Genomic DNA, 542,557 nt, shown 5'->3' with positions numbered 1-542,557 from the left:
CATTTTCTTGCTTCCCCATGAATATGTATTTCACGGTTTGGCTGACCATCAAACCTCGCATAGAACTAAGATAACATTATATGATTCAGGTGCTTCCATGTGTATAAGATCCCCAGTCCGCTCCAATTTGAACCAAGCTGGATGCTTAAATTCCTCTGTCAGATGGAATGCACAAGACATGTCAGGTCGCTCAAAGCTCATTCATGTCTAATTGCCATGGCACTGGAGCATTTTCGGACCTTTTGTTAGCCTATTAAGAAGAGCACCGGGCCCACGCTCTCCCAAGCGCACAACTCCAGCATCCTCCTCCTGCTCCTCGGCAACCCCTGGCTTCCCCTGCAGCCGCCACAGTCACACGGAATGAATGCGGCCGCCTGAGGAATGTGGACACAAAAGGAGGAATGTCATTTTGCTGAGTGCTACCCCCTATACCAATGAATGGCACACGCACACACACGCACGCACGCACACACACACACAAACCATAAGTCAGGCTTGTTGAAACATGTTTAAAAGCAGTCATATAACTTTCTAATATGCATGTGTTCATTTAATGAAGGGACGTTTTTGGATGATAAAAAACGCAAGCTGCAATTTATCCCCAAAGCTAACATTTAAGACCAAGATCATGGTTGGAGGGTATAAGTGAAGTGGCTGAAGAATGTGGGGAATTTTAAGTTGAATAAAATGTCTTTCAGAGAGTTGCGTGAGTTTGAACCTTCTAAATCTGTTTGCTTACCAAAAGTAACAAGATGGAATAGGAGAGTTGAAGCTGGAGGCATCACAGCAGAAGAATCAAATGTCTTCCACTGGAGCAAAATGGTAAAAATAAACATGTGAAGACTATATGTCATCAATAAAAAGAAAATACTAATCAGCCCTTGAAAATTTGAGTTTCGTTGCGACTTTTGTATTATTACAAACAGTATTGCAGTAATTTGCTTTTTTCTACAGCTTCTGTTTGAAGCCATCTGCCTGGTGGTTCCTTTCAGGCTGAGTCAGTATATCGAGTTATTTTGACCAATAAGCAACTAAATATTAAATGTATACCTTTGTCAGCTTCATCTGTGTTTGTGTAAAGTAGAGTTGGAAAGTTTTGTCTCCACGGTTACTGTAACTCTAGCCAGATTTTCAATAAACTGAGATGTTCTGAATAATAAAAAGCTTAACTGAAACAACACCTCCAGACAAGCACGACCTTCAGTTTCATGTGATTAAATCTCCCCTAAGAAATAAATAAATGTATGCATGTTTTAAAGTGTTACAACACAAGCACATGTTTATTTTCATGAGGTCTGCCCATACTGGCTCTGATAGATGCCTCGGAAAGGTCCACTGAATAAGAAAAGTCTTGTTTTCACATTTATTACATTTCTTAACTCGTTAATCGGGTTATGTTTACATGACAAAACACTGTATTAAAAAATGGAATGTTCTCTTCTTGACCTTTTTCCACCAAACAATCCCCCCCCCAAAAAATCATCATAACCTAAAAAAATTACTACATTGCTGTTTCATTTGACTGAAAATTCTATTTGTATTAATGAAAAACCTTGTAAACAAGTTAAAGTCCATGAAAATACGATTCCCACCAATGACTTAATTTGAAAGGTTGTTATACAAAATAATCTGATTCTTATGACGAGGTCATAATACTGTCTGATTTTGACTGACATGGAATCTATGAGGAAAAGAAAGACTTTTCAACTACAATAGCAATCGCAAATGTTTTAATCACAAAAGTATAGCCTTGAGAGTATACAAGGACTGTAACCTGTCTGTTTTAGGGTTTTCCTTTAGGTCAAGTTAGCCACCTCTGCCTTCATTTTTGGGCCACCTTTAGTGCTAAAGCAGTTGTTCTTAACCTGGGTTCGATCGAACCCTAGGGGTTCGGTGAGTCGGCTTCAGGGGTTCGGCAGAGCTGGTATGCTATATATATGCTTTATAATACTGTACTCATAAATTATTCTTTTTTTAAATTTTATCTGATGAATCATTTAATGCATGGAATTATTGATTCTACAAATATTCAATAGTGACAGCCGGAATTGGAAGTCACTCCCAAAACCATTGACAGATTTTCTTTCCTGCCCGAACTGTATTGGATTATTTTGTTAATTTTCAAACAGTACCCTGCGATTTGCTGGCGACCAGTTCTGGGTGTACCCCCGCCGGCACGCCCGTGACCCTCGTGAGGATAAGCGGCCCGGAAGACGAATGAATGAATGAATGAATGAATGAATGAATGAATGAATGAATGAATTTTCAAACAGGTGTATCTTGTTTCTTTCATAATCAGGCACAACTGATTTTGTAGGGGAAAAACTTTTTTTTTTTAATGTAAGTGTGCACCCCAATTATGTCAGATGTCAGAATTGTGTATTTTGGAAGGGGAAAAAAAGGTAAAAAATAAACAACTGAATCGATGCCCTGAGCAGAAAAGGGAGTCGTTTGAGGAAGGAATAGGCACCACTGCGAATTATCATTAAGGCACCATCACTTCTTCAATTTGACCTTGCTCCAATGGTTACAATGGTCATCTGTATTCTGGAGTATTATTCCCATCAATTTGGATGAACAGATAAGAAATAAGAAAGGTCCAGTCAAATGAGAGTTCTCAGTGATTTAAAAAAAAATGTGGTTCAAGATTTTTGGTTCGCTGATGTATTTTCCTGATGTATGAGGTTTTTGCTACATTTGTAGACAGGATAATCATTTTTTGAATGTGTTGTGTCGACTACGGGTCTTGACTGAAGTTAAGAAATCCAGGCACTCCTGCTCCTGACTCCACCCCTGGTGTTCCTGCTTTCCACCCTCTTTGTCCCCGGAACTTCTCTTCTCTCCTGGGTGTCTATCAGCGCCTTCAGCCTGCATCTGGATCGCAGTAGGACGACTTTATAGTCCAGTGTCCCGACCCGCAGAAATCAAGGCCTCCTTGCGTGTGGACACAAGGCGAGAAAAGAAACGAAACAAGACCCCTTTGTCGTCTTTCCCCCGCATGTGGTTATTACTGTCGTCGAAAGTGAGGAGCCAGCTTTTGGGATTTTTGTCTGGAGTCCAAAAAGTTTTTTATACTCTTCCAAGACATTTGTTTGGGCTCGTCTTTCTGTTTTTATGAGACTCTGAAAGTGGACATTTTGGTTTAACACTCTCCGTTTAAGGGAATAAGTTAGCGTGTGTGTTTTCCAGCAGTGATTTGGATTTTTGCTCCCTTTCTGTTGAGTGAATGAAGTGTCTGTTGAGTTGAAGGAAACCAACGCGTCTAGATCCATGAGGAATATTGGCGTAGCTCAAACTTAGATTACAGAACCGCTGGACACCTTTTGCACTCACCGATCTGGTTACTTCTTTGATTTTATTTATATATTTTTTTTGTCTCTCTGAAACGGATAAAACATGAAGACGCTGCTGCTGTTGTGTGTGCTTAGCACGCTGGTCGTGTTTTGCGTTTCGGCCACGGCGGAGCAAAAGTCGAAAAACTGCAACGATGTTCGAGTTGCTTACAGCTCCAAAGGTTTCAACGTCAACGATGTTCCCAACAAAGGCGTTAACGGTAAATTCAAAATGTTATTTGATTTTCTCTATGAATGGTTTAAAAACTGGTCTGAATGAATGGTGCTCAACATGGGGATCGGGGTCTGCGATAGGCCACAGAAGTCTTCTGGTGGTCCAACGGTCTCATAGTAATTAGCAAAGGCAATTTAACAATGTAACATCATCATTGGTTGCTTTTGTCTATCATTTAAACTGGGGGAAAAAAACCCCATCATTAAACATTTTTTACTGATTGCTTGGTTGCAGAGCAGTTACAATAGTCGTTCGTTAGTTCATAGTATTTCATTTTCCAAAATACATAAGATACTTTGCTGCCTTTTGTGAACTTTTTCTCCAGCCTCGTGAGTGTCTGGCAACACTTCAGTGCTTCAGCCAGTAAATATTGCATTCAATTAGGAAATACTTGAAGGCAATTCATAACAATGGAGAGGTATAATCAACACACACAATGTGCTCCCCACTGAAAGAAGCCAGCTTGTGTTTACTTCCAAGCTTCCTCAGTAAAACCTCCATGCTGGCAGGGAATTTGTTGAGCCTTTGGAGGTAGTAAAAACATGTTTTCTGATTTCCCCCCCTCCCCAAATTTATCTCCTTTTCAGCAATGCGTTGATAAAGTCAAAGCACAGGTTTAAGCAATGTTAGAAACCATGCAAATGAATATTTGCTATCACAATATGTAAACAGGCTTCCTAATTACATGTCAAGTTTGACAAAAGTTATTGTTTTGTAAGGACATTCGGATAAATTGTGTTATAAGACATATTCTATCCCAACAAAAACACATCCTTTTTGTTAAACCCAAGTAATGGAAACAAATGGTGGTGACTTTTACATTGAGGGTTGGAGTGGGGGAGCAAAGTTGGGGTTTGAAATTCCACTGTGCCCGGCATACTTCAAATCCCTCCCTTCTCTCATTTCCTTTATATGGTGGGTAAATGAATATGCTCACTTACCCGGACTGTTGCTTTAATTTCATACCAGTTTGATTTCCACTTTTTCTTTGCTCTCTGCTTAACAATGCACATTTCAGATGTTGGTTTGCCAAGCATTCCTGTGTCGATTTGGTGTCAACAATTTATTTGCCAGTGGGTTTTCATTAACTGGACCACTTCTTCACTTTAAACAAAGGGTGATGACATTTGCTCTAATTAAAAATAAAGTGTTGTCAACAGTATTAATAATGAAAGATGTGATCTGAGGATTTTGCGGAATTGTAAGATATTTACATTTTGCCCATTAACATGATTTATTTGGGTGTACCTGTCAAAAGAGTAGAGCATGTCTTGCATTCTTGCATCCTCTGTCCCACTAAGTGGTGAACAACTGCAAGTGTTTTTCTATATCGGCGAACAAGTGCGAGTGTTTTCGATATGTTGGGCTCTCGTCAATGTACGTTAAAAGTCGCAAATGTTCATCAAACGGTCGCCAGACGTTTGGCAGATGTGAGCTTCTACTTTTTTTGACGCCAGGGAATTTTTTTTATCACATTACAAAATTTCCTGGCGACAAAAAAAAAGGCCCATTGTTTGTGGTGTTTGTTTGTTTGTCATTGTGATTCTAAAAAGCCATTGAGAATACCACAACATGTCCACATTGGTCACGTTTAATATTGTGCTGCATTTGGGGGATTTGAAAGAAGGTCAAGCGAGATTCATTTATGTTAATGACCTCCACGCATTGTTTTTCCTCACAAGAACTTTTTAGCGTATGTATGTCTGGGCGTTAAGCACAAAGTCTCAATGAGTTCCCTTTGTCATAAATGGAAACTAAGATAATGAATCCATAGAGAGCTACAAGTCTCAAGGTTCATTCTTTTTACTGTGGGTAAGGAGTGTCCACAAACCATTTCTGCTCTTGAAATGTTGTAGTATGTACTGTAGGTGCATAGCAACAGCTCCAGGTTAACGGTACTGTTATGGCCCTATGCCACTGAGGTTGACTTTGGCAAAGGTATCAAAATTCACATTATTGTCTGAGTTTGTCAGGCTTTGTTCAAGGTCGCAAATGTTCGCAAAACATTCACCAGACGTTCACCAGCAGTTTTAGTGATTTTCCTTGTCGTGAGGAAAATACAGGCAGAACATTTGCAACCTTGAACAAACCCCGATGAGAACGCAACATAGCTTGAGCCCTTATTCCGGAATAACCTTATTTTTTTATTATTTGGAGAGAGAAAACATGTGTACCAGGTGGTGAATAAGTACAAGAAATATTTACTGGCACTCTTACATTGATAGTAAATCAGACTGGTGGAATATGACTCCTATAGGATACACAAGATTGAAAAACCTAACTTTAACAACCATGGACATCTTGTGTTATTGTTGGCACAGTGCAGCAGGAGGGATGTTTGTTACCGTTAATGTTACTTTGGGGGGCTTTGTTGAAGCCGGACAAGAGTTACAATAAAGATGTTGTAATGCAGTAAATGTGAAATGGAAACCCCAATTGCCTCAGCATAGACCAAATTAAGTGATGGACAGTAACAGGAGGCTTAGATTGTGAATTCTTTGTTGCTCACATGGGATCAGTCTTATTCCACAATCTACATCCATGGCTCAATTTCTTATCTATTACACAATATGATGATTCCTTCAAGCTAGTTCAGTTCAGTGGAAATTTTGTAAGCCTCGTGTCATGATTTCTTTTTTAATATTATCAGTAGGGCGATGCATTAATGAAAAATGATCAGTGAATCAGAATTTTCAAAGTTGAATCAGAATGAAGGGCGGCTCAGTGGGGCACTGGGTAGCACACTGGGTAGCACATCCGCCTCACAGTTAGGAGTGTGCGGGTTCGATTCCACCTCCGGCCCTCCCTGTGTGGAGTTTGCATGTTCTCCCCGGGCCCGTGTGGGTTTTCTCCGGGCACTCCGGTTTCCTCCCACGTCCCAAAAACATGCTCGGTAGGCCAATTGAGCACTCCAAATTGTCCCTAGGTGTGAGTGCGAGTGCAAATGGTTGTTTGTTTCTGTGTGCCCTGCGATTGGCTGGCAACCTGTTCAGGGTGTCCCCCGCCTACTGCCCGATGACAGCTGGGATAGGCTCCAGCACACCCGCGACCCCCGTGGGGACTAAGCGGTTTAGAAAATGGATGGATGGATGAATCAGAATGAATCACAATTGTTGGATTGTTGTTACACATCAGGCCTTTTATTACCCAGAGGTGCTCTTCAGGGGCAGTTTGACCTACGATTTGAACTCCAGTGTAAATTAACTATTAAACAACCAGTCAAATGTCTTGTCTGTTTCTCAAGGTCAATCCCATAAAACTCAAAAGGCGCCCTTTGTTATATGTGAACCGCCCTGCATGTTTTTTTATTGACAAGTTCCTTCAGTACATTCAATGTCTATTCCTTTAGAAACCAAAATATTAATAAATACAATGCTGCTTTGTGATGCCAAATGGGAGGCTGTTTAGTAAATCGTATGTACAATTTCTATTTGGCAAGTTTCCTTTCCTTTCCAGGTGTGCCATTTGACTCCCACTCATTTAGAATTAGTTGCCAAGATTGAGCTTTCTCTCAAACCACTTTTTAAGGGTCTCGGTCTCGTCTCAGGGTCGAAGGCATATTTACTCTGTCTTGCCATGGCCTCGGGCAGGGCAGACATGGGATTTTTGTTCAAGACCGGTAGAGACCAGGCCAGTTACAGGTAACAGTGTCCTAGAGTTGTTGACAGGCGTATCAGTAAATAGATTGTGATTTCTAGCTTGAAGAACCCCTCTGGATTGTTATCCCATTCAAAAGTAGTGGTCACTTCCTGACCCTGTATATGCAACATCTCCTAGATGTGCAGAGGTATTGTGAACCCCAGGCGTGGGGAGAACCTGGCTTTGACTTGGGGTGGGAGTCCTGCTGCATGTACCTGTCAGCTCAGCGCTGCCTCTCCCCTCTTATCAGCTTCCTGTGAACACAGCAGGGCAGCGCAGACATCAGTGGCCCTCTGGATTCCAGCAACGACTTATCAGTCCAGAACAATGCAGCCAATCAGTGTTCAGAAAAAGTCTTCCATGCAATTATTCTTTTTCAGTCTAAAAATGTCAGGCTTCCATGGCATTGGTCTTCCAAGTTTTGGAAAGCCCCATTTCTTAACCAGTTGAACTTGGAATGTTAAGTTTCCCCCTCATAAACGTTTTTAATATGCTTTGTGCTGAGCATTAGTTGAAGAGCCGTATAGCCACTAAGAGCCTGCAATTCCAGCTCTGCATCTTTTGCTTTGGCCAGAACGTCTACAAATGGCCAAGTGAGCGAGAGATCAGTGGGGGGTGGATGCTGTGTGTGGGAACAATTGAGTAGCTCCTTATATGCTCGCCTGCTTACACCCCCTCTCACCACATTCCACACCGGACCACCAAGACCCACACACTGGGAACCCCAGAGCTGGGAGCACTCGGCAACAAAGTGCTCTGGAGGGATTGACCGAGGCATACAGAGAAAAAGACTGGAGTATGTGAGTGACAAGAAAGAGGTTGGACCAAGGCAAGTTGACCTTAATGCCCTGGAGACAAGGGGGAATAGACAGGAACCAAAGAGCATAAATGCACAATGTACTGTATGTTTGTGTGGAACACACTGCAACACATGAACTGTGTCTCACAGCCGACTTGGATCATGCAGGCAGGTTCTTGCCTATTGCACCCACTTCGAATTTACTTAGAATTTGCTTATCAGTGGTGTACTTGATTGGCTGCAGTGTCATCCTGCATTATCTTTTGGATATGAGTTAGTTTCTAGCCTGGTTTACTCAGAGCCTTGTATTCCGATTAGAACGAAACCAAACACAATGAAGAAGCTTCATACAATCACCTCAATTGGAATAAACAAGCCAAATCAGAATGGAACTTGATTCACAACAGCGGTATACTCTTTTTGTCAAGCTGATGTCATATAAACACTTAAATCAGAATGCGTGGCAATGCTACGTCCGGTCTACGCTCGGTCTGTCTTGACATAAATTTGTAGTGGCATCGTTTACACAATTGAAAATGGCAGCAGATCCAAAACGTCAATAATGGCCTTGATCATTAATTACGTATGTGTTTTTGTTGGAGTAAGGGGATGGAGGACTGGTACACCACCTATGCTGTGACATAAGCCATCCATCCACTATTCATTTACTGTTGATGTTGAAGTCCTTTTCTACATAAACTGCTTGGAGTAGAAACGTTCCTCAGCTATGGATACTCCTGAACATCTCCCTTGTGTCGATCCTTTTATGACTTGTGTTGAGAAAAGGAGAGAAGAGCTACATTCTTGTCGGGGTGTTTGTGTTGAATCCTAGTATTGGTTCCAAGCCAAACGAGTTGTAATCCATGCTAATTGCTCCCAAATCCTACATCACATCACCCTCTGACAAGGCCCTCGCTCACACTTAGCTCACTTTCAAAACTAAATAGGTTTCCTAATATTCATCTATTCCCTCCATGACCCGCTTGTGCTCAGATTTATTTCAAATCTACAATTCTACGATTTAACAACGGAACAGGAGGTTTTCATTCGTTTTATTTTGTGAAAAAAAACATCCCACAAAAAAAACCTTGGGCGGTGTCTTGGCTGCCAAACGTTTTTGAGTCTGACTTATGAACCGATGCCATGTTTCAAGCAAAACCGAAATGTAAAACATGATGAAAACAATGGCAGGCTTCCTGCTGGCTAGAGGCAAAAGAATCTCACACATCAAAGAAGATTTTGTTTAATGATGGCTCTGAGGTTTCAAATCATTCGGTCGGTATGTTTTCAGGGTGGCGTGTTTGCAGAGAAATATGTTCAATAGGAACCCTAGTGGTCCCGCCAGGCCTTAAATTATCGCTGAACGAGCCGAATGGCAAGCGGACGAGATACACAGGGGCAACATTCTGAACATGCTGCACCATTCACCACTAAGGTCCATAAAATCATTGTGCTGTTAGGTTTAGACTTTCTTGTGCCTTTGATTGTCTCCGACGAGTGGTTTTCTTCCCATCAACTCAACTGGTGTCCAGTGTCGTAAGGCCCAACAGGTATATCGGACTCTTTGTTGCTTCTTTGTAGCGCCGAGCCTCCAGAAACCTAATCTTGTACCTGACCTCATTCCGCCTGAGGCACTTTGCCTGGACATGTCCTGTTTTTTGATCTGGTGGTCTTACGCTGCTTTAGGATGTAAAATATTGTCTTTAATGGGATTTTAAAAATATAATTCAATGTATTTTGTCTTAAATATTTTCAAACCTTTCTGGTGTTTCACCAAATCAGGATGAGGGCCCTCATTTTACTCTTTTCAACTCGGTGTAGATTACCAGCACACACGTAGAGCTGTATATTTGTGCAAAGCGTGGTTTGATAGTGCGCAAGAGTGGAGGTATTTTTGCTTCTAGTATTTCGCAGACGATTACAGTCTGAAACAGGCGTTTGCGCCATCGTGGGTGTGAACACAGTCGACTTGTTTCCTGGCCAATGAAAATGACTTCTCTCATTCTTTAGTCCAACATAGCATGAGCAAAGTGCGTTTATAACGACCTGCAAGCGAATGATGTCAAGTTGGCCAGTGCAATCTCAAATCACTGCTGTGATGTGGCCACTTTGAGACCATTCTAACCACATCCATGTGTGTTTGCGTCCATGTGTGTGTCTAATTCTTTGTGCATTTTTTTAAAATTCCAATTTGCACTCATTCTGTGTTTAGCATTAGGGTGTTTTTCCTGCTCCCCGTCTCTCTGAAGCTGTATTATTGCTTGTTGTGTATGAAACCACAACCTGCTTCTGCAATTTTTTATTTTTTATTTTTATTTTTTTTTACACAATCCTGCCTCACCCTTTCACTATAATATTTTTTATCTCTCACACACAAGATTGGAGTGGGTAAAGCTGGCATACAGTGTAGCAGAAGCACGAGATCAAACGTGCAAAATGTTTTCTGCTCTTCAAAAGTCACATGCAACATGTGGAAAATCTGGAAGATAAGGCAAGTTGATACAATGAATTATTGCTGATACCTCCCTGAAGCATGTGTTCATTCCCAGTATTGAGGCTAAAAAGAAAGGTTGCGTGATTTACTCACATTATTTTTTTGCATTTAATATAACCGACATAATTACTAGCCAGAATAACTTTTGTTTAATGTTAGTGTGCACTATCAATTGCATTCTTAATTGTATTTGCAGTTCCTTTGTATACAAGTCTTGCACATTCTCAATAGGTCAGACATGTTGAATAATAGTGAATGTGCCATGCTCTGTTTTTTTTTTTTTTTTGAAGGGGGCATTTATCAAGTCACTGGCTGTGAGGATGACCTCAAAGTCATTGCCTTCTTCTAATCATTAACGCATTTGCCACAGTTTAGAACTGCCACTTTTCAGCCTAGATGCAGTACAAATGCATGTTTGATTTGGAAACCTATCTGTACTGTCACATCGGCCACTCAAATCTAGTTTTAAGAGTAATGTTAATTCTGTCACGCAAAATACACATTAGCACTGCGGTGCTACATTTGCTTCATGCTGCTTTGCACATAAAGGTCAGACATCGTCTGAAGATCATTTCAATGCTAAATTGTGGGACATTTTGAGAGGGGCAGCAAAACAGTGGTGGTTCCTGTTTTTTGATTTGTAAATGCTCTCAGGGAAATGTAGGAGCAAGTTGAAACCCTGACACTGGGGTGACCTGGGAAGTGGTGTAGGCAGGGGAGCTTTTGTGCCTGAACACAAAGCTGGAGATGCCGGCTCAGGACGCGAGAGGGAAACGGAGTGAGAGGCTGCTGTGATATTGTGGAATCTCCCCAGGCGCTTCTGGGTAAATGTTCATGGATGACAGCATTTGGAACACTCACAAGTGGAGAATTTTAATTGGCCAGAGAACTCAACTGATTTAGTAATTGTTAATGGAACTCTGGTAATGACAAATGAGAAATCATTTATCCATACACTTACAGATAGTCTCGGGGAAAAACATTGCAATGAATAAACTATTTTGTTTAAATGCACACACATTGAATCACACATCTTTTGCGTTAAAAGTAGAAAGTTACACATACCAGTCATTTCTATCCAGCTTATTCCTGAGGGCTGTCCTGTCAGAACAATTATGGGAGGTACTGAGTGGCGAGGAAGACATTTTGCTCCTAAAAATCAAATTGTCAAAGCTGCTTGTTCTAATATTTGCCACGGGTGTTTGAAGTTGACGTAAGTAGTGATGTTCACGTGAACTTTGAAGAACGATTGCAGTTTGATGACATCATGCGACATGGACCTTGTTTACATGAAGCGTCCCGGTCATGTGGTTAGCATGTAGTGGGAAATGGAGTTATACAAACAGTTCCTATTGAAAAATAGAGCTTGTTTCACCATACCACCCACATTTCATGCTAAGGATCATGGGACGTAGGAATAAGGTGGATACAATGTGCCTCGTAAATTTTGTCAGCTTAGTGTTTTGAAGCCGTTTGTGGAAGAGTGTTAACCCGCTATTTATTTAAGGAAACAATTTACGCTGTCATTACCCGAAACCATGCGTTTGGCTCCAAATCAGAATATATTAAATCCAGACACGTCCGCTTAACTGCTCCTTCCTGTCTTTATAAATGGATTGTTGCTTTACAGGGCTTGTCTATTGGCAGTTATGTCTATTCCCACTTCTCAATGTAGGTTTTTATTCGGGGTACAACAATACATGCATATCTATCGAACCATTCGATACGTTGGTTTTCATTTCGGTATGTGCAGTATCATATATATACACATACATACACACACACACGTACACACACCCTATACCTATACAATACTTGAAATTTTATACTTTTACTCTGCCTTCGACTAGTCCGCTATTTTGCATTGTGGAGCGCAAATCCATGAAACTGTCCATTCAATATTTATTGATACCAAACTGTTGAGACAGAAGCTAACATGCTAAGATAGCCGTTGCAACATGGCTATTACCCTCTGAATATATCCATTTTTCAAGGTCTTGTTCGCATGTATGTATGTGTGTCTGTGCGTTTTAGGAAACATAAGCAATAAATTAAAGTGTATCACAATAACCAGTATCAGACATATTAAAAATAACAGGTTAGTTTTACTCTTAAATAAAGTCAGATGAGAAATCTGTAGGTTTACCACTTCAACTTTTCAGGTTTCATCAAACAACCTTTTTAGACATTCCATAAATAAAACAATATACACATGAAATATATAAAAAAAAAAAATAGAGCTATAAAGTTTGCAAGTTGGAAAAACATGAATGGTTCTCTTTTTTGTATTGAAAAATATCAGGGACACTAAAGTATTGTACCAAATTGTAATTTTGATGATCAGTTTCGACGGGACATATGGGGCAGTAGTCTTTTATGTCTTCAGGGTGTCATGTTCGTGATCATATCGCCAAGAACTTAAGTCTCAGTTATCTCATTCCCTATATATTTTCTCACTAATCATGTGAGAATTACTGCTTCTCTCCAACTCACTCCGTTGAATGCCTTGCTATTGAATCAGGCACAAGGACGAAACTCACTGCTGCGGCTCAGTCGGCCAGACGATCAAGTCAACTATTTAGTGAGTGATGGTTAATGTGTTGCTATGTTGTGTAGCTGCATGTAATAAACAAGCAGTCATTAAAACTCTTTCCAGTCAGTAGTTGGAATGAGTCTGCTGCAGAATTATAAATTAGTGCATTAAAGTAACCTCAAATAAAAGCATAAACAAATGACTCACATTTTATTGGAAGAATAAAGATGTTGAAGACGTGTGTGCAAAAGGTTTTAAAGTTCCACCCATGTTTCATCAGTGACACACTTTGACTAGTAATGAATAGAGTCATGGGACAGCTGTATCGGTGCTCTAAAATTAATTTCCCAGTCAGGTCAAGTCAGCAGCATTTCTATGGAATTTCTTGTTCAGTGCAAGTCATCCAGATGAACACAGCAAGATGATCTGATGCCAATTTGAGATCATTTCCTTCAGATAAATACCGGCCATGGTTTAGGCATGAAGCAACTATTGCAATAGCTGATCTAGCTTTATATATGCTTGGTGAATATTAGTCCGCAAGTAGGTACTCGGCACTTGAAACAAAGCAAAGTATTAAGACAGACAACCCTTAAATGTTTTTCCCCTAAGTTTCACATAATCGGTGAAAGATTGTGAGGTGTCCAACGCTTCAATTCATTTGGTCAGACTTAAACGGACATTTAACTGGACTGAACGTCACCACTTATATAATAGGGCTATATGTAGAAACGATTTCACTGAAGTTCACGCCACGAAAACAATCTGTAGTGATTTAAGGGCTTTTGGGGGATGAGTGCGACGACAAATTGTCCCACCCACTTTTAGAGCTCGCTTCCTGGTTTTTCATCTTAGCCAGCCGGTCGACATCACTGGAGGCAGGCAAGCATTGCAATGCGTATTGTTTCCGGGCTTGGTTTGTCACATTCTGATGTCACTTGGTGCCTGAATTGGTAATTTATTGCCACCAATGAGTGTATGCACTTTAACCTGTGAACACATAAAAGACCAGATTGGCAGAACAATTTTGAAAGATATTTATTTGATAAGTTATTTTTTTTTAGTTTGTATTAAAGTATATTTCTGGATATCTTTGTCATGCATTCATAACATTAAAAAATATTCATCTTATTCAACTCAGCCACAAACAAATACCACAAATAAATCCCTCCAGGAATGGTAAAGGCAATCACGTTAGCCGTCTCAGTGTTCCCTGAATTATTTTTCAGGGAGTTGTCAACCCTAGAATTAACCCAAGAGCCCATGCCCAAGAAGAAAAAGAAAGTTACATTTCATAGAGAATTCCAAAAGACCCACTTTATGGATTTAAAGCGACAGGTGATTCTCACTCTTAAAGCCCAATAGGCGACGATGAGTCAATGCTGCCTTCAACAAATGAAAGTGCTTTCATAACATCATTCTTTGTGGTTAACCACATTGCAAAGGCTCAAAAGTCATTCTGCATTAAGGAAAAAAAAAGCCCAGTGGATTCATATTTGACGTCACTGCATTCCTTTCATCGAAATGCAGAATATTTTGGAATGTTAGTCAAACTTAAAACTCTGAAAACAAGTACAGTATGTTAGTGTACAAAGTGAAATGTTAGGTTTACTTAAGGATAGCACTGACATTGAGGGGAGGTATGTAAATGTGAATTTGGAATGTGCGCAAGACACACTTCACCTTTCTTTAAATATGACTCACTGGCACGGTGCCATCGAGCAATCTGTGGTTGGACCAAGCGGCTTCTTGATGTGAATACGTGGCTTTTTGTAACATCACCTCCACCAGGCGCATTATTCAAAAACACTGAATTAAAATATAAAGCTGACTCAATACAGCAATTCAAAATTCAGCAATCTCCTGTATTTGTTGCACCGCTGCTTCACAGCCTGTTGCCACAATGTTTCTCTGAATTTGAACTTTTTTGTTTTTTTTCCTTTTCCAGTAGAAAATACTTTGTTTACTATGCACAGTACAAGCAACCTTAATACTATTATACTGTAATTGTACTAAGTTCATCTTGTTTTTCCTTTTTTTAATCACTTCACTGGTTTCTTTTATATCAAACAAATTGTTTTAGGTTCATTACCTGACATGTTTCGGCGGTTTCTTCCGCCTTCATCAGAGTGTCACAGATGTAATAGTGACGCGTCTTTATCAGCTGATGGATGAAGGCGTGGCTCACCTGTCAGATTTGACAGGTCCATTCACCTCTGCTGTCCATTCACCTCTCCAGAATGCTGTTCCAGGTTGTAGAGAGCATATAGGCTCCCTCATCCCTGTTGATGGTCCTCGGGCCCCGCTTGCGGATCTCAATGGCCTCCCTGATCCAACGCTGATGTTTATTTTCTTCAGTGCGGATGACTCTGGCCTTTTCCCAGTCCATGATGTGTTTTTTTCTTTTACAGTGATCGGTTATGGCTGACTTGTAGTCTTCCTGTTCTGCTTGTAGTTTTATTGCTCTTGTTTGTCTTGTTGCAGTCTCCTTCTCACACTCCTTCTTATGTTCTATTTTTCTTGTGATGAAGTTCCTCCCTGTCTCCCCGATGTATGATTTATTGCATGATTTGCATGGAATTTCGTATATGGAATTGCATTTGTTTTCCGGGTTGACTTTGTCTTTTGGGTGGACCAGTATTTGACGGAGTGTTGTATGCGGTTTGATAGGTGTTGATAGTATTTATTCATGGCTCTTTTGATGCGTTCCGTAATTCCTCTCACATACGGCAAAATCACCATTCCGCTGGGTTCTTGTTTCCGTGTTTGTTTCTTTCTTTTCCCCTGTATTTTTTGTTTTTTTTTACCTGTTCTGCACCTTTGGTTATTGCCCATTGTGGATACCGACATTTTTTGAGTGCATGTTGTATGTATTGTTCTTCCTGTGCTATGTCCTCCGGATCCGTGATTATGGTTGTGCGTTCGTATAGTGTTCTGACAACTGACAGTTTATGTATATTGGGATGTTCTGATGTCCAGAGGAGGTATTGGTCGGTGTGTGGGGGTTTTCTGTGTACTTTTATTTTTATGTCTCCGTTATCTGTGCGGTGTATGTTGATGTCTAGAAAGGCTATGGATCGGTCTGTTTCTTTTTCATGGGTGAATTTGATGTTACCGGTGGTGTCTATGGTGTTGAGATGGTCTGTGAGGTGTTGTGTATGTCCTGTGTTTGTTTTTTCTAGAATGTCATCGACGTAGCGTCTCCATAGCGTGGGTTTGTATGTGTCCGGAGCTGTTAAGAGTGCCTTTTGTTCCAGATCTTCCATAAAAAAAAAAAAGTAGTTCCAGATTGAAAATACAAACGTCTCATTAGTCACATTAGTCGGTATTAAAGTGCGTGTTGTTTTTTCATCTCATTATCTTTGTTAGAAACAAATTATTGTGTGAAACTTGCACCACAGCTTAAATAGTTGCTGATTGATGACTTGCGTTCTAGTGAATGATGCCTTCCAACAATGCGAAACATAACGTTTGATTATGATTACGTACTCGTGGCCAGGTATTACCAACGACTCTGGGCTGACAAGCCGAGAGTGCACACTTGAAGTAAGTGGCACAAATCGAAACGCAAGAGAATTTGAGAGGTTTGTGCATTGACTTGACACTAATGATTAATGAATGTTAATTTTTATAATGCGTTAATGTGAAACATAACAAATTCATCCCATTAACTCGTTAGTGACGGCCCTAATATGTCCTGTATATAGCTGTTAATATTTTTATCAATGTCTTGAGTCCAGGATGGTTTAGAAATTGCCCTCAAGGGGCTTTGATGGCTTCAGATGGAGTGAATTGACCACTGGCCTTCCTATTTAGAGTTTTTGCTTGTGTTTGTGACTTTTACGACTCCTAATTGCCACTGTGTCTGTGGGGGATGTGAGTTAGTGGTGTTATTATTGGATGAGTGAGGTTTGGACGGTGGGTTACTGTGTGTGGTGGATGTGCCCGGTTGATGGACAAGGGGGTGGTCAGAGGACAGGACCTCTCTCAGAGGAGTGGCTGTTAACCCTTGACCTCGCCGGTTGAGCCTGCTGGGTGGTGGCGGTTAAGGCGGAGGGCGTGTAGGCGTTGGGTGGGGCCTGCACTCCGACGTCTGCGTGGTTCAGGGGCACATGGTGGCAGGCAGAGAGAGGGGGGCAAGGTGTCTAATCTGTTTTTTTGTCTGTGAGGCGTTTTCACCTCCCCCGCCATCCTTCTTCTGAGAGAAGCATTTGAGAGGCAGGGCAATGTCAAAGGGAAGTGTCTTATTTTTATGAGCCATTTAAAGGGGATGGTGGTCTCCCCACAAAGGAAAGCCGGAGAAGTAGTGCAACGCTGATGAATGCCACAGCACACAGTCATGTTTGTTTACAAGGTGCCGTTCCCTTGTTTTGACCACCATAAATAGCTGTTTTCCTCTTCAGAGTGACACGCCAACAATGTTTTTTCTCAGAGTCTTGTTACATCTTTGAGCACTTAAAAAGCCACTCACCCAAAACAAAGATTATTCGTGTCGGTGACTCAAGGAAAATAATTGGCAAAGGTTGCTGTAAATAAGTAACGATAGTCCAGCATCACTCGCACTCTGTGTCTTGGGCCTCAGGCTTCTTTTTTGTTTTACCAGCAAGGCAAGATATTGACTTCTAAAGTCTGCATGAGCTAAGGACCTGAGTTTTTAGAGTCTTTGAGCTAACAATACAACATTTGTATGGACATTCCTGTGAAATATCGACCATCTCACTTTTATTTGTGTACTTTGGTAACTAGGGCTATTTTCCATGTGGATATAGTCCTTCTGAGTGCTGTGCGGTGTGGCCCCTGCCGAAGGGAGGGGTTGCGACTTGGATGTCTGTTGGACCTAAATGTTCAGTGTGTGTGTGTACGTGTCCGTGCGTGTGTACCCTGTGCTCCAAGTGACTCCAATCATGCCTGTACAAAGAGCCATGTGTTGAGCAGTGATGTGAGGTGTGAATATGTTTTAAGTTTGGGCTGCCAGCGTGCGTACATGTGAGCACGCACGTGTACATGAACGAAGCCTGCTGGGAGGCTTGGAGAGTGGGGTTGGAGAGAGATGAGTTTGGGGAAAGGACTGTGAAGTCTCTAGAGGATTATGTGGACTTGATCCCAGACAGAAGGGTCCACTTTATGGCGCCAGGGTGCATCCCTATTTGGGATCCCTTTTAAACAACTATGGCTGTGAATCACTCATGCGCCTATCGATTGAAAAACTATTTGTTTTCTGTTAGAATTTTTTTTTTTTTGTGGTTTTGGAAATCAAAACCTCAACAAGATGACATTTTTCTACATAGATTTAGTCGTGTTTACTGCTGGCTTCCCTTCTTTTGGCTCCAGCTAACACTGTGGCGTAATCATGACGTGGCCGTAAAGGGGTTTTATATAATCAACCTTTTTAATCAGTAGGCTGATTATATAGTCTATTATTCATTACTTAATGCTTGCAGTAGAAGATGTGTTTGTTAAATATATTGGAAAAACAATTGGAGTAAATTGTCATTTGTTTCATGTAAATTTAAGGGAAACTTTTTATCGCTATTGGGTTAGAAAATTACCTACTGTATATCTCAATATGAAATTTTGTCCATATTGTACAGCAGTATTGGTATTAATGAGAAGTAACATTTTACAAGATAATTGCAAAACTAAAGTTATCTATTAAAGGCCAGGTCAAAGCTCTTCCCTGCGTAAGTTGCAAAAACCTTTGCAGGCACCTCCACTTGGGGAAAACTAAACACCACCATACAAGGCCTGAAAGGATCCCTGTGTTCTCTCTCTTTTTTATTTTAAATGTCATTCCTGCCACTGCTTTACATTTATCCTTCATGTCCAAATGTATCTTTGACATGCTTGACGGTTACTGATGTGTCAAAAACAATAACTTTTAAGAAATGTCTTATTGCCTGATTGTCAACCGGTGGTCCGCGCCCCTTTAGTGGGCTGTGGCGGTATTGCAGGTGGTCCGCGAAATTGGATATGGAAAATGATTGTAACATTTTTAAAAACAAAATTGATTCATTATTTAGACTTGATTTATTTTCCAGATAATTTTGTGACTCCTTTACCCATCCACATGTCAAATGTATTCCCAAAACAGACATACAGATGCAAATAAATAGCCTGTTATAGGGCTATCCTCCTTCGGTGCAAAATAAAATAATATTCCGCCAAAGCAGTGTTGCTTCTGGTTATAATGGTGGTTCCTTGGACAAAACCAGTTGAAAACGCCTGTCTTATTGGACCAAGCTCCTAATAGTTTTAATGAATTGACAATGATGATTCTGACACGGAAATTCCTTATTTGGATCATTTTGAAATTGATTCTGTTCTGTTCTTAATGCTGCAACCTGCATTACCAAAAGATGTTTTGTTGTAAAATGGGGGTCCTAAGTGGGGGGGGGGGGGGGGGGGGGGGGGGGGGGGAGCATTTGAGAGTAATCCGCATCAACCTGCCTTTTGCTGAATTACATACCTGTTGAGTGATGAAGAGGTAATCCTGAAGACGACGACAATGAATTGACTGTGCAATGCAATGATGTTCACTGCAATGTGTTGTGCGTACTGCATCAATGATCTTATTGTAAAATAATATTCAAGAAAAACAAGACGCAATAGGCATTTAGAGCCTATTGCTGACTCGTGCCTAGTCATGTGTTTTTGGCTTGAGGATGCAGCATGCTTGTAGGAACAGATGTGTGCACTGAAGGAAATTAGCTCATCACCGTCACTGATTTCACTCTTCTTTTTCTGTGTCCGCAGCTTCGGTAAGTTCAGAGAGCCGATGCAATGGTTGGTTTGATCATAAATTGACTCGTTAGTGGAGCGCAAGGATGATGTCATGAAGCAGCGACTTTTCACATGACCTGAGTTGAATTAAAGGCATTTTTTCCCTCCTGCAAGTTTCTCCATTGTGGACCCAATAAAAGTTCAATAGCGTCGTGACACATGATCTCACAGTATGTTTTACATTGTTGCTTTTTGTTTTTCCTCTTCCAGGAGCATCGCTGAAAGTGTGTCCACAGGGTTTCTCCTGCTGCACGGTGGAGATGGAGGAGAAGCTAAGCCAGCAGAGTCACTATGATATCAAAGCCCCTGTCTTCAGGCTGAGCACCAATCTCGTGTCCACCTTTCGACAAAGGCATCAGCACTTTGACCGTAAGCAAGCACTCAAACACAAACCTACAGTGCCACAAAGTGTTCCCCCACTACTAGTGCTAGCTAGCATGCATGCTGCATGATTTTTGACGGATGCTCCCACCTGCTGAGCGGAGACAGTCGGTCTGTGTCCACGAGCTCGTCCACCTGTCTCTCAACATCTCGGTGCCCTCCCTCAGCGGCCCCCTCTGCCGGTTTTCCTTCTCCAGAGAGGCGCACACACACACACACACTCCCAGACGGACCACACACATTCAGATTTGTGCTTCCTTTTTCTCCCAGCGTACGCACGCGTGTATGCCTGTAAATAGTCAGATCATCAGATTTCGCTTGTGGAGGGCGGAAGCACTTGGGAACATGCAACACTGCAGAATCGCAGAGGAAGTGGCACTGTTTGTGTTCGTAGCTAGCCACTGCCGCTGTTCCTTGTGATAAGATGAAGGGATGGAAAGAATGACGAAATGGACATCTTGAGAGTTTAGTTAGTTTATGTATGCGAGTTGTGCGTGCCGTATGTACACGCCTGTGCATCCGTGGGTCACAGACCTTTACATGTTGCGGGTCTGTGAAAGAGAGCGAAAGATTGTCAGCAAGCGGGTGCGTGTGTATTGCAGCCAGATGTGAACTGGAATGTGACGTGTCGGAATGCAGTGGCAGCTCTCACTCCATCCCGCCCCTCGCTTTCTCCTTTCGCTGCCCTCTGTCCCCATCTTGTGCCTCTTCACTGGCCATTTTTGTCCTCATTTCTGTCAATTAGTTTGAAAGCATCAAAAGGAATGATATTCTAGCATATCTTTTTAATCATGTACGTACTTGAATTTCTGATATTAATTGAACTCACACCTACAGCTCAGCATAGATAATTGTTTAATTTGAACAGATATTTTGTTATCCCATGGCTGTATTTTATTCAAATTAATAGCCATGGTTGGTTAAAGGTTCATTAAACCAAAGTAAATTTTCTGTGGGGGTAAAACAAAATGAAAGCAATGTATAAATGTTACAAATTCACGGGTAAATATTTGCAAATGTGTTGCGGAAATGAAGAGTGGATCTAAAATCACACATGGTTTAATCGTCATAGTATATTGTGCAATTATTATACAGTCTATTTGAAAAGTCACACGGTTTTCCTGGAGATGTCAGCCTAGACCTGACGGTGAAATTGTAACCTCCTTTTGGTTTACCTTTTGTGCGCCCCCGTGACTGCAGGAAGCTTGCGGCTCTTTTCAGACTGTCAGATGTGGGATCTCTTTACAAAGACCTGCTGCGCTTTCTTCCACTTGGACCATTTGACACCTCTCACCACTTATGACATGTTCAGATTGCTGTCCTGTCCTATTAATTACTTGTTCTACTCCAGGACACCCTGGAGTTGACACACAAAGTGCTTCTCCTTGTATTAACTGTTCATGAAGACGACATGAGCAGTGCTGTGCCGAAACGCAGCTCGAGTCGAGGATGAAAACAGACATGCGTTTACACACTAGCAAACCCAGGAAGTGGTGTATGTGATTAGACACGCTCTCACCCTGCGTCTGGAGCTGGAAGTCATGGCCAATTAGGAGACCGAAATAGTTCTCCCCGCTTTGCCATGATCTCAGCCTGTCTGTCGGCCTTATTGCTCTGACCCCGTCCAGCGGGGCAGGCTTATGTGTGGAATTTAAGAACGTGGATTAAGGCTCCTAACAAGGGACACCCATCGCCAGCAGCAGGACTGACAGAATCACATCCCGTAAGAAAAGAGTGAGGAGCAAGGACTAATTGGCACAAATAGGGGTGCAATTGGGTTGGGATTGGGAGGAGCAGAAGTTTAAAGGAACACAGGTGGGGTGGGGGTGGTTAAAATGCCCGGCTGCTCCTGTAATAGATTAAGATCATGGCCCACGACTCCTATGCGACATGATGACAGAATGGCTGGGGGAAGGGCTGCAGAGGATAGATGCGACCATTTGTATCCTTCTACATTTAACAAGCCACGTGTAGCCTTTCTCTTCTCGTAAACTTTGCAAGATGCCTGTGCAATGTTGCTCATCCTCTTGGCATGGTCTTGCCCCTTTCCCCCCATCATCCTCCTCCTCATGTCCGACATTCAACTTTTGGGCTGGTGGCCCTGTAGATTATTATGTATACTAGGATAGTCTTGATACCTTATCATTGAAGAGGGTATTACTTCTGCGTAGTTACCTTTTTTGAAGTATGAAATCTAACTGAATATTTGACATTTTCTAAGCATTAAGAAAAAAAAAAGTCATTCTTACGGAATGATTTAGCGTGATGCACGAAATATTGTTAGTGAACAGATGAATGATTATTTCTCAATGCATAATGAATGGATACTATTAAATGGCAGGTTGATTTATATTTATTCAGGAAATTTGCACTGTCCCAGTCAAGTCAGCGTCAGAGATCTTTGGATTACATCGTGAATGTAGAACCCTGACCTATTCTTTTTTCCGACGTTACACTTGTTGCTACTATCAAATTCCACGGTTGCGGGTGAACCTTTTGATGTAATCTCAGTCAGTGAAGAGTACAACTTGGTTTCTTGTCATCTGCTGTGTGTGCCTGTGCATGTGATTTGGGGGCTGCGATGTTTCCGGTATCCTTGGCAACACAGTGGGGCTTTGGAGTTAAAAAAGCCCTCAACTTAACCCACCCCACACTGCCTTCAATCCTCCCCTTCCCCATTTTTTCTTTTTAGTGTGTCAGTCTGGAGTGGAAGTGACAGCATTACGAGGGGACTGTGTGCGTGCGTGCGTGCGTGTGCACGTGCATGTGTGGCTAAGGAACGTTTAGTGTCTGCCTCTGTGAGAGCATGGGAACTTTACATTTCAAAGGCGAGCATAGGGCACCCAAGAACTGCTGGGGGACAGAAGTTTTGTCTGCACGCAGTAGCGAGGGGGGGAAGAGCAAGAGTGGATAGAAAGGAGATGAGTGAAAGGGGGGCTGCGAGCGTTCGCTTGCATGCATGCACGACTGAAGGCGACGCATTTTTCAGTGACTCTGTGGAATTCTCATTTTGTTCAGATTAAGAGAGTCGGGGGCTGAGGGGGACTGGATTATTGAGGGTAGGTGGAGAAAGGGGGGTGATGGACATTCCTCAGGATGAAGTAGGTCATTGTTCCCTGTCTACTGAAGAGAGATGGCTGAAGGAACTGATGAAGTGAAAGCAGTATAGGGAGGGAGATGTTGGGATGGGTAAAAGGCATACAGGTCCATATGTAGGAGGGAAAACAGTTCTCATTATTCAGTAATCCTATTGAAAAATGCGTCTGAAGGACTGTCCAAGAGAAACAGGGAGAAAGGAAAGCCAATGGAATGTGACAACAGAAAAAAATGCCATTGATGATGGTCAGTTTGATGTAAGGAGATGTCTGCGCTGAATGCATTACTGAGCCAGACATTTTCCAGCAGTCCGCCCGCATTGTAGCCTGCACGTTTTGATCCTTTGGCTTAGGGCTTCAGTAAAGTGGACTATTTCAACAGTGGTACTTTCTTTCATAGTTTTACAAAAGCTTGTGTGGAATTTGATTTGGCAAAAAGGCAACTATTAAAATGATACGGCCCGCCACATCATTTTATGTGGCCCGCCAAGATAAATTGTGCATCAACTGTGTCTCAATACTAAAATTACAAATTATCTTCACCTTTGCTAGCATTTTTTTTGTACCATTCCTCTTTTTGAAAATGTTGAAGTTTTTACTAGGCTTTGATTTCAAAGCTAGTTCTTCATTAGTTTTTTGTGTAGCCTATACTGTATATAATGCGTATAAGGCATTGACAGCTACATATAACGGCCCTCCGAAAGAAACTATGACTACAATGTGGCCTGTGACAAAAATAAGTTTGACACCTCTGTAAAGTATTTGAAGCCAGATAGTGCACTGTATTTTTTCCTCCATTGCTTTCTGGCGCAATTAATAAATATTGCATGCACAATGGTCAGAATTCTAAATGACATGAACATGGTTGGTTTGTTTCGGAATGACACAAATCTCCCCTTGTCTCCACTTTCCTACAGAGTTCTTCCGAGAACTTTTGAAAAATGCAGAGGAGTCACTGCACAACATGTTTGTACGAACGTACGGGATGATGTACGTGCAGAATGCCGAGCTCTTCAAGAACTTCTTCCAGTCCCTGACGCGCTACTACGTGTCCGGCAGCTCGGCCGTAAACCTGGAGTCCATGCTGTCGGACTTTTGGGCCGACCTCCTGGAGAGGATGTTCCGGCTGGTCAACGTGCAATATGAATTCAGCGACGCCTACATGGAGTGCGTCAGCCGGCACACGGAGCAGTTGCAACCTTTTGGGGATGTGCCCCGCAAGCTCCGCATCCAGTTGACGCGTGCTTTTGTTGCCGCACGTACATTTGTGCGTGGCCTAAACCTTATGCCACAGGTGGTCAACAAAGTCTCGACGGTAAGAATGGAGGAAGCGCACTTTTGCTAACGAAATGAACCTTTCTCTCGGAATGCAGCGCTGTGTTTTCTGAACGCATAACATTCTGGCTACAGTTCCCTTCCAGGCTGATAACATAAACCACTTTGTTTTTTCTGCTACGACATGTTTTTCCACAGCACGGAGTGATGAATTGATGATTAGATTATACTGTTTTGTGAAATACTAAATAGTCAGTGTCCAAAAATGTTATTGAGTCAATGTTTGTCTTCCAACTGCCCTGCAGGTCAGCGCGTCTCCCAGCTGTGTGCGAGCGGCCATGAAAATGTTGTACTGTCCCTACTGCTCGGGCCAAGTGGCGCTGAAGCCCTGCCAGAATTATTGTCTGAATGTGATGCGGGGCTGTTTGGCTAACCAGGCAGACCTGGACACAGAGTGGAACAACTTTCTTGGTGAGAAACATCCTCCAGATTCACTTGTGTGGACTCTCCCTGCCCTTACACTGATTAGCAAGAAGTATACATCATCATCTTTAGTGTCTACTTTTTGTGACATTTCGTGGAACCTTGAACCCTGATTGTAACTCGAAACGCTCATCTATCGAGGTAATGTTTTCCATGAGTACAAATGGAAGTTTTGTAGCTTTTCTAGCATACTGATTATTGAAATATGAATGCAACAAAATGATTTCAAATGGACCATTTTGTGGACTAAGTTCAACTCTGTTGTGTGGAGCCACCTGGGCCTCAGGACTATGCAGTAGCTTTTGATTCGTTGCTTCCCCCTACTGGACATTATTCGCTATAGCAACCATTTAAGGTGATGAGAGGTACTTTTGCATGAATGATTTCTAACGCGGTAGTTTGTCCAATTGTTGTAGATGCCATGCTTGGTCTGGCTGAGAGGCTGGAGGGTCCCTTCAATTTCGAGTCCATCATGGATCCCATTGATGTGAAGCTTTCCGATGCCATCATGAACATGCAAGAGAACAGCATGCAAGTTTCACAGAAGGTGGGTATTTTTCCATCTTTTCAACGGATGTGAGAAATAGACAAACTTGATAGCAGTTAACCCTTCTCTCCTCTGACAGGTATTCCATGGATGTGGCCAGCCTAAACCCAGCCGCACCAAGCGTTCTGCCAAAGACACCGTTTTCGCTGGCCGCTTCCGCCCCTACAGCCCTGACGCAAGACCTACCACTGCTGCCGGAACAAGCTTAGATAGACTGGTAAAGTGTTCTATATAAAGCACTGGATGTCTTTGTGTAGGACGGAGCTTGACTTGTGTGTTTTCGACAACAGACGAGTGATGTAAAGAAAAAGTTGAAACACGCCAAGAAGTTCTGGTCCACACTGCCAGACACTCATTGTGCTGGTGAGAGAATTGCACCCGGTGATGACTGCTGGAATGGAACAGCCAAAAGCAGGTAAACTATTTCAGACAGTGTTCCCACACCACATGCGTTAATGGAGTATTTTAAAAGTATAGGGTTGAGTGTTCAAATGTATTTCAAGTCAACCACTCGTATTGATGAGTTTGTTTCCTAGGTATGAGGCAGTAGTCATTGGCAATGGGCTGGCCAATCAGGTGTCCAACCCCGACGTGGACGTGGACATCACGAAGCCAGACATTGTGATACGAAGCCAGATTGCGGTTCTGAAGGAAATGACGAGTTGGCTGAAAGCTGCATACAACGGCAACGATATTTCAATTGATAACGGTGAGAATGTGAATCTTTTAATTGCTTGTGACCCAATGTACATCACTTTCCGCCTCTCTCTGCATACTCAGACGAGGAAGCCAGCGGAGGAGAGGAGAGCGGCAGCGGCTGCGATTCTCCATCTTGTGACACAGATCGGGACATCTACTTCTCCACTCCTCCCAATCCCGTGGATCCTCGAGTTAATCTGGTGCAGGGGGAAAAATCTGATGGTGTAACCCTGCAGGGAAGCATGGCACTAGCACTCTGCGGGCTGGCCCTGCTTGCCGCCCACTTGAGATAAAAGTATTTGGGCTGTGAGACAAAGAGAATGACTGAGAAGGATGGAGGGAAGAGGAAAACCGTCAGAAAGACTTTAACAAGACTGCCTTCAGGCCCTCGGACAGTCCACCATTTGTGGAAGGGGGGGGGGGGCTCTTAATATTACAATAATTTCACTTTTAATTATTTTGTTTGCATGTTTTGAGGACAACAGTGTACAACAATCTCATTCTCATGCCAAGAAAGCCGCCTTTCTCACTAGGTAAAATCTTGACTCCTTTTGGCTCTGTTGGAGCTACACGATGGGCGTGCCTGCAGCATTATTAGAAAAGCTATAACGTGTCTTATTAGGCAGTTGAATCTAACACTCGAGTGTGTGCCTTCTTCAATGATTGCCATCTACAATACATACCCAGCACCCGGTACCTATGATGGAACATAGCTTCCTCATCAGTGCTGTCCTTCCATCCTACAGGGATCTGCAACATAACATAGATGGCAGTCGTTATGTTGGAGCAGTGATGATGAGTGTTTATTTCTGACAGTCATTTATCACTCTGTGTGCAAACTGTGAATCTCTGCATTGATGCATATGCCTCCAAAAAGCCAGTACGAATTTCTGGGACTAGAGAGTCTTGACTGGTTTCTCTCAACGTAACTGTAGGCTCTTTGTTCTGCGTTTGCCTTGGAAAGGTAGATTGTCTTGTCAGGGCTGCTGCCTTACTTCATCCTAACAAAATACAAAGAAAGATGTTACACCCCTTTTCAGGGGGGTGGAATTGTTTTTACAAGAGCTTTGAGGGCTCCCTTTGAGTCCAATCCTGCACAGACTATATTGGTCGGGTATGAGCATAATCACAGCCTCACTTCAATGTTTCTCTGTTCAGTAGTAAGGTCACACCTCATACATGTTCTCTATGTTAGTGCAATCTCGTGATTATGGAGTTGAAAGCGTCTGTCGGAGGCGTTATCTGTGGCTGGCGCCCCAGTGAGTTGACATCAGGCCTGAGGAGTGTGACTGCTGGTGTTACCCCAGAAAACGACAAAGCCGACAAGTCTCAAACGCCCCTCAAATGCTTTTGTACTGTACGTAAACTCAGATCTGAATTTGTACAGTCTTACACGCTTGAAGGTTTCACATTTGTCTAGCCAAGAGAACCAAAAGACAGTGCTTTGATCAAAAGGAAAGATTATTTTAACACAGGGTTTTTTATGTGGAGGAGGTGCTGTATTTTTTAATAGCTATTTTTGGTATGAAGATTTATATTAGGTACTACAGTGGGTTTCGAATGCTACCTTAAGGTGGTTGAACTGGTTCCTGTGCGTCTTGGTTGCACATTTGTACCTCATGCATGGCCTTTTCCAGTCAAATTGGACTCCTCATGAACCGTAATTGATCCATCCTCACCTTCTGTTTCATCATTTCAACTAATGGTTGATATAGTTCTGTCACAACTACAACCAAAATGCATGCAATAGATGTTTTTTTTTTTTGTTCCTCCAACTCAGTTATATATACAGTAATTGGCAACTTCCAACGATAAAATTATTTCAGATGAAAGTGAATTGTATCCATTCCGCCATGTGCAGAAATTCCCTTTAGGGTGTGCACAACACTAGACCTTCTATTCATTTGACCCTTCCGTGTTGTCTTTTCCATGTCAGCTCTAAAATTGAGATGACTTAAACATCACAAAGTCTTTCAAGTTATTTTTTTTTTAAGTGTCTTTTCCATGTACCACGACGGACCTTTAACAACCAGCCAACGTAAAGATGGGCAGAAAATACCGTGCACCAGGTTTTTGCCTCTTTTTGGGCTTTGTAATTGACATGTTGATTGTAAGCTCTCATTAAAATGCCTTCAAAATAAGTGAGCAGTCCAGTAATAGACTGAATCAGTGAGGACACCACTGTTAAAAATCTCACTTTGAACGAACCCCTATGCAATCAGTTTAAAATCTTGAAGCCTTAATTTAACATCATGAAGCCTACTCTACTTCAATCTGACCCATATTATTAACATTTCTATGAGTGCTTATGCAATCTTGATGACTTATAGATGACTGAAGACCCCCCCCCCCTCCCCCACCAAAAAAATACAAACTTTCAGATTTAGTGTTTTAGGAAATGATGGTAAATGTGCGTGCTTGCGGGCCACAGCAGCATTTTCTGGCAGGAGTTGGTCCTGCTGCAGGATGCTGTGTTTTTTAACCACAGAGGAACTTAATCTTGAGACTAAATTGAGTTGGACAAGTGTGGGTAATCCTCTATCTGTATTTGGCCTACAAGGAAACTGAATGGACTCTATCATCTCTGAGGAGAGAGTGTGTGTACAACTGAAAAGAATAAGAGAAGTGTAAATAAAGAGCAGCCGTTTTAGATGTCTCTAAAAGAGGCCGTAACATTACAACAGATTTTTACATGTCAGAGTATCTCCTAAATGTTATGGAAAAGCAAGATGAGATAGATGTTGAATTGTAAGAAAAAAAAATGTATATTAAACAACATTTCTTAGTCTTGTTGAAATAAAGACTGCCAATATTTAACTGATTGTGAACATTTTTGTTTTGTCGTCTTTGCACTCTTCATTTGGCTCGTAGATCGTAGATATTGTCGTGGCTAACAACAATGTATAAAGTTGGAAACGGATAAGGCCACACCTTTAGTGGGTGCATTACTGTGCTGAGGTTTGGAGAAATAATTACAAAACTTTACGACAGTTACTTACCATTCTGCAGAATAGAGCAATAAGGACTATTCATAAGGTCAACTACTTGGAACACACAAATCCACTTTTTATACAATCAAAACTATTGAAATTCACTGATATGGTATCTTACCAAACAGTAATCATGTATAATGCAAAAAACAGGCAATTACCAGAAAATATCTATGAATTAAATACATTAAGTAGTGTATATCCCTCTTTAATATAACTACTCAACTGCATCAAAATAAAATATCAATTTGCCTGAAAGAGACAGCACCCTAAATCCTAAATAAAATATGGTCTAAAAAGATACGATAATAAGGTCTAGATTTAGACGTCTAAACCTGGTCGAAATAAAAACTACACTGATCAATGATTGTTTAAAACGTAGTAATACAACATTTCTCCATCATTTATACAACTTACAGCTATTTTAGTTTTTAATATATAATATTTAATGGATTTAATTTCGTCGTCTAGATTCGGACTACACCAATTATAGACATCTAAATTCGGTCTAAATTTAGACTAGACGTCTAATAGACGTCCATTGGGATTATGATGATGATTATTTTTATTATTATAAAAAGACCCCGCCATGAGCCATTGCTTGTACAGGTAACCTTGTCCGCCATATTAAATGTCAAGTCTGCCGTAAACTAACATGGACTCAATTTAAAAAGTGTGTTTCCACAAGGTTCACTAAGTAAGTTCCTCTCTTTCACCCAGTTACTCACAATATTATATCTGGAAAACTCAAAGGCACCAGACACGACTAATGATTTTTTTTTTTTTTAATTCTGAGTGTAAAATAATTGGTGCATGATGCATCTCGTTGCAACAAATAAACGGGTGTCGATCATGTCACTTCGACACATTCAATAAACCAGCGACCTTTACGTACGAGTGATTCCTCGATACCTTGTAGGTACTCGGGCCCTGTCCGAGTACTCGCACTATACCCTATGTAGGCTAGACTACAAGAATTTGGACAGGGCCATATTCTCTCAACCCATTCGTGTATCTTTGAAATTCGTCCGGCGGAAGTTGGGACCTTGGCCTTGTTATCACTAAAGAAATGGCGAGCGGGATAGGCAGTGAGTGTTTTTTCTTCCTCTTCCACCGAGAGGTCTTTCTGTGAAGTTTAGGATGCAAACCTATGGAAATGTACTCCAAACGTTGTTCTTTGGCTTAGTTTAGTTGAAAATGAGAGTTTTATTACCTTAAACAAACGCAATATCGCGTAGCTGTTTGTGTTTCACCATAGAGTTCCCCCGTAATTGTGTAACAGTGCTAAGCTAACGTAGAATGTATACTAGCTGTTTGTTAAAGTATTGTTGCCAGTACTCTTGCCTTGCATGACTGTCGTTTCTGCCGTTTCTCTTTTCAGTCAATTAAACTGTAACTACCATATTCCATTACATGCAATACATTTTAATTTAAACGTGACGTACACTCGTATCAATTAGGCTATCAACCCACAATAAATTTATTTGGAAAAGAATACATCAACTCACCCTATTTTATGTGTACTTTTTAGTTTTGGATTGTCCTGTATTACATGCTCAATGTTCTATTGTATAGTCCGCTACTGTATTTTAACGTAAGAAAACCAAAGAACTTTACGTAAATGGCCAGGAGTAGCCACAAAAAAAAAAAAAAAAAAAAGATAACAAATAATAATATTAATAATGACTATATGTGATAGACTCCTCTCAATATTTTTAAATCAAGATGCGTGTATTCTTCATTTTTATCCTTAAAATGTATTCTAACAGTATTTTTTAAAGTATACAAGATATACAAGATAAATGCATAGTATTAAAATCACATTTCTTTAAGGGCAAAAAGTTAATAAAACAATGACTTTTAACTGCATATGTATAATATTTACATTTCTAACGTAAATGCTAATATTTAGAGACTTGTTATAAATTAATTGGGTAATGTTTGATATTTGTTACTTCGGATTCAACAGATCAACAAATGTTTAAAAAAAATCGACTAATTCATTTAAAAAAATGCCACTTACTAAGTATAGCATAAAGTCATCAACAGTCGCCATATGGTATATAGTTATTCTTCTAATAGTGTGTCTTAATTTGGGTCTCATACATTTATGATTCCTTGACGTCATTCTGATATCACATTTTCCTTCTTCACTGATATCCATAATTTTGAGAATTTAAATGTATTGACTTATTGTTTTATTTTTACTTGTGATCATTTTATTGGTGTTCAACTGTGTCTCTGCTTTGTTCCAGAGCATAAAATTCTGAATGTTGGCCCAACAGAGCCATGGTCAGTCAGAGAGAAACTGTGCCTGGCCTCTTCTGTTATGAGGAGTGGTGACCAAAACTGGTAAACAGGCAACTTAATATCACTCTTGTACATTCTATGTACAATATTTCTAATCTTTAAAGTAACATAACTTTGTATGAATTTCCTAACTTGAAGTGAATACTACTCTTTCGATACTTTTAGGGTATCTGTAAGTAGAGCCATCAAGCCTTTTTCTGAGCCCGGTCGACCACCTGACTGGTTCTCACAGAAGGTAAGAGATCCCAGCTGTTGTCTGTTGAGGAAGCAGCATTGGATTTAATCGATGTCCCCAATATCTGGGATTATTCATTCATTTCTTAATGTTTCAGCACTGTGCCTCACAGTATTCTGAGCTGCTGGAAGCCACAGAAGCCCCTAAGTCAGTACTGAAAATCACAAATACACAGTCAGACCAAAACAGCTTTTGCCACGTTTGTAATTTGAGTTCAATGCAACTTTGGTTTTAGACGTAAGCGTGGTGAGAAGGGCGAGGTGGTTGAGACCATTGAGGATGTAATTGTTCGTAGATTGACTACTGAGAGGATAGAGGAGCTGAAAAAACTACTACGAGACACACAGGAACAGTACAGGTAGCTACGATCTTGAAAGGAAGCTTTCAAAATTTCTTATGCAACATTTGTACCCTTTGCCCAATCTGTGATTTCTCTCTGTGCAGAAAGTTGAAAAAGGAAGTGGACCTGATACAGACAGGTCACATGGACCCCCAGCTGAAAGAACTGTGGGCAGAGATAACATTGTAAGATTTGTTCAACCAGTTTTCATTTCTTTCATTTGTTAAACCATCCATGTTGTCAAAACGTCACTTTTCCTTACATTTCTTTCAATTCTCTGTGGCAGAAAAAAGAAGCAAGAGGAGGAGGAAGCAGAGCAGAAGAGAAAAGCAACAGAAATGGCATATCAAGGTGAAAAATGTCAAAGAATATGCATTTCAGAATTTAGCATTTGAAAATTCCTAAGTTATACCGAAGGCAAATCCACAAAACCAAAATTACGTTACATAATAATTTTCTCCCTGCTTACTTGTTTGACACGGTAGCCAGGTCAGGAATCACTCCTTTTTTGTACGTATCGTGCTGTGGTCAGGCTGGAATCTATGTCCTAATTTAGGCAATTTAGTATTTTTTCATAAATTCTTATTATTATAAGAATACTTATTGTGTTGTTTATACAGATTATTAACCTGTCTAAAGTGTTGAAAAACATTGAGAGCAAATCTCTGTTGAACACTTGAACTGTCTGAGAAGTGTTGTAAATCCATTTTTTCATGACTGTGCGGTAACATTGCGACATGATGTCTCCTCAAGATTTAAAGTCTATTTTGTTAGACAATAATGAGGAAAAATTAGGTAGTTACGTATGAGTAATTTGTCCAAAAAAACCATAGCCGTAATAGCTTTGGTTAACTGTTAAAGCTTTTTTCCCCCCTCAAGAAATATGCCACTGTTTGATTTTCTTAAAAGTTGTGGTTTTAGAGATTCCATTAGAAAGTGATGATCAGGAGTTCAATAGATGCATATATTATACTCTTACTCTCATTTGTCTTCCAGCTCGTCAGGCAATTAAAAACACTCCCAAGCGTCTGCCCAGTGTCACTGTTCGGTCTCCTTTGGGGGCCAGTCCTACGAGCCTGGACTCTCAGACGGACACATCAGCCCCCACACCACCCACGGAGCCTGCAGCAGCCATCGTTTCAGATGACACCAGTACCCACTCTGTACGTTCATCCTTGCCTACGTGTTAACATCCTGGTTGAACGCAGTCCGTTTCCAGGGATACTCCAGTTTGAATTGCGTAGCCTCAAATATTTGCTACTCCACAAGTAACCTATTTTTTAAAGTAGTCTTGCTTCATTGGTCTATGGCATGGGTAGGGAACCCTGGTCACCATATTCTGCCTGTTTTCCATCTCTCCCTGAAAATTTCAACTGAACTTTGTTAACCACTAATTTCATTTTCTTCTGCCGCTCCAGGTCCAAGGTATAGGTTTTTTTCTCCCAGTGTCAGAAGCTCCAGGCCAAGGGCATAAAGATGGAGGAGGCCTTGCCACTCTTGCCGAGGATACTTCACAGAAGAGGCTGCTGCCTCAGAAAGCTACACCGCCTCCCTCTCCTCTGCTGTCGGAACTGCTGAAAAAAGGCAACCACATCTCAGGCAGCCCCCGCCTTGTGAGAGCCAGCATAGCCTGAATTTGATAGTTCAAGAAACTATTAGATCACATGATTCATGAAGCCATGATATATCCACCGCAGACAATATGGTTATAATTTATTGTTATTGGTGCATATGATGAATGTGACATTGCAGTCAGATTACATTATATGCAGCAAGTTCTTAAACTAATGTTTTTTGTCAGGATAGTGTATTTGTTAACCTGTGATAGATATTATCGCACAATAAAGTTAGACCGCAACTACAATGCCAGAGCTGTCTGATTGTCTGTTGAAAAAAGAGACAAATGCAGCATGCCTTGTCAGCGTTTATTTCAGTCGAGGATGAAAGTCCTATTTTTGAAAATGAAGGCCCTAATTGCTTTCCACATTTAAGCCTGCTTTTAAAGTTCTCAATAGAGCTTAAAACCATTCGACAACTGTGCCAAACCATTTGTCATATTGCAACATATTATCGAGCCCATGTGGCCCACTCGCATTAGGTGAAAAATCGTGACAAACCTGTGAATGCCCTGTGTTGCTAAGGTGCCCTTGTTTAGTACAACCTACATTTATTACAAGAACAACAAACAATTGTGCTCTTGCAGGTGACTGATGGAGACACCTCTGGAAGTCTTAGCAATGGAATACAAACTGCTGCTGTTGTCGCCGCCCCCCTACCACCTGGCCATGACGTCATGACAGGTAAATGTTCTCAGTGTAACAAAGTAAATTTTGGCTGGCTTATGCTCAGGTTTGGTCTTATTCAACCATTTGATGAAAAAAAAAAAAAAAAACCTGAATCTTAGATTTGGCATATAAAAATGTTGCTTGAGATAAAACTCTTACTTTGGCAGAAATGTACAGCATGTTTTGAGTTTTTTGCCTTTTTTAGGGTTGCCAGCAGCTACCAGTAACTTTGTAATTGCTAAGCTAACAGGCAAGACTCTACATAATGTTCTGAATTGGAAAAGGCCTACCATGTACAGCAACCATTTTAATGTGCCCTCTTTTTTTTTTTTTTTTTTTTTTTTTTTTTTTTTGTAGTGGGGGAAGTTGAAGCTGCAGTGAAGGCAGAGCTTGGTGAAGACACAGGATTAGTAGAAGAGGACCTTGTCGCTGTCTCTTACATGGGAGACGAGCTAGATCTGGAAACTGTAGGTGACATCATTGCCATCATTGAGGAAAAGGTACACACTTAAAAGTCTTAGTATACTGTTAGTATAATCGTTGATGTAAATATGCTGGTCTTCAGTTCTGTCACGTACCCCAAAAACGCTGATGCAGCAAGTATGAATCCCTGGTAGCATACAATGGTAATAGATCCGGTCAATTATATTTGAATCACATTTACATTTGAAAGACACTTTTCATTTGAGCTTCATTAGAACAGCAGGTGGCAGTAGTGTACAATACAGGCAGAACTCAATTCACTGCCACAGAAGTCACAGAGATTTAATGTTTCTGGTCAACAACAACAAAAAAAAGTTGAAAACATCACGTCATCCAGTTTATATTGCACTTGTTCATATTAGCTTAATGGTGAGCTGGAGCCTATCCCAGTTTAATTTGGCCAAGAGGGTAGTGTCCAACCTTGACTTGTTGCCAGACAACCAGATATGTAGCAAATCTAATAAAAATGAGTACTTTATATTTCAATCACCATTCACTTTATTGGGAAAAGTTGCTTCGGTTATCTAAAATGTTAGTTTGTGAACAGTATGAGAAAAAAAATAAGGTTGTGAACCAAGGTTCCACTATGTTGGGACTTTCGGCTTTTTTTTATTTGTGGAATCCCCTTTCTGATGCAACACACCGTTTTTTTAATTTATTGATTTTTTAACTTGGGCTTGGGTCTGTCAGTAGCTGGGTATTGAGAAGTCATGCTTGCTGTGCTTTCGAGGTGGATGATTCAGTGGAGGCTTTGGATGCAGCAGCAGTGGAAGCAGCACTGTCTCTGTGTGAAGAGGCTGTTTCAGAAGGACACACCCTGCCAGGCCCCTGGGAAACCCAGGAAATAAAGGAATCAGATCCAGCATCCACTGTCCAAGACTCGGAGCACATACAGGAGGCTTGTGATGCGGCGACACTCTCTGTTCCCACCCCTCTCAGCCCAGATGCCCCAAATCAACCAGAAACTACAAGCACAGAGGAACGGGTCAAGGGAAACTGTGAATCAGCTGTGACTGAAAGTGACATCACTTCGTGTGACAACTCGGAAGATGTCACTGCTGGAGGTGATGATACAGAAGAGGGCAATGAAGTAAAAGGGGACACAAATGCGGTAGTGAAGACTGAAGTAGAGGAGTGGAACCAGCCCGAAGCGAACCCACCATGCCTAGGTGACCTAACAAACACACAGAACATGATGTCCCAGTTTTTAAAAAATGACTAACAATCATCGTGTGTCCCACAGATTCTGAGGACAGTTCTGTATCTGGAAGAGAGTCCAAGGTAATAGACAAAGATTATTGTATAATTGTAAAGCTTTTCTTACTATGCTGCCATTGACCAAAGTGCTACTTAAAATCAGGAGGTGAAAGAGGAGGAAGAAGCAGGGAGCGAGTGCGATCCTGAAGAAGGAATGGAGCTGAAAGAGGAGTGCGGCGAGGGGGAGGGTGCCTATTTGTCAGAAGTGGAGCGAGCTGCCAGTGAGAGTGAAGATGGTTATGGGCCGCCCTCTCAACGCTACACGGCTGATTCACTAGCCAGCAGCCCCGCCTCGTCTTCCCAGCTGTGAGTATCTTTGTAGACCATGTTTTGTCGTTCGGGTACCAATCCCCATTCTCTGTTCATACCAGATCTACATGTGGCGAGGACCAAGAGGCTGTGCAGGCTCAGAAAATTTGGAAGAAAGCCATAATGCTGGTGTGGAGAGCTGCAGCTAACCACAGGTGATGCTCTCTAGCCTTGCCTCAACCCACAAAACAAATCAGTATTGTCTGCTGTAATCATGCTCATTTTACGCAGTGCCACCTCCAGAACTATTTGTTAATCTCGTTTCTCTCAGGTATGCCAGCGTCTTCTTGCAGCCTGTATCAGATGACATCGCCCCTGGTTACCACAGCATTGTACACAGGTGAGGTCACAGTGTTCCTGCAACCCATTTTAATGACTGGGCAAGCCACATATTCACAAATGATGGCGTTTTTTGATTAAATTGGTTTAGGTAATGGATGGATGGATTTTTCGTTTTTTTTTTCTTTCTTAACGGATTGGCGGACTAGCAGACCTGTGGATCGGTGGGAAGCGATGATGGTAGCGCAATTAAATTAGAATGATGGACTGACAGACTGATTAACAGTTGGACTGGCAATAATGAACGGGTGCCCAGGCCACTGACAAATGAAAATTGCCCACCAGTGTTTTTTCAGCTTACCGTTGCTTGATCAAGATTTTTTACTTTCCTCTGTAAGCCCCAATTTGAGTTCTGAGTTTATTCTTTTTAAAACGCACAATGGGGCTGCTCAATTAATCGAACTTTAATCGTTTACTATTTTAGCTCCAGACGAAATTCATTTTTCTAAAACATGTTCTCTAAATACTGTTCCAAGCATGTTCAAGAAATACCGTTCCAATTTAAAAAGCATAATTGTGTAAATAATCGTGATTTCAATATTGAACAAAATAATCGTAATTATAATTTTATCCATAATCGAGCCGATGTAGCGTACAAGGAACAATCTTCTCCTTTGCCTTAACTCATCCTGTTACAGACCGATGGACCTATCTGCAATCAAGAAGAACATTGAATCCGGCGTGATCCGTACAACAGCAGAATTCCAGCGCGACATCATGCTGATGTTTCAGAATGCTGTTATGTACAACTCGTCAGACCACGACGTCTATCACATGGCCCTGGAAATGCAGCGTGATGTCCTGGAGCACGTTCAGCAGTTCCTGGCCACGCAGCTCATTATGCAAACCTCAGAGAGTGCCATCTCCGCCAAGAGCCTCCGTGGCAGGGAGGGAAATCGCAAACCAGGCGAGCCAGCTGAGAAGGTGTGTTGAGAAACTTAAATCAGGAGAAAGTGACATACATGTTCTAGTTCCTCAAATGTGTTTAGGTTTGTTTGTCTGAAACTGGGACAGTACATTTGCTACCAAGAATCAGATGTTTCAGATTGAGCAAATAACCATCAAGTATGCTTTGACACTACTTTATTAGGTTTAAATGTGACTTAGAGTAAAACTCCCAACATCGTGAGTTTCGGGATGGCGGTAAAAATTTTTAGATTTGTGATTTGATTCGTGTGTGCGTTCGTTCCAGATCCCATGCATCACGATAAAATAACGTAGCTCCGGTTGTTGCAAACTGTCAGCCACTGATTGGCTTTTGCCTTTTGTCAGTAGACGCACCGCGCCCACTTGCTGATCATTTCTACGTTTCCCATGCTGTACGTAATACTTTTGTTTAACTTTAGCGGAGTGACATCCTGGTATTGGTCTGCACTACAGTACCAAAACAGCATTGTCGGAGTCAAAAGGAGAAACACAGCAGGCCAGCTGCCCATAGGCATATTTTCAATGGTCGGGAGAGGTTTATTATAATTATTATTATTTTTTGTTGTTAAAACAAGAAGTCACTGGCGTTGAAACAAGAATGCATTGTATTAGAGCAGCTTCATCACCAACGTTGTCGTCCTTGCTGGTGTGAGTACACATATTGTACATTGATCTTATTCTCTCATCATATACTATTTATTGTTTTGAATTTATATTTGCATCGACACAGCTGAAACTGCACGATCAAATGCAGAGATTTTTTGTTTCGTCGCTAAGTCATAGAGGTGCCATTTGGTGATCACCTATTGAAACTCAAGTGCGCAAATGCAGGCTAACAGTAGCATGCCTAGGGTGTATATCACTTATTGAAGGGGTGTACTGGAAGGCAACCCCAGGATGGAGGGGAATTCACTGTAGTTTACTCTGAGCATTGATGTGTAACTTAATGGAACACTTCCTTGAGCTGGCATGCCCAAAGTCTTGTAAACTGGATATATGACTGAAAGATTATAGCATTAGGCTTAGGGACATGTGCAAGTCTACTGCTTAAATGTGTCCATCATCTCGCTGAATTCAAATCTCAAGTGTCTCAATTTATAAATTTGAACTTTTCTTCTGGTGAGAATGTGCCTTCAACTACATATGTGCCTTGCATTGCGCAAGTATTATTTCTACGATTGTCAACATCTTTTGCAGTTTAGTTGGCAGTGACCAGAGTATTCTCATTTTCCAACACATGCATGGTATCACATTAATCAGTATATAATGAAAAAAAAAAGGAATGATATACCCTCGCAAGTCATTGTGGCGTGTGATTATTATATCTATTGTCTATGACTATTGAGTTGAACATTGGTATAAAGATTTACACACATGCTTAAGAGCACACTGATGACACACACGAGAAACCTCAGCCAGTGCGGTGGTGTGATCATTTTTGGTCAAATCTTTTATTGCATGAAGCTTCACTTCTCGCAAATGTCTGTCTCTCCATGTGTGCTTGTGTGCGTTTGTATGTTTGCCAGCCACTTGGCGAAGCTGTTTTGCCACTTGCTGCTGTTATGTGAATTTCCAATGACTTGTGGGTTTGTGCTTGAGCATAGTTGTTATTAGCCAGTAAAGTAGGACCAGTGAATGTTTACAATGTGGTCCTTTTCCCAAAGGTGTCCACAGTTATTAATGAATTTATGTTCAGTTACATTTGTCACTTTAGGTTTTTTTTTAAACTGCATTTTGCAAAAAGTAAAGAAATTGGTTTCTTTGTTGTAACTATTCTTTTTGGCAATAATATACCTTGGAAAGCCTGCGGTGCCACCTTTGTCATGGACACAATTTTGTGTGATAAGCAGAGGGAATGGAATGCGTGAGTTGCGCCGATGAAATATGTTGCAAATATTTTCCACCCTCGCCTATTTTGTTGCTACCATTGCCTCGTCTTTGGTGGAGTGGTAAATTGAAGTTTGAAGAAAGAAGACATATTGGCAAGTTTACAATGTAGTGTTTGTGTAACAATCGGTAGTGTGGGTGAAGCATATATTGCCACAATGGCCTGACACCTCCTTATGATGTGCACCAGCTTGGTCACACACTGGCCAAGCATCTCAGTCTTCAACCAGCATTTGTTAGATGTCAAACGGACTGATCAGTGTGTTGCATAGCTTGAAAAAAAATCTGTTAAAATTCTGTAGGTTCAACCAGAACAAAGCATAACTGCAAATTGTTGATACACTGTATTGAATACCAAAATGTTGTATAAGTACTTGTTTATGAGTGTGTATGGTTTTGGTAGCTTTTTTTTTTGGGGGGGGGGGGGGACGCTCGTCTATCCATTTGATGGACACTTTAATGACGCTTTCTCACATATTTGTGTGTGTGCGTGTGCGCGCATGTGCGTGTGTGTTCTCTCCTCCTCACTCCAATGTGTGTCCTTCTGCAGGACATGGTCCCAATGGCCTCTCCTGCTTTCCTTCTCTCTCTCTTTGTAAGTATGCAGGTTATTGATCAGATCTCACCAGAAGCAGGCCACCGTCCACACACGCTTCTTGTCATCACAACCACCTCATCAGTTCATTTTTCAGTTTGACATTTGTGGCATGATAAGAAGTGTTTAAAGCCATAGTAATACAAGATATTAAAGGTTGGGGGTGATATTAGTTACGCAATAAGTAAACAATTGTTGTTTTGAATAGTCCTGGTCGATTTTGGGTTTGTACGCCATAAAGCGGAGAGCGGCAGCACACAATCATTGAATAAAAAAAAAAAAAATCAAGAAATGTGTGCTGAGCAGAATTTGAGCTGCATACTATGTATATAATGTGAATTTAAATGGCAGCAATGTTATTCTGTGGCGACTATACGCAGGTCAACACTACTTGAGATTGAAACGAGCAAGAATAACTATCTGCACTACACGGGGATAATTGATATGGAGGTGGTCATTTAAATTGCATTGTCACTTACTCTAAAAGATTTCAGCTCAATCTGAGCACCACACTGTTTGGGAAAGCTATCTCCCACGTGATGCCCTTTGACCTTGTTGCAACTCAAATACCTGCACCACTTATCAGTGTTTGCTTTGTGAGGTCAACGCTTGGGTCACTTTTGTTAAATCAGATGAACTTCTATTACTCCTGCACAAGCTGATAAATGCAATTATTGACTGATCTGTGTGTTGCATCGCTCGCAAAATCTGTCGAAAATGTGGAATTGCAGCAACTCTCCCTGATTGGCCACCAGCCAGTCACACGACACAAGACAAATTACATGCCGCTCTCACATTCACACTTTAAGACAAATTCAAGAAGTGCCTTAAAAAAAGTACATGCAAGATCAGGGAAAACATGCAAACTCCACACAGGAAGGCCTGGGTTTGATCCCCCAGCCTCAGAACTGTCAGGTGGAAGTTTTCATTTACTTCATAGGTGTCAAACTCAAGACCCGGGGGTCAGATATGGCCTGCCACATCATTTTATGTGGCCCGCAAAAACAAATTGTGCATCAATCAACTTGTGCCAATACTTCACTTTAAAAAAATAAATAAAGATATTGCTGACAATTTTTATTATATTCATCAGTTTAAAATATTTGAACAGTTTTTTACTAGTCTCTGATATCAAAACTAGTTATTCATCAATTTGTTGCGTAGCGTATACTGTATATACAGTAATATAATGCATTGACAATCATTATGGCCCTTTAAAGGATTCTATGACTACGATGCGACCCGCGACAAAAATGAGTTTGATACTGATTTACCTCATCAAAATGTACATGTTCCCCTTTAAAGCAGAAACAATTGAGGGGGGGATTATGCAAGCGTGGAGTTAAAAAAAATAAAAAAAATCTGACTGTCAAATAGAATTGAATGAGTATGTTCAATAATATATACAAAATATTTACAAATACCAGCCCGGCCAACAAATGTTTTTACACCCCCCCCCCCCCCCCCTCAGTCCCATGAAACATGCTAGTTTAATCTTTGAGCACCCATTTGAACTGTGTTGAATCGCACTGTTCAACTGTTTCCAGTCAATCTCGGTGCGCTGACACATGCCTCTTTCATGTGAACTTTTTCTGTCTGCATGATCTAATTTGTTTTCCTTCTCTTAAGTTTGATTTTCCTTTGATCATATTTTTTTTTCTGTTCTCCATCCGAGGAGGAACCCACCTACCCCCACCCCATACCCCCAGAGGTGGACCTTCTATGTGCTGTGTGTGTGTGTGTGGGGGGGGGGATGCTGTCAGGTACATTCTCAACCTCTCCATTAATCCCTTTTCTTGCTCTTTTCCCCTACTTCTTTCTGGTTGCTCCCCACCCCCCACCCCCCCTCCTCTCTTTTTCCACAACAGGATGGCGGCACCAGGGGTCGCCGTAGTGCAATGGAGGCTGACCTGAAAATGAAGAAATAGACTTGAGCAAGACCCACGGAGGCAAAGGAGATGGAAATGAGTGGCGTTGGTCTAGTAGTTCAGTAGAGTGAGCTGTTCATATGGTACGTGCTGGGGTGTTGATGTGTCTCCATAGAGCGACATCTCTTTTTCTTCTTCAGAACATATTCAAACATTTTGTTGGGTGGTGCATTCAAAGACATGCAACATTATGGAACAAAGATGTTGGAAAGATGATATTTGAAGACTTCCTGTTGTCGAATCAGTTTGCTTTGTTTTTCCACCTATTGATCTGAATGTCAATTTTGAAGCAAATGTGTTGTTGACCTTTTCCTCCATGTTCTCTAATTTTTAAGGTTAATTGTGATATAAATTTTAAATATAGTTTGGATAAAATATATGCTGATTGTCTATTGTGACGAAATATTTTTTTTTACTGTTGAATGACAATGTAATTTTAGCACTTTCTTCAGTTGTGTCAGTGTCATTGAATGCACCACCAACACCATTATTCCACCTTACAGATGAACAGTCCATGTCCAAAAGAGAGGCTTGTGTTGCAGGCGCTTGATTAATCATGAGCTGTGAAATCGGGCTGAACAATTTTGAAAAAAGTCAAGTAAGCAATTTTTGGGATTTAATATGCAATTTTTTTTTTAAAACTCCATGTGTGTGCCATGTATTTTGTTTTTTGTAACAAATACAAGCAATACATTTGTGTATTACAATCAATTACCAAATTTACCATACATAAACGGTTTGGTCTTATAGGTCTGGCACACCTTTTACGGTATGTAAACCTATGACTGTATCAAGACTCGATATTATTAAAATCAACATTAAAAAAAAAAAAATCCGCTGACTGAAATTGAAGCAGCCCGCTCCCCACAAGTTGAGTTGCGGCCTTTGCAATTTGAAAATTATGTTCTACTGCATTTTAATGCCTAATGACACCAAGGCTTTACTTCTAACTGTGTAAAGTAATGAGAGTTTCTTCCTGGACACATTCAAGAAATTAGTCAAACCTGGGTGGAGGAGCAGTTGAAAGGAGTCCAAATGTGTCGAATCAGTTTTGCTGAATTAGTATTGATGTATCCACTATCCAGTTATCGCTTTGGGTGTTGCCAGAATTTGTGGCGTGATCAGAGACAGCTTGTGTAATGTGTTCTAGAAAGTTAAGAAAAAAAGTTTTGTGCCCACATTATGGACCATTTAGAGTTTGTGTTTGGATAGCAGATACACGTATCCTATGTTTAGTTGTACATTTGTTAAATAAAAGATTTGTTTTAAACTATGGTGCTGTCCTATTTGCTGCACATTTCAGAAAATATAATAAATTAGGCAAGTAGATTTTTTTTTTCTCTTAAAATAGAGTGGATTCTCCCAGATTTGATACTATAAACACCACTACTCTAAACTTTAAAATCCACATTGTACATTAACAATTTTAAATCTCTTTTCTACAACTTATATGGTAATATTTACACTTGTATGACTGTTTAAATCTATCGATTTTTTAGAGTTTGTTTTCAGGGTTTCACCCTGGACTGGTCACCACCACTAGCTAAAATAAACTGGAAAAACAATTGTGAACAAATTGTTTTATTATCAAAAATACAAAGGCAGTACAGGTAAGAAATGGGCCCTGCCCCTTCCAGAGGGGGTGCATCCAGTGTATACTTGGAACGTTCAACAATGTGTGCAAATTAACAGTCAAGTTAGTAGACAACAATTAACAGTTTGACCCTTTGCTTAAACAAATGAAAATGTTCAACTCCTCACGTGAGTGTTAAACTCATGGATCACGGGGCTAGCAGAAGAGTAGAGCTTCCTCTTTACTAGCTTGTACTCTGGTCTAAGCTTTAACACTTTACTGCTCTCAAAGATGTGCTTGAGTGGCGGCCAGCCGTCATTCATGTCCACCTTAAACACGACAGACAGCTCAAATGTCGGGGTGACACTTGAGTCCGGGAAAACACACCCCAAAGACTTTAGGCCATTCTTGGTCTCCACGTAGACCCTGATGGAAGCACCCCGCAGCCCGCACGGCTCATCTGTGGAAGAGCGAAGCACATCGCGACCGACCCTGGTGGTCATCTGGCGGGGGAGAAGCAGCATCTTGCACTGGAGCACCGAAACCTTGGCCTCCGTCAGGCAGCGCTCGATGCGCCGGGTCAAATCTTGTTGAAGGACTTGCTCCTCGTGCTCCAAACCAGCATCCATGTTGGTAACTGTGAAGGACAACATTTATGTTTTGAACACTGTTGAGTTGAAATATTTAATGCTTCTTTACACGTGATACTGCTTTATGTGCATTAATGTAATAGCTGTTTGAAGATTTGTCACTCTCATTCATATTTTTGCTCATTTCTGTTCGCCCCACTAAGGTGCTGCGTATTGTTAAAACTGAGGACTTTTGTTCAAATATTAAGTTTTAGAAGTTAGTTTTACAGTAAATTTTAACTGAGAATGATCTACTGTACATCGTTAGTCAGCAAAACGGAGAAACAGAGCTCAGCTGATTCAAGAACCGCATTGCTTGCATCAGACAGCTCCTTCCGCTATACTGTATAAACTAGTTCCCCAACCCAGGTAAATCCCAAGATAGAAGAGGTCGCCAATAGCCGCGTTGTATTCAGTTATTATATATACTTACAATGTAAAATGCCGTCGGTCTCGTCGCCACTGTCTACGCTTCCCCGTCGGAGCAAAGTGCTTTTTTCTTCTTCTTGACGCAGGGATGCGAGCCTGAAAAAGTATGTTCCTATAACGTCCGTGACGCTTTCTTCCTCTCCCAAGACGGGCACCTGTTTTCCAAATAGAAATGTCGCGGTATCGACCATCGTGATTCCCGTTTGTACAATTCCGATAGCTCGTCCGGACGTTTGCTTAGAGTTTTCTCCATGTATTAGTTGAGCGGCATCAAGACGGTATTAGCGCTGATGTGAGCGGGTGAGCTTTTATCGCGGAGGACTTAGTTGCATCAGCTGAGCTCGCGACTGTGGGCGGGGCTTTGGTTCTGTCGAACGTTCCCGAAGCGTCTCGCGCAATTTGGCAGGACCTTACAGTAAGGTGTCAAGTCGCGCGTAACAATGTTCCCAACCGCTCTATGAAGTAAATGAGGGGATTCTTTTTTTTACCTCATCTAATATGTATCAAGCATACGAGCTGGTGTTTTAGAACAGCCTAGACAAGTAAATAACAAAGAAAAGAAAAAAAAATTGCTAAACTTCTAAAAAGTTGGTGCCTTATTTTTTTCCCCTGTTGAGAGAAGGGCGCAATGCAATGCGGATAGTGCTGCGGGGAGAGGTTTGACAAGGGGTAGCACATTCATGCTTAGCACATTTCGCAGGGGTGGGGAGTCGTACCCTAAATCTGAGGCGTTCGAGGGCAGGGACGGAGCCACTCGCCAAACGCGGCGAGTTATCCCGCTTTTACTTCGAGTCATTCTTATCCGTTTAGTATTTCGTTCCGCGTGCGTTGGGTAAGTAAAAATAGTATTGGCTCGTGAGTGAACGATTCGTTCAAAAGAATGACCCCCCCCCCCCCCCCAGTGATCGGGTTTTTTTTTTTTCTCACTTCATATGACTTCAACCAGTAGGTGTCAGTAATGCGCATTGAAGTTGGTGCCACCTTGCCGTAAAACAAAACGAAGAAGAAAATGACGTAACTTCCTTTACGAACGAGTCGTGAATTGCAATTCCCGTTTACCAACTGAACGGATCTGTGAGTGAACAAGTCAGTGAGTGATTTGCATTTCCAGTTCATCGCGAGAACGGATCAGTGAGGGAACGAATCCTGACTTTCCCGTTCGCGAACGAGATAATGGGTGAACTGCTTTCTCGTGCATCAACGGATCAGTCAGTGAACGTTTCGCGTCTCCTGGCGTGAACTATGTAAGCCAGAATGTAGGTTTACGATTTGCCAAGAAAAGAAAGAACCACTCACTGAAACACCACTTCTTTTATGCACGTTTTCTCCAAGCTAACGGCTAACTTTATTGCATGAAGGGATGCGCCGTTATGCAACAACGGGGAGATTATTTTATAACACTTATAGTAGTTTTTAAATAACGTGTATGCATATATACGCCTAAATATTGTTATCCAATATATCTACTGCAATTTCACAACTGATTGCTGGTTTGAAATTTACTTTTAATATTATTATTTTTATTAAACATTTATGTTGAAACTTGTCTGTGTTTTATTCCTTGTTTTTATATTCGCCAATTAAAACTTAAAAATCAGACATTTGGTTAACTGCTTTATATGACAATATGTGTAGGTACACCTCATGGAAACTTCAATAGGTACAGAACACGAGGTAAAAAAAAAAGAATAAATAAAGTGTTAATTGCACAACAAAAGCACATCTAGGTATTTTCTCGCACCTGGGATCGAACCAAATTCTTATCGAGCAAGAACCCAAGTCACTAACCAGTCGGCTATTTCGACCAGCAGCCTACAAACGCCTGCACTGTTTTGTACTAGTGATGTGCATTCCATTTTTTTTAAGACCTGACTCTTTAGAATCGGTTGTGTGTGTTTAACGAGGGTAACTTGGAAAACATATTGGAACGCGGCCCCGGGGACTAGAGCGTGACACCTGTGACCTTCGACCATGATAGTTCCCTAATAAAGTGGTCTGTTATTAGGTACACTTGAAAATGGCGGTGTACCTAATGGAGTGTCCGTGTGATTTCCTCGTTAAGTGCACCTGCGTCAAAAGTTTTAGCTGTTTTTGAACGTGAAAGTGGCTAAAACTTTTCACGCAGGTGCACTTAACGAGGGTCACTTAGAAAATATGTTGGAACGCGGCCGAGAGGACTAGAGCTTGACACCTGTGACCTTTGACCATGATATTTCCCTAATAAAGTGGCCTGTTATTAGGTACACTTGAAAATGGCGGTGTACCTAATGGAGTGTCCGAGTGATTCCCTCGTTAAGTGCAGGTGCGTGAAAAGTTTTAGCTCCTTTTGAACGTGAAAGTGGCTAAAAGTTTTCACGCAGGTGCGCTTAACGAGGGTCACTTGGAAAACATATTGGAACGCGGCCCCTCGAGGACTGGAGGTCGACACCCCTGGTTTAAGTGAAAAGTGCCACACCCGCCCTCACCCCCACTTTCTGATTGGCTGTGTGATCTGTGACGTCACTTGGACACTCCATTAGGTACACCGCCATTTTCAAGTGTACCTAATAACAGGCCAATTCATTAGGGAATAATCATGGCCAAAGCTGAACTGAAAGTGAAAAGTGCCACACCCGCCCTCACCCCCACCTCCTGATTGGCTGGTTGATCTGTGACGTCACACGGACACTACACTAGGTACACCACCATTTTCAGGTGTACCTAATAACTTTATGCATTTTTTGTACGTGTCAAGAATGTGTATTTGACTACTTTCTCTTTATTTGGGGGGACACCAACATATATTACACAACGTAAAACACATATACATACCAAATGTCAAATTTTTGTTTTCATGCCCAAAAAAATAAAAACAAGGAATAAAACACCAGACAAGTTTTAACAGGTTTTTAATGTTTATTAAAATAATCAATATAATCATAAGGATAATAATAAAAGTAAATTTCAAACCAGCAACCTAATGTGAAATCGCAGTAGATATACATACACATATCGTCATATAAAGCAGATAACCAAATGTCTGATTTTTATGTTTTAATTGGCGAATATAAAAACAAGGAATAAAACACCAGACAAGTTTTAACATAAATGTTTATTAAAAATAATAATATTAAAAGTACATTTCAAACCAGCAATCCAATGTGAAATTGCAGTAGATATATTGGATAACAATATTTAGGCGTATATATGCATACACGTTATTTAAAAACTACTATAAGTGTTATAAAATCAAGATTGCCCAAAGAGAAGCATAATCTCCCCGTTGTTGCATAACGGCGCATCCCTTCATGCAATAAAGTTAGCCGTTAGCCGTGAGCCTGGAGAAAACGTGCATAAAAGAAGTGGTGTTTCAGTGAGTGGTTGTTTCTTTCCTTGGCAAATCGTAAATCTACATTCTGGCTTACATAGTTCACGCCAGGAGGGAGACGCAACACGTTCACTGACTGATCCGTTGATGCACGAGAAAGCAGTTCACCCATTATCTCATTCGCGAACGGGAAAGTCAGGATTCGTTCCCTCACTGGTCCGTTCTCGCGATGAACTGGAAATGCAAATCACTGACTGGTTCACGCACAGATCCGTTCAGTTGATGAACAGGAAATGCAATTCACGAATCGTTCGTGAAGGAGAAGTTACGTCATTTTCTTCTTCGTTTTGTTTTACGGCGAGGTGGCACCAGCTTCAATGTGCATTACCGACACCTACTGGTTGAAGTCATATGAACTGAAAAAAGAACGAATCACTTCAGGTAGTGATTCGTTCACTCTCGTTCACTGGGGAAAAAAATCGTTCTTTTGAATGAATCGTTCACTCACGAGCCAACGCGAACAGAAACTACAGTAATTCAGCAACAGGGAACCTGAAGTACACAAATACAATGTGTGTACTGTAAAAACGTTGATAACCACTTATCTAACAAATTATCAAGAGACTTTGTGGACGCCCTGAGAAAATATTGTGATGCAACAATGCATACATAAGTCAAGGGAACAGCTAGTCTCACTTTTCATCACAAGTTCATGTTTTGGGGACGGTGGGACTTAAAATGTCCTCCAATTTTATATCAAGCATATCACTGTAAATCTAAAATAATCAATGTTCAGGAGAAACTAAGTAGCAGCATGTTTATCCAACTGTAAACATTACATCTTCAAAGTGAGCAAGCCACTTTCTCCACGTTGGATTGGTCAATAAATTGTAGAGAAAAAAAAGAAAACAAGACAAAAACAATTGAGAACTAACCAATCGTATAGATTTCTGAAAAAATATTAAATTAACCAAGTCTTGACAAAGGAGGATTTGGCCTGAGTTCGGTGATACTATTTAACAATAAATAGTTCAACAGTACAAAAGTTATTGTAACGGATCTTCTTTGTTTATCCAGGAGTCACCACAGCAATTAATCCTCTTCCATCTCTCCCTGTTTTCTGCATCTTCAGCTCCAACTACAGCTCAGCAAATCTCGCCTCGCCACATCCCAAAATCTCCTGTTTGGTTATTCTATTTTTGCCTCCTACCTGTCAACTACATTTCCAACATCCTTCTAGCGACTGCTAAAAAAGCGGCTTCCTGGCTTGTTCAAATTAGAAAGAACACCTATGATTCAATACTTTGAAGATAAAGGCTTTTGTTTAAACAACAACAATGTTACAATGTTTAAACACTTTTTTAAATGAACAACTTTGTTGAAAAATATTGCCATTGTACTTTACAATCACCTCCGCACAAAGTGCTGATGAGACTGCAATCATATGACCCCAACAGGTCCAGACTTGTGATGTGAGCTTTGCCGTACTCACAGGTGACTAACTCACGAATTATATTCATTAACTCCTTACAGTGTGTTTTATGGTACTCTACTTTAACTATAAAAATGTTCGAAATTTAAGGCACCTCACAACTAACTGCCTGTGTCACTTTTGCATCATGGCAGCTTTCAGTGACGCTTCACTAAATGTTTGGTGATGAAATTATTACTTACCTAACATTTCTATACAATCAGGAAGTTCATAAAAGGAAATTTTATGGGACACTATGGAAAGCACCAGACTGCTGAGTCACCGGTTGTGAAAAGTTTCCCTCTTTGACGTCACCTGTGCTCATCAACGATGAAGTGGAAAAGTTGTTTTTCTCAGAGAATTACAGGGAAAATTACCAAATACAAAGATATGTACAATAAAGAGTGGTGGTTGAGACATAGTGGTTGTTTTTTTTTTACAATTATAAATATAAAAATCCTCATCAAACAATCAAGTTTTATTTCGCACTTCATACAAAGCACAAAGTGAACGGCGGGGTAAAAAGACACGCGCCCACTCGAACGACAAATTATTTATGCAGAAATGTCTAGAATGGAAAAAGCTGCCAGGAATAAACAATGTTACCAAAATCAAGGCGTGCATGAAACTTCTAGAGTTTGCTTTTCAAAATATGAATAGTACAGTATAAGCTGCCCCTATGTCATCAGGGAGGCTTTTTCCATGGGCGTCATAATTAATGTTTTTCAAAACCCTATTCCAAAACAAAATCTCAACACTACAGTCATGCCATAACACAAAGAGAATGATTAAACTGGCTTGTTTAGTTCATTCCCAAACACTGACACTCATTGTTAGAATAGTGCCAGCATGTCAGCTGATGCCAGATGATTGGTGGAGAACAAGTCTGACCTGTCTCAGTAGTCATCCCTAAGCAAACTCGTGCATCTGCAGCTCAGCGTGTGTTGGGGTCCTGATTGTTATTTGTGCCTGTGCACCAAACAACAGTTTGCAACAAGCTTTTTGGATTCCTTGGAGGGGCTGCTCATAACAAATACTATCTTCAAATATTTGGGTCTACATATTTGGCACTGTAACTTCCTTAGCCAGTTGATGAACAAGCATAGCGCCTAATGAGGTCCAAATTTATTAATTTATGTTATATTACATTGATATAATATTGCATAAAATTGGGCCTTCAAGTGTGTCTAATGCAACCTTACAGAAGAGTTGCAGTCTGACAAACAGGTGTGGTGTCATGTGCCTTCTGAGGTGACTTCTATTTTGATTTTATTTCTGTACTTATTAAAATACACGGTTGTGCTTTTCATATTTTTATCAGTCTCCCAACAATGTTTGCTATGTATATCCTGAAAAAAGAGGACGCAAACAGTCATGTTGATCTGTTGGCTATGGTGTATTAATTTTCTCCATGATTCATTCCATTTACACTTTAAACAGCTTGTTATAAAACCTTCCCTATTGTGGAAACTGCAGTGTACAAGTTTTGTACTTTACAAACTTGCATTGTAGTGGCACATGCTGCTTTCCCCTTTGTATAAATGGCATGGCTTTAATTCTTGCCCAATACCCAGCCAAGATTGGATTTAAAAAAATGGGTGGGTGTGCTCCCTGCTAGGTCAAGAAGTGCCTCTCGTTCAAAAACTAACAATATCAGTCTGTGTATTTGAATTCAAGGTATATGTGTGCGTGTGTGTGAGTGTGTGCGTTTCCTTTGTTGCCTTGAAGAAATAAAGCTTCAATATCAATGCCAAAGGTTCATGCATATTTTATTCAAGAGTAAAAAAAGTGGATCGTCCCATTGGGCATGCTTATAGTGTTAGTGACTGGGAAATTGAAACCAAAAGCGTGAGCGAGAAAGATGGAGAGAGAGAGAGAGAGAGAGAGAGAGAGAGAGAGAGAGAGAGAGAGAGAGAGAGAGAGAAAGAGAGGTTTAAATATTAAGAGTAATGTTCATCATAAATATAATAATCATCGAACCATAAATATCGAATAACAAGAGGAATCACGATGTATGAGAGTACACTGTTCTCCTTTAAATTGTCACAGCAACATAATTGGCTTATTCTGTTAAAATATGTCTAGCTGCTTTTGACTTCGAACTGCACAATTTTTTCCTTTTTTTCCCCCCGTTTTTTTTTTTTTTTAACCATGCAATCATGCTTTTGGCTGCCCGAATGTCTTTGCCTTTGTGTATAGTGTGGCCATTCGATACTAATTTGTATTTGATTAAAAACGATTCCTGTACATTGACAAAGAACAGAGTATTGGATGTGGATTCCACACCTTTGATTCAAAGTGTACTGTCATTCTGTACAGCGCCGAAAGAAACCGATAGGAGGTGATGAAAAGAACCGGGAAGGAAAGTAATCATAATATAACACAAAGTGATACAAAAAAGCAAATCAACATTATGTGCAAAATTATCTTTTCATTAATCCTCTTATTGGCCAGAAAAAAACAGAAAAGAATTCCTACTATTGTGAAACACAGAGCACAAATATAATTCACATTATTCTCAAATAACTTAACTGTGCATGCACTGATGCAGTAATAGAAATGCTTTACAAAGATATTTTCCTCTGACACCTCATCTTGACAGCTGAAGAGTACGTTTCTTCTGCAAAACAGAATTTCTTACTTCAGAGATTGTTGGCCGTCACTGCCATTTGGTAGCAAGAGGTTTGTGGGCGGGGAATTAGATTACAATGACTTCACATTTCAACCACTGCCCCCTCTCGCATTCTATTTCTGCTATGCGGTCAATATAAATGTTCCAAATATGCAGTTTACTTACCAAAACTCAAGAGAGGGTTTTTTTTCCCTCGAGAGCTAGTTAGCCTGAGACCCGAAGGGGTGTATGGGCCTCCACTCTAACTGGGTGGAGGTGTTATGCTACAAAAGCAAATGGGAATCTCCTCCCCACACTAACAGAAGAGGACGACTGCAGCTGCAATTATCTTTGCGCATCTCCGTCGTTTTTTCTTTCCATCTCCATCTTGGTGAAGACACATTTGTTAAATATAACTGCATGGACACTGTTAAAGCATATCAGCAATCCCCAAAAAACATAGTAAGTTTGGTTCCACTTCTCGCCTTTGGATGCAAACAGGAACACGATTAGACGCCGTGGTCGCACCTCGACCCCACTCGCTCTTCGTCAACACGGCCGCATGACGCCGTCCACCTGCTGGCAATCGCCGACATGCACAGCGGATAGTAGCCACTCCCGTTCTGCACGTTCCACTGTCCTTGTTGTTGTCGTGCAGGTACGGGAATTGGACTTCTCTTGATAGATAAGACTTTGTCAAGTCCGGCTCACACTTAAGCCTTTACATACAGCAAAGAGAAGGGGTAGATAATCACGTGAGTTGTATTTGAAATACTGCATCTGAGTGTTTTGCGTATTGAGTATGTCTATGTACAGATATCTGTCAGGGTGGCGCTATAAGGGTGTCATAACTGCAGCAAGTGTTCCTGGCCGCATCCGTCACTGTAGATTGCTGTTGCTATCCGTCCCATTGGGCTCGCCCATATTCATGCGGCCCATTGACAGGCCCACACTGTTGATGGCGTCACGTCGCGGCGGCATTCTCTCGTTGATTCGGTCCAGACCTTTGGCCTCCTCGAAACTGCTGATCCGATGCTGCGGGGAGAAGCCTCGGATGGCTGCAGAGACAAGCAGCCACACATAGAGCAACGTGCACGCAGTTATTATTTAGACCAGAAAGACGTGCCAAACTCATGTCCAAACTCTTGAAAGAAACCTATTGACTGAAAGTCAGTCGAGCTTAAGTCTCAGTCTAATCGAATTCAACTTTTGAATGCTTTTGTTCAAGCCAAGCAGATCGTTTCTATCTCCCTGAAGCTTTGGCTTTGGATAAACAGAATTTGTTCATATAGCAGTATCTACACACATCAGGCAGCATTTATCTGTTGTTCTCTATGCTGAGCCCGGATTAGCTGGACGACCTAACTACTGATCCAAGATCAGCAAAGCCCTTAAGAGGGTCCATGGGTGGAACAAATCACAGCTGTACTGGAGCTGTCATTCATTTCATCGCTCAGATGTAGCTCTCATCTTTTCATTTATTTCACAATTTAAAATGTAACATGGCTGGCCTCACTAAAACAGTTGTAGCTCCACTCTGAGTCTGTACCCTCATGAATATAGTTAGTTGGAAGAACAATTGAGGCTGTGTGTTTGTGTGTGTGTGTGTGTGTAATAAAAAGTGAGCAGACCAGATGACGGTTTCGTCTTCCATCCATAACAGTATTTGTCATCAAAAGACAACATTGACACAGAAACGCGACGACAGATCCCTCTGAAAAGCAACACTTTGAAGACTGCTACTGCCTTTTACGAACATGCAGCCACTTTCAAATATTTTGCTTTATACACTAGTGTACATCAAACATGGGCTAAAAGCTCTATTTACATCACAGGGTACAACAAAAATCACAATACAAGAAATAGCCATAATTTATTTGCTTGAACAAATTATGGATTGAAGTTCAGATAAGCCACAGACAAGACTAAATATCCAGTACAAATCCAAATTCCAAAGAGGCTGTGTGAGCAAGGATTTACTAATGCATTCAACCTGTGCTCAATTATAGAGCACATTGCACAAATCTACAAAGGGAATTTAATGCCCGCAACAAGTTCTATGAAGTTGGTACATTTTTGTTGTGCAACTGACGATATAGTCAAGTACTTTGTTTTGAACATCAATGAAAAAATTAGAACTGCATGAGCTGATGTGACAGTCAGCGCCATCAGAATATATTCTGAAGCTACCCATAATGCCATGGGTTCGAACAAACCATCATATAAAGGGAAATTGCCTCCTTTTTGAGCCTTTTCTAGCTTGTTTGAGGTGTCAACTTACAGTAGCTTAAGAGAGCGGCTACTAAACATAACCGTCTCATTGGTGAAATAGAATGGGAAGAATAAAAAGACAAAGCTTTCTCGTCGGTGCAAAAGGGCATATACCATGAATACCATAATTCTGTGAGTTCTTTATACTCGGCCGATTTGTTGAAATCCGGGTTTGTGGATGAGCACCAAAGCTCAACTTTGCCACCATTTTCCAGTCTTTGATGACTGGATAGTGTTACAGGCCTTCATCATTGCTATGCAAACCATTGCTTTCCACACCTCAGTGATTTTGGAACAACAAACCGAAACATTGCAGGTAATCAAAGCGTGCATTTAATCACCAAGCCTCTGTACTCAAACACATTAAATACGAGTACCATGACATCAATCTGTTTGGCCGATTTTGATTTTTCACTTTTTTGAGGCCTCACTTTTTATACTTACTTTTTTTTTTTTTTTTTTTTTTTTATCATTCAAATTTGGCAGGGGTGATGTGTAAAAATTACAAGTGACGGACTGCTGATTTGGCAGTAAATTGTCATACTATTGCTAAATATAAGAAATATTTATTACCGTAATTTCCGGACTATAAGCCACTACTTTTTCCTCAAGTTTTGAACCCTGCGGCTTGTCATCCGGTGCGGCCAATGTATGGCTGTTTCATGATTTTTGCGATGATTAATACACTTATACGCTCGTAAAAAGGCTGTGAACCGCTGTTGTGTGGCACCGCTTTGCTGGGCGGAGGGATACAGTATGTGAGATAGTCACTAGGGAGAAGAGTGGTGTGTTGATCGCATGTCCATCCGCCAGGCAAATAGTCCCATATAATTGACACAAAGGAGAGACAGAACGAGATCAAGACGGACATTACTTAAGAAAGGACCGTTTTATACACAAACCCTCATTATGGGGGAAAAAAGAAATGCTTGTGATGCCGTTTTTAAATTAAAGGTAGTCAATTTGGCTCTTAACTAAGGAAGTAGAGCCGCTCATGCACTGTTGAGGTTTCTTCCGGTCACTAGGGGGCACTGGGCTATTGTTGATGACATCTTGTTGCGTCACCCTTTCCTTTATTTCCTGGTTACGTCCACTCTGTAGCCATACGCGTAGCTCGCTAGTTTAATGTAACTTAGCGCTTTGTGCATGAATAAAATTAGCATGAATTGACCCTCATCATGGAAAATGCTAAAAGAAATGCATAAAAGTGACAACTAAAGAGAGACCGAGAAAGTGTGGCGAAGTATATCTGACGCTATTCCAATCCGACACTGAGGAGGAAGACTTCGATGGTTTCAGTGCACAGGAGGCTTATAATCAGGTGCGTCTTATAGTCCAGAAATTACGGTCGTCTTATTGCTGTAATTCTACATGATTTCAAAAATTTGCATTAAGCAGACATAAAAGCTTGTCATTAGACTTTGTGCTTTAAAATAGTGACCTTTTGGGCTACAATTCAGTCTTCGGAGGAGAAGTCAACTTATCTAGTTTCATTTCCGTCAACAAAGCTGTCTCACAAACAGATTGATTGCATGGTCACTTTCTACAACTAACATGTTTAATATAAAAAAGAATAGCAGACAACAAGAGGTCATATCCCCCCCTAATCAATGCTCACCCCTACCCACAGCTTCCCTGATGTACCTATGTGTGTGTCCTGTTGCCATTAGAATGTGAACATAGAGAAAGAAAGTGCTCTAGTAGCTGATTGTGTAACCCCAAAAAGGAAATCAAGAGTATGTATGTTTGAATATGAATATGCGGTGACTTCAGTGAGTCGTGGTTATCGCCTTTGTTGTGAGAGCGGATGCAGTTAGAAAAGCGCTGTGCATCATGGGGAAGGAAAATCTATGATCTAATGAGCATGGGTGGCAAAGAGCGCAGCCATGCTTCTCGCTCACACACACGCACGGTGACATGAGTGGTTTTACCTTCAGCATCCTTAACTGTCTCGATGGCTTCTATGGCCTCAATGGTAGCTGAATGATGGTCAGACAGATAAGAAGAGAAAGAGGGGACAGGAAGAAAGATGACAGGATCCAAGAGAGAAGTGGAAGGAGAAAAAAAAAAACGAGTGAAGGCTGAAACATGCTTCTGCGCAAACGCACGTCTCGAGATATGACAGCGGCTGTGGCTCATGGAGGCTTATTGAAAATGTGTTGTATGCACGTGTGACCTTTCACATTGCTTACTCAAAAGCATGTTTCAGGCTCAATCCATGCGAGGCCTGCAGAGCAACACTGAGGCCAAGGCAGGTTCGAGGGCACCTGAGGTTAGCGGTAGCTTTGGCTCACTCACACTACTTTACGCTGCCCCCACCCCCTCTGTCTTACAACCTACACAAGTACAACCAGCAAGCTGTTAGTATCCTCAGCACCAGTGAAGTGAAGTGGAGAGAGGGAATGAGTCCACAGGGCAGAGAGATGACAGGAGATAATTAGCAGTTTAAGAGAAGAGGAAAGAAGTCAAGAAAAGACCTCAAAGCACATAGATTTGTATCTCTACCCGTATGTGTATTTTTATTTTTGGTACTGCTGGGTGTCTGGAGGAGAGCTGTGTGGTTGCTTTTAAAGTCAAGTGTGTGTATGTATGTTTGTGTGCAATTGCATAAAACACTCACCGCTCTGCAGAGTCTGTTTGCCCCCTGACAGCACTCCGCTTGGCAGCATACCTGTGGGGGTCAGTCCCTTCAGGGTCAACACGTTCTCACTCTCCTCTCTGAGAATCAGTGTGTGAGGGAGAGCAAGAGAGAGAGACAGAAGGGGGGGAGATAATGTGAAGATAATCAGTTGATAAACGTGCGTCAGCAAAAGAAGGACGCTATGCTTGACGTGTAGTTTGCTCGGTAGAATTAAAACCAGTTAAAAAAAGAGCCCATTTCATATGACCAATGGAATTGTCATACTAGATGAGCTTTTGGGTGTCTTCCGGTTGTGACAGAGAAATTATTGATGGCGATTACAGCATTGCCAAATCCCCCAAAAAGACAATACACTTACATAGTATGTTCTCAAGTCAACTCACCGTAAAACTGAAAACATTTTCGCCATCTTGCCAATGGCACGGATTTTGTTCTTAATCACCTCCTTCCTGGCTGCAGCCGCACTGGCTAGAATGGAGACAAAGTGGTTATGTTATTACTTGTTGCAAAGAAAACTCATGCATTTTGTGCCGTGTGTAAAGTGTTTGGAAATGTTAAGTGGAATGATATAACCTTGTTGAGTGTTCTCACCATCATAGATCTCATCGCCATCATTCATGAGTTCGTCGTCAGAGCAGATACTCAGGACATTTACCAGCATCTCTGTCACTATAAATAGAAATACGAGCGAGCATCACTACAAAAGGATCACATGGTTTTGTTACAGATCTGATCTATTGGGCTGGAAAAATGCAGAACCTTTTGGATCAAGTGATTTTCTTGGGTGGAAATATCCATCTCAGTACGTTCAACCCTTTTACATTGTATATTAGTACTTCTTTTGTTATTAATTGATGGTTATAAGCTAAAGAAACCAAGCCAATAGTAACTCACGTTCACTTGCAACAAAAATAGAAAACATCTGCATGATACAGATAGAGCCTTTGCAATTTCAGCTTAGCTATGAAGTTAGCGCTAGCAAAACACAAGAGGGTACCCAGCTGGTTCACAAATATTACAGACCAATCAAGAGGTTGAACCACTGTAACCATGGCAATGACCAAGACACGAGTCTTCTTTTTACATGCCGGTACCCCATCCAAATAATATGGGCATTTGTGAAGCAAAAGCTGAAGCGCAATAGTGTTGGTCTTTGTGTTTTTTGCCACGTGAAATGATTTAAGTTTGCCATACATCATAGGAACATAATTTTTCGAGATTTTTACATTAAAAGACTCCAAGCAAGGAAAATAAACCCGTAACTAAGCACCTTGTGAAGGACAAATCCGACTGAGCTCTGTACACCCACCAGTCTTTAATCCTCTAAGTCGAGGCTAGCCACTTTTTAAGCTGAGATAATAGCTATGTGTTATGAAGTGAATTCAGAACAATGCAATAGAATGAATGTTTGCCTTTTAGTTAGGCATTCATTGTATATAGGATGATACCAAAGAAAAATTCATCAGCTCCACCCATCCAGTGTCCAAACCGCTTATACTGAATGTTAAGAGCAATAACTAAACTATAATAGCTAAATCTCCCCAAATGTGGAGTGCTGTATTTGTTTTTGTCCATATGTCTGGTCTGTGGAAACCTCCTTCCTGGTTGTGAAACAGATGTGCTTTGCTATTACGATTCTGGGTGCTTTGGTGACATCAGGGAATCCAACATTGAGAATACTACATGAGTTTATCTGTATCTTTATCCGAATCCGCACCAAATTTTCACATGTTCCTGCTTGGCCCAAGCGTAACCTCTGCTTCATTTCTGTTAGGTAATCCTAATATCTGTCCTACTGTTTAGTGCTTCAATATGTCAAAATAACAGTAGTGTCTTTTTCTGTGGAGTACTGTATAAACAGCATTTACTACCCTGGTTGAGTAATTACAGTAAGTTATCTCATTGAAAAGGGTGCTCGATAGATCTGCAAATTATAATGTATGCATGGATACCCTTTTCCCCCACAAAAGGCAGAGACCAGGTGAAGACGTCCATGAAGTTAGGCAGCCAGTACGGATGAGGAGAGCAGTTGAACTGGCGGATGTTCATGACGTTGTTCTCATATTTCAGCACCGCCGCTAGAAAGACACGCACACAAACTTACTCACAATTTATTATTTGAATATTTGTATTTATGTGGAATTTACCTTTATTATTATAGACATCCAGGTAGTTTGGAGCAGAGAAGATGGTGATGAGTGAAGGAAAACCTGTTGTCTGACTCTTTCGGTACATACGGTACCTAAAAGGATGATGTTGGAGTTAAAAAAGCCCGTATAATTGCAGATATATTAAGACTCATGGACCATGACCCAACTGGACAGTTGATGGCAGCTAAAATGATACTAATGGGTGCACAGAGTACAGCAGCAACAACAAGTGGAATAGTGCAGCCTTAATGGCTGCATTACATTGAGAGGATTTTTGCCACAGCTAACAGATGCTGGAGGCGGGGGATTTATGGGTCAGAGAGAATGTTTTGACCCTACCCTATTTTTTCAATGTAGGGTACAAACTCCACATGACTATGGATGTTCCCGCTTCATATTCGTAACCGGTCAGTCCGTAATAAATAAATCTTCACTCGTGAATAAGGTAACGCTAAATACAGTGAAATCTCTGGTCGAATGCCTATGAGGTTGTACATTTGAGAGTTCAACTGTAATTGTCTGAAACGTCACAAATATCTGACGACATCTCTGGAGATCTTATGAGATATCAGTCTACGTAGTGGGGGATTTAAAATAGATACACACATTTTCTTATCAGGTGCCATTTAAAGTCTTGTGAGGATCATATTAAATTAATTGAGAAAAAAAAAGAAGCAACTGTTAAATAAGTTATTTTTATTACAATAGTTTTTGGGCTTGACTTTTTGTTTTGAGAATTGTATGATGGATGCTCTTGAGCACACGTATATGACTCACAGCCTGTAGGTTCCTCACGCCTGATTTTAGGGATTAACGCCACATCCATGAACAATGGTGGCCTAGGAATTTTACACTTTACTGCATTTGACTGATTGTCCCAAAAAGAAAATATCCATCTTTTCTACTGAAAAACGAATTCGACAGTCAGCTTACCCAGCATCCTGTGCTTCATGTGCTCTGATGATGGAAAGCAAGTTGTTGGTCTGTAAAAACTCACACACTGCCGGGTAACTGGAATAGGAAAAGGAAAGTTAGTAAATCAGCATAAAACACTGTAGGATGAACATTTTCAAGATCCATGGTACAGATATATAGAAACATGTCAAACCTGGATGAGGCTCAAAACAGTCTTAAATTTGCTGGAGGCATGGATACTTTGCCAATATGTTCAATAAAATGGCTTATTCGAGACAGAGGTGAGCATTCCGTCATAGATTGAAGGCATAAATAACGGGTTGAACACTGACGGAGGTGGATTCTCAGTCCGTCATAGACGGACCGCGCCTGTCACCCTGTCTGTTGTATCAGTGTGCTTGAGTAGACTGTATTGACAGTATATGTACAGTAGGTGGCAGCATACACCAAGGAATCCTCAGTTAGCATAGCAAGAACTACGCAATCAACTTAGCTAAGAGGTCGGACACTTATCTTTGAATACTAGGGAAGTACTTGTAAGGGAATATTTTCAATTTCTATTTTTATTTTCGGAAAGAGTATACAGAAGAAGAAAATGAAGAGGACAAAGATGAAGTACAAAAAGAAGACCTAAAAGCAGAAGAAAAACGTGAAGAAGAAACAAAGACAAAAATGAAGACGACAAAATATTGCTCGAGGCATCTTTTTGGATTTTAGGTTTTAGGAGGCTCTTTAATTCATTAGGATTGCACCTCTGGCAACATGCAACAAGGGATTTTAGTTAAAGTAAATAAATTAGAGTTAAGCGAGTGGGAGTTAAAAAGTAGCTATCGGGAGTTAAAATTAAGGCAGGTATATGAGGGGCCGTTCGGGACATAATTCAAAATTACCATTCACACACACGTATGAAACAAAACACATTAACACACAATAGTAAAAAAAACTCACATACTTACAAGTGAAATGCTTTTATATACACAACTGAAATGCTCTCACACGCACAAGTGCTTTCACACACACAACTAAAATGCTTTCACGCACACTCGTGAAATGTCGTGTTCTCACGCATGCGCGCGCGCACACGTACACACACCTAACCCTCATAAATACTAGAGATTTCAGTTGAATAGGAAGCTGTTTCAGTGTAACTATTTTTAATAGAGAACAAAGTTTGTAAATTGTAATCTAAATATATATATATTTTTAAAATGGATAATTTTAGTAATGTAGGAAATATCAAATAAACAAAACAACCTGCACTGCAAAACACAAGGTGGGAAACAAAATAAACATCATTCTGTTGTGGGTCTTTTATTTTTTGGGGGGTGACTGACGTTTGATGGACTGACAGAAGTGATGACAGAAGCGCCTAAAATCGTAATGGCGGAGTGACTTACATTTTTTTGGGCTTGAAAAAAATGATGGACTGACGATGACGGACGGGTATCCAGGGCACTGACAAATGTTAATGACGGGTCAGCAAACTTTAGTAAAATGCCTATCTCTGCATCTAGACTTTAAGAAAATCACTGTGTCGGTGCTGGGAAAATAAAACTGCCGTATGAACAAGACCAGGAACACCACAGCAAACAGAAAGGGCGTTTCATCCTTCTTTAAAGTGCAGCTTGTCTCGATACGTTTGTCAATTTTGAGTTTTAAATGCATCTTCTATCTCCTCTCCTCACCACAACACCATCATGCACTTCCCCCTTCTCTCACTGTATCAATATCACTCTGAATCTGACAGTGGTAGCCAGTCGTCATAGCAACAGAACCGTGTGGCTTCCCTTGGGATTGTGGGATATCGTTTCATGCTGAAACGGAACTGTGTGAATGTGTTTGCAAGCGCGCTGTATTTATGTGTTAAGTCTCATAACGTTGTGTCTTTGTGTGTCAATGTGTGCATGAATTGGCCAACATTTGTGTCTTCAGTGCCAATCCAAGTGATAGTTATTGGATCTTGGATCATTGGAGGAATCGCTGTGTTCTCTTCACCACAGTGTCCCAAACCAGCTCACATAAAACATAGGCAATATTTGATTTTTAAATTAAAGTCATAACAATAATGTAGGATTGCATCATACGCTTCCTGTGTACTTTGAAGACTGCGGGGTACAGGGTTCATTTGGTTTTACCTATAGAAATAGGAGCAGCCTCTGACTGTGTTGTGTCCAAAGTACTCTTGGGTCTTCTCATTGCCAAAATCTTCAAGTGGGTCTGCCCACAACAAGTCACACATGGGCCCAAAAGCCGGAGGCTCCTTGAATCGGTCCAACTAGGACACACAATTGACACACAAAAACACATCGACATGAGTCTTGTCCATGAATACTGTGAGAAAAACACATTTCTTTCTTAAAAACAGATGCATCAAAACATGTCATGTAAATCACAGGAAAGAAAAGCAAACAGATCACACAACCCCCCACCGCACAGGAGGTAGAGGATGTCACACCAGAAAATTCACCATGGAAACACTGCCATTAGATGAGGACGTTTGTGTTCTCTCTACCTCCACGCTCATGTGTGGAGTTTGGTATGTTGTATTTTTTTTCACCATGTAATGTTCTATATTCGGGGTGTCAAATTCGTTTTTTTCGCGGGCTGCATTGTAGTCATAGCTTCTTTTGGAGGGCCATTATGACTGTCAACCCAAATAAATGTATGAGCACCTCATATTAAATACAGTAAAAGCTACAAAACAAACTGACAAATAACTCGTTTTCAAATCAAATGAGTAAAAACCAGTCAAATATTTAAAAAATAGATATTATTAAAAGTGAAGACAATTTGCAATTCTAGTAATGACACAAATTTGATGCACAATTTGTTTTCGCAGGCCACATAAAATGATGTGGCGGGCCTTATCTGCCCCCCGGGCCTTGGGTTTGACACCTGTGTTCTATATAAACATCAAAATAGAGTTGAAGATGTGGAAAAAAAAAAAGAGAAAATATGGAAATGTGGTTTTTTTCTTAGCACGAATAGGAGCTAGTAACTAGAATGACAGGGCAATTTTTTTTTTTCCTGATTTGCCTCGGAAGAGGCTGGTGCTTAGACAGGAGGAATCAGCAGAGCTACTCCCGACATGAGTGATTGGAGGAAAACACTAATTTGGGGGTGTATTGGGTGAGGAACAGGCATTTAATCAAAAGTTAGGTTGAAAAAATTATTCGTTGGCACTTTTTGGTCAATAAATATGATATTGTCAATGTTTGGTCATTGGCATACTGCAGTACGGACTCATTAAGGCTGTTGGATAGTTGGTGAGCATAAATGTGACAGGTGTGCACCCCCCCCCTCAGTACCCCTTCCGTATGTCAGCACGTCAGAAAAGTTAGCTGGTAGAGTCATTACCAGCCATCAGCAGCTAAAATGACACAAAGAGCTCTATTTTCTAGTATGTGTATATACGTGTGCATGCAGGGAGTTTGTCACGCACAAACATATGATCAAGGGTGGAAGGCGTCCTCTAAGTGCCCACTTTAGAGTGTGAAACTTTACATCACCCACAGGTGGAGAGCTCTTTGCTGTTTCTTATGAAGGTCATTTGCGCGTCAAATCTGTTATGCTTCTGCCCTGTAGATCGGACGCCTCACCTACGCTGAATTTAAAGGGAATCAGAAGAGATGCTTCAATTGGTCGGTAATAAGGTCGGCTATGTTTACTCCCACAACGGCGCAAACGACCATTTCAAAGTGCGCCCTTCTACAAAAAGAAAAAAATACTCTACCTGTGTGCACTGTTTGACCAGACATAGAACTGGGCACAAAAATAGGGCCCAAAATGCACAATATGATGTTTCACCTTCACAAGGAGTTGAACTTACTACAGCCAGTCTGGAAAGTACGAGCGACACACTTAAGTTGATGGAAGGATCTGCGCAGTCAAGCATGAGTGCCTGACTGAAGCGGATGAGAGAATATGCCCTAATCCACTCATCCTTAATTATATTATTCCTTGAAATTTTTGAAAATGGCAAAATCCTATGCAGTAGATGCAAACAAAGTTGAATGAGAAGTGTGCAACGAGGTCATGGATGCGTGTACCTTTTTGATGTCATCCAGTGTGTGGATCTCAGGTGAAAGACCCCCATGCACGCAGAGGAACTGCTGGTTCATCAGGGCTGCTAGGGGCAGGCAATCAAACGCCTCCATGCAGGAGTCATACACCTGCTCCGAATACTTAATCTTACCTGCGGGAGGGACATTTGGGGACACAAGTTGAGAGAAGCTCCAAATGTGTTTGGGGCACGCTTTGAACGGCCAGTTTGTCACGCAGTATGCTTCTTATTGGACTCAGAGAAAGAAAGTAAGAGCGATCAAAGCTGGTAGTTGGTTAGCTTAGTAGGTCATTCATGCAACACATAGCAGGATGGCATAGGTGCAATAGACGCTTTCAATGCCTTCAAGACTTGACTTCTGTTTTCAGGAAGTAAAAATCTGACCCAAATATGAGAATGAAGCAGCACTCTCTCTTTTCTTCTCTCTCTCTCTCTCTCTCTCTCTCTCTCTCTCTCTCTCTCTCTCTCTCTCTCTCTCTCTCTCTCTCTCTCTCTCTCTCTCTCTCTCTCTCTCTCTCTCTCTCTCTCTCTGACACGCACACACACACATATTTCAGAAGATACTACAAAACCACGCACATGCATGTAGCAGATGGTAATTGAGGGCGACCACCATTCGCCAAGAGCACCAGGGGAAATTATCTTCCTCATCCCTTGGCCAATCAGACACAGAGGAGGAAGTCCCTGAGCCAATCATTGTAGGCCAAATTAATTTGCCGCTAATCATTCCACTCTTGGACAGGACTCACAGGCAGAATGGAGTCAGAGAGTAGGGACAGAAGCCATATGGTAAAGGACTGGAAGAATGAAATTAAAGAAAGATGGAGAAGACTGCATTGTGGGAAATGAAGGCTGACGGACTCAGCTAGGAACATGAACGAGGGATGCGGAGATGGAACACACTTAATCCAATAACAAATACTTCTACACTGCTAAATACTTCTACACTGCTAAATCTTCGGAGTACTTATCCTTAAATGTGTGTTTTGGGAAGGTGAAGAGATGCATGAAAACAAAATTTTAAATTTGAATTCAGAACCTCTGATCAATAAAATGCAAGACTGCAGATAGATGTATGTGTTGCTTCATTGAATAACTTTTAACTCAGACGTCACACTGCACAGCAATGAACATTCCGAGGAAATAAATTAGTTACTCACATTCTTGTTTGAAGGTGAAATATTCCGTCAGATGTCTACATTCATGATTTCCCCGCAGAAGAAAGAGTGTCTTTGGGTAGAGGATTTTCAGTGACCACAAGTACAGCACGCACTAAATGTTCACCGGAGAAAAGAAAGAATTAGGAGAAGAGCGATAGGTAGATACTAAGGAGTTTAGACTGACGTATAGATATGTAAATAGACTCTTGTTTAATTGAACAAAGGTTTGTCTTCAATAATCCATAAATATTTTTCATAGTGGGCAATATTTCAGAATAAAAGATTACTAGAAATTTTAATGTCATGAACAAAATTTATGAAATAAACTGTACAGAAATACTTTCATGTCAATAAACCAGAACTAAACATGCAAAGATGACAGTGGAGGTAATTTCACTACATTCACCAAAAGCAACATTTTCAAAATTCCAGTCATTGTTTTGTGCTAATTGGTTGTCCGTTTTCTTATTCTTATCCCGAGTATTTGTTGCATGATGCAACTTTCTGTTTATCCACCTCCGTACAAAACATCTGCGACTTGGACATCATACAGCAACTGAACAAATGTAACCGGAATAAATTGAATCCAAAATGATATTGTCCCAGTTGATATGCTCAAAGTAAGTGCTCTACATTAGATCGAGCTGCCCTTGACGAGTGTAACAAAGGTGGACTAAATATTGCTCACTTCCCTCCAAACTGTCAGTGACATAACACTCACAGTTCCTCACGGTTCACTTCAGCCAGACAATGTGATCACAGAAATGCCTTCATTCGCTTGCAGCTATTGTCCAGAGATAAATCCAATCGTTTCCTATCCTTTTTGGCGCAAAATCTCAATGAGCGTACCAGACGTGTAAATTCAGCATTAATCTCAGGTTCTTTATTTATGATGATGATACACAGTAAATTTATATTAGAAGGCAGAAAACTGGAATTTGTGGTAGACTGCACAATGTGATGGAAAAAGACTGGAACGTCTTCATTGGTTGGTGGCTTTATAAGTGAGTTGAGTTTGTGCAGGTGGGTTTCCATTGCCCTCAGAAATGCTCAAAATGCAAATTGCGCAATAGCAAACCCGTAATGGAAATAGACATTTCGAAAAACTTCGCCAATATCACAAAAACGTTTGCATGCATTCACGAGGTGTTTTTTGAGACATGTCGATGAACAAGTACGTATATCACTATCATCATAGTTTGTGTTATATTTAAAGTTGAAACTATACGATATATATACAATTAGAATCACTTTAAGGGGAGCGTTCATTTTTTCACTATTTGCAGTCGGGCTCGGTCATTCTTACCTCAATACTGAAATAGCCTCTGTCCACATAGTCCCCCAGGAAGAGGTAGCGCGTGTTGGCTGGTGAACCTCCCACTTCAAACAACTTCATCAGGTCGAAAAACTGGCCATGGATGTCACCACACACTGTGACAATGAGTACATAGCGTCATGGTGGTTGTATGTCTATTTTCATGAAAAAATGCTCTACAGTATGTTGTATAAGAACCCTTTTGTGTCAGAGATTCGTGTTAAAAGTGACTCTTGATGTTACATTGATATCGTCAGTCAGTGCACCTGTTTCCTTTTCCTCAAATATGGATTTTCCATTTCATATTCATGTGAAGTGTACCACCTCAAATGAGCCTTCTTGTTTGAAGCTGTCACATTATCAAAGACTTGAGGACCTTATGATCTGCCGGCATGCAACTTCCCATCCGCCTCTCTCACGATCTGTTTTCACTTTGCGAAGTTCCCCTCTGCAGCTGCTTTACTCTCGATCTGCTGCATCTGTCTGACTGCTGATATTTGTCTGTCCCTTCATCTAGTCGCAATCTTTTTGTCTCTGTCATTTTTGTATCCTGTTTTCAATTGAACAGGAAATTGAAAATAACATGAGTCAAATTGGACCGGACATTTGCATCGTACAAAACGCCAGTGTAAACAAGCCCAAGGAAAATTTCACAGCACAACACCAAACAGAAATGTCACCCCAAAAAACTTGTTACTGAAATAATGGCGATCTTGTCTCATCTCAATGTACACACACAGATTGAGTGTAACTTCTGCCATTTAATGGAAGCGCATTTACTGCCATTGCCTGTTACTATACATCACTCACATCGATGAACACAGTGAAGACAGTTTGGTAATGATTAAATAATAGTGTGTGAGTGTGCACAGAAGTGCGAGTCATCATGGGTGGAAGTCTATCAGTGTGCCACATCTTGCATTAGCTGTCTATCTTTCCTTGCTCACGCATTGCAAATCTCCTCCGCAGGTCAGATCCCCCCCCCCCCACACACACACACACACACATTGCATTTACTGTGGGAACAGGCCCTGGCTGGGCCATTCTATTTTTTCTTCTTCTTGCAAATCCATTCTTTTGTTGATTAGATGTATCATTTAGATGAAAATCCTCTTCATCTTCAGCTTTCTTGCAGGCTTATGATACTGCGCCATAATTAGAACTGGGAATTATTCAGAATTCTTACAAGACCCAAGTTGGGCTTCAAAAAATACAAGCCCAAAATGTTTCTTGTATTTCTGGACTATATGCAGGTGGACTTTGCCGAACGCCCTTTTTTTTTTTGTTTTTAGAAGGTTTATAAATTTTTGCTATTCTCCTTGAGAGCGTTTCTGAAGAGACATTGTTTTCTACTTAATTTCATGTGTGTAAACCAGGACAAAGTTGTCTTAGCTCTTTCTGTAAATTACTCATCACTTTCTCTGGCTCAGACAAAAGTCTTTTGAGGAATGTTCTTCTGAGTCAGATTGCTTAGCTGTAGAAGAACATTAAATAGCAGATCAATATTTCTAGGCCTGAAGCCGCAGGTTGAAAAACCTCTGCACTAAACACCTTCTATTCAACCATCTCTGCATCTGCCTATCTTTCGTTGTCCCCCGAGGTTAGTACCTGTGAAAGCTGAGTCGTGTTCCTGCACTCGAACATCCCACACAGATCTGTCTCATCATTTCAATTTGCATAAATACACGCGCACACACACACACACACACGCACACACACACACACATCGTCAATCGTTTGGATGGGTTTGAGTATGATTGTCTCGTCTCAGAAACCTGTTTTCCATTTTGCTCTCCATCGATCTCAATTCATCCACCTCCTTGCTTTGTACTGTTTCCCAGTTAAGGAAATACATGCAGACATTGTGAGGCGTATAATACACCGATTGTATCTCCCATCCATGTGCGAACGAACAAGCAGATACACATGGCAGATTAAGGAATCAATGAATGCTATCGTGGTTATTACATAATTGGGGGGGTTTCTACCCTATGCGCTACGGCTTTGTGTTTCGAACTGTCCTTTGCTGTCTGGGCCCTCACTCAACAACATGGATGGGAACTGCTAAATTGGAATTGGAAGATAATGATGTTTTCAAAATTCAGAAATTATAATGACTCCAAGATGACTGTTGGTTTCCTCATGCTATTACTTTGTAGATTTTAATATGCATCAGTGAACATCTGACGTATTCAATTACCGCTTTTTGTCCCCCTCCCCATACATACAGGAGCTTGTAAATATATATGAACCTATTGTGACTTTCAGCTCAAAGGAAGTCACTTGCATTTGTTTGGTATAGTTAAATATTTTTGAGAGAGATCAATTTACCGTACTGTACATCAATCCAAATACCTGTTACTGGTGCCTCAATGTCCAACATGGTGCGCTCCTGGCGCAGGATGGCGGCACCCTCGTCGATGATGCGCAGGGCCACCGCCTCCTCCAGCCGGCCCTCCTTGGTGAGGTGAGCTTTGAGCAGGTCCACCCTTGGTCGGCCCTCGGCGTCGAACACTTCTTTCATGGTCAGCCGATGGGCCAGAGGGAAGGGGACCGCTGAGAAGAGAGATAATTTGAATAGGTGTGCGGCTAAAAATAAAGGGCTTTAACATGTGAAAAGCGAGCTGGCGTGCATAGATAGTGAGGGGAGAAGAGCACGATTAATTGATTTTTCCTTCAAAAAACTCCCCTTCTAACATTGTAAGTCCTCTGTGCTCTCCATTATGGAGCTGCATGCTTTGACTCTGCCTGGGTTATGAAGGCTAAGGCGTACAATAATGAAGCAGTGGCTGCCACGGTTATCAGGGTTGCCTGCCTCTGTTCCGCAGTAATGTCTCCCGCCTCTTTTCTGCAGTAATGTCTTTCTTACATAATGAAGGCCCTCAGGCCGCTGTTCGAGCATGGGGGTGGGGGGTGACTGACAATGGGGGTGATACAGCGAGAGTGCACAGCTGCACGTGAGGAGTCACATACACAAAAACAAGGCACGTTGAAAACATCGTAATCACACACTAGAGTGCACAAACCCAGTGATGAGGAACAAAAGGCAGAAGTGTATTGGGTGCAGCCGTACAACATGTAGTATGGAACAGCGAGGTTTTCGTGACTGGCTGATTATTGTAAGGGACATATGAACACACATGAGATCATATGGAATAAAATAATCCACTGAGCCTGTTCGAGCCCCACCAGTGCTAACACAGATAATGGCCTAGATCACATGCTAAAAGTAGGCCTTTCACGCCATACACACACATACACACATTACACACTCTGCCACTTTGTCTCTGTTTTGCACTACTCTTGCCCCGTCTGTTTATTCCTCCCTCTTCTCGATTGCCGAGCCTCTCTCTCATTTTGGCGCGGTGAACATTCAACAATCTCCTCTGCAGTGTTGTACCTGACCGCATTCAGTGAACGAAAGTTCATGAACTCGTTCATATTTTTGGTGAACATGATGAACGTAGCACATCTTTCCTTTTTGAACGTTTTTGTGAACACACTCATTCTGGGGCCAATGAACGGTTTGAAGGGCAGTAGATTTTCGTTCGAGGGTGCCAGGTTTGTCTTCTTAGACTTGAAAATAAACCCACACTAAACACATTGTAAAAGAGGCTATATTAGGCGGGGAACGACGATTTGGCAACCCTGCCACAAACAATCATTTGTTTGTTTGTTTGTGACAATTTTGTGTCATCAAAATGGGCCGCGTGCTTGGAGGAGTGAAGAAAACGCGATGATGCTTCAACTCCAAACTCTAAACTCAGATACAGATATTATTATTGAGACATAGGGTGATGAGAACATAATTCCTAAATATATTTTAGAAAATCAAATACAATGCTCGAGGGCTTAACTGGGGCTACACACCTTTGACAGGGCTATAAAAAAACATATATCAACAATGTAAAATGAAATATATTTAGTTGTATTTATGAATTACGGTTTGGTTCAGCAACGGTGGATTTTTTTTCTGAAACGTCTTGGTCTAATTTACAAGTACTGGTAAAATGTACATTGCACAAGCTTTTCATAATCGATCAAACTTAAAAAAAAAAAAAAAATATCTCTAAAACTTGATGTAGTTAAAAATAGAAAAGACATTTTTAAATCAGGGACAAAATACGTTTTGGAATACATACCACTTTGAAATAAAATTTGCTGTTGATTTGTGTAATTGGTCTTACCCTAGTTTTGACGGTGGAAATAAGTTGAGATGTAGTCATGTAAGTACTGTGCAATAAGACGCATTCGCTCGCACTTAATTCCACTTCAAGTCTCAATTAGTAGGCCATTACGTCACCTTAAGAGTGACAACAACACACGAACACACCAAAGTACCCTGACACAACCCAGGACACCAGCGGCTTCCAAACTGCAGCGTCTGCTTTCTGTCACTTCACACCAAGTGCTAAAACCATCTTTGCCTTTCAGGTCGTGAATGATTAATATTCAAAAAAACAAAACTTTGCCCACACCATGCTTTCAGAGAAAACACAAGAATATAAGTTACTCATCCGTGTGACTTCAGTGTTAGTTCTGAAAAACAAGAGAACAAGCTGTGGTCACTTTGTGACTCAGCTTCATAGCCCAGTAATGTACTGTTGCTGTACTGTTCAAGTGCAACCAGGGAACACAAGCTAGTACACATACTAGTGAACAGTACATGAACTCAACACGTGCATGTTCCTGCGTTAAGGCAAAACTAAGGCTTGTGTGTGTGGGTGTGTATGTGTGTGTGTGTATGTGTGTGTGTGTGCGTGTGTGTGTGTGTGTGCATGCGTGCAAGTCATAAATGTAGAGCCCTTTGAGAAAATAGGGCAGGTATGAGAGTGTCAAGAGCAGCAGAGACACAGCTCTGGAAGAGAAACAATACTTGGAAAAACCATTGGCAGAAAAATGAACTCAGGACCAATAATATAAATGTAGCTTTAATGTCCTTTTCGACCAACAGCTGACCTTTTCAAAGTCCTTTTTATTTCAGTTCAAAAAGACAATAGAATTTGAAGCTCAAGGTTGTTCCTCTTGCCAAACCACACAGATACAATGCATATTTGGCAAGTAGGAAATGAGTAAAGCACCGTGTGCAGGGACAACTAGTGCAATTGTATGGTGATTACATTTACATTTGGTCAGATGGAAAGTGGACACCTTCATCTAAATGAACCCCAAATGAATTGATTTATAATCAGATGGGGCCGAATTCACCAAAGGATTGTGTCGCTTTTGCGTGGCGCTAATCGGTAAAAATGACGCAAAAAGATAGCACACGCAGATGGTGAAATGTGTCACGAACGCCAGGCAGAATGCTTCTCGGTGCACCGGTGGTTTACGCGTATTTAAATGAGGTACAGTAATTGGCGGGGAAATTGCCCACCTATATGCAAATGAGCCTAATTGATAAACGTCTAATTTACGGATACAGCACTAATAGCCACACAGTTTTAGGGGCGCAAAAGAGCTTTACAGAGAGCTGGTGTAAAATTGCTGCTGCTCTGCGCCTCTTTTAGCAACGAAGCCTAATGTATTTTATTAGAAGGTGCCTTTCTTGGCACTCAACACAATGTGACATTACATTGACGAGAATAAAAAAAACGGAATGAGAAAAAGAAACTAAAATGAAATAAAAAAACGGAAAGCGGCAGATCAAAACAAGTTGAGTCAGCAGTTTAACAAATGCATTTTGATTTTCCTAACTGCCATCATTCAACCATGTTCTTGGTGCAAAGCCTGCATTTATACTTTGCCATCTGTGCAATCGAGAGGGAAAAGAGGCGCAAACGGCATTTAACCGTCACGCATTATTTGCGCTCGTTAGAGCAACATCCTTTGTCAATAGTTCTTTACCAAAATCATTTCATTGCTGCACTTAAACAATGAAATAGCATCATTTTTTTGTCTGGGGGATCCTGGTCTGTAAAGTTTGTGAACCAGCCTAAAAACATTTTCTGTCATGCAAGCAATGGCATGAAGAAGGGCTAGCTTGTCTTAGATGTCCTTGAGGCAGGCAGGCAGCCTAACTATACTTTATTCACAGACTTAAAATCAATATTTAATGCTTGAAACGAACCCGAGTACAGGTCCCTGTCTTCAGGGTGCGGCAACAGATTGTGTTGGCAAAACATATAAACTGTGAAAGACTGGAGGTGCTGCAGTTAAAATACTTGACAGGAATTATAGCAGAGATATTTTGTAGAAGGCACGGTGCACTAGTGGTTAGCTGGTCTGCCGAGTGGTGAGTGCGTCTAAAACCATCTCTAAGAATACTGATAGTTATTTCGATCATTGTGCATACAAAATGGCAAATTATATTCCTATTAGAATGATGTTGAAGGCCCGTTGACAAACTGCCTTAGAATACAACATATCACCACAAAACCTTCATTTATCCAACTCCTGTATGGGATTTGAAGTCCCAATGAGTGTTAAAATATTTGTCGATTTTATAAACAAAGATGATTTCCCTGTCAAATGGGAATATTTGTCTCCTACTCTTACGCATTGACAAAAGAGATGACTTGGAGCTACTTTTTGAGTCTACTTGAGTGTGAATATTTTCATTCATACATCCATACGTCCGACTGTGTTCTGTATGTCCTCTGATTCACTCTCCACAGCTGAACTGTCTGGAATCTCCTGAGTGACAAAGCTGCCGGCTCAGCCAAAAATCTAAACAGCACAGAGCAGCGAGGACGAGTCCATGACACGGCTTTCAAACAAAGCCCCTAAATTTGTTTGAGCTGGTCAAATACCCTAACTGGAGCAGAATTTGATCAGAATCCACTTTCCTACTATTTATAATGGCTCAAATCAATTAGAGGGATGTTTCATTAGTTCCAACGTCACAGAGCACTATCGGCAAGTAGCAGGGCTGCTGCAGCAGGAAGAGACAACAAGTGAGAACAGAAACTGTCTTGTCATCTGTTCTAGTTCTAAATTTTGTGTTTAGTAAATGGAAGAGAGGTATAAAAGCAAGTGGTTGTTATAATTGTGCAACATCGTGCCTAATATGGGTGGAACGGTGGCGCACTGGTTAGCACATCCGCCTCACAGTTCGGAGGGTGTGGGTTCGATTCCACCTCCGGCCATCCCAGTGTGGAGTTTGCATGTTCATCTCGTGCCTGCGTGGGTTTTCTCCGGTTCCTCCAGTGTCCTCCCACATCCCAAAAACATGCTTGGTAGGCCAATAGAGCACTCTAAATTGCCCATAGGTGTAAGTGGGAGTGCGGATGGTTGTTCGTCTCCGTGTGGGACGGACGGATGTGCACATCGAGCACAATGAAAAGTAAGTGTCAGAATGTAAGACATTACATGTAAGTTGCTTTCATCTCATACAGACACCCAAACACACACCTTCTAAAAAACTATATTCTGTTCCTCTGCATGAAAAATTCCAATGGGAAGAAGTGGCAGATGAAAGCATGAGACGAAGCTATTACAAATGGGAGTGGAGCAAAAGCTGGAGTGTATGAAAATTGAAGGGGGAACTATGTGACTGTTAATAGTGTCTTTGTGTGAGTGTGTGCATCTGTGTGTGTGTGTGTGTGTGTGTGTGTGCGCATGTGTGTATTTATTCACCATCTTTGGCCCAGATCAGCTGACAGGACCATGGGTATTTGAAGGTGATGATTGTGGTAGGGAAACAAGCAAAGTTACGTTTGTCATTCAGCACACTACACACGTTGAGAGCCATCTGTGTATCCTCACGCACACACTCACACATACACAAACGTGCACACGCACACAAAAACAACAGTTCATCCCATAACAGCCTGCCCTCATTAGACGACACCTCCCTCACTCTCTGCTTCCCTCTCTCTCTTTCTCTGTGGAGTGCCTTCCCTATAAATAGACAGTGCCCTGCCACCCTCTCCACGAGGCACACACATACCTGTCAAGGTGTGACCCCTGTTTCTCGTGACAACATGCAAACCTAACAGATTTATGCTCCTAAATGCAGTTCCCACAAGGCCTTGGGACGACCATGAGGGAATAGGACAGCATGTTGCACTAAAAGGAAATATCGCCAGAGTGCCCCAAGCTATGCCAGAAGTGGTGGTTTGTGCATGCATGAATGCATGCATGCATGTGTGCAATTATGAGCAAGCTTTGATCAACTGATACATTGCAATGTACTAGTATAAACTTTAATGAAATGAACAATTTTTTGAAAGTCGTAAATTAAATGCATTCAAACAACCGTGCAGTACTCTTGGGCCTTTCTTATTTTATTTGAGCTGAGCCGTAAGCCCATGTCACACAATTACGGTGGCCGAGTGAAAGGTTCCGCCAAAGAGGTAAATATGGGTGTCCCGGTGCAGAAGCTACAACAGTCTGTCCAAATATGTCTTTCAAGGCTGGTTGATAAAAATACATGCCTAAAAATGTTCATCTCATATGCTTTAATGTACATACTAAACTTCATATAGTTGACTTCTTTAAGTTCATCCAGTGAGGTCAGTGGGTTCGGGGCAAAAATTAGCATCAAGCAACAGTCTCTGGTGCTCCTTTGAGAATCAGACTAAAGTTTTTATGTGTACCCCTGGATATGGGGCAGTTATGATTGAGTCCTTTGAACAATTGGCCGGGCAATTGGGTGGCATGGCTAAGAAATGAAATTGAAACAATCACATTTGAGTAAAAAAGTCTACACACGCCTCTTAAAATGGCATCTTTTTGTGACGGAAGAAAAATGAGATCCTTGCAAAACGTTTTCCACCATAAATGTGGCCAATACAATGCAATTTTTTGAGAGAAATTAGAAATAAAAAGCTGAGATAGTGTGGTTGCACATGTGTGTGCGCTCCCATATAACTTGAATATGTTCAGAATTAACCAAACAAACCCCAAATAATGTTCATATGTTCTTGATTCATTTATATTTATTTTCTTGTTCATAATTTGTCGATTATCAGTGAAGATCATCAATGTGCCACGCTAAGCCAGATCCTTGAGTCAGACAACCAGACAGCCACGGCTGCAACTCTTGTACAGCGAAATGAAATGCAGCTATGACTCACACTGCCAACTACAGTTGTGCTTACAAACCAAAATGTGCACTGTAACAAAAGTCTTTTGGAGGGCATTCCAGTGAAATGTAGCTTTGCCACAGACAATGAATAGCCTATGCTCATGGAGGCATAAAACATTCCCATTTGGTTTTCTCTCCCATCCTAGCGCCTTCTTATCTCTCTTGTAGGCATCGCATCAACAGAGCCCGGTGTGACCACACTTATTTGAATGCGATGCCATAAAACAGCTTGTTTATACTGGGTTTTCTGTTTACACTGATAAGAAATGGATACAATACAGGTGGGTCCCCGCATTTATCGAGCAGTATTCATAAAATGACACAACAGAGTGATGCTATTATTTGATAAAGCTTGCTCAGGTTGAGTTTCAACAGCAATGCCCACATTTTATGAAAGCATCATCAGTCTTTGCAGCTTTCAGCAGGATCCTTTTGCAACTAAAGACATAATGGAGAAGAACAGATTTGTTTTTTCAACCAACAGGCTTCATCAGCGCTGAGTTGTTTCGCCATGCTTGCTACGAGCCACCATGTATGGAGTATTTGCTCATACTATTAGCCGGTGTCTAGGGATGCTTGTACAGTACGTGCCATGTTGCTGATTCAGTTTTGTTTACACACAACCATGAATTAACTGACTCAGTGCAGTTGCAATGTGGTCTCATTTTATTCTGTTATTCTATAGCAATACAAGCAATATTATAAGTGTCACCATTTTTTGTATGATTTTAACTAAGTCAAATAACTAAATGTGCAAATGAAATTGTCTAAATAATTAAATTGGTTAATTTTCCTTTTCAGATTCTGTGGAAAAAAAATGCAATTGATGATAATAGTATTCACCATGACACTTGGGGATTCATATGATATGATGTGGTCTTAATAATTTTAGATAGCAGGGGTTTTCAACTGGTTTTGTTCAAGGGGCCACCATTATAACCTAGAAGCAACTTGGGGACCACTGCTTTGGCGGAATATTAGTCCATTTTGCCCCAAAGGAGGATAGACCTACGTATACAGGCTATTTATATTATTATTGGGAATCTCAGCTACATTCAACATCATTTGGATGGGTAAATGATTCACAAAACTATAAATCAGATCTAAATAACGAATTTAATTTTTTAAGTGTTACAATTATTTTCCATTTCCAATTTCACAGACTACCCAATACCACCACGGATCACTAGAGGACCGCGGACCACCTATCCCTGTTATATAGCACTTGCCCTCATTATGATTGCGGGTGAGTTCCAGTGTATCCCAGCTGAATTTGGGAGTGAAGTGGGGTAAACCCTGGACTAGTGAGTCAATTGCCGGGCATTCATGCACACTCACAGCTCCAAAGAGGAAGGCTGGAACTGAGATTGAAAACATTGTGCTCATATACGAGCCAACTTTACGAACTACATAGCATTTGGCTCTGCAATAGTATTTCTGGGTACTCACATGCGCAATCAGAGGAAATTGTCATTTTTACGGTATGTGATTCAGAAAGACACGAGTGATCAATCCTTTTGCCGTGCCTTGCTCCAGCAAGACTCCTGTGTGGCCTTTTCACGCAGTCTCCTCTCTCTCGCGCTCTCACCTCGCCCCCACACTTTCTGTCCATTCCTGCGGGTATGTTTTGTCCTTTGGCTCAATCTCCACGCACTTCTATCTGACAAACAGCACTAAAATCCATAATATGGGAACTACCCGGCTCAGTCTAACCGACAGTGCTGTCTGTGTGACTGATGTCGCCATCCCCATTCAGCACAAACACATTAAATCATTCTCACCAGGTGTGATGAATAGCTTTGTGGAGTTGTGTGTGTGTGTGTGCGTGTGCGTGTGTGTGTGTGTGCGTGTGTGTGTGTGTGTGTGTGTGCGTGCGTGCGTTCGTGCGTGCGTGCGTGTGTGCATTATTACGGCTAATGCATTAGAGTATATGCTGCACAATTGCTCTGATGTGGAGGCAGCTGAGCTCTGGTGGCCCAGATGTTTACAACACAGAGGGAGAGTTATGATGGTATGTGGGAAGGGGACTCAGTTAAGGAGAGGAGGAAACAAACAACCATCCATCTATCCGTCAATTTTCGATACCACACTAGATGCTGGAGTCTGACGCTTGTTGAGCTCAAGGTACACCCTGAACTGACACACATCTTTAAGTACAGACAAGAACTTTACTTTGTACGCAATTATGTCCTGTTTCCACACATTCCTGAGTTCTGTGATGCGTGGTAGACCCCAAACTGGTAGCCAGCCAAGCCCAAGGCACAAATCGACAAACGATTATTCATACTCACATGCACACCTATGGACATTTTTTGATCTTCAGTTATCAGTTAGGGGGGGGGGGGGGGTCATTCAATATTATCAGCTAGTTCAGGGAATCCAGATATACCAGCATATTTTGCCGCAAGAAATGAGTAGCGAGTCAGGCTAAATAATTATTTGCACTGCAATGCATTTACTGTGCAGTATTTATTGCAAATCAAATTAAAGTGTGTGCAACTGACTGTTCCACCCGCTTAATGAAAAAGGCAGAATAACAGCTTTCTGTGAGGCAACCACTCATCCACAGTGCTGCTGGCGGGGACATTCAATATTATCAACGATTTCAGGGAATCCATGCTATACCAGCAAAGCCCGTGCACATGCGCAAATGTTCCGTGTAGAAATTCACGCACACGGTGAGGAAGTGCATGCTCATATCGTCCAAAAGTCTACGTGCAAAGAATGCAAGCCTTTTCCCTCCCCGCTCCCCTCCTTCTGAGTACGACGCACGCACGGAATACCGGGGCATGCCCGGGCGACGCGTCCAGCTGTCAGATCAGCTTCTTCCGGCAGAGAGACCTTATGACTTTATTACGAGTGGGTCGACCAAGCATCGTCGTATGAGACAGAGAGGCTGCGTGCGTGCGTGCGTGCGTGTGTAACATGTCAGCCGTAGTGGTGGTTACATGCGCACGACAATCCGTGCAAAGCCATCCTTCCTATATCCAGCCACGCGTAAAGCACAAACACACCCTCTCCTGTCATCAACACATTAAATATTCCATAATCCAATGATGCAATAACACAATTAGTGCGGCACGAATCGCCATCGTCATCTTGGCGGCGGGCGACGGGCTCTCTCATCTGCAGCCCAGCACATCCTCTCACTCCATTTTGTCTCTCATTTGACCGTCAGGGAAACATGAGGGAAGCTAAGGAAGAGGCTGGAGTAGCGGCAACAAACGCAACCACTCTCGAACGCGCAGGCCTCGAGGAAAAGAGGACAGTGGGGAGATTTAAAGGGCCACGCTGGGGATGTCGAGCTTATAGGCGCAAAAACACGAAAGGATGCTGCACACTTGAGCTGGAAAACTTTTTACTGTGGGTAACCTAGCGTTTCTAAGCAATCGATCACCTGACTGTGTCTAAAAATAAAACTAGAACGCCAATGTAGGCCATGCCTTTGGAATAAACAGACTCGTGCACACGCATGAACAAGACGTGCACATTAAATTACAGTATATAATAAGCAGAAATGTTGTAAAATGCCCCCCGTAGCAGCATCCTTTTCTCCCTCTCTCTTCTCGTCGCAACATCATCCCCGTGGCCACATTTAACACACGCAAGGACAGTCTTTGCTTTTACCTTTATGTCTGCCTTTCGCTGTCATCGTCACACTGCTTTTCGGTTCATTGAAACAGGACGCTCATTTCTCTCTCCCACTCGCTGCCTTGTGCCTCCCTCTATCACTCCGTGGGTGACTCTGGAGAGTATTATTCAGTAACAGCCAACCACCGCTAGGAGTAGTGCGCGTACACGGAGCCCGTGCATTTCAACCCGCCCCTCCTCCCCCTTTGGAAAATGGGGTATTGCCTCGCTCAGGAGTGAATTCTAATAGAATAACGAGGGGAAGACCCTGATGGTGTCGTATGGAGCCGGATACCCCCCCCCCCCCCCTCTCCAACTCCCCACCCACCACTTCTCATCTCCCGCCCTCCCCAAAAAGGTTGAGAGGCAGGCACATGCACGGTGACTTTATTGAGTGATAGGTGCTAAGATAACAAGCAGAGATGAACACGAGACAGACATATGAGAAAGAAACGGCGAGGGGAGTGATCAGCGCTGAATCGGTGTGCACACAATGTACATTTGCCGTCACTGGCCGTGCATCATTGCCTACATTTGATCAGCCGCTCCGCGAGACTTGCGTTGCTGCCGGACATCCTGGGGGTCAGAAGCGAGGGGGGACTGTGTGTGCAGGGGGTGCGGGGGGCCGCTCTCTGATCTTCTGTCACACACTGTGGTCTTGTCTGGTCTTTCTGCTGCGGGTGTCGACGATACGCGCGGTTGCGGGCTGTCGCAGTGGCATCACTCGACGGAATCTCCGTCCTCTGTCAGTCGGGGGAAATCAGCTGACATTTGGCGGCCGGGGAGACGGAGGCATGCTTGAATCCCAGATTTGTTTTGGTGAAGCTGAGAGATGGGTGAGAGTGGAGTTGACTGCAGGTTCTCGCCAACAATAAGAAACCCCGGCTCTACCTCTCAATGACACCCCCGCAAAGCAAATGATGAGCAGCTGGTCGGTATGGCGAGAGAAGGAACTCCCACGCATATTCACGCTCAAGCTGGAGTACGTGCATAGACACACGCGCACTCGGTCAATTACTGCCATCCTGTGGAGGTTTGCACTACAGTACAGGGTTTCCCCTCACACAAAGGTCGGACGACTGTGTTTTAATAATCTGAAGAGTGCATGACAGGTTTTCAAGTATTTTGCCATATATATATATATATATATATATATATATATATATATATATATATATATATATATATATATATATATATATATATATATATATATATATATATATATATATATATATATATATATATATAATGATGTTGCACCGCAATGCATTTATATAATGATGTTCCACCGCACTGCATTTACTAGACAGTATTTATTGCACATCAAATGAATGTGTGTGCCACTGACTGTTCCACCATCTTCCTGAAAAATAATAAATAACATGGTGTATAAATATACACTTCAATGTAGGTCTTGAGCACCACCAGGACGGCGCTGCCGGGTTTCCATAGCAACAAGGGGCGGCATTGATTTTTCCGAAAGTCTGCAGGTCACCATAGTCCATTACATTTTTTTTAAAATAATAGAGCATTATATTACATCTGGCATTGCATCTGCTTTAAATTTTTGACATGGCTGCGTCTGAGGGTGTGTTGGTTTACAGCGCGTCCGAGCGAGCAGTCTGGTCTCCCCTCTCGACAAAGAGGAGACGTGTTGCGTCATATTCCCCACAATGGAAACTGAAAGCGCTATATAAAATGTATTGTGCTGGATTGAAAAAAATCTGCGGATTAGATGGCATAGTGATTGATCGGGAGTTACGCGGAAGATAATGTTGAATTCAGGAATCTTTCGCCTGAATAGCCAAAATGGCCAAAAGAGCACACTTGTAAAAAAAAAAAAAAAAAAGAGGAAGTAGGAATGTTGATCCAATTTCTGCTATATATTAAATAAATAAATAAATAAATAAATAAATAAATAAATAAATTTGGGGTGGCACGGTGACGCACTGGTTAGCACGGCCGCCTCACAGTTAGGAGTGTGCAGGTTCGATGCCACCTCTGGCCCTCCCTGTGGGCAGTTTGCATGTTCTCCCCGTGCCCACGTGGGTATTCTCTGGGCACTTCGGTTACCTCCCACATCCCAAAAACATCTTTGATGGGTCGATTGAGCACTCCAAATTGCCCCTAGGTGTGAGTGCGAGTGCGGATGGTTGTCCGTTTCTGTGTGCCTTGCGATTCGCTGCCCGATGACTCCTGGGATAGGCTCCGGCACGCCCGTGACCCCGTGGGGACAAGCGGTATAGAAAATGGGTGGATGGATAAATACACTTTAAAAAAATACATACTGTGTAATGTATTGATTTGGGCAACCCCTTCCCAACCTTGGTGTCACCTCTGCTGCACTACTATTAATACAAATGTTGCACTTGTACACAATTTGGATATTGGTCACTTCTTTCACTTCTTTATTATTTTTAATGTGTTAATAAAATGCTCATGATTTTTGGGACTCATCCAGTGGCCAGGGGCCCCCAACGAGCCTCTTAGTTTACTTGTAGGAACATTTGGAGCAGTGGTTCTTAACCTGGGTTCGATCGAACCCTAGGGGTTTGGTGAGTCGGTCTCAGGGGTTCGGCAGAGCCTCCACTGCGGACGTCTGAACCCACCTGACTTATCGTGTATATTCATGATGACGCATATCTGAACCCCGCTCGCAAAGACAACAGCAGAAGTCACACTGCAGTTCATGCATTGTGTTAGTTTTATTGTTTGAACAAGGTGACAGTCATGCATGGCTCATTTTGTGCACCAGTAAAAAACATCTATGTCTTGAATTTGAAATAAAAAAATAATAATTTCACTAAAGAGGGGTTCGGTGAATGCGCATATGAATCTGGTGGGGTTCGGTACCTCCAACAGGGTTAAGAACCACTGGTTTGGAGTGTCACAACAATACTGTTTGTCTGGGAAAGCCAGTTTAACGATGCTCTTGTGGTCACAGATTTTTTTTCTGCTTGTTACCAACACCAACAGTGCAACAAGCTCTCACGGCGTGCAATAATTTTTTTTCAATATGATTAGGGTTGATGACTGCTTAGAAAAGGGGGTGTAGAAAAACCCTTTGTATCTTACAAATAAAGGAATGTCTTATTTTATTTGACTACAAGGCAAAATAGCCATGTTCCAGCTGGACCCTAATATACCACTCAGTGAAGTGAAAACACCAAATCAAAAATACCCTTGGTCTGCATCTCTTTAAGGAAATGTACATGGGGTGCAATATGATTCAAGGATGGCTTATTTTAAAGTCTATTGTGCACAGACTTGCCCATTGGTACAAAATTAACAAGATAAGACACACTGAGCAGTACTTTCGGATCAGCAAGTCTTCCTGTTGATGTCCAAACGCAATTTACCACAACTTGTCTGCCTATCGGAAGTCACACTGTACAGTGAGTGGAAAAATACTTATTTCTCCATCACTACAAATGGTCAAAGGTCACTTAAAACTTCTAGTCATGTAAAAAAATAAATAAATTGACACTCACTCGCATTCGCAAAGAAAAAGCGGGGCTGACTACCGTCGGCCCCTAAATGTGCCAAACAAGTGACTCGCGAGACCAATGTATTATTGTGAAGGGGTGCGGGCGGATGTTCTGCCATTGTTCCTGTTGTGTGGGCACAGGCCGGCTGTGATTTGGTAGCTGCTGCAGTAGGAGGAAGGACCGCGGGTCTGCTCCTGCTATCGTTTATTTTCGACTCGGAATTCTGTAGGCAGCTGGTTGTAGTAGTGATCTACGATCGTCTTAGTATACTCTAGTCTTGGTCTATGATATTTACGTCGGTGTGTTATCAACGGACTGATATCAATCGCCATTTTAACCGCACGTTTTGCCTGGCAGAAGCACTAGCACAACAATGGCTCTGAAAAGAATCCACAAGGTAAGGAAGTGAGCGCAGAGGCCCTGGATTTCGCAGTTATGTTGGGGATTTTACTCCGATCCTGTCTGTTAGCTGGCCATCATTTTGGCTTTATTACACTATGCACAATATCTCTCGTATTATCACAATATCTCGCGACTGGCCTTTACTTGGCAGATAACTACGGCCAACCAGTCAGCCAGCGAGCGACGACAGTTTGAGGCTGGAGCAATGCGCCCCTTGTCTGTCTCTAACGGGCCACATCGCTTTAACTCAAGTCGCCGTTTCCCGTGGATGGTTATGTTTCATGGGCATCATTCAAACGCGTTTAATGTCCACATGTCAGGCAGTTTTAAGACGTATTGGAGTTTCTCTGTGAACAACACTCGGTCTGCATTCCCCCTTCTTATCATAAGCGACCCGGTGCTTGGCTAACGATGATGTTAAACTAATGCTTGCTCTGATGAAGCTAAGCTAACAAATTATCGCGAAGGTGAAACTTGATTGTACTCGATAATAATGGTGCTCGTCGTTAATCGTATCCCTTTGATAAATCTCGAATACGATGCTAGCTATCTTTATTTTTTTTTATTGTTAATCGGAGTGACTCCACTCGCTGCTACATCTGACAGTTGTTCACCTAGCTGCTATGCTAAAGTTAGCTAAATTAACAATGACCCCCTTCCGCTCGGTTTGATGTTGTCAAAATCGGACATTTTGATCGTTTAGTGAATAATCCGATTGTAATGTCAAATAAGAATGTATCTTTTTCGTTTGCTACCATGACAGTCCGGACGCGAGGACGGATGTCAGCTAAAGTAGCTTCTGCTTATGCTGTTGTCATCGCATTAATATGACAATGCGCAACCTTGAATGGTATTTTACGTGGTCGTGTCGGGACTCGGGTAGGGGCTGATTGTAGTTTTGTTTGTTTTGCCTTCGACACAGAAGTCGACCGTGGGAAAGCTGGAAATGATGTTAGCAGGCCCCACGCGTCGTTCGGTTGATGTCGCGGTAGTGACAGCGGGCGAGCCGCAGGACAACGACATACCGTTTCTTGGATAATATTAGCTGGTCGTTGTCGAACTAGTGTTAACTCGCCTACCATACATCTTATAAGGTTTAGAATATGTAGCATTTGCACTCGCTAACAGTGACACCAAACTAACGTTTTTACAGTTGCACCGGCTACTCGTTGATGTGGACCTTGTCTGTATTAACATGGTTGTTGCCAATCAGTCCCTAAATAGTCTCAGTGCTGCTTTGTTTTGTCGCGGGCGCTACCTGCCATACCTGGACCAGTACTATTGCATAATGGCGCCGATTCATTAAAGCAACACGCGATTGCCTTTTGCAGACAACGCAAATTTGAATGAATTAACTTTTTTTTTTGGGGTGGTGTTTCCGCCAAATATATATATTTTTGATTATTCTACACATTTATTTCAAAACAAATAATAAGCTACCAACTAATAACAAAACGACAACCAAAAACAACTCACACTTACAGCTCTAGCTCTCTACAACAACAAAGGTAAAACAGCACTTCAGAGTGATTTCTCGTTTCCTCTCTTATTTAATACACCTTCCCCACACTTCCTTTCTGAACTGATATAGATTTATACTGGCTTTAACATCCTCATCAAAACCATATTTACTCAAACCTACTTTAAACTGAATTCTTCCACTTTATTGTTGTGAATGGGCCAAAAGTAGGCTTACACTTAAGAAATATGCATTTTGCAGGGTTGACATTTCTATAGTACATTAATTAATTACCTGTGTATACTTGTTAGTATAATTTTTTTTAGAATAATTTAATACCCTAAATCTAATGTCTTTTGTGTGTGTCTGTGTTCAAGTACTCCAGGTCAAGTCAATTACGAATGGGCCAAAAGTAGGCATATCTGACCCAGGCCTCTTTCATATGTTATATAAATATTTTTACAAAGAATGGAATATCTTATTTTATGTGACCACAAGGCGAAGTAGGTGTGTTCCAGCTGGACCTTAAACAACAAAGGACATCAAATTAAATAGTTGTCCTCTGTTTTTGTCATCCTTTGATTATTTCAGTTCGACTCTCTCTCCCTCTCTCTCTCTCTCTCTCTCTCTCTCTCTCTCTCTCTCTCTCTCTCTCTCTCTTTCTAGCTCTCTCTATCTATCTATATATATAGATATATAGATATATAGATGACTTAATTCTCAGCAGAGATTGTTCAACGTTGGAAATGTTCGCCAAACGATCGTCAGACGTTCGTCCATATATCTTCGTTGTCTCGAGGATTTTGAACTTATTTACTCACAACAAGAAGAATCACTGAAACTGTTGGCAAACATTTTGTAAACATTTGCGACCTTGAACAAACCCAGACAGTGAAAGTGTGTGCTTATTTTAGATTGAAACGCAAGGCAAGCCCCACGATTTGAAATTGTTGTACCACGGACTTGGCTCCCCACCTAAGACGTCCAGTACGAAGCCTCGTAGAACCCGAAACAAGCTAAAGATAACGTAATGCATAAATGTCAGGGTACCTTACTAACATGACATTAGCCCTGTGAAGGGCCTCTGTCATATTTGTGCCTTATTTATTGCAAACATGACAAGTACCTGTACAGTTTATGCCCACGAGTTACAACCATGATTACATCATGCAGCATGCTTATAAATTTTGCTCACTGTAGGCACTGTGCTCACCTGGCACTGTGACATACAATACTTAAAATGGCTATGTAGTTTGGGTGAAATTTCTTTCCTCTCAAAGTGTTTTCATTTTAGATTGAACTCTCCTAAAACCTTGAGTAGTACAAATAATATTTGACTTACCGGTTCAAGTTCATAAACACACAGCCTTGAACTTACACTTATAATTGTGTCACATGCTAAAACAACATACATACCAACCATTGTGCTACGATGTTTCAACTCCAAGATATCACAATTAGTTTTGTCGTGTACTCGTATCAGATTTGCAAAAGTAGGAGAAAATGGACTTGGAAAAAGTCACCTTGAAATGGTGTAATTTATTTCAAACAACAGGAATTCAGGAAATTATGTAGTGTGGTTTTGAGTGTGAATGGTTGTTTGTCTATATGTGCCCTGCGATTGGCTGGCAACCAGATCAGGGTGTACCCGGCCTACTGCTGACCCTCGTGAGAATAAGCGGTACGGATGGATAGATGTATCAACACCAGGAGTATGCAGAATCCATAAAATTTGGAGACCCCCTGCCCCATTTTTCATGCGCGCTAACCCAGGATGACTGCTTGCACGGTTGCGGCGGCATCTATATTACGGCACCGCGTCCTTCCAGCAACGCGGTAACCAATAGTATTAGCCAATAGTGTGTATTCAATCTCGAAGCTGCAGCTCCATTTGAATTCCTGATCGGAAGCTGTTGCTAGAACTCTACCAAGTCTTTCTTATTTTGAAAATATATAGACTTTAATGTTTTATCCACATCTTACATTGCTCAAGATGTTTTAATAAGCCAAATATTCATTTATTTAAAAACGTGGACACATTGTTGCCGTTTTATTCTAACCATGGAATGTTTTTTGTCTTCCCCAAATGGCTTACCTTAAGTAGAATCACATTATTACATAATCTCACATTACATTGTGGCCAGTGCTAGAATCTAGGTTAGTTCTTGCACACGCTAGTGTTGCAAATAGTGGCATAAAACAGGATGGGTTATCTTACATGCCTATTCTTAGGCGCCAGTTGCTGGGACCATAGATATAGAACAGATAATTTTTGTGATTGGCTCTTTCCATTATCACTCATTGAATTCTTTTGCCATTTTGAGGCGGATTGAGTTGTTAAAAACATCAAACATTCAGCTATGGAGCTCTTCAACACTGCAGTAAAGGCTCTATGTATTGATGGCCACTTGCCTGAATAGGACATGTTAGTTTTAGGTTAAAATCATTTTAATCTCCATGATCCCTTGCCATACACTGGCCAGCGGCAGATCCAAAGGTGGTTTTCCAATCGCCGATTCATTTTCTGAACTGGTTATTCTTTTGGTCCAATATTAAATGCATCCACTTGAGTCATCTTATTTGTAAGTTTGCGCGAAGCTGAACTTGTGTCCCCGCTCCCTCCGGCGGCATCCAAGAAATGAGCAAACTCCCTTTGATAGCTGTCGTAAGTGCGTGACAGGCTAGGAGTGAAATAATTAAAGAAAACGTCTAGCTGGGCTTTGTTGATTGCATCCAATCATTGCCACATCATCTGACGCAATAGAACATTCAGAAAGAATGTAAACATACAACATGTATGTTGTCACTGTCCACTTTTGTCATCCTGCCCTCTACATTACTAGGAAGCGTGATTTCTTAGCAGGAAGCAGGTTTTCGCCTCAACTGCCATTTCCCCCACAAGCTGGTCTCCAGAGGTGTCAAGTAGCAAAGTAAAAATACTTCATTACCTTAAGTGGAGCTGTTATTTTTCATCCTAGTTTGTATTCCTACTCCTTACACTTTCATGCAAAAATCTTTACTCTCTACATACGAATAAGGTGCTCAGTACATTTTTATTTTGGACTGTTCTCCATTCGATTTCATCAGTGCTCAAAACACCTTTCCCAGATAAATTGCGCAAGAATGGAGTTTTGATGATGTCGCACCATCTCATTGGAATCCGCAAGTTATAAATTATTAGTATGCCATGACCAATCAAATGAATGAACGAATTATGACTAATTTGCGCACAGATGGATGGATGGATAGATTTTTTATCTATAGGTGGGTGTTTGGTAAAAAAATGATTTGAACTATACTGTTTTGTACTTGAATTCCAATGCATACGATTTCTTGACTGACCTTTCTGCTATTTTGTTTGTGTTTGTGTTAGGAATTGAATGACTTCGCACGGGATCCCCCAGCCCAGTGTTCTGCTGGTCCAGTAGGAGATGACAGTAAGTTTATCACCATACTACCAAAACTAATGTCCATAGTAGTTGATTTTAATACATTCTATTATGAACAGGGTTTCCTTAAAAAGTTGACTGAATAGTGTTTCCCAAGTTTTTAAATTATAACGGCGTCTATCGAATTTAAGACTCACAGCATACTGTATTTGATTGTATTTCAACTTTACAATATTTTCATATGGTTGACTATGCACTATCGTTATATAGGCTCTACCAGATTGGTCTGTTTATTTCCAAGCAGAATGACCGCATTATTCACAAGTTCAGTTCAAAACATGCCTAAATGCTCGCAGAATGACGTTAAAGTTCAGTTCAAAACGTGCCTAAATGCTCGCAGAATGACGTTAAGTGGTACAATAAAGTAAATTGATCCACATCACCTGCAACCAAAGACAAAGGCTTTAACCTGTACGTGCCAAACTCATTGCTATGAATATACACTGCGTATACATAGATAAACCCATACAAGCCCAGAAACAAACGTTGTCGTCCATTTTTAAAATACAGTAACTTTAAAGTAACAATAGTGCTGCATTGACGAGTGGATAATGTGTTGAAAAATGTAACAGAATGCTAAAATAGTCAGTCAGTCAGCCTGAGATTTTTACCACAATATTTGCAGTTGAGTGTTGCATACAGATTTTTTTTTAATACATTTTATGTACTTGAGCCACCAAAATCAGAACAGCTGCCTGTCAAATCAAATTGCAGCAAAATGGGATTCAAACTTTATCCTTGGTATCAATTGTATCGACATTGGCACAAGATTTGTATTGCCAGACTACAGATGTATTTTTTTATTATAATATATAATAATAATAATAATAATAATGTGTTAGCCTTTGGCAGTATCTTTTTTTTTTTTTTTTTTTAATACAGTTATCAAAGACGCAATACTGCCATCATCTCCTCAGTGCCTTTACCCGACATGCAGCTCCATATCATGAATGACTGTGGAAATTTGCATGTTTTCTTCAGGCAGTTGTGTTCCTAAATCTCATTGGAAGAGGATCAAACTCAAGTTTCAGCATCATCACCTTGCCCAATGCAGATTCATAATTCTTCACAGAATATGACTTTCTCACGATTGCTTTTCTGTAGGGCTTATTTCTTTTTTTTTTTTTCTGTTTAAGTTTTAAAGATGGCTATTGTTTAACTTTTTTTCTTTATGCAAATCTCACTTCCTTAAGGCGGTTTCTTACAGTTTAATCGCAGACATTTACATTGATTTTTAATCTTTTTTCTTGTCAGGCGTTGTATTAGAATTTTTTTTTAGAGGTTGGGCTATTGCAGCCAAGCAGATTTGAGCTGAGCCCATTTGTTCATTGGGAAAAGGGGCAATAGTTCACAAACTGACAGCCTTTGGGAGAGGCTGAGCGGAAGCTAAGCGCCACGACAGCATACCAATGAGTCCATGCCTAATCAGTATAATTCAGCTGTTGACACACTGGGTTGAAAATTTGCTCCCTAAGAATGTTCAAAATATACGTATATACTATTTAGAATAAAAGTTCCGTAATATGTTTGTATAGTGATAAGTTATGTTGTTTCTCTCAAGGCGTTAATTGATTGGGTTTTTTCCCCATATGGTCTCCTAAATAAAAGTGTACTTACCCTCACCCACTGTAGGTACACTACAATCACATAAGATACAATACGGAAAAAAACAGTAATATTTAGCGCTGTTTCCAAAATGTTGGTGTTCTCTTGTGGCGTTACAAGTAGCTCACTGTAAAGGAACATGCAAATGCAAATATTTATAAATTAGCACCATAATGAATAAATGCATTTCTCAAAGCAATACTTTTGATGTACGTTTGTACCCAAAATAAATAAATAAACAACTACTGTGCCATCCTAATCAATTCCTGTGTTTCAGGTTTTCATTGGCAAGCCACAATAATGGGGCCTGTAAGTATTCACCTCAGAGCTTTCTTTCAACTTGACAGCTCCATTCGCTTCTTGCATATACTTGGTTTGTCATCATTATAGCTTCTTTGAATTTGTTTCACGCCAAACCTTTATGTGTCCTGTATTAGAATGACAGTCCTTATCAAGGCGGGGTTTTCTTCTTGACCATACACTTCCCCACAGACTACCCCTTCAAACCACCAAAGGTACGCAAGAGAGGAACACACAGCAGCAAATTATCGACCTGTTCATTGCATAACATAAGTCAAGAATTTCCTGTAGCTTGTCTGTGTCGCTATTAACCTGCTTAGGTCTGTCTTCTTTAGGTTGCATTTACCACAAGAATCTACCATCCAAATATCAACAGCAACGGCAGCATTTGTCTTGACATCCTGCGATCACAGTGGTCTCCGGCTCTCACCATCTCCAAAGGTAGGCGGTTTCATGCTGGCCTTCAGACTCTCAAAAACGCGTCCAAGATTTTTGATGAACCAAGCAAAGCAGTCTTACTAGCCGAGACATCTTCTCATTCTGACTGCTAAGACACACAGTTAGGCATAATGCACAGGAAGAATCAGGGTTTTATGAGGATGTTGGATGTCAGTCATTGCCTTTCATATCAATACGTCTACCCAAATCATTTTGGCCAGTGTCAAGTAATAATTTCTTATATAAATGCCTTAGCTAAGTATTCATGATTTTCAAAAGGTTTTTTGAGTTCAGTGTTAGGGTTAATGCCTGACTGACAAAAGAGGAGTGATATCAAACACATCATGCAAATTGACGGGCGCCAGATGTCTCCTGATAAGTTTGTGCTGTATTACCCAGCGTTGTTGCATTGATACAACACGTACTACATAAACTGCAATTCTGTTTTGACAGTTTGAACCTCAGAATGCCTCATGGCTGTCGTGAAATCAGCCGAGCCACAAAACATGGATTTAAAAGCAACCTTAAAAGCTCATATATTCGATGAATTCACAAAGACTAAAAGGGCATTCTCAATATAGTTTTAACACAGTATCTTTTCATATTTTTTCCTTCTTAACACTTGTTAATGTATTTAATTTTTTCAACTTTTGTTTTTTCCCTTAGCTTTCATCAACTAACAGTGTATAAACTTTTCATCAAAGGGAGGATATTTGTATGGCAACTTTTGGGTAATCTGCAGCCAATGATGCCAGTTATGATTAATGCAAGGCTTTCTGTCATCATCCGTGGTTTAGTATTTTGTCTGTGTGCGTGGGTGCGCATGTTGAGTCTTCATGCATGTGAAAGTTAAAACCCTAAATAACATAAAATTCTGTGAATGATACACCTTTTTCCCCTAAAAAGTATCCTTAACTCTGGCGGAGTATTATGCATGGGTGTGATTATGAAACAAAATTGTTACACTTTCTTTTGACGTTCATCAGTGCCTAGTCAGTACCGAGGGGTTATTTGCTTAAAAGGCATACTTTCATTACAATGTTATTTAGTGTCTAATGTAACTTGGTTACATAAGACAATCCTCGCTACTCACCATGAATCAATGGGCATCTCGGGCGCCAGCGTATTGACACTTGTAGTGAAAGGAGTACAGAGAGAAGTCACTGAACTCCGTTTATTGTCGGGGTGAAATGAGTCGTAAACAAATAAAAGGCTCGAGGTGTGTTTTTTTGCTCCCCCCCCCCCCCTACATTTGTGTATATATACCGTCAGGAAGAAGTGAAGTCAGCAGCAGTAACAAAATTGCTCATGTTATCCATGATGAGACATGCGTTCAACTTGGTGAGGCCAACCTCAAAATAAAATCTTTCCAGCCACAGTAGTGCCTTTCGACACTTTTATTTTGAAGCCGTTTGCAGAAGCCTTTTGCAGCATAACGACCGACTTGACTTGTTTTTTCAGTTACTGTAGTTGCAACATTTCACATACTGTTGCCACCAACGTCAACCAGACAATGGCGTCCGGAAATAACGCTCAATTGCTAATCAAAAGCCCTAAAAAGACTTCATTATCCTGACACTGTATTGTACGTCCCTTCTTGCCGGCCTCTAGCGGCTAATAGCAATCAGCCCATATCCACTTCTTTTTCCGGAGCTTTACCATGGGGGAACGAATGTGCGAGGAATTTCCGGTAAACTGCTCCCCTTCTGTTTGCAATGAGTTTCACTTTCACTTCATTTTCTTTTAATGAAAACTTATTCAAATCAAGCATTTTTCTTAACACCTTCTACCGTTTTTATTATTTGTTTCAAGTTATCCCCTGAGGAAATTAAATTTGTATTATCAACAAAAATGACAAATTTTAAGATATTTGAGGGAGTACAAATATAATTTCGATCAATTTTAAATAACTTGTAAAATTCAATACCGAACCCCCCACGTTACTTTTTTCAGATGTGATTCAGTATTATTTATTTTGACAGATTGAAACCTAATATTTAAACAACATTTTATCAATTTAAATGCAACATCTCTTATACCAAATTGTTGACATTTCTGCAGGAGTGATGAGTAATCAATGATCAAATGCTTTGCGTAAATCAATACATCCACACCATACTGCTTTTTATCTGCTGGCATAGCTGCATTTTCAAGAAATTCCATCTCTATCAGAGATGATGGCTCGTTTCTAAAGCCATACTGGTGGTTATTTAGGAGACTATATTTTTCAACAAAAGCATTAAGTCCTTCAACAAAGGTTTTTCAAATATTTTAGAAAATAGAGACTACAAAGAAAAAGTTACCTGGTGTTTATAGGATCATTAAAAGCATAACATGACATGATAATAATGAGGGTACACAGGTACAGAAAATAAATGACCTTTCAAGTTTGAATTTTTTGTCCCTCTCTGTGGTGACGTCCCCATCTAATTGCCTCACAAATATGATTTTAAAGAATGATATAAAGTTGCCTGCACAATATGTGAAGTGACATGATTTCATTTGACTTCTGATTCAAGTGCTGTTTTATGAACCTTTAACATGTCCTTCACAGTTCTCCTGTCCATCTGCTCTCTTCTGTGTGACCCAAACCCGGATGACCCCTTAGTACCAGAGATCGCCCGTATCTACAAGACGGACAGGGAAAAGTATGTTTTCTCGGCATTTTGGTTTCGTTGAGTGTGAAGTATGCAAGGAAATCATATGCACACCCTGCTTGACATAACTTCAAAATAAAAAGCATTGATGTCCATGTGTTATTTGGTAAACTAGCGAAGGTTAATTTTGAAGTTGGCCTCCTCAACTTTTTGTTGTCGTGCATAGCCTAATTGAATGACAACAAATTCTAATGATTTGTCAATGTGTCTGTTTCAGGTACAACAAAATAGCCCGGGAATGGACACAAAAGTATGCAATGTAGTGTTGGTGGAGCAAAATCATTGCCAACCAGTTCTATGACAAAAGTTTGGGAAGCTTGAGATTTAAAGAGAAAACAAACAAAAAACCCACATACAAACAATTGAAATGTTTAAAATAAGATCTCGCTGGTTTCCGTTGGAGTGCTTTCATTGAGCCACGCCTCCCCATCACCAGAGTACCTCTGCCCCTCCCATATGTGTTGTTTCCCCCCCCCCCCCCCCCCTCCCCTCCCTATGTCTTCATCTCTTTCTGTCTTGCCTCCCCAACCACTTGACATGCCCTCCTGACCATGAACTAACATCAACCTTGCAATGGTAATAAGCGCCTCTTTTTCAGTGACCCACGCTTTTATTACGCACATCTGTACTGCCTTTTTAGTTTCCTTGCAGGTTTGGTTCCCCTTTTCTGCCCATCCCAGATAGTCAGTTACTTGAGGCATTCCTTTGAGCATCTAAACATTTGAAGGGACCTGTTTATTTTTCACATCTTTGGGGAGTGGAGGGGCACTCATAATTGGGGGAATTTTCACACTCGCCATCCTTTTGTTTCATTTTTATTTCCTTTTTTGATTCTCATCTGTCAAGAAAGCAGACTGACTCAGTCCAAGGACACTCTTTATTAAATACATGACACAACACCCATGTTGACTCATATTGTACACACACACACGGACAACTGTACCGGGTATTTAAGATTTTTCTTTTTCTAGTTCAACCTGTGTTTTTACCCCCACCCTCGCCCGATAAATCTTTAGGTTGCTTATTTTCTTTTTGTTGTTTGGTTTTTGTTAAATTTAGAGGCTAACATCCTAAATGGCTCTGGGACTGGCTTGGGCTCTGAGTGCGAGGAGAACCCACTCTTCTTGCACAAAACCTCTGTATATTGAATTACCTGAGAGGCTCGTTGAGCTTTGTGTGTTGATTAAACTGTGTAATAAAAACCTGTGACTTCTGTGTTGACTCATTTTAACATTATTTTTATGAGGACATGGCAGTTTTTTCTGTCGCCCCCAAACGTTGCCTCGTGGAATTACAGGGTCGGGAATTGTTTCATGAAGATGGGATTATATATTAGAATATCCACTAAAATGCCGGAGGAGCTTTCCTGGACCTACCATTATTTCTGACGGACCTATAGCCCCAAAGCCAAGTCATGCCTGATTATGGAATTCTATTTGTTAACATCTTGCGCTTCACTAATCAGTAGCAGAAGTGTATCGCTCAAATAAATGACGATTCGATAAGTATAGATACATGGTGTGTGATACGGGTACATTCTAGTACATGTTAACTCTGTCCAGTTCAGTGGGTTTGCGATTTGATAAAAGTGTGGCTGTGGCTCAGTTCGAGAGGGTATGATGCAATGAGTTTAGTGTTGTAAGATGGCAATGAGTAAAATTTTTCATAACTGTCAAAGTAGCGTTTATTCCAAAGAGATTTGGCAGATATGGGCAAGTGTATTTGTGGCTCTTGTCAGGTTTATTAAAAGGTTATAACTTATTAGTAGTGTTATTTTTAAATCAAAACCCAATTTACGTTTCAAATCGCTTTCGTTCCGCCCATAACTGACACACCAATGTGCAAAAGGTGACACGGTAGAGAAAAAAACGTTACAAAACACATTAGATGTAAATTTGAAGGAATGTTTTATTCTACGTCTTCATAATTCAAACGTTGATTTTCATCAAAGATCTGAGCCGTCAAGCAAGTTACCCTCCTTGCTTGTAAACGTTCAGAAAAGAGGCATATGCTCGTGCACAATATTTCCCATGGTTAATAGGATATCTGGATTAAGCAAGGAGTTGCTGAGAATAGCCAGGTGCAAAGCGCTCCATCAAACTAACTTTATAGCTGATAATCGGGGTACTGAAGCGTTTTGAAAAAGAGACAAAGCGAAAGCGGAAGTGGTGTCAAGGTAATATTTGAAGCTTTTCGTACACTCTCTGTGACGTCATCCGTGTTGTGGGGTGACGTAGGCGAGACGAGACCAACGCTTGCAAAAAGAGGACAACGTCCGCTAATCGCTCAGCCACGATTCGATTGACCTTGCCGCTGACGCCAAATAACGCAGCGTCGAGAAAACATGGCCACCGCACACTTGTCAGCCAGCTCGGGAATGAGGTTGTCCAAAGGTAAAGCGATCAACTGTAATGCGTAGCATGCTACGACTGTCTTCGTTGTAACTTGAAAATAATAATAAAATACAATCCATCATCTCGGCCACCTGACGCTTGGTCATTTTGTGGCATCTTAAGTGTCTATTAGGTTTATTTGCATAACACAACCGGAAGTAAAATCGGCCCATACAGTGATTGACAACTACTTCGTGAAAAGCACTGCAAACACAAATGTTTTTATACTTGGCTAACAGCTATCTAGCCTCGGTTAAATGGCTAAAGAGCCATATATCCAAGCAGTGGGTATTTTGAAGGTGATCCAACTTTCTCTGCGTTGTCTTGGCCTTGGTGCCTCCCGAGTGAAAATGCTGATCACGGGACCTGTTAAGCCTGTCAGGCGGCGCGGTCCCGTTACCCTGCAGGCGTTTTATCACTCACTGACTCGTAAAAAAGCCTCTCCACAAATTCCTCTTAGAATGTCTACAGACACGATACCTTTGTGGCAATGTTGAAACTCCCATTTGTCAGTGTGAAAAGTTTTGCGTATTTGTCTCAAAATGATGCCTTTGCCATAGGAGAAATGATCCCATTTGTTATACATTTAGGATCTATGTTATGATGGCCTGAAGTTTAACAGATATTTCTACCTGTTTTACACAGATGCAATAGTGATAGGGGTGCACAAAAAGTGTCTCCAACCTCTGGTTGCCTTTTTTACATTACATGTACTTTAAAAGGTAAATCAACCCCCTAATTTTCTCCATATTCTGTGAAGCAACACCCTTCGAAACACAGTTTCCTGAATCATGTTTTGTTAGTGTAATATGAATTAAACAAGCAAAATCCACCTGTTATTATCTATCTCAGGGGGCAGTTGTTTTGCCACTCCATGCTGACTTTAAATGAGATCACCGTTGCCAGGTCTCAGGTCACAAGAAATCACGGCTCATCGGTCTTCTAAAGCTGAGCTCTGATGTCATTTTCAGCCGACTGCAAGTCACAAAATGGCCGCCCCTTGAGATGGATAAAATCGGGTGAATTTTGCTGCTTACCTCGTATCCCACAAACACAATATAAATCAGAATGCCATATTTAGACTAGGGGGGCATACAGAACATATTTCTGTCAAGAAAATTTTCAAGTTGACTTCCACTATAACGATGACCTTCCGATTTCAACCGTTCCAAATCCTTACAGATGCACTATGGTTGCATCCCTGGAAGACATGAAACAGCCTGCATTCACAGAGCCTCAAATTTTATTGTATCGTTTATGTCGAGTGTGAATCCAGCGCGAGCGCACACATTAAAGCCTAAACACAACTAATCAGCGCATTTTCCTGTGATTTTGTGTCCCTGCAGAGCATTTCCTGGTCGCGGTGCCTGTGGCGGTTGTCGCAGCCGTAGGAGGATTCCTGGTGAGCCGTTACCTGAGTGGGCGGAGTTGCAAGAAGGGCCCGGTGAACATGTGTATCAACAAAGACAGTCCCAAAGTGGTGCACAGCTTTGACATGGAGGACATTGGCACCAAAGCCGTGTACTGCCGCTGTTGGAGGTCAAAGAAGGTCAGCTTGCAAGCCACTCTTTTAGTCAACGCGAGAGTTTGCCTACAAATGTGTGTTGAGCACCACTGTTCTACTCGTGTTGTTGCTGTCTGTTTGAAGATAGACACTCTTTGGATTTAAGAACAAGGTTACTACATGCTTTAAACACATTTAAATTGATCAAAACACGCTTTTTTGAGGATAACTTGGCACTTGCTCTCTCCCTGTTTTCCAAACGAGAGGAAAGATGTGTTTGCATGAGGCAGTTTATCCATCACTCACAAGCAAAGTTTTCTGTTTAGTGGACTCCCCTGTAACGACTACACAAGTGTTAAAACCACTTAATATTATGAACTGAAAGCAAAATTGCATTGATTCAGGCTATGGAGCCGACGTATGAGCTGGTTTTCCTCTTCTCTTGCAGTTCCCTTACTGTGACGGCGCCCACAGCAAACATAACGAGGAAACCGGTGACAACGTGGGCCCTCTCATCATCAAGAAGAGGGACGTTTGAGTGAAGCAAGCCCAACTGTGCCGCTTTCTCCTTCATGTCTCCCTGTTTGTCTGTGTGGTGTAATGGCGTCGCAAGGACAATTCACTTGTATTATGTTGTCGCAACAAATCACGCAGGCCTCATTAGAATCTACTACCGCAATAACTAAAGTGAAAGTATTACTATGAAATGAAACCTTTACTGAGAGATGATGAATGGCCAGAGCTGATGTGCTAGAGTTAAAGCTTTGGAAGGTTTTGTGTCTAAACTCCCTTTGTCCTCATATAAGGGAACTCATGGCCTTAAATACTGTTCCAAGACACACTACAAAGATGAATGTTGCTCGTTTTAAGCCAAGAGCTCGATGTTGGTCTTAAAATCATCCTGTTTGATTCTAATAAACGTCAATCAGCCATAATCACTCTTATGTGCTCAAAGGTAGCCTTCCCAAAGACTACTTTTGACTGCTTACCAACCGCTACTTTTGCTTTAGTTTTTCTACTGTCTCCTGTGTTTTTGATTTCAGGGTATGTTCTTCTGTATCATGAATAAAGTTTTTTTTTTTTTTTTTGCGGTACCTGGATATGCACACCTCATTATTCTTTTTTCTTTTTTTAACTTAGGAAGCCCGTGCTATCAAAGTACCGAAGGTATATTTATTCATTAAACCACTGCATCAAACACTGACCTAAGCCACCCCTGGTGTGTGTGCGCGCGCGCGCGCTAGATGAAAAGGGTGGCGGGGCTGCATTCTGCAGTGTCCACCTCCAGCACCAGTGGCCATTTTAAGACGCGTCAGTATGTGTGGTCACCACTAGAAGACGCTGTGTTTACACGAGCAGTCGTGTCCAGAGCGTGTTCACGAGTGTTGGTGGGGGCCCCTGCTGCTATAGTGACACGCGCGCACGCACACACGCACGGGCGCGTGACCAGGCTTATGTGGCTGCGTGCCAGATGCAAGCAGGACTCTCGCAAGAGGTGGAGTGGACTCTGCGTCTCGTGAGGAGTCACCTGCGAAAGCGGTTCTCGTCTGACCATGTTTCTCTGTCATAGGGCAATCTGACCGGCAGCATACGTTGCCTCAATATTAAGTTTTGAACTCTTTGTAATTTGTATGGGTTGGCATTGCACGAGGGAAAGCATGCATCAGGAGTAGGAGTTCAAATAAAACAGCAAATAAGTCACCTTATTCAACTTAATAGAACACAAAACTCTTGCGAGCATCTGTGCGGACACTATCACTCGGTTTAATCTACCTCCGATTACATATCAATAATTACAATAATACAATGATCCAAAATACACGGACACTATTTAAAGCAGTTTAATCTAACTCTGAATACATATCGATAATTAAAATGATAGAATGATCCAAAATAGTCATTTGGTATACAGCAGTCCCATAAACCCAAAAGGTTAAGTTTTACTGAAAGACCACAATTTTAACAAATAAGAAATTAAAAATTGAACCATACTAATGAGTGTGTGTGTGTGTGTGTGTGTGTGTGCGTGTGTGTGTAGGTGTGTGCGCGTGTGTTTGCGTGTGTATATCTCGTCTTTATATGTTTCAAATTTAACAATAACAATGACAGTATATATAGATAGGCAGCATAGCAATGTCATTTGTTTTTGTCATCCAGTGTTTTCCAACCATTAATCATCCAAAGCACACATTTCACACAAGCAAAATATCACCGCACACAAGCAAACAAAAATGTCACTTATGTTTTGTCAAATGTACCTTCTGCCATGTAGCACAAGAGCAATTAACTTCTTCCAGTCGCTATACATGACTGACATTGACGAATACAGTAAAGATAACAATGCGTACATTATATTAACTAAAGGTTATAGCTGGAATTGAGAACATTTTCACAGGTCAACATGATACTTGTAAAATGCAAGTGATGCTTAAGTTAGATGAACAAGTTTTTTCAAAACAACAACATAACATTGATCTAAGTACAAGTATATATAGTATATATTTTCTTTTTTTAAATAGAGGTCATATACTTATATGGATAATAGAAGTTTAATGACACCTTGCGGGCTTGTGGATGTTTCATGTCAGCTTTTTTTCCACGTGTGTGTGTTCAATTGCTGACTTCCGTGCGCATGTTGTAACATTTCTGTGCATTTCTGTGGCACGTCGTGACCACGACGACCACCACCACGCTTCGGTGGTGTCGGTCGGGCTGCCGCCGCCGCCGAGAGTCCACTTCGCATTTTGAGCGACGCCCCCAAATTCCGTGCCGAGTGTTTGCAGACCCTCCGGGACGGAGAGGTGGAGGAGGAATCGGCAGCTCGGCCGTCTGTGTACGCTACAACCAGCACAAACGCCATTAGTTCATGACTTCATCGAAGCCTTTTTTGACAGCGGTGTTCGAACGAGCGTTTTAGAAGGTAAGACAAGACGTTTCCACGCCACTTCCTGGTTGCTTGGTGCTGCTTTGTGCTGTCGCCTTCCGTGCGTGTCGCAGCGACCACTCGGACTGTGGTCAGCGCGCCGTGGCGTCGGCCGAGCGTTGTCTTCTTAGGTAATCTCAACTCGGTCGAAAACAGCGACAAGGCTCGCCAATCTACGCGTAAAACATCCCACCGTGCTCTCGGGTGACCGCTACATGTATCCATCGCTGGATTAAAGCGTATTTGCCCATAAACGTGTCCACGGAATATAGTCTGCTTGTTTTTTTTTTTCCTCTATCCGCTGCCACCGCATCGTTGCGCACCTCGCCGCTGCTCGTCGTCGATAGTAGACAAAAGACAGCCTTGTTTTTGGACGCTTCTGTGTTTCGTGTTGCCCCGGAAAGCCACATAAGCATGGCTGGCACTTATAAGAGCAGTCGTCAAAATGTATTTGAAAAGCGCGCTCCACATTTGACCTGCGCATATGCGCATATCTTTGCATATTGTTGTCGCTCTGTTATTGATTGCATTGATATACCGTGAAATTCTTAAAGGGATACTAACCCCCTGTATGCGGAAATCAGCGGCAACACATGCGCTCATGCTCATAGGGGCCGGTTAGCTTCCCTTTGGGAGCTTTATTTTCAAACAATCGACATTATGATGTTGTTGTTGTTATGCATTTGTCACATTCTAAGAGAGGCTTGAGCTATGTTAGCCTGCTGTGTTTACCCTGCGTTTTTCTCCCCCCAACATTTCTATTCTTAACCCTCCTCCCTTCGCTCTGTTCATGTGTTGCTCCCCAGGACTCCACGGCTGCTGCAGAGAATGGGAATAGGGACACAGGCCAAGGCTTGCCATTTTGGCTGAAGGAACAGGACAGTTGTCAAGCCCGCGCGCCGGCGTCAGTCCCTCTCTCCCTCACCTCAGCTCTCCTCTCCTCCCCCCCTCCGGCGCACACACAAGGACACAAACCGCCGCCCACATTCACGGCTATGTCCACAGCAGTAGACATTGCTGGCCCTTCCTCGCCAGATCAAGCCAACAGCAGCGCTAAAATCCCCAACGAGCCTCTGAGACCCAGCCTCAAGCGCTCCAGCCACCCCTACGGCCTGTCCCATTACATCGCCAGCCCTTCCCAAGCCATGGACGTCAAAGGCCTGATGCAAGCCTCGCCGGCCCAGCAGCAGGCGGCCCCGCCCGGCCCCACCAAACCTCGCCGGGCTCCCTCCTGGCCCGATATGTGGGAGTCGCCCAGCGGGCTTCACCTGGCCCACGCCGCAGAGTTGCTGATGCGCGCGGGGCTGCTGGCGCTGACCCCTACCGCCGCCGAACAGGCCGGCTCGGGCGGGCAGAGCAGCCAGCCCGCTAAAAGGGAGGCGACGGAGGTGAAGGTAGGCAAGGGGGACGGCGAGGGAGGAGCATCCGGGCCCGATGAGGAGGAAGAGGACTCGCCCGGGTGCAGGACAGACATCCAGCCCTACCTGGGTGCCTGGTTCCCTTTCAGCCCCACTCTCTTGCCTCTCGCTGGCTTCCAGATGGGGGGCGGCCACTGGAGGAGCACGGCGATGGGGGCAGAGGGCATAGAGGGCCTGGTGGCCGAGGGCCACTCTCCCGGATCTCTGGGCGGAGGCAGCGGCAGCAGGAGGAAGAGGAAGCGCTGCGGAGAGTGCGTTCCGTGTCGGCGTCAGACGAACTGCGAACAGTGCAGCAGCTGCCGCAATCGTAAGAGGGGACACCAGATCTGTAAATACAGGAAGTGCGAGGAGCTGAAGAGGAAGCCGGGAGGTCCCGGGTTTGAGGGCAGAGTGTCCGCGTTTGACCTCAGAGGCTCCGACTTTTCTTTGGGCCTGGCGCAGGAGAGAAGCGCCGGCGCCTTGGACGGATAGTAATGTTTGCTGCGTTTGTCACAGGATCCTGCTTGGACGATTGTTGAAGAGCTGAAGTGTAAAAGACACATGCACGCGTGCACGCACGCACGCACGCACACAGACACACACACACGCACACACACATAGACACACACTGGACACCATGTTGGTTCAAAGACGTGGACATGATGTTAAGTGCAGGGCTGCACCTCTGTTCAAGAATGTTCTCACTCGTTCCCATCCTTTCTTTTGACAATCAGTGAATTGGAGAGGAGGGGGAGAGAAGGTGTCACTGTATCGACGATGACAAAAAAGCTGTAAATAGACTGTAAATATTGGGGGGAAACAACATTATGTCTTTTTTACATCCCTTTCCAGTTTGGATGTATTGTGTTGCAGCCGTTTAAAAGAAAGAAGAAGAGAAAAAAAGAGCCAAATGTTTTGTTTCTAACGGGGGACTCTCGATTCTGTTGTCACCGCATCATCAGTAAGCGAGTCGTCTAAATTATTTCATGTGCAACTTGTACTGTATAGATCTGTTTGCCCTTTTGAAATAAAAGAAATTGGCCATGCGCGCTTGTCTACACGCTTGTACTCATATTTAATTGGGTGGATGTGTTTGTTGGCCACCGTGCTTCCGCTGCTACATGTGCACGCATGTGTACTTGCGTGTGTGTGTGGATTATGAGTCACCTAATGGCGTGGCGGAGAGCCTTATCACCACCCTACAGACACACACACACTCGCACAAGCACACCTACACGCTGCTTGGCCGGCACACCTAAGCTGACACTCATCACAAACAATCTCCATTCACGTCCACGCACACACTGTGACGCAATGTGCTTTTTATTCACAACTCCACATAAGAAAGAGATCTTAGAGCAAGCTGGGCCGTGTGGGTTTTTCGCTTGTTGCCGTAACGATGGCTGATGTGATAAGACCTTCTTCCTCAGCGCCACACTCCAGGGGACCTCAGGGAAGACGTAACCATGGCAACGGTCGGCCTGAGGTGTCACGCTATAATTGGGCCACGGCTGCACTTCCTGTGCGCCTTCAGTCAGGGGGGATCGCAGAGGGACTGTGTGTGTGTGTGTGTGTGCGTGCATCTGTGGGGGTGGGGGGTTGTGTGTGTGTGTTTGTCAGGCAGGCGAGAGAGAGAGAGAGCGAGCGAGAGAGGCGCAGCACGCCAGCCAACGCAGGACACTGCCAACTCATGGAGAACAGCAGCGAGCTCCAACATCATGCAATTACAACACTCGCTCTGAATGACAAACACACAATCTTCCACTGAAGTCCTCACACTCATCGTTCTGCGGCTCTCGCACAAGAGCAACATTCTTGGAGCCGCAGCTTTTTCTTCCTCTTCCCCCTCGTTGGTGCCTTTCTAGTGATTTGGAGCCTAATCCCCCCCCCCCCCTCCCTCCCGCCTCCCTTTTTTCATCACGCACGCACACATGCGCACGCATGCACATACACACACCGGAAATCTGTGTCACCCGCTGCCCAGCAGGTCCAGTGACTCCCTGAACGCCTGCAGTCTGGCTCCACTGGCCTGCAAGATGGCAGGAAAGAAAGGGGGAGGAAAAGGGATTGAACAGGGGACAGGGAGGAGGACGAGGGGTGGGGGTCGAAAGCGGATCCAGGGAGAGGGAGAGAAGGTGGAGGGTGAACGGGGGTGCGTAGGGGGGCTTGAAAGAGACTTGGTGAAGGGCAGAGAGGGAGGAGGAGGTGGGGGTGAGTGGGACGAGGGGGGGTGGAACTGGGAGGGATGAAAAGCAGGCCACAGGAGGGGAAAAAAGAGAAAGAGTGACACGCAGGGAGGAGGACGGGGAGACGGACAGCAGGGGATGGAGATAACGTGGGTCAAACAAAGAAAGAGAAGAGATGAGTGTGAGTTCCTGAGAGTAGCGTGATGAAGGTGATAGAAATGCATTGAGACAGCCAGGCAGGCGCGGGAGTGCGCGCCGGCCGGAATGAATGACGCTCGCATCGGTTGCCGCCGCTCCGTGCGTGCAATCAAGCAACCCCGTGGCGCCTACATATGTTGGCAGCAACTTCTCTCGCACTGCAGTGGAACACTCTGCCAGCCTGCTCCTTGCAACCTGCAACGGAGGCTGGGCGGACCCTCGTTTGCCAGCCAGACCTTTGCGATTCTGGCCACTGCAATTCGTCGTGTGTCTTTTTAAACAACGGCACGCCATCAATTTTCTTTTACGCTTGTCTCCATTCTCGCCACTGGTTTGAGGCTTATTCCAACTGACTTTGAGTGAGTGACCGGGTACAGCCGGGATTAGTCGCTAGTCAATCGCAGGACACATAAACACACACTCACCTATGGGTGATTTTGAGTCTTCAATTAAAGTAAGATGCATCGTTTGTTTTCCACGCAAGCACTGCTGGATTAAGGCCGCAGAAGAGATTCGAACCTCAGAACTGTGAGGCCTAACCACTAGGCCTCTCTTGAAGCCAGCCCACTGCAGTACCCCCTCCCCACCCATGTCTCTACTTCCTTGAAAAGTTCCGCCTCATTTGCCCTCTGGTTGTATTTTGGTGACACTGGGTCAAAGGGGATTCTTGACCTTTGACCTTTTAAGCTATTAAAGATGGATTTAGATGAGGCCATCATCCAGAAACAGCTTCACCCTAACCCTCTCAAAGAAAGTCACACGCATCAATAAAAACAATGGTTCGATTTTGTCCAATTGTAGGCTGAGCAGCCTCAATATTAGGCACAACAACATAAAGATTACAAATGCTCTTAAAATGCTGGTTGTTATTTTTAGTGAACATTTATTTACAGGGGACTTTTGGAAAACTGTCCTTATAATTGGCTGTCCACTATACCAGTGTTGGGGTCTTTGGAGGTGGCGCAGTTCTGAAAATGTGTGTTTGAATCCAAACTATCTGAAAAATGCTCCAGTGAAGTTTGCATGTCTGCTCCACTGTTACGTAACAGTGAAGACATTGCTATAGAAGTATTACCTCCCACCCATGACATGATTGGCCAGGCTGGGCTACTATCTGAATTACTATCATGCAGAGATGCGACCACTATTGGGCGGAGCGGTGTTGCAATTAGCGGCATGACTAGTTGAACCACATTTCTCAGCTGCATGGACATCGGGTCCTTGTCGTCAACATCAAATAGCTTTTGAGCAATTAAGCTACTTTGGTGATCACACCGCCCGTGTGTCCACAGAAGCTTCATTTCCCCAGACACTTCTTAACCTTAAGTGCATCTCTTCTGTTTGACGTCAGCTATGTGGACGGTGTCGAAAAATTCTGCAAAGCGGGATGGAAAGACAATGTTATTTATCGAGTTGTCACAAAACAGCAGTTCTTCATTCCAGGCTTTACTGTGGAAGCTCCAGTCAACGCCCAAAAAGGCCAACAACAAATTTACAAACGGACAACTAAGCTCGTCATCACGACTCAGTTATCAAACATTAACAGTTAGCAAAATGTATTCAGAAGCAAATCTATTTATAGCGTATTTATAGCCTCTCTTTATAGCATCTTTAACAGCTTATTTTCTGATCAGGGGCTAATATTGATTGCTTTCAAAAGTTATTGACGCACTGGTATACTATGTGTCTTGGTGTGTTGAGTCGTAGAGCGCCACACACACGGCGTATTGTATGTATAACGTGCTGCCTCCACAATTTGCATTATTTTATGTCTGGCCCCAAAGTACATGGGGCATTGTTGCAAGTCATGTGCTTGCATGGGGCAGGACCACCCACCCTATCAAAACAGACAAGAAGATTCAGCAGATGTCAGGTGCACCGTTATTCTTGATCCATGCGTTATTTTGACACAAATATTTCACATTCATGTTTTTGGGCTGTTTTAAACTGTGAAAAAAAAAAGAGATGTGAGAATCGGTCTCCTTTAAGCATTCAGAACCATTTCACACATTTGGCTGCCATTTTAGGCAAGGTCAGATGGCGTTCTCTCTCGGAGATAATGTGTGCACAAAATTCTGTTAATCTTTAGCCTGCTGCGGGTTGCAGAGAGGGGAAAAAAGCCACCGTGGCTCCAGGAAGTTAAGCAAAGCACGCTGATAAAGTCTGCCTGCCTGCAGGGATAGTTCATCACGGCCTCTTGTCACGCCATCTCATGATGCGGAATCGATTGTTACCACCGAGGATTCAGCTCCAAGCGGCCTTCGCTCCTCCATTTGCATCACCCTCAAGAGTGTTTCCTTTTTAACCGAGTGATAAATCATGAAGTGATACGGAATTTCTCTGGTTTTATAATGAATATATACTACTAATGGGTGATAAAATACCACTTTCATTACAGTTTTATTAAATGGTCTGTAACATGTGGAAAACACATAAAATCAACAATACATAAATATTCATCTGTATTTCACCATTATGTTGAGACTATGTGCTCAAATCTCATCACAGTTATTATTACATTATGATGACCTTTTTCATATCAAACTTCAGATGATTTCACTGTACTTCAGTATGTTGGTAGAAAAATGGCATTCATTGTGAAAATTGAGAGTTTCATTTAAACTGCTTAACCCTAAACGTTTTTTAGTTTTATTTCCACAGAAGAAAGGACAAAGCAGCTGCTTTGATACACACAACAGACCAGTTAACTCATCATGGGTTTTCTATCGTGAGTCATCATCTCTTTTTATATTTATAGTACAAACAGAAATGTTTACTGAGCAGACATGGCGGTGTTTTTGTCTTGTCTTGTATTGTTATGTTTGGCTGGAAAAACAAAACAATGAATGACTTCGGGGTGTACCCTCCTCTTGCCCAAAGTCTGTTGGGATCCCCCATGCCCCCCTCAATTCAAATATATTGATGAAAAGTCATATATGACAATGAACATGAATATAATAACAATATTCAATGAACATCTGACATTGCTTTTGAATTGTGGTTTAACATATACATTAAAACAACAAAAACAAAAAACAAATGAAATAGGCTGTAGTCAATGATGGTACTCAGAGGACATTCTCCAAGATTCTTTTAAACTGATTCTTCAACATTGAGACAACTGGAGCAGAAGAGTGGATCAAAATACCTGCTGGGACATGCATAACTCTCACCAAAATTTAGTGGCAATGATTTCTTCAAAAGATTAAGGGTACCATAATTTCCGTCCAGGCCTGTTTCATTGGTTTGTTAAAAAAAAGAATGTTCAACGGCAATTCAAAAGCAAAGTCTTATTTAGATTTTTAAAAATATATTTATTCTCAACGTAGTCATTTTTATGATCGATGTGGGGTTTTCTTTCATTGTTGTCTACCGTAGTTGTGTTAAAGTTTTGATTCTCTCATTTCAGAAGTTCATCATCATCATCATCATCATCATCATCATCATTGGGTTCTTCCTCTGATAATACGTAATAATCCCTATAGAGCAGTTCGAAGATTGATTCCAAATTGTTAGTTTCATAATCCTAATATATTAGATTAGGCCATTGTACCTAATAAAGGCACACAAGTGCTAAAGGCCACCGCTCCATCCAATTCCAATAGCACTGAGATATAAAAATTATGAAATTATTCTTACTGTTCAGAAGTTGGGGGTTGCAAAGTATTAGCCACCGCTCATCACCGTATGCATAACAAAGCCTTTTTCAAAGTAAATTAGGGACAGTTTTTTTTAGTGGCCAGGATAAATATTCAACCACCAAACATTTTGTATTTTTTGTACAACTTTACAACAAAATTAATATTATAAAATAATGAATATCAATAAAATGAATAATTAATAACAGCAGTGACATGCTTTTTTTTTAAGAAAACATTGTTCCTCAGTGATCAAGAATTATATCACGCTATACAATTTTTCTTTATAAAATCATTCATATTTAATGAGGGAGTCAGGTGTCAAGCAAGTGAAACACTGCCCACTGTCACGTCGTTCCACTATGTGTTTGTTGTCATGGTTTCTGTCTGTGTGCTCGCCCCTCCCCTCCTGTGTGCCCATGATTAGTTTGGGTTTTTCTCACCTGCTTCTTGTTACCTGTCGCGTATATAAGTCCTGTCTGCCCCTCACGCCCAGTCGGATCATTGTCTTGTTGTTGTCTTGATGTCTTTTGGTTCTTGTTGGCGTTTAATGTTTTCATGTCCTTTGTTTCACATCCCTGTCAGTTCGTCCTCTAGTTATTTTGTTAAGTCGTGTCAGTTTGCCGAGTCTGTCTTTTCAGTTCCTCCAGTAAACCCTGGTCCAAGCTGCATTTGGTCGCCTTGCTCCATTCCGATCCTTGACACCCACACCGCTCCAGACACTGAACATGTAAGCTGTTTCTAGTTTTGCTATCCTGAAATAAGAATTGAATAGAATAATTGATCAATTTATGAGCAACATTTTGTGAGAATTTCAAAGACCAAAAATGAGCAAATTCATGTAAAATTTGGGAGTAGACAGGTCAATAAAGTTTGTAAATACCAAAAGAGCCACATGTTTTATTTATTATTTATGTAATATTATTGAAGTGTGATTTATTCAAGATAGATGGGTAGCAACTGCATGTTTGTGTGCGAAGATTAAGTTTCACCTATGACACTGCACAGTTGGCCAAGGCAGCTAGCAGCTAGCTGCAACTGCCGCCGACTGATGGGACCGGCTGTTGTGAGTCAGCATGTCTGCCATTAGCTTGCTAGATAAGCCGAATCAGACGGATGTATAGCTTATCAATGCTGAATGTTGACTAACTCTGTCTGGTTTTGTCGTAAATAAGGTGGAAAGAAAAGCCTGATTGACGTCACATAATGTTATTATGGTGGCCCCCGTAGATGAGTAAGCGTAGTATTTTTCGAATAAATACTTTATACATCGTAGAAACACAAGCAGTATCCAATAAAGATGGTATTCGCGTAACAACGGGAAGTTTTGATATCTTGGGTTGAGTTTGCCTTTAACAAGTTCTGTCTGACTGTACGTAGCTCTCCCAGGGCGTGGACACATTTTGTGTTTGACTGCTTGCACCCCTCATTAAACGGCTGAAAGTGCATCAGCAACTGTTGCTTTCCTTTTCCCCCACTTTACTCACATGGTGGCATAACTCAAAGAACTCCTGAGTCAAGGTGCTCTATACACCAAAAATGTCCACTGTAGGATGTTCCACTATATGTATTATTTTGGTATTATCTGCATTGGCAGATTAATGCATATTAAACATCTGTGAGAAATAAGGTGCTCTCTATGTCCAAGTGAGCTGCAACTCCCCAGTTTGATTTCCTGTTTCTCCACAATGACTTCAATGTGGGAGTAAATGGTCTCAGGTGTACAGCATGTGATCTTTGACAGGTGCTTTGTCACAACACAAGAAGTGTCCTGATTTCTCCTTCTGGGCCAAAGAGGCATAAAAAAAGCACCTGCACACTCTTGCCTCTCACACTTGATATGATGTGCACTTTCTTGTGCGGCAAAGTTGACCGCCCTCTCCACAATGCCTGCCTGGCTGGCTGGGAAACCCTACACTGCCCTGCTAAATATAGTGGGCCTTTTCACACTGCGTGCGTGTGTCCAGTCACATGATCCGAGATATGGGGCGGGTGCACACGCACGCACGCGCACACACACACACACTAGGACGGCAAATCCTGAGGCTGAGGGTGTGGAGGTGGTGAGGGAATGCTGTGAGGAGCTTTAATGAGTCGGCCGTGACGTGTTGCTTCCCCGTGACCCAACTCGCATTTGCTCCGTCTCCCCGAGCGTCTCGCCCTCTGTCTCTGCGTCTTAACCACATGCTAATCAGCTTTATGTGCTCTCTGTTTGATCTCTGGTGGGCTGTTTTCTTGCTGAATAGATAATCATTGTGCGAGCCGGCCACTATCAACAACCTCCTTGTCCAACACTACCAGAATGCCCCCCCCCCCCCCCCCCCCCCACACACACACACACACACGGAGTGCCTTCTGGACACACATAACTTCAGGAAATTATAAAATAAAGTAAAAAATTGTTTTCACCACAATATAAACTAATTTGGTAAAAATATGGGACTAGTGGATACCATTTCCAACACATGAGAATGCAACACTGAATACAACCCGATAAGTCTTTTCCCACATAACTCAATGGCAATGCAACTTTTGTTTTGATGTGGATTTTGCGTTTTCTTGATTTCCCCCTAAAGGGACACAGTAAAGTTTGGACTGTAAATATTTGACATTATTAGATCACTGGCTATGTTCACCAGTATACTTGACAACAAATGAACTCGTGAAGTTTCAACACACTTGTACTGTGATGGCATGTTGGTTGAGTATTTATGAAATATCCAACTTGTGCACTGGATTTTTCATGTACATTTTTGTCCTCATTAGAGTTCCACACAGCAATACTGTCTCAGTGAAATTTACAATGCTCACGATAGACCCAAAGGGTTCATGTGTAGTGTGGTCAGGTGTATACTGATGCATTCCTAAACTGGGTGTTTAGCTAAATAATGTTGCCAAAATGTTGGAGACATCCCTTGAATAAGGTGCACCTAATGTTTTGTCCATTTTGTGCACTGAAGTAATGCAAAAATGTTCTCTCATTTTTTCTTTTTGTGTCACGCAACATACATTTTCTGGAAGCAATGCAAAACAAAGTGTCAATAAAGTGGCAAAGTACAATTACATTGATCATCTCAGTGAACTAGAAATGAAAATTCGAAGAAAAATCGAGTCGGGGTCCTGTTTCGCCTTCAGATGGCCTTGAGCCTGCTCCACAAATGTCTTGTGTCTGGAGTGACTCCCTCGCAGTACTCGCAACACGATTCAGTCTATCGGTCTCTTTGGGGTCACAGTATTGTCTCAAAGCCGGCATGTTAATGGATCAATGACGTGCCTCTGGTCAGTAGATGAGCAGGTTTGGCAGGTAAAGGAGGCTTTCTGAAGCTGTGAGAAGGATCAGAACCAAAGGCTTTCCTGAGCTGGGCCACTCTGCCTCCATATTCGGACTTACTGTCTTGAATGCTTACGCCATCTGAGAAGGAAAGTGTAAATGGAATTAATTCAGAAAGGTCAGCATGACAGCTATTGTTGGCCAGAGTATTAAACTTGCAATCATCCAGGTGAGGTATGGTAACATAAAACAAGGAAATATTGTAATTGCACGATTGCAAGGGAGTTTGGATGTTGTGTAAAACAGGTGAAAAAATGATTTGCAAATGATATATTCAATAGAATTGCTTAATATTAATATTGCAAATATTCACTCCTGTTGAATTTGATTCCAATTCACGGCACATAGTTGTCTCTTCTAGTTTCCTCATTGAGGCAAAAAAAAAACATGACGTAATGTACAAAAACAACTCATACTCCGAAAATATTTTAAAAATCGTTCCAATATTTGAGATTTTGTAGATGTTAATTGTCTGAGGAGACGTTGGGAGTGGCTCCTATCCCTAAAATTAAAAAAAGTGACTTTTTTTCTATATATGCAAAGCCATTTCAGAGCAAAGTAAAATGATGCATTTCACCAGATATTAATGATCTGCACAGTCGGCATATTAAACTAGCAAGGTGATTTTGTTGGATTTGTCCACTACTTTTAATCAATTCGTATTTTAAGACAATAACAGAAGTGAAAGTTGGTCATTTGCTTTCACCATCAACCCTCTCTCGTTTCCTCACCTCTGGCCTGTGGGCTGACCCTCTCTGCGTCTAACAGCTGGGCTGGTTTGTTGCCATGGCTACTAAGATGGGGCCTGTTTGGAGGAGCCCAGTGGCTGACGTTGTCCAAACTGCTGCCTGACTCACTGTCACTGCCTTCGCTGGGGTTCTCCAGGTCGTCATCTGTGCTGTTAGAATCCATTTCGTCCTCAGACGATTGGATGTTTGGCGAGTCCGGGTCATTCTGTTGCACAGAGAGCATGAGGTTACAATCAGTGCGCGGTTATCATGTTATCCTAACTTAAACAGCCAACGCAAACACATTAACTCACAGCGGTGTCATCAGTGAGACTGAGCTGGCTTTCTTCTTTAAATCCAAGCTGCTGGGACATTTTTCCTGCCAGCATGTCTGCTGTCTGGATGCCGTTCATATTATCACGATGGAGCCTGCAGGACAATCACCATCAGAGAACAGTCAGCAGACACTCACACCAGCCTTTGAATCACTCTCCCAATTTCTCAATCAGCAAAGAACTTGAATGATCCCAAAAGGAACGAGTGGACAGTGAGCTCCTGTTCTCTTATCAAAGACAATGCAATGGCAGGAGGTCACGTGCTGGGTTGGAGGGGGGCAAAAATCTATGTGGCATGTTGTTGTCATGTGCTGACTGAGGATCAAGAGTCAACATGACAGCAAGCAGAAGTTCTTTCAGTATCTCACAAAAGTGAATCACTCAGTGATGTTGTCATGGAGGTCTCCTCATTTATGTTGTTAGCGACATTCATGTCTGCGTGTTGAGTTATTTTTAGATGACAGTAAATTTGTGTACTGTTTCCAAATACCATTGTAGCAAAATGCCTTTTTTCAGCATTGTCCCAAGTAAAGATATAATTAAATATTTACAAAAATGTGAGGGATGATTTCCCCTTTCTCAAATATTGTTTATATGTAATTTGTACTAATGTTTAAGCTGACTGAGCTTTCTTGAGACATTGTCAGACATTGTTTATTATTGTTACTGTTACCTGTTACTCAGAAGGTTCTGGAGAAGTTTGGAAGACCTGAACTCATCCACTTCTCCAATCACACGAACGCACACATCCCCATCACGACCGAGGAGCCAACTCACGTGCTTGCTGGTGGCTGCAAACAGCAAAAAAAAAAAAAAAAAAAAAAAGAAAAGAAAGAGAAAATCAATTTCAGCATGTAGCCTCACTGATTGTTATGAAGGCTTATAGCCAGAAGATGGTGCTGTGCTACAAGTTTACTACTCCAACGGTCTGTCTTTTCATGCTGATTGTTTCGGTGGTCCCTTTGGCCGTTTAGTTGCAGATTAACCCCCTTCATCTTTGTTAAGAGTCCTCTGAAATAAATGTATGAATGCAGTATTGTTGCTCGGATAAAACACATTTGCAGTTTAAGACCAAGACTATTCATGCCCTGTTTTAAGTTTTGAATAAAACTGCATTTGATTATTCTATACAAACTGGAAATGGTTGTAATTTCAAATAACTGTGAGATATTGTGTTGAGAGCAATGGAATTTTGATAGCATTTGTTTTTGCATTTGTTAGCTCAGGCATATCCAATGTTCTGACTTTTAAGTTGATAAGAAGGATTATTTTAGAATTCATCGTGGGCTTTTAGAGTAGTTTGAGTTTTTTTTTTAAATAATCAGGAATATGGTTAATTTTCAAAATGTTTATAATATGAATAAATATAACATCATTTATTTTTATTATATTATTTATGCTATCTACTGCGTGTGCAATTTTCAGCCAGAAGATAGCCATTTGACATACTACATTTTACTTTAGTCTAAGCCTTTTCAAATTTTGAAATCTTTGAATTTCAACCCTTTTACTGAACTCATTGTTTTAAAAAAAATAGGGGAAGAGCATTATTTTTCAGCATGAGAATACAAAGTATTACGTGTTTTTTTAAAAGCAGGTTCGATTAATTAAAATGATCACCTTCAGTACAAATGAGTGTGAAAAACAAAGGTCACACTGTTCTTTGTACATTAATCAAGGACACCTTTTATTTACTACCACGCAAGTCATGGTGAGTGAAGCACAAATTTAGTTTCACATATAATTAATTGTCCATGTGACAATAGAGGTAATCTTAAATATTATTATTATTATTATTATTATTATTATTATTATTATTATTATTATTATTATTATTATTATTATTAAATACACCATAAATATAAGGTATATCTAGCTTTAACTCTATCTTTTTCTTTCTCTACATACTATAGTTACATCTAAAAACTACTAAATTAATGTGTTTATGTGTTTGGCATTTGCCATGCACAACATAAGCAACAAAAGGTTTGTGTTGTGTGACACAAACAGACTTGGTTGCCTCTCAGGTGACATAGCAGAGATTGGGTAAACAAAGACTGTCATTCAATATGTGGCTGAAAAACCACAGGGGTTAGTCAATCTTACTCCGCTGCAAGCCAGTAAACCGATTGGACTCATGCTGATAGAGTCACACGTGCACACCTATTGCATAGCTGGACCGGTGGAGTCAGAGGAGGCTCTAGCGCCCATGGGGCACAACTAAATAAAGGTTTATTAGAGATGGTGTCTGAGCCCAAAAGGCCTGACTTAATTTATTTGTGTATCGACTTAATCAGATTGGTAAATTGAGACGGTGTTACTCCACATCTGTGCGTGTGTTTTTCAATGCTCATGTGTGTTCAAGTTGATTAATGAAATCATTGCTTCCTTGTGTGCATAAGTAGCCAATGAAAAATGTAAGGAACTTCTTAAGTAACATAAAATAACCTCTCACTTGTTGTACCTAAGGTCATTTCTATGTCAGACTCAAGAACTTAAGTTACCTTTCTTTGGTCTGCTGCTGCTGCTCTTGCTACTTTCTTCCTCTCTGTCCTCCCTCTCCTTCCAACGGCGTACCTGTTCCTCTCTCATCTTGAGAAAGAGAATCCTCTTCTGCTCTTCGCTCAGGGCCTCCAGCACCTCAGGCTCTACCCACATCTCCTCCAGGATTTTAGCCAGCATCCCGACGCTCTTCTTCGAGCACCTCAAGCAGCTGTCAGCGTCGCAGACGCTCTGTCCAGAGGTTCTTGTTTCAGTGGTGGCTTCTGATGGCTCCCTTTTTTTGAGTGTAGGCTCAAGTTTCCTGCTCTGTGAATGAGTCAAGGATCAGGTAAAGCCCTGCTTGCCTTTGGCTAGTCTTCCTTCTGAGATCAGTGGGAAAATGTTGGACTCCCTTGAGATGACACTGCAGTACGTCTGGATCAACTGTATATTGAAGGCTGGTGCTGTGATTTGAAAAGAAATGCGAGAGAAAGAGGATTTCAATAAATATGCTTTCAAAAACTGTGGCAGACAAGCTGAATTCTGACTCAGGCATACACTCATGAATACAAACATTTTCAATTTTAATAGCTTACCAACCCACATGACTCACAGCCCAGTTAGTTATTAATGTGGGAAGTCCTCAATAAGCACGTTCGGGGAAAACACAACCTTCTTCCTCCTCCTTCAAATTGTGTGTAAACACAAATTCAAAAAGAGTGACCAATAGTGTTTGCGCTCTCTGATAAGGCTCAGCCAATAGCACGCGGAAGGAGTTAAAAATGTTGAAACAATTGAGCTTCAGGTGTGGCCACGTGTGAGCCAGATTTGGTTTGAAGCATTAAGCTTAAGCTTTCAGCGGGCATCCACTTTAACGTCATGAAATAGAAAGATAATGATTTCATCCTCGGGCGAGTAAGCTGACGCCAATTCGTATATTCGCTTACTGCTCTAAAGTTAATGCTAACATGTTCACAGACAATATTGATAGTTTGATATCTTATAGTATAAAAGATGTAGCACAAAAAAACTTTGGGAAATGTTAAAATACACAGACTGGACGATGAAACCGAAAACCAGCGCCCCATGCTAGGTTGAAAGCCAAGGAATAAAAAGTCATTATTATTTATTGAAGGAGCGTGTCTGATGTCATGCATTGAAGATACTGTATCTACAAATGTATCATGTCTGCAAGACAGGTAGCAGTCCTCTACCTGCTGCTATAATTAATGATGCACAGTCAACATAGTTGCAAGGATCCCCAAATTAGAGGATCAACATGCAAAGGCCTAACTCCGTTGTTCCCATGTAACGACAAAGCTTGCCCCTCTGGCAGCGTTCCAACATGCAAATAGGCTCAGACTTTGTGCCTCGGCTCACATGCAGAGAAAAGAAAGTGAGCGAGAGAGCGAAAGAGGAGCAAGGTGTGCAATGCATACTGAAAGAAGAGTTTTAAAAGTCCCCCCATGTGAGAATACAGCGGCTGTTTTCACAGTGGGAGACAAATGAACTGAGACGGGCTGTAGAATGGCAACAAAGACAGAAGGGCAGAGAGAGAATGAGAGTGGACTTACTCAGTGGCTGCCAGCCGCCAGCATCCTCTTCTACTGGTCTGAGCTACGTCTAGAGTGGTATGACGAGTGTGTGACGTGGGCGCATGGAGCACTCTGTGTGTGAGGTCAGTCGTCAGAGCGGTGGAATGCAATCGCAGCTCTCCTCTGCTGCATTTGTACCCAACATGAGTGGGACGGACCGACAGTAAAACATTCATCCTTTCCCTCCTCTTTCCTAATCATCTACAGCAAACGAATCATAGTCATACAAATAAAAAGATGTATTTTCCACAACAGCTCAGTATCATTACAAAGGTTTCTTAAATATTAATCTGCTACAAAAAATACAGATAAGATCTTATATATAGTTACATAATGTGGACACCACAAACAGGAAGTCATTTTTCCTCATGATTTTATCTGTTCACCAGCAATTCGGTTGTTGATCTTCAGTCTCCTTCCGTTGTTTTCTTCCTGCAGGAAGTCCCCGCTGGCTTTGTGTGAAAGCAGTAATCAAAACAACACATGTGCAGGAAGGAATGCGCACACTTAAGCTAAGCTGATGACAGGCTGCGGGCACATTTATTAAGCCAGCGCTCACCTCACAATGCCACAATACGTAAAAAAATCCTGTTGACTAGACGCTTAATACACACGATCTTGACTAATTTTGCTCAGTTCCACTCCTGGGGCACTCTATTAGAAACACAAGTCCAGTTCAAGAATCCGTCTGTTCCATAGATGTTTAGTTTGGTCCGTCTCCATTTTCGGCCACTTTACATACCCAATCTCTTATCTTTCCGAAATCCGTCCCATACTGCAGGGCCTATGGTGAGTATGGATTTTGTTACCATGACAACCAGGGGCAGAGCACGAGCCCCTGCAACAGGGGTGTCAAATGCATTTTTGTCACTGTAGTTAGATTCCCTCAGGGGGCCATTAGGACTGTGAAACCATCTAAATGTTTAATCACCTCATCAGATTACATATACAGTAAACAACAGATTGATGTGCAACTCAGTTTGACAATTTGAAATTTTGCGACATATTCTAGCAAGCATCATAAATGTTGACATGCTTGATTTGCTTTCGTGGGTTGCATTGGATGATATGGCGAGCTAGATCTAGCCCCCGGGCCTTGAGTTTGACACCTATGCCTGACAAAGACCAAGACAAAGACAAAGACAAAGAGCATCTGCACTGTATCACAATGACATTTTGTTTACCTTATTTAGCTGCATTAGAAGTGTCAGAATCAATCGATTATTTATCAATTATTAACGACTAGTTTAACAATCGAGTGAAAAGGTTTCATTGTTTAACTTGAAAAAGTCCAAATTATCTGATAACAGCCACTCAACAATAATTGTTTTCTGATTTCTGTTGTCCTTGATGAAAGCTGACTGACTGTTTTTCGTGTTTATTCAAAATTAGACATTCACAATCTGCTAAGCTTTTACTTTGGAAAACAATAATAGAAGCAGTAACTGAAATGTTGGTCAGTGCATCGGTCCCTCACGTGTAATATTGCTTAATTGTAGAGAATTTCTCATTATTACATCACATCTATGATAGTTTGCTATATGTTTAATTGTTTGCCAGCCCTGCCTTTAATAAATAATAAATAATAAATAATAATGCTTAGTTGTTGTGTTTTAGTTGTTTTGAATAATTAAATAAATAGCATCGTCCATCAAAACTGATAGTCATTACATTTACAAAGGCATACACCATATTTATTTTATACACCATATTAGGTACACGTGCACCCAGTGATGTGGCCAATATATTATTGTCGTACTGTTAATGTTTCCTCCTGATTATATGACCCCATTAGGCCGAAATGTGTATGACTTACTCAGAACCACTTCAACAAAAACAGTTACTCAGCATTACGTCAAATGAAACCACATCGACCAGTGGTCAATACAGATGGCTTTCTGTCAAAAGTAGAGTCAGACTGATACCAGATACCTGTTTGTTTTTCCCCTCTTAGTTTTGTCACTGGTGAGACAGAGGAAAGGCCAAGGTTGAGACATGGCAATAATAAAGCAAACAAAACACATTTCTGCTGACTATCCTTTAATTTTCCCTTTGATTGTTTTGAGGCTTTCCTCCAACAGATATATAGGCAGAATATAATTTACCACAAAGTTAAAGTGAATGTCTGACCCAGGAAGGAAAACCATTTGAGAACTACTATAAATATCAGGAGACGGGAAAGGAAAGATGAGTCAGGTGAAGATGTAAGACCACACCCTTTTTTACAGTGCTGTACTGGAACTTTGAGTAAATAGTTTTCCACTGCCATATATGTTTGTCATCAACCTACATTTACATTTTCTTCCTTACACCTTGATAAAGTCCCTGCAGTTATAAACCAGGCGTCATTAGGATTTTAACGCAGAGGACGTTTTAGTAGTATTTTTTTGTATACACAGTGCCCTCTGCTGGACAGTACGGACAATGTAATACTTATGCACCCAGGATCGTTGATATTGTTATACATATAGACAAAGAGCTTTTCACATTCACCTCTAAGAAATATGGAGAGTCTTCATCAACAAGTTCAGGGTGTCCCTTGCCTCTTGGTCAATGATAGCTGGGATAGGGGCCAGCATGCCCGCCACAGTAATAAGGATGAGTGGCCCTTTAGAGAATGAATGGACGGAGCTTGCCTATAGTATGCCTTTTTGGAAAAGGGGGGAAAAGCCAGACTGCTAAGGTAAACTCACTCACTATAGTTTTTTTTGACAAAAAAAAAAAAAAATCAGGTCACAACTTTTACATAACCTTAAATTGATTATATCTCAGCACTATACATTAAATGGAAAGGTTTTCAGTCATTGGCCAGTTAATATTTATGTCGTGTTTCCAGTTTAGTAACGTCATGTTGTGAGCTAGAGAATTATACAATAACATTCGTTATTTATAGTCTCTTTATGCCCAACCTCATCAAATGACTTTATTTGAAAGTCCTGATTTCAAGAATTACGATAATAATAACAAACAAACAAACAAACAAACAAACAAACAAACAAACAAACAAACAAACAAACAAACAAACAAACAAACAAACAAACAAACAAACAAACAAACAAACAAACAAACAAACAAACAAACAAACAAACAAACAAACATTTAAGTAAACAGCATAGTGATTTTCGCTGTTGCTTGTGACAATTTACACCAGGCATGTCTGGCATGTCCAGCTCCAGTCCACCAGAAAGCTCTGAAAAAAACTGATAACAATCCTGATTATTTAAATCAGATGTGTTGGACAAGAAAGAAACGTAAAACACGCAGCAGCCCTTAAGGACCGGGTTTGGACATCCCTGTTTGACACCTTTGAGTTGTGATTGAATATATTGTTCTTTTATTACGCTAGTCAGGATTGTGGTTTGGCAAGCAGAATTGTGAACTGGGCCTCTCACGTGCTGCTTAATAACTTTATCCTTGCCTGCTCTCCAATTCCAGAGGCCGTCCTGAAGAATACTCAGCAAGATTTTCCACACTCTTGAACCAAAATATGCGTAATAGGGTGGATTGAAACACGAGATCAGTTGTGAACATATTTTTCCTTCTCTTTACTTTGCGCTGATTCCTACATGAAGAAAGCAAAAACAGCAAAATCAAAGATTTGAAAGCTGAATTACAAAATCTAAAGACAAGAATTTTAAGAATATATACCAAGCTCTGGGTTGGCAGATTCACATTCAGGCAAGTAGTAAGTAGTTTTTTTTCTTTTTCTTCTTTTTTTTACTGCCTGCAGCACATGGAACATGTATTACAACAAGCATGTGATTGTCTGCGTTGTACTTCTTTCTTTCAAAACTTGGTGTCCCTGCAATGAAAAACAATATAAGAAGTGAGTAGGCTAAGTCATCAAGAAAATATCAAGATGAAGTCACCGTTAGCAGTGATTTAAGATTCTAATGTTCAAGGACACTTGGAAAACAAACAGTTGATGGGACAGCAGAAAATTAAGCAGATGATCATGAACTCTAGCCTATGACTGTGACTACATTTTTCCACACCAACTAATAAACGAAACAGTCATCTCATTGTTCACAATAGTGTCTCACTAAATTATTTCCTTTGTCTCCTATAGATCTGAATGATGAAGAGAGGCACAATTTTTCATGTAGCTCTTATGTAACGCAACAATCAAACATGCAGATGTGATTGCTTGGCTCATCCTGCGCATAGTAATGTGGTAGAAAAGAAAATCCATAGATGGATGCTGATTTTACTAAGCTAAATGTAAAGAATCTCCAACAGCATCCACCTTTTTTTGTGTGGGAAATAATGGACACCACTACATGATGTTTGTGGTTCGCCAGACCACAAAGTATTACAGTACTTTTCTCTCCAAGTCATCTTAAAGGGCAAGCTGGAGCACCATTCTCCAAAATCAGCTAATGTTGGAAATTTTTATTGAGTTCTTTCAGTTTATGTGGTAGAACAAATAAAGCATTTCTCAGTAATTGTATTTATGGACCTCTCTGGATAATAACGGAAAGTCATGTCCTGTTATGTTAAATAATGGTTACTTGATGGAGTGCAGACCAACAATTAGTTCAACCAAAGCAGGATGCATGACTCAAGTATCTGCTGAATTACTTGGCTTTTTTCCTCAGAGGAGAATTGTTTGTAAAGTTGCCATCTATTCATGTTTTTGTCAGGTTCTTTAGTGCCAGGCTACGAGGCTTACCCAAGCTGTAGGCTAAAAATGGCCGCCTTTCATACAGCTGCATCAACAGTGGAAAAACAATTGTAGAAAGTGCTACATCTGAACACCAGCTGAGGTTCCCCCTGAAAGTGTTGAGTGCAGTCAAAACAGTAGTGAGTGTGTGTTGGCTTATTCTTTGGAAAGAAAACCAGCAGGGAGGTATGCATTCTATTTCCTGCTCTATTAAATGATGCACTGTCAGGAGTCTGGGATTTCTGCAAATCGGATACAATCCACATAAAAAAAAAAATAAAAAAAAGGCAGAAAATCACATTTCAAATGGCTCAAGTCAGCTCATGGAAGGAAAAAGCTGAAGGCGCCTGCCTCCATCGGTGCGTCAGCTATTACTATTTTGTCCTCTTGAAAATCAAGCAAATTAATTTCTTAATTTCATATGCACAGCTTGGCTTGTGGGAGGACTGAGTGCGTTGCTGTTTCTATGGCAACGTGGCAGTCTGTTGACCTGGCCGACCGGCAAACTCATAGTTGGCACGCCGACCACAATACACAGAACGAGTCTCAAACACACATGGCAGACTCTGTCATAATGTTGGCAGCCTGTCCCATGTTTGTCGCAAACGCAGGCACATGTACACTCCGGAAAACAAACATGGGCATTTTTCATGTGCTGAAGGCTCCCACTTATGCTCCATGTGGTGAACCAGTGGTCACAGGTGAAAGTGATGGAAACCTCTTCAAGACCTACTTATCTGGGCCAGTGTGTCACATTTTGTCATGCCTGTGGACATCAAGACACACGCACACGGTTGACTGATGGAGCTGTTATGAGTGAGTCTGAATAATAATGTCAAAAAATGAATGAAGTTGAGGCATCTTTCTTTTGAAAAGACCTACAATGAGGTCATTGTAATGCTGATAAGGCCACACCACATGTGCATATGTGCACTGTACATGCCTCAAACAGCTCCCTGTCGCTTGCCCTGTTGCGGCAGCCGGATTATAAGAGCTAAGCCTTTTGGATCGATGCTCGTTTGCAGGATTCTCCCCTCACTTGTTCCAATTTAATCAGTATCCTCCTTTTTTTGTGTAGGTGTTTGTGTAGGTGTGCTCGATTGACAGCACCCATAATGACATCATGTGCAGTATTTGGAATTCATTTTGATGAATGATCAATCAAGAGTGATTTGGTGCAGGTTTTCGTCTGGGCTGGTACTATGCTACACTGAATTGATCAATCACCAAGCGGGCTGTCATATGCATGCCACTAAAGAGTGACCCTGTTCTGACCACTGTACTGTACTGGCCTGTTTGGTGGTTTGCTGCTCTGGAAGATTATTTTCTTTCCAAAGAGGATTCTTGATCGTTCGACTGACTAAGGACCACCTCCCCTGATCAAACACAGTGTGTGTCTTTGGGTGGTAAAATTGTAATAAAAATTGGAACAAATTTGAAATATAAATTACTGACATTTATGGGAATATTATTTAGCACAACCTTGCTGAAAATGGGAAGGAAATGGTTAGTATTAATAAAAAATAAAAAAAAAGCAAAACTCAAAAATGTTGTTAAATTTCCCAGCAAGTTTTATCAAAGTTGGTTGCCATAAATTGTTTTTATATTCTTGTTCAGAAAGACTCTAACTAATGTGCAGGGACATTTCAAGAATGATCAGTGGATAAGGACCCCTTTGAACTCAATTTGGAGCTTCATGTAGCAAAGCCTGTGAAGCTGTGAATACTTATGTACTTGTGTACTTGTGTGTGATGTATTGTTTTATTTTTATTTTTAATACAATGCAAAAATCTAAAATAACATTTAAAAAACACTTCACATTATTATTGATTGTGGGGTTTCTGGTTATTAGAAACCAGTGTAAGAAATATTTTGGGCCATAGCAAATATAAAATGTAGAAAAAGAGAAATGTTAATATACACAGACTGAAAGAAAAAAGAGAATTGATCGTAATTTGTGATGACACTACCAGAGGTATTAATTTTTAATGTGGCTTTTTGCGTTGCTATAACTGAGCAGTATCATTTTCCCCTTCTCTTGCACACTATTTTTTAAAACACCTAATGTCATGGCCACTGAGTGTATTTTCATAACGCTATTCCTTGAGCTCATCAACATTGGCCTATTGATTTGTCATTTGTCAGAGGACAGTCACACCCTTGCAAACCTTACCCACACCCCACAACAACACACTTCTGTATGCATCATCACGGGGGACCACCTAACCCCAACCAAGCTGTTATCTTTTCCATCGCCCAGCAATAATTCCGCCCTGCCTCCCTCCATCCCGTTGTCACATCAGGGACTTCCAGTGTCCCCAAAATGTTTCCGCCGTCATGGTCCAGCAGATGTCACTTAGCAGCAGACACACCTCTTTATTTCTCCATCCATCCCTGCGCCTCTCCAGGGACACAGATGCGGGAGCAGTGAGTGCGTCTGTGTGTACGTCTACAGGAGGGGGAGGGGAGAGCAGCAGGTTAATGAATTAGTAATTAGGATTGACATAGCATCTGCAGTGGGTTCCCCCGTAACTATTTTTTGAATCTCACATTCTCTGGTCAGCTGTGCATCCTCTCTTTGTCATGTGTACCCCCCCACCGCTCCTATCATGTCTCCTCATCTCCGCCCACCCCCTACCTGCCTCACACTGGGCCTTGCCTATCTAACCTTCTCCTCCCCTTGTCTTCAAACACATGCCTCTATTGTTCTGCCCACAACCCCCTCATGACTTTATAAACCTCCTTCTTCTTAATACTTCTGCTTCCCCCCTTCTCCTTCTCATGTGCTATTGATCGCAGAAGATCCCGCCATTGACCGAGCTTCTCGATCCATGCAGACTTTACAATAAAGCTCGAGTTCAATTTTAGGTTACAAAATTATGGCATTTTGTAAAATAAAACCTAAACCTAAAACCTAAACATATGTATCAGTATTTTTGAACTGGGAGTGACAAACAATCTTATTTGGAAAAGGTCTGAATGAGATTCCTCTAAGTTAAATATTACGTCCCTTTTCATGACGACGAAATGGTGGGAACACACACAAAAGGAATACTTAAGACATTTGAAAGTTATGTTTAAATGTGTTCAAAGCATATGGGAGGGGTAGATGATGGAAAACCCACCACCACTACCATAAACGGGGTTCACTGAATAAGTGACTCCAGGTTACATCTCATTGCTGAGGGTACTTGCTTCTACTCGCCGAGTCAGAACCCAGACTGTGAAAAAACACGAGAGACTAAAATCATTTTAATGCAAAACTCAAGCCTCAGCTTCTCTTTAACATGGTAACAAATTCCAGACTCGCCATTGGTCCAGCAGTAAACAGAACAGGATGTGGACTTGCATGAGACAGGGTCAGCCAAACTGATTTCAACATGACTAAAAATAGTGTGTGTAAATTGTACTACTATTCTTCATCCTTGAGGGCAATATTGACTAAAGCATACAAAAGGAAGACATATGGAATCTGTTTTAAATTGTGGGGAAAAAACATGCTAATATATAATAATAATAATAATAATAATAATAATAATAATAATAATAATAATAATAATAATAATATAAATATAAATGTTATATAATGATATATTATTATAATGTATAAAAATATTGCTGTACAAATCAGTTGCCTCTTTTTTACATACCTAATTTAACTGTGGAGGTTTATCAAGAATAAATGGTATCAGGGTTGAGCCTTGCTGAGGACAGCGCAGACAGCTAACAGGGAATGCATAGGTAAATAACATTCTTCTATTTGACAGACACAAAGCAGCCACATCATCACAGTTCAGGGCAGACACCAATTGCCTGTTGACAACACAATTTCACTCTTTTCTCTAACATGTGGGGAAAAAAATCAATTGCGCATTCTTTGAGGAACGCTTTCACAAAGACACGGTGTCCACAAGACAGCAACACAACTTCTCATAAATCAGTATTTCTCAAGAGCTATTTGTCTCTGTTCTTTAGGCCGCGTAATTGATTGTCTGCATTTCGGTGGTTTATTGTGTATTTCTCATTCCGGTGGCCTTTAATTGAATTGATAGTGCAGTCAGAAAAAAAGTAAAGAAGATCCATTTGAGCGTATTCCTCTGATAATCCAAAATACAGTATGTGCATGGCCCCACATCAGGTTTGAATTGCTTGATTTATTTATCTTGCAGTTAACCCAAAATATATTATTTCATCTTGTTTTCTCAAGATGTCAATGTCTTATCTAAACTAAACCAAACTTGCATGATGAATGCTTACGCCTTGGGTTTGACGTCTGTGGTACTTTAGACCTTGGACAGGACTATTTAGCTGGTTGTAAATCATCTGCATGCGGTGCTTTTTTTCGGGTCACTGTTCCACCCCCCTCCCCACCCTTTCCAATCACAACTCATGTGATGTCAATACTCTGTGAAATAAATAGGCCAGTGTGAGTTGAAGAGGAGGACATCCATTTGAGTCTTGCATTCTCTTCCAGCACTGTACATATAACACATTTAGAGTTTTTAAATGCGTTTCAGCTACGGTTACAGCCCTGGTGCTCATCTGCCTTGCAGACTGCACTGGCCCCAGTGAAGCGCTGCTCCAGCACCGCGAGAGTGACGGTGCTCCGGAACATCCCAGCCGCCCACTTGGCGACTCTGTGCGGCATCGTGTGGAGGTGGAGGCGCGGACGGTCCGTCCTCAAGAACTGAGAGAGAGAGAGAGAGAGAGAGAGAGAGAGAGAGAGAGAGAGAGAGAGAGAGAGAGAGAGAGAGAGAGAGAGAGAGAGAGAGAGAGCGACAAAGAGAGAGAGACCGAGACAGAGAGAGAGCGACAGAGAGAGACCGAGACAGAGAGAGACAGAGAGCGAGAGAGACACATTTTAGAGGTAGAAACAACGAACCCGTCTACTCGCTCCATTCCCCGGTTTTGTTGTACGGAGACAGGCGGCGGAAGAGGAGCATCTCCACTCGCATTTTACCGGTGAGTGAAGGAATATTCATCTTGGATGACTGCGGTTATTTCGTAAGGGTGGCATAACATCTCAACGTGCTTTTTGGTCTATTTGTGCATCATGATATACGGTCTGCTTAGACGTGCTGTTTTTATTGCTAATCTGGGATCGAAACATTAAGGTCTAGACCTGCAGTGTGTTCATGCGAACGCACAACGATCAGGTCGATCAAGATTTTATGACAGGTGTGCGTGTTTTGCTCCTTTTCCGTATGGATTGGTTAACCCGACGACGCGTTGCTTTTCAAAACGTTACCGAGGTCTATTCTGGAGGAAAAGAAAGGGGACAAGCCTCAACTGAGCTTGAAACAAGTCTCCTAGCCATCTTGTTGTCATGGTTACTGGCTCGAGGAGGCTGGGAGGACATCTCTCTCTCTCTCTCTCTCTCTCTCTCTCTCTCTCTCTCTCTCTCTCTCTCTCTCTCTCTCTCTCTCTCTCTCTCTCTCTCTCTCTCTCTCTCTCCCTCCCTCTCAAGGAGACAATGAGCCCTGTCTATCTAGTTTGTTTATGTCATTTAAAGTGAACTGGGGGACTCTGGGAAAAACAAGCATGGGACAAATGCATGTTCACAATCAGTTGGTTGACACATTCGGATACTTAGAGATTTAAATAGTTAACTGCACAGTCATTTTGTGTGTGTGTGTGTGTGTGTGCGTGTGTGTGTGTGTGTTGGGGTGCAGGAATTTTTCTTATATTGAAACAGGGCATTTTTGGAAGAGGCATTCAATGGCATCCTAATTATCATCCGCATTAGAAAAGATGCAATTATCTTAATTATACACATTTACATGTCTTGTTAAGATCCCTTGCAATTCACAGCTTTGAGACAACAGTGCAGTCAATGCTTCTCCAGCGTATTAATCTCAAAGTCAAGGTGTTAGACATGGAGACGCTCCAGCAGCTGCGTCAGCCCTCACTGTCTCACACTTCATTGGCACAAGCGAAGATCTAATACTACCACTGCAAAAGATGTAAGATGGATACACTTCAAAAATAGATCATTTGAAGTGTTGCCAGTGTATATTTATTAGGTTTTACACAGGAACATTAACATTGAAATTCATGGTGTGTTACAACTTCCTCAAAGATAAATTTCTGTTTTAAGTGGACTGGAGTAAACCCATTATAAGATAAAACCGTGCATTATGTATGTTTTATGGACAAGAAGGACTGACACCCATCATTAATTAATCATTCGGGGGTTGGGCTCGACCCCTTAGCGACCCTGTCAATCTTAATGCCACATTTTAGATTAAATATATTTTTCCATCTCTGTGAGATTCTCGAGAGGAAAGCTGTGACTGTGCCCCAGTTGTGCAAAGCAAGCACTGACTTTCCCTCATGGGATGAAAAATCTATTAATCTAAATGTATTCATGGATAAATTTAGTCTATAAGCATCTCATAATATTGATTCCAACCCTCTCTTAAAAGTTTGCTGGTGAAGCACTTCTCACAGCTATATGTGTTTAGATGTATAGTGAGGATATTGCATGTGTAAGTAGCAGCAAATGGTAGCCCTTGATGTGCTGGAAGTGACATGATTTGGGGAACTGTTCCGCTCCACTGGAGGCTTGATTCTGGCTGGACATAGTAGGCAGGCAAAAAACACACCCTGGATTGCTTCCAACTTTGTGTTTCCTGCCTTCCTGTCTTGGGCTGACAACCAGGAAATTATTTCTTCCCCCCCATCTGTATGCATGACACACAAATGCATTTTTAAAAGGTGACACTAAAGCTTTGGACCGTGGCTGTAGAGGCAGTGCTGCATGCAGGTGAAAAGGGTCAGTGGGTCATTTATAACCGAGTGAGGGATTTATTTTAGTGTGTCGCTGATAGAGCGAGCCAGCAGGAGAGGGGGGGGGGGGGGGGGTCTGGGGGGGGGGGGGGGGGGGTCTTGGGCATAGACTTCACATCTTATTGTCATTGTTCATTTCATCAGTGTTTGCATTCATGCATATTGTATTAGCTGTGTTAAAATTGTTAACTTTGAAACATGAATAAATCATACGCTATACATGAATGACTTGATTTTGCATATTGTCAAGAAAAGCTGCAGCAAATCTAACATTTGTAAGAAATACCACAAAATCCGAGGTATTCGTAGCCTGCATTGTTACGCAGGCATAACTGCTCATCATGCATCACATTAATCATTTGGCTGGGATGACGAGTGACGCAATTATTCACAAATGTAGTATATGCATCAGACATGAAGGTCACTTTAGAGGTCGAAGTGTATAAACAAGAGATCTGATTAGATGAAACTCCAAGGTCAAACACACATTCTAGGATGCTAGTCAACCTAAACATTTGGTGATTTAAAGTACCATTTGAAAAATCTTCACTGTCATACTAGTAATAAAAGAAACAAAACTATGCTAAAATAAAAACTACTCAATCAGTGGTGACTGTGCAGTGTATATGAAAGAGAGGCATAAAAATGGTTGCGCAATGTATATGAAAGAGAAGCATAAAAATGTCTCACTTGCAAAAGCTAACCTTTAGGGGCAATTTAATACAAATGTTTCACGGTACAGTTCTAAGAGAGCAACGTTGAATTATAATGTATAAAGAGATAAGAAAATATACAGTTAAAGATAATATAAACTCAAGCATGGATGTCTCTCTTTACATACATTTTCATTAATAGAATATGAAATTAAGAGGTGTATATTCATATGGTTTGATGGTAGTCTTTAAGTGGATTGTGTTAAATGTGATTGCCAACAAGTAAGTCTGTTCAATTCCAGTCTGATTGCATTAGTAGCCTCTTTGGGATCTCTGACAGATCCCAATCATGGTTATCTGAGAGCCTCCCAGTGGACCACGACTGTGTGTCAGAGTGAGATCAATACATCACACCACAGTATGTGCACAATATGCAGATGTGTGTGTGTGTGTGTCTAAAAGATAAAAGACTGAAAGGCGTAAGTAACAACATTTGATCAGCTGTCAAGCAGACTGGTTTTTTAATTGTCTGACTGCTCACGTGCGTGTGCGCACATGATTGGTAGGCGGTCCAAGTGCAATTAAAGTACTTTGATAAGGTTTGAGAGCTTCAATGTACTGCTGTCAAAAGTGGAATTGCAATAAGAATCCCGAAGCTGTTATATAAACACACATGGACACACACACACATAGATTCTCCATGCATCCTTCTGGTCCGTGAGAGCACAGCTTTTCTCTGTAGAGATGACAATGCAGCGTGGTACCACTGGTCTCTTTTTCTAAGCGCCATTTAGCTCAATTAGCTCCAAAATGAGAGCCTGACAGTGGATTTAGGCAGCGATATTAGGAGACATAATGTGGAACAGATGAAGAGGAGAGAAAGGAGGAGAAACGGAACACTGGAGACAGACACGGCGAGAATTCCCACTTTCCATGTCTGGTTTCATAACCGTTCACTGTTTCCATTTATGGAGCGCTGTCACTGTTTTGCTTGGGTACGTGCTCACATTTCACTGTGTGTTGTGCAAATGTGTGCTTATGGAGCTGCATAAATGGATGCTAATAGTGCTTGTTTGCATATGCTCGGTAATTACTAATGCTCCACTGTGGACTACATTTTAGTTTAAGGCTATTTGGACTCAATTACAATCACTAATGAGGGCTAGTGGGCTTGTTAGTTGTTTTGACAACATTCAAAAATGTACATTTGCGTGTGCGTGTGTTGCAGCTCACTGAAGTAATCAAATAAAATGCAGGCATGTTGTGGGTACCATGGGATTGGTGTCCGCAGATGGAATATATTGACAGCATTTTTTAAATAGATTATGTTTCCAATTACTACGGCCCAGTGAAGAAAATGTGTCAGCCAATTTCAGCTCATATTCAGAAAGAATCTGCTGAGGGATCATTCAGAACGTCCTTTGAGATCATCACATGACAGTGAGAGGGATTAGAGGACAGCAGCAGAGACACACAACGCCTGCCTGCGGAAATAACACAAAGCACGAAAGAGTTGCATTTTAGTGTGTGTTTTAATAACATTTCCATTTCTACATTTATGGTCAAGTTCTTCATGCCAAGCCAAAGATTTGTATTTGATTGTAGCTTTGTCACGTCAACCAGAGAAAATGTTAAATGGGAGACATGCCTCAAGTGAATTTGCATCTGTTTTTGGCTTCTGCTTAATTTGCATCTTACTTTTCATACTCGTATGAAAAATTAAGTGGACCAGCGTCCTCATTCTCCGGTCTAAACTAAAGACTAAAGCTTCTACAGTCCAGTCGAATCTGCCAACAGTGAATCATATTTTTTTTATTCACATACTTTACCATGGGGGAGAACCTCTCTTTTTGCTTTTTTGCTATTTTCTCCAAGGCATCATCATTTCGTTACAGCAGCAGTATGCAATCATTTTATCTTGAAATTGTTTTGATTGGCATAGTATAACGCTCTACAGTGTTTGTCTTTTGCTGTAACACAATAATATAAGAAACATTTCAATCTGTTCAATATTACACACACATTTGAACCTTGTGACGACAAAACATCTTTACACCAAGCATGTGAACTACTGTGACATGTAAAATGTATCCTGCTGCCGTTTGAAAACATCTGCAATTCTATTTATTGAGTTCTACTTTGCTGTTCTATTTAAGCTCTGCCTTCCTTTCAGATGGCAATGTCCTTGACTTTTTAACCAGTCTTTGCAAATGCATCATTGGATTGGACAATCATCATACAAGGCTCAAAATAACTTTATTTCTCTGAAGAGCAATTTTATCAATAAATTACTACATTTAAGGAGCAATTAATTGATTTTGAAGAGCAATAGTTTGCAGGTTAATCCAATGGATTAAGGCTTTTATTAAACAATAAAGATATGACAGTCTAACGGGGGTCTCAATGTAGGGCTGCAGCTGTTGAATATTGATATTTTTAACAGACTTCTCTCACTGTGCTTTCAGAGCATCCGAGCAGTTTCCAATTCTGACGCTCTGGTCCTCCTCCCTGACCAGAGTGGACAACTGCACCCTGACGTAAAGAGCAACATGACCCAGGAGGGGCAGGCTTTGCCGTGGCCCACCCCATCAGAGAACCCAGCTGAGCACTACCCAAGTATCAACAATCTGCTTACAGAGACTCTGAACCAGACAGGGCTAGACAAGCCCGGCGTAGAGGTGAAGCACCATACAAGAGAAGAAGAGATCAGTGAAGGTGGGGAGGTAACACAGAAGGAGGCACACGGTAACGCTGAAGGGAGGGCAGAAATAAATATAGAGGGAGGAGAAGATGATTTGAAAGAGAGTCCTAAGGTCCGCGATCAACCCACAGACGGAGGGGAGGAGGAAGAGAGGGATGCAGCAAAGGGGGATGAATGCAGAAATGATGAGACGAGCTCAACAAGGGAGGAGGTAGCACATGCTGAAGATGAGATGAGAGGAGACAAGGAGGGGGGAAATCATGACGGGATGCGACCACACACTGAGGACCAAGCAACTCAGCCCCAGCAAGCTGGACGGTTAGTTACACAGTTCACCTTGTCCCCAAATAACTATTTCAATGTGAAGAACTGTACGATGGATGACATAGGAGAAAAATATGACTCAGTTCCTTCAACTTCCACTGATTGGGTCAGGGGAGGCTTAGTGCGCTGAAATCGCCACAACCGAATCTGTTTTTGGCGGAGCATTCACTTGCGCAGAGCATCACATAAGCTGTTTATCGACCCTTTTATCAGCTTTAATATCATTAAATGGGACAACAAACACACACACACGCACACACACACACACAAAGTTCGCCATTAAACATGCCAAGATCCCTCTCGTCATTGTCTCTTCGTTATCACGTTACTCCTCTGTGATGATCCAGATTTTCCAGAAAGCTTAAATCGTGCCTCCATAAGCATGTCTCTTTGTCGATGCCATTTTGGAGCGTAATGCTGTTTTTTTTTTTTTTTTTTTTTTTTTTTTTTGCACAAACCCGTAGTATTTCTTTATCAATAATGGCGGAGGTACCTATTCTACGTATTACGTACAGCTCTCTGATTGGTTTACCGCCCCGGCCTATGTATTTTACGTATAATGTAATGTTCTCTGATTGGTTCATTGGGTCTACATATTACGTCAACAGATTTTCACAACAACAGATTTTGGAATTTGGTCCACACAAAAGGCGCACCTTATAAAAAGGCGCACCTTCGTTTTTGGAGACAATTAAATGCTTTAAGTACGCCTTATGGTGCGGAAAATACGGTAAATAGGCTGCAATGCATTTCTACCCAACTGAAAACTACATTATGGAAATATAATTAAATTGGATAAATAACAAAGCCAAGCACTGTTAGCAGATTTGAAAAAAATGTTTTGGACCTCGTAGAACTGTACTGGCATTCTTAATTTTGTATCTGCTGACTGGTTCATGCTGAAAATTTTTAGTAGTAAAATTGTACCTATATAGTTCTATTAAAAAAAGCAAACAACAAAAAAGGAATTGGAACCGTTTCCATTGAAGCTTTTCAAGCTGAAATATTACATGTGCGTGTCCTGACGATAAAATTAATAATCTGATATGCCTTATGTTGAAATCATGTTTTTCTCCTCATTTATTTTTTTTTTTTTGCAGATTAGTGAATGGCATAAATGGGAATCAAGAGGATGAAGGTGGTGAAGGGGAGTATGAAGGATGCGAGGGTGGGCCTCATATACACTTAGACACTTTTAGCTCTGACTTTGAAACCACTGTGGAACAGGCTGACACAGAAGTGGAGGAGGAGGAGGAGGAGGATGTGCCAAAAGAAGGAGGTGGGAGAAGAAACCAGGACAGTTTCAGCTCAGCGTTTGAGCAGATTGTTGAGCAGGTGCAAGAGGAAGATGAGAACGAACAGGAGACGGGCTTGGAAGAAGAGCGACAGAAAGGTCAGGTGGACAACAGAGATGGCTTCAGCTCCACATTTGAGCGCATCGTGGAGTCTGCCTTGCTGAGAGGCGGGACCTGTTACAGCAGTTTGGACTCTCTAGACGTGCTGTCGCTCACTGACGAGACTGACAGCTGCGTCAGCTTTGAAGCACCGCTGACACCGCTCATCCAACAGAGAGCTCTCCTACAGGGCCCTGAGCCTCTTGAGCTGGAGCTGGCAACTGTTCAAGAGCAGGAAGGGGCTGAGGCTGGACCAGAGGCTCCAACCGAAAAACACAGGGAAGGGGATGGTACTAGAGGTGGAGCTGGGGCTGCGGCAGGAGTAGGAGGAAGCCCGCTGAGGACCACCATACCAGGAAGCAGGTCAGAGTTTGTTCTGAGTCAGCCTGGACGCTGGGCCATCCCGAATGGATACCATACTGACTCCCAGGATGCCATGGAAACTTGTGGAGCCATGCACAACTCTGTCAGGTAAGAAGACAGTCTGGTTTGTGTCGTTTGTACTGTTATGTGGAGGTCGAACTGTGGTGCAACCCACATTTTGTTTCAGGCAAATGAAACATGACATTTGACGGACAGTGATAGATGTGGTTTTTTTTTTAAATAATCAGCCTCTCTCATGTTTCTAAATATGACTCTCTCTCTCTCTCTCTCTCTCTCTCTCTCTCTCTCTCTCTCTCTCTCTCTCTCTCTCTCTCTCTCTCTTGACCTGCTGGTGAATGAAAAATGTCAAAAGTGTCTCACGTTATGTTCAGTTCGGTTAGTTTGCATACCCCCCCCCCACCCAATAGCATCTTTATTGAAAACAACAATATACATGAACAATGCAAGATGTAAGGGTGAACATAAATAAAAAATATTAATCATGATTATTTTGGTAATAAGTAAAATCAAGATTATTCTAACGATCATTCATTTTTGGTGCCAAACTAGAAAACGTTTAAGTACTAAAAATATTAAGACAAACAATTTCTTTGAAACACTAAATATAGTTCATTTTGTTTCCTTGTTTAGTTTCCTTTTAAGTTCCTTTTGGACCAAACTAAATTGATAAAATTTGTTATTTTAAAATAAAAATAATTAGGATACACTTGCCAGACTTGTGTGCGGGCAGTGTGGGATCAATTCATGAATGGTCAATTTAATGATGGAACATTTCCCCATGTGTCCAGTTGCAAACAGAAATGTTATTGAGATCCTGACCATTGCTATGACATTGACTAAACCAGCAGATGGCGTGAGGCTGCATGGGCAGCAGAGAGGTGATTCAGCTTAAGGAACAGGCGTTTGTTATTTGTTGTTACTCTAATTTAAACTTAAGAAATAATTCGTAACAACACAATATTTTTTATATTTCAACAAAATATAGAATATTTGGTATAGGACAAATGGGTACCATGTTAAGGTTATAAATCTGAATGTTCTTTATCTATTTGAATTCTTCTTGGTACAGAACAAATGTGTTCCATGTTAACGTTATAAATCTTAATATTGTTCATCTATTTGAATTCTTTTTTGTCACAGTGTCCCATCAGTGGTGACCTATTTTCAGAACAGATTTGTGGTCTACTCGTGTTGTCCTTGGGCCTTATTAGTAGTAGCTGTGGGCATCTTTTTTGGGGGGGAAAGGAAGGAAAATGCATTGATTAAAAAGGCATGTTTGCTTCTTGTAAGTCCACAATGGGAAAATTTGCAAACGTTGAAATATGCAAATTTTAAGTTTGATGAGCTTTTAATACGTCTGACTGCATTTAACGCTGGAAAATGTCTAAGAGCATGATATTGATCACTTCAGATCACTTCACACTCATGTTCCTCTAACATTGTCTGTGACATGTGATTCAATGGATGCATGTATCAAATATTTTTACCCACCCCAAGGATTACTTTAGTAGTAACCATGGCTAGCTAACACATATGAGTGCTACTGAATGGGGGCGGTGGTAACAGGAACCATATGAGTAAAGCCATGTAACCTGAACTATGGTAGCACGGCTGTTTGGTTTGCATAGACACATTCGTCCCTCACACTGCCCCCACTCGCGTTTCTACAGTTACAAATCGTCTGGAATGCCAAATAGATGTGCAGACCTCTGACATGATCTCCTCTGCTAACTGCTGGGATTTGTTTTCCAGGCTTTCCCGGTGTTTCCGCAGATCAGTAAGCTTTGATAAGATGGTGTGGGTCCAATCCCACCATCTACAGATGTTGTGCTTCAGGCACAGGCTTGCTTCCTGACCACCAGTGCCAAACTGAAAGAGCTATTGTTTATACCAATGACATCATCGTCTTCAGCTTTCCTCTAGCGAGCAGCAGGCTCTTACTGTGTGTGTGTGTGTGTGTGTGTGTGTGTGTATGTGTGTGTGAGTGAGAGAGAGAGAGAGAGAGAGAGAGAGAGAGAGAGAGAGAGAGAGATTACAGCCCCTCTGTGCGGGCAGCCTCGCTACACATTTTATCAATTAAAATCAGAGTGGAGACATCTGGTGGGTCTTTTAAAGACGGTATGTATTTTGTATTGAACCAGTCACTGATGTCTATTCAACAAATGTTTTTGGGAAATCAAAGAGGGTGTCAGCTAATATAGTACAAGTTAGTGTTAGTGTTGGTGGACAATTAAGAAACTTTTTAACATGTTTCTTGAAGTCAGTCTTCTTTTGTGGAATTTAAAACCCTAATGAAACTTTTGGCATCTTTCTTTTGTGTGACTCACATCATCTGTAGAGCAGATGTGAGAAAAAGCAAATATTTCCCCTACAATGTATCCGCTTGTGTCCTCTTTTTGGTACTGACTTCCCCCTCCCCTTTGGATAGTCTGGCACCCACCCAGGGTCACCAAGATAAGTTGTCTTTACTGAGGTGAAGTCCATCTCTAGAACGTAATAGTAGAACTGTCAAAACTGATTGTCTCAGTGATTCAGAATTAAAAAAAAAACATGCAATTAATCTTACAGCATTTCATGCGAGAGATTTACTGACTTAATTGGCATGCGCCTCAATGATAACCACTGAATTATAACCGTATAATTTAAATGCAAGCATGTGATATTTATTGTACATTAGGATCATTCATAAAAGACTTAATAACACGCGTGTTTGGAAATAACACAATTTCATGTGGCTCAGCGCTTACAACCGCTATTGGTACAAAGTATGCACGAGTATGCAACGCTGTTGAGCACAAGGAAGGATTTTTTTGCAAAAGCAGTACTGGCAGGCACCGCATTTCCCTTCTTGCCTTTATTAATTGCTATTACCAGGCTCCATGCAGTAAAGTAGACAACAGGGCCCCTGAGCATATATAAAAATGCTGGCAAGAATTGCACATGTATTGGAGTAAGCTTTTGAACACATGGGAATACAAAGGGTACAGTTCAGACTGAGATGAGAATGAGACATGTAGCCAACAGATGTGTAATTAAAAACAACACAACTCATTGAAATGCTTAACATGAGGCACTGGGACAAAAGTAAGACACTACAATAAGCCACGACGCTCAGAAATCCATTGCACAAACAGCGACTATGCACCTGTAGATGTTAATGTGGTTTACTCATTTGCACGTGTACAGCATCTGTGGCTACACATTTACACGCAAGCACGTCTTTCACACTGCATCTGTGTGGGAAACATGCTGCGAGTGTGCCCCCCCCCACCCCCACTTGCGTTCGGTCCGACCAGATCTAAGCTCATGCACAGCAGATAAATGCCAAGCACATTTGATTCCATATCAGAGAGGCAGCCCTGCCTTGAGAACTAATCTCCTACATGTATGCTATGCTAATCACGTGAAGGCACATATTTGAAGCGCATGTGCAAACAAAACTGTGAATAGTGACACAATTATGGAACCTCAAATCTCTCTATGTGCTGAGTCTTTGTGTTTTCAAGCACACAGTCACCCACTCACATATGCATATTTACGCATGACACCGCTGGAATAAATCCTTGAATGTGATTCTATAGCGTGGCAAAACCATCCTGCAGATTATCCCCTCTTGGTTCTCTGGTACTGACATAGACACACAAACGCCGTATACACGCACTCATACACATGCACATGAATTTTACTGCATTCCCCCCACAGACTCGCACACACTGTCGCTGAATCATTTTAGCACCAACAGATTTATTCCTGTCTATTTTTAGCTGCAGTCTGTGTTTCACACACAGACTGCAAAGTCTCACCGTAACAATAACAGGTTTGCGTGACTTTTGTGCTTCTTCCACACATGCTTCTCTCTTTGTGTCTGACTTCTGATGAGTCAAAATTTAGAAGAGAATCGTGTCTTCCTTTTAGCATTCAGTTTTTGTCTTTCTAACAAAATTTATTGCAACCAAAGAGGTTTTTATTCGTGATGTATTTATTAGTGAACAGGATGGATTATAGCAATGTGTCAAACTCAAGGCCCGGGGGCCAAATACGGCCATCATCATTTTATGCGGCCCGCGAAGACACTTTTGCATCGACTTTGTGTCATTACTAAAATTACCAATAGGCTTCGCTTTAAGAATATAGACATTGCTAGCAATTTTTATTACCATTCGTCTTTGTAAAAAATTTAAACAATTTTTACTAGTCTCTGATTTCAAAAGCAGTTATTCATCACTTTGTTGAGTAGTCACCAAGTATTCTGTGAGCTACACTTTTCAAATGACTATTTGACATTCCATCATCTGTGAAGCAATACTGAAATAAACACACTTAAAATGAACCCTGAAGGCTCATATATGATATTGATTGACAAAGACAAGTACGAAAGCTGTTTTTGTTATACTTTAATCATAGTTAGTTTTTGTTTGTTGTTTTCTAAATGAAAAAATGAATTAGTTTTCATGTTTTAAGTATTTTCATTGTATTCCATTAGTAGAAAGGTTTTTCTTTGATTCAAGTTGATTTATTTTGTTAGTTTTTGGTAATTATAATAACCTTGGAAATAAGAGGGACTTTTTGACCGACGCTATTTTTATTTGAAATAAACATGATACCTTTTCAAATGCAGCGAGATGTGTTGCTGTGAATGCTAATGAGTGACTATACTGCTAAACAGGAGGGGCGGGAGACTAATTGCAATGAATCCTGGGACTAGTATCAATGCGTGCAGTGGATTAAAATGGGGTTATTGATGTTTTTGTTATGCTCCGTGCTCTTTTCCTGGTTGAAAGCAGTTTCGAATAAATTCAAGAGTGAGTGCTTTGACTAATGGAGCCTTTTTGTGGGTGCATGCATTAGCAAGCCGCTAAGTCATCCCCTGTGTTAGCTGCCATGAGAAAATCACATCTGTGCTGTCTGTACTTGCTGTTTGTGAAAGACTTGAGCAAATGACAAAGGTTATCCATGAGTCATGGAACTTTGTTTACAAACTGATCAAAGGTTGTGCGTCAAAAAAAAAATCATTCTGGTGTTGATGTGTGCGCCCACAGTATTCATCTGCAAACCACCGCATGAAACAGATTGCTACTCTGTATAAATCCCATTGAACAATCCATCATTGTTGAATCTCTATTCTTATCTTCTGCTATATTCCTGACCTTCCAGCTGCTTTTCTGTCATCAGCTTCTATTTTCCCTTCATTCCACATAATCCGAAAGAGGAAGAAAGGCATGCAATAGTGTGTCATGATGTTTTCCTATTTTGTGGCTGCTGTGGTTTGACATTTACATTTCGTCATGTACGAATATGTTTGTTCTAGAGATCAGCATTTACAACATTTCATTTGTTGATCGTGGGAAAATAACCAATCATTTCAAATGATATATTCATATATAAGTCCCCATATCCTGTTGCAAAGAATGTGTTTCCCACATGGTTAATCCACAGTCAGTTACACAAAAGCACAGAATTCGTAACGATCAATTCGTTTACATTTTATTATGCCCACAGCATTGTAAATTTACACGTGCAATCAATACAATTAATAATGCAAACAATATGTAATCAACTAATATAAATTAATTCTGGCAAAGTATTCAGTTATCTAAGAGTACTGCATCCATGTGAAAATGGCAGGAAAGTCACAAAATGAAGATCACAATTTACTCCTAGACCTGTGGTGGCCAGGTCCACTTCTGTTAATGATGTTTTAGAGACAAATGGTGGGGGTACCAAACACTGACCTGAGGCAGCATGATGATGCCACAGGGCATCCACGGTTACAGAAAATACCAAGAAAAGAGTAGGAGAAATTTAAACTGAAAGAATGAAGCTAACAAACACCCAACACAAACCAGTTGTTTCACGATTTGTGTTGGCCTTTTGGCTGCTTCGTAATGGCTGCTTGTTCCATTTTCAGGCCAGTCAAAATGAAGCTCCTCCCCTAACTTTAAAATAGTTGCCTTTTGTTTTCTTTCGTTCAGACAAAATTTGTAGATCTTACCTTAAAACAGTTTCGACGGCAACTTCCGCCTTCGTCAGGGAGTGAAATAAAATGGCTAATTGGGACCATTTTACCACAAGATGGCATAAAAGCAATTTACACTAGACAGTAGACAGGACTTAATCCTAGGCATGAAAACAGCGAATAGGTGAGTTGTCAGTAACGGAAAATGGGGTACTAAAAAATGTCATGAATCAGTAAAATTCCTAATCTAATATTCTGCTCACTGCACTGTGACATTGCCACATTTACCCACTTGCCTCACAGTTTTTATTTTGGTTTTGGCAATGTAGTACGACATTGCAAATACAGTACAAGTCAAGTTTATTTATACAGCCCTTAATTACAGACAAGTCTCAAAGGGCTTCACAATTTAAACCCATTAAAAGCGCAGACAGATCAAACAATAACATTGCGTTGATGGACTGTTCTTAAACGACATGGTCCCAAATCCAGGATGTGCACGTCTCTTGAACTGATGTGCGGCTTCAGAGGAAGTTGGGCAGGAGCCATTGTACACAGAACCAGAAGGATCAGACCTTGCCTCAGGAAAAGTCTCCGCGGTGCTCTGCTCCGCCCCTACATCCTCTCTGCCGTGGAGTTTTCAGACAGGCAAGAAAACTTCTAGGAAAAAATCTAACTTTATTCCGCGCGCCTTGGTAGTATAATACAGCGACGTATCATTCGTAGGCTGGATTTATATGAGAGCGGACTTCCGCTTCACTACACTAACATTCGGAGTAAAATTTCCAACCGGACCTATGCAGATTAGAGCGAGGGACGGATGATGTGTCGGTCCGACATCGCGCCTTTAACCAGTAATTTCCCAGATCTGAAACGATGTGGAAGGAGGAATATGATGCTCACTTCGATTTTTTGCTGGAACTCCTGTAAGTTGAATCTCTTTTATTTCTGGAGCAATGGAAGCTTTTACTGTTGAATAAGCGATTTTCCAGCGTGGCAAAGTGGAAAGAGTGAGCCGGCGTTGCAAGGGAAATCACTGTCAAGCCCGTAATATTTAATAAACATAACTAATTGTGCATATTTTAATCATTTTAGCGTCTTAGCCAATAGTGAGCAGTCCGGTAATCGAACAGGAAAAAACAACAACAACATCTTGAAATGTCATTATTTATGCCGTGAAATTAGAATTACTTTGTCCTGCACTGATCTGAAGTTTCTTTACCTTAAATAGTCTCTTCGGCCTATTAAAATGTTCTTTTTCTCCTTTTGGTTATCTTCATGAACGTTCTCTGACCCGTGCTGTGGCCAACAATTTGAGAAATCAATGTGAGCAAACATTGCAGTGCTTAAAAAGCCGTCCCGACAGTAGACAGTACACATTGCAAAAGATTTTTTTCTTTTCTTCAAAGAAATCATACTTGCAATCCTTATCAGCTGTTTTCTCTGTTATGCACTGTGAACCACACTTAAACAATGAAATGCCAGAATTTCAACATTTTTGATTACCCCTCACTGCGATCACTTACTGTCCCAGTCTTGCTCACACACACACAAATGAACATACCTCGGAGGCAGACAACTAAGGTGTTCATGCACCACCAAAGAGATTAGGTGAGTCACTGGCATGCACCATCATGCTCACTGTATCTCTATCACTGACGCAAACATTTTAAGACAAACTGGTGCTCTCCAGTGAATAGGTATACAGTGATCCCTCGCTACTTCACGTTTCGTTAATCGCGGCTTCACTACATCGCGGATTTTTTTTTTCCAAATTGGAAAAAAACATTTAAAAGTCAAAATAAAACTTCTAAATTGAGGAAACATGTATCTAACCTTTAGGACAATGTAGTATTGCTCCAAATGTTCGTTTACATTCTTTTAGAAGTCCGTTTTCGCATGTTAGCACGATCGCGAATTAGTATATTTCCGCCAACTCCTTAGCCTGCCCAGTACTCCTTGTTGGTGACCATATTTAGCAGATTTCACTTATCGCGGGTGATTTTTGGAACCAATTATCTGCGATTAACAAGGGATTACTGTATAGCAACTAAGTACAGCATACACAGCAAAATACTGTCTTGTTATAGCCTACATTGCTTCCATTTTATGTAGAATTATTTGCAGACACACGTATGTAATGTGTAATCTGAATAAATGATAAAATTTTCTGAGTCTACAGTCATCACCCCTGCTCTACAGGAAGCATCTTAATCAGATCACCCCACACCTCCCTAACCAAGTCCATTGGTTGCCTTTGCACACATATCTGTTCTAACGGTTTCACACTACCGGATATAACAGCTGCCCACCCTGTCCCTAAGGATGAGCTTAGAACCCTCCACTTGAAAGGAATTTTGGCAGATAATAAACTGTACTTTAATTCTGGGTAGTGAACATCAATGTCTTGTTTACTTACGCTTGCTGGATTGATGTGAACCTGGGAGTTGTTTTTGTTGAGGACAGTGGCTCCAAGCATGCTTTTAAATAGTTCAAGGTCATGGGCGTTATGGAAATAATTAAGGTCTTATTTAATCAGCCAAGAAAAAAATATATAACCTTGGGTGTAGCAAATTGTTAGGGGGTTTGGATGGGGTCACGGCAAAGGCTTAGTCAGCTCCTGCCGCCTGCAGCATGTAAAATGGAAATGTTTGTTTTGTGTATTACAAGGTTGTGGCTTATTCTTCTCTATTCACATAGCAGTTTGGGATGTTTTGAATCGCTGCACAATTGAGGCTGGCAGTCCTTGGATTTCGCTGTACCCATGGTATCTGGCAAATCCTAAACGCTAATGGCTAGTAATGTATCGAATTTGTGAGGGTAATTCAATCGAGTTGATCTGATTATGCAAAAACAAACGATCTGGTGGGATTGCTGACATGCCACACTGCTGCTCACCCTGAGGAGATGAACAAATGCCATTTGGAGTGATGGAGGAAAATAGGAATGAGAGCTTATTTTATTATTTTGTAAGTTAAAAGGATGCGTGTTTACGCACATTGTTAAGTGAATTGAGAGCTTCATTTCCAAACCCATCATACGTTACATGTCCAAACTGACAACTACGAAGTTGTGAAGATACAGTGTTAACTGCTTTCCACTGTTTCAATTTTCATGATTTTTTCGGCTAATGTAGTGGCGAGTGACACCATTTGTAGTCTGGCATGAGTCTTTGCTGAAATATCTCTCATGAAGTGTGTGTTGCAGGCTGAAACATGCAGAATTTAATAAATGGTGGACTTTCCCTAAAGTGTCTGCATTATGTGGACTTACACCACGCTGACACAACACCAAGCGAATGAATAATTGACCCTGTGAAGCCTAGTGACTACTGTAGTTAGTTCGCCGCACGGCCACCTTGTAGTTTCAATGTGTTTGAGAGCAAAGACAAAAGCTTGTTTTTTTTAATGATTTTAAAGCCTAATTTTATGATCGTGACCATTTTTTTTTTTAAATCATTCAAATTTTGCCTGGTTGCTAAACAGATATTTATTTTCACTTCACAGAAACGTCTACTGTTTTCTCAACTTGCATAACTGCTCCTAATAGGGGTGACTAATACATCCAGTCCCAAAACGGGATCCAGAGACGACTCTGCCTCAATGTCACGTAGTGTCACACACAACTTAGCCAGTCAGCTGAGGCTATTTAACTCAGGGGCAACTTGAAGGCCTTGAGGGAACACTTTGTGCTTCTTGTGTCAGAGCCACATTCACCTCATAGTAGTGAAGTATTGTAAACAAAAGTTTTAGACGAGCGATGGAGGCAGATGAGAGCTGCCTTAGCCTGATAAACTGTCAAAGAGGGGCATAAATCTATTGTGTAAAATATGTGCAAAAAAATGGCTTTAAGTTTCATTAACCTGGACACATGGGCTGTGTGTTTCTTTTTGTTCATCAATGTGTTTGTGCTCCTCCCAACAGCGACGCCAACCTCACAGACGTGCTGTCTGACTCAGACGAGTGTGAGTTGGGCAGTCTGGAGCATTTGGAGCGCGGTAGCACCGACAACCTTGCCAATGGCTGCCGAGCAGACTACGAAGCTGCCAAAAGGCTCGCCAAGCGCCTTTATCACCTTGAGGGCTTCAAGCGCTGCGATGTGGCCAGACACCTGGGCAAAAAGTGAGCACATGCAAGCATGAATACGACTCACAAAAAGATGAACCTAAAATGTACTTTATTTTTTCAGGACAACCTAATTTGACCTTCTCTAAATGTTTTCATGCACATGATAACATTGTGACACGCTAAGCTTCTTGTGTTGACCTCACAATGGTGCGGTACTGTTGATCACTTGTTACATGTTGTCTTGCTCTCATGATGACAAAGCATGAAGAGCGGGATGAATTCTAATGGAACCTGGAGATGCACAAGGAGCAAACGCGTGTTGTAAATTTTGTCTTTCATCTCCTTGAGAGCAGCAAGCTGTGCAAAACACACTGAAAGACTGCAGAGTTTGACAAGTGCATTAAAAAGTTTACAGAAGGTCAGATTAAGTTCACTAGCCTGAAAGCCGACTATCGCTGTTTTTGTGCTCTGCCTGTGTGATATTTCGATATATTTGCCATTGATTCATTGTTGCCTTCTGCTTTCCTGCAGTAATGACTTTAGTCAGTTGGTGGCGTCGGAATACCTGAGTTTCTTTGACTTCTCTGGCTTGTCACTGGATCGGGCCTTAAGGTAATCCACACAGCAGCTATACACGGCATGTGTGCCAGAGTAAGAAAGAGCTTGTCCACAAGCGTGTGGATTTGACATTCACTGTTCACAAGGCATTAGCATGGTGCTTTGTTAAGCTTTCTTGTTCACTCAAGTTTGCCGATAGAGCTGACAGCTAGCAAGCGCATCACTTTCTTGGAGCTGACCTGTTGGTGTTCCAACATGCTGTCGTCAGGCCGCCACCATAAAGCTTGTCTGAATATTTTTTTAACTGTAAAATGGATGCTTTTATTTGAAATGGCTCAAAAAATACATATATTTGGTTTACAGTCAATTGGTACGGGGCCCAAAGAAGGGAAAGGCTCCAGCTTACCCATAATGCTGTTCCAGATAGTTTATATAGAAAATGGATGAATGGATGGGATTGACATTCATTTTGAGCTAATGAAATACGTTTAACATGAATGCCTGAGTAATTTTTTTATGCATTTTTTTCAGTAGGCAGCTTCTAGCCACTGTACCAGCTGTTGTCACGACTCATCCCCGGTTGTTTTATTATATGTAGGTTGTCATGGTTTCTGACCGCGTCTGTGTACTCGCCCCTCCCTTCCCGTGTCAACTCACGATCAATGTACTAATCACAGTCACCTGCCCCTTGTTACCTGTCGTGTATTTAAGTCCGGTCTGCCCCTCGCTCCCTTTCGGATCATTGTTAATGTCGTCAGGTCTTTTTGTTTCACGTCTTTGTCGGTCAGTCTTGTTGTTGGTTTTGTTAGTAAGTTATGTCGGTTTACCGAGTCTGTTAGTTTGTTTTCGTCAATAATTCCTGGTCAAAGCGGTACTTGGTCGCCCTGCTCCATCCGTTCCGTGACAGCTGTTCATCAGAATACGAAAGATACATATGTTTTAAGATAATTTGTGCTGATGTGCTGGAATGATGTGCTGTAATGTATAGTAATGTAGTCTTCTATTTTCTACTACTGTCGTTGGCATTTTGGCTCAGTAGTCACATGCAATCTTGACGGAAAATGCAATTTCAAATTTTTGACAGTATCATGTGTGACCTCTTTGCCTTGTTTCCAAACACATGCTTGTCTGTATCTGTGACCTCAGACTTCTGACCTCCAGTTACCCTTTTATGTGTGACAGGAACTTTTTAAAAGCCTTTCCGTTGATGGGGGAGACGCAGGAAAGAGAGAGAATCCTTGTGCATTTCTCCAAACGTTTCTGCCACTGCAATTTGCAAACACTCACTTCTGAAGGTCAGAGCAATGGTGTTGCTTTTTAGAACTTGCGGAATTTAAGCAGAAAAATATATTCCATACCATAGTCTCTTAGAATAACTTGGTTATGTACTGTGTATTTATATATGCAGAATATTAGGATGCAAATCTAATTTTAGAGGGTCGCTGATTTAATACAGTTTCGACATACGACATTTTAAGGCTATGAACAACCTGGCATATAAATAAATTTTCACGTGGCACAAAAAGGCACGTTCAATGACTTAATGTGCTTTCTTCTTTTGATTGTTTATACATGTTTTAGTGACTATAGCTACTTAAGTGCAGTTTTTGGGTCACGTCGGCGTTGCAGCAGAAGAACGCCATTGGATCTAAGGATCCCTGAAAGCGCAGTCCAAGAGCTTTATGACAAACACTATTTAACAGAAGCTCAAAAATGAACATTTCATGTGTGATTTCAATATTAATTGAAGGAAAATCAGCTCATTTAATTTAACGACACGTTGCTGCATCGCAGTATGATCTGTTGCTACCTCTGTTGTCCCTCTCAGGAGGTACTAATATATAAATTAGCACTGTTCAGTATGCAGTGGAACTTGACTGCAATAATATACATGGATACTATACATACAATTCAGATGTGCCTAATGTTGTGGCCGGTGAATGTACAGTTTAATGCAGTGCTTTAACATTAAGACTTGACTGTTAGGGAATGCGCGGCATTGCAACGCATTTGTGTGTGACATGAAGTTGACCTCAGCTGTGTGTCATCCCTCTGCAGATGGAGCCCACACATTAACCTGCGCTCTCATGCTGCTTAACACAGATCTACATGGACATGTATGTATTTACGTTGTAATGGATTCCATCTTATCTAATCACCCCGCATATTTGAAAAATGTTAACAAAACAGAAGTTTGCCATTAATGGCATATCTTATTTTTCATCTCCATTTTTCTTTCCTTCTGAACTCCGCTTCCTCCCCCACCCCTTTCTGACTCTCCTCACATTTTGCCTCCCAGCCTACTTTTTGACCTGTTTCTGTCTCTCCTGTCCTTAGATAGTCTCAAGTGTTCATTTTTAACTGGAGCATGGTGATGTGAACTACATAGCACAATCAGTAGCCATCAAATGTCCATGTTCCCTCAACTGCTCACATCAACCCTGCCCCTGCTAAACACTCGCGTAGTGAATAGCCTTCCTTTAACTAACATCCTTTCTCTCTTTTTGGTTCCTTTTCTTCCCTTTCAAACCCCGCCACCCCCCTGCTCACCACATCCGGTTTCCTGGCCTCTCTCTGTCCCTGCAGGTGGTAAGTATCCCTCTGGTGCCCACACTCGAATTGGTCCTTGTAACGTGCTTCTTTTGGTTTCTCAACCAGTGTCCCAAATTTGGTGCTGATGCTACTTGAGGTTCCCAATCAGCAAATGTAGCCGGTCATCAAAATGACTACAATATAAAATATCCACGGTTCTCTAATGGATACTGCATATGTTACAAGGACACAAAATATGGCAAACGTTATCGCTACACTAGTCATTGGCATATTAATCTGTTAATCGATTCTTTGCCCCTTACAAATAGTGGTGATTGTGTGAAATCAATAATTGATTAATAAGTTCTTGAAGTGAAATGTCGTAAGTGACTCTGAGGTACCATCAGAAGCGCTGTTCATATAGTCTCTTCTAGGTTGCATTCTGAAAAACAGCATTACATCAGTTATGGGAAGTTGTGCTACATCCTCACAGAACAAAAGCACAACAGATAGATTCTTCCATTAGATTCGGGTAAAAATAATCCTCAATGTCTTGCACTTCACTTAATCATTGTGCGGAAATAACAAGTATTGGTAATCAATATGGCATGAAAAAACCCCAAGTATGCGCAATGGGGAGAGAAACAATGCCACCAAGTGGACAAATTTAAAACTGCATTCAGCGCAGCCCCTTTCAAAGCCATTTTAGTAGATTTTTCACCTTCTACGTCATTTACATAAAATTACTAAATTAACCATCACAGTTATGGACTGTTCTTTTCTCAGAATATTGGAAAGAAGATGTCTTGCCAGCAGTTTATCAGTAATCTTGATGGCCTCAATAATGGCAATGACTTTCCCAAAGACTTATTGAAGGTACAACACTCACCTTCTCCTTAAAACATGTCTTATGCTTACAGCACGATTTAGTCACACCCTTGTTCTGCCTTCCCTGCACAGGTCTTATATAACTCAATCAAGAACGAGAAGCTTGAGTGGGCTGTGTGAGTAGGCTCTTAGTTTTGCTCAAAAAAGAAAAGACATCACTTCACAATGTGCATTTCCTGTTCATCTTTTTTTTTTTTTTTTTTTTTGCCGTGTGCAGTGAAGAAGAAGAGCTAAGGAAGAGTCTGTCAGAGCTGGTGGAAGAGCAGTGTGAGGGCGGCAGTAAACGTGTTGCCAGGGTAACGGACAGCAATAACCCTTTCATCGCCATTCCCATCCTCGTCAATGCTGTAACCTACAAACACGGAGTGCTGACTCGCAAAAGCCATGCTGACATGGATGGCAAGCGGAGTGAGTACACAAATGTGAACTGACAGACCCATCAGACTTTACAGTCATTTTTTTAATCTATCTTTATTTTGTAAAAATATACTCTTGTATTGTGAATCATTGAGATAATCTATGACTAATCTCGCTCCCATTTCTGCAATTCAGCCCCTCGGGGTCGCCGTGGTTGGAAGAAGTTCTATGCGGTTCTGAAGGGAATGATATTGTATCTCCAAAAGGTACTGCTGCATCCCGTCCATTTTCTTTGTTGCCATAGAAACACACACGCACTCGCTACATGGCGTCACTGATGTGGCAGACTGTACAGCGGTTCGACTGCACTGTGGGTTTGCGTGCTTGAGAGAAGGAGGCAGAAGGACATTTTGGCCTGGCAACTGTAGTGTGTGTTTGTCTCCCTCTTCTGGTGATAAAGCTTTATTGCAGCATAGAAGAAATTAGTGGAAATATGGACTCCAAGTGAAGCTTTGGACATCTGCCTCGTAGTTCTAATGATCTGAGTTTGAATTTCAGCTTCGGCCTTCCTTTGGTTATGCATGGGTCACCTTACCAAAAACGTTAGGTCAACTCTCCATTGCCCATAGGTATAACTGTGACTGTTGATTGGTCATATCCCTGCGACTGGCTGGCAACGACTCAGTAGATTGATACTTTTCATGTATGCATTAAATTAAAAGAACTCTGAGTGTTAGCCTTACTTTAAACATCACAGTTGTTTTTGAAATGCTTACTTCTTTAGTATGACCTCAAAACGTGCAACGTGGACTACATTTTATCTCTTTCAGGATGAATATAAGCCAGATGCTGACATTTCAGAGGTGGACCTGAAGAATGCGGTGCGGATCCACCACGCTTTAGCTACTCGCGCCACCGATTACAGCAAAAAAGCCAACGTACTGAAGCTCAAAACATCCGACTGGAGAGTTTTTCTGCTTCAGGCCCCGTGTGTAAACTGAGGACACTAATTTGCCTCTCCCTAAGCCCTCGTCAGCTATTTATGATGCTTTTTCTCTTTAGGGGCGAGGAAGAGATGATGTCGTGGATCTTTCGGATTAACCTGGTGGCAGCGCTTTTCTCTGCTCCAGCCTTCCCTGCTGCCATTGGCTCCATGAAAAAATTTTGCCGACCCATCCTTCCATCCTCATCAACAAGACTCAATCAGGTGCATGCATTATGCAGTATTGCACGTGTACACAGCGTATACAGAGCGTTTCTCTCTCATACATACACACACGAGTCATATAAACTTTATTTTAGATTCCCAGTACAATGTAAGCACATTATAGCACATCCCTAATTAAAAAATTCCACACATGCCCTTTATTGCACACCATACATTTACATATTCTATTTGTGCGCAAAGCCGTCTAATTGGCTGTTTTGTGGGTCTTGTGTTGTTTGCTTGGCATGTCATTGGCGCAGGAGGAGCAGCTGCTGAGTCACGAGAGCAAGCTGAAGCAGATGAGCCTGGAGCTGGAAGAGCACCGAAAAAACCCGCCCTCATCTGACCCCAAAAGCCGCGAGTGGGAAGAGTATCGGCTCAAAGAGCACTACCTCACGTATGAGGTATACTCAGTCATTTCTGTGATTTTCACTCACTGACCACAACATTGGGTACACTTTTTTTCTTTATAATGCGATCCAATATAAAAGCTGTATAATTTTTTTTAGTAACACTTGCTTTTGATTGACCCCATTACAACTATACAGAATATCAGTTGATTTCATAACAAGTAATAGAATCAATTTCTTTAGTATTGCTACCTTGATTTACTAATGACCCGACTTAAGAGTTTTTGCAATACTAACTGTTGCTTGGTCAATTATTATGCTTTGGCTTGTGAGCAAGCATTTGATGTAGAAGTGCTCGATTGTGACAGAAAACTCAACTCACTTTACAAATAGGTTGTTCGGAAAATGCGTGATGGATGGTTGGATTAAAAAAAAAAGAGAGACAAATTGCCCTTCCCTAAGGAATGTCTGCTATAAAGGTGCTGTGCTAATGGATAGAATCAAACACAAAGGATTTAGCAACAGATATGGAGAGAGAATATAACAATACCTCTAGAAAGAGGTGGGTGACATAGGCAAATATATTGATTTTCTTTCCCCCTGATAAATTTATCCTTCAGCCAAAGCCAGCCCTTATGTCCTTGGCACCCAATGTCACAAGATGGCACCAAAGCAACGTTTTCATATTAGTCATGGCTTTGCCCTGACAACAAAAGCAATAGTGTAGTTTTCGAGGAGGAGGTCAGTATTTATTTCTCATTGGAGTGTGGTGAGAACAGTTTTAGAATAAGCCATTCTGCTTTTTCCTCCATATTCTTTGCATTGTTGATGTCCAGCCCTGTATCAACCACCTCTCTCCATTCTTCTCACATTCTGAGCAGAAGACTCGCTACGAGACGTACATCAGCCTCCTTGGGGCCAAAATCCGTACTGAGACAGACGATTTGGAGAAGATTGAAGCCAGCGTGTTGGGTGGCCTGATGATGGAGGGTGTTCTGGGCGGCCGCGATTACCACCTCCGGAAGACGCAGTCCTCGCCGTCAATCAACCAGGCTCACAGTGGCTTGAACGGGAGGGGTGCTGGAGGTACTGCTGTGGGACAGATGAGCTGAGGAGGGAAGTGGACCACAAAGACCACTGCCCGAAAAATGACCTCCCTCAAAGCCAAAACCAGCGTCATGTAACATGTAATTGGGTTTCCTGATTATCGTTTTTATGAAATCAAAATCCTTCCGAGAATTTATCAACCCCGGTGATCAAGTTTCCTTGAGCAATAGAAGACCCTCCCTCGACCTCAGTACTGTTGCACATTGAAAATGATCACAACCGTGATCTCTATTTATTACATCGTCAGTATTATTTTTTAAGGCAGGCGTGATGCGGTTTATCTTTTGTTGAAATATGGGTTTACTTTAGAGCAGAGAGAATGAGGCCAGACAACGACACAAATGACGTTCAAGCACGTCTGGTTCCCTCTGTCTGGTGTCCCTGCAGGCAGCGGCTGACATAGAGAAAATGGAAATGGTACTACTGTAGCATTTTGGCCTTTGCATTTCACACTCACCTTTGGACCTACATTTTGGGGTGGAGTGTGATTTGCAAAGGTGACACTACAAATCTGTTACAGAAAAAAAAAAAAAAAAAAACTCAGAAGGATCCTCCCAAGTCAAACATATTTATTTATTTATTTAATTTTTCTGAAATTCTTTATTGCAGCGAGTCAACACGCTCTTTTTACAACCGTCTCCTTGCACACCCGTAAAGAGCAACGCCCTCATGGAACTGTTTGCCGGAGGAGCTCGGAGTTGAGTGCCTTACTCACGGCACCTTGACACCAGCTAGTGAGCACACCATCAACGAGAACTTGAATCAAAAAGGACTTGAAACAGACCCGACTCTTGCTAAATGTCTCGCTCTGTGATTTCTAAGCCGCCGTTACCCCTAAGTAGTGATACATATTTAAATATTATTTTTCTTCCGAGCGTTTCAAAGAGGAAATCAGCATGCGACTGAATTAAAGCACTATGTGATGTTCATCGCTTTCTTGTCTTGAAAGACTGCACTGATAATAGTTGGGAGGGAAGTGTCAAAAGAATTAGAACTGACCCCTAAAATACATACCACTGAAATTAATTTTAAATTATTGTGATCTAAGTGTAAACTTTTAGATTTAATTTAAGGGGTTTCTCAAAAGAATGTTTATCATTCAAGAATTATGGTCGGAATAATTCAATTGTCAATGGCTCAACATTACTAGTAAAGTAGTATTTTAATTTCAGGATGATATTTATTGATTTTAGATTGTGATTATCTTCTCCAGAGTATTCGTGACTATTGCTGTTCTGCTTTTTCTCTTACCTCTTAAATTAAAGCTGAAAATATACACTTTATTCATACCAGTGTACAAAGGTATACATTCTTATCCTTAACATATTTTTTAAAGGCTGAGTCAACCCCCCTAAATTTCTTTGTAATAATATGTTCTGTGCAGCCCAACTAACTGAAACACAATGTTCTGATGAATGTTTTGCTTGTGGAATATAAATTAATTACCTATTTTATCCATCTCAGTGGGCGGACAGTTTGCCACTTGCTGTTAACTTCTAATGACATCACAGATGCTCAGGGCTCAGGTCTCAACCAATCACCGCTCTATATGATAAGGTGGTACCTGAGAACTGGCAACTGTGATGTCATTTTCAGTCGAGTTAAGTGGCAAAATGGCCACCCCCCGAGGCGGATGAAAACGGGTGAATTTTGATACATATCTCACATCCCACCAACGCAATATTAATCAAATATCCATGTTTACACCAGTGGGGGCACATACGGCATATTATTGTAAAGACAATGGGTTGACTTTGCCTAAAAAATGCTTACAAGACGTTAATGTAGCAGTCATTCGCTCTATGAAGTATTTGTGCTTTCTGGCATTTTGGGTAGGAAAAAAAAAAATCAAGCAGTCATTTTGCAAATGAGACATAGTAATCAGCACAAATCATCCTTGTGAGATGGCACTTGTTTAGAAAATATCCAAATCTTTCAGTCTTGTGTTTTTTTTTTTTTTTTTTTTGGGGTGGAATCTTGTTTTTGATGCCCTTGACAAGTGTACAAGTGTAGCAGCAGGACTGTTCCAATTTGGCGTACAAACACAAAAGTGTCCGAAGAGTGGCTGGAAAACAAATCCACCAGCGGAATATCCATCAAAACATCCTCCACATGGGTCACTTGGAGCGTTTGAAAATTTGTTTTCTAAGAAGCGAACGGTTAGGTTTTCTCAGTAAGGCAAAGCAGACGTCCAGCATATATTTACCAGAATATCACATTAAGGTTATTTCTCTTGGAGCTTGCATAATATGAGGAGCACATTGGTGGCTAGAGTGAGTGGTGACGGTACCAATGTTTGTGAGCACCTTATTGATCCCACACAAATGCACAAACATGTTTGAAGTAATTTGCTTACGACACAACTGTAGAGCTTAGAGCACCTCAATGAGGCACTTGTTGACTTTTTGCCAGAGCTTTTCCATGTCCTCATAAGTTGTCACATCTTTGCTATGGTGTCCCGCTCTCCTCTTGCTAAATGGACAGGTTGGAAATTCATTTAGGGACTTCACTGGAAAGTTGGAATCCCAGCTTAAAGTGGAAGGGTGTATTGTATCGGGATAAACAACTTTTTTGTTTTTTAACGCAGACATGCCCTTGTAGTCAGTTTGGCTGTCGTGCTAATCGATGTTCCCAATGTTAGGGTAGGCCTATGCTGTAAAATAGGACTGTGACAAAGTCTTTGTTGATTGTTGTTACATTATGTTAATTTAAAAAATGGCAACTTCAGCACTTTGATGTCAGCGTTAGACCTGTCATTTTGCTTAGTTTGTATATTTGAACTGCTCCCCTGATGTTCATACAGTGTAAAAGACATTTACTGAATATTTAGTCTGTGCTTCATAAAATAAGGTTTTATAGAGAAGATAGTAGTCGTGATTTACTAATATTGGCACCAAAACAGTGTTCTGCAGTTTGGGTGCCATTGACATCACTGATGTATTGTACATATTTCTTTGTACTCTATATTAAAGGCATTTTAGAAGAATACAATTATTTTTCGTTTCATAATCCAAACACTGGAAAGAGACCTCCCCCATTAAGAAGAATTTAGCAAACATGTCCTCACATGTGTACAAAGTGCATCGCAGTATAGACCTGACTAGCAGGAAGTGGTTAGAATGCTAATTTCACAATACAACAAAACAATTATATAGTTATTGGGAGTAAATCATTTTGAAATAAATAAGAAGCCCGTATTATGAGCGTTGCTCATTCAGTAGCTTCTTTTTAGCATACTGCTATAATAGCTTAAGTTTGCATTGTGAAGAAATCTTTACTTATTACAAAGGACCAAAAAATAAATAAAAGATCAAATAATTAGAAAAACTGATAGTAGAACATGGATGGATGGATGGATTACTATAGTTCACACTAAAGCCTGATTTTTTTTAGATTAAAATTCCGTTACGTTGAGTAGACCTGGGTAATATGAATTCATCTAAAACATCCTACACATTTTCCCTCTAGAGTCCTTCCATGTACTATTAGGCCGTCCATTTTCTAAACTGCTGAGGGTGGCTGGTAAATTGGACCCTATCCAAGCTGAGTTTGGGGAAGCGACATCTTGGACTGGTCAGTCATCCGCATCCATAATATCCTTGTAAAGAAAATAAAAATAAAGTGTATATATATATATATATATATATATATATATATATATATATATATAATGTATATATATATTGTAGACCTTCATATAGGATACTATTACAAGAATACTATTATCCCTTTCTGTATGTTGCTTTCTAATATACATATAGAGTATTACATTGTTTGAATGGGGAAAAAAATACTATTGCTGTGCCTGTATAAAAATCAAATAAATAACCTTTAACGTGAATAAATGTAGTGTTGATACAGGTGAGCAGGGACACATGGAATGAGCTTTTATTGCATGATTAATCATTTTCAGACAACAAGACTTCCCCAAACATTAAAAATAAACAGCACTGTACAAAACAGCACACCTTTTCTTTTTTTTCTTTTTTTTACCATTTTTTGCTATCAACAGAAATTGAATAAGGTTGTGAATGGAGTGTAAGGACACGAGTCGTGATGATGTTGAGATGTACAGGATGAGCTTGATGTCAAAGTATAAGCACCATCTTCATGTAGTCAGGAAAGGCCTTTTTTTTTTTGACAGGAAATACTCGAGAAGGGACAATGAGAGCTTTAACATACAAGAGGGTCGTTATCACAGTTTTCAGACATGTTTACCAACTTAAAAAAAGAACAATATTGGTGTATAGCACTACTTTATCATGCAAATTACTTCAGTAAACTTTCTGACACAGACAAAATATACTTCAATAAGTAGAACTCAATACATCTCTGTCCAGCAAGTCACAAAGCCTATAGTTTATAATCTTTTAATTAGATCCCTATCAAAAATAATATGCAGATTTGTATTCTTCTTAATATATCTAAAGTGCAAGTAGGTATCCATTTTTATTCAATGCTTTCTGTAAGTATAAATATACAAAGCAAAAGAAAAACGCAACATGTTTTTCCTGTTTACATTTTCCGAAAGGAGACGCATCATATATAACAAACATATATATATATATATATTTGGTATATATATATATATATATATATATATATATGGTATATATATATATCTATATATATATCTATATATATATATATATATATAGATAGATATATAGATATTATATATACACACGCACACACACACACACACACACACATACATACACACGGCACAGATAAAATATTTTGGAAAAGTACAACATATCTCATATGGATGGTAAAGGGCTTCAGACTAAACGGTGACATGGGATATGTTTATTGTGCATTGAAAACCCCCCTCTCACTCACACATACCGCAAAATCTGGGCTCCACTCCCCTTCAGAACCTCTATAACACAACAGTAGCCTGTACAGTCTGTCAATAATATACCTGACAGTTGGTGTGAGTGCAACCAGAAGATGAGCTCCGTGGGTGGTTTGCATCGAGTCATGTGACCGGAGGCGGCCATTGTTTGTGTGGTTAACCAAGAACTCTGGATGGCCAATAAGTGACACCAAAATTTGGATGGTAACACCAAGTAGAAGATCTGTTTGTTGTCCAGTTTGGTATAACGATTATCACCCAAATTTCATGGACAGTTGCCATCTGATGTCCTGCATGCGTGGTCACCTCAATACGCTAACAGTGATAGCCAGTTGACTTTAAGGCAGGGATTTCCAACTGGTTTTGTCCAAGAGACTACATTATAACCAAGAAGCAACTCAGGGATCACTGATTTGGCGGAATATTACTTTATTTTGCACCGAAGGAGGATAGACCTATACAGGCTATTTATTTGCATCTGTATCCCTATTTTGGGAATGTCAGCTACATTTGACATAATTTGGATGGGTACGTGATTAACAAAATTAGCTGAAAAATAAATAAAATCTAAATAAGAAATCAGTTTTATTTTTTATAAATTTCCATTTCCAATTTTGCAGACCCCTGCAATATCGTCACGGACCGCTAGAGGGCCGCGGACCACCAATTGACAATCCCTGCTTTAAGCGGTTCTTAAAAGACTGGCTTTGATACATGATCATGTAAAATTCCTATGAGCATTCATTGTGTTTTTAACTGACAAACATGACATTTGGAAAGATTTTTGTCATTGGACACAATTAATGGGGCGTCTATGATGACTACTGCTGCTGCATGGAAAAAAAACAAATATAATGCTAACTGCAGGAGCCAACAACCAAAACCATATTGTCAATCCAAACTTGCTTGGATGCTGTAAGCCGACGTTCGTCCTTGGTAAAAACACGGAACGTGTGAGTTTCATTGACAAGTGGCCTTGGATTCCTCATATTTGGCCATACAAACATTCACAGAAATTGTTCTATTTCCAGATTTGGAACACAACTTGACTAGACATCATAAATGTTTGTTTGATGAATATTAGTTCATCCACATCATGGGCAAATATGAGGAAAACATTTCTGTTCAAGACACAATTCTGTCATTCTGTTGGTGGTGCTAAGCCTTTAAAGTGCAGTGCCCGATTTGAGGCTTTTCACCAAGTGTCCAAGAGACAATAGTTTTCCTATAGAATGATTAAAGTACTTTTCAAGCACTCGACTTTTAGCTTGTTGGTGACCTAAAAGTCCAACTCAAGTGAAACCATGGGACAAATCTGAATTTGTATGTCTTGTCATCTGTTGTCTCAGGTGAGAAAGAGGTCACACTCAGCCTCCAAGCACACTCCTGGATTCTAATGCGAGGAGGCCTTGTTGGAAATACAGTAGAGGCCTCCAAAACACTCCAAAAGCAATATGAGGCCTCAGCTGGGGGTGGGGTGGGGGTCTGTGTGTGTATGGAGGGGGGGTTGGGGGGGGGGACCCCAAAGTGAGAGTGCAAGCCATGGCAGAGAGGCTGTCCACGTTGTGTGTGAATGAGGCAGAATAAAGGAAAGGAGAGTTGTTTGTAGTGGGCTAGCAAACCCAACACACTGATCCCAGTTTTAAAGAACTACATAGCTGAGGGGGGGAAAAAACATCACGTTGTTAAGTCAGCACATTGCCATGCTTTCAAATGATCATATACCTATTTATTATTGTCATCTTGTAAAAGTCCATACATGTGACACTACGCCATGATCGGCATGCATGTAATATTGCACACTAACAAGAAATGTCCCTCTCTCGCAAATTGCTCTGCCTCTGTCCGGGAGGGAGAAACATGAGACGATTTTGGACAAGACAAAGCGATAGGAAGGATGAAATGAAGAGCAATCAGAAGAACAATGACATATAGTACATAAAGTGAGCTAAGGAGCAATGGAGGGGCTATAGCACCATAGTGAGATATACTGCCTCGGCCCTGCACTGATAAAAGGTGCAAGGACGCCTCGCCTGGTTCTTTAACAGCTTTTGTCACCACTCCACCCTGACAAATCGTCTCGTCGAGCCTTTGTAGATTTTGGTTTCCTTCCCTGCCATCCTTTGAACGTCCTGCTTTGCGCAAGGCTGCCGACAACATCTCAAGAACACTGAGGCATTCCGAGGAGTGAGAAGCCACACGGCCAGTTGGCAACCAGGGCGCTCATCACCCCGCAAGGCCTCCCCAGACTCTCTGCAGCAGAACACCTTCCCGTCGGTGTCAGAGCCCCTGATCCATGCACCCGTGGATCCGGTAGCCCTGGTCAGTATGGAGAATATATCTGCCTACGTAACGACGCTCCTAAATGAAAGTTGATAGAATTCACAGACCATCCACGCGAGGACAAGTAAACGAGTGGAGTGTATAAGGCACGGGTTGTAATGATGTCAGAGAGGATGCCTGCACTGCGCAGGCGTGTCTTTTCCCCTCCCTTAATATTAACCTTTTGCACACACCCAAATTTAGCCCCCCACCACCACCCCACCCCTCGGGAGGATACAAGCAACAACAACAAAATCCCACAGAAAACGTGGGTATCTCAATAAGGACTTTTCTTTTTACAGCTGATTCACAAAATCATAATTATTACATCTAAGTTAGCACTTTTGTCACTGAAGTTTCTATGGACATGGTGCAGGAAGGTCGGATCCTTATGACAGCACGGAGATAGACTTATCTCATTCCTTGAAGTGCATAAGGGCTGCAATTTTTATTTTCTCAGCATAATAGTAACGCTTTAGTTGTGCATTTGTAGGTCAAATGAAAGAGGAGCTTAGTTCACCAAACCTCTGCTCTTACCATGAGGCTACAAGCATGCAGACAGGTTTTTGCTCTTCTGCAGGTCTCACACCTGTAGAGCGCTTCCATATTCAGTCTGCGTACCTTTATATTAAACTATACATTAGGGATATAGTCGATAAATACTCTTTTTGTGCTGATGTCAAATATGCATTTGTGACAAGACTGTTATTTTTACGTAATAGAGCTGTGTTGTCGTTTCTGGTGAAATCTTTCGTATTTTTTTTTAAATAGCTTTTGATGTGTGCAAAATCTTTCGACAGAGATATAAACACTGTTCATCGTCACTGAAATCAAGTAAGAAACAGTTGAAATGTTACAGTTAAAAGTCCTTGATAGCAGCGCTTACTGTGACATGGTGATAAAGTGGGTGACATCGAGTCAAATGAGCGAGGAGACAGCCGAGGTGCTGCCTTGTCTCTGGAGCTCGTGTGTGTGCGTGGAGGGGGAGTGGGTGGGGGGTGATTCCCTTGGAGATCTCTCTTTCCAGTCACTTGACACTGTTAAGTCTCATTCCCTCGATGAGTTCTCAGTTTTTGTTTCGCGTCGTAAATCAGTCAGTCAGTCGGTCAGTCAGTCAGTCAGTGAGAGTCAGTCAGTCAGTCAGTCGTCGTCGCCGTCATCTGCGCCGTGCGGGCCCTCAGGTAGCAGTTCCGAGGCCCGTTTCTCTCGACTCCTCTCCTGGATCTTCCGCATCTCCTCCGCGTATTTGCAGAATGTGTTGCCAAATTTAGACCACACTTTGCACGGAACCGTGATGGAGTTTCGGTAGGTGGGCTTCACCTCGCTGACCCGCATAAACACGCCGTACTTGTTGGAGCCCACGTCGAAGAAGAAGCGCTTGTTGTCCACCGTGAGCGAGGTGCCCTCCGGGAGCTCGGCCGGCTCCTCGTCTACGCCGTAGTCGTCGATGAGTTTGGCCAAAGCGTCGCGGAACTCGATGAGCCCCTGTGCCGGCAGAGCGATGGTCTGGCCTTGCGAGCTTCCCAGTCCGGGCCCCCGATTAACGGTCTGCCGGATCCTCAGGAACCGCCCCCTCTGGTTCTCCTTCAGATCCATGTAATATTTCCGATTCTCCCGCACCAAGAATTCGCTCTTGAGCGCCCGCCGGGGCTCATCCTGCACCAAGTCGGGGTTGCTCGGGCCCAGCTGGGCGTAATGTTCGATAAAGTCACCGAGATAATCACGGAACTCCACGGCCACCGACATGGAGAGCGTGAGGCGGCTCTTGTTTCCTCCAGCGCCGACCTCGGCTATCTTGAGGAAGCGTCCTTTAACATTCTGCTTGACGTCAAGGTAGAATCGTTTGTTCTGGATGTCGACCCGCTTGGAGGCGAGCTCCTCGGTGTCGTGCTGTAGCCGGGACATGGCTCCCATCGCACCCGGCGGCAGCGAGCCAGGGCCTGCGGTAGGCCCTCCGTGGTCACTGCCGCTGTCTCTGTCCGCCATGATGCTGCCTTCCCTGCTTTACCTTCCTTCTACCGTCTCCCTCTGCCTGCTGCAACCTCGACTGCCTGTCAAAACGGCTCCGGCGCGCTATCGCGAGAAGAGCGCTCCGCAAGGAGGGGGTTGGTGGGGGGAGGGAGGGTGTGCTTGTGTGTGTGAAAGTTTTTTTATTTTTTTTCTAGTTCAACCTTTTATTCTAACATAAACACATTAGATATAATAACACCATCAACTACAAGCCGACAAAAAACAAAAGACACTAAACAAACCAAAGCACACAAAAAAAAAAAACTAAAATGAAAAAAGTAAACAAATAAAAACATATTTCAGGGTAATTCCATCTTATATACAAAGAATATACAGCCAGAGCAAATATCTTACAGAGACAGCCTTTCAATAAATGAGGTCAGTTTTACATCATTCTTGGTGTTAATAAGCTTTAACAAATCATTATAGGAGTTCAGATCATTCTTCCAATGCAGAATGTTTTGTTTTGTTTTATAAAAGTGACATTTGTATATGTATTGTTTGGCCAACAAAATAATATTGTTAATGAAATAATCTAATTTACCATTATGAAAAAAGCCATATTTAACATCAGAGATAGTAAGAGAAACAAAGAGCAACCCTTTAGAACAAGCCCATTGTTGAAAGTCAAGCTAAAACCTTTGTACAAACTCACACCAAAAGAAAAGATGGTCTAAATCTTCAATTTCATCTTCACAAAAAACGCAGTTCCCTACATCCATTTTAAATTTCGTCCTCAAAATTTTCTTGTTTAACCATGTTAATCAGGGATAATGGGAATATTTTCACCATTTGTATGTACTTTTTTTGAGTACAAGAAATCTTAAATCTAACCCAAAAATCAGCATAATGCAAGATTCCTCCTTCCTCATCCATGAAGTCAGATATAGCCCAGTGTGTGTGAAAGTAAGTGTAGTTTCTGTAGCTCAGCGAGAGCGGGCTGCGTTCAAGATGATGCGCTTTTGCGTTTGTAGTCATGTTTGTCATGTTGTTACTCCCGATGAACCCTTTATTGATAGGTGTGTATTATTGTTTTTGCTCTGCTGTCTCTGTCACCTCTCACCCCAGTCTGTAGGCTTTTCTAAAAAAATATCCATCGTTATACAAAAAATAACATTGCTGCATTGTTAAAAAAAGAAGAAAAAGCCATTAGCCATGTATATGTAAGATAGATAGATAGATAGATAGATAGATAGATAGATAGATAGATAGATAGATAGATAGATAGATAGATAGATAGATAGATAGATAGATAGATAGATAGATAGATAGATAGATAGATAGATAGATAGATAGATAAGGTAAACCTGGCAAATTGCCCAATCCGATGAGCATCCGGGTTGAGGGTTTCAGAACCGCGGACAGCGACCGTGGCGAACTACGTGGAGCTGTGCGCGCGTGGTGATGAGCGTGAGTGAGGCGGTGGTGTCTGAGATAGTATTTCTGAATGAAGAGCTGATTGGGAGTCTGCAAGAGGAGGCGGTGAAACTCCATGAATCATAGCACTGTAATTGAACATGTGTGTGACTATTTCTCAATGGAAAATTATTGATGGTCGCGTAGGAATGAAACAACACAAAAAAAAAATAATGACTACAATTGGTGCGTGGAAGAAAAAATGGTGGCGTTGCATTTGTGCCAAAAATATGTCGCTGTGCGCTCTGCCTACGCATGTGATGTCTCATCTGTGCATGTGACATGACTTTTGAACATGTCATCACGATACCTGTAGATTTGCACTATTTGTAAAGTGCATCTTTTATTATTCTTTAATAGAAGCAGCAATGATAATTTGCTTACTTTATACTAATTGCAATTGTTTGGCTTATCTTTTCGTCCGTCCATCCGTCCGTCCGTCCGTCCGTCCGTCCGTCCGTCCGTCCGTCCGTCCGTCCGTCCGTCCGTCCATCCATCCATCCATCCATCCATCCATCCATCCATCCATCCATCCATTTTCTGCACCACTTGACCCCACTGGGGTGCTGGAGCCTATCCCAGCCGTCATCGGGCAGTAGGCGGGGGACACCCTGAACTGGTTGCCAGCCAATCGCCGGGCACACAGAGACGAACAACCATTCTCACTCGCACTCACGCCTATGGGCAATTTGGAGTGCTCAATCAGCCTACCATGCATGTTTTTGGGATGTAGGAGGAAATTGGAGTGCCCGGAGAAAACCTACGCAGGAATCGTACCGGCAACCTCCGAACTGCTAACCGGTGTTCCACCGTGCCGACCACCACATAAACCAATATTTAAAATTTATTGAAGTATAAAAATAAGTTAATGTTACAATCGACCTGTCGTGGGAAATCTCTCCTGGATGTTTCCCTCCACTGTTCTCAAAAATTAAGCCATGGCGCCCATTGTCACAAAAAGGACATCCAGATGACAAAATATAACGACTCAGCAAAGATACTTGCAACATCACTGTCTAACAGTATTTTATAGAAGCAGAGTGGGAAGACAGTGAAATGACATATTACAACTACGCTTAACAACGCATCGTCAGAAGACGCTTAACAACAGCTATTTGTCAAGTGACACAACATGATGACACGTTCAAACTTCATGTTGCGTGCACAGGCGACACGTCACATGCGTAGTAGACATAGGCAGAGCACACATCAACATATCTTTGGCGCAAACCTGGAAGGCCATAAAAAAACTCTAAAGGCTTTCATTTTGTTGATAAGCGTGCAACATGGACTACTGATCGATCGGTGGATGAAGAAGAATGATTAGTGAGCACAGTTGGGTGGAAAAGGAAGGGGGTGGGTCCCTGAACTGATTGCTGGATTTGGAACAGCAATCCCAGTAATGTGGCTCTCATTTAATTAATCTAGATTTGGTAGCTTTTTAGGGGGAATAATAACACCCAGTATTGAAAGAGCTTTATTAATTGGATCTTAAGGAGAGCACACAGACCTTCAACCCGATGATGTTCGTAAGGCCTTCTATGTGATTGGTGTGTTGGTGCAGTGTACTAAACCTGTCAAGCCCTTTCAGAACCCTGGACAGTCACCCTGCATGTCCTGCTATGATCCTCTTGGTAGTAGTCAGATGGAGGAGACTGTTATATTTGTGGACACTATACATGACCTTTCTTGCAATTTCCTTGTCATGTCCCCTCTATAGTACAGCGGACAGTATAATTTATCTCTCTCAGGATGAACATGAGGAGGCTTTCTGACCTCTAGTGAAGGGCGCTTGGCTCTGGACAGTTGGCTATGTCATGATTGATGGATGCAGAAAGAGGACAGTGGTCATTGTATTCATCCTGAACATAAAATGCTGTTTATTTTGAATAAATGTGATTGTATTTTGCTTGTGCTCGAGTTGTAACTTAATCCTAAAACTTGCTGCATGCTGCGCCTCTCTCTGTACATCACATCCTGAAGCTGAGGACCCCATTGAATGTATTTCGCAGCGTTACTCATCGCAACCGCAGTGTGTAGCAGGGAGCACCGCGAGCCACCTATACGAGAGGCTTGGCAACACGATATTGCGTGATTCTTATTGCAGCCGCTGACTCGAAGAGGGGGTGATCGACCACGGTGGTTGCACATGAATCCGCAGCGCTTTGCAGCTGTTTGTCCGGGATTTTAAGGTGTTTGCGGACGAAGCGGGGATCCGACGTCAGTGACCGAGCAAGTGATGCTTCCTCGCGTAAGGCGCACGCGTGTGATGAGGGGATCAGCGGACGCGGCTGGAGGGTGCGCGCTACTGTTGCACCGCCTCAACGGATAACCGCTATCTCATCCTCTCTGGTCTTTCCCGGGTTTCTCTCCACTGACTAACGGAATTACCGGACAGAGATTTTTTTTATTTTTTTTTATCCTCCTCAACCCCCCCTATTTTTGTTTTCTTTTTTGTTTTTTAGGGGGGGTGCGGGATTCCAAAAATGGATGAAAGCCCTGAGCATGCGTGGAGCGTTTATCATTTATTGTGAATACTCCCTGTAAGCGCACAGCTTTTTTTCACACCAGGAGAGGCAATGCGCCCACCCATGCGATGCTAGCCTATTAGCTGGGGTGAGAGACAGAGAGAGAGAGAGAGAGAGAGAGAGAGAGAGAGAGAGAGAGAGAGAGAGAGAGAGAGAGAGAGAGAGAGAGACGGGAGGGGGATTCAGTCGTGGATTCAAGAGAAGACTAATTTGCGAGTCTTGCTTTGCCTTTCAAGAAAGCGAAGAGGCGGAGGGAGGTTGGTAAAGGAGAATACAGCAGTCACATTTTTTGAGAATGCAGGAGAAGCGGGCCATTCTCGGTTCCTAGCCTGGTGTGCGAGAGTGTGCGTGTGTGTGCGTGTGTGTGTGTGTGCGTGCGTGTGTGCGTGCGTGTGTGTGTGTGAGAGCGCGTGTTAGTGTGTTATTGAGTTTGTGCCCCCCATCCGAGGCCAGCGGCCGTATGGGGAAAGCGGCGGCGCACACAGATGGCATGGACACTTCCACAAGGTCTGCCGCGCTGCCTCTGCCCTGCCTCCCCTGTCGGAGCTCGTTCGCCGCCGCCTCTCTCTTGCAGCTCCCTCCGCCGCCCAGAAGCACTGCACCACAGCACAGGCTGACGGTATGAGGCTTGATCCAGTGCATTTCTCCATGCTGGTCATCGGGGTCTCGTTCGCCTGTTACGCCCCGAGTCTCAACTCCCTCCAGGACCAAGCGTACCGATCAGCTGTGGTCATTGAGGGCGAGGTGCGCTCCTCCCCGGAGAACGTCTCCTCCCGGGAGCCCTACAGTGTGAATGTCAAAGTGCTGGACGTGTGGCCCGTCAACAGCGGCGGCCTCGAGAGAGAGCAGCTCGTCACCGTCGGGGACTTTAGTTCCGAGGCCCCATGCACCACGGTGGAGAAGGACCACAGATATATCTTTTTCATGGACCCGACCGGGGAGCCCGACGTGTTCAAGGCGTCGTACGCCCCCGTGGACGCCAGTGAGCCGGAGCTCAAGAAGGATGTGGAGCGAGTGTTGTGCGAGGACTGCGGTAAGTTCCAGGTGCACATGCAATGTGAAGTGATGTAAAAGAGACGTGCTCGCGCGTGCACGTGTGGCGTCTGTACAGTGTCAGCGCGTGCGCATGCGCATGCGCGAGCCGATTGACACTTCAATCCGCCATAACCCGGTCACCCATAATCAAATGAGAAGCATGCTAGAAAATGTGCGTGTGTGGGTGTCCTATATGGATCTGTGCGCGCTTGTAGAAACTAGACCCCCCTCCAGTGCCCCCCCCTCCCTCTCTTCCATCCACTGCAGACTCCTGCTGAGTGGTGATCAGTGCATTCTGACTCTTTGAGCATAGCCAGCAAGATCTGCACCATCACAGATTAGAGTGGAGCTCCTGTGTGTGTGTGTGTTTGTGTGTGTGTGTGTATGCGCATGTGTAGATGGCAAGCTTGTGTTGAGGTGACCTTTGTGTCTGTTGCTGAGGATTGTTGCCAGGGGCCAGCATATCAGATGTCAAATCATGACATGTCTCACAGTTGTGACTGCAGTGACTTGTGAATGGAGGGTTCAGATAGGCCATCCCGTTCCCCGGGTATCTGAAATACTATTGGCGGTCATAAAGGGTACCATGCACACGCATCTGTTGCACTTTTCGTTTTTATCATTTTGAACCATACTGAAACGACATGCTTGAGTGCTGTTGAGGAAGAAAATACACATCATGGACTGTGGTAATGAAAAAGGAGTTGGGTTATACACTTTTGAACAGCATCTTTTTTATAACAATACCTATATTTAACTGTTACGTACTTCTGACTTTGTGTGAAAAGTTTAGAGAATTGTCTTTGGTTTCAGGAAGAACAGATGCTTGAATGAGTACGGTGTGGAAGAACCTGTTTGCTAAAGGTTGAGGTCAACATCTTAGATCAGTGGTTCTCAAACTTTTTACACCAAGTACCACAATAAAGCTACTATTAGGTTATTAAAATTAATGTTTGAAATCAAACTTTTCGAATGATTACAACGTACTGTAAAGTACTTTAGTGAAATACAACTAACACACTATACCGTATTTAAAAAAAACTTGAAGGAACAAAGATTATCCATTCATCCATTTTCTATACCTCTTGTCCCCACGGGGGTCGCGGGTGTGCTGTAGCCTATCACAGCAGTCATCGGGCAGTAGGCGAGGGACACGCTGAACCGGTTGCCAGCCAATCGCAGGGCACACAGAGACGAACAACCATTCGCACTCGCACTCACACGTACGGGCAATTTGGAGTGCTCAATTGGCCTGCCAAGCATTTTTTCTGGATGTGGGAGGAAACCAGAGTGCCCGGAGGAAACTCACATGGGCACGGGGAGAACATGCAAACTCCACACAGGGAGGGTTGGAGGTGGAATCAAACCCGCACCCTCCTAACTGTGAGACGGAAGTGCTAACCAGTGCTAACTTAAGGCATGTAATCGTACTTTGTATCCCAAAAAATGCCATACACTATAAATAACTGTGATTTTATTCAAGTAGGATTTTAACTAGAAATGGCACTTATTGTCTTTGAAACAACTTTTCTTTAATTTCGCTCTATAAGCAAGTTCCCTTGATCATTGTGATTTAAACTTTGCACTTTGTCATCTGTCAAATTGATGTGTCATGTAAGCATTTCTGACTTATAAATCAAAGTCAACACCTTGTGACGTTATCATGGTTAACAAATCGACAGAATGCCCGTGCACACAAAACTGTAGCATAAAAATCTGCTCTAAATGATGGCAACTACCTTGAGATTCCTTTTTTTGTGTTGAATACACACTGTATGAATCAAACAAAATTGAATGAAATCATTAGAGGAAGTAGGAACAGGAAGGAAGTGAAACGTCTGCACAAAGAGCTCATCTAACAGCCCAGCTAACAATGTGATGTTCTATTTTTAGCCCTGTGACATGCTAAAATGATCAAGTCATTTATTTATGACGCGGCTATTATAATCAGGCTTCAGAGGAGAACATTTTCAGGCAGGGATAAGCGCACACACACGTGCACACACGCACACACACACACTCACACACACACGCACACACACACACACATACACGCAGACTCAACAATTATTTCCAAATATCACAGACAAAGACATAAATATAATATATTTCATTAGGAGCAGCATAACGGTGCTCTGCTGACACACACCCTGAGTCTAACCAATGTCTGGGCCTAATACGAGCCAGCCAATCACAGCCACCCTCCTGGAACACACACTACAGACAACACCCACCAGTTTTAATCCATCTCCTTGACATGCCGGTTGTGCCTTTGGCTTTAGGAATTGATTGGTGCTTGCTGATTTGCAATAACAAGAAACATTTATTCAGTGTTCATGAGACTTATGGAAAAATGCATGTTGTAGTCCAGCAAATTAACAAAACAAAACAAAACAAAATATACCCTCATCGTTTATCCTTGAACGTCTTGAATCAAATCATATTTACTCTATGAGCAAAGCAGGTCATTTGCCTGCAAGTTATAATAATCTGCTGCTGCAAATCCTTTCAGAGCGCTTGTTCAAATGTCTCTTTTTTCCCCACTCCATAGACAGCATCACAGTGGCTTGACAACTGTCCATTAAATGTTGACATTTACATAATCTGCAAACTCTCTGAGGTACCGACCACTTAGAGTGACAAAATCATGAGACAGCAAATTCTTAGTTTTTGCAACGTAAACAAGCAGTTTTTTTTTTTTTTTTTTTTTATGGGATGGTAAGAGTGACAAGGTGCATGTATGACTGTATCTTGCCCTCCTGGAGGTTAAGATTTCGAGAATGATCGTCAACTGTGGCCACGTGAAGGCCTTTGAGATGTTTTTGTGATCAAGGGCTAAACGTTTATGTAAATACATTTGACTTGACAGCCTCGTGATTTCATTGTGTCCGGATTCAAGATAACCAGTGCTAGTTCTAGGCCCTAATTTTAGAAATAAAAAAAATGACACAATATTATAATTTCCAAATACCGATACAAACAAACAAAAAACAACTCCGAGTTAGGCGGGCCTGGCGCGCAGAGTACCGTACTCGTCCAAGATGCATAATTACAAAGGGGCAGAAGTGTTGCGATTGGAATCCATAATGGAAAAGCAGCATATGAGACATTGCTTGCTAAGAAAAACAACATAGAGCAGCGTGGTTTTGTAGTGTTTTTGTGCTGATCTTGTTAGTGTCACTAGCAAGAGCAGCAGCCAAAGTACAACAAGCCAAGACCAGTTTTTTTTTCCTTTTACTGTTGTTGCTGGTCTTGCTGGTGACACCAGTAAACCATGCTGTTTGGTCCATGCTGATTTTTTTTAGCAGGGGTGTTGGGCCATATAGTTACAGATGCTTCTCAGACCGGGCCAATACAAATGTATCGACTTAAATATATCAAGCCATTTTGCACATCAGGTTAAATCTTTCCCGTAAAGAAGGGCTTAACATGATAAATACATACCCCAGTCTGAATATATACTTTGCCACATTCATGGCCATCTAACTTAACCAGCAACTCGCTTTTCAGATAAGGCGGTGTGTACATTTTGAATGTGCATCATTGATCTACCCCGTTCATTGACATAGTGCATTTTGCCGACAAAATAAGTCATAAGAAATTTGGGTAATTAATGCAAAGAAAATAAATTTAAAGTTGTTTAGTTGTTCGCTACGACATATTTCACTGGTTTTTACTGATGCTTTTAGTTTTTACTCTGGTGCAATTTCAGTACCAGTATATTTTATGCAGATATAGTACCAAAGTGAAAATTTTGGTGTCATGACAGCACGACCTGGGGACAGATATAGCAAAGCAGCCCCAGAACGTAACAGAAATTCCTTTCGATTGAGCCTAGTTTTCCAGTGGACATTCTCCCAGAAGCTTTGTTGCTTGTCAACATGCAGTTTAGCACTTTTATGATTTATTTTAAACAGTGGTGTCCTCCTTGGTCGTCTCCCATGAATGCCACTTTGGCTCAAATAGGCCTACGGATGGAGCAGTTTCACAATAATGTACCTTGACCTTGGAGTTCACCTTTCTTTTTTTTGGAGCTTGTTCTGGGATCTTTTGTTATCATTTGTATTATCCATCTCTTCAATTTCTCATCAATTTTTTTACCTGCAGCCATGTCTAGCTTACATTTTTGAATAATTTGTGCAACTCTTGTCACAGGAACATTAAGCTGCTTGGTCATATACCCTTTAATTTTGATGTATTGATTTCAATCTTTTAATCCCGTGAGAAAACTATTTCCTTCACTTCCTCCCGCCCATGTTATAGTATGTGCTACACACCATGTCACCAAACAGCACACAAAATTTGCTAAGTATGCTAGCATTTTTTTGTCTATCCTTGTTTCAAATGTTTGTTTTTAAAATAATTCTGTTGAAACACATCTCAAAAGCAATGTTTGATTTTCATTTGTTAATTTCCATCTCATTCTTCTTCCTTCCTTCTTATTTCCTTAAATGAAGTAACATTAATTCTTCTTTTTCTGTGATTAACAGAGGGCGACCAGCAATTTTGTCCATGCACATATTCAGAACAGTTCTTTATGTTAACAGGTAGTGCTGTCTTGGCTCAATCTTGCATCAGTGTACCTATCATCTGCAGGGCAGAATCAGTCTGGCATTGATCTCAGAATTAGAAGAGCTGCACTGTTGCAGCAGCATGTCAAGACAATTCTCTCAACAGGAGTTGTAGCCGAGGCCACACCCTTGACCCACTTTTGTTAGTATTTTCTCTTTGCACAAACACATTTTTGGGAACTGTCTGCTTCAGGCAGCAAGGAGAGAGCAGTAGTTGTGATGATGTTACATGAATAATTAACAAGTTACAATAATAACTTCTTAAATACATTGTAAAGGTGGCACTCAGTCTGACGGACATACTGAACATCAACGAGAATAAATATCCCAGAGGAGGTTGACTTGGCTGTAAGTGTGTGAATGTATGTGTGTGAGTGTGTGTGTGTGTGTGAATCTTCTGAGAGGTCTGTCACATCTGCCTCATTGTTGTGTTATCTGTGCCTATTTCAGACACTGTTTTTGTTTCTCTTCCTTCTCTATCTCCTTCTGTCTCTCATACGGTCCTTGCTCTAACAGAGCACAATACCCTCACTCTCCCCCTCCTACCCAACCGATATACACACGGCCATGCCAGTCAGCTGTTGATGCTGTGCTGCAGATGCCCTAGTGTTCTGTCATTAGCAGGGAGATCTGGGGCTGCCATAAATTATGCACACGGAATAACGGAATGCTGAATATTTCTTCCATCTGTTGTGTGTGTTTGTGTGCACATCTGTAAGACACTCTGACCATGATACAAAGTGGGTTTCTTCCCTAAGACATTCTGCCTATCATCTATATCAGCACACATCATTGTTGCTCATTTCACTGATGACTGCCTAACTCGTGTTCTTGTCTTTGGTTATCTTATGTGTAAGGCTGTGTGTGTGTGTGTGTTGGTCCTTGGTGGTGAATAATGTATCGGCACTCATCTTTTTTCCAACAGTCAGCCTCGGTAGAAAGCTCATGCCTCTTAAAGGGGCCGACTCAGTGCCACATGGCTTAGTTTGTGAATGAGGGAGGACTTTTTGAAACCATGAGCGCATGCACACACAATGACACACACTCACACTAGTGCTGGTGCACTGCACACACCACCCACACACTGATGTGACAGATGCCTTACTATATCAGTAAAGTGCATGTTTTCAGCCAAGATGGACTTGGTCCTACCGCCTCATTTAAGAGGAGTTGTTTTCCATCGTGGAAGAGCACACTACATTTAAAATTTAATAAACAGACAGTTAAGTTACTATTTTTGGCAGATCATATACACAAACCTTTCTCATGTATGAGATGCACCTTCTTTATTGGAAAGTGACATCTTCATTTTAAAATTCAACAAAAAAGTGCAAATGTTCTAAAACAAAAAGTGCGGGGTGCTCCAAGGGTCAGCAGCACTTCAAGTCAAGTCAAGTCAAGTCAAGTCAAGTCAAGTCAAGTCAAGTCAAGTCAAGTCAAGTCAAGTCAAGTCAAGTCAAGTTTATTTGTATACCCCTAAATCACAAACAGTCTCAAAGGGCTTCACATAGACAAAAATTGACAATTATTCTCAAAGCATCCCCTGATCTTAAGCTCCCAAAAGGGCAAGGAAAAACTCAAAAAACCCCTACCAGGGGAAAATGAGAAACCTTGAGAAGGGACCACAGATGGAAGGATCCTCCTTACAGGATCACTTCTTATAAAGTTCAGTGTAAATTTTAACAAACAAATACTTTAATCAATTTGAGGATCAGCACCTCCAAATCTGACTCCATGGTCCTCAGTCGGAAAAGGATGGAGCGTGAGATTGACAGGCGGATCGGTGCAGCGTCGGCTGTAATGCAGACTCTGTACCGGTTCGTCGTGGCGAAGAGAGAGCTGAGCCGAAAGGCAAAGCTCTCAATTTCCTGGTCGATCTATGCTCCTGCCCTCACCTATGGTCAAGAGCTATGGGTCGTGACCGAAAGAACAAGGTCCCAGATACAAGCGGCCGAAATGAGTTTCCTCCGCAGGGTGTCCGGGCTTGAATTAATAAAAAAATGCAGATGCCAATATTTGGCAAAATCCACTTTAACGCTACTATACTGTATTTATTTGAAAGATAAAATTTGCTTATAGGCAAATCGAAAAGCAAATTTGTGAGCAGGCATATAAGTAAGAATAACACACTTATGTCACATAATTGCAAAAGAAGGAAGTAAAGCTATTTGGTTGACGGCAAAGAAAGAGGGCCGAAGTCTGTGAGCTTTTCAGCTTTATAGCAGCATGTTTCCAGTAAACTCAAAATATCACCAACATAACGCATTTGCAGTGAAAGTAAATCTTTCTATCAAACTTTCCATTTTGGCTTACTTCGTGATTTGACTCGTATTCAATACAATTCAGTGTAAAATGCAGAAAAATTTTGCAAGTCTACAAGTTCTCTGCTACCACCCATTACATACCAAAAAATGCAGGTTGTTTTTCTCCTGTTTATTTGCTCCTCTAAAATATATTTATACATTATTACTGAGCCCCACTATGTATTGGTCAAGCCCCTGCATCTCAGGTAGGGAATAAAATACTGGCACGGTGCCTGGTACAACATGTTGATAGGTTTGTCAGTTCACACTTTTCCGGCACCGTTTTATTCTAATCTGATACTACGTATATTTAACCCAGGGGTGGGATATTCATTTTGCAAAGAGGCCACATGAGAAGCTGAAACGTCTGCTGAGGGCCAAGCCAACATGCTAACCTCAACTCTGAATTTGTATTTAGGAAAAAAATATGCATATGTGCATATAGTATGTATTGTTATAAATTAAATAATAAACTATTTAACAAAATCATTACATCAATTGATAGCCAGATGTCATCAAGACTTCCAAATATATAGTTGGTAAGCATCATATTGACTGTGAACAATGATACATTTATGACTTATTATAAACCTAATATTACAGTGTATTTGAAAATGCAGCTTTGCGTACGTAATATCAGGCCGTCTTCTTGGCCCTCAAACCTCTACTGTGCAGGAAATAAGACGGTTGCTCACATGAAGCACTTTTGTTGTTTTTGCTCATCTCTTTTTTGCATGACATTGTATCTTTGTAAACCACAACAGCTTCTTGGCATATCGGACATGCATCTGTTTATCTGATTTGTGAAAAAAAGATCTCATTGTCCACTCTTTATTAAACACTCGACACTTACTGGACACTTTCCATTTCATTGGTCCGCTCGCAAATTAAAGTGCATCTTTTTTATGCAAGGCAAAGTAGACGTGAATGAGGCAAGGGTCAAGCGAAGGAGTGGCGGCGAATGGCTAATTTGACACTCACGGAGATGTCAATGAGTGGAAGTTCGATGAACGAAAGCTATCCAAAATCTTTTATTCTTCAACATACAGTATAAATATGAAGTCCTAGCCGTAGCGATAGCCACAAGCCGCGCATACCCTATTGGTCAAGGGCAGGCTGACAATACTCATTTCGTGTACAAAGACAGTGGATGTGGCTTAATATACCACAACATAGGTCCACCAATGGTCACTGTGCTCTCTAACGTTGTATGGACAAGATTAAATACAATAATGATTTTTTTTTTTGTCCAATGGGACAAAGCCGTAATTTGCCCAGGTCTGATCCAACCCATAGTGAGACGGTTGTGATAAAAAAAACAAAAACAAACAAACACTACAATATATTATCTTTACTGTTATATCCGCTCTTATATTTGAAGACATTTACAACACAAAAGAAGGTAACACCGGAGAGGACCCTTAGGCACACCACACGATTTATATAACTTGTTAATGGCACCTCATAGCCGCAACAGGATAATCCACTCGCAATAGCATACTTTTTGTTCTTGCAAAGGAACAATGGGATGCTTTTGTGTGTAATTCAACTATTCACTCCTGATGGAGGACAGATGTGCTCAATTAGGAATGTTAGCCTGCTTTGTGTGTGTGTTTGTGTGTATGTGTGCGAACGTCAAGTTGGGGGGCTGTATTCAAAATGAAAATTAGAACTGAGGAATGGCTGGGTGAGAGGTGGATCAGCGGTGCAGACGGATCTGGAGTCAAGAGAGTAAGATGAATGAAAAGAGGAAACAAGACAAACAGTAAGTGAGAAAGAGAGAGGGATGAGAAGGGGAGGACAGGTGAGTGAGGAGAGGAAGAGATAAACATGTGTGTGCCTGTCAAGAGGGAGGAGGCCAGGATGTGAGAAAGACAGGACTAAGATAAATTAAAGACAGTTGCATGGGAACCAGAATGACTTGCACACAATTCAAAACGGATTCATTTCTATCAATCGATTGAATGATTGGTTTGTCTGTCTATTTAAGTTATTCAAGTGTTTTGTGTGTCAGAATGAGGATTCCAAATATCACGTGGGAGATAAAAGACAAAAAAATATCACAAGTTAAAAATCAAGCAAAATAATTGTGACGACTGAGCAACCTTATGTGCAATAGAAGTTGTGACACGGATGTGTTACCAGGGGTCATGAAAACAAATAGAATGCACACATTTATTGACAATCATGCTTCAAACTGTGCGCATTTACCCTGTTTTGCACAAATGGACATTTTGATGAACTGTGGTTGTGATTACAAAATGCTATCACTAAACAACACACATCTTCTTCTGCTTGTGTTGCTGCTGTGCAGAGGTTAGCCGGGCGATACTGCATGCAGGTCTTCTGTGGCCGTTATCCGACAACTGACACGCACGCACGCACACATGCACACACGCACGCACACACACACAACCCTCCTCTCTTTTTCTCTCTGTCGTTCATTCTCAATCTCATTTTCCCTTTTCTTTCTGCCTTACATCCTCTATCTCCGGCTCCCTCCCTGGTTTCCATGGTGACAGCTGTGCGCTGCAGAAATCACACTGATGGGAGAATGAGATAGAAAAAGGCTACTCTCTTTTATACAAGAGGAGGGGCCCATGCATGCTCACACACTTAGACGCATACTAGAGAGGTGTAGGTCAAAACATAAATCAGGCTTTCCAGTGTGTGAGATGACATCACCATACATGCACCGTGACGCCAAGACTGAGTCAAACACAAACTGGCATATGCCAAAAAAATGCTTTGGCTTCCTGTCATGAGATGATACTTTGCAATAAAATATCATTTTTATTGATGTCCACTCTGTTGGATGGAGAAAGAGGTGGGGGTACAAACATCAGCTGACCTTGAGAAAAAGACCTCTTGATGGATGGCCGATGGGACCGCTGGTCATGTGTGATTGGCTAGCGTGGAAGGCCACTCACAGACTATTGGCCACACTCAACTGTCCGTTTCAGCGTCCCCACAACCTCCTGGTGCTCTTGCCGAGGAATCCTCCCATCACTCAGTGATATAGAAAGCTTGGATCAGCACTTTAGAGTGCTTGACTGCACACACATTCACACATACATGGTTACAGACAATAAAATGCATACCTGGGCATGTCAAATGTACATGCATCTCAAATATTCTTCTTACAGATTGAGCAGTGTCTGTATGTCAGAATGAATCTGGCCTTGGCTCATCTGCTAAACGCCACACTCGCTTTTTCAAAATTAAGCCCCAGCAAAATGTTGTCACTCTAATCCGCCTAATATCTCTCAGTACACCTTATGCCAGAAATAGATTGTTTCTTAGGGGAGCTTTTGACAGGGCTCACAAGATGGATATTCTTTTTTTAAGCACTTGGTGGTCTGAGACTGAAAGTAGGGTTACTCGATATGCGGCAAATTAATATTCACAGGTGAGCATCATTCGGCAAAATAATATATTCAGAGTCACAAATGATTTATAATGATTGTGTTGAGGTTTATTCTCTTTGATATTTAACCAAACAATATATTTTCTTTAGTTGAACAGGGAAAACAAATTGGGAGATGGTAGTCAGTCCATAACATTCAGTCAACCAATCGTAGTCTACTTGTTATTTTTTTTAATTATTATTTTGAGAAGTTATTGTGATTGAAATGCACATTTAAGGTTGCATAATATTTTGCACGGCATGCATTATTATCACGACAACAATAGTTTTTCAATATAATATGCAGCGCTAATTTAAAGTAAGCCACCTCTGTACGGTAGCAAAAAAACTCAAAATAAAATAAAATATAACATACTAGTTCTACTTGATAAATAAACATGACAATTGAAATATTACCCCTTCTGTAGAAAACCCAGTTTTAACAAAATATATCTTTTCAGTGTAATATAAACAGTCTCACAAGGATATTGATTTCTCCAAGTCAGTTCAGTCTTTAGTTTTCTTCTTTGTAATTATTTTCTTCTCCACCTCCATGTTCCCGGGTCTAACAAATAAGGAACGCCGCCATTTTTTCAGATGAATTGTCTTCTCATACAGCTTTTGCGACGTTATACCGTGTACACCCATATGAGGTTTGATGTCTTCGAACCGTGCCTTTATTCAACACACAAACATATACGTTGTTAACTTTTTTGTGTTTTGTCATTTTTCTCAGCTCCAAACCAAACTAACTACAACAGAGAAACAACATTTTTAAACACTTCCACAAAAAAACTCACATTCATTTAAATCCTATGTGCCAAATTTGGAACACAAAACAGTAGATGGTGGTGCATACGTTGAATGGAGTACTACCGTTTAATATTGTGCTATTTTTAGGGATGTAAAAATGGGTTTAAATACAGTCATGATATGTGCTATAGTTTTGCAAAACATTTGGGAAATACAATAAAAAAAGATGACATAATGTGCAAAAAATAGCTACCACTAATGATGTTAAAAGAGAGTTGTACAGAATTACTCCACATCCATTAAATGTGGATATTAAATCCACGAGGGGTAATTTCCTCCTGATTTTCAGCCAACATTTGCCAGCTGACACAACGCTGCCTGAGGAGATGTATCCCAGTAAAGGATGAGCTCATTCGTAACCAGGTTCACCTCCTTTCCCAGCTGCTTTAGTCCTCCTGATATTCATTTTCACGCTCATAAAGACATAAAAGTCTCCTCTTAATGCTTGCTTAAGGTAGCTTCAGCATTACAGGGCAAGATACAAAAGAATATATTGCAGGTACACTACCTTTAAAATTTATGCCGCAAATTCTTTTCCAGAATGATGTACCTTTATGTTTTGAATAATGTCTAATTGTGGCATTTATAACCATTCAGACAAACCTGTCACGCTTGGTCATCAGTACACAGTAAAGACAATGCTATCATATCAAATCAAGTCACTGTTGTGAGAAACATGTATAATTTTACAGTCTTGAATATCGGATATTGCGCAAGATTTCAGCATACCTTCATAGGAAAAATAATTTGGAGGTCTGTCTTTTAACTGTTAGATTGATTTGCAACATTCATAACGTCATAAATCTTGTTTATATACATCCTTCATTTTATTTGTTGACATTTTCCTCCACTCGCAATGCATTATTATAATTTCTAATATATTTAGTGACTTTCTAATTCACATTTGAAAAGTGCACTACTAAAAAAAGGATGATTATTCTCGGAGGTATTTTTCACTGTGCTGTCTAAATGTCAAATCCATACGCACAATGAAACATCATCTCATCTCTCATTATGGTACATTGTTATTAGAGTTTAGTCTACATGCTGCCCTTATTGTGTTCTGCCAAAATGCAAAAAAAAAAAAAAAAAAAAGAAAAGAAAACCATGAGATGAAAGTATCAGGCACACAGCTCAATGTCAGAACAATTTGTCATGAGAAGATACTTTCAAGCACCGATTTAACAGAATTGAATATCAATTGTTCATTGTGTAACTAGATTGTTGTGACTGGTCGAGTTGTCATAATATTTAGAATAATGGTCATCTTTACCTATAGATGAAAGCTATATAATTAAATGAAAACATTGTATTTGTTAATGTTTGTTCGGCTATATATACTAAAGCCGAACAAACATGAACAAATACACACAATTATTATTATTTTTTTTGCAGATTTGAAGAATATTGTTCATTTGATAGAACTAAATAGACTAAAATAACCTATGTGGGTTTTGGGACATTATCATATCATTTTAACAAATATTGAATGATATTACCCGGTGATTAATATATTGGAATCAACAGTGAGACTACTGGTCTGGTGGCTGCTTGTATCAGACTTAGGTTTGGCTTTGAGTAGGAATTTTGAAATTCATTTGACAATTTTTGCAATTCAAGTTTTATAATCCACTTTACCCCCCTAACTGTCAGTGTCTGTGTTCTCGCCCCTCCCTTCCTGTGTCTACTCCCAATCTATGTACAAATCACAGTCACCTGCCTCTCGTTACCTGTCACGTATATAAATCCTGTCTGCGTGTTCCACCCCTGTTGGATTGTTCTCGTCTCTCGTCGTCGGTGTTGTCCTGATGTCTTTTGTTTCACGTCCCTGTCGGTCAGTACTCTTATTGTTTTGTTAAGCCATGTCAGTTTGCTGAGTCTGTTAGTGTATTTTGCTCAATAAACCCTCGTCCAAGCTGCTTTTGGTCGCCCAACTCCATCCAATCCATGACACTAACAACTTGGTTCTTGTAACTTTACAGATTATTGCTATTGTGTTGTATGGAGTGTGTACCTACTAATAGCCCTTAATTGAAATAGAGGACAGTTAAATCGAGTAAGTCCAAAGAGAAAGGAAGTGATCCTACCCTCACAATGAGATTTAACAATACCATAATAGCACTTGAGCATCTGGACGTACCTTCAAGTAAATGTTGAAACAGCAAACAAATCACTCACTACCCTAGCCTCCCACTAATATGACAGCAATGATGTTCTCTTCTATAATGCAGTTCATTTCAAGGCAAAAGCCATAAAGAGAGGCAGCATCTGGTCGTACTGAAATGATCTACTTGGGCTTTTGACTGGGAATAATATACCTAAAATATACATCACAAGAAAATATCATTTTTCCTGGAAGTAACAATGTTTGAGAAATATTCTGAAGTCCTACAATTAATGTTGGCAGCTGCTTTTTGTCACGTGATATCTTCTTTCAACAACAACAATATGACAGGACAAAATGATCATGACAATTTCTATTATGACACACGCGTATGCACACTCGCACGTACATGCACAGACACACAAATAATGTTTTTAAAATGGAATATTTCATCTATTTTTTAAAACAACGAATATTACAGACTTTCTCCCTGCAGCCATCAGCAAACTTCAAAAAGAAGCTTTCAACTGAGTCAGTATGGGGATTTACTGGAAATACTATTGTTCTACAAGGTAGATTTTTACAATTTTTGTTTAGCTGTGGAGTTAATCTGTCAGACAAAATATACTTTTAGCAAACTGCCTTACTTACTGTGTGTGTTCTTTTTCCAGAATTACATTTTCCCCCTACTATCACAGAAGGACATTTGATTGCAATTTTAAGACAAAAAGTGGGACTCCTGCTTTGTTTGTTTGATGTTGGGAGTGCATCTAGTAACTAGACCTTCAGTGGTTAGCATCCAATTGGATCCCTCTGCAAATCGTATGCTATTTGCCGCTTATGGGAGGTTTTATGTAAGGAAGGGTATTTGGTATAAAAAAAAAATACCTAATCCAGATATCACTACTACCACATTACATTGAAAAAAAACCATTAATACTATACAAACGCTGTGAAACTGTTCCACATACCCTTCATCTTCAGGAGCAGATGAGAACATCAACTAATTAAACAAAGTACATCAATCATACTCACCAGAGATGCTTATTATTAAATCTATTATTGTGTACAGATCGCCATGGATGTTTTTTACTAGTCAAAGTTGGCCGTAACAAGTTTTGGGAAAATCCTGACATTATCCAGAGCCAGGGCGTTGGCCCCGTGAGGACCAATTTGAAATGTGATTGGTTTAAGAATCAGTCTTTTTGCTAATATAATTTGAATTATACTGGCCAGCTCTATTGATTCTGAAGGCCGTGGGTAGATTAGAATGACATGGCAGCACAAAGAAGCTGACATTTAATTTGAAATAAATAAATAAATAAATAAATAAATAAATAAATACATTCTGAAACCATTTGGGTTAAGAGGAGCACTATAAAATGACGAGAATAGACTGGAATAAATTATTACCATTGAATTAAGAGGTTAAGAGGAGCACTATAGAATGACGAGAATAGACCGGAATAAATTATGACAATTGAATTTCAGCAAATATTTGAATTCAGTTTGTCAAGGTGGGTCAGTGCTCCTGATTGGGTTTGGCCATGACCACTGTGAAACACACAGACACATACACACTCATGCAACTAATTGAAAATGTTGAGTGTGTTGTTAATCCAGTGAAAGCAAGTTTGTCTCTTTTTGTCCAGCCTCTGTTCCCAAACTACGACTGATGCAAGGCCAGTCTCTGATGGAAGGGGATAAACTGTACTTGAAGTGTGAAGCGTCAGGGAATCCAAGCCCTTCTTTCCGCTGGTACAAAGATGGACATGAGCTTCAGCGAGCCAGAGACCTCAGAATAAAAAACAACAAGTAAGTCTGTCAAACTTACTGAGTGATGTATTAATACTGTATGTTTTACACGTCCACTTCACTTTTCTTAGGAAATTCTAGATGAAAGGTAAACACAGTACATTTCAGGACCAATTTTAACAGATTTTCTGCTTCTCTTTTCTGATACATGAAATAAAAGAAATCATTTCCCGACATATTTTCCGTATAAACACAAAGATGAGTGAAAGTGAAGTTCTACCTGATTTAAATTGACAACAGTGAAAAGATGTAATTAATACCATTGATGATGATGACAAAACCATGCATCAAACTGCAATGTTATAGTAATATAAATTTGAGAATAAAGAGCAGTCTTTTTGTGCTTTGTAATCATCTTTTTTAACCAACCTTCAGGAGCAATAATATGTGATGAATGTCAATTTGTATTTTGGTCTAATCAAATATGTATCATTTATTTGTATCTATCTTTACCATAATTTTTCTGCCTTTCTTTTTTTCTTTCTTTGTCAGAAAAAACTCCAAGGTGCTGATTAGTAGAGTGCGTGTGGAAGACTCTGGAAACTACACCTGTGTGGCTGAAAACTCAGTTGGACAAGAAAACGTCACAAGTATTATCAGCGTGCACATCTGTGAGCATTTGACAACTTGAACTTTTTTCTTGAACCATGCTACAACTCTGCTGTAATATATGTAAGACTGACTATGTAAGACACTTTTTATACAGTCGAACTTCTATAAATGCTAAACTACTTTACTAGACACAAAAGCCTCACATGTCTAGTGCAAGGGGTTGGAAGTCTTTTCCCAGCCAATTTGTGCGGTGTCCCTCAAAATCTGGGTGCTCAAAGGAATCTCCTTACCCACCTGTCGTCTTTTACGTCACACGCAAACTGCTTTCTTTCACCAGATTATCAGGTACATCAAGGGCGAGGCTGCTCTGTTTGCCCACACGCTAGACTAGGCTAGCACTGGCACAAAATTAAAATTACGCCTGTTTTCACGCCGTGGGGAAGGGCACCAGTCTACCAAATTAGGGCCCTGGATATATTTAACCGAGTGGTGTCCATGACAATTACACATAGAAAGGCTTCAAAGCTCAAGCGAGAAGTGAACCAGCATGATTCTTGTGGAAATTCTAAAGACTCTTACACCATGCTCCTTTTCAAATCGCCTCGTAGTACGTTTTTGTAGAGCCTTTTTACAGTAATTACACGTTTGGTAGGATATCCAACAAGAAACCTTGAGGAAAAAAAATATTTCACATTTCTTGTGTTTACCTCATAGTAACCACCACCACCTTGTCCCTGGGTGTGAGTCATGTGAGGCATTGCAATGACACGGAAAAGGCCTACTGCATCAACGGTGGAGACTGTTACTTCATACATGGTATTAACCAGCTTTCTTGCAAGTAAGTTGAGTTGTCTTCCATTTTCTCCATGATCACAGTGCAGTTAATCCTTCTCTTGTTTCTTGTTGTCCTGTCAGCAAAAAAAGGAGCTGTCCCTTTCTAACTCAAATTGGGTTACTGTTGACTCAACTTTCCATTGATATGCTAACGGTTAATATCGGTAGTCACAATTTCAGTACCCCAATCAATATTTGAACAAAAATGGTGGAGCAATACATGCAGATGTATAATATAACAATATTCATTGGCATACAAATATAATATTTAACTTCATGCAAAACGACTTTCAGTCGTAGAAATACCAATTTTCGTTGTGTTTGCATGACTGTACAGTATTATGCTGTATCAGGGATGAGCTCTTAAATGCTGTCAATTTTTCAGCAGTGCTATTGGGGGGCACCAAATGACAAAAATGCCATTTTATATATGGACAAAACATGTTTATTAGTACACTTTTCTAAATGCATGTACTGTATAAAGGCTAGGCCAACAACAAAATAACCACATTGTATTTTCTTTTAGGCGGAAAGGATTCTCTTGCATTACAAATACCATTCAAGCAGGGCACAAACACTCTCCAAAACAACAACATTAAGTGCATTTTTGCACAAAAAACAACCCATATAAATATTAATACTATTAAGGTACTGTACTATGTTGTTATATAGGGCAGTCAAGAGTTATTGTAAGTACAATAACTACCTGTTTCCCATCTTGTGGTGATTGGTGATATTAAAATGTAAAAGTACAGTCTACACCTGTATATTATCAGTTGGACACCCACAGATTTGCATATTTACTGATTTGTTTCTCAATATTTTTCAATATCTTGAATTTTCCCTTTTTTCCAGTATCTTTTCTCGCCGTCTTCCACAAGTTGAATATTTATCAGTGTTTTTGAATGAATGAATGAATCAAGGGCCGCTCGGAGTGCCGCCATTTGCCCATCCCTGGTCTGTCCAGCATGTGTCCAGTGATCAGTTTGGGGTGTATCCCACCTCTTGCCCAAGGTTAGCTGGCACAGGCTTGAGCACACCTCTGACCCCAATGCAGTTAAGCGGTACACTGAATAGATGGATGGACAGTGTTGGTTTTAGAGGGCCTGATATGCCCTTTTCATCTATTTGGTAGGGATGGCATGGTCTTGCCATCAAGGGGCATCATCATCATACTGTTCAGTTTGACATGACGAGATCAAGACGACACCTGACAATTGCTTGCCACGGTTCATGGAGAGAAGCACATAGCGCTTGAGCTTAGAGTGTCAAAGAGTGTTATCAACAGATGCAGAAACAGGAAGCATTGGGCCAACCTTGGAAATGTTCATGGATCAAATACATGCTGTGCATTGACATTCAGTTCCTTGTAATAAATAGACCAACAACTAGTGCAAAAAGGCAAGAGGCAAATAAAACAGTTGAACATGTGCATCAAAAGTCACACTTCGGTCACATTAAGGTCTATACCAGGGGTGGCCAACCAGTCAGAGATTAAGAGACACATTTTTTACTGTGTTACCGCAAAGAGCCACATCATACACATGAGCACACATGAACTATAAAAGAATAAAATAATTCAAATCAAGTATTAATTGTGTCCAACCACATTGTCTATTTGTCTCAGTAGTCACGTTTATAGAAAAACAGAAGGCTGTAAAATGACAGACCACAATGTGTTATGAGTCAGCAATGTTATTATTCCAAGCCAGACAAAAATCTTGAGACTACTTACGATGTAAGAGTTAGATAAACATCCTGTATCCATTGTTGTTGGAAAGACAATATTTTTGTATTTTCAAGCTGTTGTCCAAGAATTAAGACAATGACAGACAGTTGTGAACTGCAAAGGCAAAACTCTTCATTCATTTTCTAACACAAGAACAATAGAAACTGAAAGGGCTATTGGTGTATCTGCGCTGCTCTTGAATAACACCAGGAATGTATCCATTGACTGCAACGTGACAGCGGCCATTCGAGATGCAGAAGGCAGAGGTTTCAATGCGTACTACAAAAGCATAAAATCAACCTTTTAGTATTTGACTGAATTTAGCTGACTTGGTTTGTTAAGTCGATCAACTTCCACATCTGGTGGGAGAGCAATCAAACTTGGGTCTTTTGTTTCCTCGCAAAGTCTTCCGTAAATCACGTCCCTAGGTGTCTGAATGATTGTCATGTTTCTAGTATATCTTTGCGTTAATAGAGATCATCATAAGAGCAAAAATTCCATATCCATCAGATCCACTAATAATGCAGATTTGTCAGCTGCCAAAAAGTATCGATTTAGAAATCCTTATGATTCCAAATCATTGCCAAATATGAGTAGTAGTATTGAGTCAGTCAACTGAGTATTTGACACCTTACCTTACTTTATGTTCGTTTCACGCATTAGGATGTGCAAATGTACCTAATGAAGTCCCTGGTAAATCTCTGTACATTTCATGTTTCTGTGTGTGTGTGTATGGAAATGTAGGGGTTGGGTGTTTGCCACCCTTACCAGAGTACCATCACATGATTTTCATGACTGTGATGATGCCCTTACTGTATCACTTGTATCATGGATTATTGATGGCGGTGATGTAACAGTATGCAGGACATCTTTTTTTTTCTGTACTTGGTGGATTGTGGTGTTTCTAATTCAACATTCTCTGTGCTTTCTTGTCTCTTCCCCTCCCTCTTTCTCCTCCTCTCTTTCCTGTCTCTGTGTGTGTTAAATAAATCCCCGGCTCTCCCACCCCTGTATAACCTTTAACCCCACACCCTTCTCTTTCCCCCTCTGTGTCTTGTTTTCCCTCCATCAGGTGTCCCAATGACTATACGGGGGACCGTTGTGAAAACTCCGTCATGGCCGGTTTCTACAGTATGTTCATTAACTCTCGTCTGTCTCCTTCCACTAAGATGCAGCATGCAAAATTAGAGGGGTTGTACATACTGTATATACAATATATGTGTGTCTGCATGCTATGTGCTCACTCGTTTTTCCACTACTTTGGTCAAATCTGTCATTCGTTACATTTGAGATATATTCTATACCCTCTCAAATTGGTTCAGAAGTTTCCATTGTACAATCAAAGGAAACTTTCCTCATATACTGTAGTGCCCAGGGGCTTTTTAATTCTTCAACTACAGAGGATATCAAAGTCTACTAAACTTGAGAAGACAGTATGAACCTTCACAAACAGATATCAAAGTCTATTAGGGTTAGGGCACTCCTTATTTGTATAGATTGATTTTTTTTTTTTTTTTTTTGCGCACTTTGAACAGACGTTTGGGCTGAACCAGCAAAAAATGCAACAATTTAAGTATCTCAACAGTACTAATATTAAAAACAGCAACTTCTTATTGACAAATAAAACAAGGGTCATTATCCTCATTTTGAATATAATAATTTGTAGTGTAACTGTATATTTATTGTGTTCATAAATTTGTGCAACATTTCATAGTAATATTAATTTGGAAATTATGAAGATTAGAACATAATATGTATTGCCACCCACTGGACACCCTGTGGATGATACTCGTTTGTTTCCGGGACCCAGAGATCGTGACCATAAGTGAGGAGGGTAGGAATGTAGATGGACTGGTAAATGGGAGAGCTTTGCCTTTCGGTTTAGCTCCTTCTTCACCGTGACAGACCAGTACAGAGTCCACAACACAGCAGATGCTGTCACACTTAATTTAACTTTTAAAATGTAAAATGAAGAATAAATAGCTAGCTGCAGTGTGTAAGAGGAGTGGATGGCTGCAATTGAACAAACTGACAAAAAAAGACTTGTACTGCGGTCGGAGGCGTCCCCCTCATCCTGAACGCAACTCGTTACTATTTGACTTGTATGGCTGGACCGATTGACCCAATGGCACATTTGAATAACGTTCTAAATAAGTACAAAATAAGTGTGCTTCATTTGTCGTTTACAACGCTGTAAAAGACTAACCAACTAAGTAAATAACTAACTAACTAACTAAATAAATAAATAAATAAATAAATAAATAAATAAATAAAAGCTGGAATCACCCCAAAATAATCAGTGAAACAGTCAGGCCGCAAAAAGTGAACAGGGATATAGCGAGGGAGCACTGTATTTGCTTCCATCCTCAAGACTGGTCCATCTGCTTTGTTCTTGTGTTTCACAATTTTGCATTGCAGTGATCTTTCAATTTGTTTGAAAGAACACTTTGTGCTGTTTCAAGTTCATTTCGATACCCTGCTCTCTGCTATACGTTGTTTGGAATGCAAAGCCCTGTCTGATTGTAGATCAACTTTGGGTGGACAAGCTCATCTTCTTTCTTTAGTGCCAAGGCATGCAAACCTCATGTAAGGCTCCAGCAGGGATGGGAGACATGAGTCCAGTAGGAATGCTTAACTAGAGTTGTCATTATTCAAATGATATACAGTATCAACTTCATTGTCTTTACATCTTCATCTGTACTCAGCATTTATGTTAGATGCCATCTCACTGCTTTTATTCCTCTGTTATTTTTTCTTTGGTGTTGTTTTGTTTTTCTCCAATGTTCTAAAAATAGGCAGTATTCAATATGGCAGTAAGTGCTGTGGCTTCTTGTCTTGCTCTCTTTGTCTGTATGTCTCTGCATGTACTTTCCTGCCTGCTGATTTCTCCTTTGGTCTTGATTTATTGCATTTTCTTTTCATTTGCTTTTGAGTTTTGTGTGCTTCTGTTTTTTTTTTTCCTGACATTTTTGGGGTTTACAGAGCTGAGGCTGTGTGGCTTGTCTGTCTGTTACTGGACGGGCAATAGGCAATGTCAGTCAGCCCGACTGACAGATTCCAAAGTACTAATGAACTTCCTGGTTCAACGTATACAGGGAAGCAACGTAGTAGGCCGCAGATCCTCTCCAAAGTGGACATTACAGCTGACCGTTGTCTGTCTCTTTCCTTTTTTACCACAACAACTTTCTGTGCTGGCAGAGCTTCTCAGAATTGAATTTATGGGTATGGAACATTACTATTTATTTTGCTGTGCTTTTAGCGTTTGCCAAGATTGTGTCACAGTCACACATTATTGTGCCACCTTCTTTTTAAAACCAACAAACCTGTCCCTCCTTTTCTTCCGCCCACTAACCTAATTTTAAGATTTGCTATCCCTCTTCCCCTTTTTTGCATGCACTCTTCTTTATAGACTAATGTGGTTAAGGAGAAAGAAAAAGGATAATTGAGACAAATACCTTAAAGCTAGAAAGGGCAGAGGCAATTCAAAGGGAATGTAAAGGGCCTAGAATGGACTGGATCATTTGGAATATCACGACTGTTCAACGAGAGGGAATATGAAGAAATGGTAGTGGCCAATAGTTTTGCAAGGTGTTGCAAAGAGCAACAAAACCATAACCAAATTGTTTGTCCTAATTATTGTGCCCTTCATTGAGTCAGTGTCAGAGATAAGACACAGAGCGGGGCTGTCCTAAATCACAAATGCTGTTGGTGCCGCTGTGCAGGCGAGCTTGCCTTCCCTATTCCCTTGGCTTTCTGTATCAGTGCACATTGATACAAGCACCAATTCCCACTCAGGCCCTTTATTTAGGAACCATAACAATCTTCCTGAAGGTGAAATAAGTTAGGTCAAGATGACTTTTTCAAGATAACTTTTTTTTTCTACTTCTCTTGAAAACTAGCATCACTTATTTGCACTGACCAGCCACAACATATCCAGTGCTTTTGGTAGGAAAGAAGTGCCCATACTCCCCTCATTCAACTATAAATTATGCAATTGGTATCAGCAAATAAGAGTTAATTTATTATTAAATGAATATGTAATTGACAACAAATACAAATAACTAATTAATAAATTACTTACTAATTATAATACAATTTTTGTCTGAGTTTGAAAATGTCCGACTGCAATTAAATGCACCTCATGTCTTGTGCGCATTCAGGGACATTAATGTTTACACTCACGTTGACGCTGGAGACTTGCCGTACTTGCCAACTTTACACGTGGAAAATTAGGGAGATTTTTTTTTTTTCAGAGCGTATTGTCCCAAGGTTTCTTAGCCAGGTGTCCAAGTTTTTTTTAATTTTTATTATTATATTCACCACATGAAGGAAAATTATGTTGTACAAAGCGGTTTGTCTGTGTACAAATGACCAATTTTATGTTATGAAATGAGTACCAGGAAAGGCTGAATAATAAAGTTGCATTGCAAATGCATTTACTTTGCAGTATTTAATGCACAGCAGTGTGTGCGCAGTGCAAATTAGTAAATAACAGCATACAATGTTTGAACAAAGTGCAAAAGAGCTGCCCAGTGACTCAAGGTGTGCAATTTAACAAATTTTCCCTTCAATAATTGTCCGTCCGTCCTCACATTCATGTTGCAACTTTAAATCGCCCAAAAGTTATAACTTTACAATAACTTACTTTAACCAGGAACTCACTCTGCATAGTAGCTAAGTGTAGAATCAAATTCAAGTTGGTTATTGCGGTGTCGTACAGAATTTTATTTAGCGGCCATCAGTGGGCATCCTAAAGCTGAGGCTCTCTGGGGCAAAGGTTATTTTTTCCCGTGTGTGTCGGCGTGAAAGACAGGCTAACCGCAGAGTTTTCATAATATCAAACATTTAATGCTCATTAGCTGTCTGATTTACTTTTCCCATTTACTTAACTTACGAGCACCCACTGGTTCCATTTCCAACAGAAACAGAAACTTCTGTGTGTCGAAACACTCCATCAGATGGACTCAAAGGTTAATCAGCACTTGACCCGTATTGGGATTATTACACGGACCAAGGAAAAACCACTTTTGTCCGTCCTTAGCACGCCCTTTTTTGTACTTTCTTGTCCCTCATCCTTCGTCTGCAAAGTGGTCGTGCGTCGGGGATGTACGGACCGTTCTGTCACTGGGAAATTTGGTTGACATTCGGGAGTCTCCCGCATTAATCAGGAAAGTTGGCAAGTACGAAACTTGTGCTGTATAATACATAATGCTTTTTACTCTTGTGCGGTTCATTGAGGTAACCAAAATATGAGCCACAGAGTGCTCTTGTTTGGGATGACATGCAAGATCATCGTCATGATGTTGTGGCTGGTTGGTCTATTTGACAACAGTGTGCTAATTTGAACAATTTGATTGAAATTGGTGTTTGTATATGACATTGAACTCTTACAGTGATGTAAACTGGGGCATGACCAACGAGCTTTTAAAATCCACTTGAAGTTAATGAAAGCACAGTCCTATGATATAGCTTCCGGGGACTACTTTCCTCCTCCTGGACACGCCTGTTTCCCTATCAGCCCTGTCCCGCTTCTATTCCTATCATGTTTCCTCCCAGTGCTCCTTATGACTTTTTTTTCCCCTTTTTCCCCTCTTGTGCCCTAGTTTGCTCCCCTCATTATTGTGTTGTTGCTCTTGCATCCCTCATTGCATTCTTTTTCAGTGTTACGCCACAGTACGGTAATAATTTACAATTTAGGTAAGATCAAATTTAAAACTCACTATTGTCAATATTATTTAAAATGTCTACAAATTGAACCAAACTTAAGGAAAATCTATTCAACAGAATATTTTGAGATTTATAACTTTATAACAGTGGGAATGTCTCAACTAACTCAATATATTAAAAGATCAAGCATAATATAAGTTGTGCTTTGACACAACATTTAATGCTATTATTGTGGTGTAAACACACTTTATATATATATATATATATATATATATATATATATATATATATATATATATATATATATATATATATATATATAATTTATTTTTCCCGATTTGCCTTCATGCAAGCATGTGTTCAAATGTCTGTTCCCTCTCATAATGGTCTGTACAATGTTGTCTTAAGTGTGATATTTGTATGACTGAAGTGCATTGAAAACTATTTACTAATACCATTTAACAATTTTTGCACACACAGTATATAGTAGAATTAAGAATTTTCAGTTGTTTATTTCAATTTATCCGGTTAGGCAAATTAAATAATTAACACAGCGCAAGCATCAATAATAATAAGAAAATAGAAGGAAAGTTTGTCAGGTAAAAAGTATTGAGTACTGCAATGAGTTTTAACTAACAATAAACTATCAGATATTGCGGTGCATAACAGGATAACATGCAGTACTGTATGCGTGTGTTCCTGTGTGGATGTGTGTTGTGCATGATGTGTACGCCTGTGCTGTCTGCAATGCATAAATGTGTGCTTTGTGTGCATATGAACGTGTGTATTTGCACGTGTGCGTTTTCTGTCACAGAGGCCGAGGAGCTGTACCAAAGGCGGGTGCTGACGATCACAGGAATCTGTGTGGCCTTGTTGGTGGTTGGCATTGTTTGTGTTGTGGCCTACTGCAAAACCAAGTATGTCCTTTGAAATATACTCTACAAGTAATACCTGCATTTGAAAGATGTCAAACTGATGCAGTGTGAAATGAAAAGAAAACCAACTTGCTCATCTGTCACATTAAAAAAAAAAAATAGGGTTACTTGAGAAATTTTATATTTGTATCTAAACTTTTCCTCATTTAAAACTAATTTAAAATAACCATACAATATATGATTATGTAAATGTGCATGTAATATTATTATTATGAATGCTTAATGCAGGGGTGGGAATTTTTTTTTTTTTTTTGTCAATGCCACTGGGCATGCATGACAGTCCACTTCAAAAATGACCAAAATGCTATTTTCAATATGAACAAAAATACATGAATACAATATACCTGCTCTTAAAATGTGTCATTTTTGATCATACATTTTTCAGTGCATGTACTATAAAAGATTCACTATTCTAATCCAACAGTTTGAAGCAAACAACAAAATAGCCACAGACTATATTTTTCCCTCTTTTCCCATGCATTAAAATTAAAATTCAAGGACCCCATTAAACTCCTGAATAAGAAACAAACATTAAGTGCAAGAACTCATTTTGTACATCTTTCTACAAAAAACACTCCAAATTTTAATATTGTAGAGTTACTACAGTAAAATTGTCCAACATGTCATTTCCAACCCGCTATAAATTATTAGGTTTATTCCCTGTGGGATATTAGGCAGTATGAGACCCAGTGTAGAGCAATAAAAATTTTAAAAGTACAGCTGTAACTGAACTCTTTCGAGCTGTGTGACGTAATAGTGCAATGTGCGCCACTTAGAAGTAGTGATGCATGATGCCACTAACAAATGTCATGTTACATAAACAGACCTATGTATTTACTTATGCCTTCCAAACAGGGGACAGAATTACGCTAGAAAGATAAAAAAAAAAAAATGACAGACTGCTAAGGGTCTATGAGTGCGAATACTCATCCCAAGGACTTGCAACCTATGCCATAGGTTCAAGCTAAGAACAGATGGAATAATTATATTTTCAAGTAGTGTTGTGTTTCAGCATTCACAGCTTCTTTTTCACTCATTTCTCAATGAGCTGCACAGGACTATTTACTCGACAAACAAGTTATTGTTTCCCCATTATGTAACTTACAGGAAGCACAGGAACAGGATGCAACATCACCTCCATCAAAACCAGAATCAATGTGTGGAACAACCCAACCGCATGCTGGCCAACGGGCCCAACCACCCCGGGCCTGGTCCCGAGGAAATTCCCATGGTTGATGTGAGTCCAAACAGTAGAAACATACAGCAGAGGCAGGTACAGGTAATTCTGAAGTCAGAATTAACTAATAGACATGTTCCGTTATAGACAAATGGACACACAAAACATAAATTATGCAGCTCAGTATTTAATTCCAGGTCCATGACGAGTGGTTTTGTTCACTTTGATGAGTTACACACCAATACTGCTAACGATGCATGCACATTAACTGCTGATTTTGATGGGGGCTGTCTGTATGATGATTCTGTATGATGAGGTCACACAACCTTGTCAGAGAAGTTTTCTAAAGTGTGCAGGGATTAGTATGAGAATACATATGGAATATTGTTTTACTTTGCATGAATCAGAGTAAAGCCCATTCCCAAAATTATCTTGAATGTTGTTGAACTGTATTGTCCAGGTTGTCTCCCTAAAATGAACCAGAAGTGAAGCATTTCATTCATCTATTCATCTCATCTATTTGTGCTTTTTATTTATCCCATTGCCCTGATAAAAACAAATGAATGGCTTGCTTGGACAACCTCAAAAGCCCTAAAATATTTACGATCCATTTCGCTCAGTAAAATGTGTGTGTGCGTGATTTGCAGTACATCTCCAAGAGTGTCCCCACTACAGAATGTGTCATCAGCCACGGAGCTGAATGTGCTGGCAACTATGCAGGCAGCAGAATGTCTACCCGCTCACATCACTCGACCACTGCCTCACATGCATCCAGGTAGCTCTTACGTATGAAAGCCAAGGAAAAACAAACAGTATAAAGACATAGAAAAGACAATTCACTACATATCCCAATATTCACGGGGTGCGGTACAATTCAATGACTTTTTAATTTTAAAGCGCAACGATTCAATTTGATTCGATTCGGTGGGATTACGATTTGATTCAATATAGCGCGACACCGTTCGAGAGAGTAAAATGCTGTTTCTTGTTATTTACATATCCTTGTACCTATGCATGAACTTATCACCATTAAAGATCTATTTCTCCGAGAAAAGAAAATAATTTCCAATGTTTCTGGATACATTTTATAAAAACACAATTTGGTTTGAATCATTTGCATGCACTCACAGCTTTAAAATTAAGACTTTACATTAAATTATTAATAATTATTTAACAATTAAAACAAATTAAAATGTTGCAATTAAATCAGTTTTTTTGTCACACCACTAATAAATAGTAAACTTTTTAATAGTTGTCTGTATAATGTGTTCCTTCACCCTCCTCACTCTCCTTTTGACTTGCCAGTCCTATCGTAACCTTTTAAAGTAGTTCTGTACTTACGTCTGCAGACATGAGGAGCAGACATGGAGTATGGAGCGAACAGACAGCATGAATTCAGACTGCCAGTCAGGTGGCCTGTCCAGCTCTGTTGGAACCAGTAAATGCAGTAGTCCAGCTTGTATGGCAAGGAGAGCCCACTGGGGCTGTACTGATGTTTCCAGTCCGGGAATGCAGTTTGGAGATTCCTATGACTCACTAAGAGATTCACCTCACAGTGACAGGTAAGAACATCTCTTTCTTGCATACATGTGGTAATTAATTATTATACACAGTCACAAGTCTCTGTCTATGTGTTTAGTCTTGTTGAGATCATATATGTTTACTTTATTTTGAGACATAATAATACAATCCAAATTTCTTTTGATCAAGTCGCTTCAGTGGCTAAGCTTCTTTAGCTTTTTGCACCTTTGAATTTCCACCAGTTTAAAGTTGTTTGATATGTCTTTACAAAGTTCAGAAAATCCTTTTAGCAAATAGATCCTAGGAAGCAATGTGGCAAAATGGTCTGCATGTTTACCTCCCAGTCAAGAGGTTCTAAAATGTAATCTTGGCTCAGGCCCTCCTCTGTGGACTGCCTCAGCCAACCTGTTAGAATATTCTCATTTGTGATAAAAAGTAATATACACTCCAAAACAATAGGGGGAGCCATTAAGTTTGAAAGTCCACTCATTCAGGAGGCTTCTTTCCTGTCTCTTTAAATCTTATGCCTCATTGAGCCAGTGGTCGCACAAAATCTTTTTAGTTTTCAGCGACATCTAGAGGCAGAAAATATGTACAGACGCCATTCTGCATCAAAAGGACCTTGAAAGTTGATTATTTCTTTCAACATTTTCACTTTTTAATACCAGCATCACAAACACAATACAGTGATAAAATGACAATGTAAAATGGTCTATGAATAAATACAAATAAAGTGAGTAAGCACAAACATATTAATACAGTCCTGTTTTTTCAGGTATTTGCTCTTCTATTTTTATAAAGGCTTTCTATTTTTATTCCCTCCATTTGAAAACGGATATATGTAATTTCTTGCGTGCCCCTATGATCCTAGGAGCCATGTTGTCGGGGGCTTCATGCCCCTGGTAGGGGCACCCATGGCAAACGGGTCCTAGGTGAGGGGCCAGACAAAGCACGGCTCACAGAAGCCCCTTATGATGAGTAAAATAAATGGACTTCGTTTTTCCTCGCCCGGACGCGGGTCACCGGGGCCCCCCTCTGGAGCCAGGCCTGGAGGCGGGGCTCGAAGGTGAGCATCTGGTGCCCGGGCCTTCGCCCATGGGGCCCGGCCGGGCACAGCCCGAAAAGGAAACGTGGGTCCCCCTTCCCATGGGCTCACCACCTGTGGGAGGGGCCAAAGGGGTCGGGTGCAGTGTGAGCTGGGCGGCGGCCAAAGGCAGGGACCTTGGCGGTCTGATCCCCGGCTGCAGAAGCTGGCTGTTGGGACATGGAATGTCACCTCTCTGGCTGGAAAGGAGCCCGAGCTGGTGTGCGAGGCAGAAAAATTCCGACTAGATATAGTCGGACTAGCCTCCACGCACAGTTTGGGTTCCGGCACAAGCCCTCTCGAGAGGGGCTGGACTCTCTTCCACTCTGGAGTTGCCCAGGGTGAGAGGCGTCGAGCAGGTGTGGGTATACTTATTGCCCCCCGGCTGGGCACCTGCACATTGGGGTTCACCCCGGTGAGCGAGAGGGTAGCCTCCCTCCGCCTTCGGGTGGGGGGGACGAGTCCTGACTGTGGTTTGTGTCTATGCACCAAACGGGAGCTCAGAGTACCCACCCTTCTTGGAGTCCCTGGAGGAAGTGCTGGAGAGCTCTCCTTCTAGGGACTCCATCGTTCTACTGGGTGACTTCAATGCTCACGTGGGCAATGACAGTGAGACCTGGAAGGGCGTGATTGGGAGGAACGGCCCCCCCGATCTGAACCCGAGCGGTGTTCTATTATTGGACTTCTGTGCTCGACACGGATTTTCAATAATGAACACCATGTTCAAACATAAGGGTGTCCATGTGTGCACTTGGCACCAGGACACCCTAGGCCACAGTTCGATGATCGACTTTGTAGTCGTGTCATCGGATTTGCGGCCGCATGTTTTGGACACTCGGGTGAAGAGAGGGGCGGAGGTGTCAACTGATCACCACCTGGTGGTGGGTTGGCTCCGATGGTGGGGGAAGATGCCGGTCCGACCTGGCAGACCCAAACGCTCTGTGAGGGTCTGCTGGGAGCGTCTGGCAGAATCTCCTATCAGGAAGAGCTTCAACTCCCACCTCCGGCAGAGCTTTTTCCACGTCCCGGGGGAGGCGGGGGACATTGAGTCTGAGTGGACCTTGTTCTGCGCCTCCATTATTGAGGCGGCCGACCGAAGCTGTGGCCGTAAGGTCGTTGGTGCTTGTCGTGGCGGCAATCCCCGAACCCGCTGGTGGACACCGGCGGTAAGGGATGCCGTCAAACTGAAGAAGGAGTCCTATGGGGCCGTTTTGGCCTGCGGGACTCCGGAGGCAGCTGACAGGTACCGGATGGCCAAGCGGAACGCGGCTTCGGCAGTTGCTGAGCCAAAAACCGTGGGAGGAGTTTGGTGAGGCCATGGAGAATGACTTCCGGACGGCTTCGAGGAAATTCTGGTCCACCATCCGGCGTCTCAGGAGGGGGAAGCAGTGCAACGTCAACACTGTTTACAGTGGGGATGGCGTGCTGCTGACCTCGACTCGGGACGTCATGAGTCGGTGGGGAGAATACTTCGAAGACCTCAATTCCACCTACACGCCTTCCATTGAGGAAGCAGGGCCTGGAGACTCTGAGGCGGATTCTCCAATCTCTGGGGTCGAAGTCACTGAGGTAGTTAAAAAACTTCTCGGTGGCAAGGCCCCGGGGGTGGATGAGATCCGCCCGGAGTCTGGATGTTGTGGGGCTGTCATGGCTGACACGCCTCTACAACATTGCGTGGACATCGGGGACAGTTCCTCTGGATTGGCAGACTGGGGTGGTGGTTCCCCTCTTTAAGAAGGGGGACCGTAGGGTGTGTTCCAATTACAGGGGAATCACACTCCTCAGCCTCCCCGGTAAGGTCTATTCAGGGGTGCTGGAGAGGAGGGTCCGTCGGGAGGTCGAACCTCGGATTCAGGAGGAGCAGTGTGGTTTTCGTCCTGGCCGTGGAACAGTGGAGCAGCTCTACACCCTCGGCAGGATCCTCGAGGGTGCATGGGAGTTCGCCCAACCAGTCCACATGTGTTTTGTGGACTTGGAGAAGGCGTTCGACCGTGTCCCTCGGGAGGTTCTGTGGAGGGTGCTTCGGGAGTACGGGGTGCCGAGCCAACTGATAAGGGTGGTTCGGGCCCTGTATCACCGATGCCAGAGTCTGGTCCGCATTTCCGGCAGTAAGTCGGATTCTTTCCCAGTGAGGGTTGGACTCCGCCAAGGCTGTCCTTTGTCACCGATTCTGTTCATTATTTTTATGGACAGAATTTCTAGGCGCAGCCGAGGCGTTGAGGGTTCCGGTTTGGGGACCTCAGCATCGTGTCTCTGCTTTTTTGCAGATGACGTGGTGCTGTTGGCTTCTTCAGGCCGTGATCTCCAGCTCTCGCTGGAACAGTTCGCAGCCGAGTGTGAAGCGGTCGGGATGAGGGTCAGCACCTCCAAATCCGAGTCCATGGTCCTCGATCGGAAAAGGGTGTAATGCCCCCTCCGGATCGGGGATGAGATCCTGCCCCAAGTGGAGGAGTTCAAGTATCTTGGAGTCTAGTTCACGAGTGAGGGGAGGATGGAGCGCGAGATCGACAGGCGGATCGGTGCAGCATCGGCAGTAATGCAGGACCCTGTACCGGTCCGTTGTGGTGAAGAGAGAGCTGAGCCAAAAGGCAAAGCTCTCAATTTACCGGTCGATTTACGCTCCTACCCTCACCTATGGTCACGAGCTATGGGTCGTGACCGAAAGAACGAGATCCCGGATACAAGCGGCCGGAATGAGTTTTCTCCGCAGGATGTCCGGGCTCTCCCTTAGAGATAGGGTGAGAAGCTCGGTCATCCGGGAGAGACTCGGAGTAGAGTCGCTACTCCTCCACGTTGAGAGGAGCCAGATGAGGTGGCTCGGGCATCTTATCAGGATGCCTCCTGGACGCCTCCCTGGGGAGGTGTTCCGGGTATGTCCCACCGGTAGGAGACCCCGGGGACGACCCAGGACGCGCTGGAGAGACTGTCTCTCAACTGGCCTGGGAACGCCTTGGGATCCCCCGGGATGAGCTGGATGAAGTGGCTGGGGAGAGGGAAGTCTGGGAGTCCCTCCTAAAGCTGCTGCCCCCGCGACCCGACCCCGGATAAGCGGAAGAAGATGGATGGATGGATGGATGGATGGATGGATGGATGGATGGATGGATGGATGGATGGATGGAACAAAGTATACTTTTGCCATCCCTGAAGGCTTTACATGTCAACCAGAAAAATAAAATATAATAAAATGAGTGAACACTGATAGTGTTGACTTTCTGTCCGTGTGCAGGTATGTGTCCGCGCTGACCACGCCAGCTCGCTTGTCTCCGGTGGAGTTCCACTACCCGCTGCTGCCGCCCCAGGTTCCTACCTTCCACATCACATCACCCAACGCAAGCCACGCCCTCTCCCTACCACCTGCCACTGCAGCCTACCACAGAGATGATGACCAGCCGCTGCTAAGATGCCCTGATGTAAGTACACAAGCTTTGTACGTCATTTCCCAAGATGCTGGTTGACTCGTCATTTGTTTGGATTTTGTTTCCCCATTGGAAATGCAAATTAGAGAAAAGTCACTTCCAGTATTCCAATGCTACTTTATACAACCTTGATAAAGTGTACAGGTGTATGTTATACTTGTGTCAAGTCTAGTGTTTTGTCAAGTCCATTTTTGTGGTTAGACAGGGATGACCCACCAAATTTGCTCAGATTATCCTGAGACCCAGAGAATTTTTTTTGAATTTAATTTCTTATACACCGCATAATTTTAAGGGGTGAAAAAAACATTTCTACAGTAACAAAAATGTCAAAACAGGTTTTTATTTATTTTTCACAATATGTCCTTTTGAGAGGACCTTGGGACTCGGTTATGGCAAATATGAAAAGCTTGTAAGCTTAAATACTGTTTGCTGGCAGAGCAAATATCTGGCAAGTGGTCTTTGTTTCAGGATCACAGTTTGTACAGGCAGCCTCGACGACCGCGTCGACCCTACCTAACGGAGAGCACAGGAAGTCTCCCATCCAGTCCCTACCGTCTGCCTGATGAAGAGGCATATGAAACCACGCAGGAGTACGCCTCCTCAAGGGAGCCTATCAGGAGTCGACGGCGCCCGCGACGCAACCGACTCAATGGACACTTATCTCAGAGGGCAGCGGGCCTACGGGACTACAGGTCACAGAGCTTCAGCCAATCAGAGGAGGAAGAGGAAGAGGAAGAAGACGAAGGTCAAGGGGAGCACACGCCTTTCCTCAGTATGCAGAACATGAACATGGACCTGCCTTTAACCGTGCCAGGTTTCCACTCATCGTCAGGGGCCGACGCACGGACTCACAGCAGGCTGAGTCGGCCAGGAAATCGGAGCAACGGGCAGAGTCGCAGCGCACAGTCGCAGCGCTTCAAGTCAGACAACATGCCCCTTTAAGACTGCACCCCCAACCCCCACCCCCACCCATGCAGACCTGCCCTCCCACGCCACACACACACACCACTCCACCTCGCACACACCTCTTCCTTCTTCTGGACTAGAGACATGCACCAAGGAGAAATATTTTTATTTTGTATAACAGACAGATATTGTAAACAAATGAAATATTTATTTTGATTTCAGCAAAAATTGTCTACTAGCTAACAGCAAAGACTTTTTTTATAATGGGGGGAAATATTTATATGTAAAGGTTTTTTGATTTACAGCAGTATGAGAGACGAAAAAGTGAGAATTACGTGCCAATTTTTTCACAAGTTAGATAAATAGAATAATATTGTGGTGCCTTTTGCTGTATGCTCAAGTCGGAGGTCCCATTGAGTTTTGTAGCCTTTCTTATAAAGACTTCTCATTTTTATAGAGACCGATCCTCTTCCTTACTTTAGCTTTTTTTCTTTCTCTGATTTGGGATCCTCCTCTTTTTGAACTGTGATCTGATTATGTCATCATGCAATATTGAGTCTTTCTGTGTAAAAGTTGTCTGTTTACATAGTTTTGATTCACGCGACGCACTCGTCTCACGGACGCATTTGGATAGTTTTGTCACTTGGATGAATATGCATCATTCATTTACATCTCTGCTCACTGCCCGATTTTTTTATCCTGTGAGAAGTGGAATTGTGACTGGCGATGCGACATCACATTCTGATGTACGTGATCAGGGTTTTGAGAGTGTGTCCACAGTATGTGTGAGAGCCTCATCAAGCCTCATGTGGGTGGCGTCTTGTTTTACTCGCACGTTCCTTTCAACAATCTTCGCGCTGCCAGAAGCTCCATTGCACTGACCCTTCCCACGTGAGCAGTCTTTGGCCTCCCGAAACCCACCTGTTGAAATCCAGCCTGACTCTGGCCTCCTGTGGACTGCCAAGACCACATATTTCCTATGCCAGCAGCTTAGAGCCGCACTGTGTCTCAGGACTTCCCCATCACATCACAGCCAAAAGACTTGAGCGGTGAGCGCTCGTCATCTCGACAACCTCTGTTCGCAGGCCAGAATCACCCCCCAGCCCCAACCCACCCTCACTCCCCTTGACCAAGTCTGATGCGTTCAGGTGAGGGGTGCCATTAAGAACGTGTGCGAAGAAAATGGAAGAGAGATTCGCTTTTCTTTTTGAACATCAAGAGGTTAGTGCTGTGTGAAAGTGGTCATGCATGTTGCAAATGAGTCCACATCTGTTCACATCTGACGCCGGGGCGTAGCACAGAATTTCGTGCACCCCATGCTCACTCTGGGTTCATTTCTTTTAGTGCTACTGTAATGTTTGTGACACTCTGAGAAAAGTCATCACATTTCACTGCTCTCATGGGAAAGAATATTATTCAAATGAAGGCAGGGCTGGCTCAAGGCCAATCGCTGGTGTAACACTTATTACTGCATCCTGCCTTGATATGTATCTCAATACTTTTATTGTTAAACTTATGTTGTTTGGTCACCTTGACTGAATGCTCTGTTCTACGTTTGTCTCCGCCTACCCCTTTTGTGTCTTTCTTTAGCCCTTTGAGACCTTTTGAAACATTGGTGAATCAAGGCCCCATCCTCTGCACACTACAGTATTATACGTAGTAGTGGTGACACCAGAAACCCGTAGATTTCAGATATGTACAGTGCATTGGGTCTAGAGAGCCTTCCAGGTTCAATGTATCAAATACAATAATCTTCACACTTTATTGTTTTCACACAGGAGATGCATGGCTCACGGTAAAAAAAGAAAAGAAAAAAAAAAGTATATTTAAAAAGAGAAAACCCTTCAAACCAGGGGTACAGTTAGAATGATATCAACAAAACACATTATTTGGCTTCTTGGCTCTGAGATCTGCCTAGTTTTGTCTTATCACTCGAATCAATCTGGGACTTGCAATGCGGAAATACTGTGAGGGTAGTGTGCTTTTAGAGCTAGTTGAATTGTAAACACTCCAACCCTCTTTCTCCTCACCCTTTAGCCCTCCAGCCTGGACATACATGCAACACACATTTCATACACAACTAAGCACATACACTTACATATATTATTACATACGTGATCACACCTACAACGCCCTTCCATATCTGTGTATGCGGCGCGGTTTGGCTCTATCATGTATTTTTTTTTTTTTTAAACAAATTCCCTTTCTTCTCCTCCCCCCTGCATGTCCTAGTGGTACTGGTAGTTGGGTGCATGGATTAAGCAGTCAGCAAACTGTTTCTTTTTTTTCCACTTGGTGAAAAAAAAATTATGTGTATTCATTTTAACATTCAGCAATAAATCCCCTTATCTTCAAGTCCATCGTTCTTGGAATATGCTAGATTTTTTGCAAGTTTTATCAAGAAAGAAAAACATAAAGTTCAAGACCACTCTATTCATATGAAAATAAAACTTTATTCCTACCATTTAAAAAGGCCTGTCATCTTTATGAAAAAATAAAGATTGTTTCTTTTGCTCACTGTAGTTCCTACACTCTCATCCAGTAAAGTCAAATCCACTACATTTGCAGACGTGTTTTTCATCAAATGATCTGGTCCAAGATGAGGTCAACAGTACATTCTGGCAGGAGTCCAATTTGAAATGAACAGCATACAATGGTGATAGGCATAATCAGTCGTTAGTCATTGAAATTATTATCCAGAATTTGGTCAGTTCTGTGCAATTGATATTTTTACACAATTGAACTTGGCTGCAACCAGCACCAGTCTCATCGACTTTGCTGTCTTAAGGAACATGTCAGCTATGGGAAGTTGAGCTACATCCATACAGACCTCAGCTTTGGTACAACTCTTCCAGGCCCCAATATTTTGCTTGGTCCGGCACCGATACTTAAGCGTTTATTTTTTTGGGAACATTCAGAGAGATGATTTGATGAATTTATTTTCCCCGTAGTTTTTAAGGGTATTCAGCTGCGGCTGTGGGAGGTGGGCGTTATTGTAAGTTCCAACCGTGACACAAACTGTTTAAGCACACAGCCTGAATCACAGATAACATACTCCAGAGGTCTGTAATGTCAATGGCAACAGAATATTTTTCACTTAACACTAGTGGCGGGAAAATGAAGCTTCATTGCTTCATGAACCAGTTGTATTTTTTTACTCCTCTAGATGGCAGTTGGTTTTAAATTAAGGGGTTCAAGTCAGTATAATTTCAGGCCAATGTTGAACAGAGAGGAAGAAAAAAAATCAACTGGTTCATGAAGAAAATGTGAAGCTTTCTCTTTCTTAACTACTTAACACATTTGCCACAAAAGCTGGGGTAGAAAAACAAGACAGAAACAAAACTGAGTGTTAACTTCAACAACTTAGGCATATTTTTGTAATCATAGGCATGTTTTGAGTGCACGTAGAAGAAGGAATGTCTGGGCTTTGTGACCTACTTGATCTTAGCTGCACCTGCACCTTCAAGCAGTAACAATAAAATGTTTTTCTTCATCCAGTAGAATAAACGTTTGATGCAGTGCATACCCCTTGTCTTTGAAGGGTGTTTGTTCCTCATATGCGGGTGTGGTGGAGAAGCAGTGACACATCTGCAGCCCAGTTTGCTGCAGGTCATGGTAGTCTGTTTGGTGACTACTTGGACAGCCCGATGAAATCCCTGAGAAAGATTGAGATGGCAGCCATTGTACATGTAGCTTCTAGTGATGAATGGATGTTTGAGAATTTTGCCGGGTGTAATTCTCTCTCTCTGATCCCACTTGAACATTGCTTTTAACAGCTCAAAAAAACTGTCAACTTCATTGCTTCTCTCTGGAAACATCTGAATAGTTTACAAACATATTTAAACAGTCAGATTCATAGAACTTTTAAACATAGCACTCAATTCGTGTGAGATCTTGCTCTCAGCGACCAACCTTGAGCATTTCTTCCAGAGAGCGTATTTTTACACTCACTGTGTCGTTTGACTCGCCTGAATATTCTTTGTGTGTCTAAAAGTGGGAGACAAATATTTAATGATGACAAGTCAATGATACCTAAGTGGCAAATATTCTGAACAGCAAAGAATGGCGACTGTATTTCCAAACCAAGTATCATTATTTGCAAAAACTTTTCAACCTATTCTCAATTGAATACATTGCAAAGACAAGGTACCAAATGTTGAACATGATCAATGTTATTGTTTTCTTTTTTCCGCAAATAGTATTCGGTTGTTTTGAATTTAATGTCCGTGTGTAGTTGGAACACACCCAGTTACATTTATCAATTTCAACATTTAGTACCTTGTCTATGTTGTGACCCTTCCTTGATCAGTCACAGTATCATTGTATATGGGTTTGTGTGTCCTTATGATAGAAGCTAAGTTGCCAACAAGTACGGTCAACTAGGCCAGGGCAAAGACAGTTGCGGCTTGTCAGTAGAGGGCACCAGCCACTCAAATAAAGTAATGAAAATCAAATAAATATAAACATACCTACCATACTGCCGGGTGCATACTACATCATATCAACAATATCAGATTCAAAAGTAATTTGAAATAAAGTAATTTCATTCATAATGGCAAGTTTTTCCAATCATTCTTACAAGTTCAAATCTTTTTTACTTTTTTTTATTAAAGTTTCTACTTTACCTTGAAAATCCACTGATCCAAATCAGTCTTGTTGAAAAATTGCTTTGTTGCCCTTCCAGCTTTCAGAACATTGTCTGGTGGCAGCCCGAGGACACCAATCATGCATTCCAGCTAAACAGATAACAATATATCATTATTATAGGATATTAAAGTAACCTAAAACGCAAGTGGATCCCATGGTTGTAAAATGACATACAGCATATAAAAGAAAAAGTGTATAGAACTCCTATAAATCTGAACATTTAAAGGCATTAGTTTATGATGATACACTTAAATAGTTGGAGCACTTTCATTATTGCTTCATTGGTCATGTTATACGTTTCCCCCCAAAAAAATAATGGAAATTGACTAACTTAATTTTGCATTATGCCGGCGGTATTGTGTAAATGCACCTCAATAAAAAGAACTTAACCGCCTTCCTTACTATATTACTATATATTACTACCATATTTCTTCTCAGAGCTTCTGTATTCTAATTCATTGCAGGATCATCCACTTAATCAAATAAATGCTCATGTTTTCCAGGTGGTGCCACAGGATGAAAGTAATTTGTTATGACACCTGAGAAGACCTATTTTCGTGCAAGTCCGGTGAGATGTGCAGTGTAAATCTGCACAGGGCTGGGGTACACTTAGGTTTTGGTATTTTCAGACTCATGCAAGCTAATGTGGCAAATTTTAAAAGGGGCTTTTTGCGCTATTGTGAGCGTGAACACAGTCAACTTGATTCCGTGGCAAACAAAGCGGCTCCTCTTATTCCTTTTAAATGCTGTGCGCAAGAGAAACTCTGATAGTCCTTGACAGAAGTCACTGATTTGCTTGAGTCCTGCAGCAGGACGAGGCGTGCACAAGCACAAGTTGACCTGCATGGGTAGTAAGTTGACAAAAGAAAGATCACAGATCTTGGAAGTGGACACTCAGAGACCACCTTCAATCCAGATTGTGCATATCTGTCTGTGACCACCCTCCCTCCCATTGCTCTGACATGGCCAGGGAGAATATTTTTTCAAGTACCTAAGTAGTAATATTAGAAATACTACCATTACTACAAAAAATTCTTTCAATGAATTGATTACTAATAATAGTAATAATAATAATAATAATAATTCAGAGCATTCAATCGACGCTATTGTCATATTTATGAATAAAATGCATTGACATCCACTACACGTCTACGGCGCTCAGAAAATGCCCGCACCTCCAGCAAAGTCATCGAGATTGCATTACACTTCCTGCAACGATTCTTAGACAGGCTTCTAGTAGGTGTGTTAAGCTGAGTTTATTTTCAGCCACCACCTGACTATTTGGTGGCTCAAAGAATAAACATTGTACCTACTGAAAGCAGGTCTAAATTACGTTATATAATTCTGTGAGTTGAGAAAGAGTAGCATACTTACTAATTCATAGTCTGTGGTTCCCAAGAAAGGGAAAATGCCAAGTACCATCTTTAATAATACAACACCCAGTGACCAGATGTCTATGGCCTCTGCGTAAGGGAGTCCAAGGATAATTTCTGGGGCTCTTTTTGAAGAAAAAAAAAAAAAAAAGAAATGAAACACAACACAGAGTACATAAAATGGCAACAATCTTTACAAGATAACCAACCTGAAATAAGCAACCTGTCTCATTACGACCTTCTTGGCTTCATGTCTGGTAAGAGCCACACTGAAGTCAATCAGCTTCACTGTGAATGGCTGCTTTACCTGATCCACCAGCATGATGTTGTCTGGTTTAACATCACCATGGATTACTCCCACAGCTTTTAGTGCATCAAACGCCGTGGCAAGCTGGAAGGCATCACGTACAGTAAGAGATGAAAAGCCAAAAAACAACACATACTGTATCAGTGCCTGTGATAAGATGTATTGTTCATCCTCACTTGCTGAATGATGGGTCTGATGTCCTTAAGATCAATACAGCCATTTGCCTGAAAATATTGAGACAGGCTGATATCCAACATTTCGAAGACCAGATAATTGTCGCTGGAGAAGCCACCATAGTACTTAACAATGTTGTCCCGATCCAGTCTAATGTCCATCAACAACTGTAGGATGGATCCCTGGAAACACAAGTTTGATTATGTACAACATCAATCTGTGTTGTGAAGAAGGACGAATACGAAAGCTGTTGTGGAGCAGCCACTTTTCTTAGCAATGGTTTACAGCAGGTGTTTCCCCATGTGAAACTCAAATGTGAACGAGCAGCAACACTAACAGTGTCATCCATTCTAACATTGCCTTTCTAATTTCCTAATGTACAGCACTTTCTGAAATACATTTGAATGAAACCATCCATCTGTTTTCTATGGCAGCCAATCGCAACGCTCATACATATTATTCACACTTCCTTAAAAATGAGACTCTTCAATTAACCGAATAGTCATCATTTTGGAATGTGGGAGGAAGCCAAGGTAGCTAGTGAAAGCCCACACAAGCGTGGGAAGCACATGTAAAGGAGGCCCGGGCTAAAGTTTAAACCCAGATGGAACCTCTGGGCAACAGACCTGCCAAGCATTATTCCACTGTGCTGCCAAGTGAACCTTGGTTTAGCAAAATATGTTTTCATTTTTTTCCATAATTCTACCGGTTTGTATGATAAATTAATCGTTTATGTTTTAGCTCAATCTCAAGAAAAGAACATTTATTAGTGGTTGTAAATCAATAACCCTGCAAATTGGATGCAGAAAGCCTTTCAAAATCCGGTAAGTTAAAAGTCCGCATTCTTCATAGAATTGACGAGACTACATGTAGTAGGCAGGGGCTTTGTCAGACATTTTAGGATCCCATCACAACAAACAAATCAAATATTTCAAAGTTTCCTTTTGAAATCACTGCTAATAAAAATGAAATCAGAAACACACCTCACGATGGATGGTCCTCCCTGGCCTGGGAATCTTCACAGCCATGTTTTCTTTTGATTCCCGGTCCAAACACTTGAGTACAACTCCATAGCTGCCTTTTCCCAAGACTTTGATTGTCTTATATTTTTGAGGAAGGATTTCTGAAATGAGGATGAAAACAGACCTATGTTAACAAAATTCCTGTTGCAACATTCCTAAACTCTTCTCCTGCCTTTCATGATTATAGTGACATATGGATTATATAATCTAACGTTTAAAAGGTGGGTATCTCAAACTGTATACCTTTTAGTTTTAAAGTAATCGGGTTTTTTTGGGTCATGTTGAATTTGTCATTTTAATTAAGGTACATTAGTTATATTGTTTGTATCTTTCTTCACTTTTTGCACACGTGTGGAAGCATGCATGTTTGAAATATAGTGATCTAACCTTTAATTGACTTTGGTTTCAAAGTTATGTGATGATGTCATCAAATGTGATGATCATGATGTCAGATGGACGACATCTAGTTTGGCGTGTGATTGACTTCAGAGTGAATACCGTGTATTGTTCAATTCTGATAATCCATCCATCCATTTTCTATACCGCTGTCCCCACAGGGGTCGCGGGTGTGCTGGAGCCTATCCCAGCAGTCATTGGGCAGGAGGCGGGGGACACCCTGAACCGGTTGCCAGTCGATCGCAGGGCACACAGAGTCAACCATCCGCACTCGCACTCACACCTAGGGGCAATTTGGAGTGCTCAATTGGCCTACCAAGCATTTTTTTGGGATGTGGGAGGAAACCGGAGTGCCCGGAGAAAACCCACGCGGGCACGGGGAGAACATGCAAACTCCACACAAGGATGTTCGGAGGTGGAATCGAACCGGCACCCTCCTAACTGTGAGGCAGACATGCTAACCAGTGCGCCACCGAGCCACAATTCTGATAATAATGATAATAATAATAATAATAATGATAATAATTTAACTTAAATATGTTAGGGTTTATGTATTGGAAAGTATTCATTATTCCCACGCTTTGTTGTTATAGCCTCATTGCAAAACACACACGCATGAACGCACGCACACACACACACTCACACACACACACACACACACACACACACACACACACACACACACGCACACACACACATACAAACACGCACACGCACACGCACACGCACACACATACACGTACACACATAAGGTCTGTTTGGTAGTGTGTCCATAAACCTTATTGGGCTACAATTTAATTAGATTGATCATCCATGCAAGTTATTTTTCAACATGTTTTAAAAATGTGTACATCACAAAATCTTATTTTTGCACACCAGTAATCCCTAAAAGAGAGCTATTTGAAATCAAGATTCATTGAAAAGTTAAATCAAATGTAAAATAGTAGAATCTGTGCATATACAAAACTTTTCCAGTGACAAAATATGTTCACACTAAACACAGTCAAGAAATATCCATCCTTATTTTTAAATTACCGTGTTCATTTTTAAGCAACCCAATAAAAATGATGGTGTACTATGATTATTTCACCACTGGATGACAGCAGAGCATCACAGAGATGAACCAATCTATCGAGGTAGAGCAAGTACTGTACTGTAAAATGGATTGATTGCACACATGAGTGGGTTTGAGGAAGATAATGATTGGCACGGGCCCAAGCTTGACACATTTCCAATTTGGATTTGAAGTGGTGGGACCCAATATTTTTTTATATATTGAACCTCAATTTGTGGTGGTGACACCACTGTCTCCACCCATGCATATATACTTAAGTGGCACATTCCGGGCCTCATTGTAAGACAAGGTTGAGTTCACATGAGGCAAAATTTGATATTTTCACCTGATCACTGCACGTTCCATTACAATGTGGGAAGAATTAATGAATTTTAAAAAGTGATGTTCCCTCTATTCTGCCTGCCTCCACTCAGAGCTCCCCTGGCCATTTTCTTAATGAACATGTCATTCAACACAGCACCTTCATGTAGGGATTATACTATTTAGCAAGCACAACTCTAATTCAGAGTGACTGTTCCATAAATTCAATTATTTTTCAATAATTTCCCTTGTGGTAAATTAAGTTCACCCATCCATGTGGCTGCAGTGAAACTTTATGAGAATAGTCCTTTGAAGTACCTCTGAGGTCACAAAAAAAACCCACAAGATGTGGTGACAAGGGGGAAAATAAAAAGATGAAGTGGAAGAGACTTATAGGTGCTGCACTATTAAGTTAGCAATGGATGAGAGAAAGCAAATCTTGAATAATCTTACAAACAAAAAAATCGCAGTATGAGCCAAATATGGATCAAATGATGGTATTATCTTTGTTGTGCACTGTGTGGCACTGTGACTATGTGTATTTAGGAAGGGAGAAAGAAAGAGTAGACTGTTGTTGACCCCGAAGTGCACATAGGTTTTTGACCGTTTTGGCAACCAGACACTTTGTGTTTTATGGAAGTTTTTAGCCTTGAAAAGTGATACAATAAACACACTATTTTTAGAAGAAGGCCCATGGAGTCCCCGTTGATAGACACATCGGAGCAACAGGTAAACAAAGCCATCAGTGTGTCAGACCAAGCTAAATCGAGCAACACTTTACTAGGCCAGTATTAGACTGGCTAAGTAAAAGTACTGTAGAGCAAACTTGCAAAAAAAAAAAAAGAAAAAATAACACTGAGACCTCAGCTAAAAATTCATGTAACTATTTCATAGGCTTTATTAACTGTGCAAAAGTATTGGGACATTTTATTCTGAGGATTTTTTTTTTTCCAGTCAGTCAAGCAATCATTCGGACACTCAAAAAACGGAATAGTAGGACAGATACAGGTATGTATGTATATACACAGACAATTTCTGAAGAGAAAATCGAATAACCGAGGTGACTCTATATACATACTATAATCATACTTTTGATGTTGAAGATCTTTAAGACAATGCATTGTAGTGACATTGTTTTTTATTTCCCCTCCTGAAGGATAATCAAAGACTTAGGCGAACATTAAAGATTAAAGGAGCAGAGATGAGGTAGAAACAGATGCTTTAATTACCAGTGGAAGAATTGCTCAGCAGTGTGTGTGTGTGTGTGTGTGTGTGTGTGTGTGTTTGTGTGTGTATTTAATTACTTTAATCAGCAGAGGAGTCAGATGAAATGGAAAAATCCACACAGTGGCATTTCTGTTAAGGTTCCCTCATTTTCGTATTGTTTCTCTTCAGTATTGGTTGTTAAAAGAGACATTGGACTTGGATGTAATGATATCCATATCCTTAGTTAAGACGGCCATCTATTGAAATAATACACAGTAGATTGTCTTGCGTTGGAATCAAAATGATCAGTATAAGTATCACATCTTGTCTGCCTTGTGTTTTTGCCTCAGGAACTGGTGAAGTCGAACCTGCTTAAAGCTCCAAAAGCCATATCATTTGGAATTCAGGCTGTATTTTACAGGCTTCTAGGCCTTATAATTCAAACCACAACAATGCATTGTCTGACACGTCAAGAATTCATGTGACGTTTCAGCTCACTTGGTACCTGAAAGATGAACTGGTATTTTGCTTCTTGCAAAGATAACCTGCAAACTAGAAATGGAGCATGACATTAGAGTATGATAGTTGCAATACAACTATAGTGGTGAACATCAATGTGTATTCAAAATGTTGTGTTTGAAATGCTGGAATTAGGCTACTCCTGCATATAGAGACCACTGATTAAATGTCTTAATATGCATACGCACAACTGCATGTTTTAATAAATTAATTTAAAGATGAAATAAAAAGTGAGAACCCACCAATATTCAAATATTATTACTCAGAAATGGATTTAAAAAAAAAAAAGCTTACTATACAAACCGGGTGGATAGTCATTTATGGTGAGCTTTTAATTCTCACTGATGTCTACTTATGAATTGTAATTAATGTTAATTAGATACCAGGCTGAGCATAGTTTTCTTTTCGAAATGTTAGAGTGACTTGGCTATGTTATGGAAAATGAAATAAATGACTAACAGACACATAGTAAAGGTTTCAAAAAATCTGAACATATAAATGTGTCAGTTAGAAATATGCAGAGGAACTGTACATTTATTAATTCCAGTCATGTATGTCACTATGTGACAGCACTTCTCTTACATCTTTGCTCCCCTTCACCACTGTCTGTCTGTCAGGATTCTTTAAAGGGAACTTACTTTGGAAAATCAAATTTTTAATTGTCGCTATATATGCCCTGTGACTAACTGGTTCGTGTGATTCGCTTGAGGTCAGCTGGAATCTACTCCAACTCACTCGTGAGCCCGAACAGGATAAAATGGAGGGATGGATGCAGTACACAATTGGTTGAGTCTCTGGAGTGCCTGCTCACCCATCAAGTGTGAAATTGCACAACCAAGTAATCGTTTGCAACCTGAATGTTTCCAAAAGTAAATCTGAGCAAGACCTTGAGCATTTTGCTGAATTGTGCTGTCAAATTTCCTTGAGTGGGACAAATAAAGGAACATTTCATCTTAAATTTGGTTAATTTACATGACATCAACACCACCCTTAGTATCTTCACCTATGATTTAGCAGATCTTACACATTTTAGTGACAGCTGGACTCCTCTGTCTAAACTAATGTTTTTGCTGGTGTCAAGTATAATTCATCTAGCTCATAAAGTACTGATGCTGTGAGCGAGAATATGATCAATGCTTAATATTTTTGTGGGGGCTGGCATATGCTGCACACTTCAAACTCACTTTTTAGATCCAGGGCTCAACTAGTGAATAGCTCTGTTCCTCGTCTTCATGGTAACGGGAGCTGCACTTGCCGTTAGTTCTGCAGTAGAGGATTATTTGCAGGATTCAGGATTTCAGCAAGACAAAAAAGTGGTGTGAAGTGTGCTTTTATTCTTAATCCTTGGGGTATTATGACAAAAACATGTCACACCCACTTTGAAACACCAGTTTTAAATTGCGAAATCAAATGTGCAGCAGAATGAAAAACGCTCATAACCTGCAAAATGAAAAAATGAATGAATGAATGTTTTATTTGAACATTCTTTAGTTCGTTAGTTCTGTGAAGCTGGCTTTGTGTTTATATTGGTGAAAATCTGGTCCAATGTTTAGTTCCTTGAGTGTAAGGTGTTTATGTAATTCTTTTGTTTTTACTGTTCAGGCAATCACAAAAAGTTGACCAAAGAGACTCAAGGGGCAATTGTGAAACAAGTTTCCATTTTAACCTTTTATGTGCACCAAAAGACTAGGCACTTACCGGCACTGGAATATTAGAATGTCTCGAATGTTTTGCTGTCATTTTCTTTTTTTAACATCTGGACAAATTGGCGCCCTCAACTGGTATTGCGATCATCATCCTTGGTTTAGGACTTTAGGTAATGCTCATATTTGGTTTAATCTGCATTTGTGTGTGTGTGGGTGCATACTATATGGACTTGGTGTAAATGGTGACGGTTGTAAAGATCAGACATTGTTGTCTCTGTATTTCTATTGTAAAGCCTCCTGTACACCGGTACAGTAAAATATTGTCATTTTACTTAAATAGAAGAGATCAAGCCATCCATTGCACATAGTGATACATTTTTTGAAAGCAACGTACAGCAAAACATACTGTTGGCAAATACTGTAGGAATGAGAGGGCTGAGGAAGGCCACCAACAGCATTGGATCTTTTCTCTGTCGGCCGATGTCTGCTCAATGCTTTAAAATTATAAATCATATATTGTACGTTCTATACAAGCGACATATGTTCAGACAACCCGAATCCAACTACATGAGTGTCTTCCATTGGATGAACAAGATTAGAAATTTAATGGCAGTCTGGGATAATAAATAAAATTGCATGACATGGGACATTGGGATGAAACCAATGCGGCAGTTCTTTTACTGGAAAGCTGGAGGAAAGATACATGGACGCAAGAAAGGCAATGTGGCTGTAGAAGCAAAACAAGGACAAGGCAGAAGTTAAATTGTGAACCCTTTGTGTGTGTGTGTGTGTGTGTGTGTGTGTGTGTGTGTGTGTGTGTGTGCGCGCGTGTGTGTGTGTGTGATGAGGTGAAAGGTTGACAGGATTATGATGTCATCAGGGGACATTTAGTTGACAGGGGCCATGCAACAGATGGCCCACCAAGATGAGTATGAAAGTTGGTACGACTTTAGCTCATTGATGTGTGCTTGTGCGTGTGTCTCTGCATGCGTCAGTATTCAGGGACACCTTTTGTTTCAGAAGTGAGATGACGATAATTGGTCCAAAAGGTCCGAGGTTCAAAGTTAACTAACGCACAATCATGCGGTGAACAACCACATATTTCAGTCTTTGTGTGCGTTCTTCTTTTTTCTAAGACTGTCCTTGAGTGTTTCCACTTTGAATAAGAATGAGAGAAATTAATTTGAAGGACGTGGCAACAGAAAACAAGTTTTGCATTAAAAAGAAAAGTTACAGTAACGTCTTATGTCATTTCATCTCCCCACATGACAAAATAACAAATTGGATGTAAAAATCAACTATGAAGAGTCCTTTTATGGTTTCATCTGTTGTGTGCACGACAAAGCAGTATTTACTGTACTGTATAATGTCAAACTTAAGAAGCTACATAAGAAGAGGTAAGAAATCCAGGAAGACCAATGCGATATCGAGGTTATTTACTATCCAACTGCGAGAGTTTTGTAAGAACCCCAACGGTGTATGTAACCCCAAGATTAGATTGTAAATGATTTCAAAAAGGTGCGGGACGGAAATGTTGGATGAGGGTATGTTTAGCAACTACGATCCATTGTGGCGCACAAGGTTGCAGCTTTCGACTGTCATCCAAATTTGATGTCCTTCCTGTTGGGACTAATCATGACGGCTGGGAGTAAGGGAAATTTCTGGTAACCGTGATTCTCTTTGCAAGTGCATTATCTGACCAAACTCATTCCATTTCCATTTAATAGAGGTTATATGTGTGGTCTTGTCCCACCGCTAAAATTTCAAAAATTGGACTGATCCTTTCAGCGAAGACTCTAATCTTTTGTCTCATCTACATTAGACTATTGCATGCTTCTTATGGGAATGATTACTTTTGGCATGATTCAATAGTTCCAGTTCTACCTCTTTTTGCTATTGGTCTGCATTAAACTTCAGAGACCCACCTTCAATTTCCAATTGTTTGAAAACTGGCTGCGTTGCTATATATGTACATAACGGAACAGACAAGCTGAAAAGCTAAAATGGCACGTGTTTCTTGTTCTGACTGAAGGAACATTTCATTTTAAGTCTGGTTTCCCTGGAGAGTTGATTCTGTCCATCCGTATAGTTAATAGCTTTTACTTTCCCATGGCCTTACAGCATTTTCAGTAGGGACATTGTGCTAGGCACATTTACAATTATTCAAGGCAGACTAATATTGTGACCTTTAGGATGTGCAGAGGAACATTAATTATCTTTAACCTCCCTGAACTTGTGAGAATGAGAACAGCTTGACAGCAGTACGACAATTACAGAAACTTGATTGCTTAAACTATGGTTTTAAATGGTTATGCTCTGTTTATGCTAAGTTTCTGGGTCTTGTTTGCCAGAAATGTGCATCACAGGATTTTGACAATGTTTTCCCCCTACCCATTTAAGTCTTGTTGATTTTTCTTATGGTCTATCAATCACTTCTCTTTCACAGTGAAAGGCTACTGCTGTGCCCCGGGGGCTCAATGACACATGACATTTCAGCCACTACGTTCCCTCCCTGTATATCTCATTTGATGGGGTCACTCACTTTTGTCACGTTCTGTCATGGCTTTATACCAGGAATGTCAAACTATGGCTCGTGGGCAAAATGTGGGCCACAGTGAAATTATATTTGGCCTGCGAAGACAAATTGTGCATTGACTTTTTGTCGATATTACAATTGCAAAAATAGAGATGCTCCTTTGTTTTATTACCATTCATCTTTTTAAAAATCTGAAAAAATCAGTGTTTACTAGTCTCTGATTTAAAAACTAGTTATTCATCAGTTTGTTGTTTAGCCTAAGATGTAGTATGTATATAGAAGATGTCATAATGGCCCTCAGAAGAAAACTATGACTGATGCAGCCCATGACAAAAATGAGTTTGACACCCTGGCTTTATACACATAAAAATGAATGTTGGAAAGCTTTTTCTAAAAAATTACATATTTTTGTTCATCTATCTAGACTAGGGCCAAATAGTGACAGGGAGAAGAATTAAATGCTCCGTCATTAGATGGCAGAGGATAAAATAACTTTTGTATGCACCTGTTGCCATTCACATATTAGAATGTGTCTTAGTGTTCTGCCAGTATCAGCCTTGTGTTCAATTAACCAGCCCCAAATTACACACTCATTAAGTTTATTATTGAGCATGTTGAGCTGTATAACGTTAACCGCCTTCAGATTTCTCTCCAATGCCCAGATTGGGTTCTTGAAGAACCCCCCCAATCCTGGGCACGCACATTCCAACAATTCCCCCCCCCCCCCCCACCCCCCACCCCCGTTTAACCAGCTGAAGTCACGCAGTATACAGAATGCATTGATCAACCTTTAAAATTTGAGAAACCTTGAGACATTGCATTCCTGTGTTTCATTTTTTGTGATCCATATCTGATCATGTTCTGCATTTGACTTCCCTAGATTAATCTATTGGAACATGAATTATATTTTATAATTGCAAAGTGCAATGTTTTAATTGATTTTTCTCACCGGGGATTGCTAGAACGTTGATTAGATTCGTTATACGCAAGTATTGTTAAAATATGACCAAAAAGAGATGCCTGTGAATCTTCACTCTATTCTGTTCAATTTACAGCTATTTGCATACGGGCTGTCATTGGCTCATTAAGTCGGTTCAGCCTGTCAATGAGCGGGAGGCGGATTTGTCTCTTGAGTTATAAGCCCAACCACTTACTCCCTTCTCTGGCTTCTTCCTGGAACTTTCTTCTTGAAGCTCTCTTCTGCTCTGCATTGGTTCAGGCCCTTTTTATGACCTTCCCTATGGGGTGGGAGCCAAAACTTCGCCCCTTTGTTCATACAGAGACTATAGCTGATTTCAATATGAGACTCAGCTGCCACGTACCCTTTTCTTTTTGGCTGTGTGCCAGCTCTGGTCCACGCATCCCGTTGCGTTCAAAATAAGGTAGCAGTTCTTGTATGTACTAAGGCAGCGAGCGTGAGCTCACGTCGGTTCCTGCCCGACTCCACCATGGTGGACGTAGTGTTCCAGAATCTTTTACAGGCCAAACCAGGCCAAACACTGCAAAAGCCAGGTGTGCATCAGAGCACCCTCTGACCACGTGCTGTGCAGAACCAGCCTTTTTAAATTTTTCCATTTTCCATTTGTTTCTTCTTATATGGCCTGGCTTACAGCAAAGACACTTCTGAATGGCCTCAGAGAAGAACACAATCAGTGAGTGCAATTTATCATTGTACAAACACTGGTGCTTAGATTTGGGGAACAGGAGTTAAATTGGTTCACCTTTTCGCACATTAACACTAGTTCATGCCTGGACCGCTATTGTTTACCTTGTCTATCTGATGACATTTGATTTTGTTGCTGTTTTTTCTTTGTAGTTGAATTATTCTGTTAATGTACTCATTATGATTTCCATGTAGATTTAGACAATAAATGTCCACATGATTAAATGGCATTGGGTGTGTGTGTGTGTGTGCGCGTGTGTGTGTGTGTCTGTCTGTCTAAACCAAAATTAGGGACCTGTAGGTTTTTCTAACCAAACTCATTCTATTAACTGTGGCCGCCTTTGGATCTTAGAAGTAATTCCAGGTTTTTTATTCGTTTAAGCCTTCTTAAACTATTGAGAAAAAACCGTGTTGCACCTAGTGGTGGTTGATTATACTGCTGACAGTAGATTTGCGCCACCATTAACAAAATAATTAGTCATTTAATGAACTAATTTATTTAATTGAATTCTTAATTACCCCATATTTGCTCCATTTTCGTGACATTTTTGCTAGGTGCAGTCAGATTTTTCTAAGAAAAAAGGGTCCCATGGTTCAATAAAGGTTGGGAAACATCACTCATCCATCACTTGTACAAAAACATGCAAAAGAACCACCTACAGGCTGGCTCATAAAAGTGGCTCACGCTTTTCCACCTCAGGTCAATGTTTGAACACTCCTATTTACCTATTATGAAATAATTTCTATATTTTTAATTCATTTATTTACATGCAAGGCTTTTATTTTGAATGTCTTTATTTACACAGTTTGTACATCTAGTCGTTGTATGATTAAGATATGCAAAGCAATTTTCCAATTGTGTACTTCAGGGGGCCTGACTACTTTTCATTAGGCAAACACTAACGCTCCTTCCCTGCGGTTTGCAACTTGCCCCCAAGACTTATCTTTATAACAAAAAATTTGCTTATGTTTAGTTATCTGAATATATGGCAGTTGCACCCCAGGAATTATAAACATAAAGGATGGAAAACATGGAGCACTGGGTGTCTACTAATCATTTTTAGGGTTTGGAATGAATCACTGTACAAATTACTGTTAGACTGATGTTTCATACAGGACATGCAGGGCAAAACAATCAAGTTATTAGCAAAATCGTTATTCTCGACACACTTTCAATTTGCTTTCATTATGTTTCCCATTACTTTCTTCAGTGTTAGCATTTGCCTTCCCTTCTTCTTGTATGTTTTCTGAATAGTGTTAATCACTTCACTACCACATCAACACGTTTACACATTTCTATGTAGAGTTCTATGTACATATTTTGGCTTCCACCCACAGTACTGAAACATGCATGGTAATTTTTTGCACCAAATATTGTCTCATCAAAACTGCACATGCACTCCGCCCCTTAAATATCTAGGTTCAATTATGGCTTAAACATCAGCCTGAGGTGCAGAAACACACGCTGTCATCGTGGATGAAGACGTAAGGTGACAACATTCACACACATAGACATCAATGCGTTGCGGCATGTAGATCAACTGGGACTCTTTGACCATTTTGGCACCTGTCACTTTGTTTTATTTTTCTCCTTCTTTCTCTCATTCATTATTTCAAAGCATGACCTACCATCTTTGAGTTTCCTCTCATTCTATTACATGCACTTTTTTCTCATTCATTCACTCATTCAACTCTCTAGAGTGGACTGTTTGTCCCTCTGTGTCAGACTTGCTGTTATTCGGGAATCATGTGGAAGACAATAACTTTAGAGGGCCTGCAGCCTTCAGTGTCTTTTAATGTGTAGTCATGTCTGTCAAAAGATTAAAGCCTTAGCTCTTTCAATGCGTCATGCAAGATGGTTTCCATTTGTGAGTTGATCAATTTTATACAAATCAAATACCTTTATAAAATGTGTTATTCTCTTTGTCAAAAGCATTCAACACAGAGTGGTCTTTTTTCATTGTGCATGGAGTGTGTTGCAGTCATTTTACTCAGCATATAGATGGGGAAGCTTACACTCTTTCACTTCTGATCACTGATTATGCCTTAGTTTCATGGAAAGATGTGGCAAATGTATCAAGGAAATCCTGATTTGTATTCCCCAAACTGTTTTTTTTTTTTTTAAAAAAGCAGAGAGATCCATTTATTTTCACTTTGTCATTAAAATAAATATCCTTGCCCCATTTTAGAATTACTAAATTAATCCATTACTAGTGGCTTTCATCAATCTCCACAAACTAGAGAGGAGTCTGCTAATGAGGAGCTGTGCCAGGAGCACACAGGACATGGAAGTGGCAAAGCAAAACTTTTTATCTACAAAATTACAACGGGTAATTTGTTCTTGTGCCTTCTTGTGTCTGTTGTATGCACCGCTTCGCACAGTCACAGTCTTGCTGGGAGAAAAAAAGAAAGAAAAACATTTCAATTTTGCTGTCACATACCTAAAACCTGGGGGCTAGGTTACCACAATCAGTATGGAGGGGAAGGTCGCAGGTGGATATTCAAATTATTTGCAACAGGCGGTAGTCTTGGGCAGGAGTGATCAGCTGATCAGCCAGATCGGTAGAAGCTTGACAACAATCTTGTTCATTTGAATTAGGTGTGTCAAGGAGCGACATGTCTAAAACAGGCAGGACAGCAGCTCTCTAAGACCAGGGTTATCCACTGCCAAAAAGGGTTGCCTAACGGCAATCTGGCATGCCTCCAGATGGCACAACGCCTATGGGCACAGATGGAACAGCGACCTCTTGCTCCTATATTGTGTTGATACCCATTGGTGACCATAAACACAGCGGACAAGGAGGTGAAGGAATTGTAGGAATATTCAACCAATGGAAGATGTAGGCTCCAGGCAGTCCAACAGCACCTGGAAATTTTATTTCTACTTGTCTAAACATAAGAATTTGAAATATACTATGTCTGATAGACACCTAAGGGCTGACTCCAGGTCGTGATTAGTGATCTCTGATGGTATACCTGGGATGTGAACTGGTGGAAACGGTCAGACATGATGTCAAAGGGGATGCCATTCAGCTGCAGGATGTGGTTGACAAGGATATCCACAGTCTCAAGGGCAGAGAGAAAGTTTGGGCAGTGGAATGGAATTAACCCTCCTGGAGAATCAACGTGACTGACTGTGTTTCTATCACAGAAAGGCAGATCACGCAGGTGGAACCATGAACGCCTTGGGATGGGTAAAGTTATCAGGAGACCCATGGGGCAATATGAGAGACTTCCCTCAGAAGCAGATCAGGTAGGCTGCGACAAACTGCCACCACAAGCATTGTTGCCTGAACTGGAGAGTTCAATTCACCCCATGATGGCAACCCAACTTGGAGGAGTGTCCCTGTTGGAGGACTTCAGAGCAGACAAAATGTGGGATGAAGAGACGATTCTAGGATCAGAGCCAGGATGTGGTTGTTGTGCCTCCAGAACCGCCCTCTCGATGTCCTTCACAGCCACTGTGATGAAGCGGGAAGAGTTAGGGATGTTCTCATTATCTTGCTTTTTTGGCGAGCTATCACGTATGTGAGAGAGAGCATAGGGCTTAACATTGTGAGAGTCTGGCTGACAAGACAGGGATAAATTAAAGCACCTCAAGACCAAGACTTTAGACTTTTGTCTCTTATTTTAAACTGGATGGATGGTTTCCTCCTACTCCAAAATCAGGAATGGTATTTTCCAGTCTGTACATTCAGCATGTCTTTCTTCATCCTTTTTGAATCAGATAGTGGCCTGCTATCTTCTGGCATTTGTGATATTTAGAAAGGATCTCTTATGCTTAAGGCCAATCAGGATGACATTTTGATGTGATTGCCTTGTCTCTAGTCCTTAACTATATTTTGATCTAACACAACTTGCAAAGTCTTTTTGATGGCATAGAATGATAAGGCATGACAAATGTCAATCAAGGGTCTACAGTACGGTCATGGTTTATATCTTATATGTTACTGTAGCGGATTTTTTCAATTTGTATTTTTATGACAAATGGCTCGATTCTTAGTTTTACAATTTTTACAACTCTAGATTGAATACGTATCAGATTTTTGCAGTACAGCCTCACTCTGAACGGACTAAGACCACCACATGTCCTGCTTTTCGTTGTCATGTAAACCAAATTTATCCTTTGTCCAGCCTCATGCAAATTTGCCATCAGTTCAGCTTTTTCATTCTACCTAAATAAAAACATGAATACGTCCTTAGGCGTACGCTACTGTCAACTTATGTAAATGATCGGTAAATGATCGACTCAGTCGTACGTTATCACACGATTGACTGGTACACAAGCACTTCCTCATCCTTACCACCTGTCTCAAATGGGAGAGTGTGCTGGCCAGTCACGAAGAAATGTTCACTGGCTGCTACCACCTGGATTTCTGGATTGTCCTGGCACATAAGAAAATTGCTTCTGTTGGTTGATGGAAAGATTTTTTTCTTCTCTCTTATTATTTCCACCAATAGCAATCGTTATAAGAAAAACTTATCATTTGCTTTATTTGCCCTCATACCCGTCTTGCTTGTCTATTTGGCACTCAATATACAATAGCCTATCACTCAGTATGTTGAGCTCAATGATTAGGCTCCGCCCAATATTTTTTATGTCTTTTATTCTAATTAAATTCACTGACAATATATTTTAGTTGTGTAATGCCTGGTCCTATGAACCTTTGACATATTTGATCACACAAATAAAGGGAAGATGTTAAAATTAGTCTTGTCCTGCAGAGGTACCTTATCCCTTAAGCTGTCAAAAGTTATTGTCAATCATTGTCTCACATAACCATGTGACTTGTCCCACATTTTTACAGTATGGAGGTGATCACACTAGAACGAAGAAGTAGCCAACTTTACGTAAATGAAAAACGACAAACGTCACCATACTGCACCGTGGCAACAGTCAAGGGGGGATGATGGAAAGGAAACTGAAGCAGTGGGAGGAAAATGAGGTTTTTGATTTAATATTTGGGGTTGAAATACACATAAATATCTAAGGCAATTTATTCATTCTGCAGTTATGAAGAAGTGAACATGAATTCATCAGTCATACATCAGTCTTAGGGGGTGGTTATCTTGCCTCTTGCTGTTCACTGAAAATGATCTCACTGTGCCTAAGGGCTCAGGTAACAAACAAGCACACCTCACCTGTTTTCTGGATTTAGTCACGTGATGTTTGCAAGCTCAGCCCAAAGGAATCATGAGGTCATTTTCAGCCGACAACATATGGCAAAATGTCTGCCCGCTGAAATGGATAAAAATGATGGAATTCATATTCTGTAAACGCAATAATAGTCTGAATACTGTGTTAAGACTAGTGGGAGCGCATAGAACATATTGCAAGGACAACTTTTGACTTGACTTCCGGTTTTAAAGTTTTATTTAAGATTTCACACAAATGTAAGTCACCATTTAGTAATAACAATGTTTCGACATTTAAGAAAAATAAACATTTGGCAATGACCATTTCAGTAGCCTAATCTAAACCCAACAGTAAATGCTTTTCACTTGTTGAACACAAAAGTAATCTACAGACGGACAGAAACTAATTAATCTAAAATTTACAATCGAAAATGTTTCACAACAATGTGGCAATCTGATTTGAGTAAGTAATTAAAATCCTGAATGAATTTTCCCCTGCCCTGTTCATTAGCCTACAAAATAATAAATATGCTAATAATGTTAATATTGTATTTGTTATGGGTTTACAGCCTTGGAATTAGATTAAATTCTAGAAAACATCTCTAGGCAAGTACACTACCGTTCAAAATTTGGAGTCACTCAGAAATGTCCTTACTTTTAATGTAAAATTGGTACTTTTCAATGAGGATAACATTCAACTAATCAGGAATACACTCTGTACATTGTTAATGAGTTAAATGACTATTCTAGCAGCAAACATCTGGTTTTTAATTCAATATCTATATGGGCCCATTTCAAGCGACTATCCCTTCAGTGTTCTAATGGTCCATTGCCTTTGCTAACAGTGTTACAAGGCTAATGCATGATTAGAAAACCCTTGAAAACCCTTGTGCAATTATGTTAGTTTTCATGGAAAACACTAAATTGTCTGGGTGACCCTAAACTTTTAAACAGCAGTGTCAATTTACAGAATTTGAATGTGGTATTGCAGACGGCTGATATTAACCTAGGTAGTGGTTTATGTCTTGGTTGGACTGCGACTTCTCACTTGCATATATTGTAGGCGACAAGGTCTGTGTTGCCCGGATGTGTGTGTCAGTGATCGATGGACTACAGATGGTCTGGGCTCCCTCTAATTATGCTGCGATGCTGGAGGAAGTCCTGCACAGAGGTCACGCAGGACATGCATGCATGCACACAGACATGCCCACGTATACCCTCGTTTTAAGATCCAAAGAAATGCATTGATAAAGCAATATTTCCTCTATTTTTTCCCCACCGCAAAAAAAAAAGTTAAACGCATCATCGCCATATCTTAATGTTTAATGAATATTATGCAAAAGTGCTAATGACAACTTTAGAATAACAAATGCTCACTGCACTGTGCAAGGTGCACTGATTGTTTGAATGCTACTGCTAAGTATTTTTTTCATGCATTAGAGAGAACATGTTTTCTGGTTTACAATGAAATCAACTGTGAAATGATGGTACCATACATCATACCCTCTCAACTCAGCCATATTAAATCAAATCATAATCCCTCTGAATCCAACCCAATTGTTCTACTTATCACCTTCAGTATATTGAGGTACGTATGAAATCATATTTTATTGGAGAGATGCACACCCTTAATATAGTGCAGTGTATAAGTATAGAGACTCTCCTGGCGAAACCTACACCAGCAGCCACTGTCTGTTGTGATGGAGACACCACTTAAATATTTTCTCACAGAATTAAACATAGTGTGCTCTGATATTTATTTGCATTGTTTTATGTATGTCTTCAGTTTGATTAACTTGGGCAAAATGTCAAAGAGGACAAAAGTATTGGCAGATTCCGCAAGTTCTCCCAAAAACTTTGGGCCCTCAGAGGCTCTGGACTGAGTGGATTTGATTTTTTTGCCTGAAATTTAATAATTGTTGATTTTGTCTGTCTTTTGTTGTTGATCTCCCTCATGTCCGTTTGTGTCTCAATAGATCATTTAATTACCCCCCCCCCCCCCCCTCCCTCCCTCAAGTCTGATTTAAAACCTCAACAGAAGACACATCCTCCACACTCTTTATGAGCTGATATGCTTTAATCTTCTCGATTAAAGGCTGTGTGGTCTCACGGTGAAAACATTTCCCCTGTCATGTTCCGGCTGCCCAGACACATGATCCCTCTAGTGACAGATGCAATACTGAGCCCACACTTTTTTTTTGTCACATGTAGTTATCGACAGTAGTTTCCTCAGTACTAAAATACACTATAGTGATTTAAATGAATGTGATTCAATTGTTTTAAATTCTGGTGAGAAACAGCTTTATCTTTACATTCCTCTGGTATACTAGAATCTAGATGTACGATATAGTGGAGAATATAATTGCCACTCGACTTGCATGCTCTAGGCTAATTACCTTGTTTGCATTATTTGTTTACTGTTGGCATAGGGCTTCAAAACAGGATTGGTTGCCAGAGGCGTCCTGTTGTGCAAAGCAGAGATTACATGATTATTTCAATAAAACAATAAAACTGAGCAGTGAGATAAAAGACGCTTGAAGTGACAAATAGGTAGATAGAAACGTGTGCAAAAGTATATACGTATATGGGTCTTTCCATCCTTAACAGTTCATTTTAAGGTGTTTGTGATTAAAAAAAAGTTTTCTCAAAGTATTAACATTAGACAGGCAAGCAAAATAAAACCAAATCATTTATTGGTTCCTCTTGAGTAATATGAGCATGTTATTATATGCAATTACCGTATTTTCCGCACTATAAGGCGCACCTAAAAACCTCCAATTTTCTCAAAAGCCGACAGTGCACCTTACAATCAGGTGCGCCTTATACATATATGGACCAATATTGAGCCACTACAGCAGGTGTGTCCAAAGTCCGGCCCGCGGGCCAAATGTATGTATCTTATATATGGACAAAGTTTTAAAATGGGCCATTCATTGACGGTGCGCCTTATAATCCGGTGCACCTTATAGTGCGGAAAATACGGTATGTTCAGAAGTGTTAACCCAATCACAGGCTTGTGACAGATCATTCAGCTGCTGAAAACACCTATTCTAATGTATAACTCGCATGGTGACGCCTTACTGTTACCATTGTGCTCCTAAAAGAGTAAAAAGATAGCATATATGTATGTGTAAAGTCGGGAATTCAAGAAGGATTTCACATAATCCTGAAAACATTGGTCATGCTCTCAGTGTTTTGTCATCCTTCTATTCAGTTATGTCCCTCTTCCTGTTTCTTCATGAATGGTGAAATAATTGTATTGTATCACCAGCCGGCTTAACACAAGATCATAACATGCTTGTGCGATATATGTGGGAGGTATGAAAGACTCAATGTGCCCAAATGATATTCTGTTCTCAAATAGGGCCCTGATGACAGCTACAGTGTATTATTATGCTCAGCTACAGCCATAGGGCCCTTTTTCTGGTGCTGCAGACGCCTAAGCGCCCAGTAAAAAAATGAGTGCAAATTCATTTTCATTCAGAGGCAGGTAGAACTTGTGATTTTGTTGGACCATTTTGCGCCAATCCGGGCACTCTGGCGTACAGAGCTGCCACTCCACCAACGCACCTGAGTGTGATGTGATTTTATTCAGAAATATTATACCAGTATGAAACAGTCCCTCTGAATCATTGCAAAAACTAAATTCCTTGAACGTATTGTAATAATTATTATCGAAATAATGTTCGCTATGTACACGCTGGGGCCTATTTTTCCTCTGGCTTTAGGGATGCTGCCATGAAGAAGGTCCTATTTCTGTGGATGGGGTTCCTCTCCGTCTGCTTGGGTCGGGATTGCCCCTGTGGCCAGGTCCCTACGGCTGGAGGAAGTACTTGGCTTCTGGTGCGGGCGCCCTCCTCTTGAGAATGTTTGTCCTCATTTTGGTCCTCTGTGCTCAGTCATATATCTCAGCTTGGGTGTGGGAAAATTAACAGTGTATATTTCGGGGAGGCGGAGGAGTCAGACTGATGTTGTGGCGAAGATGTAACTCCGCCCCTGGTTTAGTCCTTTGTCCACATGAGAAAGGGTTATTTCATGAAGTAGACAAAAAATGTGAGGGAAATATATCACGAAATGACGGTTTTTACACTTTTGGCAGCATTTACATCTATGGAAAGCTTATTGTACATGTACATGATCTTATCTGGGCAAGCTGAATTCTTTAACCCCCACTCATAATGATAAAACCGCTTGGGATCTCAATCCCTGCCATTAAATAACAGCAGACCATCTGCGATATTTTCCAGTGTATTCTCAGCCATCATTTCTGTGAATTTATTTTTCAGAGCTTCCCCTCATCTTCTTGTGTGGCTTTTGTTCCACAACCCTGCAGGCATTCAATCAAAGATATATCTGATTATATGTACAGATTTATTTAACTATAGAGGCTACTTAATGTCAATGGCACAAGGGCACATATTCAATTACAAAAATAAACTTTTCAAAGGGTATCCATTTGTCTGTCTCTCAAAAATGATAACCTCTTGTTCAAGTGTCTTTGACAGGAATAATGTTCATGTTATACTGCAGTTCTCTCCTGAGCAATGCATGCAGTATCGAAATATAAGAATATGAATCATCTTTATTGGCCAAGGTAATCTGTCTCCAATAGTTGGAGCTCCTCCAGTCCTGCTATAAACAGGGAAACCGGGGACAGTTGTAACACGGGTCAGTTGAAATTCTTGCAATTGGTTCAATCAGGAACAAGTTTGAAATACCCTTTTTGTTCTCACTCTCAAAAGGAACAAATCTCCTAGGTTGTTCTTTAAAAAATATGTCGCATACTTGCCATGTTATTTAAAAATACAGTGTGGCTACTAGCGCTGTCTCCTGTTTTAATTCTCCACGAAAACTTTTAGCTTACCCACAACAATTGAGCTCTGTTAGGTCCTGTGGCAGATTAAATCCAGTGGGAGAGAAATTGAGAGAACACGGCCAAAGATGCCCTGTTAGTTGTTTTCATCCAACAAGGGGAAAATCCACTAACAAGTGCAAGGGACTGGATAAATTTTGGTTTACTGTGTTATTTACGGGGCTACCTTCTAAAATAAGAGTGAAAATAAGTAAAGTCTTAATGTTGTTATTGTTTGTTAAAACTCATAAACTATCTACTATCTGTTTATATCGGCTGTTATTTTCTCTGCTTCTGCTTTAACGACTTCTATATTCTCATAAAGGCCAAATAGCAATAAACAACAAAAAATAGCTTTTCATCAGTTCACATAGTTTTTTTCTCAAGTCTGTTCACATATGGAGGAAAGCTTATTGTTTTGGTGCAATTTCCCCACAGGAATCATTTAAGTTTAGTTTCAGCGAACAACAAATACCTGCGGTTACCAATGGTAAACTCATTGTGACCCGCTGTTCTTCCCTGACAGTTTTAGGCTGACAGCAGGGATGTCAAAGGTCTGTTAATAGCTTGACTTCCAGCTGCTGAAGTTCATCCCACATGTCATCTCCTTCTCACAGAAGTGAAATAGTAGAGTCATTAAAGGGCATGACTCACTTTTATGGCAAAGACATGCACCATTCCAAGATATTTACTGCTTATGTTGATCATATCATTGATTTATACCAATTTCCACCATGTTTAAAAAGCAAAAATATACACAGTGAAATATTAAATGGGTACATAAATGAGATGCATATTTGCAGAATTTCTTTCAAGCAAAATAAAGTTCATCCATCACTCTACTGTATTTTCCATCCAGTACATCTTTCAGCTGGAGCCTATTTGAGCGTGATAAACAATTAGGAAGGTAAACTTGGTTTAATCACTCCAAAAAAAACCTAACCAGAGGTTTTCTTTCAAACACACCAACGGATGAAGTGAATTCGCTTTTCACAGAAACTGTGAAATAGTAATGACTAAAGAAATCCACACCATGTTTCTTTGCTTGTCTGCACAAATGATATCAAAGTTGGCAAAATGCCTCTGCAAGGTGTTCATTTATATATATATTTAATAACATATTTATCGTTTGAATGAGCTCCTGCCATTTGAGACTTGTGACAGTCACACACTGTTAACTATCGATCGAGCCAATCCATTAGTGGACCATCGTCTGTCGCAGCAATTCACACTACAATAGCTGCAAAAAATTTCAGCGGTGTTAAAGGTGCTCGTGTCCTCGCGCGCCAATGGACAAAACAGTCTGCAATGTCAGCCACTTTTACTCTCCTCATTTCCTGTGATCTGACCTTGTGATTTTTTTTAGTTCTGGCCCTACCTTGACTGAAAAGGTTCTAATACAGTACAGTGTGTTGTCTAACCTGTACTACACTTTTTAAGTTTCCCCCCAAATGAGAGGTTGTATACTCCCCAAATGCTAATAACACATATATGCATATACATGTATATAATTTCACGTATATACAGTTATTTTCACATTTGGGCTTGAGTTGACTTTTAAACCAAAAAGACCAAGGCTGCTATACCATGTTCCTTCGTTGAGAAGAGCGTGCTCTGCAACTCCGCAGAGCACAAGTACGATGGAACATTGGCTAATAACTACTATGTTAAAGGTTTATTAATTTTTAAGATGTAATGGCTTGAGTTCCGCAGTGCATTTCAGCAAATGGTACCATCCTAGTGAAATAATGTGACATTCAATCCTTGTTCTTCTTCTTTTTCTTTGTTGTTGTCAATGTTGTCTTCTTCTCTCTTCTTTTAAAACCACAAAAAGGAAGCACTGCCACTGGAAGTTGTCACAGTAACTTTCTCTTTGAAGATTAACATCAACAAGCACTTAAAATGCACTTAATGCATTTTAAAGGTGTGGGATTACAGTTACGGTAAAATGTTTTAAGACAAACTTCAATTTAGTAATTTGCCAATGTCTCATTGTCCTTGTCCTGCGTTTGGCAATTATTTTTACTATCTGGATTAATGGCCCGACTGACTGACTGAATTGGAGATTTAAATAACATTCTGAGTGTTGAAAAAAACTGCCGCATGTTTTTGTGCCGTTGCAGGCCTCACTCACAGACACAAACAATTGAAAGTGGAAGGTGTTCTCCAAGTCCCAAATTTAGAGATCTGTAATTTCTCAGGAGAACTTTACATCATCCTCTTGCCTGACATTAGCAAATCACTTTCTTTATGTGCCATGTTATCATTGGCTTTTAAATATGTGCCCTCTTGCACGTCTGCAAAAATATCAAATATCAAGGCTATCCCTCTAATGCACATGCAAGCTAAATTTGCACTGAGGGATAAATTGTGATGTGTAGGCTAGGGGGTCACCTCCCCAGTATGAATAGTTAGCATGGTCTTGCTTTTCTTCTCTTGTTTGCAAAATTTACTGGGTTTATGTCTTAAATTTCCGTTAAATTTCCATTGAGATGTTCCACACATAAAGCTACAGGCTCACTTGCTTTTATATGTGAGAGTCATAGCGATAGATAGATGAAAACATACATAGATAACAGCTAAATATAGTTCATATCTTATGGGTCAACAGGAGAGTTTTTTTTTTTACTGTCTGGTTTAAAGGCAAGAGTAGATAAATCCATAGCATATAGTAACATGATTCAAAAACGTTTTCAAGATTCCAAAAGAGGTTAACGACAGATGCTGGAGGCATAAAATAGCACAGTCTGGTTACACAAGTGCACTGTTGCTAAGTGGTTGTGCAGGCGAGATGGAAAAAAAAAATCAGAGAGTTGGATCAAAAGACAAATTGTAATTTTTCCTCTCTTTCAGATCTCTGTTTGTGTGTATGGGGCCTTATCCACACATAGGAAACCAGTGTGGGCTGTAAACACTCTGGGCTATTCCGGCTTTCCTCTTGTGTCGGTCCTGTAAGCGTGTGTGAGGATGTGGGTGTGCGCAATGATTTGTATGAGAGAGTATGTGTTGTGGTGTGGGCGTTTGCCAGCGTGGGGGTGTGAATAGGTCTTTTCTAAAGGAGGGGGAAAATAAAAGATCAGGAGAATGTTAGTCACAGGAAAAGACACATTGGCTTCACTAACCAGAATTTTAGACATTTTACGATCCAGTGAGGATATTTGTTGTCTTATTCCTTGTCACCGGCTACGTTTACATGGACAACATTTCTTTAATCCAATCCGAGTATAGATTAAAATTAGGATTAAATGTACACTAAAAATATTGATCCCATTAGCACTTGTGTCTTCATGCATGACACTTTCAATCGGAACGAATCATTTTGACATGGGCAGATTGACCACATATGCCGGAAATAGTAGTAGAAGAAGCAGAAACGGTAGCGACTTCTAGACTTGGTCGAGTCTGAATATTCCGATTGGGTTTTTAAATAAAGCATTTTTATTCCGATGAAATTTCTAATCCAAATAAATGCATCCGTGTAGATTTAGCCATTGTTGTGATCCCTCACCGCTGAATGATTGACCTTGGTGAACAGAATATGAAACCTAACGTTTCCACATTTAAGAAGAACCTTCAAAGTTAAATGCTAAATGTTGACTACAGGGCTTGGTAAACATAGTGTAAATACTGACATCCAACTCCATAGCCTGTTTTAATAAATCACTGAGACAATGATGCAAAATATTCATCTTCGTTAGAGGAAACTGCAGACCTTTGTAATTTCAAGCTAAGAGATGAAGAGCGGAAGTTAGTTTAATAATCAAGGTTATCAAGTAAAAAAACAATACAAAGGTAGAAAATGAATAAAAGTGTTGACCAACGCATCACATTTCAGGAAAGAAAACATGATTATTGGTGATGAGTTGTCGTATTGGCAATTGGATAACCGTTGTAAGAGAAAAAGGATGTAACATTAGATAGATAGATTGGAATTGCAGCAATGTATGGAAATATTGAAGAAAAAGCAAAAGGTTTTTCAAAAGTCATCAGGGACTCTCCAGATAGATGGATCCCTCCTTACCAAAGTAGGATGAACGAGTGGGAGAACAGCACTTCAAAGTATCAACTCATCTGAGAGCTTTGTGTGAGTCTGAACGTACAGCACACTGGCAGCCTGCTTCATTAGGTGCTGTAGCAATATGATGTAATCACAACCAAATGAGCACTTTCAGTTTTTTTAGTGATATTAGCGAAAACAGAAGTCCATCAGAACAAGCAAACCAGCACACATTAAGTCTGGAATCAAAACCTTGCACTGTGAGGCCGATGTTTACCATAAATATTTTTTTGTTTTTTCATTATGAGACAGTTTTTCCATTTACAGTAGTGTAGTTTTGTCATTTATAATATATATTTTTTTCATTTATAGTATGTTTTTGTTTTTAGGAATGCTTTTTGTTATCATAAATGTTGTCTGTTAGTTTTTTCATTATTTTCATATACAGTACTATATTTATTCTTTGTTTGTTGCACATGTATTTTCATTTCTTTTCATTTCATTTTTTCATGTATTACCAATGTTTTAAGGGTTTAAAACCCCTTTCCACAAAGTTAATACATTTCTCAGACAGTTCAACTGGGACTCAGAACACGTCTAAAAACAAACAAAAAAATATTTCTTTTTAAAACACAATAGAAACATATTCACAAATGAATCCCAAAGTTCACCTACAGGGTCTTTACCGTGGATGCAAAATTATAATTCAAATTGTCAATGTGCCACTTGATTAATCAATTGTATTGTCCTAATTTTTTTTTTAATTGGTTAGAATATCAGTGCCAGAGAACTTGTCCCCAATATTGCTTCTGTAATTCAACCAAAATTGTATTTGAGCCACAATGCAGGAAGTTGTAAAATAACTGGACTGGAAGTTCAGAAGTCTCTTGGGTGTCTTTGGTGGTACTTTCATTTGGATAACAAGTCGGTGTTCACTTGCTTGCTCAAATCTACAGTAAAGTCTGTGTGGGTGCAGTACTGTGAAGAAAGCATTGCTCTTAAAAGTTGCCTTTATTTTTTTCTTACACAAATCAAAAGTATTTGTAGACATTTATAGACAATTTCATGTGGGATGGGTCACACTATACCTAAAAGAGGGGTGGACTATCTTTTTGGTACTTGTGTGCACAATTTTGAAATACACATTTATTTAGATTGTTAAATAAATAAATAAATAAATAAATAAATAAATAAATAAATAAATAAATAAATAAAGCGACTGGAAGCCACATGGCCAAGACACATGCTGTGAAATGAAGACAGAAAACCATTGGAAATAAATGTATCACTTTATGTTTGTTGGAAATGTAGATCTTTGTATCTGATATTGTTTGGGCCTGTAGAGAAGTCTTTGAAGGCCCTGCCGGCACATCACTGAACAAATCTGTTTCTTTCTATCTAGAGTAGCTACCTACAGAAGCTAGGTGTTGATTTATAATTGTGCTTCTACAATCTCATCTCTACTGACGCTCATACGCACTACTTAGATTGATTGCAGGTACTGTTATATATACTGTATGTGTTAAACTAATTACTAACTAATTACTGTTCGCCGTACTTCCATGTTGTCAGATTTGCATTTAAATTTTGTTCTGATATGTCTATTTCCGCTGCAATCTGATTGGTAGGTATTGGAATAGATTTGGATTTGGACATTTGGAAGATGCTTGATTCTGAGCAACACAAGTATATTTCTTCTGCTTTAAATCATGCAGATATTTTTTTTCATTGGGCCTTCAATTCCAATAAAAAAATAAGTCATTATTTCCGTCACACACCAAGAATATACTTTGCCGAATAACACATGCACACAGTCTCATATTAGCACTGTGAAATGAAAATTATTTTTTTTTTCAGGCAACAGCATTTCATTACAATATTCTGGGAGACAAACACATTTTCACATATACACATGAAAGCTCAGCCCTGCTGGCTGAAGCCCACAGACTCACAAGGTGATATTTCACGTACAACAGGAAGCCAAGACTTTATTAAACCGCTCCTCCTAGCTTGCACAGATAAAATGCAGCTTTATTAAATGCCTTTCTATTAAAGGCTGCCATTGATATATTTCAAAAAAATCAATTTCTTCACTCCATATTTTGTTCATCTCCAACAGGTTGGAGTGCGGTATACCAGCCAATTCTTTTGCACATTCTTTATATTGTGAAACTAAATCCCTAAAAAAAAATAACCTTTTTTTAAACTAAATAAGTAACCAAGTAACTAAGATAACATTCATAATCTAAATATGCTGGCTAAATTGTCATACAACCAAAGTTTAAACTGGCAGCATACCATTACGAATACGTGACCTATCACTGTGTTTGTTTGCTATATGATACATTTACCTGAAATTGCTGAACGAACAACCAATGATTTATAAAGGAAAATCATGAAAATGATCAGGGGTGCCCAAACTTTTGCATACGACTGTATACTATATGCATGTATATGACCTGAATATACTATGTACTATAGCTACTTATATAGGCATATAAATTATGTTTTGGTAAAAGGGTGAGAGCTAAAAAGCTATGCTCCTTCTCACTTGTTTCCAAATGTCTTTTTTTCTTTTCCTCTCTGTGTGTTTATTTTGCTTCCTCAATTTAATTTTAATTTTATGCAAGGACTTTATCTGAGAATAAACAGGAAGCTCTGTATTATTTGAATATTCAGAATACAATTTTCAATAATAAAATAGATAAGAGAATATGCACAAATTATACAATATCATAAAATTCATGAAAAATCAATAAGACGCACTGGACTATGAGCTGCACGGTTCAAAGCTTGTGCAAAAAGTAGGGGCTTTTAGTCGGGAAAACACCGTACTTAAAAAGCTACAGTGCCCTGGGGCAGGCTGCCAGTGCATCACTACGGCCCTTCCTACCACCAAACATTTATACACCAGTGTGAATAACATTGGAAGCAAGGTGGGTGAGGTGTCTTGCTTAAGCACCCAAGGACCCAAGGACCCATGACTTGGGCAGAGCGGGAATCAAACAGCTGACAGTCTGGTTTCTGGAAGACCGCTATACCACTGAGCTACTGCCACCTTCAGAAATGCTCAATAAAGCAGCCCAAATTAGTTTCCTCCAAAGGGGGCCCAGGCTCTCCCTTAGTGAAAGGGTGACAAGTTTGACCATCCGGGAATGGCTAAAAGTAGAGCCTATTGTTTTTCACATTTTTCATCACTACTTCATGAGGGCAATCTAGGCATCATGAATAAACTCAATCTGACAGAAATTCGGTTTTGAAAATCATGTGCATTTGCATGTGCCCCAATAAACATGTCAAGTCGCTCCTCTGATTTAGGTAATGTTGTTTAATTTTCACAGTAGGTAAAACGTTAGCCCTCAATCTAGCAAAAGAAATAGTTAATATTAAAATAATCAGAGATAGATGAAGAGCCTTGAGCTTCAAAGAAAAATAAAGCTGCATTAGCTGCATTTGAGACAATATCAGTCGTCCTGCTTAAAATACAGGTTTATCACAACAGATGATTTTCACCCACAAGGTTTGCTCTCTGTAACATGTGGCGACGGATTTGTTAATGAGGCAATGAAGCCTTCAAAGCAACAACAACAAAAAAAGAAGAAAAATCACCAAAATACCTTTCTTGCATTTCCAACATCTAATCTTTGTGAAGCAGGATTTTCTGCAGTGACAGTAACCCAAACAAATTCACGTAATACACTGGACACACTTTGGCTATCTTGTCTCCCGCTCATATTAGTTTTACTTATTGGTCAAGTTCTGAGTAGTGCAATCTCCAGGGCACTCGACTTGTGAGGAAATTAAAATGTTTATCAAAGCTTTATCTATGAGGGAAATAAAAGTTGCGCCATAAAGGTATCCACATATTGTTATTTACAAACAAAAACACATACCTCAGTGAATAAAGATTAATAACTTTTGTAAAACATCAAATTTGATTCTATGGCAGAAGGGTAGAGTTATCCATGTGAAACAAATCAAGACACAAGACATCAGTTGATCGATAGTTGTAATCAGCTATGATGAAATCAAGGCGGGCAAGCAGGAAGACACACATACAAATGCTTCTTAAATACAATTTCCATCCTTCAGTAATGTGTCCTCTGAAAAGAGCCTTCTCCCTAAGTGAATCAAAATAACTTATGACTTGCTGAGATGGAGGGAGGGAAGTAGAGAGGGGAGAGGGAGAGAGAGAGGGGGAGAAAGAGAGTCTGGGAGCCTGGGATCCTTCAGCTTTGTGCTCTAGTGAGTTACATTGAGTGAGATCTCAATCTGACCATGCTGACATCTTGGGAACTCTCATAGAACCCTCTATTAGCGCTGCACTTAGCATGGTGTATGTGCTGTTGTGGTGAAATGGAATGGTGCACAAGGTGGACATCTGCCATAGTGGCTGATCTATCATCAACTCTGCAGCACGGTTTGACATCTTGGCGCATCTAATAGGAGACATAGTGGCAGAGCGATTTCAGAGTGACAGCAGCAGGGGATGAAAACACTTGAAACAGCATGGAGAAAATGGAGGAAAATGATCTCAATGCATCTTCACGGTGTCCTGAGCTCTGGGACACAAGACAAATGTTGACCTCCTCAACCTGAAGTACACTGAGAAGCGATCTATATTAGGCGGTAGTCTATGAACGAGCCTAAACGCCTTCAGATTCTGCTCATTCCGTTTTTTTCTTTATACTTTATTTCTTCTTCTTTTCCAAAAAAGAAGTAACCCCAAAGCTTTTCATTTTAACAATGCAGCCTTAGGGTTAGGGTTCACAATTTCAAATAAGTCTAATGTGTCCTCATAAAAAGACCTTTGTCCATTAACTTATAAAAAAGATAAAGAATTACAGCACAGAACATTCATTTGTCACTTGGGTTGGCGGGCAGATGCAAGGCCGGAGTTATGGCATCACAATGTTATTGACTGTTATTGCTACACAATTGACTTTGCCATTCGAGTTAACGAATGGTTTTCATCCCTATTTTTTTTTAATTGTTTTGGAACACATCTAGGGACTTTTTATGATGTGATTGCAGACTAAGACTTCCTCCAGACAAGGAACTCACTCCTCTGCATCCAGACTGCAAAAAGATTGCACTCGCATGCCTCTACTGCCAGCAAACACTTTATTTTTGTTGCCTCCTTCATTAGTATGGTGATTGCTAAGGTGGGATTCAGCTATTATTTTTTGGGGGGGCGATAACTTTTATTGACTTGATCCTTACCCAAAACACATTGAATTTTGCATTTTCACTATGCAGAGAGCTCAATATGTGTCCCAGCAGTGTCTGTCTGTCTGTCTGTCTGTCTGTCTGTCTGTCTGTCTGTCTGTCTACCTACCTACCTACCTACCTACCTACCTACCTACCTACCTACCTACCTACCTACCTACCTCTCTCTCTCTCTCTCTCTCTCTCTCTCTCTCTCTCTCTCTCTCTATATATATATATATATATGTATATATATATATATGTTATTATTATTAATATGATTATTATTATCATTATTATTATTTTATTTGTATTATTATTATTGATATTGTAAGATGTTTCCAGCAGAGTAAAGAGAAATAAATTGATAACAGTATTAGTAGTAGAATAAAAATGTTTTAAAGTATACCCACTTTTGTATGAAGAGAATAAATAGGAGAGTGTATTCTGTAGTTAATGATGAGTTAGTAAATTGTTTCCTTCAACTCTGTTGTCTGAAATGACACATTCCCAATCTGGAGCGCTATTGACAGGCATTTAAAAATTTGACACATGCAATAGCTTCATCTACAATGCAAGTGATGCTAAATCACGGTGCTAAATTCCAATGCACTAACCCCCGGAGGTCTAATCCGATTGACAGCTCTGTCTCTACAGATGTCTATTTGCAGATAGATATCAATGTATATTGATGTTCTTACTCTCTCTATGCATACAGCACTTCAGCATTCTGTGTTGCCAGGTAGACTCTTTTTTTAAAGCACGGGTCACAGAAATAATAAGAATTAAAAAAGGAAAAAAGGAAACAAAAATGAGGATAGAAAAACTCAATGGGTCAAAGTTGCTTGTGTTGGATAATGAGCAATGATTGTGAAAATAGCACAGAACAGAACTACTGTAGAACTAGATGAGTCCACAGTTATTGTTGTTTTACCACATTTCCGTATATATTTATTGAGCGTGATGATGCAGTGAATATGGATGGAGCTGCCAGTTACTAGCTCTACTTTGTGTAGAAACTTGTAGACTGAGATCTATCTTTGATAACATGACAAACAAAATGATAGTGCCTCTGATCTCAAAATCCACACATTTAAGATTATAAATTATAAAGATAGCAAATCAGTTCACTGGGTGTTAGTATTCCATATTAAAATCTCCAAAGGCATGTTTTTTTTTTTAACAAGTTTTTAACAAGTTTATTTTGAAACTTAAAATGTGTGTTAGACATTTGTTGGGGAAAAAAACAAAAACATAAGACACCCTGCTGGTCTCAGAGACTGTTGGTATTTATTTTGCGTATTTCTTTTGATACTGATGGGATCAGTCTTATCGCCGGCATCAGCAAGGTTTGGTATTTTGCATCATCAGCCACCATGCACCTACAAAACCGACTTTATCTCATCTCTGTGTTGACATCAGCAGTCTGAGCTGTCCTCTCGGTTCCGCTCTGACTGCTTCCTTGCACAGCATAGGGCTAAAGCACAATGCCCTACGATGGCAAGAACACACTGCACATGTAGCTCATAAAAAAATGCCTCAACAAATAACTCAAATTATTACGCAGATATTTTATGATAGACAATGTTGAAATGCTGAGACACCATACAGCACAGTGACTGCTACAAAAAAAGTCTTTCATAATGTTATTAATCCATTTTAGATGCTTACAAAAAAGAAATTAAACCAGACCGACCTTTTTACAAACATTGATTTAGTGGTGTTGAAAAATAAATATAGAAATAATCGTCTTATCTAAATAACTAATAACTCCCTCAGTGGATGATTATAAAATCAGTATGTTCCCTGCAATGGACGGACGGACGGACGGACGGACGGACGGACGGACGGATGGATAGCAAGATGGATGGATGGATGGATGGATGGATGGATGGATGGATGGATGGATGGATGGATGGATGGATGGATGGATGGATGGATGGATGGATGGATGGATGGATGGATGGATGGATGGATGGATGGATGGATGTTTTGTATCCAACACTGCATGCTCATTGAGTCATACTAAAACTCAGATAACATAGATAGATAGATAGATAGATAGATAGATAGATAGATAGATAGATAGATAGATAGATAGATAGATAGATAGATAGATAGATAGATAGATAGATAGATAGATAGATAGATAGATAGATAGATAGATAGATAGATAGATAGATAGATATACTCTTTTCCGATGAGGACCATAGTCTCAGATTTGGAGGTGCTGATTTCCATCACAGTCGCTTCACACTCTGTTGCAAACCGCTCTAGAGAGAGTTGGGACTCACGGTTTGAAGAAGCCAACAGTACCGCATCATCAACCAAGTCCAATTTTACAAAACAACTCATAGTTTTTTTTGTACAATTGCCTCAAGCAGTCTCCAGTTCTTTTTTGATTCCTGTATCACTCACAACTTATGCTCCCGCGGGCTGATGTATTTTCTTCTCCTGCGTGTTTGAATCCCATATCTGGTTACAGCTCGTTTCCAACCCTGCCAGGCTTGAACAGTTATCCACTAAACCGATGTCTTGCACTCCTGGTCCTTTGTGTGGTGTGCAACAAAAAAGATACAACAAAGTGTGAAATGAATTTCCCTTAAGGGGTTATAATGAACGAAATAAGTGAAATCAAATTTTCTGGCTGCAAAAATTCTATTCACAGATAAGCAAAATTAAAAGTTAGGAACTCCATGGAGTGTGAGTACCAGGAATGTAGCTAACAAGAAAATGAATGGCAGGCACTGCTGAGACGAGTATTGAAGTTGTATCAATCGCAAATGAACTGCTGTTTGGCTGGTCTGGTTGGTTAGGACAGATTAAGATGGTCTGATGTATGTGACTGATCTGGTACAATATATTTAATAAATATTTTCTACTTATATATGATAAGAAATGAAGCAGTGTTTGGACAATCAGACTGGAGTTCTGTTGTAGATTAACTTGTGGTGGTTGTACAACATAGAATAGATTACAGGCAATGTTTAGGGGACCATTTTAAATGAAAAACAACAAAGACTTTTTGAAAAGAATGAATACACTGCTGTCGCTGGTGGTGTATAAGTACAATCGCCTGACTTGTACGTGGGCAGAGTGGAATGGATTTCCGCTGATGTGGGTGTGACCAATTGTTCGTAGATGTGTATATATATATATATATATATATATATATATATATATATATATAGAGAGAGAGAGAGAGAGAGAGAGAGAGAGAGAGAGAGAGAGAGAGAGAGAGAGAGAGAGAGAGAGAGAGAGAGAGTGTGGGGGAGACATGTGACAATATGCGACGTGTGATTGTCTGGCAACCGGTTCAGGGTGTCCCCCGATGACGGCTGGGATAGGCTCCAGCATGCCCCGCGACCCCCGTGGGGGCAAGCAGTATAGAAAATGGATGAATGGATATATTCCATGCTCTCTAGCGGCCAACAAGAAACGCCACGTGTTGGAAATTTCAATACAGTAGTGTTTACATCTTGAAATAATACATATAGCGTTTCTACATTTTTGCTCTGGACAGCATCTCCCAGGAATAACGGGGCATCCCTGTAATATCAAAAGAAAGTGGCACTCAGTCACACCTGTTGAATCATTTCTTGGCACTTTCCGCAGCCTTTTTTCCTGCAAGCTTTTGTACTCACAATGGAATTTTTTCTGTAATCATGACTGCTGCTGTGTGAATCCCCTCGGGCTAGAGCAAATGTCATAGCAATATGTGCGCGGAAACACACACACACGCACACGCACACACGCACGCACGCACGCACGCATACGAGTGTGTATACTCACCATTTACACAAGATGCTCTGAGGTACTGAAAGATGGTACTATTTGATTTCACATAAATCGGTACTCTGTAGTACCTACCCAAATCAGTCAGTACCAAAAAAAAACATGGACCTTGTTGCCCATTATACATTGCTACTCATTACATCTAGCATTTTACTAGCAGTACTGGAAGAGTGAGTGTTTGTCAACTTTTGCAGTTTTTACCTCACTCCTAACATTAAAATTTAAACCCAGAATATTTTGATTTTGTAGCAGACGTGCTTAACGCTATTTCAGCATGCTATACAAAAATGCAAATGAAAACAAATAGATCCCCTGTCATTATGTGACGACTGTCATTTTCCGTTTGGATCTTCTCTGTCTCCTCGGGTCCCAAGGACAAGAAGTGTTTTCTGCATTGTTGAGTACTCTGGCTGTCTGCTGGCCTTCGTTGAGGAACAGCATGACACCAGGGTGAAGAAAAGGGCAGAAAAGATTGCCAGTGACCCTTTATATCTATTTAGCCATCTGTTCAAGAGCTTTTAGTTCAGAAATGACATCCGGAATCATCTGCACTCACGGTGGATGTTCATACTTTCAATACAAAGAACTACTTTCTGTTTTTCTCAATCTAAAAATGTGTTTATGTGCAATGTTTTGCATGTGCATGATTTCACAGTATACTGTCATAAGAGCACATGTGGAAGTAGACTTTGGCAAGATTCCAATTGGGAAATATATAGTATATCATGTAGTTTTCAAATGTGAGTGATTAATTTCCTGCTTCTGATTCTTCTCATTGATTCAAATTTTATGTTGTCCTGTCGCTATAGCTACCAATGTAAAGTTAGACAAAGTGCTTAAAAGCAGAAGGCTTGTTGGTAGGCATATTGCGTAACCAACACAGAGAATGCTGATAAGCCTTCTGTTTGTACCTACTTATGACTTTCCTGTCTTAAAAGGTCAGTTATGGTAAAGACCTGCAGCCGCTGATAGCCACTGATACACGGGATTGTTTAAAAAAAAATGTTCTTCTCTTTTCTAAAAAGGGTTAGTGCTTACAAGTGATAACAAGGCTTCGTCTTATGAATGAATGTGTATCATAATTACCACAACATGCTGTTAGTCATTTCGTAGTTTCATGTGATTATTGCTTTTAACTTATGATCTTAAGTGAATGTGTGAAATACAAAGTAGCCTTGGACTGCCTCTGAAAACAAATTTAGTGTCATAGATTAGTGGGCAGATTTGGGCCAATTTAGAAAATGGATGGTGTGTGTTTATTTGATGAGCCTATATAAACTCTCCTTGGTCTCATTTTCAGAAGCGCATAGCTAAGACAATTTCTTCCTAGTTGTTGATACCAACATCATAAAAGTGTCTGCTTCAGAGTGACGTTATCCGGTGCTTTTATTTTAGTCTGGAACTAAGAGGGGCTTTTTTATCGGTGCTTGGAGAAAATAGACTCAGCTGTGAGTTGCAAGAAGACACTGTGGCCATTTGTGGCAACATGTAGAACAATGGTTCTTAACCTGGGTTCGATCGAACCTTAGGGGTTAGGTGAGTCGGTCTCAGGGGTTCGGCTGAGCCTCCACTGCGGAGGTTCGAACACACCTGTCGTGTTTATTCGTGATGATGCATAGTTGAACTGGTCTCACAAAGGCACACTGATTTGCAGGCATGTAATATGTTGTGAGTTCATGCATTGTGTTGATTTCGAACAAGATGATGTTCATGCACAGCTCATTTTGTGCACCAGTTCTATGTCTTAAACTTGAAAAAAATAATTTTATTTTTCACGAAAGAGGGGGGGGCGGCTCGGTGGCGCACTGGGTAGCACGTCCGCCTCACAGTTAGGAGGGTGCGGGTTCGATTCCACCTCCGGCCCTCCCTGTGTGGAGTTTGCATGTTCTCCCCGGGCCCGCGTGGGTTTTCTCCGGGCACTCCGGTTTCCTCCCACATTCCAAAAACATGCTTGGTAGGCCGATTGAAGACTCCAAATTGTCCCTAGGTGTGAGTGTGAGTGCGATTGGTTGTCTGTCTCTGTGTGCCCTGCGATTGGCTGGCAACCAGTTCAGGGTGTCCCCCGCCTACTGCCCGATGACGGCTGGGATAGGCTCCAGCACGCCCGCGACCCCCGTGGGGACTAAGCGGTTCAGAAAATGGATGGATGGACGAAAGAGGGGTTGGGTGAATGCGCATATGAAACTGGTGGGGTTCGGTACCTCCAACAAGGTTAAACACCACTGATGTAGAATCTGGACAGCACATTTTTGGAATTGAGAAACGCGATGCCTTCAGTGAGTGAGGAGGAGAAATTCAGAGGTTTCATAAATAGTTGTACAGAGACTAGACTGCCTGCTCGCATCACAGCTACTTCTTAAAGAACAGACTGGGAACCAAACCATCATTGGGTTTGTGGGGGATATCTATCAATTCATCAGTCCGTCCATCTGTCCGTCCAACCCTCCTGCCTCCATCATGATCAAAAGAACATATTCGTGAATCAACTCACCTTAAAAGCCAAATTATGACTGATGGTTTTCTGCCATTCAACAGTTTACCTCACTTACTCCATCTTCAATGCAACTAATACTTTCAAACGACAGCAACACAAAAGGCTAAATCTAAGATCAGCACTTGAGACTGACACTGCTTTCCCAGTTGCTTGCAGAAACATTTATTTACTACCTTGGTAGATCTAAAAAAAAGGTCTTTCACCCTTAAGGTGAAAAGCTCTTTAAAACGGAAGTATGGCACTGATGCTCTTGTGTAATACTGTTTTTAGGATACCTTAACTCAAGACATTCTAAAGGCGTGGCAGCAATGACCATTAATGCCTCACAAAACAGCTAAATAGAAATAAGTCTGTGAGTAGGGTACCCAGTAGGGAGAGTCACTGATTTTGATGTGCCATTGCAGTGTCTGAAGGGTTACGCTGTTGATAATATCAGCCATCTCTCAGTCGACAACAGCTTGAGGAGAATTCCTGACATGCTGCAGAGTCTAAAGCAGTGGGATTGATTTGTCATTGACATCGGTAGAAGCATAGCCATCATTTCAGAAGTGGTGGTGGGTTGGGCATATTACTCAGGAGTAAACAAACTTTTATGAGGAGATTATCATCCTCTCACATTCTCTCTCTTCTCTGTAGTGGCCCAAGTGTCAAACAATGACAGCAAAGCATAAGTAAACGGATAATTAAATGCACAATGGCAATAGTGAACACAAACACATTTGTGAAACATTTGATTGGCTGGCGACCATTTCAGGATGTATCCTGCCTACCGCAACTCTTGTGAGGATGTGATTCTGAAGATGAATGAATGAATGGTCTTACAAATAAAATGAATGCTCACATATTGATAGTGAAATGTTTTTGAACCTTTTTTATTTTAATTTTTACAGTCTCAGCCTCTCAAATGTTATTAGTCTGAAAGTGAACACTTCTTTTTACAAAATCATTTTCACTTTTAAGCATAGCAAAATGTGCATGGCCATGAACTGCCTTAGAAAACAGTTTTGCTCATTTTCTAATGTTGTTTTGAATCTGGCAGCACGGTGTAGCACCGGTTAGCACGTCCGCCTCACAGTTCAGAGAGTGCGGGTGTGATTCCACCTCCGCGGCCCTCCCTGTGTGAAGTTTGCATGTTCTCCCCGAGCCTGCATGGGTTTTTATCCGTCCTCCAGTTTCCTCTCACGTCCCAAAAACAAGGATGGTAGGCTAATTGAGCACTCCAAATTGCCCGTAGGTGTGAGTGCGAGTGAGGATGGTTGTTCGTCTGCCATGGAATTAGCTGGCCAGGGTGTCCCCCGCCTCCTGCCCGATGACTGCTGGGATAGGCTCCAGCACGCCCGTGACCCTCGTGTGGACAAGTGGTACAGAAGATGGATGGATGGATGGATGGATGGATGGATGGATGGATGGATGGATGGATGGATGGATGGATGGATGGATGGATGGATGGATGGATGGATGGATGGATGGATGGATGGATGGATGGATGGATGGATGGATGGATGGATGGATGGATGGATGGATGGATGGATGGATGTTTTGAATCCAACACTATGCATGCTCATTGAGTCATACTAAAATTCAAACTGAAACCTGAAATTAATTTCCCCAACCAGGGGACCACAAGTGCAGTGACAAATCATCATGGATCTGATTGTGCAAAATTTGTGATGAAATTATAACTAATTACGATTATGTATTTTCTCATCGGTCTATCACTTGGCAGACAGACCAATTAAATGCTCTTGATGGGAGACGGAACAAACCTGTTGTCATTTGTACAAAGGAAAAGTACTGTTTTCCACATTCTGTTCAATTAAACAGGACCAGATTTCCAAATAAGTGCATTTGTGAGCGAGATCATTTCAGTATTCATTATTTTTGTGACATTATTTGCTCGTGTGATTTTTCTATAGTGTATGTATAATGGCTAGATATTTTATTATGCGTTCTAACCTGTAGCTTCTCAAAAAGCATTATATTGTTTTAATGGCTGTAAATATGATTAAAGATCTGAGGGGACATATTGGCAAAGTATGTATCATATCACTTGGGAGGAAATGCCTTGATTGCCTACCCTGTTGAGACGTCTATCGTCTTGAGCAGTGCAGACTTTCAACTCTCACGGCAGGACTCTTTGTAACCAAAAGGGGGCAGCACAGTGGCACTTTTCAAGCTTAAAAACCCACGTATGGCTCTCAAACTCTCTTTTATATCCCCTCATTTGCTCTGTGGCTCCTGGCGACAGAATTCTGGTCATTTATCATATTAAATGATCAAGAAAGAGAAGAAAAATGTTTCCTCTTCACTTTCTGAAACGATTCGACTGTGCAGGATTGTGGTGCTGAAAAGACAGCGCTCTTCACGCGGTGGTGGGGATGCTTCGCGTCTTCGAACACAACGATCACAAAATTTGGATGTAGAGAGCTTAAAATGAAACTATAAATACAAACTATCGTTCGGTTATTTAACTCAGTTTGGATCAGAACCCCCACTAGACCTGAGAGCGAGGGGAGGTGGAGGAGGAGGAAGAGTCTGAGAAGGAGGGGGAGGAGGAGGAGGCGCATTCCTCCACAGGGGAAAAGTGGAGTTGATCTGTGACATAAGCGTAGTGGCCCCTTTCTCACATCTTCCTCGTCCTCTCATCATCCCGTAAGGTCCGATATGACCGAAAGAGAAGATATCAACACTCATTTCTCTTCCTCCCTTCTGCTCCCATCTTTAGAAGAAGAAAGCTAAAGAAGTGACTCGAGGCTTCTAACAGCTTTTCCCTTGCAGGAGATTATTCGAAAGACAGCTTCAAGCACAGAATGGAGTGAAGAGGAGAAGACTTTTACATAATTTTACAAGCATCTCTTCGTGGATTTAGGAAGAAAAATATATTTTGAAAACGATGACAGCACGTTTAAAGCAATAGAACTTGGGGGTTGTCATGGTTCGACGTATTTTTGGAGTGTTCGGAGCGATGTCAGCGCGCACTTTTGCGTGAAACAAGACTCCCCCCACCCGGAACTGCATTTTGACATTTTGGAATATAACGGAGGGAAGTGACTACGACTCTTAGAACACGTTGCTCGTGTATTGACTGCTAGTTAATTAGCCTATCAATAGATTTCAGCTGCTCAAATGAGGAAGTAATGAGAACGATTACGCATTTAGAATGACAAGCACAAAGTTTTTTTCTCCCAAAATTAGTTTCAGCGCTCTGTCCGATCATCCATCAGTATTTTTCTCATGCAAAATCCTCCGTGCATTTGGGCTGCGTAAAAGTGGACCGACTGCTCCAGCGTAATGCGCGGGCAACGAAGGACCGACCAGTGTCACTATCATATTCAAGAGAAGAGTGGGAAAAAGGGAGAGGCTTTACAAAGAGATTTTTGGAACCCAGAAAGTTCTGTCAGAGGTTCCTAGTGCCTCTTTGGGAGAACGGGGCGAGAGGACGCGACCTTCTGGAGTGGTAACGTTTGGCTGCAGCGGTGAAAAGAGAGGAGGGAGGTTGGATTATTAAAAAAAAAAAAAAAAAAAGAAGATACTGCCCAGGTCAAGATTTTAATTCTCATCCGTTTGGGGACTCGGCTTGCAGCTCTCACATAGCAGGTAAGAGGTTTCCATTTTACGCGTGGCTCACATGTGGGCACCGCACTTGGCAAGTTGTGTGTGTGCGCCCGCCTGTGTGTGGAAGGCTGAACGTGTATGTCCGTGCGTGTGCGGTCGGGTTCAAGTGATAACGACCGACAACGTGAGCATACGTGACAGACACACGAACGTGTGTCCGTGTACGCGCCTGTTTGTGCATTGAGCGAAAATCAACAAAACTGGGATTACATAGCTCAGACTGGTATATTAAAAAAGACGCACTTGTCACTTCCTCATGACCATTTTGTACCCACGCTTTCTTTAGTGCCCAGCCCTCGCTGAAAGGTTCAAATAGATTGCTCAGATTGCTCCAATTTAATTAACATTGTCAAATATTATGCGTATATAGGGGCAAGATCTAGGCGTAGATGTGTGAGGGGGAATCTTTCTGGGTGTCATATGCATGTTGTGGGCCCCTGTGAAGTCCAACGTCAAGTCAAGTCAAGTTTATTTGTATAGCCCTATATCACAAACAGTCTCAAAGGGCTTCACATAGCCAAAATTGACAATTATTCTCAAAGCATCCCCTGATCTTAAGCTCCCAAAAGGGCAAGGAAAAACTCAAAAAAACCCTGCCAGGGGAAAATGAGAAACCTTGAGAAGGGACCACAGATGGAAGGATCCCCTTTTCAGGATCACCAGGTTGTAATGGATGCAGAGAGCGCACAAGTAATACATAATATGAAAATCAACGTTGCCTTTCGTGCCCATCAATAGTGGGTGCCCAGATGCCCCTGAACAAGATGCATTTTGTGTGTTTACCAGCAGGATACTGCACTGCATCACACAGTGAGAGCTGTTCCTAATATTCAGTCCCTTACGTCGCTTACTTTACATACCAACACATTCCTCAGTATGATGCTGTGCGGTGATGTATAAACTACTATATAGAAGTTTTTGCCCCATACCAAACAAAAAGACCATTGTTTTACTGTACAGCTGTAGACATCTACAAAGATGCTGAAAAACAACTAAAAATACTGTTTATGCTGTTTTCTATTCAGTCAACTAGGAGTGAGGACAAAACAGCTTTTTGGGGATCGACTGTATAATTTTGCCATTTGTTCAAGTCATCCAAATACAAGCGCTGTTTGTCTGAGTGCTTTACAGCCCAGCAGGTGTTTTCTCTTCCTCCTTCCCACTCTCTCCATGTCCTCTTCTCTGTATGAGCATTAGAGGGAGTTTCTGTTCAGAGAACAGAAAGAGTGTGTTAGTCATGCAATAGTGTGTAGACATGTTGAGTGTATGTAAGAGCAGAGAAGACAGATGTGTGTTACACAGACATCTGACTCTGCCACAGCTACTCATACAAGGGGAGAATTCATAGGGTTTAACGATCAGCAGCAAGGTGCAGTCAGAATGCAAGCATGCTTGGAAGCCTTGCATGCAAGGGCGCTGGGAGGTTACAAGGTGTGTGCGTGTGTGTGCGTGCGCATGTGTACATGCGTGGTTTAAGATGGTGTCATAGATTTGTCCAGTAAGTAAATAGTAGTAATTTTGTCCGTCCGTTCATCCATCCATCAACTTGAATTATTGCTGATGTGAACTGAGCTTTTGTTAATGCTGAATTGGTGCTAGTTGTAAACGTTTGAAGCGTTTATGTCTAAAAAATTTAAATCACCTCAATGACTCAGAACACAACGATAATCGCTCATCTCAAAATTGTACTAGTTAAAAAATATGGAGGTGGAATCAAGTGAAGAGGATGTTCTAGATGAAAGAAGTCCAGATTGTGGGAATACACATGAAATAAAAATTGAAAAAAAAGAAACAATTTGATAGACAAAAAACAGGGAGGGAAGTAAGTTTGAACGGAAGGTAGTTCCACAACAGAAAGGATGAGATTGAATGAAGATACAGAAGATGCATTTGAAAACTGTCTGGCGGAGTGTCATGATGACCTCGACAAGACGGAGGAGGGCAATGAACAGCTAAACGGTGGCTTTGAAGGGTCAGCAAGGCTAAATACTGGATAGACAATAGATCTACACAGTACTACAGGTCACAAATTGTTGTCTTGACCCCAGCATTATACGGTGGAAGAAACTCCGTTAAAGCTTGCATATGTGAACTTAGCGTGTTCCCAGCCAAATCTAAATTTCACCCAATTTTTACTTAACGTCAGCTAATTTTCCCGTAGTGTCTTCTCCCTCATTCTCCAACTTACTGTGGTTGACAAATTGACTAGCTATCTTTCAAATGTGTCTTCCTTTAAGTAAATTTATACAGTTTGTAGTTTTTAAAATAAATAAATAAATAAATACATACATACATACATACATAAATAAATAAATAAATAAATAAATAAACAAACAATAGGGAAGTTAAGCAATAATACGAAATAACAGTTCACTATTTGCAGCCTCACTAATTCAATTTATCAGATATAGCTTGCAGATTATTCCCATGATTTTGCAGTTATTCACGCAGACTGTTACTGCAGCGCAATAAGTGCAAGCCCGGAGGTCCATTAAAGATGTCCAAAGTTTAAGATCATTTCACCCATAATTAAGGAACCTAATATGCAATATACTTGCTGCAAAATACAACTGGCTTCAGTTCTAAAACTGCATGCCCAAAATCACAAACATAATTTTAGTACAGCTTTGCTTAAATTATTCAGCATTAAATTAGTTTTTGATAACCAAAACCGCATAGTTATTAAAACCCCAGCACAAGGAGACAGACATGTTCAATGTCACATCCTTTCTTCGCTGGCTAGTTCATTTCGCTGTCTGTTTGCTCAGGTTCGCCCCGCCTCAGAAATGCGTTTGATGAGACTATTCATCAGACTCAAATCGCCTGAAATGGTTATTTATCCTTATTTTATGTACTTTGAAACTCCAAGGCACCTTATTGACATATTTAATGTTGTAAATGTTTTTTGACATTATATTTACAAATGCTGGGCTTCAATAAAAAAACAAAACGGCTTTCTTTTTTTGCTGTGTCCTATGTATCTCAACAAATTCAAAATGTATTTTGTTCAGTCATGATGCACAATGGACAAGAGTGATGATTCACTCCCATCAAAATGTGACATTTTGTGTCATGCTTGAGGAAAGGATCAAAGCTTCTTCGTATTTTGTCACAGTAAGGTTCTTAAAAAATTGTCAATGGTATTTTCGCAGAGGCAGCTTGGCATTTGATGGAGGGGATTTTCTTTTTTATTTTTTATTGTATAGTATTTTAAAACACATTTATATTTCCATTCGAGGCTCTGTAATTCAAGCTGCCTACACGTTCAGGAATATTCTTAAAAATATTTACTTTCCTGGCTCCGGGATTCAAAAAAGCTATATATCCATAAACCAGTATTTGTCGGCTCCAGTGCATTTTGGCCAGTCTGAACAACTGAAAAAGCAACGTAAGCTGACTGGGTCGTGCATTATCTGTTCAAGACGCATCTTGGGATCCATCCTTTCACAGACTGAATTCAACACTGAACAGAATTCATAAATATAACTTTCTGTCAAATATATTGACTATAAAAACTAAGTTTGCCCTCAGTCAGCAGGTACGGGCTTCGGCTCACTCGTCGTTGTGGGAGTGCATCTATTATTGCAACATGAAAAGTAAATGGAACTACACCACTTCTAAATTAGTTTCTGCAACAAATGATAGCAATGTCCTTAGGGAGTGTTCTGGCACCTGTAGGTCAGCTCACAGCAATGTGGAGGACAAGCTGAGTTCAGAATGGAGCCCTGCAGCTGATAAGGACTTGGTGATTCACTATATTCTCTGTCAGAAGGGTGGCTATCTGCTGACACAGCGACGATACAGCACTTGAAGGTTGATGAATGCTGAACGCTGATTCATTGCTAATGATGTTTATATTTAGCTTTCATCCTTGTCAGTGTTAAGTGGATATACTTTGATTGTTTTGTCGGACGACCACCTACAATATATAGTTGCTGGAAAGGCACTACTAACGCAGGGTGGGGGTGTCGTTTAATGCTGTCCAGCAAACATCGCTTTGTGTCACTCATGGCATCCCCCAACAGTAGACAGACTCCCTGGCAGCGATGGCCTTCTTGGCAGTCACAGTGTCTGGAGTGCAACTATTATAACTGTCCTTGTGTTAGTCATTCTGGTCACAGGCCTTTTTCTCAATTTACTTGACAAAAGAGGAAACGTGCTTAAATGCGATTGGATCCCTGAGTGAGAGGACATTTTTCATCTGCATCCAGAGTTAGAGACGTCGCAAAAACCTTGGCAATGGAGCAGAACACCAAAGGATTTTATCTTGCTGGCGGCTATTTCAGTTTCAACTTTTCAACTTCCATTTATAAAGCTTGAAAGGCAATTGTCATAGGGAAGCGACATTGTCTTCCGTTGGCGCTATGTAATTTGTTAATCTTACAAATGTGAATTGATACAGTATGTTTATTTTTAAAAATGTAAATGATATGTTCTAATAATCCAAGCTCTAACAATGGAGGCTTTTAGGAGCTTTCAAAAGGAAAACAGCCAAGATATTTACGGTGGGGTATTAAGTGGTGGTTTTCATTCAGTCATCATAAATACCGATGGTTGAAGGATTTTAATCAGTGCTAATTATTGGTTGATTGCAGCAAGTATGCGCTGTCACGGCTACTTATGTTTCGTTGTAAATTTAGAACAGAATACGTTATGTTAGGGCTGTCATAAGCAAATAATTTTAAAATTGATTATGCTATACACAATTTAACATTTTATTGTGCATTAAAGTGTATTACAAAACCATTTTTAAAATGATTCACATTTTTGTTGTTGTTTACTATGTGTAGTTTAGCATAGAAAAGACAACTAAGTAAAAAGCGGGATTGATGTTGTGTAGGTTACTACATAGGACCCCAATGTAGAGACCTGAAGTCTGGAGTTATTTAAAAAAAATAATAATAATAAGGTTGATTTTACATTTGGGGCTTGGCAGGCTGTGCTGACAGGAGGCTGGCTGGCATGCTGATTGGAGCAGTCACGTGAAGCAATGCAGGGCCTGAGCAGCAAGCGAGACAAAAAGTTCAGAGACAAAGATCAGAATTCAGAGAAAGCGCCAACAAAACTGACCTTCCAAACAGGAGTGTTCACCAAGAGAGATGGCACAGGTATAGAGTGGCAGATTGAGGAGAACCAAGTTGTTGATTTTCAAAGTAAAAGCAGATGCTTGCAAATGTTTTTTTGATTAGATGAAAAAGATAATCATCCTGCTTTCATGAAGTACTACAGAAATTAAAGAATAAAGACTGGTAGGACTCTGAAATCTGAGGATTTGGACAATTTTAAGTGGCTGAAAATGATTACTCCATTATTGAAATAGTTGTCGATTAATTTGATAACGGATCCATTGTCAAATTGATTTAATTTTGACACTTCTACACTACACAGTACAGTGTACAGTACAAAATTGAAATATACTGTACCTGATAAGAATTCCAAAGAGCTGTCCTCTACTTCCTTTATGTGCCCCCTCCCCTTTCATCACGGTGACTCTCCAGTACACCCCTCAGCAAATCTACCAGTGTCTGTAGCCTCTTCTTAGTTGACGTAACATTCCCTGACAGCCTAGTCCCTATGGATTGTGATCAAATGGAGTAATAGTGTACACAGCAGCAACAGCAATCCCAGCTTGCTACAACAGCAGCCGTAATATGGCAAAGATCAGCGTCTTGCCAAAATGATTTGACATGTTTCTGTGCTGATTCTACTTCATTACACGGAAAAAGCACAGAAGTGGGTAGCCTTAAAGCAGTGGAACGGTTGAGGTTTGTGCAAGAATATATTCAAACAAAGCATCAATTTAGAATAAAAACTCGTACGTTACAGCTTCATGGTATATCTTGAGCTTTTTGGTTCGTAGTTACATACATCCTTCATTACCTGCTGAAAATATGATTGATTGCATTATTACTTTATCGAACATAACGATAAGCATCAAAAAATAACCATACAATCGAGTGAAAAAAGTCTATATAGTTTACTCCACAATTAATAATTGAGAATTCACAGACTGAGAATACCGTTATGACCACAACATACAGACACAGCATACAAATGCTGTATCCAAAATTTTGCCCATACAAAAATACCCATGTTCAGTTTTTATTGACACCATCAGATAGATATTCATTCGACAATTTGTTCATCATTGTTGTTGAAACGTTTTGGTTTGCTTCACAATGAGAGATGTTCCCAATTTTTGTTTTTTGTTCATTGGGGTACCGGTTTAAGTCACCGCAGTCATACAGTCAGGCTTTGCAACATTGTGCTTCAACATTTAGCAATTATTTTTGTGTCTGTCAAATTCATTATGGGCTAATCAAAATGACAAATAAAAGTGAGCTGATTAGATAAGCAACCAATGTCAGTCAGTCAGGAAAAGTAGGAAAACGATGTCACCAAAATGGAAATAGTTTCTGGTATTATAAATGAATGGACTGCTGATCAAACTTCAATGATTAAACTTCTATTTGATATCCAAACCACGACTGTGGCTGCTGGCTCAAGCTGCTCAAGCTTCTGGCAAGGGCACAAACTGAATTACTTTTTGACCAATTAGATCATCTTGAAAATTGACAAAATGGGCTTGTGACAAATTTATACCCAGCTGTTTTTTTTCTTCTTAGAATGAACTTGTATAATGTCTACTTTAGAGTTTCACATATTTTAAATTGCATTACAGCTTCCTTTGGTGTTGCATTTAGGTTTTAGTCTAATAAAATCAAACAAAAGTAGCGCCCCCCTGCATGAAATGAAACCATTGCTGAATATGTATAGATTACTGTATTTTCCGGACTATAAGACGCTACTTTTTGCACACACTTTGAATCCTGCAGTTTATAGTCCGGTGTGCCTGATCTATGGATTTTTCATGACTTTTATGATATTAAATGATTTGTGCATATTCTCCTATATATGGAAATTAAACATTAAAACACCTGCGCCTTGGAGTCCAGTGCAGCTTATATTTGAATGAAACAGGATTCCCCTCAATTCCAATTTTAGCTCATGCAGCTTATATTTGGGTGCAGCTTATAGTCCAGAAATCACAGCAAACACCATTAATATCTGATTAAAGAAGTTACTGCAGAGTCGATATTAAGTTATGAATTTCAGGAAAGTTTAGATTTTGTTTTATTTATTTAGATAGATAGATAGTTATTATTATATATATACATATATATTAGATAGATAGATAGATAGATAGATAGATAGATAGATAGATAGATAGATAGATAGATAGATAGGTGCAATTTATATAATATATATATTATGTTAGATTTCATTTTGTAGGACATTGCATGACAGTAAAACAATGAGCAAAGGTAGAAATGATATCATCACTCTCTCCTTTGGAAAGCAGCAGGCACAGTCAAATCAAGAAAAATGACATTTTCAGATCTAATTTCGAGGGGCACAGGGAATGAAAGGGTGAACTTTAGAATACACCGGAGATCCGAGAATTTTGGTATAATATTGTTCGGGAGGTCCCAAACCAATGGGCTGAATGATCATAATGATGAGATGAGATCTTACACACACATGCAGGGCATCACTGCAGAGCAAGCATCCTAATAAGAATGTGGTGTGCAAGACTAAAAAAAGAATTGACAATTTGTTACACTAAATTATAATGTCAGCAAAAGGTGTTAAGTATAACTTGACACAAATAGCTAATTTTGAAGGAGTAGGGATTATAGGTATCACAACCGGTTTGTGATGATTTAAAATCAACGGCGGGGGAGTTATAGCCACCAGGCATGACACAGTCATAGAATATTTATGCATACGTCACACTGACGTAAATGATGAAACTATAAATAATCTTACTGAATGCATAGAATGAAATAATGTGTAGCTTTGATGTTTGATTTGTGAGAATTTACTGCGGGCGGCTAACATTCCAATCAAAGTAACATTTGATGCTGTATGGGCAGCATTCACAGAATATCATCACTGTTGTATCCCACTTTATTCAATGGTCACTGCCAGTGTATAAAACTTATTGCTTCTTTCAAACAGTGATGGTATAGCATCACCCAACAAAGTACGACAGGAAAATGGGGAATAAATGAACATTATACACTTGTGTTTTCCCCCATTATCTTTTTCTCACTCTGTGTTTTCATACAAACAAGCACCTATTCCATCCTTTTGTGTATAGGTGTAATGGGGAACTTTAAAAATGATCTGTTAACCTTTTTATCCTCGGTGGAAACTCCTTTTCAGTCGCTTTAGCAAACACAAAAATAGAAACCCTGTTTGGATGCGTTCCTGTAAAAATAAGAAACAATAGAGGACTCTTCTATTCCTTTGCAGCCCACTCTCCAGTTTCTTCCCTTGTTCCTTTATTTTTTTCCTTCTCCTTCTGCTCTTTTCCCATTTATCTCTGTCAGCCTGTGTTCATAGTAGCCATGGCTTTATTAATGGAGAGAGAGAGAGAAAGAAAGAGAAAAAGAGATAGAGGGGGGAAAGAGAAGGTACAGAGATGCTGGTTCCAGTGGACCGAGTGCTAAAGAGATCCACGCGGTTTCTGTGTAGGAAGAAATAATAACAAGTCATTTGTCGCAGTTGTGATATACAGTTGCTGCAAAGAACAAGACATTTGGAAAACAGGTTGAAGTTTGTGGCTGCTCAGTATTGCTGGACAGCTGGAACATTATCATGCTGAACAGCACCTCCATTTGCGCAAGCTCGTCCACAGTGGCACTGGCTCTGCATCTAAAGCCTATAAGATTGTGCCTTTTCTTGCCAGAAGGTGCACACAGCGCTCAAAGGGGTTTCCATTTCATGTTTTGCCAGAGTAGAATGTCTCGGATCAGCGAGTGACACACAACGTGTGTCTCTGACCATGAAAATGTTATTGTAGGACTTTTTTAAACAACTGAGGGCCAGATTGACATGCCCTCCCACGGATAAACGGTTTGGATGATAGATAGCTAGATGGATGGATGTCTTGTACATGTCGGACTCAGAGCGTTCTCTCACAATGATCTGGCAACACAGATGCCAAGAAGCTTCCGCTGAGTAGCGCCACTTTTACACCAGCTTTCTGTAGGTGTTATTTGCGCCGCCTCCAAAACGGTGTGTGGCTTTTAGCGCTGGTGTTGGCGAATTAGATGTTGTTGCTCACTCAGGCTCATTTGCATTGAGGTGGGCAATTTCTCCACCCCATTTAAATACACCCAAATATCATCGGCACACTGAGAGCATTCCACCGTATGCGTGTGCTTTGTGAATTTTTTTGCTCCATTTTAATGCTAAGTGCCACGCAAAAGCAATACAATCCTTGAGTATGGCGACATCCTCGACGACACCCGGACTTAGACTTTAGTTGGCTTTCACAACACAAAATTCATACCCCAATATGGCATCAAAGAAAGTTTTGACTTGGCCAATATGCACTTTTCACCTTGAAAAGACACCTAAAGACATTATATTGGGATAATAAACATTTAGTTTAAACAAATATGGTTTCATAATTCCCCGAAAACCTCTGTGTCCTATGTAGGATTTTCTTAATTCATAGTTACTTAGAATGCTCTAGATTATTCTTACCAGAATCCTTTGTAAATATACCTGTGAAGCAGCTCATATTCCACCTTAATTGAAAATGTTGGCCAAGATGTGAATTTGAAACGCTTGACAAAATGCGTGTTTGCACGGAGAGGCAAAACCGCCGATTCAGGATTCCTGTTTTCTTCCTTTACCAGTATACCCTATTTACTCACTTTCGTCAACTCACTCAGGTTCATTTTGTTTTGCTAAAGCTATGGGTGTGCATGTGTGTGTGACACACATTCAAAAAAAGGCAAAAGACAAGGGAAAATTCAAAGGGAGACTGGAACTTGAACTCAAACTTGCTTATGTAAATCAAATCTAAACAACAGCTACATGGTCTTTACAAGCAAACATGATGAGCTAATCCCACCTCTCTCAATAGATGTATTCCTGGGAATATGACACACATAGAGAAACGAGGCCGCTTGTAATTAAGTTCTACATGTGCAAATCTATTTGTGAAGCATTGCTTATGAGATCCGCTGTATAATCACACAGCCCCAAAAGGGAGACTGCTTACTTAGCATTTAAATAGGTTCCTTCTCCCAACAAATATGTTTGTGTGTGTGCAGCACAAATCTTGCATGGCACTGTTTCCTAATGCATGCTTCTCACTGTGCGGGATATAGGTAAGAATGTTTCTGTATGTGAGCCAGAGGAGTTGTTTACGCAGCAACACATTGCATGCGTGTGTCCGCATTTGTGACTGTGTGTGAGCAATAAATCTTGTCTTCACATTTTTTCTTAGGGCTCCCAGTGGACTATTATAGTGTCAATAGAGCAGGGTTTAAAATGGGTGCAGAGGGAATATTAAGGAAAATTAAATGCGCATTGATATGTGTGTGTGTGACTGATGCATTATCGTGAAATCAACACTGAAGTAGTGGTTTCATGATAACGCTTTCAGGGATAAATTCACATTAGTATAATATCCATGGAGGCCAAATATATCACCACATCGGTCGTTGTTTATGCGTGTACATGTGAGATCTCAATGTTCCCGCTGGGAAACAGCCTGCTTCACACAAGGCAAATGAAACGTAATGTCAACTTGTGCCCAGGAGCTTATCTCGTTTACCTGCACTGAGGGTTTTGCCTATATCATCTCAATTGTTCCATTCTGTTCTGTCAATGTTTATTCAACTCAATCTCAGCACTGAAAGAATGAGCCGGATTCTCGCCTGAGAACGGCGGGAGGGGAGTGGGGCTGGGGATGGCATTGTTAGAAATGTATTTCTTATTGTGGATGACATTGTTTCACTGTCACCACATGCCATTTAAATTTAAGTCCACCGCGACACATCTTGAATTAGCAACTAAAATGGCTATTCCTCCACTTTTGTCTGCAGCTGTGCAGGTATCACTTGTACAATCAGAATTGAGGACTTCAATAAATATATCGGAACATTTGCGCTACCAGGTGACATATTCTCAAGTCTCAGGGGAAATGTAATAAGTTCTGGAAGGCTCGTTGCCATTTTTCCAAGGATCGCTAATGGAAGGAAAGTGTGTTGCCATACATCTAAACATCTTTAATGTCTTATCCTTGGAAATCTATCATTACATTTTAAAAAGAAATAACTATACAAAAGAATCTGAACCTTTGACACCGTGTGTGTATGTCATATTGGACTGGCTGATCCTCTCTGCAGTCCAGGTCTTAGCCTACTATCAATACAGCCCCTATCCCACTGAGGGGTGAACAATTGCAACTCTTGGCAAAGGTAGAGAAAAGCACGTTTACGTCGGAATTTGTCAGGTTTCCTTCAAGGTCGCAAAGGTTTGGCAAGAGTTTTCGTGTTTTGTCTTGTAAGGAAAATTCTAAAATGTTCAAAATTCCCTGGCAACAAGAAAAGTACAGGTGAGTGCCTGGAAACTGTATGTTGAACTTTTGCGACCTTGAACAAATCCTGACATGAATAAAAAAAAATGCTGCTTTTGGAAACACACAATTGTTTGCTGCTCAGGGGCTTTAATGTGAGCTTTGTTCCTGAGAGACCTCACGCAAGCAGAGGGAACAGCTCCAAACACACCATGAACCTCCCACGCAGCTGAAACGATCAAATTTCAACCTCTATGGTCAACACACTTTGGAGGTACACTACCATTCAAAAAATTGGGGTCACTTAGAAATGTCCTCACTTATAAAATGAAACAGTATTTTTTCAATGAGGATAACAACAAACTACCGTATTTTCCGGACTATAAGGCGCACCGGACTATAAGGCGCACCTTCAATGAATGGCCTATTTTAAAACGTTGTCCTTATATAAGGCGCAGCGGACTATAAGGCGCACCATTAATGCATCATGTCAGATTTTTAATCCAAATCAAATCATTATTATCATCATTTATTTCAACTTCAGACGCAACAAATTACTTTATAATCACAAAATAATGATCATAGTCTTTTTGATTCATGATTCATAGTCTTCAGCGAGCCACTTATGATTGATTTCATGACACGATGCTTCGGGCCAGTTTAAATTTAGGAATTTGGTCCATATATAAGGCGCACCGGACTATAAGGCGCACTGTCGGCCTTTGAGAAAATTTTAGGTTTTTAGGTGCGCATTATAGTCCGGAAAATACGGTAATCAGGAATACACTCTATACATTGCTAATGTTGTAAATGAGTATTCTAGCTGCAAATGTCTGGTTTTTAATTCAATATCTACATTGGTTTATAAAGGCCCATTTCCAGCAACCATCCTTTCAGCGTTCCAATAGACCTTGGAATTGCTCTGTCAGGAAATTGTGTTTGCTAATTGTGTTAGAAGGCTAATGGATGATTAGAAAACCCTGGAAAACCCTTGAAAACCCTTGTGCAATTATCTTAGTTTTCATGGTTGACCTCAAACCTTTGAACGTTAGTGTATTTCCAAAGCCTGTGGAAACCCTTAGACTGCTACAAGAATTGACAAGTCCAATTTGGACTGCTTGGAGATGAAGTGCTGCTTTCAGAATCAGCTTTATTGGCCAAGTTTGTGCATGCCAAAGAAAGAAAGAAAGAAAGAAAGAAAGAAAGAAAGAAAGAAAGAAAGAAAGAAAGAAAGAAAGAAAGAAAGAAAGAGAAAACATTATTAACACCTGCAATGCAATAAATGGATTGCCATAAAGATGCTGGTCAATGCCAAATGGATCATTAAACCAACAAAATTTTGTGGGTGTTTTCTTTGGTGTTATTGTGTCTTTGTGCCACTCAGCAGACTGTGTGGTTATTTGTTATGCATTTTTATGTTTAATGGATGAGCACATATGGTGTTTCCATATGGGATTGTCATGACAGGAATGTCTCAATCCTCTGATATGAAGATTGTTTCTTCGAGTCGCTGCAATATTCCCACACTGTTTTGTTGTGTTGACTTTTTTTCTTCATAACCTCTTGTGAGGCTTCAGCTCAGTGAGCATATGGATTAACTTTGCCAGAGTGTTTTGCTTAGTCATTGGCTTTTTGTTTTGTGTGTGTGCATGTGTGTTTGTGATGCCACCATAATTCAAAAACCATAAAATTACATTTTGTTTTAATGTTATAACTATAGCCCAGTCAGTACTCTGAGCACAAGAGATGTCGTTTTGAATAGACCTTTATTTAACCAAGTGCAATAAATCAAAATGTAACATTCAAAAAAGATTAACGTCTGATAGAAAAAAAAAATACAGGAATCTTCCACACATATTGTTACAAGTCTGCTCTCTGTAACTCAGGCTCCCTAAGACACTTACGAGTGTGCTTACATGAGCACAATATTGTATACAGACATTATGGTCTGAAAGGCTCCATGCTGAATGTGATGTTATTAGAAGTGGCGTAATGGTGCCTTCTCAGCCTCACACACACACTAAGACACTCACATTAAGACAGTCTCAAATCATAGACGTTACACTAACACATGCCCACAGAATAAACTCATAAATTCACAAACGTGCAAAATTTGAGGCTGATGGACAACCCACCGAGTCACTTTTTATCTTTCACTCTGTTGATGTAAACTTTCAAAAATACATCTATCCATGCTGTCATCATGTTCTTTCAGGTTTGTCTTATCCATCTATTTCACAATGCTCAGCTGACGAATCAATGACAGTTTAAGAGGGAATCCATTCTTTCCCCAGATCACTTGGCCTGTTTTAGAAAGAGTCCATGGGATTGTATTGGAATGCTATAATTTGCTGAATAGAGCAGTGGAAGATCAGGGAGAGGGAGAACTAAAGCCACCAGGGCCATTTACTGTAAAACGCAAAAGTGAAGAAAAAAAAAATCTCTTATTGTCATATTCATTTGGTCACGTGCCCCTGGGGCGTCATTTATCAAGCGTGCGTAAATCTTGCGTACGGACAATGCAAAGTATGCAATTTAACAATATACGACTGGAGCGCGAGGACGTGCGTAAATTCACACGAAGCTCTGCCCGTGTGTACACACACAATATTGTGGTAGAAAAGTTAAACTACAGAGAGAACGGCTATACATGCATAACCAATAAGATGAAATTGAGGGTTTGTCAAAGACAGTTGGAGCAGTAAAATAATTGCACCCACATTTGAATGAAAGCCCATCACGCAACAAATTCAGCTATGTGAAGAGGGAATTATTTCAATCAATCACTGCACAAACAATGTGCAATCTTCGTGGGCTGGAGGATTTAATGTACGATTCATTCAAAGTACAGACTAACTCTGCGGGGGTGCATTTCCAATCTGAACCTGATGAGGCCTGGCTGTGCTAAAATGTGGTGATGTCACGTTTCCCCAACTTGCAATATGAGTATCCATGTGACTTGCTTGTCCTATTCTGTTTTGTTTCCGGTTCTCAGATCTCAAAGTCAGTCATGACGATTCACTTTACCCCCTTGGCCATGATTTTGAATCTCTTAATCGGGATTGCTGAAACTGTATACGGTCAATTGAGGGCATTTCTCAATGCAAATGGGGCTGTGCACAAGCGAGGTTGTTTAGAAGAGACGGGATTTATCAAGGCCAGAGGAGGCAGCTTTATTTATATAGCACATTTCATACATAAGGTAACTCAATGTGCGTCACACACACACAACACCCACAAGCATTTATAAAGGAGCAAAGCAGAGAATAGCTTAAAAAATATTATTAGAATATACATTGTTATTACTTTACCAGAATACTTTAAAATACATCTACAAATAAAGAAATACTAAAAACATTATTACCAGTGTTTGAATTACAGGTGTTCACATGTAACAACAATTAGGTAAATTTGATCATTAAAAGACTGAGAGCAGATCAGATGTGTAAGAGGGACACAACAGCACAGTCACTTCATAAGTTATTCTGTAATGAAGGAAAATAAGTAGTACGCTAGTTTAGTTGTGGATGTTTATTTCAAAAGACAACAGCCTTTATTTTCTACCTTTCTTGCAGTGTTACTATAAATATATATCTGTGGCCTTTTAGTCTCTCCCTTACTCTCCTACTTTTGTTTGTGTGTGCAAGTTTGTGTGAGTCTATATTTGAGTGTGAAATGTCGAAATGTCATTTTCAGAGGTGTTTCCAAGCACAGCGGGTTTGGGTTTACAGAAATAGTAGGGTGGACAGAGCACCGTGTGTGTTATGTGTGTGTGTGCGTGTTGGGGGGTGGGAATGTATGTTGAATGCCAGACAAAATTAAGCAGTAACTACTCTAATCACACTGACAGTAAAACATTTGTATGACTTCTGTCATATTCTTGACATGCTGCCCTCCATCTCTCTAAAATTGGTGTCATTATCATAAAAATCCATTCATTTTTTTTCAACTTTGTTTCCCCGAAATTTGTTTCCTCCATCCCTTCTCACATCTTATCAGACTGTCTGTCCACCTCTTATTATAAAAATCCATTCATTTTTTTCAACTTTCCCCGCATTTTGTTTCCTCCATCCCCTCTCACATCTACGGAAGAGGATTAGGGCCAGTGAAGAAAAAAAAAAGGGGGTGACAGGATTCTGAGCACATCTTATCAGACTGTCCACCTCTCTTTAAATCATCTCGGGTTCCTCTATCATTTTCATGATTTATTGATAAATGGACGAAAACAGGACAATGTCAGGACTATTCCTTCTTTTATTATGAGGAAAAAAAACAAAAAGAATTGCGTGTGTCAATGTGGAAAGAAAAGAGAACGCCCCCATTCTTGCTGACCTACTAAATGGAGATTATTGTAAAACCAATTGTTTACAGTATGTAGGTTCATGATGTTGACTTTCTATCACTGAGCTGAGGTTTTCCCCAGTTCGAAGTGATGTCCTTGTCGAGTATTTCTTTTACCTTATTTGTTAGAAGAAATTTGTTAGGAATTGACCATACTTTTTCACAGTTGATATCACTGACAAAATAATTCTGATGAGAAATCACTCAGGGAAATTTGGGCATTGCTTCCTTATGTCTAGCCTCTATGCATCATTGAAAAGCGTGATTTGTTTCTCAGTTGCCAAAAGTACTTCACATCCTGTGGCATACATAAAAACAGCCTTTGTCATCATATTTGGTCCGATGTTAGCAACTCGCGGTTGTGAAATTGTAATTTTGGACACAAATTTCATCACTACAATAGGTTAAAATATCTGTTAACCATAAATGTGTACTATTTATGAATAGTATTTATAAATGCACCAATAATATGTGTTCCAAAAACTAATTTATGATTGTTTAATCTTCAAATCAACTTCATGTTGTCCACTATTTTTTTAAACCTACGTTTAAAACATACACTGGTCATCTGAGGTTCTATTTTATTAGCTTTTTCCTGACTCAATGTCATTTGGTGAAGTGGGAAGGGGGATTCAAGTTGACCCGGGTATTTACTTGGTTCCCGGCGGGTTATCAGAAATTTAAAATACTGAACGCCACCAAGCGCATCTCGAGTGTGGGGGTTTAACACCCAACACTTGTTGTCCACATCCCTTTGTGTTAAAAGTAATCGTCAGTCAATCTGAGGTCGTCATACATCTACATTACCAATGAGATGTCTTCAAAGGACACTTGCATATATCGAAACTCTAAAATTGCGAACTTGAATTCCTCACCAACACCTCTGATGCACCAATTTGTGGGGAATACAGTAGGACTAGTGTCTTTACTGTGTGAGCATGCATCCAAGACTGCTTCTGTGTCTATGTGCGTGCAAGCATCCTTAGTGCGACTCCCTTTCATGCACTCCAGGAAACACTTGAGGACATTGGTTGATCAAACAAGATTAGGCCTGACAAATGTGGATTCAGTATATGTATGCATGTGTTTCACAGCTGTGTTTGTGTATTTAGTGTGTGAGGTTAGGATGTCATATGTTCTTGCTATCTTCAGGCTCATTGGAGCTGTTAACTCTGCAGTTTTACTCTGTGCGTGTGCGTGTGCGTGTGTGTGTTTCGAGTCCCAGAGTTAATTTATGTCTGTCATGCAAAGCTGAATGACCTGAAGGACTTGGGCTGTGCTAGTCATTAATTGCTTCATCAGAGTGTAACGTGTGAGTACAATTTCATGTTGTTTTTATCCTTGTCCATGGACATGTCAACAACTTGCTGCACTGCATCGTATAACTATGAAAGAAAATGGTATATGTTTGCATATTGATATGCACTGTGGAAACCAGTAATTTAAAAATGTGATAGTTGCGTATGTGGTGTGTATTTTGTGCAATTTTTGTTTGAAACCTCCCCTTTTCAGGTGAGAGTATCCAAAGTGACAGGTGTATCTTGTTTTTACATTTATTCTTCAAATAATAAGTTGCACTGAATGTCTACTTGGAAGTATAACAAGCATTAAGATTACACTTTTATTTTCTTCTTAATTGGCCTTCAGTATGGCTCCAAAAATATTGAAAACTTTGATAGGAAATCACATTAATTGCAACGAAACTGTTCTTGTTGCTTGGACAATCAAAATTGTCCTGTTGCAATTAAAATAGTGCTTTGAGACTACAAGGATGAGAATATATATATGGGCAAACGGCTAACAATAATGTTCATACGAAGCTTGAATTTATTAGGGTACAGTTGGGGGGAAAAAAAGAAGGAATTAATAGTTAAACATGAGAATGGTGGTCATGTTTGTGATTTCACAGTTTGGTATGGCAAAATCTTCTTTGTGTATTATTGTAAATTCATTTTTAGAGATTTCAAACCCCAAATTCTGTTGTGGTGAGTATGTGATGCTATATTTGTGACCTCTCCACCACTTCTTTCTAACTTGTAGGCCTAATTGTTTTGCGCTTGTCATCATCATCATCTGTTAACCTGGTGCCTAACAATGTAATCAAAATGAGATGAGCTCAATGCAGGCCACACATTTTGTAGTATTTATTTATTTATGCATTTTTGTATTATTTTGTCTTTAAAAAAAAAAGACAGAATTAGATATAGGGATTTCAGAAGTCCTCCAATCACAATTGCACCAAATGTGAAATGCTTGACACAACTAAGGCTGCTCTCATTTGGCTTTAAACTTGATGAAAACATATGTTGTGCCAAGCAAATCTCCATGGATCTCTCCATATAACTGACTTCACCATGTTTTTCAGTAGTGTCAGTGAGAATCTGTATGATGACATGACATTACAGTTAAACGGAAGGGACAAATTCCCCATCTTGTACACTGCCAGAAGAGACAGTGGTAAATGTTCAGCATTATTAAATCTGACTGGTGAAGTCTAGTTGTGTGTTGTTGTAAAACACCTGCTAAGTGCACAAGTCTGCGTACATAGTGGCTGATTTGTATTTTCATAGTCACAGATGTGACTTGGGCTGCTTGATGGGAGCTTGGTGGTATGGAGTCATACTTTGCCTCAATGCACTTACTGACATGGAACATATTTTTGCGTAGGGCCTCCTGGAGGTCTGAACCGGCTCTGCACAAACTTATGAGTCCTCTTATTGTAAGTGGATTTAAGGATGGGGCAACAGTGGAGTTCCTGCACCTAAATGAAATGGGAAAAACCCCCAATAAGTTTTGCTTCTAAATAGACTATGTAGCATTTTGCGCATAAAGCACAAATATTCTAAGCATGTTGGAAAGTCTTGTTTAGAAATGCTCCACAGCATTTTTTAGTTTGTTCCTACAAAAACAGCTATAACTCAGCAGTTTGCAGTTAGTGTGGTCCTGTATTGTGATTCCCGCTCTCAGGCGCTAGAAAAAGGTCTTGGATAAATATTGCATAAACAAGCTTCAGCATAACTGTTTCAAATGTGGAGGTCTATTCAAACCGGCAGTAGGGCAATTTGGTGCAAACAGTCATTTTAAAGATTATACGTGTAACTTAATGGCAATAACTGGGCTGTTGCCCTGTTTTACGCTGATATAATTTGTAAACTGTTAAATTCTGTCCTGTGATTTTATTTAGAAAAGCAAAAGAACATAACAGAAAAAAAAAATCAAATCCATCGGTATAAGCATTCGGCTGGTAACGCTGAATTGAAACTGAATTCATTTAAAGCCTCTACACTGCTTCACTACTTTGGGGCAGGAGGAAAAAGGCGATGGAATACAAGCTTAGAAAACATGTCAAAACCGCTCTAATTGTTATGAATGTTGGTTGTGCTTCAATAATTGACTTTTGATTATTTATTAATTTTGCAGCCAAAGGACCATGAAGGAAATGAAGACAAATATAAAATGTTTCCTAACTATTTAAAATTGTTGGTGTATTTAATGTTTATGCATCAACACAGGCTCACTTTTTACATTGCTGTAACAATTAAGATTTTTATAAAGAAAACGAAATAATACATTGTTTTATGCCTTTTTGTATTCCATTTTTTTAGTGTCATGTTTGACAATCATTGATTAACTCTCCCCCTCCCCCACACACACACACACACACTCCTGTAACCATTCAGAATATTCAAATGGTTCTAATAAATTGTCTGTATAGTTAGCACAGATTGACAAAAGTCTTGACTAGAATATATACATAACCAGCTTTGAATTAACCTGTAAACAAAATTGACAACTGAGCATTTTTCATTGTTTGATATGAAATGTGAAAAACATATGTGCTGGCATTTCAAAGTTGAGATAGACTGGAAGGAGGGACACAATGCAAATATTTTGCAAGGACTTGATGTTGTTTTTGGAACGAGCTCCCTTTGGTTTCTGGACTCTGTGGATGCTTTTAAAAGCAACTAATGACTCGCCTTTTTGAGTAAGCATTTGATCTTCCACCGTATTCCCTTAGTTGTATGCGTGTCATTTTAGAATTATTTTTATTATCATGAAGCACTTTGTGACCTTGGTCTGTGAAAAATAATTTAAACTTTATTTACTGTACAGTGTCACATGAACATGGGATGAGTCACATAGCGAACCAATATGTATGATACATTTGACAAGTCTGTTGGTTCATGTTATTGCATATTGACAGATTTGCCTTCGCACAATTTCTGAAGTGTGCCTATCATGACACTCAGTTGATAGTCACACTGAATTGGATTATGCAAATTTCTGCACCACGGAAGCACAGTCAGGGTTGAATAATTTGCGTGGATACTTTTCTGCATGTTTCATTTTTGACTTTCACAGGATGTAAGGAAGGGCCATTTTGTGCCACTCATTGCGCTTCAGTACGTTAATACTGATCAAGGTACAGGTATGTAAGAAATGAGGGAAAAAGAAGATTAAATATGAGGCTGATTTGTGCAATATTGTATTCATTAATATGAACTTTCTCATATTGAATGCCTTCAAAACTGGGATATCACTTTACTGCTCATATCCTTATTTAATTATTCAATCTAATTAAGATCTATAACCTTGTCATCCTTGACCATTGAGGTGTTAAGATGTAGCGGAAGACATTGGTATCTTTTGGAACATTGGCTGAATGGTATCAATGAGCAATGCCAATTATGTTGCCTGCCCGACTGCAGCTGCTTGCTTTGCAGCGCAGGCTGCACAGTGGCGAGGCCAGCCTTGCCATGCGGTTCATGTCTTTCCTGAACACCTCATCACTGGAAAGGAAAATGTATGTATTATATCAGTGTTGATATGCCATGTCAGTCAAAGATTGCACAGCAAAAACCATCAAGAAACACATATTTTTCACCATTTTTGTATTATTTTAGCTGCAGATTACACTAGAAAGTGAAATTCCAACATCCATAATCATTCATCAATTTCTTCAAAACTGCCATATCCAAAGTTATAAATTTCAAGTGGACTAGAACACTCTGGATTAGAGATTATGACTGTATGACTATTGCAATAATTGTAATAATTGTATTAATGTGAACTATTGTGCATGGAAAGTCTATTGAAGGCAAGGTTGTAGCAACATACATATGTGCCTGAGGTGCCACAATTTTACTTTAGTGCTGGTTGTATTTATTTTTATTCATTTCCCTGATCATAGACTATTTCACTCGATTCAATACAAACATCAAAGGAAGCGGGAACTCTTGTCTGTTGTTTGTGCTGTCATTATATCAAGTTTTTCTTGGAAAGAAGCTGCTTGTAAGAAAAAAAAAAAAGAGCATTTGCAATCGTGTATGACTTTCATGTTCTCGTGGTCTTTTATTTTTGGAACTCTCACATCTCGGGCAAATTGCTGATTTGCAATTGCTCCTTGAAAGAAATCCCCACAAAGGTAAATCAAACAACTTGTTTTTGCCATGGATGTTATTTTAATTGGGGCGGCCGTGGATCAGTGGTAGAGCAGTCCGTAGACCGGAGGGTCGGCTGTTCGATACCCGATCTGCCCAAGTCCTGGGTCGTTGTGTCCTTGGGCAAGACCTCATCCTCCTTGTCTCCAATGCCACTCACACTGGTGTATGAATGTTTGGTGGTGGTCAGAAGGGCCGGACCTATTTTGTTTATTTCAATTTCCATTGTTATTCGAAAGTTACAGTTCACTTTGCCCAATCAAGGGGAAGCAACATGTTTGATGTGACTCTACAAAACCATGTGCTGAATTTTTGAGATTTTTATATGTACTTACATTCATACCCTTGTACACTTTAGAAGCACACAGTATATTCTCACCATACCCAAAGAAAACTCATACAAGCAACCATACATGTTCGGAACCGACACCATCGTGCTGCCACTGATGAAGATGCGTTATTTTGGGCTCTCTGTGCATCTAGATTTCCTATTTCATACCATAGAAAGTAATATGAATATATTAAATGCTGAAACAGGCTTACATAAATGGCAGATCGCAAGTGCTTCTTCTGTTTGGCTTTTGCCAAATTTGAGTAGTGTGACTGCCTTAGGGCCAGCTCACACATCACTAACTTCTGAGGTTGTTGCTAACAAGATGTGAAGTGCCAAATGTGTCTAACATATTGGTATGTAGGGTTGCATGTGTCTACATCAAGGAAATCATTAGAAAAAAAAATCTGATATTCGGCAAATATTCCATAAAAAGCCATTTTTTTGGCCTCCTAAAATGTTGAACACTTCACTGCACAAAATGTACAGTACCTTTTTAAATGAGGTGGGTTTATGACTGTAAGCATTGCTCAACATTTGTTCATTAAAACAGCTTGTCATTTTTTTCAATTGTTATTTAATGCTACTTGTTTTTTTCATCTTGAAATGAATTCAAAACAGGATTAAAGTCTGTCAATATCTAATATCAGTGAATCCCTGGAGTTAACACATTTTGTATTCTCTGCTGGTTCTACTACTTTGCTCAATAGACCGCACATTTTTATTATTCAGTAAAGGAATTGAATGAAGCACAAAATAACATTATTAACATTGAACAATTCATTTTAACCTTTCATCAGTTATCATTATGCTAATGTTTGTAACATTCTCTTCAAGCCACTTTCCCTTTGCTAGAATTCCCTTACACTTGTAAAAGAAGCACAAAAGAACACAATATCACAAAAAAGTACATTTATACTTCTCAAAAAGGTGCATCTTTCTCCCTATAAGTTTAACAGTAATAGTATGAAATATACTATATAATAGTGCCAAATATACCAGTGAATGTTTATGACCAGAAAAGCATATTATATACGTACGTACATGTCTGTGCTTAAACTGTCTCTCTGTTTTTGATAGTATAGTTTCAAGATTACAGTCTCAGCCCTCTGAATGGATTTGTTGGATGGATGGATGGATGGATGGATGGATGGATGGATGGATGGATGGATGGATGGATGGATGGATGGATGGATGGATGGATGGATGGATGGATGGATGGATGGATGGATGGATGGATGGATTTGATGGATGGATTTGATGGATGGATGGATGGATGGATGGATGGATGGATGGATGGATTGTAAGGATGGATGGGATACTCCCATTGGAAATATTCAGTATATTGCTCTGACAATAAATAATTTAATAATCATACAATTCAATCTTTGATCTTTCAAGTGTGTTTTTCCTGCACTGCACACTCATTTGCCCATTTTTGCCCTAGCCCTTAGCGCACATCCCGGCATCCTTTGATTTTCCTTTTAAAAGCTACCTTTTGCCCACTTCCCTTTAACCATCTTAGCTTTCTCCTCACTTGAGAGCAACTGGTGTCTCATCACAAGAGATGCTGTTAAATGTTGAATTAGTGAAGGTGTGAGGGTAAGGATGGCTTGCGGCAGCAGTCTCTTACCTGTTAAATGGTGCTGTAACTGTGTAAAAGTGAGGAAATGGGAATCTGCTGAGAGCAATTAGATCATTTACTGAACAGGTGGTACTGCATTCATTAGCACACACCTCATGCTGTGTATTTCTCTGTGCATGCATCCATAAATGTTGATGTGTTTGTCAGTGTCATGTTGCCTCGTATTCCTACTGTGAAAGACTAAAAGACTTCTTTTTAAATCCCTATGGACCTATACTACTACGGACCAAATGTGTAAATATTTATACGATTTATTATTTATTGTCCCTTTTGCACCTTAACAGGGTGGCCCCTAAGAGACTTTTGTTCAGTATTATAATATTCAGGGCTCTATTTTTGTGCCCATCATAAGTCTCGCGTAATAAGCTGTCAAACTCTGCGTTGAAGCTAGCTTGGCATTTTTGTTATATAAATGTATATTCTTGTTTAGAAATATTTAGTTTCACCGAGGGCTTATTTGCTGTTTATGGTTGTATGTTAGCCTTCATCTACCATGGTTGATGGCATTGAATTTCTATTAATTCATAAATAACCATGTCCGTTAATGATGATGTTAAGAGGGCCCAGTATAATTGCAAGCGCCTGACACAACATAGAGCTAAAACATAATGACATTGGTTTTACTTGCAATTTGTTTAGCACTTCACACTGACATCACATTTACCCACTGATGGCGCAGCATCAGGAACAACTGGGGGTTCAGTAACTTGCTCAAGGACATTTTGGCATGGTTACAACAGCCAGAAATCAAAACCACAACCACTGGATCGCCCACTAACTTACAATTGACACAATCCATTTTTACCTGGCAGCACGGCTGGTTATCACATCCATCTTACAGTGTGGTGGTTGTGGGTTCAATTCCAGCTCCAGCCTTCCTCTGCAGAGTTTGCATGTTCTCCCCGTGCCTGTGTGGGTTTCCTCCAGGTACTCTGGTTTCCTTCCAAAACATTCCAAAAACGTGCATGGAAGGCCAATTGAGCACTCTAAATTGCCCATAGGTGTGTGAGTGCGAATGGTTGTTCGCCCTGCGATTGGCTTGCAATTCAGGGTGTCCCGCGCCTGCTGCTCGAAGTCAGCTGGAATAGGCTCCACCACACACAAAAAATAATTTATAAGGAAACGTGAAATTGAAACACTTCGGCCACATAAAATGGTGTGACTGGCCAGATCAGGCTGCCCAAGCCTTGATTTAAACACCTAGCTGATAGTTGGTGCATCAGCGCCATAGCAACTTGCTAGATAAAATTCTAATTTTGCTCAATACAGCATCGTTGTGAGCAATGTAGTTATTACATCAGGGAATCTGCGTAACAGAGTTATTGTTTTCTTCCTTCAAATGCTGATTCATTTCAACTTTGAAATTTTGTTGTAAGCTTACAATACTCCAATGAAGGTTATGAAATGGGTTCTCTTAGAAATTACAATAGGGATTTATTTTTAGATTCAGCAATATTATTAGTTGTGGTGTTTATAAGATGGTAAATTGTTAGCAAGTTTTTAAATACATTAATAATAATAATTATCATAATAATGACTATTATTATTATAATGCAAGACTAACATGGCTGCTTTTTTTTCCATAAAAATACATTTAAGAATTGATCTATATAACATATTCAGAATTGACACTTGAAATACTGTTTACTGACATGTTAGTGTTACGTTTTTCAGTTTACGTGATAAATGAATGCTTCACTGCAGATGCATAGGCTGACTGACCATTCAAATGTGTCTCTTAAAGATCTACTTATTTGTTTTGCAGCTTTACACACAACCTTGGAGTTTGTCTGTGAAATCACCCAAAACAACCACATGGCAAATGAGCTAAACCCCTCCTTCCCTCACTTCCTCTCAACAGTCTGTTTACCAGCTGTTCTGTGGATGCAGCATGTTAGTGTGTTGTGTGTGTCTATCTGTGTATGCCTGTGTGTGATCTTCAGTGTCAGAAAAAAATATTTGTGCTTCTCAGAAATAGCTGCAATATTTGTGTGGTAATGCCTTGAATTGTGAGATATTTGAGTCAGAAGCAATTGCAGTCTCCGGGGCAGTGTGTCAGCTTGATGAGCAATGTCTGAGAGAGTTGTAAGACTCACTCAGTATATGGATAAACTATCTTGACAGTGGCGGTCAAAAGGGCATCTCAGCTTCCAGAGGTCGGATATCCAAGTCAGTGGGCTTAACAGAGTAAGATTATACCCACCTGTGGTCTTTTTAGTTGGTAAGCGAATGCTAATAAGCTTCACTTGAGCTGTTGTATTGCAGATACATACTGGAAACAATATTTGGTCCAACTATCATGATAGGGTCGGAAATTGGCATAAAGATAACAATTTGGTGCCAAATGTGCCCACTGTGCATGGGGTGATGATGTGTGAAATATGTCCTTGGCTTGCATTAGACTTGATCGGCGCCAAGCATAATAGTCTTTTGCCTTGCAAGGTGGAAGCGCTCAGGCAATATTGCCATCAAGACAAATACGTTTTGGTCATTATCACACATTTATGTACTTCCCCAACGCAAGTTATGGCGTGTTATGGGTTTGCATTCCAAAAAAGTGTTGTCGAATTTATAGAGCTTTCAATGCATGCAGCCACGCACACACACATACACGATGCACATAAAAAAAAAAGTCTAATTAAAGGATAAGCCGCACGGAACATTATATAGCAAAGAAAATCTTTCCCTCTAAACAAAGACAATTTGTGACATGAATGCATGTGCACTGTCAGATGGGTCCACTGTAAATCCACCACCAACATTGTTTTTATTATGATCATTTTTTTCACAGCATTCATTTTGACATTTTGACCAGTAAACTAGGACACAAAAGTGCAACGTGTATATATGCACAATAAATAAATAAATAAATAAATAAATAAATAAATACAGACATAAATTCTCCTCAAACTTTGTTGAGGGGTGCTGAATAATGCCGCGGATGGCCGAACACACCTGAATGTTGTGTAAATTCGCGATAACGCATATCTGAACTGGTCTTGCAAAGGCAACAGCAGAAGATGCACTGATTTGCTGGTATGTCATCCCCCCCCCCCCCCAATGTAATACACAATTTATATCCACCCTAAATGGAGTACGACAGCACATAAATTCAAATTCAAACTAATTATATGTCCTGATGAGCAGATTAAAAGGACAGATATCACATTTTTCATAATGATGACAAGGCGGCTTATGCTTCCATGTAAAACACAGACTGCCTCTGTAACCAAAACAGCATGACTCATGCAGTTTGGGAGAGAAAAGATAGTGTGACAGAAAAGCGCTCTAGGCTGTCTTTAATATTGGATGTGTGGCTGATGCACCCTAATGGCTCAGCATTGGTGTATTTGAGACCAGAATAGTTTGCTATCAGGGCTGTCCGCGTGTGCGTGCGTGTGCGTGCGTGTGTGTGTGTGCGTGCGTGTGCGTGTGTTCACACAAGTGTCTGATTAAAAATCAAAGCTGTTGTTATAAATCTACACAATGTAATTAACTTGTGAGATGAACTTTTCACCTTTCCCGTTTACATTTAGTAAAGGTATCAATTCATCCTTTGTAGTAGTGTATATATATCGCGACAGAGATGTTGGATTCAGTTTAATAATAATAATAATAATAATAATAATAATAATAATGGATTTTTTTATAATGCACTTTACATTTAAAGGCAAATCTCAAATTGCTACAGAACACGGGACAGGAAAATTAGGTAAAATTACAGGAATAAAATAAAGTTATAAAACAGATCAAATATCATTTAAAAACTAGCAAGAGTAGGCTTTCCGGAATAAATACATTTTTAGACCTTTCTTAAAAGCTTCCACCGTTTGTGGGTCCCTACGATGGTCTGAGAGGGCGTTCCACAGCATCCTTGAAGGCCCGGTCCCTCAGCTTGAGGAAAGGAGAGCATAGTGGTAGTAATCCCCAAAACAGAAGTCAGGCGTTCTCCAATGGGTAATTTAATTTATCAATTTACCACTTGAATGCCAAAGGAGGTGTTGTACAGTATGTTGGGATAAGAAGCAGTGCGTGAGAGCGCATCTCTAATTAGACAAGCTGCAAGCGTTGCTATATGAGCCATTGGATGACGGTGTTCAGCTGATCCATGGCCTCATGCACCAATGATGAGTCATACACTTTCATCCAGTGACCTGATGAAAAATTTTGAGTTATTGTTGTTCCTGGCGATAACGTATGTCCAAAGACTAGTGAGCTTTTTTCATTGTCAGCTTGAATACACATTCACCCTTGTTTGGATGCCCCCACTAAGTTAGATGCCTGGGGCCCTGCCCCATCAGCCCCCCTCTTTACACGCCACTGCATCCAGTAACACTTTCTGTCATTTCTTCTTCATCTGCATGCCTTGCACACTGCTTTTCTCACTTCATTCTAAGACCAAACACAGTCCATGTGGTGGTGTTTGTGTGGTGTGGCTTTGACCTTTGCTCAGCCAGAACTAATTGGACTCTCTTAGTCACCGGTGATATGCTGCTGTGATGATGTCACTACGGCAGTGTTTCCAAAGCTTTATTGAGCCAAGGTGCATGTGTTGCATCGGAAAAAGCTCACTGCAGAGAGCCAAACAAAAATGTCACAAAAAAACTGTATACTGAAAAACTGAAATTATTTACCCATACATTTGCCTACATACTGTGTAAAATTAATCTGGCCGTGTTTAGTTGAACAAAAAATTGATACACTTACTGATGCACGCCATTCTATTGAAGATTTCTGTATGTGTAAATTGACATGGAAATGGAAATTATCTTAGGACACTGGACACCGAGGACCAGGTTTGAAGACCCCTGCCCTATACCAATCAAATGATTTTGAAGCTTTTTTTTTTTTAAAAAAATATTAGTTTAATACAATTACTAAAGGAGGCGGCATGGTGGCGCGCTGGTTAGCACTTCGCCTCACAGTTCGGAGGTGGTGGGTTTTCGAGTGCGAATGGTTGTTTATGTGTGGCCTGCAATTACCCTCGTGAGGATAAATCGGTTCAGAAAATGCATGGATGGATGAATAATTCCTAATGGACTTTGATTTGAAAAGATATTTTTCTTTCAACTTCAAGTGATGAGAAGCAATATACTGTACTTCTGAAGTCGACAGAGATCAGTAACATGCTGAAATCCTAAAATATTCTGTTTTGTGTACTTTGTACTCCACAATGGTCTCATGCTACTTAAAAGTCCTCAGGCTGATTTTGATGCTAAAGAGCTATGGCGCCCATATCAAAAGCATCTCATGCGCCTTCAAAATCTTACTAAACTGTTGTCCAGAATGTGATGTGATTTCGCCATCGAAGGCAAAGTACGCATACAGTATGTCCTGTTGGCATATTTATTGAAAACACAGTGGAATGACTGCTAACATGTCTTTTATGACTCTGCTGACCCCCGTTTGTGCAAGTGAGTGTGTGTGCACATATAAAATTAGTACAGTATGAGTCCGCAGTTTGTTCAAAGGTTGTGTGTATGTTTGTGTGTGTGTGTTTGTGTATTTAAGACCTATTTTATCAAATTGTCAGAATAATGATTTACGGTGGCAAAATTGGCACAACTGCCCAGAGCCTTTGACTGTCACAATTTGTGTACTGTTTTGAATATTTTTAGGTTTGTTGGAGTCTTTTCTCCCTGTCTCGTAAACTCATTCGATTTTCATCTCCACCTGCCCTTGTCAACCCTGTTTCTGGTGTTTACCAATCAGCTCCCTCTAGCCATAAATAATTGAGTAGAAGAATGTGTCCAAACTTGTTGTAAGAAGTTTGGATTGAGCCTGGACATTCAGGTCATTAAGTTTAATGAAACATTTAGTGGGCATTCCTACTGCAATACTGGGAAGAGCAGACAGTACATAATACAATACTGACTAAAACATTTTTCAAATAAATTATAGTGGGATGTAACAGGTAGCTGTGTTCAGAAGGGCAAGCCTGTCTAACATTAAAACTGTTAGTGTTTTTGTGATGGTAATTTTTTTGTAGTTGGTTAAGTGACAGAATGATGCATGGCATGTTATATGTAACACCATTTTTCTCTTGTTTGATCTAAAGGTCCCGGTCGAGAGGAGAGCGATGAAGACGCCACTCTTTCTTCTCCTCCTCATCCTCACCCTCCTTGCCTCAGGAGCCAGCAATGATGTCAAGTACATTTCCAAGAGAAACTCTGGTAGGATGATCTCTTTCTGTTGGTTGGTGCTGTCCTTGGATTTTGTCTGTAATATCGTTTTATTCTGTCATTGCAAACACCTGTCAATCTTCTCATTTTCCCATTCCCTTTTTTATCGTATTTCTGGTCACTTTAATTATCTTTATTTCTGTGGTGCAAGCTTTTGAACAGATGTCAACAAAAAAATGACATCTGTTGATGAAAAATGAAAATGTGTGGTTTTCAGGCCACACAAAATGATGTGGTAGGTTGACACCTACATTTGAATTCTGATTCTTTTTTTTTTTTTTTTTTAACTCCCCTACTTACTGCTAGCATATTTGACTGGTAGGATGCTTTGCTGTATAATTATAGCAGTCGTTCTATTGTACACCCCCGTTGAGCCTTGGAAAATGATGAAAGCACAAAAAATGATTCAATAATTTTGGAAGTGCTGGTCATGCAATTAAATCAATCTAGTTTAAATTGATTTTCCTGTAATGTAATCCTTTGAAACAATTGTGCTTGTTAAACACAGTGCTCTATGATCGCACGCACGCACGCACACAGACACACACACACACACACGCACAGTAGAATTATAATTACACTCAACTGAGAATTGCAAATTTTCTGAAAATTTTGACACTTACCAAAAAATTCATTGTGGTCTCCACAATTAAATAAGATCCACTGCAATTTCTCGACCAAATAATTTTTCTTTATGTCGAATTAAAGTGCTAAAAAGCATCTAATAGTATCATTCTGAACTGAGGATAATTGTTTTTGTAAAGGTAACATTTAGTATGATGTAGCTCTTGTGTTGTATCCCATTACAGTTGTATCCCATTAGATCCACAGGTGATGTATAATTCTGAGGCTTATGGCCTTGTTATTCTCCAAAGCTGTTTCCCAGCCAGAGAGGCTCATGTGAACAAACCGCTCAGGACATACATGTAAATGCATTGGATTTTTTGACAGATTTTCAAGCTTTCACCATTTCAGCTTGCAAAGTGCTCTTTTCCCCTGCTTCCTTTTAACAATTGTGTAAGGGGTCAAAGTCAGTATCTTAATTGAGCCTCTGGCAGTGACATGATGATGTAATAAGGACACAAAAAGGAAAGGCTGAGTTGATGTTTCTGTCCTGTTTTAGAAACATGTTGCAAAATGCTGCAGTGCGCTGGACCTTCAACTCTGCCACAGTGACATGCTGTGTGTGGCTGACTTGTTCTTTTCTTCACCTTTACCATTTGTGCGCTTTTGTCGGGCTCCAACACTAAATGAATCGACTGTGTTGGTGGTGTGCTGGAGGGACAGACAGGATTGGTATTGTCAATCTGTGTTCTTCATGATTTTGTTTGCGTTCAGTAAGCTACAACATAATGTGTGTTAGCACCAGGGGTGTGGAGCTGTGGAGTATGTACTGGCGCAGCATGCTTCCGTGTGTGTGCTCTTTTGAATATTTGTGTATGTGGGAGAGGTGTGGACAAAGCAATTACGCGTTCAGAGCAGAGCCAAGCGGACATTTATGTGGGCGACTGCTACATGCAGCCGAAGATAGAGTGTGAGATCTCCTCTCGCTCGGTGGTTGTGAGTTTTTAACTGGACAGCATGTGGACAGGAACTACAATTTCCTCGTGCCAGTTTCTCCGCTCTGCTGCGACACAGCAACCATTGCAGCCAAAAAGCGACACGCCGTGATAAGAAATAAAAGGTGTGGAGGCTAGAGATGGTGGTGAGGAGGAGAGACTTTTGGAAGATGATACGGCTGCACCGTATATGATCAAAATATCCAACAGACTTGTTTGTATTTATAGTTTGTCACGCTGTATTTGTAATGGGACACAGAAGCTTTTTGTTATCACGATGAGGTCTTATCATTGCCAATCCCAATTATACTCACTAATGGAGGCTTCTCAGATGAGTCAAAACATCCATAGTCCAGTTGTGATTAATTCCATACCTTGAGAAAGAGATTACCTGGATGAATGATATTTACAGGCAACCATGAAATCAAAAAGTGGGTTCATCTATTATAGATGATATGAATACCATAGTGCCACCAGCAAAAAAGTATGCGATATGCACCAATTGAAAGTTGTATCTTGCGTGACACACTGCACTTTTTCTTTCTCTTTCTGAAATTAAGTCTGTTGCTATAGAAATGAGTGCAATGTGGTCTTTTGTCTTTTTAGACATTTTTTTTTCCACTTTGCAGTTAACATTTTGGGGGGTTTGTTTTGTGACTGAGGAATCAGAAAAATGTTTTTCATAAAAAAGGCAGTGAGTGGGAGCTGTTCAATGGCTATTGGCTGGCGAACAGTCCGGTGTATAGTGAGTACCGCACCTCTCACCCAAAATCAGCTATAGGTTCCAGCTCACCAGCAACACTAATTTGGACAAGCACTTAAGAAAATGAATGGCTGGATGGGAGTAATTGAAACCAAATCCAAACTGTTTCTTCAAGACAGATGACCGGTTCTTTCTTGACATTATCTACTTTTCTGTTGTTGTGGTGGAAACCTCTCTTGACATCTAAAGGTGCCAATCGACCATATTTACATGGCACGAAAGCTGTTTTTGCAATTAGATCATTTCCACTGACGGTGCTAAGTAGAACAGTTGCAAGTCTGGAATGTTGCTACTGAAAATAATGTGTGAATTGCATACAGACATTATTCTCAAATGTAGACCACCTAAAAAAATACTCACCGGCAGCACTGAGTTTTTGAATTACAGATACATTTTTATAGCAAGATGTGCCTTTCTTGTCAGTTTGAATAGTTTCATTGTGTCCATCTGTAGCAATCCCCAGCAATTTACTAGCTAAACCTCCATCATCTCTTCATCGTTGCCACAAACTCCCTTGTCCTGGTCAAGGCCACACCTTAACAGTTTCATCACTCTACACAAAAGCAATAGATTATTTGAGAAGGTGAAGAGAGATAAGATAAGACTCTTATCTTGATTCCAGCAAGGACAGGCGGGAGCAATAAATTCATCCATTAACTCGAATGACTGCAAACAGCCACCAAGTCTTAGAAATAGTAATAGTGACATGTGCCAGCCGGTACCATGCATAGTACTTATTTTTACCTGGCTGTCAGTACAGTCCACCTTTATCATGAGCTGCACAAAAATCTTTCATGGTCGTCGCTCCACATATCTAAAAAGTTTAACATTGTATTTGTGTATTAAATAAAAAATATATAATACAAAAATACATGTTCAAAATGGCGAGGAAAGCAGGATAGTCTGTCATATCATAGCAGTTCTCACACAAAACTGTGCATGTGTGTGTGCTTAAGGGAGGGTGCTCAGTCACCAGCCGCCACACACTGCACATTTGTTGCATCTCTAAGCCAAAGATGACAGGCTGTTTGTGTGAAGTGGGTGTTTTTTAGCTCACTAAAGAACTAAAAGAAACATTAGCAAAGGCTCATTTACTAACCAGCTACTGTGCAAGCAGATATGTGTGTTTGTGTTACATCGATGAAGATAAAGCAATTCTTATTTCCAAGATGTATGATGATTTTTTTTATTTTATCATTCTTTAACTGCGAGAAACATGAATTCAATTTCCGATGCCTGATACAGTCAAAACCCCTAGTCTCTTAGCGGCAAGATCGTACATCACTTCTCAAAACACTTTGTTCTTCTCACTTCCTGTCACTGTGTCACTTTTTCACTTGTCTCCATGTCTGCGTCGAGTTCCAAGGTCAGATTAAAGATTCATCCCTTCTCTTGTTCTGCATTCAAATATTGATAAAAGCTGACATGGCGTTGACTCTGTACACCGAGGGATTCCGCTCCACAAGCACACATGCACACACGTAGACGCAAGCGCACACAAACACAAATCAGAGTTTTCATCCTCCATTGCTGCGTCGTGGCTAAATAACTTAATTCAACATTTTTTTTCTTTTTTTACTGACCCACAAAAACACTTGATTCACTCTCAAACATCATCACATTGCAGGTAACAGGTGAGTCCGCCCTCTACTGGGAAAACCTGTAGCACAACAACAGTCTTTAATGTTTTCACAAAGCTGGGAACATTATAAACGGCCCAATTTTGTATTTTTATTTAAGCATGCCAGGCAATTCATCGAGATACCTGGGAGCTATTTTAAATTGTGAAACAACATAAGACTGCTTCAAAATATGCACCTGTGTCTATGGTTGCTGATGGTGATGGGGTACACTCACCTGTCCTGTGTGCAGGCAGCGTGGGATTGATTCTTGCTCAGCGATCGTGTGCATGCGGGTGCAGCTGTCTCTTCGTCTCTATATGTGCCCTGTGACGGGCTGGCGACCAGTTCAGGGTGTAGTCTGCCTTTTGCCCGATGTCAGCTGGGATAGGCTCCAGTTGAATCCCAAGCTGGTAAAAAATAGGCCTTTATATGTAGCTACAGGTAACCGACGTCCCTTCCATACCCCAACACCTATAATAAGCATATAGCCACCATGTGGAATAAGTGATTTTACCCTCTTGGCTGCCTCTAATCAGAGAATTAATAGAAACGAAATGTTAGAAAAGATATGGCTTTAGTGTTGGAGTAGCTGGAAAAAGAGAAACAAAGAACTAACACATAGCCCTTTCTGCCAGCTAGTGTGTAATTAAGTTCTGCACTGTGTCAGGATTGCTCTGTACAACTGGTAATTTAACGTAGGCTAAGCCAAGAGAGCAGACAGAGAAGACCTGTTCTGGAGCAGAACAGAAGCAGCAGAGAACATGAGGCAGCTCGAGATGTGTGTTCAAATATGATTAGTGTTGTCAAGCGATTAAAATATTCAATCACGATTAATCACATTTTTTTGTATTGTTAACTCATAGTTAATCACACATTTTAGTTATTGTAAAAAAAATACCTAGATTTTTTTTCAGAGCCATTATTTTAGCACATATTGATAGCCTTAACAGGAAGAAGAGGGGTGATTTTCTTATGCAGGCATGTTTTTTATTGAATTGGATTAAATTTCCAAAAAGATACACAAACAGCCCCTCAACAGTCCATTCTAAGAATAAAAAATGTGGGCAATATAAAAAATATTACATACATGTGAAATGTAAACAACGACTCAGCCTATAGTTCAACAAACCATTTTTAAAGTTTGTTTTGAACTTAGCAGCAATATAATGGTCTTGATTCACCATATTAACCCTGTTTCTGATTTCTCAAGAAATAATGAACAGACCACTCACCATGATGCTTTTATTTCTACGAATGGATGAAATTTCTGCACAACAGGCCAAGACTAGTGTCAACAGTGTGGCGTGCTGGATGTTTATTTCCGCTCTTGCAAGATTTGGTGAAGTGTTGTAGGTTTTCTATGGCAACAGTACATGAAAAGAGTACAAATTTCATTAGGCCAAAATGAGCTTTAATTGCGTGATTAAAAAAAAAAAAAAATGCGTTAAACTGACACCACTAAGCAAACCATGTTAGCCAATGTATTAATGATGGTATTGCTTATCTAAAATAGAATAAAATTCCCTTTTTCTGTCTGAGCCATCAATGTCAAGCATAGTAGAGTTTTGTGCACCCGAACTCTGCACTTTGCTGCCAAACATGACAGAACTAGGATGGTGCTCTTGTATGTCATGAGACAGAGGGAGTCAAGCTAACACTGTTCCAGGTGATCGCTATCCTGCTGTGGGTGCTCTGCCCTCCTCTTTCATGGGTCAGCAATCATTCATGTCTGGCACCAACATCTTTAAAATACTTGAAATTCATTTATTTATTTATTCATTCATTTATTTATGAAGCCATGTTCTATGTGGAGTTTACATGTTGTGTTTCTACGTGTATTCCAGTTTCCTCCCACATTCTAAAAACACGCATGGTAAGTTGATTGAACATTCAAAATTGTCCAGCGGTGTGATTAAAAGCATGAGTGGGTGTTTCTGTGTGCGCCTGCGATTGGTTGGTACCCAGTTTGGGTGTACCCTGCCTTTCACACACAGGTAGCTGGGATAAGCTCCAGCACACTTGCGTCCCTTGTGAAGATAATCAGCTGAGGTAATGGTTGGATGCATTGATGAAATCTTATGGGACGAGCAAAAATAAGATATATTAGTGTTATTCAGTAACTTTTCTCAAATTTATCTAAATGTATTAAAAGAAATGCTAAAAGAAGTAAAGAAAAAAACATTGGAAAGAAGACAGAGGAAGAATTGAATTGATTTTAGGCAAGAGGTTAAGGTTAAGTAAGAGAGAATCTCAGAGTGAGTTGGAGATAGGGAAGAGTAAATGGCTTTCAATTTACAAAGCTCCTGGGACCGGATAGAGAGAAATTATAGGGAGGAGCTTAAAAAGAGTGAGTGTGATGTGACACTGATGAACCCATTCCCAAGTATTTGACTGTGTTGTGTGTGTGTGTGTGTGGGGGGGGAGGGCGGGGGGGGGGGGGGGGGGGCACGAGAGAGAAACCAGAAATAGAGCATACAAGAGGATGGTGTAAGCATGTTGGAGATATTCGCCGCAGGCAGAGTGAATGGACCAATGCACAAGTGGGACTATGTATGTGTGTAATGGATGCAAAGAAGTTTGAAAGTATTTGACTGAAGGGCAATTAAAGAATAGCGTTTGCCTACTTGTTAAAGAGGGGGGGCAATATGGAGCCACATTGCTGTGTATTGACAATATAATTACCAGTGAATAATGGTACCAGCAGATGTGTGTCTATGCACTGGCTGGTTATAGGCACTATAATTAGGCTGAATGATACACCCCGGTTATTGAAATCAATGCAGAACTGTACATTGTGCCATATTCTTATGTTAGCCGTCCACCATGTTGACATTGTCCCTTCTCCATGGCAGTTGCTAAATAACTGATGAAGTTACATTGAACAATCAGCATCAATCTACTGCATAACTCCACTTATATTTATGTTCCAAGTCATTTAGAATTTTGAATGTTTGTCTTGAATGACTGTGGTTACATGGAATATGTACAGTGGTTACACCATACTAATCGTCACAAATTGTCAGATTTGCAAACTTAGCATAGAAATGTCCCAAAATAAAAAGCAGTCGTCATATCAGTGGCAGATATCCAAGCATGAGTGGCGAAGATGAAGAGCTGGACAGCACCATGATACATGCCAATTGGTTCTCTCTATGAACCAACGCAAATACACATATACAACAATGACATTGGCATGTCATTCAGATGGAAAGACTGAACGAAAAACTTCAATATCGCTGATTAACCAATAAATCATCAGCAATTTTGAACTGATTTATACTGATCCCTATCTGGCGTTCATCTGTCAAACTGCAAAAAGAGGAATTGATACGGATCTTGATACATGGGGTGTCATAAGATTCAAGGACAGTACATGTTAAAATGCAACAATTCGGCTTGGTTCAGTATAATACAGCAGTCCTCTAATTGAAATTGTTTTTTGTTACACCCCTAATATTCAATAACACAGTTCAATAGCAGTTTTTAAATCAGAGATAGCTTTCTGCCCCTAAATGTATTTTTGATTATTTAAAAAAATGTCTACTTTCTTCTAGCACATGCCTTTCTTTTGCAATACTCTCATTTTTATCTTGTTTTTACGTTTGACCTATAACAGCTTGTGTAACATGGATTTTACCAAGTCTTGTACATTATAGCTGACGTTTCAGAAGAAAATCCATTGAAACTAAACTTATTAAATATATTACTACATTACATATTATTGCTAGTATTCTTATTCTTATTATTTATTTACAATAAATAAAGTATATTACATGTACTATTATTATAATTATTACCTTTATTATTATGAAAACCTGATGTGCTAGGGAAAGAACAAGAGCAGATTTTGAATCAGTGCAAAAAAATTATATATAAATTATATATAATGCTTATATATATATACGTAATATATAAAAGTTTACTTGCATTTGTAGTTAGAAAAGTTCAGCAAAAATTTCTTAACCAGTGTAATTATTGTCTCATTCTCTTATGGGTTGCAAGAATGTAAATATGAAAGACCTTTTTATTTTGTGTCAGATATTTTGTCGATAACTAATTATCTAGACCATCAGGCAGGCTGCAATCTGGTGCATATCAGTTGGCTGTGCATTGTGACGGATGTCACGTGGCCTGAGTGATGGAGATGCACATCCTTAGAGTCTGGTGTGATGTTGCACTAGGAGTTTCCTGTCTCCTGCCTTTCCACTCTTGAACACCACCCCATCCCGCCCCTCACACACACTTTTGTGCCTCCTTCATTTACAATTGAACTTGACAGAAAATCATTAACGGCATAATGAAAAGGAGCAGACCAATAATACATACCATCACTGTCTATTACAGATCCTTAGCCTTAGACCCTGAATGTAAATGAATCCATATTATATTCTGTTAAAGTGTTGGGGTGCTGATGCAAACCGCTCATCGCCATTGTTTCCATGCATGAGAAAGCATGGACCATTTGCTCAAGTGTTTGGCAAATGGATGTAATTCACAATGTATGAGTTCAACATAGTGTTGATAAATGGTTGGATGAATGTGCATAGGATTATCAATTCACTATCCTATTGAATAACTTTAGGAGTTTATTTTCATCTTTGTGGTTTAACGGAGTTCTCAAAGAGTTTAAATTCTGGATTCGGCAACATTGTGATTGGTCACAAGTCATTACACCAAACAATCTCTGTCTTACCATGAATGACCTATGAAAGACGGCAAGGTGTCACAAGACATAAGGAATTAGCATGTAAAAATATTAAACAGATTTAACATTTGCAATTGTCAGCCTAGACTGTTTTGTGAGCATATTGTCACGCCCGTGCCACTTCGCTCAGCCACACCCCTTTCGTTACCGTAATGTCTGTCACCTGCTTCCTCTTGTTACCCTGTGTATTTAAGCCCTGCCCGTGTGTTTCTCCCTGTCGGTGTCTACTGTTGTGTCCATTCCTGTTCGTGCCCAGTGTTCCTGTTCGTGTCATCTGGTTTTCCCTCGGTCTGTCTGAAGGCTCACGGTCAGAATTTTAATCTTGTCCAAGGGGACTTCATGTCGGTCAGTCTGTCTGTTTTGCTGGCCGTGAGTCTTCCTCCCGTCTGTGTCGTTCGTTCCCCACCTGCCTCCCTTCCAACTCCTTTTCCCTGCAATAAATCCTGGTTCAAGCTGCATTTGGTCGCCCTGGCTCAACTCATTCCTGACACATATTGGGGTGAAAAATCCCTCTAGACACAGCCCACAACACAGGGTAATCATATTAAGGTAATCTCTCAGGGACATCCGATTATAAGGCACTTGTTTTCATTTATCAAATGGAAAAAAGTCAAATCTGGCCTTGTTGTCTTTGTACCCTGCCTAAAATGACTTCAGTAAACGTTGCTTCCGTTCATCAAAAGATGAGAGAGTTCAGATTTGATTTGCATTTACTGTTTACTGTTGTGCGTAGACCTCTACTCCAGGAAGTGGAACATGCATTGTTTTTGCTTGCATTTATTCAATAAGATGATGATGTTACAGATGACAGATGATTTTTCAATTATTAGATCGACATCCACATCACATTATGTGCTGTGTAGTATTGAACAAGATATTTAATTTGTTGTGTAAATTTATTTATTACATTGTTTAATTACTACCAACTTGAGTTTTGTTTAGTTTAATGAGTGTGTGAGTGCGTGTGTGTGTGTGTGTGTGTGTGTGTGTGTGTGTGTGTGTGTGCGTGTGTGTATATTCAACTTCTTCTGGCCTATTCTCCTTGTGAATCTGTCTTTCCACCACCAGCCAGTTATTGGTTTTCAGTTCCGATTACACACCTCCTTCATCAAGGTTTCCGGGTTTCCGGTGCTCTTTGAACCACTTCTTCCCTGCTTAGGGCCATGCACAAAACACACACACACGCGTACGCACACATGGGCGCACGCACGCACCCACGCACGCACGCACGCACGCACGCATGCACGCACACGCGTACGCACACATGGGCGCACGCACGCACCCACGCACGCACGCACGCACGCACGCATGCACGCACGCACACACGCACGCAGGCACGCACGCACATTTCCACATCCACGTTGACAAAAATACACACATGCAGGGTACGTGCCAAAGTATGCAACATGTTGTGCTAGGTGGTGAAAACACAGCTGCTTATGAATTGTAGTGAACCAGTATTCACCCATATAGGGCACTAACACAGCTCATGCAATACCAAACAATGCTTTTGTCTTTGTATTAATAGTAATACTATGCAGAACTTGTGAAACACTGTGAAAGCTACTGAACTCCATAAACTACAAACAAAACTTCAACATTCTGCATAGACTCATATTACTTGCAATCTGCGTTTTTCTTTGTGCTTTTGTCGTCTTATGAATCATGATGCAAAATGAGCAAATTAGTATGCAGACAATTGCGTGTAATATCCTCACGAAATCAATGCATCGAAAGTTGGAAATCATCTCAGCCGCTGATTCTGAGCTGCTTGGCAGAAAAGCGTGAGTAACTTGTACCCAGATCTGTGGGAAAAGACTGATTGACTGGAAAGAATTATGATGTTCAATCCACCCTCGTTCGGAACTGAATCCAAGACAATTATGTATTTTGCTGCCTAAACATACTCCAATATAATTACCATCACATACTTCCAGCAATTGGATTCCCCTCCCGCTTTGTGTTTACTTGACATAAACTGATCATTTACTTTAAGGATGAATGATAAACTAGAAAGCAGAAAGCTGTTTATTTCTCCGTCCCCCATGGCTCAGTTGGACTCTTGTCTGCCTGTGTAATGAGGTTTTATCTAATTACATTTTAATAGACTGGGAACTACTTCTCTTATCCCCTTTTTGAGCTTCTCTGCTCTTATGTTTAAACCTACATTTAAAATCTGAAGTGCAGACAGACTGCAAGTCTTAAGTGAGCGCTATTGATAATCAAATCTGCGTTGGACATTTTCAGGTACCTTCTGAATGTGGATTGAAATCTGATATGAATCTGTTATTTAACAATGCTACTGTGGCATAAACAACCAGTTTGAAGCGTTGAAGTCTCCCAGCAGAACGAGCGAGTCGGAATCTGAATTGGCTTTATTGGCCAAGCATGTAACAAACACACACAAGGATTTTTTCCTTCGGTAGTATGAGCTGCACTAGAATTGCAGTAACAAGCAACTATGACACAGACGTGACACGTAAGTACAGTTGTCATTTATGACAAAGTAGTGCTCTAGTACAATGACAACTGTGCAAATGGAGAGTCATCAAGCAAAACTAAAGTGACTAGTATTGTGGTAATTACAACACGACAGTTGTGCAGATGATGCGGTTAATTGTCGTACCATTTAAAGTGACCAGTAACGCAGCAATTTGTGATATAACTTCAAATGTGCAGTCATGCAGCAAACCTTGAGCACTAGTGGTGTGGGATATCGATAACTTGTCATTCTACAAATATATAGAGAGCTGAAGCTATAATAATCAATACAGTAATACTGCCAGACAGGGATGTGGAAAAATTGGAAAACAAAGTGCCACTGTGGAATTTTGAGTTAAATGTTTAAATTGATAGCAAGTGAATGTTAGTGAATAGAAATAAGCAAAAAAAAATAATCAAAGATTCTGTAGCCGACTTGTCTCAACCTTGCTCAACATAAAAGCTAGTAAACAAATTGCAGCTACATCAGTTTGTTGTCAGCTGTTAAGACTTCCACAAAATGGAGGTGGTTTTGATTAACTTAATTAGATACTTCAGGGAAATGAATAGTCTGAAACCCTCCAGAGCTATTAGTCGGTATCGATTAGGTTGCGAGGGAGTGTACGGAGGGAAGAAGGTAGTAGAGGAAAGAACACTCTTTACTTTACGTCACATACTAAACACGTTGTGTTGCATAAATTAACCAAACGATAAAGTGGTGGAGGGATGGTTAGTAAGCAAGGTACATTTTTATTAGAAAAGAGTTAACAGCTGAATTGTTAGCTCATGTTGGCTAAACATTCGCCCATCTGCTGTGTGCAATCATTTTCTAAAGTCATTATATCTGGAGAAGCAACAGATTCAGATTAATCAATACTTAGTTTTTCAGATTGCACTGTAAGGAATATGGTGTAATTAAGGATCAACTTAATTAAATAATTATTAATTAGTTAGTTAAATAATTATTTAGTTAATGATGGCGGAAATCTACTGCCAGCAGTACAATGAACCGCCACTAAGGGCAACATATTGTTTTTCTCTTTATAGTTTAAGAAGGCTTAAACAACGAAAAACTGAAAACAGTTCTCAGATCCAAAGACGGCCACAGGTAATAATAGAATGAGTTTGGTTGGAAAAACTCTCCCGAGGTCCCTAACTTTAGTTTAGACCCGGTCAGGATGGGAGCTCTTTAGCAGTTGTCCGTCCTGGTGTACTAAACTGTTGCAATGTCCGCCCCTGCTTGGATCTTGGATTCTGGTGCTCGTTTTTTTCTGGTGCAAGCCGTTTTTACGGTTTCCGTAGAAACGCCGACATGATCCACAGACAAAAGCAGAGGCTCGTGCCAGCCGAGTCTCATGCCGAGTCCAGCCGCGCCCACGTGCTCTTCAGCGGACAGAGGCACGAGACCTCAGCCCTCCACCACCCTATTGGTGAGGTCGTAAAACAACCTGGGGAAATGCAGAGCAGATGACAAAGCTTCTAGGAGGGAAGTTCCAGGAAGAAGAGAGAGAAGAAGTGGCTTCGTCTCATAAGCTCAAGAAAACAAATCCACCTCCTGCTCATGGATAGGCTGAACCGGCTTTATGAGCCAATGTCAGCGCGTATGCAAAAAAGTAAATCTATAAAAACATTGGAAATTGTAATTATGAGATATAACTGATGTTCCAATAGATTAACCTAGGGAAGTCAAATGCAGAACATAATCAGATATGGATCACAAAAATGAAACACAGGGTTTTCCTAACCCTCTTCTCAAAATTGCACATGCATGTGGTTTCTGAGTTTTTAATGGTTGATCAATGCATTCAGTTTATTGCATGACTTCTGCTGGTCGTGGGTTGGAATGTTGTAAAGTGTGTGCCAAGACTGGGCGAGGGGGGGGGGGGGGGGTGTTCAGGCACCCAATCCAGGCCGCACTGTGAGTAGAGAGAAATTTGAAGGCAAGTATCACTACAACACTCATTTCTATAGAAGCTGATTCAATTATTCACTTAATCCTAAATCCACTTTAATATCTTTCTGAAACTTATCACAATACAGTTTTGTGGACCATTACATCCCCTGACTTTTGTTTTGATAACCTATAAACCCTACTTTTAGTGGCTCAATCAAACAAAACGGCTACTCTTACAATGAGGCATAATCTAATTTTTGATCCATGTTCGGATTGATGGTTTTCAATTCATGCAATGTGCCGGGTCACAGAGCTCTGACAAAGATGGAAAAGTATGTGTGTGTACGCACTGGCTCCGTTTTTTGTGCGTGTTAGGAGACAGTGTGTCAAGGTGACTGTCTTGGGGTTAATAACTAGTGACCCACAGAAGGGAGTAGATTGGGGGGGGGCTTAAACTACACACTCGCATAGACATTTTTAATAATACAGTCATATATAAAGTATCACTTCATTCCCTCATTTTGAATGACCCCTAAAGTAGCCTCAAACTGTTTCAAGCCCCCAAATTGATGATTTGGTTCTTACCAAAGTTTGGCACATAACTTTGAGGACTATAACCTCATCACACGTGCCATTGGGAAAAAAGGTTTTCCTTTTACGTTATGTTCATAAATTTGAGATTCAGTCTGATTTTTTTGAATAACTAGTGACAAACTGTGGTGAGAGTTATATGCTGGTGAGTTTTTTGTATTCTCATCACATAGGTGCCATTTGTACAGAAGAGTACGGAAGAGGATTAGGGCTATTGAAGAAGAAAAAAAATGGGGTGACTGGATTATGACTTTAAATTGGGAATTCTGAGAATAAAGTCAGAATTCTGACTTCAAAGGCAGAAAGTGGGAATTCTCACTTTAAAGTCAGAAGTCTGACTTTAAAGTGAGAAATCTCACTTGAAAGGTGAGAGGTGGAATCGAACCGGCACCCGCCTAACTGTGAGGCTGACGTGCTAACCAGTGTACCACCGAGCCGCCTCTAGCTATGCTATCTTGAGATACACAATTAGTCTCTACTGTACTGTAATTAAAGATCTATTCCTGCGCGTATAATGGGCTGAAGAACAAGTCTTGTGACTTTTCAGTGAGCAATTACCAGAAAGGTAAAAATGTCTTGATTTACAACCAAAATAAAATACACCATGACTGTTTCATTCAGGGAAAAACAAGTATTCTTCTTCTGACTGACTGAAACAACTTTTTGGTTGTGCATTTGTAGCATGAAATGTGTGACAGACAGATATGCACGCTTATTTAGAATACCATATTTGCATAACGGCATTTACTCTTTTTCGTGATGTTAAACCACCCCTAGATAAAATTGTCAATTTTTACTTGCGCTGTCAAATTTTGGCTGGATCATCTTTTCGAATTGCTTCCTTTAAAATTAGAGTAGTAGATGGAAAACAAGAAATCAGATGTAAGATTTAAAGAAAGTTGTAAAAACAGATGGCTGAGCTTCTCTTTTGCGGTGGGCATTTATTTAGATGTCTACTAAGAGAATCTACACACAGAACTACACAGTGTAATTGGGTACATGCCGTAGTACAAGCTTTTCCTTCTACAACTTTAGAGTTAATTTAATACTGAAAATAGCTGTAGGTTAGAAAGCTACAAGACTGACCTCTGTTATTGTGTGTTCATTTAAAAGAAGGCACAGTAGTGAATAAAAGTGTATACTTAATAGGTTATGCCCCACAGTCTAATTGATTTTCAGAAGAGCTTTCATTCTTAAATGTGAGTCCATCTGCCTGTTATCGTGCACTTTGGTCTTTAACAGCAAATAGCAATAAAATATTCCTCTCAAAAACAAACGTTAATATACTAACTTGAATCCAGCAATGGAAAACCTGCGACTCAAATGTATTCATCATTTATCGTTCCGCTTTTAATAGGCTGAAAAACAGCAATGTGTTATGAATAAACTTGAATAAATGCATTTCCTTTAATTAGCATATCATTTCTCTCTTAGTTGTTTGTGTCAGGCTGCCAAATCGTCTCGTAACACATGCATAATTGAAAGGGTCATTACTGCAGTTATGTTTCAGATAGTTGTGCTTGTTTAAAAGAGAACATGCAGAACATAATGGCTTTGCCTGACCTGGCCTCAGGCACCTTCATACTAAAAACAAATAAAATGTTTGTGATTGTGTGAATGTCATCAAAAAAGGTCGACATTTATTGCATTCAATATTTTACTTAAAGAAAAACGCTTAAAAAAAGACGTTTGAAATTTGTCAAATATGTTGTTTTTAATTTTGAAGTCAATTCAAAGAAATTTTATTTGTTAGAGTAGTTTAGTTTGAACCATGACCTTTTCACCTTGCACTGTTGCATAATAAATGAAAGCAATGAATAATTAGTAACTAACACATTAGTTATTAATACTGTTGACTAAATAATATACTGGTCCAAGGAAATGAAGTTTTTCCACCAGGGTCCCATTCAAGATGCTGCAAATTTTTCACCGACCAGCAATCAGCTGTTGAAGGTGGTGGTGGACCGTAGGGGCGGGGTGAGGTTGGGGTTAGGTTGGTGCTGATGTACTTACTATATTGCCGTTCAGAAACTAATAACCAATTGGGGGTGGGCTACTGTATATGGCCGGGTAAAGCCCAAAGGGTCAACATTGGTGCAAGGAGGTCGGGTGCAGTGTGAACTGAGTGGCAGCTGAAGGCAGAAATGTTTGCGGTCCAATCCCTAGGTAAAGAAGCTAGCGCTATGGATTGTCACCACTCTGGCAGGTAAACAGTCTGAGCTATTGTGTGGGGTCAAAAGGTTTCAACTTGATAGTCGGACTCACTTCAACACTGGTACCAGTGTTCTTGAGGTTGGATTCCGCTTTTGGGTGGTGGGAACACGTCCCGATTGTTTGGGCCTATACACCAAAGTAGGGTATCCTTTCATTTTGGATTTGTCAGAAAGGGCACGATATCAGCAAGGGTGTGGTTGGGAAGAACGGTCCGGCACGCCTGATCAGAAACAGGGAGGGGTGATCTGTCGACGTCAACTCTTAGTCATGGATTGTCGGTAACAAACATTGTTCTAGCATGTCCGTGCATGCACCTGACATCAACACAGTCTAGGCCGCAGTTCGATGATCGAGTTTGTGGTCACGTCTTGGACACTCGGGTGAAGAGAGGGGTGGAGTTGTCAACCAAGCACCACCTGGTGGTGTGTTGGCTCTGATTGTGGGGGAGTTCTACCACAGTGATAGCCCAATGATTGTTTCAAGAACAAGCTGTACATGGTTTCTATTAGCATTTTGCCCACACCACCTATTGCCTCTTGTACCTATAAGGACAATCAGGATGAGATATGATTTGGCAGTTGGGCTGCTGACAGAACAACTTCCAATTCCATTACAGAAGCACATGTAGCCCATTTTAGGCTGAAAAACATGAACCATGTTCAGGGTATAGCTTTATTGGATTTAATCTTTGTAAATTGTAAGGTTTCACTTCACTAGCAATAAAAGTAAGAATGCGACTGTTGCTTGTTGCTCTTAAATTGAATGTCATACTGTGGTATCAAAATGGGTTTGGACATTGAGGCAATTCTAAGCAACTCTAAGAAATCTCTGAAACATCAAAGAAATGCAATGAGCTGTGTGACAGCACTGCCACTCAGGTACATGAAACCATTAAAATAGCGATTTTATCCTCTGTCGCCAAGTCAAACGCACCAACACGACAAAATGAGAGTATTTGAATGAATGTGATGTAGCCAAGCTCGGTACTATCTCATTTTCTATCAATATGAACACTCCCTTTGTCATTAAAGCATTGTGTGTTTTTGAAAAGCCACCTCTGCTAGTGGCAAGTAGGACTCTGACCTCCAAGTAGAGACAGACAGAGAAAGTGAGTGAGAAAATGTCCTTTTAGCTGCCAGAGAAAGTGTCCACCTCAGTAAATAACAAATGCTTGCAGAAGCAGAAAGGGGGAGAGAATGGAGAAAGGTGTTAAAAATGATGAGGGGAAATAGAGGAAAAGATTGACGAAAGAGACGGAACCTGGGTGTTAACTGCTCAGTCGAGGCTAAATCGTGCACACCATGTACAACCATTTATTGGCGCATTCTCTGAAAAACCTCAGGTTGTGGCGACACCCGGTGAAGTGTTGTACTCATCTATAAATCTTGCGCATCGAAAGAAAAAAGCATTAACGTCACATTTCTCCCTCGCTAAGTTGTTGAAGAGGGAATGAAGTAAAGACAAAAAGTGAAAATAAAATACAAAATGTAGAGAACGATAGAGAACCCGAAGACACAACAATTGAGTTTTATGGGTTCTTTATTCCAAAAGAAACTATGCGATCAACTAAATGCGCTATGTTGTCATGAATGTGTTTGTAGTTTGCGTTGCTGTGCTGCTTACTTTAAACAAGTAGTGGCCTAATTCTGAGAACCATCTCGTTTATTCATGATATTGTGCAACTCTACGTCCATCCACATATACAAACAAGGCAAATATCTTTCTGAGACGGAAAATAATTCCTGAGATCTTGATTTATAGCTGTATACAACTGCACTCGTACAGAAAATTGCCTCAACTCAGACTGTGGTGGATATTATCCTAATTTTCGATTGGGGGGGATTATTTATCACTCTTAAATGTTTCCAATCATCACACCAGTTTTAATATGGTATATCGAAAAACAAGGCAAGCCAAATCATTTCATTTATGAAAGGAATAAAAATCCTAACCTTGTCTGACCCTACGTTAAAAAGTAATTGCCGGCTGAATTTAATAACTGGTTGTGCTACCCTTGGTGCCAATAACGAAAATCAAGCATCCACGGTAATTTTATTTGACCCACTCCTTTTTAACTCCATCATATTGAAGGGTTTTTGAGCATGAACTGCGTTAAGGTCATACCATAGCATCTCAATTGGATTCCAGTCTCAACTTTGACTCGGCCACTCAGAAACTTTTTTGAGAGCAAATCAGACATATGGACGTAATCAGACACATACTTGTCATTATGCTGCAGGTCATTGTCCTGAGCTCAAGGGTAAGGAATGATGGCTGGACATTCGCATCTAGGAATTTCTGGCAGTTCCATAAGCATGTTGTCAAGATCCTGAAGAGACAAAGCAGGCCAGGCCACCTGTCTGCCACGAACATCTTTGAATATTGCATAGGCATGTTATTTTCATCAAATGCTGGGTTATTTTCGTGTCACATGCAATGGACACCACACCTTCCAAAAAGTTCAACCGTATAGTTTGACACTGCTCAGCATGGAACACAAAACACAGAAACACAAATTCCTTGATATCAATATGTCATGTGGTAGCCAAGTAGGACCACATTGCAGAAAATAAACAAATCACTCCGATTTGAAAACAGGGAAAACAGCGCCATCATCCCCAGGCAGCACCTCGAAGGGCATGCATAAACTCTCTGCTTCGGTTGACCACAGAAAGAAAGAAAAAAATACACGGGGACCTTGTGAACATCGTGTGGAATATTGAGGAATTAGTGGTTAAATCAATCTGATAGTTTTCAAGGGCTTGCATGTAATTGCTCCACTCCATTCATCGAGAGTGGTACAATATTTATTGACTGTGTAAATGCATTTGAAATGATACATTTATGTAATGTACTGATTGTACTGAAGTGAGCTAAGTCTGCTTGAAAGGCTAAGCCCATCATCCACTACATCAGTTTTGCTTGTGTATCCCTGAGGCTCAATTAGACTTTCAAACTGGAGGCGGATGTAGTGGCAGACATTGGGGGAGTTATGAGGCTAGCAGACACAAATGATAAGGGAGGTGATGCACGGTCTCCCGTGAGTGAAGTCGAGTCAGTGGCAAAAGACGAAAAAATATTTTTTTCCCCCCCTCGGTCATTGTACCGTATAACATGGCTGATTGGACTATCATAGCACTTTCTTCAACAAGTCATATATTTGTTATTAAAATTAAATGTCAGCATGAGCTAAGTTAGAATATTCACTAGAATATTAAACAACAATTAGAGTTCGGCCTATATTTCACATATTCTACTTACTTTTCTTGTTTATTACTCAGAGCACTTTAAAGTCCTAATTAGATATTGTTACTTAATGAGTTAGAGGCTATTACAGTGGTGTGAGGGCAGGGATATACGGTCAAAAGAGTCTGGTGAGGCAGAGCCTCAACCACATGTGGAATAATATTCAGAATATATGGCTGGTAATTTAAAGGCAAATATGCAAGTCTATTTGACTCCTAAATGTGTCATTTTGGTCCTAATATCAGTGCCTCACCAGCCATAAACCTCACTGTGTGAGTACAAAAATGCATGTTTTGACAAGGAGACCTTTCCTGAACATAAGTCATTTTTGCTGTCACTCGAGAGATTGTCATGGCCAAATGCCAAAATATAGTGGTATGGGTTTTACTGGTCATTCAGGGTAGCTAAACAAGCAGTAAACAATACAATCGCTTCAAGCCAGGCAACATAATTGCCTCATCAGCTTAGCTTCTAAGACTGATGTTTTTTTGTATCATTTTTATAAAATTGAGTTCAATCTCATCCAAAAATGTTACCTGTTCTTTAACAACACTTCATTTCAGTTTTCATTTCACTAGATGAAGCATGTTTAGAAATAACATGACATGTGCAGCTTTTTAGTGCAGTGAAATTACTTTTGCCGTTTTCCTGATTTTAGATTTTTATCACACTTAAATGATTCAGATCATCACACCAATTTGAATACATTACTAAATAAGTCAAGTGAATATACAATGGATTTTTGTAAAGGACAAGGCAAAAAGCCAAACCCGTGTGAATTGCCATCTGAAGGCTGAAATTAAGGTTCCGCGATAATTTCATATGACCCACTCATCTTCCTCGAATTATTTTAACTCTGTCATATTCAAGGATTTTTTTAGCATGGTGTGCCATTAGGTCATACCTTTATTTTGTGTAATTTTGAGCCATTCAGACGTACGGTGGGCTTGCTGTTATGTTTCAGGTCATTGTCCTACTGCATTAACTGAAGAGCTCTTGAGCTTGAGGGGAAGTATTGATGACTGGAGGTTTTTGTCTAGGATTTCCTGAAAGACTTCTTCTTCTTCTAATTTTTTTCCATCAACTACAGCATGTAGTCCAGTTCCTGGAAAAGCAGTGCCGGCCCAAACTAGCACTATGCCACTAACATGTTTGAATAAAGACTTGATGATATTTTCATCAAATGCTGGGTTATTTCCAAGTTAGGGCACACACGTTCTAAAAAGTTAAACTGTGTAGAGATCGCACAGCATGGAACACCATCTTTTCATTGCAACGACGCCTGGCCCTTCGTTGGGCGGGTCGAGCGGAGGGAAACGATACAAAAAGATGGATTTTGTGCTCCTTTCTCTTTTTTTTTTTCTTTCTTCCTCTTTCTCCTTTTTCTCTCCTTGGCTCAAACCTCATGCGACTCAATGTCATGGCAACCTACGTATGTCCTACTGATGTTTGGGAACAAAATGAAACTTGAGCGCTCCTATGAAAACTCGCTGCTCAATGCAAAAGCTGTTGAGTCAGACTCTGCAACATGCTTTTTGCCAGCAATCAGGTGCTATTTTCTACACCCAGATGTGCACATTGGAACACAGCAATGTTCATTGTGTTGTGTTGCTGTTCAAATGATTTTTTTTTTTTTTATAAGGCCATGTAAGAATATAAATACATGGCTGTCATAATTCACTAAACTTGAAGAGGGAAAAACAAATTATCTGCAACAGCGAGGACGTTGTGGGGCTAAGTGCAAAAAAGGCCTTTACTTTTACTTGGGCTCTCTCTTTGTGGTAGTACAATTTGCTTGTGTGTCATAAACATTAAAGTGTGACACATTTGCCAATAATAAATAAATAAATAATTCACTAAGTGGGGCATTACGTTTTCATGGCACTTAACCTTCAATCTGTGTGAAGTACTAACAGCCATTTTGATGTCTACAGGTCCATTATGGCAGTGATATTCTAAATCTGCGCCATACTCTGCATTTTGAACACCTTGCAATAAGGACTCAAAACATCCACCCATCCATTTTCTGAACTGCTCTTCCTCACAAGAGTCGCTGGTGTGCTGGAGATTATCCCAGCTCACTTCGGGTAGTTGGCGGGAGACACCCTGAACTAGTTGCCAGCCACAGATAGACAAACAACCGTTCACATTCACAACCACACCTACAGGCATTTTGGAGTAGTCAATCGATTGAGATGACGTGCTGTGATTCCAGTAAAATTTGAAAACTTCCTTCTCAGAATTAGATTTTAGTCCGAGTCTATGAAAAAAAAAACATTAAGTATAAGAGCATAAAATCATTTCAGTGCTAACTATATAAACAGCAACATTTTTCACCGGGATTCCTGAAATAAGTACCCTGTAGGCTAGTTTACATTAAACTACATTAAAATATCAATCGTACCTGTTCTTTCTGTAATGACTTTTCTCAAGACAAATAGTACAATCCCTAATTTGAATTGCCCCAAAGTGACAAACTGTGTCTTTAATATTTCAGTGACAGCATCTTTGTCTTGGCTTTTTAGCTACCATAGCAATTATAACTAGAGCAGCGGGAGGAATTTAGGTAATCTAATTATGGTGACAACATCCACTTGGGGGGAGATCTGGGAGGATGAATAGTTTAACGCACATCTGGCTTTTAAATGAGAGGTGGAAAGCACTAATCAGGATCATAACGCCTAAATGAAATCATGCGCTTGTTGTAGTAATGATGGCAATGAAAATTTCAACGTCAACAAAGCCAGGAAATTTCGCCGGGCCTATTATATGTTAATATTTTACGATAGAGCAAATGTAATCATTTTAATTTAGCAAAGTGTGAGTGTGTGTTTTTATATACATCTTTGAATGTCCCTTTCTTGAACATATAGTCCAGCAACCAATGACCTTGAGCAGTTGCACGTTTGATGTTTGTGAGGATTCACAAAGACATCAGGTGTTTAAATATGCATGTTCTCATTTTTTCCAAAATATTTTTGTCAAATGTAATCCCATGCTTATCTGTCATGTGCGATCTGCATGAGTATATTTATGTCCCTAGCATATAAAAGAACGTGTAACGCAGAACAATGATTAAAAACAAAGCATGCAGTGACAAAAAGTAAAATAATGATGCTGCTGCTGCTGCTGCTGCTGAGAATATTATACAATAGCCACGCACAAAAAAAGTTTTGTTTATTCAATTTCATTTTGTTCAGTGGTAACATGAAATAAGGTGATAAGGATCCAGATACAAATTAATGGACTACTCTAAAAACTGTATGTGGATCCAAATGCTTTTAATTCATGCAACCACTTGAAGAAATAAAATTGAAGACATTTAACACAGTGTACTGATATTACATTTAAATCTACCTTTGGAACCAAAATACTGTATGTATAGAATGGCTTGTTGTGAGTGTAGAAATGACATACCTTAATTAATAAGCTTAAATTAATTAGCATAAATGTCGATTTTACTGCTTGGTATACAACCTGAAAGATGTGTAAAGAGTGAAAGTTAATACTTTTTGTCAGTGTCAAATATAAATAAAAATAAAATCCAATGACAACAAAAAAAACACAAGTTACAAAAGACATGTTTCAACAGTTTAAGGTTTGTAAAATCCAAGTAACCAGAGCAATATATTTCCAAGTTTTTAAAGTCAAGATTAAAACAAAGCAGTCTGCTGACGTTGACATCAGCATCTAACTATTTTGCTTGTGTTCTACACATCTTGAAAAGCCAAACTGCAATAGGAAAACATAACACGTAAACACAATTTGGAGGGTTTTTGTTTGTGTCATTGGAAGACAAAATCCGAGCCTCCTGTTATTCGTCATTCTAGGACTTGGTTGTTCAAAAAGTGGGTGTATACATATGAGTAAGTGTCAAGCAAGTTTAGCAACAAGCATGAAGAAGATGATGCTAACTTCCTTCCCCGTAAGTACCAAACGTACGTACGTACATGTGTGTGTGTACGTGCATGAATGTGCGAGCGTGTGTGTGTGCATGCATGGTGAACTGAAAAAAAGTTGGCTAGGAGCCTGGTGGATCTTAGCAGAGGTCTCACATCTATCTATCACTCAGTGGGTGCAAAAGTCGTTTTGTGAATATAACTCCCACACAAATACACAAAGCACATAGATGTACATTTTCTTATCCAGTACCATGAGAGGAAATCTTTCTCTTTTTTCTCACCACTGTTTCATAAAATTATCAAACGTGCATGGATCGCTGCACATTAACAAGTGGCAGAAAAAAGTGAAAAATAAAACCATCTTTTTATCAACACGAAATAAATGACAATTTCAGTCAAGGCACGTTCACAAACAAATGTAACAAACAATACACAACAAAATAATTTCAAACCCTTAATTCAACTATAATCTATATTTTTACTGGTATGTAACATTGTAAAATACCTTTTTTTAGTAATTGCGCTTTTACATATGTATTGAATGTATATATATATATATATATATATATATATATATATATATATATATATATATATAAATGGACTGTGGTTTTTTTTTTTTTTAAATAATCACACTTGGCATAAAACACACTTTTCTTTTTGTTTTGTTCTATGTTCTGGTTTAGAAAAAAAGAGTTTCCGCTTAATTTGTACACATTTCGTTTTGAAACTGCTTTGCAAACTATTTGGTAAAAGTTGGTGATAAGCTTTATATAAATATAATACATATATTTTCTTAAAGACACTGCACACTGATTGTTGCCTCCAACTAAAAAGCATAAAGATGGTTTTGGTAATATTTAAGGATAATCTGTTGAACCACTTGAAAAAATTAAAAACCAGATTAGGACACATTTGGATTTTTGTGCGGTTTCTGTATGTTTTTCTTTTCAAAAGAGTTATTAACTGCATGTAAACATAGTCACAGTGTCATTCAGTTCAAGCTGTATACACACAATTACCCAAGCTAAAGTGGGATTCCAACTGTCATATTAGACTTTACACATTCTCAACTTTCCAATGAAGGCCTTTGGGGACATTTTCTCTTTAGAATGCCGACGCACACACACGCACGCCACATGTCACAGTGTTAATTTTAAACTACATGTCCATTGAATCAGTCACAGTATCTTGCGTTTGTGTGGGGTCACAAATAGAACTGTCTTTTCTCAGAGACAGGTGCACCAATTATCTTCCCATCTTGCTCCCTCTCTGCATTTTATTCTAGACTTTTCCCTGCATCTTGCCCTCTATACACACCTGCTAATTAGCCATGTGCATATCCTTCGCACACACACATGTACACACACGTGCACGTTCATCTGAAAGTCTATATGCATTGTGCTTGCCTGAGAAAAGTAATAAAAATATGCCTAAAACATTGACTTTTGGTAATAAAAGGCTTTTAATTATTTAAGGCTTGATTCGGTCTTATAGTGCCCAATGGTCTCAAAAGAAACTACTAAAAGAAAAACACAAATGCTTAGTCAAATATTTTAAACTTGAGTGATTAATGGCTCTATATCGCTCTCTATATCTATATCTATCTATCTATCTATCTATCTATCTATCTATCTATCTATCTATCTATCTATCTATCTATCTATCTATCTATCTATCTATCTATCTATCTATCTATCTATCTATCTATCTATCTATCTCTATCTATCTATATATATAATTTAACTGTCACGATTTTCTACAGTTTGTTGGGATGCGGTTATATGATTGAATTAAATACAGATGTTACTCATTTTGTTTTACAGGATTTATTGGGTACATTGAATCATTTAATGAGGTGATTTATTGATCATTTGCTACCGTAGGGCTGCATGTGACATTGTCAAGCCAAGCTTGCAATGGAAAGCTCTGCCTTTATAATACAGTTAGTCTTTCTTCAATGACAAATTTGCATATAAGCTCAAATCCTCAAAGAACTCTCGTATATTTTATTGATGTGCATGATGATTTGGAAAAGTGGGAAAGATTTGAATATATTTGCAGATGATACGTTTTAATGCATACACAAGTCCGCAGACTCTCCTATCCATCCATTTCCAGACTACTGCCCTTTCCTTCTCTCTAGATCGCCACTGTCTTTCATCAAAGGTCATATTGAATAAGTGCCCCTGATAAATGAAGAGCAGTAATAAAGCGACCAGCAAGAAAATATATGTCGTTGTGTTTACTGTTCGAGTGAGTTCGAAGAAAACTGAAAGCAAGATGGTGAGATTGGCATTTTCATTTTCTTGCGCGTTTGAATGGCTGTAATGGACAATAAACAGCCTGCACATGTGCATACTACCCACAGGCACATTCAATCACAGAGAGATATGGCATTTAGCAGCCATTGTCTTTTATAAGGAGAGTAAATCCAGTGTATGGGCTGGGGTATGACAGCGACCAATGTTAGTTTGTCATCCAAATGTCGGCTGTTGAAATGTAATATGCAAATGTTCTGGAAGTTCTCATTCATTTAGTTCTATTGCGCTTAAGAAATCATCTTTACACCAGAGACAGTTGTTCACTGACTGAAGGACATCGGTCGGGCGTCTGCGGTCTGCCTGACTCCTCTCAACCTTCTGGTGGGAAAGTGTAACAAATCAAAACGTGCAACAGCGACGAGACGGTGCCGACAGAGAGGGTCACAAATCAAAGACAGTGGGTCAGAGCACATAACAAATCAACCCTACTCCAACGTGTGTATGCCATCTGATACAAATCATGCCGAACCTGTCTCATGTGACACGTGTCCGAGATGTAAAAAAAGCGGGTGAGAATAAAAACGCACAGATGCAGCCGACAACAGACAGAGCAGTCAAAAAAGCGACCAGAGATGGAAAAAGATGATTCTCTCCTTTTCTATTTGTGGGTTTGCTGTATGTGATTGATCCATTCGTTTCATTGCAGATGTGTGTGGCATATGAGTATCCACTCGTGTGTGTGTGTGTGTGTGTGTGTGTGTGTGTGTGTGTGTGCGTGTGTGTGTGTGTGTGTGTGTGTCTTTGACCATGTGTAATGGTATTCCAATTGGAAGGCAGCCATGTAGAACCAGAGAGTAACTGCCTGGGAGATTCTCAGCTTGACATGCAGTCGACAGCAAAGAGAAAGAGAGACAGCAATTGTTTGTAGAAATGCTTTGCCATTCGTTTAAATCTCCCCTCCCTTCATCATGGCTCTGGAGCCTCCCTCTGTGCCCTTGTTTAAGTGTGAATCCACCTGTGAAATGTCTTCTTGTATTCCAACGGCATGCTTGACAAGCTTCACGGATAGAGATAGAAAGATTGGAGCTGATGACCCCTCTTTACCTCCATGTCAGTCAGAGTTGCTCCATCAGACAGAGGAATTATTTCCACCAAGTAAATGGTGCATTAAGATGGAAAATGCAAAGTTTAGATGGGGAAGGGTTTTGAAGGCTTGTGTAATGATTTATTTGTCAATTAAATGATCCTTTTGGCACTGATGTATATCTTGACACAAGCTGCCATGCAGATAAATTTGTTTCTTATGAATTGCAAGGGGAGCAGGTGGGCTTACAGAAGGCATGTGAATCACACCTACAGTAAATTAGAAAATAAAAGTCTCACTTTCTATTAAAAAAAAAAATGGTAAATGGGCTGTACTTGTATTGCGCTTTTCTACCTTAAGTACTCAAAGCACTTCAAGCTGCTTCCTCATTCACCTACTTATGACATACCATCAGGAGCAACTGGGGGTTCAGTGTCTTGCTCAAGGGCAGGGGATCGAACCCCCCAACCGGGTTGGGAGACGACCACTGAGCCAAGCTGCTAGATTTTAGTATGGATCACTGTTGTGGAAGGAATGTTGAAGGTAGATGTGTCCCATTGCAGGGCAGCAGTGCTGGTAGTCTTTTGAAAAGTTTAACACAACTGAGTACATCTTCCTGCAGCTCTTCATTTTGACTTTTTCTTTGGCTTGTTTTCATATTGTGTGTTCAATGCTGCCCACTCTGCATCCTTTGCAGCCTCATCGTCCTGGAATGGGTTACCTCCCATCTGTGGTACCTTCTCAAAGTTTCACAGCCCTTTGAGACATGTTTGTGATTAAGGGCTGGATAAATACAAATGACTTGACTTAACACGCTTTAAAAACTAGAGGGGGCTACAATTTTTCATCAGTGTATCACGGCTTGGGGGTATAATCAAGGACCCACTTAGAGTGGAGTCAGGGGACCATGGAGCATCAGTGGCGTATCACTGAAATAGCATGTCATTTGGTTAACGCCCACAGTCTAACGAGCTCCGATGCAATTCCTCTGTTAAAAATGCCGTTTTTACAAATGCTGTGCAATAATGTTCCATCTTAATTGACACGCTCGAGTGGTATTGATTAAACAGCTTATTATTTCGGTTACAGTTTGCTTTGTTTTATAACTACACGGCAACATTCTCAGAGCTGCTTCTATAAATTTACAATTCATTTAATTTAGAATATATTGGAAAAGCTGCTGAAACATTTTGATGAATTCATGCCTGACTGTGTCAATCAAACCTGAGCATTCTAATCTTTGGTATAGCAGGAGTTAATGCATAAACATTTTAGTTATGTTGATTATGTTCAACCTAAAACAAAGGTATGTTTTTAAAATCCTTTTTAATGTCATCTTTACCATTCAACATAGGCAATGTGTCAATGTTAAATTCAGATCATGGAAGGAATAACTACAGTTTCCATGCACAATCAAAGACAGACACACTCTAATATGGTGTAGCGGGTGCAACTCACACGTGCAATGTTAAACCATTAAATTGTTAACAAAGACTTAAGTGTCATTTGCACAACCGCGATTGTTGACATATAATATGCCACAAACACCCTCAGCCTGCAACTCGTCACACTGTCTCCCACACATATGCCACACTCCTGTCAAGCCCAGTCCGCATCACAGTAAGCACACATGATGAAAATGCCACAGTATCCTTGGCCACATAAATTCCAGTCGAGAAAACAGCTGATTTCTTTGCCATCCTCTCACTCAAATGGAAGTTGTTTTCTTCCAGACGGGTTGACAGTTGAACTTTAATTACCTTGGCTATACATCGCATTTTGATCAACAAGGCATATAGAGGGATAGTTATGTTTATATTATTGCCTTTGTTTTATGTTATATTTTCTCTTGTATTGTTATATTATATGTTTTAGTCAAACTTCTTTTTTTATATTTTATTATTATTTTACTTCCGGAGCCAGATGAGCGAAAGTCCCAGCTCTGTGGTTTTTTGAATTTCCCATTGTGAAATTAATATAAGAATATGGTTGAAATCAGGATGGGACTAGATAAGCAGAATTGCTTCATGTAAAACAAAATGAAGTTGTAATAAGTGTGTTGACTATGTACTTGCTGAAATAAACAAATCAAATATCTTATCTTATTATAGTAAAGTTCAGACGATAAGAATCCCCAGCTTTAACTCCTACTTAATGATGCATCCTATTTACAACTTTCTCCTGATCCCATGAGCTTTATGTTCATTTCTACTGTTCAAGAATTGCATTTTTTATTCACTTTGAATCCTATCTGTACATCTGAAGCCTTTAAGATTATTTTAACAAGACTAGAAGACTATATCTTACACACCTGCTTACATTTAAAGTCAAGTTATCAAGTTTTTAATCTCATTCTAGTCTCAGACTGAGATTTTACATCAGACTGCATTTTGCAGGGTCACTCTACGTATACAAGACTAAAACTAGATTCTTTAGGCATTTGGTTTTGCACGATGATGTTTTTCCCCACTATACATCATCAGAATTATCATCATGCGCTTGGTACAAACCTAAAAAGAATCGCAGACGTTTTTGGCTACAGCTGCCAAAGTTAAACGATTCTTAAAAAAAGAGCGGACATTGCAAAATGTGGGCACGACTCTAATTACAACATATTACATATAGCTGTACTAAGTTCATTTTGTTTTTCCTTTTTAATCACTCCACTGGTTTCTTTTATACCAAACAAATTGTTTTAGGTTCATTACCTGACATGTTTCGGCGGTTTCTTCCGCCTTCATCAGAGTGGACACTCTAAAACAATTTGTTTGATATAAAAGAAACCAGTGAAGTGACATATTACATATGTTATGTATGTTATATAATATACGTACATGTACATAAAATATACATGAATATAACATTGTACATGCACATATTTGAATTTATTTATTTATACAATCAATATGGCAGTTGTCATTCGACCACATCTCGTTTCAATTTTAGTGGTAAATCTCCACTGTTGTGGTAGAGTGTCGTAACCACAGCTCTACCACTTGCTCCTCTTTTTGGAGTGTGTTTCCTTTTCATCCGTGCCACTTTCATGATTGCAAAGTTTCCTATTCACAGTTTTGTTGGAGCTCATCTATTGGTTGTGGGTTGTGACCTGTAGCCACAAAGCCTGAAAGGCTGAATTGGTATTCAGATCTGCTCTGCTCAAGCGCACACTCCCATTATGCCCAAAAACACAACTTCAAGTTAAATGCAATTGACTTGAAAAGTTATCTGAATCCACTGAATCCTAAAAAAAATGTTGTGCATATTTTATTGCGCCTCCAGCAGTATTTTTTTTTCTTTTTTGTTCCTTAGACCTGTTTCTTACTGATGTTTATTTCCTACAACCGGCAATTATTTTCCTCTATATTCTGTCCTACCTGAATGTACAGTGCTCAACTCAGCAAAATACTAACAATTCTAAATGAGAACCAATGTGTTCTTGGTATGAACTGTTTATTCGTCACAATAAATATTCATTTAAAACATACAAGTACATTAGCTTATTGGTAACATAGATTGGAAGGCCAAATACATGAGCTAATGAAATTTAGCATTGTCATTGCAGAATTTGTAAAGCATCAAACAGCAATTTGCACACAAACACAACAATAAAACATACAAGAGTACTAAAACACAGACATTCACTCTCCTCTGTGGAAACACTTAGAACTGTTTTGACTTTAGGTTTGGATGTTTTGAATACGAATCATCTAATTTGTTTGTCATCATCAACTCAACCTGTGTCACACTATTGCCAACATCAGGCAATGAGCACACTACTGGAGGCGGCATAGTCTTGTAAGCGGTGTGTAAATGTTTTTTTTTTAATTTTTTTTTATTTGATGCATGGCGTAGGCTGTAACGTATGGTACATGTCCTGTAGCTTGAAAGGTTTTGGCCCCATTTGTTTCATTTACTTACCAGATGTTTAGTTTAACTTGGAGTTTTTCCTCACTTCACGTTCCAGTAAATATCCCCTATAGCTTTATTTTGAAAGCGTATTCAAATGTTTTTGTTGAATGTGAAAAGAGCAAACTGAGCAAATAAAAATGCTTTCTCTCTATCATCATTCTCCAGCTGCCTCTGAGGCACGCATGCCCTGGTGTTCCCTACGGTCTTCCCTCAGTCATTCATGCTCAGAATATTGAACACCACCAACAGTGACTCCTCTCAAAGTGATACAGCACAAGCAGCGAGCCAATAACAGGTCATTCCAAACTGCTGAGTCCTTCAGTATATCTGAGGGAGCGCAGACGCCCCCAGAAGTAAAGGGGTTACTTCTGGGGGCGGCTGCAAAGGCTAAATGTCACCTGACATGCTTTATTCTCTCTGAAAATATTATAATACTTGCCCTTGATACATACCAAAGTATTTGATGTCACCTACTTGTGATTCTTTTATGTACATTTTTTGTTACATCCCTACTATATGTCACTAGATACTTTTAAATGTAATGCTCCAGTGCTTCCCCAACAGCTGCCCTTTGGGGGAATCTTTGCAATATTTCTGATACATGCATGCCTACATACCTACATAAATACAGGTAAGCCTCGATTTTACGTGGCCTTTGGGGTCCAGAATTCGGGAATCGCGTTGATCCTGAAAGTGCGTTATTTAGAAAGACTTTGAATGAGAAAAAATAATCACTCATACCAGTGTATCGGGACATTGCAGTGGGCAAATACTAGATACACGTGTTTGCATTTGGGGAATAACATCATTGTTCTGGGTGAAAATTAATACGATACAATTCACCATATATAGTTTTTGTTATGTCATTACGTCTGCTTACTGCCAGTGGGTTTGTTCGATTGTGCTGATGTACAACATTTATGTTATTGCTGCGGTCCCTTTAAGAGAGATGCCCAACAGGTTGACGGGGGTGAGGAACATGGAAGGAGAAAAAGAACAACACAATGTTAGGTCGTCAAAAGTAGAAAAGCAGAAGCTGCCATGGGCATATGTGCAGTTTCACTGTCGGCTGTGGTCCGATCGCGGCATGGACACTAGCTTTTTAAACACTTTGCTTGTGTTCACCCATGTAAAGGAATTTTAGAATTACCACTGGAATTCTGGTAGATTCAACTGTCCAGCAGAGATAACAGACACAGACGGCATTGTTTTGCATAGCTATTCATTGTTTTCAACCGTAATACTATCACTACTAACACTATTGCAATCTTCAGTTTCTTTTGAGCCATATGGAGGGACAATTCAGAGCAAAATAAGAGCAAATAGATTCCTGTAATGTGTGATGCAGAGGTCAAATGAAATTATGCGGCACGTGAAAAAGCACAACCGGGCTCCATTGTACTATTCCATTTAATACATGCAGAACATGATAACATCTGACTACTGAGTTGCTGTGCATGACATAATCTGCGTTACAGTCCATTTATCCAATTTAAATGTTTCGGTTACGGATTGGAGTTTGGAGCATATCCCAAGTAGCTGTGGGCGAGAGGCAGAATATATTCTTGACTGATAGTCAGTCAATACTATTGCTGCGCTATACTAGTCTTTAGTTAAATGTATTTCCTCAAGAAAGAGCATGTATCATCATTCAAATGTAATTATTGAGGTTAATTTAGTTTGTAGGTTAAGGTATTGTGAAGTAAATGCTGAAACACAGTGATGGCTCTGTATGATGTTTTATTCATCATTTTGGATCTGAGTTTCTAGTTCACCTTGGGTAAATGGTATCAATCCTTAGTAAAACCTGATCACTTTTTGCACACTATTCTGTAACCGTTCTTTTTTTGTTCTAATCTGGTACTCCTCTGCTTGTAATAGTTGGCATAAGATGACTGGCACACTACAAATGTGCTAATTAATCTTAAGGATAGTTGTGAGAGTTGAATTAGCTTAATTCATCTTTTTGTTTGTGGCTTGGCCGTCCGTCTTTGTCTCACATTACCTTCATCTCTTTCAATCTACTGCCTGTCCTTCTCCATCCTTCCATTTCTCTTAGTCCCCTCTCTCCACCCCACTGTTTGCTAAAGATGACTACGATATGATGGAGTATTTCCTGTCATGATTATGAATTAGCCTCTCTGTTCACTCGCCAATACACACTGCTGCAACCACATACACAAGCGTCAGTACACACCTCAATAGGCCCATGCATCATAGCAAGGTCTCTTGAGTCAGTTGAACAGTGATGTCATTGATCTCAGTCAGCTTTCAATGAGGAGACTGGTGCACAGAGCAGCCATGACACACTCATAAAAGGAAGACAAAATGATGTTTTGGTACTTTCCATTGCAGTGGCATTATTGATATTGTCGAGGAACCGACCAATTAGGTAGGCTGCATACCGGCAAAGCTGTTGTTTTACTATCAGATTTGTTTTTTAATTTTTAACTCCAAAAGCAATTTTATATTACAAATATTATTCATTATTTATTCCTGTCAATCTACACCCCTTCAAACTGCAGCAACCACTCCCTATCATGGGGACTTGCATGTGGTTTAGCAAATGCTTGATTTTTTTTTTTTCTTTTTGTCACTGGTCTGGTGAAAAATTGATGTCATTTGCTGCTAGAGCAGAGTTCAGCGATCTCAATCATAACTGGCCCATAGGCTAGTAAAAAAAAAAAAAAAAAACATGGCATGACAACAGCAACATCTTCTATGCTGTTTGAATAGCAAAGGGGGTGCAAAGGTAAATGTGCCCCGGGACAAGCAGCTGGCAGCTACAGGATATTACAAACCATGGATTAGGAAAGTGCTTTAAAATCAATTCAAAATGATAAATATAAATCATTTCACCACTCAAACCTTGCAACGGTTGTTTGCATATTGCAAAGACGGGACAGCAGGGAGATATGGAGTGGTTGGCGATAGTCATATTGGATCCAGCCCCAAAGCCAGACTTGCCATTGTGCCATTATTCTTAACGTTACACTGATAATAAGGACATACTGAAGTTACATTATTTAAATGAGTCGACGAATCGCCCGCAGATTACCTTTTCATGCATGATCACACACATTGGCAGCCAAACTGTAATTGATGGAATCACACACCAATCATTCTTTCCACCACTTGTTGATAATATCCACCACCTTGCACAGTACAAATACAGAACTCGAAGTAGTGCATAAAAGCAAAACCCATGATGTGCAAAAAATTTACGCATTGCATAATGAATGTAAATGACTGACAGTTAATGACCGATGCGGCCTTGCAAAGACATACCAAAAGATGTAATGTACTTATAATCACAGTAATAGAATGACTCAAAATTATTTATAAATCGATCAGGAAGGTCGCAAGGTTGTAATGCTGTATTCCCTGCCATCAGGTGGAATCCTTGTCAACCAAAAATGTTCAAATTCAGGTAACCCCTAAAATGGCCCGCTTGTTCAACCATTAACGTTGCCATGTCAAAGAAAACAATGACAATTCAGCACGATAAAATTTACCAAATTGTCACGTATAATCATATTAATAAAGTGAAACATGAGCCCTTTGACGTATTAATTGAATTGCTTTAGCTTCCAACAAGGTAAATAAAATATAATAAAATGGGGCCATTTTGTGTGAACTAAGCACTGTGAAATGAACTCAGCCTTGTAATTACAATTTAAATTATTTCACTGCGCCATGATGAAGAGTCGCACAAATGCGTTTTCCTAAACAACAAAAACAACACACACAGATGTGTTCCATCACTTTGCTGATGGTGCTAAGTGTACTATTTTCAGCATGACCTGGCAACCGGCTCTCTTCACACATATCAGTCTTGCGTCACACACTCCGGTCTTTCGATTTCTAAAATGCTCACAGTAGTGTAGTTTGATTGAGTGAGCCCACGCCTCAAGCCAGAGGAATCCTAATAAAATAAGAATAAAGTTAAGAATAAGTTATGACAATAGACAGATAAAAGATGTATTATGTATATACAGAACTAAATGGGATACATTTTTGTTGTTTATGTTTATTGTTAGGATTTCTTTTTTCTTCGTACTTATTTGCACTGGAAAGGGGGAAGCTCTCCAATTCCGTTATACAATTGCATTGTAAAATGACAATAAAGGTCATTCATTCATTCATTCATTCATTCATTCATTCATTCATTCATTCATTCATTCATTCATTCATTCATTCATTCATTCATTCATTCATTCATTCATTCATTCATTCATTCATTCATTCATTCACATAACTTGATTAAAAGAGACCAGTTTACTGTATATAACAGTCTTTCTGCACTCGGCAGTGTCAAGTGCCCCCTAACAAATAGTTAACCAAGAATAATATTTTAAGAATAAGATACCCAAAATATGTACTGTTAAGGCCAAATTCAAATTTGCAGTGGCAGTTGGGCTGTACGCATGGAAAAGTCTAACTTATGTGACTATTAGGACGAACTATTTAATTTCATAGCTAAGGTTTTAAAGAGCTAAAATAATTTTACATATTATTTGGCTTGTACATTCTCAAGTCAGTGTACTAAATTTCAACACCTTGGTAAACAATAGGGCCATTGTAAATCCCAAAGGAAGATAGCCTTAAGAAAAAAACAGACATCGTCAGGAAAATCTGTCAGTGATGTTAAACGCGCATACGCGCCCGCGCACACACACACACAAACACACACACACACACAAAACGCAGTGACCATGAGTCCAGTGGGAGGCTGGTTGACTAGTGGGGAGTCTGTCAGGGCTGTCTTTGTCAATCAGGATCCAGCTCCACCCCTAAACCGCTGACCTCATCATCTTTGTGACAACCTAAGGCTGTCAGAGAACTGTGCTTGGATGGCATGTTTTGTACTCAGCCTGTGCATGTGTTTGCGTGGACTTTATCTCTGGAGTGGAAGTGGCAGATGGGGGGGGGGGCTTTTATTATTTTTTTTACAACAAACTCTTATCTGTAATTATACCAGTATCATTATTTAAATAGCTCTCCCACCCACGTCAGTTTATCATTTATTGCATTTGGCTGCTGATGACAGTATATGTGCTAAATACTGACCTACCCATTTCGATCATCTTAGAACAATGAGCGGCTTTTCCATAATGAGATAATGAGCACGGTTTGAGAGAGAACCTAGAGTTCCCTGTTACCTCATTGTTACTATACCAACCATCAAGGTGCCTGAGTTGGGTGTTTCTGTCCAGCCTCCGGATACAGTTTTTGCTATATTGACGTAGAATGATCATAATTTGTATATATTGCTCTCGTTATGTGCCCACTAGATTTTGTTGAGAATCCCCTTGCGCATCTTCATTCATAAAACAAACCTTGATAAAGAAAGAACAAGATGTTTGTATACTCACTGATATGCATTCTCAAAAACTGTATTGAATGTGACTAGCAATAAAGTATTTTGCCTTTTTGGATTTAAGGAAACGGCATGGTCAGGGAAGGGTTAGCACATCCGCCTCACTTATTCAGAATTTGTCCGTACAGTGTTCTAAAAACAAGTCACCTTAATTGTGAGGAAATAAAATCAGTCCGCATGAAAATGTAACTCTGAGTGTGAAGCAAATGCCTAATCAACAGATGATGAAAAAGTGCCTAACTACAGGATTGACAAAAAAATAAATCACTGACAAATAAGTTATAAATGCAGAATAAATTAGTTTGATTAGTGTAAACAGTTGTTGATTGACTCAAACAAAGTACAATGGCTCCTCACATTTTTTAACCGAAGTTTATAAAAGATGTAATTGGGTCTTGATACAAACACACCTTATGAGTTGTCTGGATGCAGACTAACGGCAATGGAAATCAAAGTATGTACGACTCCCTATTCAATGATGTTTCATTTCATTTTTTATAGGACCCATTGCTCGGAAAGTTGAGCAAATAATACGGCAACCAACTACCTGGAATAGATTGTTCCGAGCATGGGAGAGTCACACGTAAAACGTAAATAATATGGCACCCAACTGCCTAGAATAGATTGTTCCAAATACGGGAAAGTCACATGTAAATCTGCTATAGCATTTTGGGCAAACGTTCAGATTAATCTGCCAGATGAGAAGCACATCTTTGTTAGCCCGGAACCACCTGAAGCCATGGAGTGGTGTTTAAATCGCCGTGTGACCTATTTTCGGTCATCCAATGTCTTGAAATCTAAGTAACTAAAAGCTGACAAGACAATCTAGACTAGTTGTTTGCACGTTAGCGTACTATCTATTTTTGTTTGTGTGGAATAAGAAGCGAGCAGCGTTCTTAATGCTACCATGGGACAAAGACAAATCTGGGGCTGGTGTACTGTTATGCCCGCAGGCACAGCTTTGATTCAGTGTGAGCCCTTTTCATTTTTCTTCCTCCAAACATCTTTGCGCCATACCAGATACAAAGGATTTTTTTTTTAATATGACACTGAACGACTATGGCAGTTTTTTCATCTGCCTAATGAAGTACAGGGTGTCTTAAAATTACAAAAAAAAAAATCAATAATGCATCTTCCTGTATTGATACTTCTACTTCAATGTAAAACACACAAAAAACAGCAGATGGAAGTCTTTATGGAAAACCTCATTTTAGTTTTCTTTGGATACGGTGGTTATAAACTTGGTGACTCAATATCCCTTCATACATCAATAAAATCCAAGAATTATTGTGAATGATGACTGAAGTGGTCTCTTGAACATTAGTTGTTGTGGAGAAACTTGGAGACAAAGTAATAATAATAATAATAATAATACATCTTATTTATAAGGCGCCTTTCAAGGCACTCAAGGTCGCAGGGAACCGAAATATATATTTTTTAAACAACACTTTGATGTACTGTATCTGATGTAGCTTTCACTTGATTGATTGATAGAACTTTATTTATCCCAAAATGGGGAATTGTTCTTGTCACAGCAGTGTACAAGGGTGCATTGATAGAACTTTATTTATCCCAAAATGGGGAAATTTTCTTGTCACAGCAGTGCACAAGGGTGCAAGAATACAAGAAACAAGTGCCAAATGTAAAAATGGATAAATAACAGACAAATAAGGGCAAAGACAAGTGCCACGAGTAGCGATAGAGACGAAACAGAAGGAAACCAACACATGATCAGGTGCCGCACGTGTTGTAGAGTCTGTCAGGCAGTTAATCAGTTAGTGAAAATATTTTAAATGTGTTCACTTCGCAACGTATTGTAGCGCCATTGGGATGTGATGTTTTATTCCTGAGTGATATTTCATTAAAAAGCATTGATGTTTTTCAGACAAACTGGAATCCTCTCATAGTGAAGTTAGTCAAGTTAAACAGGCCCAGATGTCACAGAAAGTACATTTATGAGTAAACTGAGACAAGATGATAATCATTTCCATATAAATATGTACATTTTGAGACATTTTTGGGGAGTGAATGTACAATGGGTGCTCATTATATTTGGCAAAACATTGACCTCTTTATAACAGCCACATATAGATCGGTAGCCTATTCATCACTTTCAATGGTGGTGTGTCCCAGCGTGTGATGGTTAACAGATGCACAAGGACATACACACGTTAAGTTCTGCTGCACCCTCTGTCACATAATATCCTCCATTTGCCGCACACATTTATAACATATTGTTCTCTACTTTCATCCACAACTGCATGTTTTCCAATTTGTCACTTTGGAGTTTTGGAGATGAAGTGATAGTTTAGTGGCAGAAAGACAAGCTAAAATTTGAATCTGCCCAAACAACGTTTGCTGGTGTAGCAAGTCACATTTAAATCAAAATATGTGAATGTTTTGATTTAAGCGTTTTATTTGTAAAATGAGTCCACTGGGCAAAGCCATGGGAGTGCACACAAACGATCGTAAATAGGGTGTAGTCTCCAAATACCCACTTCATGTCGCAGATGAGCTTCTTTTTGCCTTAAGATGGTGGTGCATGACTAGTGAACCACATTTAAATTGATGAAAGGAGCTACTTTGATTGGCCCTGGTTGAAGTTCGCTGTGCTGGATTCACGCTGGTCACGAAAATAGTGTCCTTAATGTGAGAAATTTAGTTTGTGCACATTTGTGTTTTCTAACAATGCAAACACACTCTGCAGTGTCTACGTAAATAACGCACTCTTTCACATGGAACAAGAGATGGATTTGTGAAAGAGTTGTTAACAGACAGAAAACTAATGTTATTAAACTTTTAATTTGAGAAAACAGTTTGTGGGGGTTTTACAGTGTATGATATTATTTTGTATTCACATTTATAAGAGACTGGCAAAAGTTGTGTTGTTATTGAGAATGAATTTTTCACTGTGCATCTACCCATCGATCCATTTTCTTCATTAGGATTATGGGCATCCTTGAGCATATACATACTATATGGCAGCTGACTTACAATCGCAGGCAACATACGCTAGTGACACTCAAATTCCCGCTGATGGATGATTTGGAGTCTACATACATTTTTGTTGGAATGTGAGCGAAAACCAGAGTGCTCAGGAAAAACCCATGCAGGGACAGGAAAAACATGCAAACTTGACACAAGAAGGCCAGAGCACAGATTCAAATTTGCAACCTCAGAGATAAAAGGAGGATGTGCTAATATATTATATTCTTTATTTTTACCTCCCATGTTTTATAAACTGTTTGAAATGAACTGTAATTAATTGCAATGAATATTGTTAGCAAAGACACGTTCAAATACTTTGCAATACCTCATTAAATAGCCTTTCGATAGCAGTCTTTTTTGGCCATTTACCTCTTTTCAAGGTGCCAAAGAGGTGGCATTCATTGTGGGTGTAGCTTGTAATAGCACATTTGCAGAGTGATGGCTGCACCAGGTGGCATGCTGGGTGGGCTGGTAGAAAGCATGCTTTTTTTAGTTTGTCATGGTTACAGTAATTCACTGACATAGTGGGTGTGAATTTTGTACTATCCGATACCAATAATGAGCTTTTAACTTAAATAGCAATTAAAAATAAAAAGAAATTAAAGATGATCATTTTTGGTTATGTTGACTGCCTGGTTGAGTTTTGTCATACGTCTGTTGGGGGCATTGGTAGTGTAGTGCTTTCTATAGCTGACTTTTGCAAATGAGAAATGCTTAATCCTAACTCAATGTACTCTTCAGAATCACCAAATCATCTACTGTTAATTATTGCCCTGACTCCATAAAGAATTGACTTCTATTCCACATCCTATATTTCAAGTGACAGAAATATAGCTACATTTTTCAGTTGAGTAGCTCACTCGTGAATTTAAGAGAAATGCAAGAAACTTGATTTTTATCTGTGTCATTGTCCATACAAGATTATTATTATTAACTTTTATTGAAAATGATTCATTCAGGTAGTACAACCAGTCACCACTTTTCCCTGTCACTTTTAAAACGGCTGTTTTGTGGAGGCCCAACTTTGCCACTTGCCCCACTAAGGAATAATTTAAACCAATGGTCTTTTTTCAACAGTAGGATTTAAAGGCTAATGCAATATCCAGTGGCACAATGGCAGAAATTAATACTTGATTTGGTCAGAGTATCGTGACAGCGATTCTGCGAGCGGAGTCATTGCAGCCCACTGAGGTATATTATGCAAGTCATCCACTTTTTTGCTTTGCTCACTCTGGACAAGGTTGCTCCACTTGCTAGCTTGTCACAAATCAGCAACTGACCCCTCACTGAATTATAACTGTCATCGTGCAAAATAAAGCCAATTTTACTACACGTACCTATAATCTGATTATGCATTCTTTCTAACTGTGGTAGAATAGAGAAGCCAATTTTATATCCTACTTACAACATGTGTCTGTTTACTCCACTAAGCCTTTGGATGAGAAGAACATTTAATGAATTTTGTCTTGGAACAGATCCTGTCAGTGTTGCAGCTAGATTACTTTCATCTTGATATCAAAACTAATAAAAATTCCAAACCACTTTTCCCATCATTCATCTAGAAATTGAAGTAATGCAATTAAGATGATTCTTATCAGGAATTTAAAGCGTAAAAGGTGAAAATCTTGATATTGTGTTGTTTAGTTCTTGGGGACTACTATGGAAATATTCTTGGATGTCGCCCCAAACATGCAGGCCTTACTGAACCACAGTGCTGCTAAACTGTGAATTCCCCGGGGTTTCCTTTCTTTGCACGAGCTTCTACAATGTTCCCAGACACATACCCACTCTCCTCAATACAATAACCTCTTCTCTATTCCCTCCTATCCCAATATGTGTTTCCCCAAAAGACAGAGTCGAATAAAACTGTCAAATCCCAGTGATGTAGGGCTGGTAGGGCAGACTGGCGAAAAGCTTTAGACAGACACACACACACACACATAAACACACAGAGTGCAGAGGTAAGCGGGTATTTGACAGTAGACCTTCAGGGAGATGGAGGAGCTGCTGCTGCCCTAAGGGAAGGAGGTGAGTTAGGAAGAGTGAAACTAGGAAATCAAATATGGAACAAGGCTTGAGAGGATAACAAATGAATCACAAACCTCTCAACGGCAGTGATTCGAGATGAAGCACTTATTATGTTTCAGATATGAAATGCGGTGTGAGAATCGTCTTTCTCTCAAGTATTTTTTAATGGTCACTTTCTTTAGCAGTGGATTCTGTAGTATATACTAACTGCATTAAACAAAAGCTCATCAGTAAGCTTTATAACTTCTAACACTCTGAAATCTCTATGCTCCATCAAGCCTATATCCTTAAAATGCTCCACTTAACACATCAGTCTTCTGAGTATTTCTCCTTGTTGGATGTGCCCACACTCGTTGAGTGTGTAAATAGTTGCCTCAGTAACATTCTCTTGTGTTGGCACCAGTGCAAGCGTTAGCCGCAGCCAGAAAAATAGGCCTTATTAAAGACTAGAAATTGCAACATACTTCCATTAATGGAGACATTTACATGCAGTCAATAACACTTTTAAAACCTGAATCTTGGCCGTATTTGGGTGTGTGAAAGCCATGTAAAAGCACACAAAAACCCAAACATGCCCTTTAACGGGTTTTAAAAATTTCAAATAATACATTTTTAATTTTCTAACTCCTAACTGTGCATGCTCCTGTGCCATTCGTGAGGAAATACATACGTATTGGTCTTTATAGTACAAGAAGTAACTGTATGAGCAGATTCATTGAACCAAACTTGAATACAGTGATTTCTCCGCAGCCTTTCGCATTATTTCCTGTCTCTACCGCGAACGTAACGCAGTTTGTGTCTATAGATATAAGTCTGTCCGTCTGGCGCACAACTCACACAAGCAGATGTACACAATCATGACAGATCTCTGAGGCCCATCAGAAAAGCACACTTTTGGAGCGACGGGGAAACAGACTGCCTTATTCGTGTGGTGACATGATTGATGTAATGGGTTTGATTTATGGTAGGAAAACAAGCGGAAATGACGTCCGCTTGGGCCATGATGTCCATGCTGTTTCAGTCGGAATATTTAAATGCACATGGAGCTCTGGCCGTTGACGCATGTCAACAGGTTATTCCGATTGTTTCAGAAACCCAAATTCTGACCTTAACCCCAATATTGACTGCATGTAAGCGTGGTTAGAAAAACAGTGGTGTCAGTTGAATAGGTCAAACCCTGTGGTCAGGTGAAAAGACATTTCCAGCTCAACCTTTTATTTTTTTTATTTTTTTTTACGCTTCACACCAAATAGCCTACAGGGAAGTTAATATGCATTTCACACTCAGTGATGCTGCAGATGTGCGTGTTTAATGGTTGTCCGTCTCTGTATGTGCCCTGCAATTGACTGGCATCATGTTCAGGATGCAGCCCAAAGTCAGCTGGCTTAGCTCTATCACCCCCATGACGCTGAACAGAATGAGCAGTGTGAAAAGAATGAAATATGCAGTGGTCATGGAAAGTAGATGCCCTTACAGAATAAGCTGGTGATAATCCACATGTAAACTTGAATACCAACACCTCATGACTGTACTACTTCATGATGTTTTTGTTATATTTTACTCATTTTACTCCTCGTCATCTTAATGAAGTGCAGGGCAATATTTTTCTCTGTATTCCATGTTTCTTAATTTGTTAGAAAGCAACCTCCTGATTTATCAAAATTGACAGGACGAGAACATTTTGGTTCATATGAATTAGATTCCATTGTGGCTCAGATGGCATCAACATATAAAAAAAAAAAAAAAAAAAAAGGAGGCTATTATCAAAAACAGCTTTTATATCTTGATTTGCTTCTTGGGAAGAAAATACGCCAGCCATCAATAAGAAAACATTAACTTTGTGTAATCTTGCTAAATAATGAACTAACTAACCATTGTGCGCACACTAAATACTCGTGACAGGGAGCTTTTCTGTTGAACAATTGCTGCAAGAAAATGTCTTAAAAGAGAAGACAATTATGAACACAAGTGCAAAGTTGCATTTGTGTAAAGGTCATCTGCCACCTCTCGGGCCATTCAGCCACAGTTGGTTGTTGGGTCATAGTTCAGAACTTTAAAATTCTTTCAGTCTTTATGTCACTCACACACACAAACAAAATCTGTATGACATCACACATGTACAAGAATAAAAGATCAGAGAGGACACCAGACTCTGGCAATCAGTATACGGAAACAGAATTCAGTGGTTCAAGGGGAGTTAGTGAGTTCCTGTGCGTGAGAGTGCATATGGTGCAACCTTTGTTTTCTGCATTCCACGTGTGTGTCCTGAATATTAATGGGAAAAAATGGTCTTGTTATGATGCTGATCATGCTGTTTGCTTGTGTCATCTTGCATTTTGCATATTATGCAAAATGTATCAAGAGTAATATTTGTCTTTTCAACAACATTTAGCCACAATCCTAAATTACTTTGAAATCAAAAGATGTTGGGATTTAGAGACCACAGAACAAACAATGTTTTATTACTTGAGAAGGGTCATCTAAGACAAAGGTTGTGGTTAAGCATAAGTCTCTTATTTGTGGTCTCATTAAAATGTGAGTAGCCAGCATTAATTTACTGCTGTACTGTACTGCTGTTCCATTGTGATCTACACCAGGCAAGGGCAAGTCTTGTTTGCATTGGGCATTTCATACATAAGTGTGCTTCAGTGTGCAACTAAAATCACAACACTTACACACAGTACAAACAAACTGCTTATTTAGATGGGTTCATCTGGGTCGATATTTTCAGCTTTGTGCTATCCATACAGAATTAAATGACTTACAAATATTAAGTCATGGGCTTGATAACATAGTGGTTAAAATGACTGACCGTTATACAACTATGATTGAGGAGTGATGAGTACAGCAATGGGTCCGGAGTTTGCCGTTAAACTGACAAGCAGCAGATTAATAGATTACAAAATATTATGCTGCATCATACCCCACTTGATTCGGCCAATGGTTCAGTTCTATCAGTCAAAAGCACATACACATACAGTAGGTAAACATCCAAACACAAATCTGTGTCTACTGTGGATGTTTGAATGTAGGGCAGTGGGGCACCCATGTCAGCACAACTGAGGTTGGACCAATATTCAAATCCATCAGGCGGATGATGTGACCGTAACTCCACTTTACTACTGCATTTGTTAAGATTGTCAAATTTTAACCTCCCTTGAAATACCAGTAGAAAATGAGATATGCGTTATGTCAACGGTAGATTTCAAATGACGCACACACCTCACTCTTTTCCATCACGTTTTTTTCTTTTGTCTTCCTTTTTTGGCCTTTTACCGTGCAGCATTGTGAGACTTTTATCCTCAAGGACTTTATAGGTCTATAAACTCTGTACCATCACATCAAACTCACACACACACACACACACACATGAAAACAGCCCCACGCCGTACGTTTCTCCCTCCCTCTTTATGGAGCTATCCAGCACTCTCTCCAATTCTGAGACTCCGTGTCTGGTCTCTTTGAGTGATGGAGGAGTTGGCTCAGAGTGGGTGGTAGTGAGCAAGGTCGGGACTTCTAAAGGCATTGCTACCACAATTTCTATTTCGGATAACAGTTCAGAGGTGAAATAAATCACAAGCTCTCTCTTTTGTTAGAACACAAAAGTTGATATGCACATACAAGGAACAATAATAAATGCATGATGAGAACCAATATACTGTATAAAAATGTGTATTATTTTAGATTTTTAAAATAATGTTCAGTTTACATTTATAATGACAGTGTCAAGGCTGCTGAGGTCGTCTAGAAGTTGTCATGTTGCCACAAATGTCTAATGTTGACTGGGTGATTCAGGACACCTTTTTTGTTGACATGCACTCAAGCACTCGATGTAAAAAGCGACACGTCATTTTCGTGTAGGAAAGTTTACTTTATTGTGTTTGGGAATTTGGCAATCTGCACTGCGCCATAGTGGGCGTTCTGGTCGGCCAAGTGCGTTTCCCACAGCTGATATTTTGGTGATAGAAAAAAAAAGAGTAGATCTTAGAGCAGCAAAAATAAACAGGCAGAACGATTGTGCACTCTGCTAATATGTGTGGTGTATGCCATTGGATTTCATTTCAAATCCTTTGAATCCTAGTGCAATATACATACGTACATAAGGGCATGACTGGAACTGGTTTCATTGGCCAGAAAGTATGTCACTGATGTGTTCACTCCCACGACGGCGCAAGCGCCTACTTTTTATTTTATTTTATATTTAACCTTTATTATCCATCCATCCATTTTCTGAACCGCTTAGTCCCCACGGGGGTCGCGGGCGTGCTGGAGCCTATCCCAGCTGTCATCGGGCAGTAGGCAGGGGACACCCTGGACTGGTTGCCAGCCAATCGCAGGGCACACAGAGACAGACAACCAATCTCACTCACACTCACACCTAGGGACAATTTGGAGTCTTCAATCGGCCTACCAAGCATGTTTTTGGAATGTGGGAGGAAACCGGAGTGCCCGGAGAAAACCCACGCGGGCCCGGGGAGAACATGCAAACTCCACACAGGGAGGGCCGGAGGTGGAATCGAACCCGCACCCTCCTAACTGTGAGGCGGACGTGCTACCCAGTGCGCCACCGAGCCGCCTAACCTTTATTAATTTAAGTCATTTAATGCGTTAAGTTGTGTGATTTTCCAGTCCTTTTGCAAAATGTTCCGTGAAAAGATGTGAGTGTGAGTGCGGATGATTGTTCTTCTGTGTGCCCTGCGATTGGCTGGCAACCAGTTCAGGGTGTACTCAGCCTACTGCCCGATGATGGCTGGGATCTGCTCCAGCACGCCCGCGTGGTATAGAAAATGGATGGATGGATATACACAGATAGATAGATAGATAGATAGATAGATAGATAGATAGATAGATAGATAGATAGATAGATAGATAGATAGATAGATAGATAGATAGATAGATAGATAGATAGATAGATAGATAGATAGATAGATAGATAGATAGATAGATAGATAGATAGATAGATAGATAGATAGATAGATAGATAGATAGATAGATTTGTTTCCAAAATAATTCCGGACCTTGCACTAAATCCTCCCTCGTTTTCCTATTCCTATCGTTTTCTTATTCTACAGTACCTTCAAGCTATTTCCAGGAGACTGACACAAGACAAAAGTGTCACACAAAAAATCATGTATTTTTAGCACAAGCAGGCCAATGCATGCACGTGCACATATCTCCAAACACACACGCACACAAGACTACTTTGCAAATAAAGCATCCAACAGGAGAGATGCAATTTGTGGTAAGAACTATCAAAATGCATTATGTCATGAAGTCAAACAAATTATGTTTTATTCAGATGTTGTTGTTTTTTTTTGTTTTTTTTTTTGGGGGGGGGGGCTGTCAAGGTAAACCACACACAAAGCGGATTTGGACACTAAGAATTACATGCACATAAAGTATTTAAGTCAACAATAAATGACAACTGAATGCAGTCCATTCATTCATCCATCCATTAGTCAAAAATTTAATTTTTGTTTAAGTTGTTTTTGATGTTGGGAAATGCTTTACTACAAAGGAATTTGATGTTTTCTGTCTATTATAGCAATCATTTCATTTCTTTTCATTTGTCTATTATAGCAATCATTTCATTTTAAATGTAAACAATTTATTAAATGTCAGTTAGTGAGTGAATTAGGTTGATTTGTCATATATGTTGAAAATCATATTTACCCATGGCACATGCACCTCACAAGCACGTCAGCAACCATTTGAAGTTTAAAAGTAAGTGTCTGTTAAAGCTGTCACATTGAATTACCTATTAAGGTTTTGTACCTTATATTTAATGCACTAAAGGTGCTTATGGGTGCCAAGGAAGGGAGTCATCATCTCTTAAAACCATAAAGATAGACACTCTCATCATTCATCTCACTCTCATCAAATTATAAGTGGCTGCCCTGGCATAGACGATGCAGCTTTTTGGTTTGAAGTGATATAACGTTCAAGCCCTTCAACGCCACCAGTAAATGTATTCACACACTTAATCAACATCTATGTAGGAACAACTCCAGAATCCAAAGACCTAAGGTTCCTCACACATTAAATTGTATTAACGTCAGAATAAAAAGAAAATAGTGTGGAATTTGTGGAAGTTCTTTCAATTGTTTGTAAATATTGACAATTTATTACGAGGGTTTTTGCAACACACTTTCTATTCAGTAGGTCTAGATGAGTAAACAGTGCTCTTTATCGGGCAAGCCAAGAAAGGACCTTGCTGTAACTGGAAGAAGGCTTAAAAAGAATCACGCCTCAGTTCGGAGAGCCTACTATTAAGAGGACATCTACTTCAGGGGTGACTGAGAAACCCGCAGTGTACATATGTATAGACAAGGTCAATGCACAGAGCAAAGGCTGTAGCAATAATAGCAGCAGTGGGATATTATGTATTTGCAATCAAGGTCTTCTATCAGCATGACTTGCTTGTATGACTCATACTATTAAAAATAATAAATGTCAGACCTGAATCTAAGTTTTATCAAAAAGTAATGTTTAACAATTATTCTTTAAAGCAGGTGACTGATAGCAGAAGGCTCTGCCTCATAACCCGCTTTTATTGATTTTGGAAATCACAAGCAAATATGCACTCTTGAAATGTAGGTTCTATTTGCACAGTGTTTGATCTCAATTGGTTAGGAGAAAGGTTTCTAATTCTATTAAAAATTTGGCAGTAAGCAATCAAGTAAATAGATAGGTACAGTTTGGCTCTGGTGATCAGTCAAGCAACAAAATTCTACTTGTCCTTAGAAATTAGTTGGATACTCTTGAGAGATTTGTAACTGTAGCTCCTTCCTAAATAGTATTTTAAGTGGACAGTTATTGTAGACTTTAGATAAATGTGTAAATATATGTATCGATCTTGAAAAATGGGACATGAGATACATGCATACATAATGAAAATGTTCTCATATGAACTTGACCACCATGTCTGTCCCTTTACTTAAGTTCGGAATTTATCAAGCTATTGTAGTACATTTGCATACAGTATATTGCCACCACAAATCCCATAGCCTTTCTCGGAACATTGGCTAATTTGTTTGTTTCTAATTCCATTTGTCTGCTTTCTTGCTCTTTCTATCTACCTTCATTTCCACTTCTTTATTTGCGTCCAAGTGTTCTAACTCAAATTGTTAGTTTAGATAATCGGGTCATTAATGTTTTAATTTCCAACATCTACATGAATTTACCCAGCTCTTTTTGTTTCCTTTCGTTATGCTTTCCCTCTGGGTTTTAATTTCCACCCTTTTGTTTGCTATTTCAACTGTGATCTAACATTTCTCAGATAATTCATATAATCAACCTTTTTAGCTGATTCTGTTTTAAGACCATTTGGAGAACCCTCTCAAGATTTTTCACCTCTGTTGCCTTCCTTTCAGTGCTTATCTTTAATCTCCTTGACACTCTCCATTTCTCTGTCTGTTGTCTGTGCTTCTCTGTCTTAACTGAACAGCTCATTTGCAGCTGAACCTGCAGCTTTCAAATAATTTGCAATAAAAAAATCTCTGTTCTTTCAGATGTTTTTATATATATATATATATATATATATATATATATATATATATATATATATATATACTAAAACAGGCATATTTTTTTGTCCCATGAAAATATCCTTCACTGTGTATTATTTTTTACCATATAAAAATATATAGGAAAATGATTGCTGTATTATGCAACTGACACCACTCTCCTCCATGACAGACTGAACTAATTGTTAGTATGCCACTAAAAAAAGAACTTCTATTCACTTACAACATTCCGCTGAAAAAAATAGTCTACATAATAGCACAATTATTTATTAATAATAAATAATAATAATAATTATCAGCTGCTAAATTTTGAGCAAGTGTCATGCAATTTTATCAGTCAATGTGATCACTGCACTACAAACGTAAGATGGATGTCATTTTGTCTTACAAGTTTGATAGAATGATGAGCAGTACCAATGAGCAACTTTTAGCACCCATTGAGTGACGTTTTTATTTTTTATTTTAAGGATGTTTGAATGTAGAAATCTTAGTGGGTCAATCCCAAAATTGTATTTCTAATATGTTCTGTGCAGCCCAGCTATTTCAAACACAGACTAGTAGGGACACACATTATTGTAAATAAAAATTTGGGGATGACTTCCCACTTTAATGAAACATTCTGAAACATCACTGAAACACTAAACTGATTTTCAAAGAAAATCACCCAAAACATACCTGGCAACAGAGTTCAACGGCACAAATAGCGCAAGGTTTTACACTGTCAGCAGCTCTCAGTGTTTCTATAGAACATAATGGTGATGAGTATTGTTTTCTAAGAGTGTCATTTCTGATGATATAACAATGGTAATTTATCACGGTCTTTTAATCATCTAATGGTGTCATTAAGTTTGACGAGTGTGTATCTAAATCCGAACAGGTTGGCCTACTGAGGCCAACTTACTTATCTAGGGCTGCGTTTCAGTGGGACTTGGGTGTGAGAGAAAACTGCCTCTCTTGTTGAGAGTATCAGGAGGTACTTAACAAGCAGCTATTAGTTTTTATTGCAATAGCTTTGGGACTTTTTGTTTAAGGTGTGTAATAAAGTAAAGCTCAAAGGCACATAGTTTTGCCATAGCCTGGTGCTCGGCACTTTTCATCTGAAGCACAGTGACATTGTTTTCTGTTGCATTATACAGCAGCACTTCATTGATCAATGGAATCTCGGGACAATTCCCAATTACAGTGGTACTCTAAGTGGAGTTCATTAGAATATTGTACACATTGGTTCAGGTCAGAGTTGTAATCAGAATCTAGCATTGATTCTGCAGTAACTTTAATGAGAAAAGTGTTATTGATTATTTAATACCCGTGACTGTACTCAAGGGAGGGATGTATTAATTGTGCATACATTGAAAGAAAGAAAAAAAAAATCAAAATAGACTATTTGGGATTTGTCACCTGGAGCAGATGGAGATAATGAAACTAAAATGAATTTCATTTTGGTAAATTAAAAAAGTCCAAACGAGCTGCATGGTGGAGCATTGGTTAGCGCAGTGATTCACAATTCAGATTGATTGGCCTTCCTGTGTGGAGTTTGAATGTTCTCCCCGTGCTTGCGTGGCTTTTTACCGGGTATTCCGCTTTCCTACCACATTGCAAAGACATGCATGGTAGGCCGATTGACCACTACAAATTTTCCGTAGGTGTGAGTGTGAATGTTTTTGTTAATGTGTGCCCTGCGATTGGCTGGCAACCAGTTCAGGGTGTCCCCCGCCCACTGCCTTGAAGTTAGCTGGGATAGGCTCCAGCACGCCCACAACCCTCGTGAGGATAAGCGGTGCAGATAATGGATGGTGGAAAAAGTCCAAACTGATGACATGACATTAATTAATATTAGAGAACTGTAAAAACAAGCCTTTGGATAACCACTCGAGTAGATTAATATTATTTTTATTATGAAAGCAACTCAGCCGTCAGACGCTGTTGTTGCACTCACTGCTACCAGTTAGAGGCGAACAAGGCGCTAACTTGAATCTTACAATGACAGCATAATTAACTAGTGGTTTCTTAATTAGCGGATGAATATGATTTGGGATGGCATTGTGTTGATGTTGTTCACAACTCTGTGATGGCAACAAAAACTTGGATAATGCAAGCCAAAATGTCGAAGTACAGTCAAGTTGGCCGAAATACCACCACACGCTTACTTCAAAATAAAATCTTAGGCTATTGCATTGATGTCATTGTATTATTTATTAAGTTTCTATTTCAAAGTAAACATTTACGTTGGCAGCGTTGTTACGTTGTACGTATGTTTGGAGCTTCCTTTACATGTCTAAATGTCATGAACAGCAAATAACCTGTTACCAGAGAAAGATAAAAATCCTTTGTATTTACTGAATATGTGTTTGAAGTGCCTGAATTACTGAATGACTTGTATCGGTATCACAAAGAGCACGAGAGAAATAGAGAAAAGAGGGCAACAATAGGCTCATGTGAGGTTCAGGTACCTCGTAAAATGTCCTGTTACACTCGAGGCTAGAATTGAGAAGTGCTGGTACCGGTGCATATCGGCCCACTTAAAGCACTGGGGGTAACACATTGCCATTTTTGCACACTCACACAAACAGGCATATTTCATTTTTATTTCACTACTCTCCCTGTCATATTATCCACTCTCCTGTTTCTTTTGATTCAGAAAGAAGTCATGTGCCATTCCCGTCAATATGATAGCTACCCACGCTCAACACTATATATAGTACTTTTAACGTCTTCCCACAAGCCCCCCTACCACCCGACTCCCCAACTGCTTCTTATGCGCTACCTCCTCCACCGCTACTATTCAGCTTGCCATCCATAATGATCCAAATTAAAGTGTTCATGAAGATGAAGAGGATGTTTTGAAAAACCTACAAAAAGCTGCAACAGAATGGGATTGGGAGAAGAGAAATTAGACAAAAGGAGAGGCCTAATGTGCTTTTATTAAGACTGTGTACATCAGATGCTTAGGTTCTCATACTTGAAGTCACTCAAGACTTTTATAATCAAATTATTCGACTGGTTAATGAGAAAAGTGAAATGTGTTCTCGAACTCTCTGTAGAATGACAGAATAATAGAACTCTTCTCGAAGGGATAGAAAGATGCTCAGCACATATTGCAACATATTTTTCCTGGTGAAATAAACAATAAATCTCGCGCATGTGGCTGCAGCAATCACACGCTGAAATTACCAAGGAAGAGAAGATAGCATCAATTTTAATTGCAATGATAATCAGAAATGACCACAACGACATTGCATTTCTAATGTGCCCATGAGTCAACATTGATCTAAAAGTCTTAATTGTGCCACGGAAAAAGGTGACGCTCACAATGCAGAGAAAATAACCCAGAGAGCTATTTCACAGATGCATTTGCATAAACAATTTACTCCCATGATAATATATGCAGTTGAACTGGAAATAAAAAAATCATTTGACAAAAAATTTTACATAACAATAACATTCAAATGCCGAATATTAAAGCTGGGTTAAACCATAACAAATTCAGTATTGCCCATATTTGAAAAGTGCCTAAATCATTACAATTAAAACAATATATTGCGTTATTTTGTCTCACCTCTTGTATATAACTTGACTTGAGAAAATTTGAACTGTCACATTGGACACAAGTTTCTGTTACAGTAAGAACAATTTCTATATTTAATGTGAGAACTCTTGAAATCTCAATAATGAATGCGGAACTTGTCTTCCTGTGTTTGTTTGTGCATGAATGAATGCCTTTTAATTATGCATCTCCATAGGAATATCTTCATTTTGCAGATTATTTTATCCAGGATTATGTCCCAAACCTGACATGTTGCTGCAAATGTATGCTTTGACAATCGGGCATATCTTTAAATTGTCAAATACGTATCAGTGAGAATAAATAAGGTGGGCTATCCAAAGTCAAATGCTGCTGGTTGACAGCCAATTTAGTTGCACCAATCAACTGCACCATATACACTGGAAACTAAATTGTACATTTCTACTCTAGGGAAATAGGTAACATTTGTTTGTTTGGCTTAACAAAGAGTAATAAAAATAAGGTTTGCAAATAGATATATATTTCACTTTACATTTTATACTAAGTGATAACTGCAAACAGTGTTTTATTAGGATTTCCTTTGACAGACTAGCACCAAGTAGCACTTACTGTAATGTGAAGTGAAAAGTAAATGATACATGATTTTCACACTTTTCACTTTGGAGTGCAAATATATTCAGTCCCCCTGAGTCACTACTGTATAGAATCTCCATTTGCTGCAATTAAAGGTACAAGGCTTTTGAAGTTTTGAAGAGAAGCCTTGAGGGGGGGTCCAGAAACCTATTCCAGCTGACATCGGGCAAAAGGCAGACTACAATCTGAACTACTTGCTAACAACTCACAGGACACATCTAGAGACGAATTACCATCCACATGCACACCATCACTGACCAAAAATCAAGTGCAGAACTTTGGGCATTTTAACAAATGAGTATTTTTGATCGAAACAAAGACTGCATCCACATGCCCATCAACTGAGACAAGCTGAAAGGAACAGGAATTTCACAGAATGTCGCCAGTTTTTCTGCTATTTTGGTCTAACCTGCAATAATTTGTGGGTAATATGTTTCAGCTAAGGAAACATGCAGGTTCAGCAGAAGTGTGGAGGTGAAAGGGGGCGTGGCGATAGAGCACTTAGGAGAACTGGAAGACCTTACACACTCTCACCCTCAACGATAACGTGTAATTGAGGGGCACATGGATGAAAGGAGGAGTATTTGGAAAGGGTGTTATAGAGTACAGTATACGTACAACTAAAATGGTATCTGTTGAGCTTCTCCAGACTTACTTTGGGCAGTCAGTTTAGGTGGACAGCCATTTCTTGGCGCGATTTCAGTTGTCAATTCAATTCAGTTCAAATAAATTGCATGGACACTGTGCAAATAAGCTCAAAGTATTTTGGAACATGTTTCCAAAGATCAACTGAACCCTATATGATCAAGCTTTAGGCACAGGACGTGAGAAAAAAACTCCCTTGAGGAAGGAACCCTTAACCATTACTGTAGATGCATGGCCTACAAATGCCTACACTTTCCAATGAGTGGGATAAAAAAATGACCCTCATTAAAATGAACTTTTTTTTGCTGTAAACGTTAACGCATTTGTCTCTTATACTGATGAAAGTCATGATTTATTTTTTTATATTTTGGTCAGAAACAGAAATTAATTCACATTTGACATGGTATTGTTGAGTGTGGGTCCTGGCCTGACTCTCATATCGTGGCTTGGTGTTTTGGCCTGCCTCAGAGTTATCTACAGTAAGAGCCCTTGTGGCCCATTCGCTTGCACACAATAGGCCTATCCTCCTCCTCCTCGTATTCCATTTGTTTTTCTCTTCAGAGGCCTCATCAGAAAACTCATCTGTGTCCAACTGATACTGTTCATCATGAAGAGGGGGTGGGTTTTTATGTGACCCTTTATTTATGAATGGACCAACAACAGTCTGTGCCCTTAATTTGGTCATCTTTTGAGGATCTGTGATGTCAGACCCTGAGTCATTTTTGACCCCATGCATGGAAAAGTGCAGCAAAGAATGCACTTACTTAAAAACGGTCACAATTACATACATAGAAATCAGACTCCCTTCTGCATTTAAGGGTTAACAAACCAGAGATTGAATTTGTAGTGGTTGTCTTTTTCGACTCTGACAAGTGTTGTTAAGGGACAAGGAGCATCAGTAGGGCAGTGTATGCAGCAAGGAAAAGGGAGCAGTGAATATTGTTTTTAATTGTATTAGCAATAATAATGTTATGGTGATTTACAGTATTAATATCAATAGTAGTAATACATGAATTGGATTAATTATTGCTGCTGTAAAAGTTGCCTGTTTTTGCTTCCAGCAAGAAAGGGAAATGCGAGGATTTTCAGATCGAGAAACTTACTCTGCTAAACTTTTCTGCCTGGTGTGCTCTTGTGGCTTCATGGTGCTATTTGTTTTGTAATATTCTCTCATAACCCCCGGGTGCTTCACGGAACAGCTGTGTTTATACTGTTAACAGAATACACGTGTCGACAATTGACTAATTAGATCAATTCTTTAGGCAATTTGTTGCAGTGGATTTTTTTAGGGATGTAAAGGCGGGTGGATATGCACTATATCTGTGCTCATGATGTGTAAATAACAGCTGTGTGTGTGTTTGCCCTGAATAATTTGGTTCGGTAGTGTATGTATTACGTGTGCTTTTCATCTTTTGCAAGGTTATTGTAACATTCGTTTAGAAATGGCAATGAGAATGTGATGCATAATGGATTAAATATTACATAACAACATCGTGCTGGCCCTTATAAAGTCACCCCCACAGCACCAGAGTAAAGACATTGAGGCAGTGGTCTCTTAGAAGTACCTTGGTGTTCACCTCAATAACACGCTGGACTGGACTACAAATACCGACTGTACAAGAAGGGCCAGAGTCGACTCCACCTGTTGAGGAGACTGAAGTCTTTTGGAGTCAGCAAGACTCTGTTGACTTTTTATGACTCAGTGGAAGCATCGGCCCTGTTCTATGCTGTGGTCTGCTGGGGGAGAAGATGCACTGTGAGAGACAGGACCAGGATTGACAAGCTAGTACGGAATGCTGTCTTTCTGCTGGGATGTCCTCTGGTGTCCGTGGTGGTGGTGGTGGGAGAGAGGAGGATGTTAGCAAAGCTGACATCCATCATGGACAATCCCCACCACCTTCTACATAGGTGACCTGAGCAGCTCCTTCATTCAGAGACTGAGACATCCCTGCTGCAGCAAAGCGCGTTTTAGCAGGTCATTCATCTCGACAGCAGTTAGACGCTACAATATATCGGGATGCCATCACTGTCCTCACCTTATGCACACAACATACTTTAAATATTTATCCTACGTATATATTAACATTACTGTTCATACCTCTCATAGTGCATACAGTGTATGCTGCATCCTGTATTCTTGTTTACTTATTATAATGTAGCTCTCATTCTTTTTTTCTTTTCCTATGTTGGGTTGCTGGAACGAAAAAAATGTCCCCGTCGTGGGATCAATAAAGTTTGATCTCATCTAATTAAAAAAAAAAACGGATTTAATTAGCTACACTAAGCATAATAAAAGAGGAAAAAAGGTTCCCCTGTAGTTACACCTGTAAGGGGTATGCCAGTTTCCGTGGTCAGTAAGTGCAGTGTTTCTTCACAACTATTTATGGTTGAATTTTAGCGTTTGTGTGGTCATCCTAGCACCAGCGGATTAGCATGTAAGCTCTCTAAAGACCTGTATACTGCATATTGAATAGTTAAAATCTATAGCTCTAAGTGGCGTACACAAATAGGAGATGATGCATGGGTGTTTTCGAAAACACAATCTTAAGTGCTGCAATTTTTCCTTTAACGTCCCTGCAACTTTTGTTTGTACCCTTAATGTTTGTGCAGTGAGCGTCTAAATGTTCAACTCTCACGAATGAATTTAAAGTGTCTAACCACTTTGGAGCTGCCCTGGACATAACTGTATGGACAATATGGGTAGATATAAATAAATGATTGCCCTGTGTGCGTGTGACCCTGTTTAAAATCGAATGTGTCAAGGCCTATGAAACATGCATGCATTTTATGACTTGCACGTGAAGAAAAAAAAAAACACAGGGTCAAAAAGACGCAAGCATGCAGATAAGTACAGTTTAATTCTTCCACTTTTGTACAATCATTATCATGACATACAGTTAATACAGACATTTTTTACATTTGAGTTATCATAATCAGATATTTGCCTTTCATATCATGTGAACTGTAGATCCAACAGCAATCAGTAAAGCTTGAGTTATTTCAAAGTGATATGTTTTTGCAAACCTTTGCGTGCTCTTTTTACAAATAATATATGATCATGATGTCATGGGAATCTCGGCTGAGCACGGTTGCATTTGTCAAGCATATACTATACAGAGAGAAGAGTATCTTGTTAGTTTCCATACATAATAGAGTGCACAAGTACAACGTGTGCAAGATCATCCTCGTGAAAGACTTGAGTGCGAGAAAAGCTACAGTTGTCACCCTATTCATGCCGGTTACGTATCGTAACAAGCACAATTTGAATCTCGGGTGAGGCTTCCCTATGGGGATTTGCCTGTTCTCCATGTGTTCTCCGGTTACATGTCAGACAATATTTTCACGGACCGGCCTTTATATAAACGTATAAATAACTAATACATTTATAATAAATCTTCTTGTTTTATTTTTCCTGTGTTGTTTACTTGTATGTGCGTTGTGAACTCTGTCTTGTTACCCTGGGATAGTGAGAAACGTAATTTCGATCGCTTTGTGTGTCTTGACATGCGGAGCTATTGACAATAAAGGAGACTTTGACTTGACTTTGACTTTGACTTTGACTAAAGACCACATAAAAATAAAACTCACCATTAAGTACCTGCTCCGTAGCTTTGCAGGCTCGACTGGGGAAAACACGTTACGTGAATCTATATATTTTTTTTCCTGTACGGCCCGATACCAAATGACCTACGGACCGGTATTGGTCCGCGGCCCGGTGATTGGGGACCTCTGCTCTAGATTTTCCCCATCATTCCAAATACTGTAATTTCAAGACTATAAGCCGCTATTTTTTGTACAAACTTTGAACACTGCAGTTTATACTCCGGTGCGACTTATCCATGGATTTTCCACAATTATTATGATATTGTCAAAGGATTTGTTTCGGTAATACAGGTAATAGAAATGAGGACATTTAATTTAAAACACCTGCAGTCCAATGTGTCTTATATATGAACAAAACAGGAGTTTCCCCTAAGTTTTAGCTGGTGCAGCTTATAATTAGGTGTGGCTTATAGTTCGGAAATTACAATACACACATGCTAGGTACTGAACCCATGATCTTAGGTCGGGCAAGCGGAGGGGGGCTGTGGAATTTTATAGTTCTGGCTAAGTTTCAGTAGTAGATGTATTCACTGCAGGGAATTGAAATGTGGTTAATATGAACTTCACTCTAAGTGAAAGAAAATGAAATTTAAATCAGCTGGATGTTTATTAACAGTCTTGCATTTTTCCTCAAATGCATCAGCTCAGGCATTTATTTCTTGTTTACATTTACATGTGGTTCTGCATGTTGAGATTCATTTGAACCCCACTGCTTTAATTTAATTTAATTTCCTCCCTTGCCTTTTGCTGACCCAAATAAAAGACCATGGCCAAAGGGGGGGATTTTAGTCATAACCCTCCATTGGGGGTGGAAGGGGGGCTGATCAGTAAGTACTATGATGTCTTAACAAGAACTTTGGTTGTCAGTTTGACACAATTCTACTTAAACATGCCCCTGTTCTACTATGTAACAATTATTTCTTCCCATGCGTATTGTTTTCCTTATTCTCTTACTCTCTCTTAACAAAAACTACCATACTTCCCAGATGATCATGCGTCTGACCTACAGCCACAAGGTTATCTGGGTCATCTGCACACCTCAGGGCAGAGCTCAACTAATTTTCTTACAAACAACACAGTCTCATTTGCAAATGTTAAAATAAAACAGACTGTATTATGTGGCATGAGTCTTGTCTGTATTAAGATGTCAGGTATACCTGTGGGGCTACACACTCACTGGAGATGGCATAACAAAAGATACCTTTACTGCCTCGCCATTTTTTTACTGAAAACCTTCGTATCTACTATCACAGAACCTTAAACGTTACATTTTATACGTAGTTCTTAAAAAACATTACAAAATGTCAAAATATATTTTCGTAGAATATGCACTATTTCAGCAAGTGAGATTGAATTACAGGGGTTCCTCGGTTTATGACGTTGATTTCGTTCCTACGCGGCAATGTAAACTGAATTTCGGTGTAAGTCGGAACAGTAATAAAATGAAAGAGTACAGTAATAAATAAAAGAGAAAATAATTCGTTACCTTTATTCCCGCGGTTGGCTTGCACACTGGAAGGGGCTTTGCAAATGCAGTTCCGCATTGGTGACGCGCGCCCCTGAGATCGAGCGTCAGCCAGCCAGCAGGGCACAAGGAAAAGTGCAAAAGAAAAATACACCACCATGCAGAATGTGGCGGGACAACAGCAATGAGCACTGATAGTGCATGCGTAACTCTGAGCAATGTGCGTCACTGCGGATGTGACTGAGGACTACCTAGAAATATGCCTTTTTAAAAAAACAAGACTTTCTACACAACGTGCTTTCGAGGTTAGCACAATTCCCAAATTCTGAACACCAAAGTCCGTGTAAAATCGAGATTTAAGTGTATTAAAGCATCACATTTAAAGCCGCATGATTTAAAGCGTGAGAAAAAAAAGTTTTTCGCTGTCGACTGAAAATGACATCAGAGTGTCTAAGGTCTCAGGTCACAACAAATAATGGCTCACCTCTTTTCTGGGTTTTGCCATGTAACGTTCACAAGCTGAGCCCTTACGCGCGCCTGTGATGTCTTTTTCAGTCAACAGCAAGTGGGAAAATGACCACCTTTTGACATGGATAATATGGATTTTTCTGCTTAATATTCCACAAACCCAATAATAATCAAAACATTTTGACTTGACTTTCTTAAGTTAACTTTTTCCTTCCTTTATATTGGCTTCCACCAGTAGAGGCAAGCAGACGGCCTCCGCTAACACTTGCCACTTAACAAAGTGCAAGAGGAGACAATTGTTTCCTTTTTCAGTTCTGTAATTGGCATCACAGCTTTAGTCTTTTTCTTGTTTTCATGGGATTGGGAAAATATCCCCAAATGTGAGACAAAAAGCAAAATGAAAGCTTTGTGAGCTCTTGTCTAAGGTGTTTGTGGAAGTCTTCCAAGATTTATCAGATCACAGTTTGAGCTAATTCTTTGGGTTAAAAGGATTGAAGTATTCCTAGTGCAGTTTTAATCACGTCTGTAATCATGTCACTCTTCATTGCCTGAATGTAATGGCAACTAAGCACAGTAGGTGTGCATATGCATATACGTGTAAGTGTCTGTCTGCTCTAGTCGGGAAGAATTATTCTTTGGTTTCAGAAACAGTAATCGCACCTCTTAGTGTGTCACTTGCATACAAACATAGACACACATTGCTGGGCCCATTCTGGGTTCATAAATTAATGAGGAAGAAATCAAGAGTCAAGCTGTGAATTTAGGAAACAAGATGCAGATGAATTGAGGTCTTGCCAAGACTAGAAAGCTATCAAGCTGTTCTGTTTATTGCTGTCTAATCCTACTCACATGTACATGCTTGTACTGCCAGTAGCACTGTGGAATTTCTTCAAAGGCGCAATCCATCGTGCATTTACATATAAGTATCTGCTTTTTTGCTTCCTTCTGTTGACTGACATTTGGAACCAGAAATTGAAGGACTTTCAATGTCAAAATACTTCATTTTTCACTAAGAAGCTCACTCTATGAAAATGTTTGCTTAGGAAAAATACTTTGTGCACTTTGAGATTTACCTTTAAATATAAAGTATGTCAAAAGAATATCGATGATGATGATGATGATGATGATGATGATTTATTATTATTGGCTACATAATAGGTACCGGCGGCTCGGTGGCGCACTGGGTAGCACGTCCGCCTCACAGTTAGGAGGGTGCGGGTTCGATTCCACCTCCGGCCCTCCCTGTGCGGAGTTTGCATGTTCTCCCCGAGCCCGCGTGGGTTTTCTCCGGGCACTCCGGTTTCCTCCCACATCCCAAAAACATGCTTGGTAGGCCGATTGATCACTCCAAATTATCCCTAGGTGTGAGTGCGAGTGCGAATGGTTGTTTGTCTCTGTGTGCCCTGCGATTGGCTGGCAACCGGTTCAGGGTGTCCCCCGCCTACTGCCCGATGACAGCTGGGAAAGGCTCCAGCACGCCCGCGACCCCCGTGGGGACTAAGCGGTTCAGAAAATGGATGGATGGATGGATAATAGGTACCCAAGGGCAGGGGTTAGGGTTTTTGGAATCTCAGCTACATTACATAACAAAGATAACAAAGTTATCTGGAAAATAAATCTAAATAATAAATCACAATTATTTTCCGTTTCTAATTTTGCGGCCAACCACGGACAACTAGAGGACTGCGAACCACCAAGTGACAATCCCTGCCTTAGGGTATATTTGCATATTCGTACCATTTGTGTGAGCCTAGCAAGCCCGACCCAATGTTGTACCACCGATCCCATCGTGACTCCGCTTGGCATGAAATGAAGCGACAAATAAAATTCGGTTACTTGCTGTGATGTATCCTTTGTCCGCAATGTCACAAATTGGCGCAAAAGAGAGACTTAATTTGTTTAATTCAGCATGAACCCTAACCCTAACCCTAACCCTAACACCTACAGTACCTTTTTTTTTTTTCTGAGAGATTATATATATATGGCAGTATTATTTGTATATTTTAAATATCAATATCAGGCAGAATTCTTATACCGCTAAAATGATAGCTTGTCATAATTTGCCCAACACTTTAATTTGATGTTACATTATTTGGTGTGATTGTACTGTTTTCGTTTAAAAAAATAATCCCAAAAATTAGGCTGACAGGCATCTGACAGTTTTGTGGTGATATCATCTCAATATTTGCAAAATCATAACAAATGGAAACAAGGATAAGCCGCATGTTTATTTTCTCACATTCCCTCAAAAAAATTCTAAACATTTGGAAGAAAAGCCATCACATTTTTCTTTCCAATTCAAGTTAGCTGGAACTTTGTACACCAAGAATGTATCTGACAAACCAGCATGTCTTTACAGAAAATGAATACCTATTGACAAGGTGGTGCATCACAACTAACAAGAGCAATCTCTCTCAGACTACAACATGGAGAAAATATTTCATGGGCCGCTTACTGGATCAATACTGAGAATGGGTATGTGATCAATAACAGATCTAATTGTAATGAATATGGGATACACTTGGGAGCAAGGGTGAGTAACAAATGTACACACTACAGAATATGTGGTTCTGTCACCAATGATTTTAATTAAGAGCTGAAAAAAAACTTCAATAAAATAAATCTCTAAAAATAATCTCTATTCTTTTACATAATGTTAAAGAAACATGGTAGGATCATGTTACTATGGAAATATTTTACAACCAGGGTTCACTACCCTTGACCTAACAGTTTCTTTATCCATCCTTTATGATATCAGGCAGTCTCGTAAAGAACAGCAAAATCAACATTATTGTGAAACATTAGTTCAAAACAATACAATTATTCTTGAAAATGTCTCCTGGCACTTGGTTATGAAGACAAATTGCTCTATTTTCATAGACAGCATACTGTACACGTGCACACCTGACAATTTAGTGACAGAAAGTAGACTCAACCTTCGACCAGTTAATTGTAGGTCGTCGTGCAGTCAGTCATGGCACAGGTGGTTTGGCTTTATTTATTTATTTTTTTACAAAAAAAAGATCCTGGGCCACAGCACGGTTATGTGTGTGTGCGTGTGTGTGTGTGTGTTGTGTGTTGGGGGGGGGGGGACGATTGGGGTGGAAGGCGGGTCTCCAAGCATTTGACAGTGTTTGATGCTGTAGTGTTTGACAATATAGACCTCATTGTCTGAAAATTAAAATCATGGCTGAATCGGGTGTTCACTGGATGGTGGTGAAAAGCCTTCTGAACGAGCTTGCCTCTTGATACTCCGTGTTTGGTCCGAGGATTGATGACACCTTAAAATCAGTATTGCATTTGTGACACTGACCTGATTCTTGTATCAACCCCTGAGTTCCGAATTTGACGACTGTTGTATAGCATGTCAGATTTGAGTGTGTTAGAGGAGTTCAATTATACATCAACTCAACAATGAAGCATACCTTGCAAAGCATCTGCCACAGTTAAGCGTTCTCCTCCACCAGTTGACAGCTCTGCTGCCTCCCTTAGTCCCTATTCTTATCTGACTGCAATAATGAGCATGAGAACCTTTAGCATAGGCATAAGACCTCATATTTTGACAGTTCTAGTTTTCCTTTTACCAATAATGAGTTCTGACACACAAACTCTGTTGATATCTGCACTATTGTTATTTATGGTATAATGAAGCGTCTCGGCTTATTCAAACGGGCAGTTGGAAGTCTTTTCCTCTATATTTGACACCTTTATACAGAATTAGCCCAATAATCAGATGACTTTGTAGATGATATCATATATCATTATAGTATCATTGCTTTTTTTTCCAAATTCACACCTTGCAGCCTCAAAGTTTGCTAGTCAACATAGCAGTTGTTACGTCTCCGCTCCACTCTCATCCTGCTGGTCGGCAGCCCCTCTCCCCGTGCTTGTCCTCTGGAGTACGCTGCTAATACGGAAATGTGCATGCTAAGTGGTGCTGATCGCTGCCACCTGTCCCGTGTTACCCACTGACTAGGGCGTGTATATAAACGCCATGCACCCGAAAGTATTTGCCGGTTCCAACCTTTACTTGATTAAAGAGTCCGTGTTGCATTTGGCTACCCTGTCTCGTCCGTGACAGCAGTGGAGTAACTGATGGGGCCTCCAGAATGTGCAAGTTAGTGCCATTTAAAAACGATGTCGTCATGTTATTTTCAAGGTTTAAAAAGACAATTCAAGTTTTTCTTCTATGGGATTGTCTCTTTTAACAAATAAATTAATTGTTAATTGAATAATAAAAGTTGTCCTTTGTGTAGATTCTGCTTTTACCAGAGCTTGTCACGTTTAAACCATCCATCACATTGGCATATACTTGTGATTCTTATTTTTAAGTATCCGTGGGCATTAGTGTCACTTGTCTCATTGGGAGCAGGAACCGTCTGTTTTCCTTCCTTCACTCAGATGGCGATCACAGTGGCCGGAATATGGTGTTAGCATGCCAGGTAACAGAATCCCGGAGCAAACTTGATTAAATTTGCAAAATACTGCTATATATTTGCAAAAAAGGCGAGGATGAACTGAAGGTTAGACAGATCAACAAAAAGGATAGTGTAAGGAGTTATCACATAATAGCAAAAAGAGTTACATTTACTTACGGTGGCAAAAGATGAAAAAAAAACTGAGCTATGGAGGGCATATCTGACAACAGACATGACAAATGGTTTATATAATGGCTCGTCTTTTAATGACCATAGCTCTTACAAAGGAGGAAAAGACTGGAGTAGCTCATAGAAACACAGCTAAAATCCTCTTTTATGAAGCAAAATAGTGTGGGATTCAAGTGAATGTTCAATCGCTTGCATAACCTTTTGACCTTGTCTTGAAATCCATGAAAAAAAAAAAAACCTCTAGCGCACACACACACGCACACACCCTCACACACACACGCACACACACACACACACACGCACACACACATGCAAAGAATGTAATAATTTGAGTCAAAGGTTAAAACTGTGTGGTTCTGAAAAAGATGTGGAAGCAGATAGTACTTCCAATGTTAATCAGAGATGATAAAATATGCGAGTCATGACTTCAGTATTCTGTCAATCTGTTTTTTCCTTTTAGTTACTTATTGGAGTTCAGCCAACTGTTTTTTTCAGTCCAATTCAGCATTGCCTGACTGGATGGATTGGTGACGAATTGACTGGCTAACTAGTAGTGGACTGTTATTCTGCTGTCGACTTGGCTTTGTTCTGGCTCAATTGACAATAGATGATGGTATCCGAATACTCATGGAAGCATGGATTAATGGATAATGAGAAATTAAAAGCATCGCAAATCAGCAAATTAAGCAAATGATTGTATATATCCAGTGTCTTCTGGTATCTTGAGTCATTCCCTTGGTCTTCTCTATCGGTGAAATGGGAATTAATTAATGAATCGAAAGACACTATAAAACTCAATTTTTGATGGCTAATGAAATGGGATTGAACCTGAAAGGTTAAATGCTAGCCAACTCAAATGTACACTTCATTATTATGAATAACTAAAGTAATTGAGATTACGGTCGAACTGTCAACATCATGAACATTTACATATTGATCTGTTTTATTGTACAGGCCTGAAAATGCAAATATTTATGTACTTCCCATTAACTCTGTTTTGTAACAGCCAAATGACATGCAGATGATACTACATTTAAAAAGTCAAAGTCAGCTTTATTGTCAATTTCTCCACATGCCAAAGACACACAAAGAAACCGAAATTTCGTTCCCCCCTATCCCACGGTGACAAGACATGGCCCACAATAGACAATCAAGTAAAACAAGTAAACAACAGCGTGCTGAATAAATAATGAATAAATAACACGACAAATAAATAAATAAGAGGAGCAAAAAGGAGCAAGTGAGCGTACAGCTGACATTCTAGAAAAATAGCGCAACAGTGCCGCACGCTACACAGAAGGGGGTAGCGAGTTCAGGGTCCTAACAGCCTGGAGAAAGAAGCTGTTGGCGAGTCTGGTGGTGCGGGAGCGCAGGCAATTCGTCCAAAAGATCTGAAAACCTGTATGGGCCGAGGGCATCAAGTGGTTCTGATGTAGGTGGTTGTGAAACACAGATGAAGCCAGTGGAGTACAAAATTCTGACAGATGTGGTCTCATTCAAAGTTCAGGAAAAATGTTATGGTCCAAACTGAATGGCTATGAGCTGAAAGAGTACAACAGCCTAGTGGCCTTTGCCATAGAGCAAACCCGGGCAAAATCCGGCCCGCGGGCCATATCCGGCCCTTTGTGCGTCTCTGTCCGGCCCGCAATCATAAATTACATTTGATTACAACTGAATAAATTTTAAAAATCTGTCATACATGCAATACAACTGTGCTGCTTTTATTTTGAAAGGCGTTGCACTTCCGTGAAGCGTGCGTGCATGTGAGCTGTGTGTGTAGGTGAACAGCGCAAAGTAATGCTGCTCTCAAAATGTGTGCTGACACAAAGAAAAGAAAAGTTGACAAGGAGTGCCGTGTTTTTAACAAGACATGGACTGCCAAGTATTTCTTTACAGAACTGGAAGGTAAAGCCGTGTGCCTGGTTTGTGGCACACGGGTCGCTGTGTTTAAAGAATATACTTTACTCGCTACTACACGACCAGGCATGAGAAAAAATACATCTGTCTGATAAACAGCGTGCAACAGAGGCTCATGCATTGCTAGCAAAACTGCAAGCCCAACAAGGACTTTTTATCAAACTTCACACCCAGAGGTGCAGCGGCTTTGTTATTTGAGGAAAAGTTAAAGAAGTTAAGAATAAATTGTACTGATTAATGATTGTTTTTTATTTGACCTATACACCACAATTTCACATAGCTTAATATGAATATAAACAGAATAATTGTATTCTTCTAATTACCAGTACCAGCTATTTAAAATAAATAATTTTGTGCATTTTACAATGGAAGAAAATTGAGCAGGTTATTGTAAGTGTGGCCCTCTGACACAACTCGGGTTTTTCATGTGGCCCCTTGTAAAAATTAATTGCCCACCCGTGCCATAGAGGAATGTGACAGAACCAGAAAACTGAGGGGAAAAAAAGTAAGATTACAAAGAGCAACACATCAAAGTCAAAGTCAAAGTCAAAGTCTCCTTTATTGTCAATTCCTCCGCATGTCAAGACACACAAAGAGATCGAAATTACGTTTCTCACTATCCCAGGGTGACAAGACAGAGTTCACAACGCACATACAAGTAAACAACACAGGAAAAATAACATAAGAAGTCAACATCAATGAACAATAAGCGTGATAGCACGCTAGCCGCTCCCGATGCACAGCAGAGTCCGGTAAGATGACAGTCAACCAGGCCACTGTGAACACGAGCACACAGCAGGCACGCACTGTCCGGTTCGCGGATCCTATCAGGCGAACGCAACCCATCTTGTCGTCCCGCGAACGAACGTACGCCAGGAGAATGGAAGGCACGGATGGGCGAGCTGGGTTGGCCGCAAGCCTGGCCCGACGTCTCCGCGCTGGCCCCCTCTTCCGCTGCCTCGCAGACCCGCTGCCGACGCATCCCAACAATGCTCCAGGACGGAGCAGTCCGAGCTCAGGACGCAGTCCAACCGGGGGAGGAAGAGCAGGCCAGTCCGGCGTCGCTCCATGACGAAGCAGTCCGAGCGCTAACACCAGCAGCAAATCTCTCCACACCAAAGTCCAGAACGCCATAAAACCCACTTCCGCCGATGTTGAGCAGAACATGCCCGCCGCACTAGTAGCACGACGTATCACACGAGACGAATACACACAAAACTGCCAGACAAACACTCAGTAAACACTCACAAAACACCGAACGGGACAGAGAGTGGCCGCTGCGTGTGCACGCGCCGCCATCTTGAACTATCCTATTATTTGCATTGCTAACATTTCCTGATCATTCATCCTATGCTCTCTCGTGTCGTTTTCTCTCAATGCAATTCTCCCATTTCCGGACACGTCCACACCTTATTATAGAGGATTACCAACCATCAGGGTTCAGTGAGACCATCCACATGGGTACATATTCGCTTATCTGGGGAATATGCTTCTGTCCGTATGTGGCCTAAAGGACTGCAGTTCACTCACACTCTTTCAATCTAATGCATCTAAAAAGCAAACAATGGTCTGCGGTAATTAGGCTTCAATATGTCAGTCAGCTGCAATAGCAAACCACTTTCTATTTGCTGGAAGGTGATTGTGACATTTAAGGACAAGAACAAAATAGCTTTGAAAATACGTTATTGAGGCAGAACACATTATCATTAACTCTGTCTTTATGGTCCCCACTCTGTAAATGGCATGATGTTTCTTTTTTAAAGATTGGCTGCAACCGTCCAACCAGTCTCAAATTAATATGGCTGTAGAAAAAAAAAGTCTCATTCTGGTGATTGCACACGTAGCCTACTCAACTAGTGGTCAGCAACTACTGATTTATTTTTTTCTCTTTCATAGTTTGGAAGTTGGCTGACAATTTTAAAATCTTGCCATGTAAACCCGGCTTTAAGTAAATATTACGGAATAAATGACCACCAACTTCTGTTAATGGCTTGATGACCAGTCCTTGACTTGTGTGGCAAAAACCCTTTAAGAATTTCTCAGCTACTGTCTTTTTGTATGGAGTTTAGATGTTGTCCACTTGTTTGCAGTTGTTTTTCCCTGGCTTCTATCCACATTCCAACAACATGCACGTGAAGAGACTAAATTGTCCATTATTTCTTTCTTTCTTTCTTTATTTATTTATTTGTGTTTGTTTGTTTATCTTTTATTTTGTGTATTTATTATTTTATGTATTTATTATAATGGTAATAATAATAGTAATGATAATAATAATAAAAATAATATAGTTGTTGTTATGTATTGGACTGTTGGCCAAATTCTGACCAAACATTGGTATATCCCCGACAACTCTTATGAGGTAAAGCTCTAGCAAAGTCGTATCGATATTTAATGTGCTGTTAAAATGTCTTAATGTGAAGCCTTAGTTGTTTGGGGTTTACTTGACTCATTGAATCAACATTAATGATATGCTGTGTTTCAATATCTATGCAAATTAGAAGCACAATAATAAACACTACATTTTCATCAATACAGTATCATGTGTGATCCAGCAACATGCATCATTTTCTTTGTAAATGACACAGTAGTGTCTCATACTCTGACACGGCTCAATCCATTTGTAAAATATTGCAAGCATTGTGTCAGGAGGTAAAAAAGTCATGATGAGGAGGTCAGGTAGGTGAAAGGTGTCCGCCTGTTATGACTCACAGTGAAACATTTTCAGCCCTCCTCTGATTTAGCATCAATCTTGGCAACGATGGCAAACTTGGCACACTAGTTTCATTCTTCCTGAAATACTCACAAATCTAGCATGCTTGGACGTCTGCTTAGAAGGAAATCCTACATTAGCTATTAAAAAGATAGATTTATAATTATTTCCGGATTCTTTTCATGTGTGTCAGATTTTTTTCATTTGTGAAATGCTTAACTTTAATTAGATTGCATGAGTCAATACTGAACTTATATCTACCAAATTGTTCATTGATTACTTCCATCATTTTCAAAATAATTGTTATTGTAAAATGCTCAAAGCATCCTGTGCTACCCTCTGCTTTTATGATTAAACTGTGCAAATATCTGGGTCGCTTTACACACGGATGTTTTCCAGTGGGGATTCTCTGAAATACGTGAACAGCAAACGGATCGAGGCCGAAGGCTGAATAAATGACTGAACCATTTGCGCTAGCGCTTGAACATTAACACAGTAACTCCCTTTGATTAAAATGAAAAACATTCAAATGTGTTCATTATGACCATGCTATTGTGTGTTATAGTTTGAACTCTTCCATAAATCTGGCACCAATACGCACGTGCACGCACGCACACACACACAAACACACACATACACAAAACAAAAGCACAAACACACACAAAGCAAAAGCACACAAAACAATATTGTTAAAGTACATAGTGCTATGTCAGCAATAGTGACATGTTATTAACTGGAAGAAGAGTGCCTTTTGGCATCTAGCCATAAAAGTATGTTTGCTTGGGTTCAAAAGTTGCTTGTAATAAGCCTGCTGATGTGAAATCCACAGCTAAGTGTGTGTGCGCGGACGCGTGTGCGTGCATGCGACACCTGCAGTTTGTATAATTTAGGTGTTATGGCAGAGCTATGCTGAATCTAATGACATTATTAAAATGGACGGATGAAGCATGCGGACAGGTATAAAATCAAATTAGATGGAAGGGTGGGGGGAAACGTCATGATGGTGGAGGGGAAGTTGCAAGGAGTGCACCTGCAGCCAAGACTGAGTGTGAGTGATAATGGTTACAGGCTGATCATTACCACTTCCATAAATGTCGAGTACTGCAGTTAGTGTAAGGGCGATCGCCCATACTGATGTTAATGTTAAGTGCTTCAGTCATGCTAATTCGATTGCCCCGACAGCTATGACAGAAGTTTGGAAGCTGAGAGTGTTTGCCATACGATAAGTGACTGCACTGACACCCCTTTGGCTTGTTAAGGAGCTCTCCATTTTATTTCATTAACAGTGTTGACGGGGAGTATCATGTTGGTGCTCGAGCGTGGCTGCCAAACACTTTCATTAAGGTAGTGAGAAATCGATGTTATACAGTGTACCTGTTGTTAACATCCACAGCAACTGCACAAGTGAATCATCATGGCGTGTTTTGGGGCGATATAACACTCACGTGTATAAGGCAGCAGCAGCAGTCACAGCAAAAAAAACATAGGGACAGGTGAGAAGTTGGACATTGCTATAAGCTCAAGGCTTGCCAGTTTACATCTCAATCATTGCCTTGTGCAAGGCACATACAGTCATAAATTCCTAGAGTTAGCACGGTTATGCAGAAATGCAAAACCAATTTCCAGTTTCACCAATGCACCCTTTGTTTTACGTGTTACTCCTTTTTTTTAAAGCAAGCAAAAACTCTCACTGCAAGTATCAAAATGGCTGTAGTCTTACAGAGCAATCTTGACCATTCAAATTTATGCAATACTAGAAGTAGATCTCAGTTCCCTCGTGATGAAACATGGCATTACAAGCCTTCATTTTTACTTAACTGTGTTTGTGTACTCCAACAGAATACACAATCACTAATATTCCAACAGGTGGAGCAAAAACATCCCAGTGGGACTCTCTTGGCTTTGCTGTCAAAGCAAGAGACTTGAAGTCACAGTGACAGCACTAACCACAAACCACTCAACATGCTGAGGTCTTCTGTGGTGCAACCCAAAGAGAGACATTTTCTCAAAGAGACTCTGGAGTATTTCACATGCTTGATCTTCTGAGTCTCTTTCATTCAGATTGACAACAGGAGGGGGAAAAGTATACTACTTACTAGGTGACGGTAAAGCACTAGACATTGTGCAGTTTTTACCCCAAAGACCAAAACCACACATTCACCACGTTCACATGCATTCAGAAGTATTTGTTGCTCAGTGAGATACCAGCTTTAGTTATTTGATTTTCTCGGAAAATTGCTTTAGATTATTTCTTTCTTATAATTCGCTTTTAGTTAATATTTACCTCCTAAACTGACTTTATACAACGGCAGCAACCTGAGACCATCAAGCCATATGCATTAAACTAGTGAACAGGTGTTTAATGGCGTCTGGACAAAGAGATCTTGACCTTTGCACTCATATCTATCTATCACTCTCACACGCACACACGCAAACACTCGCACAGAAAATGATGGATAGATGCCAACACCAGGTTTTTGAGTGTGGATATACTGAACAGCAAGGCCCAGTAATGAGCTACAATATGGTTCATTCCAGGATTTCCACCTGTCCACTTCATTAAAATGTCATAGGTCCCAATGTTATTATCTCCCTGTTGCAGACAAACACTGTGGCATTTCACACCTGTCCTCTATTCTTGTAACCGCATGCACTTTTTATGATTCATTTCTGTGACGCGTGCTCTAGTTTCTGTTTACTATATGTTGTCGTTGATTTTGCCCTATTTAAGAATATTAACTGTGTTGCAGAATAAAATGATAAAAGTAAGAAAAGAAAAGTTAATCACCAGAGGTCTCATAGTTGCTGAATTTATATTTAAAGGGGTCATCCAGCTGTGATGGTCCATTTTCAAGCTCACAGGAGGGACTGATCACAATTTGTATATATATATATATATATATATATATATATATATATATATATATATATATATATATATATATATATATATATATATATATATATATATGACTTATATATATATATATGATCACTGTAATCAGTCTGAAATTTATCACAATCGGTAATCACGATCACATAATTGCCCAGGCCTAGTTGGCTTGAGAATCGGCACCTCCAATCTAGAGCCATAGTCTTCAGTTTCAAAAAGGTGGAGTGCTCTTTTTGGGTTGTGGTTGAGATTTTACCCTATGGAGGAACTGAAGTATTTTCAGTCTTATTCACAAGTGATGAAAGAATGAATCAAAACATCGACCACTGGATGATTGCAGCTTCTGTGGTAAAGCAGACTCTTAATACTATATCTGTCATGGTGGAAAAGAAGCTGAGTCATTAGCTCTTGTTTTACTGCTCGATCTTTTGTTCCTTTCCTCATATCACAAGCTGTGTGTGGTGACCAAGATGACAAATACAATTGGCTGAAAAACGTTTGGTCCAAATTCTTCGTTAGGGGGAGGGTGTGGAGCTTGACCCAAAAAGACCTGAGGCAAGTCAATGCAGCTTTATTTATGAAGCGTATTTCATACACAATGTGCTTTATGTGACAAAAAGTACAACATTTAAAAGCATTTGAAAACAAAAAGCTAAAGTAATTTAAAGTCATTCAAAGTACAGAAATAAAACTGTGTGGACACCATAAACAGTCAGCACACCACTAAACTGCCACTACACACTTGCGCTTTTGTTGACCCTAAGGCAAAACGTTTGTAACGCTACACTTCCATTTCTCTGGAGACTTTCCCGTAAAAAGGGTTTATTTCTGTACATACCATTTAGTTTGGCCTGGATTGACTCTCTCCCCCATAGACTTAAATGGCAGCTAACGTCACCATTACTCCACTGGCTGCTGCAAACCTTTGTTTTCCATGTTTGGTGGTCTACAAATCATTAAGTTGGGTGGATGGATGGATGGATGGATGGATGGATGGATGGATGGATGGATGGATGGATGGATGGATGGATGGATGGATGGATGGATGGATGGATGGATGGATGGATGGATGGATGGATGGATGGAACTTCGGCCACAAAATAGCATCTGATGGGCCGCAAATGAACCTGGAAATGATGCCTGCAAAGTTGAGAATCCTGATCTGAATGTTAACATCACCAGATATTTGATTAAGAGAACATTTCCCCACCTGAAAAAAGCTCAGTCACAATTTTACAAATTAGTTTAGATTCTCTGGTAAAGTATTGTGCTGTATTGGCTTTTGGCATGGTAATATTACATGGTGGTAATATAATTAAAATTTAAACATGTAACTAAATGAACAGATACAATGCAATATTAAAGGCTATCACCTCTCTATCTGGCTAGGATTTTTTTTATTAACATAATATCCCAATTGATTGAAATCAATTTAAAAAAAGACAAAAAAACAAAGCAAATTATACATGGTCAAGGGTTATTTCAAAAGATAAAAATCACCAGCATAATGTGTAATTACCCGGAGATTGCCTACACTGTTCAAACAATGCCAATATGGATTAAACTAAACTAATTTAAAAATAAATTGTCCCCTTTCTCCTGTTGCCTCTGCCTCTCTCTCCTTTTCTCCCTCATCGAAACAAATCATGTTTAAAGCCTTGTAATATTTTACTATGAGCCGGGTAGGAAAAAACAGACAATTCGGACAATTCCAACATAACCCATCCCTTATCCAACATAATAAGAAAAGTTTCACATTGCTCAGGATATTCAATTGAAAACTAGTAGTATAAAATAATGCTCAAAAGGAGTAGGAAAAAGTATGAAGCTTGTATACGGCTACGCCCCAACCTCACCCTAAAAAGTATATAGTTAATCTTGGCGACAATTCAATCCCCACAAGCTCCTGAAAATTGTGATTGTAATATTACAGCCAAACTTTCTTTCTCTGTGTGTTTTGAGGCTTTAAGCTTCCAGGTCAGCCAGTGTCGGTGTCTCTGTGGCATTTAATCCATGGGTTGAGTGAAGGGTGACCATGCTTGCTTTCTGTTTGCATTTACTCCTATTGTAAGCCGCTTTTCACCCCAATTTAACACAAATCGTCCATTTCACAACACTATCTCAACATCCCAAGTCAAGCCCGACTTCTTATTGTTACACACCTTTAAATTGGTCATGGAAATTCGTTTTACAGTCCTTATATCATCCTTTTAAAATACTACTTGAAAATGTTTTTTATGACAAAAGAATCGGGGTCCATTACAAAATTGCGTTACAGAAAGTCACGTAGGATCAAAGCCAGTAAAATCGAGATTTAGGTGTATATTAGGTGTAGCTTCATCTTCCAGCTGTATTATATCAGAGACCATCGCAAAAAGCGTTACCATGAAAGCAAAAAGGACAGCAATAGAAGAGATGATAAGTCAGTTGTAATGGGCGCAGCCAAGAAAGTGATATGCTTAGTAAGATGTGGGTGAATATGTTTTGGATTTTAAAACTAGCCTCAATGGCCATTCGAGGAAAAAGCATCTCTTGATGCTGCCTACTCAATTTGGCCTCAAGCTTTAACAGCCCTGTGTTCACAAATGGTCAGATCACTACACAGGGCTCAGGATTTGTCTCATACCTCTGCATTTGTATATGAGCTGATGACTTTAGATTGATCGAGCACAATATTTAAAATTTCACTCTGTCATAATTGTTTTTTTTTTTTTATATAAAAGGGAGTGTCACAATATCACGTCCTTGTGTGTTAGTCCTCTTAACACGCAGCTATCAGCTACCCTATATAGAAAGAAATGTACAAAATGAATATGTAATCCAAGCTGCTTTTTAAGTTACCGTCATTTTTGGACTATAAAGTGAGTGAGTGAGTGAGCGAGTGAGTAGTGAGTTAGCTCCCATCCCTATTGGAACATTGGGTGACGAGTTCTCTCCATTTACTCCGGTCACTGGCGATCCGTCTTGCTCCATGCCAGCTGACTGCCATCTCTCTCAGGTCTTCTTTGGCTGTTTGTCTCCACGTCTTCTTTGGCCGCCCTCTCTTTCTCTTTCCCCCTTCTGGCATCTAGTCCATTGCTATACTTGCCGGTCTTTCTCTTGGCAGTCGGAGTACATGCCCAGCCATTCTCCTTCTTCTGTCTGAGATTATGTTGGATAGTGGTGCCACCCCTGCTCTTCTCATCATCTCTTCATTGGTGATGTGGTCTCTCCATGAGATCCTCAAGATGTATCTGAAGCACCGTCGGTGGAAGACATCCTGCTTGTTGGTGATGCTTGATGTCTTCATCCACGTCTCGCAGGCGGAGGTGACTGTAGGAATGACACTGGCAAGTCGAGGTGCAGCTTTGTGAACGGACTGATGGATTTTGACGACCATTTAAAGACCTGCATTATATAGTCTGATGAGGCTTATATATGAAATAAAAAAAGATATTCTCCTTATTAGGGCGGCTCGGTGGCGCACTGGGTAGCACGTCCGCCTCACAGTTAGGAGGGTGCGGGTTCGATTCCACCTCCGGCCCTCCCTGTGTGGAGTTTGCATGTTCTCCCCGGGCCCGCGTGGGTTTTCTCCGGGCACTCCGGTTTCCTCCCACATTCCAAAAACATGCTTGGTAGGCCGATTGAAGACTCCAAATTGTCCCTAGGTGTGAGTGTGAGTGCGATTGGTTGTCTGTCTCTGTGTGCCCTGCGATTGGCTGGCAACCAGTTCAGGGTGTCCGATGACGGCTGGGATAGGCTCCAGCACGCCCGTGACCCCCGTGGGGACTAAGCGGTTCAGAAAATGGATGGATGGATGGATTCTCCTTATTTTAGCTGGTGCGGTTTATAATCAGGTGTGGCTTATAGTTCGGAAAATATGGTAGAAGCCACAGGTGTTTCAATGTTTAATTTCCGTATATAAGAAAATATGCACCAATCATACAATATCATCGGAGACATGAAAAATCCATAGATACACTGCACTGGACTATAAGTCGCAGGGTTTGAAGTTTATGCAAGAAGTAGTGCCTTATAATCCGGAAATTACGATACATATGATACATTATCCAAACGTTTTGAGACTTGATTTTGATGTGAAGAAGTTACTGGATAATTATATGCATTTTAAATGAAAACAAAGTGACACTTAAATTGGATCGTGAACTGACAACCAATAGGAGGGAGCAATATACTGTAATAAGTAGAATTAGAAGAATACCAAGACAGAAAAATAGTAAATGGTGTGGCATACAGCTAGTAAGGGAAATTCAGAATTGTTTTTGCTGTTTAGGTACAGTGTTGAATATAGTATTGATGGTCAGGGGCTGGGCTGTTATTGTTTGTGTGTCTGTGACTATGAAGGCTTTCAGAAGTGTGTGCCCTCTAATTGGCCACTGTAAGTCGGTTTCCTGCAGCGACACGAGCTGACTGCTCGGGAAGGCACATGTTCTCTTTCACCAGCACACGAACAAACACAGATAAGGCTCATATTAATGATGACAATAATGTCAGTGCAGAAACAATCCAAGCAACAGAACTAGAGAACGAAGTAAGAGCAGATGATTGATTTGACGATGTGTCTCAGCTTCTCCCTGTGCGAATTTCAATTTAAAGTAGTAGGAAGGAACTCAAAGTATTTTAATTTAAATCATTTGTGATAACTATCTAATATTCATTAACCCTGTCACTTGAACATTTCTGTATTTGGAAAAAAAATCCTCCTGGTGATTGACAAAGACAGACAAAGATTTAAAGATATTATTACCTTTTATTCAATATTGCCTTTATCAGTCAAATTAAGCACAGATTTTTTATCATGTAACCATTTTCTTGGATACAATTGATTAATCAGTTGTAGTACTGTGAAACCTCCTCTGAGGTCGTAGAATTCAACTAGCATATATTAAGGAAAATATTACAATCACAGGACACATTGTGCAGGTACATGCTGCAAAGCAAAAACCAATAGGCCATTGAACTGCTCACATTTCTTAGTTCGTCGAAGGCTTCAAAGTTTCCGCATCCATTATGTACACATGCACGCTACATTAGCATATTTCCAATAACTTATCCCTTATAACTTTAATTTACAGTTGATAGATGACCAAGAGATCAAGATATCCAAGGTTAAAAAGATAAATATGTAATCAAATGATTACTTATGTCATGAAGGCAGGCTTTATTTTCATTATTCATTTCAATATCCATATTTATTCCAACAAAGTATATGTAATAATTTCAATATGTATTAATTTCTGTATATTTCATTATTTTTATATTTAATTTCCCCATGAATATATTGATTGATTTATTTACAAGCAACAAGGCGCTGATCTTGCTCCACCATAAATCTTTCTGTCAATAAATCACAATTTTAGGAGAAGCCACGGATTTACCAGTGAATACATAGACCAGCGTATTTCAAATGCACAAGTTAACAGCAGACATTTTAGGAGCCTTTTTTTTTTTTTTTTTTTTTTGCCAACCCCTGCATCCGTGGTCACCCATTCGCCTCCAACAGAAGGAAAAGTTAGCTGTATGAATAATATGTAGACTTTGACTGGCTTTATATTTTCGGACCATATATTTCATTTGTTATGAGAAACACAAGTGTGTGTGAGAGGGTTGAACAGGCAGGTGTTGAGCAAGCCTTATCTGGCATGCAAAGCTGTTTCCTGAGATCAACAAGATTCTGTGTCCATCCACACGGATGGAGCGCTGCTGCACTTATGCAGAAAAAAATGGAAGGTTTTCCCAGGTGTGACAACCCTTCTGCACGAAAACAAAGACGGCACCCACTCATTCATGGGCACATAGGTCTGACCTATTTAAATAATCTAACCCACGCTTGGATATCCGCTGTGTTTGTGTGTGTGTGTGAACCTGAGTGGACTCTTAGTGTAAATATGTGATTGTGGGACTAGGTTGAGTTCATCTCAGGAGGAGCAGAACTCACTTTTTGACAGATTGGCAGTTTGAGGGGTAGGAAGTCAGGCTTATAAGATCATCATACAGGTTTATTAAAATGTATGATGTCACTGAAGACCCACTCAGAGTTCAGGTTTGTGTGTTGTGCACACTCACCACATGCACCCTCTTCATTTAAAAGGCTACGCAGCTCTCATGCATATTGCATATTCACAGAGAAGGGACTGCGTGTAATCTGTATTTGCTCACATGTGCATATTTGAGTGCATGCATACTGCATTTCTTTATGTGAATGCATTTATGGTCCTCATGTACACAACTGCCGACCACTTGGTATGCGGATGAAAATCAATACAGAATGATGCCATGGCAAAAAGGTGATGTTTTTTGATTGATACAGAATATACTGTATATAATAACTGTGTGCAAGTGAGCAATTTTATTTGGACATATTGTTTTTTTAAAGGTGTAGTTTACAATAATGGAGTATTTCACTGGATCAAACTTTAACAAAGTTTAATTACTTACATGGCATTTAGCTACGCTATTACAAACTACTCTGGCATAAATAAACACATTATTAGTGTAATACTGTGTCAATCAGCATTGAAATTTATTACCTTTGTAAAATGCAGAATGTTTGCTACAGCGCTTATATTGGAGTTCATTCTACAATCAATCATAACATTGCCATGAAAGTGTGTGTGAGTGATACATTTGCTTTTATAATCCACTTTAATAACCACTCAGATGGAGACTGTGTAGGAGGTGACATTTTGTATGACCATTCTTGCATTAGCCTGTCAGTATGACAATTTTCTGTCTTTCTTCATGTTCATTATGCCCAATATGTTCTTCTTAATCTTCACTTTCTGGCTTTGTTTTTCACTTTCTTCTCATCACTTTCTGGCTTTGTTTTTGTCTTCTCCTATTTCTCCCTGCTCTGCCAATATAGCTCAACTCAAATATATTTATAGAGCACTTTAACAACAAGGTTAGGTTCTCTTCTTCCTTTTATCCACTTGTGTTCCAGCATGCTTGCGACCCTAGTGAGCATTAGCGGTTCAGAAGATGGATGTTTTCACAAATTTCTCTCCTGTTGCAACCTCCACTTATCTTATCTTGCCTTTTCCTGCCATTCCAAATTTTTCAATCCTCATCCGTTCCCTTTTCTACTTTGACCACCCCCATTGCCCCATATCCCGCCACCGCTCCTCTCCTCCGTTTCATAACATTTTTGTATGATTTTGCAGCTGTGGGAAGAGAGTGTGTGTAATCGCTGCTGTCCGATTAGATCTTGCTGTGCCATTGCTGAACCATGAGATGATTTATTGATATTTTGCAAGCGTTTTCTGGAGATGAGAATGTCTTGATTTTATCCCTGATCTAACTAGGCAACTTGGGGATTAACAGCTCCTTTCATCTAAATCGTGCTTCAGGCCTCTTTGTAAAATAAAATAAATAAATAAATAAAAACCCTCTAAACACTTTAACTTCAAGTGGCATATCAGTTTGTCAAATATTTATGGGTCGTATCCTAAAATGTCTTGGGATACATTCAATTTAGAACATAAAACAACATTGCTTCCTGTTAAAGCCAAACATATATTATATTTTATATTGCACCAAAGTATACAAGTTTATAATACCATCAACAACTACCTAATACTATTAACTACAGAAAACATCCTTGGAAATAAACTTTGTTTTTTCCGGACAAAACAAGGCAAAATAATATACTATAACCTTTATTAGTCCAACAATGAGGAAATTAGCTTCTTCTTTTTTTTTCATATAGCAAAAAGCTAAGGCGTTTGAGAACCTTCCAAATGGGACTGTATGTAGTTCAAATCTTCATCATTTTGACTTCACAATCTAAATGCAGGTGGCTATATGGCTGTTGAAATCAAATATGGACTTCACAATTGCTCGTAGGTATGAATTTGAGAACGATGAAGAGTTAGTTGTCTGTCTCTATGTGATCATCCAATAGGATAGGATGAACTCACATGCAAACATTTCATCAAAGGGTCAAGCATGCGTTGTCTTGTTAAAGGTAACGATTTAAGGAACGATCACAAAATTACAAATGTATCTCTTAATTTAATTTTTGAAAAATTCACATCATTCCATGTCCACGTCCCACCACCTGAAATGATTGTGTTTGTTCCCAGATGTCCTGCCATCTGCCTGATAAATGAGCCGATGCAAAAGTAAGGGCCCAAAAACAAAACTTCTTGAATTTTGCTCCCAAAACTGCCCAAACGTAAATGTCCAATACTCCAATTGTGTTCATTGCACCATTTCAATCTGCTTCTGACATGTACACATGCACACCCGGGAAGAGATGTCACTAAAGATAGATGTTTAAGTTAGGTCCAACATCCCATATGGCATTGTGTCATTTTTGTTTGTGCGCAGATGGACTGCGTGTGAGTATCAGAGGGAGCTCGTCCCTCGGGTTGTGCCACATTGAATTTTCCATAGTACACCTCTGCTGCAGTCACTCTGCTTTTTGAAATGTATACCAAACACAGAATGTATGTGAGCATTGCTAATACCAAAAACAACAATGATGAAAAACCATCTGTGGAGACTTTGAAATATAGCTGCAGGCCTGTGCATCATCTTCTGAACTGGCAACCGTTTGGACTCTGCTGCTGTAAAACCACTAGCTTTTCCAAAGGGAGTCTGGATTAGGAGTGCTGATGTGTTTACTGAAAGCATTATTATTGAAACTTCACTGTGAAGAACAATATGCTCATGGTAAATTAACATTATGTTTTGAAATTCAGACCACAGTTCCCTGTCGGTGTCTGCCTCCTAAATAATTTGCTATACTTGAGAAATTACCTTGTGGCTGAGTACTGCTGGCTGGTTTGTTTTATGCCGTTTCATGTCCATTTTTTCTTTCATTTTATTTTATAATATCACTTCTAATGATGATGACCATGTTAAATCGTTTAATGCACCAGACAATCATCTTTCGATTGTGGAAACAGCTTTCCTTTGAATCGGATTTGAAAGAAACTTGATTTGGTATTCCAGATCAAAAATTGTAATGTCAGCAATTTTCATCCAGATCTCATCGAGATGGCACATTCTACTTAATTGAACAAATGTGAGCCTATTAACTGTGTCCAGTTGATCTCTGTCAAATCTCATATCAGTTTTTAATTAGTTGTGCTGACGTAAAATGCTACTACATATTCCCTGCTACAGCATTAGAAAAGCTGTCATTCTTTTTGCTATTAAGATTTCAGCTTGCTTCCATTAACTTATCGAATGTGCAGGTGGCAAGAGCTTTTCACTTTGCAATTATTGTTTTGTATGTAATGTTACTCTAACTTTCCAAACATTAGTCTCACAGCCAACAAAAAAAAAAAATGATCACTGAAATTATGAGTAATGGTGTAAATATTAAGAGTAAGAACCCCACCACCACCACACATACACACACAACTCACATACAAACACAAACACAATTGCAGTAGTTTGCAGTTCTTTATTAATCCGGGGAAGTACTTATTCACTTATTCACTTCTAGTCCTATTATATGATCCATTTTAAGCATTTGAGAGCTTTTGAACAGCTCAACATTTTTGAGTCTCAAGGTTTTCTCCCATGATTTCAGTGCTGAATACATCAATGTGCAGATCTGATCATACATCTTCATAAATTATTCAAAATTCACTTGCTGCGCGTCAGCAGTGATTTAACAGCTTGTGTCTCACACTAACTCATCAGCTGAGTGACACAAGCCACACACACTGCAGCCCTCCCACACATACAGTGGAGTGCTTTTTATAAACGTACCATACCTTTATATGCTCGCGCGCAAACACTCGCACACTCAAGAGTGTGCGCTGACTGTGCCTGAACGCCCACACACATACATTGAGCTTAAACCTTGATGACTGGGGCTTTTCCTATCTGATTAGAAGTGCAGTGTCTGCAACTCTTACGCAGTCCTTCTGAGAATCACTCTCTGTAGCTCTTCTCTGCTGTCTCTGTGCATCTGCTCATTTCTACTAAAAAAAAAATCTTCCTGGTAAAAATGTTAAAAAGTAACAATTTAAGATGCTGTGCTGTCTGTTTATAAAGAGGCCCATTAATTGGCAAAGCAGCTGGCAGTTGATAAAGGCTATGCAAAAGCAATGATTTCTATAGGTGTCAGAAAGATGCCTTAATGGAAGGCAATACATCAAGAATAACACAGGTTTTTCACATTTTCAATACCAAATAAGCAAGGAGTATTTGACTAAAAATAATAATCTGCCAACAAAAAGTACAGTGACTGATTGCTTTGTTTACACTACCTCCTGCTTTGTCAACTGTGAATGTCAGTCTCAATATTTTTTTATTGTATTTACCAGTATTTGGTTTACTATTAAGCTTTTGTCTTTATGCAACCAAGAGAGAAGAATAATGATTGTATGTTTTCACCAAATCAGCTTCATGCTTGGTTTCATTGCGGAACTATCATGGAGCCCATTTTTATATTTATATTTTTTTTTTTTATCCCTGCAAAATGTAAATCAATGGTTATCTTTGTCTTCAAAAATGACATTGACTGAAAGTATATGTCAAGTTAAAGAATACATTGCATGTGTCAAAACCTGTTTTTTTTTTTTGTTTAACATTACAATTCTGGAATAAGCTGGACAGATGTAGTTCGTCATATTCTTGCTACTGGAGAGCAAAAATGGCAGCTTCCTCAAGTGAGTAAATGCCATGTTTTGAATGTATTTTTTTAGAATGAATACTTTGTCGACTTAACGTTTACAAAACACAGTCCAGTAATATGCTGAAATCCGCTCCAAATTGACCTTAGAGGTGTAAAGCACAGAAAGAGAAAGAACCTACTTAATTTTATAACAAATAAAAATACAGGAAGATATTTTTTCACCCTTGGGCAGGGACACATCAGTTTCAGCGGGTAGCAAAGCTTGCTGTTGTCTCCTACAGGCCTGGAGTGAAATTGGATGTTTGTGACTTTTTGATAGACATGTTGAAGTTTATTTAGCCTCGGCAAAAATGGTCTACAAAGTCATAGGGGGATGTTTCTGTCCATTTTCGGTCAATTGAAAATATTATATTCCTGCCACACATTCTGGTTCCATAAATGAGTTCCAGAAAAATAAAAATAGAGGCACACTCATTACCATAAAAGATGAATCAAGCCTAATTTTGTATATTGTCAGCCTCATGAAAGGAACCCTGATTGTGATGATGTTTGCTCTATATTTATTTGGATGTTAGTAAGATAAGATTTAACATTTTTGAAAATCATTGAGCATTTTAATACATTTTGTACAAAACTTTAATTTATATGCTGTGACATTTCCACGTGCTTAATATATTCTGGGATGATAACATTTTGGTTGCATCCCACATTGCTGCCCACTGCCAAGCACAGCAAAACAACGACTAGCATCAGCAAAAGGAGCAAACATGCCACACTGCATGTGTTTTGGTTGTCATTTTCGATCAAAGGGGAGTAAAGAAATTAAGGTAAGCCTCCAAAGCTTTTTCTCACAAAGTTAAGAAAACAGTGGGAGGATGCCGTTGGAGGAGTCCACTTGCCCAAAGACCTGCGGCTGTGCTCTCATCTCATAAGAGAGTTTAGTGGTGTGTCTGGGTATAAACGTTTAAAACCAAATCCACTGCCTACCGTAATTTTTCACAAGGAGCTTAAAAGCCCACGAGAGAAAACTGTACTAAAGAATTCGAAAGACAAGAGACGTTAGACAGGTACCTGACCAAGCTTCTTCACATCAATAAATGCACAGAACAATGTCCATCGCTTATCTTTCTCAGTCGACATGAGTAAACAGTTATCACAGAGACCACAGATAATGACCAGTTCAAGTTTCTTCATGTCATGTCAACACGCCGTGTATTTTTTTCCCCGCATCTTCTACATTTTAAACAGAAAATTATTTTTCAAATTTCAGTTCATACTGTTACTAAGAAGAAAATAAATGATTGAGCAAACATGTTCCTTTTAAAAAAATGTGGCTAATGTCATATTTTGACCAAAAATATTATTTGTTTTGCCTTAAACATCTCCTCTGGATGCTGGCCAAATCTCCTTAAAGCTACTACATCCTTTGCTAAAGAAATTGTTTATCTCTACCCCTGCAATTAAATTAATAATAAAAAGTAATGTAATAAAAAATGTGGTTCAGTTTTGTGAAAAACAATCATAGTTTGACTTTTTTGGTATTTTTTCTATAAAAGTCTAAATTGAAGCACCTTTGGGTATTTTAACTATACATTTTAGACATGTTACACCCCGAATCATTATAATTGATACGGAAACTACTAGAGGGTCAAAATAATATGCTAATCTGCTCTTCCGTGAATTTATATAAATTTAGACTCTGTGACAGTGGGACTCCCAGTTAGATGTACTGGAATACTAAGACCTATGAATCCAGTTTGTCCTGTCTAAAATAATTCCGAGCTGCCCCTCAGTTTTATTATGAGGACTAATTGGGTGTCTAGTGTGCCCATGAAGCCATTTTGTATTACTCTTTGCACACTGTCATATGATGTTCAACACGTTTCATCTGAATGTTCTTCAGTGTTCAATTTCTCTTCAAGGGGCTATTTGATATATGTGAGACTAGCTGAGAAAAAAGCTTGGGAACTCTTGGCCATAAGATGTGTTTCTTTGCTGAAATACAAACTCATCTTCTGAAAATACAACCACTTCTCGTAAAAACAAAGTAGTTACAAACTACTTCATGACTTTAACAGCTCCAAGATCTAAGTTTTGCCATTCAGTAAGGCGATCCTATTTGAGATGCACTTCATGTTGGCTATGATATACAGTGCAGTGCAATATTTAATAGGTACACTGAAATCATTTACCAGAGGTTAAAACAAGTGGGTCTACCACCTAGGTTTCATATAATGCCACATGTTTGTACTTTCACATGAATTTTAATCAGTGAATTTCCCATGATGCAAAGTTTCAATGGGAATTAATGAGCAGTTTGCTATTTTCAAAACTCCAGGTTATACTTTAGAATGTCCATGTATGCCTCACATTTCTCACTTGAACACCCTACAAGTTGTGCTCGGCCACAGAAGTGTTTAAAGACTTGCAAAGCTATGTTCAAACCTCCTACGAGACAACTAATTTAGTTTGATCAGTACATGATCTTGTGTACATGACTCTAACCTAGGTATAAAAAGTCTAACTTCTTGACTGAAATATGTACACGGAATATAACAGAAATTAAATTCCTCAGGTATGTGATATTTTTAATGAGTTTATGAACCTGTAATAAATTCAAAGCACCTCAAAACAAAACAGCTCGAGAAAACAGTATATAGATTGAGCACTTTAAAATTTGATCACTTGTCACGTTAATTGCATCAAAGACGTGCATTTGTGAACAAACAAAACGTGCCTTGTAATGAGAGCATAAATTATTAAACATTTGCGGTGTCAATTACAGGCGCATCATTAAGTACCAATGATAATTTGTGCAGCGCTTCACAAAACAAAGAGCTTGTGACAGTGGGAGTGCTATTAATAGAGCAATGAGAAAGCAATGATTGGATCTGTGCAAACACAGATAAATCACCTGAGCGCTTTAGTTAAATTTCCCATCTGGTGACAATGTGTTGCTATCTGGATAGGGAGTTGCACTTGAAGCAATATGACAGTTCTTTGCTGCATTGTGTGATGTGGGGGTGGGTGAAGGGTGAATCGCAGACAGGTAGTGACCAAATAAGAAAGTGGCTTGCCGACTGGGTGTCTTAGTTTTCTCCCAACTGTAAACCCAAACTTCAGAAGGATCGGCAGAAACAAAAACACCAACAATGGTCCCTGTCTCGGCTGCCATTTGCCACTTCAATGCAAATACATTTTATCTCTAGTGGAAAATTACAGTCACAAATTGTACAGTGCTTCTTCATTTCCCCCCCCCCAAAAAAAAAAAAAAAAAAAAAAAAACAACACTAACAAACACTTATTGTACTTCACTAGTGGATGCATTAGTGCATAAATACACCTGAAATGCTGAAACAAGCTTAAAACATGTTTTTTCTTTGGACCAAGTCAGTTAATATCAGCTTGACATTGAGTGTTGTTTGAACCATTAACTTCTTTTCTTATTCTCCATATACCCTAATTATGAACACACACACGCACACACACTCTCATTAATACGACGCGCCTCCTGTGCTACAATTATTTCAGAAAAAACTATGCTGAAGAGTATATTTTCTAAATGTTCCATAAAACCAAATGAGAAAACAACTACATTTTAAAGAACAGAATCAATTACAAGAGATGATGGCGCAAGGGTAGCAAGGACAGAAGGTGGAGAAAGTGGATGATACGTATTTTTAAGGGTTGAAAGAAGGGAGTTGAGAAACCTCATTCCAACTCAATTTGGATTCTATCATAAGGAAATGTGTCCAAATGCTAGAATAAAAGTGTTTCATTTTCAGTCGCACTCAGGGCCATGTTCTCCCGTTTGCATGTAAATCTTTTTGTACATGTCCAATGCACATTTCATCTGTGCTTACTCTCCTGCCCAGAAATCTGAAACTCAACTCTCATCAAATGGGAATGAACTGACATCATTGCCGGCCTGGAAAGTTTTCTTGGGAGTTGTAGATAAATATAATTCTATAAAAGTGCAGCGATCCTGACTGTTTTGGTATTAGTCCGACACAGAGTAAAGATGAGGCCAGTATCGCCGATATTGATAATGATTCTTTATAATAATTAAGATAGATGCATCATCAAAGAGTCAATCATCAATTATTTTCATGACCTGCATTTTACAGTATTATTAAGCCGTTAAAACCCATGGCATAATAAAGACAAAGTTTATTGGTTAATCTAAAAAAAACTACTTTTTAGCAAATTTTGCAAGCTAGAAATTGCAAGTATGTATGGCAACCTGGCTATCAGCTGTCTGACAAAAATACAGCAGTCTATACAGGAGCTAAACCATGTGTGTGTGTGTGCGCGTGTGCGTGTGTGTGTGTGTGTGTGTGTGTAGATAGATAGATAGATAGATAGATAGATAGATAGATAGATAGATAGATAGATAGATAGATAGATAGATAGATAGATAGATAGATAGATAGATAGATAGATAGATAGATAGATAGATAGATAGATAGATAGATAGATAGATAGATAGATAGATAGATAGATCTGACACATACACACACAGATCTGACACATACACACACAGACGCAAATATCTCACTTCCATTTTCTTTCTCTGCTGGGTGCTGTCACTGAGCAGGTGTGCAGCAATTTCTTTATTAATGACAAGCACGAGGAAGGCCAGTGGGATGCTGGTATTGTGTGTGTGTGTGTGTGTGTGTGCGTGTGTGTGTGTGTTTGTGTGTGTGTGTGTTTGTGTGTGTGTCTGCGCGCATTTGTAACTGAGAAATATGGGAAATTCTGTGCTCTAAATCCCAGTACCATTGTGACAAATGGGGATGAGGGAAGTCTGTATATAAAAATATACTGCAGACGATAGGAATATGTTTTAAAAAAAAATGAGGTGGGTGAGGAGTGTTTAAATTGCCTGCTACAGTGGTATGAGGAGCAGATGCCGAATTACGTAGTACAACAGCAACTCTAACCAAATACCTGGAGGAAGGTTAGGATCCCAATACGTTAATTTAGCGCATGTAATGACATTTATAAAACCTGAGACAAATTGTTGTTGTTGTTTTTTTGTTGATGTTGAGAAAGTGGTATAGGCAAAATGGGAGATAATGTGGAAAACAGATCTTTTGCAATCGTGTTACTCGTGTTACGCGGCAAAGCACGCTCCTCTCAGCCTGCAACTGTGTGCAAATTAATTGGGAGTGCAGCTAAATGTGCTACTTTTAGTGGTTGCAAAGACATTTTAAAAGAAAACTGCACAAGCAGAAAAGATTTGTGTCAAAACTTATTTTGGAATACTTGCTGCCTGTACAGAGCTAATATTCAGTTTGATTGACAGTGTCAGAGGGGTTTAATTTACAACAGTTAGACATTCTTTGGTTGTGGAGCTACACCACATCATGTTAATTAAATGGTAATCTTAATAAGCAACAACAAATTGTGTAAGACAGAATTAATGTCATTCTTGTTTGGGAAGTTATTATCTAATGTGGATGAAGACAAAACTGTGTTTAGCATCCCAGGACAGTCAGACTCATTTCCATCCTTTTTTTTTACGTCACTCTTCATACTCTGTTTATTTTTGTCTGCGTTTTATAGGATTGTCTTTCTGCTCATAGACCTACAAACGTATGTGTCAGGATCTAATCGAAATTAACAACCACCCACATTTTGAGGATTGTGACATGATGTTGGCCTGTAAGAGGGTCAAGACTGTCACTATTGAATGAAAAATACCATTAATTTGATCATCTGGAAATCATCAACAGAATAAGAATCACCTTTATTGTCAAACAGTGCAATGAAATTGAAGGTTGCTACTCTCTGTATAATAATGCAAAAAGAATCAAACGTAATAAGAAAAGATCAATAAACTAACGAGTGAGACTCGTAAGCAGTTATTGCGTGAAAGGATTATGAGCCACTAAAATACAAACACTCTTGCTCTTACAGTGCATCACAGAGCTTTATCATTTATTACACAGACGATAAGTAATTATTATCTAGTTGATAATTAAGGGTTTGATTTTATTGAGGTGATAGCTCTTTTAGTCTGTTTGTCTGAGTTTTGTGTGACCTGTGGCCATACTCGTCACTGTGGGGGGAAAGTTGGTAGAATTGGTGGCGGGGAGACAAGGCTCTCTTAAAAGAAACAATTTTAAATATATGTATTTTTGTATCGTAATAAGCATTTTTGCTTTAATAAACACTAGTGTTAAGACTTTCAGCTAGCCATCAGTGCTAACGAATTCAACACTGTGCTTTTATTTGATTAATGGCCAATTTTAGAAAGCCTGTCACGGACATTTATCTTAGGTGCACAGGCCTGTGTGACAAAAATGTTGATGTTGATGGGTCAAAGACCTAGGCTTTTCCCAAGTAAATCTGTGGGTGTTTTTGTTTGGGCGTGAGGTGTAATATCCATTTGAACCTGTCTTCCACAGCAAAGAAAATAGGAGAACCACTAACCCTTTAGACTTGTTTTTGTTTTGAATGCAACAGAAGTAGTAGTAACTTTGTGGGAAAGGACAGGATAGAAGCTTAATTACTAAGACACTACTGATACTTGATTAGGCAGGCGTAAAAACGAAAGTGAAATTTGCTCCTTAATGCATCATCAATTTATCACTTGTACTGTGGTGTGAACTTCAGCATCCAGCACTTGCTTTAAAATGTATATGAATGTAAACATAGACACCTCCTTGAGCCAGATGCCTTTTCTGTGCAATAAGTCAGTGTGTCTGCCATACTAGGTATGGCTATTATGTATGTACTGTATTAGCCAAGCCGTCTTGAAGTGTGGCCTTAAATCAACTGCACAGGTAAACACATTTTTAATAAATATTAATATAATTCTTAAAGGCCTTGCTCTTTTGAGCCTTTAGATTCTTGAATCAAAGATTTAGCATGGGATCTGCACTTTTACTTGGTCTTTCAGCATTAATCTTGCATGGAGTTTTAAGGCAGCATTTTTGACAGAACTTAACAGCAAAGTACAGTGTGTTTCTGCTTTTATGCTGTCAAGTACTGATATGTCTTGAACTTGCTTTTAGTCCTCTGTTTTTTGTTTTCTGGGGATTTTACATGTTTTGGGAACATAGGTAGGTCTGGAATTTATTTCCAGGAGGAAAAAATGGGGTTCTTTGTATTCTAATACCTTGATAATTTTGGCACTTCTCGACTATGCTTATTGTCACGTGTAGTTCATAATTACGTTGTAGTTTTTAAAGGGAGTCAGTTATATTGCATTTTATTTATTGTGCTACAATTGTTATGACCGCAATGGACCAAATAAAATTTCAGTGGGTTTAAATATCTCCCCCCCTCCACCAAAAGAAGCATGTATATGCATTGAATGTTTTTGAAACGTCCTTACTCATTCCCTCACTCGTCAACAGACTGGTATTATACAATGAAAACTTTATGATGATTGAATTTTGGGTGCACAAGCTGAAACATTGACAGTATGACGAATGATGGATTCATTCGCTGCAGTTTTTAATTAGGAATCTCCTGTCTGTGTCAGCTGCTGAGCGAGGGCAGGACTCCGCTCCTCACAGTCACTGAGTGAGGTGGCGGTTGCCTAAGTTGGTAACCCAGCTGAAGTCAAGTGACAGAATTAGCTTGAATCAACAACAAAAAGCTCTCTGAGTTTTGGGAATTAAAAAATCACTCATGTTAAGATGGAAAGGAGATACTATATATCCAGCAGCTTTTGGTTGTCTAATCACTTTCAGAATTGTTGTTTATCTGTGAAAGGAACCTGAGAATGAGAAACAATAGTCCTTCCCAAAAGTTTTGACTAAAATTAATTATGTTAGGTTAATGGGTAACAGCAGGAGTGTCCATGAATGCTTCTGTTATTAATTAGGTTTGTGTGTTAAGAGTGTTCTTGTTTAGTGCTGCAGGACATGGTGAGACACGTGCAGACAGACTGTGAGCAGACATGTCCATTATTTTTGTTATTTATGTAATTGAACAAATAGTGTGACTATTTCAGGGTCAACATCCTGATTCAAATCATCAATCCTAAAGGCAATTTACATTGGGATGTAAAAAATGGGAGAATCATGTTTAAACAAGCCACAGGGTCAATATTCCCCATTTTTACATTATTTGCATATATGCCTCTGTAATAATTAACATCAGCAATAGTAAATTTGTTTTGTAAATGTGTTGTTATGGCCGTTGCTCAATGCTGTTCCTATATTACTGTGAAAAATACGATTTCATTTCTACTGGCATGCAACAAGGAAAGGCATCAGCACAATAAAAAAGCCTCACATTCACTTAAAACACCACAATGTTTGGAGTTTAAAATGGCTCTGCTTTGTAGCCCAGGGTAGAATAAAATCCAAGTCGGTTATTGCATTGTCTTACAAAATATTATCCGGCAGCCATCCTAAAGCTGAGGAAATGTTCTTTCTGAGGAAATGGCTTTCATTTTTTTGACATTTGTCACAACGTGAATGAGAAACTCATGGTAGAGGTTTCATTCACAAAAAATAAATATTCAAACGCTATTAGCTAGTTTGTTAAAAGACGACACAGAAATTTGGCAAATCCAGTTGCCAGCATAACTGTTTGAAAAGCGTTGTATGTATTTTTGTCAATGTTACCTCGAATAACTCATTTTGAACCTCCTGCATGAAGAAACGAAAATTTGTTGTCACTGTTTTCACGTTTACTTGCGGCTGGGTCATTTCAGCTCATCAAGCGATACATTTGTTTTTTGTAACTCAGTTGTATGTTTGTTTGTCTTCCACTGATACATCCAATTTCATTACTTTGCGATTCTCCCCCAAAGAAATCCATGTTGAGAAAAAAGGCCAGCGTTAGCTAAAGCACAAAACTATCCTTTAAATACATTAGTCTCCTCCCTTTTGCACTTAATGCTAACACACAGGTGATCCGTTTAAGTGCATGAACATGCATCTCAAGGCCTGCTATTCAGGACTATAGTGAAATATCGTAATCTCAGTAAATAATGTTCACCAAGACCAAATTTGTCAAAGTCTTGTCAGTGCTTGCTATTTGGGGTCTTATTAAATAAGGCACATGGTAAATGCAGATATGTTTTAGTACAGAATTATTTTATATGATGTGGGAACATTCATGTGCAGATTTAGTTGCAGGGGATTGTTTACCAGGCCATGCTAAAACCTACCCAGTCATTCAAGCACAGCTGTGGTCGTCCAAGCATTCTTACACGTAACCGTGTCTAGAAAAATCATACACCCACTCGTGCATAAGAACGTGAAGAAGCACTTGAGTATGAAGTTACTATTTGATCCTCCTTTTGTAGTGGCCCACAGATACATATGGCCTATTCGCTACAGTCTGAGAGTGCATATTTTTCAAAGCAATGTTGTATCTTGTCAGTGTGTATCTGACCCATGTCAAACCAAGACCTAAATGTTCATCCACCTTCAATACTTGTCAGCTCATTAATTCCTAATGGTCAACTCTGGCTGGCCTCTATTAATTCCTCTATTTTAGCACGCACGCGCACACGCACACACATTTGCATGGCTTTCAAAATCATACATACACATCTCACGATCCATAAAGAATAATTCATGTCTTTGCCACGGAGGTTTTAGTTTCGTTATTCTATATACACTATATAAATGAAGATGTTTTGTATGTATTGTATTGTGTGTGCATGTGCGTGTGCGCAAGTGTTTCTTGAATGAGTGTTACACAAAACTTGTCAGGTTGATACAGGTCAAACTAGGTGCAGGGGTGTAGTAAAGGCCACCAAGTAATCTATTGAGTCTTGGTGCGTGTGTTTAATAAGCTATTAAACTGCAAATATTTTACATCAGGGTTGCCAGAGGATTGTATTCTGATTGTCCTCTCTATGAGCACCACAACAGTGCCCCCTCCTAAAGAGAAGCTCCATTCTGACACACTTCCAAATGACATTAGAATATACAGTGATACATAGAAATAGACACCTGCACCATGCTAGCAGTGAGCACAATTCATGCACAGATGTGAGACTGAAACAAGAAAAATTGAGGTAGTCTGTTAACCCATCTTACTCATTTTGGATATAAAAGAAGGGATGAGGTGTAAAAGAAGCAATAAGGAGAGGACTCCTCCCATCTGATGCAGACTACTATTATCATATATTGAATAAATGGTTCTTTAAGGTAAAGGATACAAAGTCCTATCAAATCCAGTACATCTAGATGGATGATGGTGTGTATTTTCAGAGAATGCACAATTGATTAGGTCTCTTGAAAGCATTTCTCATCAAGACTTGTCTTTGCACCTTGATGTGTTGAAGGTCAGAGTGAAAAATCTTTATAAGTGCTGAAGCCTAAGTCTTTCTTCTTGTAGAAAGCTTGTCAAATTCTTCTCAAGATTTGGTTAGATATAATGAAAAAAAATCAAGGCTGGAACCAAAATAATCGTAGTTCCTTTCCCCCAGAATAACAAAATGACAAGAAAATGATGAACATCCATAAATGACACAATGACATGGATGAGCACACACAATGCATTCCTTGGACAGAAACTATGACTGTGACAGAATTAAATGGAGCCAGACTAATCGCAAAGAAGAGACATAGCAACACAAGGACCGGTACCGACCCCACCCAGAATGTCTGGAGTGGAGATTCCAAGGCAATCTGACATACGGGAAGCGATTTAAACAAAGTTATTTCAAGAACTAACAATCACATATAGAAAGAATAATAACAAAATAGGAATTAAAATATCACATACCCACTAAACAGTATATATACCTTACCAATTGCATTCAGGAAAATAAGGAAATATGTATTCTATGTATTAAAAAACACCACAGGAGCTCAACTGTAAATCAAGTTTTGTGTAAATATAACTCTACAGAGTCACATCAGAATCAGCTTTATTGGCCAGGTTTGTGCATGCCAAATAAGGAATTTGACTCCGGTTGATCTCAGCCTCTGTGCAACATTTAAGTGACTAACAACATTCAGGTGACTAAAAACATTTAAGTGGCAAGAACAGGATATTATTGCCCAGTGATGTCTCTGAGATTCTATGAGTGGTGTGAGTTCATCAGAACGACAGCCTCGGGAAAGAAGCTGTGTCTGTGTCTGCTGGTTTTGGCGTATCTGTAACGCCGTCCGGAGGGGAGTAGTAGTTCAAACAGACTCTGACCTGGGTGAGAAGGGTCTGTAGAGATGTTACTTGCACACTTCCAGGTCCTGGACAGGTACAAGTCTTGGATAGACGGGAGGTCAGTCCTGATTATCTTTTCTGCAGTCCTGATTGTCCGTTGCAGTCTGTGCTTGTCTTGTATGGTGGCTGATCCAAACCAGACAGTGATGGAGGTGCAGAGGATAGACTGGATGATGACAGTGTAGAAGGTCTTCAGCAGCTCCTGTGGCAGATTGAACTTCCTGAGCTGCCTCAGAAAGTTCACCCTCTGCCGGGCCTTCTTCCGGACAGTCTATGTGGCCGGTCGATTTCAGGTCCCAAGAGATTGTGGATGCCAGGAACTTGAAGGTGTCTGTGGAGGGAATAGCATTACTGAGGATAGTGAGGGGTGGAAGTGGTGAAGGGACTCTCCTGAAGTCCACTGTCATCTCCACGGTCTTGAGCAAGTTCAGCTCCAGGTGGTTTTGGCTGCACCAGTGGACCAGCTGCTCCACCTCCTGTCTGTACACATTCTCGTCACCGTCCCGGATCAGTCCGATGAGAGTGGTGTTGTCCGCATACTTCAGGAGCTTCACAGAAGAGTCGCCTGAGGAGCAATCGTTGGTGTAGAGAGAGAAGACCAGTGGGGAGAGGACACACCCCTGGGAGCGCTCGTGCTGGTGGTTTCCGGGTGCCGGATGTAATGGTCCCCAGCCTCATATGCTGTCTCCTTTCGGTCAGGAAGCTGGTGATCCACTGACAGGTGGAGGCAGGCACCGCGAGCTGGATGAGCTTCTGGTGGAGGATGTCGGGAGCGATGGTGTTGAACGCCAAGCTGAAGTCCACAAACAGGATCCTGGTGCACGTCCCTGAGGTGTCTAGGTGGCGCAGGATGTAGTGCAGTCCCATGCTGACCGCATCGTCCACCGACCTGTTTGCCCGTTAGGCAAACTGCAGGGGTTTGAGCAGGGGGCCCGTGATGTCCTTCAGGTGGCTCAATATTAGCCTCTCAAAGGATTTCATGACCACAGATGTCAGGGCGACAGGTCTGGGGCACTACTCCTACCGTCGCTACGGCCTGGACTTCCGTTGTCTCCGCTAGGGGGTTGGTTTCTTGAAGCCTGTGATGTTCTGCAGGCCTTTCCACACTGTTGAGGGATCAGGATTGGCAGCGAGGTGTCTCTCCAGGCTCTCCCCATAGCACATCTTGGCTTTGCTGATCTCTCGGTTCAGTTTGTTCTTTGCCTGCCTGAACAGGTCCCGGTCCCCACTCCTGTAGGCCTCCTCCTTGGCTTTGCGCGGCATCCTGAAGTTTTGTGTAAACCACGGTTTGTTGTTGTTGTACGTGCAGAAGGTCTTAGCTTGCACACACAAGTCCTCACAAAAGCTGATGTATTATGTCACAGTATCAGTGAGTTAATGCAGGTCTGAAGTTGCACCTTCAAAAACACCCTAATCGGTGCAGTCAAAGCAGGTTTGGAGGTCCTGCTTTGACTCCACTGTCCATTTCCTCACAGTCCTCACCCCAGGCTTAGAAGTTTTTCATTTCTGCCTGTAGGTTGGGATCATATGCAGCAGTGAAAAGGGATTCAAAGATTGAATGACTCCTATTAAACTCTGCGTGTATGAGTGTGTGCAAGACTATTCTAAATCTCCCGTGACTTAATGCTTATTGCTAAATCTATAAATGTAGCCAATTAAGTGTGGGGTCTTAAATATCTTCCACAGTCTTAAACAAATGAAGTCTTTAAATCATTGGCAATGACTTAACTTCACATACATTTCACTGAACGAAGTACGAGCCAAATACACATGCGGACTTACGTTGACATTGAACAGCATCGTTACTGCAATGGGTAATGCGTTGTGTTGGTAAACATTAAAAAGAAAAATAACTCAGCGCTTTCACAAGAATTGTTAATGGCTTCTAATATTGAGCAATGTAAGCAATTTGAAGAAAGCAGCTCATTCTGCTATTCCAAGAATTGTCAATGGAAGCATGCAAATGTCACTGCAGCATCAATCAAATGAATCATTCTGTCTCTCTCGTTGTCACGATGTCTACATCCATGGGGAATTAAAGGCCATAAATTGTGTTTTAAAAGTTCTGTTTTTCTCTTTCTCAATGTCTTATAGGTGGAGGTTTTTTTTTTTCATTGTCCCAGTTTTACTTAAACTGACTTGCATAACATAATCCAATGGGCCGACATTTGGTTGCTCATCAATCACCAGACATTTGTAAGGAAATACAGACAGCTGCTTTGCATTGTGCCCCTTGTGTACGTATTTGGGCTGTGGCCAGTAAACAAAGAGGATGGGGACAATAAGGATATGAAGCAGATGAGGTATTTTGGGGTGGGTGACTGTTCAGAAGCTTTATCTCTTCTGGGCAGGACAGATTTAATTCAAGGCCTCGCAGCAAGTACCTGTGCCCCACGTTTTAAACAGAAAGCCCAAGACTAAGGAAAACATACGATTCACAGTAGCCTGAGAAGTGAAGAAAGAAAATAAAACATCAAAGAATATTCTATGCTCTGCATCTACATACTGCTTGCTACTGCACCTTGTTTTTGATTCATGGCGTCTGACCCTCACATTGTTGCTGCAAATTTTACAAGAACAAATTGAAGAAAGTTTTGACAACAAAAATCATTTTTATTCGATCGCTCCTCTCACATGACCAGCGTGTCTGTCACTGGATGAACAATGTGGTATTCTCTTTCTCTCTTTCCTCAGTTGATGGGTGCATCGACTGGTCGGTGGATCTTAAGGAGTACCATGTTCTGGCCGGCGAGCCAGTAAGGGTGAAATGTGCCTTGTTCTACAGTTATATCCGGACCAACTACACCATGGCCACCAACGCCAAACTGCGTCTCATCTGGTACAAGAACAAAGGGGATGCTGAGGTAAATTTACTGTTTGACTTTTTTTTTTCTGGAGAAAATTGATATTACAGGTAATAAAAGTATAAGAGATCCAATCTCTCATGAATCTTTTTTTTTTCTGATTTGTAAGAACAAATCTGAAAGGCAACTTGATGATTAGATAATTGGCTCAAATCTTCATTCCTAACCTACAGAAGCCAAGAAATTGTATATTAATTGTTGTTCCTTCTACAGATTGTAAATTCAATCTAACCATATATTCGAGTCATGTTGTTAAGCATACTATTACTTTTCCAACTATCATTTTATTATGTTTTCAGTTTCAATGGCCATTGTATCAGTAGATCGATGTTGATATATTGGTTTGGTAAACAGATAAAACCATCAAGAGAAAACAATGATGTTAAACAAGACAAATGACATCTTTTTTTTTTCATTGTACTTCGCTGTAATTACTTTTTACTTTTTAGAAAGTCATTTATTAATTACTTTTTACTTTTTAGAAAGTCATTTATTACCAAGGGTGCACAAAAATGCACTTAAAAATTTAAGGCATCTTGAATTGATTTTTATAAATACAACCGTTTTCACATTACCTTCCTACGATGCATTTATTCTGCACCCTTCAGGAACCCATCATCTTCTCAGGCCATAGGCTGAGTAAAGAAGACGATTCCATCTGGTTCAGGTCTGCTGAAATGGAAGATAATGGTTTCTACACTTGTGTACTCAGGTAACATACATTCATGTGGCCTCAGAAACAGTTCTCTTTGGTGAAACATCACAGATCGAAATTGACATTGCTGTCATCGCTTTGTAATATGTGTGTCTGTCTTCAAGTAACGTTATCAATACCTCTTTGATAAATATGGTTGCCAATTGAGGTGTCTGCAAGTTTTTAAGTCACAATCATAGAGATGTTTTGCTAATCACCAAGTGTAAAAAACGAATTACTGTTCCTCATAAGAGTAACATCCAATAAGTTATGGAATGCAGATGTTCGTTTGTGCAACTGATTTCCTATCTTCCCCCTTATAACAGTGGTTGAAAAGCAATCAGTTCAACTATTAACATTGACAAACAACACTGTTATCTCTGTTCAATTTGAACTTAGAACTTCATAGAATGAACATCAGGTGAATTGGCGTAGTCGTAGCCTTCCTTTGCTTTGCATTTTTCGGCCTCTTCCCCATCCCTCCCTCCAACTCCGCTTTTCTTTCTTCCACACAGAAGCTTCTTTTCTTTATCTCACCAGCTGCCTCCATCTTCCTATCATCCGCAGATCTCTCCCTTTTTTTCCAGCCAGTGCATCTTCCTTCCTGCATTTCTCTGGCTCTGCGTATTTGCACCAAATTCCCCTCACACCACCATTGCTCCCCTCCTCACTCTCCGCCTACCTCCCATTCCTGCCAGAGTCTGACACCTATCCTCCTTAATAAGACCCCCCCTCCCCAAACCCCCTCTCTCGTTCCCTGCACTCTCAGCATGACAACCTAATTAGGGCCTGGTGACTGTCATTGTCTGAGGGTCTGTTATTAACACTGTCTTACTCACCCCCTCTCTCTCTCTTTCTCTCTCCTCACTCACTCACTCACTCACTCACTCACTCACTCACTCACTCACTCACTCACTCACTCACTCACTCACTCACTCACTCACTCATTCATTCATGCATTGCTAGAAGATTGACTATGTAATGTGCTACTATACGGTACAGAGGTCGCTGGGAGTATGTTCTTCAATAAATCACTTACCTTCAATGTTCTTGTTGCTCATGTACAGTATGTGAAATGTGTTTTTCTGGCTGGGCAGCTTCTCCCAATGACTTAAGTCTGTCATTTACGTACATACCTTCATGCCAGATAAGTTCTCTGGGTGGCACAACCCTAAAATGTGGGCATTCCTTCTCAAATCAAGCTTTGTGAACATTCCACCCTCGACTTCAGTATTTTTCCTCCTATGTGTGCCAGAGATCATGGAAATTCAAGCACCCCACGAAGGTACCAAACCACCAAACAATTACGGAAAATGCAACACCCCTAGTTTGCAAGCCGGAGTCATTCACGGCAAGAATGCTGGAAATTCACGAGCAGCTGTGTGATTCTCTATACTCCCGTAGTTGGCAGGATTTAAGGGATGATAACAGTATAGCAGCTGCGATTACTATGTTGTCCATTGTTGCTTAGGAAATGAAAAAAAGTTTTTTTTTTCCCCCCTTATTCAAATGAGTAATAGCCCACCCTCTTTCTGATACATTTGGCTGGAGTGACACTCGCACAAGCAAGTGAACAGCCGCAATCAGATTCACATGGGTGGTATGTTCTTTTTGATAATCCGATAAGAAGTCATGTAGATGTTTTCAATTGGAATAGCCTGGATGTGTCTTGTCAATGCATATGCTGTGATGACATAAGTTTACAGTTATTGTCATTCATGCTCTTGAATCCATGGCCACTTCAACCAAGCTGTTGCTTTGACAACATGTAAAAAAATTGCAACCACTGTGCTAAACAGACAATCGAGCCTTCATCTCGAGAAATCATATGACAAAAAGTAGGCATCTCATTGTTCTGATTAAACGTACAGTATTTACCAGATATGAATAGTTTGTCACATTTGAACAGTTGACCAGAGATCTTCAATTGGTATGACAAAAGCTCTGCATGTGTAAACCTGGCTAACATATTGTCTTGCGGTGGATGTGTTAGACGTCTAGCTAGGATAATTCGCATAGAGGAAAAGTGTACCAAGTGTCCAAGGACATAAGCACAAACGGGAGAATAAGCCTTTATATGTTCATGGCCAATTGATTAGCTGGTGTTAAAATTCTGTCTTTTATCAACTTTCTTCAGATAAAGCGAGTCAAAATGTCATGGATTTGAAGACAGCCTAATAAATGTTCATACCATGCAGTCAGTTTGCAAAGGTGTGCCTCAGTTGGAAGGTAATCTCTCACTTGCGGTGTGTGTAGGTCTGAGTGTGCCTGTGTGTGTCAGGGCAGATATCCAGACAAAAAGGAACAATCTGAAGACTCTATTACAAAGTCAAAGGTGCTCAGGTGAACAAGCAGTTAGTTGCAATCCTTCTCAGGGGAGTGGAAAATAATGTTTTCTGAGACCTGAGCTTCAGCAAAAAAGGTTCATACAAGACAGAGGGTGAAAGGCGATGAATTTTTGGAGGTGGAAGAGAAGTGAGAAATGTGGGAGATAAAAAAACAAACTCATAATGTGAGAGCATAATTTGAAAAAATAATAATAATTCAAATGCAAAGATGTATAGGGAAGATTGGATTTTGTGGGGAGTCAGTGAGGAAGGCAGAGAGAGAGAGTGAAAAAAATGAAAGACTAATTTCCTTCAAACGTCTGAGCTCCTAAGTCAGGGTACATACTGTCTTAGATGAGGTAACACAGTGGAAATTGAGCCTTGCTGATTAACATAGGAAAATAATACCAAAGTAAAGCGCATACGGGAGAGAATGAGTATTTTTTCCGAAGAGCAGCCAAAAGAGAATAGCCCAGATTGTATGCGTCCAATCACCTCAGACAGGCTCCAGAGACCATTTTTGAGGGCCTATCTGAAAAATGAATACCTTCTCTTAGTATTCTGGTCAAGAAATGTATTGAGTGCTTGATAATGTGGAACAATTTACAACATGAGAGACTTAATTTGTTCATTATCCATTCTCAGAAAGTAACAAAAACAACACCAAGTTTTTGTGAAGTGTTGAAAAGTACAAGCCTAGCAAACAATGTTGGATAGCGGACATTTCTCTAGAACAGTAGATTTGGTTTAGACGACTTGGCTGTGTTTTGAATTAACACGAAGTTGCTGAGCTGATTTTTAACTGAGCTGGATACCAATATAATGTGTTGACATGGGAAAAAGAAACAGAATTATGCCACATGGTTTCCAGTAATATGAAATGATGTACTCGTTATTACCTTTGCTAAAATCAAAGCTTTTGTAGAGAGATCTCCAAAAAACGTTGTTGGTGTTTATGGCCAAGGAGGAAAAAACATTTTGTCACTGTTTCAGGTAGGAACATACTATTTTTATGCTTTGTTTTTATACATTTTATACCAAATATAATTATTTTCAGTAACTGTTTGTAGAATAAATGAATAACAATTAAATGAGAGTTTCAAAAAATGAAAACAATTTCAGATGGATAGGCTTCAAGTGCCATAATGCTCATATCGCAGAATAATGAACATAACACTGATTATATTCAATAATGATTGATATTGATACGGCCTGGAGTCCTAATGATTAGCATACCTACCTCAGGTGTTCTGGGTTTAAATATCACCTTGTATGATGTTTGCAAGGTCTCCATGTGCTTGGACCATTTTTTTTTTCAGGTGCTAGGGCTTCCTCCATAATACAAAAACATGCATGTTCAACTAATTAACGTCTCTAAATTATCTATAGCCGTGAATGTGTTGTGTTTGATTTTCTGTCAATTGCTTGACCCTACACCCCTTTGGATCGGCTCCAGTTCACCCAAGACCATGACAAGAATGAATGAGGAGGTGGACAAAATGAATGGATGGATGTCACTAATGATGGCTATATCTTTTTTTAATGTTGTGCTAAAAGGTAGCAGATGAAATAAATACAACAAAAACTATCTAAGGAAAATAAAATGTATTATATTATAGCATTAAAGCATATCACAACTGATGTGCTAAATGTCAATAGGATATATCAGAATAGATCCCTTCCACTTTTCCGTTTTACATTTCACAGACATTAATTCAACACAGTTTGCCTCTGCAACTGAGTTGATGGTGGAAAGTCCCTTAAGGATATCCTGCTGCATTTTATATAATGTAATAAGAGGCATGATTTGTCTTGGTTACATAGACGCTGGGAGCACAAGAACCGGAGTCCTGCTGCTTCAAGTCAACAACAACAAAAGAACTGAAAATGAGTGCTATGTTTTAAATATAAATTATATTCTATTGCAATGATCTGGTCTCTCACATAAGCAGAAGGCAGAAACAATGAAATCTCATCATAGTGTCACAGAAGTATTGTCTGTATTCAAACTATAATACCTATTTGACAGTGGAAACAAAGTTTTACGCTAATCAACATTTTCACATTTTATGGGAATTTCTTTCCATTTGGGGATGATTGTTATGCCTACATTTATGGAGCAGTGCCATCTGTCCATCCAGTTACAAAATGCTACCCAGCAGTTTTTGTTGCCAACATGTACCAAAAACCCCATAGACTTTTTCATGGATTGAGTCTGAGTGAAAACATGTTTTATGGATCATACATGAAATCAAATTGGAGTTGCTCTCCCAATGTCTGTCTACATCCAGAGGAACATTTGGCAGGTTCGGTATCAGTGATTATGGGTCTGGCTCATAATCTTTAGTTACTAAAGCTGTTTGATGGAGTTGAGATCAGGGTTTCCACAATATTGGAAAGGAAGAGTAAATTTGTTCAAATGTCTGAAGTTAAATGATGTTTCTCTTCTAAAATGTCAGTGTCATTCTCACTTATAATTGCATGAACCTGTTTTGCCATTTAGCTTTTAACAATGAATTCAAATGAACAGCTGATTTATGTTTGCCATCTGTTTCTTGGGGACGTGTGCTCCTTTGTAGCCTTCTTCTATCTCAGATGCTCCCCTGTGGTATTTCTAGTAAGCAGAACCACCTGTCTCCCTGTACGGGATAATTACACTTTGCACAAAAGAAACTCACACATAGTCACAGGAGTGTTTTGTGATGCCAGATAAATATTTAACCTTTCTCTTCATCAGATTTTTTAACAATAAAGCCAGCAAGCAGGCACAAGTCCACACAATGATAGTGGAAGAGGCAATAGAGGAGAGAAGTGGGGAGCGGTCATTTGAAGTGTCTTTGGCAGTCCTCTATGACTTGGCAGCCACTGAGTCAGAACCCTTCTCATGCCAGTTTGGGCCACGTGCCAGTTCATGGCCGCTTGAGAGCTTGAGCCATGCTTTTGAGAAAAGGTAAAAAAAAAAAGGCTTTTATTGCATTCAACGTCATTGCTTTTAAAAGGTGTTGTGAAATACTGTACAATCTCAGCGAGAGTGATATGGAGGAAGGCTTGAAGACAAAAAAGTGCAGATATGAAGACCACCTGCAGTGAGGTCTACAGTTACAGAGACTGCAGTGTTTATAATGAGGCCATTCATTTGGTTTCCACAATATTCAAAAGTAGTCCTGCATACCTGTGAGAAAGTATTCTCAATCATTAAAAGGAGAGTGGAAATTATTTCCTTTCGCTTTATTATCTTTTCAATTAAAGTCGTCAAAGTCCACTTAACATGTGAAAACAAATTGAAGATGTTTGTGGCTTGAGCATAACTATGCAAATGGAATGCCCAAAGCCAGTGAAAGTAAACTCAACAATCAGTTCAAATCCACAGACGAAGTCGAGTAAATTTGTAGTCAAAATCCTAACTTTTTTAACCTCTGAGGTTATTTTTCATGACTATCTACGTACGTCCAATATTTTTAATGCTGATATTTAAGCCTCCTCACCGCAATACCAGTATGAATAATAAAGTTCTACGGTGGAAAGGCGTCTCTGAGTCCCTGCAGGGATTAAATATGCTGCATGCCAATTCTCAGGCCCAAATTTCAAAGCCTTGCTTTCCACCTCATTACATGAAGGACGTAACACTTATTGCAGTACCAGCAAGTGTTGGCCTTGGCTGTAAATGATGAAGTGGAGAATCGAATGATATGGACTTAGCCATGTCAATGTTGCAGCAGTGCTGCTGCATTTTTTTTTTCTTAAATGTTTACCTAGCGGACTACTGCACGTTGTCATACTTTACTAGGTCTTTTGCGGATCTTAAATTTAATGAGTGCTTGTTGAAATGCATTTACCAAACATGAAGGACAGTAGGTGTAGCTTTTTATTGAACTTAGTTACTGCTTTAAAATTTGAATCGGTTCTCAGAGTACTCCGACCGAATGGTTAGACACTGACCCACTTTGAAACTCATTATTTTCTTTCTTTAGAATCAATCACTAGATTTCACCCCTTGCAATATTGCAGACATACTGCAGAGATAAAATAAACAACCAAAATGTGATTTGTGCTATCATTTGTATGTGAATGTAATGTGAGTGATGAAAAATAGCCGTTCCACTTTCTAGCCGTGACATGACAACACATCGCAACACACCCATATATCAACTTCAAAAACTGTTTTTAACAATAAACTGAATGTCAATGCCACATAAAACCATTTAATGGACTCCCACAGTGTCTATAAAGTACGTAATAACAGATCATTAAAATATAGGTGATGTTTGTTCCTCTACTGCTTCTACTCTGTTACTGTAACTTACTGAATACTTCCAGCCGGATAACTTGAGTCTGTTGAAGCGGAAGTTCAACTGGTTCCATAGAAGAAAAAAAAAAAAAAAAGTTTACATTTCTTATATAAAATAAGCGTAAGCTGTGTCAAGTGTTGAATCATTTGTGTTGGTAGTGCACATGAAATAAAGTGGATTGATTAATTATTTCACAATAGATGCACACTTTGTATCTTTAGTGTATTGTGTGTTAGTCATCAGGATTTCAACCGGTGCAGGCATCACGTATTTTAGAAAGCGTATTTTGCTAAGTAAATGCTGATCATTTGTTGGTGCCTCATGAGTAACACTACATAAATGACAGTGGTAAATTTTTACGTAATCACCACCGTACCATAACAACACATTTTAAAAATAACCGACTCTATTGACATCCACTGGGAGTAAAACAACACCCATCATTTCATCTCAATAAATCGTCTGTTTATTGATTGTCTTGGTAGAATGAAAACAGTAGAGGACAATCACTGACTCATATAATTGAAAATGCAATTCATAAAATCGTCCAATATAATATACTGTAGTTGAAGCATATGTGCTTTCCTGTGTAGATGCCTCAGTGTGCGCAGGTGTCATCCTCCCCCTTGCTGCCTGTTAGTTAGATTGATAGTCAAATTAATCTGCAGCTCCATCCAGGTATAAACACGCTGCCTGCTGGCCAGGATACATCCCCCTCTATTAGCACCATAATTCAATGCACCCTGCAGCAGTCTGGCCTGATCAGTGAAAGGTAATTGCAAGGAGGACACTTGATTTATTGACAAGGTTGATACGGTGGATTACAAGATAATTTGGGGATTCATTCATTCTACATTTTAAGCCAAAGATTGTCAACAGGTGGTCCGCGGCCATCCAGAGGTCCGCGGCGGTATTGCAGGTGGTCCACGAAATTGGAAATGAAAAATAATAACATTTTTAAAAATAAAATTGATTTATTATTTAGACTTGATTTATTTTCTAACAAATTTTGTGAACAATCAATCGACTTTTTCTGTGTCTTCTTGGGGTATTTTCACCAAGTGTAACAAATTTAAATAGATTCCCCCCTCCCCAAGCATAGTTACAGAGGGTACTAATTCTAACAGCAGCCTAAGTCAACCCGTGAGAATAAGTACCCCCTCCCATTTTTAGATTCATAGCCATCAACTTTTTCTACCCAATGGTGATTCCTAACTGCCTAATGACTTTTTCACGTGGCTCAGTTGTAGAGTGAATGTCTCTAAACTTGTATGTGCTGGGTCCAATCCTCAAGCCCAGTGATCATATCAAAGTGTCATTGAGCGAGGCATTTTATATTTATATTTTGCTCCCAGTATGGCCTGGCAACATTCATGGCAACATCAATTGACTTTTTCTGTCTTGTTGGGTTTTCATCAAGTGTAGCATATTTGAACAGGTTCCCCCCCTCCCCAAGCAAAGTTACAAGGGGTGTGGCTCGGTTATAGAGTGATAGACTTTATCCTTGAAGGTGGTGAATTCAATCTTCAAGTCAATTTAGACTTGATTTATTTTCCAGCTAATTTTGTGATTCATTTACCCATCCAAATTATGTCAAATGTAGTTGAGATTCCCAAAATAGACAAACAGATGCAAATAAATAGCTTGTATAGGTCTATCCTCCTTCGGTGCAAAATAAAATAATACTCCACCAAAGAAGTGGTCCCTGAGTTGCTTCTTGGTTATATTGGTGGTCCCTTGGACAAAAAAACAGTTGAAAACCCCTGTTTTAGGCAAATGGCATTTTTCCTAGAGAATATTGGCCCAACACAAAAACGCAGTATTTTGAATGCAATGATATGTGGAATATACTTGAACTCAACTTTGTGCTGAGTCACTTTACACTGATTTAGTGTTACAGTTCTATGCTTAAGATTATCCTGGTGGTTCAATGTATATTTATTATGGCTTCTGGTATGTCATTTGCATTAAAAATGTTTCTCAACTCATCTGTTTCAGAATGATAACACTTTTCATTTGTCAATTGACAAACCAAATGCTGTATTGGCCCGAATATAAGACGACCCTGATTATAAGACGACCCCCTCTTTTTCAAGAATCAAGTTTACGGTACATCTGAAACAAATGATTATAACAATATATTCGAGAAAAAAAGCATGTTATTTTGCCTCATTCAAATCATGCAAAAATTGTCCATCACATCTTAATATCTGAACATTTAAATATGTAAACTAAAGAGCAATCGCATTTGTAAATGAATGGTTTCCGGTTTTTGAAATGTAAATAAACCTACCGTTTTTCCATTTTCTGTTATCTCTTCTCTTATTTTCTTTTCTTTCTTACCGCTATTTTTTTATTTTTCTTCTTCGTGACAGAGGTTCGCTTTGGCCTGGGGAGTTAAGTTCAGCATCCGCTTTAAAGATATCTGGCGCCGTCTTGCGTTGTGAATCGGTGCAATGTCTAGACCCCGAATGTAAGACGACCCCCACTCTTTCAGTCTCATTTCAATGCAAAAAACAACATCTTATATTAGGGCCAATGCGGCATATTAAGTTTATTTAGGAACACATTCACATAATAAAATGATGTACAAAACTTTGAATGTTTGTAGTTTGCCATCCTTTTTGTGCTATCGAAAGGCTTCATGTGAGCCATCTATGTGATGAGAATAAAAGCAAAATTTTAAGGGAATTATGAAAATTATGATACAAGCAGGAACACTTTGTCTAAGGGGCCACTAAATATACGTAAATATATATACAGTGTGTGCGTGCGTGTGTGTGCGTGCGTGTGTCTTTAAGGTGCTATTTCTCAGCCTAACATCATATGAAGTCATCTAATACATCTGACTAGGTGTGACTCCACGCCTAATCCAATCAATTTGATCCTCAGCAGGAGGTGCTAAATGTCGAATGCGCTTGGTAAATCAAAGATTATTCTATTCTTATTTTTCAGTAAGATTATTCTCACATGGATAAAGGGTCTGAGGTGGTGTAACGATTGCTGTTAGGTAATTTATGATGTGGAAAGTCAAGGCAACTGGGCATTCGTCACTGAGTTCTATAGATTGTGGCTTTAGGGAACAGGGGTGATATTGTACACATACTTTTCCACAAGAGCAGACGTCTTGCAAGATGTAGACTCAAGTTGAAGACGTAGTGGAGGGGTACAGCCAGTGCAATACAGCAGCACAGAGCCAAGTAGTCAGAACTGCACAAAAAATAATTTGACTTCATTTAATTTGAACATGTTCATCAGTTACTCGTGATTAAAATTTGTGAAACTGACATAAATTATCGTATTGTATTCAAGGAGAAGATGGGACAAACAACTTCAGTTTACCACCACATTTTAATCACCCGATGAGCATTATAAAATTGAGTTTGTTTTTCTTTTCTTCAGTTTAGCCACTTTACATGACTGGGCTTCCACCGCTCTTCTCTGTAATTATTGTTCTTAATTATTAATAAGATTCATATTGTTGTGGAGAAGTGTAGCGTAAGTACTCTCAGTAGCAGTCTGGTAGGACCTATGTCGAAGAGATGAAGAAGATGGCCGATTATAATGATGGAGGTTGCACTGTTCAGAAAAAGGTGTTGGCAAGACAAAGCATAGCAACATTAGGTTGGAATTGGGCAGGGCATCAAATCTATTGAAGGATGAGCAATTGTTCGGTTCACATTCCCCTCCTCTGCTCACCTTCTTTGTGATATAGCCTTTGATGTCTTTATTTCACCCCACAAATCCCTCAAGCTGTTCTCTTATAATTCCTGTTCCACCTTACGCTCTTTGCCTCCTTTGGAAAAGGAAAAAAAAATGGGAAAAAAATGTCTCTCGCCCATCTCCCAAACCACCATTAACAAATTGTTTTCTGTTATGTAGCCCCAGTGAGCAAGCCCTGTATACAATGTAGAATGTTTTCTTATCAGGTGTCCTCAAGTTTATTTCCACCGCGGACTGCTTTGTTCATACCCTCTGCGGCAGTTTTACAATTCAAGCTTGCGCAACATATGCTTCTGACGCAATGTTTAATGTTCAATCGCGTATTGCAAGACATCCATTTTAAATGGCCATTGTCACAGTTTGGTGACAAACAAAAACAATTTGGGTTTAGATGAGCACAAGCAAAACCATGACACACGATCAGAACACAATAACTTCAATAAAAGAAGCTATTTTAAGCTTTTTTGTGCTTTGTAATTCAGTGTGGATCGTAAACATACAAATACCATCAATGCTCCAGGATGTGTTTACTATATGTGAAGTGTGACTAATGTTCTGCCATACATTTTTTATTCTTACATTTTAAGCCTGTTGCGAGGGAGGAGCTGATATTTTTAATCGCATGCATACTTATGCTGTGACGTTAAATGATCCATCTCAAGTCATTCACACAATGTGTGATCAAATCAGAGCTAAGCAAGTCTGAAGACTGGGTCATAGCGTCCAAAGTCAATTTGCGCGATAGTTTGAGTACAATACATTGGGGAAAAAAAGAGACAGCACATTTTGCCTTTACCTGCATGGAGGTCAACAAGTTTCTCAGATGATAATGTTTTTAAAAACAGAGAGAAAAAATCTGAGGCGCATGCTGGTAAAGGTAAGTGAATCACTGGAGGAGAAAACAAGATGCTGCAGGCTAGAGACGGATTGATGAAGAGGACACAAACTGAGGGATAGATGGATGAAAGGCTTTTCATTCTCCTTTTTAATGCTCAGTGGTCCTGTTTAGGTCGCTGACTGGAAAAATCCTTGTGTGTGTGTGTGCGTGAAGCGAAAATAACAGAGATCAATGAGGGCTTTTGTGACTGGAGGTGAACTCGGCACAACACTCACACGCATGCGTGCACACACACACACACGCACACACACACTTTTCTCCGTCTGTCTCTCTCACTCACACAGAAACGAAACAATTACCAACAATGTGTTGCATCGTACAGATCATAGCTTGACTTTGCACAATTTTCTAGCGAAACAGTAATACATTGAATCGTTTGATACATTGATTGTGAGTTACTGTGCACTGTATTGAACACTATACTTTTTCCATCCATCCATCCATCCATCCATCCATCCATCCATCCATCCATCCATCCATCCATCCATCCATCCATCCATCCATCCATCCATCCATCGTTTATCTGTACCGCTTGTCCCCATGGGGGTCACGGGCATGCTGAAGCATATGCCAGCCGACATCTAGCAGGAGGCTGGGGACACCCTGAACTGGTTGCCAACCAATCGCAGGGCACACAAAGACAAACAACCATCCATGAAATTAGCAGGGAACGTGCATGTGGTAATACCTACACATTTTGTGATATAAGCAAGCCATTGAAACATGCAGTGTACAGTATAGCAGTGTTTCAGGATGTCAGCAGAAGTCAAAATAATTTTACACCAAAAGTAGCAATCACTTAATACAAGGCTAGAAACAACAGCCCTGTAACTACATTACACACTGCCTGTACAAAATAACACATCATCAATGAACAGTGACTGTATGCTACTGCAGAGCATGCTGGGACTGCGGATTCACTCATGGATTGTTGTTACGCCAAAAAGTGATTTGTTTGTTTTTTTTTAAGTGTTTTTTTGAGTCCAGTTTTAGCTACCTAAGTGTTGGTGACTTGGTAAATTTGCCTTGAAAATAGTAAAGTGTCTCATCCAATGTTGTCTATGCTTGGCTATTTGTTCATTTTAGGATTGATCTTCTTTTTAATTTAAAACAATGCGACTGTAATGTTAAAATTGATGTTGGAGGGAATGGTAAGCCATATTAGATTGATTATGCTACCACTTTGATATTATACAGCTTTATTAAACACTGCCAGCCATTTTACATTTTGAAATCTTCAAGACCCACGGGATATTGTGATCAATGATGATGATTACATAAATACCAAACCACTAATGAAAGAATAGAATCTCTCATTTCATTAAGAAAATAATTATTCTGCCTTTTCCCGTTCTTTTATAATTAGCAGTAGAATGAAGGGTTGCTCACAATGATCTCATACTTTATTTAAATTTGGCATTTATGTTGTCTTCTGGTGCATCTGTAAAGATGTTTTTAAATTTGAAATTTACAGTGGAGTAACATCTACCCATCCCCGTTGAAAAACGTGATAGACAAATGCAGTTGTAAATGGCAGTGAAACAAGCAAGGTAAAAAGGCGAAAAAAGTGAATAAAGCCCATCGGACAGCTGCCAACCAATAGAAATCCACTTTCAGAACAATTTGGTTAGCTTCTCTTGATTCCGAGGAGCTGCGGCTCTAAACAAAGAGCCAAGCAGATGATTAAATGTTTTTCCATTTGCGTCCATTATCTTGTTCTTCTGGTCATGACCCAATGCTTGTGACAAAAGATGGGTTTATGAATGTAGGTTGACTCAGATCCCGAAACCATGAAAGACCAATGTAGAATCTGTATCATTGCAGATGCTGCACCGATCCAATCTGACATATGCCAGCTAACTAAGACCCTGCAAATAACAGAAAATCAGTCCACGGTTTACTCCATCTCTTGCCAAAAAGTCAGATGGCTCGCTGCCAAGGAAAAGTGATCAATTCCAGCACAATGTTTGAGTGTCAAGCCTGAGTTTCATCATCATCATTAGCTCTTGATGTCTGTTGTGTTTTTAGGAACTCTACATACTGCATGAAGGTGTCTATGTCTATGACTGTAGAGGAGAGTGATGAGGGGAAATGCTTCAGCAGCAATATCCGCTATCTGGCGAAAGCTGAGGTTACCCATAGCAAAATGATCACATGTCGTGATATCGATGATTATTTGGCTCCATACAAACAACCTCAAATGACCTGGTACAAGGTAAGTCAAATAAACACAGCTGAGATGAGAGTAACGCACCCTTCTTTTGCTGTTTAACCTGTCGAATGTGTGCCCTGTCAGGAGTGCGAGCGAGTTGAATGGAGAAGTTCAGTTATCGTCAATAATACACACATCTGGATCCCTGAGGTGGAGGAGGAAGATGGGGGGAATTACACCTGTGAGTTGCAGTATGGATCCAGACTGGTACGGAGGACAACACAGCTCAAAGTCACAGGTAGGACACAGACCATTCATGGAAAAATGTAGGTTAAAAAGAAAGATGTATGCAAGGAGAGTTTCAAAAAAATGCTGGTAAGTGTGAAGGGCGTAGTTCTCTTTTTCTATTCTATTCAATTCTATTGTATTCTATTCAAATGGAATAATCAGGGTGACAATTATAAAAATGTTGCATATATTACACGTTAATGTGGAATTAATCAATTGCTCGATTGAGAGCCTAATTTTAGTAGCCAATTTACAGTCGGTCACTTAATTATTTTGCCAAGTTTGACTAAAATATTTTTTATACAATTATTTCAGGGGCACCACTCTGTTGGATTATTAACTGTGCACAGAAGGCACTGGTTATAGTCTCAATGTAGTTGAAGGCACGCTAAATGTTTGAGTTTGGTAACTCAAGCAACATAAACTTGGCTCAAAAACTAAAACAAAAAAACTAAAAAAACCACAGCCAATAATTTGGATAACAGGTAGTTTACTGGATAATATGGGAGTAAATCCAGAAAACATCATTTCTGAGGAAAGACAAGAAAATAATGCCAGAAATGTGACATACGAGAGCTACCGGGTGGATCGTGCTGTGTTATGAAAGCAGCAAACAGCTCAATTTTACTTCTTGGAATTATGTTGTTAATGCTTTCAAAATGACAGGCTTTGCTAAAACAGCTGTTTTTTTTTATTCACCAGTTTGCACAGTACAAACATGACAAATTAGCCTTAAGAATTAAATTCCAATTCAATATAAGACATATGTGATTATACTTCTTGGGTAACTGTGGTCAGAATGTAATGTTACCCTGGCTCATTAGCAATTAAATGAACATTTTTGCTTGACAGTAATGGTGAAAATATATTGTTAATATTGTTGGATTTTTATCCAACAACATCAACAATGGACGACATCAAATGCAGTCAAATAGGTCAAGAATGTGGTATGCAATCTAAAAGTTTATACAGCTGTGATGTTCAGGAGAAAGAAGAAAGAACAATTGTTATACAACAGAAAAGTCAGATATCTGCATTTTAGCCTATTGCCCCCTGAATGTCGACCAAAGATAACAAAAAACTATTTTGAGCTGTTCTGAGGTTTATGGCTTTTCTTTGGTGCTGAGGTCCGAACCAGCTCTTGCCACGTACTGCCTAATTGCGCTTAGTGTCCTGATACAATATAGACAAGCCATGTAGCCTTTGGCTACTGTTGTTATGGAAATCCATGGAAATCAGTCCTTCGGTGTTGATAAGGGTCATGACCTCACACTACACGCACGAATGTCATTCTGCAATCTCAAACTGCAGCATCCATTATTGGAGAGATGCAGATACTCAGTAACATATCAGCATTATGAAAGTTGAATTCGGTAAGTAATGCAAAGCTCTTTTTTGAAACCGCACTGGCTCAAATTATGTAGTAGCTGTATTTTGTGTCTTCATCACATTCCCGAATGAAACATATGTAGTTCAATCTTCATTGGCTGTGGACATAAGACCGAGTTGGCAGTAACAGCTGACTTCCATCTGCAGTTTAGTCAAAGTGAAGGGATAAGGATTGCAGTGCCTGCGATTGAGTGCTCGTCTGTTTGTTTTGTTTTAGCATGCGCAATTTTAGGTTTTTCCTTTGTTCAACAAAATTCTTTGACTTAAATCGGAACCCTCTGCTTTTTCTCAACAAAATGTGACAGACATATACATTTTAGAGAAACTTCATCTGTTAACTGTCAAAAATGATGTCTTATGTGTCAAGTGTTTCCCAGTACTTGTGCAGTGCTTGTCAGGTTGTGGATGACTAAGCACAATTATTAAGTGATTTTTCGTATTGTCACCTTTTTTTTTTTTTATTAGTAGGAGGAGTTTTCGTTCATTCGATTCATTTTTTGTTTGTATGTTTTACATTTTCGTTTTTGACAGTTAATATCAGACATGAGCTTTTAGGGGTCATTTTAATAATATATTTTGATATTGCTGTACATCAATAGCTACAGATAAGCAAGGTCAAACTGTTGTTTGAGAGTTGTAATTTATTCTGTTACACAATACAATACTTAGAAATATTTTTTTAATCTTGCACTTTGACAAATGCTCAATAGTATATTAAAAAAACAAAAATCAATGTAGCAATAATCACAATCACAATCTTTCATGATTCAAAGTTCTGCCTGGGTGGGGTCTATCCTCCCCTCCTGGATGAGCACATTCCAAACATCCCACCCACCTGCAGACAGCAAAAACCTTTGAATGTATTGCTCAACAATTGAGAAAAACTGAGAAACCACGTGTGTGTGCAATTTAGGGAAGAATTTTGAGAGATTGATTGATTTGTGTTTCATGTTGTGATCCATATCCGATTATGTTCTGAATGTGATTTCCCTAGATTCATCTATTGCAATTTATAAAAATTAATCTAGATTATATTCCAGATATAACTCATATATCACTCGGACATAAAATCTAACTCATTTTCCAATAGATTAATTTTAAATTGGCCCGGGTCAAGTGCGTGTGTGTTCACAGATTGGGCACATTTACGTAAATCTTGCAAATGAACTGCTGAAATGTTTACTATGATACCGAAACATTCTCGCATTCCTTCCGTCCTGTATTCTAGCGCCAAGGATTTCATCTGAGTCCTCTCTGATTGTGTTATACTTGAATGAATCAGCCTCTAAGACATATGCTTGTGTGTAGCAACACTAAACATCTTTTATCTTTACTTGGTTGTGCATCTTTTGGCAGCAGCGTTTAGTCACTGTGCTTTCATATTAAATAGAATATTGGAGAAAAGACTGCCTGTAAATCAGCAGGCGGCTATGATGCTTATTCCCTCAAACACTTGAGCTTGAATGGTGTACTGAAAATAGTCCCAACGTTTGGCATCAAGAATATGTTCAGTAAGACTTACCCCTGATTTCCTTTATCCACGTTCAGTGTTTAATTAGCAGCTGTGCCTCAAGGAAGTGGGCTAATCTTTTGTGTTTGCAGTAGTGTTTGTTGATTTGCCAGAATGTCAAACTCCAGAAAATACACAACATGGAAGTTCAAAAGGTTTGACACTGTAGAGGCTTGCTCAGTACTGTTGTAGTACAAGGGAGAATGACTGTGGCCCATGAAATAAGTCCGTCACTTTAGTCTTTTTTTTTTTTTTTGCATTTCTCTTTTTGTTTGCTTGCTTTTTTTGTTTGGAATTCATTTTTCTTGTATGCTTGTTTTTGTTGGCAATTCCTTTTTGGAGTTTCCTTGCTTTCTTGTTTCTATTTTTTTCTTGTTTGCTTGATTATTTGTTTGTGATTCGTGTGGTTTTTGTATTTATATTTAAATGTTGCGACATTTTTTTATGCTTGTTTTTTGCGATTTGCACTCCAGGGCTGTAAAAAATTTCTTTCCCCAAAATGTCTATGAACCAGGGTGTCTTTTTGCCTACTGAGTAGTGTGAAGGGCTACAAAATTGATGCATACTTCTGAAACAACTTTGCTCAAATTATCTTAAGCTTCAGTGGGGATAAGATCAGAGGGGCATTCTACGAAGCGAGATTAATGGCTTAGCAAATTGTGTTGCAAATAAAGCCAGGATCTTCAGCATTACATAGATGGCTCTCTTTAAGACTACCGTAATTTCCGGACTATAAGTCGCGTTTTTTTTCATAGTTTGGGTGGGGGGGCGACTTATACTCAGGAGCGACTTATATATGTTTTTTTTCACAAATCTTTACTTGATCATTAAGACATCACTTATAAGTATAGTTGACCACTTCCCATGTTATTTTTAGTATAGTTGATCACTTCACATGCTTTTATATCTTTATCTTGAACATATTCAAAACATAAAAAATAGAGAAAACATCAAATAAACTAATTAACACTTTAAAGCACCATATCCAAGTCCACTGTCTGCTGTATGTACACTTGCTCCATTTTTGGTCCTCTAATATTTATTATTATTATTTATTATTATTTGTTTATTTATCATTTATTCAACACTCTTATTTATTCATTGTTTGTTGTCCTTCATGTAATAGTTGTCCTTAATCACTCTATATGTTACGTCAGGCCCGTTCTCAGCTCTTTGTTTGTGTTTGTCACGTTAGCATACCTATCGTTTAGCCTGTTGTTGCTATCGTTTAGCCTGTTGTTGCTCGTTCATGACTGTTTTTGGTGTGGGATTTTGTCGAATAAATTGCCCCCAAAATGCGACTTATACTCCGGAGCGACTTATATATGTTTTTTTTCACTTTTTGGGGCATTTTATGGCTGGTGCGACTTATACTCCGGAGCGACTTATAGTCCGGAAAATACGGTAGATCACCATGGTAATTTATGCTAAACTCACAACCTGGTTGGGAGCAGGTTATATTTTGAGGTTCAGGATGAACCCAATTTTCGCTGTTGAACCCCTCTATATGTCAACTGAAATGGTCTGGACTGATCAGTATACCTAGGTTTTAGGACTTTTTTTTGTGTGCAATAAAGAATCATAAGAGGATTGCTACGAACGGAGAGAGTCTTCCACGATAGGTGACTTTTCCTGATGATATTTTATATGTGAAATACAAATTCTCAGCTGAGGGAGTAAGATTGCGCCAAGCATCAATGCCACGAGTCGGTGATGCTGAAAATCTGAGCAAGAACACAGTCTGCTGCATGCGCAACGTTGCCCTTGCAACTTTAAAATGTGACACAACATATTATCCAAACACTGTAAACAAAACAAATGAACCAGTTACATACCACGTTGGATAATGTTCCTATGCTTGACTTTGATTTGACTTCCATTTTACAGTGATGGTACCACAGCTAATACACAAAATCTCCATTAATTGATCTGTTTTTATCACATATGATAATCAAGCAAAGACTGACTTCACTTTAAACTGGCCACATAATAAATTGATTTTAATGAATGCTTTGTTATTGGACAGACTTAAATCATGGACTAAATGGGTTAGGGTTAGGGTTAGCCAACCTTAACCCTAAAAGACTTCTACCATGGCGAGCAGTGAGAAATTACCCGCTGAGTCTTACAATAATTTATCCTTTGCTTTGACATGGTGAGAAATTTTCTGCAAGCATTCTTCTCTTGGCTTATTTGTGACAATGTTATATACTATTATTATGATTGTATAAAAAAATACATTGATGTGATAGATTTTTTTTTGCATATTATTAAAATTAATAGTTTTTTATATCAATGAACATTGAAAAATCTACCATTTCTAGCAAAGTTCTATATCAATGAACAATGAAAAATCTAACATTTCCAGATGTCTCTTTGATATTATGGTACTTGAACTAAATGATTAACTATATGTTTTAAAAAGGTAACTCGTAGCTGTATTGAAATACATTTGTAAAGTCACTCTCCCATTCCTGTTCTGTTCAAATATGCAACATAATGCTGAAGGAATGAAAATCTTAAAGCCACTGTTTAACTTGTAAATATTAGTCGTTTTCCACATAGACAGAATTTTTTTTTATAAAATCGTGTTGTTCTTATTCCAGCACATTTTCACCCAGGATCTCAGACATTCTATTCCTCCTTTCCATGCACTCGCTACACATAACCTATTTAAAATCACAAAATAAACAAACCAAAAAGACTTTTTTCAGAAGTGTCTTGAACAAAACTGCGCACTGATAAACTATTCCAAATTCTGGCTAAATGTAATGCTGGTGAAAATGCCTGTGTTGAAATAATGGTTTGTCTGCATCTATCGATAGCGCGACAGACATAGAGGGGATTACAGCACAGAGCAAAATGTTCTAAAATCTCATTGGAATATTTTAAGCCTATTACATTACAGACACACGCACACACTTACACGAACACACACACACACGTTCTCTACCAGATCACTCTGTCCGCGTATGTTAAGGTCTCAAAATCCATTAATTATCCCTTGACTGCCCACAGTTTACTTCCCTTTGTACCTTTCCCTTTTCCTTGCTACTCCCCACGTTTCTTTTTCTCTCTGACTTCTGTTTTCTCGCTTACATTTTTTCTGCCACTTTTCTGCTCCCACACTCCTTCACTTGACACTTCCACACAGTTGGACACACCATGTAATGAGAGTGTTCGTCTATGTGTGTGTGTTAACGTGCACACTTGGCCTGTGACCTAGTTAGAGACTCACCTCCTAATTCATTGTGAAATTGTCTCTGTTCTCCAAAGACAGAGGATCACAAATGAGATTACGCTCTCTCTCTCTCTCTCTCTCTCTCTCTCTCTCTCTCTCTCTCTCTCTCTCTCTCTCTCTCTCTCTCTCTCTCTCTCTCCACCCCACTCACTCAAGAACAAACACACACATACATACATACACACACGGATACACAAACTACTCGAGGCAGGGAAGGGCAAGAGACAAACAACACAACGAACAGAATATGCTGTCATTGTTTGGGATGTTATTGGAGCTTATTTAAAAGTAAAGAGCTCCGGGGTTATTCACGCCAACATTTTAAAGTTACATGAAGCCCATTTTAGCATGCGTCGTCAGAGGTTGCATTCCAATTCATGGTTCTTCAGTTCAGGGCCTAGCTGTATTTTTCATGCACAGTTGTAAAATATTTATATAAACTATATATAAATGAAGTTCCGGTTTAATGATGATTTTCCGAATAACATATTTCATCCATCCATCCATTTTCTGAACCGCTTCTACTCACGAGGGCTTATCCCAGCAGTCTTTGGGCAGTTGGAGAGGTACACCCTAAACTGGTTGTCAGCCACTCGCAGGGCACACAAAGATAAATAACCATTCACACTCAGAGTCACACTACGGACAATTTGGAGTGGTCAGTTGGCCTACCATGTATGTTTTTACAATGTGGGAGTACCCGGAGAAAACCCATGCAGGCACGGGAAGAACATGCAAACTCCACACAGGAAGTACCCGCAACCTCTGTATTATGAGGTGGACGTGCTAACCAGTGCCCCACCATGCAACAATTTTGTTTTTACAAAAAAAAAAAAAAAAAAGTGAATGTGCATTCCAGCAAGGTTATCATCCCTCATGCATGTATTTCATTCCATGAAAGGTTAACTTGCGAGATTACACATTTCTGTGATGATACATGAGAAACCAGTTTTAGAAGTTATGAAAAACGAGCTGTTTTTTAAACAAAAGAAAAGAAAATGTACCCACCATCGCCCATGAAGAGCACCATACCACTACCGCTTGATAGTCTGTTATTTAATTAAACGGGCACAAATTAGTTTCCCATTATTCTTATTATTCATTGTGCGTACGTATGCATGTGTGTGCGTGTGTGTGTGGTGTGTGTGCGTGTGGGTGGGTCGGGCGGTGTTTCTTTCAATTTGAAACACAAGTTAACAAAATTCAGCCACTGGTCGAGAAAACAGAAAAGTCAAGAAGTTCATTTTGTGAACATTCACACAAGATTAATTTGTCCATTGGTGTTGAATACACAAACACATTTTGTTTTTCAGCCTTCTTAGCGTGCACACACACACACACACACACACATGCATACACGAGCACACACCTGAGAAATCCCAGGGGTCAATTTAATTGCGTGCGCCACTCTTTTACGGACCCTTCTGTCTCTCACACATCGATACCTCTGCAAAGAAGTAAAGCAGAGAACCGCAAAAGTGCAGCAAAAACAAGTTTGGGGAAAACAATTGGGGCAATTATGCAAATGCTTGCATGGTTTGCGAAACTATAGACTAAATAACATGCTGTTAACCTCAGGTGAACCTCTTTGTTTTGATCTGTGTTTTTCAGACAATAGTACGGTCTGTTCGCTTCTTTCGGGATCAAAACATGTATAGAATAATTGATCAAGCGGACTCAACGCTCGCGCTGACTTCCTAATGTAGTCAGGAAAAGATTTAAATGCATGACTGAAAAATGGCTTCAGCGTGAAATGTAAAAAATATCAGAAAACAAGGTTGAAATAAGATTTGAGGAATCATGTTTTTTTTTTGTTTTTTTTTATTGGGAATGCTACAATATGTCAAAAATTAATATTCAGTACCAAACAAGGTACAGAATTAAACCTCCATGAGCAGATAATGTAAGGTTCGCCAGGAACAGCAGAGGTCACCTTCACTGGTGTTGTTTTTGGCAGCTTTTCATCGTTTCAGTCAAGTCTTTGTGTCACGTTGTGATTTTAATTTTTATTAGTTTCAATTACTTTTAGTTATATTCCTACTCTTTAGTCCAGTCAAGTTTTAATCAACTAAAATTCTGAGCATTTTCATCAAAATTGTCCATGACTATTTTAGTCTAATTGTAGTTGACAAAAACATGACATTTTAGTAGGGATGCGCCTATCGATTGGTGGCCAATCATTATCGGCCGATAATAATGAAAAAGTGTGATTGGTTAACATGATCAAAGCCTTTAATTGTCATTCCATCACCCAACGTGACCAACAGTTACATGTGACAAATGCAGACATGTAGCAATAGTCCCGTTAATGTTTCAGCATAGTATCATAAGTATTGCAGTTTGCTAATACCGTATTTTCCGGACTATAAGGCGCACCCGACTATAAGGCGCACCTTCACTGAATGGCCCATTTTAAAACTTTGTCCTTATACATATAAGGCGCACCGGACTATAAAGTGCACCATTAATGCATCATGTGAGATTTTTAATCCAAATCAAATCATTCTCCATTTTATCTTTTTTATTTCAACTTCAGATGCAACAAATTACTTTATAATCACAAAATAATGAGCCATAGTCTTTTTGATTCATAGTCTTCAGCGGGCCACTTATGATTGATTTCATGACACAATGCTTCGGGCCAGTTTAAATTTAGGAATTTGGTCCATAAATAAGGTGCACCGGACTATAAGGCGCACTGTCGGCTTTTGAGAAAATTTTCGGTTTTTAGGTGCGCCTTATAGTCCGGAAAATACGGTACTTGGAGTCATGGTAGTTAAGCCATCTGAACACTAGCTAGAGTCTGATAAACCTCACCTGAAGGGGAGCTTATCATGTCGAAATACATCACATTCAGTAACGTTACTGATCATTTATTCATAGGCATCAGCAGATTGATAATTCATAAGGGTGCACATTTTTTTGTGTTTTTAGGAACTGAAAGATATTCTGAAATACAATGCTGGTGTAATTACCCTGAAAGCAGAGTGTGAAAAAAATGTGGGTGAGGGAAACATGAGGAAGAGAGGAGATGAAATGTGACATAGGTCATTAAACTGGACTTAATGAAGCCTGTTTGCCTTGATAACCACCCATTTCATTAACTACTTATTTGCAACATTCACCACTCAAACAGTATACATATGCACACACACACACACACACACTGTGTCTATTGTCTGGGACCATGGAGTGAGACGTTATGTTAGACGAGAATGTGAATAATGAGCCGACAATTAATTACAGACAATTACAAGTACCCCTCACTGCCTTTGTCCTGTCTTCTTTTTGGGGGGCTCTGATTTAGTCGTCCCCCTTTCCTCTCTGTCATCTTATTGACTTTTTAACACAGACCACATAAAGAATGGAAGAACCATTATGTGCATAAATGTTAACTTAGAGTTAATTGTGTGGTAACAACCTGAAAACACATTTGTTTATGGGAATTCTTGTAAATGCGCGTCACAAAAGAACATTCATGATGCACACACTTTTAATGGTAGAGTATGGAGAAATAGGGTGCATAAGTGCAGTAAGACAAGGTTTCTCATTGCGGTTTAACGAGAAGTGAAACAAGCAAGTTAAACAATGCTTATTTATTGAGGAAACACTACAAGACAGTATTCTCAGATATCGAGGTGCCTCTTCCTGCACTTATACACATTGAAATTCCAACTATAAACATAATTTTCATTTCTTTCCTTACTGTACATACTTTTAATGTGCAGAAATAACAACAGCACATTGTTAAGCTAATATTCCTTCAACGGGCCATGAAATAATGAAATGATTCATCTTAAAAAACGATTGTTGTAGCACAATTTCAAAAATATCTGTTGCAACCACATTTTGCCAAAACTTACTCATCAAGGGACAGCCTTAAAACAAGGGAAGAGTGATTATCACATCCACCAAAGAGATATAAGGCACATTAAAAGAGGACGAGAATGACCATTTCCACTGTCCATATGACTCTCATCTCTCCAATTATAGTATCCTGTCTTTGTTCTTTACTGTATAGTATCACCATATTGTGTTTTCAGTGGACCACATGATTTAGTGAGTATGTGCCTGATTCGGGGGGAGTGAGGTAGGCGTTTTACAAGATGAATTTCTCTTCTGTTCTTTTCTCCTGTATGAGACTAAAATGGAACATTCAAAAGAATTTTGTCAAAGTCCAACAGAGAGGAAAAAATGGACAGGATGGTGTGCGCGCATGTGTGCATGCACAGTTGTTACTCCAGCTGCTCTCATCCACATGTTGCTTTCCATCAGATTGTCAGACACTGAAAATGAGAAATTCTGACACCTTTTCAATTAACTGCCAGATTGATCCACATGAATTTGGTCTGACTTTGGCAAGCAGTACAGCAAACCCAGCAGTGGCAAGAGCAGAAAATACTCAAATATTGATTTGTACACTATAGTTGGTGTGTAATGTCTATTGGTGATAATTGACTGTTTCGTCATTTACCCAAAGACTTAAAATAGTATAGCAGAAAAAAAAATCATGATGGTTTCTGAGCTGTGGCATACAATGATACAAACGTAATACTGATTTTGGATAAATCAGAGTAATATGAGCCTGAATGATTCATTCTGCAAGTCAAAAGACGTTGGCTATTTTTCTGCCGTTGTGAAAATGTTACTGTGAGCAAATTTAGAAATTTGCCATTTCCCGACATCACAGTGGGAATATCATCATTTGGGCAAAGAGCAACTCAGTACATCAGTTGCATTTAAAAGAAGCCTTGACCTTTCGACCCATCACAGACTCATTAGTTGACATCAAGTCAAATAATTATAGCAGCGTTGAGTCACATTTAACTGATACTTAACCTGCAGCTCATCACATCTCTTTGGGATGGAATTCTCGACAAGTAAGGCAAAAATTGTAATATTCCCTTCTATTGTCTTGCTAGAATAGTTTTGTCTTGGTATCTTGTATTCTTGAAGGGTTTCACATATATATGTAAACCATATATTTAATTGTGTGTATGTGTGTGTGTGTATATATTATGTATTATTTGTATGTATGAATACATATATATATTATGATAGATAGATAGATAGATAGATAGATAGATAGATAGATAGATAGATAGATAGATAGATAGATAGATAGATAGATAGATAGATAGATAGATAGATAGATAGATAGATAGATAGATAGATAGATAGATAGATAGATAGATAGATAGATAGATAGATAGATAGATAGATAGATAGATAGATATTTCTTAAGTGCAATCCCATTCCCCATACAAACCGAGTACTAATCAAATGCTCAATCTCTTCATCTTTTGTTTGAGTGGGCTGTTTCTCATCAAATGCAAAAATTCCTACAACCTTTTAGTAAGACATGAGTGTGTCATAAAATGCCGAGAATTGTCTTCTATAATGTGGCATTCTAAATATAACTGTAAGATTGAGCTCAGGCAAGAAAAAATGTTCCTGGATTATGTGTCCAGAATTAGAAATGCAGTATCTGGGGGTAGAATGCTTCATTGGGACAAGTTACAAATGGGTCTAGTAATTCTTCACCATATGTTTTGCTTGTCTTTCTCAATGCCATGTTTTGTCCCATTATATTGCTCATGTTAAAGTCTTCACATCTCTCTCCACTCGAGACTCTCTCCTTCCCCCTTAGGGCCTCTGCGTCTGCAACTGCCTTATTCCCTTGCATTATGCTCCACCATCTCATCCATCTCTTATAATGCTGGGACGGGCTTGATAAATGTTGGACAGATTTTATGTAGAAGTCTTGCTCTGGGTTGCTTAACCAAATAAAAGGGTTATGTATTTGCCTCTGTGTGTCGCCCTAGGTGGCTTTCGACTACAGGATGCGAGAGATATAAAATTGCCCCGAGTTGTAACCACTACATGTCTTGCCCAGCTGCAGCCGTGTGTGAGGCTGTTAGTTCATGCTCAGAGCAAAAAATAAATGAGAAAAAAAACACTTCCATCTGTTTAAAGCGTGTACTTAAAGAGGATATTTCATGATGCGTTTTTGATCCAAATTGCTTCACATCTGTGTAACCAATATGATGCGCACTCACTGAGATTAACCTATAAAAGTTCTGTTTTTGAACATGTTTCATGATGCATTTAGACTGCATGTCTATTTACTTTCAAGTGACTCGTGTCCGCATGGTTAAAATGTGCATAAACAATGAAATGTTGCTACAGAAACAAACTGAACAACAACAACCACAAAGTTACTAAACATAACACGCTGAGTCAAGCGTCATATATCAACAATTTACTGAGTTGTCAAATCATTGAGACATTTCGCCTGACTGTTTTGCCGTTGGCCAAGAAACTCGGTCACTGTTGTCATGTTTTTACCTAATTGTCCCCTTAATTGTCACACTTTTTAATGACGGAAATATGAATTTAATGTGGCTAAAGGGAGTTTATCAAAATACTGTAGGTCCTTCATACCACACTCACATTCCCACAGTGATTTGTAATGATTTCGGGAGCAATTAAGGTTTCAGTAGCTTGCTCAAGTACACTCCATCCCATCTCTTCAAGAATTAAATGCTCACGATGCAACCTTATTTTTACATGACCCTTGAGTACCAATCCAGATTCTGTGAGAGATTTTAGAACTCTACTCCAGTCTCTTGTTGCTATCATTTGATCTTCCTAATGGCAAAGGTTTTTGTTACTTTAACTCAATGTTTATGTTGTTCATGTGAAAGTATCAGTAACTCAAATTGTATCGATCATCATATTGCCTTCACCTCAGTGTTGAGGTCCAGTCAGTGATACAAAGTGATGGATGAAGTCAGTGGCCAGTGTGTGTTAGGCTCCCTTCTTGACACATCACTTCAGTGCACAGGAGTAATAGCTGCTGTGTTTGGTAAAGATGATTGACGGCAGGCTGCAAACAGCTTCTGATGCTTTAATGTGTTTTGTTTCACACTATTCATACGTAACTGAAAGCATTTGAGATACATACATACACAAAAACAGAAAACAATTGGGTCAGCTAAAATTGCTGCCGCTCCCCCAAAAAAGCAAAACTGAAAAGGCGGATTCCATGATAACGATGCAAGTTATCAATTAAGAGGAGTATAACAATCTCAATGTCATACTTTACATCGAGGTTTGCCTTCTCATTCTCTAATGTGCTGTCAGGCTAGGCATCCTTCAAGCAATGTTAAGTAATATTGGAAAGGGCCTTTAGGGCGAACACAATTAATTTTGCAACTCTAATTTCCCAATACACCCAAGTGGAGTTAAAAAAAATATATTAACACACATCCGTAATGACACACTCTAATGCATATACATGAGGGCATTGTCCCAGGAATATTACCATGCAATATTCATGACTTAAAAATAACAATGCAAAGCATTCAAACACGATTCAATAATGTTTTCAAAAACACACAGTGCAGTTTAAAAAAAACACATTGATTAAAACACACACACACATGCACACACGTATGCACACACAAACACATTTATTGGCAGCATGGTTGTGATGGTTGAGTAATTACCTTCTTTAACCTAATTCAGTCTCTACTGAAAGCTAGTTAACCACAGATTAGTGTGTGTGTGTGTGTGTGTGTGTGTGTGTGTGTGTGTGTGTGTGTGTGTGTGTGTGTGTGTGCGTGTGTGTGTGTGTGTGTGTGTGTGTGTGTGTGTGTGTGTGTGTGTGTGTGCGTGTGTGCGTGTGTGCGTGTGTGCGTGTGCGTGTGTGTGAGTGAGACGCATCCTTCTGACCCCAATAAAAGTGTTTTAATGGGCTTAAAATTCAACATGAGAATATCCTTAGAGCTAAACATAATACTCTATTTTGAATATATTACCTGACTTTTACATAGGCTTATAGTGGATTTTCTTTCAGGTGATTGATTCTTTGTTTCTTTCATCTTACTTGCATTAGTACGAGACCAGCATGTTTGAATATCACGTAGTGTACTTGATTTGCCATTATTCTTAACACGATGGTTTTGTTAAATGTATATTTAAAACCATTATTATAGTAATTGAGAGGAATCCAAGATCAATGGGTCTGAAAGCTGTTAAAGAAAAGGAAATCACTGGTATTGTTAAAGTGTACCTCAGCTACTCCCAAATTGAGGGTTAGCACTGTCGCGCTCTTGACTTGCCTGAAAGGCAGTGGGCTTTTTTTTTTCTGTTGGGTCATCTAAAAACCTCAAAAAAGGAATATAATAAAAGGTGGCTTTCCATTCATAGGCAGACAATGTGGCGTATCACTCCATAGCAAGTGATGAGTGCAAGGGGCGGTCCAGTCAACGACTTAACATCACATGCGTTCCCAACAGCTATGCATGAGAACAAATCAGGGGGATTAGGGGAACCCTTACCATAAATCCCATATCTTCCAAAAGATGGAAATATTGGTTGTTCCGGAAAGGAACATTATTTGAGGTTATTTTGCAAACTGTATTTACATACTACTTGCATCTGGATTTTGCATACAACAGCTACTACAAGTACAAATCCCTTTAAGTGATTTTTACCATTTACGTACATACAGTGAAAAAAATCATATTTATTGTGTGCCATGTAAAGCAAATGAATTATAGTAATTATAATGGATCACATTTACATAGCAATATTTTGGACACTCAAAGATGGTAGACCAAGGAATGGGATGGAAGAGTAGTGCATTTCTGGTTTCTTTTCTGTAATCTTTTAATGTGTACTGTACAGTAATTGTATTATCAATATCTAACATGCTTTGCAGTGAATTACAAGCAATAAAAAGAAAGGGGAATTCCACTGATACAAACCAGCCCAAAAGACATGAATGTTATTGTAAAAACATAATTACACAACATAACGGAGTACACAGTTACAAAACACAACATATAAACACACACACCACACAGAGGCGTGCCGTCCTCTTATCTCCACAGCTTCCAAAAATGATGAGCTTTATATCAGGTGGCTGCCCTCTGCTGTTTTCCAAATAATAATTTCGGAGGGATTTAAAAAACAAATTGAGCTGAGCTATGGTCTCAATGTGCTCTGAAATATTGTTGCACAAACCAATTTTCATGTTGCATTGTATTTTTATCGACATTGTGTTGAGTGTTCAGTTTTATGACGTGATAAAATAACTTTATTGTGCGAGTAAGGGCTGCCACACATCATTCTATGCTACCGAATACGACTAGAACGTCGCTGAAGATTACAATTGGCAACTCACCTGCGCACATTGGCCGATTTAGCATAAGGTCTCCTGTGCAAGCCCTTATTGCATTTAGAGGCTTCTCAAACAACATGTTGTACCATATCACATTTTTTGATCCATTGAAATTAGTGTCAGTCAAGGAAGACACAGGTTGCTAGAGAAAGAGTACAAGGGTGAGAATAAAGACGAACAAATGTGGACGTATACTGAAAGATGGAGCTCACTCTATTTTATTTGAATGTATGAATACGTCGCTTATATTTTTACCACAAGCTTCGCTATTTCATCCACAGATACATGTTGCTAGCATCGGGCCAAAACCTCATAAGTCCCATTTCATAGTTTTTTCAAAAATCTTTACTTTTGTTCAGTCCAGACATGTGGGTGTGACTTTTTATTATTACTTTTTAATTATTGACCGATCTAAAGTGTTGAAAATGGCTTTCTCTTTTCCACAATGCAATGGTAGTGGTTGAACAAATGTGCCATTTCTTAGGTCTGAAAAGTGATGGCTTTGAACACACATGGGATTCTCCCCGACACCATCAATATGAAATTAAAACCATGTTTTAAAAGTATTCAAGCCCATAGAACACAGCATGTTTGGATTGTTATTGATTATCAGTTTTTGATCAGAATTAGGTGTAAATCTGGATAAATATGCGTCTGGCAATTGGTAGACCTATCCGTCAAAGTAAAAAAAAAAAAACAATGGGGGCGGAGCATTTGTTTCCCTAGTCACTCTAAATTGTGCATGCAGTTGACAAAATGTATAAAAGTGGTGGAGACCGACGAGTTTAAAAGACTTTGCACTCTTGCTTGCACTGATGATTTGCACCCTAAAACATACACCGCATTGAGAATTTCCAGATACGAGGCAAGTATCAATAGGATCAAGGAAACACTAGTGCACAAACAAGTGAGGGATAAATCAATGTTGTGTCTAAGGAAGCAGCCATGCCCCCATAGAACAGAAGAGGTTACACTCCCTGTTAGCCCACTGGCTGTTTACAACAGCCCTGAGTTCGTCCGACATTATGTTCCCCGTAATGATCAATGGAAAGAATGGTTTAAATCTCCTGTACTGCTCAATCCTATCACTTCGGCTCCCTTCCCTTGGTGAGTCCTTCTCCATATCTCCTACAGTTAGCACGTAGGCTGGCTCCATTGAACTTGAGTAGATGGCTATGGTAAATCTGCTAGCACCAAAAAAACGTTGTAATAGTAACAATTTATCACGAAAAAAAACCCAATACAAATGTTATAAAAGTGGGTAACGTACAGATATCGGAGAAAGTTAACAGTAGCTGTAACTGGCTGCAAAGTCAGAATGCCTCTTTGATAAATATTATAGATTGAAAGTAATCGATTTAAAAGTGTTACATAAAAGACATTTACTCCTCCAATAGTTTTGGGGAAGCTAGCACCAGCATTGAAGCCATTTTTTGTTTGATTGAACTCATCCTGACTGTGGCGATTAGATGTATGTGGCAATCCTGCATAAATGCATTTAAAACTTGGGAGAGGTAGCCCACAAATGTGCTCTGGTAGAGGCCAGCAGCAATTGTCACGATGCCCTAAATTGACCCAGATGCAGAATTGAAAGGATCTATGTCGTAGGTGATGGACAGGAAAATTTAGTGCAGATTTTGTATTTGTGTTACAAGTAAGGCCAATGTTAACTTTACAGACAGGTCCATTCCTTTCATCTAATGCCTTGTTCTAGTTATCTACTGATTGCAGAAAGTGTTGATTGCCAATTTGATCAATTTGCATAGTGAAGGGAGCATGTCAAATTTTGACTGTACATTGAAAAACAAATGAACAACTAGACGCAAACTTGGATCTGAAAATTGTCTCATGAAATAAAGATCTATATTATCAATGGATTTGTATAATGCCTTAAACTGCTCACGTGTAATTCCATGGGCCAACATGAGTGCTGTTGCATCACTGGCCCTTGATGCCTCAGAATGAACCTGCTGTTAATCTGTTTATGCAGCACTTCGTTTTATAGAGAAATGTGCAGCTGCCTAATTTTGATCCACTTTGCTGGTGATTTATTTTATTGCATCAAGCACATAATGTTCTGTGCTTTCAGTTAGAATAAAAAAAAAAAATAACAAAGAGAAGATTTACATTGAACTCTCTGAGGTTGTTTCCCACTATTATCTTTGCAGAGGAATTGGATAATAGTGTATCACTATGTTAGTCTTGTCTGGTTGCCCTTTTGCAGTCTTAAATGGGTTATTGGATTTTTGAATATGTTTCACCCCTGTTGCATCATAAAACTGTTTTCCTGTTACAGAGCATAATATTTAGCCATTCCCACATGTCGTACCTTCATCATATAATCCCTCAAGAACGTCATCATCAGCCCAGCAGAGGGGCTTTTGTGTATGTAGTCATATAATATTGAACTTGCATTAGAAAAAAAATCAGACAAAAGAAGAGTAGGAATTTTTGGACAATGTCAAACAGATGCAATAACTGTCAATCCATTCTTGATAAAAACAGAAACCTGATTCTGTAAGGTTAAATTGGTTGCATATGATCACAATATTTAAGAATATTGCATTATTTCTCTGACTTTTTTCCTAAATTGCCTTAACTGTTGTCAATAAGAGTGTGGCCATAGAAAATCTCTGGATGTAATCAGATCAGTGTTGCATATAATTGTTTAATTGGAATTTTGTCGAAAATAATAGAATACGTGAGCACTGATCTCTTCTGAATTTTGGTGTGAGTTCAACTCCTTTATCTGAGCTACAGGTGGAGGTGCCAAGTGGTCGTCTTGCAGTCTAATCATGCAATATGTTCAATTTGGCATGCTTATTAGCATTTCTTTTCGCTAGTGCACCTCAAAGACACACATCTTGTATGCTCACTTTGGCTGTTTGCATGATGTGGCGCTACATTGCTCATTCGAACACAAACAGCACGTGGTATGATATATGCAATACTATAAAGCTCTACAGGGATAAACCCACACATTATTTCCTCGTAAAAACAGCAACTCGAGACTATTTGGATACAGACAATAGGATAGAACTTGTTATTAAACAACATACACTGGAAAAACTCCCCAAAAATTCACAGTCATTGACCGTATAATTAGTACTGTTAACTATAAATTGATTACGTATGTTTTTTTTGTACTTTGAAATAATTTCATGCAAACTACAGATAATCGATTAGATCATTATGTTTCATTTGTAAATGATGGATGGGCTGCAATTGCACCACCCATGCAACAGTCAGAATTGTTTTTGAAGTGTCTGTGAGTGATTTAGAGGGCTTTACAAGAGAGACAGGAGCATAACATATTAAATATAGCGCAAGAAGCACTTGAGTATCCATCTCAATTAATTGAAATAGCATTCTGAAGTAGTACATGAGAGAGAGAGAATAGCCATTATCTGGTTGACTTCAGCCAGTTTGTGAATGAGTTTGGCTCCATTACACTCCAACTAGGTTTGGCCTAGCTGTAAAGACAACAGAGAAACTGGTTGGAGGCCAGCAGCTCAAAGGACAATGTCTGTGTACCACCGCCATGGAGCCATGACAAAGTTTACCTTCTCCTCCAGCCAGCAAAGTTTGCGTGACACACATACAAGTAAAACCAATAACAAAGTTCAGCCTTAATATTGAATTACTGTATACTATTATGTCATCATAAACATCTCCGTTTCAAGTGAGAAATTAAGATAATTGTGTATGATTTTTTTTTTTAATATAGTCATTAAGAGAAATTTGAATTTGTCAACAGAAATGTTCTGTTTGCCAGAAATTTGTGTAGTTTTTAGATGGCACTATGCGATTTTAATGGAGAAGGTCTGGAAAGTGCAGGTTATGGCGTGTTGAAAATGGACAGATGGGTGGAGATACTATGAAAATAATAAAGGAAGGCAAATATTGAATGCAGGTCTTTTTTGAACTCATAAAATAGCTAAATAAATACACCTTTAAGTTTATTGACCTTACGAAAAAAATATTTTCTTGTATGATGAGTACATTATACCTCTTTTTTTCACTCAGAACGATTTGAGCAATTCTGTACAATTTTCTTTGGGGTCTTTCCTAAAATGTAATTTTATATAGTAACCATGTGTTTAGTGAATGACAATGACACAAGTCTAAGGACCCTATTTTTATCTATTATATCAGCACAAGGCTCACTGCATGTGTTTGGCAGACTGCTCTCTGCCAAGCTGGTTGGGCTGGCACAGCAAAGGAGTGTCTAGCAGATTCACCTGGCGGAATGACAATTTGGTGGTAGAAAGTCAATCTTGACCTCTCCTTTGCTCAGACCACAACCAACAGCAGCACAGAGTATAAAGCTTATATAATACAGGTGCAGGATTTACCCCGATCAATAATTTACATTAAAGATGTGTGATAATGTGGATCCTGCATGTAAGTTTAAAAAAAAAAATGGAATTTTAATACAAAAAGACAACCATGTTCCAGGTAGCCAATAAAAGATTAGTGAAACATTGTATTATATAAAACACATCTAGACAAAATGATCTATTTTATTACAGTGCTTAACATTTTCCCAGTTTTTTTTTTTTTTTTTTTTTTTTTTAAGATGATGAGTATTTAGTACAAGTTTTTAGAAGCTATTTGTGCTCTCCTAATGAACTTCATCACTTCAGGGATGGAGCATGCAAAGTCCCAAATCTCATATTGTGTCATTCTGGAGTTAAGAGCAGCAATGGGACTGAGCCCTGAGGGGGAAACTAAGTTTGGACTTGATCTATTGTGAAAAGATCCTGGGGGGAGTCTGTTGGGAATTGGGAATGCTCATCATGCAGCTGTCACATCATCTCTCTAATACCATCACTCGCAACCCAAAAATGGAGGAAACTGACAGCTTGGAAACAGGACAAGGCGTTTTGATACAAATAGCATTTGCATATCACTGAAGTCATTTAAACCTGTGAGTGTCTGGAAATCACCACAACAAAATGTGTTCCTCAGGGTGGTGCTTGATGCAAGATAAAAGGAAAACAAATTGAGTTTAGTAGTTGTTAAACAAGCCCTCCTTTCTCTTCCCCTGACTCTGCCCATCAAAAGAATCCCCACTGCAATGTGAGCAGCAGCGAAGCGTTTGGAATCGCTAATTGTATGAGCTACTCAAACCAGAAGGGTAAGTCTTCAAATGGAATTTTCAATTTGACATGTTCAGTGGATAGGTCCTGTTAAATAATTGTCGGAGAGGAATGGTAGAGCCATCTTCTTCCAACCCCAAGGTTGTATGTTTGATCCTTATCTCGTGAGACTAAGTCGAAGTGTTGGGAAAGCAAGATAACAAATTTCCAGTTAGTCCTGGTGCTCCTGTTGCTCGATTAGTGAATGAGGAGCTAGTGTTAAAGCTCTTTTAAGTACCTCAAAGGTAGAAAAGTGCAAATGGAATTGCATTTCGTCTTATCCAGATCCATCCTGGTTGAATGGGAACAAAATGTATCAATAAAGTACTTCACAGCTACTCTGATGTTTCTGCAAGTAGATTTAATGGTGATACATTCACTCGAGCCCAACTGTAAGCTGTTTTCCAATAATTTTGAATCAATATATCAATTTGGAATGCAAGTATAATTTTTTAAACCAAATATTCACATTTTCCTTTACACTATTTGATGCAACAAATTGAATAAAACTACAGTTTGTTTGTTTGTTTGTTTGTTTGTTTGTTTGTTTGTTTGTTTGTTTGTTTGTTTGTTTGTAGATTTAGTTTTTAAACAATAATTGAGCAATGGCTTTGACAGTAAATGCTGAGACACTGCTGGTTTAAAATCTTATTTTGTCCTTGTTGAACATATTGTCCCATGACTGTGCTTTTTGATCTCCCATTTTTTTCTTATGAGGTGTAAATTTTGATGTAAATAGTATTAGGCAAAATTGTAACTGGGATTTATTCTCCCCACTCAATTACATGGAATGAGGTGTAAGCATGGGAACAGGACAGGACAGGACACATCAGGAAGCAGATCTATGTGCAATGTCAATTCCATTTTGGTTTAAATTGTTCTCATTTCCCATTTTAACACATCGTTTAGGGAATAGGCTATTAAATCTTATGACTAAATGTATTAAATTTATGAAAGATTAGAGCATGTCAAAAAATATGCTGTCGCCAAGGCTCTACAACCAGACCCAATCTCACATTATTATATGCACACACATCATAGTGTGAAATAGTTTTGCAATTGCTGCTACTTTTCCATTTCAAATCAAACAGCATGGGGATACAAAAAGAGGGAAATCTCTGCGTGTTGCATAAGCTTCTGTCTCTGCATATCAGCTGATGTATCGACATAATTTTTCTTTAAACTGGGATGCTGGTTGACCTTCGATTAGTTTATGTATTAAAACAATACACTCAATAGACGGAATCTAAATCAAACACTAAAAAGGTTTATTTGACACATCTCAGCAACATACAACACAGTATTTCAGACAGGACATTGAAATATGTACAAAGGGGAAAATAAACATAATTGAAGCACTTTAAAAAGAAAAATATAAAAAGTGATAAAAACAGCAAATAAAACCCAAAGATTTCCCGAGATTTAAGCCGTTGTTTTTCTTTTTTCTTTTCTTTTTTTTTAACTTTGACTTAACTTTGACTTGATTTTTAACAGACTTGAGATGTGAGCACTGTCTGATTGCAGTCAACTCAGCTCAACTTACTTTAACTTAAGTTCACATGCAGCAGTTCAGATTTTGGTGCCTCAATAAATAAATAAAATAAAATGTTTCCACATAGGCTACCCCCTGAAAATGTTCTCAAGTACTAGTCATTGCTGTTTGGTGCATTGAATGATTTTTTTTCAATTTCGTTTTGAGATGTTCTACTTGAGCAGTCGCTGAACAGACCTTGAGTACAATGGAGGCGGCATTTTAGTGAACCAGGCATCTTAATTCTGGGTTATAAAAAATAGCCACCAAATTAACTCACATTTCATAAGAAATTAGATCGCTATTGTGCCAAAGGTCATATGTATGCCTATAGCTAATTGTGGAAACCTTAAAATAACGTGATACAGCCCCTTAAACAGAAAAGGGCCAATGATGGAGGCGTAGTCCACTTGCAGTTTTGGTTTGCTCAGTTTTAAAGTCACCTGTTGACACAACATATCCCCTGCCCTTTAAGAACGCATTAATGAGATTATCAATGGTTGTGTTTATTTATGTGTGCCAAAGTCAGCTTGACTCCAGCTCAAACACAACAGACGCATGAGTGCAAACGTTACTGGATGGATGGACGGACGGACGGACGGACGGACGGACGGACGGACGGACGGACGGACGGATGGATGGAAATTGTCATTATCATCATTTGTACATATTACTTCACAATGGCAATGGACAAAAGTGCCTTTTTATAATAGTACAGCTTTTATGGTCAAACTATATTTCTTAACTATTATTGTTTATACAACATTCTAAAAGTTAATTCCTATACAAATGTTTATACTCACATAATCATTTCTGTAGTTGGACATGTCGCTCATCTGATGTATGAGAAAGAAACCAGTCTCCACCCTTCCAATGCAGCACTCGAAGTCTTTTTTTTTTTCCCCTCTTTGACACTTGGTAAACATTGACAGCTGGAAGGCCAGATAGTGGAAATGATTGATGGACAGATGGAGAATTTATCCATCACTCAAGTGTGGAAAGGGAAAATCAAGAAGAAAACAAAATAAACACTCATAAAGCCATGCCAAATATGAGTAAGCTCAGCATTTGACAAGCAACATTAAATTATTTTTCTGTGTGTAGGACAAAGGAGGAAAGTGTGGATGTGTAGTTAGAGACTTTAATTAGTAGGTTTATATCACTCTCACCTAACTGCTGCTGGCCCCATTGACAGCCAGGTTCGGAACACACTATTTCCAGTATAGAGGCTTTAGGCAAGTCACGCATCCATTGAGATTAAGTTAATTATCTTTTTCCTATCTGCGATTATCTCAGAGCGCTCACTCCACTCCCTGCTGTCTTTTACTAAAACCCAGTGAGCGGTTGGGAAAATTGTCAGGCTATTAAAAGTGTCAAGTGTTTTTTTTCCCAATAGTTCTCCCTGACAATCAATATAAACAAAACAAAACAAAAAGTGGGATTTTAAGGATGTTTGGTTAATGCTTTACATTTCTAAGGTTCAAACTTTTCTTTAACTACACCGGCTTTCTCCCACACCCCAAAAACATTCACTACAAATTAACCATAGGTGTGACTGCAAGTATGAATGGTTGTTTGTGTCTGTGTGCCAACTACTGCCCGATGACTGCTGGGATATGCTCCAGCACACCCATGACACCCATGGGGACAAGCAGTACGAAAAATGGATTGATGGAAGGACAACGTGAACCTGATCCTCAGCCAGATTAGGTGTCTCCAGCATCTGATTAGGATTCCTCAAGGATGCCTCCCTGGCAATGTGTTCTGGGTATGTCCCACCAGTAGGACGACCCGGAGAGACTATGTCTCCCTGCTGGCCTGGGAACGCCTTGGGATCTTTCTGGAAGAGCTGGAAGGAGTGGTTGGGGAGAGCGTGGTTTGGGTTTTCCTGCTAAAGATGCTGCTCCCTCGACCTGACCCTGGACGGACAACATGAATCTGTGTATTTTGGGGTAGAACCATGTAACAACCTATGGCCTACAAAGGTCCTTGGGCATTTCTCTTTCAAAAAGAGTGCTACCTGGATGATGTAGATTTTGATGACAAATGCATAGATGTCATTGGGCATAGATTGAGTGTGTGGGAAAGAGCGTGTGTTACAGCATCTGCTGAGACTTGATAAGTACTTTAATAATGAGCCTGTTCGTTCTGCCATTAGTCAATGCACTGTCACTGTCTCGACCATATTCCGTTTTCATTTACACACAAAGACAATAACAGAGAGATGGTGGAGAGGGTTATAGGAACAAAGATAAAGCTTGAGCATTGTTGAGGCAGTGATAAAGTCTCACTTTATTACACACAAACACACACATCCTAGTGAGGTCATACTCATTAAGTTTAATGGGATCACCTACATACAGTTTTGACCGTGCACACACATCATCATCATCCATCTTCAGGGTGTGAGCCTTTTATTCAAAATTAAATACCCCTTCATTTACAAAGAGAGAACGTTAATGGTGGGAAGGAACAGTGAATAATTCTTTCATTGCTTTTCGCACCTGATTAATTGAGAAATAATGCTCAAGGCGTTGGCACCAGGAAGGACTCGTGGCCGTGAGTTGCCTTCAGTGTAGATGATCAATGTGTCATGCAATTCACAATAGTTGTCTCTTTTCATAATGTAACAAGGAGCCTAGCCTCACGGTTCTAAGGTTTTGGGTTTAAATCTCACCTCCAGCCTTTCAGTGTGGCGTTTTAATGTGCTTGATTTCTGATACTCCAGCTTTTTCAAAAACATGCACGTTAAGAACGCTCAACATTGATGAGATGTGTAAACGTGAGTATGGATTGTGTTTTGTCTGCTGTATATGTGCAATCAGTCCAGGGTGTCTCACATCTCACGCTGAAAATCAGCCGGAATAAGCTCGAGCCCACCTGTGAACCTAATAAGGACAAGCAGCGTAAAAACCACATGAATAGATGGATGGACAAACGGATAGACAGATGGACCAACAGACGGACGAATGGATGGTTGTTAATCCTCTTGAATTTGGACTCATGAATGATTTTTTTTTTAGCAAGTGGCTGAAACTTGCACTTTTACAAGCACTGAGAAATAAAGAAAAATGTGAGAATATCAACCATATTATATATAATAGAAATGTAGATAAAAGCAACCTATACAGAAATGCACACACGCATTCCCTGATTGATGGATTCTGTCCCTGGGCCCAGTATCACCCTAGTTATGAGGCACGCTGGGTAATTATTCAAACCGTAACATTTCTATGAAAGAATTGTCTCAGGCATCAGTTCTATTAAATCCTCTTCCTGGTCAATATTCAATTCATTTGTCATCATGAAATGTGTTTCAAGTGGAGATACATACCCGTTCACATGCTGCAATGCCCCGTGTGGTTCAAATAGGCTGGCCGTTTCAAACTATAAATACAATCTTTTTTCCCGACTACATTCATTGCATTTCTTTGCACAAAATGTCTTGGTATTTCTTAATTTATTTGATTTCATCTTCATCTAATCACCCCTCCCCTTCCCCACTATGTGCCTACGGAATATTTCAGCCTGCAATTCAGAAAGAGATCACTGGGGTTATGCCCAAATGGATTTGTCATTGTTAGACTCTCAAGATCGATTTATCCAGCGAGAATCATCAGCAGCTGGCTTGAATTGCCTCCATTACATTGAAGCATATTTTAAATCTGATTCCAAATTAGATGATCCATTTCATAGTTTTGTCACCAAACCTTTCTATCATGTTGCTATGTGAGTCTATCTGAGTCTCAGTCTCTAAAACCTACACAAAGACTTCCAAATTGATTTTTTTAGTGGAATACAATTTAGAGATTACAACTGTATCCTTAACCTGGGTAGCATTATGGATGACATACTGAAAACATATACTCTCCTTACATTTCCTTTTCCATAACGTTCTTGTTTTATTGTTGTGCGCAGTAATTTTAAACCAACTTTTAACACGCCTCACACCTTTTTTAACATACACAACTTCCAAATTGGGCGCATTTTTTATGGCTACAAAGCAAGTTATATACAGTTTTTATTCACACCATCCAATCATATCATGTTCCTTTCTTTTCAGGAGCTTTATAGTCTCTCCCCTCTCAAACTTTAATGTGCATTTTATACCTTTGATCCACCAAATGTGTGGAATAAAGGACAGTGACGTTGCACCAGGATTATGTGCATGTGTGTGTGTGTGTGTGTGTGGGCACGCGCATGTTGTGTTGAGAAATGTGAAAATAGATAGAGGTACACTTTAGGTAACTCAGCATTTGTGCCATCCTCACATTAAACGCTCAAATGCACGTTTCCTTTATTCAATTTCAAACACCCTTAAGGTCTCTCCAAATCTGTCTCCCAAGAGTGGCTATTGCATCAGAACTATGCTAATTTCTATTTCGCAAAACATCAGATCCTCATATTAACATTACCTTTTAAAATGGATTTGCATAATCTCTGCCATAAATCAGATCTATTTATCGGAGACTTTTTTGCTGTTATGAATGACTCATCTATCAGATATTCTTGGCGCAACATCAGATGACTGGTGAGAGCTCTGGTGTCAAGGCAGCTTGGTAATGATTTTTTAAAGAGGTTCATTCAGTGGCAACATTACATTAGGGGAAGAGGGACAATGCACCACCAAATCAAGCAGCTGGCATTGTTGTTGTTTTTTCCCCCTAATTACAGGACTGATATTCCAAAAAATACACTTCAAATCCAAACTACAAATTAAATATTTTTCCCCTCGGGCATAATCGCCCTGGAGTTTAATGTAATTTCCCAGCATTATTTTTTGTGACACGTTTATGCACTTTTGGGAGGATTTCACAGCGATCTGCAGCTCCATTGTTACTGCAGTCTTGATGTCATCCACAAATTCAGGCTCCCTTAGATGGCCCTCTTGAGCTTGGGAAAGAGAAAAATCACACAGAGCCAAGTTGGGATATTAAGATGGTTTCTCTTGCATGACAATGCTCTTTGCAGCAAGGAGCCGTTGTATACCCCTATATATATATATATATATATATATATATATATATATATATATATATATATATATATATATATTAGGGTTAGGGTTAGGGTAACCCTAACCCATTTTCTGAACCGCTTAGTCCCCACGGGGGTCGCGGGCGTGCTGGAGCCTATCCCAGCCGTCATCGGGCAGTAGGCGGGGGACACCCTGAACTGGTTGCCAGCCAATCGCAGGGCACACAGAGACAGACAACCAATCGCACTCACACTCACACCTAGGGACAATTTAGAGTCTTCAATCGGCCTACCAAGCATGTTTTTGGAATGTGGGAGGAAACCGGAGTGCCCGGAGAAAACCCACGCGGGCCCGGGGAGAACATGCAAACTCCACACAGGGAGGGCCGGAGGTGGAATCGAACCCGCACCCTCCTAACTGTGAGGCGGACGTGCTACCCAGTGCGCCACCGAGCCGCCTATATCTATATATATATATATATATATATATACACACACGTTGGTATGCGTTCTAAATTATCAATGACGTAAGCTTTAGCAAGCAGTTGTCAGTGCATTATTAGTAGACATGAGAATCTGGTGATCAGGCGTCATTTAAAATCACTGCTTTTTTTAATTTATTCGGTAGTCCCAGTAAGTGTCACGTGGCTACCCCACGGACGTGCTAACCTCCGACTCGGTCTTGGGAATGTGCAGGTCGAATTTTTTTCTCCACGTGTCATCACATCCTTTACATGAAGTGCCGTTGATTTGATGATAAAAATCTTTTGATCCAAAGTGTAGAGCAGAAGTATGTCATGTACAATTTAGTGGCAGTCTGGAGACCCGCCATGCATTGCTTAGAGTTCACAAAGGCATGCAAGCAATCTGCTTACTTGCACTGGCAACCTATAGAGGTATGGAAATTGAGACTATAAATTTCACATAACAAACAGTCCGCACCAAAGTGCAAAACTAAATAATGCCTTTACTACCTGTCATTTGTCAAAGGTCAAATCCAGTGCAGGTTGTAGTACAGTATCTGACGATACAGGCTAAATCGTTCATGGTGAGACAATATTTTGTGAGTTTTGCTAACAGCCAACAATCTTACTGAATTAGTTTTCTGCACGCAAAACCTTGAAATGTATTAGATTTACATGAGACTGACTTGAATGCAATGAATGGATTGTATGCAGTTTGATCAGTCAAGTACTTCTTTTCATCTGCTGACAAAGAGTCGGGAAAGAAGAGCTCAAAAACAATGTATGGTGTATGTTTGTGAGAGACAACAAACAGAGTTATATATTTCAGCAATTCTCCACCTCACTTAAAACAGTAGGCTGATTGTCAAAGCAGCAGTTTCTCTCCAGAGTGTAAATATTTCCCGGTCCTGCCTTGGGGTTGATGTAAGATGATGATAATACAAAATTTTCTTGTCAAAAAATTAACAAGTGTAATATCACAAGTGTCAAACGAGATGGTACATTTGGTTTCACTGAATGTCAAGCAGCAGAAGGTCAAAAGGAAGTGTTAATTTCATTTGCTGTGGAAAACATCATATGCCAGAGAACATGAATAATTAACATCATGCTGGGAAGCTGGGCCTAGGATTCTGAATATTGTAAAATTTAATTAATGCCCTTTGTCCCCCTTTTTGCAAGAAGACACTTGTTCTTAGACTAGTTGAAAACACAACATAAAAAGTGTATTTGAGGAGGCAAATGCAGCACCAGATTGTTTGTTTTTGTCTATTTGGAGCATCTGGTGTCCTCTTCAGTCATGTACAAGTAACTTTCAGTGCTTTGAAATTGCTAGACACTTGCACATAAATCATCTGAGAACACGCATATACAAATGCATATATTTTGCACAATGTAAAGTTCAAGGGGAAAAAAAAATCACATTTTACAACCCCTGGGAAAAAACATGGAATTACCGGCCTTGGATGATGTTCATTCAGTTGTTTAATTTGGTAGACAAAAAACAGTTCACAGACATGAAACAAAACTAAAGTCGTTTCAAATGGCAACTTTCTGGCTTTAAACAACTGAATGAACATTCTCCGAGGCCGGCGATGCCATAATTTTTGCCAGGGGTTGTATATTGCAATGACTGCTGCAGAAGCTGTGAACTCTGGTGATTATTGCTCTGTCTGACCTTATGTGCTGGACTGTTCTGCACTGCCTGCATGGAAAAGGTCAAACTTGATTTGACAAGCAAAGTCCATATGAAGTAAAAGTCCCCTGAGACATTTCTAACCTGGTTCTAGTAATTAACTGTGCAAGTCAATAGACACAATTAAGGAGTAGATTACATGAGTGGCCAGCGTTATCAAGGGTAACACAACACTTGCATAATCAAATGTTAATTTAAAACATTGGTACAAACAGGTAGGATATCTTACTTTTTTGTCCCCATCCGTAAAAGTGTATACATAAGTAAAGTTTGTCAGAGTTTTGTGAATAATTTAATTTCTAACCCATGGGTGTGGGGAAGGAGAAACACATCTTATATTTTCTCCCCAATGAATTTGGAATGTACATAATTTTTCTAGCACTATGAGCCTTATTGCATATATGCAATTTCCCTGTACAAACCCCCAAGGAGAGATATGGTAATAGAATCCCTCTACATCACCAACAACGAAAACACTTAGAGAATATAGAAAACATTCTTTTGTCACAGTCTTTAAGTATTAGCCAGGATTACTGTGATCGTCTGGCAACGGCTGGGTGGGTGTAGCCCATCTCTCACCAAGTCAGCTGGGATAGGCAGCAGCTCACTTGTGACCCTAATGAGGACAAGTGCTATGAAATTTCATTGTTAAGAGTTTAGCGGCATGCAGTGAGATTCATGACTACTCCTCTGTCCTTAGATATAAAATTTTTAACTCAAAAAATAGATTCGCCAATATTTCAATATCATTGAAACATAATGTACATTTGAAATAAGGTCAAAATAAAATATTTGTTTTCGAAGCTTTTGATTATCCATCAATTAGCCAAACTGCTTTTTCTTCTTCATGAGAGTTGCGTGTGTGCTGGAGCCTACTTGCCTGTTTGGCACCCCAGCCAATTGTAGATCACACATAGACGAACAACCAGACACACTCATAATCACATCAAACGACAATTTAAAACGCTCAATTCACCAACCATGCGTTTAGAATGTGTGAGGACACTGGAGTAACTGGAGAAAACTCACTCATGCACGGGAAGGTCAGAGCCTGGAATCCAATCCACGGCCTCTGCGCTTTGAGGCGGATGAGCTAACCAGTCGACCACCATCCACTTTTTACTACATTTACACTGTTTAACAATGTGGTAGCCAGTGTAATCGTTATTTAGCGTAATAAGTCACAGAAGTCCAAGTTCCTTTAAAGTTATTTTTTTATCAGGTAAATTTATATTTGAATATGTTTCTTTACAATATTGTTGTTTGTGTAGAGTAATACGAGGCATTAGCCGTTTCTCATCATGAAAGCAGAGTATGGTCTTGTGAACTCTGATTGTGTGACCTTGGTTAAAAGATCACCATAATCTTCATATTTAAAGGCACGTTTGAAAATGAGCAAACTTAAAAAAATAATTGAAATTACAGGAAGAGCAACATGGTTTAGGCTATCCTTTATTTATGGGTTGAAATCATGTTTTTCAAAGTGGGTGCCAATCGTATTTCAACTCTTAATTTCCTTGGTTTTACTGACATTTAATTGGTGCTTCTTTGGACTAGAACGTGACACTGTTCTCTCAGTTAAATATTTAACTGACCAACCAGCAACCGCACTTCATGAAAACCGCACTCTTCTCATTATTTGATCATTCAAATTAAATCAGATTAAATTCTCACGAGAACAAGTGATAGTGTAGTGTCTTCCTCCAGCGAACTCCAATATTTTGACCAAATTTAAAATGTTTTTAATTCTGATAAAGGCTCTCACAATGCTGATAATCTATCTCTATCCACTTTCCTCCAGCTCTCCAGACCACCCAGCCACCAAAAGTCCTCTTTCCCCCGGAGAGACAAGACACATTTATTGAGATCACACCTGGTGAGTACCAACTCATATACAGGAGTTTTTATATACATATATATAAAACACTAGCAACTTCAAAACGAAATGTTAGCTATGTACTGTAATCATAGTGAAAGAAACAGGGTCTCATTAAGTCTGTTTCAGATTTCCTTGTGTACTAAATTGGATGTTGCGTGTTCTGCTTCAGCACCGGATGACTGCATCTCGCGCTGTGCACTTTGCACTGTCGACAGAAAGATGTTTATTTGTATGTACTACTATGGGTGTTTATGTGTTTCCATTAATTCCACATTGATGTAGTAGCAGGCAAATAGGCCCCGAGGCCCCTATACACCGATTGCAGCAGGGGCACCTTTTAATGGGAATCAAACAGGCTCACCAACAACCAACAGCAAGACTGTAAACATTCATGTACACTGTATGTGCACGCTGGGCAGCTTGCATCCCACACACATGCACACAGCTTTCCTTTTTAGAGACATTACATGTGCAAGCACAATTACCTTATACATTTTGTTCCCTTCCAATTGTTATTTACATTTTCACTTAATTGTTTTTTTAATTACTCTCATTTCCTCTCCATCCTGGTTATTCCTCTATTTGTCTTATTCTTCTATCTGCGCCATCTCCTGTATTTCCACCTTTTTCTGCTCTCCATCCCTCCATAACACCATGGGTAATCAACACCATTCCTTTAACTCATTGTTGTCTCACTAATGCGAGTTGGAGACAGATGAAATACATAATTAAAGATTGCTTTGAGACATGAATACACAGAACTTCAAATGAAATAAAAAGAGCCATGAATAATGAAGGTCGCTTAAGGGACTTAGAGGGACATCCTCCATTACAAAAACACTCTGGTGAGCCCAAGTTGCATTTGTTTAACAATCTTAGCGGCATAAAAATGAACATGGTTTTCAATGAGCATTATTTGTCATAAGTCACTCAGAAGGCTTGCTAAATTCATCTACAATTATGATGTGCTTTTCTCCTGTTATGGGATTACATTTCTCTTAGCCAGAAGTTGGAATTGTTAAACTCCGGAGCTCTAGCATTGTAAAACTGAGGCGGCATCGTGGCAATCAATATGCTTGAAAACTACACATACAGTATTTCCCTCAGCTTTTAACAATATATGTAACATCATGTTTCCTCACATCGCTCAGTTTAAATGATGCATTGCATTTTGTTTCACCTTGAAATAAGCATATATTTTCATCATTAATGATATTGTACGTCACAATACAATGATTATGCAAACATGAATATTCAGTGGTACCATGACTTGCAAGTTAAATTTATTCTTTGACCAAGGTTGTAACTCAGTTTATTTGTAAAGCAAAACAGTTTTTCCAGTGAAATTGATTAGAATGCCACAAATTTACCAGTCCCCAAACAGACTTTTTTTGTTTTGTTTTTTCAACAGCGAGGGATTACTGTATATGTTGCGAAGCTGGGCTCTAATATACAATATGATGTTTACTTAAGCATATTTTTTTTTTGGTACGTAATTTGTAACATAAGCTTTTGTAAATTCAGGGAAGGGAAGGAAGTCTATTGAGTAATTTTGTAGGATTAGATTTCGGTGCATGCTAAACATTTTCAATGAATAATATAGTAGTGTAGACCAAATTCAGAAAATTATCAACCGCAGTTTGTCTAATACATGCTGGCAAGTTGGCCAGTTGCTCGCAGGCAAAGTTCTTATTTACTTTCTATTTCTTTATGTGTGTGTGTGTGTATGTGCGTGTGTGTGTGTGCGTGTGTGCGTGTGTGTGTGTGGTGTGGTGTTAGAAAGGTTGAGAACAGATTATTCTCCTGGCTACACAATAAACACTTTATTTTCTGGGGTCACTTAAGCCTATTTCTCAAGTCTGTTGCTACTCCCTCAGGACAAATTCCTATATTCTCACCCTGTGTCATCGTTCCATGAAGTATATTGAAGAGGAAAATAAACACACACACACACACAAGTGTAAAAGGTACCAGAGAAAGTTTGACTTTGAAAAACAGGTGAAGATAAGGTGGTATACTTTGTACCCCCCACATCTGCCTCGCTTTTACCCCCATAGCATTTATCTCAGTGTCTGTCTCCTTCTGTTGCTGTGAGGTGTCTGCTTCTAGCTCACTTTATTTTCATCTGTCTGTGTCCCATCTCCTGCTGCCACTATCTCAAACAGTTCCACTGTCTTCCTTTCAGCTCATTCTACTGTATCTCCTCATTCACGTTCTTTCAAACGGTTTATCCCATGTCAGTATTCCCTTTCAAGAGATAACTTGGAGTGGTGTTCATCAAACGTTTCCAAGTTGAAGTTTTCATGGTCCGTATTTAAGCCATGGCATTGGTTTTGTTTGCAGTTGTTCACCTTCCGCAGACCCTTAACTAAGCCAATACACAAAATAATTCAGCTCAATTATTAAACATTCATTGCTTTATTTGCCCACTTATAAATGTATTATTGTCATGCCATGATGTCTTTAAAAGATACACAAAGGGTGCAAGTAACTACAAAACATAAGAGTCATAAAATAATTCATGAAATGAATGCAAATGAAGTTGGAAGGATAAAGAGAATTTGCTTAACAAAAAATTGCAAAAGAGTCATCTCGGTGCAGTACACACTGAGTCACATGGCCTCTACCAATTTGAATGTTATTATTTTGATGAGGCTTTTAGCACTTTAAGTGTCGTGAGATTCAAAGAGTACATTTAGAGTAGCATTCTAAATGTCAAGCGGAGACTTCCAACTGAAATTACACAAATAAGAGAAAAATACTTACTACTTAGTACTACTTGTGATAGAAGGACGAGTTTGACAGACAAAAGGTGCAAGAGAAATGAGGGTCAATAATTGCTGTTGCCAAAGATTGGCAATGACAATCTCAAAATGTATTATTTATTGTGCATTCACTTTGTTACATTTCTCTTCATCTACTATTTTGGATGGAGTTGCAACCTGAAAGATGACAGTGCTAGGAGAAGTATCTACAGGCAAAATAACTTTTACCTTCACTTTTACTGTGCTTTTCTGGACACAAATAGCAAGCAGTAGACTCTAATTCGGAGAAGTGCTCTCAGTCAAAAGCACCATGTGTGAAACCTTCAGACGTTACCCTTGCTACCTAGTTTTGGAGTCAACCCTAAATCCACATTTTCAAGAAATGATTTCTCTTTTTAGGTCCCTTAAGGCCCCTAAGATTCAATCAAATCCTAACATGTGCATTTGACTGCAAAAGTATGACTAAATAGATCATATTAAAATAAACCATGAAACATTATTTGGTTCACATTTGCCTATTTTGAAATTTTGTTGATCTGATATTTGCTGACTTTGTATGCTGACTGATTTTCCCAAAACACCACTTAACTGGTAAATACTACTGACTCTAAGGAGATTTTTGCTGAAGCTTCATGATGGTTCATAATAACTACACTATTACCATTTGAATTATGAGACACTCACTACTCTGTAGTAGTATATACAGATAACTTTGAAAGTTTTATTCCTGAATCTGTAATGTTTGGATGCATGAAAACCAAAACTACTGCCACTATGGGTGTTTGCTGTTTTGTCCTCTGTGATGTTTGTATCTCCATTAGTGTCCAATTATTTTCATTCTGTCTATCCTCTCAGTCAATCTCTTTTACAAATGATGACTTTCTCTGCGGGATAATCCTGTGGAGTTGGAATCAGATTTTTATTAACAAATAATCCCCTTTAAAAATCCATCTAACAAGTTTGTGCATGTGTATGTGACCTGCTGTTTGTGTGTCTGAAAGGAATAATGAAGTGACTTTGAGCGAGGCTGTGCGAGTTTGGATATCTGCCATATAGCACCAACAAAAGCCGGAACAACTGCACTTGCTTGACATATGTTGCAAGTATGCCTGTCAGTAGTTATTATATCAGAAACCTGCACAGCCACACCCTGCTCGGTCTCCTCTTTTTCTCCTAGTTTCACCTCTAAAAAAAGTCTTGCACTTGCTTGTGAATGGATTACTACTTACTGAACAGAACAGTCTTGACATCAGTCAGAGGTTGATGGGCATGCAACCCAGTATTACGTTTAGTGTTGACCAGACACCTAAATATTGACTTCAATACGACTACAATAGCTGTTATAGTTCCTTGATGCTGAAACAAAACTACAGCAAATAATTAGAAATAGGTAACAGTGCAATAAAAGCTAAACATCAATTTATCAAATTACAAGAATGCTCATTAGAATATCTTTTGATAAAAGAAATACATTTTAAAACATTGTTGAACAATTGAACAAAATCATTCAATGTTTTTAAATTAACATGAATATCCAGTAGTACTATACAAAAGTCGCTAATTTTTAAGAATTGTTGTTTTAGCAATGTTGTTTTACCAATGTCATCATATATGTATAACGAGGGAACTTTTGATCATCTCTGCTGGGGAAAAAAAACAAAACAGTATAGACCAGAATACGTACTCAGAATATGCTGGTTTTGCTTGTTTTTGTGCTGATCCTGGGAGTACACATTTTTCAAGTATTGATAGACCCTCACCAAGGCTAAACTAGTTGAAAAATATAAAAATAAATTTATAAAAATAAGTGGAAAAAAAATCCATAAATGTTTGTATTTGGGTTTGTTTGTCTTTATGTATAAGCTTGCTTGCTCTGTCTGGTGAGCAAATGATTCTGGGGGATATTGATGTCATTGTGACTCGTAATACAAGTACGTACATATATTTATATATTATATTGTTAAATAAATTGCAAGTAAGCATATGATCTGTTTATTTTGATAGTGGTGAGCTTTGCGCAATTCGTCAGTGCGAAAAAAGACTTGCAAGTTACAACAGGCCAAAAAAACAGCTCTGTCTGCTCTATCGCTCTTAAACTGTCAGTTTAGATTTTACAAAGCCCTTATGACTGGTCATTTAATTAACCTTGTCAAGCATATCGCCACTAATCTCCTTTCTAATTTCATCTGTTAATTTAAAACACTTCTTAACGAGGCCAGTCCCCTAGCCAATCAAATGTCCAGAATAGGTATGTATATAAGAGCAAGGAACTTTTTTAATTAGATCTGTCGGGAAATTGCCAAATATGGGCATGGAATGAGAATTGATTGTCTTTCCTGGGAGAGCTATTAAGAATCACCTCGGGTTTTGAATGTTTGTGCTCCAAAGACTAAAAAGCCTGAATGTGTGTGGGAACTGATAAAATCAATGACAGGCGGTAGAATGACGTGGGTAGAATTGTAAAATCTCGTTTTCCTCCTTTGTGGCAGCTTCATTTCCGGTTTGAAAGAAACATTTTAATATTTGCAGAAATGATTCTCCATCACATATTTATTAAATCCTATCACTGCAACAATACTGTGCTGCCAAATATTTGAACAGCCTTTTTGCAGTGAGATACTGTCCTATAAATATGATGAATTATTCATAAAGTATAATTTCTTTATATTTTGAAAATGGGTTTGAGATAATTCTCGAGATAGTCACTGGTGATAATTGCTCACTCTTACTCTCCAATGTGCTTTTTTCAGAATATGTTCTGAAATATAAGACATAGTAAGAGGTGTTAGATTTTAGAGGATATGCTGTTGGTTATTTCCTTTTTAATACAGGTACTCAACATTTCAATGTAGCCATGAGAAAATGAAAAAAGACAACAATTAAGTTATTTAATTACTGTGAGTGAGGAATGTTCATTTTATAATTCTATTCTAATTCTATTTATAATTCTGTTCTACAAAAACAGCACAGTCACTCCATAAGATAAATAGAACACAAAAAAGGATTATGACTCACAATTCTGGAAGCTGCAGTTGGCAAAAATGATGCAATTTTGGAGAGGTGTCGCTGCCATGTTACACAGAAAGGATTTAAAACAGAAGCATTTGAGGATAAGAGAATAAGATAGGATTTCATCTTAAACCATTTGTTGGAGGCAGGATGTAAATAAAATGAGAAATTCCATGACCTAAAGCTCAGCTTTTACAACTCCGACAGTAGAGACACACACACGCACACGCACATGCATGTAAGCATACACCCATGTATGGACACACAATCTTTTCAAAGCACCTAATGGGCAAAAGTACATAAGTTGCATATATTAGATTGTAGAAGGTTGTGTGTGGCTTTGTGACAACCTGTGGTTTTTATCATCTTACATTGTATTGACAGAAAGGCACATACCTGCTAACCCTCAATGCAGCCAAAGTCAGACTACACTGTTATTAGTCTCTCGTCTAATGTACTCAGATGCACACCTACAGTTATCCTCTTAGCGTCTTATATAATGTACAAAAAAGATAAAGGAAAGCTGTATTTCAGGTTTTGTCAATTTTCTCAATACTATACAGTACCTAAAATGACAGCATAAAGTAATTGTTGCGTTTGGATAACACTTTACTTACTGATTATGTCTATTTTACTGTTATAATACCCAAATATACTGATTTATTCTTTGCCACACAGAAATCAGTTAAGTAGTTTCAACCGGATCTATGTATTTTTTAAAAAGTCGAACTACAAGTCATCTTCTTTTTTTTTTTTGCTTGTTTTAGTTTGTTTGTTGTTTGTTTATCTGTTGGATTACACACAAAAAATTAGCAGCTCTTCTAGGATGTGACTATTAATGTAAATTGTGGAGGAAAATTCATTCATGTAAACCGATTCTTAAAAATAAATGTTGCTGTTCGCATTACAAAATTTAATAGGTTCAAATACAAAGACTTTCTATCCTTGTAAAGACAGCTCTTGTGATGGATCTTTTTGATTGCGTGTTTAATGTTGAAATTGTAAAAATACAGTAAGAATACTGTAATTTGATTTCTCATTGAACTCATCGATCGATCCAGTAAGACAAAACCATGGTCACTAACTGCTAATATAATGAATTGAACAATTTCATTTTGATGACTGTACAGTCATCTAGTATGTACATATGTATGTATATAGCCTATAATTGTATCAAGGCAGAGGGAGCACGGTGTGGTAGTCTGCCCCACAGTCAAGAGTTTCTGAGTTTGAGTCCTTGCCAGGACGAACTTGTGTGGAGTTGGTTGTAATTGTGAACTTCCTGAAACCTGTCGCATACATTCTGTATAAACCAGCGACCCACATCATTATTCACTGCCTTATCTGCTATCCTCATGCCTTTTGTATCACTTTCATGAGTCAAAATGCAAAATTTATATTTCCTGTAAAACCATATTGAAGAAAAGTGTAAATTCTACTATGACTTTTTATTGAGATGGCTAATTAAAACATACATGTCTCCACCAACTCCTTCAAAGCCCCCTTGATACCTCTGAATTTCTTGGGGAAAAAAAAGGAAAATTCAATAACCTTTATTTAATGTTCATCTTGGTGATAAGTAGGTCATAGAGAAGCAGAGGGGGTGGAATCATAAATTATATGAAATAAAAAGAAATTGAAAGACTGGTCCACTATGTCTTTCAATTTCTTTTCATTTGCCTCACAGCAAGAAACCCTCTGACAAGAAACTTGACTCAAGATATTTTATGTTGTGTTCTTCTGGGTGCTTTTGATGGTCCTTTCAAAGGTACAAAAACCTACATATTACGTTAAGTGCAGGAAGAAAATTGAACGTAGCTCTATTTGTCAATGAGAATCGTTCTTTCTTTACATTGTGGGGATCTCAGTCCTCCATTCGATGCAATTTTTTATCATTATTGTTCAGCTTCAAGCAAAAAATGTGCATGATGCCTTGATAAAATGTCAAAAGGTATTTGGAAGCAAAAGCAAGCATTCATTTCTTTAAACTAGGTTCTCAAAGTCAAAGTTTTCAAATGGTTCTGCATTCCAGTAGATGGTATTCATTGATCCATTTTCAATATCACTTTTCTTTTCAGGGTCGCGGGTAGCTCGATAGCCCAGCTGACATCCGGCAAAAGGCAGACTTCACCTTTTACGATAGTCACCAATCACAAGGCACATATATGTGTAGATACAGACAACCACTAATGCTCACACGGTCACTGAGAAGGAACAGAATCCTTGCTGCCCACACAGGAGCCAGAAGGGTGGATCAAATTATTTGCGTGTTAAAGATCCAAGAACTTTTATTTGAACACAAACTGTTGCAACGCAGGTTGACAGTCGTGTACAACAATAAGCACAGGCATTAACTCTTTGAGTGGCTGGAACATGACATTACCATTCATTTCAATAGGCAGAGATAATTTGGAATACATGTGTTTTGAGTTGCAATCATGATCATGGAATGTCTCGTAAGTCAAAGAACCACTGTAATTGTGTTTCTTACCACACGATCCTGAAAAACTCACATCAGCAGGAGAAGTTAGCTGAGTTAAGCTCATAATGTAGCCATATTACTCTGCAGCTGCTTCATATTTTTATCTTGGATTTTTCAATGTTCATTATTTTATAACCCCACTATTTATTTCTATAATACGCAGAAATATTCTGTCATATCAATGTACATTTTTTATATTGTCTATTGTTTACATGAGCAGAATGTCTCCTTGCCAATTCTCATGTTGCCTTTGCTACATTGGCACTGCATTGCATGCTGGTTTGCACCTGCATTTTAGATGCAGCACTGGAATGTGCAAAATCAGCTGTCGTATTTCATCTTCTGTTTGATGAATCACAATGCAGATGGTAAATTCATCTATTTGCACACAATTGCCACAGAACACACAAAATGAACTGTGTAGCAATTTTGCATGTTTAGCCTATGCATTCCTGGGTGCGCAGATTTGCAGATCACCTTCAATATCTGATTTCTTTTTCTATATTCAGAAAAGAGAGAAAAAAAGAAAAAAGAGACCATGGAGCCACTCTGAGATGTTGGTGTGATGTTTCCTTAGAACAGACTACCTGCTTATATCTATATATGCTAAAAGGGTCAATTAAACTGTCAGGAGATTCTACCTGCTTCTATCTATGCATAGCTATACTCTTAGGAGATTACTTTAAATGTCAGGACATCCTGCCTGCTTGCATCTACGTGTATTTCCTTAAAAGATTTTTTTAGAACATTCTGCCTGTATGCGGACGCCAGCCGAGCAATCGTTGAGTACATCACACTACACTGGCTACGAAACATCTAGACAACCAAAAATCGGCTACGATACATTACATTAGTCTGTGACATGTCTGTCGGCTCTTTTTTGGGCTACATTCGTGTAGTTTAACGTGTTCATTAATGTATTAAACCTATCATCAAAAGTCAGTTTGCTGTTTGTGAGCCCTTTTAATTATATATTTCCTTGGTGCAAACCATCACTTTGTCTTTTTGAGAGAGGGGGGGGAGAGCGAGAGAGAGAGAGGAGGCAGAGTTAGCTTCATGAAAAGTTTATAATCTAATGACATTTCATAAATTCAATTTTGGCGAGTGTGGTTGAATATAATAAATACGCAAATGGAAATGGAATCTGACAATGAAGCTCAAAACACAGCTTTGCAAGCAGAAGGAAGCAGATGGGAATGCCTGATAACCAGCACTTTCTCATGCTTGGCTTGTAGCATTAGATAAAATGCACATCTGTAATGATGCTCATATTCAGGTGCTTCTTTATGTGCATGTTTCATAGAGGCTCCATGAAAGCACTGACAAGTCAGTCAGGCTTAACGAAAGCTAGAGACTAAATTCTTTTTGACGACAAGAGATAGCTTTTTTTCATACCTGTCCCTAAACTTCCCGACAATCCAGTGTCAATGCTCATAAACGAGGTGGATGTGTTTTTGCAATGAAGCAATCAGCCTAGTGTGAAATGATGATGCGCCAGCTTGCTTTACAATGCCTCACTAAAATTAACGACAGCAGCATCCTTTCATTCAAACTCTTTTAAACACCCTTTTGTTCCAGCCACAAAAAGAAAATGATTGCTTCAATCACTGCAGTAAACAGGAACATCAAATATCTTGGGTTGTAATTTTGATTAGACAAACAAGCTGTACTCAACCACTCAACATCCCCAAGGGAACCAAACGATATTATTTCTATCACCAGAATATATTGAAAACACATCCTCAGGGTGTTAATCGATTATGATAGTCGACACTAACACATTGTAACCACTATCCTACCTGAATTGTACAACATTTTAAAAGCAGATAACAGTATGACACGCCTCCAAAAAAAAGGGGTGTCAAACTTATTTTTGTCGGGGGCCACATTATAGACATAGTTTGCTTGAAAAAGGCCATTACAATTGTCAACCCAAATAAATGTATGAACGTCTCATATTGTATATATGGTATAGGCTACACAACAAACTGATGAATAACTACTTTTCAAAACAGAGACTAATAAAAACTGTTCAAATATTTAAAAATGAAATATTGAAATCAAATATATAAAAATAAAAATTGTTTAAAAAAAACTAAATGTAATAAAAATTGCTAACAATATTTGTATTTTTTTAAAGTGAAAACAATTTGAAATTTTTGGAATTGACATATAAATTCGATGCACAATTTGTCTTCGCGGGCCACCTAAAATGATATGGCGGGCCGTATCTGGCCCCCGGGCCTTGACTTTGACACCTGTTGTGTACATGGTGCTATAGACAAGTACTTGTACGTAATTTGGGTGTGACTCCAAAGTCATAGGTAAATGCCAATTAGGGTAAGGAAAAAAAAGGATATTGATACAACATTATATTGTGTTCATAAAACATTATCTCTCGTGACAATGTTATGTGTCAGTTTGCAATATAGTAAAATGTGCTTCAAGATGCAGTCTCATCCCAAACCAAAACAAGCCTCTTTATTCTTTCGGGTAAAATTCAATATATTCAATTCAACCAATGAGCATTCGAGTAGCATATATATATATACACACGTATATATATGTGCTAAAATGTTTGGAGTCACACAATTTAGTGTTTTCCATGAAAACTAATGGAATTGTCCGAGGCTTTTCAACGGTTTTCTAATCATCCATTAGCCTTCTAACACAATTAGCAAACTCAATTGACCATTAGAACACACTGGAGAGACAGTTGTTGGAAATGGACCTTTATGCACCGTTGTACATATTGAATTAAAACGTTTGCCGCTCCAATAGTCATTTATAAGTTACCCCAAACTTTTGAACGGTAGAGAGAGAGAGAGAGAGAGAGAGAGAGAGAGAGAGAGAGAGTGTCTGTGTGTGTGTGTGTGTGTGTGTGTGTGTGTGTGCGTGCGTGCGTGCGTGCGTGCGTGCGTGCGTGCGTGCGTGCGTGCGTGCGTGCGTGCGTGCGTGTGTGTACATACTATGGATGAATGGGGTAGATTGATAGATACACAGATTTAATAAATCTTAAATCTAATCTTAAATCTCTTTATACATCTAAAACTCTGGATATTTTGACTTTCAGAAGGCAGAGGCTGGTTGAGGCCTTTCAATTTTTCAGGTTCTTCTATATACTACGTTATAGCTTTGAAGTTGAACTTGATACTGTCTCGCTCCATTTTCATTTAGTCTATTTAATGGATGTTCTTTGTTCTTATTTATCCCTTATTTGTCAAAATAGCTTTCTTCAGGCTGCACTCATCCAAGGCTGCTGCCTTTTTTCCTTTGACAGCCGATAGAATGATGCATTCCAAAGTGAAGTGATGAATAAAAATACATACCAGAGACATGCCACCTTCAACTCAATCATGCTTGTCCGCTTATTTCACAAATATGAACTTGTCAAAGTCTACCACATCTCAAACTGGCTGAAGTTTGTTCAATAATAAAACATTAATTTAATAATGTTAATGTTTAATTGTTAATAATGAATCAAATCCTCTCTGGTTCCAAACTGTCATTCTGTTGTGTTCAGGCAACTGGGGTTAATACTTTAATAGCAGAGCCAGAAGAGTAATTTGGTCCTGTTCCTCCGTCTCATCCTTTGCGCACATTTGTGTTTCTAGGGTTTATTTGCGTCGTGATAACATTGTGTTTTGTGTTGCAGGTTTGCCTCTCAGTCTGGACTGCAAGGCATTTTTTGGCTATAGTGGGGAAAACCGCAGACCTATCATCTACTGGATGAAAGGAGAGAAGTTTGTTGAAGAACTTGCTGGACACATTAAAGAAAGTGATGTCAGGTAATTGCAACCATTATCCCACCTTTTTACTGTTTTTCCGGTAGATTTACTTGTTTTGGAGCTTGATAAGAAATAAGCGCTGATAAGTACCTGAATCTTCCTTCCTTCCTTCCTTCCTTCCTTCCTTCCTTCCTTCCTTCCTTCCTTCCTTCCTTCCTTCCTTCCTTTTTTCCATCCATCCATCCATCCATCCATCCATCCATCCATCCATCCATCCATCCATCCATCCATCCATCCATCCATCCATCCATCCATCCATCCACCCATCCATCCATCCAAACAGCTTCTTTTATTACTCACAGACCTTTTCTGTCAGTGCCTGGTCCCTAAAGTCAAAAGTCAAGTCCCAATGATCGTCACACACACATCTGGGTGTGGTGAAATTTGTTTCATGAGCACGCCACAGTTACACATATCTATAAAATGATTCAAGTTTACAGTTTATTGAGGTGGACTTGCATTTGTCTATCATCCGTTCAGTTCCCTATACCACTCTACCACCATTCCAGTCTTTCCTAATGAAATTGTAATTTAGTGACCAAAATACTTCTTCAATTTTGTTTTCACCCAACTCTCATCAACCCAGTGGTAATGAGGATATGCATTTTGACCACGATGAAATTACTTCTAGTACTCTTTTTAACATTTTTCGTCAAGGTTAACTCCAGTGTCTCGTTTCATACTTCATAATCTGGGTTTGAAACCCAGGTCATCATATTTGGAAACGGATTCACGACTAAACCAGGAAAGTGTTCTGCCTCATGATAGTCGTGAAGAAAAGAGCCGAATGAGTATTTAAATTTGAAACTAATCATGCCCTGTGGTATTTAATTAACCTTTGCCTGATGAATTCTCCATCTCTTGATCTAGTCCTCTGGCTACAAATGATCCAATCATCTAGTGTTCCAAATCTGACATATTACATTTGAATAGAGAAATTCCTGCTGTGTTGTTTAGGTCCCCCAATCTTGCTGTCACACTAGTTAGCAGTGTGCAGTGGTTACATTTCAATAATTGTATGGATTTGTTGATAACCAGAAGTTGTTGCCCTTACAACACCCATGCACAGATAATGAATATACATGGTAATCCAAGTTGACGAGTTGGATTTGTTGAATCAAGGAAGAACAAAATGATATAGTTTTTATAGAGCACTGTTGCCAACAGCACAGAAGGCCTCAAGTTATTCAGTCCAGTGCTGTCCAGCAATTCTGAATTTTTGCAGCTCAGCATTCTCGATGTTCAGTCATGTGCAATATTTTGAATTGAATATATACACACTGACTGTTGCTTCGCCTTGCAAGGACAAACAAATTTGCTTCTTATCCAAGCATATCAGCTGATTGATCCATTTGTTGTCAAAACTCAAGGTTTATGAAGTAAGGCTTTATGATTCATGATGATAAATTCGTTCAGATGATTTTACTACAATGTAGTTCCAGTAATAGTTAAATCTGGTGTAAAACACACACACGTCTATTCATATCACTTCCGCTCACATACATACACACACTTGCTGTGTATTGCCAACATAGATGAGGCAGAAACATTGTGGTGAGTTTGTAATAAGGAAATTGTCTGTCCTAAAGAACCTGTATGACCCTAATACTGTGACTCTGGAACTATATAGCAATAGTTTCTATCTTGAAAGATTTGAGTACACTACACATCTACTATATTTGTAATATTAAGCCTAAAGGAAATTTCTCAGATTATTATTTAAATTTGACTTTGTTAAATTAATATGAGAGAGCTCCATTACACATATGAAACCACAAATGAAAGCCTCACAGAAAACACTAAACCTAAGACGAGTCTCGATTACAATCAAGTGGGTATGTTATTATCCATATCAAAAGAGAAGGCTATTTTTGTGAATTAGTTCTACTGAGTGGTTATTTTGCAGGCCAGTAAAGTAGCTGGACACATAGCAATCAAGACCATGACTGTTCCACAGGTTTTTGCACAGTCTCTAGGTCTTATGTATGGGTTATTTAGGAAAGAAATACACAAAAGATAAAGAAATGTAATTAAAATATAAATAGATTTCTAGTCACATTTAATTCAATAACTCTGTCATGCAAATTAACAATTGGTTCATTTCGCTAGCTTTTATCTAAGCTTGAGTATTTTGATTGACTGTGTCAAACAGGCTTAATCTCAAAGCTTGAGTAATTAATTACCTGTTGCAACGACTGAAATGCAATTGCAAACCCCCAAAAAAAAACATTGGATTTTTTTATCAGCTACACAAGTTCAATGGGATTCAATTTAAAGACTAGTGCTTACAGACAAGGTCACGTGAAAAATCTTCTTAACAATATTGTTTTATGTGGCCTCACTAGTCTAAACATGCCTGTCTCAGTCGTGACCTGAGTCCTAAAGCACTGTGATGTTGTGGCAAAATGGCTGCCCTCTGAGATGGATTGAAACAGATGGATTTTGCTGCTTAATTCATATTGCACATGGACAATATTAATAAGATTTGTGAGGACACACACAACATATTATAAACAAGACTTTCCACCTTGACTTTGAAAATTTGAAGTAATTGCAAGCAGTATTGATTAACCCATGTTTTGGGTAAAAAATATCTTCTTGCATCCTCAGTAATCAAAAGATAACACACATCACAGACATTCTAGGAAAGTATAGTAGATGACAGAGTTTGTTGCTATCAGATTGTTATATAGGCCAGAGGTTCACAAATGTTTAGACCAAATTTCTTAGTTAATATTGGTCAAATGTTTGACCGACAATGGCTTCCCCAGAGAGACAAGGTGAAGGTCTTCACCTCCATCTCCTATCCATTTAGGAGTCTCAATAATGATGTATGAAGCCAATTAAAACAAAAGGTCACTCACAGCATGACACAAAAGGCACTCATGTGTGTATTATCAGTTGTAGCCATGCATCCATAACCCAAAAGAGTGAGTGCATTATGCATTTCTTGTTAGTTGTTTGCGGTGTTGCGCAGAGATTCCAGGATAATGTGTGAAGAATATGAAGAAATAATTTGTTTTCAAGATAGAGTCTTTTGCATAGATTGCAATGGACAATACCAGAAAAGTGTAAAGTTGTTCATGAAAGCTCAATGAAACATGGCCAATATTATATCACAAGAACATCTATACAGGGTGAGTTGTCAAACCAGTCTTTCTTTGCAACTAAATTTAGAATGCCACCAGTGGGGTTCTGGATTACTTGACCATTTTACACAAAAATGAATTGCTCAGATTTTCACTGACAGAAGCTACACTTCTGTAAATGCACTAATATTGGTCAAGAGTACGTTATTTTGTTTAAAAAATTGGCAGAGATGCTATCAACGAATGCAGTTGCAAATCAATAATGCATAATTGCTTTTACACTCCAAAAAAATCTAATTAAATTCTGGTGTATTAAAGATGTGTGTAGCTTCATGATTTCTGTACAAGTCTTGCATGTAGTTATTCGAAAGCAGTCCAAATGCAGTATCCGTACGAGCTAGGAGCTGGCAGGTACAGTCCCAATTGGCCTATTCAGGCATCTGGCTTCCGCTGCTAGAGCCATTAAGAAAGGTATGCCGTGAGCGGTGTGAGACTTTGGGTCAACTCCTGGACCAAATGTGCTCTTTCAGCAAGCACTGTCTGTGTGGCCTTTGATTTCAGTGGAAATAGCTACTAAGCCTGACCCTAAATCAAATTCCAAAAGATGGGTCAACCCTTGAGCCAGTTCAGTCTGCCTCCTGCCATGTTCCTCCTTGCAGGCTTATGCAGTATCTGACCCCACCATAAGGACAGAAGGTTTTTGCACCTGCTGCACTGTTTTCTACACATGCCTAGTTGCTCCATCTGGCCTACTTTTTAATGCACTCTACTCTGCTGCACTCAACTCAACTCCATTTCTCTATGCATCATTTACTCCTTTCTATGTTCTTATATCATTTTTCCTCTTTTGTCCTCGCTGTTGCCTATTTGTCTTCGTTCTTTATACGTTCTTCTTGAGTTTTACACATAGTGAATATTTTCATTCCTTGTATCCTTCATGTAATTTCCAACCCTGTTCTCCCACATTAGAAACAAACCAAAAGAAACATTTTCCATGTTCTCCAGTCAACATTTAAAGTAATTTAGAATTTCGATTTTTGCTTATCCAGGATTTTAAGGGAGCATTTAGGCGAGAAGGAAGTCCAGCTGTCCTTGACTTTTGACGCCATCGAGGAGACTGACCTGGCTAATTACACCTGCTATGTGGAGAACCACATAGGGAGGCGCCGCGGGAGTGCTATACTGCTGAAGAAAGGTACAAAACTCTTTCCCAGCTGTCCCTATTTATTCCACAATAATCTATTGTAAAACTTGAGAAACTATCTTAAAACAGAGCCCTCCAATGCACCTATATACATCTGCACATCACAGAAACATAATCAATGTGATATGGAGGGACATAATATTTAACAATGCTTGGCATCAACCGGCAGAAATGTTGTTAATTTAGCATCAATTAGTTTATAATCTAATGAACAACAGTATCAACAATGGTGAGATGTGGAGCCAAATCCACACCAACATCCACTGCTGGGGGAACTCTTACGGAAGCATCAAAACTAGAGTACAGAACAATCTTGAAGAATCAGCATTCCAACATCAATAAATTTTTTTTGCAGGTATGTTATTTTTGTCCCTTGGAGCTTGCCAGCCTCACATCCTCGAATTCTACAGTACTGTAATTTCTGTGCCTATCTATGGCTTAATGCAAGTGACAGTGTAGAGTTGGGCAAATGGTAGGTTGTGTGTAAATATGTACATGCGTTCACTTTGTTCACAAAATTCATTGAAAGTGCTCTCGGAACTGCATCCTTCTACGGGTGGAGGGATTACAATTGTAAATAGTCCATCCATCCATTTTCTGAACCGCTTAGTCCCCACGGGGGTCGCGGGCGTGCTGGAGCCTATCCCAGCCGTCATCGGGCAGTAGGCGGGGGACACCCTGAACTGGTTGCCAGCCAATCGCAGGGCACACAGCGACAGACAACCAATCGCACTCACACTCACACCTAGGGACAATTTGGAGTCTTCAATCGGCCTACCAAGCATGTTTTTTGGAATGTGGGAGGAAACCGGAGTGCCCGGAGAAAACCCACGCGGGCCCGGGGAGAACATGCAAACTCCACACAGGGAGGGCTGGAGGTGGAATCGAACCCGCACCCTCCTAACTGTGAGGCGGACGTGCTACCCAGTGCGCCACCGAGCCGCCCTTGTAAATAGTCGTAGTATGTTATTTTAATTTGGCAACAGCGTTTATTTACATTAGTGGCTTAAATTGTGTGACAGAAGCCAGTTGTGCTTTATAGTAGGCGCATTGCACTTTATCTTCTTTTACTAACTAAAATTATCTTCTTAAACTTTGGACATTCTCTGCGTGTCTTTTATGCACTCCTTTTTCCTGGCTGGCATTTAATGCTCGGCAGTAACAGTCCATTAGGAAAAACAATCACAACAAATTCCCCTGATATAGTGAATAATCTGTAAAACAAGTAAAAAAAAAAAAAAAAAAAAATCAGCCATGAAGCAAAGCAGCAAAAAGTGAACCTTGATAGCAAGTGATGACTGTACTGTAATGGTGTTGAATTAAGGGATTAGGGTGGGATCAACTGAACTGTGGAAGCCTGCCCTGCACAATTCACACTCGCAGCGTGTAGATTGGGTTATGCCATAATATTTAACAAGTGTGGAGTCTAGGCCCCTGTTTTTTCTGCAATTCAGAATTGCTGTTGCATAATGTGGCGATGTAGCAAAGCAAAGTCCATCAAATGCTCAGAAGCTTTCATGGCACGCAAAGCTCGCCGCCAGCGCTCATTCATCCTGAATAGAGAGCTGAGGATCATTCACGCAAAGCTCGCCACCAGAGCTCATTCATACTGAATAGAGAGCTGAGTATCATTCATTTGGCTGCCTCTCCGAGTCAACCGATAGTCCTTTGCATTCTACACTGTCCGAAACCCTCTGGCAGCCGCCCAAAGACACCATCTCCGAGGCTTGGGCCACAGCAGTCATGCCGAGGTAGCAGCGAGGCTCAACTGTGCGGCTGCATGGAGACCTTCTCAATCAAGTCAATGGAACCCAGCGAGCGATGCGTGCACTCGCAAAAAAACAGAAGCGTCAATACTTTATTTGAATTTGTTTTCATTAATACCGTATTTTCGGGATTATAAATCGCTCCGGAGTACAAATCTCACCAGCCACAAAATGCATAATAAAGAAGGAAAAGACGCACGGGAGTGTAAGTCGCATTTTTGGGGGAAATTTATATGATAAAATCCAACACCACGAACAGTCATCTTGAAAGGCAATTTAGAATTAAAATAAAATAGAGGCAACAACAGGCCGAATATTTGTACGGTATGCTAACGTTACATGACACATAAAACAACGAACTGAGAATGTGCCTGGTATGTTAACATAACATATTAAGAGTTATTCAGATAACTATAGCATAAATAACATGCTAACAAGTTTACCAAACCATCCTTGTCACTCCAAATCACTAAATCCAATGAAATCTTCATCCTTTGTGTCACTTTTAAACAACTCCGCTAACTCCGGAGGTAGAAGATAAGGCGCTTCCTCTTCTACGTCGCTTACGTCAGACTCATCGTCAGTTGCAGATATTATCAACACAGGCTTAGAGCGCCCGCCTGCGGTTTAGTGTGACAATAACATGTGAAATGATATAATAATTTGTTAATAATTTCACACACAAGTTGCTCCAGAGTATAAGTAGCACTCCCAGCCAAACTAGGTAAAAACTGCGACTTATAGTCCAGAAAATACTCAAATCCAGGCAAGATCATTTCGGTGTGGAACAGGGCTAATTAAAAGTGCCATATTTGATATTACACCAAATCTTAGCAACCACAAAGAAAATGACATGTTTAATTAAGCTCAACAAAATAGTGCATTTTACTCAGACTTGTTCTTATTTGTTATGAGTGTTCTGTGCAAGGTTCTATTTATGTGTGCATTTTTGGGGAAACCTTTTCTATGGGTTTTATGATAAACAATGACTTCTTGGTTACAGAGGGTGTTCACATATATGAATGGTGTGCGTGCGCACCTATGGCCACCCCTCAGTGCAGTGTTCTGTCACAAAAGATTTTGGCTATGCCCTTGAACCCATTGCATATGCCCTGGAAAAAGCAGAGAGGCAGTACTAAGTGCATCTAACCAGACCCCCTCAAAGCCTTTACTACACCACAAAATTCTGTCCATAATACTTATGAACATGCTTTGAGAATAATTGTCAAATTTTGTCTATGTGAAGCCCTTTGAGACTGTTTGTGATTTAGGGTTATACAAATAAACTTGACTTGACTTAACAGAATCAAAGCGTATCCAGCCCTCACTGGAAATGAGTCCTACTCACTGCAAGCAATGTGAACCAAACTGATATTGGTCGTACAGAGACCGAATAGCCCAGTTTTTAGGTACCCCATACTCCCGAAGCACGTCCCCACAGAATTTCTGAGGGACCGTTCCATTCAGGGCGGCTCGGTGAAACACTGTAGTTAGGAGGGTGCGGGTTCGATTCCACCTCTGTGTGGAGTTTGCATGTTCTCCCTGTGTCCGCGTGGTGTTTCCTCCAGTTTCCTCCCACATCCCAAAATCATGTTTGGTTGGCCGATTGAGCACTCCAAATTGCCCCTAGGTGTGAGTGCGAGTGCGGATGGTTGTTCGTCTCTGTGTGCCCGCCCTGTGATTGGCTAGCAACCAGTTCAGGGTGTCCCCCACCTACTGCCCGATGACGGCTGGGATAGGCTCCAGCACGCCCGCGACCCCCGTGGGGACAAAGCAGAATATGGATGGATGGACCGTTCCATTCAACTGCTATACTACTGTTTTGCCAATGACATCCAGAACCACATCAACACCAAAGTCATTACCGCTGACAACGCTATCATCACCAACTCGTTTCTGAAAAAAAATGGTCACATATTGGTAGTGGGACTGGTGGTGGTTCTAGTAGTATTACACTCATAGTAGTATGATTATAAATAAAAACGACCCCCCCCCCCCCCCCTCTTGTAAGGAAGGGAATGCCACATTAGATTTTCAAAAAACAACTTGGACTGACAGGTGATGCCCAGGAAGTGCACAGCGAAGCAAATAATGCCTGGAATGACCGGAGAATATAAGATAAGAAAAACATGATCTCATCATTGCCACTTTTGAGAGTCAACTGAAAAATGCATGAGAGTTCCCTTTGTAAAACATTTACGACACGCCTCGTGGAATTTGTGGCCACAAGCAAGAGACAGAGAAAAGTAGAGACAAATAAAGATGCAGAGGAGCGGGCATTCGTTGTTACCTCAATTTCATTGGATAACAGGTCTGAAAAAACGTGCGATTGAATAGAAATGTGCAGGGGTATGGGTTGATCAAAATAAACATACACATAGCAAAAGTGAAAACAGAATGACGTGAACAAGAAATAGTTGATTAGATACACAAGCTGAAGGTGTGGAAATACACTAAAAGAGAAGAAAAAAAACAAAAGAAAAATGAAAGTGAGATGGAGGCAGTGAACTGAAAACGCGTCCTACTGTCTTTTGCCTTGGGTATCAAATCTATCTTAGTGTACTTAACTAGCACCCAAGAGACTCCAGGAAGCACACACACACACACACATACACACACACACACACACAAAGACACACTTGTGCAAGTGCTCAGTAAGAACACACCGACTCACTTTTCCAGTGGAGGGGCATGGGGGTAGGTCATAATTGTTTAACAGAGTAATAACGAGGGTGTATAAAAATGTGTTTGTGTGTGCATGTGTGTGGAGGGGGTGGTCAGGAGTGTTCTTGGGCATTAGCATGATGCAGAACTGGAGCTCCACATAGACAAATTTATTTTTTATTTTTGATGGATTTTGCTTGCATTGGTGTTTACCATTTGCGCTGTGTGTGATGAAAAGAAGACAAGGGCAAAATAGTAATAATAAAAATAATACCAGAAGAACAACAAAATTGAACCCTTGACAGATTAAAAATTATGCATGATAAGCTTCATAAAGGCAGGAGTTTTTTTAGACTGTTTTGGGGCATAATCTCATTGCCAGAGAATGTTCTATATTTACCAATGGTGTTAAATGAAAAACATAAAAACAAAAAAAACAATGATAAAAACACCTCCCGTGCCCCTCCCTTGACATAGGTGGCTCTGATAATGGATGGATGGATGGATAAAAAACTTACAAAACTGGGAGATTCAGGCTTTGCATCAAATAATACACTACTTGTGTAAAATGCTTTGCTCTGTAATTACATTTCCTTCCTTATGATGTGACTTGCTGAACATCAATACCATTCAGGATAGTTGTTTTTTTTTCCTTTGAGCATAGTTAATGGCCAGACATACCAATGTCAGTCATAGTTTGGCAGTTCCACAGTATTAGTCTAAAGGCAGCAAATAATTGCTGTGATCAGAATGCTGCTGCAAATACTCACCAGTTATGAAAATGAAATATCGATACCTCTACTACCAGAATTTTCTACCATAAAATAGATTCTCAGATCAAAATATCAATGCTTTGGATACTTCAGTCATTGGTGGTAATGTATTTCATTAAGAGGAACAGAGTTTAAATTCACTGAACTATTGACATATTGTCTATCAATATGTGGTTATTAAGAGATATTTTTTCCTAATGTGTAAGAGGAGTAGCACGATGTTCTATAGGTCAGTCACCAGATAATGGGGTCATGTGTGGAGCTGTTTCAGCTTGATACACAGCCAAGATGTCCATTGAGTTGATTGTAAGGAGCCGTGGCAACAACAGACCTTTTGAAACACTTCAGCTAAAGCCACAACACAGAATGCAAGGCATTTATCACGGTGTGTACACAAGAGCACAGCGTCAGATGCTGCTGTTAGGGCAAGACGGACATCTACAGTGGAGAGCTTCGACGATGCAGGCAGGTGCTATCGAGTTACAGATGGAGAAGAATTTAAAGCAGTAGCAACAAGTGTCAATACATACTTCAAAAATAGCTGCTTGAGTTGATCTTTGTGTAATGTAAGTATCTCTCCGAGTTAGTCCCTCATAAAAAAAGAAAAAATATCAGACCTGTTGTTCCTGCACCTCATTATGTTCATTTGCCTCTTCCACGAGCACTTCCAATTCCATCACTTCAAACTTCATTTTGCACTTGTAAATAATTTCTTACCACTTTTTTCTTGTAAATACACAAATCTGCACCAAGTTTTACACCTGTGGCCAACAGTGGACACAATCTGTGATTGAACATGCACTTTAGCTGCCACCATTTTACGTCTGCGTAAAATATGAGTAGATCATACGCAACACACCCACCAATAGTGCACACAATCTGTTACAGTGAACACACAATTTAGCATCAACTTTTTGGGACCTGACTAATTCAGGCCCTGACAGACAACTCCCACTATGAAGGGTAGGTTGTTCAGCCCACAAATTCGAGAGTAAGTTCTCTCTACTGTTTGTCATCTTCACTCTTGATGAGGGAGAGTCATCAGAGAACTTCTGGAGGTGGCATTCAACATCGCCAGTCCAGGTTGAAGAGAAAACACTTGTGTGCTCCATTTAGCCTCTTGGAAAATGGAAGAACATGATCATGAGTATAGCCATGCTTCCCCAGGTGGGAAAGAGGTCCGTGGAGGAGGGAGATGACAGCATGCTCTATTCCAATGCCAGGCTGGTAGGCGAACTGCAGCGGGTCCGTCTGGACCTGCTGCCTTCTTTTCCTTGATGCTTCACAGCTCTTTTCTCACCTGGTTAGGAGAGAGGAACAGATTGGTGTAGCAAGGGGTGTGTGTGTGTGTGTGGGGGGGGGGGGGGACGGTAGGCAAGATAGAGTGCTGCGGCATTGTCTGTGCGAGAGCAGGGGTGCTTGTCTGATCAGGGGTACTGAAGAAAAGGTTCGGATCATTCACTCACTGCTTCTCAACCGTCCAGTCATTTGCAGCTGGTGATTGTCTTAGGGCTTGTTCTCATCCTCTCTCTATTCAGCTGCATTTTCTGCAGCTGAATATCCATCTTCCTCCTTTTGGTGCCTTTCAAAATAACCTCTCTGATTTTCCTCTGCTCATTCTGCACAGTCCGTAAGGAGGCTCTTTTTGTCAGGCAGAGAGACGCGATGCTCTTAACAATTCAATTACGCTTAGTGAGGTCTGATTTTTATTTATTTTTTTAGCAAGCTCCGTTTCCTTTGCCTCCTGGTGCAACGCCTCGTAGCAAGGTCATATCAGAGCGTCGGAACGCAACACGACAGCCGAAATAAAGCACATGTTATGCAAAGTTAGGACACATTATCAAAGCTTGATTTCACACACTATGTGTGATTGAATTATGAGTGCGTTCTACCAGTCACCCAGTTGGTAATTGCCGAATGCATCTATGTTTTATGTGTTTTGCATACACACATGCGCACACGCACTCGCACGCGCGCACAGCTCGGCTTTGTAGTTCAGCAGAAAGAGCTGCCTTTAGCCAAAACCATAAGAGTCTCACGAGAAAGAAAAAAAAGAAGGTTTGGAGACAGTGACAAACAGACGAGCAGACTGGAACATGTTTGATTACCATAAAGTCTGTTAAATATTTGTGATGTTCTTATTCTGAGTTTTGCTTTATTTGTCATCACCTCATTTGGATTTTGTGTATTTTTCTGTGTGATGTCATCAGAGGAGGATACTATGAAAGAAAAATTCTGTTTGCCATAGGGGAAAATTATTTTCTGTATTATTGTGCTTATGTATCATGTTTTATATACGAGAAGCTAACAAACTGAACATGTCTGAAAAGGATAAATTGTCTAAAAGTTAGCGAATGACTATATGAGCACAATTTGTTCAACTTTGCAAATATTTAGACAACCACAAACCATGAAGTGTGGATAGACAAACATATAGCATGTTGTGCAGCTATTTATGCCAGTTTGTATTCTCTATCTTTTTTTCCTCTCACTATACTTCGAGGATTGGTAGTAGGTGACAGTGTGGCTCTCTAAATGTTGAAAAATGCAAAAATGTTATCTGAGCACCAGCAGTGGTAGACAAGTAATTCATTAGTAATGGAAAAATGTGCGACAGTTAGATGAAGGCAAGATAAAGGAAAAGGGAAGTAAAGAGAGGATGATGGAGGAGGAGATAGGAAGGCTGTGATGCAAGCAGGGTAGAAAGAAACTGGATTTCAAAAAATATATATATATATATATATATATATATATATGATGAGGCAATCTGGGGTTACGTAACATTAGTGCAAATTTTTGAAATTAATGAAATCTACCAATTGCATCCCTACCTGCATCTTTATTGTCACTGTGCTATTATATTCTGCAGTGTCGTGTGTGTGTGTTCTGAGTGGAAGTCACATGTCACAGCATCGGAGAGACGTCTACTGGTGGAAGTTGGTAAACACTATGTAATGTGATACATATATTCATGCACAAAATGACAGCTGGACTAATGCAAAACCTGACAAAATTCCAGAATTCACAAAGCTTAATGTACAAAGTCAGAAGTATTGGGACACCAGACCATCACACCTATAGGAAGGGAAAGTGGAAGACTTTGAGTTGTTCTTCTCTTTACAGCTTTATTCTTCAGGTGAGACAGACGTGTGCTGGCTCGCCATCTCTAATTTAGGCCATCCCGAAAGGAGTTCGATGGGTTTGAAGTCAGACTCTTTATGCACCAGCCCATTTCTGCTACAGAAAACACATGCTGACCCTCGAACGTAATTAAATCTGGTGACTAAGAAAAAAAAACAGCCCCAAAAAAATCACAATTTATTTATTAAATGTTTATTTTTGTTGCTGGAAGAAGTGTATTTCTTGGTTTTAATCATCCAGTAATGGAGTAAATGTTGAATGTTTCTGTGTTCGTAGCTACAATGTTATTTTGCGTCATGCATTGTCTTCTAAGCTCTTTTAATGTATTGCTAGTCATTCTTCTGCCATTTGATAAATGTTTTGCTCTATTTTCAGTTCATGCTGCAGAGAATTCAACTAATTGTACCAGAAAATCTTCCAGAGCACAATTGTTATATATTGTCGCATTTTGTCCGTCTATGTGTGAGCGTGATGAAAAAACGCTCATCAAAAGCAAATCCCAGTGCACGAGCTCTTAAACCTCCATGTTTTCTTCTGACACATTTTTAGAAATTAAGATGTCCTGTGCTGAGATCAATTCCTGGGTAACAGGCAGGAGGTCGGAGCAGGGAGGAGAAGAGGAGAAACACATTAGGGATTGAAAATCATCCTCTTTGAACTGTTGAACCAGACTACGACTGAAAAGCACATTTGGTATCTAAAAGGACACAGATACTGTATTTGGATTAGTAACACATAGATCAAGGCAATGTCAGACATCTTATTTAACTTTGACAAGCCGAATATCATTCCTGAGTTAGCTACCAAAATGTCTTTCCCAGTTTTTCTTTTGTAGCATACTCAATAGTGAATGCATACAATTCTCTGCAACGACTGTAAAAGATAAGATGAGTTGTGTGTGCAGAGACGGAGGAGATGTGGTCAAAAGCCCAAGTGCTTATCTGGCTGTAAAGTGGTCAGGGTAGTTGCTTCTGTGCAATGTGTGTGCGTTTTGTTTGTGTTCAACGGAGCGCAAGATAGTCATAGATCCCATTTACAATGGTGTCATTCACCAACCCCGTTCCATCAATGTCCAATCCACTCCACTCCATCCTGCCTATCATGACACAATCATCATTCAAACTCACACTCTAACAATTGTAAACTTGTGGGACTCTGTATGCAGTGGTGCAATATGCTATTGTGAAGTCATCAGTCACAGATAATAAAGGCAACTTGTTGAGGCTGAACTTTTGTGATTTCAAGTATGATTATCTGACAGATATTTAATCATTTGGAAGTCCATGACATCAATTCCTTAAGGTTTTAGCTAACTCATGTTGTAAATAAAAACATTTATTTTGCACAATCAATCAAAAATTATGTGGCTGCTCAATTTTAAATGGTATTAGTCAGTTTTTTCCAACTTTTTTTTCCAAAGTGTTGCATTTAGCTACCCTGCCTCGTCCGTGACAAAAGCACATACTTTATAATTAGCAAACTAATATTTGTAACGGCAGATAAAAAATGTCACAGAAAATTAAAATTTCTGAAAAAAAATTATGTTCTTGTCTGACCGATGAACTCAAAGCTATTTTTCTTCCATTTGAATACATAGGTTATTTGTATATTCTGGCTATCTACTAGCAGGTAGTACTTTTGCCACTCACTGTACATCACTAGCATAGCTAGATGAACAAAGACAGATTTTGTAGTAAATACATTCAGACCAATGAAGGCACACCTGATGATCTGTCACATCATGCTTATGTAGCGTGGCACATGATTTCGAATCACTCGGCGACACCAAGCTTGTAGTGCTCATTGCATATTTGAGACACAAAAACGCAATGAAAATATTTTGTTTTACATTATCTAATCTCACTGTTGAATGGATGTACTGAGAGACAAATCAATTCTCAAAGAAAGCAGACATTTAATGAATGAATTGAATGAATACCCTGGTGAATTTTGTCCTCTCACACATTTAACACATCTGACGGGTTTTTTCTTCCCTCATTTAAAAATTATTGCAGTTTTATTGACAGGAATGTTAAATATCCTGAATGACAAAAGAAATTAAAGTCAAAATGAGCATATGCATAATTAATGCTGATGAATGAATGACTCCTCTCTAGTCATCATACAAAGTGCAAACATTAACAGTAATACAATAGACATTGTTTATACATTGTATAGACATTTAATAGCTCTCTACTGGTATTTTGCGGGGGGGGGGGGTTGCATTATGGTGATTTTTGGTAAATTGGTGAATTATATATTTTGGAGAATTGTCTGCATCGTTGATTTCTTTTTGTTTAATTGATGAATCGCTGATATGACTGTGTCCTTCCTATTTCTTTGACTGCAGATATGTATCGTTTGGAGTTGGCTGGTGGTCTGGGTGTCATATTGCTGCTGCTGGGAGTCCTAACGGCCCTTTATAAATGCTACAACCTGGAAATTATGCTATGCTACAGAAGACATTTTGGCAGTGATGAAACTGAAGATGGTAGGTATTTCTTAAAGTGTTTTGAACAACAAAAGATGTGTCAACAAGTCTGTCTTTACAAGATATTTAATGCTCAGTTTTGATTGACACCACATGTATTATTGGTTGTGGTTAACTGCAATGTATCATACTTGTTAGATTTTTATTTAATTCTATCTCTACATACATTTACATTAATGGGGAAATTGTGAAATACTTAAAAACATAACCTGAAAATCACAACTTATTGTCAAATACTATCGTTGCCTTTTTTAAGCTCAGTAATGTTTCACCTAAAATTGCATTATGAATGCTTATGTCCTGGTAGAAACCAATTGGTAATTTCTTTCTCTGTGTGTCTCATCAGATAATAAGGAGTATGATGCCTATCTGTCCTACACCAAGGTGGACCTGGACTCTTTGTGCAGGTAAGTCGTGTCTTTGGGTTTACTAAGCACAAAAATTAAGGCATGTTAGCAAAACACATAAGGAATTGCAATAAGCTCAGAAATTGTCTATTTACAATCTAGGTAAAAAAAAAAAATCTATTTTGTTCTGAAATATGGTGTATACGGTATAAGAAGTAACAACAAGACAAGTACAAATTAAGAGGCTGTTGTGTTCCAAAATGCTAACATACATAAAAATGTGAACTGATTATTTTCAAATGAAGCTAAACTGTACAAAACTATCCAGTAGCTGAAAATTTGAGGTCACTGAAACGCTCTTGTCCAAAAATTCAAGCAGATTTGCACCAAATTTGTTTTTTTCATCCTTGAGTTCTTGAGTATGACAAATTCATCCATCCATCCATTTTCTGAACCATTTAGTCCCCACGGGGGTCGCGGGCGTGCTGGAGCCTATCCCAGCCCTCAACGGGCAGTAGGCGGGGGACACCCTGAATCGGTTGCCAGTCAATCGCAGGGCACACAGAGACAAACAACCATCCGCACTCGCACTCACACCTAGGGACAATTTGGAGTGCTCAATCGGCCTACCAAGCATGTTTTTGGGATGTGGAAGGGAACCGGAGTGCCCGGAGAGAACCCACGCGGGCCCGGGGAGAACATGCAAACTCCACATAGGGAGGGCCGGAGGTGGAATCGAACCCGCACTCTCCTAACTGTGAGGCAGACGTGCTACCCAGTGCTCCACCGAGCTGCCTGAGTATGACAAATTAATTCTACAAAAAGAACTCTGACAGACAGGGTGGTGTTCATGGTTTAAAACGCATGATTTCATTTGAGAGTAATTATTTTCTTTTTTTTTTTTTACTCGGCTTTGCCCCTCTTCCTGCTACTGAAGCATTTAAAATGAGAAAACCAGGTACTGCAAGGTACTATCAGCCAGGGTTCTAAGTATGCTAAGATGATTCCTTATGAGTGAAATAACACCACTGCTTTTTCATTGGTTGAGCAGTCATTATGTAATACTGTAAGAAATTACCAAAATGCCATATTATCAAATATTTCCTAACCGATATTATTCTTGTTTTCAACCTCCTCTTCAATCAAATTAATCCCAACAGCCACATGCCAAGAAGTACCGTAAATACTAGAGAAATGTTTGTCATTTATTGGAATGCCAAGTGTGTTCAGTGTGATGTGTTTTCCACAACCTTAAGTTGAGGAGAGTTGAACTGAACCAGATATTATTACAGTTCCCAAGCTGTAGGAAGATCATAGTAGTAATTTGTCCATGCTGTTCGGTCACTGAAAATATATACCCGTGGTCACATTTTAAGTGTACCACACAAACCAAGCTGGTGTTATGATGTGAAAATTACATCAATGTATCACATCGTATTTACAATACATGGATATTTTATCATATACGGTATGTCAAGGTGTTTGTATAAAAAAAAAAAAAAAAAGCACAAATAAACATGTCGTTGCTTTTGATTGCAGAACTAGCAGTGATGAGGAAACTTTTGCTTTGGAAATCTTGCCTGACATCTTGGAGAAACACTATGGATACAAGCTGTTTCTTCCAGACAGAGATCTCATTCCAAGCAGTAGTAAGTAGTCATTGAGCCTGCCCCATCCTTTCTCTCTTTCTCTCTCTCTCTCTCTCTCTCTCTCTCTCTCTCTCTCTCTCTCTCTCTCTCTCTCTCTCTCTCTCTCTCTCTCTCTCTCTCTCTCTCTCTCTCTCTCTCTCTCTCTCTCTCTCTCTCTCTCGCTCTCTCTCTCTCTCTCTCTCTCTCTCTCTCTCTCTAGCTCTCTGCATGTATATTATGTGTATTGTCACACGTACTATATATGTTGTGAATCGTAGCATCATTTTTTTACTTCCCCTCCCAACCACCCCCACACAAACACAAAATACTGCCACATACATACAATTTTTTGGTAAATGGTCTATAGCTCTTTTTTAAGGCCCTCAAAAGACTTTACTCTGACTTCCTCATTCACCTACTGATAACGCAGCATCAGGAGCAACTGGGGATTCAGTATTTTGTTCAATGCTTTGACATGGTCACAATGGCCGGGGATCGAACTTGGGAGACGACCACTGGGGCCACGCTGGGGTTATGTGTCACTCTCAGTACAACTCATGGGGGAAATGTGACTGTTATTGCTCTATCCATCAATGCTCTGACCTCACTCACACAAAAACTATTACAGGGGATGGAGATGCCACAATCTTTTTGAGATACTAAAGCATTTTCACAGAAAATGATTTCTTCCACCTTGCATTAGGGATTGTCATTTGTGTATTGTTTCATCATACGCTTGAATGTTTTCCTGTGTCATCTGACAAACTATCGTTGACAGTACAGCTCGTAACGTGGCTATTTGTTTTATTTTACAAACTGACATTTTGAGGACAGATCTTGGAAACAGTCAAAAAAGCAAAAGTTGACAGAAAAGTTATAGAAATATTTGGATACCCTAAAATCCACACAGACTGTTAAATCATTAAGTTCTTAACCACAAACCACTGTTGCGATTTTGTTTTTCCATTCTGATTAATTTGGCAATATGTTTTAATAAATTTGAAGACAAATTCTGAAAACTACTCTTTATGGATGACGTCAGTTCCAGAGCAAGCCACCCACACTTGGTTTCCAAAATCTAGAAAGACAATCAGCAGGCTGGGTCTTTTTTATGCCTTCAAAGGCTCCTCCGTGGACCTCATAAACCGTGGTCAATTTGGACAGGATTAATGTGACTTCAATTGCACTGGAAGCAATGTTATGCAACTGAAAAATAATGGAGGACGCAGCCTGTGAATTTGGACACAGCGTCTGTGTCAAGGCTTGGTCGCTTAAGTAAGGGTCAAATAATAGTGGTCTTAAAACTAAATTAACTAATTAAAACCAACCCTTACCCAAACATTTCTGGATCTGTTACTAGATGGGAACGTAAATATGTTTTTTTTAGAAAAACCTTTTAAAATAATTTGACTGGAGAAATGGAGAGGAAAACCATGAAATAAAACGCAGGCATCCTTAATTTGACTAATGTTCCATGTTATTTGTGCTAATTAATTCCTGAGTGTGAAATTGCAGTGGGTTTGCTGGAAATGTTAATATTTTAGCATTTCATGCAATCTTGTTTTAACGAACAGCTCTAGGGGTCTAGTGTTTTGAAAATCAATTACGGATGTTACAAACACACCACCCCCCAAAAAATTACATTTTTTAGAAAGGCACCTCAATTTATAACCAGTAAACGTTCTTGAAGAAGACAGGTAATGTTTATTTACAGTTAGCAAGTGTGTTTTTATATGCGGGTGTTAAAAAAGATGTATAGAGCCATTCTCCGTTAGGTGTTTTTACTCATCATCAAGTAAAATCCTCTCACTGAGTTGTCAAAGCATAATTATGCAGATGTCACTTTGTTACAGTACATTAAATTAATCAAGAGATGAACCGTGAAAGGAAGGTTTTATGATTTTGCCATCTTATAAAAGGTGGATTGAAATATTTTGAGTGATCTGCATTTCTGAATAGGTTGGTCATAAAATGTGATCTGACCTTCATCTCGGTCACAACAGAATGCTTAAGATGATACCACAAACAATTATATGGTTCCATGTTTTTATTAGAAAACCATTCACAGTGTAGGGTAGAAAAAGTATTTGGAACCCCAAGGCTAATGACTCCGCCAAGAACTAATCGAAGTCAGGAGTCAGCCAACCTCCAATCAGTATATAGAGATTGAAAATATTGGCTAAAGACACAAAGCAATTTTGAGTTTGCCTCGCACTAAAGAGCGCTCAGAATACACGCAATTAAAATGTGTTATGTTGTGTGATGCAGGGAGGGGTCACTAATGATTCTCTATAAATTGATTTGAGTTCAAGTCATGCTGTCCAAAAAAGACATTGCTGTAAATTGGAACTTTGCAAAAGAGTGCCTGAATGTTTCACAGTGCCACTGGCAAACTAGTATGGGAACAATTTCAACCCAGTTTGAGTTGTTTGGAAGGAACACATATATGCGCAGCGACATCACTATCAAAATCTCAACTCAACTGTTTTTTTTCTTTTTTCTTTTTACACATGCAGTTGACAATTGAATACCTTCATCACTTCATCTCTGTTCCTCTCTCTCAGCATACATTGAGGACCTTGCTCGTAGTGTGCTGCAGAGCAGACGGTTGATCATCGTTTTGACACCAGAGTTTGTGGCCAAGAGAGGTTGGAGCATCTTTCAGATAGAAACACGCCTCCATTCCATGCTGGTAACTGGGGAAATCAAGGTAAACCGACAGCTTGAGACACAAGTCACCACTTTACACAACATATATAAATTATATATATATATATATGATTTTTTTAAACGCAATTCTGTACTGTACACTAGACCCTCCAAGGTCAAACACAATCCAACCTGGGACACAGATAAAACTTGGGAATTTAAGCGTTTGAGGCCCCTCTATAATTCATAGATTCAAGGAACATATTTATTCAGTTTTGTACTTTTATTTACAAAAAATGAATCAATAATGCGGGCGGCTCGGTGGGCAGTGGTTAGCACGTCCGCCTCACAGTTAGGAGGGTGCCGGTTCGATTCCACCTCTGACTCTCCCTGTGTGGAGTTTGCAGGTTCTCCCCGAGCCTTCGTGGGTTTTCTCCGGGTACTCCGGTTTCATCCCACATCCCAAAAACATGCTTGATAGGCCGATTGAGCACTCCAAATTACCCCGGTGTGAGTGCGAGTGCAGATGGTTGTTTGTCTTTGTGTACCGGCAACCGGTCCAGGGTGTCGCCCGCCTACTGCCTGATGACCGCTGGGATAGGCTCCAACATGCCCGCGATCCCCGTGGGGACAAAGCGGTACAGAAAATGGATGGATGGATGAATGGAATCAATAATGCAGAGAACACAGAGATACCGCGATTCATGGGAAGAAACCAAGCAGTCTCAGCGCATTTTGCTGCTAAGGGATTAAATTAAAATGGGTCAAAGACATCAATACACATTTTTAGTCCTATTTAGAGTTGTTACCGCTTGTCAAATTTTCAACTTGAGTCTTTTTATGTGCTTAGGTAATCATGATAGAATGTGCAGACCTGAAGAGTGTGATCAACTACCAAGAGGTGGAAGCACTTAAACATACAATCAAGGTAATCATAAAACAGTGAACAGAGCAAAAGATGTTATTATTTGTCAATCAAAAGTATAAGAGAGTAAAATATTGCCACGGCTCATCAGGTTTTATCCATCATCAAATGGAGAGGTCCCAAAAGCAATGAACTGTCATCCAAGTTTTGGAAACAGGTGGTCTACGAGATGCCTGCTAAACGAAGAGAGACTTTGTCCCGACGTCAGGTAAATAACCAGTCAAATAAATAGTCCACTACAGCAAAGTTCCCCAACCACTGGGCCGTGTTGACTAACATTTTTTTAACCAAGGCGCATATTACGCATTGGAAACGTCCTCCACACAACCAAATGAAAATATACATATTAAATTATGCAGTATACGTAGTATATAAAAACACTTATATCTCAACTCATTTCTCCTCAGTTAAATGAATGGTTGTTCATCTACGTGTGCCCCGCGATTGGCTGGCAACCAGTTCATTGCGCACCCCGCCTAGCGCTCAGCTGGGATAGGCTCCAGCACACTCACGAACCTTGTGAGGATAAGCGCTTCAGATAATGGATGCAAGGAAATAAATGGAAATGCCATTCATCTATTCCATCTCCTCGTAGTACACCAACAAAATGTTTTGAAACTGAGAAAATGTGGAAAGAAAGAAGCAAAGAAAAATAGCAACCGACAGATTTATACTTAAAATTGTGTATCAAATGTGGAATAATTAGGTCATTTCAACCAAAGGTAAAGAATGTAACAATTTTTGCTAGGTGTGCTCTGATCCATCGGCCACCAATTGTGATCAGCTGATTTTTTTATTTTTTTTTAAGTAAAGGATAAACAGACTTAAAAAACATGACAATTTAGACTTTATGCTCTTTTGCTCCCCTTGGGTTCAAACATAAACAACAAACAGATGAGCCATAAAAGAATTTAACTATTGCTAATATAGCAAATAGTAAAATATAGTCAAATTGGTGCCACATTGTCTGCTAAGAAAAATACATTTTCTTGCTTCTTTGTGGGAGGGCAAAAAAAAAAAAAAAAAAAGACATTCCATCCCTGATAAGAGTAGAACCAAACAAAGAACAGTATAATGGACAGCAAAGTACTATAAAACTGTACTCATATGACTTAAACGTGGTGTTTTCCAACTTTTTTTTTTCCCAAGAATCCACTTTTTAAGAATGACAAATTGTTGTGTCATTCCCTTATCTAAATAACCCTGAGCAATGCAAGCGATAAAAGCAGCTACACTGCCCTCTGTAATTTCTGGCACCCCTGGTTCAGATGTGTTCTGTCGTTTCTAATAATTCAGTTTTTATCTCAAGAATGTAGGATGAAAATTCCAAAAAAAAAAAGAAGAAAAACCAACCTCAAATTCAATTGCAAAAAAGCCCACACTAAGAAATAATTATTTGATATTAAATTGTGTTCCCCAATATTAGCACCCCTGATGATAATAGTACAACCTCCAATCTTCAATCAAGCAATTAAATGGATTTGCCTCTTTTTAATATTTTAATATGCAAGGAAAAATAAATACTATTCATGAAAAAAAGCCACAAATGCGCATTGAAAACAATACTCTTTAGCTATCGTAAGTACACTTTAATCGTGCGCATTTTATGCAACCAATTTGAAAGTAAAAAACAGTATTGACCTCTATTTAAAGCCAATAAACAGATGTGCATTCTTTCAAGCTGATGGTCTCTTGATTGAAAACTAAACACTTCTTGAATCAAATCTTTGTCTCATGTTGAAGTCATCTGTAAAAAAAATATCCATGGTAACAGGTGATGGACTCAGGAGAGCAGGGGCTCTTTGGAGATCTACAAACATCTGTCTCTACCATTGCCATGACAACCACCTCAGCATCCCTGGTGGCTCCAAGTGAGAATCGGCATGGACATCATCAGGTCAATTGTGCAATTAAACTACTTCAAACTATTCTTTGCTTGGGTCTCCTCAAACTATGCTCTATATTTGGTTTTAATCATATTTTTGGGCGTGGTTTCTTTTTCCTTATAAATGTCTCCTCTTGGTACTGTAAAATGACTCTTGAGCATTTATAGAATTTCCATACAGTATATGCCGCTTATGTTGGGTTTTTTTTTCCCTAAAATGCAACGGCCAACAAAACCATCTTGTGACTGGGTCAATTTAATATCCATTTTGAGTCATACTGCATGACAAAAGTTAAAAGAATGATTTTTTTTCTTCTGCAGGTTTCCTTGGCAACAGAGATCCCTGACTACAACCAGATGACCTTGCCTATTGGAGGGGGTCACATGGCTACCGCAGCCCAAATGAGGCACTTTTGCCGTAGCTACGAGTTTCATCTTCCCACGCAGCCACCTGCCCTTTCGCCTCCCCTCCCACCTCCGTCTACCATGCAGTTTTCCACTCTGGGCCCTGGGGGGCGCCACGTCTACTGCAACATCCCTATGACAATTCTAAATGGACAGGTGGGGGAAAAGGCACTTTGATTGTTGTGTGTCAGTTGGTAGTTACCCTCCAGTTGTCCTATCCTATTTCTTAACCCTTAACGCTCTTGTTTTTGTGCATGTCCCCAGATTTGAAACCTATTTCAACTAAACCCCCTTTCTCTTCCCTAGGGGTTCAGGGCAGTTGACTGGGGCAGAAGAGGTCTGTGTGGATAAATGAAATCTAGAAATAAAACTTCATTCACGTTTATATATGTTTTGTATTTATGATAGCCTGGGGTGTAGATGACTTTATGTAATGTTCACATACAGTTCAGTCCCAATGCAATTGGAAAATGATATTGCGTTTTTTTATGATTTTGCCTTCATGCACAGCCAAAATGCATTCACAACAGGACAACCATGATGGGATTGAAATGTAGATAATCAGCTTTACTTTGAGGTTTCACAAACAAATTAGCAGGGGTTGAAAAGTAAAGTTTTACATTGTCCTAGTTGAATAGTATCAATAAATATTTTGCTGTCAACGACTTACTATGTGAGGAGCCCATCGTGGAATTCAAAGTTTTGTCCCTGGAGATGCTTTGCCACCTTCACATTCTTCTTGTTAGTGGTACTTTACTTCCCTATACATTTCTCTTCCTGATACAGTTTTCATTTGGTTACAAAGGAGTCTTATTCAACATGATAGAATATTAATGTAACATGAGAGAATATTGGAGGCTTTTTAGATCTTTTTTACATGCTCTGTTATCAATGGTATGTTTCTTGATTTAAAGACCTGATCAGCAGTACAAGGAATGCCTCGATTGCAAAATTTGCTTTTGATATACTCCCTCAAGAATGTTCTTGACATTTGGATAACAGTGTTTGATGAGTATTTTTTTCTTCACATAGCAAAAACATTTTGCTCTCTACAAACTTTCTTTCATCCAAACTGTAAGTTTAAGCTTTGATATTTTATTATTGCATCCATCACGGCGGTGTTTGAAGGCAAAATCTACAAGTAGCCAATCTAATTTGAAAAAGTTTCTTGCATCGAACTGTAGGTGACATGATACACCCTTTTCATTGTATGCATTCATTATACCACACAGCATCAATGCTCTCCTTTAATGATGCACAGTAGATTACAGCCAAAGTTATATTTTGAAGGTGATGATTGCTTATTATTATGATATGTTGTGTGTCCCCTAGGTTTCTCAGAGCAGCACACTTGGAAAGAAGCCCGATCTTCACCTGAACAGCACCTTTGTCCCACTCACCAGCAGAGAACTAAGCTCTGATATCTGGTAGAAGCATTGCTTTACTGATACTGGACTAAAGACTACTGGTTTACAAAGAAATTCTCACTGACTTGGGACAAAGGTTTTTGGACCTTCTACAAAAGTGGTTTACGGCCTCTTCAGCCCATGCTGTGAACAAAAACTGCTCACATATTCTAAATGGACCAGACAAGATCTGGACTGCTTACAGATCAACACAGACTGATTGATTAAACTGATTGTATATTTGTATTGCCCCAAGCACTGAATTACAGACTGATATAAACTGCTGAGTTGGATTTAAAAGGCTTTCAATACAGGTAGATATGCCACTGAAAATGTGCAGCCTCATTAGAAGCATGTACATGTTGGATCTGTTGATGTTTTGAATAGTAAATGTCCTTGAGAAAGATTCAGCGTATTTAAACACTATGAAGTCATCCACCAGCCATGGGGTTGTATTAGGGCCGCACTGAAAAGAGAAAAATAAAATGACAGGACTCAAGTCATAATACTGTTCTTTTAATGAGCGGCTGTTAAAATTCGTACACAATCCAAATGCCACAGGTTTTATATTTAACCCTATTCTCAATATATTTTGACTTGGTAGACCTAATGCTCCTTACAGTGTTGGACTTTGGGTAGAAAAAAAAATTGTTGGTCTGGACATCTGATATTTTTTAGAACCTTAACAACTTGGGATGTTTGGTTGATCTTTCAAAATCAATGTCCCGCATAGTCAGGTCATAAGATGAAGGATCTCAACAACCTCGGGACACCATTCCATTGTATTAAATGCATACAAGTGTTATACCGGCTATCAGATTCTAACCATGGAAGACTTTTATTGATGACAATTGATTAATTTCATCAATTAAAGAAAATTAAGAAATTAAGAGGCAAATGATGGCTACAGCAGTGACCGACTGATTAGCATGTACACTTCACGGTTCAAAGGTCAGGGGTTTGACTTTTGCCTTCCTTTGTGCAGTTTACATGTTCTCCGTGTACCTACATGGGTTTTCTTCAGGTAAAGTGGTTGCCTCCTATATTCTAAAAGATAAAAGTTAGGTTAATTGAAGAAATATCCTTGCCGTAGTATCCAATCCAGATTGCCTGAAACCAGCTGGAACAGGCTCCTCCGTCCAGAACAGCCTCAACAACATAGAAAGTGGATGGATGGTGGTAACAACTGTAAAGCCAGTCAGGTGGTACACATGAATTTAAACTTCATCCAGATTATTTATTTGTTGGGGAAAGAGAGTAGCAATGTAAAAGAGAAGCCACTTCAGTGTTCAACTGGTTGAACTCGTGAAGCGATGAACTGGGAAACCTTTACCCTCAATCTGAAGGCGCGAGGGACATGGCTTTTTCTATTTGCATGATCACCCGTTTGGATATATATATATATATAGTGTATAAACAAAAAAGATTTTTTAAAAAAATACGTAGATTAAATGACATAATCATTTGTCGCAGCTTCTTTTAACATGGGAGAATGGTGTTTAATCGATAGGGTGACAGAGCAAGAAAAATCTGGTTCTCCTAAAAGTTATAATTGTTATTATTTGTTTTGTTTGGCTTTGTTGACAGTTTTTTCCTTCTATAACTGGTGAGTTTTACCTGTCTTAGTTTTAAATGTTGGTTTGTTACAATAATCTCTGTACAGCTTCAATAATGTACACATATACTATCTTGACAGGAGTGACTTTTTTTCCCCTACAATTTCTGTTCCATGTTATTTTGTTTAACTTTCAAGAAGGATCACTCACAGTCAACTGGGAGTGCCACAGCATTGTTTGTCAGGAACAAATGGAGCAGGGCAACCAAATGCAGCTTGGACCAGGGTTTATTGAAAGGTTAGGGTTAAGGTTAGGGTTAGGGTTAGACACAGGCGTGACAGAGGCTCACCGACAGCGGGCAGGAAAACGGAAGTCCACTCGGACCAGATACAGGAACAGGTTCTGACCGTGAGCCTCTACACGAGACCGGGGGGAATGGACGGGCAGGACAGGAACCACAGGAGCGGAAACAGACGGGAAGTAACAGTAGACACCGACAGAGAGAAACACACGGGCAGGGCTTAAATACACGAGGTAACAGGTCATTATGGTGATGAAAGAGGCGTGGCTGAGGGAAGTTGAGTGTCCAATGGCACGGGTACGTGACATTGTTCTTTGTGAGCTTTAAGAAATAAAACAGATTATTCTCATTATTACCGTGATATTTAAGCTGAGAACCTGTTTTGAATTTATGCAAAAATTCTGTCATCGTCTTTACAGAATAGAACCAATGAATTCTGGATATTTGAGATTATTTGATACAATAATTATCATTTAGTTGGATGGATGTTATATCCAATGGCAATATAAAGTCTAGTGGTTGTCTTTTGATTTACAAAAATTGTGTTGAATATTCTTTGAATATACTGGTTGGAATAATTTTAAAAAAATAAAATCATGAGTTGTTTTATATATTTTGAATGACTATTGTAACGCTTATTCCAGTTCTCTGCACAATGCTTAACCATCATCGTCCTCTTCAACTGCATATTTGAAATGTTCTGTTCACTTTCTGTCTCATTCATCATTTGGAAGACCCAACAATGCTCCTGGCTGCAGTGGTGCTAGGTACAAGAGCTGGATGACCGCCTCCTTGGATTTAAGTTCATACCATGCAAATCCCTTTTCCCAATTACAGCTTGTCAGGAAATATAATTAGCGTCAAATGGCTTTTCTTCCATGGATGTCAGCACAGGATCATTGCATGGCAAGACGTGAACGAACACAGAACATTCAAGCACATCGACCTGAAACATAATGAAATAGGGAAAGACATTGACTACATTTTAAAAAAAAAAATTCAAAGTGAAGGAGAAATCATATTTGGAACCACTCCTTTATTTTAATAAACTGATGGACTTCAATTGAAATTAGTGCCACAGTTGATATCACCAGAGGGTGCCTTTGAAACGTCCCCAAATATTACATTTAATGGTGGACTTTTTCACATAACGCGAATCAGTTTGTGAGTATACTGCAGAACTTTCAAACTAATTTGAAATTTCTGAAAATATTTTGATCTCAATTGACATTTTACTGTCATGTTTGGCTAGACAATATCCAACCACGGTAAAATATGACAAAAATTTACAAAGCGTATGTAATTGTTACCTATCCACTATTTCAGCCTCTTTTGAAGACAGACAAAATACAAAAAGACAAAATAAGTCATAGTCACTGAAAATGTCAGTGAGTTTCTTAAAGGGGAAGTTACTCCATATTGACAGGCAGAATTGTACCTGAACGCGTTCAATGAATGAAAGTTCATGAACTCGTTCATAATTTGGACAAACGAGAACTGAATGCAGCACATTTTTGCTTCGTGATCGTTTTTGTGAACACGCTCATTCTGGGCGCCAATGAACGGTGAGAATCTTGACTTTTTTTCCTCAGAATTCTGACTTTAAAGTGAGAATTCCCACTTTCTGACTTTAAAGTCAGAATTCCCATTAAAGTCAGAATTCTGACTTTAAAGTCAGAATTCCCACTTTAAAGTCAGACTTTAAAGTCAGAATTCCGACTTTAAAGTCAGAATTCTGAGAATAATGTCAGAATTCTGACTCTAATTTGGGACTTTTATGTCCCAAATTATAAACTTTTTCTTGTTCTTTGGGCAAACAAGTTAAGAAATAATACATTCACTCTAAATGAAAAGGTAGTTAAAGCGAATATAATGTTACTAAATGTTTTGCACTTCATTTGTACATTCTTTGTTTCCTACATCAGTCTGGCACCTACAGCAGATTGTGTTTGCACATTCTGGACCACAGTCATGTTTTTGTTTCAATTCATTAAAGAAAAAGACAACTCAAGCATCTCTCATGTATTTGAGATTGTAGGGTGATGGCATCTGGATACTAGTGTGAATGGAATGGCTGTTTATTTATTTATTTTTTTGATTGGAAGAAAAGAACTTAGAACTTTTCATTTTTGGAATGATGAACTTAATTCATAAATGTTCAATTATGAACTGCACCAGTTCATTTTAAAAGTTGCAAACTGAACTTTGAACTAGTTCATGTAGAAAATGAACTTTCTCAACACTTGACAGGCTGGACCACAGTTTTCAGGGACACATTGTTAATCACTGTATGAGTATGACAAAAAAATATATGCTCAAAAGACACGATTTTTTCAAATGACTTGTGAACAATAAAACCCATGTTTAAAAATATTAGTATCATTTAACCACTTATTACCGTACAGTTATTAGTATAACAGTATGTGAAACATGTCGATATCATGCCCAATATATCCAATCAGAAATGGTATAAAATAAAGGAAAATCATTTTAAAAGTGGGTAAACGTTTGGCAAATTATTATAAGACGTCGCTTACATACTATATTTGAATGAATGGGTCTGATGAGGACGCCAAAGGCACTTTGATATTGACTCAACATCGTCCTCTAGTGGTGAGTGTAAAATAAACTGTAGTTGAGTCGAATCAAATGACGAGCTGGTAATTCTGAGCAACCATGGAGAAAATCATATTTTGCTTGATTTTACTTTTTTAAAATACCCAATGAGGTAGTGCTTTTTTTAAATAAAAGTGTGTAGTTTTGGCTTTAAATTTGTTTTTATAAACTTTTACCCAATGCACCCTTCTCTGTAAGCTACTATATGATGAAGTTTATATGATGTCGTTTTGCAGTGTTGCAGAATTGCATTGCATCATTTGATACTAATATGTTGCCCTCTTTGTGAAATAGCGCTTTATTGGTTAATTCATTCCTGAAATTCTCTGAGTCGTCCACAAAGGATGTGTGGCGTGCATGTTTCCAATTTGTCCCACTTATGCTCAATTTTCTTAACATCAGAGCAGCTTTCTCAAGCTCACCCTGTGGCAAAAATGACCAATTGCTACCGTGTGTTTCAAGCAATAAATGTGAATTATAATAGGTGTAAAACAAGTCCTGAACTACTACATCAGAAAACATCACTAATTCTGAATGCCCTGTTTAGTTTGATTGGCATTGAGATTAAAATCAGATTGGCCAAAAAAAGGAAAAAAAACACTGTGAACAACATTCACAGACAACCTAATATGTAAGCAGTACAACCATGGGAATACATTTAAGCAATTAAAAACACGAAACGAATGCCTTTGAGATATTGTTTAGGTCAGCAGCAGACCTTGCTGCTGCTTTTGAGGCCACCAGGTACAGGAAATGTCTCAAGTTTTTATATGAAAGAGAATGGTAGGAAAATTACAGTAGTCTTTCTTACTGTCAATGCGGCTTTACTACTCCCATTATCTCCTTCTGTGGCAATGCACCAAACCTACTGCACAAATGAATTACATTGTTTGTAGTAAATCCAACCCAGTATATACTACGTAAACACATTGACATGCTATCCCTGTTTCATGACGTTTTTTTTGTTAATAATAATATTGTTGAACCACCATTCAAAAGTTATGTTTGATTTTCGTTAGTAAATTTCAATGAGACTTTTTTGTTTAATAAATATTAATACCATTATTTCTTTTAATCTTTTTATTGTTTTTCTTTCCTTAATAAGGGGTACATTTTTTGCTTCATAGGGATTAATTATAAAATGATAATAAATGGACTTTTGTTCAAAACCCCAGTCATATACTTAATTGATATGAATTCCTGGAATTGTTTTGTAAATTTTGGGATTCAGTTGATCCTTTGTTGTTTGGTCAAAGCATGTTCCACTACAAGGAAAAAAAAATTAAGTCAAAGTAATGGTAACTTGGAAAATGCGACGTATAACAGTCACTCACTGGAATGCTGTTTGATAGATTAATTTGTTGCAAAAGATGTGTGCCTGTGCGTGCATGTGTGTGTAGGCAGCTGACCCTGGTGTGAACAGGGCTACTGTGCGAGACCACAGAGAGCGCATTCTTCACTTTGACACACACACACACACACACACACACACACACACACACACACACACACACACGCACACACACACACACACACTCACACACACACGCACGATGCACGAAAGAGTCACTTGCCATTTTTTGGCCATGATCCTGTATTCTTCCTAACACACAGACACATACTGTAGAAACACTCACATGCAAATTGTGCACCACATAAAAGGTCTTATTATTTTACCATGACTCACTGATTAAGTCATAAGACTCTTTTGCATCAGTCATGTATAATCTATATTTTACCGAAGTGCTTCTACTCACAAGGGTCGCGGGTGCACTAGAGCCTATCCCAGCTGACTTTGGGCAGTAGGCGGGGCACACCCTGAACTGGTCGCCATCCAATTGCAGGGCACACATAGACAAACAAGCATTCACACCCACGATTACACCTAAGGACAATTTAGAGTGCTCAATTAACTTACCATGCATGGTTTGGGAATGTGGGAGGAAACCAGAGTTATCGCCCATGGTGTAGTAATGGTTTCTCACAACAACCTTCCGAAAGAGTTACATATCAAAAAGCAACACTGTCTATAAATCTGTCAATGTTCACATTTTGAAATGATAACCTCAATGCCATTCCTAGAAAATTACAATGTCCCATCATTGATGACCTCTTTTCGGAACATGCCTGCAGGCTTTTTAAGTGGTCTTTAATTGGGCCTGCTTGTTGACCTGCTGCTTGTCCTGATTTTCATTTACATAATAATATTGTCATATGATACAGTGGCAGAGCTTTTTTCCCCAGGATTTAACATGAATATATCAGTATTATTTGGGGGGACATCAAGGTTTTTCCTTTCAGTTGAGATCTGTTGACCGAGGTTTTGTTCCGTTTTTCTTGGCGCTGTATGACAAGAAGGAAGCAAAAAAGTGTTTGGGAGCAACAAATCAAGTTAGAAGACGTATGGAGTAGCGTGAGGTGAGGCAGGCGGATGTCAATATTATAGAGACAGATGATAGGTCAGCGAGGTACCAAAGTAAAAGATTTGGAAAACACAAGTGATTGAAAACAAAATATTTATAGTTTTTGATAGCTAAATTAAAAGGTAAAACAACTATTCAAGAATGTAATAATCACTTTTTCAAATTTATAGTAGTTCCTGTTGTGCATTATTGTGAAAGGTGCTTTGGGAAGTGGTGCGCTTGCCTGCTAGCTTGATCGCGTTAGCACAACTTGAGAATGGTGTCCAGGCAAGTCCGTTAGTTTGACGAAGACAGAGAGCCAGACCGTCCATGACTTGAACACAGACATCAACGCCTTTACAACATCATTGGCAGCAATGTCGAGAGAAAACACCACTCGAAGTTTGGACAGCATAGATCTTGCTGCACTGAGAGTAAGACAAGACACAACTTTAAGAGTTTATGTTGTTAACCACAGCGTTAATTTGTCGTCGCTGTGTTTGTTATTGCAAACATTGTTTAAGTTGGCTACTGCAGTATATTGTATTTAATGTTTGAGAAGGCTCATATTGCCAACTTGATAGACGTCTTGAGTGACTATTGTCAGCAGTGTCACTTGTCTAACGCGACTTTACGGTTTGAACGCGCAACTTTTTCAAGGAAACTTTGAATTGTCGACAGTCTGGATGCCTTACAGAAGGCATTTTTGTTAACGTTGACAGAAACAAACAAATTAACTTAAATGAGTTGTTATATGAGATGTATTTGTGCGTTGTTATGCATTTAGTTGCTTTATAGCCACAGAAACGTCAGATAGGAAACGAAGAAACCTTAGGGGCCATGAGTAGTGCATGTAAATGATAATGTCATCCAGATTTGCAACCCCACTTCCTTAGTCACCCTCGGGAACAACGGAATTGTGCAACATGAGCCGCAACTATGGAGCACAGTACACATTGTTTCATTTCAACTTTGTTTAGCTGTATTGATGAAGTCCGTTTATGTGTTCTTTTTCTTGACCTCATTTTCTGCAGGATCCCGCTGGTATTTTTGAGCTAGTGGAGGTGGTAGGCAATGGAACCTACGGTCAAGTGTACAAGGTGAGTTCCATGGTACTTTGTTTAGTCTTGTCAATGCTGAGGTCAAGAGGTCATGGTAATGCTATTCTACAACCAAATGGAAGTTTCTCACAGTGACTGACTATTATGCTCAATAATTGTCCAATAACCTTAGTTGAACATTTTGGGAAACAAATGTTTTCATCGCAAATAATAAAAATCTAATCAATCCGTTAGCACAGGTGTCGAACTCAAGGTACCGGGGGCCAGATACGGCCCGCCACATCAGTTTATGTGGCCCGCGAAGACGAATTGTGCATGAAATCCGTGTGTCATTACTAGAATTGCAAATTGTCTTCACTTTTAATAATATCTATTTTTGAAATATTTGACTGGTTTTTACTCCTCTGATTTGAAAACAAGTTATTTGTCAGTTGGTTTTGTAGCTTTTACTGTATATAATATGAGGTGCTCATACATTTATTTGGGTTGACAGTCATAATGGCCCTCCGAAAGAAGCTATGACTACAATGCGGCCCGCGAAAAAAATGAGTTTGACACTCCTGCGTTACAGGGTCAAACTGGTACCATTATAAAGCTGACGAAATGATAAGAGATATAAAATCATCAAATACAAACACTGCTTTGACAAAGTATTTTGTAGAAGCGTTGCATTAACATAATAGATTTAGTTTTGACAAAAACAACAATGGAATTGACGAAAGAGCAGAGGTGTGGTGATGCTGGTGGTGAGCACCTGATAAACTTTTATACCTGACAACATTTATTTCCGAATGACCTGTATAACTGCCAGTCATGTATTTCTTGTGAGGTCTTTTTGCTTTTTACCAGTGGTTGGTGTTTTTGATTGATATTCAAGCTCAGACAAAATCAGGACTGACCCAGGGACAAAGGCAATTTCCAATTTTTATTGTCTTATGGTTGTTTACAAATTTTGTTTGGAAGTAAGACCTAACATCCTCAACCTCAGGGATATTTATTATGTGCTGTTTTACTAATGCTAGATCATCGAACAAAGCCTGCTCATTAAAGTGTCTCAGGTGACCTTTAGAAACAACAGAGCCAGTTGTCTGGCAAAGGCATATTTGCGAACACAAGCTATGATACAATGGTCAATAAGGCTTTGACAAAAACACTCCTAATCTGTACCTGTCTGGTTTATTAATATACTCTCACACTGCAGGTCTTAATGCTCAATTTGGATTTTTTGGTGGAATCCGATTTTTTGTGTGTGTGTGCGTGAGTGTGTGTGTGCGTGTGCGTGTGTGTGTGTGTGTGTGTGTGTGTGTGTGTGTGTGTGTGTGTGTGTGTGTGTGTGTGTGTGTGTGTGTGTGTGTGTGTGTGTGTGTGTGTGTGTAAACGTTCACATTCCACATTAAATGCAATCTCAGTCTGTCCAGTGTGTGAAAATAACAATGACTCGCATCCGGTGAAGAAAGAGACGTCACTCGCAACGTAGCGTTTGCCTAAGTAGATGTGTCTTAAAATTGTGTATTTATGTAAATGCATGAAACTGACCCCCTTATGGTTTCAAAAGTAGTTCAGAGTGGATAGGAGGTTTAGCTTGCACAGGCATCCAAAATTGTTAGTTTATGTGGAAAAATTCTCTCTTCAAGTCTCTGAGATTGACTATTTTGTAATCATTTGAGTCTGAAGATGAATTGATTCAACCTTGAATAATTGTAACTAATGGAAAAACAATCCCGCTGGCGTACTCTTTGCTACACTCGATTGGTCGCAGAACTTGAAAATTTCCTGTTTCATTTAGAAACCATATCACGATCTGTCTCAGCACGGAAACATAACAGTTAACACAATATCCATGTTACCGTAAGCAAAACTTATTTTAGCTGCTTCCGTTTATAGGGTAAGGGACACATGTAAGCTTCTTACAGAAAATACACAACTGCAGTCTACAGACACCAGCTTCACTTCCTTTATGCAGGATCTGTGCATGCACACATGAGTATTGTGGTTTGTGGTCACTGCCATATTTATCTCAATGCTGTGTGTTGAAAGTATTAATCACATCACTTTTTAAATTCCATCTTCTACATAGTTCCAATACATTCATTGATTTAAATCTAGAATTTTGCAAAGTAGAAGCAAATAACACACAGAAATGCCAAATGTTCCTGTTTGGACGTTTTTTTTATGTCAGAAATATTTCGCAGATTACAAGATAATAATGATGCGCAGTTGATTCACTTGGAGTGTAAGTACAGCATCTTGGTATTGGCTGATATCTGATTTGGACACTACCAGCCAACCAGTCACAATAAAGTTTGGTGGTGAATGGTTCTCAGAAAGTGTGGTGGAGCAGTGTGACATTAGAGCCCCAAAATAAACTTGTTCAAAACCAGGTCAAAATGATAAGCTTTAAATCAACCCTTCATTTAGTGCGCCCTGAATAAATAAAGGTATTTCACTCGCTTCTTTGTCCACCAGAGATTGTTTAATATCATGGTCTACTTCATTGTATCATAATTGTGCCTGTGCACCAACCACTGAAAAAAATAAATGAATTATTTTTACATTTGAAGAGATTCACTACCTGCATTCAAAGATATTCAGTTGAGAACTGGTACAAATGACAAATTATATGTTAGAAATTACGTCTGAATAGTGAACAATGGGTGTCATTTATGCAGCATTTCCTGAAGACACAAACAAATTATCAGCGTTCACGTCGCAAAATACGTAATGCCAGCATCTGAACTGTGTACCGTTCAAATGCTTCTGACTCCTGCACAAAAATATGCGAAAGAAATAGTGCGTGCAACTGAATAATTCATGTTTTTTTTTATTTGACATTCATTACCAACAAAATGAACATCATGCTTGACAGTCAGATTATTTGGTCATCATAAAATAAAAAAAAGTTTTATGAAATGATAATGTCTTATTTTGCAGCAAACAAATTGAACTTCTGGTTCAACATACTCAAATCCTTCATCTGGAAGTATGCAGCAGGTTACAGTAGTAGATTGTGAGTTCTACCTAGTGCAGTGGTTCTTAACCTGGATTTGATCAAACCCAAGGGGTTCGGTGAGTCGGTCTCAGGAGTTCGGCAGAGCCTCCACTATGAAGGTCTGAACACATTTGATTTATCGTGTAAATTCGTGTTAACGCATATCTGAACAGCTATGCAAAGGCACACTGGTTTGCAAGTATGTAATTTGTTGTGAGTTCATGCATTGTGTTGGTTTTGTTCTTTGAACAAGGTGATGATCATGCACGGCTCATTTTGTGCACCAGTAAAAAACATTTATGTCTTGAATTTGAATGTATTATTTTTTTCCCTAAAGAGGGGTTCGGTGAATGCGCATTTAAAACTGGTGGGGTTCGGTACCTCCAACAAGGTTAAGAACTACTGACCTAGTGGAAGCAGTTGAGTAACAAACATCAGATATTTTTTAATGGTGTTATATCATCAATTACAGCATTGGACTCAAACAGTATTGTGGTGCATTGACATTTGGCCAGTTTATTGGGAACAACTGTTTTTGAAGCTGATGCATTTTAAGAGTAGAAACAGGTCTACATTGAATGGGCTCTGTTGTCATTTCATCACCAGAAGGTGGCCACACTATATTCACATTTAAACGACATCACAAATATCAGTGAAGTTGTTTATTTTACCTCTGCAGTATGTGTGCAACATTGCAAGCAGTGAAAGGTGGTGGTGATTGGTTGCGAAGGGAAGAAAATAATGTCTTTTTAAGTGAATCAATGTTCAACCAGCAAGTTGGACCACACATTCAGAAAACTATTCTGATGCCATAGAGCAAATGTATTCATTTATTTATACAAAGCTGTGATCCCAGACAATGAGATCTTGTTATTTTTATTTATTTATTTTTTTTCTTACAACTCTTGACACCAAAATTGTTGTCAGTTATTTCATACATAGACGCTGTTGCCTCCTCTCCTACAAAGCTCACCAATCAGAAGCGACATGCTACTCATAATAGATCATGCAAACCAAGCATCTCCGAGCTACTGCTGGAAATTAATTATTAAATTAATTTCTGTCTATCATGCTTAAAAAGTAGTACTGTATACTGCCAATGTTCAGTAATGTTGGACTCTTGATATGAGTAGGGCATTATAGTGATTATTCAAATGTTTATGCGTTCACGTTTAAGCGTTCACTGACATGTGGACCACATTTTGCACCAATTATCTGAAATCTCCTGAAATTGGCGAGATTGGATATGATGTAATAAAATAATAAGAGTAATTATTAATCAGTATTATTATTATTGATTAAAAATTGTGCAATTGTATTGGTTTACATTTGGTATGAATTGAAATTAACGTTAAAGAATGAATATGTTCATCAACCCTTAGGTGTGTGAATGTCGCATGAGTTTGACTGACTTACGAAATAGGTTGGGTTGGGTGAGTCATGATTGCTTTCTTGGATGTGGCAAAAGAAGCACATGGGACATTCGTATATGCACTCACAGATTTCTCTTACACAAGGGTAGACACACATGATCTCATGACACAAATTGTCTGATTTCTGAACCAGTAAAAACAGGATGTGGAAGTATGACACAAGAATTTAGTGACTTAAACAAATGTTCTTACCCTTGACCAAAGAAAGATATGTGGAATACTTTGTTTCTGCTTCCCATCAAGTGAATGAAAGTGTTTGCTTGTATAAAATGTTAGCACTCTCATCTCCATTAGTAAGCATTCTAAGTGATACACTGTTGTGGCATCTCCAATTCTGAAGACAATGCGTATGTTGAAGCCACGAGTCTTCGCTGGAATTTTCTTGAATACTAAATGTGATGACTTGTGTTGTATTCACGTTTTATTTGTACCATATGCCACCAGCTTAGTGCAGTCATGTTTCAAATCATTGTGCCATCTCAGTTCTATGTAGTGCCAACACAATCAATTACAAAAACAATGGTTGTTGCCACTGACATCGTGTACTAATTACACACGTCTTTCAAAATTTATGATTCATTTGATTTTTTTTTTCTGTGTCTCGATACAGAAATGTTTTGTGTATGTTAAAGGGGAAGTCAAGTCAAGAATTTCTTTTCACTATGTTCTATGTGCCCCAACAGATCAAACACAGCATTGTCATTAATATTGGAAATGAGGAATTTGAATTAATGAACAAAATCCACCTAATTTTTAAAATCACATCGCCGTTGCTCAGGGCTCAAATTAAATCGCATGCTTTGGCTGAGACAATGGTGTTGTGCTTTCTGGTTATAATTGTTTTCTCCTCATATGCTTCGAGGAATTGTTGTTCAAGAACCGTAAAATACTACGAATAAAATTTGTTTTGCAGTTTGACCTTCGATAGATGTCTATTGGTTTAGCAAGAACATGCTCAATGCTAACATGCAGCGTTGATCGACTTAATTCATAACCGTTGTTTTGGAATCAACTGCGTGGGTTTAGTCATGAGGGGTTCAGATAACCTCAAGTTATAATCTTAACTCACTGTTGGTAAAACCACATGTTGTGGAATACCCGCTAGAACTGTGATACAGATCAAAATGCCTACAGAATCCAAGTTTATTTACAGTTTCAATATTATTTCAGTTATACATACACCTAAATCTCGATTTTACGCAGACTTTGGGGTCCAGAATGTGAGAATCGCATTCACCCCGAAGGCGCGTTGTTATAGAACGTGTTGTTTTTGTAGAAAGGCATGTTTTTAGGCAGCCGAAGGGGTCCTTTTTTACGTTAATATAGGTCAGCCATTTTCTTGGGTAGACGAAGGGGTCCATTTGCTCCCCACACATCGAAGTCTGTTGACATTTTATTAAAAGAGAAGCAATATGCATATGACAATATCAGGTGGATTGAGTAAGTCATTTTCATGCTATGTGAATTGGATGGAAGCGAGAATAACACAGCCACTTATTCTATTACTGTGTCCGGCCACGCTCATTGACTTGTGAGTGACTGCGTGGAAGAGGTTCTTCTGCGAACTTCCCCCTTTCCGAATCAAAAACAATCCATAACACTGTGATAAATAAATATAATAAGATCAAACAGCCTGGCTTCCTATTATTAAACGCATTTAAATTGGTCACGGAAAATCATCGAAAAATTAGCGCTAAGGTTAACGCACGAGTCATTTAGCTTTGTACGGTCCTTATATCATCCATTTAAAATACAACTTGAAAATGTATTTATGCCCAAAAAATGTGGGTCAATGACCAAACCGCATTAGACAGAAAATCGCGTAGGATCAAAGCGAGTAAAATTGAGATTTAGGTGTACATGTAAAGCTTGGTGGCCCATTTGTAAAAACAGAGGTGTGTTCCACACGTCAGTTAAATCTCGCATTCATAAGAATAATAATATATTAAGTACAACTAAAACAATTTTGGATAATAAAGCATGTTTTGAGTACTCCTTTCTCCTTCATTTCCCAAATGAGACACTGACCTTCTTCCTTTGTGGCCTACTTTTCCAGTTTTTTCTACGACACACATCCACCCAAGGCAAGGACCTCCGCCACCCCTGCTATGTATTCAACAGTAATAATCACATGGGACAACTAGTAGACAAATAGGACAAAGAACGTTCTTATAAAAGTCTGATAGTCTTCTTAGGAAAATGTTACCGAATAGAAGTTCTATTTCAGTCCAATAGTGGTGTGGTGCTTGTTTTGACGATTATTTAAAAGAGTCCCACTATTTTCAGCTCAAGTAAAAAAAATGGAATGTAAGACATATGATGAGTTTCAACCCATCTAATACTGTATCACTTTTAAATAGATTGTGCCTGTTCTTTTTATGCCTCGTCTAATCATTATTTTCTCTCAACGCATGCTTGCATATGCACATACACACACACACAGGGCGTTTCCTTGTTTGTAAAAGGAACTTCCCTTGCTCTGACAGAAAGAGAATGACAGTGTGTGTGTGCGTGTGCGTGTGTGCGTGTGCGTGTGTGTGTGTGTGTGCGTGTGTGTGTGTGTGTGTGTGTGTGTGTGTGTGTGTGCGTGTGTGTGCGTGTGTGTGTGTGCACGTGTGTGTGCATGCATGCGTGCGTGCGTGCGTGCATGTGTGTGTGCGGGAGCACGTGTGTTTGTGTGTTGTGTCTCTGTGTGAAAATTCTGACTCCCTTGCAGACCCCAACGTTGCACTGTTTCGTTTTTTTGTAGCTAAAGTTGAAAAGAGAGAAATGTATGACCATCTGATATTGTCACTGATCCATAATCTTTAACACCCCTAAAGAAATGTGAAATGCGTCTAAAGAACATGTGCATTTAGCATTTTATTCTTTGTCAAGGGTCACTTATACTAGGTCTTTCTCTTCTAGAGTTCCCACGGGTGCTTAAAAAAAGTCTAAAATTAAAAAAGTGAAATGTAAGGCCTTAAGAAGTCTTTAAAACACCCATATGTTCGTCCTAGGTCTTATACTTTAACCAGTCTTATCTTAAATATACAAGCAATATAAAAGCAGTTGCCCTTACACAACAAGCTGAGAGCAAGGTTACCTCCAAGATGGCTCAGCTTCTGGCCTAGTCCAATGCCCTTCCTTAGAAGGGCGCACAAAGAAAAGGTTACTGAAATGAAAGCCCTCAAAACTGAGATCAGTGCTTAAGGAGATGAGCTCAGACATATGTAGGGTTAGAATGTACTGTTGTGTGTACAAGTTGAGTTGCAAATATGGTTCTCAGGAAGTTCTGTTATTATCCAATAGTATTTTGATTATCTGGTTCATGAGTTTGATATTTTTCTTTGACTGATTCAATAAATGACATGCGTTGAGATTATCTGAGAGAATTAGAATGTTTCTAGTAATACACTGTGTTCGTTTTACATTTGTATGCATAATGGTCTTAAAAATGACTTAAATTTCACTTACTCAAACCTCCAAGAACCCTGTCTTTATGCTGCTGCCACAGCTGATGTGCTCGTCATCATTGTGAAATATAAACTTAAAAGGCCAGACTGTACGATAATGCAATCCTTAACCATGAATCACTTACACTTCCTTATATCTTTTTGGTTTCAAAACCTCAACTTCCTCTCTTTTCCTGCTGACCCGTAAAAGGAGGACTTAAGGAAACATCTTCCAACTGATTTCTGTTTTTAAGGGGGCACAAAAAAAAGACACAAGGGGGGCCATGGGAGCAAGCAAGGCAGGATAAAGGAAGGAAGACAGAGGTGAGGCACAAAGTCCTACCACAGGGGAGGAAGGAAGAGGTAGAGAGAGAGATGAAAACTAGAGAAGAGGAAAGCAGCTAATATTCCGAGTGTGTTGCTGACGTGGGTGTCTGTTTTGTACTGACCCGCAAATAACTTGCCAAATACATTACCGTAATTTTCGGACTATAAGTCGCTCCGGAGTATAAGTCGCACCAGCCATAAAATGCCCCAAAAAGTGAAAAAAACATATATAAGTCGCTCCGGAGTATAAAGGTGTTTTCACACTTGGTCCCTTTCAGCCCTCTAAACGAACTCAGATCGATGACGCAGCATTTTTTGTGCATATGTGAACACGCCAACCGTACTCAGACCCCTTTAAAACGAACCGTACTGAGACCATATAAAAGCATGTGAAGTGGTCAACGATACTTGTAAGTGATGTGTTAATGATCAAGTAAAAATTTGTGAAAAATATAAGTCGCTCCTGAGTATAAGTCGCCCACCCACCCAAACTATGAAGAAAAAAAAAACGCGACTAATAGTCCGAAAATTACGGTAGTTAAAATCCACATTTTATTTAACAAAAGGCTTTTCTTTACTATACATGTGTGGTTTGATTAGGGTTAGAAAAATATAAATTGAAAAAACGCATTAGAGCCGATAATACACCTTTATATTGATATAGTTTACTTTTATGGCAACTCAGGTGCCTCCTTGACGGTCCAACGAGGCAAAAAAGTCCAATTTCCTGCTGGACAATACATACACATTGGATAAGGAGTGATTTACAGTTTGAGAGGGGTCACTATTTTCTAAAATCCAATCGGCAATTGGGCCAGCATGTTAAAACAATGCTAGCATGCCACAAGTTGTTTTGGGTTCATAAGTGGTAAAGAAAATGAATGGATCCACTAGATGAAGATGAGGTTTGCTTAGAATCAACATGGCTTCTTGTTGTTACGAGACATGCCTATTATGTACATTAAGAGAATGAAGGAGCTACATGAGAATAGAACACAACTGTATATTTTGTCCATACTTACGTCTATAAAGTAAAGATTGTTATTTATGAGAGAGACAGATTGCTGCTGATATACAGCTTTTCAAAGGGAAAGAAAGAGTTTGAGGTAGGAAGAGTTTGTTAATTTGTCCATTTGCTCTCTGTTATAAATGTCTCGACTGTATCTAATCAAATATGTATTAATATATTATTGTAACCTTTTCACTGGCACAATATTTATAGAAGACTCTGACACTCTGTGTGTATGTGTGTCTGCATTTATATTCTCCATATTTGATGTGTGTGTCTGATTCCTTCAGCATTACCACAACTGTAGAGTGTAAGTCTGGGTGAGATGTAATTGACGGTGTCACAAAGTGCTTGTCCTCATGAATTCTGGCTCTGTGTGTGTGTGTTGTGTTGTGTGTGTGTGTGTGTTGTGTTGTGTTGCGTGTGTGTGTGTGTGTTACGCATGTTGTTAATAAGTAGAACATTTCGCATTTGTAACTTGTGGCGACAGCAGTGTTAACAGACACCATTGTGACAGGAAAGACAGGAAGGCCATTTCCTTATTTATCACAGTCATGCTCATGCCAAAAGTCTGTCCAATTATAGAAATAATGTCAAGGAGAGTATGCATAAGGGATACTTGGCATGACAATCCCTCACATAATTTTATAAATACATTGTGTACATTGTTGTGTCTCGTACACTGATTGTTGTCCATAGTACATTGTATGATTTAAATATGTTAAATATGCTCATGCTGATGTCGTTCTTGTTTCTTAACAGGGTCGCCATGTCAAAACAGGTCAAATGGCGGCTATCAAAGTCATGGAAGTCACAGAGGTAACATTTAATTTCATCTTTATTCCTTGTAATTATTATTATCGCAATTCGAGTACTTAAAAGTAAACATTGAGTACTTGAAAATCAGTCTAGAAAAAGCTGAATACTGGTACCTATCATTCTCTATACCGTAATACTGTAAAGTGTTGATTCAAAACAAGGATGGAGAAAAACACTTCTGTTGTAACTTTAGAGTTTTTAAACAGATTTACTGAATCTCTGTGACGTATTTATAATGCAGACTTTGTTTGGGTCAGAATTCTGTTTCTGTTCTCCGCAAGTTAGACAATCTCACCTTCCACTTAAATCTGGATGACAGTAGAGATAACACCTAGAAATAAGCGGTCTTGCATCACTGTTTGCTTGTCAAAATTCGAACGTTTAAGGCGGAAAAGCAAACTCCGAGCCAACTCTCTCGTTCACTTCAAAGCGTTTGCACATGATTGTCAATTTGTCTCGGCCTGCCTTGAGCAGTGGTGGCTTATTACAACAGAGTAGAGAGAGAGAAACAGTAAGGAGAGATAGCGGGAAAAGGAGTTATGTCTGGACACATAACGTAGAGTGTAGTCTAAAAGGGAAAAAAAAACAATGCATGTCAATGTCAGTCCCTCCTGAGAGAATCTTCTCAAAAACAGGACAGAGGAACTTTGAGTTTTTTTCAATGCTGGTCTTAATTATACAGAAGTAAACTGATTTTTTTCAACATTTAAATAAACATTTTATTGTGTTTTGGAGTGCGTCAATGATGTTTCACTTTAAATTAGTTTAGCTGAAAAAAGTTGACAGCTTATATGATCTAAAAGTTACTTTATTTTGTACTTTATTTTTGCAGCTCTCCGGAGAGAAAATAAATGAATAATTTGTAATACACATTATTTTATAAAATTCCATTTCAGCAGAGAGTTGCTCTTTGGCATTGATCCCGGCTTTCCAGAAAGCTTGAATTGTGCCTCATAATCATGTCTCTTTGTCACTGCCATTTTAGAGGGCTAATGCTGTTTGCATTACACAAACCGGTAGTATTTATTTGTTAATGGCGGCGGCGGAGGTACGTAATCTACATATTACGTACAGTTCTCGAATTAGTTTACCGCCCCGGTCTACGTATTTTACGTATAATGTAATGTCCTCTGATTGGTTCATCGGGTCTACATATTACGTCTACATATTACATCCCTGTTGCGGCAGGCACACATCATCATTTACAGATTTTGGAATTCGGTCCACACATAAGGCGCACCTTCGGTTTTTGAGAAAATTAAGGGATTTTAAATGTGCCTTATGGTGAGAAAAATACAGTAATTAACAGCTTTGACTGGCAGTTTAGTCTGGATTAAATCATACATAACTTATGAATTTAGTGTTGGGTTTTAGGAATGTGATTAAATCCCTGTAAAAAACTCAATCAAATTTTAGTCCTAATTAATAGCGTAACCAGCATTAAGTCAAATGTCAACATTTGCTGATGTTGGTGTTTAGTGTGAAGACCCACCCACACCCTTGTCTGTGTTCAACAATCATGACCATACTCATTAGCATGCCTTTGTCTCAACACGTGTGCGCGCACACACACGCGCACGTACACACACACACGACACACACACACACACACAGTGCAGACGCAAGCAGGATGCGCTGTGTTTGTTCAACTTCTACCGTGTCATTCTAACTCCACTGTTCCTGTGGCAAATGAAAGGAGGTCAGCAACTGATACAAGCGCCCAGTTATTTCCTGCCTTGTGGTTCACATCCACATCCACCTTCTTTACCTCTTCTCCCAACCCCATCCTTTGTCTTCCTCAGTTAAGCTTGGATTTAGGATTTCATCATTTGGATTTAGTAAATAAAAACAAGGACTGCTGTGCAACCCTTCTCAACAAATGACTAACCTTGACTGAGCTGTTGAGTCAAAGAATTTAGTGAGGAATCATACTGAACTTGCTGTAGATAATATTTACAACCATATTTTAAAGCAGACCATCATTTTAAAGTATTACATTAGTTACATGATTTTATCGTCTGACCCGGTCCTATTATAAATGTACAATATATAAGATAATAATAAGACGTTTCATCCATGCCCAATACTCACATGTAATCTTAATTCATTTGCCAAGGCCAAGGTCCAAAAGGCAAGATTGGATGAGTTTGATGTGAAAGAACTTGACTTCCTGACTTCAAGTGTTTTTTCAGATGAACGGTAACCAAAAATTTCAACCAGGTTGAATGGACAATCTCTACAGACACCAAAACTCTGTTGAAAGCCTTTTGATGTGCTAAGTTGATCTTTAAAACTAACTTTAGATGCAGAAGTGTAAAAGAATTTTGGTTGTTTTTGTTCATACTTGCTGCGTAACAAAAATAACACCTGACCCTTTAAACATCCTTTTTTTTTTTTCAAAGCAAATTACAAGTTCATCAGAATTTTAAAAAAAATTACCTGTCTTTCTTCACAAGTATTAAATCACAGAGCACTAACGTTTTGCAGCTTACATTTGTAAAAACAATGCAAAGATCCTAACTTGTCTCTTTTTTGTCTGTAGGAGGAAGAAGAGGAAATAAAGCTGGAGATCAACATGTTAAAGAGTTATTCCCACCATAGAAACATCGCAACTTATTATGGAGCTTTTGTTAAGAAAGGTCCTGTTGGACAGGACCACCAGCTCTGGGTTTGTTCTTTCGCAGTACAATTATATATTTCTTTTAATGCCTCTATTTTACAGGTTGCATCTGTATAACAAGGCTGGAAATAAGCGGTTTTGCATCGCAGTTTGTGATTCTCAATTGTCTTTTTGCGCCTCAGTCACATATCGGGCTTGGGAGCCCATAGCACTGACCAGTGAGCCACATTTCTTACCCGCCAGGGGAAAAAGAAATTGGTGGACAGATAGGGTTCCTAGCTGTCGCAAATTGACCCCTCACCAGTGTTGGGAACGTTACTTTAAAAAAGTAATTAGTTATAATTACTCACTACTTGATCGAATAAGTAACTGCGTTAGTAACTAAATTACTTTATAATAAAAGCAACTAGTTACCAGAGAAAGTAACTATTTGCGTTACTGTAAAAATAAGTTGTTATATGTCAAACAATTTGGATTTTTCTGAGCAGTTTTCACAAGTCAGTTGAAATGAGTGGAACAGAAGGGTACTTGTAGATAACCTTCAATATTTATTGCACAATGTTTATCCGGCACTTGAAGCATTTTGTTCACAACAAAAGTAAACATTTCAACAACATAGTGTGTTTAACTCTGTAGTCTCCACTTTGTGTGTGGAGCAGTCAGGGTTGCATGTGGATGACGCAGTTCATTCAATTAATTCATAGTAACGCACCGCATTTAACGTTCAGTAATGAAAACGGCGTTATAACGATGGAAACAGTAATTAGTTAGATTTCCATGTTACTGAAAAAATAATGGTGTTACCTAACACCCTTATTTTAAACGCTGTTATTCCAAAAACTGCCCCTCACCCAGTGAACTTTGGAGCAGTCCTTAGTCAACCGCAAACAACTCTAGATCATCAAGATCGTGGAGTCAAGATTGACAATGAGAAAAAACCAAGTGCCTCTGCTTGTCCAGACATAACACCTTTTCCTGCTGTTCCTAATTTCCTTCACTATTCCGTACTGTTCTGTCCTTTGTGAGCTCTAACTGCCATGACTTTGAGTCAATCAGTGAGTAATTGAAAATCATTCTCTGGCCATTAGTAATTGACAATCATGTACCGCCTGTTTCAAGTGAACACGAGACTGCTAGCAATACATATCATTACTTTTGATGGTCATGTTTGATTCTCAGTTTTGCTGTTCAAAATATATTTGTAAGGTGCAAAACATTCATTACGACAACTTTTGATTGTATCTGTCTATCTAGTTGGTGATGGAGTACTGTGGCGCTGGCTCTGTGACTGATTTGGTAAAAAAAACAAAGGGTAACTGTCTAAAAGAGGATTGGATTGCTTACATCTGCCGAGAAGTTCTCAGGGTAAAGTAACACAAACACACAAGCGCAACATCCATCCATCCATCCATCCATCCATCCATCCATCCATCCATCCATCCATCCATCCATCCATCCATCCATCCATCCATCCATCCATCCATCCATCCATCCATCCATCCATCCATCCATCCATCCATCCATCCATCCATCCATCCATCCATCCATCCATCCATCCATCCATCCATCCATCCATCCATCCATCCATCCATCCATCCATCCATCCATCCATCCAAACAGTTTCTCTGCGTGAGGGCATGCCATCTGAAATTAACCCCAGCCCAAGTTTACACAGTAGAATCCATGCCGAACCTGTCCTGTCATGTGCCTGTTGTAATGGGAAAGCAATGGAGGCCTTGTGATGTGTTGTGGGGCCACTTGATTCTAATGCAAAAACACTGATGATGGACACCGATGTCTTGTCCATGTCCAGAGAACACGTTTGTGATTTTATGTTTTCCCACTGTGACCTTAACAGTGTAAGGCACGGTCTGACATGAATGGTGCCCCTATGGCCCTGGGCAAGTATGTGTGTCGGACCACCAGGTCTTAAAAATGCTGACGTACCCCGGGCTAGTCAAAATTTCATAAATATGATGATGAAATCAGCATATTCTTGCATTTTATATGCGGAAATGATAGAAAGAATATCTTCTTAAAGCCGTAAATTAAACAATAGATGCTACATATAAAATGATCACTGAAAGTTGTCAAATTATACTAGGGGTAGGGAACCTGGTTCCACGAGAGCCATATCCTGCCTGTTTGCCGTCTCTCTCTGCTGCAACACATCATCCAATTGATCAGGATCCTGTCAGGTTTCTACAGAGCTTGGTAATGAGCTGACAGGCAGGACATCGCTCTCGTAGGACCATGGTTCCCTACCCCTGGTTACACGGGGACATGTCAAACTCAAGGCCCCCTGGGGTGCCAGATTCGGTCAGCTGCATCATCTTATGTAACTCACAAAGACAAATCATGTATATTAACTTCATATTTTTACTGAAAGCACTAAAACTGCAAATTGTCTCCACTTTAAATGACATTGAGACATTGCAAACTCTACAAAGTAAATTGAAACGTATTAAATTTCTGGATGATAAGCTGCAACCGAAAATAAGCCGCACCAACCAAATAATATGGGGAAATCCTGTTTTGTTCATACATAAGACACACCAGACTATAAGCCGCAGGTGTTTTATTGTTTATTTTTTATATATAAGCGAATATGCACAAATCATACAATATCATAAAAATCATGAAAAATGTATCTATAAGCCGCGCAAGAGTCTAAGACGCAGGGTTCAAAGCTTGTGCAAAAAGTAGCGGCTTATAGTCTGCAAAATATGGTGGTTGAACAATTATATTTTTTTCACTGGCTACAGATTTCTAAATGAGTTATCTATTGGTTTGTTATTGATACTGTATGTGATAAATATGCGGCGGTTACATGGGTTCGATGTCATTCCAGCAAGGGAAATCATAATTAGTACAATGTGACCTGCGGCAAAAATTTATTTAACACACCTGCTACAAGGAATTTATTTGTATTTTTTCTGTTGTGATTATTATCATAAGGGATCCCGGGAACTACTTTCTTGATAAAACTAGAAGGATTCTGAGTAGTGAGTGACAAAGAGGGCTGGGATGTTACCAGTTTTGTTTTTCTGCTGTGGTTAGCCATGCTGTTGTCTTATTGTTTAAACTCAAGCACACCACGGACTCAGCATCGCACGGTGAAGTCATTGTCAGAATTAGGACTTGCTTCCTCTGTTTATTTAACCCTCTTTGAAGAAGTGAGAGTACGTACACATGCATGCACGCACGCACGCACGCACTCACACACACACACACACACACACACACACACACACACACACACACACACACACACACACACACACACACACACACACACACTTGAAAATTGCGCCCACCACTTAAACTAATAGTCTCTGGTATTTTTTCCTGAAGGGGAAAGGCATCTCAAGAAGCTTGAAATACTTACCCTATTCAGTGAATGTTTATGACCTCATTTGTCATCTGACTGTGTGCATGTGTGATTTTTGTTCATGTTTGTCCTTCAGGGTCTTTCCCATCTCCATTCCCATCATGTGATTCACAGGGACATTAAGGGACAGAATGTTTTGCTTACAGAGAATGCCGAAGTAAAACTTGGTATGACACATGGACACATGCACATTGGCATATTGAGCACATGCAGATTGCTGCAGGCACTGTCTTACATTTGTGCAATAATCACGTAGTTATTTATATGATGTGTTATAATATGTGTGTTTTAGTGGATTTTGGGGTTTCCGCACAATTGGACAAGACGATTGGTCGAAGAAACACCTTCATCGGTACTCCCTATTGGATGGCTCCTGAGGTCATTGCCTGTGATGAGAATCCAGAAGCTACATATGATTACAGGGTATAAAAAAACATATTTATAAAAAAATGACACAAAGCATGAATAATAAAAGAATTCTGCAATTTCAACTATGCCTTACAAATCTGAAGAACGGAGTTAAAATCCAGGCGCCGGCCTTCCTATTTGCATCTTCTTTGGCTTCTTTAGTTTCTCCCACTATCCAAATACATGCATAATTGAAGACTCTAAATTATCCTTAGGATAGTGTGAGAATGTGAAACTGTGAATGGCTTTATTTTGCTAAATGTGCCCTGTGATTGGCTGGCAACCGCTACTCACCCCCACTCAGCGTAGGGTCCAAATATTGTCAAATTACTTCACTGATTGGCACATAAAGGCAAAAGTAGGTAGCTGTCAGAGCCTGGCTCATCTTCATCCAATATGGCCACCACATCAACGTGCTGGGCGTCAAATGGATGTGGCGGCCATATCAGATGTGGCTCGTTCCTGTCAAAGGCAAGAGCCACTCTGAGCTCAACAGGAAGTGACGTCAGCTTTTGAGGTAACTCAGTTCAAATGGTATTGGCTGGGGGAGGTGGAATTCACTATCTGTTTGTTGAATGAGCACCGACTGCGCATGTCACAGTTTTAACGAGTCTCTTGGTGATTTATATGCACTGGAAGTAGTACGTCACTGCTTGAGATCAATTATGGTATACTATTTATCTAGCACATCTGGAAATAGATATAAATATATTTTGAAGTAATTTTATTCAATAATTTCTTCCCCTTTTAATGTGACTCAGCTCTCTTTTGACGAGCCGTCTTTTTAAGACAGTTCACAAAGTAGTGTAATGTCTTGAGTCCAACCTGATGTTAGTGTCTGCGCCTGGATTAAACTTTTTTTTTCTCGTCAGAGTGACCTCTGGTCTTTAGGCATCACTGCTTTAGAGATGGCAGAAGGAGCCCCACGTAAGACATTTACTGAATTATTACATTTTATAAACTGTATGTTCCTCTCAGGATTTGTCTTGACTGTTTTTTTGCTCTGTCGCTCCTTGACCCTGTCTGTGTGTAGCTCTGTGTGACATGCATCCCATGAGAGCTCTGTTTCTAATTCCACGCAACCCTCCACCCAGACTTAAATCCAAAAAATGGTGAGCTTTTACATGCATATACACACACACGCACGCATAAAGGTATTACACTTTCTTTGAATAAGAAAGGGACTAAACGCCTTACAACGGTTGCTGATGAGATATAGACACAAACAGATAAATGTGATTTTTCAACATGCAGGTTACTCTGAATGTATGTAAATTTCTAATTAAAAATGTCATGGTTGCTGAAAATCACCAACCAGACATTTTAATCAACGCAATTCACATTTTGGCAAATTTGACTAGTTTTAAAAAAGATCAACTATTTTACAATAAGCACAAGTTATACTTTTAACACACTAATAAAAATTGACTAATTGTCAATGCAAGTTTGCAGTCTGGTTACTCCCACTCTTATGTCATCTCCTTCAGCCCTTTGCATAATGGATATACCCCGAAAGATTGAACTGGTGGTTGAACCATGCTGTCTTTCACTCTCTATTAATGTCATAAGAAACCTAATTTCATAGGATAGCCTTCAGTTGCTTTAAAAGTCCAAAGGATTCAGTTCTCTCTCTGCCCGGCTTCTCTGCACTTTCTAGGATGTTCCTCTGAAAAAATTTAGGCATCAATCAAATGTTGTCAGCTTTAATTCACATATTGGAAACATTGCCTTAGCAAAAGACGGACCATCAATTGAGCATTTTAAAAGGAATTTTCCCAGTAGCTGTTCTCACTAACCGCAGGTGAGTGTGAAGTTCTCGTAGTTGTGTGGTTGTAAATGAACATACCGGTATATGTATTGTAAATATATTTTAATGTGCGCTAATCTAAAATTGCCAAAAAAGAAAAAAATGCTACTATGTTTGCATAGACTAGCAAGAACAGGAAGCCCAACATCCTGTTTTCAGTCAAATTTTTACACATTATCATTCATTTTGTCCATTCTGACTTGTTTCTTTTCGTCTCTTTACAGGTCTAAGCGCTTTCTGTCATTCATTGATAGCTGCCTAGTTAAGAACCATCTGCACCGACCCACAACAGATGTACTGCTGAAGCATGCCTTCATCCGAGATTTGACTAACGAGAGACAAGTTCGCATCATGCTCAAAGATCACCTCGACAGAACCCGAAAGAAAAAGGAGAAAGGTAAATGAGTGTTGTTTGCTAACAGACCCTATGGAATAACATTCACAATTTTCTTGTACCTACTGTAAAGGGGACACATAGCATTAGCAAAGTATTCTCTGTGTTACTTTTCTTCCCGTACATTTTGTTGTACACCAATAGCCAATACAGTGATCCCTCGTTTATTGCTGATAATTGAACAGAAAATAAAATAGAACAGATTAACTTTATAACTGTTTGCATATATCCATTCTATGAACTGCATAAAAGCATAGGCAACTCTTTCGTTCAAAAACACTTGGTTAGCCAAAAAGTTGTAAATATAATGTAAAGCCTGTGTGTGGTTGATCAGAAAGTAAGCAGATAAAACCCCTTGTAAAGTCACTTTGCCCAATGTCATTCATGCACATAAATCGGACTTGGAGGTGGCTTTTCAATAATTTCAATAAAGGGTCTCTGCAAAGAAGACATTTAAATAGTCACGGCAAATTGTTGAAAAGCTGTTTTATGGCTCAAATCATGTACTTAAAGTAGAATAATAATGGAAAAATTTACGTTTTAATGTCTTGTTTATAGTCAAAAGTCAGGTCTCTTACGTGCTTGCTCACAAATCAAGTGTGAAATTACAAAACCGAGTACTGTTACCTAACACGGAGACAAATTAACATAATAACAACCCCATTGCAAAGTTTTTTTTTTTTTATGACTTGCATTCCCAAGTTCCAGAGCAAAAGAACCACTTTGATGCAGCTAGCTGACTGTCATGTCAAACCCTGAGAGAATGCACATATACATTTTTAGCACAGATTCGTCTAAGTTCCTAATTTTAGCTTGGGTTTTTAATGATAATGTTCTAATGATGTTCAGAAAAGTGGGGGGTGGGAGGCATTTGTGAACAAGTATAATATATATAGTACTGTACAAATATAAATACTATTAACTAACTGTAACCATGTAAATTAATAAATGGAAAAAAAAATATTTTTTGTTGGGCCAATTCGTAGCGATCAGCCTTAGCCTTTTTAAACAAAGATGAATATTCAACTTTTTTTATTAATGTCATGGCTGTTTGTAAATTATTGTAACTAGTTAATTATATATTGTCTTACGGAACAATAATTAATGCTCATATTGTTTAGAATTACTGATGTTATCTTTTTGTTTTGCTTTAAAAAATGAAGGCTAGGAAAAGCAAGATGAGGAACAATGTTGCTACAAATAAACAAGACCTTTTATTTTTTAGTTTTGTTTATTTGTTTGTTTTTTTGTTTTAATGAGGATATATAGCCTTTTTGTTAACACAACACATGCAGTGGTCAAAACATAACGCATTTACAGAATTACTAGATTTTCCGCTAAAGAGTTCATATTCAAGTGTGTAATACCAATGTCTTAGCCATCAGATTTACCCATTGTTATCTGAAAACACTTGGGACAAGAGAGAAGGAAAGTTAGAAAATAAACAAAAGAGTTGAGCAAGAGAGTTGCTGAGCTGGAAAGGAAGTAGGGAACTGGAGAACCATGTGGTTCTAATCTTGTGTTAGCTTATGAAAACGCACTAATGGCTGATAAAATGTGTGCATGCATAATTGAAATAGTAGCCATTGATTGGGGTAAAAATATTTAAAATTTTAGTTGTAGCTGTAGTTGATATTAAAAGATAAATTAACCAAATTATGCAGCATATGTATTTGATCCACTGTAACATACGTACAGTAACCACAAGTGGTTTGGGAAGTCTAGTGTATTACAGTACGTATTTACATACTATATTAAAATTTACATTCTTGTCTCCTAATTTAGAACCTTGTTTGGGGGGTTGTAGTTGTACAGTATGTAATTATCCTAATATTATGTTATTTTATGTTCTTGCTCTTCCTATGGTACTTCTCAGAGGGCCCAGAGTACGAGTACAGTGGAAGTGAAGAGGAAGAAGATGAGGTCACTGAGGAGGAAGGAGAACCCAGGTAAATGCCAACAAGAAGGACAAACGCAGCTTTAAGGATGAAAGCACATTTTGACACAGAAGAAAACTAAATTATTTAATAGCTAATTAAATGTAAATGTGTTTTTTATGCCGAGGGGACAGGCGCCAGTCTACCAAATTAGGGCCAGCGGAGTCTAAAATTTGTCTCTAAGAAAAAAATCCAACATACGTACATTTACAGAGATGGGAATTCTATGAATACTGATGGAAAGCCTGTCACTTTGTCAATGACTAACTCTCGTTTTATTTGCAAATGACGGAAACTTGGAAACACTAACGGACAAAGCTCAGATGTAAACGTTTTTTTTATTTTGCCCGTCACCCGAATAGTCACTAAATCCCAATGGTGGTCAATCCTTCAGTCCATAAGGTGTGTCAGTCTGTCAGTGATGGACTCCCGTTTCACTGACAACAGATTTCTACTGATGGTCCTAAAATGAAGGTGGCAAAGTGTAACTTAGCAATGAGAGAAGCTCAGTTAAGATAGCAATGACGGTGTTACGGACTAAAGATGACCAGGTGGCCTTGAAATTATGCCAGATTGACGATGACGGATGGGTGGCTTGGCTGACGGCAAGTGACGGACCAGCCCACCTTTGTCCATTTATACGTAGATGCTATGTGAAAGCAAGAGAACTACTTCGTAATGGGAATAAAATCGAACAATTTCCCGAGACAAATGTTAGAATTCAGATTGTTTGTTTAAGCCATCAGAGAAGGCCTTGCTGACCCTGACAGCACATTTAACAATTGAAGAACTGGATGGTTTTCTTAACTGATATTTTCCAACATGAAAATGCTTAACATTTGTGTTTATTATTTCGGATGCCGTTCTTTTATCATCCGCCAAAATATGATGTAATTAAAATTATAATTAAATAATTAATAAAAACATTTATATTAATCTACATTGATACATAAGTACAAGTTCTGTCTATCTTACCCTCTATCACTTCCTCTAGCTCGATAGTGAATGTTCCTGGCGAATGGACCTTAAGGCGGGAGTTTCTGCGTTTACAGACAGAGGATCGAGAAGAGAGCCGTCACAGAGGCTATAGAGTTGGTGGGGAACAGCAGAGACAACAGGTTTATTTTTATTGTTATTCTATTATCACACAAGATAAAATAAACATGAAATTGTTTAAGATTAATTATTTTACAGTACCGTATTTTCCGCACGATAAGGCGCACCGGATTATAAAGGGCACCTTCAATGAATGGCCAATTTTAAAACTTTGTCCATATATAAGACGCACCGGATTACAAGGCGCACCTTCAATGAATGGCCCATTTTAAAACTTTGTCCATATATAAGATATATACGTACATTTAGCCTGCAGGCCGGACTTTGGACACGCCTGCTGTAGTGGCTCAATATTGGTCCATATATAAGGCGCACCTGATTATAAGGCGCACTGTCGGCTTTTGAGAAAATTGGAGGTTTTAGGGGGGGGCTTGTAGTGCGGAAAATACGGTAACTCATTTCTATAACTTCATTTCCATTCTTAAATTCAATTGTAACACAAGTGACGATTTAACGTTGACCAATCAGTGGAATGTGTACAGTAGGGGTGCCCTGACCTTTTCAGCTTGTGAGCTACTTATAAGATGACCAAGTCAAAATGATCTACCTACAATAGAAATGTGAAATTCAAATGTATTTATTACTATTTAATATTGTGTATTCTTTCTTTCCTTTCCCTTTTTAGGGTGAGTTAAGTATTTTTTTAATTGAATTTGGAATTTATCTACAATACATATTGGTGTCTCTTGCATAATTGCATACTTCCAGATGATCATCAGTCATAGTAGAACGATATTTAGACTTAATAATCTTCATGTGGGAAGAGGCTGATTCGCAAAAAACGGATAGCAGATTAATGCAGTCAGGGCGGTGGAGCATTTGGATATTTCCCCTCTGTTAGTAAGTACCAGAACTGTCCATGAGCCCTGAACGTTTTGTACCCTTTGTTGTATTTACTTTAAATGAATTGGAAACTAGCTACGCAGCAAGGTAAACGAACAAGTTAGCGCGGACTAATGCGCATCCATAAAGTGTATAAAGTTCAGACGTCAGATTGGCTCCCCTGTATGTCAATCAAAAGACTAATGCCATAGTGGCAATGGATCCCCTACTCTTTAATGTCATGCGATCTACTCACACTTCCTTCTCAATCGACCAGTAGATTGCGATCGATGTATTGAGCACCCCTGGTGTACACTATGTTGATCTCCACACTACACAAATCAACCCTAGACACAGTACTGCAACCAGCCAATATCATAATGAAGGAGTGCCAAAATCTGGAAAACTGTGATTTAAAATCAAATGTGCGCCTTGTTTTTGCAGCAAATAGCAGAACAAGAACAATACAAGCAGCAATTATTGGCTGATCGACAGCGGAGGATCCAACAACAACATGAGAAGCGACAAATGTTAGAAGATGTAAGTGCTATTTGTTTGATTTGCCATTTCTAAACAAAATGAAATAAACTTGGATTTAATTGCAATATTATCAGCATCAGAGACGACAGCTGTCAGACGCTGCCTTTCAGTGGACAGAACTACAAGAGCTTATGCTTGGGGAGGAGTCTGATAACCGTGACAACAAAATCCTAAAGATTGACAGATATCAGAGGAATGAGAGGAAACAGGTAAAAATTATATTTGAATATTTTTATTCAAGTTGCAACAAAATGTCGTGGAGAATCTGGTTGAAAAGTGATTGATTGAAGTGTCTTTTGAAATACCACTGGCAAGCCCTCGGTCCTGATCCATGGGTCATAAACATGTGTCTTGGCAACAAAACTGTCAAGACATTTGTGGACAGCAGATTTATATCACATTGGTTTCATCTTCAAACACATATACAAACTTGACTAATTGCTGACTGACTTTTTCATTTCTAGCAAAGTATTTCACAGTCGTGATTTGAACTGTAATTGTTGTAAAATGTACAACTCGTATCAACACCACGTAAGAGAAACGAGTTACGTTGTTTTGCCACAATTTCTATAAAAAACAACCATGAAATATTATTTGCTCAGTATTTGCAGGGCAGTTTAAAGTTTAACATCATCAATACAACTTATAATAGAAGTAACAGTATAAACAGGAAATAATGTGCTTTTCGCACTTTTACTTAGTCATTTCAAGAGGGCACACATTTGTTGTGCCCTCGAAATCAGGGTTGCAAGCATGGTTAACCACTGCTAGTCATTCAATGCTTGAGCCGATATCTCATCAGTGTAATATTTTAAGATACAAGAAATAACAAAAGCAAAGGTGTATAGATAGAGAAATTATTTGGGCATCGAATGAGTCTTCCGCAGAAATTTAAAAATAGGTCATTGTAAAATATTTAGCACACGGCATTAGCTAAGAGCTACCCACCATCTTGCAATCTCTAAATATTTTAGATCCCACCCCTCAGAAATCATCTTTGGACCTTGGACTTTCCTAATTATTTTGTGTATGTGGTGTACATGCATGTATGTGCAATATACTATATGTAGAGTAGGGTGATTTAACTTTTGCTTCAATTACTAATGTATGTCTACTATGTTTAAATAAAGTGTATGTGCATTTTGTCTTAAACAGGACAATGCAGACAGACAGTGGAATGCTGATGTAAGGCCTCTGGACTCAGAGCAGGTAACTGCTGTTTTTCAGGGGGTTTTTTTGGCAAACAAGTTTGAGTTGTTTTTTTAATTGTAGTTGTATTCATGAGCATGAAAATCTATCTCAATTTCTCTGTGGACGTTGTAAGACTTATTTTGTGATTTGAAGACAGATATGGAGCAGATATGTGAGACAGTTCATGTGAGTGTAATGTAAAGAGAAAGAATGTAGCTAGCCATGAAGTTGATTTTGCACCCCTCTGGTAGTAAAACCTGTGTTTATCATTTTGATGTGAAGTGAGTGGAAAAGAATGACTTTATAATTCTATATTTGAGAGGGACTCCGAATAGGATTGGACGAGAAGACCATGACATACACAGTGCAGTAGCTGCAACGTTAGATTCTGACAAGCTTTTAAGCCAGTGTTTATCACAGCAAGCTCTACATTTTTGGTTTAAAGCCTTCGCTTTCTGTCTCGACTGTTTGCTGCACGTCTTCTCTTCCTTTCCTTGTTTTTTCACCGTTCCCCTCCCTCTGGCATTCACAGCATGCACCCTTCTTCTTTTCTGCTATTTTTCTTGTTCTGTCATTCGGTATTCCTTCTAAAGTGTTGTAATTTTTTGTAGGTTGTCAACAGCATGCCTTCATGTACCGTCACTATAGTCATTCAGGATTGGAGGTTAAAGCTTAAAACACATTAGGCACCTCTCACATAGTATACTTCTATGTGTCGTCACTGATGAGGACATTATACACCCAAATGAAGCAACTTTTAAAATATTTCCTTATTGTTAGCCAACCCTGATTGAGTCCACGCTGTCATTAGTGATTTCTTGTTGCGTGGTATACAGTAGATAGTTTTGCACTGCTCAAAATAAGTCAGTGTACAGCCTCATTGAAATATAAGCTCTTTATTCACTTCTTAGTGAGAATATCAAAATTCTGAGGATAAATAGACTCGCATGTGGTTAATTTTATACTACATTAGAGCAATATTTAAACAGCAACATATGTAATTTGGAATCAGTTGCACACATTAGCAGGAGTATTTTGTCCTATAATATGACAAAGAATTTCTACCGTAATTTCCGGACTATAAGTCGCGCTTTTTTTCATAGTTTGGGTGGGGGGGCGACTTATACTCAGGAGCGACTTATATATGTTTTATTTCACAAATTTTTACTTGAGCATTAAGACATCACTTACTTACAAGTATAGTTGACCACTTCCCATGTTATTTTTAGTATAGTTGATCACTTCACATGCTTTTATATCTTTATCTTGAACATATTCAAAACATAAAAAATAGAGAAAACATCAAATAAAGCAATTAACACTTTAAAGCACCATATCCAAGTCCACTGTCTGCTGTATGTACACTTGCTCTATTTTTGCTCCTCTTATATTTATTATTATTATTTATTATTTGGCCTGTTCTCAGCTCTTTGTTTGTGTTTGTCACGTTAGCATACCTATCGTTTAGCCTGTTGTTGCTATTTAATGAATTGGAGTGACACCGATGGTTTTATAAACATGTTATTCATGTCATAGTTGTCCTTAATCACTCTATATGTTACGTCAGGCCCGTTCTCAGCTCTTTGTTTGTATTTGTCACGTTAGCATACCTATCGTTTAGCCTGTTGTTGCTATTGTTTAGCCTGTTGTTGCTCGTTCATGACTGTTTTTGGTGTGGGATTTTGTCGAATAAATTGCCCCCCAAAATGCGACTTATACTCCGGAGCGACTTATATATGTTTTTTTCACTTTTTGGGGCATTTTATGGCTGGTGCGACTTATACTCCGGAGCGACTTATAGTCCGGAAAATACGGTACTCTGAAAGGAGGAACCTCAAGGTTTTCTGACACATCTGTTAAATGCACTCATTTGTGGTGAACTGTTTAGACTGGAAAGAAGGGAAGAAAAAAATTGGTTGGGGCAGGCGCCTGTAATGTGCCTGCATACCCCTCAGATAGTAAGTTGTTGCACCCGTGCCTGTGTCTTTATCTTATTAGCGTACCCCACTGTCCTTTCTGCATCAGCAGTGCATGCTCACCCTGATTACATCATCGTTGTTTACAAACATGGAAAGGGGTCTAAAGTGCTCTACGATGTGGTGGCTAGACATGCCTAAATACTGGGCATGTGCTTTCTTATGATTGACATTGTTTAACTTATCTGGTGTGCCCACAACCTATCCAACACATTATCCAGATAAACACTGCTGTCATATTTTTAACAAACAATATACAAAAGTGCTCTGGCAAAATATGCCTTAAACTTACATTATAAACTGCATTGTTCGATTAGCCTTGTCTGCCCTATCCAATGTGATATCCCGATAAACACTGCTGTCGTGCATTTGGAGTGCTGTTAAACTTAAAATCCTGTTACAGGCTTCTTTAAAATGTTTTGTACACTTTACCCCTTTTACAGTGTACCCAAATTCTACTTCATTTAGTCGCTTCCTGGCACTGTCTGTTTCTATATGTGCTTTCCGTGTTTGCTGCATAGAGAGCTGTTGCTCCATACCAGCTGCTTCAGCTTAAGGCCAAGCACTCGCAGCCTCATCTCCAGTCGCCAGCCAAGACCAAGTCTCCGAGCCAGCATCAGCAGCCTTCGTCAGGCAGGAGATCACACCGTACCCTACCTAAAGACCAAACGCAGCTCCTGTCCCTGCAGCATGACAACAGGCACAGTGAGAGCGAGAAGGACTGGGAGAGGCAAAGAGAAAAGCCAGAGGCATTTGTCCAAAAGCTAATGGCTAACAGCGGGAACACAGGCGCTCCTGCCGCTACCGCTGCTGCTGCCTTGTCCAGCTGCCCCGCAAACTGCCAGCGCTCAGCGGTAAAGCACTGCCTTTCTTGGCTATCAAACACCTTTTTATCACTGCCATTCCCCATGTTGTGTTACAGGCTGTCTGTCCTTGGTGTGGCCTTGTCTGTTCACAAATCACTGTTTCTTTTGATGCTCCTTTTTCCACCGACTCCTCTTACCCCCAACCCTACCTCTCGCTTTTGTGAAGAAAATAAGTGAAATGTTTTGATTGCTGGTCAGAGGACAGAAAATACTCCCTCACTCAGAGCATTAGGAGTAGCATCCTTTTCTACTGCTCAATTAGTAGTAAAGTGGGACTTGTCTAAGTGACTTTTGCACACTTTGTCAAAAAGATTGCAAAATCAAACTTTAATTATACTTAATGGTTTTTAAATTTTGTTAAGTGTTTTGGTATAAGGTAGCGGTATATGCCCAGCCTAAAACCATTAATTGTTCCATGAAAAAACACCATGATAGTGTGCTTATTATTGTTGACTCCTCCGTTAACTTTTAGGTCCAGTGTTTCTCCTCCGATTTGGTATTGCCGGAGTTTTCTTGCCCTGCAGATTCTAACGATCCTGAAGCATCATGATTGGACCCACTTGTACCGCACACCTACAAGCACAATCTGCTTCATATTTTAGATGGATTACCAGGACTCCCAGTTAGCAAGGATGCTTTTAGCTGCTGGCCTCCCCAACGAGATACACTCAAGACTCGGCTCTGGTAGCAGTTCTAGTCCTTGTACGCCAGCCATGCAGAGAGCTCACATTAACCAGGTATTTCACAGTCCTGTCATGAACATTCACTGCGGTGCAGTGGAACCTCCAAGGATAATGTACATCTTACTGGTTGAATTTGAATTTCTTTAAATTGTAACACATTTTCTCGGGGATAAAATTGTTATTTCATAAAATCTTTGTTAAGAAACTGTTATAAAACACTCAGACCTCTTTTTTCATGACCAGTGGAAGTCTGGCGCAAAGTGCATCATAAATCTGCACTGAGGGGGGTTAGATTGGGTGTTTGTAATTTCGCAGATGCGCACAAGCAAAGCAACTTCACTCATTTATTTTTTTTAATATGGTGTACTCACATCACAAATAGAAGACATCTTTATGCCTATTCCTTGAAAAAGCAACAAGCAAACCATGCATGACTGGAGCATTTTTAATGCCTGTGGAACCGGAAAATACTTCCCTCATTAAATACAGAATGAACTGCTGGTGCTTTAAATATGTCAGTTGACTTTATGTATCAGCCCGCTCTCCACAATAGGTAGTGTGCCACCCCCGCCCCACCAAAAGGTGAGTCCAAGCCAGTCGGATGATGAAAAAAAAAAAAATAGAATAATGACGATGATAAAAATCAATCAATCAATTGATTTCCACGATAATTCACAGGGTTTGATGCCCATTACATCCACCACACGTATCCTTGGAGCTTGCGTATCTGCCTATCTGCACCTTAATTGGACAAATGGTCTTACTTTACGTCTAAATGTTGGAGGCTCACACACATGGACAATGCTGAAATTAATAATCGATGTCCTCCTACATTGCATGCATGATGGACAGAATGCTGCTTAGGTGTCTCGGTAGCTTAATTCATGAGCGCAGACTCTACTCACATTATGGACAAAATAGAAGCTGCCGCCTGCACCACTATGGCCACGGTTTGACATGATCCACAGATCTTCCCTTGGGCAGTTGAACTCATCTCCCACCTCTTGCAAATTAAAAATACTCAGTACAGCGTTGGTTTCTAATTTCACCTACGTGGCGTGTCCTGAAGATCATGCCTTGTCCCGAAAATGTTCAATACACACGCACGCATGCCGACCTTTAGTTCAGGTCTGGACTATATTTTTCAGTTCTTCTAGCTTTTCCAAGCTAAAGTAGTTAATTACTACTAATCAAGGTACACATGTAAAATTGATAAGGCATTCCTTTAATCCTTTGTTGCCTGCTAAAATGCGGTCTCGTGATGTGCTCAAATGCCAATCGACATTAAGTATGATTGTGATTTGAACGAAATTAATGCCTTTTTTCTCAAGAAAGTTTTGGTCAGAGGTTCCACAAAACACTACTTAAAAGGCGTAGATTGACATCTATGTGTATTTTCTTCCCCCCAGAATGCCAATTTGCGCTCGAGCCGAGTTGCCCCTCACAGCAGCTCCATGTCAAATATGGCTATCTCGGCTTTGTCCCCTTTCACACCCGTGTCGCCCTCAGATGATGTCTTCTGGGACTCTGAGGCACCACCTAAGGTAATATTTAACTCTTTTTAACCGCACGAGTAGAAAGTAAATGAAGCTATTCCGGACCATAAAAAATCTCATAATACATAGGGCATAGTTTGTTGTGTGTTCTTGTCAACGTAATCAGGTGGCAACCTGCCATCAAAAGGAGGACGTTTTTGTTCTTTGGATGTAAACTACCATCATGAAGCTGTACTGAACGAGTGCTTGTATTTGCAGAAAGTGTTTGTGATTTGGGCAGAAGTTGACATTGAATATTTTTACCTCACAACAAAAACATCCATGTGTTACATAGACACTGCTCACTTTCTCTCTGTGTCTAATATAACTGCTGTCCTGCTAGGTCATCACAAAATACGCCATTAGGTGTATTTACCAACATACCAGCATATGGATTTAAAAGGACAACTTATAACAGCAACAGGCATAGTCTATTTGCAATGTTATGTTGTTGAACTAACAGGAGGCCATATTGAGCCAGCAGAGCAGTTAATAACTCCTTTGAAAAGGCATCAACAGTGTCATGTAACCTAGCACTACTGGATGTGTATTGCAGTTGGAGGAAAAAGTATTTCAACCAAATGGAATTTCTTCAATGTCTGGCTATGAATTGGCCGTAAATGTACTGGTAGTCTGATCTTCATCTAAATCACAACAATGAACACTCTGCTTGACTTAATATAACACAAACAATAATTTGTTTTCAAATTTTTACAGAGCATATCATGCAAACAATCACAGGACTGAAAGGAAGAACTAAAGATTCAATTTATTAAACTGACTGAACCTCCTTTGGCAGCAATAACTTCAACCAATCAATAAGTTGCAGAACGGACTTGTACAACAATCAGGATGAATTTGGGATGGAGAATTCCTCTTTCAAAAACTGTTGCAGTTCAGCATGATAATTTTTTAGGTCATGCACGATATCTCAATTGGGTTTAGGTCAAGACATTGACTGAGCCTCTCCAGAATATGTGTTTTGTTGTTTTGTTTATGTTTTATGGGTATTGACAGACTATTAGACAGATGGCCTCAAGTTCTTTTACAAAATAATTTAATAGACTCTAATTTGTTTTTCCATTGATGATAGCAAGATGTCAACTCAGGGCCTCCTGAGTTGAGATAAGCACACCCGTGCCATGATGCTCTATAATCCAACATGTTGAATATTCCCCATTTGAGGTCGGACATCCTCCTGAGCGGTCGAGATCAGTCTAATCCTGTGAACCAGGCTTATTTTTGTGACTCTGGTTTAGCAGTGTTGCCCAACTGAGGATATGTGGACTCCTAGCGGTCTGGGATGTAATTGCAATGTGCAATTTCATGTCAGAATTGTTTGACTAGTTTCTAACTTTTGCAGAGGAAATAGTTTGTGTTTACCGACAGGACTCTTGCGCTTATAACTGTACGTGTAAGGTACAGTATTGGGGAAAATCTATTAGGTATTTTGCGTTTATATTTCTACTAATTGTGTGTTTTCTTTCTTGTGATTGGCGGATTGCTTTGGGGCTGTGTGCAGTAGGTCGAGAATTTACTGGTAAATGTTATTTTCCAGGTGCCAGAACGTACTACCTCTAAATTCTACTGCAGAGAACTGGTGAAGGGACACAACAGGGCTGCTTCCAGGTAATAGCTGCATTTTCATTATCATTTTACTATATTTTTGATATGTCTAAAATAGCTCTGATTTACATGATTTACTTGGAATGATTAAGGCAGCTGAATACTTAGTAAGGGCTGACACTTTTCAAAAGAGATAATGGTGTTTCTTTTCTCTGTGATATCTTTAAGACATTAATGAATCATAAGATGATTTTTTTCACTTGTCCTTATGAAGACGTAAATATACAATAGCAGAATTGTAATTTTATTAACCGGTTACCCATATCAGCAAAATGTTGCACCAGTTTGGGTGAATGCATAACACAATGCAAAGAGTCTGCCCATGGGATACAACTTTTAATTCATTAAGTTGAAACATTGCTGAAAAGATGATTCTGCCTTGCATTTACTCATGCCATAAACCGTCTGTATTTTCAAGGTTGATAGGTAAAGGACTTTGGTCCTGTTGTTGAAATGCGAAGTAACCAGTAGAGCAAAAGACTTAAGGAACAATATATCTGTATGTGTGATTAATTTCCATTTTATGCTGTTTTACTGTGTGTCTCTCTCACCATCTAGTGGCAGTCCTGTGCTTATAACAGATAAAAGCTCACAGTCTCTGTCTCACGGGGCTTCTATCAGCAGAAACCATCCAGGTCAGATTTTCTCTGAGATTTCTTTTTGAATCTTTATAAAAATATGTTGTGATATTTCATATAGATTATTCTACCCACTACCGTTTTTTGTTTCTTCATTTGCATTCCTGGTCATTCAAAATACAGTGCAAACATTTGGCGAAGTGTGGTCAAAAATTATTCTGGGTGCATAATTGTATTGATATCCATTACAATAGATTGTTACTCTAGAGCATAGGTGTCAAACCCAAGGCCCGGGGGCCAGATATACGGCCCGCCACATAATTTTATTTGACTCGTGAAGACAAATTGTGCATTGACTTCATGTGTCAATACTAACATTGCAAATTGTTTTCACTTTTAAAAACTACAGATATTGCTAGTAATTCTTATTACCGTGTGGCTTTTTAAAATATTTAAACCGTTTTTTCTAGTGTCTGATTTCAAAGCTCATCATTCATCATTTTGTTGTGTAGCCTATGTTGTATATAATATTTGCGTTAACAGACCTAATGGTCTTCCGACGGAAACTATGAGTACAATGCGGCCCGCAACAAAAATTAGTTTGACACCCCTACTCTAGAGAGTCGGTAAATCTTACGTTAGAGGTACTGACTTAACCATTTTTGTTATTGTTGTTATCTACCTAATTGCTGCACTGTACAGTGTTAAACTGCAACCATTTAGTTAGATTTGCCTTCTGTCTTGTTAAACTGACAGCTGGAAAAGAAAATCGGATCCGATCCAAGATTCAATTTTGCACTCATAAAAATGTTCCTTGCAGAGCTATGCAGTTGTATCGTCTTCCTATAAGAACTGTAACTAATTTGAGTTCTTGTACTGTAGAGCACTTCAAGTTGGAGAGTCCACGTGTGCAGCAGCGTCTTCAGCAGCGCAGACGGCAACAGAACGACATAACTGGAAGACATTTACAAGTAAAGCATTCTTGAATGTGTTCTACATACTGTAAAAACAGTAGGCTATTACAATGTCTTGTTTGAAGAAGGCATCACTAAGGTAGCATAAAATAGATTATAACCAAAGTCCACATGGAACCATTTAATCTAAGTAGATAAAGTAAATTCAATTATGCAAAACATCTTTATCATCACAAACACACACACTCACTGCTTCTCTTTTCTTGTTTTTCATCTGCTCACTTGCTGTATCTGACCGCATCTGTTTGCAGGGTGTCAAGACTGTTCTGAGCCCATTCAACAAGGCCACAGAATATTCCTCCTCTAGTGACGAGTTTGGAAGTAGTGACGAAGAAGACAGGAACAGGTGAGCTATAATTCATAAATAAAAAGTGGTTGTAATATTTACTCAAAAATAAGTTGATGAGTCAACATTTATGAAGCGGAAAACATTTGAGAAACTGTCTTAATAGTTTTAACCATTTGGTTGTGCAATATGGCCAATGTAAGTGTGTAAATGTTGCATTTGATAAATTTGCAATACATCCTTTTCTGGATCTGTCATCTCTCACCTCTCTGCCTCACTGTGAGTTCCTACCTTCAGATGCCCATTTTTGATTGCTTTTCATCTTGAAAACATAATTGTCACTGATTAAACTATTACTTAGATGTGTTCTACTTCTGCTTCACACGTTTCTATCTTTCTAGTTGTGGCCTCCCCAATGGAAAGGGAGAGAAATACTTAAAAAGAATACCAGATGGCATTGTGCTGCAGCCTCATCACAATCTTAACCAGGTCTTTACACAACCACCCACCCTCACACACACACACACACACACACACACACACTCACATCTTATAATATCACTTGTTTATTTGCTTGAGCTGGGATATGTCATATTGTATCATAGTTGATAGTGTTAATATTTAATCCACAGATTTCTCAGATGACATCAGATGATACCTACATGCTGCCAGACCTTCTGCAGAAAATATCTTCATCAAGTCCTTCTCGCAATGTACTAAGCCAGCAGCAGCGGACACGAGAACAGAAATACGCACAGTCGCCCACGGCACCGCGATCCCTCACACCTCAGGAGCTACATGTGAGTACCGTATTTTCAGAATTTACAGAGATAAACTACGGAAATTACTATCACTATTACTATTGTGAAAATCAAGTCGAAACGAGGCGGGGAAGTTGGATGTGGTGTTTGGTTGTAGCAGGATAATGCCCCGACTCACACAGTACAAATTTCGGTGAGGATTGTGCTCAATTGTTAATACCGAGGCCTTCCACACCCTCCTAATTCACCAGATTTGTCCACATCAGACGACTTTTTGTTCCTCAGACTGAAACATGCACTGTCTGGTCAACATTTTGATACTTTTGACTATGAATAGGATGCTGTAAAGGCATTCCTTGAGATCAAACCTGGTTCCAGGACGAACTTTTTTACGAAGCTATGTAACTGGAGCGTGGATGGAAGAAATGCAGTGAACTCTATGGGCAAAATAATAAAAGAGCACACTTCTAACGTGCCTCTGTGTTGATCAGCAGACTGAACTTTGTTTTATCTAGCCATCAGTATCTGACTCGCTGGATCTTCAAACATGGCTGTCTTGCTTTAGTTACATTTGTCCACTAGAGGAAGGTAGATAGACAGTTATGACCAGTGGAGTGATCTCGTAGTACTACATTGTTTTGCATTGCACTCGCACTGATCAAAAGTATGCTTAATTATATACCGTACGGTGTACCGTGTATATTAGTGTTTTTAAAACTGCAGACTCATGAATATAGCTTTGAATGACTGCAATTTTCATTCTTTTGTTTTCTTCAGGCTTTCGGCAGTCCAGCTAGTAACAGCATCTCACCTTCATCTCCCTCTTTCTTCTCCTTTATCGATCCAAGATTGATCCCTATATCTTCGCCACCTCAGAGCCCAAGTGAGTACACTTCCAAACGAATCACTTTGAGTTATCACAGCAAGGGCCCAAGTGTTATGAGACAAAATGTTTTCAGTATGTAGTAAGGGTGAGCCAATCAAGAGAGAGAACCACAGGAAAGGGTCTGTGGTGAATGTGAACCCAACCAATATTCGACCGCAGAGTGACAGTCCTGAGATCCGCAAATACAAGAAGAAATTCACCACTGAGGTGCTCTGTGCTGGACTATGGGGTTGGTACTTTCCTTTTGCTCACCTTTGTTGCCATCGCAATTATTCACTCGTCATAAAAATGTAGTAAAATAATGAAGTCTTAATTATAAACGCACTTCATCATATCAGTTTCTCTTTCAGCTATGTCAAGGACTGTGCTCCTCTTGTGCAAATCAAGTGGCCGCTGTGTTCACGTCCACAATTGTGCAAAACTGTCATTTTAAACTTTAAACAAGCTGCGTGGGTCTATGAAAATACCAAACTTGGTCGAGGCCACTAGAATTAGACTAAGTCTCAACATGCTAGACTCCCACTGAGCCTGAAAATATAAACAGTGAATATTTACATTCATCATATTATATGTGTAGCTGGATGCTGCCGAACTTGTTGTTTGACATGTAGGCCGCACCGAACGACAAGTCGCAGGGTTCAAAACTTGAGGAAAAAGTAGCGACTTATAGTCTGAAAATTACAGTAAATCATTTTCCTCAATGGTCCACCATGTACTCACAAAATGAGTAACTAGCCAAAAATGCCCTCCCTGTTATCACCTGTCAGCAAGCTCAAATACAATACATTGCTGTTTGCGTGTATATTTTGTGTTTGCAATTAAATCTGTTGCGTGAATGTGACCATTATGCATTTTAAACAGCATAACATCAACTTAATTAATTTATGCATTTCAAGTTTAATTGAATTTTTTTTGGGGGGGAGGGGGTGAAATGAGGAAACCTAGAAGTACCCATGTGGTAATATTGACTCATATACAGTACACGATAGATTTATATGTTTTCTTGTGTCGAATATCTGTTGTGTATTTTTATTGGGTTTGCTCTGCAGGAGTGAATCTGTTGGTGGGGACAGAAAACGGTCTTTGGCTGCTGGACCGAAGTGGTCAGGGGAAGGTTTACTCACTCATTAGCAGAAGAAGGTTTCAGCAGATGGATGTGCTGGAAGGACTCAATGTGCTCATTACTATATCAGGTAAACAAACTGAAGACTTGTCAGTTGTATATTCTCAAGTTAATGGTACAGAGTGAAATAACCTTTGAAGAACTTTTCTGTAAAGTTGTTTTGTGTAAATGAAGGGTTGACTTTGTGTTTCAAGGTAAAAAGAACAAGCTTCGCCTTTACTATCTTTCCTGGCTGAGAAATAAAATCCTCCGGAATGACCCGGAGGTGGAGAAGAGGCAGGGTTGGACATCTGTTGCTGATCTGGAAGGCTGTGTCCACTATAAAGTGGGTAAGTAGATTAACATTTGTGCCTTTTCTTGATACTGCATGGCAAGGCAGACGGGAAGCTGCAGGTCTCTGTTTTAGTTTATTTGTTCATTAACTTTTCAAGGCCTTTGTGTCCCTATGTACAGTGCGTTACGAGAAGATCAAGTTCTTGATAATTGCTTTGAAGACTGCAGTGGAGGTTTACGCTTGGGCACCCAAACCCTACCATAAGTTCATGGCCTTTAAGGTTGGTAAAGTTTGGATGTTGTTTATATTCGATTTGACGGTCTTGGGAATTAAGGAACGGGTTGATGACATGTGATACAGCCAAAGTGCAAGTTCTCAGAATTTTTGGTAATGATCCTCAAGGCCAATGTAGTGGTTCTTTTGGTTTTGGCTTCAGTGGAGACAGTGTTTGAAGGTGTTATACCCTGTGCCTACTGTGTGGAGTTTGCTTCTACTTCTCTGGCTTTTCTCTAGGCACGCCAGTTTCCTTCCACATTGTGTGTATTAACTTAGTTGTTGACTCTAAATTCTCAATAGATGACATTGTGAGTATGAATAGTTGTTTAGCTACATGTGGCATGGGAGGAGTTCATAGTGTACCCGCCTCTCACCCAAAGCCAGTTGACATAGGCTCCATCTCTCTTGCTCCCCAAATGATTTTTTTTATGATGGTAAAATGGTACCAATATACTTCTGATATGTACAGTAGTGCATGCATGGCCATCATTTTAAACATAACTAAACAGTACTTCTTCACATTTGCAACAACATAAATATAGGTGGACTAACGCCGATTAAGGTCAGTCTGCAACCAAACTCTCCTTCAGTGACAGACGTGATACATTCAGTGCATGAGAACCCCCACTATCGGCGGAGTCTCATTAGAGCTGTGCCCTATTTCTTGACATCCAGCGTGGCTTGAGCTACTTTTATGTCCTTGATCTGAAAAGGCCAACAATACACTGCATTTTGTATGACTTTTTGTGCCCATGTCACGCGCGTCATAAATATGACATTTTCTCCTCTCTTCAGTCTTTCAGGTCCCTACCACAAAAGCCACTGTCTGTTGATCTGACAGTGGAGGAAGGCCAAAGGTTAAAGGTCATCTATGGTTCCTCTTCTGGTTTCCATGCAATTGATGTAGATTCTGGGACGCCGTATGACCTCTACTTGCCCACACATGTAAGTGTAGTATACTCTCCTTCTGTACATAACTTGTTTAAACAATTAGATTTAGGATATTCACTATAACACCACCATAGTCTGTCATACACAAAAGTTGAATAAAATAAGCCTTTATTTGTTGCTGGGAATGACCCAATTGATAAACAATTTGGTTTTCCGAATGAAAGAAGAATGCACTACTTTATAGTCTTGACATGGCTGTAAAAGGCTTGGTGATTTTTCTTGGCATGTGGCAAGATATTGCACGTTGCAAGTTTCTGTTTTTTTTTTTATTTTTATTTTTTTTACAAATGGTAAAGATGCTGTGGAAGGGTAAAGTCTGCCCCGGTCCCACCTTTGGTCGTGACACGAGAACACGCTGGGGATAGTGTTACCAAGGCTTCGTGGTCTCATGTTTTCACCTTTAAACTTAAAATTTGGGGAAGTATTTTGCATGACAAGGATCTGGTTTGTGCCCAGTTTGACATGATTCCCAGCTGAAATGGAGTGGGTGGGAACTTTAGGGCCTTCTGACATTATTGATATAAAAGTGACCACCGGCTCGGTTCACATGGCCAAACTGTCTTAAAGAAGAAGAAGCCGTAGCAACTTCTGTGTAAACAATACATTATGGGCAAACAAGTAACTCAACATTTAGGACAATAAAAATAAAAAACTGCACTAAATCTTCCTCAATCTCAAACATAGCTAATCAAACAAAACTGGAGTAGAGACTAAAGATTTAAGTAGAGAGAAAGGGTGTGATGAAGTGTGTGCTCTGTGCCTCATCAGCTCACTAATTGTAGATATCTATCAGACTCAGTTGCATCCTAATCAGTCAGCATCGAGCCAGTCAGCACAAGACATTTTATAGTGCAAAAGGAAATGTGGTGAGGTAAGAGGGACTAGTAGCTGAACTGATGGAATAACAAAATAATCCATGCATTATTGTAATAACAGTGTTGTCCAATATGAACAATAAATTGCCTCTTAATAACTCTTAATGTGGTGTTTTATATGCAAGTGACTGTGCTATGTTGGAGTATCTATTGACATGTGCCACCAAATGATTAATTTAATTAATGGCAAATCTAGCTTGTCTTTGATTGATTGATTGATTGATTGATTGATTGATTGATTGATTGATTGATTGATTGATTGATTGATTGATCGATCGATTGATTGATTGATTGATTGATATCTTTATTTCGAACATCCCAAAAAAAAATCACACTCTAAAGTGCCACATATAAGTCCATACAACAACAAACAAAATATAAACCAACAAACAGAAAAAAAACATAAATAAATAATAATAATAATACATAAGTAAATAAATCAATAAAGAATGCTCGAAAAGCCCACCATGGGTTGTGTAGACTGCATGACAATAGCTGTGTCATTGATGAAAACTTTGGTATTAGGTAGTTTCTGTCGATCTTTGATTGGCAACCATTTCAGGCTGTACCCTGCGTGCCTTTCTGCGTCCGCGTGCCTGCGTGCATGCTTGCCTGCCTGTCTGCTCGTGTGCGTGTCCCTGCAAAAATAAATGCCTTTTTTACTATCTTCCCACTCTGACAATGAGAGTTCCATTGCCATCTTCTGCAGTGGAAGTGCAATTACATTTAATTCTAATACAGCAAAAAAACAATCAATGTTTCCTGGCATCAACTCCCACCCCACTAGCCTAAAGTACTGGGCTAGGGTTAACATATTTATTTTATTGAATTGTGCAGATTATGAGTCACATTATGTTGGAAAGGTTTTTTCCCCCCGAGTTGAAGTCTTAACTAGCTTTGTCCTTAAATGTCCTTAAATGTTACACAAGTGTCCAAAACATAATTCTAGACCTGTTTGAGATCAAGCTTAATCAAAATAATTGTTTTACAATCTATTTCTGCACTGCTGTGTGTGGGCGGACTTCTAGCGGCTCACATTCTGACAATTCTTCTAAACTTTGTTTAAGCGTTACATTCTATTTCATGCATAGCAAATTTTGCTCAACTAAATTTTGCATGGTATGTTTTTTTTTTTTCTTCAACATGTCATTTTCATATGAAATGATAAATGTCTCAAACCTATAAATGTGTCTGGTTTGTGTGCGTGTCTCTCGCTCTTGCTCTCGCTCTTGCTCTCTCTATCACTCTCTAACACACATACACATCATTTCACCACCTCAAGCATGTGCTACTTTCAGTAATGAAGGGGGTGGTAGGGTAGCAGTAAAGTCGGACATTCGTAGGGAGAAATATACTCTAAAAATACACTCTTCCTGTCCTCCTTTGCTTGCGTGCGCGCGTGTGTGTGTACGTGCGCGTGCGTGTGTGTGTGTGCGTATGTGCTTCTAGTTTATTAAGCCAGTTTTCATCCAGCTGTCTACCACATTTGTGCCTTAATCTTCCATCTTGCCAAGTTCATTACCACCTTTTTCCTTCTTAAACTTCTGGGACTCCGAAGAACACTTCACGCCCACACAATTACTGGCACACACAAAAACACACACATTGCATCACTCACCCACGCAGAGTAGCATACATTAACACACACACACACACGCACACACAAACGTCTGTGAATCATCTGTGGCGGGTTGAATGAGCAATGTAACGATGCTGATTCCAAGACAGAGGATTAAAATTGCGTTGCGTCTGTGGATGCCAGTGCTGATGCTGAGGATTGTGGTGGCTCACACTCTGGTGATGTATAGACTGTGTTCACTTGGCTGGTTAAGTTAGTGGTTACCACTGCCTAAAACCTTGCTGAACTCAAATGACTTAATGGCTCAAAGTAATTAGAAAATAATAATGTATTTTGTTTTATTATAGTTCTTTTTTTTTTTTTTTGTAATTAAATCAGACCAGATTTCATCACTTGTAGAACCTTTTTATGAAGTGTTTTGTGTGTCCTCTTGTCACTAAAAAGTATCAACAATTGTAATAGTTGTACTTTGGTAGTTATACAACCACACTGCAGTATTCTTGGAAGTCACTCATCATTTACGCTATTTTCATTACGTCTTTTCTCTGGCAATGTTACTGTTAATGATCGTTTTTCTACTGTCAATCATTTAGAGCTGCAGCTATTGAATATTTTGATCCTATTGAAAACTTTCGTGACTGATTAAGTATCTGAATGAAAATTTTAAAAAATTTAAATTTTGCTTGCAATTGTGAATACAGAAGAGAAAATAACACACTTAACGTAATACTAAATGACTGAAGTGCAACTGCGTCAGGTTGTCAGCAAAACTGTATGCAGTTCTTTTTGCCTATTAAGCTGTCTTTTAAAAGTCGCCCGATACCCCTCACAAGCCTATAATATGGGACACTCACTTATTGGGGCACTTGGCTAGCCTTTAGGCGCTAACACTGGCAACAGCCGCTCAATGCCAACGTCAATATAATTAATTTGATGGAATTTTGTTTTAGCATCCTTAATTAACGACTGAAGGTGATTCCAGGATGATGTGTTTCAATTGGTAGCAAGCGTTTGCGATGGCGACCCAAACTGGCGCCAACAACAGTCATAAAGATGAGCCAAGACAGTCACCAAGCCACCACATGCTGCCGGAGAAAACTTCAAAATAAAAGCGTACAAAGGCAGTGATGTCTATGTCTTCTGTGCGTGTGTCTTTTACAGATCCAGGGTTCCATTCATCCGCACGCCATCATTATTTTGCCAAACAGTGCCGGAACAGAAGTTCTTGTTTGCTACGAAGATGAAGGTGTGTACATTGATACCTATGGGCGTATCACCAAGGATACGGTTTTACAATGGGGAGAGATGCCTGCCTCAGTCGGTGAGTTCTTTGTTTTTATTGATGTTTGTTTTATTTTTTTAGTGCTTATGCAGTTCAATACCAAAGTTTCAAACTGAACTCAAGTAACATAATGCTTAACAGAAATTGTGTTATGTGTCTGAATTTGCAGTGGTGTATAGAGTTGGAAGGTGTTATACAATTTTAACTTTTAAACTTAATGAGGTGTAAAATTCTCTAAAATCGTAAAACCAACCAAACACTGCATTTGCCAAAAACTGATTATGCAAATGGCCTTGATTCTTTGTTTTGAAATTCGAGTCTGCTTATTTCACATAACATCTTTCTTGTCACCCGTTGTTGAAATTGGTTCTCCTTAAGACATCTTGCAAAAACGACTACAACAGTCCAAGAAAAGACCAAAATATACATCCAAGATTAATGTTTTGACGCTTACCTGATCTGAAATTTTGGGTGATATGCTGTCATCACATGTTCAAACTGCTTGGTGTGACTTCACTGCTACTTTACTGTATACTGAAAGTCCCCCAAATTTCCAAACAGTGCTGTTCAACTTTAAAAGGTCCGCTGTAGCTTTCAACAAGTTAACTTCTTAAATGTTCAGGTTAATCTATATTGCATAGTTAGTGAAAAGTGAATGCAACACAAAATTTTCAAAATCCTGCAACATCTACCATGCTTGTGCAGCTTACCTACAGTCCAATCAGGTGATGGGTTGGGGAGAGAAGGCCATTGAGCTCAGGTCTGCCAACACAGGAAACCTGGAAGGGGTTTTCATGCACAAAAGGGCCCAGAAACTCAAGTTCCTGTGTGAAAGGAATGACAAGGTATGTCTTCACGACAAATTTTACCAACCTGCTCCAACAAACGTTTTAAATTAAGAACTTGGTAACAGTTATTAGATACATTATTATTATTATCATCCATCCATCCATCCATCCATCCATCCATCCATCCATCCATCCATCCATCCATCCATCTTCTTCCGCTTATCCGGGGTCGTGTCACGGGGGCAGCAGCTTCAGGAGGGACTCCCAGACTTCCCTCTCCCCAGCCACTTCATCCAGCTCATCCCGGGGGATCCCAAGGGGTTCCCAGGCCAGCTGAGAGACATAGTCTCTCCAGCGCGTCCTGGGTCGTCCCCGGGGTCTCCTACTGGTGGGACATGCCCGGAACACCTCCCCAGGGAGGCGTCCAGGAAGCATCCTGATGAGATGCCCGAGCCACCTCATCCAGCTCCTCTCAACGTGGAGGAGTAGCGACTCTACTCCGAGTCTCTCCCGGATGACCGAGCTTCTCACCCTATCTCTAAGGGAGAGCCCGGACATCCTTCGGAGAAAACTCATTTCGGCCGCTTGTATCCGGGATCTCGTTCTTTCGGTCACGACCCATAGCTCGTGACCATAGGTGAGGGTCGGAGCGTAAATCGACCGGTAAATTGAGAGCTTTGCCTTTTGGCTCAGCTCTCTCTTTACCACGACGGACCGGTACAGAGTCCGCATTACTGCCGACGCTGCACCGATCCGCCTGTCGATCCCGCGCTCCATCCTCCCCTCACTTGTGAACAAGACCCCAAGATACTTAAACTCCTCCACTTGGGGCAGGATCTCATCCCCGATCCGGAGAGGGCATTCCACCCTTTTCCGATCGAGGACCATGGACTCGGATTTGGAGGTGCTGACCCTCATCCCGACCGCTTCACACTCGGCTGCGAACCGCTCCAGTGAGAGCTGGAGATCACAGCCTGAAGAAGCCAACAGCACCACGTCGTCTGCAAAAAGCAGAGACGCAATGCTGAGGTCCCCAAACTGGACCCCCTCAACGCCTCGGCTGCGCCTAAAAATTCTGTCCATAAAAATTATGAACAGAATCGGTGACAATTATTATTATGCCTACAAGTTTTTGTAAAAATGTATTTAGTAAGTACAGCATCGGACCCTCCGCGACCCCTCCCAAAATAAATGTAAAAAAAAAAAATAATAATAATAATAATAATAATTTATTCTTGCTGCTGGATGTTTTCATTCTAAAGAAATGACTTGAATTGATCATGGCATTTAATGAGTTGAAATAAATAATGAAATAAAAAAAAAAATATTGAAACGAAGTCATTATCTTGTGATGTAGATTAATCTGAAGTTTGTCTCTTGTTGTAGGTCTTCTTTGCATCAGTGCAATCAGGAGGCAGCAGTCAGATTTACTTCATGACGTTGGGTCAGAACTCTCTTTTCAACTGGTAATAAAACTGGACGTGCAGCACCAGGAACTTCTGCACAATCCATCAATCTTCACGCTTGTCTCACTTTGTCGCATCCTGAATGTGAATTTTGACCAAGAAAATCTGTCTGTGAAAATGCATACTGACATTGTTTTGGAGCTGCTTTTGTCAACATCTGAAGTCCAACAAATTCACTGGATTTTGTTTTTCCTCATGCATGCGAGGTCATCTTGTTTGGATTAATCGCATTCTTACTGCCATCCTCTTCCGACATTCCACAATCCAAAATTCTGTTGCAGTGCTTCTTTTAAACAGCATGCATGTGATGGAATGAAAGGTGGAACAATAGGAGATTTACTATCTCTTGTTTACGGAAATCATCTGAGAGCTTCAAAGAGGATCCCTTCACAGCGACAAACAGACCACACATTTGATTGCTCATCACATTACTTTAATCACTTTAATCACTTTCCAAATTGCTTGTCGGCTGTCAGAATTGCTTGAGTTATTCAAACAGCCACATGGAGAAATGTGTCTGATGTTAAATGTTGAATGTATGAAACTACCTTCGTGAAAAAGAAACAAAATTTTCTACGCATCACGCGTTGGCGATGAGCCCATGTGCACTTTGGTCGGGAGGTTATGTCACCCTACCAGTGGTTCCTCATTCCTTCATTTTTTAGTTTTATCTGCAAACTGAATCTCATTTGCACCATCAAACATTTTTGTATTGCTAGGTTGTTGATCTAAAAATGAGACAAATTTTCTCCAATTACTATTAAGGAAAACGAAGATCATTGAATTTAGTTTTATGTTGTGTTACGTTGCAGGCATCACAATTAGACACCACACAATCAATGTAGCTCAGTACTTAAAAGGTGCAATTGTGTAAAGCTAAGCAAATGCACTCCAACAGTATTTCTAGGCCTTGAACATATCCAAGAAGTGTATGTACGTGTATATGTCAAACAAATTGTATATAAGTGAATGTTGTTGTTTTTTTAGAGGGTGAATGTGAAGACTGCTTTAAACTGTTTTTATTTTCTTCAAATGACATTCATAAATGCACTCCTATTTGACCTCTGATTAACTTCACAGAAGTGTGGCATGCTCCAGAACGCTACATGTGTGCACGTGACCAAATATTCTAACTTGCCCGATAAAAGGCCAACCACCCTATGCGACAAACTTATCTTGAACCTTCCAGAGGTACAAAGAGATGTAAAACTTGAAAAATAAATATTGGCCTTCAGGGACAGGAAATATCAGAGCAATTGTAAGACCAGTCCAGAAGGTGATTCCGTCCGGGAGTTTAAATTCCATTCTCTCATGCCAATATTTGTTTTGCCTCTTGTACCCATTTCCAAGAGCGTCCCTCCTCACTTACCATTCTGTTTGTGCCAGTCGACTGCAGTTATTTACCAATTCGTCCATATTTTACAAATACGTCATTCTACTACTCCGTGTCATTCCACATAGCTTTTTTTAGGGGTTGTGTTTACAAGAAGTGTCAACTCCCTTGCACAATCCTCACGTGCCGATTGCTGCCACTTTCGTAGTCGGAGAAAAACCCATTCCTAAAACACAGTCATTGGTGTTGAATTGTGAGGACTATGGTCATTTTAGTTAGTACATGGACCTAGCTGGATATCAAGAATTTTGAATTAATGCTTAAATGACTTTTCTATAATTGTCTGTTACTTCTGGATTACTGGAAGCAAACATGCCCCCAGTGCGTCATCTCAGTCAAGCTGTATCACAAATGAGAAAGCCCAGCGCACTCCCACCTACACTTCACTGATATCCACTCACATCTCCCAAGTCTCCACCATCAAGTTTTCTCACTTGCTGCTGCATTTCACCCCCCTTCCCTTTCCCTCCACTCCATTTTTATCTTCCTCAAACTCACGTTCCTCCAGTCTTTGTTCCCAAGTGTTGTTTGCTCTCTTTCCATTACATCCACCCCTAGCTCTGCTGCCAAACGCTCCATCAGCATCACTAAGCTTCTGGTTGTGTCGTTGAATGCAGTCAAGTCTTGTTAGGAAACATATTGTCTTTGAGTACTGCACAAATGCAGGAACGCAACAGGACTTCAGGTCATCGATATGCGCATTTTTAATTTCTTCATAAAGTCATTAAAACTAAGACCATGGAATTGACCAATACCATACACAAGTTGATGCTTGTTGTCGGTTCTACCTTTTCCTGCATTTGCAACATTTGCAGTAAGTTTTGAATGTCACATCTAATGCAAAGCTGCATATTTGCAAAAAAAGTGAGCATTAGCTGCTAGACTAAGTAAGGCTGTGGTTGTAAAGTGATGATGTTTAGGATACTGAAGAATCGTACCTCTTCTTGCCAAATTCCTAGTCGTGTCTGCAGACTAAGCGATGGGAAAAAAATAAAGATGGAGAAAGTCGTTTATGGTTGCTTGCAGTGGAAAGAAGGATTTCAATGTTACATGAAGTTGCATTTGCACGATCTAAAATGTTTCAATCGAAGGTGCCAAACTAAGATGATGAGATGGATGCAGCCTATTACCAACAGCTCTCAGGTTTGCAGTATAAATGTCAAACAGCTATGTACTTGTCGTTTTTCCTCCATTCCATGAGGCAAAAGAGATTATTTTGTAGGAAAATACATATGTGAAATCCTACATTTTGCCTATTTCCAAACCCTGTATCAATGCTAAAGATTTGTTACTTTGGTTTCTTTTTTTTTTTTTGCACTGGATCTATGTTTGATTGCTTGAGTTTAATGGCATGCTAATATGTTTGTATGCAAAATGGCAGAAAACAATAAATATTGAATTAAGTTCACTTCATTGTTGTTTGTGGCTTCCAACATAATAAGCATTCTAGTGTTTGATTTTTGCTTTCTTTGTTATGATTTGTCTCTGTTAATACTATTAAAATGAACTCAACCTTTTCCTTTTGAATTCAAATGTGGAACAAATGGGAGTAAAGCCTGTATCTCACTGAGCAACGAAGTTTAGCAAAGGTTTGCACATGGCTCGAATGTTGATTTTTTTTTTGTTAGGTTTCGTTCTAGGTTGCAAACAGTCGCAATCTTTGCCACACATTCACCAACAGTCTTAAAAGTCAACAAATTTTGAACATGACTTTGTGAGAAGAGCAACTGTTTGCAACCTTTTAGCAACCCTGACAAAATACCAACATTTGCACTCATGGCTCAATGAGATACACATTATTTATGTAAATTATATCTCAGAGACAAGGCTCCACTCATCAAGTCAGGAATTGTGACCGCACCCAAGAGGAACACCATCCAGGTCCAGGGATCCAGTGTGATCCATCGATCCTGTGGGGAATGCCACCACCCTGCAGCTCTCCCCTCCACAGTCCCACTTCACTAGAAACAATCAAAGAAACCAGCCAGCACTGGTAAGTGTTTGATAAGTGTGTTGTTTTTAAATTCTCAGTGACGGTAAGCAGCAGAATGCGTGTATTACATGCGTGTACTACATGTTAGGTGTCAACCTATACAATGTGTCCACACACATCACAAGTTTGAAGAAATGCATAAATGTATTCAAAAAACATTTGGCATTCAATTCATGTATTTTAATGGTTAAATCATATAGAGAACAGCAACAACTGGTAGGTGGCAGAGGTTATGGTTCGCAGTCCAAAGCCCAACATGCTTTTGTGACGCAGTGGTCGCCACCAAGATGTGATTGGCAGGCCTGGGGGATCAGGTGACTTGGTCCAAGCTAAATCTGTCCTCCCCAGTTGATAAATTGAGGTGCTTGGAGAAATCCGGGGTGGAGGGTTTTCAGTTTTGCAGTGATGCAACAATGAGAATGCAAAATATGTGTCCAGTCCAGTAAAGTAACTGAATATTTTTGCTGAACTTGTCTTGGATTGGGACAGCCTCACAGTTCTCAGGTTTGAATCTCAGTTCTGGCCTCCTGTTCCGGTCTGCATGTTGTTTGTTTTCTCCAGTTAGTCTGGGTTCCTCCCACATTCTAAAACAGTATGAGGCAAGACTTGAAATTGGTGTGAAAGTGAGTGTTTGTCAGTTTTATGTGCCCAGCAATTGGCTGGCAACCAGCCCATGGTGTAGCCTGTAGTATACTATGTAAAGTACCTGAAAACGATACTTGGGTAAATATATCAACGTGTACCTTAACAGAAAATAGCTCCAGTGAAAATAACACTTGCATTCCAGAATACTATTTGAGTAAAAGTCTTGATCTCTAACATTAAATGTATTTACTTAAATAAATCTAGCATATTTTTCAAACATCAAATGTGCCAAATTATTGGAAGTAAGAATAAACCTATTTAAAACAAGCAAAAAAATATTTTACTTGTGCTTAATTAGTTTACTTCTGTAAATAAGCCCAGGGGTGTGTCATGTTGTTACCACCACAGCGTTTTTGACTGAAGTCGTATTGGTCATCATCTGCTGCTGGGGATGTTGAGTAGCAGGGTCATCTTAAATTTAATTAGTACTGTGTTAATACATTTACTGTATAGTTTGAACATTTTTACAGCTCTCACTAGTTAATTGTGGATTTCATAAACACATGTCCATGCATCCATTCATCCATCTATCCATCCATGCATCCATCCATTCATCCATCCATTTTTACACTGTTTATCCCCACTAAAATAACGTATAACCTAAACTGTTTATCGGTAAATAACAGACAAGGAGATGAATGGAGCATAAAATTCCATGTTCATAATTACCATTGTACAGTAAAGCAAACAATAACCCCTCCTCCCCAAAAAATCTTTTGGTAGACTGGCCAGTGCAAGTCTAGTCTAGCGTGTTTGGAGCCGTGCTGCGCTTGAAGCAGCCTTGCACCTGATAATTTGGTAACAGAAAGTAGTTTGCGCTTGGCGTGAAAGCGGGCGTATTGTCATCCTCATGCAAGGGCAATGATGCATTTTGTCCTGTTTGTGAATTTGATAGATGCTGCATTTTTGGCATGGCATTTTTAAGGTCCAGATTCAAGTCCAGAGTAGACTGTAGGCCACTCCGAACAATTTTTTTGTTTTTTAAGCCTTTCAGAAATTGACTTGCTGTTGTGTTTGGTATTGTTGTGCTGCTGCAGAACCAAAATGCTCCGACCTGAGGTCACAAAGTGATGGCTGGACATTCTTTGGCAAAGCAGAGAATTCATGGTTCCTTCTATCACAGTAAAGCAGCCCCCGACCATCACCACCTCCACATTTGACTTTTGGTATGATGTTTTTTTGTTTTTGCAGTGCTGTTACATCTTTTTGCCAGAGTCTTTAGTTTCATATTTTGCTTAGTGCATTTCAGCCCTGTGATTTGCTGGCAACCAATCCCCACTACTTGCCCAAAGTCAGCTGGGATAGGCTGCAATTCACCCACGATATCAATGCGGACAAGCATTATGAAAGATAGATGGAGGTTTATCTCATTTTATAAGTGACAAAACAGTACTTTTAAATTCACATACAAAATGGCCCATAAAATGATATTCATGTCTGATAAATCAATAATAAATGAAAGGACATACACGCTAGTTTTCTTGAACTCCAAAATAGAGGGTGCACATTTTATAAATTGCAGTAAAATGGGCAACAAATATATTTCTAAAGTGTATTTTTAACAACAGTAGTGATCAAGTACTATATAAAAACTGGCAACTCAAAGTCCAGTCAGTGCAGAGGTCTACTTCAACACACTTACATAATGACAAGATGTATCTACTCTCCACTGGGGCTTGAATTACGCAGTGGGTGGCTTCTTTAAATTGAGTTTGCAAGTTTCATAGCCTTCCTTTGTTTCATCTGAAGTGATTTCTTGAAACACTTATGAGCATCTTGGAAATCTGTGGTGAAGTGTTATTTTGAGAGATTTATCTCAGGTCACAGAGGCTCACTTTGCTTGGGAGGTCGCAGTTTAATTTAGCTTGGAAACCCGAGCCTCGGTGTTTACTGTCAGTTGCCTCTCCGGGCTTACAGGACAGACGCATGCACACTCCTGTTGGTGTGAAAGGCTTCATCAGTTGATGCCTCATGGTGGGGGCGAACCTTTGGCCTCAGTAAGAGGGAGAATACATCGGAACAAAAACAATGCAAACACAGAACCGAACCAAGCACAAAACACGAAATAAGCGAAACTGCAAAGATACAAGCTATAGCCAGAAAACAAACAAAAAGCACAGTGGAAGATTACACAAATTGAAATTGACATCGTACATGAGGCTCTGCCCACCAAATCTCACCTGGAAAATTGAAAACAAAACTCACAGGAACAGAAACAGGAAGACAACACAGTAAGCATTTTTTTTCCCCATCATAGTGGTTGTGTAAAGAACTACTGCAGCTCGATCACTCAACATTCTACTTCTTTCAAGTGATTGCTTTCTTTTTTGCAGAGTAGAAATCAAACACTTGTTACTGCCTCCAGATACACCTGAAACATGGCCCAGTAAGTTGTGCAACATTGTGTAGACTCTGCGGGATGATGTCGAGTCATGCAGCACTACTGTACATATTTTTGTGTGTGTAATTACAAAGTGTCCAGAAAGTACAGAAGAAGACGAGCTCCATATCTCTGACCATCTCTTCCTCTGCTTCGTCCACCGGGGAGCTCTCCTCCAGCTCATCTTTGTCTTCCACTGCACCCGCTTCGAGACAATCCAGCCTGGTGCAGCAGCCTTGCGTTAGCCCCGAGAGGGTGATTCCAACATTTCCGAAAGACATGAAAACAACGACAATAGTACTTGACTAAATGGACTGTATGATATTGCTTCCAGACGGAGAGTCGCAACTCCAATGAAGATTTTGGAAATGAAGTTGCTGCAACATTTGTAAAGGTAAAATAAATTATTTTTATATGGACAGCATAAAAATGAAGAAGGCCCAGTTTAGGAAAACTACAGAACTCTCTCGTACCATCACCGGAATTTTTTATTGTAAAAGTATAAACATTTGTGATAATAATTTGAGGGAAATGACGAGGAACTTGAGATGACCACAGCTATAGCTCTGTGACCTTGACACTTCTACTGACAACTTCTGTTTGTTTTGAGCATAAAACAAATATTGCAAATATTTTTGTTTGTTTTCCTGTGCTCGTTTCTCTTTGATGGTCATCACCTCATCGTTCAGTGCCTTCAGGACGTGTACGCATTGAAGAGCCAGTTGGTGGTTTTGGAGTGTCGGCTGAGGGGGACACCGCCCCTGCAGGTGACCTGGTATCGAGAGGACGAGCAAATTCTGGACTCTGATGACTTCAGGATATTACGCAAAAGTAAGTGCATTTAAGTAAGTACATTTGTATAGAAGTATGAACAAAGTAAACATATTTATGACTAATAAATACATTCAAAGGTATACCTAAAACAGGCTATTTATTTCCACATGTGCATACTCCATGGAATTATTTTAATTAATTATTTTCACATGGAACGTTCACTCAAACACGTTCAAACGTATTTGTGAATACATTCGAATGTATTTAAATACACATTTGTCAATCAAAAAATGTTTACCCCCACATTGGTAGCTTACTGCTTCCGTAGCCTACGTTTGATAATAATCAGTGTTCCAAGTAGCAAGGTCAAAAAACAAAAATACATCATCTCAATGATTCTGACTGATAAATGTTCGTACATTATAAATTACGCCTATTCCCCTACCAGAATGGCATAATACAATAAATAAAATTCCTTTTAAGCAATTTATGAAGATGCACAGTTTAAGACTTTAGAATAATTCTGGACACTCCACCAAAATAAATAACTTTTCTTCCCTTTCTGTTTTCCCAGAGGCCAATTCTGCATCAGTTCCAGGTGAGTGTACAGCATAATATTAACCACTATTGGTGTTGTCACAGATGACGGACAAATGAATTCACCCAACCGTGGTATATTAAAAGCTTTTGTTAATTTATTTGTTTAGAATTAGGAGGATAGTCTCCTTTTAGCAATTCAAACAATTGGCCATTTCCTATTTTGTATTACACCGGGTGTGGCTAGCAGCTAATCATATTTATTTACAAGCTTTAATGCACCAGTTAAGCAAACTCACTCAGAAACACCTAGATGTGTTCATTGAAACAATTTTATTTAAATTCATAAAATTCAAATCAAAAGTGCACATTGTTATGCTATGACTCAAAATAAAAATGCAATACAGTTCAGTGCATAAATGTTCTTGTGTTGCTGTCCACAGAGGAGCTTTGTACACTGGTGATAACTGAGGCCTTTCCAGAAGATTCTGGTTTATTTACGTGCATCGCCCATAATTCCTTTGGCACAGACTCATGCTCTGCCATGTTGGATGTTTACAATGGTTTGTTATTCCTCTCTCTGTAAATCATAAATTGTGGAGCTCTTTTTTAATTGCTGTGTCCAGAGCAACACAATTGTATCTAAATGTCAAACAAGTGTACTAACAGTACCCACGACCCATAAAACCCATGTAGACCTCGAGGAGCAGCTGGAGATAGAGGCGATTCGCCAGCAAGAAGCAGAGTGCTTTATGGAGTCCAATGAAGCAGATGTCCAGCTTGACAGTGCTCCTCTACATACTTGTGAAGACTTCCCGACTGTGCTGCCTGACCCTTTGATTGCTCTCCCACCCGCAACGGACTGGCCTAGCAGCTCCCTGGAAGATGTCACAAGTGATGTTGGGTGAGTGCATGATACGTTATGTTCATGTATCTGATTAAATCAACCTTAGAATATATCACTTGTGACGGCCATTTTGAAATCTAATAATAATTCCATTAAACAAATTGTGTTAATTATTCCCTCCAGTAATTTCTCCTGGCCGCTCTGCTCTACTTGAGTTGATTTTTTGGGAGGGGTCAATCAATCATTTATTCAGTTAAAATGAATAATCTAATGCTTTTCAAACACAATATATATTGTGTTCTTCTAGATTATTAAATTTGACTGAGTAAATGATTGATTGACCCCTCCCAAAAAATCAAATTTACAAGTACTCAAGTGTGTGTGTGTGTGTGTACATATATATATATATATATATATGCAACTCTTAGTGCTTTACATTACTTAAAAGCATGATCAAATGTCTTTCCATTTGTATATTTCCATTTCCATTGTTTAACTTCAAAGGATGTCACTGTTGGAAAAAAATGGTCTTCTATCACAGGTGCTCACTTTTTTATCAATTTTCCATTAATATGATGACATGTTGACATGATGTATTCAACAAATGAGTCAAGATGGAAGATTTTAAATTGAAAATTATATTTCCAAGTTTATCGTTGGTGAGTTATAAAGTGCAGTGAATGAATAGACCACAAGGCGGCGCTTTCGCTCAGGCGTTGGTGGGGCAAAAAGCAATCAAGTGGGGCTTGTCTTCCTTGCAAGCCTCTTCTCGTCTTCAGTCGAGCGTGCGAGCTTGTCGTCACCTGTCTGCTGTTTCTTCTTGGTTGTTTTCGTCAGTTGTTGAAGGAAAAGCACCAATTTTACTGCGTGTCGTCAGGTTCAAACATAAAGGTCCATAGAAGTTTTCAAAGGTAAGATATATATATATTTATTTTTCTCCCCAAGACTTCCTTTTCATGACCCTAAAGAGGACGTGCGCTTCACAATGAATGAATGCAGAGCGTGTTTTGGGAAAGGACTTGAATAATTTCGTGGAACTTTTTTTGTTGTTGCCCCCCCCCCCCCCCCCCCCCTAAAAAAAAAAAAAAACTTGATGTTTTGATTGAGACCATTTCGAGAAAGTGTCAAAATTATTTGAAGGACTGGGTTGACATTTTGCTGGTGTGCACGATGCTGCAGTAGAAACGTGCTCACACCTGTTGCGCAACGCTAATTGACTTTGAAATGATTTGTAACCCCATGTAGCCATTCTTTACTCACCTTTCAAACAAATATATTATGTCATGCCCATTTCCATTTGCCTTGATCTAAAGAGAGGGCCCACTTGTTAATGTCCAGTCTGCAGATTGCATGCCAAAATGCTCATATTGAAGCCAAGCTGTATCTCAGAATAAATTATGAGCTCATTCGAGGGCGGTAATATTTCCCTGCCTGCATGCTTGTCTCTTTGCCAATGAGGCTACAACCAAAGCGAATTTTCCCCCCTCTTCCCACTGAAGTGTTTATCTTTTTTGTTTCAAAACAAATCTAATAAACTGGTATGGTCAGAGAATGTTGGCACGGATGCTTTGGCTTTTTTTGCTGACAGTGATGTGTCCTATCTATATCTGGAAGTCTCCTAAGCTATATCATCATCTGTAATGTGAAGTGTAGACATGTCGACTTTTGTCCTTCAGAGCTTTCCTTCCTCGCTACTACCCAACTTTTGTTTACATTATATCAGTTACTAGGTAAATGTGTGTGCGCGCTTGCACACACAAGTCCTAGGAGAAAATCTATGCAAGCACAGAAAGAACATGCTAACTCCACACAAGAAGGCCAAAGCCTGAATTCAAACTCCCAAACGCCAAACAATGAGATGGATATATTTTACCACAATTTAACCATGCCAAAATTAAGGCATTACATTGCAAATATGTGATTGTATTGTACTGATGAAATCTATCCTTTTATTCCCGTGAAGAAATAGCGATGCACATATATGTGCACATATGTAAGCGATTGGGCAATAGCAGACTTGAAGGTGACAAGATTGAGCTGCTTTGCTTCTATTTTTGAGGAAATGTTGACTGTAGATGCCAGAGCACAATGGTCAGATGGTATTGTTCACTTTGCTGTTGTCAGGCACAGAGGATGAAAAGGATAGTGCTCTCTTAGCCGTCCGTGCCATACAAACATTGTGTTTGCATGCATGCATGTGTGAGTCACCAGTTGTGTGCCTGCACCTGCCACCCGATGTCCAAATTCCTCGACCAATATAGCTTTGACCACTTAATCTCTTTCTCCCTTACACACAGTCTGGAATCAGCCAGCATGAACACTGGAAATTGTTGAATTCTCATCCCTGAAGCACAGCCCATTGATACTGAAATCAATGTTAAAATGTACACGGATAATCATCAAGGGTTATAATAATGTAATAATAATTATGTTAACTACATAGCTGATGAAATGCACAAGTGTTTTATGATGTGGGCTAAATCCTGAGTACCCACAGAAAAACACCAGTTGGTTGGGCTTGAGTGGAAATTTAAGCTAGGGACTTCTCAACAAGTAAGCATACCTGCTAACTAGTAACCACTAAATGATCACCACCATGCTGCCCATCATATGACAAGTTTGTAAATTCACTGTAGATATATTTTACTGCTCTAATAAAGAGTCTTCTCCAAGATCTAAAGTGGTGCCTGCCGTCTTTCAATTTGTAGGTTTGTAGATTCAGTTCAGTATAAACATGGGAAGGTTGTTAAAGGCATGCACAGACCAAGCAAGACAGAAAAGCTAAAAGCAATATGTCCTGAAAACAGAAAATGCCCAGCAAAACAAATGAGGACTAAATGGGAAGAAATTGGAGTCTGAATCTGTGACCGAACTGTAAGACGACGCTTAAATGAAGTGGAATTTATTTACAGACAAGCTCAACGAAAACAGTCACTAACACCTAAACAGAAAAAAGATAGGTTACAATGGGCAAAGGAAAGGAAATTGTTCTCTGTTGGGATACTTGGATGCTCTGTTAGTCCGGATCTCAATCCAATCGAAAGTCTTTGGTGGAAATTGAAGAAAATGGTTCATGACAAAGAGCTCCAACCTCCAAAGCTGATCTGGCAAAAGCAATCAGAATAAGTTGGTGCCAATAACTGATTCTCCCTTTGGACACAGGATTGTATTTAAGGTATCTGTAGTTTGAAACAGAATTTTAAAATTCAATTGAAACTCGTCTGCTGCTGTCTCTCTCAGTGTCCAATGACCAAGAAAAAAAGGCTAAGAGACTTGTTGAAACCTTTCCCTGAAGGGTGGGAGCTGCGCTTGTTAAAACCTTTTGTTCAAATAGTGCACACCAACCCAGTTATGTAGCCCTCACCATGGTTTTATCATTTTTATAATCATACTGGATATGTAAACTTGATTTGCGGTTAGGGAACCATATGCAGCCACATGTCAGTGTCTCCCCTGTGCCAGTCCCAAGTCTCAAATACAAAACTGACAACTGGTGCCGTGATGCCACAATCGTCCATACTGTAGTTTGAAAGATAAAAAACAGGACTAGAACTCATGGGATTGTTTGTCAGTTTTATACTGCGGGTGGGTAGAAACCAAAGAAATCATTGATATTTGTCATGGTTATGTGTGTCACACTTATCCTCGCCTCTGTCTGTTCTCGCCCTATCCTGGCTGGAACCATTGTATTTCAAACTGCTGGATGCTTTCACCCAGGTTTCAAGAGAATCTGCTGGTCAACCACTCCTTGGAAGATCACTTCAGTCAGGACCAGTGCTCAGAGGTCCAGAGGTCCCCAGAGGTCACGGTCTATCCACCCAGCCCTCATCCTCCAGCTTTGCCGCTACCACCTGCACAAGTCGAAGGAAAACACCCAACACCCAAGTTGTTCACGCCAAGCAAGCTCCGTTTCAATGTAAGATTTTTTTTTTCTCAAATTAATTTAGCTACCAATGTTCTCCCAGCTAGTGTTTACTTGTTGATGCTCTTCTTTTGTCCAGTCCTCCCCGTTAGGAGGCAACACTATGAACCTGTCAGACCTACCTACCTTTAAACCCGGTGCCTTCCCTCCCAGTGCTTTCAACTATGCACGGCCAAGACACTTTATTCAGTCGCAATCTGCCTTCCAGGTACCCAGCTACGAAAGTGTGATAAGGGAGGCTCAGGAGAACCAGAATAATTGCCAGGAAAACCTGACGTGTTCCAGGCATAGTTCAAGTGTCCCTGAAGCGCAAAGTCGAACTACAAGGATGTCTTCACATAGCCAGTCATTGTCAAAGTCCTTGTCTCAGACTCAGTCACAGTTTCAGTCACTGAGCTTTACTCCAAATCAGACACAGCCTAATGGGACAAGCAAGTCTTCACCATCCTCATCCAGTCTGAGCTCACCCACTTCCACTTCCTCTGCAGCTCCTCCTAACTCCTTCGTTGCCCCTTCTTCCTCGCGCGTGACCATGCGCTCCAGCATAACCCTCACCCCTAGTATCCCAAGTGCAAGTGGTCTTGGCAGTGCCACTCTGCCAGCTAATCAGAACACCATGTCTGCTCCCGCTGCCTACCTCTGTTCTGTGTTGCCCTCACAGTCCTCTTTCTCCTCGTATTCCAAACTGTCCTCCAACTCCACCCCCTGTTCATCCACCTCCCCATCCCGCTCCCCGCGAGCCCCTTCAAGCCCTCACCTCCCCGTAAAAGAAGCCGCTCCCTCTTCCACTCCTCAGCAGCCTCCTCTGTTGTCACCTTCCTGCCCTTACTCCAACCTCTCTCCCACCACCTCCTTGCTGCCTCAGCCCAATACACCCAACAGTCCCAACAGAGAGTCACCTGCTGTGGTCTGTCTGCCCGCCAACTACAAGGGGACGCCGAGCACGTGAGTAATCACTTTTACATTCATGTCCATTTTAATCATTAGCACCTTTATTATGAGTAAATGGATCCCTGCTTAGTCTCAGGGATGGAAAACATGAGCAAAATAAATTTCTACTATATGTACTGTATTTTATATTTTGGCTAGAATGGGTTGCCAACCTGTGGTACAAATATTGCAATATTTCTCATTAACATTGTAAATTGTAGTTCAAACTGGCTGTCTGTTTTTTTGCAGTTTCAGTGTTTTTGTCTTTTCTGTTTGCTTTATGTTCAAAGTATTTTTAGTTTACGTTAAAGAACCATAAATAATTGCTTTTTTTTTTTTTTAGACTCACATACCAATGTAGTTCATTATTTTAAATGTGTATCACGGTTAAGGTGTAAATTGGGGTTTTTCTTCTGGGTAAAATTCCAATCTTCTTCATGAGCCAGTTTTATTTGTTGTACATACCATTTCTTAAATTCCTTTATTTAAATCATCAGTGACATGTACAGGAGTCAAAAAATAGAATCATTGGTTCATGAAGCAAAGCATCACTACAAATTGAGGTTGACCTCAATTGAGCCAGTTGTTGTATTTGTTGTACTTGCCATTTCTTAAATTATTTTATTTAAATCATCAGTGACATGTACAGGAGTCAAAAAATAGAATCATTGGTTCATGAAGCAAAGCATCACTACAAATTGAGGTTGACCTCAATCGAGCCAGTTGTTGTATTTGTTGTACTTGCCATTTCTTAAATTATTTTATTTAAATCATCAGTGACATGTACAGGAGTCAAAAAATAGAATAATTGGTTCATGAAGCCAATTTGAAGCATCATGTTACTATCACTACAAATTGAGGTTGACCTCCAAGGGTCAACTATATTTCAAAATCTTCGTCTGCTAGCATTCTAGTTGGGGTCTGAATTTCTTGTGCCCCCTTTTGGGGACTGCCAAATCAGAAGGTCCAGTATGCCGCCATGGCTTCACGATCTAGCAACTACACATCCTGTCCATCGAAGTTAGAGCAAAGAAATTCCACAGAATTTAATTAATCAAATAGGTTAACAATGCATAAAATGTTACTTGATGTTTTCTTGGGACTGAATGGGAGCCCTGATGACTGGTTTATCAAAAAACACATCATCTTATTCACAAACTTTCAATTCTTTTGTCTATCCCAGTCTTCCTAAGCCTGTTCCCAAGAAAGCTGTAGCTTCTCGGCCGTCTTCCTCTCGCTCCACAGATGAAGAGATCCAGGGGTCCAAAGATGCTCTCATCCAGGATCTGGAAAAGAAGCTACGGTCAAAAGAAGTGAAGAGAAGAAATAGCCAGGTATGTGGCAGTGTTGTTTGTTTTCTAAAAGTAAATAAATAAACTGAATGCACATCAACATATCACAATTCATGTATGATTCTTTGAACAGAAACTTTCTTATGAGGAGCGCATGGCTCGAAGGCTGCTGGGCCCCGACAACGCCAACTGTGTGTTTGACCAAGACAGTCTTTCAGACTCGCAACTTGACCAGGTGATGTCAACCTTTCTTAAAAGGTTTAAATTGCAGTGTAGTGCAGCAGTTAGTGTGTTCGGCAGTTATGGGGAAAAAAAAAAGTCAGATAAAAAGTAATAATCACTTATCAACCAGAATATTTTTAGCAAAATTAATAATAATAATAATAATAATAATTTATTATGTATTATTTATTAATAATTAATATAATTATTATGTTGTAAAACGGGTTGTATTCAAAGGAATAAAATTGTGGAAAAACACTATTTTTTTTTCCAATTATGTGCGCGTACAAATAAATCACGCTCTTGCCTTGTTGGTTTTCATTATTATAAAAGCCTGCACTTAACTGATCTGTTTTGTTCTATTTATTACAGCCAGATTCACCAGAAGGAAGACACACTGGTGGGCTATGGTAAATATATGTATTGTAAAATAAATGTTTGGAAACTATTTTAGGAGTTTTGGGAGACGATGGGATAGAATAATGGGTTTAGTTCAGTTGTGTATGACAAGAGCACAGGGAAAGTTAAGGGCAAAGTATATTGAGCTAAAAAACTTCCTCGAAATGACAAGACACTAAAAAGATGGTTCTTTTTGGGCCAAGTCGCAGCTCAAGAGTGAATGTGAATAGCAATGGTAGTGTTGAGCTCAATTAAAGGTCAGCCATGTGATAATAAATGAATGAATTTCATTATTGATTTTGTTTTAAGGCACACACGCACGCACACACATTGGTTGAATGCAACATAGAGCTTTTGAATTTGCAAAATAGGGTCAGCTGGATGAATCATCTGATGTGGTATGTGTGGCACGTGAACTAACAAATGAAACTCTTATGAATCCAACTTTTTTTTTCCCCCTAACAAACAATAACAAACTTTTGGGTGTATAATTTCCATAGCTAGGAGTGTTACAAATGAGGACACGATTGTGTGTGTTGTGAGTCGTAGACAGGTAAAATCTACTTACTGTGTGTTGAATCACAGCGGTCATAAATAAATAGTCAGTCGCTCCCTTGCAGGGGGAAGCACCACTGTGGGACAGATGAACGAGGGAATGAGGGATCAGCTATCCAGGAGAAATGTTACGCCCCTCGCTTCATGCAGATCCCTCAAGACCTCACTGTGGAGGAGGGCCGCTTCTGCAGAATTGACTTCAAGGTGAGACACATAAACACGATTCAAAGTATCACTTTGCAAAATGGGGCATACAGGACAGCTATGTCTGTCAATTAAAGGTCGAGAGACATTTTTCTTTAAAGCTGCAGATACACGGTACTATTCCGACCTAAAATGCTCCTCACTCGCATTCAGGTTGGAGGACTCCCTACACCAGATATCTGCTGGTATTTGGATGGGAAAGCCATACGTCCAGACGACTACCACAAGATGTTGGTTTGCGAGAAAGGGATGCACTCATTCATCATAGAGATTGTCACGGTGCACCATGCTGGCGTGTACGAGTGTGTTGCCAGGAACCGGGCAGGAGAAAGCAGATTTACCCTGAGGCTTGATGTCATAGGTAATCATATTATTCATGGCAAAGTCAACCCTGATTAAAAAAACAAAACAAATAAAAACGATATTCCGATCCAAAAACTGAGAAACATCCAGAAAATAACATTGATATCTTCCATTGATTTGGGGGGGGGGGGTGTCAAAACAAATATTATGCATTTGTTCATGGTATTACTGTACATTCGTTGCCTTGGAATTTGTTTTGTACCCTCTGACTTTTTCGCTGATTTAAAGTTATTAATTAAAACTGCTCATGTCTACCATCTTGCCTTAAAGCAATGTGTAGTAATGTTATGTCAATTGTTTTCCCTCCGCAGCCCAGGAAGCTCTCCGCCCACCCACCTTTGTTCAAAAAATGTCAAACTTCAGAGCTCTTGAAGGCGACACCGTGAGGTTAGAGTGCAAAGTGGATGCGTCACCTCCCCCTCAACTCTTTTGGAAGAAAGATAAAGAAATGCTACGCATAGATCCAACAAAAATGAGGTGAGCTGAGTCACTACCAATTCTCAGTAGAGTTCAAACCAGATACAAACTTTGCTAGTAGAGGTCTTGTTTCAAATCAATCTCGGTGTTTGCACGTTCATCTATGTAACGTTTACTACTATGTCCTCTTGTCCATTGCCGCAGCCTGTACCAAGACGGCTCTGGCAGGCAGTGCTTGTTGATAGACAGGGTGTCCAAGTCCGACGCGGGGTGGTACACGCTCTCGGCTATCAATGAGGCTGGCATGTCGACGTGCAACGCCAGACTGGATATAAGCAGTAAGTCCACCAAGCCTTCTTCCTCTCTCAGTTCTCTGCCGGAGAAGCCCAGTAGACGGTGAAATCTAACAACCGATGGCGGATGTCCTGCACTTAACGCCAGACTCAACCCAATTCTAGAGCCTGAAAGGGATCAAATAAGTGTAATAAGTACTGCATTACACCATCAAACAGAAACCTGATGAACGTGTGAGCTGTTGCTCTGGATCACTACATGCTGCATGTGAACCACAAATGTAAACGATTAGGTCCGTTCACTAGATAGAGGCTGCTCACTGGACAAAATTTGGGGTTTGACGTCCTCTTTAATCATACTGGTCTCGTGTTGTTAACGAGTATGAGAAATATTAAAATTTTGCCATGTCTAGTTATGTCAGTGGCTTTGGTGTTTGTACATATGTAAATAATTTATTTGGCAGTAGTACTCAGTCATCATAAATGACGTCTAATATTTTCAGGTCGTATTGCCGTATCGGAGCCGTATTGTGTGCATACTGTACATGTCCATGTAAGTGACAGTGGAGGCACGGAGCCAGTGCTGCTCCACGTTGTGGAGGACGAGTTATTTTCAGGCACCTGGCATGAAGGGAATGTTAACCCCTTCACTGAAGGACCACTTATCTGTTGGTTGCACTTGATTTTTTTTTTTTTTTTTTTTAAATCTTGTTTTTAAATGACTAGAGTCTTCATGTTAAGAGAATTTCAATTGATGTGTTTAGTCCTTCCTTTTTAATGTCCTTTCCAGGCCGAGCAGTCCAACCCATGAAGACGGCCCCTCCTGGCTCTAAGGCGTTGAAAGTGCTGTCCTCTCTGAGCCACGTGCCGGCAGTGACAGCAGATCCCCATGCCCAGCACACTGCCCCCCTGTATGAGAGCGAGGAGCTGTAGATGCTTCCAAAACACACTCATACGCACGCACACACACACACACACACACAGCCCAGAACATTCAAACCACTCGCGCAGTATTTTAGAAACGTGTGTTACCGAAGTAAACCAAAGATTGTTTAGCTAACATGCGTGCTCGTCCTCACTCCGCTGACTCTTTAAAATCTTCAGTCTTTATGTTGTCCATGGCTGCAATTACTGTTTCAGGCAACAGAGGTAATGTTAGAAGGAAGCATGTAAGCCGCCGCGCTAGCTATCATGGCATCTCTCAGTAAGATGCGTTGAGGTCGGTCACTTACTGAGTGTATTAATAGTTGTGTAGTGACAATTGCCTCATTTGTCCTCATAGCTAAACAAACGCACAGTGTACCCGGAAACCCGGCCTCATAAGTCAGCATCATATCATGAAGTACATATTGCATGGAATGTCTTGAAACATTGACGTCAGTCCTTTGTCACGCTTAAAGATAGCCTCTGTCAGAAATGTGAACTTTGGACTCACTCACTACAGTAGCTGCCCTCAGTTCAACATCAATGGAAGAGAATACAGTACTGCACTTTAGTCCTCCCACCAGTCTTGTGACTGACTCAACCCCCTGTTGCACGCACCACCATCCAACATACAGTATTGTTTGTTTTTAAAGTTGAGTGCTAATATGGAGTGCATGTGAATGACTTTATTTTAAGATATGAATTATCTATGTTGCATCTATTGCCCTATTGTGATATTCATTCTCATTGAGTCAACACGGGTAACTTGAGCTAACAATTAGACCTTCCCTATTTGGAAGCTCAAAAGGCCATATACCCAACATCTTTTTAATAAAGTGGAGGTAAATTTCCCATTACAATAAGAAATGTCTCTATATAACTCTTGATTTGAATCCAGTATGTTTTGCATTTGAACAGCAATTAATGAAATGTTAGGCTGCAAGATTTTCTCTTCAAACCCTGTTTGTTGTGTCAGTTGTTTAAGCATACTAATGGGGGAATGTGGAATAAACGCAATATCAACTCGGCTTTGCATCCTCTGTTGTCAACTGTTATGTTGGGCTGATGCCCTCATCAGGAAGTAGGTAATTGGCGTGAGGTGGAATGGTGCCAGGCCCATTCTTAGATTTGATGAAAATCAAGACAATTGGTTATGTTCCATTTATTTAAAAAAATCTTGCAAAAATATCAAAAGCACAAGAACCTGACTAAAAAGATTAGATTAGCCAACCAAATCACACAGTATACAAACATCGGATCACTGATTTATTTAAACTGCTGTAAATCTGCAGTCCTTCCATATACAGCACAGGTGTCAAACTGCAGTCCTTGGGGCCGCATTCCAACATGTTTTCAAAGATTCCCTCGTTAAGTGCACCTGTGTGAAAAGTTAGGCTCCTGCAGAACGTGAAAATGAACTCAACTTTTCTCGCAGGTGTGTTTAATGAGGGTAACTTCGAAACCATATTGGAACGCAGCCCCTGTTCCCTCATTAAGTGCACCTGTGTGAAAAGTTAGCCTCCTGCAGAACATGAAAATGAACTCAACTTTTCACACAGGTGTGGTTAACGAGGGCAACTTGGAAACCATATTGGAACGTGGCCCCCGTTCCCTAATTAAGTGCACCTGTGTGAAAAGTTAGGCTCCTGCAGAACATGAAAATGAACTCAACTTTTCACACAGGTGTGGTTAACGAGGGTAACTTGGAAACCATATTGGAATGCGGCCCCCGTTCCCTAATTAAGTGCACCTGTGTGAAAAGTTAGGCTCCTGCAGAACATGAAAATGAACTCAACTTTTCACGCAGGTGTGGTTAACGAGGGTAACTTGGAAAACATTGGAACGCGGCCCCCCAAGGACTGAAGTTCAACACCCCGATATACAGTATACTATAATAGTGTATTATACAATGACAATCATACATGTTCACTTGTACAACAGTGTATAATCTAGAAAGAAATGGAAGTTTATGTACAACCAATTTGAACCGAAAGGCACATGCAAAATGTTTCTTTCAAAGGCTATTGACAGTCGAGTGGGTTTGAATTACAAATGCAGTTGACATACTGAAACGTGCTTTGAACACCATCTTGTGCATGACCCGTCAGATGAACTAAATTTTTCATCGGCAACTGCTCATTGTGAAGGTTGTGGAAATAAAAAAATAAAGGAAGCATGTCAGGTAGGTGACTATCACTAATATTGTACCAACATTTAACAAAATACTATGAGCAAACTGCAGATAACTTCTTGTAAACAAACGTACACAGCATTTCGACCAGGAATATTGTTTTGAAATGTCCAGATGCTCTGTGTGTCCATCATAATTGTCAGTGACCTAATAAAAAGAAAAGGGCAGGAAGCCAGCAGCTGGTTCGAAATTGTTCAAGTCCATCGAGCAGGTCAAATTTCCACATCGCTTTCTTTATCGTTGTCATGTTCACCGTCGTAGAACTCGTTGGCTGCTTCCGGCCTGTGAAAAGGAATTAAACTTCAAACGGGTAGTTGATGAATATTTGTCATTGTCGTAATTGAAGTATGTGTAGTCTAACCTTGTGTAGTTTTCCTCGCCACCTCTCTCATCCGGATCTGGTTCATCAGTGCGTTCGTAGCTCAGCATGTCCGAGGGCACGTCGTGGATCTGAACACTGGGTGCGTGGTTCAGCATCTTCAAGTTTTCAAACACCGTCTGACGGATCTGCTCCAAATACTGCACCCGTCAACACATCCAAAGGAAAGTGGTTACATGTGAAAGGTGCGCTTTGAGATGGTCATCAACACCTGAACACAGCAACTACACTGGATTTTTACCTGTCGCGAGTTCTGGTTTTCTATTCTGGTGCTGACATCAGGATGCAGCGTGAAGTCTGGAGCAAAGTATTCAAAATACTCTGGAAGGATACAAGGCAATGTTTGACATGATGTAAAAGTACAGTACTGTACAATGTTTCACAAGTGCTGACTACAAAATAGCTTGTCCACTAGATGGCGCCCAAGATTAAAGAATACCGTCAACATGCATTGCTGTTGTAATTTTAGAGAAAGGAGGTTGGAGTAACTCACCACTGTAAGGTAGCTCGTCGCTGATAGACTCATCCAATAACAGAGACGTCTCAAAGGTCCTATAATGCAATAACGCAAAGCAAGTATAAGCAAACCTAAAACTGCTTTGTAATGTGTCTAAGAAGTATTGTGTATTATTAATATTATTATAACAGCATATCATGGTATTCTCCAAAAGCACGTAAATATTTTGGGGGGCATGGTGCCACGAGTGTGCATGCGCATGCAATTTACCAGCATCGAGCCACATTCCGGACTGTGTAGCCGCCTCCTCCCAGGACCAACAGAGGAATTTTGAAGCTCTTGACAAACTCTACGCACTCGCTGCACAAGGAGACAAAACTTAAAGAATATAACAATATGCAGTGGGGTAGAAAAAAAAAAAAAAGACTACAAACCCATGTCCTCGTATGCTGAGGTTGAAGCAGCCCAACCTGTCACAGCCCAGAGAGTCTGCTCCACACTGAAAGATAGAAAGTGTCCGTGTTGCTTGCACTTCAGCAAATCTAACACAATTTGGGCACTAGTACATAAACTTGATGTTTTCATCAACTGTCTTAGTGATGACGGATTTAAATTAAGGGTTTAGTGTATTTTTTTTTTTTTTTTTTTTAGAATACTAGATTTTGGTAACGTTGAGCGATGCTAACAAATGATTGCGTACCTGTAGAACAATGCAAGTAGGCTGATAGAAATCCACCACCTGCTTAATAACTGGCTGGAAAAGCTGCCTGTAACCTAACACACACACACACACACAGAGTCAGAGTGTACGTGTAAAACAGTCAGTGATTTACACTGTGGGACTGCGCCTAACTCACTCTGGTCATCAATGCCGTCCCTGAGAGGGACATTGAGGCAGTAGTATCGGCCGCTCTCCGCTCCCACCTCATACATGTCACCTTCAGCAACACACACATAAACGCCATTAATGCTTGTAGAGACAGACGAGCACACGGTCTCAAAGCAGCGCATTGACCTTGTGATTACTTTTTCTATTTGTCCAGTCACACAAATTTGAGAGAAATATGGAGTCTACACAGTGCAGAAGTCTTCTCATTCTAAATATGGGCTTTGAATGAAATATTCCAATAAACAGATGTAAATAGATCGACTTAAAGCTTTTACCAAGTGGTGCAGAAGGTTGTAGAATGTCTTTTAACTCATCAGGGACAAAACGGTCCTGCTAACACCCGCCCATGGACATTGCATTTAATCATTTCTCAGAACGCTTAAAAGGAGCGCTCACCTGTGCCAGGGAAAAAGTAATTGCCATATTTGTGGAAGGACACGGTCATGACACGGTCGGTAAGGTAGAAGGCTTCTTGCACGCCATCGCCGTGGTGAATGTCTATGTCGATGTACAGAACCCTGGGGTGGTATCTAATACGCACACGCACGAGTCAAGGAGTGTATATCGATTGCTCTGGTGGAGCCATAGGTAAGATCTCGTTGTGCGTCATCTTACTTGAGAAGCTCCAGTATACTGATGACTATGTCGTTGACGTAACAAAATCCCGACGCCTGCAAACAAAACAAACAACTTTGCACTGTAGTCAGCCACTACATGACTAAGAAACAATAAAAACAACTAAGGAAAACATGCGTTTACACAAGAGCATTAAAGAAATTCTGCCGATACAGTGTCATATTAATTCCATAATACCAATAACTATGTTTTGTGAATTCAATGGCTCTCTGCTAGTGGCAGTGAAAAAATGTCCAGTATTATCGTCACAAAAGCAGAATGTTAGACCAGCTTTTGTGTGAATGTGTATTCTCACCTCAAACTTTTTGGCATGGTGTAATCCTCCAGCCCAGTTGATGGCAATGTCACAAATCTGCAAGAAAACGAAGGACGACTATCAGTAAATACAATCATTAAGAACAACATAGATAAATGCCAAAATAATGTCTAATTATAAATTTAATTTAAGACAAAATGTGTCAGTATGTGTTACCTTGTGATTGAGTTGTGTGGCGCCCTGCAACGAGGCTCCCGTATATCTGGAGCAGAACTCAAAAAGACCTGGAAAGACCGGACTGAGACACACAAATAGACGTCAGCTGAATAATTATGAAAATAATGATTGATGCATACTACTGCAATTATCCACCCAAATTCCCCAAACATGCATGATAGGCCAATTGTCCACCCCCAATTGTTCATAGGTATGATTGTGAGGATGAATGCTTGTATAGCAATATATTTGAATGATTTGTCCTTCATGAGAAATGCTCAAGAAAGTGAATGCAAAGACTCACCAGTCATCCCCTACATTGAAAGTATTGAGGCTCTTGGTGAAGCCCTGCATGTTGTTGGGGCTGACTTTCTGCAGGAAGTCAATGTAGTCTTCAGAATGGAAGCGACACATGTCGTGCTGTGATGCTTTGTATGGTTTAAACACCTGCAAAGAATATCAAGAATGCTGTCACTCATGAACTGCATGCAGTTATATAATCGAGTTTATTTACATAACCCTTAATCATAGAAATGTCTCAAAAGGCTTCACATGTCCACAGTTGATATATAGTGTCAACATTGTGACGAAGTGCATTTTATGTTGTGGCCTGTTATTGTGTTGACCTCACCATCATTTTCTTATAGAGTCCATAGTGCAGTACCAAGCTGTGAGTCAGGGACAATCGGTGAGGCTTCATAGGATGACCAGCACCTAAGTTCACAAAACACGATACATCATTTCCATCGTATTGTATGTGTATATGTAACCGGGGTTAGGGATTTGATTCTACCTTTGTAAACAGATGATCATCTTTCAAAATTTTAATTTAACTTGGCAGATAGAGTGCCAAATATGAAGCATTGATACCTTACATTATTGCAATGACGCTTCAGTGGAAAAAACGAATGTCGAGCTTCACATTTAAACAGACGCGTGAATAACTACAGAAACGTTCCCTGTAGTATATACTAAAGTGTTGTTTTTTTAAATGGAAAAAAAATAGCAGCGTTTGGATTCTGTAGGCCCAATCGCGAACACACATTTCGTTACTTACCGTAATGAAAGTTCCCGACGTCAGGATCATAGAAATACGACGTCCTGTTCGTCATTGTGAGAGATGTGTTGTTTCACTAGATTTGTAGCCGCCGAAACTGCTATAAAAACGACATTTTGTCTTTCAGTTAGCAGAGGTAGCCGCTGCTGCCATGGTAAAACCCTAATCGGAGACGTCATCAGACCGCGACAGTCATGACAGAGAAGGGCGGGGGGAGTCTGGAGAGCGAATGTTGGAAATGTTGATTTTAGCATAATAATAATAATAATAATAATAATAATAATAATAATAATAATAATAATAATAATAATAATAATAATAATAATAATAATAATAATAATAATAAAAAGATCTACACACAAAATACTCTGTTTAAATTGTACTGTGCTTGTACTGAGAAGAAAAACGATCACTGGACCTGTCATCAATGCCATTCATATTACATATATCTCCATCCCCACAGGGATCGCGGGCGTGCCGGAGCCTATCCCAGCAGTCATTGAGCTGTAGGCGGGGGACACCCTGAACCGGTTGCCAGCTAATATGATAATATAATATGATAACAGCTATGTATGATAATATTAGAAATAATATTAAAAATAATTTCTCACAATAATCACTTTTAATCAACATTCACATAGAAACTTGTTTAAATTTTTCATATATTTTTCTGTATTTTTAAAGTGTGCTGGACGTTATGATTAAACACACTGTTTTTGGTGTGCACAAATCATTGTCAGGGCAAAATCCTATCTTCCCTCTACTGTGCAAAAAATAAGAATGTTTCTAACATGAGGACCACAATTAGTGTTGGTGTTATTCTTTGTCTGTTTAATAGTTTCTAGAATGTTTGGAAAACTCACTAAATTAAAAGACAAGTCGCTGATTTTGTTCGCTTGCGCTGCCGACACATGAACATCAGAGTACATGCGGCACATATTTGGCTCTTTATTTTGTATTCATACAGGCCATTAAGGCCACTCGTGATGCTGATGGTTCAGGAAAATGAGAAGAAAAGAAAAACTTCTTGTTCATTCCAGAACCAGATCAAAATTGATCGGTCCTGTCTTTTGTAGTGTTGTATATCTAACGTCAATAAGTTGTAAACTACATAATGGTTTATAGTTTAAAATAATAATAATATAAAATAGAATAATCTCCACAGGTGAAGAAAGAAGAAAGTGAAAGATGCCAATGATGTTGTTAACCACTACTGTCCAATCTAATATTTTTTTTTATTTTGTTTCTGTGTGTGGATTTTAATCACATATAAGTTTTGTGATAAGATGAAAGACGTCACCGAAACTGAGGCTCTGCGCTTGGCTAATGAAGCATCTGCGCTCTGCTGTCCCAGGATGCACCTGCAGGACCTTTTCCTCTGCACATTGGCTCCATGCAAATGAGGCAGGGGAAGTTTCACTTTACTCAAATCACATACCTAGTCCAGGGTCAAGTAGTAACGTAACTCACTGGAGAATATTCTGGTGAGCAGATGAGGACAGAGAAGATGCGATGTGTCTATGAACAAATATCTAGACATGTAAAGTCAAGTCAAGTCAAGTCAAGTTTATTTGTATAGCCCTAAATCACAAACAGTCTCAAAGGGCTTCACATAGCCAAAATTGACAATTATTCTCAAAGCATCCCCTGATCATAAGCTCCCAAAAGGGCAAGGAAAAACTCAAAAAAAACCCTACCAGGGGAAAATGAGAAACCTTGAGAAGGGACCACAGATGGAAGGATCCCCCTTTCAGGATCACCAGGTTATAATGGATGCAGAGAGTACACAAGTAATACATAATATGAAAATCAATGAAAAAAAAAAAAAAAAAAAAATGGATGTCGGAGGTGTCCTCGATTGTCCTGGCAGTTGCCTCAAGGGGGCCGAGCCGCAGCTCCCCCATCCCGAACTGGTCCCCGAGAATCCAGCCAGCCGCTATCCGCTTTTGAGCCACCTAAAAAGTCAGTTTAAGATGGGTCAATCAGCAAGATACTTGCTATAAAATGAGCAAATAATCATTGAAACTTTCAGGAAGGTTGTTTGGGGAAGGGGGGACCTCAAAAACAACACACACCCTTGAACAAAGGTTCTTGCTTTGGAATGGACAATTACTTTAATTTCATTACTATGATTTTTCTAAATAAAATGTTGACGTATTAGTGTACGTGTGATTCAGCTACCTCAAACATCTCTCCGGACCAATAGGATTCTTGTTTTGACAATTTACCGATACCTATACTAAATCAATGGGATTGTTGAGTATTTAGAAACAAATCTATGATTTTATTCTACAAGAAACTTAAACTACCTAAGTAATGGGATTCTTTTTTTAACAAATCAGAATCACTGTCAATCAATTTGCACAAGCAAAACATGCCTGTAGCGGTCTGCCCTCATTAACACCTTTAAATTTCTGCATTCTGCTGTGAATTCATTTTTTAACTTTTTAAATGTTAAGAGGTAGATAAGGTCCAAAACGTCCCCACTGAGGGCCCGCATTCTAAATGCCTAGCTGTCTCTGGATGAATGATCACTGACGCATAAAGCTCCCCAGCACTTCCTCCCTGGTGCATTTAAAAGCTGCAGGCCCCTTTGACTAGCCTTGCTTCGTCGACTCACTTGCCTGACATTTCCCCGCTGCTCACAGACACCATGTTGGGGACCCTCTGCCTTCTCGTCAGCGCTCTGACTTGTGAGACCCTCTCTGGTGTTTCTCCTCCATTTCCAAGTCAGGTGACAGCACCTTGTTGATTTTCTTCCTTTTGACAGATGGTGATGCAGCCGAGGTGGTTACCCAGACACCGGTGGTCCTGACAGTTACTGAAGGACAACAAGTTCTTTTTGACTGCAACATTCAGAGGGATGACGGCTATTTTGTCAGTTTTTATAAACAAATACCTGGCGACGCTCCAGAGTTGATTCTTTATCATCACCATGCGTACTCCTCGCCTAGCTTTGGAGAACAATTCCAATCCTCCTCAGGTCGCTTTGATGTTAAAACGCCCTCTCCTGTAAACTACCAGTTCATCATTAAGCAGGCAAAGTTAGGAGACTCTGCTGAGTATTATTGTAGCACATGGGACAGCACTGCTCAGGGAGTTGTAGCACAGTGATTTATTGAGTGACAGAAACTGCCCATTCTTACTTCTGCTTTTTGTCTAGCCAACATGCTCTGGATCTGCCTCACTTGTTGGATTATTACGCTCATGATTCTGGGCCTCTTGGTCTTGAGTTAGCAACAAGGTCTGCACTCCAGGGTGTTCTCTGCTTCCATGACCAAACGTTAGCAGGATTCAGGTCTAGTTCATCCATAACACTAATGAAGGCAAACGCTATAGAAATGGACAAATGGATGGCTGAACACTCCATTTCAAAGGGACACCTGTTGAGTATGTTCAAAAACAATGTATCTTAATCATATCTTTTACCTCAAAAGCTGGACGAATTCATCCAGATCCGATCTAGGGGGAGATTTTAGATAGAACATGGAAATCTGATGTTCGGAGCCTCAAAGTGTTGTTCTTTCTACATGGCCGAGATGTTGCTCGTCCAAGATTCACCTTCCTCTTGACAGACGTCTCTGTCACCATGATCATTTTGACTAATATGTTGCGTTCCACCACCATTGGAGAGGAGATGAGAGGCAAATGAGTGAATACGGCCATCCAGAAGTATTCGGGATTAAAGGCCAATGTCATGAAGAGGCCTAGTGGGAACATTGTGGACGAGTCTTCAGCGTCATCAGTTTTTGTACGACTGTGAGCACAAACGAAATCACTGTGGTATTCGGAGGAGGAACCAAGGTGTTTGTGACAAGTAAGTCTTTTAAATTCATCTTATTTCCCAATCTACTCAAATTCCCTGTTGAGTACATTTTCAAAATATATATTTTTTATTTTAGCTTTGCACTTTCACTATTTATTCCAGTATTTGTCAGTGATACACACCAAGTCTTGCCATGTGAGACTGATAGTAAAGCAGAGTTTTTCTTTCAAAATCAAATTTATTTTATGTTTAAATGTATCTTTTTGATAGTCTATATCTTTTATTCATTTATTTGTTAATTTATTTTGTTTGGTCACTTTTGAGGTACATAAATGTGTTGATTATTTTCCATTTATCTTTTACTGACGGTTTTTCTATCAAAATCAAACTTATTTTATGTTTAAATTTATCTTTTTAATAGTCTATATCTTTTTCTTTTTTTGTTTGGTCACTTTTGAGGTATGTGTTGATTTTTTTCAGTTGATGTTTTACTGTGACAATTTTCATTTTAGTTTTCAATTTTCATTTAGATAGACAGACAGACAGACAGATATATTTATTACTAAATGTCAGTATGATTATTATGATTATTATGTCAATATGATTCAGAGCGCCTCTGCAACACTGCCTTTGTCAGCCTTTTTTTTTTTTTTTTTTTGCTGTTCAGTTCAGTTTACAATTGCAGTTCATTAGCGCAAGGGATCACAAACAGTAGGTCGGGGATGTTTCTTGTAGTTAAATAATATGTTGTGTTATTCTTCGTTAATTCAAAATATACAGTATGTGTTGATTAATCTATAATACATGCTGTCTAGTATTCGAGTATGTGTGAGTTAGCTTCGCTGCGCCTTTGTACCTTTTTTAAGTTGCAAAGCTAACCCAAGCAAATGGATTTTTACTATACAGGCTCTGACCCCCCTGCCCCCGTGGTGACAGTCTTTCCCCCGGCCAGTGCCGAGCTCCAGTCCGAAAAGGCTACCCTGGTCTGTGTGGCCACACAGTCGTCCCCATATCCAGACGTCAAATGGCTGGCTAATGACCTTCCGGTGAGCGGCACCGTCGCGACCGACCCCGCCATGCGACGAGCGGACCAAACTTACACAATCAGCAGTTATTTGACCGTGGAGACATCCAACTGGAACGCGGACGCCACTTACACCTGTGAAGTGTCTTTGGGCTCCAAGTCTGGTAAAAAGACCATCAGAAAGTCGATGTGTGCGACCTAGATGGTCAACATTTGTGTGGGCTAATCAGGCCATAGCAATGATGTATTTGCATGCTTGGAGGGAACTTTTCTTTCAACTTGATACTTGCTTGCTTAGAATTCTTCAATAAAAAATTGTCATCAAAGTTTTTGGGCCTGGTAATTACATTTGAATTTCGGCACTTATTAATTCTTCCCCTTGCTGTTGCGTGTCAAAATTGTTGTGTCGTGTAGTTTCAGTGCTCTAAAATTGCATGCTTTCTGCAACATACTGCAAAAATTATATAAACAGTATTTTCAGTGTCATGCAGTAAGAAAAACCCTTCAAAATATATAATTACACACATATTTGTAATTTTATAATTATGTCAATTGTTTTATTAATTACTGTTGCAAATGTTAAAAATAGAATCATTTGAAAATAGTATTATCTTACGCTATCCCACACTATATACTACCACCCCACTGACAAGGTTTCTGTATTCATACAATGATCAATGCGATTTTGCCACATGGAAATATTCCACAAGTCTCTCATGGGTCACATAGAGTCCTCCTCACCCATGCAGCACATGTCATCATGGGTGCCACACAAGAAAGCTCAATATGTACTTCCTTGTACTACCACATGAAGATATACTTCATTTGCCCTCTGTATCATCAGATGTGCTTGTTGTTTTAATCTTATTGTGACACATTGGTTTTGCATGGGTGGGATTAGATGCCTGGTGAGCAATAGAGTGTGTAGAATTTGGCCCAAGCTGTCCAAATCTGATACTTGCAGTGGAAGATGAATAATCTCAGGAGTTATTGGGCTGTATCAATGGTACAGTATGGCTTATTGAAGGTAGAGGGCGCTTGTTATCCTTCTACTTTGGTAGATAAGTTTTCAACAAGCTGTAAGCAGACTGTTAAGTATTTGTTTAATAACATTTGCTTTTGCATCCACGGCTGACGCACGTGACACAATTCCCATGTTTCACTCACAAGTGACACAATTTAGAAATGCACCTTGGCATCAATAGATGGAAAAACCAAAGTGTGGAATTAGATAGCTTCAGATACAAAAGACCACCAATGGCCAATGGAAGTGGCTCCGCTCATTTCCCTTCAATTCGGCACAGGAAAGGCAAACGGTCTACCTATCTGGAATCCATGCAGGAAATAGAGACAAGATAATAAGAATGCATGAAATTTCGACAATAATTCAGAGGGTTCAGTGCATGCTTTTGTTAGATTTATGAATGAAATATAATGAGACCCACCACACAGGTGCCCAGAGTCCAGAATCTGTCCTTGATCAAATTCACCAAACTCGTGTGACACCGCCTGCGCCACAACTTAGACCTCTTTCCAGCTAATCTAAAGTTAAGTCTACTTTCAGCCACAACACAGGTGCCCAGAGTCCAGAATCTGTCCTTGATCAAATTCACCAAACTCGGTGTGACACCGCCTGCGCCACAACTTAGACCTCTTTCCAGCTAATCTAAAGTTTAGTCTACTTTCAGCCACTATAAAATACCCTTTGTTCGCTGGAACGTCCAGCACAGCGGGGTCCGCCAATTTTCAAACAAGGCTAACTGAAGCTTGTACCTCTATGAAAATCAAGATGAAATTCAGTTTTAACATTTTCACTATGTATACTACGTATAAAGAAAGCTTAGAAATATGGAGAGGAACAACACATTCCCTTAAACAACACATTGTTCTCGTCACTTAAATGTTGTTAGTTACCTGAATGTTGTTAGTCACTTAAATGTTGTCCAGAGACTGAGATACACCGGGGTCAAATTTCCTCTTTGGCATGCACAAACTTGGTCAATAAAGCTGATTCTGATTCTGATTCTTTAACATTTCAAATCTATTTCTGCAAGTCATGTATACTTGGGGTTTGGTTACGCTTCACGTCTATCAGAGTAGATTGACAAAACAATGCTCCATAAAAGGTGATATATTCATGAAAGATAACTTTTGGTAATGATTTGGAAAGTGACTTAGCATGACTGACAAATCACAGCAGAGCCAACTGTTAATGATGTACATTCTCCAACGTCTCTTAAAATTTGTCCTGTCCATTTTGCTTGATGTGCAACATTGTTGTATTTTGCACTTCATCTGTATTTTGTATTAGTCCAACACAGCACATACATGGTGAACGATGATGAAGCAAAAATTGGGGGTAGAATCACGGATCTTCAAGTGAGCACTCATGAGAAGAAGAGTTTGTGGCTGGGGATGGAAGTCAAAGTCAAGTCAAAGTCAAAGTCAGCTTTATTGTCAATTTCTCCACATGCCAAAGACACACAAAGAAACCGAAATTTCGTTCCCCCCTATCCCACGGTGACAAGACATGGCTCACAACAGACAAACAAGTAAACAAGTATAACAAAAGCGTGCTGAATAAATAATGAATAACTAACACAACAATAAATAAATAAATAAATAAATAAATAGGAGGAGCAGAAAAACAAGGAGCAAGTGCGCGTACAGCAGACATTCCCGAAAATAGCGCAACAGTGCCGCACGCTACGCAGAAGGGGGTAGCGAGTTCAGGGCCCTAACAGCCTGGAGAAAGAAGCTGTTGGCGAGTCTGGTACTGCGGGAGCGCAGGCTCCTGTACCTCTTCCCAGAGGGCAGAAGGTCAAACAAAGAGTGAGCCGGGTGACTCACATCTCTGGCAATCGAGGTTGCCTTGCGGGCGACATGGGAGGTGTAAATGTCCTTCAGGGAGGGTAGCGAAGCACCAATAATCTTACCAGCCGTATTCACTATGCGCTGCAGGGCCTTCAAGTTCTGTTCAGTGCAGTTACCACCCCAGACAGCGATGCAACTGGTGAGGACGCTCTCAATGGTGCCACGGTAAAATGTAGACAGGACTGCCTGAGGAGCACATGCACGCCTGAGCTTCCGCAGGAAGTACAAGCGGCGCTGAGCTTTCTTTGCCAGTGACGAGGTGTTTTCGGACCAGGAGAGGTCCTCACTGATGTGCACCCCCAGGAACTTGGTGCAGCTCACCCTCTCCACCACAGCACCGTCGATGATCAGCGGCAGGTGTGTTGTGTGACCCTTCCGGAAGTCAACAATCATTTCCTTGGTCTTATTGACGTTCAGCAGGAGGTTGTTGTCCCTGCACCACGTGGTCAGAAGGTCAACTTCCGACCTGTACCGAGTCTCGTCGCCCTTCGTGATGAGACCCACCAGAGTCGTGTCGTCAGCAAACTTCACTATGCGGTTGTCGCTGTAGGTCGCAGTGCAGTCATGCGTCAGCAGGGTGAAGAGCAATGGACTGAGCACGCAGCCCTGGGGGGCTCCCGTGCTCAGCGTGATGCTGGCGGAGATTTTGTCGCCAACACGCACCACCTGAGGCCTCTGACAGAGGAAGTCTAGTATCCAGTTGCAGAGGGAGGTACTGAGGCCCAGCTCGTCGAGTTTGCAGATGAGTCGCTGCGGCACAATGGTGTTGAAGGCAGAGCTGAAGTCCACAAACAGCAACCTCACATATGAGTCCTTTCTCTCCAGGTGGGTGAGGGCCGAGTGGAGGGCAGAGCAGATGGCATCCTCAGAGGACCGCTTGGCACGGTACGCAAACTGGAAAGGGTCAATGGTGGGGGGGAGAACGGACTTGATGTGCTCCATGACCAGCCGCTCAAAGCACTTCATGATGATGGGCGTCAGTGCCACAGGGCGGTAGTCATTGAAGCAGGACGGTGCAGGTTTCTTTGGCACAGGAACGATGGTGGCAGCCTTGAAACACGAGGGGACGATGGCCTGCTGCAGGGAAACGTTAAAGATGTCCGTGAAGACACCCGACAGCTCCCCAGCACAGTCCTTCAGCGCTCGACCAGGGATGTTGTCAGGGCCCGCCGCCTTACGGGTGTCAATAGCGGCAAGCGCCCTCCTCACACCGTCGGCAGAGAGGCGCAGGGGCTGCTCGTGCGGGGGGGGAGTGGACTTCAGTGGGCAAGTGCTGTTCTGGGCGTCGAAGCGAGCAAAGAAGCGGTTCAGATCGTTCAGCAGACGGACGTCGCCCTCACAGCTCCTCGGCGCGGGCTTGTAGTCCGTGATGGTAAACAAAAACAAAGAGCCAGCATATGTACCAGGGCTTTCGGCTGGCACAATTGCACTGTAAAAAAATAGTGACATTTACTTGAAACAAACTACTAAAGATTTTTTTCAAGTAAAAACACATCAAGTTTTTTTCACTCAGAAATTATTAGTAAATTTTACAAGTAACATTTCTGATTATATTTGACGAGATTATGATCCATCCATTTTCTGTACCACTTATCCTCATGAGGCTTATTTATTTATATTTTTATTTATTTATTAAATGGCATTTTGGTTTTCAGGTATTCAAATTTGACAGGTTTATAAATAATACTCTTCAAGGTGGTGTTAGATTTAGAAGACATTTATTTTCACTTACACAGGGACAATGAGCATGTGGTGCATTGCACACTCGCTTGTTATTCACACTTATGACACCACACAGTGTCATAACTGTAGTGTTGTTTATCTAACGTCAGTAAGTTGTAAACTACATAATGGTTTATAGTTTAAAATAATAATAATATAAAATAGAATAATCTCCACAGGTGAAGAAAGAAGAAAGTGAAAGATGCCAATGATGTTGTTAACCACTACTGTCCAATCTAATATTTTTTTTTTGTTTGTTTCTGTGTGTGGATTTTAATCACATATAAGTTTTGTGATAAGATGAAAGACGTCACCGAAACTGAGGCTCTGCGCTTGGCTAATGAAGCATCCGCACTCTGCTGTCCCAGGATGCACCTGCAGGACCTTTTCCTCTGCACATTGGCTCCATGCAAATGAGGCAGGGCGAGTTTCACTTTACTCAAATCACATACCTAGTCCAGGGTCAAGTTGTAACGTAACTCATCGGAGAATATTCTGGTGAGCAGATGAGGACAGAGAAGATGCGATGTGTCTATGAACAAATATCTAGACATGTAAAGTCAGTTTAAGATGGGTCAATCAGCAAGATACTTGCTATAAAATGGGCAAATAATCATTGAAACTTTCAGAAAGGTTGTTTGGGGAAGGGGGGACCTCAAAAACAACACACACCCTTGAACAAAGGTTCTTGCTTTGGAATGGACAATTACTTTAATTTCATTATTATGATTTTTCTAAATAAAATGTTGACGTATTAGTGTACGTGTGATTCAGCTACCTCAAACATCTCTCTGGACCAATAGGATTCTTGTTTTGACAATTTACCGATACCTATACTAAATCAATGGGATTCTTGAGTATTTAGAAACTAATCTCTGATTTTATTCTACAAGAAACTTAAACTACCTAAGTAATGGGAATCTTTTTTTTTTTTTTTTTTAACAAATCAGAATCACTGTCAGTCAATTTGCACGAGCAAAACATGCCTGTAGCGGTCTGTCCTCATTAACATCTTTAAATTTCTGCATTCTGCTGTGAATTCTTTTTTTAACTTTTTAAATGTTAAGAGGTAGATAAGGTCCAAAACGTCCCCACTGAGGGCCCGCATTCTAAATGCCTAGCTGTCTCTGGATGAATGATCACTGACGCATAAAGCTCCCCAGCACTTCCTCCCTGGTGCATTTAAAAGCTGCAGGCCCCTTTGACTAGCCTTGCTTCGTCGACTCACTTGCCTGACATTTCCCCGCTGCTCACAGACACCATGTTGGGGACCCTCTGCCTTCTCGTCAGCGCTCTGACTTGTGAGACCCTCTCTGGTGTTTCTCCTCCATTTCCAAGTCAGGTGACAGCACCTTGTTGATTTTCTTCCTTTTGACAGATGGTGATGCAGCCGAGGTGGTTACCCAGACACCGGTGGTCCTGACAGTTACTGAAGGACAACAAGTTCTTTTTGACTGCAACATTCAGAGGGATGACGGCTATCGTGTCAGTTTTTATAAACAAATACCTGGCGACGCTCCAGAGTTTATTCTTTTTCATCGCCATACGTACTCCTCGCCTATCTTTGGAGAACAATTCCAATCCTCCTCAGATCGCTTTGATGTTAAAACGCCCTCTCCTGTAAACTACCAGTTCATCATTAAGCAGGCAAAGTTAGGAGACTCTGCTGAGTATTATTGTAGCACATGGGACAGCACTGCTCAGGGAGTTGTAGCACAGTGATTTATTGAGTGACAGAAACTGCCCATTCTTACTTCTGCTTTTTGTCTAGCCAACATGCTCTGGATCTGCCTCACTTGTTGGATTATTACGCTCATGATTCTGGGCCTCTTGGTCTTGAGTTAGCAACAAGGTCTGCACTCCAGGGTGTTCTCTGCTTCCATGACCAAACGTTAGCAGGATTTAGGTCTAGTTCATCCATAACACTAATGAAGGCAAACGCTATAGAAATGGACAAATGGATGGCTGAACGCTCCATTTCAAAGGGACACCTGTTGAGTATGTTCAAAAACAATGTATCTTAATCATATCTTTTACCTCAAAAGCTGGACGAATTTATCCAGATCCGATCTAGGGGGAGATTTTAAATAGAACATGGAAATCTGATGTTCGGAGCCTCAAAGTGTTGTTCTTTCTACATGGCCAAGATGTTGCTCGTCCAAGATTCACCTTCCTCTTGACAGACGTCTCTGTCACCATGATCATTTTGACTAATATGTTGCGTTCCACCACCATTGGAGAGGAGATGAGAGGCAAATGAGTGAATACGGCCATCCAGAAGTATTCGGGATTAAAGGCCAATGTCATGAAGAGGCCTGGTGGGAACATTGTGGACGAGTCTTCAGCGTCATCAGTTTTTGTACGACTGTGAGCACAAACGAAATCACTGTGGTATTCGGAGGAGGAACCAAGGTGTTTGTGACAAGTAAGTCTTTTAAATTCATCTTATTTCCCAATCTACTCAAATTCCCTGTTGAGTACATTTTCAAAATATATATTTTTTATTTTAGCTTTGCACTTTCACTATTTATTCCAGTATTTGTCAGTGATACACACCAAGTCTTGCCATGTGAGACTGATAGTAAAGCAGAGTTTTTCTTTCAAAATCAAATTTATTTTATGTTTAAATGTATCTTTTTGATAGTCTATATCTTTTATTCATTTATTTGTTTATTTATTTTGTTTGGTCACTTTTGAGGTACATAAATGTGTTGATTATTTTCCATTTATCTTTTACTGACGGTTTTTCTATCAAAATCAAACTTATTTTATGTTTAAATTTATCTTTTTAATAGTTTATATCTTTTTCTTTTTTTGTTTGGTCACTTTTGAGGTATGTGTTGATTTTTTTCAGTTGATGTTTTACTGTGACAATTTTCATTTTAGTTTTCAATTTTCATTTAGATAGACAGACAGACAGACAGACAGATATATTTATTACTAAATGTCATTATTATGTCAATATGATTCAGAGCGCCTCTGCAACACTGCCTTTGTCAGCCTTTTTTTTTTTTTTTTTTTGCTGTTCAGTTCAGTTTACAATTGCAGTTCATTAGCGCAAGGGATCACAAACAGTAGGTCGGGGATGTTTCTTGTAGTTAAATAATATGTTGTGTTATTCTTCGTTAATTCAAAATATACAGTATGTGTTGATTAATCTATAATACATGCTGTCTAGTATTCGAGTATGTGTGAGTTAGCTTCGCTGCGCCTTTGTACCTTTTTTAAGTTGCAAAGCTAACCCAAGCAAATGGATTTTTACTATACAGGCTCTGACCCCCCTGCCCCCGTGGTGACAGTCTTTCCCCCGGCCAGTGCCGAGCTCCAGTCCGAAAAGGCTACCCTGGTCTGTGTGGCCACACAGTCGTCCCCATATCCAGACGTCAAATGGCTGGCTAATGACCTTCCGGTGAGCGGCACCGTCGGGATCGGCCCCGCCATGCGACGAGCGGACCAAACTTACACAATCAGCAGTTATTTGACCGTGGAGACATCCAACTGGAACGCGGACGCCACTTACACCTGTGAAGTGTCTTTGGGCTCCAAGTCTGGTAAAAAGACCATCAGAAAGTCGATGTGTGCGACCTAGATGGTCAACATTTGTGTGGGCTAATCAGGCCATAGCAATGATGTATTTGCATGCTTGGAGGGAACTTTTCTTTCAACTTGATACTTGCTTGCTTAGAATTCTTCAATAAAAAATTGTCATCAAAGTTTTTGGGCCTGGTAATTACATTTGAATTTCGGCACTTATTAATTCTTCCCCTCGCTGTTGCGTGTCAAAATTGTTGTGTAGTGTAGTTTCAGTGCTCTAAAATTGCATGATTTCTGCAACATACTGCAAAAATTATATAATCAGTATTTTCAGTGTCATGCAGTAAGAAAAACCCTTCAAAATATATAATTACACACATATTTGTAATTTTATAATTATGTCAATTGTTTTATTAATTACTGTTGCAAATGTTGAAAATAGAATCATTTGAAAATAGTATTATCTTACGCTATCTCACACTATATACTACCACCCACTGACAAGGTTTCTGTATTCATACAATAATCAATGCGATTTTGCCACATGGAAATATTCCACAAGTCTCTCATGGGTCACATAGCATACAATCCAAACAGCACAGTCCAGAATTTTCCACTGGTAAAAGTCTGAATCCTCCATGGAGTCCTCCTCACCCATGAAATCCCCTGCAGCTTGACACGTGTTGACATGCAGCACATGTCATCATGGGCGCCACACAAGAAAGCTCAATATGTACTTCCTTGTACTACCACATGAAGATATACTTCATTTGCCCTCTGTATCATCAGATGTGCTTGTTGTTTTAATCTTATTGTGACACATTGGTTTTGCATGGGTGGGATTAGATACCTGGTGAGCAATAGTGTAGAATTTTGCCCAAACTGTCCAAATCTGATACTTGCAGTGGAAGATGAATAATCTCAGGAGTTATTGGGCTGTATCAATGGTATCAGTATGGCTTATTGAAGGCAGAGGGTGCTTGTTATCCTTCTACTTTGGTAGATAAGTTTTCAACAAGCTGTAAGCAGACTGTTAAGTATTTGTTTAATAACATTTGCTTTTGCATCCACGGCTGACGCACGTGACACAATTCCCATGTTTCACTCACAAGTGACACAATTTAGAAATGCACCTTGGCATCAATAGATGGAAAAACCAAAGTGTGGAATTAGATAGCTTCAGATACAAAAGACCACCAATGGCCAATGGAAGTGACTCCGCTCATTTCCCTTCAATTCGGCACAGGAAAGGCAAACGGTCTACCTATCTGGAATCCATGCAGGAAATAGAGACAAGATAATAAGAATGCATGAAATTTCTACAATAATTCAGAGGGTTCAGTGCATGCTTTTGTTAGATTTATGAATGAAATATAACGAGACCCACCACACAGGTGCCCAGAGTCCAGAATCTGTCCTTGATCAAATTCACCAAACTCGTGTTACATCGCCTGCGCCACAACTTAGACCTCTTTCCAGCTAATCTAAAGTTTAGTCTACTTTCAGCCACTATAAAATACCCTTTGTTCGCTGGAACGTCCAACACAGCGGGGTCCGCCAATTTTCAAAAAAGGCTAAATGAAGCTTGTACCTCTATGAAAATAAAGATGAAATTCGCATTTTAACATTGTCACTATGTATACTACGTATAAAGAAAGCTTAGAAATATAAATATAAATAAAAACAACACATTCCCTTAAACAACACATTGTTCTCGTCACTTAAATGTTGTTAGTTACCTGAATGTTGTTAGTCACTTAGTAAATGTTGGATAGAGACTGAGATCAACCGGGGTCAAATTCCCTCTTTGGCATGCACAAACTTGGTCAATAAAGCTGATTCTGATTCTGATTCTTTAACATTTTAAATCTATTTCTGCGTGTCATGTATGCTTGGGGTTTGGTTACGCTTCACGTCTATCAGAGTAGATTGACAAAACAATGCTCCATAAAAGGTGATATATTCATGAAAGATAACTTTTGGTAATGATTTGGAAAGTGACTTAGCATGACTGACAAATCACAGCAGAGCCAACTTTTAATGATGTGCATTCTCCAACGTCTCTTAAAATTTGTCCTGTCCATTTTGCTTGATGTGCAACATTGTTGTATTTTGCACTTCATCTGTATTTTGTATTAGTCCAACACAGCACATACATGGTGAACAATGATGACTGTGATGCTTCCTGTAATAAAGAAGCAAAAATTGGGGGTAGAATCACGGATCCTCTAGTGAGCACTCATGAGAAGAAGAGTTTGTGGCTGGGGATGGAAGTCCTCATACATAAACCAGTTAAGACAGAATAACATGACTGTACACTGAACTTCCAGTGAACATAATCACAATAAACACATGACATTGCCATACAGTACATTGTCAAAACAAAAATATTTGCAGATGGATGATGTGGGATGAGATGCCATAGGCACACACTGTTTCAGAATGCACATACGTGCTCAGATTACAGCTGGAGTGAACATTGTCAAAACAGGATGCACAATCTTGCCATCACTTCAAATGACTTACCTGTACATACAGTTCACTTGAAAACTCAAATGTGAAGATATAATATCTGACTCTGTTTTTGTGCAACCTGGTGCAGTTATGGTAAAATCTGGTGTTTTGCGTCATTGTGGGTGTGATCAAAACTGACTTGATTCACCTCTTGATTCACAACGGCTCCTCTCATTCCCTTAAAATTGACATGTGAGAGGCGCAGTCATTGACATGGTGGAAGAAGAAGCTTATTTGTCAGCATAAAGTATGTTTACAAGGAACTGCAAGCAACATTCCAACTTGACAAAGTGTGAGGACTAGAGCGATCCATTAGTGCAGGTGCTTCAAAAGGCAGGATTCATACATTCAGGATTAAAAAAAAAAAAAAAAAAAATCAGTTTTAAGAGCCAGCATATGTACCAGGGCTTTGGGCACTGTAAAAAAAATAGTGATATTTACTTGAAACAAACTACTATAGACTTTTTTCAAATAAAAACACATCAAGTTTTTTCACTCAGAAATTATTAGTAAATTTTACAAGTAACATTTTTGATTATATTTGACGAAATTATGATCCATCCATTTTCTGTACCACTTATCCTCATGAGGGTTATTTATTTATTTATTTATTTATTTATTTATTTATTTATTTATTTATTTATTTATTAAATAGCATTTTGGTTTTCAGGTATTCAAATTTGACAGGTTTATAAATAATACTCTTCAAGGTGGTGTCAGATTTAGAAGACATTTATTTTCACTTACACAGGGACAATGAGCATGTGGTGCATTGCACACTCGCTTGTTATTCACACTTGACACCACACCAGTACATCCTTTATACTTCTTTTGCACATGCATTTTTAGATTTACATTTGTTTCTGTTAGGCAAAATTAGTTTCCAAAGAAATTGAGGCTTTGAAATTGGGAGCGCTCATGGTAATTATTATGGTGGGATGACAACTGACATGCATGTATACCTGTCTTTATGCGTGCGTGTGTGCGTGCGTGTGTGTGTGTGTGCCCACACGTGTGTCTATACAAGGCATGTGTTGACAGAGAGTGTTGAGTGATGTACAGTTGTCTTCTGTTTAATATAGACCTGAGGATTAATAGAATTATTAATGAAATCATTCTGGGAGGCGCTACAGATGCATCAGTACAAGGACTACCAGACTGAAAAGCAGTTTCCTCCCAAGAGACATCACCACACTGAACTCTGAGAGGAAACAACACCAGCTATAATACAATACCAATACACCTTTATACTTACACTGTCACTGCTGCTGTTAACACTACATGCAATAACTATTTATTATTTACTTCCTGTACATACCTCATTCAAGTTAATATAAATAGCCACATTGTATATACTGTAAAAAAGATTCTTTCTCTTCTATTATTTATACTTCCTTTATACTTCTTAATTTTTGTAATGTTTATTGTTGGGATTTCTTTTCTTCATTCTTATTGAACTGGAAAGGGAGAAGCTTTCCAATTTCGTTGTACAATTGAATTGTTGTTGAATTCTCTTCTCTTCTCTTCTCTTCTCTTCTCTTCTCTTCTCTTCTCTTCTCTTCTCTTCTCTTCTCTTCTCTTCTCTTCTCTTCTCTTCTCTTCTCTTCTCTTCTATTATTCAGGATATCTGGCATACATATAATGAAGTATGCCATTTCTCAACAATGTGCTTGTGTTTTCATGGTGTTTGGTATCAGTGAGTGAATAAGAGCGTGCATTATTAAAGTACAGTGTATGTGCATTTTCAACATCAACTGTAAAAACATTTTTATCTAAATTTTACTTGAGGTCCCTATAACTGAAAACATCAAATACTGATGATCAGGCGACATTGTAATATTTCTACTCAAAATGGATCTGAGTCACTATTCTGGAGCTTTTTTACCCAACAAAATTACTCCAGTTATTTTGAGACAAATCATAGAATGGGTTTTAAAACCTTGCAGAATAGTAAATGGTATCTTTTTTAATACACTGTAGTTAGTTGGAGCAAAGTTTTAATTTTAAGTGAATCAACAGGCTTCCTGCTAATGTTTTGAGAGCTTTAACCAGTGTTGGTGTCCAGTGTGGTCTTTCCCCTCCAAAAGTGAAATGGTTGGAGACAAAAGGCCTATTCAGATTTGTTTGGAGCTTGACAAATAAACAGGTCAGCAGCTTACGTAAGTGTTTCCATATGGTGCTAACAAGATCAAACGCTATGATTTGAGCCTGCATTTATTTAATGCCGGCAGCCTTGCTATGGAGAGAGCCATTCCTTTGGATTTTTATGAGATGCAACTAGCCAAACCCAGGTATTCACCTCTGATTATGCAGTAGCAGAGCTAAGCTGCACACCACCGAATGGGATCAAATCCAACAGTTGAAAAGAAGAAATAAACTATCAACCACAATCATAAAAAATATTGCCAAATGAATACACTACCTCAAAACAAAGCATTATTATGGTATGATGAAGTCAACATCATTTTTTGGGATTTTAATGGGAATTGGTTGTCCTCAGGATCGGTCCCAGAGCACCAGCTCAGCTATACTCTTCCTTATCACCATGTAGGACCTCTCCAATAGAGAAGGGAGAGGAGAAGCGGCAGTAAAATAGGCCAAAATGCAGACGACGTCATGTTTTGAGGCAGGGCAAGAGAATAGTTGTGACATGGTTTAACCAAATGCGGGAGTGTGAAATAAGTCTTGGGGATTAATGAAAGCCAAAAATGTGATAACATGTGATGTTGCGGCTTGTGTGCAATATTGTAAGATCTTGTTGAGCTGACACACTCTTCTCATTAATACATTTTGGCCAGGCATTGTTGATCACAAAAATAATCTTTGCATATTGGAAATTATTCTGGTAGCAAGGGAAAATATT

At 39.8% G+C, this 542,557-nt stretch overlaps 18 protein-coding genes and 2 long non-coding RNA genes across 32 annotated transcripts; 14 read left to right on the top strand and 6 right to left on the bottom strand.

The window, feature by feature from the left end:
• Positions 1–2,816: 2,816 nt before the first annotated feature.
• On the top strand, positions 2,817–29,109 carry gpc4 (glypican 4). Its single transcript, XM_049740102.2, has 9 exons — positions 2,817–3,553; positions 20,023–20,181; positions 24,206–24,603; positions 24,869–25,034; positions 25,463–25,593; positions 25,673–25,810; positions 25,884–26,008; positions 26,130–26,302; positions 26,374–29,109. Exons 1-9 carry the CDS (start codon positions 3,397–3,399, stop codon positions 26,583–26,585), a joined length of 1,659 nt encoding a protein of 552 aa, XP_049596059.1. The 5' UTR covers positions 2,817–3,396; the 3' UTR covers positions 26,586–29,109.
• Positions 29,110–30,257: 1,148 nt separating this feature from the next.
• Positions 30,258–43,450, top strand: brd8b (bromodomain containing 8b). Of its 2 annotated transcripts, XM_049739918.1 has the most exons (19): positions 30,258–30,370; positions 31,538–31,634; positions 31,758–31,827; positions 31,925–31,974; positions 32,063–32,185; positions 32,272–32,352; positions 32,454–32,518; positions 33,164–33,330; positions 33,586–33,780; positions 34,371–34,467; positions 34,810–34,952; positions 35,666–36,104; positions 36,179–36,216; positions 36,296–36,498; positions 36,564–36,656; positions 36,773–36,841; positions 37,479–37,764; positions 40,205–40,249; positions 42,118–43,450. In XM_049739918.1, the coding sequence occupies exons 1-19, from the start codon at positions 30,352–30,354 to the stop codon at positions 42,175–42,177; spliced, it is 2,340 nt and encodes a 779-aa protein (XP_049595875.1). In that variant the 5' UTR covers positions 30,258–30,351; the 3' UTR covers positions 42,178–43,450. The 2 variants fall into 2 exon arrangements, with proteins under 2 accessions (XP_049595875.1, XP_049595952.1); XM_049739995.1 differs by lacking the exon at positions 40,205–40,249.
• Positions 43,451–43,742: 292 nt separating this feature from the next.
• Positions 43,743–45,163, bottom strand: si:ch211-39i2.2 (DNA damage-inducible transcript 4-like protein-like). The gene is made up of 2 exons (XM_049740220.2): positions 44,813–45,163; positions 43,743–44,387 (listed from the first exon to the last, which is right to left on the bottom strand). The coding sequence occupies exons 1-2, from the start codon at positions 44,997–44,999 to the stop codon at positions 43,927–43,929; spliced, it is 648 nt and encodes a 215-aa protein (XP_049596177.1). The 5' UTR covers positions 45,000–45,163; the 3' UTR covers positions 43,743–43,926.
• Positions 45,164–51,330: 6,167 nt separating this feature from the next.
• On the bottom strand, positions 51,331–80,316 carry LOC125981875 (protein phosphatase 3 catalytic subunit alpha). Of its 3 annotated transcripts, none has more exons than XM_049741924.2 (14): positions 79,906–80,316; positions 69,068–69,268; positions 66,704–66,828; positions 65,398–65,509; positions 64,224–64,369; positions 62,310–62,449; positions 60,193–60,270; positions 59,257–59,351; positions 59,062–59,187; positions 57,701–57,778; positions 57,493–57,577; positions 57,089–57,186; positions 56,400–56,447; positions 51,331–53,255 (listed from the first exon to the last, which is right to left on the bottom strand). In XM_049741924.2, the coding sequence occupies exons 1-14, from the start codon at positions 79,946–79,948 to the stop codon at positions 53,077–53,079; spliced, it is 1,554 nt and encodes a 517-aa protein (XP_049597881.1). In that variant the 5' UTR covers positions 79,949–80,316; the 3' UTR covers positions 51,331–53,076. The 3 variants fall into 3 exon arrangements, with proteins under 3 accessions (XP_049597881.1, XP_049597891.1, XP_049597900.1); XM_049741934.2 differs by lacking the exon at positions 79,906–80,316 and adding an exon at positions 79,371–79,610; XM_049741943.2 differs by lacking the exon at positions 56,400–56,447 and having other exon boundaries at positions 79,906–80,314.
• A 2,681-nt stretch (positions 80,317–82,997) lies between these two features.
• On the top strand, positions 82,998–94,389 carry ube2d2 (ubiquitin-conjugating enzyme E2D 2 (UBC4/5 homolog, yeast)). Its single transcript, XM_049735909.2, has 7 exons — positions 82,998–83,261; positions 88,099–88,162; positions 90,057–90,088; positions 90,217–90,294; positions 90,415–90,520; positions 93,072–93,165; positions 93,392–94,389. The coding sequence occupies exons 1-7, from the start codon at positions 83,238–83,240 to the stop codon at positions 93,435–93,437; spliced, it is 444 nt and encodes a 147-aa protein (XP_049591866.1). The 5' UTR covers positions 82,998–83,237; the 3' UTR covers positions 93,438–94,389.
• LOC137840281 (uncharacterized) lies at positions 88,169–89,048 on the top strand. The gene is made up of 2 exons (XR_011086813.1): positions 88,169–88,482; positions 88,527–89,048. It is a non-coding gene; the product is annotated as an uncharacterized lncRNA (long non-coding RNA).
• Positions 94,390–95,388: 999 nt separating the features above from the next.
• On the top strand, positions 95,389–98,171 carry zgc:110843 (uncharacterized protein LOC541492 homolog). Its single transcript, XM_049735921.2, has 3 exons — positions 95,389–95,567; positions 96,914–97,116; positions 97,520–98,171. The coding sequence occupies exons 1-3, from the start codon at positions 95,519–95,521 to the stop codon at positions 97,607–97,609; spliced, it is 342 nt and encodes a 113-aa protein (XP_049591878.1). The 5' UTR covers positions 95,389–95,518; the 3' UTR covers positions 97,610–98,171.
• Positions 98,172–99,650: 1,479 nt separating this feature from the next.
• LOC125978500 (CXXC-type zinc finger protein 5) lies at positions 99,651–102,449 on the top strand. The gene is made up of 2 exons (XM_049735901.2): positions 99,651–99,991; positions 100,801–102,449. Exon 2 carries the CDS (start codon positions 100,990–100,992, stop codon positions 101,881–101,883), a length of 894 nt encoding a protein of 297 aa, XP_049591858.1. The 5' UTR covers positions 99,651–99,991; positions 100,801–100,989; the 3' UTR covers positions 101,884–102,449.
• Positions 102,450–110,098: 7,649 nt separating this feature from the next.
• zgc:92242 (uncharacterized protein LOC436899 homolog) lies at positions 110,099–116,095 on the bottom strand. The gene is made up of 6 exons (XM_049749368.1): positions 115,863–116,095; positions 114,312–114,752; positions 112,481–112,598; positions 111,787–111,901; positions 111,476–111,698; positions 110,099–110,825 (listed from the first exon to the last, which is right to left on the bottom strand). Exons 2-6 carry the CDS (start codon positions 114,487–114,489, stop codon positions 110,668–110,670), a joined length of 792 nt encoding a protein of 263 aa, XP_049605325.1. The 5' UTR covers positions 114,490–114,752; positions 115,863–116,095; the 3' UTR covers positions 110,099–110,667.
• A 9,270-nt stretch (positions 116,096–125,365) lies between these two features.
• On the top strand, positions 125,366–152,804 carry psd2 (pleckstrin and Sec7 domain containing 2). Of its 2 annotated transcripts, XM_049733653.2 has the most exons (15): positions 125,366–125,508; positions 130,454–131,007; positions 132,114–132,878; positions 142,671–142,868; positions 143,346–143,426; positions 144,555–144,667; positions 145,431–145,489; positions 146,691–146,780; positions 146,865–146,908; positions 147,010–147,200; positions 147,345–147,415; positions 147,980–148,137; positions 148,212–148,356; positions 148,617–148,760; positions 149,588–152,804. In XM_049733653.2, the coding sequence occupies exons 2-15, from the start codon at positions 130,538–130,540 to the stop codon at positions 149,816–149,818; spliced, it is 2,760 nt and encodes a 919-aa protein (XP_049589610.1). In that variant the 5' UTR covers positions 125,366–125,508; positions 130,454–130,537; the 3' UTR covers positions 149,819–152,804. The 2 variants fall into 2 exon arrangements, with proteins under 2 accessions (XP_049589610.1, XP_068506425.1); XM_068650324.1 differs by lacking the exons at positions 125,366–125,508; positions 130,454–131,007; positions 132,114–132,878 and adding an exon at positions 139,141–139,673 and having other exon boundaries at positions 145,431–145,491; positions 146,690–146,780.
• An 881-nt stretch (positions 152,805–153,685) lies between these two features.
• On the bottom strand, positions 153,686–159,053 carry purab (purine-rich element binding protein Ab). The gene has a single exon (XM_049733666.1). It carries the CDS (start codon positions 158,977–158,979, stop codon positions 158,134–158,136), a length of 846 nt encoding a protein of 281 aa, XP_049589623.1. The 5' UTR covers positions 158,980–159,053; the 3' UTR covers positions 153,686–158,133.
• Positions 159,054–162,446: 3,393 nt separating this feature from the next.
• Positions 162,447–199,170, top strand: nrg2b (neuregulin 2b). 3 transcript variants are annotated; one of them, XM_049741955.1, is made up of 12 exons: positions 162,447–163,980; positions 178,832–178,994; positions 179,487–179,605; positions 180,261–180,384; positions 183,182–183,240; positions 185,308–185,331; positions 188,591–188,693; positions 189,819–189,990; positions 190,536–190,663; positions 191,238–191,450; positions 195,720–195,903; positions 196,378–199,170. In XM_049741955.1, the coding sequence occupies exons 1-12, from the start codon at positions 163,569–163,571 to the stop codon at positions 196,849–196,851; spliced, it is 2,175 nt and encodes a 724-aa protein (XP_049597912.1). In that variant the 5' UTR covers positions 162,447–163,568; the 3' UTR covers positions 196,852–199,170. The 3 variants fall into 3 exon arrangements, with proteins under 3 accessions (XP_049597912.1, XP_049597919.1, XP_049597927.1); XM_049741970.1 differs by having other exon boundaries at positions 162,448–163,980; positions 189,819–189,948; XM_049741962.1 differs by lacking the exon at positions 185,308–185,331.
• A 108-nt stretch (positions 199,171–199,278) lies between these two features.
• Positions 199,279–204,757, bottom strand: LOC125981910 (homeodomain-interacting protein kinase 1-like). The gene is made up of 8 exons (XM_049741981.2): positions 204,582–204,757; positions 204,300–204,439; positions 203,319–203,498; positions 203,045–203,226; positions 202,837–202,960; positions 201,441–201,551; positions 200,728–200,802; positions 199,279–200,633 (listed from the first exon to the last, which is right to left on the bottom strand). Exons 1-8 carry the CDS (start codon positions 204,616–204,618, stop codon positions 200,250–200,252), a joined length of 1,233 nt encoding a protein of 410 aa, XP_049597938.1. The 5' UTR covers positions 204,619–204,757; the 3' UTR covers positions 199,279–200,249.
• Positions 204,758–213,197: 8,440 nt separating this feature from the next.
• On the top strand, positions 213,198–223,635 carry LOC137840722 (uncharacterized). The gene is made up of 3 exons (XR_011087659.1): positions 213,198–213,528; positions 213,629–213,668; positions 222,544–223,635. It is a non-coding gene; the product is annotated as an uncharacterized lncRNA (long non-coding RNA).
• Positions 223,636–241,707: 18,072 nt separating this feature from the next.
• Positions 241,708–451,608, top strand: il1rapl2 (interleukin 1 receptor accessory protein-like 2). Of its 2 annotated transcripts, XM_049718946.1 has the most exons (19): positions 241,708–242,758; positions 271,976–272,090; positions 367,159–367,328; positions 367,937–368,040; positions 381,288–381,474; positions 381,556–381,709; positions 412,637–412,711; positions 424,626–424,758; positions 428,897–429,042; positions 439,746–439,886; positions 440,233–440,293; positions 441,773–441,882; positions 444,426–444,571; positions 445,361–445,438; positions 445,527–445,643; positions 447,210–447,332; positions 447,642–447,881; positions 448,032–448,062; positions 449,058–451,608. In XM_049718946.1, the coding sequence occupies exons 2-19, from the start codon at positions 271,997–271,999 to the stop codon at positions 449,144–449,146; spliced, it is 2,199 nt and encodes a 732-aa protein (XP_049574903.1). In that variant the 5' UTR covers positions 241,708–242,758; positions 271,976–271,996; the 3' UTR covers positions 449,147–451,608. The 2 variants fall into 2 exon arrangements, with proteins under 2 accessions (XP_049574903.1, XP_049574986.1); XM_049719029.1 differs by lacking the exon at positions 448,032–448,062 and having other exon boundaries at positions 241,709–242,758.
• A 4,640-nt stretch (positions 451,609–456,248) lies between these two features.
• On the top strand, positions 456,249–502,939 carry LOC125978336 (mitogen-activated protein kinase kinase kinase kinase 4). Of its 4 annotated transcripts, none has more exons than XM_049735615.2 (33): positions 456,249–456,440; positions 457,041–457,106; positions 467,022–467,078; positions 469,621–469,746; positions 470,953–471,063; positions 473,166–473,256; positions 473,382–473,512; positions 474,370–474,424; positions 474,531–474,609; positions 475,529–475,701; positions 477,575–477,647; positions 478,630–478,753; positions 480,018–480,113; positions 480,194–480,322; positions 481,269–481,322; positions 483,802–484,134; positions 484,749–484,883; positions 486,239–486,373; positions 487,923–487,993; positions 488,549–488,625; positions 489,451–489,539; positions 489,794–489,888; positions 490,230–490,317; positions 490,461–490,628; positions 491,367–491,472; positions 491,549–491,704; positions 492,525–492,668; positions 492,793–492,927; positions 493,052–493,152; positions 493,944–494,093; positions 497,715–497,874; positions 498,541–498,680; positions 500,010–502,939. In XM_049735615.2, the coding sequence occupies exons 1-33, from the start codon at positions 456,384–456,386 to the stop codon at positions 500,091–500,093; spliced, it is 3,789 nt and encodes a 1,262-aa protein (XP_049591572.1). In that variant the 5' UTR covers positions 456,249–456,383; the 3' UTR covers positions 500,094–502,939. The 4 variants fall into 4 exon arrangements, with proteins under 4 accessions (XP_049591572.1, XP_049591584.1, XP_049591561.1 ...); XM_049735627.1 differs by having other exon boundaries at positions 480,188–480,322; positions 483,970–484,134; XM_049735604.2 differs by having other exon boundaries at positions 480,188–480,322.
• An 881-nt stretch (positions 502,940–503,820) lies between these two features.
• On the top strand, positions 503,821–519,207 carry myot (myotilin). Its single transcript, XM_049758537.2, has 19 exons — positions 503,821–503,979; positions 505,158–505,286; positions 506,454–506,506; positions 506,596–506,755; positions 506,835–506,894; positions 507,190–507,331; positions 507,849–507,872; positions 508,255–508,374; positions 508,508–508,715; positions 512,376–512,574; positions 512,660–513,525; positions 514,694–514,844; positions 514,936–515,037; positions 515,397–515,434; positions 516,044–516,182; positions 516,336–516,543; positions 516,857–517,022; positions 517,167–517,300; positions 518,046–519,207. Exons 3-19 carry the CDS (start codon positions 506,499–506,501, stop codon positions 518,186–518,188), a joined length of 2,868 nt encoding a protein of 955 aa, XP_049614494.1. The 5' UTR covers positions 503,821–503,979; positions 505,158–505,286; positions 506,454–506,498; the 3' UTR covers positions 518,189–519,207.
• Positions 519,208–519,326: 119 nt separating this feature from the next.
• Positions 519,327–524,459, bottom strand: hdac3 (histone deacetylase 3). The gene is made up of 15 exons (XM_049758568.2): positions 524,261–524,459; positions 523,835–523,917; positions 523,508–523,650; positions 523,204–523,285; positions 523,027–523,083; positions 522,711–522,766; positions 522,492–522,625; positions 522,064–522,144; positions 521,907–521,980; positions 521,641–521,705; positions 521,477–521,566; positions 521,243–521,301; positions 520,991–521,070; positions 520,732–520,889; positions 519,327–520,652 (listed from the first exon to the last, which is right to left on the bottom strand). The coding sequence occupies exons 1-15, from the start codon at positions 524,313–524,315 to the stop codon at positions 520,583–520,585; spliced, it is 1,287 nt and encodes a 428-aa protein (XP_049614525.1). The 5' UTR covers positions 524,316–524,459; the 3' UTR covers positions 519,327–520,582.
• A 2,334-nt stretch (positions 524,460–526,793) lies between these two features.
• LOC125991078 (immunoglobulin lambda-1 light chain-like) lies at positions 526,794–529,376 on the top strand. 2 transcript variants are annotated; one of them, XM_049758600.1, is made up of 4 exons: positions 526,794–526,953; positions 527,031–527,361; positions 528,046–528,077; positions 528,933–529,376. In XM_049758600.1, exons 1-4 carry the CDS (start codon positions 526,914–526,916, stop codon positions 529,250–529,252), a joined length of 723 nt encoding a protein of 240 aa, XP_049614557.1. In that variant the 5' UTR covers positions 526,794–526,913; the 3' UTR covers positions 529,253–529,376. The 2 variants fall into 2 exon arrangements, with proteins under 2 accessions (XP_049614557.1, XP_049614548.1); XM_049758591.1 differs by having other exon boundaries at positions 527,031–527,366; positions 528,045–528,077.
• Positions 529,377–534,789: 5,413 nt separating this feature from the next.
• LOC125991086 (immunoglobulin lambda-1 light chain) lies at positions 534,790–537,359 on the top strand. 2 transcript variants are annotated; one of them, XM_049758627.2, is made up of 4 exons: positions 534,790–534,947; positions 535,025–535,355; positions 536,040–536,071; positions 536,916–537,359. In XM_049758627.2, exons 1-4 carry the CDS (start codon positions 534,908–534,910, stop codon positions 537,233–537,235), a joined length of 723 nt encoding a protein of 240 aa, XP_049614584.1. In that variant the 5' UTR covers positions 534,790–534,907; the 3' UTR covers positions 537,236–537,359. The 2 variants fall into 2 exon arrangements, with proteins under 2 accessions (XP_049614584.1, XP_049614573.1); XM_049758616.2 differs by having other exon boundaries at positions 535,025–535,360; positions 536,039–536,071.
• The last annotated feature ends 5,198 nt before the right edge of the window (positions 537,360–542,557 follow it).

The sequence above is a fragment of the Syngnathus scovelli genome, chromosome 1 (genome assembly GCF_024217435.2).
Source record: "Syngnathus scovelli strain Florida chromosome 1, RoL_Ssco_1.2, whole genome shotgun sequence".
NCBI classification, from domain to species: domain Eukaryota; kingdom Metazoa; phylum Chordata; class Actinopteri; order Syngnathiformes; family Syngnathidae; genus Syngnathus; species Syngnathus scovelli.
The sequence above is the reverse complement of the archived record's forward strand: the minus strand, read 5'-3'. Positions and strand labels throughout refer to the sequence as shown.

What these genes read in the sequence shown, in the direction of transcription:
- gpc4 (XM_049740102.2), top strand. Translation starts at nt 3,397, where the DNA reads ATGAAGACGCTGCTGCTGTTGTGTGTGCTTAGCACGCTGGTCGTGTTT. An exon ending in TGGTCAACAAAGTCTCGACG is followed by an intron (nt 24,604 to 24,868) that starts GTAAGAATGGAG and finishes ACTGCCCTGCAG; the next exon opens with GTCAGCGCGTCTCCCAGCTG. An exon ending in CGATATTTCAATTGATAACG is followed by an intron (nt 26,303 to 26,373) that starts GTGAGAATGTGA and finishes CTGCATACTCAG; the next exon opens with ACGAGGAAGCCAGCGGAGGA.
- brd8b (XM_049739918.1), top strand. An exon ending in CTGACTGGTTCTCACAGAAG is followed by an intron (nt 31,828 to 31,924) that starts GTAAGAGATCCC and finishes TTAATGTTTCAG; the next exon opens with CACTGTGCCTCACAGTATTC. An exon ending in TCTCAGGCAGCCCCCGCCTT is followed by an intron (nt 33,781 to 34,370) that starts GTGAGAGCCAGC and finishes GTGCTCTTGCAG; the next exon opens with GTGACTGATGGAGACACCTC.
- si:ch211-39i2.2 (XM_049740220.2), bottom strand. Translation starts at nt 44,999, where the DNA reads ATGGTCGATACCGCGACATTTCTATTTGGAAAACAGGTGCCCGTCTTG. An exon ending in GACCGACGGCATTTTACATT is followed by an intron (nt 44,388 to 44,812) that starts GTAAGTATATAT and finishes TGTCCTTCACAG; the next exon opens with TTACCAACATGGATGCTGGT.
- LOC125981875 (XM_049741924.2), bottom strand. Translation starts at nt 79,948, where the DNA reads ATGTCCGGCAGCAACGCAAGTCTCGCGGAGCGGCTGATCAAAT. An exon ending in CGCGGAGCGGCTGATCAAAT is followed by an intron (nt 69,269 to 79,905) that starts GTAGGCAATGAT and finishes CTCTCTTCTCAG; the next exon opens with CGGTCCCCTTCCCTCTGGCC. An exon ending in TGGCGATGAGATCTATGATG is followed by an intron (nt 57,578 to 57,700) that starts GTGAGAACACTC and finishes TCTCCATTCTAG; the next exon opens with CCAGTGCGGCTGCAGCCAGG.
- ube2d2 (XM_049735909.2), top strand. Translation starts at nt 83,238, where the DNA reads ATGGCTCTGAAAAGAATCCACAAG. An exon ending in TGGTCCAGTAGGAGATGACA is followed by an intron (nt 88,163 to 90,056) that starts GTAAGTTTATCA and finishes CCTGTGTTTCAG; the next exon opens with GTTTTCATTGGCAAGCCACA. An exon ending in ACCCCTTCAAACCACCAAAG is followed by an intron (nt 90,295 to 90,414) that starts GTACGCAAGAGA and finishes TGTCTTCTTTAG; the next exon opens with GTTGCATTTACCACAAGAAT.
- zgc:110843 (XM_049735921.2), top strand. Translation starts at nt 95,519, where the DNA reads ATGGCCACCGCACACTTGTCAGCCAGCTCGGGAATGAGGTTGTCCAAA. An exon ending in GGGAATGAGGTTGTCCAAAG is followed by an intron (nt 95,568 to 96,913) that starts GTAAAGCGATCA and finishes GTGTCCCTGCAG; the next exon opens with AGCATTTCCTGGTCGCGGTG. An exon ending in GCTGTTGGAGGTCAAAGAAG is followed by an intron (nt 97,117 to 97,519) that starts GTCAGCTTGCAA and finishes CTTCTCTTGCAG; the next exon opens with TTCCCTTACTGTGACGGCGC.
- LOC125978500 (XM_049735901.2), top strand. Translation starts at nt 100,990, where the DNA reads ATGTCCACAGCAGTAGACATTGCTGGCCCTTCCTCGCCAGATCAAGCC.
- zgc:92242 (XM_049749368.1), bottom strand. Translation starts at nt 114,489, where the DNA reads ATGCTGGCTAAAATCCTGGAGGAGATGTGGGTAGAGCCTGAGGTGCTG. An exon ending in CAGAACCTTCTGAGTAACAG is followed by an intron (nt 111,902 to 112,480) that starts GTAACAGTAACA and finishes ATTGTCCTGCAG; the next exon opens with GCTCCATCGTGATAATATGA. An exon ending in GGTCAGCCCACAGGCCAGAG is followed by an intron (nt 110,826 to 111,475) that starts GTGAGGAAACGA and finishes TTTCCTTCTCAG; the next exon opens with ATGGCGTAAGCATTCAAGAC.
- psd2 (XM_049733653.2), top strand. Translation starts at nt 130,538, where the DNA reads ATGACCCAGGAGGGGCAGGCTTTGCCGTGGCCCACCCCATCAGAGAAC. An exon ending in ACACAGATCTACATGGACAT is followed by an intron (nt 145,490 to 146,690) that starts GTATGTATTTAC and finishes TTCTTTTCTCAG; the next exon opens with AATATTGGAAAGAAGATGTC. An exon ending in TTCCCAAAGACTTATTGAAG is followed by an intron (nt 146,781 to 146,864) that starts GTACAACACTCA and finishes TTCCCTGCACAG; the next exon opens with GTCTTATATAACTCAATCAA.
- purab (XM_049733666.1), bottom strand. Translation starts at nt 158,979, where the DNA reads ATGGCGGACAGAGACAGCGGCAGTGACCACGGAGGGCCTACCGCAGGC.
- nrg2b (XM_049741955.1), top strand. Translation starts at nt 163,569, where the DNA reads ATGAGGCTTGATCCAGTGCATTTCTCCATGCTGGTCATCGGGGTCTCG. An exon ending in ATTAACCAGCTTTCTTGCAA is followed by an intron (nt 180,385 to 183,181) that starts GTAAGTTGAGTT and finishes TCCCTCCATCAG; the next exon opens with GTGTCCCAATGACTATACGG. An exon ending in ACTGCCTCACATGCATCCAG is followed by an intron (nt 190,664 to 191,237) that starts GTAGCTCTTACG and finishes TTACGTCTGCAG; the next exon opens with ACATGAGGAGCAGACATGGA.
- LOC125981910 (XM_049741981.2), bottom strand. Translation starts at nt 204,618, where the DNA reads ATGACCCAAAAAAACCCGATTACTTTAAAACTAAAAG. An exon ending in AGACAGGTTGCTTATTTCAG is followed by an intron (nt 202,961 to 203,044) that starts GTTGGTTATCTT and finishes TTCTTCAAAAAG; the next exon opens with AGCCCCAGAAATTATCCTTG. An exon ending in TGGATCAGTGGATTTTCAAG is followed by an intron (nt 200,803 to 201,440) that starts GTAAAGTAGAAA and finishes TCCCACTTTTAG; the next exon opens with ACACACAAAGAATATTCAGG.
- il1rapl2 (XM_049718946.1), top strand. Translation starts at nt 271,997, where the DNA reads ATGAAGACGCCACTCTTTCTTCTCCTCCTCATCCTCACCCTCCTTGCC. An exon ending in CATTTCCAAGAGAAACTCTG is followed by an intron (nt 272,091 to 367,158) that starts GTAGGATGATCT and finishes CTCTTTCCTCAG; the next exon opens with TTGATGGGTGCATCGACTGG. An exon ending in AGTTGACTGGGGCAGAAGAG is followed by an intron (nt 448,063 to 449,057) that starts GTCTGTGTGGAT and finishes TGTGTCCCCTAG; the next exon opens with GTTTCTCAGAGCAGCACACT.
- LOC125978336 (XM_049735604.2), top strand. Translation starts at nt 456,384, where the DNA reads ATGTCGAGAGAAAACACCACTCGAAGTTTGGACAGCATAGATCTTGCT. An exon ending in CCTACGGTCAAGTGTACAAG is followed by an intron (nt 457,107 to 467,021) that starts GTGAGTTCCATG and finishes GTTTCTTAACAG; the next exon opens with GGTCGCCATGTCAAAACAGG. An exon ending in TAACTGGAAGACATTTACAA is followed by an intron (nt 489,540 to 489,793) that starts GTAAAGCATTCT and finishes ATCTGTTTGCAG; the next exon opens with GGTGTCAAGACTGTTCTGAG.
- myot (XM_049758537.2), top strand. An exon ending in CAAGCAAGCTCCGTTTCAAT is followed by an intron (nt 512,575 to 512,659) that starts GTAAGATTTTTT and finishes TCTTTTGTCCAG; the next exon opens with TCCTCCCCGTTAGGAGGCAA. An exon ending in CAGACTCGCAACTTGACCAG is followed by an intron (nt 515,038 to 515,396) that starts GTGATGTCAACC and finishes TATTTATTACAG; the next exon opens with CCAGATTCACCAGAAGGAAG.
- hdac3 (XM_049758568.2), bottom strand. Translation starts at nt 524,315, where the DNA reads ATGACGAACAGGACGTCGTATTTCTATGATCCTGACGTCGGGAACTTT. An exon ending in CTCAGCATACGAGGACATGG is followed by an intron (nt 521,567 to 521,640) that starts GTTTGTAGTCTT and finishes CTCCTTGTGCAG; the next exon opens with CGAGTGCGTAGAGTTTGTCA. An exon ending in AAAACCAGAACTCGCGACAG is followed by an intron (nt 520,890 to 520,990) that starts GTAAAAATCCAG and finishes TGACGGGTGCAG; the next exon opens with TATTTGGAGCAGATCCGTCA.
- LOC125991078 (XM_049758591.1), top strand. Translation starts at nt 526,914, where the DNA reads ATGTTGGGGACCCTCTGCCTTCTCGTCAGCGCTCTGACTT. An exon ending in CACTGCTCAGGGAGTTGTAG is followed by an intron (nt 527,367 to 528,044) that starts CACAGTGATTTA and finishes AAATCACTGTGG; the next exon opens with TATTCGGAGGAGGAACCAAG. An exon ending in AACCAAGGTGTTTGTGACAA is followed by an intron (nt 528,078 to 528,932) that starts GTAAGTCTTTTA and finishes TTTACTATACAG; the next exon opens with GCTCTGACCCCCCTGCCCCC.
- LOC125991086 (XM_049758616.2), top strand. Translation starts at nt 534,908, where the DNA reads ATGTTGGGGACCCTCTGCCTTCTCGTCAGCGCTCTGACTT. An exon ending in CACTGCTCAGGGAGTTGTAG is followed by an intron (nt 535,361 to 536,038) that starts CACAGTGATTTA and finishes AAATCACTGTGG; the next exon opens with TATTCGGAGGAGGAACCAAG. An exon ending in AACCAAGGTGTTTGTGACAA is followed by an intron (nt 536,072 to 536,915) that starts GTAAGTCTTTTA and finishes TTTACTATACAG; the next exon opens with GCTCTGACCCCCCTGCCCCC.